The 487,587-nt window shown below is 45.3% G+C and overlaps 1 protein-coding gene across 1 annotated transcript; it reads left to right on the forward strand.

The window, feature by feature from the left end:
* The first annotated feature begins 58,918 nt into the window (after nt 1-58,918).
* LOC146797983 (transmembrane protein 87B-like) lies at nt 58,919-475,041 on the forward strand. The gene is made up of 22 exons (XM_085625212.1): nt 58,919-59,083; nt 83,547-83,613; nt 93,416-93,492; nt 122,674-122,793; nt 153,725-153,784; nt 192,106-192,210; nt 205,782-205,883; nt 234,514-234,663; nt 241,852-241,948; nt 275,548-275,612; nt 277,716-277,899; nt 291,463-291,562; nt 324,344-324,437; nt 332,395-332,466; nt 371,699-371,807; nt 372,629-372,687; nt 385,407-385,510; nt 440,039-440,115; nt 470,011-470,075; nt 471,022-471,074; nt 472,787-472,817; nt 472,906-475,041. Exons 1-22 carry the CDS (start codon nt 58,982-58,984, stop codon nt 472,945-472,947), a joined length of 1,935 nt encoding a protein of 644 aa, XP_085481338.1. The 5' UTR covers nt 58,919-58,981; the 3' UTR covers nt 472,948-475,041.
* The last annotated feature ends 12,546 nt before the right edge of the window (nt 475,042-487,587 follow it).

Consider the following 487,587-nt stretch of genomic DNA (forward strand, 5'->3'; position numbering starts at 1 on the left):
TTGGCTCTCTGCATCTTTTTCCTCCTACTCCTTGGCCTCCTGCTTCCTTTCTTTTACTTCATCACCTCTCTGCTTCCTTTCCTATCACTCATCTCTCTGCTTCCTTTCCTCTCACTCCTTGCCTCTCTGCTTCCTTTCCTATCACTACTGGTTTCTCTGCTTCCTTTCCTGTCACTCCTCGCCCGATTCCTTTCCTCTCACTCCTTGGCTCTCTGCTTCTTTTTCCTCTCACTCTTTGGCCCCCTGCTTACTTTCTTCTACTCCCTCCCTGCTTCCTTTCTTCTACTCTCTCACCTCTCTGCTTCTTTTCTTCTCACCCCTCGCCTGCTTCCTTTCGTCAACTCCCTCATCTGCTTCCTTTCTTCCCCCTCCTCTCCTCTCGGTTTCCTTTCCTCTCACACCTCAACTCTCTGCTTCTTTTTCCTCTAACTCCCCGGCCTTCTGCTTTCTTCTAACCCCCCGCCTCTCCACTGCTTTTCTTTGAACCCCTTGGCCCTCTGTTCCTTTTTTCTGACCCTCGGCTCTCTGCTGAGGGTCAGCAAGAGAAAAAAAGCGACCGACCAGAATCAGAATTACAGAGGTGCTTCTAGGAGTGAGTCATAGCACGATAAACTGAGCGCAAGGACACACAAAGATAATGCTGAGAGTCGGGACCCCTTTATCCAGAGCAAGGCCCTCTGGTTTGGGAAAACCCATTGCCAGTTTTCCATACTCCATACAGCCCCGGGATAGTGGGAGTGCATGTTGTGGGCAGGGCACAAGTACTAAAACAAGCATTGGCATAGCCAATAGGTCTCGCCTTTGGGACCTTATACGTGTTTAGCCATGCAACAGTTGATGTTGTTGCACCAAGGATATTGTGCTGGCTAACTGTAGTGAATGAGCCACTTATGTGGTCTGACACCCTATGATGACCCTCAACCACCACCATTTTGTATTGACTTAAGTGTGTTATGTTACCTTAGCCTTAATGTAGGATGGGTTTGCATATGCCTGCTTTTCTTCTGCCTTTTAGTGGAATAGTCTTTCCAAGAATAGAAGGTATGGGAAGTTGAGGTGCAGTCTTGTGGGTGGTGGTGCACACATGTGCTCAATGTTGTATACTGAGGGATTAAGTGTATAATGTTATTTGGGTTAGGTGAATTATGACTTTGACCTATTGGCTTTGACGTGGTCTAATGTCATTCTGCCTTCTGACTTTACCTTGCTTCAAACTTTTCTGTGTGCACAGTGGTGCTTGTAAGTTGTGTGGATGAGAATTATAGGTGCTCCTTTGACATGGTTTTATGTAATCCTTGCTTTTCTGATTCCATCTTGCTTTGGACCTTTGTGTGCATGGCTTAACTAACTCCATGTTCATGCTGAAGCCATTTTCTGTGCCTGCACGAAGAAGAGGGCATGTTCTGCTCTCTCCTGTTTTTCGCATTTTTCTGACTAGAGAGAACTGGTTCTTATCAGAGGAATGTACATAGTTTGACTCGTAGCCATAGCAAGGGCCTGATCAACCATTGCTGTGACCTTGGAGCAAGCTGGTACGTGCTCTCATGAGTACTAGGGGTGGAGCTTGCTAGAAGCTTCGCTGTCTTTGAATGTGTATTAAAAAGGGGAGTCTACACTGGCCTGGTGGAAGTTCATCCGTGGAGCAGACGTGCTGTCATGGAAGAGTAGAGGCTGGTGTCACCTCTGAGCTTTCGCCCGGTTCAAGCAATGGACTCCCCTTGAACAAATTGGGGTGAAATGATGGAGCATTAGGTGAGGTGTCTCTGCTACTAACTGTCTCTTGATTCTTTACTGATTCTCTCCTTTCCTTCTTATTTCTGATTCTTATATCCATACATATATATTTCTACATATATATATTTGCATTGATTGTGTTTCAATCATACTATTGATATGTTAGAGTCTGCTATGTTAAGTGCATTTGGCTTACTGTGTGGTGCTATTTACTAATAAATACATCCCAGATATACCAATTCATCTTTTCCTTGTAGCAGGAGGTGTGGACTCTTCTTGGCCAAGTATTCTGTTGTAGAAGGATGGGTGAATGCCCTTCTAGCAGGTAATTGTTTTATAGGAAGTTGGTCTAATCCTGGCAAGTGATGTGCAAAGTCTGTGTATATATTGTTTTCTTGCCTTGCCTTTGGGGGAGTGTTGAAAGTTTGCCCACCTTAGGAAGTGCTGTGTATATGTTATATTCCATAAGTTTGGAACTGATATTCTCTCCCTGGGAAAGTGACGGTACATTCCTTGGTCCAGGGGAGATCTAAAGTTTGTCATTACACTAACTAAACACGTATAAGGTTCCAAAGGCGAGACATGTTGGCTATGCCAATGCTTGTTCAAATAGGGACAGGATGATTTTAACCCCTGATAACAGCAGCTTTGTTCTGGGGTGGTTCAACCTCAGGTCAGTGGTGACACTTAAAGCTCAACTGGACTTGTATCAAGGTTGTCTGGACCTTGCACAAATTTGCATATTTTTTGTAGGGCCTCTAGCTGGTGGTCGAGACTCATCACAAACTCCTCTGTACTATCTTTTCCACCAATGTCTTGGACACTGTCTCACATCAGCATGAGTGACACGGATCTAGGTGCATGCATTAGATTAATGGCTTGATTATGAGTGCCTGGATGTCCTGTGCAAAAACTGTGGCATCCAATAAAAATACAACGACGAGTTTGGAATTTTTCGGGTGAGATAATTCCTTTGCTGACTTTTAACAAACTTTGTTTTCGTTTAGATTAAGCACTCCATGTGAGCGCATGTGTTTTCCAGCTATTTCCTTAATGTGCTTCTCTCCCTCCATTCTCCGTTATCAATGTATGACGTTACATCGCATACATTCACAACGCGGTAGTTTACATCGCGTTCGTTACAACGCAAGTCGTTACAACGAATTGCGCTAGAGGCGCTGGACTTAGGAATAGTATGATTTACTGTTCCAACTCCAGCCTACGTAACAGTAGGGAAGGTGTTGGAATAGTAAATCATACTATTTCTTAGTGTATAGCGCCATCGAGCGCAAGTCGTTGTAACGACTTGCGTTGTAATGACCATGTTGTAAAGCTATCGCGGTGTAACGACTGCATTGTAAAGGTCGTTCTCCCTCTTGAATATGTGCTTCTCTAAGCCCTGCATGCTTTGGCTGCTCTCTCTTTCCAGTGTGCTTCTCGCACCCGCCTGCTCCCATGTCGCTTTCTCTTGCTCGGAAGGTCATATATTAACCTCTACAGAAGGCTATTCCAGTCTTGTAAGAAGGTGGAAGGGACACATATGACCTGATGATGAGCATGAGACTGTGCCCTTATGCACCGGCCCATTTGCTCCTATAGTCACAGGCCATTTCCTACCTCTGTTCACCTCCCATAGATGCAGTCTTTCTGTTCCTCTAATGTCCTCTAAAAAGACTGTGCCCCCAGCTATTGGCCCATTCACTCCCATAAGTGGAAGCCATCTCTTACATGTGTTCAGCTCATATGAAGGGTGATATTTCTTTCCCCTAAAAACCTTCATTGTGGTGGGCCATGGTTCAAGCAAAGAAGCTGTGGTTGCGGTAATAGTTTCCAAAACATTGTTTTATTGAAGAACAAACAGTACATAACTTAAGTATCCATAGTACAAGAGTAATGTGTATTTAAACATACACATTTAAGAAGACAGGGAGAGGAAGAACGGACCTGAACCCAAAAGAAAAGAGTGACGACCAAGGATAGAAAAGACCAGAGAGGGAACGAGGAGAAAATAAGGGGATAGTGACGTGGCGGGAGTAGGGACTCCATGGATGTGATATAGGAGATGATACAAGCAGAGAAACAATAGTCAACATAGGGAATTCAGTGATGCAGACACCATAGGTTGAGTAAAACATAGTGACTTTGAAACAAAAAACAACAGGGAAAGAACATTACTGGGGAGAAACAGGAAGAGGGTTGAAGTAAATAACACAATAAAATACTGTAAGGACGATAGAGGACTCAACAAATGAAGTAAATAACACAATAAAATACTGTAAGGACGATAGAGGACTCCACAAATGAAGAACTGAGATTTAACAAGTTTAAACGAGGGGGCCCAAACATGTGACACTGGCAGTAGTGGTAATTTGCCCTGTAAAACAGTCTCTCTTGGGACACTATTAACCTCGGTTCTGTGAGCCATTCATGGTGGGTGGGTGGCAAGTCAGTTTCCACATATTAAGGATGCACAATTGGGCAGTGACCAGGGTAGTGGCAAACCATTTCCTCCAATGTGGAATCCTACCTAGAATTTCTGAGATGTTCTGGAGTATGGCCAACTGAGAAGATACAACAGAGTTGTAGCCACAAAACATGCTCATGTACTACCAAGCATGCTGCCAGTAATAATTCAACTTAGGGAAGGAGCAGAGGGTATAGACAATGTCACAGCCCGGTTGGATATACTGCCAGCAGAGGAAGTCTTGACTGAGACTATCTAAGCAGAAACACTCCTCGGATTTTCATAAAGCTGGATGTCAGGCAGGCCCCCCACAGACTTTTGATATGGAAGTGCATCTGGGTCGATTATTCTTTCTCAATGGTCACAAGACGTTACTCCAGCTATGGAAGAAATAGAATATGGTAGGTTTACTGAATAGTCCCTCCAACAGACAGTCAAATAGGGCAAAGACGAGCTTTCTGTACTATCTCTCTATATATAGATAGTTCTCAATCAGTATAGAAAGCCCAACCCAAAGACCAGGTCTTACTTACTGAGAACTCGAGGCATCTGCATTCTTCAGTATTCAGAATTCCATTTGCAGTGCCTCGAAGAATTTTAAGTGGCCATTTACCGCCATGTCTTGTATAGGTCTTATACAGGGCAATGCCGGGTCAGGCAGACCAGCCCAATGGAATGAGTTGGGTGCTTTCAAGAGGCTACGCTGCACCTAAAGGGTTGGAACTCCCATCTGTAAAAGTTTGTAGATCCTTAGATGTTTGTGGCTCAAGCGCCAGGCTGAAAAAAGAAAGTGCATCATTGGGTTGGCAAATTCTTTACGGACTGATTTAATGGTACGAGTAGTCCTATGCCACCAATGTGCTTCAAAATATTCAATCAATCAATCAAGCTTTATTCGACAGTTGAGTCATAAAAGCGCATTACAATCATAACACAAAAACATATAAATTACCTAAAATTGTTAAAACTAGAATTAAATTCCTATTACAACCGTCGCAAAAGCTAAAAACAATCTAAAACCTATACATTTGTTCTCAGAATAAGGTAACACAGTTTGGTGGAATTACTGTTTGTGCTTCCAACCTAAAATGAGCTTTAAATGAGACTTGTACAATTGTGGATGTTTACGAGGAATTACCATCATGTCTCAAGGCTTTGGTCCGTATGCCCCAGGCCCACCCTAGGAACTTAGCCACTGCTATGCAAATAGAAGGAGCAGTGTCAGTGCTCAGGATACGAAGGGCTATGGTATAGTTCGTGATACCCAGTGATCTACAGACGGGTTTTATCCAGGTTTTCCGGGGTGCCGCATACATAGGACAGAAAAATAACAAATGTTCTACGGATTCACGTTCCTCTGTACATCTATAACATTTGTCACATTTGTTTTGGTAACCCCCCCAACCAGCGGTGAATTCTGCAACCGGTAGGGTGCCCACCCATAGCTGGAAATACAACTTACGATCAGAGGGCCTCTCTATTATATCCCAGTACCTCTCAAGTGATGAACTAACTTTTAGATCGAGAAAGCGACCTGTTAGATGGGAGGAAAGACCTTGCGTTGTTTCTATCATAAAAACCCATTCCCAATATATAGCTTTCAGCTTGTCCTTAGGAGGGAAAATAGCGTTTTGTGGGTCATTCCATAGTTCAATCAATCCTATACTGCCCAAGAGGGACTTAATACTACGCAACCAGTGTATATTGTGTGATAGATCAGATTTTAGTATATCACTAAAGCCACTCTTGTAGTGTATAAGTTCATCTGTACACCAAAGCCGGCGCCAATAAAGTATTGAACGTAGCTTCACGAGGTGTGCTAGTGTCTTTTTCCCTAAATCTAGCAGTTAAGGGCGCAATGGAGTACTAACAGGAAGGCTTGTAATCTTGCATAAAAATGCATTTTCAAGCACCGTCAGATTATTCAACTTACTAAAGCCCCAGAGCTCAGACCCATATAAGCATGTACTCAATACCATTGTCCCATAAACTTCAAGGGCTGGTGAAATTGGTTTTGTACATGAACTTTTAAATCTGGCTAGAAGAGCACCTGATTTTTGTTTATGTAGTAGTGCGGCTCGATCCAGTTGGGAATCCCAACGCATATCCTTCTGCAATGTGATACCCAAGTATTTAAAAGAGGTTACCTCCTCCAGGGGCAGATCATTCATAAGAATTCTTCCCCTGAATGATTTGTGTGCGTTGAAGGACATAAACTTAGTTTTTCCGGTGTTAACTACCAGTCCCCTCATTTTGCAAAACTCTTCGAAACGCCCGAGTGACTTCTGTAGACCACTTGGGGTCTTAGAAATGATCAACGTGTCATCCGCAAACATGAGGATGGGAACGCGTGATCCAGCCAAAACGGGAGCGTCAGTGGGGGTCTGTGAGAGAAAGTCGGCCACCCCGTTGACAAAGAGCGAGAACAGCGTCGGCGCCAAGACGCACCCCTGCCTCACTCCCCTGCCAACCGGGAAGTCTTCCGTCACCTCTCACACATCCCCCCAACGGACCCGAGCTACATTACCCTCATGCAAGCGAATGACTACAGAAAGAAGTTCAGGTGCAAGTCCCATTTCTCTCATAACTTGCCAAAGTTTAGTTCGTGGAACCAAATCGAAAGCCGCTTTTAGGTCCACGAACACCGCATATAATGCGCCCTTACCTAAAATCACCGTCTTACAATATAAGATGACAAAGAGGAAGATTTGGTCAATAGTGCTTGTCCGCCGGCGAAAACCTGCCTGCATAGGGCTTAGAATTTCCTGATCTTCTGTCCATGATAGAATCTTATGTAGGAACATACGGCCCACAATCTTCTGTATTGAATCTATTAGGCTGATTGGCCTATAGTTGGCCGCAATAGACTTGTCCCCCTTTTTAAATACAGGGACTATTTCTGCTCCCTTCCACGAGACGGGAATGTCAGCACCCTGGGCGATTGCATTTGCAAGGCGCATGATATACCTGCACTATAGGTGTCTATCGCCAATAAACACGTCTGCAGGGATTCCATCCATGCCGGGAGCTTTGCCCCTGATCACTTTATCTAGAGCCTGTTCCACGTCTTTTTGAAGAAATATTGCTTCTTCATAATACACATGGCAGTAGGTAACACCGGAGTTTACTTCGTCACTGGGAGCTGCATACTGGGGTTTGAAATAGTCAACCCACGCGTTCTGAGCCACATTGTTCTGAGGGCGCTCTGGTAAGCCCCCCCCTATCCCATTTGTATATGTCCCAGAATTGCTTACTGTTCCTACACCTGCAAGCATCAAGGAGATCTTTCCACTTTTCATTATCCCACATTCCTTTTGCCTCTTTCAGTGTCCTCCTATAATGCAATCTAGCTGATCTTACCGAAAGTGCATCTTTCGTCCTTAGGGCGCTGCCGAGTTCATCTCGGGCTTTCCTGCAATCAATATTATACCAACCCACAGTATTGTGATACTTGGAACGTCTTTTGGAAGTAGTTTTAACAAAGTATTTCTTCAGACCCTCAAAAAGTTTGTTATGTACTACCACCACAGACTGGTGAGAGCTCATGTCTTCTACCATTGTTCCACGGGTTTGTAGAGCATCAGTTACTTTTTTATTTATTGCAGTCACAGTTGTTGGATCTTCTATAATCCTATCCCATTTTAGATAGCGTAAGTTATTGGACAAAAATTGATCCGACTCAAAATTCCCTTGCCGAGCCGGTTGTCTACCAGGGAAAGGTAAATCAAACTGTGCTGCAAGTGGGTGATGGTCGCTCTCAATACGATTAATAACATTCATATCAATAAGACTAGCCCAGAGCTTTACATGGACAAGTAGGTAGTCTATACGACTCACCCTGCGTCCATTGTCAAAAGTGTTTTTTGCAAGTTTGTCTGACTTACTTCTACCATTTGCTGCCCTCAGATGGTTACCCAGACACAGACCTTTTAGCTGGATTGCTGCCTCAGTCCATCTTTTTATAGGGGCAATCTCTAGGGGAGGAATTCCCCAGCTAGAATCCTCCTCTGCGGTAAACTGTGGTATATCATGACCAAGGGGCTCAAAAGAGGTATTAAAATCGCCTGCTACTAGGGGTAATATATTAGGAGGCAGAAGGTCCAAAATGTCTTCAAGTTCTTTTACGACTGGAGACTTTTTGCCTCCCGGAAGACCACGTGCGTACACGTTAAAGATTTCTATTTTAAATCCTGACTGTAAGGTTATTCGTATTGATAATATATCGTTACTGGTTCTAGGGCCTACTTTTACATAACACCCCGTATCCTGCCTTACCCATATAGTTAGACCGCCAGAGGGACGGCCTCTTGTACTTTTTAGTGCGGGAACGTAAAAATTGAGGTAACCATTACGATGTATAGGGTCAATTGACCAAGTCTCTTGAAAAAGACAAACGTCATATTTTGTTAGAAAACCCGTCCAATCTGGATTGTCAGTTTTAGAGCCTAGTCCGGCAATGTTCCACGATAATATAGACAAAATGCCCTTCTCTCTACTTTCCCCCATATTATTGACTAGGCTCCCTAATGGGATATTTACACTATCTCTCTCAGAGTAGACCAGGCTGTCTTTCATACTAATACCCGTATTGGGCTTGGTGCTCTCTATAATATCTCTTCCTATACCACTTAGACCACTTAGAGGGTATATCAGACACCCCACCTTATCCCCTGTAGATTTCTGGCATGCCGCACCCATCTGGTTTAAAACTATTAATGATTGCCCAATTTGCAGATTTAATTCATTGTCAGAACAATAATCGATGTCATATACAATTGTGTTTGTGCGGTTACATCTGTTACCTTTCTTAAAGGAAGCTTGGCCTATCTTAGGTGGCTTTTTCCCATCCCCGTGTCGTCGTCAATCACAGTCCTCTAAGCCAGAGGACCTAGCTGACCCACACTGTACATTAGAGTGACTATAGGACCTGTCTTCGTTAACTAGACCATTATGGCCGCACGCATCTAGGGTAGACTGTGGATGACCGCAATAAAAAAAGGACCGGGGTAATGAAAGAATGGGGGTATTAGGATTCGGCTTCTGCCAACTGCAAATATGTTCGACTGCCCTCTTATCTCTAAAATTAATTACAATGCAGTCTCCCTTGGTCGTTTTGCTCTTAGGGCCTACCCAATCAACTCTTCTAGCAAAAAGAATCTCTGCTGAGACATTCTGGGGTAGGGAGCGGTTTAGGTTGAGCCAATAAATACACTTGTTTTTCAATTCCCAATAGTCTTCCCCTTTGTCTAGACCTAGTGGTTTAACCCCTGCCAAGACCACTACGTAGGGAGTGGACTCTGGAGGAAGGTGTAATTTAGTGATTTTTTACTACAGTCTTACTTGATGATTCCCTCCTCGAAAGCGTGCCTACTGGGCTTTTGTTAACTAATGTCCCCCTTACACTCACTGAATTACAAACAGTATCCCTACTAGTGTCCCGGGTTTCCTGCCCTGCGGAGGTGGGATTACTTGAGGTGGAGGTAGGGATGGAAACGGTATTCACTGTAGTATAACATCTATTTGGCAGTTTACAAGGCACAATACCAGACTCTTTGCGATTACTAACATTTTTTTGCATAGAAAGTGCTGAGGCATGAGATAACTCTAAACAAACCAGTCTATTTTCTATAGCATCCTATCTGTCATAGATTGGAAGACAGGTTTTATAAAAGATTGATTCGATCTTCCCCCAAACGTCATCACCTAGGTCTTGCGGCAAGTGTGAAGATGGGATCAAGGGAGGGTGTGCTGTTCCTCCATCTTCTGTGCTGGGAGTAGATTTTCCAGCGAGGACTTGAGTCTCCCCACAGTGATCATCAGGGATTGTTCTCCTGGCCTTTACTTTTTGTCCACCATTTGGCGGGTCACCACATTTCCTTTTGGATCTCTGATTCTTGTTATTCCCCCTGTCGGTCAAAATTAAAGTTTTGTCTTTAGGGTTCTTGGCAGAACGAGTCTTAACACAGGGAGGGGCACTATCCTTTTGGCTGGTGTTAGCTTGACCTACTCTTGGTCTTGAATTTAAGTTTAGCCCTTCAGATTGAGGTAGGCAGTGAGAAAGCTCTTCGTCAGGAACAGAGTTATTTACAATCTCACAGGACACCGAGCTTACCTCATTACCAGGTCTCGTTCTTGTAATAGGCGCCGGGGATTTAGCATTAATTAAATGTCCCAAGGAGGAGCGTTTCTCTGCCAAGGAACCCAAGGATAAACGTTTCTCAGTCTGGTCAATTTCTTTGTCTAAGATTGATGATACTCTCACTAGGAATTGATCAAGTGTTCCCACAATAGATTTCGTAGACGTCATTTTATAGCGTAATGTTATAGCAGTGCAACAAGCTATCAACAACCACGAGCAATTCACTAAAGCAAGTATTCAAACGCAAGGAAGTGTTACAGTGTCACTGACCCTTGTCTTGAGCTTACGGGGGGTGTCCCATCCCAGCCTTGTCCAGCCTCTAACGGGCACAAACGGGCCCGCCCTTGGCCTGGGCTTCGCCCGGTGCGTGCCCGCGCGCCTCCCGCGCAGCGGGAGCGGCGAGGAGTTTTGAAGGCCCTTGCAGTGGTCAGCTGCGTCCAGTTAGAGCGTCGCTCAGCCTCCTGGGCAATGTAGTCCGTGAGACGCGGGAATCAGGAAGGAATCAGTCCCTGACACACGAAGCGGCTCCCACGCACCGGGAGCGGCAAGGAGTTTTGAAGGCCTTTGCAGCGGTCAGCTGCGTCCAGTTAGAGCGTCGCTCAGCCTCCTGGGCAATGTAGTCCGTGAAATGCGGGAATCGGGAAGGAATCAGTCCCTGGCACACGAAGCGGCTCCCGCGCAGCGGGAATGGCGAGGAGTTTTGAAGGCCCTTGCAGCGGTCAGCTGCGTCCAGTTAGAGCGTCACTCAGCCTCCTGGGCAATGTAGTCCGTGAGATGCGGGAATCAGGAAGGAATCAGTCTCTGACACACGAAGCGGCTCCCGAGCAGCGGGAGCGGCGAGGAGTTTTGAAGGCCCTTGCAGCGGTCTGCTGCGTCCAGTTAGAGCGTCGCTCAGCCTCCTGGGCAATGTAGTCCGTGAGATGCGGGAATCAGGAAGGAATCAGTCCCTGACACACGAAGCGGCTCCTGCGCAGCGGGAGCGGCGAGGAGTTTTGAAGGCCCTTGCAGCGGTCAGCGGTCAGCTGCGTCCAGTTAGAGCGTCGCTCAGCCTCCTGGGCAATGTAGTCCGTGAAATGCGGGAATCAGGAAGGAATCAGTCCCTGGCACACGAAGCGGCTCCCAAAATTTTCTCCTCAAGTAACAGTCAATTAGGCCTGCTGATGCTGTCAGACAGGAGAGGAAAAAGAGTTGATGAACCTAGTAATATGATCCTAGGTTTGGGAGTCACAAGCCATGGCGTATTCTTGAGACATGCAATTTTTGGGCTTTGAACCGGTGTGTCATTTTTCCACACAAAGATTTTTATAAGAATGCCAATTTAGAAACTAAGGGGGGTTGGGATTATGAAGGATAACATGCCAAAGAAGAAGTTTGATTTGGGAGTGGAAGTCATTTTCAGTCTGTTTCTGATGCACACAGAGAGGTGAACTTTTGACCATCATAGGAAGTATGCAGCTGTGAAATCTTGCAGATGCCAAATCATTTCTTGAGTGATCTTGATCAATATACCCAGGTACTTAAGATTCTTAGGGGTCCATGTGAACAGGTTGCCTCAATCAATCATCTTTTGATGAATCTTGTCATAGGAAAAGCCTCACACTTGTGCTAGTGTGGCCTGATAAGGAGGAGATTTTAGACATCAGCTGTAGCAGGACGCGGTGTGAAGTGTCAGTTGGTACAAAGTCAGCAGGACATCATCCAAGTAGAACATTACCTTCTATGGCATTGATGGGGACTCCAGAAATGTACCATGGATTGAGGTTGGCGCAGCAGCCAGAGTGGATGACTCCGGAGCGTGGGATTTATAGTTCGATCCCTTGCAGCAGCTCAGCTCGGCGCCATGTGACTCTGGGCAATAGCTCTCTTAATCTCCCCAACGGCCCCCATCGCCTTGAAACCCTCAAAGAGGTGATATGCACGCTCTTTACAAAGAGGAATTATTAATTGTTATGGGCAAGGGATTGAGAGCCATTGTTAAGAGCCCTGGCGACACATGGCAGCCCCGGTGTGTTCCCCTTTTTGACATGGAATGGATCAGAGAGAAAACTTCGACAGTTGACTTGCAAGGTTGGATTTTCATAGAGCAATGTCACCTAGGCCTATTCTGCCCTCTTTTGCATCCTAAAAGTTGGCCCATTTGGACCCAATCGAACTCCTTCTTGGCATCCAGTAAAAGGGACAGTTTACTGTTCAGGTCAAACACTCACTTCCCAAAGATGGTGATGAAAATTAGCAATTTGCAACTTGAGGAGCAACCTATGAGGATTGTATCAGATAATGGCTTATAACCAGAGGCCTAACTGCCAGCACGTTCACTAGAATTGTAATGTCCGTGTAGATCAGAAAGATCAAAGAGAATCTGGAGTATAGGAGACAGCCTTCCCTAGGTCTGAGGATTGGCAGTATGGTGGCTCTGTTACAATCAGCTGAGGCGTCCAGAGCCTTTAGCATTCTTGTATACCCCTGGAATAACAGCCTTATGAGGAATCCATCTTCTCCAGGGGGATGTCATGTCACTTAGTACTTTGGAGACTTCATGTCACGCTCTAAAGATTCACAGGCATCCACAGTTAGATGCAGCAACAATATGTTGCCAGAGAAGCACATTTCTGCAGCAGTCGTGTCTATGTCGTCAGAACTGTAGAGATTGTAGAAAAAAGCTGTACATTCAATAGTGATGTTCAGTGAGTGGGTAAGGAGGTAGGCCTCATTATTATGGATGTGTGGTATGGTTGAAAGGGACTTGCACTGGCTGAGTTGTGTCACAATTAGCCTCCCTGCTTGTTTGCCTTGTATATAATATCTCCACTTAAGGCACAAGAGTGCTTTTTCCGCGTTTGAAGTGACCATAAGCACTGGCGTGCCTTGCTCATTTTTCACTTTTTCAAGGGATCATAGCATAACAGGAGAGGATGACTGTCAGTATTGTTTCCTAGGTGACCTCATCTCTATTTAAATGGAAGCTCTGCTCTGTATGTTTTCCCATTCCTCACTGTAGAGTCTCTCCTCATATAATCCCTTAAATGTGGTCAACAAATCATCCTAAGAATCTGATCAGAGGTTACAGAGCTGGTATTATTTGGAGAAAGTGAGCGAATTGTGGCCTGTGGTAGAGAGTTCTGTTCTGGAAGCTTGAACCAAGAGGTATTCATGTGCCACTGCTTCACAAGAGGAGAAACATGGTCTACGGAAGACTATATCTGAAACAAGCATTGACAAAGCCAATAGGTCTGAAGTTGGCCGCCAGCCTTTTAGCAATTCTTTGTGTTCGTCTGCAAAATGTTATTGTACAGGCAGCTGCTGGGCCTAAAAAAAAAAACATAGGCCGAAGTCAAAAGGGGTTTTCTGGTCTCAAAAATGTACACATTACCATGGTACACCCAACACGGAAGGGGTCTACCTTGTGTGTGGATGTGCTACTTGTGAAAGGGTAGCATGCTGTAAATTTTAGTGTAGTCAGCCAATGTCTGAAGTGGACTTGCATTGCCCCCTTGATGCATGCTGGAGTAGGTGGAAGAAACATGTGAATGAAACAGCCACAGACCTATTGAGGAAGTCTGGCTGAACAGCCCTATAAGTAAATATGGTATAACTACTTTTAGTAAAGTTTAAAGGTCTTGGCTAACACAGACCTACAAGAAATTATCAGTCTGGCATTGGTTGCTAGCCATGCCTTTGAGAAAGAATGCAAGAAAGAAGGTAAGAAAGTAAAGAAATAGGGAAAAAGGGAAGACAGAAAAAAAGCAGGAATGCAGACAAAAAGGAAGGAGGAAGGGCAGAGAAGGACGGCAAGAAAGAAGATGAATAGAGAAGCAAAAAGAGAGGCAACGGAGACAAAAGGGTATAAAGGAGGGAAGAAGGCAAAAAGAAGTGCGACATAAAGAACAAGCATTGGCATAGCCAGTAGGTTTCTCCTTTGGGACCTTATGTGTTTAGCCAGAACATTTGGCTATGTTGTAGAGCATTGTGGCTGCTGTGCATCATGTTAAAAAGTTATAATATAAAGTGTTAAGCATTTTTGTTACCCTTACACAAACCAAGACGACATTATATACAACTGAACAACCAGATTAAAAAAAAATTTCAACATAAAAAAGGTCTTCTAGTTTTTTTGTACTTGCACTGCTGGCAACTTCTTCCTGCCTGTTCTCATGCTTGTTTGTTATAAAAATGTTTGTTATGGGGGAGCGTGATATAAATAACGGGGGGAGTGGAGGTTGGAAAATAGTAATTTCATTAGAACACGAGCAGCGGACGAACACTATGGGAGAATCAACAGATGCCAGATTCCGAGGGCAGACTGACGTGATGCTTAAGTGATGTCTGGCGATGCTTAGGTTATGCTTAGGTGGTGCGCTGATGCAAAATGGTGGTGCTGAGTGATGTTTGGTGCTCAGGTGGTGCCACTATATGGTGTGGATTGGAGGTACGTTCTGGATTGTGGAGTTGTGGAGTTGAACTATGTTGTTTGGTGTGTAATTATGTGGTGTGTATTGGAAATGTGTGGAGTTGAATTGTGTGGCCTGGAACTGTGGTGTTGAGTGAAATTATGCTTAGTGAAATTGTGTCATGGTGTTGAGTGCATTTATGTTGATTGGTGGTATGTGGCATAAAGTGTATTTATGTGGAGTGTATTTATGTTGCATTGAATAGAGTGTAATTATGTGACGTGTAATTATGTGGTACTGAGTGGTAGTATGTTGAGAGTATTTATGTTGCATTGAGTAGAGTGTAAATATGTGGTGTGTAATTATGTGGCACTGAGTGGTATTATATGGAGTGTATTTATGTTGCATTGAGTGGAGTGTAATTATGTGGCGTGTAATTATGTGGCACTCAGTGGTATTATGTGGAGTGTATTTATGTTGCATTGAGTAGAGTCTAATTATGTGGCTTGTAATTATGTGGTACTGAGTGGTATGTGTGGTGTATCAGTGAGTTCACCTGTCTCGAATGACACTCATGAAAGGGGGCAGTTAGTGCTTTAAATGGGCAAGTATTGTCCGCTACTGAGTACTGCACTTTTGTATTTTGAGAGGGAGAGTACCTGCACTTCTCAAGAAGAACGTAATAATTTTAATTGGAGATTAACAGCACTTCTCAGAAACAAGCAGGTACTCTAGTACAGAGTACCTGGCTTCACTTCTATTTTTCCATGTCAAGTACTGGGGCAGTACATACCATCTGACTCGGCTCTCTCTCGTGTATGGGTGAAGTATACACCCGTCCTGCAGAGTAACTAACTGTACCCAACTTGGCTTTAGCTCCTGCAGTGGGAGTGACGTGCGTCTGTCCTGCAGAAGCACTGAGGTGTTCATGTAGACGGACAAGGTGCACTCCTGCTAGCTTCCGTAAGAGTCGCGGCAAGGGCCAGTCTTTGGTACCTAACCTACAGAGAGGGGCAGTCCATGCGCCTGGCCCGAGATTGTCACTACACACACGCAGTGCAAGGTCCGCTCCCTGAGACGCTCTTGATGATGGGCAATGCACGCACCTCTCCCATTAGCAGAAGTGTCCGTGCATGGACCAGTCCCTCGCGCCTGCCCTGCAAAGGAGCAGTGCATGTGCCTGAACCCCCTCTGTTGCATGCACCCGTCTGCAGTCTCTTCCGTTCCTGCCTCCTCCATACACAGAGGCACAGTCGAAGTGCATGCAGCTCGCGCTGTAAACAAAGGCGACCCGGGGAGTGAGGAGCAGCAGGCACGGGCGCAGCAAGCACGAGTAGGGAAGGCACGTGGAGAACGGAAAGGACCTGCAGCAACCACGGGGTGCAGTGAGCAGTCAGGGGTGGATGAAACCACCGCGAGGGGTGAAAGTAGCAGGCACAGGACGTGTAGCAATCTCAGTGGGTGCAGCGAGCAGGCGCCCAGAGGTGAAGTAGCAGGCTCAGGATCCCAGAGTCGCCAGGACCAGGCACAGGGAGGTGCAACAATCACAGGAGGTACAGGAAGCAGGCATGGGAGGTACAGCAACAACACGGCACAGGGAGGAGCAGCAGTCACGGGAAGAGCTGGCACGGCAAAAGTGAAAGCAGCTGCAGCAGATGTGGTGCGCGCGTGCCCAGCTCGACCTAAAAAGCGCGAGCCCCATCTGTTTCCAATTACCGCCAACATGATAATTGGAAACCGATGGGATTAAAGTTCACTCCCGCGGATTCTATGCCAAGGACCAGAGAAGGCAGGACATGCACCCGCCTTGAGCCAATTGCGTGCTGTCTTTTTTAGAAAGACGCACGCAAAGGCCAATCGCAGGTTAATTTTAAAAAAGCACACACACAAGTGTGTGTTCGAAGCTGAAAAGCCTTTACTAACTGTCTCGCAGAGCAGCACATGCGCGCTAGCTCAGGCGAGACCTAAAAAGGGAAAGAAGGAAAGAAAGAAAAAAGGAAAGAAAGAGAGCAAAAAGAAAGAAGGCAAAAGGGAAAGAAAGCTGGAAGAATGCTAATAAGAAAGAAAGAAGAAAAAGAAATAAAGAAGGAAAGAATGAAAGAAAGAAGGCAATACAGAAAGAAAGAAGGAAAGAAAATGGAAGATGACGGCAAAAAAGGAAAGAAAGGAAAGAAGGCAAAAAGAACGGAAAGAAAGAATGAAAAAAGGTAAAGAAGAAAGAAATAAGGCAAAAAAGAAAAAAGAAGGAACAAAGGAAGGCAAAAGAAAATAATAAGGAAAAAAGGGAAAATAAAGAAGGCAAGAAATAAAGATCCAAAAATGAAGAAAAGGAGAGAAAAGGCAAAGAAGGCAAGAAAGAGAGAAAGAAGGAAATAAAGAAGGAAAAATAGAAAAAGAAGGCAAATTAAAGATGGACAGAAAAAAAGGAAAGAAAGTAAAAGAAAAGAAGGCGAAAAGGAAGAAAAAGGAAGACGGGATGAAAGAAGGCACACAATTAAAAAAGGAAGAAAGGAAAGATAGAAGGAAAGAAAAAGAAATAAATAAGACAAACAAGGGAAGAAAGATGGAAGAAAATGGAAAGGCAACTACGAGAGAAGGAAAGAAGAAACAAAAGAAGGAAAAAAGCAGACGGAAACAAGAAAAAAGATGGTGAAAAGAAAGAAGGAAATCAAAAAGGAAAGAAAGAAAGGATGGAAATGAGGAAGAAAGAGGGTTCACTGGATAAAATATTGGAGAACTAAGCAGAAGGGGCAAACAGAGCAGAAGACAGCAAAACAGAAGGTAGAAAAACAAGCAGAAAAGGCAAAACAGAAGCCAGAAAAATAAGCAGAAAAGGCAAAACAGAGAGCAGAAAAACAAGCAGGAAAGGCAAGACAGAAGGCAGAAAAATGAGCTGAAAAAAGCAAAACAGGGCGCGAAACAAGCAGAGGAGGTAGAAACAGAGGGCAGCAGGTAGACAGGCAGCAGTGGCGAATGGACTGTGGGCAAGCTGGACAGAAGAACTATTGCAGGGGAAGCTGGCAGGGGTAGCAGGCATGAGGATCTGCTCTTGGTAAGTATATTATAGACATTAATTTTGTTGAATCAAAAGGTTTTACCTAATGCCAGACTTAAAAATGATGACCTGTCCCAGACCTATCAAGTTTCCCAGTTCCATGAGTGAATAACTCATCTAGTCCATGTTTTTCTTTGCTTTCTAGCGTTTATAGCCCTGATATTATAATGGTATAAAACAGGGTTACAAATCATAAAATACAAACAAAAATATGTTACTGGTACATATTATTTGCTTTTTTTCACAAAAACTATTTTATCTCCTTTTTCTGTATGATCACTTAAAATGAATTACACATTCTTCATCTGGCTTCAGGAAACTCAAGTAGAAGGCATCTGCTGCTGGTTTCCTGACTTAGCTGCATGGGACTGACAGTCATTGGTGTTTGCTGTTGGGAATTCCTAATTGTGTTGTTATGCCAATTGGACTGGACAATAAGTCCAAATGCATTCCTGACTCAAACATGGGGCTTCACCAAGAAGGAGAATGGATGCTCAGCAACCAGGCTTGGCCTATGCCATAACACAGGTGGTACATAGCTTTATCCTCCTACTCTCCTAAATCTAGATCACTAGCTCTGCAAATTTTATGTTCAACTGCTTCCCAAAGTTTCTTCCCAATAATGGTCGGGGCAATTCTTGACATGACCTGAAAGCGTGTCACATACTCTCAAGCAGAGCTCTAAAATCCTTATCTGCGTCCAGTTTCATTTTTCTTTCTATTCTGGGATTTGTAGCACTGTTAATCATAACTACAAGTTCCAGAACGTGAAGAGGAAACAGACTAGTCTGGATGGGGTACTCACACATTAACTTTTCGAAACTTGAGAGTGAGCAATGTTATAGAGGCATCAGGTGAGTAGGATTGACTGGCCAGTGCTGTGGGCTGCTGCATTTTGATTATCAGGGTAATCAAAATGTAATGGAATTATTTAGAATGGGGCTCTAGAAAATGGCCACATAATAATATATCTGTGGGTCTGTGAGTACAGAGTAAGCGGGAAAAGTGGATTTTTATCTGCTCTTGTTTCAGGGAATCCATTGTAAAGTATGCAACTGCATTTCTGTCCATATGCACCAGTTTTTAACATGTCTGATAGAGACCTGTAAGCGGAGAATATCCGCTATGGGCTGCTTTGTTTTGGTAATCCCTGCATCTTGTTGGACAACACAGCTGTCGCTAGACCTAATGTGGTAACAAACAAAAAACAGAGCTATCAAGAGTACTACTGAGAGTTACTGTGGCTTCACCCAGATGTTGATTCACCTTAGTACAGCTGTTGATTTAGCCAAAGCTGTGTGTTTCCACAGAAAGAGTGCTTACCCTTCAAGCAGCAGCCTTCATTTGTATATCAAGCTGCGAGAGCCAGGGCTCGTATCAAGTCAAGCTATTGTGTTACAGTGAAGCTTGCCCTTTAGATCATAATTAGGGTTTTATGGTATTTATTTTTTTGCCATTTCCGTCTGTATTTATCCATATTTATTTTGCGTTTTCTTGTATAAATTAAGCTGCAATGGGTATTTTTCCACATTTATTTAACTGATAAAAATATACTCTCATTTGAATGTCCCAAAAATTTCAGCAGTATACAGTGCAATAGCATTATTTGAAAAGACTTGCATTGTAGAATAGCATAAATAACTGTAGATCTGCACTTAATTAAGCTTATAGGGAAATTGTCTTCTTTCATCTCTCCTGCCTCTCACTCTGTACACCTACTGACCTGGAACTCATGATTGACAGTAGAAAAAAAATCCAAAGAAGGCCTATTTTCCGTATTTTCTGTATTTAAAAATAAATACAGACAGGAAAATAAATAGTTTTCTGTATTTATCTGTAAAAATCAGTAAAAACTGAAAACTTGGAGCACTAATCATAATTACGGAGTTTGTTGTTCTCTGGCAGCAGAACAAGTGGGAGGAGAGCAGTCAGGAGAAATGTGTTGCTGTAGCACAGTTCCAGCCCCATTGTCCCTTACTTTTCCATCGTTAACTTCAGAGGTACCATAACACGGCACTCCCTCAGAGAATGTGGTCTTTTCTTTCTAAATCCTAATTGAAAGATGTATGGGCTGGTGTGCTGTACATGTAAAGAATTGTTTAAGCTACTTGGATGCCAAATGATTATTTATCTTCTGGACATTCCACCATCATGTAAGCCATTACTTCGTCATCCTTTACATTGGGAGTCTTTACGTCAAGGTAAGTACTTCAGGATAGACTTAACATCACATTTTTTTACACCTGCGGCACCTTTACTTCACATGTGCGTTTCAAATATTATTCTATCTTTACATTTCGTTTAATTCTAGAAGTTAGTTTAATTATAAGTTTTAATGTAGTGTTTATTTTTTTAATTACAATACTATATTTGAGTTACTTCAAATGTAATATTTTATATATTAAATTAATGTATTTATTCAAAATTATTTTAAATTAACCTTCCCAGAATCCTAAAAGCCCCTTACTACTCCTTAACGCTACCCATCTCTGAACCCTACAAGCTCACTCCTACCACTTAAAGCTACCCTTCCCTGAACCCTAAAAACCCCTTACTACCCCATTAACCTACCCCTCCCTGAACCCTAAATACCCCTTATTATCCCTTAAACCTAATATTCCCCGAACTCAAAAACCTTAATACCCCTTAAAGCTACCCATTGCAAAACTCTACAAAAAAACCTTACTACTTCTTAACATTACTTTTCCTGAATGCTAAAGTCCCTTTCTATCCATTACCACTACCCTTTCCTGCACCCTAAAAATGCCTTACTACTCCTTAACATTTACCTCCCTGAACACTAAAACCCTTACAACCCCTTAACTCTACTTATCGCTAAACCCTAAAACTCTTACTACCACTTAATGTTACCCTTCCATTAACCTTAAAAATACCATACTACTTCTAACGCTACTCGTTCCTCATTCCTAAAAAGCCATTACTAATCCTTTCAGCTACGTATTACTGAACACTAAAAATGCTTAACACTTCTCTTTCTTGATCCCAAAAAACAATATTATCACATAATGTTCTGCAACCCCGATCCTTAAAATTCTTTATTGTTCTTTAAGACTACCCTTTCCTGAACCATAATAATCGGTACTACTTTATGCTATCCATCCATGAACCCCAAAAAACCCAGACTACTGCTTAATGGTACCCTTCCATGAACCCTAAAAACCCCTTATAGCGCCTTTTACCCTTCTAAGAACGCTGAAAACCTGTTACTACAGCTTAATGTTACCCATCCCTGATGTTTACACTCTTACTACCTCCTACTGCTATAATTTCCTTAGCACTAAAAACCTCTAACTACTCTTTAAAACTACTGTTCCCTGAACCCTAAAAAAATCCTCTGTACTACCACTTGATGCTATCCTTTTCTACACCCTACAAACTTCTTACTACCCTTTAATGCTATCTCAGGATTTTGCTTGCTTAAAGTAAGTAGGTGGTGCCTAACGGTGAAATACTAGGAAAATCAGGAACCGAATGACGGATTCCACCGGTAATTTCTTATTTCTAAGGGGACGCACAGGGCGCCACTTGTTAACCCTGTTATTTCTATTGCCACCTCCCTACCCGCAGTTATCAATGCCCCTGTTATCGATAACTCTGGCGAGGAGTTACTGGCTGGTATCAGGGAGTAGTATAAGACCCTTTGTAGAGTCAAGCCACATGAAAAAAGATCTTCTCTTTCAAGAGTTCAAAGAATGTTTTTGGGGCATCATTGGAAACACTTTCAGGACTCTGAGGGAAAACATTGTTTTGTTTATGTACAGTGGAGCTGTGCTGTATTGGCATTTGGGAGAAGTGAGCAGCACACCACTAAAGGAGTCATTTACAGAATGTCCGATTTTTTTTTCTATTATGCCATGATTCAGTGACAGCTTTATCATAATCAGTAATCATGACATTACCGCAAATTTAGAAATAAATGAGCAAGCATTGTGTCTGTCTCTTGTAATGAAACATTAGCAGCAGCTTTTTGCTTGTGCTCGGGTACTAAAAGGCACAAAATGCAGTATTCTTCTCTAAATGCAAAAAATAGTGTTGAATGCACTGAAATCCACTTTCTACACATTACACTGGAGTTTTTACAGTTTCCCACATACTCTAACTGAACCCGAACGTAGTACATCTGTGAATGACAAAATACAGCAAATATTAGTGCATGACTATTTTAAAAAAAATCTGTAATATCTGTAATAATGGCCTATCTGTGTGAGATAAATTCCCATTTTTAGCACTAACTTGACAGTACTGCTAACTGACTGATATATTATAACCAATATGCATACAGTGGACTTAGGCTAGCATCTAAAGAGAAATAATATTTTTTCACCTTATGCTATTAGCTGGCGACGTATCATTCCGCCTTCCAGGAAATGCTTCGATTAGAATGCATGAAGAATATTCTAAATGCTAAAAATAATCCGAACTCTGCAGATTATCACAATCAGTTCTATTCCTCCCATGTCATTCTGAACAAAAATAATTATCTTCGCTACTATTTTTCTAGCATGGGCAAAGCCAGTAGAGCAGGCTTTTAAGCGATAAAAAACATTTGTGCACACAATGCAAAGATTGTTTGTTCATACCAGTGTTTACATTTGTTGGTACATTAAAGCCAGGCATATTGGCTTTGCCAAGGTTTGTTTTAATTGCCATTATTCAAACCGGTAAGGGCGAGAAGCAAGAAATTAATAAAAACTCTTTGGCAAAAAGTGGTTTTACTGGGGACCAGAACAAAAAACAGATAGCCATAACAAGCCTGTTCCCAGCTAAGAACACAATTGAATCTGCAAAGGGACAAGTCCATTCAAATTAATTTATGGCATAACCGATAAATTAATCGAAACCTCTACTTCTATCAATCTCGAACCGCCTGTCACAGACTCCTTAGGCTCTAACACCACCCCAGACATTATGATTGAGTCCAGCAATGGGCGGATATCATGGGGGTCCAGCGGTGATAAAACTGTATTGGGTACGCCGGAACTATGTTTAGAAAAAACACCTAGGAGAGGTGGAAGCTTTAACCAAAGGTATCACCTTGGATATGGTCATTCCAGGTGAGACTCCAAGCATAGCCTTAGAAGCCCCTATCGGACCAGATATAACCAACAATAAGGACACAACCTTTCCCTTTTTCTCCATCAAAGAGAGAAAGGAGATGCTGAGGGAAAATAACCAGGAGGCGGGCTCTATGTCTCCAGACCCTCTGGAAAACATTTATTCTTTAAACGAGGAGTCCGGGGATTCAGAAAGTGTGGCTTTAAGCTCCAACAGTGATGGGGAGCGGGATGAGGATACGTCCACAAGTTACTGTAGTCAGCAAGAGGAAAAAAGGCTACCCAGGAAAACTAAGAGGCTTTCAGATGGAAAAAAAGGTGCTCAGAGACGGAAAATGACAGAGGAAGAGGGAGAACTAGGATGGGATTACTCGGACATGCAGACACTACTCGGTAGTGGTATATCCGGGAGTATGAGATCGCCTATAAAACAATTAACAAGTCTGTCTGGACAGAAAGACTCTAGTCCACCCGGAGAACCATCCTTATCCCTGATCGTACTGTCTCTCAATTCATTTCAAGACGAAGCCAAACTGGAGAACCGGCAAGTCCGACTGGCCTAAAAACAAATACAGGGTTCAATTAGGAAAGTCGGGAAAACATGCACAGAGATCGTGAAAAGCTTAAGTCTACTGGAGAATCAGACCGAGCTGTTGGAAACCACGGTGGAAACCTTGAAAAAAACAACACCGTCTCAAGAAAGTACCCTAAAAGACGTGGGGCCATATGTAGGTGGCCTAACATTTACCACTTCATAAATACCACATTTTACCGATTCGGTATTTATGAAGTGGTAAATGCTATGTAGGTAATCCATCGGTAATATTTACCGATTCGGAATGGTTCGGTAATTTAGAATCGGTATTTACCGATTCGGTAATGGTAACTGGCTTCCCATTGATTCCTATGGGCCAGGAGGCCCATAGGAATCAATGGGAAGCCAGTTACCATTACCGAATCGGTAAATACCGATTCGGTAATGGGGGGAGCACAATCAAGGGTGGCAGGGTGTCACAGTGACACCCTGTTGCACCCCTGATTCCTGCATGTGTGCACATGTGGCACACATACATGCCCTAAGGGCATGTATGTCTGCCACATTGCACACTTCTAAGTGCAAAAAAATGCTTTTTCACAGCCATTCGTCATTTACCACCAACTTTTAGTTGGTGGTAAATAACGAATCCCCACAACACCCACACACTCCCCCTACATATCATTTCAGGATTCGGTATTTACCGAATCGGTAAAATTACCGATTCGGGATTCCCATGCCCTGCTTCGGGACATCGCGTTGCCCTCCCTTTCGGTGGAGGACAGGGATTCGCTGGACGCTCCTCCCACCTCGGACGAAATTGCCCTCGCTATCCGCTCGGTCGCGTCTGGCAAGGCCATGGGCCCCAATGGTATCCCTATCGAGCTGTACAAGCTGCGACCGGATGTGCTGGCGCCCCACCTGCGCGCGATGTTCCTGGCGGCCCGCTCGCGGGGTTCCCTTCCGCCGGACCAGCGTCTGGCCACCATCGTGGTGATCCACAAGGAGGGGAGGCCCCGTGAGCGGGTCACATCCTATAGGCCTATCTCGCTCTTGAACGCGGAGCCCAAAATCCTCGCCAAGGTGCTGGCCAACCGGCTGGTCGGCGTGGTGGGCGATTTGGTCCACCAAGACCAATCCGGCTTTATACCCCACCGCAACACGGCCCTTAATCTGCGACGCTTGCACGGGGTGCTCGCGCGTGTCCCGTTTGTGCGGGAACTGGCCATCTTGGTGTCCTTGGACGCCACCATGGCGTTTGATACGCTGGAATGGCCATACATTTGGGCGATGCTGGCGCAGTTTGGCTTCGGACCGGGATTTATCAGCTGGGTCAAGTTGTTGTACTCGGGCCCATTGGCGCAGGTGGTGGTGAATGGCCGAGTTTCGGCCCCATTCGCACTGGGAAGGGGCACGCGACAGGGTTGCCCCCTGTCGCCTCTCCTGTTTGCACTGGCCCTGGAACCCCTGGCGGAGTGGTTGCGGTGGCACCCTTCCATCCGTGGTCTCCGCTGGACCCCCGAGCATGAGGACCGCGTGTCCCTCTACGCAGACGATATCCTTCTGTATCTCGCCTCCCCGCGTAAATCACTGATCGTCCTGGTTGACGTTTTGCGCTCCTTCGGTCGCAACTCAGGCCTTGTTATTAACTGGGCGAAATCCTGTGTATATGTGCTTTCCGGGGAGGCTCCGGTCCTGCCACGGGACTGTCCGATCCAGATTGCCTCCCAGGGGTTTCGGTACTTGGGTATATATATTACTCTGGACCCAGCGGCCCGCTACGAGCGGAATCTGCTACCCCCCCTCCAGCGCTTGAAGGAGGACGTTGTGCGTTGGCGGCGTCTGCCGCTTTCGCCGCTTGGCCGAGCGGCCTTGTTTAAGATGATGTCGTTGCCGCGCTTCCTGTACGCTCTCCAGAACACTATGGACTTGGTCCCGGCGCGCTATTTCCGTGAGGTGGAGAGCCTGCAGCGGCGCCTGTTCTGGGACGGGAGGCCGCGTATTGCTTTGGCTAAATTGACGCTCCCGTGGTACGACGGGGGGGTTGCCCTCCCGGATATTAAACGGTATTACTGGGCCTCCCAGCTAGCTGCAATTAATCATGGCCTTTACGGGCCCGCCTTGAACCCGGCATTTGAAATGGACAAGATGCTCCTGCCCGGTGGCGACTACAATCGAGCGCTCTACTCTGGCGCGCCCGACTCCCGCTTGACGGGACCGACGCGTGTCATGGTACGTGTATGGCACGCGGCTAACGCAGCTATGGGGTGGAAGGACCGTTTGACCCGGGCGTCACCGCTATACGCGTCTGGGAGGTTGGGCTCCCTGTGGACCTCGAAGGGCTTCGAGAAGTGGGACACGATCGGCATCAGCACAGTGGGAGATCTCTGGACACGGGGGGGATTCAAAACCTTCGAGACGCTGCAGACGGAGTTTCAGTTGCAGGGCAGCGAGTACTTTCGGTACTTGCAAGTCCGCCATGCGCTGGGCTCCGTCTTTCCAGATGTCGCATCCATACCGGAGTCTTCCCCCCTGGAGGACAGAGTGCTGGATGGCCATGTCCCAGACAGCACGATCTCCCTTATATATAAAAAACTGATCAACGACCGATCGGGCCTGCTGACTGGCCTCCGCGAGGCCTGGGTTGCTGATGGGCTGGAATTGGACGACGAGGACTGGATTTCCGCGGTGGCCTCTCCGAAGGAGGTGGCCATCCCGGCTCGCCTTCGCTTCGTCCAGCTTAAGATCCTCCACCGGGTTTACGTGACGGGGCCAAGGCTTCTACGTATGGGCTTCGCTAAGGATGGACTGTGTAAGCGTGGCTGTGGTGCCTTGGCAACTTTCTTGCACATTCTGTGGGAATGCCCGAAGGTGGAGCGATTCTGGCGTGGTGTGCATGAGGTCCTGCGAGCGGTCACGCGTGTCGCGCTGTTGCCTGAAGCGAGGAGATGCTTGCTGAATGTGTGGGAACCAACTGACTACTCGGTTCCGCAGACGCGATGGGTGACTCTGGGATGTATGATAGCCAAGCGTGATATTGCCCAATTGTGGGGATCCCAGAGGCCCCCGACGGTGTCGGCTTGGAAAGAACACATGGATTGGTGTATGTTTCGTGAAAAGGTTGTGTATGTGGCGAGGGGTAAGCCTGGGGCGTGGGTGAAAATCTGGGGCCCCTGGAACGCCTACCGCGGGGGTATTTGCGAGCCGCCACTGCTACCGGCTGCCTCGCCGGCCCCGTCCCCCTAGCCGACCCCCCCCCCCAGCCGTGGGCGGGTGGTTCCCCAGTCCCTGATCTGTTCCCATTCCCCTCTTTAGAGTTTGGCGGTTGATTGGGATCCCCCACTTAAGGAGCGCGTGCCGTCACTTGGATTGCGGGTTGCCTTGCGGGTGTGGTTTTTTGTGTTGTTATGTTTTGACAAAAGGAAACCGTATTGTGGGCTTGGAGTTATGTGGCCCGCGCTATTGCTATCTCCTGACTTACTACTTTGCACCGCTAAGAGATTTTTTTCTGTATGTATGTCATATGCTTCTGCCACTCTAGCGGCCGGCCGGATGGTTGTAGGCCCATACTTGTAACCATTTGAGATTGCAATAAACGGTTTTAAAAAAAAAACAAAAAAAAAAAGAAATTACCGATTCGGTAATTTTACCGATTCGGTAAATTACCGAATCCTGAAATGTGCCCCCTACATACCAAAAGCCTGAATACCGGTCGGTAACGGAATTTTTACCGAAAATCGGCCGTTACCGAACGGTATTGGGCTTCCTACATATGGCCCTCGATGTGGAAACTGGAGGAGGCGGAAAATCGGCAGCGCCGTAATAATCTGAGGCTTCTTGGAATACCGGAGAATAGCAAAGGAGAGGGCATTAGGAAGTCCATAATCAATTTGCTAAAAAATTCTCTTCCTGAATTGGGACATTGGGACTGAGATAAAGAAATCCAGCGGGTGCATAGATTCCCTCTAAATATATCAAGACGGCGCCTGAATGACCAGCAATACCCAAGAGCAATTCTAATCTTCTTCGGGAATTTTCTTCTGCGACAATCAGTGTTTGAACTGGCAAGACCTGACAAGAAAAGGAACTGGGAGAGCTTTTCGTACTTTGTTCGACCAGATTTCGCTCACGCCACAGTGGAGAGGAGATGCCGACTCAGACCGTTGATTGCGCCCTTCCAGAAAACGGGTGCCACCGTCTTTTTACAAAATCCTGCTAAACTAAGGGTCAATTTCCAAGGACAGTATTTTTATTTCACTTCTGAAATTCAAGCGCAGAAAATGTTAGAGGAAATTACTACAGGGAAAAAAGGCGCTAGTGAGAATAAGCATTAGAAAATAAGATATGAAACAACGCAGTTATCCTCTATCTATCTATCTATCAATCTATCTATCTATCTATCTATCTATCTATCTATCTATCTATCTATCTATCTATCTATCTATCTATCTATCTATCTATCTATCTATCTATCTATCTATCTATCTATCTATCTATCTATCTATCTATCTATATGATAGGTTGTAATTACTGTTAACTTGTAGCACACCAGGGTTTTTTGGGTTTTTCCAGAATGGTTAGCTGCGGCCAGTACTAGTTAGTTATGGTCACTGATTTCCGGGGGTGTGCTCTGCAATTTTTTCTACGGGGATGGGAGCACTTTTAGGCGAAACTAGACATTTCTGTTTTTCTAAAAAAAAGGGGGGGGATTCAATGACTCAATTATGTATAGTTATGGTATAAAAACAGAGAGGGCGGCGGGGGTGGGGTGAGGATGAAACAGACGCCATCAAAACAGGCTCAGGACTGAGCCTGATTGCGTACATACTGGTGGGGGGAGGGGGGGGAGTGAAGCTCAGACCTGGGTTTTTGCTGCTTCTTGCAAACCCTAAATCGAATGTGGAAACAGGCATTAGGGGGATAGAGTACAGGAAAGGAATAAATACAGAGAAGACAAGTATTTATTATCAGAGAAGGAAAAATATCAGTATGGATAAGTTACAAATCTTGACTATCAATATTTGCGGCCTCAACGATGAAAAAAAAGGCAAAGAGCGGCTATCGGTCTACAACTGTCCGGGGCTAATATTCTCTGTGTTCAAGAAACACATATCGAGGGGTCTCAAATACATTTGCTTAATAAATTGAGTTTTAAACTGATTGCCACAAAACAAGGGGTTAGAACAAAGGGTATAGCTATTTTGGGGAAAGCAGGTGGGATGCAATTTATTCGCTCTATATCTGATAAATATGGTCGATGGGCTATTACAGAGTGTCAACAGAACAACAGGGCTAAAATGACTATCTGTACAATATATAGCAATTTTAGTGATGACCCGAAGTTTTGGATCATATATCTAATGAGCTCGTCCATTGGCCGCTCCCTGTAATAATCTGTGGGGATTTTAATATAAATGTACCTAGTGATTGGTCAGAGGATTCTGGCTTCGAGTACAAGGCAGGAAGCCAAGAGGTTTTCAAGCTCTCAAAAACTTATGTCTAACCCATGGACTCATAGACAGCTGGCAAGCGGAACATCCAAATGATTCTAGCTTTACACATTATTCCTATCCACACGCACACCATGCAAGGCTGGATTATTTTCTGGTCTCTAACACTCTAGCTGCTAGCTGTACTATTGAAAAATTACCAAGGGTACTCTCCGACCATAATCCTCTTCTTTTAACGAAATTGGGTCAACAAAGCACAATACTAAAACATGGACGTTTGAAAGGGCATTACTAGCAAACGAGAAGTACTGCGAGTCTATGCAGCAGTGGATTCCTAGATTCCTAGAAGAGAATATAGGTAGTGCACCAATTGAGATTGTTTGGGATGCCCTTAAGGCTGGAATCAGAGGTGAAACACTGCGATTTTCATTGAATGCTAATAAAAAAGCAAAACAAGAGATGTCCTTCAGAATAATATAGCTATTGCAGAAGTAGGGTTAATAAAAGCCATCCAGGAGGGAAGGGATGCTGAAGATGAGCTAAGGCAGATTGCAATTGCTAAAAACTGTGTTATAGACGTATTAACGGTAAGAGCTATTGATAGAGCCACAATATATAAGGAAAATGTCTACGAATTAAATGAAGAGGTTGGACATCAGCTAAAGGTGCGTGCCCGAGAGCATAGCACTCCTAACTTTATTAAGGTCATTCGGGATCCAGAAGTAGGGTTAAGGACAGATCCTGACGCAATCAGAACAGCGTTTCAAAAATATTATCATGTTCTATACAGTGATACTGACATACAACTGGATGCAATCAATGAATATATCAATCAAGACAGTTGTATGACTTTAGAGAGTAGTGACGTAGAAAGTATGGATGCTATCCCGCAATGGGAGGAAATTCTTCTTGCATTAAATAGCCTTGCATCAGGTAAAGCGGCGGGTATGGACGGGATTACCACTGAATTTTATGTTAAATTCTCCCCTCAAGTGAAAAATATACTGTCAGAGCTGGTTGCACATATATTTCAAGGGGGACGACCTCCGGGGTCATGGTCTATGGCCAAAATCATAGTTTGTCTAAAAAAACATAAGGATTCTACAGAACTTGGGTTGTACCGCCCCATTACGTTAATAACTAGTGACTCCCAAATTTACGCCAAGTTACTAGCTGCACGATTAGCCCTGAATATACACAAAATCGTATCAGCACGACAGCATGGGTTCATCCCTGGCAGGGATACTACCGATCATATCCAGAGGGTAATCTCATTGTTTGACTGGTATGAGGTTTCAGGAGATCCTATGGCACTTATACTATTAGATGCCGAAAAGGCTTTCGATAGGAAATATCTTTGGACAGTCATGGCTAGAAGTGGTATCAGGGAACCCTTTATCAAAGCGATACAGATGTTGTATAAGGATCTGTCTGCCGTCTTCATGGTGAATGGGTCAATATCAGAACCGCTGTCCATCACCAGAGGGACAAGGCAGGGGTGTCCATGCTCGCCTCTTTTATTCGCTATATATATCGATCCGTTTATTCGGAGATTAGATAACAATGCATTGATCCCACCTGTTTGGATAAGATACCAGGCTACAAAAACTGTAGCATACGCGGATGATATCGCGCTGGTTACCAGCGACCCAGGGAACTCAGTCGGGGTGATTGAGGAAGAAGCTAATATCTTTGGTGAGATATCTGGCTATAAATTAAATCAAACCAAAACTCAGATCATCCCCAACAGTAAAATTGAGATGATTGATACACCGGTAACAGAGAAAGCTATATATCTAGGTGTGAGTATAACTGCCAAAATAGAGAATTTAGTTAATGATAATATTGGTCCATTAATGCAACGTACAAAAAAGGATATGATTCGGTGTAACAGTCCAAAACCCAAAGGAAATGATGGACGGAGTGTTGAACATTGCAAGCACTCACCCCCAGTCAACTGATCTGGGTTTAATCCATCACCGTTCTTTAGCCCACTCTGCCACCTCAGTTCAGACATGGCCATATGCAAATCAGTCTGACCCTGTGCCTCATGGGAACAGTCCAGCCCGAACTGCCAAGCCATGTCTTCCCTGGACCGGAAACAAGCTTCCTAGGACCGGTTTCTGGCATTTCAGCCGTCTTCAGCCAGACTTGCTTGAATCCAGTGGCAACGTGAGAAAGGGACTCACGTCTGAGCATACCCTGCCAACTTATGGCGAACAAAGCAAAAACCAAAGGAAATGATGGACGGAGTGTTGAACATTGCAATCACTCACCCCCAGTCAACTGATCTGGGTTTAATCCATCACCCTTCTTTAGCCCACTCTGCCACCCCAGTTCAGACATGGCCATATGCAAATCAGTCTGACCCTGTGCCTCATGGGAACAGTCTAGCCCGAACTGCCAAGCCATGTCTTCCCTGGACCGGAAACAAGCTTCCTAGGACCGGTTTCTGGCATTTCAGCCGTCTTCAGCCAAACTTGCTTAAATCCAGTGGCAAAGTGAGCAAGGGACTCACGTCTGAGCATACCCTGCCAACTTATGGCGAACAAACCAAAAACCAAAGGAAATGACGGACGGAGTGTTGAACATTGACAGCTCTCACCCCCAGTCAACTGATCTGGGTTTAATCCATCACCGTTCTTTAGCCCACTCTGCCACCCCAGTTCAGACATGGCCATATGCAAATCAGTCTGACCCTGTGCCTCATGGGAACAGTCCAGCCCGAACTGCCAAGCCATGTCTTCCCTGGACCGGAAACAAGCTTCCTAGAACTGGTTTCTGGCATTTCAGCTGTCTTCAGCCAGACTTGCTTGAATCCAGTGGCAAAGTGAGCAAGGTACTCACGTCTGAGCATACCCTGCCAACTTATGGCGAACAAAGCAAAAACCAAAGGAAATGATGGACGGAGTGTTGAACATTGCAAGCACTCAACCCCAGTCAACTGGTCTAGGTTTAATCCATCACCGTTCTTTAGCCCACTCTGCCACCCCAGTTCATGCGACATCAGAACTGCTGTAATAACTTATAATAGTTCTGGCGTCTTTTGTTTATAATCGGCTACTGACTGCATCACAAGTCCCTTATTATAAAGACATTTGAGACTGCTGTTTACACAGGGATTACAGAATCCTATAAAATAAACAAACACACACACACACACACATATACACACACACACACACACATACACACACACACCAAAAGAATAACAATGAACTGTACATTTTACTTTGGCGGCCTACTGGAGGGCATAAAAATATTTGATACTAACTATGTGGCATCACAACACCCACTGAACTGTTATTAATGATATTGCAAGACAACTTATTCCACGATGCTTTGCTTCACTTGTGAAAGCCCACCAGAGGGCAATGAAAATAATTGAAGAACCAATAAGTAGTGTGCAGTATGTGGTTGAGTTTCCACATTTCCAGTCCGTGATCAAGGACTTTGGCAGTCCGAAACGCAATAGACAAAAGGAAACGAAGCTAAAGGATTGCCGGTTTGTGTGACACTAATCGAAGTACCTGGTGACAAGTGCATCTATGTCCAAGGACTCAGATATAGCTTTATTGCACAAAGTAGTGAAATTGTCCGTTGTGGGGCCCCTGAGGAAGTTTTGCCCCCTCGAGCAACCAAACCTGCCTGCCCCACTGCTTGAGAATGCCATCTGTTGTAGTCCCCCAGAAAGGGAGACACTCCCTCATAGACAACAACAACCACACCACCAGGACCAACTTCAACACCTGCACGTATAACGTAGTAAATTGGATGAAACAGAATTGCCTAAAGCACAACACAGATAAAACTGAAGCCCTGATCTCCGGGAGCAGGAGCTCTTCATGGGACTCCTCCTGCTGGCCAACAGACCTGGGACCCACACCAAACACCCCACAGACTACACCAAAAACCTCATCATTATCGTGGATGACAGGCTCACGATGGCCAAACAAGTGAGCGCCATAACATCCTCCTGCTTCTTCATCCTATGTATGCTCCCTAAAATATTCCATTGGCTCCCTACCGACACCAGAAGCACAGTCACCAAGGCCTTCATCACCAACAGACCAGACTAGGGCAACACATTCTATGCAGACATCACAAATCAACTCATATAAAGACCCCAGACCACCCAGAATGACACCGCCAGAATCATCCTCAACACACCTCACAACGCCCACATCACGCCCCATCTCAGAGAGCTACACTGGCTAACAATCCATACGGGGTACCATTTCAAACAGCTCACCCATGCATTGAAAGCCCTCCACTACTTCGGACCTGCCTACCGCAACCACCGCCTCAAAATCCACCAACCCACTAAGCAACTGCTCTCACCCTCACTCAATCTTGCACAAACACCCAGCATCCGCAGGAGCAAGTCAGGAGACGTTCATTTTCTTTCCATCGCTGCTAAATCCTGGAACGCCCTTCAACACTACATCAGGATACCCCCCCATCCATTGACGTATTCCGCAAAAACATACTAAAGTCCTGGCTATACAACTAGAAGCCTGATCGGCCTACTCATCTACTCCAGCGCCTGGATACCCCTCGGGTGATAACTGCGCTCTACAAATCCATATGCAAAACCAAATATCCATAACCAAATAACATAGCATAACAAAGACGGGAGAATAATTGTTTTTCACAAACATACATTTCCTTACTCAGACCTTGTAGGTTAGGACTTTTTTTTCCTGCGTATCTTTGCTTTAACTAATAAAAACAAGTTTGGAGATAAAACATTGATAGAGCCAGTTTTCACAATTGTTATAGCCTTATCCATGGTGGTTCCACCCATAACCTGTGCTGGGAGAAGAATCACTGTTCATGCCGTCTCTGAAATCTTGCCTTCCTCAATCATCTTCCCAGAGGATGGAAAGCCATGCATCATACTGACCAATTTCTCACCTACTGCAAAAACAGGGACGCCACAAAATGCATCTTTTTAACACTGTGTGGGCATTTAGCATTGAGGAAAACAATTTACGGTTTAGAGGTCTGAAGAAGACAGGTTCCCCTAAGAAATTGTAGGTAAAACTGATGAATGGTTCATTTTAATGCATACTGGGACAGCAATAAAGATTAAAACATTAAGATTGATTTAAGCAACATTTTGCATGGGAATTGTAGTTCCTTTCCGGTGATTACTTACAATAAAACGCATGGTGTACTTAAAAGACTTGGGGCAGTAACTATCAGAAAACATAGGATTTTGTAAAAACAAAGCCCAAAAAAGAATTGCACTATGAAATAGGGAGCATTTTATAAAATCCAAGTCACTATGAAAAGGGACTAGGGCTGAGAACGATTCAGTCACATGCCGGGAAACAATATTTAAGGTATTCTCTGATATGTGATTGACTCTGACCTAGCCCTGTCAGCCTTTGAGACACACAACCTGTCTAATCATTAGTCACCAATCCGTAGGTTTTCCAGTATTTTTACCGGCATGGCCTGCATTTTTATTTTAAGATCAGTAAAATAATTGGAAAAATAGGAAAAAGCCTGCATTTCTTTCAAATTTGCGATATAAAGTTATGACAACTACGTCAAGACATCACGCCAATAGTTCTTTAGAGATGTGTAAACTATTTCAAAAGAATCTTTAATGAAATAGGAGTGTGTGGGCAGGCTGAAAATAAATGCGGAGAATTTTACACAAAGTTATACTCAGGAATCAGCATGAGTTCCTTCCAGAGTCTCAAAGAGGGCAGAAATAGCCCGTATTTTTCTCAGAAAAACAACAATGCAACCCTAGTAGAGCACAGAGTAAACTCTGCATAAGGAAACCCCTGCCCTTTGCTAAAGTTCAGAGTGCCCCTCATAAGCAATTTAGGACTGCATAGATTTATTTGCAGTAACAAAGTCCTTTGCCTCAGCTCCCAAGCTAGTGGCATAGACAACAAGCATTGGCATAGCCAATAGGTTTCGCTTTTGGGACCTTCTAAGTATTTAGTTATGTAGCACAATATCCTTGGTGCAACCACATCAACTGTTGCATGGCTAAACACTTATAAGGTCCCAAAGGTGAGACCTATTGGCTATGCCAATGCTTGGTGTGGTTGTGTGTGATTGTGTGTGTGTGGTTGTGTGGGTGTGTGGTTGTGTGTGTGTGGTTGTGGGTGCAGTTGTGGGTGTGGTTGCAGTTGTGGGTGGGTGTTGTTGTATGTGTGGTTGTGTGTGTGTGGTTGTGTGTGTGTGTGTGGTTGTATGTGTGTGTGGTTGTGTGGGTGGTTGTGTGTGTGGTTTGTGTGTGTGTGGTTTGTGTGTGTGTGTGTGGTTTGTGTGTGTGTGGTTGTGTGTGTGAGTGTGTGTGTGTGGTTGTGTATGTATGGTTGTGTGTGTGGTTGTGTGTGTGGTTGTGTGTGTGGTTGTGTGTGGGTGTGTGTGTGGTTGTGTGGGTGGTTGTGTGTGTGTGGTTGTGTGTGTGTGTGCGGTTGTGTGCAGTTGTGTGTGTGGTGTGTGTGGATGTGTGTGGTGTGTGTGGTTGTGTGTGTGGTTGTGTGTGGTTGTGTGTGTGTGTGGTTGTGTGTGTGGTTGTGTGTGTGTGGTGTGTGTGGTTGTGTGTGTGGTTGTGTGTGTGGGTGTGTGTGTGTGTGGTTGTGTGCGGTTGTGTGTGTGGTTGTGTGTGTGGTGTGTGTGGATGTGTGTGGTGTGTGTGGTTGTGTGTGTGGTTGTGTGTGGTTGTGTGTGTGTGTGTGGTTGTGTGTGTGTGGTTGTGTGTGTGTGTGTGGTTGTGTGTGTGCTTGTGTGTGGTTGTGTGTGGGTGCGGTTGTGGGTGCGGGTATGGTTGTGGATGTGTGGTTGGGTGTGGTTATGTGTGTGGTTGTGTGTGTGTGGGGTTGAATGTGTGGTTATATGTGGTTGTGTGTGTGGTTGTGTGTGTGGTTGTTTGTGCGTGTGGTTGTGTGTGTTTGTGGTTGTGTGTAGTTGTGTGTGTGGTTGTGGGTGTGTGGTTGTGTGTGTGTGTGGTTGTGTGTGTGTGGTTGTGTGTGCGGTTGTGTGTGGTTGTGTGTGTGTGGTTGTGTGTGTGGTAGTGTGGGTAAGGTTGTGTGTGGTTGTGTGTGTGGTTGGGTGTGTGGTTGTGTGTGTGTGGTTGGGTGTGTGTGGTTGTGTGTGTGGTTGTGTGTGGTTGTGTGTGTGTTTGTGTGTGTGGTTGTGTGTGTCTGGTTGTATGTGGTTGTGTGTGTGTGATTGTGTTTTTGGTTGTGGTTGTGTGTGTGTGGTTGTGTGTGTGGTTGTGTGTGCTGTGTGTGTGTGTTGTGTGTGTGGTTGTGTGTGTGGTTTTGTGTGTGTGTGGCTGTGTGTGTGGTTATGTGTGTGGTTGTGTGTGTGTGTGGTTGTGGTTGAGTGTGGTTGTGTGTGTGTGGTTGTGGGTGGGGTTGTGTGTGGCTGTGTGTGTGTGGTTGTGTGTGTGGTTGTGTGTGTGTGGTTGTGTGTGTGGTTGTGTGTGTGGTTGTGTGTGTGGATGGGTGTGGTTGTGTGTGTGGTTGTGTGTGTGTGGTTGTGGTTGAGTGTGTGGTTGTGTGTGGTTGTGTGTGTACGTTTGTGCGTGTGGTTGTGGTTGTGTGTGTGTGTGGTTGTGTGTGTGGTTGTGGTTGTGTGTGTGTGTGGTTGTGTGTAGGGGTTATGTGTGTGGTTGTGTGTGTGTGGTTGTGTGTGTGGTTGTGTGTGTGTGGTTGTGTGTGTGGTTGTGTGTGTGGTTGTGTGTGTGTGGTTGTGTGTGTGGTTGTATGTGAGGTTTTGTGTGTGGTTGTGTGTGTGGTTGTGTGTGTGGTTGTGGTTGTGTGTGTGACAGTAATACTAAAGCATCTCAAAATAAAGAAACACAAACATAGAGTTTGTGGAAAAAGAAAGCATGTAAGTCAAACGGGCGCAGTAAAGCATTAACACACAACAAAACAAACAAGATCACTTAGCGAAGACTGAGTGCTGATAATAGATACACAAAGCCCATCATCTTAAGAGTTCTATTGCAGCCAATGTGCACTCAAACCTGCTCCTGGTGCAGATCGGAGCTTCCGAATCCCCTCTACTTCCACGGACGGAGTGATCTCACAGTCACACACGCACACACACATCACACGCTGGTGGGGCCCATTACACCAACATTCATCCTACCACTCTATCCGTGCCATGTATAAGGGGAAACACTTTCTGATACCTAACCAATCTGCATGTACTCTGAGGTCAATGGCATCAACTAGTTGCTATAGATCTGGTGAAAACATTTCAGATACGCAAATAAATTCAATAACATGACAATAAAATAACCACCCGACACAGTGATTTAAACAGAACTTTTGTTTATCTAAAATTGTATGAAAAGCCAATTAAATGCAAATTTAATTCTCTCATATTTACCTATTCTGGCTAAAAGTCAGGTCCTAAGGCAGAACCGGTCCTCAGTAAAGTAATCAGAGTTTCTAACCGTCATGTAGAGTCACCGTCCTCTCCGTCAGCATCGGAACCTCGGATCATCAGTTCGGGAAGAAGTGGCGCTAGACCTCTCTAGTCTACTAATATTTATACTAAAATTACATTCCAAAATGTTACAATCATATTGTACAAAACGGATGAATGGCGGAAATAATGTCACCTTGGTACATTGAGATACAGTGCGAGATTTTCTCACACATTGATCGTTCCAAATAATGAATAGAAAATAAGGGGTCCATAACTAATTCGTTACTTCTACGGATGTCTCTTTTGGATAATTTGTATCCCAGTCGTGGGATCATTACAAGTTCATAAATTCAGTATTTGGTTTTGCAACAAATATCATGTTCAGGGGCTCTTGGCATCATTCCTGGATTTGTCGTCATGATCATGGCTTTTCAGTTCGTCAAGAGGGCAAGGTCACAGGCAGCGCGAAGCTTCCTTGCAAAATTTCCATCAACTCGAATGCAGGCTGCGGGTGGTAGCCATCTTTTGGTAGGCCACATTGGTCAACTTAAGTAAAATGAAACACAAAACAAAATTACTGTACGGAAATGATTATACAGTGTTATTCCCCTACTAATACCCTTATGTGTATGTATTTATCTAGCCATTTGCGACATCAAAAGCCAATAATGCATATTAATTATAAGCGCAAAACAAAATAACATCACATAAGCAACATCTATTTCTGTCAGTTTGCTCACCAACTTAGTTCACTTATTATTTTAGCCATGCAATAGTGTTCCCACGTGTAATTCTTCTGTTAATAAGATTGATTAAACCAGACTCGACAAACTTTTATTAGTTATCAATTAATCAGTAGTACTTTTAATTATAACATGCAGAAATGAAACAGGTATTCGGTTTTAAAGTAAAAACCCTGCTCCATCAATCCCTCCTTTGGTGATATCTTATCACCACAAAAAAATCAAAAACCCAAAAATCAATTTATTTTCCCCTTTTGAAGAAATTCAAAATATCTTCTTGTTCATTTTTCAAACCCTTGTTTCCATCTCATCTTCTTTCTTAGTTTCTATATACATGCTTTCTCTTAGCTCTTCTAATTCTATTTCTTGTGGATCTCTTTCTGGTTTCTTTTGTCTCCTTTTAACATTTTCTTTTGTAATTTTCTTTTTATTTCTTCTATATCTACAACACATACACCCTAATCTAAGAATCAATAATGCAACAATTACACATGTTAATGGAAATAATATCTTACCAAAAATGGTACCACCTATTTTAGCTACAAAATTCTTAATAGCAATCATCTTATTAGCCATTTTAGTCCAGATACTTTCAGCTTCCAGTGGTACTAATTCTTCGTGCAAATCAGTAATGTTTTTGATATAGACCTTTAGATCTTTGCTTTCGTCAGGAATGTAAGTGCAACAATGTTGAACTTTCAGCATTCCACAGACTCCACCCTCTTTTGCCAAAAGAATATCAAGGGCAAGTCGATTTTACATCGCCATAGCGCGTAAAGCAACCATTTCAGTATTTACCAAAAGAAAGCCTCCAGCGATGCTTGTTGACAAGCGATCCACCACTGTTGACAGCTTCCGAATGCCAAAGGCATTCAAAGAAATTCCCACTGCTGGTATCAAAGCTCCAAAAATATCTCCTACAATTTCTGTCCATGTTTCTCTTCTATAGCGTGTTAATGGATTAATTTGTTCAGCATTGTCTACTCTATCCATGTGAAAAATCTTTGGAAAGACCAGGCCCACATAACATGTGCCAAACCAATGGTCAGGCAAACGGTAATAAGCCTTGTTCCCACAAATATAATACACTCCCGGAAAAACTGGATCTTCTCCTCCTCTAAATCCCCATCCGGTTGCAATAAAGTATGTATCATGGCACTCACTAGTCCCTATGAAATAATAATCATACTGGGATCTCTTCCTGGTAATGCATAATTTGCCTTTCTGTCGTGCATCTATAGCCATAGTTGGACTGGCTCCATTTTTCAATTCTTTTTCTTTCTCAATATCCCACGTTGTTTCACTCACTTTATGCCCTTCCGCTTTCTTGTGCATGTTCAACCTTCTTCTCTCAACCATGTCTAGAAAATTCTTCTCTTCTCCTTTCAAACTGCAAGTTAAATTGTTTCTAAAAACATATTCTAAAGTTAATTCTCTAGTTTCTAGAAAAATCTCACCTAAAGTGTTAGCTTATTTTGCAGGATTCAGTTCTTTATTCATAGGCAATTGCCCAAGAATATTATCTACATTAGACATATTGTAATCTAATTTCCCTAACTGATAAAATATACTAATCAACAGACTACATGAGATTCCATACGTAGCCGGAAGATGATGATAAGTCACTCCTTCTGAAACAGAGGCAGGTAATTGCATGCAAACGTAGCAATCCCTTACATCCATTGTCTTCACGTATTCATACAACAATTTTGAAAACACATTGCTAGAAAAATCATTAATTGACCTATCCTTATGTATATGTACATTGCTAGTTCCAGTTGGAACTATCTTCTGTGAACTCTTCCCTATGTTAGTCCTGTTCTCAGTATGTCCTTCTAAAGTGTCTATAGTTACTCTAAAAGAAATCAGTAGAGCAAGCAGGTGTCAGAAGCTGTGTCGGAAATCCCACGGAGGCAGAACGCTGCTAGCTCCCAATGCCCACCTCCCAGAACGCACTGTAGAATACAATGGCTCCAGGCAGGGGGAAAGGGGAATTGGATAAGAAGAGACACTCGAGCTTTTCTGGACTCCTTTTCTTTCTGGTCTTGATATTGTTGTCTGGAGTACCTAATGCACAGAGGGAGAAAACACTTAACTCTATGGACTCTAAATACCTGACTGCTTGAATTCTCGCTTGTTGTACCTTCCCTACCAGGATTTGCTGGAGTTTGAGCTCCTCTTCTGATTCAGCTGACTACTTCGGGCATGTGTTTCTAACAACCTATTGCACAAAGAGATATTGTTCAGTCAGGTGATTACCCATTCCCTCCTAAGTCTCTTACTCCTTCGCCTCCCCTTCTACTCTCTTACCTTGTGTAGTCTGACTGAATGATTAACAAGGGGGTTCTATAATTAGCGAAGACTGCTCTGCTCTTGGTGAGTAGTGGAATGATCACAAAGTCTAATGAACACTAGTTCAGCTTCGGGTGATGGAATCCACAGGATATTCTTGGCATTCAATGGAAGCGCGCAAAAAGGTAAGTAAAGGAAAGTTAGGAAGGAGAAATTAGGGAAGAACGCAAGCGGGGAATTCGAAGGGGGGGAAGTACGCCTGGAGCGTGGTCTCTTACTTTCAGCAAGTTAGTACAAGTCTTAGTCTTTCACAGCTGACCTTACTTGTTGTTGGACGTCTGGGCTTGAATTCATAACTCCCTGGAACACGACGATTTTCCGTCGAGCAGGAAGACTGCCAAGTTCTCTGGAGATTTTACTGCTTCTGTCTCTTCTCTCACTGAAGATTCTCTGACGCTCTGTGAAGGAATGTTCCAATATGACTGGAACTCGGAATTTCTCTCTTCACTATGCCTCTTCTGAGTTTACTAAGAATTCTTCACGAACTGTGACGCACTTTGGAATTCTTCTCAAAAACTACGGAGTTCTCCCTAAACACAACTTCTCTCACTGAGGACTAAATTGAAGTGCGCATGAGGACGCTCTTCGCTGACGCACGAAACCTCAGATCTCGCGAGATCCCATGCGTCAAACAGTACTTAGATTGTTCTGATGAGTCAAGCGGCCATCTTGAAATGGTGCGCTTGATCTCTAGTAGGCATTTGTCCACACATTACAGCAGGAGGGTTTGACCGTCACTCGAGATCTTTTCTGAGGCAGATTGAGGGTAGCGACGGTTTTTGCTTCCCTGACAGTACCCCCTCTCAAAGACCGATTTATCGGTCCTGGCTTTAATGGGTAACGCCAATGAAACTGTTTAATTAGTCTTGGGGCATGTACATCTTTAGCTGGTACCCAGGTTCGTTCTTCTGGCCCATAACCCTTCCAGTCAATTAAGTAGACTAACTTGCCTCTAACCCTCTTAGAGTCTAGCACCTCCTTTACCTCATATTCCAGGTGTTCTTTGATCTGTAAAGGGGGTGGCGGTCTGTCTACCCTGAGATTAGGAGCAGTCTTTTTTAAGAGGGACACATGAAAAACCGGGTGAATCCGTAACTGCTTGGGTAGCTTGAGTTTGCAGGTAACTGGACCCAGAACTTGTTCAATAGGAAATGGGCCTAAAAATCGAGGTTGAAATTTTCGATTTCCCTTCAATCCAAGATGTCGGGAAGATAACCACACAGAATCTCCCTTCTGATAAGGTGGGGCCTTTCTTCGATGTCGATCGGCTTGTTTCTTGTAACTTTCTTTTGCTTTCAACAGATTAGATTCCGCAGCCTTACGAGCAGAAGCCAAATCCATTAGCAAGTCACTAACTGCTGGAACTTCAAAATCTCCCTGATTACAAAAGGGGTTTGGATGTCTCCCAAAATTTAAAAAGAATGGTGAGTAACCTGTGGAAACGTTCTTGGCATTGTTGTGTGCAAATTCCGCCATCCACAAAAAATCTGACCATTCACCACCCCGATCCAGAAGAAACAGACGCAGATACTGCTCGAGCTCTTGGTTTACTCTTTCAGTCTGGCCATCTGTTTCTGGGTGGTAGCTGGTAGAATGTCGGACTTCTACACCCAACCCTCGCATAAACGCCCTCCAAAAGTGGGATACAAATTGAGGGCCACGATCAGAAATCAGGATCTTTGGAACCCCGTGAATTTTTACAACATTTTCTCTGAAAAGCTTAGCCAATTCTGGGGCCGACGGGACTCCTTTAGCTGGGATAAAGTGGCTCATTTTGGTGAAGGTGTCTACCACTACTAAGACGGTATCATAACCCTTACTCTGAGGAAGATCTACTATCAGGTCTAACGTGACCGTATGCCAGGGATGTTTTGCTGTGGGTAACGGTTGCAAGAACCCCTGAGGAGCCTGTCTACTGGATTTCCCTCTGGCACAGAGCCCACAAGACTCCACATATCTCCTGATCCGCGACCTCATGTCTGGCCACCAGAAATAGCGCTGGATTAAGTCAATGGTCTTTAAAGTTCCTTTATGGCCTGCTAAAGGTTGATCGTGACAGTCTCTTAGAACCTGTTCCTGAAGTTCTTCAGTGGGCAAATACAGAGCTCCCTGACGATAAGGCAAGGCATCCTTGATGACTCTTCCTTCCTCTTGACTTGCCCATTCAGCCATTTGCTCTGCGGACATCTGTCTGCTGATCTCTTCCTTAAAGTTCGCAACAGATAGTGTGCACACAATCTTAGTGTCTGGAATGATGGGTTGGGGAGTTACCACATGTTCTGTTCCTTCTGTTTGGATCCTGGACAAGGCATCCGCCTTCCCATTCCTACTCCCTGGGCGGTAGGTGATCACAAAGTCAAAATCTGCGAAATACAGGGACCAACGCAACTGACGTGGAGTTAGTGTTTTTGCAGATTTGAGAAATTGAAGGTTCTTGTGGTCTGTGAACACTGTTATAGTGTGTCGAGCCCCGAGTAAATGGTGTCTCCACTCCGTGAACGCATCCTTCACCGCCAACAGCTCTTTTTCTGCGATGGTGTAATTAATTTCAGCTGGATTTAATTTCCGGGAATGATACGCCACGGGGTGCAGTTGTCCAGTGGATTTGTGCCGCTGAGACAGGACTCCACCAATTGCTTGATCGGAGGCATCTGCTTCCACAAAAAAGGGTTCACTAGGATCTGCGTGTAGCAAGATGGGTGCCGAGGTAAAGCTGGACTTCAAATACTCGAAGGCTTGCTCTGCCTCTGGGGTCCAACTGAACTTCACTCCTTTCTTAAGTAGTTTGGTGATGGGGATGATCTTTTGCGAGAATCCCTGGATGAACCGCCGATAGAAGTTAGCAAATCCTAAGAATCGCTGAATCTCCTTGACATCTTTTGGCGATGGCCAGTCCACCACCGCTTGAACCTTCTTGGCATCCATCAAGATTCCTCCAGGGGATAGAACGAATCCCAAAAACTCCACCGTCTGCACACTAAAAGCACACTTTTCTAGTTTGACGTAGAGCTGATGCTGACGTAGCCTTTCGAGAACCGCCTTGACGTGCCTAGGATGTTCTTCGGTATTCTTGGAATATATCAAGATGTCATCTAGATATACTACTGCCACCTTATCCACCAAATCTCCCATTATGTCATTGATAAAGTGCTGAAAAGCTGCCGGGGCATTGCAAAGGCCAAAGGGCATTACCTGATATTCAAATAGCCCATATTTGGTCCTGAAAGCGGTTTTCCATTCGTGCCCTTCCTTCATGCGAATTAAATGATAAGCCCCTCGAAGATCCAATTTAGTGAATATCTGAGCATCTTTGATCTGGTCAAGGAGAACGGAAATCAGTGGCAACGGGTAACGGTTCTTGACGGTGACCCGATTGATAGCACGATAATCTATGCATGTCCTCAAAGAGCCTTCCTTCTTCGGAATGAAAAAGAGCGGAGAGGATACTGGAGACTGTGACGGTCTAATGAATCCATTGGCTAAATAGCGATCCAGGTACTCCTTGAGATAGCCATTCTCTGCTTCTGTCAACGCATAGATTCGACTGCAGGGCAGCGCAGCTCCTGGTTCCAACTCAATGGTGCAGTCGTAAGAACGATGTGGCGGAAGTCGTTCCGCTTCCTTTTCACTGAAAACATCTTGGAATTCTGCATATTCAGATGGAATGTCTAAGGTATCTATGACCCCAATTGATTCTCCAGCAAACGATAACAAGGTGGCCAAGGATGGTTCTGAATTCTTGGATGGGGAGTCGAAACAATGTTCAGAGCAGAAGATGGAATCCATATCGACTGTCCGGTTCTCCCAATCTATCGTTGGATTATGTAATGTAAGCCAAGGGAGACCCAAAATTATCTGGAACTGAGGGGCGTCAATCAAATTAAATTGAAGGATCTCATGATGACCATTTACCTGGATCAGTTCCACCAACTCGGTGTGATGTGTGATTGGGCCTGAAGATAGATCGGTCCCGTCTACTGCACGAACAGATTCCTTTTGTTCCTTGCGCACAGCCAAAATTCCCATCCTTCTCGCATATTTGATGTCACAAAAATTGCCGGTGGCCCCGGAATCAATCATAATGGCCACACCACCAAATTCTTGATCTCGAAACTTCAAAGTCATGTGCAGAATTAAATGCGGCGTCAGGGTCTGAAGGGTATTCATGACGTGATGAACTTCTGGAGTCTGATCTTCCGTTTGCGCCACCTGAGCGACTCCGCCTACAGATGGTTTTGAGAGTTTCCCTGACTAACAGTCTTCGGTCTTTTCGGACACTCTTTCACAAAGTGTCCCGGAGTTCCACAATACATGCATAACTTCTTTTGTCTTCTTAGTTCCTTTTCTTCCTTGCTTAAAGGCCCACGAACAGATCCTATCTGCATGGGTTCACTTTCTGCAGCTCCTCCCGGACCCTTGCTCGTATCCGGCCTTGCTCTGTCAAACCGGGGAAGGTTCCAGCGAAACTCTCTGGTCTTTCTTTCGCCTCTTCTTTCTGAACTTCGAAAGTCAATTTCCAGAACTAGATCTACCAACTCAGAGAATTCTGTGGGTCTGTTAGGAATCTGTGCCAGAGTATCTTTAATCTCATCTCGTAAACCCCGATAGAATAGGGCTGATCTTTTCTCCTCAGGCCAATTGGTTTCCACCAATAATTTATTAAATTGAGTTAGGTAAGTAAGAAGATCCCTGTTCCCTTGACGCAATTCTAACAACTCATTATCGGTAGCCTGGGAAATTCTGCGTCTATCAAAAATCCTAAGGAATTCTGTCTTGAAACGTTCAAAATCATATAGGAAGGGGTCATCTCTGGAAACTAAAGGCATGGCCCAATTCGCTGCATCACCCCCCAAATAGGATAGAATAAAGGCTACCCGGGACTGAGCATCAGGGAAAAGGGTGGAGCGACACATGAAATGCAAAGAACATTGGGTTAGAAAAAGTTGAGCCTTTTGAGGGTCACCATGAAATCTTTCGGGAGGGGCCAAAGGAATCAGGGGGGAGACCGAATGAATTACTTGAGCTACAGTGTGTGGGTCTTGAGCTGGTTGGGCACTACCAGAAAAGGTCGAGGCGGGAAGAGTTCCAGTGGAGATCTCACTAACTCTCTGGGACAGTTGTGTGGTTTCCTGTCGGGAAATTAACAGCTCCTGTCTTAAATTCTTATTTTCTTCATTTAGGGCTCCTAATTCCCGTTGAATTCCCTCCAACATTTCCCCTAATGCCTTCAAACTAAAACCTTCAGCCATTCTGCCCAAGTGGGGAAATTTACGGCACTTCAATCTGTCAGAAGCTGTGTCGGAAATCCCACGGAGGCAGAACGCTGCTAGCTCCCAATGCCCACCTCCCAGAACGCACTGTAGAATACAATGGCTCCAGGCAGGGGGAAAGGGGAATTGGATAAGAAGAGACACTCGAGCTTTTCTGGACTCCTTTTCTTTCTGGTCTTGATATTGTTGTCTGGAGTACCTAATGCACAGAGGGAGAAAACACTTAACTCTATGGACTCTAAATACCTGACTGCTTGAATTCTCGCTTGTTGTACCTTCCCTACCAGGATTTGCTGGAGTTTGAGCTCCTCTTCTGATTCAGCTGACTACTTCGGGCATGTGTTTCTAACAACCTATTGCACAAAGAGATATTGTTCAGTCAGGTGATTACCCATTCCCTCCTAAGTCTCTTACTCCTTCGCCTCCCCTTCTACTCTCTTACCTTGTGTAGTCTGACTGAATGATTAACAAGGGGGTTCTATAATTAGCGAAGACTGCTCTGCTCTTGGTGAGTAGTGGAATGATCACAAAGTCTAATGAACACTAGTTCAGCTTCGGGTGATGGAATCCACAGGATATTCTTGGCATTCAATGGAAGCGCGCAAAAAGGTAAGTAAAGGAAAGTTAGGAAGGAGAAATTAGGGAAGAACGCAAGCGGGGAATTCGAAGGGGGGGAAGTACGCCTGGAGCGTGGTCTCTTACTTTCAGCAAGTTAGTACAAGTCTTAGTCTTTCACAGCTGACCTTACTTGTTGTTGGACGTCTGGGCTTGAATTCATAACTCCCTGGAACACGACGATTTTCCGTCGAGCAGGAAGACTGCCAAGTTCTCTGGAGATTTTACTGCTTCTGTCTCTTCTCTCACTGAAGATTCTCTGACGCTCTGTGAAGGAATGTTCCAATATGACTGGAACTCGGAATTTCTCTCTTCACTATGCCTCTTCTGAGTTTACTAAGAATTCTTCACGAACTGTGACGCACTTTGGAATTCTTCTCAAAAACTACGGAGTTCTCCCTAAACACAACTTCTCTCACTGAGGACTAAATTGAAGTGCGCATGAGGACGCTCTTCGCTGACGCACGAAACCTCAGATCTCGCGAGATCCCATGCGTCAAACAGTACTTAGATTGTTCTGATGAGTCAAGCGGCCATCTTGAAATGGTGCGCTTGATCTCTAGTAGGCATTTTTCCACACATTACAGCAGGAGGGTTTGACCGTCACTCGAGATCTTTTCTGAGGCAGATTGAGGGTAGCGACGGTTTTTGCTTCCCTGACAGCAGGCTCCAAAGCAGCATTAATAATCCTGTACAGCAGCAGCACATCTTGCACCATCTTTTCAGAAAGGTACATCTACTTTTATTATTCTCAGTGTTAGCCATTTGGTTAATTTGACTGTGTCTTTTGACTTAGCCTCTTCTACTCCTCTACCGAACTTAAGGGCAGCAAGTACCCAACAGATTATTACAATCTACTAGTTTTAATATTACTTCTTTTCTTTTCTTCTCCAAATGATTTCTTTGGATTTACTCAATTTGGATTTTCATCACTTTTCACTGTTTCCTCATCATCATCAAACTGTATCAGATCCTGAACCTCCGTCTCTTCTCCAATGTCGGACAAGATAACTCTCAGGATTCCCACAGCTTCTTCTTCAGCAACCACTTTCAGTAAAGCCTCCTCTGGAATTCCTTGACTGTCTGCCTCTTCTCCTTGTTCAGGCAGTGCCACATACGTCCATTCTGGTGACTTATACCTCTGGTTTGGTTTTCTTATTCTTTTAGTTCTCTCAGGTATCTTTGTTTCTTCTTCTTTAGTTGGATTTTGACTTGACACTTCGTTCACTTGTTCAGCTTTCGAAGAGTTAACTCGTGTCAGTCTATACCTCAGTCTCTTTATCTTATTGGGCCAAAGATCTCCTTTAGCATTTCTCTTTTGTCTTCCTTCTTTATTGTTTCTTTCTCCAAGCCAAGTTCTCTTTCTCAGAACTCGTCCTCCATGTATCTCATTGTCACTTTCATCAGACTCTGTCTCAGTTGCCTCTTGTTCATCAACAGCTTTCTTTTCTCCAACAACTTCCTTTTCTCCAACAGTCTCTTTTTCCACCAATTGAGATTTCCCTACTTCTGTCCCTCCTCGGGTCTCCGACACGCAATCTTCTTGCTGTCTACTTGTCCCTTCACCTAGCTTGTTGTTGATGTTCCCTACACCTCCTCTGGGTTTTTCCGCAATCTGTCCCTCTCTGTCTTTGTCTGTCCCTTCTTCTTCAATATTTATCTCAGGTGGAACTTGTCCAATTTTCTCCTTTGATTCTGGTGTCACTCTTGTTGGAATGTTCTTTTCTTTTCTTTCTTTCTTTTTGTGTTGGTCACTGTTAGTTGAAACCTCAGGTACTTCTTCAGAATCTGAACTTGCCTCTGCGGTTTGCACTGTTCTTTTCAGAACCTCTTCTGCTGGGATGAAAATTTCTCACTTTCCCCACTTTCAGGATTCTTTTTCTTTCTTACTGCCTCACTGTCTGCATCATCACTGGAATCTGATTCTTCAAAGTATTCCTTTCCAGTGCCGTCTCTTGGATTTGGAACTCTCAGAGTGTGACTTGCATGAATCCAATTTTTCACTCCAGCACACTTCACAGCAGTCGTTGTGGTCAGAATGACTAGTCTTGGCCTTCCCCACCTTGGAACCAGGCAATTCCTTCTTCTGTGGACTTTTATCCTTACCCAGTCCCCTGGGCTCAGATCATGGGCTGGTTTCTTTTCAAGTGTGGTGGCGTCTTCTCCAACCTGGTGAAACACAGAATGAACTGCGTCAGCCAGGCCTTTACAGTAATCCAAAATCATGTCATCAGTTATAGTCATCAGCTTGTTGACTGGTACAAATGCATGTCTCATAGCACGTCCCATGATAATTTTATGTGGACTCAAACCTGTTGTTCTGTCTGGAGTAGACCTAATGGTCATCAGGACTAGAGGCAAGACATCGGGCCATTTCATTCCTGTGGCTAGGCACATTTTGCCAATTCTGTTTTTGATGGTACCATTCATTTGTTGAACCACACCAGAAGCCTCTGGTCGGTAAGCACAATGTAGCTTCTGCTGTACACTCAATGCTTCACAGATCAAACCCATGATTTCATTATAAAAATGTCCTCCTCTGTCTGATTCAATGGTTACTGGGAACCCGTACCTTGGGATGAACTCTCTTAACAGTAACTTGGCCACTGTTATCCCATCATTTCTTCTTGTTGGATATGCCTCCACCCACCTGGAGAACAAACAGACCACCACCAGGACATACCTCAATCTGTTGACTTGGGGCATTTCAAGGAAGTCTATCTGCATTCTTGTGAAGGGTCCTCCCTATCTGCCTATTGTTGCTAGGCTCACCCCTGTTTTCTTTCCAGGATTGAATTGCTGACATATCAGACATCTCTGACAGAGACTCTCTGCTATCAGCCTGAATTTTGGACTATACCAGGTCTGCTTAAAGACTCTTATCATAGCATCCCTCCCCAGGTGTCCTTGGCCATGATACATCCTCGCCATTGTTGACAGCATGCTATTTGGCATGACTGGTCTTCCATCCCTATAGACCCACACATGATCCTTTTCCCTTGGTGCACATCCTGCTTTCACCCAATCTTTCATTTCCTCATCTCCTGCCTCATCCTGCAGCTGTTTCACTTCCTCCCATGTTCCCACCTCATTAGTAAACATTAAGGAACAAGAAGACATTCCTCTTTCTTTACTCCGATTAATGGAATGATTGTTTCTTGCACAGTATTGTGCTATGTCATTTGCAAATTTATTCACAACGGTGACAAAATCATCACCTTGACCATAAGCAGCACATTTTACAACTGCTAGTTCTTTAGGCAGCTGTATCGCCTCTAGCAATTTTCCAACCACTTCAGCATTCTTTATGGGAGTTCCACTTGAGGTCAGGAAACCTCTTTGTAGCCAAAGCTGGCCAAAATCATGGACAACTCCGAAGCCATACTAGCTGTCAGTCATCACAGTCACTCTTACACTTCTTCCAATTTTGCAGGCTTTTGTTAGTGCCACCAATTCTGCCACCTGAGCGGTTTTAACTCCTTTCAAAGGATGCTTCCACAACTCCTAAAACTGTACACACAGCATATGCAGCACTCAGTGTTCCTTCATCCGTTCTCAAGCAAGATCCATCCACAATCAACACATGATCACTCTCAGGCAGTGGTAGATCTCTTATGTCTGGCCTTGGTTTTGTACAGTAATCAAGCACATCCAGGCAGTCATGATCAACTTCATTTCTCACTCCCACACATTCAGCATCAGGCAACAGTGTCGCTGGATTCACATTCACACATCTCTCCAGGCTCACATTTGTTGCACCAAGAATAACTTTCTCATATTTAGTCAGCCGACTATGAGACATGAACTGTGTCCGGCTCCTTGTTAGAAGGATTGCCACATCATGAGGTACGAATACCCGTACAGGATATCACATTATGATTCCCTCACTTTGTTCCAGACTTCTACATGTAGCAGCTCCTGCTTTCAGGCAACCTGGTAAACCCACAGCTACTAGGTCAAGTGTTGATGAGAAGTATGCAATTGGCCTTCTCAGACGTCCATGTTTCTGGATTAACACTGAAAGTGCACATCCATTTCTCTCACTACAGTACAGCTCAAATTCTTTTTCATAATCTGGCATTCCCAAGGCAGGAGCTTCACACAGCCTGTTCTTTAACTCTTTAAATGCTGCCATTTCTTCTGGGTTTAGTTCCAATGGGTCTTTCACCTCCCTTTTGGTCAATTTAATCAATGGCTTGGCAATCAAGGAAAAGTTACTTATCCATTGACGACAGTAGCCAACCATTCCCAGAAACATTCTTACTTCTCTTTGTGTCATTGGGGCCCTCTTTCCCCTGATGATTTTAATTCTGTCAATGGTCACTTTTCTAAGGCCTTTCTCAATGTTATGTCCCAGATACTGGACTTCTTTCTTGCAGAATTGCAATTTGGCTGGAGATACCTTTAATCCTCCATCTGCCAAGTGATTCAGTAACGCAATGGTGTCTACTTCACAGGCTTCACGTGTTTTTGATGCCACAAGCAGGTCATCAATGTATTGGACCAAAACTGAATTTTCAGGCATTGTTAGACTTTCCAGAGATTTCTTCAGTAATTGATTACATATCGAAGGGCTCTCTGTATACCCTTGTGGAATTCGGCACCATGCCTAAATTCGCTCTCCAAATCTAAAAGAAAATATTGGCTGGCTGTCATGATGCAACGGGATTGAAAAGAAAGCATGACACAAGTCAATTACAGTATACCATTCTGCATCATGGGGAATCTGATACAAAATCACTGATGGATTTGGCACAATGGGACAGCATGACACAACAATCTTGTTAATTTTTCTCAAATCCTGTACTATTCTGAACTTTCCATTAGGTTTCTTCAGTCCCATTATTGGTGAATTACATGGGCTGCTCAATATTTCTCTTAACACCCCCTGCTGAATCATTTTCTCAATTATGGGTGTTATTCCTTCAATTATTTCAGGTGTCAATCTGTATTGTGGAATGTTTGGGTAAACCACTCCCTCTTTTACAGTAATCTTTACTGGATCTACATTTCTCATCAGACCCACATCTTCTCCAGTAAAATCCCAAACTGCTGCTTTCACTGTCTGTTTCAATTCTGGGGGTAATGCATCTGGATTAAATACAGCATATGTCCCCAAAGCCTCACATTCCCTGTTATCCATGGTCATTCTGTATAGGACATCCTCATCTGGTGTTTCAAAGGTTATTCCATCTGGAGTACAGAAAATAGTGCAATTCATCTTGCACAGCAGATCCCTGCCTAGCAAGTTCACAGGACTAGTGTCACACACCACAAATCGGTGCATTTCTGAGAATTTCACTATTCTAACCCTTACTGGTTCAGTAAGATAAGTTTTAATCTGTGTGTTAGACACACCAACTACTTGGATTGCTTCATCCGAGAGAGGAAGATTCTTTATATCAGCTGACCTGACAGTGGAACGCGTAGCTCCTGTGTCAACTAGAAACGTAACACTTTCACCATTAATTTTTCCATCAACAAAAGGTCCTGCCTGGTCTATTTCTAGAGTTGCGCCAAGTACGCACTCCTCTTCCTCCCTTCGGCACCATCAGAAGTCTCCCTCAGAGTCACTTCCCTAATTTTTCAGCCAATATTGAGATACAGCGCTTGCGCGTTTTGGCTTGATTACCTGCTCTTCATCGTAGAACCCCGACTCTTGGCTGTACTTCTGGGATCCTCTCCTCTGTGGCAAGGGTGGTTTTGGCACCTGATTCTGCTGCTTAACAGCCTTCTGCTGTTGCTGATGCTGACCACACCCTTCACTCTGCACCTGTGAATTCAATGATGGATTGTCATCATTAGTAGACGGTGGATTCTTACACTCGGATTTCCAGTGCCCTAATTTTCCACAGTTGTGGCAAGGGAATTTCTTCTTTGCTTCCTCAATATTTCCTTTCCCTTCTCCTGGACCAAACCTGGGTTTATTTCCTGGGTTATTTGCTTGTTCAACCAACTGAGCTTCCTGTCTTTCTGCAACTTTCACCTGTGCCCACATTGCCTTTTCTTTCAGTTTCCTTTGCTTTGCCTCAATCTCATCACTGAAGTATTTTGCATGTCTCAGGATTTCATCAATGTTTTTGCTCTGCCAGTCTACGGTATGCTGCCTTATCATTTCACTGATTTCAGGTCGCAAGCCATATACAAATCTATATACAAAATGGCTCAGGTCCTTGTCACCCAGATGTTCATCTCCACTGAACTGTTTGAAAGCCAGTATTAGTCTTTCATAATATGCATGGACTGATTCTTTCAATTCTTGATGTGTTCGATCTATTTTAACCCAGTCCGTTTCCTTGGGGGGGTACCTTATTTTTCAAGAAGGCCATAACCTGTTCGTACTTTTTCATGACCTCCGGATCTGGAGCTCCTGTCTTTGGATCTCTTGGGTATTCCTTAGTGGGCCAGTCTATGACTATTTTACATTCTGCCCACAGGTCTGCTGGTACAATTATATCAAACAGACTATTCAGGTCAATCCACAGCACTTTTGACAACTTCACAAATCTCTCGACCTGTCTATACCACTCGACGGGCTTCTCCCTTAGTCGAGGGAAATCATTTGTAAATGACAAAATATCCTGTCTGGTCCATGGGAAATGTACATACCCACCTCCTGGAATCTCCCTCATGGGGTAAGCTGTCACAGCTTTCTCCTTTTCTTTCAGAGGGAATGTCGAGTAAGTTCTATCTGCCCCATCCTCTCGCTTTCGGTACCATCTATCTTTCCATCTTTCTACATCTCCCCATTTCCTCAGCAAAGCAATCATCTCCTTGATCTGCCCTGTTCGGCCTGCATTGTTCAGATTCTCAATGTCTTTATCTGTAAAATCCACTTGGTAAGGCTTTTGTAAAGCTTTTACCTTGTCCATGTCAATTCCCAATTCACTGGCTATTCCTTTCAACCTGTCATGTATGTTCTTTGCTCTCCATGTGATACTTTTGCACAGAAATAAAATCTCCCCTTCCTGATAATTTTTCTGTGTTTCTGTAGGGATTGTTCCTACAATCAGCTCCTCCATTTCCATACGTAGCCTAGCTACATCAATTCCCTGGGATTCTTTTTCTTTCCTCTGCAAAGCCTTCAGCCAATCATTCAAATCTTCAGCAGTTATTCCCACAGATTTTTCTGCACCCCCTGGTTCTGTCACTCTTTGTGGTTCTAAGATCGATCCTCTGTTCCCTTCCACACATCCAGAATTCAAACTTGAGTTAGTCTGCACACTCAATTCTCCTCCACATATGGTATGTCTCCACTGATTTTCTCCCGTTCTCCACTGTGTTTCTCCTGCTCTCATTTCTGCCTGCTCCGGAGGAACAATCAATCTATTGCCCACATATGGTACTGTCAAACCATTTTCGCCCGTCCTCTGCTTGTCGAAAATCGGCATAACCGGACCTATTGTCACAGGCACTGTAACTGCCTCAAGATTTTTAGTCAGTTCCCTGATTTTCTCCGTCAATTCAAATGTTGTCCTTTCATCCTCAACTTCATTCTCCCTTTCTCTCTCTCTTTCTCTCTCGCTTTCTCTTTCTCTCTCTCTTTCTCTCTCTCTTTCCCTCTCTCTTTCTCTTTCCACCAGAGAACAACTGCTTTTCAACCTAGGGGTAATACCCTCTGTCTTTATGATCTGCAGGGTGTCTCTCATTGGGGTAACTGCTGTTCCTACCTCTGGTTCTCGTCTATACGGGGGTGGTCTTTTATAGAGCATGTCCTCTAGGACATCGTCATCAGACTCATTCGCCCCATACCTCCTTGTTTCTACATTATGTTCTTTTTCTGTACACTTTCTCCCTTCCGTCTCTTCTGCTGTTCTTACAGGATATAATCCCTCAGTCATACTGGCATCTCGCCATCTCCTCATCCGGTCATGATGGGTTTTGCGATCATACTTTCGCCCAAACATGTACCTGTAATTCCCTCCACTCCTCTGCTTTTCTCGCTCGTGCATTTCATCTTCCCATTCAGTTAATGCCTCAAATTGTGTCGGCCTAGCCCGAGGCTCTAGACACATCATCCGCTCCCGTAAGTTTCTCAGTATGGCCAGATTAAATGAGCCATGTTCCGGGAAAGCTAAAACCCCATCCTCTTTGGTATACTTCACCCAGTTATCTAACCAAATACAGGTATGATACCCATACTTCGCAACCATGAAGGATGCGGGGGTTCTTATCGGGGGAAGTAACTGTCCTTCCCTAGTCACAATATCCTTATCCTTGTCAAACCAGTTCTTAACCTTACTAAACAAGGATTTCTTTTTCTTTTCTTCCGCGTGGTAATACATTTTCTTATTTTCTGCAACCCTTTTGTCTTTCTACAACTGTACGATCTCCTGTCCAATTGCAGCGCGACTCACACCAACGCACCAATCCTGGAGCGTCTACGTCACTAACTCAGTCCACGAATCCCAGCGCGACTCACACCAACGCACCAATCCTGGAGCGTATACGTCACCCTGTATGTCTTCAAATCCTTGCGCGGCATACACTAGCGCACCAATCACCGTGCTTTCACCGTTCCAACCCACTGTCCAATCACAGCGCGGTCTCCCTGACGTCAGCAGTCGCTGCAGCAGCGTCTGCTCCTGTCTCCTGTCTCTCTCGTCTACCCCGCCTTTACAAGACTACTCAGTAGACTTTGTTTTAACTTCTACGAGTCTGTTAGTTACAACATACAAACATCTCCATTGTCTGCTTCGCTAGCCACAGAACAGCAAAAGACCTTTCCCACGAGAATTCTGCCTTTCCCGAGAGCAGCGCTTACCTCTGCCCTACTACAGAATCGTTACTTCCGTTGATAAAGTATCACATCCCTCTACTCTACCCTTCTAACACGCACCAATTAACTGTTTTCTCCGGAATGCTCCTAAGAGTTTCACAATTAACCAGAATGCCTTCTCATTCACGCACTTTCATACCAGAAAACGTAGTACATTCACACAGAATTCTGTCTTTCCCGAGAACAGCGAACAGTCTGTCCTACTACAGAATTATGTCACACGTTAACAAAGCAGCGCTTACCTCTGCCCCGTCCTTCTAACAAGCTCAGAGAATACCTATTACCTTTCTAGTGATAAGCGTTAACGGAATGCCATACGGATCCCTGAGACCTAAGACCAGAACTTCACAGATAACCTTCGCTATCATATACACTTCTCTCACACAGAAAATACGTTTCTAATGGCAACACACGGCGATGCTACCTCATCGAACCCAGACAATGCGACGCGCAACTTCAATTGTCACACGTTTTCCCCTGTCTGCATACAGGGCCAACAATCCCGCCTTTTTCCGAGAGCAGCACTCCCTCTGCCCTACTACGGAACTGTCATCGACTCCCTACGTCCCAGAAGCCGTACACAATACATAAAACTCAATACAACTTTGACATATAGTGTTAGTACAAATATCAATCAATAATCAACAAGCCTATATACACGCAAATTCGCCAGATCAAGACAATAGTTAACCATCATTCTGCTACCAAGATCGGAGCTTCCGAATCCCCTCTACTTCCACGGACGGAGTGATCTCACAGTCACACACGCACACACACATTACACTCTGGTGGGGCCCATTACACCAACATTCATCCTACCACTCTATCCGTGCCATGTATAAGGGGAAACACTTTCTGATACCTAACCAATCTGCATGTACTCTGAGGTCAATGGCATCAACTAGTTGCTATAGATCTGGTGAAAACACTTCAGATACGGAAATAAATTCAATAACATGACAATAAAATAACCACCCGACACAGTGATTTAAACAGAACTTTTGTTTATCTAAAATTGTATGAAAAGCCAATTAAATGCAAATTTAATTCTCTCATATTTACCTATTCTGGCTAAAAGTCAGATCCTAAGTCAGAACCGGTCCTCAGTAAAGTAATCAGAGTTTCTAGCCGTCATGTAGAGTCACCGTCCTCTCCGTCAGCATCGGGACCTCGGATCATCAGTTCGGGAAGAAGTGGCGCTAGACCTCTCTAGTCTACTAATATTTATACTAAAATTACATTCCAAAATGTTACAATCATATTGTACAAAACGGATGAATGGCGGAAATAATGTCATCTTGGTACATTGAGATACAGTGCGAGATTTTCTCACACATTGATCGTTCCAAATAATGAATAGAAAATAAGGGGTCCATAACTAATTTTTTACTTCTACGGATGTCTCTTTTGGATAATTTGTATCCCAGTCGTGGGATCATTACAAGTTCATAAATTCAGTATTTGGTTTTGCAACAAATATCATGTTCAGGGGCTCTTGGCATCATTCCTGGATTTGTCGTCATGATCATGGCTTTTCAGTTCGTCAAGAGAACAAGGTCACAGGCAGCGCGAAGCTTCCTTGCAAAATTTCCATCAACTCGAATGCAGGCTGCGGGTGGTAGCCATCTTTTGGTAGGCCACATTGCTCAACTTAAGTAAAATGAAACACAAAACAAAATTACTGCACGGAAATGATTATACAGTGTTATTCCCCTGCTAATACCCTTATGTGTATGTATTTATCTAGCCATTTGCGACATCAAAAGCCATTAATGCATATTAATTATAAGCGCAAAACACAATAACATCACATAAGCAACATCTATTTCTGTCAGTTTGCTCACCAACTTAGTTCACTTATTATTTTAGCCATGCAATAGCGTTCCCACGTGTAATTCTTCTGTTAATACGATTGATTAAACTAGACTCGACAAACTTTTAGTAGTTATCAATTAATCAGTAGTACTTTTAATTATAACATGCAGAAATGAAACAGGTATTCGGTTTTAAAGTAAAAACCCTGCTCCATCACCCCCTCCTTGTGAGTTGCACCCCATATTTCATGAGTTGTAACTGCTGCAATCACCATAGCGCTTTGAGATCGAAAGCGCTACATAAGTCTAATCGATTAACCAGTCGCCAACATGCTGTGCTTTTAAAGAGAATGTGCCAAAAGTTTCCAACTTCCTCATCATGTCCTCATGAAAGCACCAACGAAAGGACTCGCTGTGCTTTTAAAGAGAATGTGCCAAAAGTTTCCAGCTTCCTCATTATGTCCTCATGAAAGCGCCAACGAAAGGACTCCCTGAATGGTGCAACGGACATGAAGCAGCCGCTGCGATCAGAAATAAACACTGTGAACGTTGTCCAGTTTCACAGTAACATTTCCTTAAAGTCACAAAACAGTAATACTAAAAGCATCTCAAAATAAAGGAACACAAACATCGAGTTTGTGGAAAGAGAATGCACATTGTAAGTCAAACGGGCGCAGCAAAGCATTAACACAACAACATGTTCTTTGATGTTTGATGTTCTTTGAACGAGAACATCAAAGGGGGGCCACGAAAGTGATCGCGGGTGAAAGTGATCGCTTAATGAGCATGACGAGGTTTGCCAGCCTCTGCTCCTAAGCGCGCCCCCGCACACATGCACTGTAGCTCTAGGCTGGCCATGGTAGCATTTTTTTGAGCCCTCACAAAAAGACTCGCCAGATCAGCGCATGCGCTGCGTCAGGCGAGACCTAAAAAGGACTGGCAATCTGGGATCCTGTATTGCAATGGTCACAAAGACAGATGGGATATACTTAAGCTATACAGGTCTAAATCTTTATTGCAGTCTCGCATCATGTTACGTTCCCTATTGACTGAAATTTCTTCTTCTTTTTAGCCCTTTTTTCTCTTTTTTTCTTTTTTCTTCTCCTCCTACTGTGATATTTAGGATCAAATATCTTATGAAATGGAATTTTGTGTGTATTTGTTTATACAGGGTTGGTCTGAGTTTGGGGTGGAGGGTGGGGGTGCAATTAAAATAAAGAATTCTCAATAAAGAGTATTTAAAAAAACAAATTAAGTGTTGAGCAGCTCCTGAAAGTGGTCTGTTTTTCTTAAGGTAGGGGATGCCAACTATATTAAAGTAAAATATAGTGCACTGCCTTTCCTTTATGTTTAACCTCGTGTTAGTGTCTAGAAATCTAGAAATACTTTTCTACATATGTATTTATAAACTGACAACGTATTACATATATTTAATCACCATGGCGTCCTTTCGTTGTTAAATGGGTGACTGAAAGATATAGCCACCCAGAGGCTGATTTGCACAATGTATAACGTGGAAATCTGCATTCAAATCCCAGCTTCCTCACTTGATCAATATGTGTGAACCTAAGCAAATATAATTTTTCTCAAGTGACAGATTTGAGAAATACATTGAAGTTATTCAATTCCGGATACGCGCTATACAAAACTAGAACGCAATTGAATATGGTTCAATAGGCAATAATGTTGCTTTACATATAAGAACATTTGCTATTTATGCGGTTCACTACAAACGTATTTCTTGCTTTTAAATAGCCCCCGTGTCTTTAATAAAATCACTACTTTCCTTCATGAACACTATGAAAGTCTACATGCCAAGTCAAACCCTGGCTCGGCTCTAAAATTTGCTGGGTTGTCCACCTCTGTTCATATCTAAGGATGGCTGCATTTTTATAAATATTCCTTTCTCTCATGATAACCTCTTTAATGAGGTGCTTATCGACTCCCAATACCAGCATATTGACACGTTGCTTTTCTCGCGTGTCCTAGCTCTATGGGCACGTCTGCTGCTCGAACTACTGCGCAGCGCGCCGCTCATCCTCTATTCTGCTCTCTATGATGACGGCTACTCTCTCCATCTAAATGCTCTCTATGATCGTGGCTCTTCTGATCCTATTCCGAGTTTCCGGGTTGCCTGTGCTGCTGGTTCCGGGATGGCGCTGACAGGTTCTGTTTTCTGTTTGGTCTTGGTGTTGCAGAGCCCATTGGTTCGATCTCTCTCGGAGCCGGGAAGATGGAGTGTTACTATGGACAGCGTAAGCATGGATGTGGAATTGAAGGCTAATAGAAGAGGGGTTAAGATGATTCATTCCCCTCGCACATGTTTTCCCTGTTCTATAATAGTGGGCCACTTGCAAATATTTACATTCAGTAAGTTTTCTCTCCTTTACATGTTGCAGTATAGGATGGGGACGTTACCTCAGTAGCTAGGGTTACCAAATAACACTGTAATCGACCACAACTTCTTCAACCCTGTGGTTCCATTTTACAATTCACTGTCCTCAGCTGTACTCGTCTAATCAAACCGAATCAAAACTACATTTCCACATTTTTTAACTGAACTTTCTGGATAGGAAACATGGAGTGCCACTGATGTGTATTCATCTGATAAACATACTTCGTATTGTCCCATAACCACTTTTTGTAGGGGTGCCTCCTCTCTTATTTGGGTTCCCGTTCCAGAACTCCCAGCTGCTACAATGTGCCCCCCCCCCCACTAAGAACTGTCTTTTAGTATTCCACCTAGACCAGTTCTCTTTTTTCGGGGTCGCTTCCAGTTGGTCTCTTATCAATCCCCCCACCCCAAACTTCCCTTCGGTTTGTCCCATGCGAGGTTCATCTCGTCGCTGCCTTCCTATGGCCCCCCCTCCACACTGCAGTCCCTTATAGGGCCCCCCTCTTTTTGGCTACCATCTGGTATTCCGCACCACCTTGCTTCCGTACGTTATCAGCCTTTTTAAATCTATTTTTTTTCTTTTAGAACGTACTCGATACCTTCTACCATAAATATATCTCAGTATTGATTTACCTAAAGTGAACTATGTTTTTATATGGCTCTGGGACGTGTATGCTTAAGACCTTTGAGGTTTTCTCATTGACATGGTTGGTCATTGTTCATTGCCCATGATCATTGTTTTCTAGGTATGCAGCGCTAACCAGGTGTGTAGTTAATCGCTGTTGTAGTCCTGACTTGAAGATGTGACTTTAAAGCTTACATTAACTATTGTGTGCTCGATGACCTCCAATTATAGCACATCAGATATGTTTTCAATAGTTAGCCCTGTGTAGTGTATGCATAATTGAATAGTGTATATTCGGTTTCGGAGAGTTTTCCATTTAAGTAATAGCCAACTATTTATTTGCCAGATCTGAGCTGCATTGCATGCATATGTGGCGTTATGTCAGGCAAGGCCTATTGATATTTGGGCTGCTCTGAGTGAAACTATCCAAAATAAACCGAACAAAACTGTATATGCTTTATAACTAACCGTGCAATGTTCATATTATAGCAAAGAAAACAACATAAACAAATGTACTCTTTAGAAAGGAGTCATTAGCTCCTATGTTCATTTAGTCTGAATGCACATTACATGAGCCGTATTAGCCATTTCATATTATAATCATAGTTGCCAACATTTGAAAAAAAATTCCAGGGACACTTTGTAGCACAGCTATCAATAACTTAATTGAAAATGTATCACACCCACTTCCCCAAAGCTCCGCCCACTCTGTCCTACCCACATAATTAGCATAATTTAACTCTGCCTACTTGAAATACTGTCACAGATTGTCACTTGCATTATAAAATAAGCATTGTGCTATAAAAGTTCATACATACAGTCAAGACCGATAACATCACCTTCCCAACTGGACAAAACTATCAATCTCAAAGTAGCACAGTGACAGACAGACATTACTTACTCACTGTCTCAGGACCAGCAGATGGCAGCCAGTGAAACAATCTTTTTTGGTGCCCCATGACCTCCTTCTCCACGGCTTCCCTCCCAACCACTGGCCAACAGTGCCCCTCATCTCTCCATAGTCCCGTAAAACGTACCATAGTGGTTGGCGTTAGCTTTACTAATTAAAATGCATTTGTACCCAAACTAACCCCTTTTAGCCACATTAGATTCTGTGATATGCACAATACACAAGACTTTGCAGCAGGCACAATGAACTCTTTGCGTTACTGTTGAGCAGTGCTTAATTTGTAAAATATGAAGTGCAGGTGCTCAAATGTTTGCTGGAGGCCACACCTACTTTTCTATGGCTCCACCCTCTTCCCCCACTGGCCCCACCCACTTACTCTTTTAGCTCCACCCACATCCTCAACAGGCACTGCTAATAGTTAGATGTAAGCATGGTGTGAGCATGGAAATGTCACACATAAGCACCCAGGCCAGAAAACATAAAAATGTTACACAAAGGCACCCAGGCCAGAAAGCTTGAAAATCTCACACTGTACTCAGACCAGGAAGCATGGAAACGTCACACAAAGCCACACAGGCCAGAAAGCATGGAAACGTCACACAAAGGCACCCAGGCCAGAAAGCATGAACATGTTACACAAAGGCACCCAGGCCAGAAAGCTTGAAAATCTCACACTACTCAGACCAGGAGGCATGGAAACGTCACACAAAGCCACACAGGCCAGAAAGCATGGAAACGTCACACAAAGGCACCAACGCCAGTGGCGCTGGAGCAATTTTCAGAGTGTTGGTGTGGCCCTCCATGTTACATCACTGAAAAAGTTACAAGATTGTGAAAAATCCAAACATCACACTAAGGACAAAAATAGTAAACACGTGATCAGCAAAATAAACACGGTGTGTGAAACAGTCATGTATAATACATGTGTGCTTTTTAAAAACGGAATTGTGTTCCTTTATTAATTTGAAACTGAAAGTAATTCGGAAAACTTAACTGGAATATTACAGCAATACATCATGGTTTTATGGTTAGGATAACTTGTCGGTAATGTAAGCGGCTCGACCGTTCCTGAATATACTTTGAGAGCCACAGAAATGTGCTCTTCACTGAGCAAACACTGCTTGACTGACAAGATAATCTTTGGGATTCGTCAGGGATCCCAGGCAGCCTTCCCTAACCCTTCCCCATGACAGCTAATCCTAACTCACCGCATGACAAAACTACATGGAAGGCAAACTGCGCAGCACCTTTTGTGCCCCATCTCATAGCTTGCAATGCAATGCGATTCACATACTTTAGGTCATGGTGGCGCCCCATGCACCGTAGTGGCTGCAGAGCCAGAGGTCTCCATCGCGCCCCTGTAACACAGATCACACTGCAATAAAGCAGACACTTTAGCACAATAAAACAGAAGCCCTTGTCAGCACAACAAATGTGCGACACATTACACACACTACGTCCGGAATCTTGTTTCCATAAGAAGGAGGTACAAGATGTGCGCACGCACCAAACGCAGTTTCCGTAATCATTCAGTATCATGCATTTATAACCGTTCATCCGAACTCTGCCCTACAGCACAGTGAGCGCTGCCAGTCCTGGGGCATTGAAAAGCGCTGCTAGTGCACCTCAGTTCTGTTCTGTTCTAGAGCAGCAATGCCTCTGCCATTTCTTTAGTGGGACCCACATGATACCATGCCGTTACTTTCCAATACAAACCTGTCCCCGTACTTCGACACCCACACATCTCTACACTTGCACTCCAGGCCTGGCCGGCAAGGGCTTAGAACTCCACACAGACAGGTTAACATTTTCTTTTTCATCCACACCGCCTTTTATTATTTGACGATTGTAAACCCAGACATGGCTCTGACAATGTACCAGAGTCGCAACCTGTAACAGTGCTGTTCTGCCCCTAGTCAGGCCACGCTGCCTCCTCTGGCTACTCGAACTACAGCGCATCTTCCGCATCACCTTCATGATCGAGTCACTGAGAAATGTGTGTCCGCCCTGCTCCAGAAGCATCTAAATAAGGCCCTTTCAAGCAGATTCTGTGCTCAACTGTCAAGGAGACTCTTGGACAGGCCCGGCTTTAGCACCAGTCAGCACAAAATCAACGAATATTTCTCAGATATGGGAGATATATGGGCTCTTGACCGTATCCCATTCCGCAAGGGGAAGTGGGGGCAATATTTTGAGTTATGCACTGGCATAGGATACTTGTGCGCACCCTCATGAGCAGTAGGAAAGAGACTGCCAAAGGTAAAGATTCACAATCCTCCTCTTGGCTGGGGCCCAGGATGTGCGTCATGCATGGGCCCATCTCCCTGGCCTTCCAGCGCTTTGTGGAGTGAATAGGTGGAACATGAGCCTTACGCCTCCACCAAGGAGTAGAGGTGCAGTAGGTGAGTAAGCCGGAAGCCCAAGGCAAGCAAGCATGGGGTAATAGTGCAGGACAAGGCGTGATCCCCAGGCAGGCTAGGGCTTCCAGGCTATCACAGTATCACCCCTTTAATACGAACAATCTACAATACAGCAAGTAGTTGCATGGTGTGCAGGATGGCGGTCTTGCCGAAGCTGCGCAAAGTTCCGTCAGCAAAAGAAGGTTAAGAGTCCCTGCTGAATAGTTTGGTTTGAGTGACATCAAGGGTCAGCGACCCCGCTGTACTATCTGCCATGGGGGAGCGCGAGCAGTCACAGCTCTTCCCTTAAGACACCAAGTTTAAAAAGATAGTGTATTAAGTAGGCAAGAGAACAGAGCCCCTCAGCCTCGCAGGCCCTTCAGCCGCCCCACCTGCTCACCCAAGCAGCCCCACAGCTGTCAATGTCAATGTTTATGCATCGAGGGTCCTGTCTGTAGCTCCAAGCCCTTCAACAGGGTAGTATAATAAATCAGTCAGGCTCAGTAGCTTAGAAGTCATCAAGCATGCTTATCGCTTCAGTCATCAACAACAGAGTCTCCTGGGGCCCAAAACGACCAGTGTAGCAATGAGTAGTCGCTAGGCCCTGCATCAGCTTTTATGATCTCAGCAACCCCAGCGAGTAGTAGGTACAGATTCAGGTGGCCACCCCCACAGTCCAGAGGTCCGACATGGCGGTAAAACACGTAATGGAGCCGCGCACTCCCCATACTTCCAACAAAGTTCAGAGTCCCTGGGGCCCAACGTGCACAGAATTGGCAGAAGCTGCTGCTCAAGCCCCACCACAGTTACAGCGCAGGTTCAGGCGGCCAGGCTCGCGAGCATGCAGTTTCCCTTCAAGTCCCAGTTCGCCGAGCTCAGCCCTGGTGATGCACTTGTACTGAAGTAGTGCAAGGATTTAAAAAAAAAAAATGGAATAGTCTCCATGACCGCTAAACCTAAATGTGCGTGACAAAACTAAATGAAAGGCAAACTGCCCAGCACCTTTTCTGCCCCATCTAATAGTTTGCAATGCAGACACTGTAGCACAATAACACAGAAGTCATTATCAGCGCAACAAATGTGCAACACATTACACACAATACGTCCAGAATCTTCTTTCCATAAGGTGGTACAAGATGCAGCCTGCAGTACATGAACTAGCTCCAGCAATTAATGTTTGTGCACCGGGCCGCAGTCAAGAAAATCTTTATTTAATAAGAGACACTGGTGCAGTGCCACACCAAAGAGCCTTTTAGGACTTACTTGCGGTCAGTTACGTTGTGGGCACACTCTGCCTTTAACTTCTACCTCCAAATAAACTTGGCCTGGTGCTGCTGCCTGCCCTCAACGTAGTCGCCGGGCAGCCTTGCGGGTGTGCCGGGGCGTGGCAATCTGAATTAAATCTGCGCGTTGCTGCACAGCCCCTGCCCCCGCAGAACCAAATCATCCAGCCCAATGATCAGACAGTGTCCCACCCTTCGCTGCACGCACCGGCAACGGACTGCCAAAAGCACCAATGCGTTGCCATAATATCTGAAACTTCAATCTTGGCTCAGACTCGCACAGCCAGCCGCAACAGTCTGCGGGAGACCTTGAGAACACACTGTGCCGAGTCAGTGTGAGCGGGAGGTAATCAATAGCTTGTGAATATTCATAATGTGACGTGGGTGGTTCAGCAGACAAGTAGACCCAGCCCCGGCACAAATTAAGCCCTGCTGTTGAGTCAAAACTTGCACTAGACAAAACTCCGATCTCTCCACAGCAGGAATATTAAACAACACATTCTCTTTGACTTACCAACGGAGTCACTAACCGTGCTGGGAAAATACCTACTCCTGCTCTGCCTGGTTGCTGTAGCTCAGCTGCAGTCTGTGGAGTCACTACTGCGTTGCATCTAATCTGCAGTTGGGCTGTGGACTGAAATCAGGGTGAAGAGGGCATGGCGTGCCATACCCTGTGCCTTTTACATACTCGACACAGCCGACCCCCTGGGGACAACCCCCAGGAGCAGGGCAAGGCAGCACGTGTTGAGGAGGTCCCACATGACACTCCTTATCCTTTCATTTAGTTCTGGCAGCAGCAATTTTTGGTGGCCCCAGGCTGGCTGCTGCAGGAATTTGAAATTAAAATATGATCCTGTTTGGGCCGACTGGAGCCTTTTAGTCACTGTCACTTCACAAATGAGGTCACTGCTGAACTTCGTTCATGGGCACTAACACTGCACTTGCCGCCTGGCATCAATAACCTTGTTGGTGGGCAGCTGGTCTTATGGCCGCACGCATGTGCAAACTAATAATGTTGATCGGTAGTGCAAGGGGAGGTGTAATGCAACCAAAAACAGCCCAATTAGTGTAACAAGCTGCCCCTATTGAGGCTTAACTTAACATCCATTCGCTGCTGTGAATCGCCTGCCTTGCTTCACTGTAGCTCAACGAAAAACAGCAGATTCTACAATTCAGAGGTAATCCACTCTGCTTTTTTAAAGCTGATTTGCGTGACAATCCTTTTACTTGTATTAATGCGGTACTGTGACTTAAAATGCGTTACTAACGCAAGATGTGTCACAATTGGTAGGGCTGGAAGTGCATTTGCTGCGATTTACCCGGGATAGTGAATTACCCGAGACAATCTTCAAACTTGCCAGGATTGTCTCAGCAAAAAACGGGACAGTTGGCAGCTATGATTATAATGAAATGAGAAAGCTTAGCATTAGAGGGAACCTGCAGCAGGAGGGAGCAGGATTCCAAAAAGCAAGGGACTAAAAGGGTGTGAGATCCCACAGCAGGTCGAGCACATTACTCCACCATACCCTATAGGTAATCTCACTATGCACTTCCTGCTTTGCTGGGCTAAAATTTCTTGATATGACGAAGCATGAATATATCTTCGTCTGTGTATGAGATAAAACATTTAGCCTGCTATGTAGCTTGGAACAGTGTTGAATGCATGATGTTGCCAGGTGCTGTGTCTAAGGTGTACTTTGGGTGTAATCTGAAGTATGAATATAGGTTCAAATGGATTTACTGTTAAGGTTGCAGTGCTCATCCAACTATAGGATCTGTGCTGTGCCCATTAGGGTGTAGAGATTGTGTCTAATGTGTTCTGTTCATGTACGGTTGAGTATGACTCTGACTTGATTTAAAAATGTTTTTGGAATAGCTGATGATTAGCGATCTAAATGAGTTGGAGCTGTGTTGTGGGCATGATGACGCCAGGTGTTGTCTAATGTGTATTATTCATTGATATGTGGTAATATGTAGGCTCAGAGTTCTCAGTGATGGGAGTCAAGAAGGATTTGTATCTTTGCATATGGTTATGAATGTTTGTGTCGCACTGTTTGTGTGTGCGATATTGTGCCCACTATATTCTGTTATGGGACTCTCTAGGAGAGAAGCATACAAAGCTCAATACATGTCTAACAGTTATATATTGAGATAGTACTTGTTATCCTGATCACTGCAGGCCTAAGACTGACATATGCTAAAAAGTTTGCAAGTAATGGAGGATGTTCAGGGGAAATCACATAAAGTTGCAGTGAACACATGGGCACAGCGCACTCGAGCTCCTATTATATGTTATACTGTCATCTCAGTCAGCCCTAGTACGTTGATTGCATCCAGAGCAGAATGTATGCCACAGACGAACCTTTGTGCCTACTACGCGTGATACAATACCGTCATATCACTCCTTGCTAATTAGAAGAAAAGTACACTCCCTCCTCTTTAGGGTATTACTGTGGGCGTAGGCAACAATCCCCATCAGGGATCAACCACTGGACTCCTCCGGCACAGGAGCGGGGAAAGCACTCGAAGGTCCTGGTGAGGTTTCCCTCTCTTTTGGAATCAATGCTTGTAGCCCAGTGTGAGCATGAGAGACCTCCCTCGGTGTCTCCTGGATGCACCGTGTTTCGAAACAAGTGATTGTGGCCAAATGCAGGTGCAAGAGGCCTCTGCCAGTCTCTATTGGTTGCACCACGTCTTAGACGAAACACCCGCAGGGCGAGGTGCTGCTACACCACCCCACAGGACCTGGATTGCCACAACTGGGGGGTGCTGTGCTGCTCGCTCCTCAGCTGCATTTCCAACTCATGTTGACAGGAGCCTCCTCGTTGTTACTGTGACACATGGACAGGGGAAAGTAGCTCCTGAATTGGTGTGCATTGTCTGTGGGGCACGAACACTAAAAGGGGGTAGCACTGAGGACTAGTCAATCACTGCTGGTGCGGCGGGAGCCACATCTATTTTCCTCACCCCCTCTGGGGCAGCACTATTTCTCCTCCTAACCGACTGTGCTCGGTCTTAAGAAGCATGGAGCACTGGGTTGGAGATCAAGCTCCACTTTGGTCAGACACATGCTTACATAGCAAAAAGCCCTGTGCCAGACTCACCAGGTGCAGGGTTTCATTGCAAGGGCATAGAGGGGACATTTTTGCTGGTCCTGAGATTCCCAGAGAACAGGGGGCAAGCCAACAAGTCCTTGGATGACACTTGGGGCACAAAAGGGAGCAGCAGGCACGCAGGCCAGTACATAAAGTCAGGTTTGCAGTGTGGCAATCCCTCCTGCAGTTCAGCTGTTGGCAGACAGCTGGTCAGCACAACAAAGCAGGTAGTCCCATAGGCGGTTCATCCTGGCTGGCAGAACAGCAGTCAATGTGTATTTTGTAGAGCCAGCAGTGTCTGGTTACAAGGCCCACGCAGTGTCTAAAAACATGGGGTCAGAGCTCCAGTACTTATACTAAAAAATGTCTTTGATGAAGGGTAGACTTCAAAGGAACCCTTTAAAAGTGTGCAATAATCCCTTTCAGCCAAGCCCTGCCTCCAGACACCCAGTAGGGGGGTAAATCAGCCCTTTGTATGAGGTCAAGACACCACCTATTCAGATGTGTGTGAGAACCACCTCTACCAGCCCAGGAAGACTATCGGTATGCTGATGTAGCCCCTGTCCCAGCTAGCCCTTCCTGTATTTTCTGTCTAGAAAGTGTGCACAAATTGTAGCTGTCACCCAGCCCAGACATGTATTGAAGTCAGGCTGCAAAGCACAAATTGTCATAAGTACAGGGAAATGCCCACTTTCTAAAAGTGAATAACAGCAAGGGGATGGGCCTATTTAACATCAGCAAGGCTAGTCCACAATCTAAGTATTTTGAAACAACAAACACCAATGTTGACTTTATTAAACCAACACAATAGTTTCAATTAGTGGTCACACAATTATTGTGATCACTATTTAATTTCAATGTGATTCATAAAAGACTTTTCAATTTACATACAACTGTCATCGACAGAGGAACAACAACATGAAATACATCAATTACCTTTCATTGTGTGTCACACATTAAATAAACAACAATACATAAGCAACATAATGCATTATTAAACAATATCAAAACAAACAATCAAGATATATAATTGTACATGTCCCAGTTCTGAATTTTACAGCAACCAAGGAGTATAGTACTCAGACATCCTTATCAAACCCCTACTTTTTGTAGGCTGGTCATCTCAGCATTTAAATCAATTGAAGGCCTGCCCTAGGGATCTGACCATTCAGTTATTTCTTCCGAAAATTTCCTGAAGTCCTATTTTTAGGTCTTGCCTGAGCCAGCGCGCATGCGTTGCTCAGTGAGACATTTAGTAAGGGCTTTTAAATTCCAAACACACTCTCTGCGTGTGCTCTTTTTTAGATCTCGACCTTGCTATTGCATAAGCGATCGCAAAGCGAGACTATAGAAAGCGGGTTTGAAAAGTGCTCCCAAAAAGCGGATTGCATGGCTAGCACGCGCACACACAATCACGCGCATCGTGCCGCCATGCAATCCGCCTTTTGGGAGCACTTCAAATGGTCCGCTCCCCCAATCGCGCGCGCGCGCCGCGCTCCTCCGGGCTTGCTTTGTTTTTCTTTTTTTTTTTTTACTTCAAGCGCGAGGCGCGCGTGCGGCCAATGCTTGTTTAAATTAACGTACTTGCGAGCCACTCTCCCAACCACAGCGTTCGGTTTTATGTTTTTTTTTTTAATTAACGCACTCGGGCGTTCTCGGGTATTCTACATACATTTACACAGTGCCTCGCATCGATCTGGCAGGCGCGCGTGTTTAATATGTACGCACTGTTCCTCGGCTACTTCAGCATGACATCCACACGCTGCACAACAGCACGGAGAGGTCACGCCGGGGCCATCTCGGATTGCTGCGCCGTAACAGCGAGGAAAGGCTGCTGTTATTAAATGTTCTTAATTGGCGTTTTCATTTCGCCTCCGTCGACTGGAAAATATGAGTCTTGCATCATGTCAACGACCCCTTCCGAAGTGCCCCAAGATGGCTGAGACTGCTCTAGGGGCGCGTCACACGGCAGGATGTTCTCTGCCACAGTCACTGCTGCCTCCTAGTCAAGGACCGCCAGTGCACACCCACCCAGAGCAGGGAGGCTTGAGCTGTGCACAGATCCGTGCCTGCTCTGACTGCCGTCACAGGGCTGCTCGGTTTTTACTCTTTTATACATGGCGCAGAGAAGGATTTTTTGAATGTATGTAGAAAAGTCATTCGGAATATAATTTTTTTTCATGCTCATGCTCCCGCCCCCCTCCCGTTGTCTGCATTTCCTTTGCTCCCGCCCCTCTCCCGCTGTACTTCCGGTTCCAGTTTTCTACTTTGCTCCTGCCCCCCTTCCCGCCGTGTTCACTCTGCTCCCACCCCCCCTTCCCGCCCTGTTCACCATGCTCCCGTCCCCCTCCCGTTGTCTGCATTTCCTTTCCTCTCTCAGCCGTCCCACACCGTCACACTGATCGCTATTTCTGCAGAACGGCAGAGCACCCAGGATAATGTGCAGCATGGCTAACCACTTACATGGTCCCAAAGGCAAGACATATTGGCTATGCCAATGCTTGTAATTTGTTTGGTGCTTCGATGTCAGAGGCGCTGTTCTCGGAGGGCAGGCTGTTATATTTATGCATAGCCAACAACACCTTTCAAGATGGCAACACTGCTCTTTCTCTTATCATGTGACCTAGTACAGCGGGCCTTTTAAATGTGCCTTCCACCCCAGTGCCAGCTGCAGCACAATATTCCAGACGAGCAGCGCAGCCCTGTTCCAAATAGTTTCCGAGCCAGAGCAGAAATTAGACTGCACATATTCTGCAGCCAAGTCGGGTCCAAGGAGAAGAGTTATTCCTCGGGCCAGCGCGATCCTCGCGCTTTCTGTTTAAGTGGAGAGAGCTTCCCTGCTGGTTTATCAGTAAGTGGTGAAGGGTTTCCTATTTAAAAGGGTGACCTAATTAGTCGTTTGTGATGCCTCGTCTCTTCTGCAGTGTGAGATTGGAGTTTACCAGAGGTTTTCCCTGCGTTTGTGCACGTCTGTTGTTGATCCTACCAGGCGGCATTTTTCCAAACTATTTTTCCATGGTAAATTACCCCTGGACTTCTTGAGCCTCAGCGGGTGCACTCCAGGGGTGTCAGTATCACTTGCATGTCAGGGTAACTATACTCAACAGTAATAGTTGTTGCAGTTTGTACGTCCAAGGGAGGAAGCCCTACTCATATGGCGGTACCAGCACAGCATACAGAGATGGATGACCCATGTGGTATCATGGTGGCTAGTAATTTCTCTCCGATAGACTCCCGAGTGGGGCGTGCAGGTGTTGGTCGTTACAATCTATTAGCATATAGTACCCAGATTACTTCACAAAAAATGCCCTTCACTGGTAATATATTCACCCACTTGTCCATTTATTTATTCATTTATTTATTCAGGGGTTCCACTGAGCTCACTTCTGACATTTTGCAAATGTCATTTTGCACCATGCGTGCGTTAGAAATAAAAGGCACATGCCTTTTAATCGGCACACTTAACAGCATTCGTTTGCTATGTTGTGTGTGTGCGCAACAGGAGGGGGGCTTGGTGAAAATGATTGCTTTTACTGGAAATTGTCATGCTATATTACCATTCTTCTTTAAAACACAATGTGAGTGATTGGGTCACGCGAGTCCACTTTCATCTTCAGAAATTAAACTGCATGTGGAAATGAAATCACTCTATAGTGTGTGCGTCATCCGCCAGCATATCCGTGTTTCAAGCTTGTAGCCTAGTGCTGTTAGCAAAGGCTGCGTCACCGAAGCTTTTAAACTGTATTTTGCAATCTTCCTGCTAAAGCTCCCTTACAGTCGTGCAAGGTGAAGATTTACTGCTCTCCTCCCAAATGATGTTTAAGAGCCCAGAGTTCACATTTCTGGGATTCCTCAGATTCCCATAGAGTAGAAAAAGGGGAGGGGAGGGCCGGTGGGGCACATTATACCAGCGCTGTAGTGGTATGAAATGCAATAATTATAATTTATTTGTTTTTGTTTGGGATTTTTAAATGATGTGCAGCGTGTAGTTTGTCTGCTTTTAAATTAAGTATTGAGTAACCTGATCTGGTCGCCTTAAAGATTTCGATGGCTCACCAGTTCTATGTATGTTTGTAAGTTCTAAACTGCCTCAGTTTGTAAATATCGACTACTTTTTAGCAATCTAATGCACTAAATGGGCCACTTAAGCTCGTAAACACTCTACCAAGCATCAAAACATCAGAGGTCTGAAATATGAAGTTATGAAAACACTTTATTTTGAAAAATTACACGTACAAAAACAATGATTCAAAAAAGGTGTTCAAAGTTTTAAAAATGTCTTATTGGTTATATATAAGGTAACAAAAATGCTTAAAATACGTTTTTATTGGGGAAATGGTTGGGGGGCCTGGTTTGAAGGGTGGGGGCGCAGAGGGTGGGGACGGAGGATGGGGAAGGGTGGGAGGGTCTTTGCAACTGTTTATTGATGCTTCCCCGATTGACGTTACTGATGCCTTGTTCAATGCACTGCTGTATATCATTCTTGATACTGTTCTCTATGCCGCAAAACACAATAAAAATTTGTTTATCAAAAAAAAAAATACGTTTTTATTATAACTTTTCAACATGTTGCACAACACCCACGCTGCTCTACAACATAGCTTAAAGACACTGACAAAGCCAATAGCTCTGCCTAAACACTTACAAGACCCCAAAGGCGAGACATATTGACTATGCCAATGCTCGTTTTCAAATGGGATAAATTTAGAGGATAACAATATTTCTATAAAGCATTGAGTCAAGGTTTTTCTCTACTTTCAATTAAGTCTTAACATTTTATGAAGCAGGTTTCTTTACTTCGAATTCCTCCTATTTAAACAAATGGCTGTATTTTTCTGTTGTAAATATGGCGCAGTGTCTGCTGGCCGCTGGGTGCAAGTTGCCTGCTGTTTTTAAATGCGACACTTTTTAAGAGAGAGACATTTAAATGCAGAAAAATGTTCCATACTAGGAACATTTTTTGCAGAACATTTTGTCTGCACTTTAAATTTCTACCAGTAAAAAAAAATGTTTGTATGTTTGCATTATACGTGTTACAGTGCCACATTTGGCAAAAGGTATGTTTTGCGCCACAAGTACATAGGACACCGGCTCTCATTTACCTATACACACATGTCCCATTCATACGCACACATGTTCATATATCCCAGAAGACCACGTTCTCACTGACATACATCGCAGCCCTGTCATAGTGCCCCTAGACAAAGTATTTTGTAGAAACCTTAGTCTTTTTCTCTATGGACAAAAGGCTTACATTCAATAAAACTGAGTGTCCAGTAACACTGAACGAGTGGCTTGGTCTTCAGCACCTCACAATGATTTTCACTGATCAGAAGTAGCTCTCACTAAAGAAAAGGTTGGAGAACCCTGCTTTAAAGAAATAATGCATTCCTTGCTGCTGATGAATAATAAAGTTCAGAGGAACTATAATACTTGCTTCTGAGTCTTTAATATACTCCAGACATATTTTAAAGTTCCCTTCAAAATCTCCATTTTGTCCCAAGTTCTTCCTAATGATCTGTTTATGCCACTTGGAGGAAAATAAATAAATGAACCATATCACTAACAGATAGCCAGATAGGAAAATCAACCAAGAGACCTGTTTTCCAAGAGCAGGATGACCGTTCAATTGAAATATAAAATGAATGAGTTACAAGGCAGATATGGTCTGCCAGCAGAGGTTAGGAAGTGGCAAGTCAAGGATGCCAGTAGCTGAAAGAAGCAAACCCCAAAACGCCCCGTTTGATTCTGGTGAATGCTATCCGAAGAGGAAGTTTCTCAGCAGAACAAACGATTCTTTTTATTATTTTTAACATCTACAACTATTCTGCTTTTCATTTTTTTAAATATTTTATCTAAAAAATGTAATACGACAATATAGTAAGAGGAATATTTTTAACACAAGCGTGTTACTGAATATACAATACTGTGATATTACTGCTTTATACCAAAAAGCCCATGATATTCTGACTTAATAGGGGATGGGAAACATCACAGAATTGCAGTGGGAACTTCGAAAAGGCAGGCTGGAAGTGGAGGCTTGAGTGTCCCTGACTTTAAACTGTACTGCCTAGCAGAACAAAGCCAGTGGATTTCCAGACGAGTAGCAGGGCGCAATCCATGGAGTTGTGTGTAAAAAAAAATGATCAGATGGCGGTTCCCAGATCATTGGGCACCTAGTGCCCTGTTCTAGGTCGCGACTGTCTCTATGTTTCAAGCTAGAGGACCAATATCACTATTGGCGCACACTGCTGCGCACTTGCGGTTCAGTGCCATATACACCCAATATTCTATAGAAAGTAGTACTGGCCTCCTTGGGGTTGCAACGCATTAAAAAATGGCAAATTGGGTGCAATGTGGAATGGCTGAAGTGGGAGGGGTGCCGATATTAATTGACGCTTTAGCGAACATATCTGGGTTCAACCCTGGTCAGTCCCCTCAACTACAGATGCATAATGAGCAAAATATACATCATTACAAATACTGAGCCGCAAACACATGGCTAATTGCAAGCACTATTTACCATTTGTGAGCAGTAATGGAGGCCTGAGGAAATTCCCAACTACCAAGCAGTGATAAAACCTGATATCTTACTTCTCCCAAAGGGTCAGGAACACAGCTAACCACTTTGGAAGAACCGTGTTCAGTTAATACCTGCATTTTGGATGCAGGTGACCAAGTGGGGAGTGTTTTTTTTATGTCAGTCCCCCCGGGGCACACGAAGGCATCCACTTCTGTCTTTTTGATCAGGTCAGCCGTCCTCACAGAAGTGGATGCCTGCTTGTGCCCCAGGGGAACTGCAGGACAGCCGTTCGCATTTGCAATGCAATACGTCTCACATTTATGTGAGTTTGAGCTATTGACATTGCAAAAACAAGAATAAAAGGCATTGCCATTTGCAATGCCAATAGCTCAAACTCGCGTAAATGCGAGACCTATTGCATTGCAAATGCTTGTTTTTTTTATCACTTGATATTGGTCTTTGCGTGCTGTCTAAGAAATGCAGCACTCAATTGGCCCAAGGCGGGTGCATGTCCCGCCTTCTCTGTTCTGTGGCCTAGGGTGCTCGGGAGGGAGCATTAGCGCCATCTGTTTCCAATTATCGCGCCCGTTAATTGGAAACAGATGGCGGTCTTCTCCTGCAGCGGTGGGCACAAGTGCGCTCACGCGCTACTTCCGGGCTTGTTTTTGTCTAGCTTTTGCCGGTTCATTGGGAATCTATTTCAGTCTTCGCAGTAAGTCTTAGCTACACAACTAATCTAGCAATCCTAGAAGAATTAAAAAGGAATACATTTACCTGCTGGGATTCTTCTGATGTTTTTGTTGCATGGTAGCGCTGTTAATCAATTCAGAAGGCTGGCAAACTTTAGCTGGTGGAGTGGCAGTGTGCTGTGGCGTGCGTGCTGCTCCCGGCAGGTTTATGGGGGCTGGCTGAGCTGCTAACTAAAATGCAACAATATTATTCTGGAGTCCCAACACTGCACCACAGCTTTTTTATTCACTGATGTGACTGTGAGGAGCGGCAGTGCCGTGCCCAATAGCTACTGGCATGACGTCAGTCTGGTTACTTGTCACTGGATAGAGTTGTGACATACAGATTTTAATAGGCGGAGGTCTGCTGCGTCACGCGTCAGCGCGAGCGGGTTGGTTGCAGTTCACGATAAGATTGAAATCGTCATTGCATTGCCGCCCGGAAAAAAAGCTGTTAAAATCCATGTTGAGTCGCGTGTCCGGACGGACCCAAGCGCAAGGACCATGGCGGCTACTGTGGATCCCAAAACACCACTGAATAAGAAGACTGCAGCTCGAGCAGCTGCAGTGCGTTTTTTTTGCGGGAGTCATTGCGACCACGAGGCGGCCCGTAACTGAATTGCCACTGTGCTTGGCTCACAAAGTAAGTGTGCCTGCTGTGCCCAGGATTGTGTATAATATATCACTGTAGTCCACAATTACAATGTGTCTGGCTTAAAACAAATTATGAAATATGGGTTGCAGCGCCGTCTTCAGCTGCCTGCCCTATATGTTACAGCTAAAGTTCACACAGTCTAGTCTGTGGTGTATGGAACTTTCCAGGAGCTGCGTGACATTATAATTGCACTTACTACCGATCGGGGTGATGGGGGGGGGGGGGGGTCAGAGGTGCTGGAGGGGGTGTTGACAAATCACTTTTGGCGTCAGCGCGTCCAGTCGAGGAGTTCTTTTGAAAGAATTGCTCCCTGCTTTGACCCGTGTCCCTCACCTGCGCGCCCAATCAATGCCCGGTGCTAGTCTACAAAGGCGTCTACGAGTCAGCTGTGTTGACTCGTGATTTTTAATTTAGGCAGCTCATGAGTGCACCTACTGGGGCGGATCGTTTCGGGTAACCGAATGAGGGCTGGAGATCCTGGGAGGCAGTGGTATGTTCAGAAGAAGAGCGCCTCACACATTTACATGTTGCATGACCTTACATGATTTCTAAAAGTGTTCCTGCAGCCTGTAACGTCCCAAAGGCGAGACCAATTGGCTATGCCAATGCTTGTTTTTTCTTGGACACACTCCCTAGTTCTTATAAGCTGCAGAAGTCTTTCAAATTCAACTTCACTTGGGCATTCTCCTCAGGACACTAGAACTGTAGAACACTAGAGTGTTGAAAATGAAAACAATGAAAATTTTATTAATGTATTATCCGGTGTGGGCATAAACGATAGCGGATACAATATGACGAACAGTCCGTTACTCCTCCAGCCTGAATATTCTGCCGGTGCTGCCGCCGAATTGAAGTAACTTTATTTCAATAGATTTTCGAGAGTCTCGCTCGGCATGAACATGATTAAATAATCCCAGTGAACAGAACGTCACAAACCTTTAAATATCGCCCTGCTTTGAACATACTCTTACGGCCACGCTTATTTTTCAGATAAAATGATATGTCTTGATTGTTTGTTTTGGTATTTTGTTTAATAGTGGATTATTTTGCTTATGTAGTGCTGATTATTTAATGTGGGACACGCAATGAAAGGCAATTGATGTAATTTATTTTCTAAAAGTGGCATTTCTAAAATAGTAATGTAAAATCCAAACCACACCAGTAAGTAGGATTTATCCCCACTATTCTAAACATACCAAACCTTGCAATGCCACTCCTTTCTTATCAGGAATTACCACTTAAAAGTATAGAAGGGAATTCCCAATGCTAGCCTAGAGAAGTAGGCCTCACAGCAGTGACAAACGAAATAGGCTGTTTCTCATTACTGAGACATGCCACACATGGAGGAACATGACCAACCTTTTACTTACACAGCACCCTGCCCATAGGCTACCTAGGGCCTACTTTAGGGGGCCTATGTATAATAAAAGGAGAGTTTAAGGCTTGGAAAGTAGTATTAAATGCTAAGGCTATTTCTGTGAGTGGCGCAAGCGGTGCTGCAGGCCCACTAATATCATTTAATTTACAGCCCCTGAGTATATGAGATACACTTTTACAACGTACTTTCAAGTAAATCAGATATGCCAAACCGGTGTAAACTAATTGTACCATGTTTAGAGAAGGGCATATATTTTAGCATTGATTAGCAGTGGTAAAGTGTCCTAAAGCCAACAGAGGACGACAAGAAAAAATAGGCGGATGAAGGCAAAAAGTTTGGATAACCCTGCAGAAAGGGACAATCTTAGATGTTTTTAGCAGGCATAAACCCTGCTTGACGGCGAGGATGTGAATTGGTAGACATACTTACGAACTATACAGAATATATTCAACTAAAGACATTGTAAAATGAAATTTAAAAAGGCGAGGAACAGAGAATTGGATGTGACGGGCCTTGCTAAAAAGAAATCATGGCAAACTGACCCGAAACATGGTATGTTTGATGGTCAGTAGTGGTATGTGATTAGCTCTGTATCCTAGGAAAATGCTTGAGGTTGTTTCCGATTTCCGTTATTCAGTGCATACCAGGTTTTTAATAGGAGCATGGTACAGGGGCATACAAATGTTATATTTGCAAGCAGGTGATTGAAATTTCCTTGTACAGTTTTCTTTTAATAAACAATTTGTATTCCTGTGTCAGTTTTTATTTAAAAACATCTTTATTTTTTTAAAGTATAGCATATTTACATGTTTAAAAGACTAATCTTTTAATGAATGCGCTGGAGGATATATGTTACGGTGTTCTGCTTGGGTTTTTGGATCAGATAGAACCCGCTCAACAGAGCCTCTCTAACCCAAACCAGAACGTTTCCCCCTCCCTAGGGCCTATTCACACCTAAATAACCACATATATATACCACCTAAGGACAGGGAATTCCTATTATATATATATACCAAGACCTCTTATAATACAAGTGGCGGCCTCGCGGTCCCAAGTGGACCCAGGACTTCCTACCCAGACGGCAGCCTCAGCCTCGCGGTCCCAAATGGACCCAGGACTTCCTGCCCAGGCGGCAGCCTCAGCCTCGCGGTCCTAAATGGACCCAGGACTTCCTGCCCAGATGGCAGCCTCAGCCTCGCGGTCCCAAATGGACCCAGGACTTCCTGCCCAGACGGCAGCCTCAGCCTCGCGGTCCCAAACGGACCCAGGACTTCCTGCCCAGACGGCAGCCTTAGCCTCGCGGTCCCAAACGGACCCAGGACTTCCTACCCAGACGGCAGCCTTAGCCTCGCGGTCCCAAACGGACCCAGGACTTCCTGCCCAGACGGCAGCCTTAGCCTCGCGGTCCCAAACGGACCCAGGACTTCCTACCCAGACGGCAGCCTCAGCCTCGCGGTCCTAAATGGACCCAGGACTTCCTGCCCAGATGGCAGCCTCAGCCTCGCGGTCCCAAATGGACCCAGGACTTCCTGCCCAGACGGCAGCCTCAGCCTCGCGGTCCCAAACGGACCCAGGACTTCCTGCCCAGACGGCAGCCTTAGCCTCGCGGTCCCAAACGGACCCAGGACTTCCTACCCAGACGGCAGCCTTAGCCTCGCGGTCCCAAACGGACCCAGGACTTCCTGCCCAGACGGCAGCCTTAGCCTCGCGGTCCCAAACGGACCCAGGACTTCCTACCCAGACGGCAGCCTCAGCCTCGCGGTCCCAAACGGACCCAGGACTTCCTGCCCAGACGGCAGCCTTAGCCTCGCGGTCCCAAACGGACCCAGGACTTCCTGCCCAGACGGCAGCCTCAGCCTCGCGGTCCCAAACGGACCCAGGACTTCCTACCCAGACGGCAGCCTCAGCCTCGCGGTCCCAAACGGACCCAGGACTTCCTACCCAGACGGCAGCCTCAGCCTCGCGGTCCCAAACGGACCCAGGACTTCCTGCCCAGACGGCAGCCTCAGCCTCGCGGTCCCAAACGGACCCAGGACTTCCTACCCAGACGGCAGCCTTAGCACGAGTTCATCCTATGATTACCAGGACATACAACAAGGGAATCAGTGTTACTATTTATCAGATCACACAAGGACTGCCAGTTGAGCACAACCTGTTCCCCAGTTCGAGGGGCTCCTTTCTCCCTTATTCAGTTACCACCTACCTGATCAGGATTAACATCTGTTCATGTCAAGTCACAGCTGACTAGAAGAATAGGCTACCCTCTCATGCAAGAGCACATGTTGGTTCACTACAAACTGGATACTTTATTTAGTCATTACATCACAAGTTCATCTTATAATTACCACGACATACAACAAGGGAATCAGTGTTACTATGCATCAGATCACACAAAGACTGCTAGTTGAGCACAACCTGTTCCCCAGTTCGAGGGGCTCCTTTCTCCCTTATTCAGTTACCACTTACCTGATCAGGATTAACATCTGTTCATGTCAAGTCACAGCTGACTAGAAGAATAGGCTACCCTCTTATACAAGAACACGCAGCACATGTTGATTCACTACAAACTGGATACTTTATTTAGTCACTACATACACGCTCACAGAACATAATACATGTCACATACAACCTGCAAAGAAAAGTGAAAGATTAAGTTGTACACTCTAATAAAAAGGGGTCGACATCACCTTAGTTGTATGTAGCCTGCACTCAATGGTCATCTAGGTTCCCTTCTCGTCTGCGCCTCGGCTTCGCCTGGAAGTCACACCTCCGCAGTCACAGATCTACTCCCTTCTCTTTTTTCCGAGTCACTGGGACCTCTTCCTCATCGGCTACTCTCTTCTCTTTGGCTATTCTGTTAGAAGAATATCTGTCTCTCGGTTTTTCTCCACCTTCAAGTTTGTCAGCTGTCTTCCCTGGAATAAGTAGTAGCTTTACTGCTAACGGCCAGGTGCCGCCTACGGACTAAAAGCAAGTGCCAGTGTCTGCCTCAGACTTTCACTAATATAGATGTGCATTTTCTCATGGAAAATTCCAGCCCGTAACCTGCCGCCCACCAAATTCTTGTACTTCCCCGTGCCAAGGACACGTTCCCAGCCGGCCGGCCTGATGTAGTGTCTTCGGCATGAAGAAAAATACAATCCTTCGATAAGGGCCGGCCTGAACCGGTTCTCTCCAAGCGAATAACACCTCCTAACTAAAACACTGCCTATGACCTAGAAGCATCCCAAGCTGCCAGAGCAGGAGGAAAGATGGAGTCTCTCCCGTTTAAGGCCTACCAGGCCTGAATTCAGCACGGCTCCATGAAATACCCTCACTACAGAACAGATTACCCCTAATGCTAACGAATCTATCCCCTAGGATATGTATGCAAACCCTGATCTATGGGGAAGAACACAGGATCATGTCGAAGTGCCTAATAAATAGGCTCTATACACTACTCTAACCCTTAGACTTGAATGGAAAGAGACTGAAGTCACATTAGGTCCCTTTTAACACAAAAAAGGCCGGGAAAATCGAGCAATACATTTCACCCTTGACTTCAGTCTATTATACATTCATTAAACAGAACTAACATCGGTGGAAGAATAATATCTCTCCCGTTTAAGGCCAACCAGGCCTGAATTCAGCACGGCTCCATGAAATACCCTCACTACAGAACAGATTACCCCTAATACTAACGAATCTATCCCCTAGGATATGTGTGCAAACCCTGATCTATGGGGAAGAACACAGAATCATGTCGAAGTGCCTAATAAATAGGCTCTATACATTACTCTAACCCTTAGACTTGGATGAAAAGAGACTGAAGTCACATTAATCACCCTTCAACACAATAAGGCCGGAAAAATCGAGCAGTACATACGGTGAGGTTCAGTGAATAAATTATTTTATAATGGAGATTTATATATTCTCTACTAATCAATTAAGAAAATAGACCTATCATTAAACTGAATATACTTGAAATTATATATCAAATGGTTTTCTGATATTGATGTATTTAGTTTAATAGTTTTAATTATATTATGGCTTTGTAAGTTTTGTTCTGAACTTACTGTCAAAATTAATAAATCTTTGTACTTGCGAAGGAATCCCACATGTTGAGAGGATCCATAGCTACCCTCCCTTGTGGGATCTCCTCTACACCCCACACTTTTTTTTTTATATCTCTTGAAAGCCCCACTCCATTTTGAGATCCAGTCCATAGGCGCCTTTCCTTATGGAATCCTGTTCGTGCACCGCTTGCCTATGTTACAGCTTTCAGTGCTCCCTCATTTATGGAATCCTGCCCAGTGTGCTCCCTCTCTTTTGAGATCCCATCGAAAGCCTCTGCTTTCTTGTGGTATATTATCCACTGCCCCACTCCCTTGTGCCATGCTCTTTAGCACCCAGTAGTATTCTCTATATCACAGCCATATGGGAACTCCTCAAGTCTCATATCTTTCTCTTATGGGGTGCCGTTTAGAATCACACTACTTTCAGCATCAGTTGCACAGCAAATTAATGATTTTGTTTATAAATAGTATTTATATCATCATTAAGTAATATTTCAGTCAGAAATTTACTTTAGGACTGGTTTTTATTTTGGTACGCAGGTTGTAGATGGTTTGGGTGGAACTACAAGAAGCCATTAAGGTTTTTAACGATACGTTACATAAGAAGTTGTACAATGGCAAGCAATCCATGTAACTGGAAGCAATGCAGTTCCTATACAGTCAACCAACACAACGGGCAGAGACATTCTAGAATGGGAGTATTTTCACACAATCCTCATATTTAAAGTGCTAGGCCATTTCTATGCGAATAGTTAATTTCCCTAGTTATCAAGTTTTAAGTGGAGGAGGTGGGGCTAAGTGCTGTTTTGATTTGCTCTTACTTTATTCTGGCACTGTTATACAATAGTGTGTGTTCCAGTGTGTGAACCCAAGAAGCTGGAAAGACCATTATCTGGACGGCATTTACTGCAGTTTTGTGGTAATTAGGAATTGGTGATTGGCTAATCTTAGGTTGCATTAGGGGATCTAGCTGGATAAGTTATCAGAGTTAACCTTGGAATGTAACGGGATTGGCTTTGAAGACGATGTTAGACGTTTGCAATTGCCCTGTTTTTAGCAGGCATGAACCCTGCTTGATGGTGAGGATGTGAAGTAGTTGGTGCGCTTGGGAGGTTGTGTCTTGGAGAGAACTTTAAGGCCATGCCAAGGAATGATTCATAATGCCCGCAAAAAACGTTCAATACTCCAGTTTGCTGATAAATAGTAATATGGGGGAAGTAGAATGCAGATGGAATTTGCCTATATTTAGTATTTGATATTGTGCTGTAGTTGTGATGGTGATGCATATTGTGGTTAACAATAACACCCTGATTTTTTGCTGACGTGCGAAGATCGGTGTGTCTGGAGGAAAGTTGATACAGTTATTGGTATAGGTAGTCCTAGAGGAGGAGGGAGAAAGTATAAGATCTCTGTGTTAGATGGGTTTATTGTAAGAAAGGCGTACGGCTATTGAATGGGGAAAGGGCAGCAAGACAATCGAATATACTTGATTATAGAACGCCTGCAAAATTAGGGAAATGGAAGAATAGTTGAGTGCCATCTGCAAGAGAGCCCAAAAGAGAAGATGAGACTGATTATGGTAGGTAGCATGAAAAGCAGGGAATGCCCAGCACAAAGCCTTGGGGAAGTCTAGTGGAGTGGGAATTGATCTGTTGGGTTGCCAGTCCTTTTCTGAAAGAGAGCCCAAAAGAGAAGATGACTGAGGTTGGTAGGTAGCTTAAAAAGCAGAGAATGCCCAGCTCAAAGCCTTGGGGAAGTCTAGTGGAGTGGGAATTGATCTGTTGGGTTGCCAGTCATCAGAAAAGGACTGGCCTCAGAAGTAGAGTAAAACAGTTGAGTGCTGAACCACCAGCTGATGTTAGAGTGCAGTGTGAGGAAACCTGAACGATGTTGAAAGCTGTTTATGAATCAAGGGTTGTGATGGTCAGTGAGAGGTAGGTTGTTATGATGAGCAGAGTGATGTGAGTGCTGTTTCATTGGAGAGGAGAACACACAAGGTAGTTTGGAAGGGATATCGCAGATTGTTAGAATTGAGATTGAGGGTCAGTTAGTTGAGTACCAGCCATTTAAGTATTTTCGAAGAGAAAGGGATTTGAAAGACTGGGCAGTAGTTGTATGGTGGAAGGATTTGCTTTTTCTAATGTTTGTGACTTCACCCTTCAGTTTTTTAGTTCTCTCATTTTAGATTGATTGTTTTGGGCTTAAAAGAACACTGCATTTTACAGCCTATTTTCCTACATTATAAAATACTACCCCAGCACCACCACCTTTACCCCATTTTGGGCGCATCATCAGATCACCTTTCTAGATGCTTGCTTTATAGCGAAGGCTGTGCTGTTTTGATTCTTCTTCTTCCATACAGTTTCACAGAGGCACAGGTTGTGGCTTCCTGCAACTGTCCAGGAAAAGCTGTGGCTTCCGTGAATGTACAGTGGATGATCACCATACATTTTTTTTAATGCATATCAAACGCTTGCATTTGTACAGTTTTGGCCTCTTGTTAATTAATGTTTAGTAGTTTACCCTATTGTACTATCTCCTTTCTGTCATCCTTCCCAAGCGCCAAGGTGTCCTCTGCTGATGTGCACCCCAAGAAACAAAGTAATAGCTCTTGCCTGGACAACTTTTACTGGTCTTGTTTCAGCCACTAACATATGTTTTCTCTTCCTCAGAATACTCCCCAGAATTTATTCTGGTTCCAAAAAACGATGTTCAATGGGACTCGCCTCTCTTTGAAGTGTAAGCAACTTTTATATTTCTCTTGAATGACTGTACATTTGTTATTTTTACCTATTTTAGAAAGGGAAATGGAACTAGAAGCAGTAGCCAACAAATTAAGGGCTGTCTGTGCTGCTACATCTACATTCCGATTTATTGCACCCAACCTCCTGAAGTACTACGTCCTACTGATAAAGTTTCTGGTATTGGTTCAATGTGAATCTCTTACAGAAACACACTGCACATCCTGCTATTGTATGGTGACCTCCAAGAGTATCCTCACTACTCTATTTTGCCCTACTCACAATAATACAAGCATTGTAGTTCTGTGACCTACACATACAACTTCTTCACTAGTTCTGTGTATAAAAAGTAATGTCATCAATACGGTTGAAATATAATAGAAAGCTCCACATTTCAGTGCTGTTATTCCAACATCTGTGATGTTGTGTTGACCACACAGCCCCTCCTGTGGTATATTGATGTTATCCACACTCGAAAACCTGCTACTCTAATACTGACCACATAGATTTTCATGTGATTTGTAGTACTGTGATTCTCTAACAAAAGCACTCCTTGTATGTATATGTGTGTGTGTATGTATGTATGTATGTATATATATATATATTCACTTAAAAAACCATAGGTTTCACACGTGTTATAGTTAGGTGGACATTTCACTCGTAAAAAACCAATGAAATTCCCCCGTTATAGTTAGTTCAGATAACTAACTTGCGCGCCCGCAATCCACTGCTCATGACGTCACATATTACATCACTCATGACTTGGTCAGTGGCATCACTCATGACATCATCCTTGTGATAGAGTGGCGGTCGCGCGAGTTATAGTTATCTGAACTAACTATTACTGGGGAATTTCATTGTTTTTTTTACGAGTGAAATATCCACCTAACTATAACATGTGTGAAACCTATGGTTTTTTAAGTGAATTTGCAAGGTTTTTTAAATGCTAATTCCTAACTATAACGTGTGTGAAACCTATGGTTTTTTCAGTGAATTTGTACAGTTTTTTAAATGCTAAGTTATGTATGTATTATTATATTTTTTATATATTTATTTTACAATAAACTACGTATTAAAAGTTTTTTTTTTTTTTTTTTTTAGGGGTTTTCACGGTGCGCGCACCGTGCGCGCACCCCGCGATTTAAAAATAAAAATAAATTAAAATGTTTTTTTCTGCCTTCGGGGTCCTTCAGGTACCCCCTGACAAAGGCTAGGGGGTCAGGAACTCTCTACCCTGCCCCCTTTTCTCGTTCGCCACCTTCCTTTTTCACTCTTGCACTCAAAACAAACAAAATGGCGGCCGACACTTCCTGATTTCGACCGATTCGAACGTTGGCTGACATTTAACCACCAATCAGAATTACGCTCGCGCACGTAAGGGTGCGCGCACGGTGAGCGGCTATAGATATTTATGTGCTTTTAACTAAATTTTCTCAGGAACTACTGAACAGATTGACTCCATATATGCAAAAGGCACTTCCCTGACCTGAGGACTACCTCTTTGCCAAATTTCAAGTAATTCTGTTCAGCCGTTCGGGCTGTACCTTCGACTAAAGGTCCTATGGGAAAATGCATGGGGAAAAGGCGTTTTGGGACCCCCCTTTTTTCTCGGCCCCCGCTTGACGAATCCCCCCGAGACTTTCAGGGTAGGAGCTGAGCGGAGCGCCCCATTAGTTTTGAAAATATAGCGAAGATTCGTCAACCGGCGCCAAAGTTATTCAAAATAGAATTTTGAGATTTCCTATGGAAACACGGTCCTAACTATAACTATCTACTGGCGACCGCCAGTAGATTATTTATATATATATATATTAAAGCTCCGTGGGGATCCAACGATTTGAGCCGCACTCGAGACCACAGACGCTTTTTTCCCCATAAAAGCATTTATTGGTGCGAGCTGTAACACACTCCAGTCCTTTACAAGCAGTTAGCCGCCACCTGACGCGTTTCGAGATTTACTCTTCTTCAAAGGTAGTCGCGGTTAAAAAGGAGCATGAGGCTGCAGCGTCCTAAATATCACTATCGTGCGCCCTGATTGGGCCGCTCATGATGAGGCAGCACGTTGCATTGTGGATTATGCAGTCTTTTACTTTCCTTAGATGGATGTCCTTTTGTAATCCCTGCTAAGATAAAGCTCGCAAATGAGCCCCAGAGTGCCTTCGAACTCCAATCCAGAAGTCTGTGTTCCACTTTGAGTCCCGTAACATCGGGCTCTATGGCCCCCTTCTTCTAGGGTGGTGCTGGCTCGACGGCGGGACAGCCGCCTAATATTAAAGCTCCGTGGGGATCCAACGATTTGAGCCGCACTCGAGACCACAGACGCTTTTTTCCCCATGAAAGCATTTATTGGTGCGAGCTGTAACACACACCAGTCCTTTACAAGCAGTTAGCCGCCACCTGACGCGTTTCGAGATTTACTCTTCTTCAAAGGTAGTCGCGGTTAAAAAGGAACTGTTCAGTAGTTCCGGAGAAAATTGCATTAAAAAACACATACATATCTATAGCCGCGCACCCTAACGTGCGCGAGCGGAATTCTGATTGGTTGTTACATGTCAGTCAACGTTCGGTCGGAATCAGGAAGTGTCGGCCGCCATTTTGTTTGTTTTCAGTGCGAGAGTGGAAAAGGAAGGTGGCGAACGTGAAAAGGGGGCAGGGTAGAGAGTTCCTGACCCCCTAGCCTTGGTCAGGGGCTCCCTGAAGGACCCCGAAGGCAGAAAAAAACATTTAAATGTTTTTTTTTTAAATCGCGGGGGTGCGCGCACGGTGAAAAACCATTAAAAAAAATAAAAAAAATTTAATGCGTAGTTTATTGAAAAACAAATGTATTAAAAAAAAAATAATACATACATAAGTTAGCATTTAAAAAACCATACAAATTCACTGAAAAAACCATAGGTTTCACACACGTTATAGTTAGGAATTAGCATTTAAAAAACCTTGCAAATTCACTTAAAAAACCATAGGTTTCACACATGTTATAGTTAGGTGGATATTTCACTCGTAAAAAACCAATGAAATTCCCCCGTTATAGTTAGTTGAGATAACTATAACTCGCGCGACCGCCACTCTATCACAAGGATGATGTCATCAGTGATGTCATGAGTGATGCCACTGACCATGTCATGAATGATGTAATATGTGACGTCATGAGCAGAGGATTGCGGGCGCGCGAGTTCTAGTTATCTCAACTAACTATAACGGGGGAATTTCATTGTTTTTTTTTGGTGAAATATCCACCCAACTATAACATGTGTGAAACCTATGGTTTTTTAAGTGAATATATATATATATATAAATATATATATTCTTTCTCTTTCTCTCGACCACAGTCACAGTGCCACCTTCTGTTGGAAGACTGTGGCTTACCCATAGTATACGTTTGATCGCTGTTACAACATGTCCTGTTTTTGTAGTATTATGACCCTCCAAAAAAACTCCTGAGGTAGTAGTGCTGTATTACAAACAACACCCTCTGCTATTTTGTGGCCCACTTACACAGCATCAGCAGCTAGGTAGTGTTACCTACATACAGAGGTTGTTCTGTTCTTCTACTGCAAATCCTGCACATTTATCCTCTTCCACTACTGTTTCTTTTTAATACAACCCCCCACTACTAAGGTACTGTGCCCAGATTGTGTCCCTCTTATGCAGTGAGCTTATTGGCTGGTATGTTAGTGTTATTGTGATTTTTTTAAAAAATTGTTGAGAAGGAAACATTCAATTTTGGTTACACTGGGATGATAATGTGTCATTCTATGATGCTTAATATTAAGCACAAAGGTTTGAAGAGATACTGTTGATCAGAAATGTCCCCTGTGTGGTATATGGGTGTTTACCTTGCCCTGAGGGACCCCGCTGCATTTGAAACTGGTATCCTGACTTTTTATTTGCCGAGCTGTTTTGCTAATCTAGCATATTCACGGACACTTAGACCTTTTCTTGGTAATGCTAAGGTACAGAGAAGGTTCTGTGACCTTGTGAGCTACACTAGTTGTGTCCTCTTGTCGACATGGGACTACTCTATATGTCTTGGCTTGTTGACCTAAAGAGGTGATTTCTGCATGCCGAGTTTTGTGAGTGAATAGTCTTGAACATACCTTATTTCTGTGTCAGAAAGTTGTGTTGCCTACCAGCCCCATTTTAAAGTTCGCTTCAACGTCTCCTTCAGATCCTCACGCTGACATACAGTGGTGATGTTGAATGAGTGTGTGCACTATACATGTGTGGCCCATACAAGACAAGAGACTTTTTTATGCAGTTTGAGAATGTTTTTTGGGCCAGTAGGATCCATTTTGGATGACTCCTGTTTTAGAATGCTACAAAATGGAAGATGGATCCAACTTCTCTAGACAATTGGAGTGTATTGTTTGCATTCCTGTGGCTGTAGGGTGGAGACTCAGATACTGAAGTGAGGAAGGATGGAGAGAGAGAGCTACCCATAGAAATTCTGTGAGGACTTTTTTGCAAGAGACTGCTGGTTAGATTTTCTTGAGCCCTGCCATTTAGCAAGGGAGTGGAGTCTGTTAAAAACAGAGAAGTTTCTACGTGCGGTCTGCCCGTTTCCTTTGTACCGGATTGCTTCTTTAGCAAGTCTGATGACAGCCAGGCGGTAGTCTCTGCACTTCATTGCCTCTGTTTTGGATACTCCTGTTTGATGCCATAATCCTCTCTACCTGCTGTAAGAGCCATCAGCTTGCACAAAGGCTTTGTCTTTACTACTGATAGAAAATTACATGAATGGGAACCATCCAGAAACCAGATCTGAAGCCTTAGACTGTGGATTCACTTCCTTTGTCTAGAAAATTAGTATAATAGTGGGATCCAAACTGCCCTTCTTTGTTCCTATTGCATATTCTTATTGACCAAGAAAGGGAGTGCTCGACAGAGTACTTGAAGAGCTGCCCTAGGACAGGGCTGTTGTCCACCTGACAGCCAGTCTCCCAAAGGTGAGGGGACATTATCCAACGTCTGGGGACATTTATTGTATGCCTAATGCCTATAAGCCTGCTGCTCGGAGAGGGAAGGAGAGTGTCAGATACTGCAGCATGTGAGCATGTGCAGAAGCCCAGCCGTGCTCCTGGTGTGTGGAGCACCCAGAAAAGCCAACTGCAAAACGGGAACATTTACCAGACCTACCTGAGTAGTTGCCTAGTTTCCTAGAGCATGGCTCTTTAAGTAAACTGTGAAAATAAACTTTGAGCTAGTCAACAATGTGCTGTACGGCAATCCTGCAGTGTGCCCAAAGGTCTGATGCTGCTGATATGGAGCATATTCATTAAGAAGCTATTTCTTGAGACGGAGATCTGCCCTGGCCCATCGACCCCAAATGCTGAAGACTAGCACAAATCAGTCCAGCCTGCTGCGATGAAACCTTCAGCGTTATGAGAGAACAGTAAGACAGCTGCTGCTTTAAGCAGATATTCGCGCCAACCAGCACTAGTGTATGTGTCTCAGCTGAGCAGGTAACTAAAGACCCTGCTTCCAAAGACTGAATGACTGTATCGCAAACTTAGAGATAATCCTGCAGTAGGAAGTTATCTGTGCCAGTGAGACTCTTTGGACTTAAGAACTGCTGATGCAGCAACAGCTTAAGGGGAAGCCTAAAACAGACATTAGTGGTCACTGTGGAGTTTGGTGCAGGGCATCAAATAAGTTGTAACCCTTTAGGAGACGGTGAGCGAGATCGTTTAACCTTTTAGTCATAATAACAGTAATTTTGCAGTATCCTATTCTGCTGTGATATTAAAAGACCTTCCTTATCCTCAAAAAAACTGGCACTGGGATGGCCAGTGATTTACTGTGTCCTTTGTTCGACTGTTGAGTTCTGAGTCTCTGCCCCAAAACTACCTCCCTGAGAAGCCTGTAACTGTCCGCCCCGCCACCCTTAGAGTCAAGGGAAAGATGGGTGTACTTGTCCCAGTTTGCAGAGCCAGTGAAGAATGGACTCCAGGACACCATAGGCAAAACACTCCAATGATCATGGTTGTGGCCCAGTAGTTGCTGGTTGAATTGTGCCCCTTCCCCCTAAACTGCGTCCTATAATTTCCAGTTCTCCCAGAAGCCCTGAGAAATGAGTAAACGTACACATGACTTCAATCAGCCAATCCAGTCCATCCATATTAGTAGACCGATTCACAAATGTGTCCTCTTTGTTTGCTCAGCCAGTGCAGCTAGTCAGAGACTATTAGTAGTAGTACTAGTAGCATTGGTATTTTTATTATTACTTATTATTATTCTATATTGTGCACAGATACCAAGAGTTGTTAGAGGACTTTATATATAAATAGATTGACCAACGGATTATATTGGGATAGGGAAGAGAATTAATGCACCTAATCAGGATAAATAAATGAGGCCAATACATAACACAATGCCATGAAAAGTGTAGATTGTTCACTAGCACAGGATTTGCCTGTATTGAAGTGGCTGCCTTTGCAGTAGGATATCTGCGTAGCAGGGCACCTGGTTACAGCTCATGTCCACAACTGCCACTTTGTCATGTCCATGTAGTACTTCAAGACCAGGGGAAAGAGAGGCATAGTTTGGGAAGCCTTTATGACCTCAAATATGAAATACCGTTTATCTGAGCTGCCAGAAGCAAAGAAAGAGGGGTGATTTGTCCAGGAAAATTACCATATACTAGATGGAGAGCGTGATTGCTTGATATAAGACATTTTTTCATTTATTTGGCAGGGTTTTGGGATAATGATTTTAATGGTAATGTTTGTGCTTATTCATCATCCTTGTCACCTGTCTTCACATGCCTTATCTTTCAGGAGCACATAACCGATTTAACCTTATATCTAATGTTTTTGTGAATGTTACAAAGATACGTTCTGTAGTGTGAAGTGATGCTGAAAAATACATATACAGCATTCTTATGTGCAGGGTATGGCAAACTATACAAACACTAGAAATTCTAAACTTATAGTTATAACTTAAATCTATAATTTGCGCACCACATTCAATTTACTATAAGTTGTGCTCCACTGGTCAGTCTGGTCACCTCACTTACCACACTAATTAACTGTGGTTGTCATATAGTGAAAAGGAGTATCGTGGAGTGACATGTCGTACAGTTGAGTGTTGTATAGTGGAACTTTGTTGACTGTAGTATCATGTTGTGGAGTGCCATCGAGTAAACTGTTGTACATTGCATAGTGTGGAGTAGAATGTTGTACAATGCAGTGGAGTAGTGTGTTGTACAGTTCAGTATTGTGGAGTAGAGTGGCGTGTCGTACAGTGGAGTGTGGTACAGTGGTGGAGTGCCATGTCATAGTGGCGTAGAGTAGAGGAGTAAAGTGGCATGTGCTAGATTGTCATATAGTGGTGTAGAGTGGATTGGCATAAAGCGGAATAGAGTGTAGTACACTCTTGTGGTGTGCATTTGCATATAGTACAGCAGGTTCTCGAATAGTTGAGCAACGTAGAGTGGACTGTCGTACTGTGGCATAGAGTGAGGCAAAGTGTAGTGGAATAGGGTGAAGTTGGGTAACGTAGTGTTTAATAAGGTATAATAGAGTGTATTTGCGTATCGTATTGTGGGGTAGCATAGTGTCAAGTAAAGGGTTATAAATTGAAGCGGCGCTTCGTACAGTGGAGTGATGTAGAGGGTTGGAAAGTGTATTAGAGTGTAGTAGAGTGTTCTACACTGGAGTGTACAGACAGAGTGAAGTACAGAGATGTACAGTGGAGTGTACAGGGATAAAGTGGCATAGAGTGTAGTAGAGTAGAGTTGAAGAGAGTGTGGAGTGGGTAGAGTGGAGCGGTGAAAAGTAAAGGATCATACAATGGAGTGGAGTTTAGTGGATTTGCGTAGGATAGAGTGGAGTAAAGTGTAATGGAGTGGAGTGCTATGTTGTAGTGTCAAGTGGAGTAGAATGGCCTGGCATATCGTACAGTGGAGTAAAGTGTCATATGGTGGAGTGCTGTGTTGTGCAATGGAGTGGACTTGTGTGTTGTAGAGTGCCACAGAGTGGATTAGAATGTTCTGCAATGGAGTAAAGTAGAGTGGGGGAAAGAGTGTTAGATTGGGTGGCATAGAGTAGGGTGGAGTGGTGTCGACTGGAGTAGTGAAGTGGGGTCGTGTTTCCTAGAGTAGAGTGCACTAAAGAGGGAGTTGCGTAGAGTGGAGTGTCGTACAGTGGCATAGAGTAAATTAGAGTGGCACACACTTGGATAAACTGGAGTACACTGTTGTACAGTGGAGTGCTGTGTAGTGGAATATTGTGTCGTGGAGTTGGGTTGAGTGGCGTAAAGTGGCGTACAGTGAAACAGCACTGAGTGGTGTACAGTGAAGTGTCATGTTGTACGCTATTGGAAAGTGTTGTTGCGTAGAGTGTAGTGGCATAGAGTGGATTGACGTACAATGGAGGGGACTGCTGTGAGGCTCAAAAAGGTGTTATCCAATAGGCGGGTGAAGAAACAGATTGTTTCCCCCTGATTTGGAGAAGGATGAGAGAAGGATTAGGCTTTTGGAAGGCCAAGGAGTGGGGATCGTGCTTGTTAGGGGTAAAAAGAGCCGTTCATTGACACCAGACATGGGCTACTTGGAGGCAGACAGGGGACTAAAGAGTGTGTGTTCGCTCAAACATTCGGCTATCTTGTTTGAGATGAGACCGGCTAGAGGGATGGAGAATAAACAAAAATATTCATACTTCCGTCCCCCAATTTAGTGGGGAAACCGGATGGAGGAGGCAGAAATGCTAACTGAAGGGTGGAGCAGACAAAACGCCATGATCTGAAGATGTAGACAGTGAAAACTGGTAGGGGCAAAAATTGGTGCGCCTGAAAACTGGGCATATAATAGAACCTGACAGTGGGCGAGTGGGAGCCGGGGAAAAGGGGATGGAATGGCAGCTGGACAGATGGGGGGGGGGCGGGGGGGAATCCAACAGAGGGAATGGCATACTGGTCACCGATGAGTGGAAAAGATGACAGAAGCTTGCATGGTGGCCAATTTAGGGGTCTTTAATAAAGCAGGATGAGTATAAATACTTACCAGGTAAGTGGAGGGGCAAATAATTAAAGATGACAGATTGAGAAGAATTGACACGGGTAGACCATAAATAGTGAGCAAACAGGAGAACCTGATCCGGTCTGTGTAGACAGCTAAACCCAATAAGCCAACAACAGGGGGCAAACTAAGGACACATCACATGGGGGCACTAGCACAAAAGGCTGACAGAAACTCAAAGAGATGGGTAGGACAGTTGAAACCAATATATACTGGTGAACAGTTGAATCAGAATAGGACATACTGTAGAAACCTTCAAGAATGGGTGGGACAATGAGAGAAACTCACAAAAGACAGAAAAAAGCAACAGAAAAGAGAGGAAATTATAAAAGCAGTGTCAGAAAGGGGAAAAATCAAAGGCAGATACAAGAAAGTATTGGGTAGACCAGGAACCCAGAGAGGGGGAAGCAATGGGGAAACTGACAAATTGAGGACAAATGGTAAACCTACAAATCGTAAGTGAGGCAGACAAGGGTCTTTAGCTGTGTTGGATAAGAGAAGGGAATATGAGGTGCTTTTTTAGGTTTGACCTGTGCTCATGGGAAGCAGAGTGCTGCAGATTTGGGGTCATTGACAGCACTGTGTGCAACTGCAGATCTAAATTAGTAAGCGCTGTTACATATAATCTTAGAGGGGGCTTGGTAGATCTGCAGACTATCTTCTATTGCGGCTCTAAACTGGGTTGTTCAAATAGTACACTCTAATACACACTATCCACATGCTTTTTTTCCTCCCTTTCTATGTACCACTTTCTTAAGACATTTTGTTATTTATTTCTTTTCAGTTTCCTGTGCACCTGCAGTAAATCTCACCGTGTTATGGTACCTGAGGAGTCTCCATTGCCTGGATGATGTGAAAAATGTGAGGCACATTTGCGTACTTTGTGGAAACTGTTAAAATGTAATGTTATGTATTATAAATAGATATTTTAAAGTGTGTGTAACACCATTTAGAGTACATATTGTGTTCGAAAGAAGCATGCTGAAATGATTGATTTGTTAGAAATGTCCCACCAGTGTGAATCAAAGGGAGCTTTGAAGAATTGAAAACTGTGTATAATCTTTTTGAGAATAGTGTCTATTGATAATTGTTGATATACGTGAGTTTGAATGTATTGTCTGTGTGTACATGTTTTTTAGCTATTTGAAAGATATTTAAGTCACTATATATGTATAGAAAATTGTTGAAACCTATTATCCATTATGTAAACTTGTATGAAGTAGAGTTGAAAATAAATAAGTTGGATTAATTGACTGAGTCTGTCCACATTTGATTGAATCAATTGGCCAGGTGGGAAATCTTTTTGATAACATGTGAAATGCGTATATAGAGCTCACAGCTCCTTGGTCTAAACTGAATTTGTTATTAGGTTCTTGTTCATTAGTGTTTGTTTTCTCCTAACCAGGTTTTCTGAGACACTCCGTGCGGCCCGATTAGATTTTTGCTTTGGAAATGATTTACAAGATAGTTGACAAGGGAGTGTTGTGATATGCCTGGTTGCCTTTCAACAGTCCAGATGCAGTAATCATCTTGCTAAACGGCAGTGACTCTTGACATCTTAGTATTTCAATCATTTTATTAAAGTGTGAAAATATACCAACATTTACATCTAATTCTTTCCCAACCAAATTTCCTTTAGTAATTTATTTCCAACTTTCTTATATCTTACTGTTTTTTCCCTATTTAAACAGAGAAACCTATAGGTCACTGAGGAGGCGAGGCAGAAAATAGTGGAGATTTACTTCTGCTTATCTCAAGATCTAAAACTCTCAAACAGAATTCTTTTTTCTAGAGTCCAAGCACCAAGAACTCAGTCAAAACGCCAACCTGAACCAGGTGGACTGCAGCCAATACAAACCCACTGAGCAATGTTTGTATAACCTGTGTTTCTGGGAACGATCCGTCCCATGAGACGGGACAGTGTCAATTAACAGAAACCCAGATCCTCTTTTATAAATGAATCACGGACTCAAGCAGCACTAGAAGGCATAATTTGCCTTTTAAAATGTTTATTTTAAAATCATAGTGCATAATCACACAGAGGATAAACATTTTATAGCGGCACAGAAGTTTAGGATTTGTGAGAACAGCAAAAAATATAACATTATTATTTTATTAACACTAACCCCCTCTTTTGCTGCTTTAAGACACAATGCTAGTTCTATCAGATTAGCAAATAACCCATCTATTCTGAGTTTCAAAGATGATGTGAATTTCCAATCCTGATTGAGAACAATGAAGCCTATTGTACCCTCTGAATAGCAAGCCTGCAGTTTAGGTCACCAAGGCAGCTGTGATTATTGAAGGATAAACACAGCGAATGCAGCAGCCAGTGAAGGCCACTTGCCTCAAAGTAGCTTCGGAATAAGATGGAGGGGGCTAAAGTTGTGCCCGTTCTGTTCTTATGTCACCAGTGTGAAGACCCTCTCTAACTCTTAGCTCTGTATACAGTTTTATAAGACTTAAGACGCATGTTGAAGACCTTTAGAATAAACAATATACATATATATGGAGCGGCAAACTGCCATTTCAGCTGTTTTAAAGTAGTCAGCTGTATACTTTTTGAGAGACAACAAAGTGAAACATGCAACTAGTAACCTTCTAGAATTCTATTTGTTAATAATTAATAACAATAATGGATAACCATGATATGCTCAGCAGAAATGATTAAATATCATGAAGCTATTCGCATAAGCCTGATTATCATATTTACATGAAAATACTTGAAGGAATAAAACCACATCCCAAGGATGTGCATTTGATAGTCCTACTTTTTCACTTCTTAATTATCTACCATGTATTCATATAAAAGTGAGCGATCCATGAAAGGAAAAACTTAGTGCTTACCATAGGTGGTTTCAGGTGGTGGTCACCAGCAGTCATTTTTTGGGGACTAGGGCTTATTTTTCATCCGCAGACTTTGAAACAGACCAAGAGACAAAGGTAGAACAAGCATTTGCAATGCAATAGGTCTCGCATTTACTAGAGTTTGAGGTATTGGCATTGTAAATGACAATGCCTTTTATTTACTTGAAGCAAATCCATTTTTGTGGTAAATGAAGCTAATGGGAAGTTAGGAGAGGATGTGAGGTGTAAGACTGTGCCCTGGTACAGGAGAGGAGATGCTAGAGAGGGAGGTTGGACTTGGAGGTGCAGGATGAAGGGCGAAGAGGGACAGTGGGGAGGAAGCAAACAAGGGTGAGCCATCACGGAGGGAAGTGGGGAGGAAGCACACATGGGTGAGCACATCACGGAGGGAAGTGGGGAGGAAGCACATTGCGGAGGGAAGTGGGGAGGAAGCGCACACGGTGAGCACAAGACGGAGGGAAGTGGGGAGAAAGCACACATGGACGAGCACATCACGGAGGAAAGTGGGAGGAAGCACACAGGGTGAGCACATCACGGAGGGAATCGGGGAGGAAGCACACAAGGGTGAGCACTTTACGGAGGGAAGTGGGGAGGAAGCACACTAGGGTGAGCACATCACGAAGGGAAGTGGGGAGGAAGCACACATGGGTGAGGACATCACGGAGGGAAGTAGGAGGAGTACACATGGGTGAGCACATTACGGAGGGAAGTGAGGAGGAGTACACATGGGTGAGCACATTACGGAGGGAAGTGGGGAGGAAGCACACATGGGTGAGCACATCACGGAGAGAAGTGGGGAGGAAGCACACAGGGTGAGCACATGACGGAGGGAATTGAGGAGTAAGCACACAAGGGTGAGCACATCACGGAGAGCATCCTTTCAGTCTCTCCCTTACCAGGGGCCCTGTTCTGTTCTTATCACATGTACAAGTCACTTCACTGCTGAACCAGGACACGGCAGAGACACCAAGGGGATTGATTCACTCTCTTTACGCCCCCCTCCCCACACACTCCCCTTGTCCTAGCACTCTGGACACCGGGACAGCCAGACCTAATAGTTCTGTTAACAGAAGGAAGCTCCTACAGTCATTGAAGGGGACTCTCTCCCGTCCCTCTCGTCTATCCTCTGCCCGGGCTCTCTGCACCCCGAGACCTCGCCTGGAGGGGTGGAATGCCCACCCTGTGACTGCCTGCAGTGGTACCGCTCGTCGGTGCACTCTTCCCCTCCCCAACTGCCTGTCATTTCCTGACGTTCTCTGTCCCTGCTGCCTGTGCACACATAGGCATTCCTCGCTGCCTAGGCGCCTGTCACAGACTCTGCTTCTCCTGGGACAGTGGGGCACGGCGTCTTCACTGAAGGGAGTGCAGTGGTGATCCTGAGGCTGCCTGCTGTTCCACTCTTATGTGTACTCTCACCCTGGCTGCCTGTGGCTTTCAATCTTCCTTTAGCCCTCCTCCCTGTAAACAAGGAGGCATTCCCATGTGCACACAGATATTCCTCATTCTCTAGGCGCTAGCCCCAGCTTCGGCCACTCCTGAGATACAAGGGTGCAGCGTTTCCACTGACAGGAGTGCAGCTCTGACCCGTTGGCTGTCTGTTGTGGTTCCACTCGCGAACGCCTCCTCCCCCCCCATCTGTCTGTGACTTCCTATCCTGTATGCCTGCTGCCTGTGCACACGGAGGCATTCCTCACTCTCTAGCTGCCTGTCACGCATGCGAGAGGAGACGCAAGCACTTCCACTGAAGGGAGTGCAGCGCTGACCCTGCGGCTGTCTTGTCGTGGTTCCACTCGTGGGTGACCCCTCCACCCATCTGTCTGTGACTTCTATCATACGTGCCTGCTGCCTGTGCACACTCTGACATTCCTCACTCTCTAGCTGCCTGTCACTCTTGAGAGAGCAGGACAGATCACTTCCACTGCAGGGAGTGCAGCTCTGACCCGTTGGCTGTGTGTCTTGGTTCCACTCGTGGCCGACCCCTCCCCCCATCTGTCTGTGACTTCCTATCCTGTGTGCCTGCTGCCTGTGCACACAAAGGCATTCCTCGCTCTCTAGCTGCCTGTCACTCCTGAGAGAGCAGGGCAGATCACTTCCACCGACTGGAGTGCAGCGCAGAACAGACCCTGTGGCCTCCTGCCGTGGGTCGTCTCCTTCCTACCTCTCTGGCCCGGCCTGGCAGGGAACCCTGGCTGGCTGCAAACAGCCGCGCATGGTCGCTTGGCGCGTGTTGTGTTCAGTCCTCGTGCATATGGCTGTAGCGTCTGGCAGGCTGCTTCAGTGCGCTTGTGTGTATGGCATGGAGTCACGGCAGTGCACTTCTACCTGTACAATGCGCACTCAGAGAAATTTATGGCTGTTGTAATATACGTATATCTGCAGGCAGTACGTGTGTATACATCTCTATGAATCAACACGTGTATACATCAACTCACTTTCTATAAATCTTAAATATTTTAATTTATATAAATGTACATATCTGTGCGTGTATATCAGTAAATAGATATTCACTAACAGCAGACGCCGATCAAGCGATCGAGAAAGCAATGGCTATTGTAAAAAAAAAAAAACGCCCGAGAGTGGTGCGCGCCCCACAGCGAAACATGTGGTTTCAATTATCGTGCCTGTGTGTGGGCACGATAATTGAAACAACATGGCCTTTGGTGCGCGTACTAGACACCAATAGGCCAGGGGCGGAGCAATGCACCCGCCTTTGGCCTATTGTGTGCTCTTTTTGGAAAAAACACGCACGCAAAGGCCAATAGCGGGGCACAAAAGGAAAAGCACATGCACAAGCGTGTGCGATTCCTGGCTCAGTTTTGGAACCCCGGACAAAAGGACTCTCGCTGCGCGAGCAGTCCTGCGCACTGCATCGCTAGGCGCGAGACCTAAAAAGGAGAAGAAAGGGTGATGCTCAAAATGGGAATACTTGATGTATGTAGAGAGCATAGATGGCAATTAACCTGTGAGAGTGATAAAAAGAGACCGGATGTGTAGGATTACTGAGTTACGAATAGCAGCTGTGACCATAATCCCTGTTCACTTTTATCAGTCCACTCTAGTTGTCCTAAATGAAAGCTAGGTGCAAGCTAAATACAGGACCCAGCTGCTAAGTATACTTGATAAGTTTGTGGCAAAGCTAAGAAATTTGAACACATTATATTCTATCAGGCTCTACTCTTCAAGCAATCAATACGCATGTGAATCTGGTAAATAAAGAAATTATGGACCTGTAGATAATGTAATTGTTTATCTTTCTTGATTTAGATTTATTGATTCAGTTTCCTTCTTTACAATGTTACAAAGTTAAGCGTTGATCAGTCTGTCGCGTTTCTCCATGAATACCGGACTCTTTCAAGGCTGTAGATGACAGACAAAATATAAAATCACTTTAGGTAATCACATCAAATGCCCACATAACATGACTTGATTTCAAATCATTAATATAATGACAAGAAATAATCTCATTTTCATGCTGCCGTCTTGACTCTTCCCTAATATTCAATAGCAAAATTGCAAGTAACTTTATTTAAACATAAACATTCATTACATAGCACCAATGAAAGTGAAGCATTCCAGACTATAAAATGTGTACTATCTTAAACAGGAAAAACAAACGTAATTGAACTAAAAAAAAAAACAAATGGCTATGAATGTACTACAATGATAAAATCAGGGAAATAGAAACCAAAGGGAATGATGTCACAAAGAAAAAACAGGAAAACTTTTTCCATTCTAAACAAAGTCTCATAAAACCTAGCCCTGGATTATGGAATCTGGTATATATCCAGTTGTAATCTGTTAATACAGCAATATCTCGGAACATCAGTAGTGTTTTCCAGAAGACTGATTGCTAGGCATAAATTATACAAATCTCTTACAGTCTTAAACAAAAGCACCTATTAAATACTGTGGTTAAGATTACTCCTTGTTAAATTATAAAAAAGATTCCACTAGGAATTATTCAAGTACACCTAAAATCCATATCCAATTTTTATTAGAAATTGTAGACACAATCTCATTATTTGTGAGCAACAAAGGCATACAGAATCCATCAAGTGATGAAAGCCTAGATCAAGCATTCTGTTTATCTATTCCATCAGTGCAGTTTATCTATTCCATCAGTGCAGTTTATCATGCATCATACATTTAGACTGATAGTGTTTGTTACAAACCTTTCACTAACCAACACTGCACAATAATACCAGCAATGCAATTGCCACGTGTAGAGCAGGCTACATATAAATCATAACTTTGGAATGTACAACACAAATTAATGTTGGATATAAATAAATCACAATTATGGGGTGTGTGCCTTTGTTAAAGAGCAAATATTAATTCTGTTTTCTCCTGATGCCCAAGGCATATTTTGCTGGACCTTCATTCCTATATCGATGATAATCATTGCGTTTTAATATTCTGTTAATTCATAGAGTAAACGACTAATATGGGACGTTATACCTAGAACAAAACCTAGTTATAGGGGCTTAAAGAAGCTTCACAGAACCTCCACAAAATGCTTAGCCACAAAGTTTCCCTTGTTCAGAATTTGCATAAATCCAAACTGAAGTAGAGAGACCACAAACAAGGCAATGTATGTACCAAACTGTGGGGTGTATTGGGAGCCTGCTTCAAAATCTGGATGCTGCACATGCCAACTTGTTCAGGCTGAAACTCCATGCTTCCTGACAGGGAGACAGATGGTGTAATGCCATCCTCCCTGAAGCACGAGTGGAAATTGATTTTTCTGACTGTTGTGGGAGAGAGTTGACCTGAATCTTAAGAGTCACCTGACAGCGATCAGATAAAACATTAATTTGAATGTGCTTGAGAGGTTGTCTAATCTATCAGAAATGTATTCCATTGCCTTCTTGAGTGCTTGTCCCTCCTTTGGGCCGATGGATGTTATTTCACATTCTCTTTTGGTCGAGTCTTGGACTAAAGAAATTGTCACCACTTTGTTGCCCGACTGCCATTAGTTTGAAGCTTAGGTCAACGTGCTGAGACTGCTATGTATACCATGGAACTTTGTAATGCTGCCAATATGGTGGGAGACTGCCAAATGCCTTTTTGAGTGGGTATTATTCCGCTGCAAAGCTGCTTGATGAAGGAGATTACATGCTGCTTTGCATGATATGTACTGCAAAATGCTGCAGTGGCTCCTCCAGCGTAGGTCAGCACTTTCCCCATGACCTTGTCAGAAAAGTGTTTCAAGACTGAAACCTAGTTTCTCACTTCAAGATGTTGATGCAAATACTGGTCTGCACTAAACAAAATAACGTGGATTGTTCAAGACCAAAAAGTGGCTCCTGCAGGAAACTAGGTTTTTGTTGCAGTACCCCTCAACACTTTTTGCCTAGTATTTCATGCAACTTGGACTGAAGTGCACTGGGTTCCTGTTAACCAGGTCCCCAGTGCCAGATTTCCTTCCCAAGACTGTACAGTTGTTTTCCCCAATTGGAAAAAGCTTTCACACCCTCTATAAGTCCCTAGTAAATGGTACCCCTGGTACCTAGAGCCTGAGGTACTAAAGAGGGTCCTTAAGGGTAGTAGCACAAATTGTGCCACCCTAAACGACCCCACGCCAAGCACATGCAAGGCTACTATTGCAGGCAGCGTGTCTTGGTGCAGACAAAAGTGAAACCACGACATGTCACACATCCCTGTGTGCCAGTCCCCAAACACTGCATGTAATATTTGTTAGCCACCGCTACAGCAGGCCTGACAGTCCCGAGGTAGGGTGCTGAATATTACATGTGAGGGCATACCTGCATGAGCAGATATGCCCCTGTGCTGGTAAGTCCTAGTACTCCCAGTATAAATGACCAGGGAAGCTATTTTATGTATGTATAAGCTTTATTTCGACAACTCGTGTCATAAAAGCTATAAAAGAAACCAGTTACAATACAAGTAAACATAAAAATAGGGACAATTCATGCAACACATTACAATAAGCGTATAGATTCTTCCTTCCACAACAGTATAGGTTCAGCATCCTGCTTCCTATACTGGGATGTCGCTTTGAAACGGCATACAATAGTAACTTACAACACACAGTGCTATTACGTATGACCCCTCTGGTGGAAGGCGATTCAAATTATAAGGCAAGGAGTGCTACCATAAGTTGATTAGGAACAGGTTGTCGAACAAGCTCATTCTTACCACAGAAAAACTTGTTTGGTTTGGGACTGCAACAATTAAGAAGAGAGAAAATTTGAAAAGTCAGTGTTAAAAACAATTGACACATCATTACAAGGTTAAAAAGTGCTTAAGACGGTATGAATGGGGAAGAAAGACCATCACAGTATTACAACACTTAGTCTACTCAATAGGTCTTTATACCCAGCAGTCATATAGACGGTATTACGAAGTGATTATATACAATAAAGTGCATGTGCATAACAGCTGAAGCAATTAAGAGTTTCATGGGTAGGTAACCTAATGAACCCTTAGACAACTAGGCATAGAGACTATCCTGCTGGTTACTGCGGTCCTCCTGTCAGGGCCTGCCTCCTGATGCCCCACATGTGACTTAAAAACTTGGCCACTCCACAGGCAAAAAGTGGTCTGGGGTCCGATTTTTTTAAAATGTGCAAGGCCGATGGTTCTGTGTGCCCAGTTGCCGGCAGATCGATTTTAGCCATTTAGACCTGGGCTGGACATAAGCCGGACACGCAAACATAGCAACCAATGGACTCCACTGGTGCCTTGCAACTTGGGCAGTTGCTGGGGCTTGGGTTGTTTGGATGCCACTTTGCTGTTACCTCACAAACAGGGAGGGCACCAAACCTAAAATGAATATATAACATCCTGTCCTGAGGGTCCTAGATTATATCTAAGTAGGGCTCCAAGAACATGGTCTGTTTACGGAGATGGAATTCTGTGGTGAGCTTTCCCTGGTTGGGTTTGGGAAAGTTTTGTTGCTCAACCCATTCCCAATAATGTTAAGTACCTCTTTTCGGGGTGGATCTTGTTTTTCCAATATGGCCTGAAGTCCTATTTCAGACATCAGTTTCCTGGCGTTTCTTGTTACACATGTCTAAGCGGATGACCTCCGATAGGGCTTCTGCATAGGGCAGGAGCTCTGAGGTCTGCCTGATGCGAGCCCAGAAAAGCAACTGGCGGAGCCTCGCTATATTGCCAATCGAGCTCCTGCCCATATCAAGCATTAGGGGAGTGAGCAGGGTACTTTGAAGCAGCATCACAAGGTCCCTTAGGAATTTATCCTCTGATCTACTGAACTCAGGAATCTTATCAAATCCCCATAGCTCTGCTCCATACAGAGCTGTGCAGACTGCTTTTGAGTCGAGACCTGCAGGGCAGCAACTACGGTTCTTCTATGTGAAGAGAGATGTTCCTTTCTTAGGGCCCCCGTGGTTCGCTTGTGGCCCAGTAGCATCTTAGTTAGATGGGGCTTCCATGACATTTTGTCTGAGAGGCGAACACCTAAATAATCGAAAGTACTGACTCTTTCCTGAGGTGTCCCTCTAGCATTGGATTGCCTTTATAAGACTTGGTGGTTAAAGACCATGAGTTTGGTTTTTGTGGTGTTATTAACCAAACCCCTAGTGTTGCAGGAGAGTTGGTACCTTATTATCTCCCCCTTCCCCCCCCCTCCCCCCCCCCCCCCCCCCATCCTCCTCCCCGGGCTGGTGCATCGGCAGGTTCTTGTTGCAAAAAGCTGACCACTCCATTCATGTACAGGGAGAATAGGGTGGGTGCCAAAACACAGCCTTGGCAAACTCCCCTGCTCACTGGAATACGCTTGGTGAGTTGTCCCTGCGACCCCCATCTGATCTGTGCGTAGTTCCCTTTAGGCAGCTGAACTACGAGGCTAAGAATAGATAGCGGGATGCCCATGTATTTAAGTGCATGCCAAAGTTTGTACCTGTGGACTAAATCGAAGGCAGTCGTTAAGTCGATGAAAGCTAAGTAAAGGCTGCCCTTGCCAGTCACTACCACTTTCCAATAAAGGAGCAGGAGGCGGAATACCCGATCCATTGTCCCCGTGTTTTCCCTAAAGCCAGTCTGATATTGAGATAAGATTGCATTGTCATCTGCCCACAACTGGATCTTCTGCAGGTGGGCTCTACAGAAGACCTTTTGAAAGGCGTTGATTAGGCTAATAGGCTTATAATTAGAAGGTTCTTCTCTGTCTCCTTTTTTATACATTAGAACCACCTCTGCCCCCTTCCAAGACCCTGGGACTGGGGCACCGCTAGCTACTGTACTTGACAAAAGTGGAATGTAATGGACCCAGCGTAAGATGTCAGCTAAAAATAGATCCACCGGAATACCATCAGGCCCTGCAGCTTTAGACTGGATTATTAGGCCTATAGAGGCCTCGATCTTGCCTAGAGTAAATGATTTGTAAATCGAACGTTGACTATAAAAAGCAACCACCTTCGCTGGAGGCGTGTCCCCAGAGTCTGTATAAAGCTTCCAAAGTGGTCATACCACGCCTGGCCTGTGATGTGATTGGGGGATGATTGAGCCCCTGATTTGTTGCCCCAAGTAACTAAAGACCAAAAGGATTTAGTCTTTCTCAGCACATGCTTTCTAAAGTTGCTGCCATAGGGCTTCGTCCCACACCCTTTTCGCATGATGCAGAGTTGCCTTATAGCGCTTCCTAGAAGCTTTAATAAGGGCGCTATCTTTGGCTTTGATGGCTGAGACTAAGGTCAAGCATTCGCATCTACAATCCCTTGTGTGCCACTAGTACACTCCCCCTGTCAAGGTGCTAGGCCTTTGATCTGTCCTCGGTGCTACAAAATAAGAACTGAATCTGTCAAAGATTCGAGAGTGGGCTGTGACTACATCAGCCACTACACCATTGCTTTCGGTCGTAGACTGAAGCTCGAGGGTGCCTACTGCCAAACCATGCTGCATGCCCTGAATCTTATTCTCATACAGAACCACCTTCCGCCATTTAAGTGATCGCCTGTCATTGGAAGGATAGATCTTCTTGGTATGACTCCGGCTAGGTTTCTCTTGCAGGTAGAGGAGGCTTTTCTCAGAGGCTTCATGCTAAAACACAGTGGATTATGGTCACTTCGGTTCTGACACCCACATTCATGTCGACCAGATCTCTCCAGAGCCTCATGTCAAGGAGGATATATTGAATGCGGGATGGGTCGCTAACTCTGCACCCTGTCTATCCGAAGGGGTTCGTCTGTTTACAGCCCTTAGACCGTACTCAACGTTGAGGGCTTTGACTTGGAGCGCCATCTGTGTCCATTTTTTGACTGGGGGAGGTCTAAAAAGGGGACGGCCCATTTAAGGTCATCGTCTTGTGTACCTGTTAGATCCTCTTTATCAAGAGGCTCAAAAGTGCTGTTAAAGTCGCCTGCTACTATTAATCTTGAGTGGGTTGGGCATCTGGCTAAACTCTCTTCCAATTGCGTGAGTGTTGGCGAAGGTCTGCCCCCTTTAGTCCCCATCATGTAGATGTAAGCAAATCAATAGAATCGCCCCCCCATAAGGCCCTTAATGCGGACCCCCAAAATGTCTGGGCTAGAACTTGAAAGAAGGGTAATCTGACATCCCAAAGCAATCCCCACCCATATGATTAATCCTTACCCTTATGATCAATCCCTCTGCTGGGCGCCCTCTCCCTATAGTGGTTGCAGGCGAACAGTAGTATGCATACGAACAGTAGCATGCATATCCAGATTTAAATAGGGGGACCAAACTTCAGGCCTCCTGAAAAATACAAATGTCACATCCCTCAATTAAATTATTCCAGTGAGGGAGTAACATTTTGCTATTTAGCCCGGCCACATTCCAGGATATTACTCTAAGCTGTTGGTGGGGTTCGAGGCTAAAAAGCAGTGCAGTGTTTGGATTGGCAGGGCAATGCTTAATAGGAGCCTGGGTTGTTGCATGAGAGTTGGGGTTCGTGCTGGAAGCTGGCCCTCTGAAATTAATCCGTGTGTTCCCCTTGTCTGCGTCTTGCAGAGGTCCAACTCCCCTTGTATGGGTCGACTTCTGTAGAGCCGGTGGGCTAGCACTGGTATCCACGTAAATGGGGTATGTAGAACGTGGCCTAGCATGCTAGTGGTCTTCCCCCAAAAGTCAATCATTGGTCTCTAAATGGGAACCTTTAGTTGTTCTGTCCAGGGGCCGGGGTGAATTGGACTTGCTCTGTTCTTGGGGTATATAATGTTTAAACTGGATTATGGACAAGAGAATATGTACAACCAAGGGACTTTGACTCTGGCCATAAATTAAGTTGAGAGTACCAAAAACAGAACCAAGGAAAAGTTCTTTCCAAAGTCACAGGGTGAAAAATGCCAAAAATAGATTTTTCCCAAGGGGGAGGTAGAGACTCCTGAGGGGGCTGATATGAGCAGTTAACTGAGTTGGCCAAGGAGAGATCTAAAACTTACGGGAAAGTTACAGTACCTCGTGGTTCAGCATTAAACCGGCAGAGACCATCAGGGGACCAGACGCAAGGGGGGGCCCTGCCCCTTCCTGGCAATGACGGGAAAGGACAGGCCAACCTTTGGCTGAGGCTTTGCCCAGGCACGGCCGCGGGGCTCAGCGGCTTCCTTGATGCGCCTCCTGGCTCAAACCCGCGATGCTGTTTGAGCGCAGGGCAGTCTAGGGGCTGTAGTTACTCTGCCCGGCCCGGCCCTCAAATTAGTGACGTCCTGCGCCACAAGGCTCAGCGGCTTCTTTTATGCGCTTCCTGGCGCAGACCCGCGATGCTGTTGAGGAGCGAGGTAGTCTGGGGGCGGTGGTTCCTTGGCCTGACCTTCAAGTTAATGACATCCCGCGCCGCAGGGGCTCAGTGGCTTCCTTTATGCACCTCCTGGCGCAGACCCACAATGCTGTTGAGGAGCGAGGTAGTCTGGGAGCTGTGGTTCCTCTGCCCAGCCTTCAAGTTAGTGGCGTCAGCCATTTTAAAACAACTGCTGGACACTGGTGAAAACGAGTTTCCCAACTACATGATGGTCTCACTGAAGAAAAGGATGTGTGGTATCCAACTTCTTGTAATGATAAACCCACACTGATTCCAGTGATGGATTTACCAATACATGCACCTTATAGTGCCCTCCTGATAGCCTACCAGCCTCTTGTGTGCTCCCTGACTGGTTTCTGCCAGCCTGCCACCCGAGGCACTGTTCTGACCTAGGGTGAGAGCCTTTTGCTCTCAGAAGACCCAGAAAAAAAGCCTGTCCGGGAAGAGGGTGTAACGCCCCCTCCCACAGGTTGACCTGCTGATTATCCTTCCTGGGTGCGGAAAGCTTCAAATAGTTGCTGCCTTTGGAATGCAAATCTGGCTCCCTCACCAAAGAGGAAGCTGCCCCCCTTTGTCCAGAGCCCCTTGTCACCCGGACAGGTGAGAAAACTATCTAGTCAGGTAGGCGTGCGAACTCCAGGCTAGTACCACCCCTAAAGTGGGCTACACTGTGGTGGACACGATTTTTCAGAAGTAGCCATCTTTGTGATGGCATACTTGGGAATTCTCGGACAGGGTTATGCCCACTTCCAACAGGATGTGGTCATATTGGGGGTGTAGGTACCCCAGGGGTCAGTAGCTCATTGACTACTACCCTACACTCCCCTAAATTCAGTATTTAGGGGAGCCCCTAGCACCAGAGGAGCAGATCCTGATGATCTACAAAAAAGGACACAAAGATCTGCAAAAGCAGAAGACTAAAGAGAGGACCCGACTTGGCACCCGCCCAGCTGACCTCTCTGCTGTTCTCTATCTAAACTGCGCCAAAGACGTCTCGTCCTGTAGCTGTGTGCCTCCAGACCCTGGAAAGACTGCGTGCCTTCAGTAAAGACCAAGATCTCCTAGAGAACAGCGGAACTGTTCCCTGCAGTAATTCCAAAAGAAAACACTCTTAGGACTCCATAACCGGCAAAACCCAACACCTGAAGCCAGCACTGCACCCCTTGCTCCCAGTCTGAGTCAAAGTGGGCCAACAGTGTTGTCAAGGTTCCCCAGCCCTCTAGCACCAGAGTCCATCATGGTTTCAACCCTCGTGGATCCACCGACAACACCTGCAGCCTCTGCATGCAGGCCCCTTCTACCGGACTGCTCCTGGTAAGAAAACGCGACTCTAAAGTCACCTCTGCATCCGTCGCCCCTGGGTCGCGGAGAAGAGGACAAAACGGGTCCCTACGTTCCCAAGCATCGCAAGGCCTGTTGAGTCATGTTTCATCTATTGATCATTGTGTGTATTTGCAGACGTCTTGCACTCCTCTTGGTTAAGCCTAAGGGTGCTCAACCACACTGCCTCTAATAAATCACCTTGGTATTGCTAGCGAAAGACCCAGGCAACTTACATGGGAACCCCTGGACGCTTTACATGGTTTATCAGATTATTGATCACATAAAGATTCAGTTCTCCACTGATTCCCTCAGTTGGTCAATGCTCTGGGTAAAGAAAGGGACCCTAGTGGTCAGGAAGGTTGCAGCCACTGTCATGAACTTGAAAAGGAGTACCTTGTATTGATGTTATTCTCTTAATAACCCAAACCGGAGGACCTTTGTCTGGTTTCACAAGGATTATACAGAAGCAGGTATATGGGTTTGTAAATACATAGAATTAAACTAATACCAATTGATTTATTATCAATGTTTCCCAAAAGGGGGCAAATTTACTGCAGACAAAAGGGAAAAACCATGTTTAAAGAGGTCTTTCTTTTCTTACCATTGATTCACCAATACCCACTCCTCCATGCATGTACCGACAACCGCTTTCGCCTTTCCAAAAGTCTAACGCATTGCTCCCTTTCCCTTGGACCACACCCTGATTCACATCAGGGTATTGTCATCATACAATACTCGTACATCTAATCCCAACTACCCTAAAGAAACCCTAGCCTGACTCAATCTCAGATCATCTTGCCCAGATCCACAATGAACTATACCCTCTAATTAATTTTGGCTCCTATGATCTAGTGATCTGAGCACTTCAACCTTCTTTTAATAAACACTGCCACCAACAACCCCCAGCACATCCACTGTTAAAAGCTCACATCCTCAGCCATGGATGACACCGCCATTCACACAGTGCAAACATACATGCCCACTGCAATTCATGATTGAAGGAAAGTACAGTCCCCAGATCACCTCAATGACTTTGAAAAGGCCCACAGCAGTTTCACCACAGTACTTAAGCAAAAGCTGACTGCCAACACCTCCCCTTCACTTTGAAATCTTAACCCAGTAGGAAGCTGGCTCTTTATATAATGGGCCAAAAAAAGGTACACCGTGTAAAGAGTCAAAGCAGACCCTAAAAGAATTGCAGAGGCACAAATGACACCCCAAATGCTCTTTTGTGGTAGTGTGGGTGAGCAGTAGCAACGGCTCCTCCGCTTTGGCGGAGCAGTACCCCCCACCCCCCAAAGAAAAATAAAGTAAAAGGGGGAAGAAACACTCCTTTTATGTCTCCTTTTCTGCCGAGTCTTGGGGGGTGGGGTCTGGGGAGTGAAGGCACTGAGGGAAATGGTCGTCCAGTCTCTTCACTGGACATAATGTTTTGGCCGGCTATCTTGGGCCGACCAAATCATCATGCGCAGTGAACCTCACTCCAACCCCAGCTGCTTTGCTGGGGTTGGAGAGAGCAAGGACAGACTCCCAGTCTATCCTGGAGTGCCAATCGAGGGCGCTCAGGCCAATCATGTGAGAGCAGCTTTAGGATTGGCTGCAGGGCATTCTGGGAGACTGTGCCTGGAGCAGGACGTGGCCGGCAATAGCTAAGTTTTTTATTTATTTTTAAATTAGTTTTTATTTTGCCACCCTCCCGTTGCAAGCTCTATGGCCCTTTCACCCCTCCCGCCCCACCACTCATCCCAAACACTGGCCTCTTCTGGCGAGTAGTTAGGCATATCGGAGAGTAGTGCTAAGATTTTATTGCACACACAAAGGCAGTGAGTGAGACACACTCAAAGAAATCCAACACCAATTTATAAAAAGAACACTTTTATATAAATTTAGATACCAAGATCATAGGACTCTGGTAAAAGCTTTTCGAGGTATGATTATTTTTTTTTACAGTTTTTAGAAATGGACACAGTGCAATTTCAGGATTGGTAATGTTGTCCTATGGAGGAAAAACCTGTATTGAATTTGGTCATTTAGCAGCGACTTATTGGACTGGGATTGGTACTGTGTGGCTCCGGTCGGTCCTGGGGTCCCCAGACTTGGAAGGAGGACAGATCTGACCTGTAGGAGCACTGCTTCGTCTTCCTAAGTTGTTTCTGCGTTGGTAATCCCTGTATGCGGCAGGTCGGTAGATCGGGTATGGCTTCTTTGGTGCCTGCAGAGGAGTGGGTCCTGTACTTTGGCAATTTGGGAAGCACTGGAAGCCCTCTGGTTTCTTAAGGTCTGCACAGTGGCAGGACGAAGCAGTTGCTCCACGAGGGTCGGGTGCCACAAGCAGGCTTGCAGGCCTGTCGCCAAGTTAGTTGTGCCCCTCTGTTCTTAGGGCAGCAGTCTTCTTTGCCCACTTCTTCTTTTGGTTCACAGAAATCTGAAGTCCTGGTATCAAGGGGTTCCCTAAATACTCAATTTAAAGGGGAGTGAGGGATAGTAGCCAATGAGCTACGTACCCCCTGGAGTCACTAAACCCCCCTAAATTACCACATCCTTTGGGAAGTGGGAATCGCCCTGTCCCAGAAATCCTAATTCCCCCACACACAAGATGGTGGAATCCTAAATTTGGTGTTCACAGATTTGGTCACCCTATAGGTGTGCCCAGCGTGGCATTGCTGCACACCGCCTGCATACTAAATTTTCCAGCCTGTCCTGGTGCCAGATGGCTCAGGGTAGGGGGGGTCGGCATCCTCTTCAGTGAGGAAAGCCAGATTTGCATATGAAAGACGGTGAGCTCTTTGAAGCTAGCTCTCTTGGAATGGTAATATGCGGGGGGTGGGTGTGTGGGTGTGTGTGTGTGTGTCTGTCTGTCTGTCTGTCTGTCCCTGTCCCTGTCCCTCTGCCCAAGCAGGCTTTTGTTCCTGACCTCCAGCGAACAAAGGCTTTCACCCCTGGGGGTCAGAAAGGCATCTGTGGTGGCAGGCTGCCTAAGACGAGTACGTCAGCATACATTGAATTATCACTTGTATACGCCATGCACAAATGATGTAAAATTGAGTCCAGTTCATGCAGTTAACCCTCCTCCCTGATTCAATAATGCCCCTTGGACAATCCGGGGTTCGGGCCACAAATAACATCATGGGGTACATTTGAGCATTCTGGGAGCGCTGTACAACCTTGATGAAGTAAGCAGTTGCCATTAATGCACAAAACAAGAAACCAAAAAGAAAAAAAGTAGGCGGCAATTGGTAGAGGTAATATATTACACATATCCCTAGCACATAGAGACAGGCTCAATATATATTGGACTCCATCCCATTCTTCCCTCAGGGTGGACCCACAGTGTATTGAATTACATGTTGACGAAGCCATGTCATGAGGCAACTGATCCGGTGTGTGGCCATCAGATTCATCGGGGTTTTAACCACTATAGCAATGTTTTCACGTGAAACCATCGCCCCACCCGGGGGTGGGATTTGTTTGGGGAGGGGTCCTTTAATGATCCAGCCCACCCCACCACAATTTACAAGGGTTATCTAGCCACTCCCAACACATACACATCAGACCGTGCCTCCCAACTGACAATAATCAATCAGGCAAGGCATCCAGTATTGTCCGTGTCTTGGAGCTCTCCCACTTGGACGGGGTCTCCGTGTCCTCACGCGGTTGTCGAGTCAACAGTAACTTCACCAGAATTACCCCCCAAGTCTCCAAATCCCGGTCAGCATTTTTATCAGTGCGGACTAAGCGCAGACGCCACTCCTCCGCTACTCACCATTCATGCATGTCTGTTCTCCATGTAGTCAGCCTAGGGGGTACAGGGTGAGTCCAATAGATAACAATTCAGCTTTTGGCCAATACAAGTCCCAGTAGGGCAAATTTATGTTTCATTCGATTCCTCGATTTGGGTACCGGAAGAACTTTGGCCGTTGTCTCGACATGAATTCCTGTCGCTTCCCACAGCGTCTCCAGGACTCTCGACCAGTAAACCTGAAGTCCGGTACAATCCCATGTCATATGCGCAAATGTTGCAGGCTCAACGCCACAACCGGGGCATATTGGTAACTGTATGCCGAATTAATCCGTGCCAACTGGTGAGGGGTTAGGTATGTACGATGCAAGTAGTGGAATTGTGTGAGTTTAAAGAGAGCATTGATAGCTACCTCCAGAGCCTGTGCAAATGCCCGTTGCCATTCCTCCCCAGTAACAGGTAACGGTAGCTCCGTTGACCACCTGTCCTGGATCTGGAAAATGTCAACTCTAAGGTCCGCCTTCAAACCCCCGTATAAGCGGGCGATCAGACCCCTGAAGGAGTCTGGGTTGAGGATCTCCAACAAAGTACTAGATTCTTCGGGAAGTACACTAGTAGTTGGTAGGTTTTCAGGGGGCACCTCTAAGGTGCCCTCTGGGTGCATTTATTAATCCATCACAGGACCCAGTGTGGGTTCATTAATATGACGGGTTTGATACCAAACACCATGTTTTTCAGTGAAGTCATTATGTAGCTGGGGAACTCCTTATGACCAGTGCCCAGTACATAACCTTGAGATGTCTTCCCTGCTCACTTGCAATTTCCAGTAATAGAAATCTCTGGGGCTCAAAGTTCTGCTGTCGGGGTGACTTACATGTAATAGATGCAGTGCCTTTGGCATGACACCCAGGAGTGTGTCATGTCATGTTTTCACTCATGGTTAGCACTGTGTCACGCAGCCTGCAATGGCAGTCTGTGTATAATTTGTATGTGCGTCCCTTAGGGTGGCATAAGGTATGCTGCAGCCTTTAGCGACCTTCATTGGTACCCATGCCATAGGTACCTAGGGTACCATTTACTAGGGACTTACAGGGATGCTTAAGTCCTTTGCCAATTGTAGCACATTTAGACAATACCTTGTTTTAGGGAAGGAACACTGGCACTGATGTCTGGTTAGCAGACCTCAGTGCAGTCTCAGTCGAAAATCAGAATCTAGTAGCTAAAAAAGGGGCAAAAAGTGGGGGGACAATTGCAACAAAAGCCCAGTTATCTATAAAGCACCACCCACCTGAAGCCTACTTTACCTGCTTGTATGGCAAACAGTCACTCAAACGTATCTACATCTCACTTGGCCTTCTAAATTTCCTACATGATTCCTTTCATATGGACCACTCTCACCTCCGTACTTCAAGCTCCTTTGCCTATCACTTAACATAGCCTCACCTCCATCACTCACCTTGGAACCCCCACAGGTGCTTCACCAGGTGACTCCAACACCCAAACTTTGAAAAATCTCTCTGGACAGGCCTCTTCAGTATGATCGCTTTATTGAGCTGTTGCTGTGACTGTTCTTTATTTTGTGCTCATTATTCATATTGTCCTTGCAGAAAAACTGATTACAGACCTCACACCCTTTCCAACTGGTCTCCTGTCTACTGATTGCCATTTTTACCCAGAATCTCAGATTGTTTGGCTGTATCACTATTAGACCTCTTCCACTTTGAATGACCTCACCATAGCAAGCTCAATGTTATTGGACCATCCCATCTCACAAGATCCAAAGTAGAGTTTAACCTGAAAAGTCCTGTCTTGCAAACAAAGAAAATACTAATTTAGTCATTACCTATCTGTGCCCCTGGGCTTTGAAGATGAATCCAGAAAGACATAAGAAAAAATCTGAATCTGCTCTTCTGTAAGAGCCATACGTCATGTCTCTTCAAATCCTACTTCAGTTGACAAATCTATCTATTGGGCAGAGGAGTTGACCTAACTGCTAGGGCGGTCAACCTCGAATCTGGGAAACTGGGTTTGAGTCTCGGCAATGACGCTGAACATCATGTGATTCTGGGCAAATCACTTAATCTCCTCGTGCCTAACAAAAAATGAATGTGTCCTCATGTAATGCAACTGGTGCTATGTAAAGCACTCTGATACCCGATTCGGGTCAAGTTCGAGCTATATACAACTCGGTAAAATAAATAAATATATATATATTCACTTAAAAAACCATAGGTTTCACACATGTTACAGTTAACTGGGCATTTCACTCGTGAAAAACCATTGAAATTCCCACGTTATAGTTAGTGCAGGCAACTATAACTCACGCGACCGCAATCCTCTGTTGATGCTAATACTGTATTTAGACACTTATTTACCCATGTCTTCTTCCATTAATTTTTAGCTATACATATATTACAAATATTTTTTTTTCAGAAAGACATATATGTCATCAGTGATGTAATATCTGACGTCATCAGCAGAGGATTGCGGTCGCGTGAGTTATAGTTGCCTGCACTAACTATAACGTGGGAATTTCAATGGTTTTTCACGAGTGAAATGCCCAGCTAACTATAACATGTGTGAAACCTATGGTTTTTTAAGTGAATTTGCAAGGTTTTTTAAATGCTAATTCCTAACTATAACGTGTGTGAAACCTATGGTTTTTTCAGTGAATTTGTACATTGTTTTAAATGCTAAGTTATGTATTTATTTTAAGGTTTTTCACCGTGCGCGTACCGTGCCCGCACGGTGAGCTTCACGCACCGCGCGCCCACGTTGCGTAGTTCGCGGAATTTTTCCGTTTCTACCGTGCGCGTACGCTACGCGCACTTCGCGATTTTTCGTAAAAAAATTAAAATACATTTTTGCCCTTGGGGGTCCTTCTGGGACCCCCTGACCAAGGCTAGGGGGTCAGGAACTGTCCAGCCTGCCCCCTTTTCACGTTATCCACCTTTGTTTTTCACCCCCTCAGACTGCGAGAGACAAAATGGCGGCCGACACTTCCTGGTTTCGACCGATTCGAATGTTTACTAAGATCTAACAACCAATCAGAATCGCGCTCGCGCACGTCAGCGTGCGCGTACGGTAAGGATTACCGTACGCGCACGGTGCGCGCCTATAGATATATATATTGATTTAAATGCTATTTTCTCAGGAAATACTGAACAGATTTACACCAGACCTGCAAAAGGCACATCCCTGACCTGAGGACTACCTCTCTGCCAAATTTCAAGTAATTCTGTTCAGCCGTTCGGGCTGCAGCTTGGACTAAAGGTCCTATGGAAAAATGCATGGGGAAAACGTGTTTTGGGACCCCCCCTTTTTCTCAGCCCCCGCTTGACGAATCCCCCCGAGACTTTCAGGGAAGGAGCGGAGCGGAGCGCCCCACCTATTTTGAAAATTTCGCGAGGATTCGTCAATCGGCGCCAAAGTTATTCAAAAGAGAATGTTGCGGATTTCCTATGGAAACACGGTCCTAACTATAACTATCTACTGGCGACCGCCAGTAGATAATATATATAATATATATATATATATATATATATATATATATATATATATATATATATATATATATATATATATATATAATTATTTTTTTTATGCTCCTGTGCCTAAGTAGCAGCCACCGCTCACCAAACCAGAGGGCGCGTCGTCGTCACCGGTCACTTAAGCTCAATCCGGTCTATTATCGCACATCCGCCTCGATGCTTTCAAGGAAGGACGACGCCATGTGGTGATTTAATCTGCTTTATTTGTCTTATACTCTACGCGTTTCGCCTGTGCCAGCAGGCTTGTTCACGAATAAAGTTTTCAACACAATCCACCATTTTAAATCTTGTGCATGTGACGTAAATCACGTGAGAACTACAAATACATGGGAATAGAAGACAGACTCGTAGTTTTGAAGTCTCTCTATAACTAAACAGTGACTTCGAACATCGTTTTACTTCTCAAGTGATGTATTATGAATATATAAAAGAATGGATACATTCATTCTAAAATCTACTACTATTATAAATCACAGATTAAATTACAAATCAATGCCAATTCCTCGATTAATTTAATTCTAAGAAAATCATGCCCAAAGTGGGCTGAAGTGCCACAGTTCATATTATAAGTCACTTAGGTTATCGGTAGCCCAAGTGGGCAGTAAACAAATCTCCATGTGATATGTAATATATAAACAAGTGCTCTTGTATAGTGCTTAAAAACTTAGGAATTTGGAGAAAGGGAACATTCAAAATTTCTACATTGAAAAATATTAAAAAATATTGTTTACACTTTTAATCATGACACTGCTTATGTAGCATAAGAAACAATTTATAAATGGGTATACAAATCCTCTTCTATATTCAGACCAGCAGGGCCTCTTGTGTTCAATTCTACTATATAGCAAGATTCCAGTTTTCGCAAGCTTTTTTGTCTATCACCACCTCTTTTATTTGGAGGAATTGCATCGATGACAAAATAGACTAAACTTTGAACGTCCTTATTATGGAATCGTTCAAAGTGACGTGCCACTGGGTAAGATCTATCCCCATTTTTAATCGCTCTTAAATGTTGCAAAATGCGTTTATGCACCGGTAAAATTGTACTTACAACATATTGCAGGTTGCATGCACATCTTAAAACATATACAGCATATTCGGTTTTACAATTGTACTGTCCTTTGATCTTTTTCACTCTCTTGGATAAACCAGGTTTATACGACATCGTATTTATCCAATGTGTGCATGCTTTACATTTTATGCATTTTACAAAACCATCTTTACGCTTTAGCCAAGATCCACTCGTGGAACTGCTTTTACTTGAAATCATATTGCTAACTAGCATTTGTTTAAAAGATCTAGCTCTGCGAAAAGTTATCAAAGGTCTTTTGGGTACTAATGGCCCAAGTACTGAATCATTTTTAATCACATGCCAATGTTTTGATACGATGTTCCTAATGGGGCCCTGTAGTTTATTATAGTTTGTGATTAATCTACACTCATTGATATTTTTCTCTGTATCTTTCACTTAAAAAGTACATCCTCCCTTGTTTGTTTCTGTACCTTCTCTAATGAAGTTTGAAGACAATACTCGGTATACCCCCTCGCTCTGAATCGGTTTTTCAAATTCATCAACTGTTTCTCTTTCACTTCTGGTTCACTGCAAATTCGTACTACTCTCAGACATTCCCCATACGGGATACTATTCACTAAGTTCGGCGGGTGAAAACTCGCTGCATGAAGCAGTGTATTCCCCGCTGTATCTTTCCTGTAAAGTTTTGTCTGGAGTTTGAAATCCTTAATATAGAATGTTAAATCTAGAAAATTGATTGAAGTATCATTAATCGTACTAGTGAACTACAAGTTCAAACTATATTTTTGAAGCTTATTGATGAATTCTTTCACATAGGATACTGTGCCCTTCCATACAATGAATAAATCGTCAATATAACGACTCCAGTGTAGGATATTGTTCTCCCACTCAATGTGGTACTGCTTCTGGACCACCTGCTCCTCCCACCAGCCCATATGCAAATTCGCATAGCTGGGGGCGAAGCAGGTGCCCATCGCAGTACCACAGATCTGATGGAACAATTCATCATTAAAGAAAAAATAGTTATTCTTTAAACAGGTTGATACCATGGCTAATAACATCTGGGTATGAGACCATAATTTGATTGGTCTATTGCCCAGGAAATATCTAACCGCATTCAACCCGTCTTCGTGTTTGATGCTCGTATACAACGTTGTCACGTCAATGGTAACCAATAGAAGATCTTCTTCCCACGGTAGGTCATACACTGTTTTGAGAAAAGCCCCCGTATCTTGTATGTATGAGGGAAGTTGTTTAACTAGTGGATGTAAAAATGAATCTATAAATTTTGAAGTATTTTCCAACCCACTGCCTATCGCTGATATGATCGGTCGACCTGGAGGATTTTCGATATCTTTATGTACTTTTGGCAAGAGATAAAACACTGGTGTCACTGGGTTACTAATTTTTAAAAACTTAAATTCATCTTGTGAAAGCATTCCCTGGCTGTGCCATTCACATAATTTTTCATTATATTGTTGATGACTTGCTGACATAATTTCTGCTGTTATTCTCACATAGCAGGATTTATTATTCAACTGTTTACATGCCTCATTTAGATATTTCTTTCTGTCCCACAACACCACGTTCCCACCTTTGTCTGCATTACGTATTAAACAATTATCATTTCTTCTCAATTTAGAAATCAAAGCTGATTGCTGTTTCTCCTGCTTAAGATAATTTTTTATTTTCAACACTCATGCATTTCTCCAGATTTTTTAAATCGTTGATCACCAGTTCATTGAACACATCAATGGAGTCTCTAGCTGATGATGGAACAAATCGTGTGCTAGGTCTGAAAAATGTCATATCACTCTCCCCGATCTCAATTCCTTCTTCTGCTGCTAACTGAATAGCTTGATCATTTATTGTTAATTCTCCTTGATTCTCACTGCTTTATGTCTCTGTAGCAATTTGTCGCATTCCTACCATTAAATCCATATCATTGACATGTAGTTCGCCCAAAATATTTTCATCTATTTTACTCTGCACTGACCCCCTTACAGAGTAATGTTGATGATTGATCGTTAATGTTTTTTCAACTTAAGTAATCTTGCATATTTAAAAATTTCTATTCTCGTTTGAACATAATTAAAGTCTGCTGTTGGACAATATGATAACCCCAAATTTAGGACTTTTTCTTCTAAAGGCGATAGTTGGATATTTGTTAAATTAATGACTGATGTTTTATTGTCTCTTTCATCTTCCATGCCAGTATAATCTTGACTCTTAAGTTTTAATTCATGTTGTTTTGCCCCTTTCTGCCTTTGCTGCCTCTGCCTCTTCCTCTTGGTGGTTTGGCATAATTTGTTTGTACTCTTGGTCGGAGATTGAATCTCCATTCCTCTTGTAAAAAAACAAATTCATCAATTAATGAGGGTATTCTGTCTATAGTTGTACTACTTTGTCCTTCATCAGCTGAGGTTTCTATTTCTGAACTTTGCAAGCTGCTCAGGCCAGATTGTATTTCATTTGGCGGTTTGGCACTGCTATTCATTTTTAATCTTCGCACATTTGTAAATTTCTTCGCAAACGTGTATATTTGGCCGCGCTCATAGTCACCTTTGTCGCGAAGAAATTTCTGTGCCTTGCGTTCCTTAATAGAAACCTCTAATTTTTTCAATCTATCTAACATGTCTTTTCTAAATTTCACTATTGTATCTTGGTTCGCTTCTTTCTCCAACATCTCATTGATTTGCTGAATCTGCTCCAGCATTTTCAAGCGATCAATAACCGCATATTTTATTAGTATAGTGAGCATTCTACTCGATGACTCTTGGTTGTTCTCCGCATATATATATATATATATATATATATATCCGCGTTATGACTGTCCCATTAAGGCTGCTTTACTGTTATGCCTGAACGTTGTTGTTTGTCATGGTTCTGGTATATTGCATAACAGGCTGTAAAGCTGGCCACTACCTCTGTGGCGAGATCAGAGCTATATAAAACTTGGATAAATATCTATTCACTGCTGCCACCAAATGTTTTGTGTGCTCTCTGAAAGTTCATGAGATGCTCAAACTTCAGACACTTTAAGGAAAAATTATGCCATATCTCTGATGTGAAGGGATAACTGCGGGACTTAGGTTCAAGTCCTCCATCTCCTCTGGAGTGGTCCCCATTCCTTGGAAATGCGCCATGGTCTAGGCGCTGCTCAAAAAGCCAAACTTGGACCCAGAACAGCTGGGGGAACTACCGGCCAATATCGCTTCTCCCCACCTGTAGTAAAATATTAGAGAGGCACGTTAACTCGCTACTATCTGGATTCCTGGATTCAAACAACTCGCTTCATACCTCGCAGACCAGTTTCTGGCCCCAACATGGAACGGAAAACGCTCTATTGGCGGTGGTTAAAAAATCCAGGCGAATCCTAGACCAAGATGGTACAGCAGCCATCATCCTGTTAGACCGCAGTGCCGCATTCGACACGGTCAGCCAAGACATGTTAATCCTCATACTCATGAATCTTGGAGTGATTGGAGGCGTCATCACCTTGATGCGGTATTTTCTAGAGGACAGGTTCTTTCAGGTTTTTGAGGGTAATGTCGGCTCTAAACCGATGCCACTCCGCTGCGGTGTGCCGCAGGAGTCCTCCCTGAGCCTGACACTATTCAACGTATACATGAGCCCACTGGCAGAGATCGTCCGCCCTTTTGGCATAAAAATAGTTACGTATGCTGACGATACACAACTGGTGGTATCTTTAAACCACCCGGGAAGCCGGACCTCTAGCCTGGGCCCTTGTCTGGAAAAAGTCGCAAAGTGGATGGAGCTGTCCTGTCAGCTTCTAGGCAATCAGCCGACCTTCAATCCCGGGCTACTATGGCCTAATTGTCTTGGTCCCCTGCCAGTTCCAAAAGAAACAAATCAAGAGTCTGGCATATAGTTGAACCAATTCCTGACTTTTAATTACCAAGCAACGAAGCTGTCGGCCACTTGCTCTGGTATTTTGAGGATGCTGAGGAAAATTCTTCCTCTTCTCCCATTTTGTGCTAGGCAGATAATGGTACAAGCCCTGATTCTTTCACATATAGACTACGGAAACGTGCTCTACTTCGGAGCCCCTCAGTCTACCACCTCTACACTACAAGTCATCCAGAACTGTGCAGCCCGCCTGATCCTTAAAATCCCCTATCGTCAATCCGCCAAACTTGCGCTGAACACTCTGCATTGGTTACCCATTCTGGAGAGAGTCAAGTTTGAGGTCCTTTGTATCGCCCACAAGTCCTTCTGGGGGAAAGGCCCGCCCATTAACCAAGCCATTGCTGTGCCATACTGTCCTAATAGAAGCCTTCGCTTGGCTAACCTTTCACTCGCTGCTGTTCCAAAAATAAAGAGAGCAAGAAGTAGCGTCTGCTCTCTCTCTTATAACGCGGCCACACTTTGGAACTCCCTCCCGCTCCAACTACGTAGGGAATCTAACCATCTTTCCTTCCGGAAACTTTTAAAAACCTGGCTGTTCCAAGCTCACATCCAGTAAAGTCGCCCCCATAGTCCGCGGTCCGCAGATAGCGCTGGGATGCCTTAGAGTAGCTATGCGCTTTATAAATGCTTATTTTCTGCTATTGTATTCTATTCTATTCGAAGCAGCTGATCTGCAGCTGAAGATGGAGCCTGAGAAACAGTCAGTGAATTGGGGAAAAAAATAAAATTTTGCCTGCAAAGATAAACCTCAGGATAATAAGAACGTGCAAGTTTGTGTTTGATCCCCCCGAGTCATAAAAAGGCACTGAGACTGATGTAAACACTGGATTGATTTCTTTTTTTTTTTGGTGGGGTGGTGTTAAAAATGTATTAAGAAATCACCCAGATGCTTGTAGAAATATCATAGTTTGATTATCTCACAAAATATTCATTGCAGAGACCGGCAATTATGCAGACTGATTATAAAAATAAACATTTTGGAACAAAGTGAAGAATTAAAGTGATTTTCTGATGATAAATAACAATGATGGCATTCCAGAAAAGTGATGTTAAAGTCACTGTCTTGTGACATGAGGAGAATTCAAAACAAAGATTGAGCAAAACTGAACAAGTAGCAATTTATGAGAAATCAAATGTTTTCAGAAGAGATGCAATTACTCATCCTCATTGTAAAAACACATCAACTTAGGAGAATATAGACCAACAATACCCTACATTTATGGAAAAGCAGTTTTATGCCTGTGCAAAGTATATTTTGTAGCAGTGATGGAAAAACTAAAAATCTGTGAAATGAACATTGATCAAATGTTTGCCTACACATATGAAGTCAGTGTTCATGACACATTTCCTAACGGAGAGGAATAATTTAAATCTGAGCAGATTTGTCAGTTTCCAATGGCAATTACAGAGTCTATGATCAAGGAAAAAATCAATTGTCTCAAAAAGGAATATATCTGTGTTGAAAAAAATCACTGCATTAAATTGTCGGAACTAAATATGGAACACTATTTATTTTGTTGGTTTTTTTTTAATGCTTATACCAGATTGGGAATTTAATTAATGTTGTATTAGGAATAAATTTAATTTGATCAGCATTGATATAAGAAAATCAGTTCCAACATGGAAAAACAAGTTGTAGCAAAGATAAATGCAGCACAGTCTAGTTTTTTTTGGAGACAGTTGATTTGAAGAAATATGAGAACATTTAAGATGATAGAAGCAAAGAAAGATATTGGAACAGATAACCAGAAGGAAATGGGTACTAAGTTTTGAAAAGAAGACATGATGGCTAGAAGTCATTTCAATAAATTGCTAATTGTATGCAATTGTTCAATGACAACAAGAAGGAACGAAAGGGAGATGATCGGAAGTAAATATTATTAGAACACAAGAGAAGGCACAATGGGTAAACACCAGTTAAGTATTGCAATTATTGGGATACTCTGCTAATTGCTAATGGAGGACGGGAACAGACAGCAAAGCAAGTTTGGTGGTATACTCTCAACGTTTGAATTGTGGAAATGTATTAGTTACATTGCATTACGATGGTAGAGTTGGACTTATTAATTGACTATTCCTCGTTGCATGATAAAATTAGGATATGTTTGCTTTTGAATGAAAGTTATTTCCACCAAAACCGATAAAGGCTGATTAATTGATATCACTGAGAATTAAATTCAATTGGAGAATTTTGCTATATTTTAAATTATAGAAATAGATAAAATAACCAGGATAATTTGATGCAATGGTTTGAATTTAGATTGGTGGAAATGCTTTGTTTACACTTGAAGATGTGCATCTTCACATGGGGAGAGACAGATGACCGTTGTTTCAATGAATTACTGACCATGGTTTGGATCATATTCAAGAAGCACCCATATTTAAAGGAATATATCTAATTGAACTGATTTAAGGTAGTCTTAGCCATACGGGTGGGGCTGCATAATCTGAGATTGGAAATGTAAAGAATAAATCAAAACTTGCTTTGAAGTGTGCAAAAGTGTCATGCCCCTTCTGGGATTGGTAGATGTTCAGTTGATTAGAAAGAGAATGACGCGAGTAAAGGAATACTGCTTGTACTGTTATGCACCATTTCCGAATTGCCGAGGAACACTCGAGCAATAGGACATGAGTTCCAAATGTCTAAACACTGCCAGCACTTGGTTTTGATATTTTAGGCCATGTATTTTGCTCCCCTAGTTTTAGCCAACCCTTAAAGTATTCCAACAGTCCTTTAAATGGGGACTGTAAGTGAAAGCTGCTGTTGGAATGAGATTCACACAAGTGCCTGCCTTTGAGCCAACAAATTTACATTGAATTAGTGTATGAGGGCTCTCTGTTTTTTCTTCTTTTACAGAAAACACATGCGGATATGTACCTGCAGCTTTACGATAAGGTGATGGAAAATGAGGATTCAGGCCAATTCATCCTTCAAGAGGGGAGAATTGAGTGCTCTAAACATATGACTGCTACTCCGGTAAGAATAATTATAACTTCAGTGTGTAACACTGTTCCTATATACTTTGAAAAGCTCTCAATAGGTCTTTACATGTTTTTGTAATTATTTGAGAGGGACATTAATTCTTCAAACAATGTAAAATTATACAATTGCAAACACAAGACAAGAGAAGAATCTGGGTTGACAAGTATACCGAATATAGCCTGAAATGTCTTAGTCATGTCCCTTAATCTTGGGGCTGGTTGTATTTCTCTCCTCCCAATATGCCGATTGATAGTTTCACCTCACCTGATAGTTATCTTTTCGTAACTTTGCTCCAGTTTTTTAGCATATTGAAATGATAAATGTCCCAGATTGGTTGAGAAGTGTTCTTCCATTGTTGTACTGTCTACATGTGGCCAATTAAGAATGCCAGGAAAGTAAAAATGCACTAAATCCTATCATTATGAACATGCTATCTGTTGAGTCAGTATGGCCCTTAGTGGCAGAGATCTTATTGAACGCCTTCTACCTTAATGACTGTATGGAAGGGCATGTTGCAAATGCCCTTGATCAGCTGTTTGTGATTAGCATTCAGGGAAGCGACAACCCTGCCCTGTGCCCCATCAACAGTTTGACTGGGATAATATAAAAATCAAAAATATTTTTCAAGTGGTGGATTCTATACTTAGTTGTTTAAGCCTCATGTGCAAAGCTTTTTTGAGGACGTTAACATCCTAATTTGGAGAATCTGTCCCTGTAAGACTTCAAAAATGGTTTTCTTTATGTACAAACAGCGAATTGCGATTCAATAACACGAGAATCACAATTTGTGTTTGCTTCCAAATACCAATTAGGTATTTGGAAGGGGTGCCCCTTCCATATACTGAATCGGAATGAAGTGTATTCATGTTTTGTGACCAAATTCAGGTTGCAAAATATTAATCTTTTACCAACTACAAACTTGTATTAGTAACTCGTATTAACCCATTCGCAAATGGGAAGGGGTCCCCTTCCCCTTTGTGAATGGAAAAAAAGGTTTCTTAAGAGGAGTCAGTGTGCCATGAGACCATTGTGTCATCTTAAACAAACAAAATGAGTAGTAAGAAACTTTTCTTTTTTTAATGCGGTCCTGTGTCCTTTATGGGAAAGTGGCTGTATTAAATAAAAATTAAAAAAATTAAAATTATTGCTTTATTAAAACGCATTCACAGCCCTGGTGGTCTGCTGACCCATCCCTGTGATGGTGTCGATTCCTAAAGGGTTGCAAATTGTGACCTACCTCATTAATATTCATGAGGTAGGTCAATTTGCAACCCACTAGGAATTGCTGTTTCAAACTTTTAAGCTTTCTTATATTAGAAATTGCAATATCCTAATTGCGATTCATTAAGAATCCCAATTGGGAAGTCGCAATCCCTACATTTTGTAGCTCAGGCCTTTGGTTTGCTGCAATGCTCATGTGACTAGAATCGGGTGATCAAGTGAGCTTTAAATGAGCTATAGTGGGAAGAAACCTTGGACGTCCCTAACATATAAATATTCATTAGAAAGTCATAAGGTTGTAAAGCACCCATTGCGAAGCTGGGTTGGTGTACAGGACTTTCACAAACAAAACTTGCATGAGCTCAGCATTTTGTTTAGTTGCTTAGTGTATGGGCTAGAAGTCTTGACTTTGTACCAAGTGGTTCCAGCCTTCTGAATGTAAAGTAGCAGTTGATATGTGAATGCTGGAGCTCTAAAATGACTAATGGTTTTTAAGATTAGTATTTTAATTATTGTAAAATAACCAATTGGAGTTGATTGCGAGGGTCTGGTTAAGTCTCAAGTTTGTACAAGGACGCTTTAACTATTTTTAAAGTTATCCAACTAATTCCCCCCACATTGGTCTCCCAGAGGATCTCCATATGCCATTAACCAGGATGCCGTTTTTCAGTTGGTTTATGGAAGAGTAGGCACATTATTGGCTGCTTACACCCACTATCTCACATTGACCAAATACATTTTTGTCACTCCAGAATTGACCTTAATACATTAATTGATTACTATGTCTCGTACATACTTTACAGTTTATTAAATTACTTTTGCTGTTCTTGATCCTGGTTGCCAATCCTTAGTTACTGCACTGCGTTTTGAATCGCTATAGATGTGCCAGAAACTGCCTATCACATCATCTTTTGATAGAAAATGTGGTGATTGTCCTCCACTGCTCCTTCGGCACACTTGCTCACCCTTTGTTTTTTATGTATCTGTATGTTTAGTTTGACACTGTTGCTGATTTAATCAGCACACATGAAAATAGTTTACATTGCTGCAACTCTGTTTCTGTTAAACCAAAGACCCTTATATACTGAAACGCTTCGAGTTGTTGACCATTTGAAGCCTTTGCGGATACCTTGTAATTTCAGTGGCAGACAGGTATTTCTAGGTTGGTTACTCAGTAACCTGGAAGAAAATAATAATTTTCACATTCCTGGATCTGGCGTACACGATTGATTGTCTCTCCTGTAATGTTTACCTTAAATCAAGATGTTTGAGATTACCAAATGGCTGCTTCAATGTTTATCCAGTTGCTACCATTTTGAAGTACTGTAACAAATCAAAATCAATATACCCCCCACCTATATTTTGGCACTTATTTTGTAGATTTCTGCCATTTATGTTGTTCTTGTCATAACACAGTAGGAGAGAGTGTGTGTGTGTGTGTGTGTGTGTGTGTGTGTGTGTATGTGTGTGTGTGTGTATATATATATATATATATATATATCACACACACACACACACACACACGTGTGTGTATATATGTGTGTATATATGCACTTTATTTCTACTGTCACACCATAAAAGTTTTACAAACCTATTGAAATCACATATAGCAATGTTTAATAATCTTCGATTTACCGAACATTAGAAATATTAAAATAATTACCAATAAAATATTAATTTAGTATCATCTCAAGTCAGTGCTGGAAATCTCCTATACGAATTACAATCAGTTAAAACAATCATACTTCTACATTAAATAAATCCATATCTAGGACATAGATCAATCATTTCAACCAATCTTGGTTGATTGATTGAAGAAATAGACATACAGTTCCAATATAATATACTTCAAACCATCCAGATATTCATATATTGACAAATTAGCTAGCGTAATCAATAATGATAGCTTTGGGTGAATTAGGGCCTTGTTTCTTGGATTTCATGCACAATAAAGAAATCTGGAGACCGCAAAACCTATTTGTTCCCTTGGGTCACTTTTAAAAATCCTTAAAGCCTCCGAGTAGTGCCTCACCCCCATATTCTACAGATAACTATTATCCATTTCTTACGTGCTGTCATGCAAAGGAGGCAGAAAAACAGAAAATGTACTTCCATCTCTACAATCTGTGAACAGCTTGGGCAATATTTAAAATCAGGAGGTGTGAAGTCTTAATGGAAGAAGGCCACATCTAAATTGTCCATATTCTGTCCATATATGGCTCTAATCTCAGAAAACATTTGTGATTCAAAAACAGTCCAGGTATACCCCCTTCCAGCTGGTCTCTCCAGGTCTGTTGCATCACTTACTCCCAATATATTTGTTTCACTTTTTGAGCACCTGCTTTAGTTATCTCTTCTGGAGAACTTCTTATTCCCCCCCATTCCTATGCTGACTGAACGTTTCCTGATTAACTACACTTCTTTATCAAGGGATATCAACTCCTTTAGTGATTCCCTGTAAGGAGCCAGATCTCCAGTGGACCAGAGTCTGATCCAATAGAGCTAATGTTTGAGCAGGGTAATCAAAAGTATAGGATTTAATGCCAGATCTAATCTTAAAGTTACAATAGGCGTACTTACAGGCAAGTTGAAAAAGGCTCTGATAAAGTTATTCTCAATCTTAGTGAGGGTTTCTGCTTTCACGTAGCCTCATACCTCAGGACCATAAATTGACCCTGTTAGTGCTGAGGCTCTATAAACAGTGATAGAAGGCGACACCGAGCCCCCAGAGGTGGGCATATAGTTCCTCCCAGTTGCTGAAGCTTTCTGGTGGAAGATAGTTTTGCTTTTTTTTATAGCTGGGCCACCTTGTTTGATTATCTAGGTGTTAGATTATCAAAAAACCTAAGTGTGAAACCCGCTCGAGTGGAACCCCATCTATTGGCACCTTCTCTCTGTAAGATCGATGGTGATTTATTATCATAAGTTTGGATTTAGTCGGATTTAATTCTAGGCCCCTTTTCTCACAAAAACCTACAAAAAACATTCAATTCTGATTGCAGCCCCATAGGGGTTCTTAATATGAGTAGAGTGTCGTCCGCAAACATAAGGATTGGAAAGGGGACTCCTGCAGATTTAGGGGCATCGTGCCTACTTTCAGCCAACCATTTGACAGCCCCATTGATAAATTGAAAAGAGTGGGAGCAAGGACACATCCTTGTCTCACTCCACCGTTAGTATCAATTCTATCCGATAGGCCCTGCCATATTCCGTCTCACCCTTGCATATGTTTCTGCATGTAGCACCCTCAAAATTCATAGTAAATCTCTTGGTATTCCATAATAATCCAGGACTTCCCAGAGATTATCCCTCGGAATCAGGTCAAATGGCTCACTTAAATCAATAAAAGCGTCATATTGATGGTCCCACCTCAAGGGGTTATATTTCCGATATAACACCTTGAAGCATAAGACCTAGTAATGTTGTGTAGTTCCTATAAACCTATATAGAATCTGAGTTTAAACAACAAATACTGTAGTTTTGGAGTCGGGCTGATTCTAGACACCCCTACCGAATATGTTAGCCTGTATACCAGCTAGCTCACAGTGCCACTAGAAACTTCTCATACCAAGTAGACAATAGTTCTTGGTAACTATCGAACATGACAACTCTGTCCCATCAGGGATCGTGGAAACAGTGACACTTTTTCGCTCAGTCACTCGTGCTCACTTTGCCTCAGAGAGATACACAGAATAAACGGTGGGGATGTTACTCAATAGGCATTTATTGAACCAGCGTCATTCTAGTGTGCTGAAACAACCATTAGACAGTAACAGATATAAATGATTATAAGCACTAACAGAGTAAAAGGATTTTAGATTTCTACCATCGTGCTAAAACAATACAGGCAAGTATATAAAATACATGACAGTAAAATGTGTACTCCTACGATGCGTCCCTAACTAGATGTACCTGAGTGTACCTAGCATGTATGTGGGTGTAAAGCCAAGAATCCCTCTAGGATAAAGTCAACCCCATTACCTGAAGTGAGAGACTGTGGAACCCCGTCTTGATCTCGAGATGGACACCCCGCAAGGGATGTCAGACTACTGCGAGCTGGAGTGTCTGTGTGCAGGAGTCTCAGCGTCTCGCGTCAGTGTGTCAGCATGGAAGTCCTTTTCTCCTCTGACTATCTCAGCAAGAGATGATGTATATATACCCAAAGTGGTACCCCCCGGGGATATACCTTGCTGTGTCATGTCGGGCTACGATGATGAAAGGAATGACCCTTGTACATAGTTATTATGCAGGAGATGGTAGGCCTTCTGTGATTCCAAGACTTCTCATGCATAATGAATTACGCTGAAGCTTTTCGGAGAAAACCCCATGTTATCTTTGGACATTACTGCAACCAGGTAAAAGGTCAGTACTAAGAACCGTTATGCAATGTAATGGTAGGGTAGAATATAGGTGATAGGTTGGTGATTCTTGAGCCTATATTGGGGTACCTATATGGAACATAACAGTCAAGGATACCAATCTTGGTATTAAAACCAGCCTAGATTTTCTCATCTATCTATTCATGGAGTCTTGACAACACCTATTTTGTGAATTGTCCAACAGGCTTATAGGCCTATAGTTTGATGGGGCATCCCTAGTCCCCTTTTTAGGTCTCGTCTGAACCAGCGCATGCGCGGGTCTGGCGAGACTTATTGAGAGGGCTCCAAAAAGTTCTACCAGGCCAGCCTAGAGCTACAGTGCATGTGCGCGGGCGCCGCGCTTTACCGCGATTACTTTCACTTTGCATAGCCAATAGGTCTCGCTTTTGGGACCTTATAAGTATTTAGTTATGCAACTGTTGCATGGCTAAACACTTATAAGGTGCCAAAGGCGAGATCTATTGGCTATGCCAATGCTTGTTTATAAATTAGAATAATAACAGCTCCATGCCAGATTGCAGGAATTGGTTCACCCTTTAGGATGCTATTGCCCACAGCGTTCAAATATGGGGACCAAATCTCTGGTTATGATAGATACAAGTCTCCAGGAATTCCATCCAACCCAGGGGCCTTTTCCCTCTTTTTCTGCTTTAGTGCAAGGGCTGTTTCAACTAAGGTAAAATGTAAGGGGTCATCAGTTTCAATAGATAGACCAATTTCCGCAGTAGTAGAATTCCTCTGGGTCCCACCCAATTCCTCTCCTGGGGGTCTATTGGATATTTTTTTATAGTCCAATTCTTTGTATAGGCTTTCAAAATGGCTTACTCATCTGTCCCGTGTTGTTATTGCTTCAAGATGGATGTCAATAGTTCGAGTACTAACTGCGATCAACTTCCAGACAGCCCATTGATCCCCAATTTCCAAGGCTTCTGTTAATTCCATCCACTGCTTCATATCCCATTTCCTTTTAGTTCTATTCAGGGAAACCTTATGCCTATTCCCTGCCTTACCTATTTCTACTATATTGCCCTTTTTTATTCTTCTCAAGAGATGATGTTTCTCGGTGACAAACTTTCGAGAACCGCATGGGGACAGTTTTTTTTAATCAGGAACCTCTCTTTTGTTCCTCTACAAAGAAGGGTCTTAGTTGGTTCATTAATTCACAATGGGGGTTAGCAAAATTAACATTATGAATTAGTAACATTGAACAAAGTTTTTCCACAAATCATATAAATTATATAACCATTTTACCTTTCTTCAATTATTGGTAGTTTCCAATTGAACTTCTAGTGTTAAAGATGCCAGATTTATGTCACTAAATGCACCTGTCAAAATAGTTACACTTAAGGCCTGATGATCGCTTTCTGGTCTTCAAATTACCTTCATATTGTGTAATTCCGACCATAAATCAGAATCCAGAAATATATAATCTATATTTGTGGTCAGTAGTCCTCTTTTGAAAATTGGGCTAAATGGACTGTCAGATAATGGATTGCTGTTTACAATTTTCAGGCCGTGATCTATAGTATAGAGATTGCTATTTAATTTAAAAATTTTTAATATGGTGGCTGAAATGTCCTTTTTTTGAATTTACTTGCTTCTACACAAACTACTTTTGTGTATTTGTATTCCATACTGAAAGTCCTTTTAATCTAATGTGGGGGGTAACCGTTTGGAGCATATTGATTTCTTGCTCCATGCAGGGAATTCAGTATTCTACTGGGAGAGTGGGTCAGGTACAGGACTGAAAGTTTCTAGTCAACACTTTCTTTCGCTACTATTGACAGTTTCCTCTTTAAAAAGCCCTTGATTTCCCATTCAGTATATTTGAGTGATAGTGGTTTCACTTGGAATCTGTCACCTGAGGTACCCATTGGGTGATTTTACAGTTTGAGAGTCTGGCAGTATTTTGTTACGAGTACCCCAACTGTGTTAATCGCAGTTGTGCTAGTATGCAGTCTCAGATTTCATCCGGCACTGTTCTTGTCCTCCATTTCCTCCAGAAACCTGGCAGGTAACAATTCATTACCAGGGGTTCTTATGGCATACATTGTTATCTTGTTGATAGTTGTTATGGATTGTTGCGATTTGCTTTTAGATACGCTGCGATTTTACCACCTTTGAAATTCAGCATTGCTCTAAGATTATCAAGCTGTAAGACTGCCTAGCACTACAGATACGAGGGCTGCCGTGGCAAATGTCCCACCAATATGACATTGTAGGACACTAGATACGTAATTCCATGTGTTTTGTTGTATGCTCTTTGATTAATTCTTTGCATATACTCCACAAGCGATGCCATGTAACGTTTTTGGCTTGTATAAGTCTTGTCCCCTGTCATTGTGTTTGTAAATGTAATCACTACATGTACAATGTTTTCTTGTAGAAATGTTGTGTTTATAAAAAACAATGAAAAAAGTAATAATTTAAGAAAGAGGACTACTGGCTCATTCTATCCAGAATTACAAGACCAATTCATTCTGGCGTGATATACAGGAGTGTACATCTCTGCTGAAAATATTAAATAATAATAAGTCAAATTATAGACATCAGAAGGAACAATATGTTGGGTTGGTTCTTCTATTCACGAAAGATTTGATTAATGGTCTTGGAGGCACCCTTCTATGATAAATAACAGCTGTAAGACTGCAGCATTGCAGGTGGTGGGTGCTGTGGCATCCTGTGCTGTTCCATTTGACAGACCACAGTTTGAAATGTGTGCTGATTCTATAAAGGAGGAAATGTCCTCATAAGACAACATATCCCTAGGTCTTTGGCATAATGGAGTGAAAAAGTACAAGTGCTGTAAATGAGAGAGCAAGCATACCTTGTCTATATCCAAGGATGGCAGAATTTCCATCACCTCTCTCTAATTTGACTTCCCACCGAGTTCACGATAACATGCTGTAACATGGACGCCAAGTCATTGTTGGCAAGCTTAAGGGGGTTCCATTTTGGTGTCAAGTTACAAGTTTTGGAAACTGTGGTTGTAAATTGTTCTTCAGGTTCCATCACCTTACTTTGTGCTATTCCTCAGAGTGCAGCATCACTGCTTGAGATGAGATTCTTGGGTTATGTTGTACGAAATCTTCATATTGGGCCTAAATTCTAAAGAAAAAAACCAATTTGTGGACCCACAACTACGGTTATCTTTCTAATTGTGTGCCTTGCTTGGAACACCCAGTCTGTGCTTCAACTGCCTGTAGCATGGCTCTTTATTTGGGGGTTACATCTCCATTTCTGATAATTAGCTGATTCTTCAGGCACTCAGACTACTAGACCCAGTACCTTTGCTTCAAGTGCCTCAAACCTTTAAATGTGACATTGGATGCGCTGCAACTGAAGAACATTGAAAAGGGAGTCGGCAAGGGGTTATCCATACTACCATAATTGACCCAGATGAGAAAAATCTTTCCCCATTAGTATTTTCTAGGTAAGTTTAGACACAAATTTAAAGTGGCAAATCCCTAAATATGCCTCTTCGTGTCTCTTTCTCATTGTGCTTACAAGTCAAATCGATGTAGAGCGAATAATTCAAACCATGATTAATGTTGTCCAAGAAATTTGTAAACATCTTAGTTCCATGACAAACATGCCAGATAATTCAAGCACATTATTTGGAACAATGAAGTAAGTAACGTTTTTAGGATTCAGTGGCTTATTTTTTACATTTTTTTTTGTTGCAAATAGTATATTTCTTGGATAGATAACTCAAATCTTGATACTCGTAGAACGGAATCTGGGGAAGATTGTGTCTTTCTGGTCTACTGTGTACCAGTAAAGGATAATCACTTCTCATCCAGGCATACTAGTTGGTGAATGAAAGCAGGGTGGACAAAATGAGGGACTTGGTCATAGCTTCCTGTTTGAAACAAAATTATAAGGAAGTAATTAGATTTGTGCATTTGGCTGGAAGGAAGGTGTGGGTATTGGGTAGATAGAAGGAAAAAATGAGGGTCCAGTCACTAGGAGTAACAACCCAATAAAAAGCCAGATTCACAGTTGCCATCAGGACAGTTTTATTTCTAACTGTTTAAGCTAATGCCAATCCGAAATTTATAAGAAATATATAACAGCGGAAATATTAGCATTGTTAAAAAGCTACAGAAATTTCAAAGTCTAGAATCTGTGGTGAGAGAGGCAGTGCTATTCAGAACACTAGTATAAAATTAGCTCTCTGTTCATATGAAGAGCGGTAATGTTGCGAGAAAAAAAATGAAGTGTTGTTGACATTGTTCCAGGTACCTTGCTTAATAGTGTGCACTTGTGTCAAGGTCTGTGACTTGAGAAGGATAAAAGATCATCCGGCAAGCTTGGAGAGCCCTGCAGCATTTAGGTTTATTTGGTTGTAGGGATGTTGCTTTGGTATTTCTGGATCCATTTCCTCAAGATGTTCTCCTTAGAATGGCGCAAAAGACATATTAGGACAAATATTGCTGAAGAGAGAAGTTAAAGTGCTTTCAGAAGAGAACTTTGATGGCTTTGTTAACTAACTCCCAGTGAAGTGCAACTGTTTGATATGAAATGAAAATGGTATGATGTAGATTTATAAAGCTCACAAATCCCAAAGGTCATCAAAGCGCTAAAGAGGGGAGAGCTCCAGAGAGAAAGACAGAGGAAAGAACTATTAACCCTAGTAAAATCACTGACCGGAAATTAAAGAATGAAAAGCCAGTTCTTCAGTGCTTTCTGAATGTTGTCGTGTTCATGAAGGTCACTGATATTGCATGGAAGAGAATTCCAAATTTTTGCTGCGTTCCTGGAAAAAACCCTACCACCCTACCTGGTCTTCCTAAATGTAGACACAACTACAAGGTCGTAGCTAGCCGAGCAAACATGTCAAGTGGGAGTGTATCTCTGGAACATCTTAGTCAGACCATTATTTTGCACCGCCCTGTGAACAATGCACAAGCCCTTAAAGGTAATGCACTTGTTAACAGGTAGGCAATGCAGTTTGTAGATCCCTGTTGAGACTGATTGGTATTTGGGAATTTCAAGTATCCGTCTCGCAGCCACATTTTGTACTAACGGTAGTTTAGCAGTTGCTGATTTATTGATCTCTAAATAGTGCATTGCAGTAGTCTAGCCTAGGGGAGAAATAGGCCAGAACTACCTGCTTGCGGGCTTCCAGAGAGAAACAAGCATTTGCAATGCAATAGGTCTCGCATTACTGAAAGTTTGAGCTATTGGCATTGAAAATAATAAATACAACGCCAATAGCTCAAACTTTCAGTAATGCGAGAACTATTGCATTGCAAATGTTTGCTTTTATAAGGCGTCAGAGTTTCAACCCCGAAAGTCTTCCAAGTGTCCAGTAAACTTTTTTCAGGAATTGAAGCTGACCGTACAGGGCGTTAACTGCACACAGGCTCGCGAGAGTGATCTAAACTAAAGCACAGGGTTGTGTCAGCGAAGAGAAGGGAGTTCTAATAGATGAGCGCTCGGTCAGTGACACAATTTAAAAAAAAAATTATTTTTATTGAATACAGGTGGAATTCAAAAACCACGCGGCAACATATCGCTACTTTTGCACATTACACGCTTCTTGGCTCAATAAACCCATTAACCTTAGATCACACAGTTATTACTTTCTCAACAGACCACCTCAGCTGGTAGTGGCTCCGTAGTCAGTTTACGCAACTGGAATCAGTATCAGACTCAAGGGGGATGGGGTGCAAATGTTCCCCCTGTAGGTGTTCCATGGTCCCCACATTCGTTCCCATTTTTTGGGGCATCTGCGATGGATATACATCGCCCTTTCTGCTATCATAGCCCCATCCATGTCTCTGCACCATTCTTGGTATGTCGGGCAAGTTTGGGCACCCCAGTGACGAGCTATATTTCGTTTGGCGAACATCATGCCCAGTGTCGCCCAGTCCTGTTTTAAATGGTTAAGGTCATTCGGCTCCCAGACATTTAAAAGACACATCTTGGGTTCCGGCCGGACGTTTACTCTGCTAACGTGCGTGATGGTCCGCATAATCGCATCCCAATAGGTCGTTATCATAGGGCACCCCCATATCGTGTGGTAGAATGTGCCATCCTCCCCACAGTTCCTCAAGCAGAGTGTATTCTCGGCCTTTCCTATCTTTTGCAATGTTACTCTCATGTAGTATATGCGGTGTACGATTTTTAATTGTACTAATCTTAATTTAGAAGATACTGCTAGTTCGCGTGGAGAGGCGAGCGCCGCTTGCCAGTTGGTCTCATCTAATTGCCCCACCTCCATCTGCCATTTCTCGTGGAGAGATTCCGTGGGATCTGGCAGATTGCTGATAATTTTGCGAAATGTGAGGGAGATAGCCTTCTTTGCCAGGTATTCCGTCAACAGCCTCTCTTCCAAAGGGGAGGCCTCAGGGAGAGTAGTTCCTGCTGGGATTGCTGCCTTCAATGCGTGCCTAATTTGTGTGCATCTAAATGCCTCTGAGGAAGCTAACTCGTACTGGTTTCGTAGGTGGGCGAACGTGACCACGTCGCCCTTGCTCCAAAAGTCCCCCACCGTAGAGATCCCGATGGAGTCCCATCGTCTGAAGCCTTTATTATTCCCAAGATTTCCCAATTTTGGTGTGTCCCATAACGGGGTGAGTTGAGTTATAACTCCGTTCCATCCCAGATTTCTACGGGCTATCTGCTAGATTTTGATTGTGTGTGCTGTAGGGCCTGGCAACCATGTGTCGCGCTTCGTGGTGTACAGCGCTCTCATTATTCCTCCCTCTCCCAAGCTGTGTCTATCTGCACTAAACGCCGGGTCGGTTCGTGGAACATGAAGCCATTGATTGAGAACGATTAGTTGCGGCGCTCAATAGTAAGTTTGTATATTCGGAAGGGCGATGCCCCCATCGTACCATCCCCTCATCAGTTTATGCATGGCTATGCTGGCCGGTTTCCCCTCCCATAAGAAATTAGTCACCTCCGCCTTGATTGCTTTAAAATAACTGTGGGGGACCAGGAACGGGGAGTTTTGCAGAGCATAGAGGAACCTGGGAAGCGCCATCATTTTGAAGAGTGCGGCTCTGCCGAGTAATGTTAGTGGTAGGGTTTGCCAGTGTTTTACATCTTGGCGGAGTCTCCTCAAAGAGGGGCTGAAGTTCTTGTCCATAAAGTCCACTTGTATGGGAGTGATATAAATTCCCAGGTATTTGAAGCCCTTTTCCGTGAGTTGGAGATTGCACCCTTTGGGAAGTCGCGGTGAAGGACCCTGCGGAATGTAGAGGATTGACTTCGTCCAATTGATGGTGTACCCTGAATATTTGCTGTAGCTTTCAAAGATATCGAGGAGACACTTAATGGAGCATCCGTGGGGACGCCATATAAAGGAGTACATCATCCGCATACAGGGAAATGCGGACTTCCCAGCCCTCTGCCCATCTAAGTCCTCAGATGACTGGGTCCCTCCGTATCCAGGCTGCCAGGGATTCCAACACGAGGGCGAATAGGAGCGGTGATGGGGGGCAACCCTGACGCATACCGCGCCCCAAAGGAAAGTCCACTGAGACATGGCCATTCACCGCTACATGTGCAAGGGGTTTTATATAGAGCAATTGGATCCATGCACGAAAATTTGGGCCGAAGCCCATATGTGTAAGGACTGCAAACAAGAAAGGCCATTTGACCGTGTTGAAGGCCATGCGTGCGTCTAGCTACAATAGAACTGCCAGTTCTTGGATCGTGGGCTAACGAGTTATGACACTGTGGAGTCGGCACAGATTAAGGGCTGTATTCCTTCCCGGCATGAACCCAGATTGATCCGGGTGTATTAATGTAGGGAGATGGGGCGTCAGTCTTGCTGCAAGTGCTTTGGTGAGGATTTTGGCCTTTGCGTTCAGTAGGGATATAGGCCTGTATGATGTACATTCGTCGGCTGGTTTGCCGGGTTTATGTATAGCTACTATAGTTACTGTGCGCTGGTCCCTGGGGAGCTCCCCTGCATCTAGGCTGGCATCATACATACGCAATAAATGCGGCATAACAGTAGTGGCCATCTGCTTATAGAGTTCTATGGGTATGCCATTGGGCCCCAATGCCTTTCCTGATTGTATTGCTTCAATAGGGAGCAGTAGTTCGTCCGTCGTGAGGTCCACTTTGAGTGACTGAGCCTCCTCTGATGTGAGTGTGGGCATTTTGATATCTTTTATGAATGCCTGTGCCTCTTCGGCCGTGTGGGGCGAGGTCGATGTATAAACTCATTCATAGTGTTGCGCTAGTGTATTCGCTATGTGTCGCAAGTCAGTTACGATCTCTCCTTCCTCCGTTTGGATTTGCGCCACCCATCGACTAGCCCGCTCCCGCTTGTCCTGCCAAGCTAGCAACCTCCCCTCCTTATCCCCGACCTCGTAAATTGTGTGTTGTGTGGCTGCAAGCCTGGCCTTGGCCTCCTCCCATGCATACTCCCTATAGGCTAGTTTTTTCAAGTGGAGGTCCTGGGCCGTATCTACAGTGTTGTGTACTATATGTAGACTTTCTGCCTGGGCCACATCCTGTTCTAGGGCTTCAATCTGTTTTAGTTTGTCCTTCTCATGTCCCAAAATTTGTGAGATTGCTTGGTCCCGGAGAACTCTTGTATGCTTCCCATAGTATTACCTGGGACGTTACTGATAGCTTGTTTATCAGGAAATATTGTTTCGGCGTGGCCGCCATGCCCTTCCTGATCTGAGGGTTTTTGAGGAACCCCGGATATATTGGGTAGGTCCTTCGCTGGGCGGCAGAGTGACTCGTGTATTTAAGTAACACGGGGGAATGATCAGAAATCCCCCTAGGCAAATGAGTTATGTTGTGTATGTTCCCCAGGCTATCCGCTAGTGTGAGAATGTAGTCTATCCGAGATAGTGTTGTGTACTCCAGAGTGGAAGGTGTATTGACGTTTCGAGGGACAGCGGAATCGCCACGCATCCACGAGGCCAATAGTTTCCAGAAATTCCGCAAAGCGTGTGGGGGCTGCGTTTGGTTCCCTAGAGGGTTGACTATCTAGTCTCCCATCGATAATGGAATTGAAGTCTCCTCCTATGAGGAGTTCCCCCTCCGGGAGAGTGAGCAAGAAGGCACCAAAGTCAGGGAGTGCCTTTGAGTTGGAGCCCGGGGGATATATACTGAGACTATATTATATGCCTGTCCCTCCCATTGGCAGGCGATGGCAGCAAACTGCCCCTGATTGTCCGTCCATTTCTGTTTAATGACCAGTGGAAATTGTTTCCGCACAAGAATACCTACTCCCCGTGAGCCCGATGTGAACTCAAAGTGTGCCACCATATGAAACCCCCATCTATCTAAGGCCTTACATGCAGAGCCTACCAGGTGTGTCTCCTGAAGTAGGGCCACTGCCGGTGCCTGACGCTTAAGATATTGCAGGACTAGCCCTCTCATTATTTTATCTCGTAACCCGTTCACGTTCCATGTAAGCAGTGAGAGGTAGGAGCCATCCATTGGGGCAGCTAGTGTCATGGCGGTGTCATCACTCCCCAGCCCTGTTGTCTTTATCGTGCCCTGTGGGTCCATGGTAGAAAACAGTGTGATTATGTAACTCCAGCGTGTCGTGTATGTGGTGTAATCGTAATATGACCTGTTGCAAACTTATAAAACAAAAAACAACAAACGAAATAACCTGTCCCCCCTACCCACCCCCCCCACCGTGCCTCCCTGCATGACGGACATACAATTACGCGCCTCCCCAACTTCGCAGAGTGCTTTAGTCCCGTCCCCATTACCTTGAAGGGGGTTAGAGTCCTCTGAAGCCCATCTAACGCTCCCAGTCCTATCGTATATAGATGAGGCAGTATCACATTTTACAGTACATACTTGTAATCCATGTGTGGGTAAAGTTAAGGAATTATATAGGTCGCAGCGTGCACCCAAGGATGTGTCCGTGCTTAGTCGATTTCTTAGAGGTGGCTGCTCCGGTGTCTCCCCAGCGATGGCTCCGATCCGAGCCACCGCTCCTGTGGCTTGATGATTAGTCGGGCAGGCCTACTCTGGGTAGTTTTGTTAATGCGAGTGTAGTCACTCCTCTCCGGCCTGCCGCTGCGAACCTCCCTGCATCCGCAGCTCAAGGGGGTCTCCAGACGCTTCATCCAGTCGGCGTTGTGCGTGGGTTCTGTGAGTACGACCTGGTCCAGAGACGCGGAGCCACCCCTTCAACCTTTCCTGGGCCTCCTCCGGCATAGAGAAGAACCACGTTTTGCCTTCTGCTTTCACCTGCAACTTTGCCGGATACAGCATCGCGTACTTAACCTCCCTGTCCCGGAGTTCCTTCTTTACCTCCAAAAATCCTCTCCTTTGTTTTGTGACCGTCGCCGTGTAGTCCGGGAAAATTGTGATTGTGCTGTTCTCAAATCTTAGCGGAGGGGCAACACGTGCCATCTGTAAGATCGCGTCTCTATCTCGAATTTTGAAGATGCAAGCCAGGATGGGTCTCGGGCGGGGGGAGCTCCTGGTCTGTGTCTCACCCCCGGAACCCGGTGGGCCCTCTCCACCGAAAAGTAGTTGGAGAGACCTCGTGGCTGGAGGTGGTCCTTCACTAGATCTTCAACAAGTAAATCAAGCGCTGTACCTGCTGGCTGTTCCGGCACCTCAATAAGTCTAATATTATTCCGTCTCTAGTGCCCTTCCTGGTCATCCAGTTTGGCGGCTATGAGCTTGTTCTCTGCTTCCAGTTGTTGCACTTGCTTTTTGAGAATGGCTGTTTCGCTGGCAAGATTTGATGTCGTTGCTTCGACCCCTGTCACTCTAGTTGACATTTTCTAGAAGTCCGCCCTAATCAGAGAGCGTTCCATTGAGAGCGATCCTATCCGTGAATCAAGAGATGAGTGCACATTTTGTAGGGTTGTCATTATGTCTTGTTAAGTGACTCCCGTGTCTGCTGCCATTTTGGGAGTTGTCGCCTGAGCGGAATCCTGATCTGCGGGTTCCGATTGGGTCTTGGTGTAGGCATATTTGTACCTCGCTGGCCCCTGCCTCCCATCACGGCCAATCTCTGCTTGCTGCGCTCGCAGTAGCGTAGAATTGGAGGGTGGTACTCCCCGCCGCCTGCCTGTGTGCTCCAAGGCCCACTCGGCCTGTCGAGTTTCCCACCCCACGAGAGTGACACAATTTTTAACAGGTAGACCAGATTGTTCCCAGTCTTGCAGGATTTGTACTCCAGCTCTAAAGAAATAGCTTTGTAAACCTTTAAAATGCCTCACGCTCCACTTTTTTTTAAGCTCCACTGCTTTTAAAAAGTGACTCAAGCTTGATAACAAACCAGTGGTTTACATTTTCTGCATCTACCTAAATTGGATGGCAAGTTCCGTTTGCAACCTTTGCAAAGTAAGGCGTCTTGTGTGTGCGGGATCATCGGAAATAGGCGCAAGCCCTAAGTGGAGTAGCGGGAACAAGACACTGAGGCAGCAGTGCAATCACGTCGCCTGGGCTCAGTGCTCTGTACGCCTGCCATGTGTGTATGCTACAGTAGCATGATGTACCTATTGCAGCAGGTTGTAGATGTTTCTCTACCAGTTGGCTTGTATCTGACAGGAAGAGGCATGGATTTGCCAGGTAGGAACTTAAAGGTATTCTCTTCCAGCTGCTGACAAGCACAAGCATTCGACACCAACTACAGTGGCAGCATGTGAATCAAAACACACTGGCACTCCGAGCTGTGTTCCGGAGAGGAGCCAATTAAAAAGATGGGCAGAAAGGAGGTGGAGCTTCATGCCCTGAATACAGCATGTCTCGAAGAGACCGCACAATCGCTGCCTAGGCGAGACTTAAAAAGGGAACACCTTGCTCAGACTCCTGATAATGCAGAAACAATTGGATAACGTACAGTTAACCTAAAGGTCAAATAATAACTTGGTATTCACAAGTACTCCAAGAATTATTCCAGATGGAGGGCTGGTTGCCAAAAATCAACACCTCAGACTTGTCCCCATTCAGTGTGTGTCTACATACATTTCTTAAAGTTGGCAGCCGTGGCCTCCATGTCCTTTATGACGGACACAATAATTTGCACATCATTAGCATAGGATAGGGCTTGCAGTCCCAAGGACCGTATCAACTTAGCCAGCGTGTAGACATAAAGATTAAAAAGAGTCAGGCTCATAGTAGAACACTGAGGCTCCCCGCAAGGCGTAATGTTGGGATCAGAACTAAATTGGTTCACTGTCTGTGGAAGTTAGCAGATCTAGTGCTGACCCAGAAACCACCAGGTTCTGCAGCCGGTCTGCCAGCAAAGTAGGAGAAATAGTATCGAAGGCTGCGGAGAGATCCAAAGGATCAGTGCGCAGCCTGCCCTGCATCAACCACCTTGCGGATATTATATGCAGCCGAGACCAAAGCAGTTTCTGTCCCATGAATGATTCTGAAACAAAATTGAGCGGGATCGAGCAGTTCATACTCCTCCGAATAAGCTGCCAGTTGTGAATGCAGGTGCTACTCCAAAACTTTAGACGGAGTAGTCCGAAGAGAAATGGGCCTATAATTTCTCAGATCTGTAGGATCCAAGTACTGTTTTTCTAAAAGAGGCTTAACAGCTGCTCTTTGGGAGTAGGGCTATTGTAGCGGATACTACTATCAATGCGGAAACGAGTGCAAATAGTGCTGTATAACAGTCCCTTTGAGTAACAGGTTTGCAGTGCTAGCATCACCTGAAGACCATGAAGCTCTGCTCTCAAAAGTAAATGGGGACAGACAGAGTAGCTCGGATATGGGAACGTCTGAAGCGAGCAAAGATGCAGAAATCTCTCTGGCAAGAATATTATTGGACCTTAAGAAAGATATAAAGAAGCGCTTTGAGGTCTCAGAAGCAAATCAACTGAGCATCCAAGCTTCATGTTCAGAGCTAACGCAGAAGCTGGATGAAGTAACCCTGCGCACAAAGAAGTCGGACGAAGAAGTAGACTCAATGAAACAGGATGTTGAGAAGAAAACATCTGAGATTTCAAAACTCGGAAGGCAAAATCAAACCTCCTATGAAAGCCTTACTGCCCATTAGGGCTGTGTACCTGGTATTTAAAAGGAGAACATGTAGCGGTTAATATTAAACATGGCCTTATTGACTAGCACCTCAAAGCTATTTTGACTGTAGCAGTTTTGGCTGTTCTAATGGAAAGCATTGGGATAACATTTTAAGTTTAATAAATGTGATCTCCATCTGGGAAACAGCTACAAATTTAATTTTAGACTTTTTGAGAAATTTATGAAAAATCCAATTCACCGGTGAATTCAGAATTGTAATAAATATTTGTCTTGCAAAAAGTCATCTTTGCCCTGCATGAAGTCCCTGGAAATTGAATCTGCTTTTTGCGCTCTGCTTTTTGCGCTCTCCCGCCCGCCAGCCAGTAATTAGCATTTCAATGGATGTGAATGAGGTGTGAACATGTTCCCAGGACAAGGACGAAAGGCTGTGGGTGCGGGAGAGTGTTGTACCCTTGACAGGATGGCCTGTAGCCTGGGCCAAAGGACTTCATTAACTTCAATGGGGCCAACCCACCACAACCAGATGTAGGGAGCACCCAGGCCTCCACCTTTCTATTGTCACTAGACCGGCTTCCATCACAGGGGTCCTCTTGGTATTCGCATAGTGTCAGATCCTGCTAGAGTGACAAAACCTTGACAGGTCTGCTGGGGTTGGTCATATGACATTTGGGGTGTACTTCAAAAGAGGGAAACACAAAGTCAAAACAATTTGTGTGTATCTACTGCCTGATTGCTGAAAGCTCAGCAACTATTCTTCTGTCTATGAGTTTGTTAGAGGTACAGAGACTGAAAAAACTGGATTTTAGGTTTTGATGTGGAAAGACACTAGCATTACCAAAGTACACTACTCATTCCCCCCTCCAACCCACCAAGTCCAGTTTTAGTTTGGTCACTTGAACATGGCCAAGGTAAGTAGGGTTAGTCCTGGGAACCTTTACCTCACTGGTTAGGGTGTCTTCAGGGGTCATTCTCCCCCACTAGCTAGTACTAGTCATGAATGTGGCATTTCCAGGCAGCCAATCCTGGACCTATAGAAGATCATAAGAGGACTGAACCTGCTGTTTAAGACCTGAGAAGGGCCTAGAAGACTGGACCTGCTCTCCCTCTTGTACCTAGGGTAAAGACGTAGACTCCAAGGGTCATAAGGCCGACCTCTTTTTAAAACCGCAGGAACAGAACAAGAAACAAGAGGCCTTTTCCTGCAACTAAACCTGGACTGGAGCCTCCTGTTGGCCTCTGCTTGGCACCCTGTGAGTCTCTAAGTGCTTCTCCTGAGTACTGTGGGTTTTAGAAATGTACTCCTGTGTTGGATTGGGACTGAAAGGACTAAAGTCAGAAGGTAAAACTTTTGACTAGGATACACCTGGAAAGTATATCCGACCTATGCTCCATTACATTCAGCATCTAATTGCACTTATGATCAGTTCTACTGCTACCATTGACTATTATTGCCACTTTGTGCTTCTTGGCACTGTTTGTACTCAAAACTTTAAAAATCTATGTCTTGGGTTTTCCCCGTGCTGTCTTTTTACCATTTTGGTGTCATTTATTAAAGTATTCTCTATTTTCCAAACAAAATAAATTATTGTGCCGTGTTTTGACATTTTTCCTGTTTAAGTACTGCATAAGTATGTTGTACATTGCCTCCAAAGTTAAGCTGGTCTGCTCTGTGCCTTAGCTACCCAATGGTGAGCTTAGGTTTATCTAGTGAGTTTTGCTGTTCACCCTGACAAGTATTGTAATTATTAACTGAATTTGGTTCTCACCCCTTTTAACTAAACTCACTTTCTTAGACGTAGGATCTGTGGCAGCCGTGGCCCCAGCCAGTAAGGATCTTGGATATATGAGTAGATTGTGTGCATGTGTGTAGACTTGTCAAAGTGTGAGTGACCATTAAAATCCCTTCACAAAGGCGTCCCTTCTAATCCACTTTGTCAGAGGTTCAATCACAATGGGCAATAGCAGAGGGGAAAGTGGGCAACTCTGTTGGGTGCCTTAAAGAATGCCTGCCAAAATCTTTATTCTAGACCTGGTAGCCTTAGGGTGACACGCCCCCCCCCCCCCCACACGCTTTGCATACCTCCTCCACTTTGTCTCAACTTGTTTTTGCTGGGCTTAGAACTCTGATCATTTTACCACTGATAACCAGTGTTAAAGGGTATGTGCTCTGTCCTCTAATCATTGGAAAATGGGGTCAGACCCTATTTGCATTTTTCATTTACTTGTAAGTCCTTAGTAAAGTGCACTAATTGTGCTCAAGGCCTCTAAATTAAATGCTAATAGTGGGGCTGCGGCACTGATTGTGCCACCCATCCACCTAAGTAGCCGTTTAACCATGTCTTAGCCTTGCCATTGCAGAGCCTATGTGTGCAGATTAAACTGCCATTTCGACCTGGCAAAATAAACCTTTTGCCGGACCTAGACTATCTGTCTATATATCTATTAATATCACTCCTAAGGTAGGCCCTAGACCTATATATAGATGTATCCCAAAATGCACCAATGGGCATCATTTCGGCAACAAAATGGATAGGAGGCCTTACCCTATTATCTGCTGCAAAAGGGGTTTCTCAAAATTGATAAAATCACTTTTATCAGCACCAGGATTTTTACGAAGCCTTGTGATGTTAGTCAACAGAAGCCACAGGCCGACACCCACTCTGTAAAGTGTTCCAGCTTCAGCGCAGTTCACCATTTGCCACTTTTATGGGCAGATCAATGTCTTGCCCACAGTCCGATAAAGATATATCGAAGGGCGTGTTCATGGTTTTGCCATTTGCAAACAATTGCGCTCCTATTGTAAATAGTATGTTACTTTGGTAATTCACAGCATTTTGAAAGCATGTCTGTTATTACATTTTAAAAAAGCCCTTTCTCATATCCATTAAAGCTAGGTGGGTCATGAACGTTGTTCTAAAAATTGTGTTGTGGTTCTAAAACTTTTGAGAAGCACTGGGTTAGAGGCAGTAGGAAAATTCAATGAGCAGCTGCCACACTAGGCAAATAGCCAATTATACGTCCTGCTGATTAGAGACGCGGTGGGAGGACATAGAGGCCCTTATGTTTCATGTCCCAGAAGAATACCAAAAGAGGGTAAGGAACCTGGTAGAAGAAGAGAAAAAAATTGCCAGTTCCTGTCTCGAGTCTGCATTAAATGCAGCTGATAAAGCTAGCAGATAATTGGCAACACACACAACCCTAGGAAGGCATGTGTGGTTGCATAGCACTTTTTTAAACCAGAAGTGCAATACAGCATAATTGATGTACCACTAACAGCAGGTAGCTCTTCAGCACAGGGGTAGAGAGCTCCTAGAAGCAAAGAAGAAGGCAAATGAAACAACAAATTCCATGGGGGCATTGCAGGCTTATGAACCACACTTTAAAAGAGGACTTCCACCGGCCAAAAGATAAGGGAGACTTTTTTTTTAGTACATCGCTCCATAGGCAAACTGGATGTAACCAGTTATCAGCGTCCACACAGTGGCAGCAGCAACTGCACCCTTTTGTTGAGGCAGAGGAAAACCATGGGGCAGTAACTATATGGAATCTGCCTTAAGCTCCTCTAAATAACTCTCTTCCATTTCCCCATTCGGGAACACAAAATTTAAGACACTCCACTCTACGCCACTCTACGATATTCTACTCAGCAAATGCCACTCTACGCCACTTTACTCCACTACGCCACTCCATGACACTTTACTCCGCGACACTCCACTGGACTCACTGTACAATACTTCACAATACTCTTTTCTGACACTAGTTCTTAGTTTGCGTAGGAAACTGGCTCTGTATATACTATTCCAAAGTGAGGTATAGTGTGCACAGAGTCCATTGGAACCCCAAAGGTAGGCAGAGATAAGGCTAGATAGCACCTCTCTCTATTTGTGGTAGTGTGGTAGAGCAGTAAGGCAGTATCAGAGGACAGTGTTAAGCATTTGTTGTACACACTCAGTCAACACATGAATTTACACACTCAAAGACTGAACTTCAAACCAATTGTTTTTGTATAAAAAATATTTTTAGTTATTTTATTTTCTAGAACCAAGCAAGCCTGGCACAGGTAAGCAATAAATACTTTACAGTAGTAATGCAGTTTGTAAACAGTTTGAATTGTAATTGCATATGCACGTTGTTTTGACTTACAGTATGGTTTCAGAGAAATGCAATACTTTGTAAATACAGTACATAGACTTGAATGGGATTTTCAGTAAAATACCAGGGAAGTTACTTTTTAGATTATATTTCTTACTCAGAGTAGTATACCTGGATACTACTCTTGTACTATTAAACCAAAACGATTTCACTTACCTGTTTACAGGAAATGTCCAATTTTAAAGAATTCCTTTAGGTTTTCAAACTCCACACTTAAAAACTTTTTCAAGAAAAACAGTCAATGTTATCCTATAGTGGAAAATAGTGTTAGCGGTTTTGAGGTAAGTATTTGGTAGTGGGTGTTGAGGTTCTGGAGGTAGACTCTGGGGCAATTGGGTGCAGGGTGCTGGTTTGGCGTTGCGTGCCCTGTTGTATTCAATGGGGATTTTCGGTTTTGGTTTTCAGCTGCAGGCTCGGCCCAGGACGACTTCCAGGAGGAACCAACAGCTAGGCAGGTAAGTTGGAGGGCTCGGGATGTAGTTGCACCTCGGGTTCTCTTCTCCAGGGCGCAGGGTGGCTGAATACAGGGGTGTCTTATGAGGTCGGATTTCACCTTACCGGGCCACTCACGGTTTGGGGGGGGGGGGGAGAGTCTCCGTGCAGAGGCTGCAGACGACGTTGGGGAGTCCTGGAGGGGTCGAGCCACGGTGGACTCGGGCTCTGGAGCGCTGGGGGACCTTACTGGGACTGGTGGGACAAGATGATTTTTGGTGCAGGACCTCTGGAAACTGCAGACGGGCCGGTAGGGTTGGGGCCAAGTCAGTTGTTCTCTGCAGTCTCCTCTGCTGGGCTCTTTTGTCCTTTTTCTTCTTGGGTTGCGGGAATCTGCTTTCTTGGTTCAAGGCTGCCCCCTAAATACTGTATTTAGGGGGTGTTTTAGGGGGTCTCAAGGTCAGTAGCCAATGTGCTACTGATTTTAGGGTGACTACACCCTTGGTTTGCTCACCCCACGTGGGGGAGTGAGCACAATCCCTAATCCTGATTGGGGAGTGCCTGCGATCTGCAAGATGGCAGGCAGTGAAGAGAGGGCTTCACCTTACCTCCCCTTCCTGAGGGGTGGAGTTGACAGGTGGACACACCTTCTGGGCTGGCTAGTTTTTCCTGCCTGTCTTCCCACCGAAAAGGAGGGGAGAAAGGAAGGGGGCCTGCTCCTGATAGCAGGAGAGGCTGGGGGTTGCATTACAAAGGCTGCCAGGCCTTTGACGCTCCCCTGCCACAGATGGCTCTTCTTGGCCTGGGGGAGGTGTGAACACCTCCGCCCAGGAAAGGCTTTGTTTGTGGGCTCAGGGAGCGAAGACTCCCACCCTAGGGGTCCAGAAACATGTCAGTCTGTCAGAAAGCTTTATTTCGATAAAAAATTGTATCATAAAAGCATAAACATACAGACATAAAAGGTACAATTCATCGGAAGAGCGACATTTATAACAAATAGCAATGATTGTAGAAGCGCTCTCAATCTAATAACTTAGTGACTTATCTAAAAAGGTTACAATATCAAAAATTTAAAAATTTAAAATATAGTTAAAAGATCATTTCACGTGTGAGAAAAGACAGGAGAAAAACGTTGTACAGAATCATGTGGTGGAACAAGGGAGTTTACGTCTGATGATCCATGACCACCCCAGAAATTTGGCCACGGCACAGTCTAGCACTAGGCTGGTGTCTGATCGTAGTATGCGTAGTGCCACACGGTAGTTTAATATGCCCAGGAGACGGCAAGCAGGGCCTAGGCATCTTCTTCTAGGGTTTTTATACGCTGGGCATTCGAACATGATGTGGGCCGAGCCTTCCCCACGCAATTCAAACAAGTGTCCGGGGTCTGGTGGGGAGGCTTCCATTTGCTAGTAAACTCTCGAGTTGGGAGTGTCTCGAGTCTGAACTGTAGGTACAATGATCTATCCCTTGGTTTCTGCACAAATTCAAGATAGGGCTCAAAGCTAACAATCTGTTTATGAATGTAAAAGACTTCGGTTAGCCTGCCCATGTTAGGATTGCTGAGATCCTGATGGTCAATCCATGCCCAGTAAGCTCTTTTGAGGTCTGCCTTGCTCACGGGGGCTCCATGCTCCCAGGCTTCATTAAGACCGAGCTGGTTAAGAGACTTTTTGATGTTGCGGAGCCGGCTTACTTTGTGAGAGCCCAGAGAATTCATAATTTCTTTTAGGCCCTCGGTGTATTTAGCTAGCTCCGGAGTGCGCCAGAGGCGAACCCAGAATAACAAAGGGCGTAGCCTGGCCATATCCTTAATCGAGCGCCTGCCTAGATCGCTAAAGAGTGGTTTCAATGGAGTACCCCTTGGCAGAGAGACCAAATCTCTCAAAAATGTATTCTCGGACAAGGTAATTTCATCGAGATTATCGTATCCCCATAGTTCGGCTCCATACAGCGCCGAACCAACTGCTTTAGCCTGATAGATCACTAATGCGGGAGTGATTGGCTTGCTCTTCGAGGAGCGATGTTCTTTAGCAATGGCCCCCGTGGCTCGTTTGTGATTGAGCAGCATCTTGTTAATATGGGGTCTCCAGCTTAGGCTGTCAGAAATTCTAATTCCGAGATAGTCGAATATTTTGACATATTCTAAAGGGGCTCCATCGAACATAATGGCGACGCTGGGTGATCTGTACGATTTAAAAGAAAGAAGCTTGGTCTTTAGTGTATTAATGGTCAGACCTCTCAATGTGCAGAACAGATGGAATCTATCCAGAAGCTTCTGTAGCCCTGCTGGTGTCTTGGAAATCAGGAGGGTATCATCCGCAAAGAGGAGGGTGGGGACTCTTTCGCCCGCCAGGGCAGGGGCATCAGCTGGTATATCTTGCAAAAACTTCACCACTCCGTTCACAAATAGGGAAAAGAGGGTGGGTGCCAATACACAGCCCTGGCGGACTCCTCTGGGATGGTGGCAGGCTGGTGTGTACCAGTCAGGGAACCCACCAGAGGCTGGTCGTTTTTCAGGGAGCATCTCTTGATGCCTTCTGTGTGCATTTTTCATTAAATCCCACACTGGCATCAGTGTGAGTTTAATGTGCTGAGAAGTTTGATACCAACTTTCCCAATTCTCAGTGTAGCCAATATGGTGCTGTGCAGTTCATAATGACAAACTACCAGCACCATATACTCTTAATGGCAGCACTGCCCTTACAATGTCTAAGAATGGACTTGGACACTACGGGTACAAGGCTCATGCACCTGTACCCTCACCACTGCTATAAGGCACCCAGCTTGAGGGGTGACTGAACTATGCCAAGGGAGGGAGAAAAAAATATAAAGGTACAGGGCCTCTAAGGGTGGCACAATAAGTGCTGCAGCCCTTAGAGGTCTTCCCTGATCACAGTGCCCTGGGTACCTGTGGTTCCATTTACCAGGGGCTGACCTGTGGCCAGAGATGCTAATTGAGTTAGTTTTGGGGAAAGAACACAGGCCCTGGAAACCTGATTGGCAGGGACCCAGGGCACATCAAGTCAAAAGTGCATCAATAGTCTGGCAAAGAGTGGGGGGGTTACTGCAATAGAAACCCACTTACAACACTTTGAAACAAAAGAAATGTGCTGGGGCTCTCCTCAGGCGGCCACTGCAACTTGCACCATACATTGCCCCTGCAATGCTGCCAATAATAGTAACAACACAACTACTAACCATCACACTCCTACAAGTGTGACAGTTAGGACTATTCCAGGTGCCCGCAGCTATAAGAATGATTTGGGCGGCAGGTAATAGTAATTTTTAATGTATATTCAATTAATAGTTAACTTTTGTTGTGGTCATCTCTAAATTAGCCTGACAGCGCCACTGTGTGGCAGGCTGTCATAAGCACTGGTGTTGACCGTCAAGTGTCGGTGCCAGGCACCGGAAAACACCGGCTTAAATTAAGCACTGTCTCACTATCCCACAACACTACTCTATTCCACTCTGCAACACTCTACTCCACTCTGCATCACTCCACGCCCCTCTATGACACTCCAGTCTATGCCACTCCACTTTATGCCACACTTGGCTATTCCACTCTATGCCAGTTTACTTCTCTCTACACTACTCCATGACACTTCACGGCACTCCACTGTACTCACTCTGACACTTTACTCCACTCTGTGCTATGCCACTGTATGCCACTCCATTCTGCGATACTCCACTCGGATCCTACTCCACAACACTACTCCATTTCACTCTACAACATGCCACTGCACTCTATGCCACTCCACTCACTGCCTCTCCATTCTACACCTCTCCACTCCACTCGACGACACTCCACTGTACTCACTCTCTGACAAGTTACTCTACACCCTCCACTACACTTCACTTTTTAACACACTGGCACTTTATGCCACTCTACTCCACTTTATGCCTCTCTACTTCACTTTATGCCACTCCACGCTACTCTGTGCCACTTGACTTTATGCCACTTTGACACTCTAAACCACTGTAGGCCACTCTACACTGTACAACACGCCACTCTGTGCCATTTCACTCCACCCTATGCCACTTTACTCCACCCTGTGCCACTTTATTCCACTCTGCCATTTTACTCCACCCTGTGCCACTTTACTCCACCCTATGACATTTTTTCCCTTCCTATGACACTTTACTCCAGTCTGTGCCACTGCATGGCACTTTATTCCACTCTACGCAACTCTACGTCATTTTACTTCACTCTACGACACTGCGCTAATACTGACTCTACAACACTTTACTCCACTCTGTGCTAAGCCACTCTATGCCTCTCCACTTCATGTTACTCCACTGTGACACTGCACTCGGACACACTGCGCCCCGCCACTCTACGCCCTTCCATTCTGTGCCCTTCCAATCTGCCACACTCCGCTTCTACACACTACGCCACTTCACTCTAGGTTGCTCTACTCCACTCTGCGACATTCCAGTCTATGACATAATACGCCAGTTGATTCCACTCTATGCTACTCTACCCCACTCCATGGCACGCCACACTACAACACTCCACCCCTCTCTACGACACCCCACTACACTCTATGCCACTTCACTCTACGCTACTCTACTCCACTCTAGAATACTCCACTCTACGACATGCCTTTTTACTCTTGGTCTGCGCCACTCCATGACACTTTACTCCACTCTGTGCTAACCCACTCTACACCCTTCAGCTCTTCACCCCACTCTTACACGTTACTTCACTCTACGTCCTTCCATTCTTCACCATGCCACTCTGTGCCACTTCAACCTGCTCCACTCTACTCCTCGACACAGTACGACATTTGACTCTACAACATACTATGTCACTGTACTCCACTCCACTCTACACCACTCTAGTCCACTTTATGGCACTCTACTCTCCACGCCCCACTCCACTGCACACCCCTCAGCTGCATTCCACTCCGCTACACTCTACCAGACTCCATGACACTCTACTCCAATTTACAACACTCTACTCCACTTTATGCCTCAACACATTACTTCACTCCACTGTATGCCATAGCACTCCACTGTGCAACACTCTACTCCACTGTGCAACACTCTGCTCCACTGTGCAACACTCTACTACACGTTGCAGTACTCTGCTCCACTCTATGCCGCAGCACACTACTAACCTCTATACCCCTCTATTCTACAACACTCTGTGCCTCTCTATTCCACAACACCCTATGCCCCTCTACTCCACTCCCCTGTGTGCCCCTCCCCTGTGTGCCCCTCCCCTGTGTGCCCCTCCCCTGTGTGCCCCTCCCCTCTGCGCCCCTCCCCTCTGCGCCCCTCCCCTCTGCGCCCCTCCCCTCTGCGCCCCTCCCCTCTGCGCCCCTCCCCTCTGCGCCCCTCCCCACTGCGCCCCTCCCCTCTGCGCCCCTCCCCTCTGCGCCCCTCCCCTCTGCGCCCCTCCCCTCTGCGCCCCTCCCCTCTGCGCCCCTCCCCTCTGCGCCCCTCCCCTCTGCGCCCCTCCCCTCTGCGCCCCTCCCCTCTGCGCCCCTCCACTCAATGCCCCTCCACTCAATGCCCCTCCACTCTGCTCCAAAAACGTTTAGCCATGCGGAACAGCAGTCACGCTGGTTCACAACATGACTAGAACACATTGACAAAGCCAATAGCTCTTGCTTAGGCGAGACATATTGGCTTCACCAATGCTTGTTACCAGTACCATTGATTTCAACAATTCTAGAGCAGGTCAGTGTCCAACATGACTATAATCCTGATAGCACAAAAATGGCCACACCATCCATGGTTTTCACACCTACTACAATTTTCAGCTCAACAATATGTAAACATCCCACTACAAAAGGACAGTCTAACCAGGCTACAGGGGTGGTATTTTCACCTAATCCCAGCAGAGCTACAGTTGAGTGCATGGCTCCTTAAATGGCTACGGTACCAACAGTTGTGGTTACCCAAAACCACATTCTTAGAGACGAAAGGAGAGCTTCATTAGAAGATGTTATGTCCTTAAGTGGTACAGATAGCAATTATGGTACAAAGATACATTTCAAGACACCTTGCATCACAATACTGTCATAGTCCGATATCTTTCACATCTCACTAAATGTACACTATCATACTCTTCACTAAGAATACATTTGTCAGCTATTACAACTTGTGTGAGAGGAATGCACTCAGAACAAATCTTCTCTTATCTCTTTATTAAAAGATTTATGGAAGAAGCAAAGGGACTTAATCCTACAAGGACTGTACCTACCTTTCAGCAAAACCTTAATGTGTTGTTAGCCAGACTCATGAAAGCATTTTGCGAGCCCATGCTCAAGACCACACTGAAACACCTTACTTTAAAGACAGTCTTCTTAGTGTCCATTAGCGCATTAAGAAGAGTGAGTGAGTTACAGGCACTCACCGTGGAAGAACCCTTCATATCCATACACGAGGACAAGGTTGCAATGAGAGCCCACCTGTCATTCCTACTAAAGGTCATAACGCCTTTTCACATGAATCAAACTTTCACGATACCACCTTTTTTCTGACAGCTTCAAACTCAGCTGAGAGAGCCTTGCCCTCATTGGATGTCTGAAGGGCAGTTATGTATTACGTACAAGTGACCAGAGACATCAGAAAGGCTCATCATTTATTTATGGGACCCTCTACACTGGCCTTAGACTAGTAACAAAGAAAACTATCGCTGGATGGATTGTTCAAACTATTTAGATGTGTTATTCAATAGGCAATAAGTCCCTATGTGCCAAACCAAGGCTGCTTTCAACTAGGAAGAAAGTGTTTTCCATGGCATTTATGGCTAACATGTCAATGCAAGAGTTCTGCTGCTGGACAGCCACATGATCCTTGAAAGACACTATTGTATAGACATTTTGTCACGAAACGAGGTAGCAGTGGGTCAAAGAATACTTAAAAATTCTATTTTCTTCCACTTTCTCCTCTAACTTTCCACCACCTGGGGGAGGTAATACCAGTACTCAAACTGTGCAAAGCATGCCTATCTGCAAAAGAAACCAGTTACTTACCTGTCATTACGGTTTTGCAGATTGTAGCTTTTCTAAATTCACTTGCAACCCTCCCCTTTCGAGGAGGTCCGTGGAAGGAAGAGAGAAAAAGAAAAAAGGAATCTCATATGGTGGGCACGCACAAAAGTATTGTGGAATTATGGTTGACGTTTTACGAGAGCTACCTACACCCACGTTAATCCCCCATTAACTAACCAAGAACATTTTACAAGACAATTCCACTTCCAACCATTAGATTGCGGAGCTGTGCAAAGCATGCGAATTTTAGAAACGTTTCAATCGGCAAAACCATAATTACCAGTAAGTAACTGCTTTCATTTCAATTCAACCATTATTTTGTACCCCGTGCAATATTATATAATTCCTAGTGTAATTTTTTTTTTTATATTTTATTCATTATAATTAAAGGAGTGATTGAAAATGTTTTATCATTTTTTCCCAAAAGTAGTTTTATTGAAATTTTATTTGCACTGCAGTGATGAACATAAGGAGTCAAACATAGTTTGCATGTGGTAATTGAATGCGCATTTTCTATAGTGAAGCACATTTTTATCGTATTTGAGTTGTAATGGGGGAGAATAACCTCTGCACTCTGTAAGCCAGTATAAAATAAAGGAGGAAGGGATACATACTATAACATGAAGCTATTCAGATACAACATAAACTATGCGGATGATTGGGCGGTGATGGTGCTGAGCACCTATCATTGTAACATGGCCACTGTAAATAAATTGGTTTATTACGTTTCTTGTCATTGTACTGTATCTGTTAGAGAGTGATTAACCTGTTTTTGTTTAACAGGCAAGTTTGAAAACGGGAAAGCGCCCAAATGACTTGAAACCTCAGGAAGAAGAGCAGAAGGTAAAATCAGAATATGTGCGCCCTGTAGCCACCTAGCTGAAGATGTTGTGTTGTGTGAGTGCATAAGAAGAGAGTGAATTATAGAGTTGGTATAACTGGTTTGCTGTGCCTAACTGTGGATGAGATGCCTGACTTTGGAGCTTGACTGGAAGGACAAAAGCCTTGGACTTTCCAGGTGTCACCTAGAATTTTCTCGTGACAGGGAAAAGCTCCTTTGAAGTAAATGAAGTTCCCTGACTGATCTTCCTGCCAGCAGAACAAAACCACCTCCCCATATCCAAATGAATTGTAATTAGCCTCCACGAGCATCGGGCAGGGGAATGGCAACTTTCTAATTAAAAATACGATTTGACCATTGATTTGAGCTTTTGATAAAATTTAAGAATATTTGTTTAATCGCTTTTTTCTAATTTTCCCCTTCTCGGGGAAAGCAGATTTAAGAGAAGATCTATTAATTGTTATATTGCAACCCAGTGACCAGGCTTGCAATAACTGTTTTTGCATCACTGTTAAGTTTACAGTACCTACATACGCCTACTTGTAATCCAAGTTAACCATGGAGTCCTGCTCAGGTGGAAAAATCTGCCACCGCAACCTCCTTGCCCCAAAAACAACCTTCAAAATCAGTTTCCTTATTTATTTTCTCTCTCTCCCTGTCTCAGCTTCTTCCAGCCTCCTTCCCCCATCTGCACCCTCCCAAACTACTTGCCTATCATCCTTCTGTATCATTTATCTCCTTCCTCTTTCTTCCTCTCCCCCAGTCCCTGTGCTTTCCTATGCTCCTGGCGCAGCAAGTTGAGAGATAAGTAATACAACAGCACTCCACCCCCCACCCACCATCAAGCAGGAGAACTACATGGTTATTTCTTCTCCCCTGTGCAGTGCCATATTGAGAGCAAGTACTCCGTCTTGATTTCCCTCTCTAATATAGCTGCATAGGCACACAACATTCATTCATTTATTCACTGACTCGTGTGCTTAAAAATCCTTCTGTGCATTTCAGCAGGCACGCCTGCAATACTCTCATCCCTTGAGCTTAGGTCTCTCCTAACAGTCTGAGATCCTGAAATCCTGTTAAATATGCAGGCAGAGGTTTGCTACCTGCCTCTTTCCATGCAATTTTGGCCAGAGTCCATGCCATTTTTGCCCAAAGCTAGAGGAACTACTTTACATTAGCCATTTAAGTGGCATCCTAGTGTGAGGTCATACACTGTGCTAACGTAACCCAATGTTTGTGGTATGTGTAGCTGTAGATACATATGCTCTGCATACTCCTGCTATCTAGCGTTGGGATCGAAGTGCGCAACTTGTTTTTCTAAGTCTTTCGAGTCACTAGGTATGGTGACGCGCTGCTATGATTGGTAATGCACATGTGCATTGCCTCCATTGTTAGATTTCTTTTCTTACGCCATCTGGTTCCGACATTTATCCACTGCGATTCAGATCAACACCTCATGGGCTTCGTCATTGGGCGCTTTTGGTTTTTCCACTCCTGCTGGTGAAAAAAATCATCAATTGCAGTACGTTTCTCTTTGTCGTTGCGACCTTCGTCAGACTCAGCGACTGTGTTATACCCAATGGCCCTTCCGGGGCTTGTGTCCCTCCCAGGGCATCCACTCTGTCTTTCACATTGAGATTGAAGACTCCGTTATGAAAAGGTCTCCTTTCCTGTACTGTCCATTCTGTCATTCAAAATACCCCTGGACAGAACACCATCAAGCCTGCAACCTTAGTCCCTGAAGCATGACAAAGCCTCCTGCTCTGCTTGTGTCAACTTCTGCTCAAAGATCCTGCGGTACTGATGAGATTGCCGACTTGTTCGATGTACCATGTTGCAATAGGAGGAGGAGGACATCCTGACCTCTTCAGGAACCATGATGTAGAAGGGAAAACCTGAGCCAGGACCCTCAGATGAGCAGGCCACTTCAGCCCAAAGTTGAGCTCCCACTCAGAGTCTGAGACAGAGGAGCCACATGTTCAGAAGTTACATCCACACTGCAAGACGTTGACCTTGAGTACAACATCCCTCCCTCCACTTCACCCCAAAACCAAACACAAGTTGAGCACCCTCCTTGTAGAAGCACCACAACAGGCTAGTGGTCCGCTACCACTTTGTCCTCGTCCTTCTCCTCCTACTACTCCCTCACTTCATCACCACCACAAGGATTCCCTCCGCCTTATTCACCAGAGGGTTTACCACATTCTTCATATGGAGGTTGAAGCCCTCATGCCCCCTAGATACCTATGAATCTCTGTTTGATTCCAAGCCTCGGGACAACATGTGGGACGACTGTTAGGCTGACCTACCTGGGGCATAGACCCAGACCTCTACCCTGGCAAACCATCCCCTTCTGAAGATACTACCTCCTATCACAAGGTTATTCACAAGGCTGACACTTTCTACCAGATAGAATTGCACAAGGGCCAGGAAGATGTGGACTTCCTTGTCAAAAAGCTGTCCACCACTCACCGCAATGCCTTCCAGGCTGAAAGGCATGCTTAAAACTGCACGGAGTCCTTCAAACAAACTGTGAAGACCAAGGTAGTCATCCCATAGGTTGATTAAAGAAAAATATATATGTAAGCCTTCACCATCTGGCCCACCCTACATCTGGGGCCAAATCCCACCAGACTCTTTAGTGGTCCATAGAGCATGCAAACGCTTGAAGGCCCAGGGCATTGGTTATACTTCTCTGCCGGATAAAGTGAGCAGAAAGATTATTGTGGCTGGCAAGCAGGTCGCCGACAAATTTGCGACTAACTGAAGAATCGCCAACTCTATTGGACCGCTCTCCAGATATGATCAAGCCCACTGGGACGAGATGGAGGAGCTTCAAAAGCATTTCCCAGACCAGTATAAAAAACGTCCACAAGCTCATTTTATAAGGCAAGGTCATCTCAAACACCACTATTCGGTGTGCCCTAGATGCAGCTGATAGTGCAGCGTGGGGCATAAATTCAAGTGTACTTATTAGGTGCCATGCTTGGCTGCACGCTTCTTCAACAGTATCTCCCCAACCTGCCCTTTGATGGGGAGCACTTCTTCGGACTGCATGTTGTTCAAAAGCTGGAGGAAATTAAAAAGTACACTGATGCAGCCAAGGTTATGGGGGATCTCCAAATGCGTTCTCTCTGGGGTCTTTTCACAGGTCTCATTTCAGAGGGGGTGCAAAGGCTACGCCCTTTAGGTATCTGTCTCCTATCAGTCAGTAAAAAACTAACACATACACGGGGGCTACTCCAGGGAAGCCTATAGGGTTAAGAGGTAGTGGGGGTGTGGCTAAGGAAGCTGCCCTGTTAAACTGAATCACTCTCCTTTCCCCGATCACCCGTCTGGAAAACACTACATGGGTTTCTTTCACAGTGGGACGAAAACACCTCTGATTAGTGGGTCATCTCTATCATCAGGCAGTTTTACTGCCTGGAACTCACTGCAAATCCAACAAACATTCCTCCGCACAAGTACACTTTCTCTCCTGAACACCAGAGCCTCCTTCATGTGGAAATAGAGGCACTCATTCGTAAGGGGGCAGTAGAGCCTGTGCCGCCACACCAGCACGGCAAACGGGTGAATTCCCTCTACTTTCCTATTTCTCAGAAGGACAGGACAGTCCGGCCTATATTTGACATTAGACCCCTTAAAAAATACATCCTGTCAGAGCACTTCCACATGGTCCCGCTCCAGCATGCCATCCCTCTACTGTAGAGAGATGACTTCATGACCGCACTCTACTTGAAGAACAATGTATTTCCACATTCTAATACACCCTGCTGGTACCTGCGGTTCATGGTAAGTGGCCAGCATTTTCAATTCAGTGTGTTGCCCTTTGGTTTCATCATGGTCGCCAGGGTGTTCACAAAATGTCTTGCCGTGGTAGCCGCTCATCTCAGGAGTGGTGGCACCCACGTGTTCCCTTACTTGGACTACTGGCTGATCAAGAGCGCAAACAAACAACAATGCTTAAAAAAATACCCAAACTACCAGAGATCTCTTGCATGATCTATGGTTTACCGTCAACACAGTTAAGTCCCACCTTCAGCCCCTTCAGATACAGCTTTTCCTGGGAGCCGTTCTCAACTCAGTCAACAGGAAAGCACTCACCAGAAAAGCACTCACCAGCAAAGTGTGGATTTGAGCTTTTCAGTTGTTACTGCCTCTTTTTCAGCCAGATCACCCCTTAACGGTCAGGACGGTCCTACTCGGCATGATGGTCTCCTGTATTGCAATAGTTCACCATGCAAGATTACTAATGTGTCTGCCACAAGAGTGGATAGCAGCATAATGGTCACAAGCAGGGGTGCTACTGGCCTGAACTAGTGTTGGCTTGGGCTAGCCCCATCTCTCTCTGCAGTAGTAGAACAGCAACAATATCTTACAGTGTCTGCCCTATCTTGACCCAGTTCTGCAAGTGACCTTGACGGACGCTTCTCTCATTGGGGGAGTCGGGCGGGGGGACATATGGGGGAGGGCATCCTGACAGCTTGACCATTCAGGGCATGTTGGCACCTCCCAACTGGTTTTCTAAATTAATTACCTGGAGCTACTGGCCCTCCATTTGGCTCCCCGTGCCATCAGCCACCTACAACACAAATTAGTTGGTGCCCAAGTTTTAGCTCCAGGTTCCCACACCCACAATCCATGGGCAGTGCACTATGGATGAACTGGTCGGAGATATTTGCCTATGCTTTTCCTCCTCTCACTCGTGATCCAGAAGCTGCAGCAAACATCCCTCACTCTCATTCTGGTGGCTCCCATGTGGGCCAGACAACCCTGGGTTCGAGGCATATGAGCTGCAGATCACACACTAAGGATAAGATCGCCATCTGGTGTTGGGCTCGGATGATTGCAGGTTGTTGTTGTCTTCGGAAGAAGTCTTTGGTCACGAGATTGGTGACTCCTCCCCTGGACAACAGTGCGCATGGGCATCCACTCCATCCTCAGATTGTTTTTCGCCATGATGGGAAATGATGGAGTGTATAAGAAGTAAAGAGAAAGGATGTCCATGTGTAGTGTCTAATTAAGACAATGCTGGAACGGATACAGGTCCCGGGGAGGCGGGGAGGCGTGTGTGGCTCTGCAGCTCTACATGCCAAGAACAGATGCATACTGGTAAGTAGCATATTCCGTTCGAGGCATATGAGCTGCAGATCACACACTAAGGATAGACTATATAGCAGTGTCTCCCCTAGCGGTGGTCACCTGTATCAGTTACAGCAGTTTGGAATGGAGTTTTTAGGACAGCTTGGCCTACTGAAGCTTGTTGTTTGGATTGCATATCAACACAGTAATGCTTAGTGAAGGTGTGTGTAGTAGACCATGTGGCTGCTTTGCAAATGTCTTCTAAGGGGATGTTTCCTAAGAATGTCCATAGAAGCCCCTATTTTACGCGTGGAGTGCGCCCTAGGGGGAACGGTAAGAGTACGTTTAGCTTGTTGGTAACATATTTGGATACATTTGACTATCCATCTGGCGATACCCGATTTGGAAATAGGGTTGCCTTTATGTGGTGGAGCAAAAGCAACAAACAGTTGCTTGGTTTTCCGAAAAGGTTTGGTTCTATCGATGTAATACAGCAAGGCTCTCTTAACATCTAAGGTATGAAGTGCCCTCTCATCTACTGAGTCTGGATTAGGGAAGAAGACTGGCAGTTCGACTGACTGGTTTAGATGGAAAGGGGAAATGACTTTAGGGAGGAATTTTGGATTCGTCCTAAGAACCACTTTGTTCCGATGTAGTTGTAGGAAGGGTTCTTCGAGAGTTAAGGCTTGTATTTCGTTTACAATACTAAAGGCCGAGGACGGGGCAACAACAACAACACCCGTACCTCTACAGCCACCAAACAGTGACTTGCCACCACTCCCCCCAGCCCATTCCACTCCGGTCGGGGGAAGACTTCAACAGTTCCTACCTGTCTGGAATACCATCACTACAGACAGGTGGGTAAGACCAATTATCCAATCTGGCTACTGGCTCGAACTCATAAACCCACCCCCAAACATACCACCCAGGCACCGTCCCATGACGTCTCACCACCTCACGCTCCTCAAACAAGAAATACAGTCTTTGCTTCAAAAACACGCAATAGAACCTGTTCCACTACAACATCAGGGCACAGGAGTATATTCCCTATACTTCCTCATTCCCAAAAAGGACACAACCTTAAGACCCATACTGGACCTCAGACTACTAAACCAGTACATACAATCGGATCATTTCCACATGATCACTCTCCAACAGGTCCTTCCATTACTTCAACAAGGAGACTTCCTTGCCACATTAGACCTCAAGGACGCATATTTTCACATCCCTATGCATCCCGCTCACAGGAAGTATCTACGATTCGTGGTAGACGGTCAGCACTATCAGTTTACAGTTCTCCCATTCGGAGTAACAACTGCACCCAGGGTATTCACCAAATGCTTGGCAGTTGTGGCAGCATATCTCAGGAGACAAGAAATCCATGTCTTCCCCTATCTGGACGATTGGCTCATAAAAGCCAATACTCTAGACAAATGCGTTCTCCACACTCACCACACTATTCACACCCTACACAACCTGGGATTTACCATCAACTATCCCAAATCTCAACTACACCCCTCCCAAGTACAACAATACCTGGGAGCCACCATAGACACATCCAAAGCCGTAGCTTATCCCAGCACAGCCAGGATAGCCAACATACAAAGTCTCATCAAAAAATTTCAACCACAACACTCTCTCCCCGCAAGAGTGTTCATGCAACTTTTAGGCATGATGGCGTCATGCATCTCCATAGTACCATACGCACGCCTTCAAATGCGTCCCTTACAGGAATGTCTAGCACAACAGTGGAACCAGGCCCACGGACAACCGATCTGGTGTTGGTGGACAGCCGCTCACTTCGCTCGCTGAAGTGGTGGAACACCATCAACCTGTCCAAAGGGCGGCCGTTCTTGAAGCCTCTTCCACAAGTTGTGCTGACCACCGACGCATCTCTCACGGGGTGGGGAGCCCACCTCCTTCAACACACCACTCAGGGAAGGTGGACCACTCAACAAAAACAGCTCCACATCAATCACTTAGAACTTCTAGCGGTGTTCCTAGCACTGAAATCCTTCCAAGTGCATCTACAAAACAAGACTGTCCTCATCCGCACGGACAACATGACCACAATGTATTACATACAGAAACAAGGAGGGACACATTCTCTACAACTGTCCCAACTGGCGCAACAAATTTGGAGATGGGCAATTCCCCCAAAAATCTACCTGCTAGCAGAACACCTCCCAGGGGTTCAGAACCAGGTGGCCGACCTCTTAAGTCGCCACACACAGCAGATGCACGAATGGGAACTACACCCCAAAGTCTTACTCCCATTCTTCCAAAAGTGGGGACAACCAGACATAGACCTGTTCGCCACACAAGAAAACACAAAATGCCCAACCTTCGCCGCCAGGTTCCCACACCCACGGTCAAAGGGCAATGCAATATGGATGAACTGGTCAGGCAGATTTGCGTACGCTTTTCCGCCTCTCCCACTCATTCCATTTGTGGTACGCAAACTGAAACAGTCGCTGACACTCATCCTAGTGGCTCTCACTTGGGCACGTCAACCCTGGTTCACCACACTTTTGGAACTATCGCTAGTTCCACATCAAAAACTGCATCTCTCCCCGGATCTTTTAACCCAGAACCATGGAGAAATCAGACACCCAGATCCTCAAACACTGAACTTGGCAATCTGGCTCCTGAAGTCTTAGAGTTCGGGTACCTTATTCTTCCTCCAGATTGTATGAATATCATTAAAGAAGCCAGGAGACCTACTACTAGAGCATGCTATGCTGCAAAATGGAAACGATTTGCCATCTACTGCGCTAACAATGACATACAACCACTGGATGCTTCCATCCAAAACATCATTTGCTATTTATTACACTTGCAAAGATGCAATTTAGCGTATTCCTCTATACGTCTACATCTAGCGGCATTAGCAGCCTATTTGCAAAATAGACAACACCTGTCCCTCTTTAAGGTACCAGCCATTAAAGCATTTATGGAGGGTCTTAAAAGAATTATTCCTCCAAGGTTACCACCTTCTCCGGTGTGGAACCTTAATATTGTTCTAACAAGGCTCATGGGTCCCCCATTTGAACCAATGCACAAATGCGAACTGCAGTTCCTAACATGGAAAGTGGCTTTCCTCATCGCAATCACATCACTGCGAAGAGTAAGCGAAATACAAGCCTTAACTCTCGAAGAACCCTTCCTACAACTACATCGGAACAAAGTGGTTCTTAGGACGAATCCAAAATTCCTCCCTAAAGTCATTTCCCCTTTCCATCTAAACCAGTCAGTCGAACTGCCAGTCTTCTTCCCTAATCCAGACTCAGTAGCTGAGAGGGCACTTCATACCTTAGATGTTAAGAGAGCCTTGCTGTATTACATCGATAGAACCAAACCTTTTCGGAAAACCAAGCAACTGTTTGTTGCTTTTGCTCCACCACATAAAGGCAACCCTATTTCCAAATCGGGTATCGCCAGATGTGATAGTCAAATGTATCCAAATATGTTACCAAAAAGCTAAACGTACTCTTACCGTTCCCCCCTAGGGCGCACTCCACGCGTAAAATAGGGGCTTCTATGGCATTCTTAGGAAACATCCCCTTAGAAGACATTTGCAAAGCAGCCACATGGTCTACTACACACACCTTCACTAAGCATTACTGTTTTGATGTGCAATCCAAACAACAAGCTTCAGTAGGCCAAGCTGTCCTAAAAACTCTATTCCAAACTGCTGCAACTGATACAGGTGACCACCGCTAGGGGAGACACTGCTATATAGTCTATCCTTAGTGTGTGATCTGCAGCTCATATGCCTCGAACGGAATATGCTACTTACCAGTATGCATCTGTTCTTGGCATGTAGAGCTGCAGAGCCACACACGCCCACCCGCCTCCCCGGGACCTGTATCCGTTCCAGCATTGTCTTAATTAGACACTACACATGGACATGCTTTCTCTTTACTTCTTATACACTCCATCATTTCCCATCATGGCGAAAAACAATCTGAGGATGGAGTGGATGCCCATGCGCACTGTTGTCCAGGGGAGGAGTCACCAATCTCGTGACCAAAGACTTCTTCCGAAGACAACAACAACCTGCAATCATCCGAGCCCAACACCAGATGGCGATCTTATCCTTAGTGTGTGGCTCTGCAGCTCTACATGCCAAGAACAGATGCATACTAGTAAGTAGCATATTCCTTCACCACCATTCTCAACCTGTCCCTAGCCCCCACGAGAAGCTGCCCAACTGGGCAGACCTTCTGACCTAGAATCAAGTCACCAATAGGTAGGGACCCAAATGCCAGACGGCTCAACCTTGTGATTTTGCTCCTTAAGTCTTAGAGTTTGGTTACCTAAGTCTGCTTCCTGAATGTATCTCCATCCTTAAGGAGTCCAGCAGACCCACCATGCATGCCTCCTATGCGGGCAAATGGAAAAGATTTGTTCTTTATTGCCTTCCCAAACACATTGACCCATTGAAACTAGTGGTCTAAGACATTGTCTGTTACCTGCTTCTCCTGCAGACATCAGGCCTTGTCTATATATTGATCTGTCCACACTTAGCTGGAGTTGACACTTATCTTTCAAATAGGGAACATTCTTCCTTGTTATGATTCCTAGTTATCAAAGCTTTTACTGAGGGTATTAAATGGGTTCTTTCACCAAGACTGCCCCCAAACTGTCTGGAACCATAACTTTGTCCTTAGTCGACTCATGGGCCCTTAATTTGAGCCCTTTAACTCATGGTCCCTACAATTTCTCTCTTGGAAGGTGGTCTTGCTAGTTGCCATAACATCTCTCAGGCAAGGGACTGAGCTTCAAGCTATTACCCGTCAGGAACCCTTCTTGCAGGTGCACAATGTTAGAGTTGTCATTAGGACTAATCCAGAGTTTCTGTGTAAGATGGTAACTTCCTTCCAACTAAACTATTGAACTCCCTCTGTTCTTCCCACACCCTGACTCCGAGGCAGAGAGGGCTCTTCACACACTAGATGCCAAAAGAGCCCTTATGTACTGCATCTATAGGACAAAGCCTTTTCGAAAGACTCAATTCTTTGTCTCATTTACTACACCAAACAAAGGTCATGATCTCTATAACGGACAAAGCCAGGTGGCTGGTCAAATGCATTCTGACTTAATGCCACGAGGCAATTGCCTGCCCCACCCTGGTCCCACTCTACCTGGAAAAACGCGGTCCCAATGGCTTTCATTGGTAACATTCCCTTAGCTGACATATGAAAAGCAGCTACTTAGTCCAGTCCACACACATTCGCTTATCACTAATGTGTGAATGTATTAGCACGCCAACAAGCTAACGTTGGCCAAGCTGTAACTACCTTCGGCTAGCCACCACCTACTAGAGGACTGCTTTACAGTCTGTGCAGAGCATGTGTATCTACAGCTACACATGCCACAAACGGAAAATGTTACTAACCCAGTAAGCATCTGATTGTGGCATGTAGTGCTGTAGATTCATGTGCCCACCCTCCTTCCAGGAAGCCTCAGGTTGTTGTATATGCTGTTCTATCTTGTTCTTTTGCATGGTTATCTTCTTTTGGTTTTCTAGGCTCAATTTTCATCCCCACCTTCCATGTGGGAAAACTATCTAACAGTGGAGCTGATCCCTTGCGCTTTACCAGTCATAGGAGAAGTCACTATACCTTGTGACTCGAAAGACATCAACATAGAAAAACAAATTGCACACGGTCAAGTCTAACACTAGATGACAGAATGGTGCAGAGCTTGTGAATCTACAGCACTACATGTCACAAGCAAGTGCTTACCGGATAAGTGACGTTTTCCTTACTAGGCACTAGGGAGCGCAATGGCAAGGTTTTCAGATTCCTGGGTAGCACCATTCACAGCTCCTACCTAAAAGTTAGAGCACTTAGGGAAATTAATGCAACTGTGTCAGTCAGCATTGGCTTGAAATCCCACCATCTCTCTTGAGTTCTCTGAAGGTAAACCTATTTAATGAGTGAGAGGAAACTGGTTTTGTCTAGCTACAGAGGCTGCCAAAGATGTCAATAGGTGTCTGTCTCTGACTCTTCTGTGACCAAGTACCTCTGTAACAGACTTCCTCAAATTTGTAATCCCTCAACAGGCTCCGTTATAGAGACGCACATATAGATAGACGCACACACTAGTTCCTTGTCTCTCTATTTCCAACAACTTACCAACACTCTTTCAATATGCAATTATTGGCTACCATTGGAAACCCATCTGCACCATCCACCTAGTAGCAGTCACTCTACACTTTCCAAATGCAGACCATTCTAGTGAGCCCATACCAGCCTCCTCTATACTAAATGCAGCTTTGAACCATTCATATATTGCTAGCTTAAACATACCATGTCATCATGGGCATAACATCCGCAGTGCTGTTATGAATACAATGATCTCTACAGTAGCAACTAACCACCAAGTTCATTGAAAAGCATCAGTCCTTTGTCAAACCCATCCATGCACATAAACCACTGCAAAGATTTTTCGAACGATCATTATTTTGATTTCACACCCCACTCTTCTTAACTGTACATTAAACACGTCTCTCCTAATCCTATGCACCTGATTTTTTTTTTTAAACAGATTTTATTTGTCAGAGTGATACATACAATGCAGAGCTCTGAGTCCCAGAGAGAACTGCCACATATAAGATACAAAAGTTGGACTTTGTGACAATTTTACACATTTATGTAAAGGAAAATATAAAAGGCAATACAAATAAAATCAATCCCTGCAAAACAACCAACATATCCCCCTCTCTCCCCACCGCGCGCCGTCTCCTTATTCCGGAACCGTATATCACTGACCCAAACTGCCATTAATCTACACTAGGACTCAATGACCACAATACTGTCTCCCGCCGAGCACCCGCAAGCAACTTAAGAGAAAATCATAAGGTACGTGAAAGGCCAACAGGCTACCCCGGGTCAAGGCCCCGGCCCCCCTGCGGCGGCTCTAGCTCCAGACCCGAATAATCTGCCCAGCGCTTCCAGATTTTATAATGTTTACGGGGGCACCCTCTAGCTTCAAAAATGGGAACTTCAAGACCCATACAGAAGTCCAGCCCATTTTTCCAAGTCGATACGGAAGGGGCAACCACCGCCTTCCAGGCTCTAGCTATGTCCCTCTTCGCTAAAGTAAAACCAAGGAGCATGAGATGTCTCGTATACATATTGCTCCTTATCCCTTCCATCACATGAAGGAGGACAAGCTTTGGTGAACTAGGAAACTCCCAACCCAATACTTCAGAGAGACGAGCCAAAACCCCCCCTCAAGAATCGTGCTAGCGCTATGCAGTGCCATGTAGTGTGCACCAGGGTCCCCTCCTCGTGCCCACAATGGAGACACACCGGGGAAGCCACCAGGCCCGCTCTCCAGAGCCTTACCCTGGTAAAGTAAACCCGATGGAGATATTTGAACTGAATCAACTGCTGGCTCATTGCAATGGCCACCCCTCGCGGGGAAGCCAAGGCTTCCGTCCAGTCCACTTCCTCCATCTGACCCACATCTCCATCCCAGGCCTCCCTCAAATGCTGCAAGGAGGGGAAAAGTGCGTGACCAGAGATTGATACATTTTAGAGATCTTATGGTCTAGAAGGTCCCCCATAAATATCTTAGCCTCTTTTGGGCTGAACTCCGGCAGCGAGTCCAGGCCCTCCAAGCTGGGGGAAATAGCATGCCTAAATTGCAAATACTTAAAGAATTGTGTCTTTCCTATGCACCTGATTGATGGAAATCCCAGACCTGTACAATCGCAGTCCAGATTTAGAAAGCTGTATGGTGCTCAGCTAATGGTACAATGTGTTATGCAGGTATAATTAATATATCAGACATGCTGGAACCCATACAGAAAGTATGCAAAAGATTGTTACATAGTCACACATGACAAATACCATTTCACAAAAGTTACACCCAAACTATACATACAAACAGGAAGATGATTTGATTGTTTTATGGATGGAGGAATGAATGGGCATAATCTACCTAAAGACATCTTTTCATTCACATTTCAGCACTACCACAGATACTTATTCCCACAGACAAAATGACATTCAGACACAAAGAATGTCATTTTGAGTGTTTAAACAGGCATAGCACTGTACGTGTAGGTACCACCGCATGCATATACACTCCTATCACATATACACTATATACCAAGGAAACGATGTACACACCACGCACAGTCGCATAGAGCACACCTATAGAGGCAGACAACACATCTATAAATGCAGATAGCACGCACATAGTTGGAGAAGACCTATATAGGTACACTAAAAGTGGAATGCGTTTGCTAATTGACAGCCTTGTGGAAGGAATGGTTGGCTCTGTTGTGGTCTTCCTGAGGTACTAGACAGATGTGTCTGTTAAGAAATGAATCCTATTTGAAAGCGGGTTTGATCGGGATGTAAAACAAGCATTGGCAAAGCCAGTAGATCGCACCTTTTTTACCTATTTGGTTTGCCAGTGCCTTTTCCTGATGCTGTCCAGCAACCTCAAAAATCAAATTGCTGTACAGCATCGGCTATAAAAACAAAATAAAGAAAAAAGGTCTATGATGCTGCTGCTGTTGCTGGAAGTTGTGGGCATATGTAGTGTTTTAAGTGCGTGCATGCGTCACCAAACATGCATGTGTTAGAAGAATATATTGTATTGTATTGTAGTTGCATTTATGTAGCGCTTACTACCCCTGACGAGGCGTCGAAGCACAGATAACAGTGTCTCAACAGGTAATATTTAAAGGAAATTATTTAAGAACATGCTTAATAGTTGCAAGGTAAAAGAAAAAACAGGAAGGCATCGATGATGTATGCAATAATTGCTAAGAGTTTATATTCAACAATAAGTTAGGAAAGTAGCACTGCATTACATGAAATGGGCATGTAACCTTCACAACTTGTGCACAATTGTGCACGGGAAAGAGGTGAACGGCACAAAGTGACAAGTGAAACCAGCGAGAGACGGTGCAAGACAACAGTGATAAAGATATTTACAAAAGACCGTTTGTGGTGATCCAATATCATTTGATAATTTGATTAATGAACCAAACGAAAATTGCGCCAAGAAGTCGACGGCGTTTCGACCGGATATTAATTCAGGTCATCATCAGGACCAGGTTACAGAATATTTGTAGTGCTGTGTGGAATCAGGATAGAAAAAATGGTGGGACCATTTGTGGGGTACTCAACTTGTGTGCCAGGAAATGAAGGGGTAAGCGAACTGCTGGGAGACACGATCAAGGGGAAGCAGAATGCCTGAGGTGTAAATTCTAAAGGAGGTATGCGTCCGCTGTAGGGGGTAAACTAATGATATCGGAGAATCGGCATCTTGGATGATAGAGGTCCTGTGGAAGCGTCTTACGGCGATGTTACTAAGGTGGCATCTGAAAAAAGCAAACACAAGGAGATGATGGCCGGAGTGCTGAAACTTACCACCCCAACCCCCCCCTCCCCCCCTACACCCCCCCCCAGTCACAGATCTGGGTTGAATCCATTTTTTTTTGTAAATATATTTTTATTGTTTTAATATAAACATTGCAGTAATTGTCAGCAAACAGATATATATGCAGTCAAGGTTTCGCACAATGAAGTGTAATCACTCTTAGTTATAAAGAAGAAAAGAAGTATAAAACTTCTTGTCACAAACATGACATTACTAAACGCGAACTCCCATCCCACCCATAAATCCCACCCCCTCCCCATTGGCGTAACAGCAATAAATAGGCATTTGGAAGTACATATTGCAGCTGCAATTAGTTTAGGCTAATGTAGGACGTCATGTAATAACATTATGCTCCTCTGTCAGTGGTAATACCCCAACAAGACAATAAAGGGCTTCTCTCCTTTCTACCAGGTGGCCCTCTCAAGGCGACATGTTTAAGTCTGATTCGCTCGAACTTGCGTCCGAGTCTGCTTCCGGAATTTTTCACAACACCACAAGTGCCTCCCAAGCTCGCACAATCTCTAGTGCTTTTTCGCTATTAGCTCGGGTCCCCAGCTGTATTCTCGAAGTCCCTTCACATTCTGCCCATTTAAGAAACTCTGTGTGCCATCTTCGAAAACTATGGCCCTTTTTCGATTTCTTATGAATTATGATCTCCCTCTTCGCCAGTATCGGCCCTAAATCAATGAATTTGCTTGTTACCTTATTCTTAAATGTGTGCGGGAACCAATGTAATAAACAAAGGCCTATTGAGGGCTCTATATCCCTAGTTGTAATTTCCTGCAATTGTGTCACCACTTCTTCCCAATATGTTCCTAGCTGAGGACATCCCCACATCATGTGAGGGAAATCTGCGCCCACCTTATTGCAGCCCGGGCACATCACCGTGGTTACTTTAAAGTGCCAATTGATTTTTGCTGGCGTAAGATAGGCCCTGTGAAGTATGTAAAAGTGCACCAGCTGGAAGCGCGCGTTCCTCGTGCTTTTCCATGCTCGTTCTATGAAACCCGCCCATGCTTTCTCATGGAAGTCCTCGCCTAAATCTCTCTCCCATTTTTGTCGAAGTGAGTCCAGAGGGGTGAGTCTCTCATGTGTCATCCGGCGGTACAGGCATGTGATCACCTTATAGGTGCCTGCTGCCATTACAACATACTGACATGCCATCGAGGTTTGGGGTTCTCTAAGCCCTTCTTTCCAATGTGTTTGTATAGCCGTCATGAGTGCCATATGCATCAAGTAGTCACCCCGGGCCAACTCATATCTCTCCCACAGCACCTCCTAGGGAAGTACGGCTCCATCTACATACAGCTCTCCCATGGTGGTCAACCCTTTCTCCGCCCAATCATGCAGCGCTCCCCAGTCGCCTCCATGCGGCAGAGTGGCACACATTACTAGCGAAATCTCAGGGGCGTACGGTTGCGTTATTTGCGCTCGCCGTTGGCTCCTATTCCAGCAGAGTTTAAACGTAAACAGTTTGCGGGTGAGTGAGGCGGACGGGATCGGCAACTGCAATAAGTTTTGAGAGCGTCAGTCTAGCGTCCTGGGTCCTGTCTATATCAGTCGGATCTCGGAAGGTCCGCGCAATCGCCTGAGTAAGCCACTGCAACTGCGCCGCTAAATAATACGTTCCAAAATCAGGGATTGCTAAGCCTTCCTTCGATCTCTGGCGCATCATCGTATTTAGCGCCAACCTCCGTCTGCCCGATGCCCAGAGGAACCCTACTAAAAGTGAACAGAGCTGCTTAAAAACAGATGCCGTAATCCAAATGGGCAATGTTCTAAAATATTATAGCAGCCGAGGCAGCGCTATCATCTTAAGGAGGGCCACCCGCCTGGCCACCGACAGAGGGAGTGTGCCCCAGAACTCGATGCAACCCCTGAGCTCTCTAATGGCTCTACCCACGTTGCCCTCCAGTAGGTCGGGTTGGGTGTAGTAGATGCGGGTGCCGAGGTACATCAGGCACTGATGCTCCCATTGTATTTCCTGAGTTGTCGACGGTCATTCGATCATAGGTGCTGCGGGAAACAGGCAGGTCTTCGCCCTGTGTACCTTAAGGCCAGCAAGTACTCCAAGATCAGCGAAGAGTGATTTTGCCTCACGAAGTGCGTCGTCTGTGTCCTCCAAAAACATAAGGAGATCGTCAGCATAGAGTGCAATATGGTGGGCACGGCCGCGCACCTGAAGCCCCCGATAATGGATGCCAGTCCTGGCCTGGGCCGCCAGCGGCTCCATGGCCAGGGTGAACAACAGTGGGGACAGGGGGAAGCCCTGTCTTGTCCCCCGACCCACGACACATGTCTCCGAGATCAGCCCGCCCGTTTATACACGCGCTGTAGATTGGCGATATAAGGGGGCTGTCCATTCCACAAAATCATCCCCCAGGCCAAACCGCCGTATAACATGAAACAGGTATGTCCACTCTAAACTGTCGAAGGCCTTCTCAATATCTATTGCCAACACAGCAGCAGAGGGCTTGTTATACGTATCGGCGTCCAAGATATCAAGAAGGCGCCGAACATTCTAGGCTGCGTTCCGGGACGGTATAAACTCCGCTTGGTCTGTGTGCATCAATTGCTCATTATATGGGAGCAGACAAGTCGCTAATATCCGGCTTAATATCTTATAATCTGTAGTCAGCATTGATAACGGCCGATAAGCCGTTCTGTCGTGAGGAGGTTTCCCCGGTTTTAGAAGTGGGATCATTACTGCCTCGCGAGTAATAGGGGGGAGAAGACGCTCTCTGCTGCAGGGTTTTATATAATGTTACCTATCTAGGGGCCAGGAGGTCTATATACTTACTATGACACTCCACGGGAATGCCATCCACCCCAGGGGTTTTCCTCCGAGCCATATGTTTTACTGCTCTACGAACTTCTCCTAGAGTGATGTCCTGTCCCAACAACTCTGCCCACTCTCCATCTAGAGCCGGAATATCCACCGTCTCCAGGAAATCCCGAACGGCCTCCACACTAGGAGCCACCTTACTCATGTATAAATCCTTATAATAAGCGAAGAACCTGGCATTAATCTCCTTTTGTGTGTAATGAGTTTCCCCTCCGGGACCATGGAGCTCTAGTATGGCCGCACCTCTTCTCGCCGGGTTGGCCAGCCAAACCAGGAATGTTCCCGATTTATCTTGCTCTGCATGGGCCCGCACTATATATCTTTTATAGTCGAAGCACCGCAATCGTTCAACCCGCACCGCAACCTCTTCCCTCGCCTCCACCAGATTCTGGTGCCGGTCAGTGTGTTCAGGCCTCTCCCTCTCTACCTCCCGCAGCTGCTGATCCGCCCACTGCAAGTCTTGCAATAGCACCCTACGTACCCCCAACTTGTGCGCAATACATTGCCCCTGTATTACGCTCTTAAAAGCATCCCATTCCACCATCAATGAGGAGGCGGTACCTGTATTCTCCCAAAAATAATTAGTTATGTCGGTTCCCACCGTCTCTCGAAAAACTTGATCCTCCAGTAATTCCGGACTTAGCCTCCAGGTTGGTATTTTGGAGAGCTCAGGTAGGAGGTTAATACGCAAGAGCAAAGGGTTGTGATCTGACAGCGTTCTGGTGAGGTACTCACTGTGCTGGGCCACTGCGTGTACATTAGGAGAACAGAGCAGCGCATCCACACGAACATGGAGGTCATGCAGGGCAGAAAAAAAACGAGTAGCCTTGAGTAGTCGGGTGATGTGCCCTCCACGTATCCATTAGTCCCCATCTATGCTGCCAGTCCCGCCAGAGCCTTGCGAGGGTATGAGTAGGCACTTCCGGGAGGGGGAGGTGAGACCTATCCAGCAATACATCCGTAACAGAATTAAACTCCCCTCCCATAAGGACGGACGCAGTTAAGAATGGAGCGAACTTCCCCGAGAAGTGCGCTAAAAAGGCCGCCTGACTTGCATTTGGCGCATACACACTTGCCAGTACCACGTCCTTACCATTCAGTCGGCCCGCTACTAAGATATAGCGCCCTTCGGGATCTTTTAGCTGACGAGTAGGTTGGAAAGGGACACCCGCCCGGACCCAAATCAACACCCCCTGCGCAAATGCGGGTAGTTGTACAAAAGACCTGCCCTCTCCACCTGAGCTGCAATGCTATATCTTCCTTAGTTGAAATATGAGTTTCCTGGAGAAAAGCCAATTGGACTCCCCTGCGTACTAAATAGGCATGTATCTTGAGCCTTCTTACCATGTTGTGCATACCCCTGACATTCCAAGTTATACATTTTAGCTCAGACATCGAACCCATGTCATTGCGCTCCATTGAGCCCAAGCAGCTTGTTTGAAATAGTTACGCCAATTCCCCCTAAACAATCCCTTATAACAAATTGAACTACCCCAACTCTCGCCCCCCCCCCCCCCATAAACAGGCACTAAGAATTTAGCCCCCATCCAAACTACTTGAAACTAGTCGCCCTCTAGTGGTTACAGAGGAACAAAGGGGGAGAGTGGCCGCAACCCGACGGGTACCTTCCGCTAGTATATGTGGTGTCAACCACGCTCATGCCCCATTTGGTACTCTTTGACCCGTCCCCGGGGATCAACTCTCTGCATGAAAAAAAAACACTCGCCCCTCCCGCCATGGCCAGCTGCCATCAATTCAACCACAGCATATTCTGTACAGTGCAAAAATTCGTAAAGGTTGGAGCCTCAGCAATGGTATCTGCAAAGGAAAATAGGTGAGGGAATCATATAATTTTGTCGGCTGTGCCCGGAGTGACGTGTGGCCACCTCGCATTGCTAGATTGGGAGCCATCTGTATCTGTGCCGTCGGGAGATTTGTCAGTTTCCGTGTCAGCGGGCGTTGGCTGCCTGTGCTCCTGGAGTAAGTCAGACACCACCCGCAGTGCGTCAGAGCGCTCCGCCGCGGTCTGTGAGGAGCTGGGCATCTGCCAAGTGGCGGAGCGCTGCCTGGATCCTCGGGGCCGTCTAGGCAACCCCATCGTGGAGGCACGCGCCTCAGGCTCCCCAGCTGGCTGCCTGCCAGTCTTATAAGTTTTGAGCCAGTCCCATGCCTCCGTTGGAGCGTCGCAGAAGTGGGTTGTACCATCGAGGATGATCCAGAGCTGTGCCGGGTACATCAGGGAATATTGGAGACCCTCATCTCTCAGAGCTCGCTTGACGGCCCGGAAGGAAGCGTGCCGCCGCTGGACTTAGAGTGTATAGTCCGGGGAAATGGAGACAGTACTATTATCAATCTTGTAGGGCCCAGATGTCTGTGCTGTCTGCAGGATGAAGTCTCTATCCTTATAATGTAGGAGTCTGGCTACGACTGGTTCCGGCGGTCTACCAGGTCGTGGCGGCCGAGCCGGGACCCGATGTGCTCTTTCTAACGTGAAAAATTGTGTCAGCCCCTCTGGAGCCATCGTGTCACGAAGCCAATCTTCCAGATATTGGACCATTTTGGCCCCTTCCACTCCTTCCGGCAGGCCAAGGATGCGGATGTTATTCCTCCGATTGCATCCCTCAGCGTCCTCGGACCGTTTTTCCAAGGTCAATAACCTGGTAGTGATATCCCCCATCTGGTCAGCCAGGGACCTCTGCGCCGGTTCCAGCACCTCGATGGATTTTTCGGCCTGGACTACTCTACCTGCCAGCTTGGCGTGCTCAGCACGGAGCAGCCCCAGCCTCACCGACACAGTAGCTATATCCTGGTGCAAGGCCTCCCTCGTGTCAGTAATGGATTTCAATATGCAATCCAGCTGCTGTTGCACCCCCATCTCCACAGGCCCTGCAGGCAAATGCGATTGTTCTTCTTGCTCCAGATTTTCCTATTCAGATGGGGCCAGCACCTGCTTCCCTCTTGGCTTCCCCAATCTGGGTTGAATCCATCATCATTCTTTAGCTCACTTTGCCACCCCAGTTCAGACACCGCTATATGCAAATCAGTCTTGACCCTGTGCCTCATGGGAACAGTCCAGCCCGAACTGCCAAGCCATGTCTTCACTTGACCGGAAACAAGCATCCCGGGACCGGTTTTTGGCTAACAGTCCTCATCAGCCAGGCTAGCTTGAATCCAGTGGCAAAGTGAGCGAGGTACCCACGTCTGGGCATGCCCTGCCAACTTAGAGCGAACAAAGCAAACACAAGGAGATGATGGACGGAGTGCTGAAACTTTTCAAACACTCACCCCCAGTCACAGATCTGGGCTGAATCCATCATCATTCTTTAGCTCACTTTGCTACCCCAGTTCAGACACAGCTACATGCAAATCAGTCTTGACCCTGTGCCTCATGGCAACAGTCCAGCCCGAACTGCCAAGCCATGTCTTCACTGGACCGGAAACAAGCATCCTGGGACCAGTTTCGGTCTAACAGCCCACATCAGCCAGGCTAGCTTGAATCCAGTGGCAAAGTGAGCAAGGACCCACGTCTGACGGGTATGCCCAGACGTGGGTCATGTGCTCTCCATGCCACTGGAATCAAGCTATCCTGGTTGAAGAAGGTTGAAACCCCGAAACCGGTCCTAGGATGCTTGTTTCCAGTCCAGGGAGGACCTGGCTTGACAGTTCGGGCTGGACTGTGTCGATGAGGCACAGGGTCAGGACTGATTTGCATACGGCTGGGTTTAAACTGGAATGGCATGGTGAGCAAAAAAACGATGGATTTGGGACCAGATCTCTGTACTGGGGTGAATGTATGACATTGTTCTGCATTCTGTCCATCATCTGTTGTTTTTGCATCTGAAAAATGGCAGGGTCCCTCTGGGAGCGGCTGGAACTGCGGCGAGCACGCTGGGCAACGGCGTGAGTCCGGACAGACTCTGGACAACAGGATGCATTCAATGCAGGGAATTTGCACCTCAGGCATTCTGCCTCGCCTTGGAAATTTTGCCTTCCGATTTCAGTGGCTGTCAGTCTTGTATTTCCAGGGTAGACATGACCTCAAATCTATTTGACAGGGGCAAATTGTTTTGTGATCTTGGTGGAACGATTTAATCTGTAGTAGAGCTTGGCTGTGATGATCTATTTAGATGGTCTATAATTATACAGGTTTTCGGCTTATAGAAATATCCTAGGGGTTGAGCTCTGATGCCTTCAAAGAGAGAATCTTTTTGAAAGGCAAAGTTACTAGACTCTGTTTCCAGAAAGTTACGATTACACAATCACCAGGTGATGACTTTGGGGCTAAGCCCACCCAGGTGACTCTTCTTGTGGAGATAATTTCCCTGGATAAGTCACTTGGCCAATTAGAGTTCCTCTTCAGCCAGTGAGAGACTTTGTTCACTAAAGATCCTTGAGATTCATGCTGCACCTGCCGAAGTGAGGGGACATTCTCCAATACAATTATATATGGTGTGCACACCGGAGGCATGTGAGGTCGTATATCCGTTGGGTCAAGTTGATAGACACTAATTACTGCTTGAGGCGCTCCATTCTCAGTGTTCCGTAATCCTCATGTTACTTGTTTAACTGGCAGTTGCACGGTAGCTAATGAAGTTTCAGAGCTTGATACTTGCTTGTGCCTTAATCCTTCATTTCGTTGGGAAACATGTTCTTTGTTGAATGGTCAAATATTTACCTTTCGAGTTCCTTGAGATTTTCTCTGTTCTTCCAAGGTAGCTACTTTAATTATGAGCCTTTCTTGAGTCAAAGTTATATTGTCAATCTTTCCCACTAAAGGGGTTAATTTTGCAAATGTCTCAGAACATAGGTTGATTATTTAATTTGGCTGCTCCCCTAATTGATCAAAACTGGCCAAATAGTTTAAGCCGGATTTCTTTATATCAAGATTGCCCTTAGGGTTTTTTTTTTTAGTATTTTTTCCCTGGATTTCTCTTTGACAGAGAGTGGGCGTTGGGTTCAGAGTGGATGATATTCTGTGGGACATCTTTATTCAATTTGTGTCCACTTTTCTTACATGTGGATTCTCCAGGCTGGATATAGTTTCAAGCGCAGATAAAGTTTGTGTGTCTGTGATCACACAAGGATTGGAAATAGAGTGGGAAGAACGATCGGGGTTCTTTACAAAGTGTGATGATTCCACGGTCTTTGGACCGCGGTCTTTGGACGGGATCTTACTAACCGAGTCTTTCTGCATACCTTTGATTAAGTCATCTGACATTATGTTAGGGACAGTCAAACCAGACTTTTTTGTTGCTGAGCCCATCCTTGCCTCAACCCTGCGGATCTCATTTTCAGTGGCACCCATAACAGAAGACAAATAGTTTTAATTGAATTGGAGTGAACCTCACCTCTTTCCCTTGTTGGACCTAACTAAATGACTCCCCTTTCTCTTTCCCATCTTGGACTCACAACAGATTTACCTTGTTAAGGCTTGCTGTGACTGGAGACGACACTTCACACGTAAACAGTCCTAGTTTGGTTGCAGGTAATTGAGGATGGTTTGCCCAAGAGAGTGGGCCCACCCTAGACGCTGACAGGCGCAGACGGGTCTGCCCATGGCCTGGGCTTCGCCTACACGCGTCCTGCCATGCGGGAGAACTGCGTCAGCTTTGAGGGAGTGCGACCCCTCCCACTAACAGGTGCAGGTCCAGGAGAAGGCTGGGGGACCAAGTCCCACCCCAGCAGAAAGTCAGTGGTTGTCGTTGCGGGCTTTGCAAGACCCGGTTTCACGTCCCAAGCTGCAGGAGACCTTCATCGGCTTTGAGGGCGTGCGACCCCTCCCACTCACTGGTGCAGGTCCAGGAGCATGCTGGGGGACCTAGTCCCACCCCAGCAGAAGGTTATGGTTGTCATTGTGGGCTTTGCATTGCCCATTTTCGTGTCCATAGGCAAGTAGATATTTTAATAAATTCCACACCCCTGATCTCTCTTTCAAGGACCACCAGTCGTAGGGGAGCAACAAGGGTGTGGGTGGGTGAAGGGAAAGCAACATTGGGGGAGATAAGTAGCATGAGAGAGAGAGCAAGAAAACACATGCAGTCTCTTGGAGTGCTTAATGAAAAAGAAAAACGTAATTCCCTAAATGTGAGCGGTGTAGGATAAAAGTCTGACAGTCAAAAGGTTAGCAAAGAAGCTAAGCTTTAGGAGACAGACAACACAAGAAGGTGAAAGCCAGCCATTGAATATGAAGGTTGCAATAAAGCCTATCAATGGCAATTATTGAGTGGGCTCCAAACCCACTGAATGGTTTTGGTATGAGCCACAAGAGATCTTTCATAAACAGACAAAAACTGTCTGCAGGCATGACTTAAAAAGGATAGCTACTCTTGAAAGCCCTCTTGTGCTGGCATACTGTTTTCAGATGATTTGCAATCTTAAATCCTTGGAAACGTCTGCTCTCTCTCAGGTGAAGAGATCCTCATTTAGTCTGGAATCAGTAATGAGAGCATGTCTCTGCTATGCTAAGCAAGTTCTGATGTATCACCCATACATTTTGAAATAGGTTTTGATGGGTTTGTCTGGCCGAACCACTTCCATCCCATGTTTGTAAATTAAACTGGAGTCAAGAAAAATGTTTAATTGTGGATTTGGCAAGGAAGGAGAAAAATAATTTGGTGTTTGATGGAGAGGTGACCTGACGAAAATAATTGTGTAGCATGGCATGGGTTTTAATTGTAGATTTTTCAAAATCAGGGGCAGCACTGTTCCTTGGAACCTGGTCTATGAAGAGTAGGTTGTAAGAGTAGCAAATATGTGCCTTGAAAACCTAAAATGCTGATTATCACTTTAACTGCTACTTGTCAGACTCTGAAGATGTCATACACATGAGGCATGAAAATGTACACCAAACCCCAACCACAAATCACCTGATTGTCACTTGGACAAGCCTTGTGCCAAATATGGTAGGCTAGATGGATCATGTGCCAAAAATAAACCAGAGAAAACAGATTACAGAATATACTTGAAAAGGACCATAAAGCCAGTTGATGAATGTCTCATCTAAAAAACAATGCATATCTGGTGTTACATGAGGAAGAACTAAGGGACAGGAACTGGTAGTAAGTTAATGGGTGGGCCAGAACAGGTACTTTAGAAGTGTGCAGGTTGGCCTTTGTGCTTCTTTACCATGTACTCTTCAAATGTAAGTCGCCTGAGTGAGTACATCAAGTCTGGAGTGTTCATCAGGAACAGAAGTGAAGTGAAAGGGCATAAACAACACAACAGGCACTGGCCATAAAAACAAGTGCGAAGTATACATAGGTAACTTGTTGAAAAGACATCTGCTCCCAGAAATTGCCACACCTGGAGATGCCATGTCTAAGGATATATTGTAGTAATGCACCATGATGGAAAGAGCACATTGCAATTCTGCATACATGAGAAAATAGTGTACACTGCAGCTGATTTTTATCTGCACCTCAATCCAGATATTTCAATGAGGAGGGAAACCAAAGAATCCCAGTGGGGGTTGGGAAGGGAACAATAGTCCTCAGAGAGGGACGGATCCCTGGGTGAGTAGAACTCTACTCTGTTTAACCTTTTAAATCCTGCCTGATATTGGTATTTATGATTTTTGTATCATTTGCATGATACAAGCTTTCAAAGGACAAGGAGCAAGTCAGTTTACTGGCTCCTGTCATAGTATAGGCACACCCTCTCCTGAATGACTTGCTGTTCCCTTTTAAAGAAGAGGTATGAAAAGAACAATGTTCTGAAGAGCTCTCACTCCGATGCAAATATATTTTCTTTCTTAGAGTTTAGAGGAAATTATATGTGATTTTAGGTACCTGAAGCCATCTTTCGAAGCGCTTGTTGAAGGTCTCTTTGAACTTAGTTATGTCTGTGATCCTAATGGTTGGTGTATTTTAAGATATTGCAACAATGGAAACACATCTCTGCCCTTTATAATGTCCTAACTGTGGCCATTTACTGTAGCAGATATGGGAAGCTTTGAACTTGACCTCCAAATTTGGAGATGTCAGCTACCCAGTACGACTCTTGTACAAGTGGGGTTTGCTGCCCAGTCCCTTGCCTGTCTCCTGTTGGAACACTAAGGATTAAACCATAGACTTTTTTGCACACTTCTGGAAGCCAGAGAGCCTATTTACTGTTGGATCATGCCTGGTCATATGCCAGAGGAGCTAATGATGTTTCTTTACCGATCTCTGCATGACATGCGGTTTCAAAAAAAATGTCAACTGGGAGATTCGGGAATAAAATGTTCAGTGCTTCAGAAAAACTCTGACATCAAGTGGAACACCCTGCTTTATCAGAAGATCCCTCTCCCTGAACTCTGCCGGCAACAGATCCTGGGTTTGGCACTTTGCATCTCTAAAAACCTATGGACCACAAACTACCAATATCACTATAAGGGTCTCTGGAGTCCTAATTTTGCTCAGCTTATAGGCTGTGCCCACAAAAGTGTGTAAAGCTCATAATCCCCACAAAAGAACTGACAATGGGGTGCCGTGCCTAGAAAGTCTACCTCAAAGGCTCTTTTAGCTTTTTCTTCTATGTTCTTCAGGGAGGCAATCCGACTAGCTTTTTTGACCTTGTGTAGGTCTCATCACATGAACATTGGGGGGAGAGGGACATCCCAGACTTTAGAATTTCTGTTCACCATTCCTAACCTACTAAGCCTCTCTGACACCTTAACTTGAAGTGTGGCTTATATTTGCCAGGTTCCACTGAAAAGGTCATGTTTTACTTTTTATACATTCTTTATTTATTTATTTGAAAAGGTTTATATAGCGCTGGCTAAACCCAGAGGTATCAGAGCACTTTACATGAGGAGGTACAATTGCTTCAATACATAGTTACAGCAATTTCAGGTGCGTAGTTACTGGAGATACATGAGTTACAAAGGCATGGTTCCGGTATGGGGAAGAAAAGGCAGACAGGGGAGAGAGATTAGGGGGAGAGAGGGAAGGAATAGAAGAGGAAGATAAAGAGTGAGGGAGGGAAGAAGTGCGGGAGGGGGTAGGAAACACAGCAGTGCGACGAGGAAAGAGACAGAGTCTGATGATCGGATGGGTAGGAGACGGCCGGGAGGGGGAACCAGAGCCAAACTCCTCAATAGCTGCGTAGGTAAACTCCACCAGTCATCGGCCAAAGGTTGCTCAGTCGCCAAAGTACATCAGAGGGTTAAAGTATCAGCCTAGGGGAGATCATCAAAAAGGTTTCAAAGAGAGCGCCTTTTCACGGTGTGCGGTGCTGAGATCCCAGCGCTAATATATTGCATTGAGTTCCATAGAATCCCATGCTGATTGATGCTTATTGAATTTCATTTCTTTTCACTTTCTGTCCTTTCTGTGCTTTATTTATATTTTTGGGTGGTGATTAGGTAGTTCTTTTGAATGAAGTAGGGTAGCCGCATACTATCTTTTTACTCCTTAAACTGCATTGCTTATTTGAGTTGTTTCATTCAGCTGAAGCACCTTGCTCACAATAAGTCTTAAGTAAGCACTGTTGTGTGTTTCTCACATGGCCGTTGTCGTTTTCCCTATGTTAGCCTAATCATGCACATTGTAGGTCGGTTTGGTGTCGCACATGTTACCAAATATCATGCTTGCCTTTGTGCCACATTGTATTTTCACATGGAACCAGCACATGTTTTTGTATTTTATCTTTCTTTAGTCTGAACTACAGAGGCAAGGTCAAACAAAACTGCCCCATTGTTATTCTCTCTGGTCAGACACTAGCACCTAGACATAATAAAGGAAGCAGCCGCTGTTTTTGAATACATATATTTGTCATATACCTGAGGACAGGGGTTCTGAAAACACACACAGAGCGAGGGTCCTGAAACGAGAATGCTGCGTCAGCTGAGATGTAGAACATCCATTTATGTATGCTAAGGTAAGGGTTCCGCCATTAAACCCAGAGATCTACAATCTATAAGCACTTTGCTTCAGTAGTACTGGAGGTGTTAGGCAGACCTGTCAGCTAAAATGCCAGGGCTCTTCATGGTTTATTAACCATGCTGATGATATTATTGATATGCATTTGTTTTCTAATTGCGACTCAATTATTGCATCTTAGAGCACAATCGTTTGAATAAACATTGTCAACTTCCTTTGTGTGTCTTTCTTATCTTATTGTGGACAGGTATGAGTGAGAGAGCAAATCCCTGAGAGGGTCGAGAGTGTTGTTTTCTGGGGTGCCCAATCACTTGTCTCTCTGGTAAGGTTAGAAGGGCAAGTGAGGCACCATAGCTAGTTGCACTCTGGCTAATATACATGAGGTAGTATGGTGCCTCCGTCCCTACATACTGATGTTCTATGGTCCCAAGCATAGTTGTGTTCCTGAGCAGAATTCCTGCAACAGCGCATACAGCTAAATAATACGAAAGGAATGTTTTTGGCTATTTCCTTTCGCCCTCCGTCTACTAGAATGGTCTCTTTCAAGAAGAATGCGTCTGCTCATAAGGAGAGGTCAGGGTTGACTTTCTAATTCTGGTAAATACTAAAGGAGTGAGAGGCTCCCACGCACGCTGAGTTCCATGTTTCCGAATGTGATGGATGCTTGCACGTGCTGTCATTTCTCTGAAGCAGGGCTGATACATATGCTGTGGAGCTGCCCATGCCTCCGACACTACTGGGCGTCCGTATGTGCGATACTGCAGGACATTGCCCCGATGCGGAATAATGTTTTGCTGGAGTTCTGCCTGCTGGGGTTGGGTCTGAAGGGAAAAAAGGGAAACCCTGTTACCAAATTTGCTAATCTTGCCCTAATATTAGCTAAGCGTAACATTACCATGAGGTGGAAGACCGCCAAACTGCCGTCACTACAGGAATGGCACAATGAAATGGTGAGGTGGGGAAGAACAGAGTGAGCGGAGCTGCAAAGGGAGGAACATAGGGGGTTGCGTAAGACACCCATTTCTCTGGAATGGAACGTGCTGCTGGAAGAGTTTGTTGCTGTTGACCTGCAGTCGTATTGATGGATTCCATATACACCTCCCTCTGGTGCTTTTTGGGCAGAAAGCTGAGGTCCGTTTGAGCTAAAGTACATCTATACAATACAATGATGGTTATTGTTATGGTGTAAAGGATTAGACCTCCGTGATTATGTTGCATTGGGATGGGCCAACTAAATGTATACGTTTTCAAGCTGAGTCTGTGGGGTGGGAGGGGGGTGGGCGTGGACTTGGGTCTTGTTTTCTTAATTGGTTACTAAAGACTGTTACCTTGCACAGATATATACCGTTCAATGGTCGCCTATGCTGGGACTGCACCGGGAAAAACTTGGGGAGTAATGTGCAGATGTGGTTATCTTCCTTTATTGTATAGATTGCTGTACGGTGATAGTCAAGACACTACTATGCTATGTCAATAAGTTATTGTTTCTTCTGAGACTATACATGTCGCCACACGACCATACTACATGATGTCTTCTGATTTAATGCTTTGTATGTATGCTCAATAAAATATACATATATCCTTAGACTGGATAATAAAGTTGGAAGTATGACTCTACTAACTCACATAACTAATGAGTAAGAGTAAGAATCTTTATTGCATGATTAATAAAAACCTTTGCAATCAACTACATAGTAAAACATGTGTGCGAAATGCATAGAGCGACTTTTTGTGATAGAAAGGTTAGTTCAAATTCATTTTGAAAATGCAGTATATTCATAAAATTACAAAAAGAACATAAAAACTGGAATACAGTATAATCAACAAGGTGTGATGGATGTCATGAAAAAGTGCAGGGTGTCAGATTTAGGGTCCATTCTCCTGAAGAGTTTCTAGGGCGGTACATATTTTTATAAAATTAACTTTGAGTCATGACTGAACTAGCATGGAAGTCTAGAGATGCACATCCATAAGTACATGTTTGCCAGTTGCAAACGGCGGTTTTCGTGACACAATTAATGATCCCCAGATGAAAAGCTATTTAAAATCTCGAAGATATAGTAGTTATAACAGTAGAAACCACAGTAGATCTCTTTTAAAGAAGGTTCCAGCGAGTAACTCGGAGATCAATGAGCTTGGGTTAAGGACCAGTTTATTAGAGTACTGCTGGTGTTAGCTTTGTGAGGCACCATAGCTAGTTGCTAATATACATGAGGTAGTATGGTGACTCAGTCCCTACATGCTGATGTTCTATGGTCCCAAGCATAGTTGTTTTCCTGAGCAGAATCCCTGCAACAGGGCATACAGCTAAATGATACGAAAGGAATATGTTTTGGGCTATTTCCTTTCGCCCTTCGTCTACTAGAATGGTCTATTTCAAGAAGAATGGGTCTGCTCATAAGGAGAGGTCAGGGTTGACTTTGTAATTCTGGGAGATACTAAAGGAGTGGGAGGCTGACATTGAAAGCAATTTCCTTTGAGATTTATGCAGAAAGTGAGGAGATTGTCCTTAGACTGGATACTAAAGTTGGATGTATGGCTCTACCAACTCACATAACTAATGAGTTTTCTTTTTAGAAGTGTTTGATTTTTCATCCTAAAACCTACTACCAAATAGTTTTCACAAGACGCTTCTTGATTTTCATAGCCTTATTATGGATTTGAAAAACTGGTTGTGGTGATTTGATATTCATCTGCCATGCTAAACCTTTGGGGACACCTGCTGCAAATTAAACTTAAAAAGTGTAATCTATCACATATGAATCAAAAGCAAGATATTGTTGATCTCCTGGGAAATATATGGTCCGAAGGAGGGTGGTGAGAAGGGTAGCCCAGAGGTATGTTTGTTCTAGTGTTCTCTAGTTGTCCTCCATCACATAGGTAAAAACCATGAAAAGAAATGTGAAGTCACCATCTAGTGACTGTCTACAAATGCAAAGCTAGTTTCCTTCCATTAATAAGCTATTTGAATGACTTCCAGCGTCAAGATGTTTCTTCGAAATCAGGTGGCAGGCAACCTTAAAATGGATTCCAGCAACACCTATTATATTAAGACTGCTAATGACCATCCAAGTTGACATGTTTGCTCTGTTTTTGATTGATTCGTTTTTAGCTGAGTAGCTACTAAACAATTAACGTGCTCAATGTTGTCCATACTTAACAGTTCCTTTGCACAGTTTAACCTAAAGAGAACATGGTGCTACATAGCCCCATTTGCAATTTGGGCAGTGTCTTCGGTTTATTCAAGATTACAATGGTGCTGACAAATATTTATAGAAAAGAAGCCTTATTCATGAGCATAATTGTAAAGCTTTCTCTTCAGTAGGCTGTAAGATTATAGACATGGTGGGAATGTTTTGTAGGAAATAGTGTACTATGTAGTTTATAGAGGTTACTCAAGGCTTTTGGAGAGTTGGTTGACATGGAAAAACTATATGAACTGGTAGATATTTAATTTTCCTGTATTATAATTCACCAGTTGTGTTTATATATGTTGAGGGAAAGGCAATCCATGTACGGAGGTAAATGACCTGATATAGCGAAGACTAGCAAAGAGAAATCTAGCAAAACCATAGTGGCCACAGAAACCGAGAATGCTTGAGAAGAGGCAGAGAAATGTTTAATAGAGGCATACAAATGAAGAAATAGCTATGAAATGCAAAAATGAATAGACTGAAGGAAGAGCCACTAAAAGAGATGCCTAAGAAGAAGAAAAAAAGTCTCACAAAAGTTTAAGTGGTGAAAAGAAATTAAGGACGGGAAGAAGAGACCCACAAAATCAATCAATCAAAAAGAGAGATTGTGCTGGAAAATTGCAGTTTCTGCAGGATCACCCTGCATTGTTTTGCCTTTTAGCTACACCCTATTTTTGTCGGTTATAGAACGCTGTGCACTTTACCCAAGCCAAGCAGAGGTAAAGTGCTTGTGCTTCTCCTTTCAGCCTGGTAAAATTGGTATACACCTGATTAGCTTATTTAATTTCCCTAGAAGTCCTTAGTATATGGTACAACGTTGTACCCAGAGCCTGCAATGTTTTATGTTACCAGAAGAGTTCAGCACTCATTGCGCCATCCCCAGTAGTGGCATTGTAAAGCATATATACAGGCTTACCATTGTATCATGACTGCGCAGTTTTAAAACTGCAAATGCGACCTATCAAAATAACTCCTTTTGAAAGGCCTAAACCGTCCTTATAAATACTGATAAATGACCTTGAAGTAGGCATTATTTTATTGCCAATAAGGAAGTGTGCATTCTCTTTAAAAGAAGGACATGTAAAGGTTTAATGTTACCATGTCCTTCCAGTGAAAAGTCTCTAAAAGCTATTTTCACTGTTTAAGGATTGACTGCTCTGTAGGATAGCTTCGGGTACAATATTAAGTTTAGTAAATGTTATCTCTGTCTAGAAAACAGATACAAATTCAAATTTTTGACTTTTTGAAATATTACATGCTCAATTCACTGGTACAGTTAGATTTATACTAATTTGGAAAGATTACTTTTAGCAAGCTACCTTTGCTGTACCTGACGTCTCTAGAAACTAAATCTGCATTTTGCTCTCCCACTTCTGCCAGCTAGTAAATAGCATTTGGATAGGCTTGAATGGGGTGTGAACTTTCTCCCAGGAGCAAACACTAGGCTGACCTGAAAGGGCAAAAATTACCCATATGAACCCAAAACAAATATGCAGGGTGGGGCTTTGAGGGTCCTTATTGACAAAGTGGGAAATCCTGCTTGATTGTTACATCTTGGTTGACAGGTCTGCAGGGGCTTTCATATGACACTTGGGGCACACTTCAAAGAGACCGCCCCATCGCTGGCAAATGCTAGGTGATACTAGGGAAGGGCCCTTCTTTTTTCCCCCCTAGCCAGACAGGGTCCATTTACTTTGGGCCTCTTTTTGACATTATAGTGTCAAAGACTGTTTGATAGGCCTAATTAAAGTATACAAGGGTGGCCTGCATATTGAGGTGAGGTAAAGACCAAGGTCTAAAAATAAAGGTAAACAAGGCAAGAGTAATAGATAATTAGGTGTTGACCAAAAGTGAAAGTGTTAGGAGAAACCTAGAAAAAATGTGTAATAGTAAAACAATAGACATGAGAAAGAGAAAGTTAAATAGTGGACAAAAGTGAGATCTGCCTATTGGGAAATGGTAAAAAGTTCCAAAAATGCAAGGTTAGACTACTATGAGAGCAACAGCAAAGAGAGACCCATAAAAATGATTAAAGCAGATCTAAAGTTGGTATAAAATAGAGACTTACACAAAGTGAATGGGAAAGGATACCATTGACTGAAAGAATCACATTTACAATATACCTATAGAATTCTTAAGAGAAATGACCGCACAAAAAGGGAAGGTAACATGTAATTCACAAAAAGATAGAGTAGCGAAAGACTTAATGAATGAATAAAAAGAGGATAAGAAATTGAAAGGACATGCTTGAAAGGAAGAAAAGGTAAAATAGACGCTTTGAGAAAAGATGCATGAGCCACTAGAAAAAAGTAAAAGAAAGACCAAGAGTGTATAGGAGAGATGCTCTCAAGTAAGTGAGTCAAAGGAAGGCCTAAATAAAGGGCAAAACAGAAACGAAAGGAAGGAGAAAGTGTAAATGTAGATCTCCAGATAGAGAACTGGAAAAAATAAAGTGGTTTAGGAAAAGGGTATGGATTAAAAGTAGGCAACCGGGACCTGAGACAAATTAAGAGTATTGCCTAAAGTTTCAAAAGACAGTTTTAATCCTTTGAGTGTGCCAGAAGTTTTAGAAAGAGTCCAGATGGAATTAAAGGAATGAAAGGAGCACCCAAAAAAGATGAGAAAGAGACCTGTCTAAATGAAGGGTAAAAAAGTAACAGAAATTAAACTAGTAAGGGTTCATCCATGCAAACTAAATGGGTAAAGTAAGACCTAGTAAATGTGTAAGGAGATGCACACAAAACAAGAAATAGGCTAGTGAGAAAGGCAGAAAACGGACTGAATAAAGCTAGACCTAAAAAGGCAAAAGAGGCACCTTAGAGATTGGGTAAACATTTAGTCCCAAAACTCACTCATACTTCTGGAAAGAGTATAAAGATCCATGGGGAGATCTAAACAAAGTCTAAAATAGCAGAGTCAAGATGTGTTTGGCAAAGGGTAATTGGAAGACCAGCAAAACGAGATCAGTAAAGATAGACCTAAAGTAGTAGTAAACAGAAGATGGACTCTAAACTGAGGTATGTGAAAACCTAAAAGGTTAAGAGACCTCCAGGCAGTGAGTGAGCAATAGAGGTATCATAATTAAAGAACACAGTGACCAGTAAAAAGGGTAAATGAGAAGATGGAAACAAGAGCAAGTAAAGTAAGACCTAGAGAAAGGGTACAAAAGAGAGACAAATAGAATAGCTAAAATATTGATTCAGAAAAAGAAACTGGGACATGAGAACCCTAGATAAATTGTGAAGAGTCTTCACAATATGCAGGCTAAGAGAGACCCACAAAGGGAGAACGTTTCAAAGGAAATCTTTTTAATAAGTATGAGCGATTTGCCAAGAGTGAAACATTAAAGAGTGACCTGTTGCAAGTGTACCCATGATGCCTATAATAAAACTTAATGATGGGCTTAAAAATGCATAAATGGTAAAGAAGAAATAATTGTTCATCCTAAGAGAATATGAAAGGCTGAAAGACAGTCACAAAAAGAAAGGGTGCCAAAACAGAGAGGATCATAGTAAGAAGTGTTTAAAAAGAAAAAAAAAGACCTAAGCGATCCAAAAGTAGTTTAAATGGTAGAGGGCGATTCGGAGAGCTCGTTAAAGAGGAGTTTAGAAGAGCAGGTTCAGGTAGTCTAGAAGCAAATGGAAGAGAGCCCTACAAAACAGACGAGTTAAAGAGGGCCCCAAATGGAAAGGGTAAAGTGATTTTTCAGACGAGAGACATAAACCAAAGTACTAAATTAAGCATAGCAAGATACCCTGCAAAAAAAAAATAGTATGAGAAAAGGTAAAAAGATACTCTTAGAAGGGTAAAGGAAAGATTTAGATGAGAGAATGAAATCTAGAAATTAAAAAAAACAATACTCTGTAAAAAATGTTCAAAACAAGACATCAAAAGAGTAAGTGTAGTGTGTGCTGTGCAAAAAGAAAAATGCTTACAATAGGACTGAAGAAAGTGTAAAAATAAACCAGTGAAAGGAGAAGTTAAGCTTAGATCAACAAAAGAAGAAATGGTAAGGAGGCATCTAGAAACTGATTCCCTAAAAGGTAATGATGTATCTAGAAAACATTTAAAGTTTATAAAACACAGAGTAAAGGGTGACCCAGAGATTGGGTTAAAGAGCTTTGTGGAAAGGGAAGGTTGTAAAGAGATGCATAGTTGTAGATTTTGTTAGGAGGCCCGGAGAAAAAAAGTAATATATCCATTAAAAAGTGTTGAAAGAAAGACAAGTCCGTTGAGTAGAGACCTTTACAAATTAAAAGGTTCTAGCAAGATGTACAAAATAGAATGGGTAATATCAGGTTTACAAAGCGAATTAGAAACTAGAGTACAACAGAAAAATCTAAATGCAACCCATATGCAGTGTTCCATAAAAAGAGACTTAAAGAGATGTCAGTAGAGCCCCTCAAAAGATACCATAACAAAAATAAAAGGATTGTCCTTAGGCAAGAGAAAGGAAAATAGCCATCCACAAAAATGAGTGGTTGAGGAAAGAGCCCTAAAAAAGAAGGGTAAAGTGAGTTAAAATAAGGGGATGGAAAAGTAGAGACCTAGTGTAAGGGGTAAAGTGCAAATCTACAAAACATGCCTTGGCAACCAGACTGATTGATAGACAAACTGACAAAAAAATGAAACTGTTTAGTGAGGTCCACAAAAATGCATAATAAGGAGATCTGGAAAAGGGATCCACTCAAAGGAAATCATAAAACATGATTGCAAAAGAGACTAACAAAAAAAGGGAAGAAAAGGGGCCACTAGAAAACTAGAAGCTCAAGACATAAAGCAAATGAAAGTATAAAGATACTTAACAAAAGTGTAATGGAGAGATACTCAAAAAGAAATGATGTAAAACACTCCGAATGAAAACATAAAGAGGAGACTCAGTAAGGAAAGGTGACAGACATATAGATCTATTAAAGACAAAGGGGATACCTAGAAAGTGTGTAACTAACTGGCATACAAAAAGGTAACTGATAAAGGCAGACCTAAAGAAAAACTAAAACACAAAAATGAAAGGTTAAAAACAAAACTAATAAGGATTAGTGGTAGACTGAATCCAAGCGAAAGTTAGAGAATAGACTCATTAAAAGATAATGGGTAAATAGATGCAAGGCAAGCAGTAAATGAGACCGAAAACAGACACACTTCATTTAAACCTATAGAAAGGGTGACAGGCAACTGCAAAAATAGAACATCTGAATTGTGATTCAGAAAGAGACTCATTAAATAGACTGCTAAAGAAATGGTAAAAAGAGAGCCATGAATCAGTAAATGGGATTTAGAAAAATGTAGACTCCACAAAGGTGAAAATGCGAGAGACTATAAGAAAGTGTAAAACTGGGACCTATAAAAAGGCAAAATACAATAACAGAGCTAATGAAAATATATAGCAAAGATGCAAAGAGGAAGATAGAAAACTTTTTTTTACAAACACAGGAATGGTAAAAGGAGAAATTGTTAAAAAGTGACAAAAAAAGGAAGGTTATGTAGAGCTTTAATCAAACGGTAAAAGAGATCCACAAAGTGGGGAAGGGTAATCAGCTATCCACAGAAGAAATGGTAAAGAAGGACCAAGAGTAAAATGCAGACTCACAAAAAGTAAAAGGATGAAGAGAAAGACCTAGACAAAGTATGAATGAGAAACCCACAATGAGAGGCAAGGTAAATACAGATCTATGAACTGGTGACGAACACTAAAGACCTCAAAAAGATAAATGGAGCACCACAAAAAATAAATGAGTCACCAAAGGAGTTGAGGTGCACCACATTTATGGAAATGGTAAAATAAAGACTATCAGAAGGGGGAATGGTTATTAGAGACCCTCAAAAGAGCTACCTAGTAGAAATAACTCCCAAAAAGACATAGGGGCATAGATACTTGGAGAAATCGTAATCGAGAGACTGAGAAAAGCTTCAAGGTAAATAAAGAGAATCTAGGGACTTTGTGGCAAAAGAGCCACAAAAAGAATAACTATACAGTGAGACCAAGAAAATTCTTAGAGAAATGGTCCATGATAGATCCACAAAATGAAGTAAAGTAAAGATAGACTGAAAGAAAGGATAAGAATGGCATATTAAAAGTAAAACTCTAAATATATACATATCAATAGAATTGGTAAAAAAAAGTCTCACAGAATATTGATCGATCCAGTCAAAAGATGAAACAGAGACCCAAAAAGGGAGTGACAGAGAACCACAAAATCACTTTCAGTAAATGGCAGTAAAGGTAATGAGGGAATAATAAGGCAAGAGAGATCCACTAAATGGAAAGGTTTACAAAAAAAGGTAAGCAAACACAAAAAACTAACAAGGCCTTGCGGAAGAGTGACAGGAAACATGTTATAAAGCCAACCCAAAGAAGTTGTAACACAGTAGACCCATAAAAAGAGAAAGATTTGCTGAAGACCAATACAATGAAAGGCGGCAGAGTAACGTAGAGAAGAGGTAAAAATACTCCTACAAAAAATGGAATGGGTGAAGAAGGACCTAGAAAATGTTTAAAAGACAACCACAGAAAGAGACCATGTGAAGAGAAAGGACCAATAAAAGAATAAACAGAGACAGAAATTGGAAAAGCATGATGAGTGATTTGCAAACGGAGAAATTGACTAGTGGTACCTAGAGCTTAGTATAAAACAAAAATCCATAAAAGAGTAAGGGCTAAAGGAGAACCATAAGAAAAGAGCAAAGAGACAAGTAAACAAACTGTAAAAGAGAGCTACAGAATTGGAAGCTTAACAGATGGAAAGAAACCTACAAAGAGAAAAATGGCAGAACTACAGCCAAAAAAAGAGGGCAGACACTCGCAGAAATTTGAAATGGTAGAAAGAACTCTACAAAAAAGAGAAGGATTAATGAATGGCCACAAAAAGTAAATTATAAGAAAAAATGGGGACTGGGTAAACTGAGACCAGGATGGTCAAATTAACAGCTACAAATGTAACCGGGTGGTGCTAAACCCAGTGAAAATGCAAGAGAGATCCACTAAGAGGATTAAAGAGAGACATACAAAAGAGAATATTAATAGAATTTTACAGAAAGTGATAAAACATCAAACATACAGAAAAAGGGCAAAACGTGATTCGCAAAAGAGAAGCCTGTTAGACCTAACCATTTAAATAGACCCATAAAAAGGGGGACGGTATAGAGATCACAAAATGACCTAAATAAAGTTTGTTCCAGAAACACCTGATAATTGAAAGCACAAAGGAAATTGAGGAGTGGGTGATAGGGAACCCCCACAATAGATAGGGTGAAGATTGATCTAAAGAAAGAGTTTTTACAGAAAGACTAAAGGGAAGTGGGTATGGGAGAGTTAGGAATAGATAAAAGATTAAAACATCCATAGTAAGTGTATTAGAGTGACCTGCACAATGATAAAAGTCTGTCACGTAGGGAAACAGTTAATGGGCCCCATAAAGTTAGAGAACATGTTAAAGTCCCAGAAATAAAATAAGGTTATGAAATACCCACAAAAGGTAAATGTTTCAAGGGAAACTTGCATAAAGAATTAAAGACAGACTCACGTAAAGTGATGAGCTTTAGACGTTTTATTGAAAGTTTAGAAGAGAAACCCACAAAAGCGGTATGGTAATGATCTGTCTAATGAAAGGCTAAAAGAGAATCTTAAATGGAACAAGAGAAAAGGTCATTCAGAAGGAGAAAAAGGGTAAAGATTGATCAATTCACTTTCTCTTTTTTCCACACAATCTTACGAACAAGTGGTATTGACTGTAAATCACATCTTATTTGTTGCTCAATATTCCAGATTGTGTCACGTGCTAGTAATGTCTTAATATTAGTTCCATTTTTCTACTGTCCAGCTTTGAAATTAGGCAGAAATTGGTTAGAGAAATAACTGAAAATAGTATGGAGGCTGTATGCCATGGAAATCTGCTATTCCTCAACTAACATTATATTTTAATGACTTTCAGATTCCTGAAGGAGCAACAAACCCCATTACTGCTGCAGACGACCCTAAAAAGAAGCCCAGCAGTCAAGACAATAATAAACCAGCCAAGGAAAGCCCTGGATCACAGGTTTGTTGTTGTTGAGCTTGGTTGGTTGAGGTTGTGTAGGTATCTAAATGTTAGTGTTTAAGTTTTTCCATCTGATATGATTTTGCTCACCTATGAAATCCGAAATGGGTTATAGGGGCAAATGTGCTGCAGTGTAGGACCTCAGTAATAGGTTTATTTTGAACCATCTTTGTTTTTATACATGGTTCTATTCCACCCCGTTGCACTTTCCATAGTAGTACATATTAGTGGTAATGGCCTATTTACATATTTTGTTCTTTAGCGTTTTTGTAAAACTTTATTGTTCGTCATCAATCCCCCCAAAAATTAGCTAAAGGCAAAAAAAAGTTTGTCTCTCAAAAAGCGGACACCTTAGCTCTCCCTGGCACTGGAGAGTATTACTTAGTGTGTGGATGTACTCTTGTGAAAGGGCAGCATGCCATAAGTCATAGTGAAGTAAGGATATGGCTGAAGTGGGCTGACACTTTTGCCTTTTTGGTGCATGCTAAAATGGATGGATACAATTTTGAATAACGTAACCACTGACTAATGGATGAAGTCTGCCTGAACATGTCTACATGTAAGTATGTTATGCACATGATTTCGCTAAAATCAAAAGGGCTCGGCTAACCCAGAGCTTAAAAAGCCAATTGGTCTAGGTTTGGCTGCTAGCCTCTTGACTCTGAGAAATAAGGCAATAAAGAAAGCTAAGAGCAAAGAAGGAAGGAAGAACTAGAGAAGGAAGAAGAAAGGTGGAAGGACAGAAATCAAGAAAGAATAAAGAGGGAAGAAAGAAAGGGAAGAGTAAATGAAGGAAAGAAGGAAGAAAGCAAGAAAGAAAAAAGGAATGAACAAAAGAAAGAAAGAACGAAAAAAGGAAGGAAGGAGCGACGGAAAGAAAGCAAGAATGAAGGAAGGTAAAAGAGAAGAAAGGGGTATGGAAGAGAGTAAAGAAAGGGAAGAATGGAGGAAGGAAAAGAAAGATGGAAGGCAAGAAACATCTATCATTGACAAAGCCAGTAGGTCATGTCTATGTGCGAGCTATTAGCTTTGTAAATGTGTTTTAGCCATGTCGTACAGCTGGGTAGCTGCTGTGCATCATGGCTAAAAGTTAGGAAAAGAAGCGCTATGATGCAGCCAGCGCTGTCATAGTGTTTTCTTCAGGCAGGCGGGGACTGGGTAGAGGCAAGGACCATTTATAGACGTGCGCTGCTATTCTGTGTTAATGCACACAGCTCCATCTCATTCTTGTAAACACAGTGTCGCCTAGAGCTGTACTCCCCCTGAGTAGAACAAGGATACCACTAGACGATATAACTGATTTGAGGTTTTATTTAGAGTTCTTGGACAGTGTCTTGGTCTCTTTCTCTCCTCCTTCGTCCTGCGGGACAGTAATGACGTTGTCCTCTCCGTGTCCGGGGTCTTTGTCAGGTGGAAGGCCTCCGAGGGACATGTAAGGAAGGGAATATCAAAATATTAGTGGACTGTTCCTGTCCTGTCAAGTGTTGAGGGGGGAAGGGCAGTGAGGAGTCACCGGGGGTCCATCACCAACAACACACGTGGGACAAGAGGAACTCTGTGAGTGAGTTTGAGGACTAACTGACACAGAGAAAACAAAACGATACCTCCAGAAACCCCGTGACCTCCCCACAAAGAAAAACCAAACTATCTCCCTCCCCGTGTGGATAATAAGCCCAGGATCCGGCCCCGTACCTTTCCCAGCCACGCTCCTCCAGGCGCGTGGCGGGGCGAGACGCCTTGAAGTTGGCCTCCTGGCTCTGCAGCTCTCTCGTCTCCTCTCGCTCCGACCTCCGAATCACGTCCTCTGCTCTCCTCATTGCTCTCCGTATCCTTCGCTCCCCACTCTCCGTCTTCGACCTCTCCTCCTCGGGCTTTCGCGCCGTCGTCCATCCCGACTTCCGCCTTACGGGGTTCGATGGTCTCTGATTGGTCCGCCGTCGGTGACGTCATAGGAGGCGTCTCTGTTGTCGCGGCGAGCCAGTCCGCGTTAAAGGGGCCGCCAGCACCCTGTATAGGAGGTGTAAAGGGTCGGCGAAGGATTTCTCATAACCCGCCTCTGCTCCTGAGACTCTGCGACACATCCCAACCCCCGGATTTCCCTGATCGGGGGAAATCGGGTATCTGGAGAGAAAGTCCGCATTCCCCTGGTCCAACCCCTTGCAATGTTTATCCTCAAACCGATAGGGCTGTAAGGCCAAGAACCAGCGTAGGATTCGCTCATTGTGGCCCTTGTTACGCTGGAGCCAGGTGAGAGGGGCATGGTCTGTAAAGAGGATGAAGGATCTGCCTTCCAAATAGTAGCGTAACTTCTCCACTCCCCATCTGACTGCCAGACACTCCTTCTTGATAGTGGAGTAAGCCTGCTCCCGGGGAAATAGCTTCCTGCTGATGTATAGAATTGGGCGTTCACAACCCTCAGCATCCTCTTGGGAGAGCACTGCCCCTATCCCAACCCCCGAGGCATCCGTTTGGAGGATAAAGGGCTTCTGAAAGTCGGGGGCCACTAACACTGGGGAGGAGGTGAGAGCATCCTTGAGGGCTTGAAAAGCATTAGCTTCCAGGTCCGTGGGAGCCTGTAAGCGGGGCGAGGCCTGGGCCTTACGGAGGAGATCAGTCAGGGGTCCAGCCAGATTGGCAAAGTGAGGGATAAACCTCCGGTAATAACCCACCAATCCCAAAAACGCCCTAAGGTCCCTCTTTGTTTTTGGGTAGGCCAAAGCCTGAACAGCTGCCACCTTTTCCTTCTGTGGTTTTAGGTTCCCGTCCCCGAGCAAAAACCCTAAGTATTTCACCTGATGATAAGCCACCCGGGATTTCACCTGCCTGAGAAATGCTGTCTAATATATGGCTCAGATGTTGGAGGTGCTCGGGCCATGTTTTACTGAAGACTACAATGTCATCCAGGTAGGCAGATGCATAAGGAAGGTGTGGTTTGAGAAGGGTATCCATGGCCCGTTGAAAGGTGGCCGGGGCCCCATGCAGCCCAAAGGGAGGACAGTAAAATGGTAATGCCCCGAGGGAGTCGAGAAGGCGGTTTTCTCCTGGTCAGCAGGAGCTAGTGGAATCTGCCAATACCCCTTGGTGAGGTCGATAGTAGTTATGTACCTGGCCTCACCAAGGCGTTCTAATAACTCGTCGACCCTGGGAAGAGGGTAAGCGTCCTGTTTGGAGACCCTATTGACAGCTCGGAAGTCTATACAAAATCGGATACTTCTGTCCGGTTTCGGCACCAGGACCACTGGGGAACACCAGTTACTATGGGAAGGGGTGATAACTCCGGTTTTTAGCATCTGTTGTATCTCTGTTTGGAAGGCCACTCGTCGTGCCTCAGGTATCCGATAGGGTTTTTGTTTGACAATAACTCCTGCGGGGGTAGGGATAGTGTGTTCAGCGAGGTGGGTTCTTCCCGGTTGGTCTGAGAATATACCAGAAAATCGAAGTAGAAGAGAATCTATAGCATCCCGCTGACAGGTGGACATTTCGGGATTGATAGGCACTTCCTTAACGGTATGACACAGGGGAGTGGTAAAGGAGACAGTTTGGGAAGAACCCGGAGGGTTTCCTAGCCATTTTTTAAATAAGTTAATGTGGTACAACTGGGTTTTGGTTCGAGATACCTGTAGAACGTACGTGGTTCTACCCACCTTTTTGACAACCTGAAAGGGACCTTGCCACTCTTTCCTCATCTTTAGAGCAGAAGTGGGTAACAACACCAAGACCCAATCACCCACATCTAGGTTCCTCCATTTCTTTCCCTTATCATTCATTCAATTCTTTATTTCGGTTATAATAACCATAAAAGAGTACCGTACAATATAAAAACAATCATTATGACAAAGTGCAGCATTTCTAGTGGGTACAAATAATCCATACATAAATACAATATACAATATAAAAATTTTAAATATTAATTTACACAATGTTGGTTTACCAACCTTTTAAAATAAGAGTAAAAAATTTTTTAAGAATTTTAAGAACCAGGCTTGATGATAATACCGTTACATTTTTTGACCATTCCTTTTCCTAATTATGGCAACATTGAATAAAAAACGACTCAGGCTAAATACTATACTCTGTGATGTGTCGCCCTTAAATATTCTTTCCCCATCCTGGACACGACGGAGACCCAAGTTTAGACAAATAGGTTTGATCCATTTTATCCTTGCCCGCATATATGCAGGGCATATAAATAGGACATGGGTCTCATCCTCCTTTACGTCCATATCGCACAATTTACACAGGTCAGATTTATTATTATTATTGTTGGGCGCCCACTTTGATGTTCTAAAACTGAGTTGCAAAATACCATAGCGATACTTTAAGTACAGTGATTTAGCCAAGGGGGGTTCAATTTCATCCATAAAATATTCGAATTTGCTTCCACATTTAAAATTCAAAAATTTAAGGGTCATTGGTCCAAGTTTGGGGTTGTGTAATACAGAGTTATAAATATAGTCCCAATATGTGTCCTTCAGCAATTTTTTGGAAGAATTGGTAAGTGAATCAGGATCTGTCCAAAAGTTGCGTAAGCCCAGCTTTGTGAACCAGTTTTCAATATACGCTAACCAAACCAACTGAGTAGCATTCTTTATTTGAATTATTTCCTTCAATGCATCTCTGTAGTCTGCAAGCTCATCAGTTGACCACAGGCGCACCCAGTACAGTAATGGGCGTAAATGGGCTTTCTTTCCCTTATCATAAAAGAACTTTTGTTTGGTTTGGGCGATGGCTAAGTGTCCATGGGCGAGGGTCCTCAACTTATGTAGCCTGGACTGTAACTGGCGGGTATAATCCAGCAGAGCCTCAGCTTCCTCTTTCCCTTCTGTTTCCCAACTGTCCTTAGTTATCTCGAGTAGGGTTCTGGGTTTCCGCCCAAAGAGGAGTTCAAAAGGGGATGCTCCCAAGCTGGACTGGGTCTGACTCCTTAGCACAAACAGGGCCAAAGGCAATAATTGGTCCCAATTCCTCCCATCCCCAGACAGAAGTTTTTTTAGTGTTAGTTTAAGGCTTCCATTGTAGCGCTCGACTAACCCATCTGTCTGGGGGTGATATACTGAGGTTTTTATGTGTCTGATGCGGAGCTGGTGGCACACCTGTTTCATGAGTTTTGACACGAATGGGGTACCCTGATCAGTGACCAACTCTCTAGGGAAACCCATCCTCGAAAACACTTCAACCAGACGCTGAGCTATGGCTGTGGTAGTGGCCGCTCTAAGGGGGAAGGCCTCTGGATAGCGGGTAGCATAATCTACCAAAACAAGAGCATATTGATGTCCTCGACTAGATTTGGGTAAGGGACCTATGAGGTCCATTCCTAACGTGTCAAACGGTTTGCCTATGATGGGAAGAGGTTGCAAGGGGACCGCAGGAGGTATGTACGGATTGCGCCGTTGACATATATGGCATTCTTGGCAATATTTCTGGACCTGTGCATATACACCGGGCCAGAAGAAATGTTGAAGTATGGCTTGTCCGGTTTTTTCTGCCCCAACGTGCCCCGCCAAAATGTGGGCATGGGCAAAAAAAAGTATTTGATCCCTAAAGTCGGAGGGAACAAGTAGTTGAAGAACAGCGTCTTCCTTTGCTAACCGGTATAGGAGGCCGTTTCGTTCAACGAAGGTGGGATACGATTTATTCGCTTGGTTTTGTTCGGCCCTGGCTTTGTTCCAGGCGTTGACAAGACTGGCATCATTTAATTGTGCAGTGTGGAAGTGAGTATCCTTGGCCCAGGGCTCTTGGGTCAACACGGAGACCTGACAATGTTTGGGGGAACCGAGCGCTTCCCGCATCATGGAGGCAAAACAGGGATTGTCGGTCCCTAATATGACTGGTTCTGGAAGGTGCGGAAGGACCCCCACTATCGCATTCATACTAGCCCCTGTGGGTGTTTGTAGCTGGATTGTGGCCAGAGGGTATTCCCTAACCTCCCCATGTACACACCTAATGCCCACCCTCCGACCCGGTAGGACCCAAGAGTGGTGAATGAGCTCCTGCCTTGCTACTGAATGTTTGCAGCCTGAGTCTAGTAAGGCCCGTACTCCTTTACCCTGTATTTTTACACTCACATAAAACACGGGTCCTGTTTCCTGTGCGAATAGGAGGGAGTGGGGTGCGTAGCTCACGTCCATGGGTTCCTCCTCCTCCCTCTTCTTCCTGCAATAGCGAGCTATGTGTCCCCACTCCCCACAATCATAACACTGGGGACATGAGAAAGGGGGGTTGTCTGGCCGGGCTCCTCTGGGTCGTACGGGCTCAGGGAGTGCTTTAGTGGACTTCCGGTCTCCTCTTTCTTGGATAACGTGCTTTGCTGGTCGTTCGGGTTCCTTGGGGGGGTAGGCCTTGAGCTCTGGCATAAGATGTGGCCATTTCCACAGCCTGTTCCAAGGTTAAGCCGGCGTGTTGCTTTAGTCAGCGTTGGCTGGGATAGGGGAGTGCTTCGAGGAATTGTTCCAGGTAGATTTTTCCCATTACATCCTCCATACTGGACTCATGGGGTTTTAACCACAGATCAGCCGCTTCTTTCAGTTTAAAGAAAAGAGTCTTTGGTAGATCCCCAGGAGCCCCGCGCTCTTGTCGGAATCGTAACCGGTGAGCCTCCTCGTCCACTCCTAGCCTATCTAGAATGTATTGCTTCACCAGGGCATAGGTAGCGGTTCCATCCTTATTCACTGTCTGATATGCCGCCTGGGCTTCCCCAACCAACAACGGTGCAAGATAAAAGGGCCACCTCTCTCCTGCCCAGGCACTAGCCCGGGCGGCCCTTTCAAAATTTAGAAAGAAGGCCAACGGGTCTTCTCCTGGGGTGAACTTCTGGAGTGGGACCACCGTTCCCGGAGGGGCGGGCGCTCTAGCCTGCCCCAGAGAGGCCATGAGGAGATTTTGTCCTTCGGCCAACTTCACCAAATTCTCAGCTTGGGTTTGGATAGCTGAAGTGAATACAGCCCGATCGGCTTCTGCTTGGGAGGAAGCCCGCTCTATTGCCCACTCCATCTTAGCCTGCCCTTCCTTCATTTGGTGTATGAGCGTATCCATCCTGTATCGGGTAGAGGTTCACAGTCGCTCCTATCTGGCTCGCCACTTGTCGCCTAGGGCTGTACTCCCCCTGAGTAGAACAAGGATACCACTAGACGATATAACTGATTTGAGGTTTTATTTAGAGTTCTTGGACAGTGTCTTGGTCTCTTTCTCTCCTCCTTCGTCCTGCGGGACAGTAATGACGTTGTCCTCTCCGTGTCCGGGGTCTTTGTCAGGTGGAAGGCCTCTGAGGGACATGTAAGGAAGGGAATATCAAAATATTAGTGGACTGTTCCTGTCCTGTCAAGTGTTGAGGGGGGAAGGGCAGTGAGGAGTCACCGGGGGTCCATCACCAACAACACACGTGGGACAAGAGGAACTCTGTGAGTGAGTTTGAGGACTTCCTGACACAGAGAAAACAAAACGATACCTCCAGAAACCCCGTGACCTCCCCACAAAGAAAAACCAAACTATCTCCCTCCCCGTGTGGATAATAAGCCCAGGATCCGGCCCCGTACCTTTCCCAGCCACGCTCCTCCAGGCGCGTGGCGGGGCGAGACGCCGTGAAGTTGGCCTCCTGGCTCTGCAGCTCTCTCGTCTCCTCTCGCTCCGACCTCCGAATCACGTCCTCCGCTCTCCTCCTTGCTCTCCGTATCCTTCGCTCCCCACTCTCCGTCTCCGACCTCTCCTCCTCGGGCTTTCGCGCCGTCGTCCATCCCGACTTCCGCCTTACGGGGTTCGATGGTCTCTGATTGGTCCGCCGTCGGTGACGTCATAGGAGGCGTCTCTGTTGTCGCGGCGAGCCAGTCCGCGTTAAAGGGGCCGCCAGCACCCTGTATAGGAGGTGTAAAGGGCCTGTCAGCGAGGGATTTCTCATAACCCGCCTCTGCATCTGAGACTCGGCGACACACAGGCTGCTCTAATATAGATTCTGCATGTGTCTGTAGGAAGTAGTGTGCGGGGTGGAGGTGGTGGCTTGCAAAGGTAGATTTATAGTTCTTGGTTGAAGTGACATTTTAGTGGGTTATGTTCTCTTATGAGTCTGCTTTAGTATTGCTTGCCCTTTGCTAATTTCTTGGAGTGTTTGACTTTCAAGTGTTCTCAGTAGGGAGAGGCGCAACTCGCAACTCAATATTCTCAGTGGCCACCCGACCCAACCCATTTCCGCTAGTCCCATGTTATTGTGTAAGGATGATGAATCATCTTGCCCTTCAAAAAAGACCCAAGTGGTTGTTGGTGAGAGCCTTTGTTCTTCCTCTGTTTGTGGCTATTTTGTTTAAGCTTTGATGATTTACTGGAAACGTTATCTTAGGTTTGTGTCTTCTTGTCTCCATGTAGTTGGCATGCCCATCTGTGTTGTGCTCTAATTCCACCACTGTTTTTATTTTCTCGTGCCTGCCTGTTCCTTTCACCACTCCTGCCCCTGCGACCCCCCCCCCCCGGGAATTCCCCCCCGGAATTCCCCCCCTGAATTCCCCCGCTCCCGCCTCCCAGCCTCTCCTCCCTCCCACCTCCCCTACTTAATTGCGGCCACTGCGCAGTGGCGCCGCCGGCGCGCTGAAGGCTCACCAAAGGCAAGCCCATCTGCGCCTGTCCGCAACCCTACTGCAGCCAGCGCCAGGAACCCTGGTCCTCCCACTACCCATTGCTACGACACCACCACCCTCCTTGCACTCAGCCCTGGAAGAATTAGAGAATGCCAACAGGTCTCGCCGAACACGACCCACGGCCAGTTCTCCTGCCTCCACTGCCACCAGACACTCACCGCCACCCCGGCCTCCAACACTGCCAACGCCAGCACCGGCGACACCCTACAATGCATCCTCCTCAACGTACGCTCCGCACACAAACATGCCATGGAAATCTGGAACCTACTAGACTCTCTCTTGTCCGAGATCGCCTTCTTCACATAGACCTGGACCAACACATCGTCCGCCCCCAACATCAGCACCACCATCCCAGACGGATTCAAGATCCAGAGGAATGACCGTCCCAACCACCCAGGAGGGGGCCTCGCCATCGCCCACAAGAGCACCCTCCGCCTCACCACCTCCAGCGAAACCTTCCCCTCCGCCGAACACCTGCACTTCCAGATCCAGGCCACCCACAAAGCCACACTCCGAGGAAACCTCGTCTACAGACCTCCCGGCCCACGAACACCCTTCGCCACCACCATCACTGACTTCTTCGCACCCCACGCGATTGCCTCAACAAACTACGTACTCATTGGAGACCTGAACTTCCACCTCGACAGCCCCAGCGAACTCAACTCCACTATCCTTCATGACAACCTTACCAGCATCAGCCTTAAACAACTCATCAACACACCGATCCACAGAGCAGGACACACCCTCGACCCCATCTTTGTGGCAGGAAACAGCATCCAATTCAGCCACACAACGCAGCCGCCATGGACCGACCACCACTGCGTACACTTCGCCATCAACAAACCCAAGGCACCCAAACCAGCCTCACGCCCCCCACGAAGCAAGGTTATTGATGAGCAACTTAACTCCACCCTCACCCGAGACAACCACACCTGGGCACCCGACGCAGCCAGAGAACTCCACACCTGGATCTCCAACTGCGCAGACGAGCTTGCCCCGCTGCGCAACCCTGACAGACAACGCTCCAGGAAAGCCGCATGGTTCACCACCACTCTCCAAGAAGCCAGACGCACCTGCAGACGCCTGGAGAAGAACTGGAGAAACACCAAGACAACCGAAAACCATACAACCTACAAGAACACCATGACGGACTACCACAACCAGATCAGAGCCACCAAGAGGAACTTCATCCACAACAAAATCCTGGCCAACTCCACCAACTCCAAGGAACTTTTCAGTGTTATTCAAGAATTCACCAACCCACACAGCGAAGCCACAGACATCATCCCATCCCAAGAACTCTGCGACAAGCTTGGAACCTATTTCCACCTCAAGATCAAAAACCTCTATGACAACTTCATCGACCATCCACCAGGCACCACAGACGGCCCCCCGCCCCCCAGAAACACCAGCCAGCCCACCATCTCCAAATGGACACCGATCACAGCCGGAGACACTGCTTCGACCATGAAAAGCATCCACTCGGGGCCCCACCGACCCCTGCCCTCCTCACATCTACCACAGAGCAGCGGCCGCCATCGCACCCGAACTACAACGCACTATCAACACCACCTTCAAAACAGGCACCTTCCCAGATGACTGGAAGCGTGCGGAAGTCAGACCTCTGCTCAAGAAGCCCGCAGCTGACCCCACCGACCTCAAGAACTATTGGGCCATCTCGCTCCTCCCCTTCGCAGCCAAAGTTGCAGAGAAAACAGTCAACAGGAAACTGACACGAGTCATTGAAGAGAACGCCGTCCTCCACCCGTCCCATTCCGGATTCTGAAGCAACCACAGCACAGAGACCGCCCTACTTGCTGCCACGGACGACATCCGCACCCTCCTGGATCAAGGCCACTCCGCATCCCACATCCTTCTCGACCTATCAGCGGCCTTCGTCACTGTCTCCCACCGCACACTGGTCGCCAGACTACACGACGCAGGCATACAAGGAACAGCCCTGGCCTGGATCCGATCATTCCTCACAGGAAGAAGCCAAAGGATCGGACTCCCACCCTTCCTCTCCGACCCCATGAAAATCACCTGCAGAGTTCCAAAGGGTTCATCCCTGAGCCCCATCCTCTTCAACATCTACATGGCCTCCCTCGCAGCCATCGTCCGACAACACGGCCTCAACATCGTATCCTACGCCGACGACACCCAGCTCATCCTCTCCCTTACCAAAGACCCCACCACTGCCAAACTCATCTTCCAGAAAGCAATGCAAGACGTCGCAGTCTGGATGACCAACAGCTGCCTGAAGCTCACGCCGAGAAGACAGAGGTCCTCGTCCTCTGTACCACCCCTTCTGCATGGGACAGCACCTGGCGGCCAACCGCCCTTGGAAGCCCACCTACCTTCTCAGACCACGCCAAGAACCTCTGCATCGTACTCGACTCATCACTCACCATGAACCGACAGGTCAACGCCATCACCTCCAGCTGCTTCAACACCCTCTGCATCCTCCGCAAGACCTTCAAGTGGATCCCCCCTGACTCAAGGAATACAGTCACCCACTCACTCATCACCAGCAGACTCGACTATGGAAACACACTCTACGCCTGCATCAACAAGTCCCTACTCCGCAAACTCCAGAAAATACAGAACACCGCCGCCAGACTCGTCCTCCGCATCCCCCGACACGAACACATCAGTCAACACCTACGACGTCTCCACTGGGCCCCCGCGGAGAAAAGAGTCACTTTCAAAATCTTCACTCACGCCTACAAATGCCTACACAACAACGGACCCAAATACCTCAATGACAGAATCAACTTCCACGTACCCAAAAGAAACCTCCGATCTTCCAACCTCGCACTGGCCGAAACCCCGCGCATCCACAGAGCCAGAGCAGGCGGAAGATCTTTCTCTCACATTGCAGCCAAGACCTGGAACTAGCTACCGGCAGACATCAGAAGCGCCCCCTCCCTAAACACCTTCAGGAAGACCCTCAAGACCTTGGTCTTCGGTTACACAGATCTGCGCCGCCCCCCCAACCAGCGCCTTGAGACCCTCACGGGTGAGTAGCGTGCTTACAATTCCCTGATTGATTGATTGATGTCCCTTTCTTGCATTAACTATGATATTTTATGCAATACCCTTTTGTCCTTGAGCCTGGTGCTTCACAGCTTGATGTCCCTCAGTGAGAAATTCCCTCTGTAAATATCCCCTTTACTTGTATCTGCCTGTTCCCTCATTTTTCCTTTGCCACCTAAGTTTTAACATCTCAGGTTCTCTTTCCCTAGTGCTCCTGTTCTCTGATTCTCTGTGGCTTAGAAGTCCTTGCCATTGAGGCTCTGTTGCTGGGCTCCCTCTGTTAAATGGATGGATGCAACCTTGCAGACAGAGCTGGCATAGACCGGTTTCCTTCTGCCTTAGATGAGCCAGCTGGCGAAAAGATGAAGCATAGCTGGAACTCTGATGATAATAGGAGTGTATATCAACTCAGCAAGTCCGATTCAGATCAAGAGCTGTTAAGAGGTTGGGCTGGAGGGGGAGCAAGAGGATGAAAGCATAAGCCATAGGCTACCAAACTTTATTAAGAGAGAGACCCTAGCACCTGGACCTAAGATGCTTACACTGTACCCAGAGAGATAATAAGAACGGTGATGGATGAATACATGCATATCTTATGATTTTATATAATCTTATGTGGAATAGTATGGGGCTGGGTAGCTCATGTTGGTGCATCAATTAGGAGTAGCATGGATGTACTGGTTGTCAGCCTTGTTTTGTTCAATAGGGCACTTTTTCTTGTTTCTTTTCTTCTAGTTCTTTTGAGATTTATTAGTATGGCAAATTAAAGTTTAAAATAGAAGTACGACTGATGCATTTAGCATTAGGCTTACCTCAGAGGAGTGAGGGTGAAAATATGGAGCAGTTAGTACGAGAGAGTTCCTGCTGGGAAATTGGATTCTGGCTGATTATCTGGAAAGCTGATACTGTTAGGTGGCACGGATTCACTTTATGTTGACACACTAGGCAGCTGACTTGATTGACCAGCCTCACTCCTTATAGTGAATTACTGAGTGGTGACCGGCTATTTCAAAAGCTCAGAAAAAGAAATGTATATGCTGACAAAGGAGCCTATTTTCAAGGGGCTGCTTAGTGATTGGTCTTTTCATGTGCTGGGGTTTTCCTGGGGTTGGGAAGACAGTGCTACCGCTGCCTTTTAATCCGTTTGGGTACGGGCTTCAAATTTCTATTTCTATTTTCTTTGTCTTTTGGCGTGTCATTGATTATTTATGAAGCTGTACCCCTATTATGGCGGCATCTCATACACTCAATCCTACACGTTTGATTTGTTTGTGCTATAGAAGACCAATGCTGAAGTCTTTTTTTTATTTTTATTCATTTATTTGTTTCTGTAATTATAAATTAAATTAAATAGATGCCATAATAGAATGTGAATAAGTGTATGTAGTGTTGTGTGAGTTTATGATGACGGTGGCTCCTGATTGTTTCTGCTCGAACTCTTGCGTCATAGTTCTGCGTAGTGACGTGAATGAGGTTTAGAATGTTGAATTTGTGGTAACACGCAGAAACATAAAGACGTGGTATACGAAGCTCTGTGAGTGATGTAGTCATTGGCTAGTATCCGGTATGGGGAGGGTGCTAAAGTATAGACGTTCTTTTGAAAATGTAGAAGAGAAACCCTCAAAAGAGATAAGTAAGAACATATATAATGAAAGGCTCAAAGAGAAACCTAAAAGGAACAAGGAACAGGGAATTGGGTAAAGACTTATCCATATATTTTCCCCGTTTCCTTCACAGTGAGTAGTAATCTTATTAACAAATGGTACTGGCTGTTACATCACAGATTCTTTGTTGCTCAGTGTTCCTGATTGTGTCACGTGCTGATTATATCTCCTTATTCTTTCTACATTTCTAGTTAGCATGACAGCGATAACTGCTGTTTCTCAACTAACATAATATTTTAATGACTTCCAGATTCCTGAAGTAGCAAAAAAGGACAAAGCTGGTGCAGATGACCCTAAAAAGAAGGCCAGCAGTCCAGCTGATAAGTCTGCCAAGGACAACCCAGGATCACAGGTTTGTTGAGGTTGGGTCTGATTGGTTGTGGTGGTGTAGGTATCCAAACATTAGTGTTTACATTTTTTCATCTGGTATGGTTCGCCGAGCTAGGAAATCCAAAATGGCATACAGAAGGCAAATGTGCTGCAATGTTAGGACGTAAGTGATAGGATTATTTTTAACCATCTTTGGTTTTATATAAGGTTGTGTTCCACTCAGTTGCACTTTAAATTGAGTTATGATAGTGGTAATGGCATATTTACAACAAGTGTTAGAAAAGCCAATAGGTCTGGAGTTTGCCGTCAGCCGGTTTTATGTCAATTCTTGCTTTGTTTTTTCATGGTTTTCATAAAATGTTATTGTTCAAGAAGCAGCCAGGCCTTCATCAATCCAAAGAAAAGAAACTTTGGCTGCAGCCAAACCTTTTTTTTTTTGGTTTCAAAACAGCAGACATTACCATAGAACTCTATACCACTGAAAGGAGCTACTTTGTTTGTGGATGTGCTCCTTGTGTGTGGCACCATGCAATAAGTCATAGTAAAGTGACTGTAGTGGGCTGGCACATTGCCCTTTGTTGCATGCTGGAGTGGTTGGAAGAAAAATGTGAATTACATAATCACAGACTAATATGTGACACCTGGTGAAAACTTGTATATGTAAGTATATTATACATATAACTTTTAGTAAAATCAAAAGGTTTTGACTAACGGAGACTTAAAAAATCAAATGGGCTGGTAGTGGGTGCCAGCCTCTTTGCTTTCAGAAATAAGGCAAGAAGGAAGGAAAGAAATTAAGAAACAAAGGAAGAATGGAAGAGAAAAGAAGGAAGGAAGGAACAAAAGAAAAGAGGAAAGAAAAGAAAGGAAGGGCTGAACAAAGGACCAAGAGGGAAAGGAGAACGAAGAAAAAGAAGAATGAAAAGAATAAAGAAAGTGGAAAGGAAAGAGTAAAGAAAGAAGGAAGGAGGGACAGAAAGCAAAATAGAAGGAAAGAGCCAAGAAAAGAAAGCAAGAATGAAGGAACTAAGAAAAGAAAGCAAGAATGAAGGAAAGACAGAAGGAAATAAGTAAAACGAAGGAAGGCAGGAAAGAAGGAAGAAGAGATGGAAAATGAGGAAGGAAGGAACGACAGAAGGAAAGCAAGAATTAAGAAAAGAAAGGAGGAAATAAGGAAGGGATAATAAAAGGAAAGAAAGCAACATGAAGGGATGAATGGATATGTTATGATTTTAAATAATGTTATGTGGAAAAGTATGGGATGGGGTAGCTCATGTTGGAGCATCAATTAATAGTAGCATGGCGGTATTGATTGTCAGTCATGCTTTGTTCAATGGTGCAGTTTTTCCACTAGTTATGTTGGGATTTATTTGTGAGGTAAATACAAATTTGAAATTGAAGGGATACCCCGATGCATTAGGCTTACCTCAGAGGCATGAGGGTGAAAATATGGAGCAGCTTGTAAAGAGGGAGTTCCTGGTGGGGAATTGGATTCTGGCTGATTAACTGCAAGGCTTGTACTATTGGGTGGGATGGATCCACTTTATGTTGACACTCTAGGCAAGGGAATTGATTGTTCAGTCTCACTTTATATTGGATTACTGAGTAGAGACTAGCTTTATCAAAAGCTCAGAGAAAGAAACATACATTCTGACGAAGGGATCAGATTACAATTTTATGGCACCTGCACTTAAATAGAGAGGTTTTTAGGTAGCTGACAATCCATTTGATGGGCAAACAGACTTCTAGGCATATCAGCAAAAGTAACTTTTTAACTAATTTAGAACCGGGTGTGCAGCATTTGATTTAGTTGGAGATGTTTTCAGGGGGATGCTCAGTGAGCGCTCTTTTGACTTGCTTGGGGTTCCCTTACATTGAAGAGACCTCTGTCCATTAATCAGTTTGTGGACGGGCTACAAATTCTATTTTATCCTTGGCTTTTGGCATGCCATTGAATAATTATGAAGATGTATCCTTTGTTATGGTGGCTTCTCAACCACCCAATCACACACGTTTGTCTTTTTGAATTTTGGAAATCCAATGCGGAAGCCTTTTTTTAATTAATCTTTTTTTTTGTGAACTATAAATTCATTAAATGGGTATTATATTAAAATGTGGATAGGTATGCAGATTTTTAAATTCATGGTGAAATAATTTTGAAAAGCAGTAGTCACTTTGTTTTATAGAATATGTTGTGCATTAAATAAGTTTCTAATATTATTAGGATATAATTGAGTACTGCCATTATTGCCATTATTTTCAAACTGCTTTTACTGAAGTATAAGAGATATCTGGATACTTCATATGTTACATGAGCTTGCAGTCTGCTATCAAGTTAGTATAGCTAAATTTATAGTCTTAGTATTCAACGGATAAAAAAAATGAGCAACAGCCAAATAGTCTAAAAGAAGAGGATAGAGACGGGAGTAAGGCAGGTGCAGAAATACAATTGTTGCAATGGTTTGTAGGATGACGACAACAAATGGAAAATAAAGGGGGGTGATGAGATGGGTCGTAAGTTGGATATTCTGTTTTGGAGTACAAGTGGCCAATGGTTAGTGCGAAGTTGGAATTTGAGAAAAAAAACTCGGATAACTTGCAGTCCAGTATGGTCTACCCAGTTCTTAAAAACCCAATTTGATGTAAGTTTGATATAACCAAGTGTCTAAAAACCTGATTTGATTGCCTACAAGTTTTAAGTTCTGAACTCAATAGAATGTAATCACTTTACCTGTGCAACAATAGAAACGGCAGTGCAAGGCTTGATCGGACCATACTTGTAAGTTAATGATAGTTGCTCAGGTATTCAGCAGATGACTGATTCAGAGGTGATTGTCCTCATATTTTAATCAAGAAATGGTGAAACACAGGTTCTGCTCCAAAATGTAGATGAAAATAAGCTAGAGATACAAGGTCATCGCACTTTAATTTGATCAGTAGAGGAGATGAGGGATGATTTGGAAAATGCTGGTAAGTCAACGTGTACAAAAAACCCAAATAAACAAGCATTAGCAAATGGAATATGTCTCGTAACACATCGTGTTCAGTGCAGTACGTTTGACTTATAAAAAGCTTGCTTTAATGATCAGAGATGCCGTTTACTTGGACAACTTTCTCCTACAACTTTTGCAAGTATCACACATGCTGTGACATACATTTCAGTAGATTAACAATTGTGAACATTATATTAATACCATTTTAACTGGTCCCAAGTATAACATCTCTAAATAGCAGTAAGGGTACCTCGAGGAGCCTATTGAATGAAGAGGACCGTAGGAAGCTGGACTTCTGTTTACAGATGTCCACTTCCCCCCTCCCACCCCCCCCTTCTTTTGCCCCCATTTGAACTACTGGATGCTTACACTCTGACAGCGCACTTAAGCCTGCTAACCAGGCTCCAGTGTCGGTGTTCTTTCACCTAAAAAGAGGAAAATGCTAAATTGTAACCCAATTGTAGGAAGTTGGCTCTGTATATGGTATACCACTAGGTTTCCCCATAAGTGTATAGAGCTTAATGCATTCCCAAAGTGCTTTATTTGTGGTAGTATCAGCGAGCAGCCTAAGTCAGTAGACGTCTTCAGGCTTTGCTGCACGGCGTCTTCTTCATCCTTCTTAGGTCGGCAGGAACTAGTTTCAGGGTCTGAGGGAGCCCCCTAAATACTAGATTTAGGAGCTTTACAGGGGAGTAGCAGGTAGGGGCCAATGGGTCCCTTACCTGGGGCGACTGCACCCACTTCTATGCCATCCTCCTGTGGTAGAGGGCATAGACCTAGCGCTGACTAAAGGGTTCCCGTCATCTTCAAGATGGAGGGGACTGAAAATTATGCTGAACTTCCCCTCCCACACATGAGGGGTGGAGTTGGCGAAGGGGGACACACCTATTCGTTCTAAGTTTTCCTCCGGTTCGCCCACCCAAAGTGGGGGTCTGAACCTGTGGAAGCCAGCTGCTGATAGCTACAGAGGCTGGGGTTGTCTTACAAAGGAGGCAGGCCTTTGAAGTTTTCATCTCGCGCACTGTGCCCATCCTAGAGGAGGAGGTGTGACACCTCCGCCCAGGATGTGCTTTGTTTCTGGCCTCAGAGAGCGGAGGGGTCTCGACCCAGGGGTCCAGAAATATGTCTGGTGGTGGCAGGCTGAGTACGGCCGGTCAGAGACCACAGCAGGGTTGGTAGGTTTTCAGGAGGCACCTATAAGATGCCCTCTGAATACATGGTTTAATAAATTTCACACTTTCATCAGTGTGGATCTATTAAAAGGAGCCGTTTGACACCAAGCACTCGTGGTTTCAGTGAAGCCATCATGGTGCTGGGGAACTCGAGGTGTCGAGTTTCAAGCCCATGTACTCTCAATGGGTTCCCTGGCAATATTTTTATCTTTTAAGTGACACCAAAATGAAAGAATTCCACTCTAGGGAACCAGAGAGATGAATTTTTAAATTTTTGTCACTTTCTAGTGCTTAGAAACCAACAGTGCTCCTTTTAGTCATTTTGTTTGCTCTGACAGGGACACATTCACCTTTAGCAATTGTTCTGGAGGATTTCTCACCACTGTTGTGCAGCCTTCTCCAGCAGACAGGGTCCAGTTAGAACTCCTTCCTGAAGTTCTTGCGGGTCCCAAAGTATCCAACACACAATCCAAGGTTCTGGAATCTCCAAGAGGGTCCTTGAAAGCGTGAGACTTCAATTCCCGCAATCCACTTGAACAAAACCCATACAAATCCATTGGTAGTACTCTAGGCTGGGGATTCTTTGTGGTGATGTCCAGGTGAGCTCTGTTAATCTGTTGCTTGCAGGGAGTACACTCTTTAGTCCTTTTGAAGCAGGTTTGATCCACAGGGCTGCAGTTTCAAATGGTGCAAAAAGGCGCAGTCAGAGTCTTGGCCTTTGGAAATGCACATCAAAATCTTCAGTGCAGACCCTTCTAATTCTCTTGAGTTTCAAGCAGCAGATCTGAAGGGTTCTGCCCCTCTCAGATACTTCTTCCAAGTTCTCTGGGTCAAGTAGGAGGTCACTCCTGACCAATGATAGCAGGGTAACTCCCCAAGGGTATGACCACATCCTGTAGAGTGTGGCATTATTTTGTCCCAGAGTGCACCAAATCCTCCAAATTCATAATGGCTGATTTTCCAGCAGGGAGTTAAGAGCTGGTTAAACACCCCCCCCCCCCCCCCCCCCCCAGAATGGCTAATTTCCATAGACTCTCCTCCTTGCATCTGCTCATTCCTTCCTTAATCCTAGCTCTGGCTTGGGGTCAAAAGGGTAGAGTGGTAACTGACACTGAGGCCTTCTCCTTTCCTTTGAAGACCATGGTTTACGACTCCCCCTGCTCTGGCATTCCTGTGTAGCAGCAAACTGCCCTCCCAGCAGAGCTGGTTAACCCCAGGGGCTCTTTACCACCTCTTCAAAGCAGCCAGACTCACCCACTTAACTCTGACCAATCAAGACAGATCACTGGAAGGCTGATTCTAGACCTACAAACAAGAAAGTTGTATAACTTCTTTTCTGTACATTTTAGGAGACATTCAACAATATCATATTGTTGGATTTATCACTACCATTCTGGGAAGTCTTTGAATGGAAGTAATATCATTCTCCTATCAGGAGTTATTAGTCAATAACCTCTTGCCATGTTAACCTATGTGGCATGGGATTTGCAATGGGAAAAATACTTGGACCATTTTTCCAGCACCAGGCCTTATAAAAACATATTTTACAAGTACTCCGCCTATATCTACAGGACCCCAACCCCATAGACCAACTAGGGGAGAGTTTAGGGGTTCTGAACATGTAGAAATATTGCAGATCCTCCCTCCAAAGTGCTCCTAGCATCAAAGTCGAATTTGGGCAGCACGTTATCACAATGTGGGGAGTGAAATGTGAAATTTCACTTAACCCAGGGCATATAAAACTCATTTTATAAGGGTCCACCTTAAAAATACCTGCCCCCCACCCCTGAGACACCTAGGGGAGACCCTGGAGGTTCCTAATATGCCAAAACATTGTAGGTTATCCATGTTTAAGTGCCCCAAACACAGAAGTCGAGTTTGGGCACAATTTACTTTTTAAAAGCAGTCCTGCCACACAGAGCCACTTTTAAAAATACCCCAGGCTTCAGCAGTGCACACATGCAAGTGCAGAAAGGTCTGCTGGCCTCTAAACTGCCATGCCCTATTTATACTAGGGACTGATAGGTAGTTTCGATCCCCCTGCCCTAATATGTACTCTGGCCCTATGGGGTAGATCATTCTAATTACAGGGGTGCCCCAACCCTTAGTGTACCCTAGTGTATGTAGATGTTTTCACTGTATTCTAAGTGTATTCAGCATAGCACTGGCCCTGGGCCTGGTTAGGCAGAGCCCAGGGTCAGTCACAGTCAGTTACCACCAGTACCAGTCAGCAAAAAGTTGGGGGGTGCCCACGACACAGGATGAATTTGCAACACTAGAGCATTGCAAGTGAACAAGCAGCCATGTTAAAGGTATGTACTGGGCACTTGTCATTACAAGTAACCCAGCTGCACTGAAAACAATAGTTTTTGGTATCAAACACCTCGTCTCAATAAATCTATACTGATTCCCTAACAGATTTATTATGACATGCACCCATAGAGCACCTTAGAAGTGCCCCCAGATAACATACTAGTCCTCTAGCGTGCTGCGTGACTGGTATCTTCCAGCCTGTCACCACAGACAAGTTTCTGCTCCCCTGTAGGTGAGAGCCCGCGCTCTCAAAGGCCAGAAACAATGCCTGCTCCAGGGGAAGGTGTTCACACCTCCTCTAGCAGGATGGCTAGTTATTTAGCATATCAAGGCCAGAGGCTTCAAATGTTCTGCCGCCTTTAATATGCGACCCTGGCTTCCCGCAGTCCTGGGGAACTCCACCCCCCTGCCCCGAATCCCATTTGGCAGCAGAGCAAGCGGGAAATTAATTAGCCAGAAGGCGTTTCACACTTGTAGGCTAGGCACACCCCTAAGGTGGGCTTCCTGAAGTGGACAGTCGAAGAAAAGTTTCACCATCTTGGTTTTAGTGAAACTAGGAACTCCTGGTCAGGATTACTCCCACTCTCCACAGGAAGTGGTCATATAGGGGGTGTAGGTAGCCCATGGGCTACTACCCTACACTCCCCTGAACTCAGTATTTAGGAGTCCCTCTGACACCAGGAACTCAGATTCGTAAACTGGAAACGGAAGAAAGGACAAAGAAGAGTCACTGTTGTGAGAAGAAAGGTCCTGCACTAAGATTGGCGCCAAACCCTGCCTGGCTGCTTGCACAGCAACAATCGCAACAAGCATTTTCAATGCAATAGGTCTCGCATTTGCGAGAGTTTAAGCTATTGGCATTGTAAATGACAATGCCTTTTATTTACCTGTTTTGATAATTAACACATAAATAAAAGGCTTTGTCATTTACAATGCCAATAGCTCAAACCCTTGTAAATACGAGACCTATTGCTTAGAAAGTGAAAGCGTGCATGGCGCGCCGAATGTTGCAGGAAAGCATGCCGTGCCTGCAGTCGTAGAAACTCATTAAAGAAAATAGTGCTTACAGACCAGGTGCTTTCACGTTCTTTGTTAAGATAAAGCTATATAAAGGTTTATATGATCAGCCACAGATCAGGTAAGTATGAGTTATTACCAGCCTGTGTTCAGTTTTGTGTTAAATGCCAGGTGGGTTATTGGTGACTGAGGGCCAGACACAAAAGTGGGGAGAACTCCACCCTCAAATGCCATGCGTGAGTAAATTCAACGTAAATGGGTTGGACGTTGGTCCAGGGTTAGGGGGTATACATGAACTGGCGGCATAAACAATTGGCGGTTGAAGTTTGTGAACTATTACCTGTATTATAACACTAGCAGCGGTTAGACTGTCACGTGGTTTTAGGCCACTCCCTATTTACAGTGCTAAGTTAGCTCAATCACGTTAGCTGTTAGACAGCCATCTTGTTGCTTTTGCTGCCTTTGCACCCGACACTGTTGTTACATGTTATTCATTTGAGAAATGCAGACTCGCTCTTGTCTCAAGTGAATGTTATTTATACATCCTTAACAGTTGCTAGTGCCCTCATCGAGTAAAGAACTGTTCTAGGACACTAGACGGTGCCGGCTGATTGTGTTCAGGGTGATCGTACCACTGTTTAGTCATAACATGCACGCAGCTGCAAATACCAGAAAGTCGTAGGCTTTAATATTACAGCGCAGCATTTTGTTAGGGCATTCGATAGAAGAGCTGAAGCAGAGAACACTGAGCTGATCCTGTGATGTGATACACCTAAGCTGATCTATACGGTATGGGGTCCCCTATGCAAGCCTATGAGACCTTCTAATAGTCTAATAATATTTTATTAGTTGCTAGAGAAAGGAGGGTGGTTATTTTCCACTGTCATTATTAATATGATCGCTCCTTTCATTTTCTATGGTATTGTAACAATGCTAATGGTAATGATCTTAACCATTTGTCTGCTTATGTTAGCCAAAGTACTGTATAACAGGACTCGAGGTTTATGAATAAATTCTTTAAACTTTACTGTGTCTTAGTTATTTTGTTGTGGACTGATATATAAGTGCAAACGGGTATTTCGGGTTCCCACCATTCCTGAGAATAACTAAGTCGCATGTTCTGGGTTGTCTATACATTGGGACCGCCGAGCTAAATCTCAGATAACGAATGTGACACTAAGCTAGTCGGATAAGGGGTTCTTCGTTCTGAGGGGAGTTTCTGGTACACCACAATTCTCTAAGGTTCTGGTTTCCTGCGCATAGTTCTGTGCATACGCAGAATCACTACAACATGGCGCACCTAACGTTTGGTCTTAATATCTGTGAAGCCTTAGTAGTGCTTTTATTAGTCCACAACGCCCTCACTCTGGTTTCCGGATAACGGGAGTGACGGTTTAACCTACCTAGGTTTTAGGCTATAGGTTCTTTCAAGCTTGATAATAAAAAAGGTTACACTAATCTAAGCCCAAGTGCTACTAAAGATCTCGTTGTATCTTCTTTTTAGTCCTGATGGCGGTAGAAATTCCCGCTCATAGTAGGGTGTCTCTACGTGCTCATTTGAGGACGTATGGGGTGCCTGATGACGGGATGGCAGTGGTGTTTGTCGTAAGTGCAAATGCCACTTACCCTTATGAGTTGTTTTACTCTTGGGTTACCTTTGAGGCGGTGGAAGATGTCGATAAAACGTTCCACAAATACACTGCTACGCAGGTGCCTCTTCATTATACCCCATATATGGCTTTAGAGATTCCTATTTCAACCTGGCAGCACACTATTTGGTTTAATGGCGCCCTCCCCCACACGGTCACCCCGGCGAGACTGGGTCCTTTGTCTATTGAAGGAGCTACTTGGCCGGACATACACCTCATCCACGCTACCTAACGGTAGGAGTGGATAGCTTACGTATACTACACACAACCCTGATTACGGTCCATAGGGCGTTAGTGCAGTATGTGTTGCGCACTATACAGGTGGGGGCACCTGTAGTTGCGGGACACGGGGCTGATCACCATCATGCGGTGGTGATCAGTCCTGTAATGGTAAACGCGGTTGTTGGCAAGCGCCCCCAGAATAAGGATGAGTATCCTTATTGGCTTGCAGAGAAATTCGATCAACTAGAAGCCGTGTTTCCTAACACTAGTCCTGTGGAAAAACACAGGATACTCACTATTACTTTGCCGAAAGAACTAGTCCCAGACATTGTCGATTGTGACAATTGGGGCAAGGTCTTTGCCGCGACCTATTCGAAGTGCTAAGGCACTACGTCTATGTCGGTACTACCTTCCGTTATCAAAAAAGTCCAGGACGACCATGGTGCGGAAGCAGCTATTGAGTTGGGAATGCGGCTTATCGACAGCTTCGATATAGTATGTTCCATGATTATGGGAAATCTCAAAGGAGATGCCATGCAGTTTCAAGTGGGAAACATGATGGCGCTAATTGCGGATGACGATAAGCCGAGGGAATTTGCAAAAGTTATTGCAAAAGCCTATAGGATGGTTGGACGTAGTGCCCTAGGCGTGAAACCCGTCATCAAAATTCCTGATGTAGTACAGCACACTAAAGGGAGTTCGTCTACAAAAGACGATAAACCCAACTTTCCAAAACAAAATTGGCGAGCTAAAAAACAAGATAAACAGCAACAGAAACAGGAGACTCGTCCTGCATCCCCTGTTCAGGCGTATGTTGAACGCACTTATGATTTGCGTGATCGTTCTCGTATTAAGTCACCTGATCGGTTTCAGGTTCCTGACCAGCGCTCTCCTCGTTCTTCACAGGAAACAGCGGCTTCACACTTTGGTGGAGGAGACCGTGGGAGAGGCCAGGGTGCTCAAGGACGAGACCAGCCCCGACAGGCGGACGGAAAAGGCAAGCAGGAGGATTCTGCACGTCCACGTCCTCCGTTTCAGAAAAAGAAAGTTGCTGCTATCTCAGCGAAGTATGCCTCAGATGGTACGGACACAGCTTCTGAACATGAAATGGGCGCTGACGCTGCTAGACAGCGCGGCGGAAGTTACAGTAGTGCGGGGAGCACTGCGTCCATTTCTGGAGGCGACAGCAACTAAAATCTATGTAACAGTAGAAACTGCTGATACTCGCGTAGCCCCCCCTGAGAGTTTATTTGACGTAGTCCTCAATATTGAGGGTGACATACAACGAAAAATTAACGCGGTATTTTGGGATAATCTGACGGCCACCTATGATATACTATTGGCGGAGAAAGATTGGCCCCCGGCTTTCGTTCTAAACGCTCCAAGGGGGGAAGAAGTCATTCTTCCTTCTTTTGGACACGTAGTGCCCAAGGAGGAGTCTAAGAAGTTGGCCGAGGAGTGGGCGCGGGTGCTAGCACCTGCGTTGTATCGTAATCAGGTGGGGTGGGATAGATGTTCTACCCTCCACGAAATTCCATTGCGGTCCGACCCCCAGCCTCAACCCCAATACCCTATGCGTCGAGAGGCTAGGTCTCACGTCGCGTCTATCCTTGAACAATTGGAATATCAGGGAGTAATTGAAACGTGTGTGTCACCCATGAATAATCCTTTATTCACTGTAACGAAGCCTGACGGATCGTACCGCCTAGTTTTGGATTACCGGCACTTAAACTCGCACTGCCGGAATTGTGCGGTACAAAATACCCATAGTTCGGCTCTCGTCGATAGTCTTGTGAGAAAGAGCTTCAAAACCACACTCGACTTGTCCAATGGCTTTTATTGCCATAACATATCCCCTCATAGTTATGAGTGGACCGCTTTTACTTCGGGTGGTAAACAAAAAGTGTTCAAAAGGCTTCCAATGGGCTATAAAAATAGTCCTGGGGTATTTGCTGCCCGTGTGGTCTCTCTCTTAGAGATGGTAGACCCGGAGGCATACTCGTACGTCGATGACATCTACTTAACAGACGACGAGTTGCTTCCACACCTTGCTCGCGTGGACAACATAATTACTATGTTTGCGGACTTTGGTTACAAGTTTAACTTCAAGAAGTCCCACATTGCCGAGTACACAGTTTTATTCTTGGGGTACGAACTCAACAATTAGGGCCGCGGCTTGGCTCCGCAGTTCCTTGAGAAATGCGCACGCCTTCGTATCCCTGCGACACTGAAACAACTACAATCATTGCTGGGCTTTCTGAATTTCGGTCGTACCTACATTCCTGAATATGCCCAGCGTATCAAGACACTATATGCCTTGGTGCAACCTACTTTTACCAAATCTTGCTGGCTGCCAGAACATTCGGCTGCATTGCACTCTTTGCAGTCTGACCTTCTTACTGCGAAATATTTACAAACTCGTGATAACCACACAAACCTGGTCATAAGAATTGTACCGGGTGTGGAGGGGTTCACGTACTTAACATACAATGAAGGTGACACAGTCCCCATTGCTTACAAATCTCATTTATATACTTCGGCTGAAATGCGTTTCTCCACTGTCGAGAAAGTTTTGACAGCAGTTCAGATGGCAATCCTGAAAGAACGAGCGCTATCACAGGGGAAACGCATGATGGTGGTGACACCATTTCCTGCCCTAGAGGCAGTCACTAAAGCAAGTGTGCCGAATTCTAAAGCTTTGCATCCAAGGTGGATACAATGGGCGACCTCCTTAGCCTCGCCTGACGTCGAATACATCTTTGACGCAGGGCTACAGACTCAGGAGAGTTTGGAGTATGAATTAGTTCATCCGGCTCCACTTACATTGCGCCCGTTGGAGGAGTTCCATTGTGTCATATACACTGATGGGTCCGGGCAGCCCGCAACTGGATCAAGGCACGCTTATTCAGCGGCTTGCGCAATTGTTGTTGGTACTTTCGTGAATGGTGAATTCGTACAGGATGCGGTGCATACGCAGACTTTGGGTGATTGTACCGCACAATTGGCGGAGCTTAAAGCTCTGGTGCTTGCACTGGAGTTTGCTGATTACAGAGTCACAACTCTTATAGTGAGTGATTCTTACTATTGTGTTCAATCTTACAACGACAATCTGATGTTTTGGATCGCGAATGGATTTCGTGATTCAAAAGGTAGCACAGTGAAACATAAAACGCTTTGGGCTAAGGTGGCTGAACTAAAAGGCAGTCGACCCCTTGTGAATGTTATTCACACTCTTGGTCACCAACGAGTTGGCGTCCATGCTGTCGGTAACAGTTTGGCTGACGAGGCAGCTAAAACAGCAGTGGCAACATACTTAGTAGCAGCAGTTACAAGATCCAAAAGTAAGATCGATGATGACATCTTGGCAGCCATTGCTGCTTCAGAGACTGGGACAAACTTCCCTAGGGGTTTCCCGTCTCGATACCATTATCACTTAAGTCCTGATAACGTCCCGTTAGTGAGGATTAGTGATGTTGGGGATAGAGTTATTCCCAATTCGGACTGCAGGCCTGCTTTGGTACAAGCTGCTCACGAGGGTGTTGCGTCAGCGCACGCCGGAGTGTCCGCAACTGTGTCACTGTTGCAACAGCGTTATTGGTGGTACGGTTTGTACAAACATACGCGGACTTATGTCCTCAATTGTGGTATTTGCCAACAAATAAAGCCATCTACGGCGGCGCGTCCACCACAAACGCAGCTGCATATATCTAATCAACCACTAGCGTGTGTTTATTTAGATCACTGCGGTCCTTTTTCCTCAGACACTGCGTACAAGTATATCTTGGTTGCAGTAGATTCGTGCACACGTTTTCTTTGGGTGTGGCCACACAGGAGTGCTGACGCCAGGACTGTTATCAAAGCATTGCGTGTCTTTATAGGGAGTTTTGCATGTGGCACCCTTCACTCTGATCAGGGCCCTGCGTTCGCCTCAAAGGCTTACAAAGAAGCTATGAGAAGTTTGGGGGTCCAAGTCAAATTTTCGTCTCCATACCGGCCTGAGGGCAATAGTGTTGTGGAACGAATGAACCGTGACCTAAAGCAATCATTGACAGCCAGGGTGTTAGGTACTGGCAAAAACTGGCTAGCCCATTTGTATGACGTCCAACGTGCACTTAATAATCTCCCTAGAAGGTCTCTGGGTGGGAGGACCCCGTACATGATGCTCTTCGGGGTTCGAATGTTTGTCCCAGACCTTGAGGGTCTCGACATGGCGGCGGCGGCCGCGCCTTTTGACTTAGATGACCACTGTACTGTCTTACAGAATCTTCAAGGAGCAAGAGACACTCTAGCAAAAGAGCACATATCCTCTACGTCCGAAGCTGGACTTCAGATTCCGGTAGTCGGCTGGCTACCCAGAGTTGGTGATCTGGTTCGTGAGAAGGTGGAAAAGAAGGAGTTTGGCCCCTCTTATCGTGCACCAGTGCCGGTGCTTGGAGTTGAGGGTACACGTACAGTTGTTTTGCCTCCACTTCCTGGTCACAGAGACAACAGGTACATTTCAGTTGACAATGTCAAGCTACACAGGGTGGCCGATACTCCATAGTCTGACACCTTCAGTTTCTTGCCCTTCAATGATGCGCAGTTCTGTTGTGGTTCCACCATCTGACATCGTGCCTGGGGTTGCCATTGAAATGCAAGTACTTTCTGATTCTGCTGTGTCACCTGCGGATGGTGATTTGCCAGATGATGCTGAGTATTCATATCCTGCTGATGTTCCATTGCCCCTTTTGCATTCAACTGAAATTATCCAGTCTAATTCTTCCTTTGGAACTGAATCATTGACTTCCACTGCCCCTTCCAAATTTTCAAAATTCTTTGCCTGGTTCAAGAGACAATTTTTGGTTCCCCCCTGGATTTACATTTGGCTGGTGCTCATTTGCATTTTTTTGTTCATGTCCATTGGCTTTGTGGTGGTGTTTTTTAGGCTTATAAATGGACACTACCTGAATGAACGTTCTACAATTAGATTAATTAATGGAACTTTGGCCCCACATTCATCGTCACACATCATGAAGAGGGACCAGACCTTTGTGAACATCACCGCCTGGCCTGTCCGTGATGGAATAGCATGGGATGCAGTTAAATTTCAAATTCATGGGCCCACGGAAGTGATTAATGTACCATCTGTATATCGTGTTTCTATGGGTGATGTGGTAAAACAGAACATTCGATCTGATGATTGGGATGTAAAAACTATAGAGACACTATTTTCTGATTTGAAATATTATGCCGCATTTGATGCTGAGGATTTGTATTTGAATACTGAAAACTATGCAGAGCAGTTTTGTTATCAACATTATGGTACTCATTTTCTTCATAGGGCTAACACATTTCGTAGTTTAGTCAACTTTACTCAGTGGGAACATTGCCCTGCCCCGATGATTGGTAGTTCAAAAACATTGGTCGAAAAATTTTCTTATTTTTCGGATTTCAGTGTATCCAATAATGCATCCTTTTATTTTAAACTTGGGGACGAACCTATTTCAAAGGTGCGTTTGACACACACTAAATTGTTGTTTTCTAAGTCCTTCATGGACGATTTGGCAATTGGAGGATATGACGTTTGGAAAGATGCTATTGATCTCAAATCGGTTTGGGGAACTAAGTCTTGGCAAGTACAAGGCACAGAAGCTTTACATCGTGCCTGCCTCATCCCAAACCACATGTTATTTTTAAATTCCACAATTTTTCAGACAACCTGTTTTGGATTGGCTATTTCTAAAAAATTAAATTCTCCCTCGATCCCGGATCTGAGTGCTTATCCTGGTTGGGAGAATCACATAGATCTGTCACTTACTATGTTGCAGTCTTTGATTTCCAATTCCACCTTCAATATTAGTGCATTGGACCTTAAAGGTTGGTTGGTGTGGCAGAGAAGTTCGGATACCTGTCAACGTAGATTTTTGGGTTTGATTCCCGGGTACATACAGGATAGAGTAGACCCTCGTTTTCTGTCCTCACACACTGTCACTACCTACTCGGTAGGTAAATTGTGCCAGACATGGTTGCAACATTCCACATTAGATTCTGTTAAAATTCACTTGTCACGTTTGCATGACAAAATTGATTTGAATGATTTTGTTAAAGGTCCCGCATTGGGAAGATCTAAAAGATGGGTGTATGCTGTTTACAACGAGGTTTGGAAGTTGTCGCAGATTGAGGCTGCTTCCAGGCTCCGTGCTATTGACCAGGCCAATATGGAAAAAGTATTGGCAGTAATAGATAATATTATTAATACCTTATCTTCGAGAATATATACATTGGATAACATTGTTTCATCTGTTGTAGATATTGTCCAGGAAGATGTGTCTGTGTTATATCATGGTCAAAATCAATTACGTTCGATTATGCAATTTGCTTGGACTTTGCAGACGTTAAAGGCGGGGAAAGTGCCTTGGGATTACATGAATATTTCTTCTTTATTCCGCCCATTTAATCTGACAGCAAAGCAGCAATTCATGTCCATGAAAGATGCCACGTATTCACTACTGCATATAGAAAAGTTAGAACCTTTGCCTTTTTCTGGGGCTGAGTCTGATTATGCAGTGTGGCTCATCCATGGGATGGTCACTCTCCCAATTTCTATGTATAGGTTTAGTTCGTGCATGAAACATTACGCCTTGGGCAGATATGAAAAACTTGGTTCTGCATTCTTGCATGAAGTCTGGTCTCTCCCATTTACATATCGATGTGAGAGGAACGGCAAAGAAGTTTATTTGAAGGGTGAGGAGTGTACGACTGCTCCTGATCATTCCGTAGTGTGTAGACATATCCAATTACATGGATCGTGTAATATGAATGCCCCTAATTTAGCTTGCGTATTGAAGGGCATTCCTGTGCCAGTTATAACGCCGTCATTTGCGCTGCTTGCTAATGGTAGTTATCTGCTTTTAAATAGTGAGGCTTGCTGTGGGATGTTAGCTGGAATTCCCTATATTGTTTCAGTTTCACGAAGGGTAATTTGCTGTAATAACGTGCTTTTCCCACCCCCGCAAGGCCGACTGGATATATCCATCTGGCCGACGATTCCAACCTTGAACGCAGAGTTCAATAGGATGAGCAGAATAAGGGCTCTTTTGTCTCAAAAGGAGGTTGCGTTGACTTCGTCCCGTGAAACATTTCTCCTTCAGGTGGCGAACACTCGCACGGAAGTTCAAGCTCTTTTGAATACTGACCTCCCCCTGCATTTTGGCACATTAATACTTACTATCTTCAATGCTTCTTCCACGACTGGTCTGGTCCATTTTTTTAAAATTGTAGGCTCTGGCCTTGTGACGTCTTTCCAGTCTATCTTTGGTATAATACCAGCTATTTTTCATTCTATTTTTTCTGGGGTTTTCGGAGGGTTTCCTCTGATTCTCGCATTAATTGCTGGCATACTCCTGTTGGTCTGCGCTCTACGCTATGGATGCACGACTTGCGCTACTCGACCACGGATTCAGCCTGTTCCATCTGCGTAGCCGGATGTGGGAATCCTATGGGACTTTACCACTGGCTACCTTGAGTGTCGCTTATGGATTATCCTTCAGGTTCCCATTTTTCACTTGTGTACAGCCTGTTTTTCACTGTCTCGAATGTCCATTCCAATGGGCTCTGGATATGTGTTTGTCAAACTTGGTGTCGCCTGACCTGGATTTTGATCGACTGATGTATCCCTTAGTGGTTCATGAGTTTGACTGTTCTGGAGTCGGGTTTATGGCCTTGGGTGCGGTGCATGGAGTTCTTGGATTATGGGATATCGAGAAGGCAGCAGTTGACTTCCTGGCACGAAGTTACATCGAGATGCCTGCTTCTTGTCCACGTGGAGTACTTGATACTCATTTCCCTGTGGAACACGTGTGTTCTTTTTCTTTGCTGAATTGGATGACAGACAATTTTGCGGATGACTCCAATGATTTTCTACTGGAAGCTGCGGCTGCATATGCTGCTTATACTTTCCTACATTGACAATTGTGCTCACAATGTCTGATGACGAGTCAAGTGGAGTAATTTTTTTCCCTCTTCTGTGAGACGATCGTTGGCCTCTGTGGACGATGGATTGTGTTTTTACATATTTTTCTCTTCGAATTTGTTTTTCCCTCTCATTTTCTGAACTCACATTTCAAGCTCTTTAGTCTGCATCGTTGATCTTGAACTCTGCGTTCTGTTAAAATATTCGCCCCTGGTTATACCGTGGTTCGATCAAAGGGGGATGTCACGTGGTTTTAGGCCACTCCCTATTTACAGTGCTAAGTTAGCTCAATCACGTTAGCTGTTAGACAGCCATCTTGTTGCTTTTGCTGCCTTTGCACCCGACACTGTTGTTACATGTTATTCATTTGAGAAATGCAGACTCGCTCTTGTCTCAAGTGAATGTTATTTATACATCCTTAACAGTTGCTAGTGCCCTTGGTCTGTACATCGAGTAAAGAACTGTTCTAGGACACTAGACGGTGCCGGCTGATTGTGTTCAGGGTGATCGTACCACTGTTTAGTCATAACATGCACGCAGCTGCAAATACCAGAAAGTCGTAGGCTTTAATATTACAGCGCAGCATTTTGTTAGGGCATTCGATAGAAGAGCTGAAGCAGAGAACACTGAGCTGATCCTGTGTTGTGATACACCTAAGCTGATCTATACGGTATGGGGTCCCCTATGCAAGCCTATGAGACCTTCTAATAGTCTAATAATATTTTATTAGTTGCTAGAGAAAGGAGGGTGGTTATTTTCCACTGTCATTATTAATATGATCGCTCCTTTCATTTTCTATGGTATTGTAACAATGCTAATGGTAATGATCTTAACCATTTGTCCGCTTATGTTAGCCAAAGTACTGTATAACAGGACTCGAGGTTTATGAATAAATTCTTTAAACTTTACTGTGTCTTAGTTATTTTGTTGTGGACTGATATATAAGTGCAAACGGGTATTTCGGGTTCCCACCATTCCTGAGAATAACTAAGTCGCATGTTCTGGGTTGCCGAGCTAAATCTCGGATAACGAATGTGACACTAAGCTAGTCGGATAAGGGGTTCTTAGTTCTGAGGGGAGTTTCTGGTACACCACAATTCTCTAAGGTTCTGGTTTCCTGCGCATAGTTCTGTGCATACGCAGAATCCCTACAACAAGACGATAGGGGAGAATCAACAGATGCCAGATTCCGAGAGCAGGCTTTGGTGGTGTTGAGTGATGTTGAGGTGGTAGTGGTAGTGGTGGTGGTGGTGGTGGTGACTGGTGCTGAGATGATGCTGAGGTGATGCTGATTGATACTTAGGTTTTGCTGAGTGATGATGTGGTTGTGTACTATTGCAAATGCGATGTTGAGTGATACTGATGTGGTGTTGAGTGATGATGTGGTGCTGAGTGATGCTGTGGTGGCGCTGAGTGATGCTGTGGTGGCGCTGAGTGATGCTGTGGTGGCGCTGAGTGATGCTGTGGTGGCGCTGAGTGATGCTGTGGTGGCGCTGAGTGATGCTGTGGTGGCGCTGAGTGATGCTGTGGTGGCGCTGAGTGATGCTGTGGTGGCGCTGAGTGATGCTGTGGTGGCACTGAGTGATGCTGTGGTGGCACTGAGTGATGCTGTGGTGGCACTGAGTGATGCTGTGGTGGCACTGAGTGATGCTGTGGTGGCACTGAGTGATGCTGTGGTGGCACTGAGTGATGCTGTGGTGGCACTGAGTGATGCTGTGGTGGCACTGAGTGATGCTGTGGTGGCACTGAGTGATGCTGTGGTGGCACTGAGTGATGCTGTTGTGACCCTGAGTGATGCTGTGGTGGCACTGAGTGATGCTGTGGTGGCACTGAGTGATGCTGTGGTGGCACTGAGTGATGCTGTGGTGGCACTGAGTGATGCTGTGGTGGCACTGAGTGATGCTGTGGTGGCACTGAGTGATGCTGTGGTGACACTGAGTGATGCTGTGGTGGCACTGAGTGATGCTGTGGTGGCACTGAGTGATGCTGTGGTGACACTGAGTGATGCTGTGGTGACACTGAGTGATGCTGTGGTGACACTGAGTGATATTGTTGTGACCCTGAGTGATGCTGTGGTGTTGCCGAGTGATGCTGTGGTGTTGCCGAGTGATGCTGTGGTGTTGCCGAGTGATGCTGTGGTGTTGCCGAGTGATGCTGTGGTTTTGCCGAGTTATGCTGTGGTGTTGCCGAGTGATGCTGTGGTGTTGCCGAGTGATGCTGTGGTGTTGCCGAGTGATGCTGTGGTATTGCCGAGTGATGCTGCGGTATTGCCGAGTGTTGCTGCGGTGGCGCTGAGTGTTGCTGCGGTGGCGCTGAGTGTTGCTGCGGTGGCGCTGAGTGTTGCTGCGGTGGCGCTGAGTGTTGCTGCGGTGGCGCTGAGTGTTGCTGCGGTGGCGCTGAGTGTTGCTGCGGTGGCGCTGAGTGTTGCTGCGGTGGCGCTGAGTGTTGCTGCGGTGGCGCTGAGTGTTGCTGCGGTGGCGCTGAGTGTTGCTGCGGTGGCGCTGAGTGTTGCTGCAGGTGCGCTGAGTGTTGCTGCGGGTGCGCTGAGTGTTGCTGCTGTGGCGCAGTGTGATGCTGTTGTGGTGCTGAGTGCTATTGTTGTTGCGCCGAGTGATGCTCTGGTGGTCTTGAGTGATGATGTGGTGGTCTTGAGTGATGTAATTGTGGTGTTGAGTGATGCTGTGGTTAAACTCAGAGTGATATATTATAACTGCACAGTACTGTAATGAGACCGCTGGAGAGTCTCCTTGTTTCCTGTGTAGTTTTTTACATTCTGCAGGCCAAATAGGAGCAAAATGGAGGATCAAAAACGAAAGAGAAACAATGTAATAAGGAATGGCAGATGAATGTCAAGTGAGAAAGTGATTGAAAGAGAAGAGAGAGTGAGAGGATAGAGAATAAAGAGTAGAGAGAGATAAAGAAAGGGAGAGAAAGTGACTAAAGGGGAGAAAAAGAGAGAGAGAAAGGGTATACATAGAATGAAGGGTGCTTATGTCGCCTTGTCCTGTATTAGCTGCTTGTTTCAGGAGACAGCAGTGCACGAGGGGATAACAAATGCTGTCGTTTTAAAATACACTCATGTAACATAGAATGTGTGAGAATAGATAGCTTTTAAAAAAAGTTTGCTAAATAGATTACTGCCTTGAGCAACAACAAAAAACTGTTATTTAATGATTATAACTATACAGCGCTGTAATAAGACCGCTTGAGAGACTCCTTGTGTCTGGTGTGTAAATGTTTACAACCTGCAGTCTAAAGAGGATGAAAGTGGAGGAGCAAATACGAGCGAGAGAGAGAATGGAAGAGGGAATGGCAAGTGGAGCTCAAGTGCGAGAGTGAGTAAGAGAGAAGAGAAAGCGAGAGGAGAGAGAATAAAGGGGATAGAGAGAGAGAAAGAAGGGGAGAGAGAGTGAATGAAGGGGTTTGAAAGAGAAAGGGGTGAGAGAGAGAATGATGGGCTAAAAAAGAGAGAGACAGGAGAGTTAGTGAAGAAGAGAGAGAATTAGAGAGGGGAGAGAGAGAGAGAAGGAGAGAGACAAAAAGAGAGTGGGGGGTTGAAATAGAGTGAAGAAGTAACGCGGCAAAAGTAACATCCAATTTTACTTTGTCCTTTGCTTGATTAATCCCCCCCCAAAAAAAACAGGGTGAGACAAAAATACAGTTCAGTTAAGTAAAGATGACCATTGTCTGTAATGCAATAATCAATGTAAAATCTGCACTGCACACTGACATTTTCTGTTACAAAATTGAGCCATCAATGCAGCAAAGTCTTTGTAAAGGGCTACTACGCGAGTCTAGCGGCCCACGCTCTCTTCTCACTGCTGACTAACAGACTGGACTGCACAGCAAGCCAAGCCTCTTCCAGCAGCTGTTCACTCGAACGCAATGTGTAGACCAAGAACCCCATCTGACTTAAGGCCCTGCTCCATCAACTGGTAGAAAATAGCTCGAGTACTGCCTAAATCTGCAATTTACTGAGACATAAAACCCACTCAAACAGCCCCACAAAACTTTTACTGGTCCAGAAACACCTCTCTTATGTAGATCCTACACATTTCTTTTACGAATCGCAAGAACACCGTCAGTGTCTACAGACAGATCAGGCTAGCTCAGAACTAGGATTAAAACCAATTTGTGATTGGGACGAGTTCAATACTGCGTGAAAAAAACAACCTACTAACTAAGAAGCACACGGTCACTTCCACGCCCGATCTCAAACAAGTTGAAAATGTGCAGGATTTTCTACCAATTCTGTTGCCACTGCAAATAAATATTCTTTGCCATCCTAGCGACTGCAGGCCATGTGGGGAAAATAGTGGCAACTTGATGATAAAACAATGCTTTTGACACAGTTGCGACTATGCAATTGTCAAGAAGGATAGCAATGTATTCAATTTGCGATGGGGGCATAACTGTTGGAGGGAAAATTAAGGCTTTTTTTTCATCTCATGGGAAAAACAGTACACTCTGGGTTATTCCGCGGTTGCTAGGCAGAGCTAGAAATTTTCAAAAATAGAATGTATGAATTCGATTCTCTGTGCTTTTGGAAACCAAGGGGTTCATCCAAGTAGATAGTTTTAAAATCCAAATGACTCAGATACAATATATATTTAGCACAAGCATGAACAAACATGTACATGTATTTCCTATTATGGAAGTGGGGTTACTTTACCAGGTTTTAAGAAGATGCACACTTACCCCAGGTAGCAGGACCTCTGATAGGGTGAGCGACACTCCCCCCGTAGTCGCTGTCCAGGCTGCGGGCGCTGAGTTGCGTCGACATGGTGGGCGACTAGTCGATGTAAGGCATAGTCTCCCCGACCCTTCCTGCGCCAGCTTCTGCTCCTTGGGCCCATATGCGTTGTAACCCTTGGTGCCGTAGTTGAAATTTGCGAGGCGGAACAAGAGAGGCCCGTGAGCGCCTTCGATGAATACCGACAAGGAGGGAAGGGAGGCAGGCGCTGGGCGCCGTTGGTGGGCAGACATGGTGCTTGTGTAGGGGGGTGGATGAGTGTAGAAGAAAAGCGTTGTGAGGGAGAAGAAAGAAGGCTAACGAGAAAAGAAGCAGAGAATGAGATAGAGCATAGCAAAGAAGCCGGGGGCAGAAGTAGATAGAACGGTGTTAAGGGAGAGGCACGAGGAGAAAGACAGCTGGGGGGGAAGAGAACGGCAAGGAAGAATGAAGGGAGAAAGCGAAAGTGAGGGGGACGCCAAAGTGAAAGTGATCGCGTGCTGCGGAGGAAAGACACATGGCGCTGCGCGCGTGCACGTTCACGTGCACTGAAGCTTTAGGCCACGGCAGCACTTTGAAAAGCCCGTATACAAAATGTTTCCGCCAGACCAGCGCATGCGCTGGATCAGGCGAGACCTAAAAAACTAACTCGTCCAAATCCTTGCAGGACTGTTCTCACCTTCAGCAACCAAGCAGCATCTCCCCTGGGTGGAAGGAGTCAGCACCCCTGCATCTGCAGACACTGACCGCATTGACCCTGTACTTCGTTTTCCTGGCCATCGGGCCCACCGAGGGAGCAACTCGCCAGGAGGAGGTTGTCGCGAGTCTAGGTGGTCAGCCCAGTCGCTTTCACCAAATCTCGAGACACTGACTCCCCCAGGAACCTCTCGGCACCAATGCCCTGGGTACTGGAACCCTTGCATTTACCAAGGCTTGTTGCGTGTCCAGTCACGACACCACCGACGCTAACACCGACCTGCCAATGAGGGACTTCATTATCCACGAGGCCATCATTGAGAGTGGCCTTGCAGCCCTGTTTTCTTTCCCTCTCTACGTCATCAAAGCCAAGTGAGAGCCTCTGACTATAGAGATCTGCTGGAGAAACACCTCTGCACCTGAGCCCCCCAGCCCGGGTTCACGTAAACAGACTGTGTGTTCCTGTGCTCCAGAGACCCTCAAGAGCCGAACCCCCCTCTGGGTACTGCCGGAGTTCTCCCCAAGTCCCAACTTGAATCATTTCTTTTGCTGCTACTTCTTCCATAGACTTTAAGATGTAGCGTTCGAGGCTACCTACACAACCAGTACCTCTGCATCCAGACTCATCAGGACAGGTTAAACTGAACTGCCTGTGGTTTCTTGGATCTTGGTACCAAAGCACCATTAGTCCTAGAATGCACTCTCCAAAAACGTTTGCAAGTATATCTATGCAGTGTATGTTTCTCCCATAGGATAACATTACTGTGTTTGAGGCTCATACCTCAAAACCGTTATTCATTTGAATTTTCTATTTCTACAAAAATCTATATCTCTGAAAGTACTTATGTGATTCCGATGAGTTTGGTGCCTAAAAATATATAAAAATCTGTGTATTTTTCTAAATTGATCTCTGATTTTCTTTTTGAGTGTGTCTCGTTTATTTTCTCTGTGTTTACTACAAATGCTTAACAATACCCAATGATAAGCCTAAGCCGCTTGACCACACTACCACAAACAGCGCACTTGTAATTATTAATTTAAGCCCTGTAAACCAATTAGTCTAGTCTGTACTTTTTGCATGGTGTGCCATTACATTGGCACTACCACATAAAAGGCCAGCTTCTAATAATGAAAATGTTTTGTCTTTAAGCACCAAGATCTAACAGAAATATATAATGAGCAGTAAAAGGAGGGATAAATATGAGGTTCCACAAAGAATAGTATACAAAATATTTTTCTTCACTGCCGAATTATGTTCAAGAGCCAGAAACAATCCCATTTCTCATATGAAGGAGGATAGTAACTTAGGTTTTAAAATGCAATTTCTCAAAGTTATTAGCTTAGTTGTTTCTGGGATCTGTTTCTGGTGGCATGAAAGAGTTCACGTGACCCCTCTCAACTGCAAGATCATCTTCCCTCCTCTGGGCTACACCAAGTTATTGACTTAGCCATGAAAGTGGCATAAGTGCATATGTGACCTACCTTATCTTACGTTTACATCTTCAAGGAAGATGCGCATCGGTCATTTTTGAGAAACCTTAGTCTTTATGAAGCCTTGTATAAATATGTAAATTAAGGTTCTGAATGTTTCCTTGTTGTTTTAAGCAGGCATTGGCAGGGCGTAGACTTTGTTTTGGTATAGAAATGGCCATCTACTGACAAGCCTTTTATTTAAAATATTTTCTTCCACAGGTTTTTGGATTTTTATAGTACGTTTATATATTACTGCAGCGGGACCTCTGTAGTCACCTAATAACTGGCGAACAACATTATAGGTTAGTTCACCATTGCAGGCTGATTTCCGTTATGGTATAAGTGCAAGTAATGAGCCAGATTTGCATATGAAATACGGTGGGCTCTTTGAAGCTACAGATCTTAGAATGCTAATTCGCAGGTCATCCTGTGTGTGTGTGTGTGGGGGTGGGTGGGGGGGGGGGGGGGGGGGTATAACACCCTCTGCCCGAGCAGGCTTTCGCTCCTGACCTCCTGCGAACAAAGGCTCTAACCCCTGGCGTCAGAATGGCATCTGTGGTGGCAGGCTGCCTAAGACGAGTACATCAGCACACTAGTAGTTTTTTTTTCTTCAACTTGTTTTTGTTTCAGAATCATACAGCCATCAGCATACATTGAATTCTCACGTAGATACGCCATGTACAAATGATGTCAAAACGAGTCCAGTTCATGCAGTTAACCCCCCCTCCCTGATTCAATAATGCCCCTGGGACAATCCGGGGTTTGGGCCACAAATGACATCATGGGGTACATTTGAGAATTCAGGGAGCGCTGTACAACCTTGATGAAGTAAGCAGTTGTCATTAATACACAAAACAAGTAACCAAAAAGAAAAAATGTAGGCTGCAATTAGTAAGAGGTAATATATTACACATATCACTAGGACATAGAGACAGGCTCAATATATATTGACTCCATCCCATTCTTCCCTTAGATGGACATGCTGACGAAGCCATGTCATGAGGCAATTGATCCGGTGTGTGGCCATCCGGTAACACAGATTCATCGGGGTTTTAACCACTATAGCAATGTTTTCACGTGAAACCATCGCCCCACCCTGGGGGGGGGGGGATTTGTTTGTGGGGGGTGAGGTGATCTTTCAATGATCCAGCCCACCCACGACAATTTACAAGGGTTATCTAGCCACTTCCAAAACATACACACCAGACCGTGCCTCCCAACTGGCAATGGTCAATCGGACAAGGCATCCAATATTGTCCGTGTCCGTATCTTGGATCTCTCCGACTTGGAGGGGGCCTCCGTGTCCCCACCCTGTTGCCCAGTTAATAATAACTTCTCCAGAATTACCCCCCCCCCCCCCCAGTCTCCAAATCCCATTCAGCATTTTTATCAGTGCGGACTAAGCGCAGAAGCCACTCCTCTGCTACACACCATTCATGCATTTCTGTTCTCTATGTAGTCAGCCTAGGGGGTACAGGGTGAGTCCAATGGATAACAATTCGTCTTTTGGTCAATACAGGTCCCAGTAGGGCAAATTTATGTTGCATTTGATTCCTCGATTTGGGTACCGGAACCGTAAACTATCTAGTTGTTTTGATGATTAGGAAATATCCTGCCATGTAGACTCTGATATGAATTGATTGAAGTTTTGGTCTGATCATTTTCAGGAGGAAAGTTGGGGTGTATATGGAAATTGGGAACTAATTAGCAGCAAGCAAATAATTTTAAGGTTTCTGGTCAGATATGATAGAATATTTTAAGAGCAAACAAAGGGGTTTCTCAAATTGGTCGGGTGTGAGAACAAAAGCCTGAAAGGATTTTTTCAATGCTGTGAGCTTTGCCCGGTTCTTGTCTTTTTAAGGCAATCATTCCTGCTCTCAAGATTTATTATAAAAGTACTTTTTGCTAGTGTTCCTACAGGTAAAAGATGCAAAATGACAGAGTGAGAGCTTGTCATGTATCTTGCTCTTCAGTCTCTCCTCTAAAGCTGGCCGGAAATAGCCCAGCTAACATCTGTAAATACAGGATACTGGTATTGATTTCAACCTAATGAATTAATTTTCCTGTTAGTGTTGATGGCTCACCCACCTCTTAGTAAGCGATGAGACTGCTATTCTGTTTTAATGTTGATGAATATTAATGAAGATTCCATGAAGAAGAGGTTACTTACCTGTACCATTATTTAGTCTTCATGAGTAGCTTCCCAATTATTCAAAAAAACTACCCGCTCTCCTCCCCGGTATACCATCCTAATCAAAGAAGGAATTTATTGTATTTCTAATCCTTAACTTAATCATCACTATAAACGGAGGAATCAACAGTCACTGTGATGTGTGGCAGAGTTTGTTAGCTGCCTAAGTGTGACGGAACAGTGTTTCCTATATATATGGTGGTATGTTGATGGGAACAGTTTCTTTTTAGCTTCACTTTAAAGAGATGCAGCAATGTAGCCAATGTATTTTAAACCCATCTTGATTGTGTCGTGTTTTTTAAATATGTGGGCTTCATTTAAAAAAAAAGAGAAAGAAAGAAAACATACTCTAGTCATAGGCTTTGCTTAAGGTTGGAGAGATGTATTTCTCTGTGTGTTTTAGATTACCTCACATGAATGCCGATATTCTATTTTCTAAGAATATACTGGAAATCACATAATGAAATGTGTGTGACCAGCTCCCATGTGAAACGTTTGATGCTAATGTGTATTTTCTGATAACGAAAGTGTCTGTGGTGAGGATAGCGTTACAACAAACAAATGATGGACGGAATGCTGACAATGCAGACATTCTCCCCCAGTCAAGAGATCTGGGTTAAATCCATCGTTCTTTTGCCCACTACGCCACCCCAGTTCAGACATGGCCATATGCAAATCAGTCTTGACCCTGTGCCTCATGGGAACAGTCCAGCCCGAACTGCCAAGCCATGTCTTCCATGGACCGGAATCAAGCATCCTAGGACCGGTTTCTGGCTATCAGCCGTCATCAGCCAGGATAGCTTGACTCCAGTGGCGTAGTGAGCACGGGTCCCACGTCTGGGAATACCCATCCCACTTAGGGCGAAAAGCGTTACAACAAACAAATGATGGACGGAATGCTGACAATGCAGACATTCTCCCCCAGTCAAGAGTTGTTTGTTGTAACGCTTTTCGCCCTATGTGGTGAGGATAGGACACCGAATCTCCTCAGTGGGGTGTGGGCCCATGCTGCATACAGATGACTTTGTACTGTATTTTTCAAGGCCACCTCCTAATTACTGGCTGTTCTTACCACATATCTTTTGTTTTTACTGGGTGTGATGGAGAAGCAGGAAAGAACTCCCTCTCCCTCTCCTCTTAGCTTTCTACTATGCATACTCTTTCTCTACCTCACTCTTTAACTCTCTAACTGAAGCCCTCTTGCTACCTCATGTTACTATAAGTTGTGTAGTGCACTGCTTCACCTCAGTACCTCTCCCTTCCACCTTGCTGGTTTTTCAGCCTTTCCCTTCTAGCGCTGTACTCCTCACTACTTCTACAGGCCATTGTCCCTCACACCTGTTTATGATCCGTCTGTCTACCTCAGCTGTTTGCCTCTACCCCTTTCCCATGCTTTAGCCACTTTCTACCTCCATAGCGTTCCTGGCTTAACTGCCTGCTTTCTGCTTCAACTTTTACCTCTCAATATTCATTGTCTCTACATTGCTCTCTGCCTCACTTCTTTCTACGTCGACTCTTTCTGGTTCACCTTGTCCTACATCCCTTCTTTCTTCCTCTGTGCCTATCACCTCTCTACAGCTCTTCTGTCACCACTTTTCTTTCACACCTCGGTACCTCACATCTCTTATACGTCCTCGTACACCGAGCATCTCTTGGCCCTCTGTCTTGCTTCATCCCCTCTCTCTTGCGTGATACCCTCTCTCTTGCCTCATTCACTTTCTCTTGCCACACTCCCCGCCACCTGTTTCTGGGCTGCTGCCTACCTCACTCTAATTGTTATATATAAACCAGCTCTTTAGCTGACATTTCATAGTTTTACTTGCCGAACTACTACTCCTCTCACTCTTCCTAGAAGCTCCAGCTACCTGACCTCCCTATTCACCCTTCTCAACTTCCCTCTCACCCACTCTGCTTTCTAACTAGAATCTATAGAACCGTCACCTATCTCCAAAGCATCTTTTATTTCAAAGCAGATTTTTTTTCATCTCGAATACCTTGGCCCTTCCTTTCTTCCTCGTCATTTTTTGCTCTTACATTATCCCTTGCCTTTCCTCAACATTCATCCTTCTCGTGCACTTTTCTCATCGCTCGCTCTCTTCCCATTTCTTCCCTCCTTCTCAAATAGCTCCTCTTTTCACTTCCTCTCTGCATTATCCTTTGTTATCATAGAAGCACTGCTTTTCCCTGTACTCATCGCTTTCCAGCCTGAGGGCATTTACATATTTTGTACATTTTCTGTGCAGAGAAAAAAGAGAAGTGCAGAGAAAATCAACGGTAAAGAATCACCGGATGAAGCACACAAGGATTCAAAAGCAGTGAAAACGTCAGAGCATTCAAAGGAGCTAGTGACAAAAGTGATTCCCAAAAATCCAGAAGCTCGGTCTCCTGAAGAGGTTTGTGAAGTACAGTATGAATACAAGTAATCGCGTTTTGTAATTGATTTATTTGCTATTGTTGCCTCCAGTTTTCCTTGCAAGCTCATGTGAAGTTTCATTGTTGATTCTTTGTCCCAAAAATATGTGCACTCGACCCAACTTTATGAGATTTTAACTAGGACAGCATGGGAATATGGAATTTGATTCTATATAGTATTGTGCTTTTTATAGTACTTTCCTACCACCAGTGTGGCAGCCAAATGCTGAACTAAGACTAGAGATTGTTTAGTTGTTGCATGCCAAAGCTTGAGTGCATGGTTGATAGTTGTGTGTTTGTAGCCTGGTACCTGTGGTAAGTGTTGGGTGTAGTACGTAATGGCCAAATGAGTGTCACACTCTTATCACCTCCTAGTTCGTTTTGCATTTACATGTGTTCATGTCATAGAGTCAGATTTATAGAATGAAGATTTATTTTTTAGCACCTCCATTAGGAGTCTGTTGGGATTAGAGGCTGTTGTGATTTACCCTTCATTTGCAACGTACTAGTACTTAAAGGTTAGTAGATTTATGTTGTAGTCATCTTTTTCCAGAGAAAATCTGTCTTAGTCTATGGTAGCATGGTCTTGTGCTTCCCGCTTGTAACTGGATCTCGTTTTCCCAGATACGATACAAGGTGGAATGGCAATGTGTGCCTTATGTGATACTCTCTCAAATGTGTGTATGTCCGAGTCAGACCAATACATCTCTTGAATTGCCAGTGTTCACAAAGCTGCAGAATGGCCTTATAGTTGTTCTGAATCCAGTCTGTATATCTGGAGTTGTTTCACAATGGGTTGCATTAACATATGTAAATTGACTTTAAAGAGAAACTTGTTATATCTTTGTGAATGCACAGCCAAAGTGTCTCATGTATCTTTCGTCAGTCTGGAAATGCACAGCACTTGGAGAGTGAGGTCAGTACTGTGTGTCACAGTGTACTGCCCTGTATGAATATCGGTTCTTCATTGGAAATTCACAGCACACGACATTAACCATGAATTAAATAGGATGTCTGATTCATTGTGGGTTAGTAGTATGTGCTAGTTTTAAAGAATGCTGTGGAATTGAACTGAGATTACAGAGTCCATAAATCATTGAGAGCACTTTCAGTGACTTTCAAGAGAGGCATTTTACCAATTTCTCCTGGTAAAATCTGAGTAGAGGAATGTAGAAGTAGAAAACAAGTACACAGGGGGCCTAGCTTCTTTGTGCTTCCTATAGTGTGAAGTCAGACAACTTTCTGGATCATGGACAAAAGTTCCCAGCAGCATCTGTGTGGGTGTCCAGTGCTTCAGGGTCTCTGCTTTGTCAATGCTGGTGTCTACTTCTAATGACACCCATGATACAAAATTAGCATATCATGAAATGCCCTAGCCCTCCTACAAAGTGCTTCTGCACTCTACAGCCTTGTCGCTCACTCCAGTGAATAGAAAAGTGGAGATTCATTTAAAGCATGGGTATTAGGCGTATCGTTGAATAATAAAACCTAAGTAGGAGGAAGCTTTCAAAAGGCGGGGAAATCAGGGGTTCTAGACTGTCATTACCAATATATTCTTTTCAGTTATGTTATTTGAAATTAATGTACTGGAGCTTCAGTAAACTGATAGTGTGACACACGAAAGTGAGTTTGCCTATATCTGATAGATACTTCTAGCCGCAGATTCTTTACCTTAGAATTATCCCCAGGCGTTAGGCTGGATCCTGATGTTTTTTTGTAAGCAGTACCCCTGCACACTGGTATATGGTGTCATACGGCTCCGTGTGGCGTCCTCGGCATTCAAGGCCTGGCTCCGCGGTTGAGCCTGGGCTGGCTCTGCACCTCACCAAGTTTCCGGGAGCCAGAGCGACCCCGCCCAAATTTTTGATATATATGAGGCCATGCATCTACTATTTGGTCTGCCCGTTCCTGCTGGCGTATGTCAGGGCCCCGTGGGTTCAGGAGGAACTGGTTCCCTGCCGGCGGGTCCGCCCCTGGCACCAGTCAGGTCCCTCGAATAGATCTGGATCGATGCAGATTGTACTACCTCAACATTCCCCAATGCTGGTCCCAATGTCAAATTTCCCGTCGCCTATGACACCCTCCGGCAGCCCTGTCCCCATTCTCATCCTCGGCTCCGACATGGAGCGGGAGGGGCATTGTCTGATTCTGGCGCCAACTGGATCTTTCCCCTGCAGATCGGAGCCTGACTCCTACTGGCGAGGACTTGGGAAGGGTTGGGTGGGAACAGTGGACCCTGAAGAATACCAGTCCATAGACCGCAACATGGGCTGGTGTGAGAACATGACCGACACCAGTGGACCGGACACACCTCCAGATACTGCCATGGGGGTGGTGGGAGGGAGGAGGGGTTGTAGCATGTTATAGGTTTTAGGTTTTTGTGCTCATTTTCTTTATTATGATCCGGAGCTTCCGAATGTATTTGCTGTTATTAATCTTGCCACAATATACCTTGTTAAGGAAATACGATGGTGAGAATTGTGTGTGGTTCACCGCAAGGGTTTCCAGTGAGTGTGAGTACTTTCGCTTGTAAACCATCGGTTAAAGAAAAGATACGATCGTGTAAGGAGTATTGTGTATTAGGAATGATTTACGTGAGCGGAGGCTCCTGATTGAACTGTTTATGAGTGATATAAGATGTTAATCAATAAACATATTTTACACAAAAAAAAATGGTTTCTCCTCCTACCATGAATAACGAGGAAGAAGCATTTTTTGCTATAGTGGTGAGATGGGTTGCTGAGGTCCTTAGCCTGCCTCCAGTGGCAGTCAGGACTAATGTCTTGACATAGGTGCTTCAGCTGGGATTAAACCCCCTCATAACCGCTTCTTCCTTTTAATGAAGCCTTTATGGAAGTTGTGCTTGGGACCTAGTCGAAACCCTGCACAGGAGCTCCTGCGAGGAGGACAATTTCCCGCTGCCATCGCCCTGTCCCAGGCGACCCCAATTTCCTCATGCAGTACCCCACCCCAGAGAGCTTTGTGGTCCATGCCTCCATCTCCAGTGCAATCCTAGTTGCATACCCTACCACCCCACCGAATAGGGAATCCAAGACGTTGGACACTTTAGGCAAGAAAAACTTTTCATCCACCAGCCAGGCACTGCAGTCAGTGAACACTGTGCATTTTGGCCCATTACTCCCATGCACCAAGGGATTGTGTTGTACAGGTGCTGCCATGGTCCTGGAGGAGGCCCGGGCAATACTCTCCCAAGTTATGGCAGACTGGAAAGATGCAGCTAAGTTAAGCTTGCAATCTACTCACTGGGCTAAGCAGGTTCTTAGTCAGTGGCCTTGCCGTGCCAAGCCGGGCTAAGAACAATTGGCTTTTCCTGGGATGTCCCGGCTTTGCTTATGGACATGTCCTTTGATGGCTCCCATCTCTCTGGGGACAAGGCGGATTCAGCACTGGAACGCTTCAAGGACAGTGGAGGTACAGCCAATTCCTTGGGCTTTTCAATGGCCCCCAGACAACCCTGTCCACCTTACTCTCTTTTGTGTCTACGGAATAGGCTACCAGCCATGTTCTTATCCGCCCAGCCACCATGGCCCTAAGGTTTCCAGCATCTGTGTGGCCGAGGACGCTGTACCTACAGACACCATGGGTCAGGCACCCAGAGATCTGCCCAGTCCACCGCCCTTCCGGCAGCCGGAACTTCCAAGCCCCTTTAGTTTTCCCTCTGACGATCACATGCAACCATTGGGAGGCAGGATACTCCATCCCCTGCACCACTGGAGGTCAATAACGTCAGACCTCTGGGTTTTCCAGATTGTCCGAAGGGGCTGCTCCCTCCCCCTCGTGGCTACAGCTCCGCCTGTGCCACTAACTTACGACGGGTTGATGGAGAGGACCAGGTCTTCTTACTCCGCCTGGAAGTGATGGCTCTCTTGGCCTAGGAGCTTTAGAGAGGGTGCCAACATCAGAAGTAGTTTCTGGTGTTCAAGAAGGATAGAGGCCTTTGTCCTATAATAGACCTGCGCACTCAGTTTCTTCCTGAAAAAGGAGAAATTCAAATGCTCATGCTCACTCAAACTCTGTGTGCCCTCAACCTGGGAGACTAGATAGCAGCGTTGGCTTTGCAGGACACATACTTTCACATTCCAGTCCTGCCTGCGGTTCATGGTAGGTGAGGAGCACTATGTTTGCTGTGCTCCCTTATGGCCTTACCTGCACCCCTCGTGTGTTCACCAAGGTGGTGGCTGTGGTTGCAGCTTATCTGCAGAGATCAGGGGTTCCAGTCTTCCCCTATCTTGTTGACTGGCTGTTGAAGACTGGCGCGTCCCATGCAGTCGTCTCCCACCTCGAGACTACAGCGGACCTCCTGCACTCACTGGACTTTAGAGCACAGCACAACACAGAAACAGCTCTGCTGGCTGTGGTCGAGGAACTTAGAGCCTTTCTGGACAAAGGGGGTTCAGTGGCCATCATTTTCTTGGATCTGAGCGCTGCCTTCGATATGGTTGACCATTCCACACCTATGCATAGAATGTCTGGAGTGGATATCTGCGGCCGCGCTGTGACCTGGCTCTCCTCCTTTCTGATGGGCAGAACTTTCCAAGTGCTTGATCACTCCTGGTACTCTGACAACTTTCCTCTTCCTTGCGGGGTACCTCAGGGGTCTTCCCTCAGCCCCACTCTTTTTGACCTGTATCTGTGGCCTCTGGCAGAGATTGTTCACTCTTTTGGGTTGTTACTGGTCTCTTATGCCGATGCCATTTCAGTTTGGCCCCTTGCTTTCAGGAGGTGGCCAAATGGATGGCAAACTCTAAGTTGCAGCTTAATGAAGAAAAGACAGAAGTGATGATACTGGGCAACAGTTTTACTAAACGGTCCCTAACCTTTGTGCCAGATATTCTGTTGAGTCTCCCCAGTCCTAAGGATGGGATCAAGAGCCTTGGAATGTGGCTAGATGCCAATCTCACTATGGACTGCCAGGCAAGGAAGCTCCCAGCCACTTGCTTTGGCATCCTGAGAATGAGTTATGTCTGCCTTCTTTCCTAGCGCAAAGCTTAATTTCCAGGCTCATCATCTCACGCCTCGACTATGGTAATGTCCTCTATATAGGTTCGCCTAGTTGCGTCATAAAGAGATTGCAAATCACGCAGAATGCCGCTGCTCAGCTTCTTTTGAATGTCTGAGGCATCAATCTGTAAAAAGAGCCCTGGGGGACTTTCACTGGCTTTCAATTGTGCAGAGAGTTCAGTTCAAGACTCTCTGCTTCCTGCACAGATTGCTTCACAAGAAAGGTCCTGTCTTAAGATCACTAGCCATCTCCCATTCTCCTTGAAGGCTACTGAGATCTGCTTCGGCACATCTACTGCAGGTTCCCAAGTTTAGTAGATCCGGTTGGGGTGGCTGTTCTTTCTCTGATTGGTTTTCCAAACTTTCAAACACTCTTCTTTTGAAACTAAGTTTGCTCTCCAACGAATTTTCATTTCGTAAGACCTTGAAAACGTGTCTATATAACAACTGGCCCTGACAAGAGGTGGCCAACACGACCTCTTAGCTCCTCTCTGAATGTTCTAGCGCTTGGAGGCATCCGGGTAGCTACGCCCTATACAGGACCTATAGAATAGAATGGAATTTGCTGGATACTCAAAACCGAAAGAAATACTCTTTGAACAAAATCATCTTGTGATGTGCTGAACCCCACAATAGCCGGTATGCGATTCCCAATCTGCAACACTGTAAGCTTCAAATCAATTAACATAGGCAGACAACCTTTTACTTCCAACCCCTGGCACTTCCTAGATTAAGCACTAACCGATCTTACGGTCTGCTATGAGAAAATCAACGGTGTCAACAAGTGTGCCATTATTATCCTGTTAGAATGCAATGTTTTTGTGGCTTTGGGACATTGATGGTAGACAGCAGTGCCCATGCAAGATATTCCCTAGCCTTTCTCAATACTCCAGGACCACCAGAAATAGTTTCGTAACAGGAGTGAGCTTTAGGCAGTTCAGGACCATCCATTTTTTGTTTGCAGAGACACAGTCTGTCAAAAGGACTGGGAACATCTGAGGGAGTTTCTGATGTAATGAGCAAAAAGGCGGTAGGAGAAACTGAGTGATCGGTTATCGATGATGTTAGTTGTGAAGATAGAAGGGGGCCAGTGACAGAACCTTTGCATATTCCCTCATGGCACATGGGGCGTGGAGAGTCAGAGCACTCTTTAGCAGTAGGATTGGGTAGCTGGATAGGATAAAAACCTGAATAGTGCCATATCAGTAACCCTTGAAAATGATACAGTTGACTAAGCAATATTCCTGCCAACTATGTTAAAAGTAAGATTTTAAACAACTGGACACTATTAAAGACAAGTTGGAAAGGGTCATACACAGCACTGGGTAAGTTGAACACTATGCACACCAAAGCGATAATAGACACCCTGTGTGACTTTGAAAATATGTATGGGAGACACCTTGTCTTGAAAAGTGATGCTAGACCTGAATCTTATGTAATTGTCCACTAATGGCTGTGTAAATATGAGATCTTAGCACCATACTTTTTATTTTACATTTGGCTGCTTCTGCACGTGGCACTTTTTCCAATTTTTGGGGGCCCTTTTTATTCTGAATTTATATAAATGTTTCTATGGATTTTCTTTTTAACCAAATACCTTTTAATTGTATTGTTGACCTATCTATTTTAAAGGACAAGCAATCTGTGCTGTATACTTTTTAGGATCTGTGTGACCGTAATAAAGTTTGTTGATGATTTGTGTAATGTACATGGTACTACACAGCACTGGAGTATTTTTATTATGTGAATTGAATGTGATACTGCAAAATGCTCCTTGGATTTATTGTTGTATGGACTAGGTTTGTGCACAACTGTGCAGATATTGGGTTAGTTTTGTATTGTGTGTAGTTTCAAACTACATTGACTACTATTTTTAATTTTGAGTTAGTTGTGGTGTAGTTCAGTAGAATGTAAGTCGCATTTGGTAGTGGACAGTACTGAGCTAAGTGTGGTATCATGAGAATTGATTGACAGTGCGCAGCTCATTATTTGTAGACGGTGCTTCGCATTTTAGTTGTTTGTGCTTAAAGGTCTTTTACCTTTTGCTCACTTCCTGGTGCTCATAGAGTAGTTGTGTGTGTGTGTAACTTGTATAATGATCTTAAAAACAGACCCTTACCATGCCTCACTGTTTCTTTCACATGCAGGATTTCACTGTGGTACAGACGTGGGATGAAGGGCAGTTCATCTTCATCGTGAAGATCAGCAATCCAGATTCTGATCCCAAGATCTGGCAAGCTACTTGTATGTGAGGATATTCAAATGCTGAGATGTCAGTGATGTTATAGGGTTTGCTGTTTTACCTTACATTTACCACTTTTATTTAAACAACATTATTACATCACGGTGAGCGTACTTCCTGGTACAGGGTGGTGTTTACCATGAAGTATATTAAATACTGTTAGGTAGCAGTGACAATAACAAATGTCACACAACACTCAACTAGTCAGGCTAGAAAGACATTTTTCAAGACGTGTGACTACAAACTGTATTTATTGTTTTTTTAACAGTAATACATGAAGTGAGGCAATATAGGTGCCAGAGTAAGAGTTTCTTGTAGCTGATTTGCCTGTGGCCTATTCAACTGTTAGATTGCTTATAATTGATGTAGTTGTCCTAATCTGTTTGTCATCAATATTTCCAAGTTCACAATGAAGTGGTGTCTTGGGCGACACTGGCGTAGGGAGCCATGATAAGCCCTGCCGGATCCTTCGCAAAATTAAATGTAGGCCCACTTTTATTTCAACAACATTTTTACATCGGGTGAGCGTACTTTCTAGTACAGTGTGGTGTTTGCCATGAAGTAGTTATGAGGTACAAAAGGGGTTGGTGATGGACGGAGCATCAGAACCAATCAAACACTCACACCCAGTCAACAGATCTGGGTTTGATCCATCACTGTTCTTTAGCCCACTCTGCCACCCCAGTTCAGACATGGCCATATGCAAATCAGTCTGACCCTGTGCCTCATTGGAACAGTCCAGCCCGAACTGCCAAGCCATGCCTTCCCTGGACCGGAAACAAGCTTCCTAGGACCGGTTTCTGGCATTTCAGCCGTCTTCAGCCAGGCTTGCTTGAATCCAGTGGCAAAGTGAGCAAGGGACTCACGTCTGAGCATACCCTGCCAACTTATGGCGAACAAAGCAGTACAAAAGGGGTTGGTGATGGACGGAGCATCAGAACCAATCAAACACTCACGCCCAGTCAACAGACTTCCTTTTCGAGACGCTGTCCTCCACCCACCACTTGGCTCAGTACCTCCCCATGTTTAAAGGCATGCTCTATTACACCCCGGACATCTTTCACAATCCCATCCGCGCCAGAGTCATCACACCTATGGTGGACATAAAATACAAAGCTTGCCTTACTGACCCTCTGTACATTTTTGGCCAGCTTCCACCTGACTTTAATGGTCACTACAGCCCGTAAGCGGGCTAACTCGCAGACTACTGATGATGCCCTTCCACCAGATAAAAAGATTAAAGCAATAAATGCTGCAGGTAAGAGGGTAGCTCCTCAATCAGCCAACCATTGGCAGATTACCAATTCCGTTGGGCTACTCTCTAGGTATCACTGAGCTCATTGGGATGAAACGGAGGAGCACCTCCAACATTTCTCAGAGGAGCAAAGGAAAAGGGGTTATGAGATCGTCTGTGAGGAAAGCTTATCTCCAACATCACCATCCGCTGCACACTAGATGCTGCAGACACTGCTGCAAGGGGGGTGTCAACTCCAATGACCTTCTGAGCAGGCATGCCAACCTCCATGTCTCGGCTTCAAGCTGGAAGCCCAGCAAAACTTGCTCAACTTGCCCTCAGTGGCCAACACCTGTACGGACTGCAGGTGGACCAGATGTTGAAAAATACTTTAAGACAAATAAAGACCACAAAAGCAATCGGTGCCCTTCAAACACCTACCTCATGTGGCTTCTTTCTCTGAAAGCCCTACTGGAGAGGCTTAGATCGCCTCCCCTGAGACCTCCACCTCGTACCAATGGCCACATGCCCAACTGTCATCTCCCAGAGGCTATGCTAGAAGGTCCTACAGAGGTAACTTCTTGAAAGGCAGAGGTAAAGGTGGCCTCTACAAAGGAGCTGCCACCACCACAAAGCCCTGATTTACCACCACCCCCCTCCCCCCCCCCCCCCCAATCATAAAACGCCTTTCGTGTGGCACCTTCACAGGTTCTTTCCCGCTTGGCAGAACAATCCCTTGGGACCAGTGAGTGTTAGATATTATTCAATATGGTTATTGTTGTGAGTTCACATCAACATCAAAGGCTACTCAGGGAAGAGTTCCAAGCGTGCCTTCTCAAAGGGGAGATAGAACCCATCTCCCACCATCAGCAGGGCACGGAAGTACAGTCTCTGGACTTTCTCATTCCCAAAAAAGCCGGTTCTCTTTGACCAATTCTGGACCTCAGGCCCCTAAACAAACAGATTTTTTCAGAGCACTTCCACGTGGTTACTTTTCAGGATGTCATCCCACAGCTACAACAAGGCGACTTCATTGCCATTCTCGACCTGATGGACGCGCATTTCTATGTACCTATCCACCTGGCACATAGACAGTATCTCAGGTTTGTATTCAGCGGAAAGCCTCACCAGTTCAAAGTGCCCACTTTTGGGGTCACCAAAGCACCTAGGCTGTTCACCAAGTGTCTTGTGGTGGTTTCTGCTAATCTGCGCAGACAGTATGTTCATGTGTTCACTGGTAATCGAGTGCCATCCGTCAAAATTGTCACGACACTCAGCTCACAATAAACCTCCAACCCCTCCGGATGCAGCTCTAGCTGAGTGCAGTCCTCCGCTCAGAAGATGGCATGGTTTATCCAAATGCTGCCAGGATACTGTCCTTCCAGGCACAAATCCCTATCTTTCAACCATGCCGCCATGATGCACGTCCTCTGTATGATGGTCTCCGGTATTGCCATGACCTCCTGCCCCAGTGAGGAGGACTTCTCAGCACACTTCTCCGAAAAGGCAAGAAAAATGTAACTTCAGCGATCCTCTACCCGCTAAGTTTTTCAAAGATCTCAATTCAGTCATTCTTCCACTTTGGTCTTGGATCATTCATGAATCTCTCGTGCATGGAATGGGGCAAGTCACTCCCATCCCGCAGAAGCCCAATGCCAACTTAGCTGATCCTAGCAATTTCCGTCCGATCACCAGCATCATGACTTTAGCTACATTGCTTGAGAAGTGCGTTCACACACAGCTCTGCAATCGTATAGAGAAATTTCAGCTCCTTGACCTCTACCAGTCCGGTTTACGAGCGGGGCACAGTACTGAAACAGCACTAACTCACATTGTTGATGATGCCTTGAGATCTCTTGACCAAAATGTTACTTGGCTTCTGATCCTTCTTGACTTGTCCTCAGCATTTTACACCATCAAACATGAAAACCTGATTGCTCTTCTTCAATATAGGATGGGGTTATCGGGCCCTGTCTTAAATTGGTTTGCCTCCTTCTTACATAACCGTACCCAAAGAATCAAAGTTAACCAATCCCTTGCAACTAGTACCCTGGTCACTATTGGAGTACCTCAAGGCTCTGCAGTTTCGCCCACGCTTTTCAACCTTTTCATGGAACCTCTCTCCGATATTCTGAATCGATCTAACATTCAATACCATATGTATGCTGATGACACTCAACTGTATTTGAAGAACTCCTCTCCAGATAACATAAAAACTGTAGATGGTGCCCTCCTAAAAACTCAACAATGGCTAACTCATAATCATCTGTTGTTAAATACCCTTACGACAGAATTCGTTCTGATTGCCCCCAGCAACTCTGCTCCTACACAAGACTGGCTAAAACAACTTCCTGCGCTTAACTGCACCCCTCATGTTGTTGACTCTGCTAGATCTTTAGGTTCAACCCTGGACGAACACCTAAATATGCAAGATCACATCAGTGCTACTATTAGGGGAGCCAATCATCAGCTCAACACTCTACGAAAAATCAAGCCATTTTTACCTCCTGAGGACATCCAGTCAGCAGTCCAATCCCTAGTTATCTCACGTTTGGAATATGATTTTTTGATCCTATCTGGGCTACCTAAAGCTAGATTGGCTCTGCTTAGAGCCACCCTGAACTCTTCGGCCAGACTCATCACAGGCTCCAGAAAACATGACCACATCACACCAGACCTAATTCAACTAAACTGGCTGTCCATCGAAGTAAGGATCTGTTTCAAGATAGCTTGACTGATGCACAAAGCTATTCATTACAACACTCCCGCTTCCCTGGCAAAAATGACTTGAGCTATCTGACTCAAGTCGGAACTTAAGAAGCTCCAATACCCTTCTATTGAAACCTCCCAAATTCAAAAAGAAAAGAACATACAATTGTGCTTTCTCTGGTCTTGCTCCAAGAATTTGGAACACTCTTCCTCCCGAGATCAGATCCAACCCATCGACTCCCTTATTAAAAAAAACATGTCAAATGGCTACTCCTGAATGACCATCAATAGCAATAGCCCTGATGCCATCTTAATTTACTTCCATCTCCTTTTTGACAGTCATTTATACCTTTTGTTCAAAGTGTGTTAGGTTTCTCCTCATGTATCCTTTTGATTTATTGCTAGATCGGATGATTACCTTGTATCACCTTTATTATTTTGTTTTCCACGTGCTCCCTTATTACCTTGTTATTCTTCAGGTACTTCATATGTTCCATTTTGTTGTTGTACTTATGCTTTTACCTCATTTCACTCACGCTCCTTTGTACAGCGCTCTGATACCCTTTACTAAATGCCTGTAACTCACACGCTCCAAAACTGGGAGACATCTTATTGCCATGTCTCCTATATGCGAACGATATAGTCCTGATCAGCCAACCGAAAGTTGGCCTTCAACATCTTATAAAAGCTACACAGGACTATTCCAAAGAAAATGGTCGAACGATAAATCTTGACAAAACAAGAACCATTACAGTCAGTAAAAATAGGGAAAAACTTGCAGCATGGTTCTGGGGAGATACCGAATTGAGGACACTTTGGAATATAAATATCTGAGCGTAAAGATAGACAAAGGTGGTCAATTTCTTGCACAGAGGAACAGCATCAGGCATAAAGGCATTGCCCTGGCAACTTCTTTAAAAGCTTTGAACTCTAAACTAAACGGTCCATCGATTCTGCCTATAGTGCAGGTGGTTCTTGCAAAGCTACTGCCAACAATTACTTATGGCAGTGAGGCGCAGAAAGGAAGAGATGCCAAACTACTTGACTCCACAGTATCAACTACGTATAGGGTCATATTTGGGCTACCTAAATATACTTCACCCTCGCAAATCAGACTTGAGTTTGGCATACAGAAGCAATCTGTTGCGAGACATGGGGCATACATCATAGCCTGGGATAAAATACAGAAAGCCTCTCCGGAAACGTTAAATGAACAACTATGGAAAGAGATAGAATGTCACACCGCTTCACCCGCAGCGAGATATCTTAAAAACGGCTTCCTCAAATTGGGATTGAACCAGCTCTGGGAAACACCTACAAATACCATTGTGCTTAAGAAACTGGTTTGGAAAACAGTCAAAACATCTTTCGTGGCTGGAGGATAAAGCCTCATTCTCAGAAAGGTCTCACGGATGGATGACTCTGAATACCTACTGCGAACCAGTTGCTCTAAAGTACTTCAATTTGGGTTATGCCGAGCATACAAAAATTAGTTTTATGAAGCATGGATTTGGTCTGCTACCCTGCATACAGCATCTTCCATCCTGGCTAAAGGAGAAGGTGGACCCTAGGTGCCGCTTATGTGGTTCAGCACCAGAAGATCTGCTGCATCTACTATGCTCCTGCAAAGAACTTTTACAAGAACGGAAACAACTGCTGAAAGTTAAATTTAACCAGCGAGGGGTTCGAACTAGTAGGCAGGCTGTTCTGGCATGTTAAACACCCAGCGACCCTCAACTGAACTCTTCCTTGGTAAAGTTCTTGAAGATATGTGAAAAGAAAATGTCGGAAACCTAGTTATTGATAATAACTAAAGCGCATACCCAACCCAGTCACGCGGTAAATATGCAGGAACAGGAGGAGCTCGATGTCTAGCACCAATGAGCCCTATTCCCGAGCCATAAGCACCTCATTTTGTATGTATAAACTTTTGGTATATAAAGGAATATACAGACTTACATCAGATACCGTGGAGAATAAATGAGATGTGCACAGCTAGATACAATGTGTCTAAAAACTTGACAATTATAGCACAGTTTTAAAAAAGAATTTTAATGTTTTTAGAAGTATGGAGTTTTATATGTATAGATTGTCTTGAAATGAAATATTTTTGTATTGCAGTGGTTTTAACGAACTATGCAAATAAATAAACTTGATACCCGTATGGGTTATGTTCGCGCTTTATAAAACTTTTCAAATAAATAAATAAACCCATGCCAGGATACACAAGCGTCCATTGCAGGAGTGTTGGCGCACCAGTGCTCCCAAGTGGAGGGTCATTGAGAGGATCTAGTGTTGATCAGCCGTCCCACTTGAAACTCTCTGCAATGGCGGAACACCCAACAGCTTGTTGCAGAGGTGGCCTTTTCTCGACCCAGTTCCACAGAGGACCATTTCAATGGACTCTTCCCTTATGGGTTGGTGTACGCACTTACAGGATCTGACTGTTCAAGGCCAGTGGGAACCCAGATAACAGGGTCTCCACATCAATTACTTGAAACTACTAGCTGTTCTCCTTGCATTGAAAGCTTTCCTTCCCCACTTGATTGCCAAAGCAGTCCTCATCAAGACTGGCAACATAACAGCCATGTATTATCTTCAAATGCAAGGGGACACCAGAGCTCCATAGCTCTTACACCTAGGCAAGAGCAATTTGCAGTGGACTCTCCGGCACAAGATCCATCTGCTAGTGAAGTACCTTCTGCGAGTGGACTATGACTTTCTGATCTCCTCAGCAGAATGCGGCAACAAGTCCACGAGTAGGAACTCCACCCGTAAGTTCTCCTTCTGTACTGTACTGGGGACTCCCAGAGATAGACCTCTTCGCCACGGCAGAAAGCGCCAAATACCCAAACCTCGCCTCTAGGTGCCCACACCCACAGTCGAGGTGAGTGAGTTTGTCAGGGAAATTTGCTTACGATTTCTTTCCTATCACTACTTCCATTTGTGGTTCTTAGGCTTTGGCAGCTGTCCCTCACCCTCATCCTGTTGGCTCCCACATGGGCACACCAACCATGGTTCACCACGATCCTTGAACTCTCCGTGGTTCCGCAAAAGAGGCTCCCTAACAGGTCGGGCCTTTTCATGCCAAACCATGGGCCAATCAGGGACCCAGACCCTAGTTATTTCAATCTTGTGATCTGGCTTCTGAAGTCTTAGAATTTGGGTACCTTAATCTTCCACCTCGGTGTATGAGCATTGTTAAAGAAACACGCAGACCTACTTCTCGTGCGTGTTACGCTGCCAAGTGGAAGGAGTTTGTCTTCTAGTGTAATTCAAAACACATTGACCCCATAGCAGTCAAAGTGAAAGATAATGCCTGCTACCTACTTCACTTACAAACTTGGGGTTTAGCTTTCACATCCATACAACTGCACCTAGCTGCTATAGCCGCCTACATTGAGAACAGACAACACGTTTCCCCTCTTCAGAATTCCAGTCATTAAAGCTTTTATGGATGATCTCAAAATAGTCATTAATCCTCTGGTCTCACAAGCTCAGACATGGTACCTCAACATTGTAATGACAAGACTCATGGGCTCTTCGTTCGAACCCCTCTACCACTTCCCCCTCCAGTTTCTCTCTTCGAAGGTAGCATTTCTGGTCACCATTACTTCACTCAGGCATGTCGGTGAGCTTCAGGCACTAAACTTGGAAGAACCTTTCTTCCAGATACACAGAGATAGGGTTGTCCTCCGCACCAACCCCAGATTTCTCCCTAAGGTAGTCTCATAGCGCAATTCCACCTCAACCAATCCATTGAGCTTTCTTTTTTTACCCTCAACACCTCCGGGGCTCGTGTGGTCAGCGTCAGCACAAGTTGTGCACAGCGCACGGAAGAGGCTACGCGCTCACGGCGGCAACGCAGCAGCCTGAGCCCGGTACTGCAACAAGGTAACATTAACCTTGAGGTACTTTTAGACCTCGTGTTTACGAAGTAACCCTGTAAACCCTCCTTCAGAACTGGGTACAACCAGTTCTCACAACCACTAGGTCCTGAAGAAAGCCCAACGACCCCCTTCTGGGGCACTGGAAGGGCAGAAACATGTCGACCTTTTTTTGATCTGGACACTAACAAGTGCAATGGCTACATAATTTGACCTACTGCACGACTTTTCTCACTTTTTTAGAAGTCTCCTCACACACCGGACAGAATAAATATCAATTTTGGGGCAGTGTGAGAAAGACATTTTTAACGTCGCAATAACACCTTTGCACGACCATTTCTGATCACTACTGAAAAATCAGTGGTTCCCTCCAGGTGGAGGAAGCATTATACAAAAAAGAGACCCAATGAAAATGCTGACACGTATAAACAAGGCGGAGAATCAAGATAAACCGCCATACCACCAATAATACGTGATTGAGGGTTCTCAAAACACCTACCTAAGGTACTGACGGATAGAACGTTTCAGAACCCCTTTTTTCAGTTACAAGTGATCCATTCCCTTTGATTTTGAGCAATAGAAATTAGCCATACATAAGATAGTTAATTTAAAACCATCACAATTACAATTTCAAAAATTTCAAAAAACATTTCAACGTTAAAAATAGAATTAAACAGTATAATAAAGACCTAATACATGAAAAAACCCGTTGAGAAGTTAAAAAACAAGAGCAAGATCAAGGTGCCTGCAGATATCTTGCTCTAATCACCCATGCCCACCCCAGGAATTTGGCTACGCCCACAACTACCACCTCGGAGGTATTGGTACGAAGCACCCATATAGCCTCAGCACTCCCTCTGACTTTAAGATGGCGGCAAATGGGCCAAATCCATTTGCTTCTTGGAGCATAATAAGCTGGACATGCAAATAGGAGATACCCAACACTCTCCTTGTGACCAATGCACCAGGGGCAGAAATCACTCGCTCGGTTAGACCAGTTCTTGGTGAAGGATCTTAAGGGCAGAGACCCTACTCGGAACTGGTGGTAGAGCTTTTTGTCAAGTGTCTTAGTTATAACGTCCCAGTAATTCTCCAGGAAAGGGTCCAATTTATGGGACAAAAACCTTCCTGTTAAGCTAGTAGAATCTGAGGCGATAACTAATGCTTGGCGAACAAAAGCCCAGTAAAGTGCTTTAAATTCCTGTTTTGAAGGAAAGGTGGTTGAACCCGGGGAAACCCACAGCTGATTAAGACCCATGTCATCCAAGATCAATTTCACTTCACGAAACCAGGGTATACTACTAGACCCCCAAATAGATCTTACTTCCTCAAGTTCCCTAGCAAAGAGGCTTAAGTCTGGGGAAGTCCAGATACGTCTCCACAGGGCTACTAGCCTGTATCGAGCCATTTCGTTAATTGGGTTGCAGCCCATATCCAGACATAGTGGTTTGATTGGAGCTGATTGGGGGAGTCCTACCAGTTTCCGCAAGAATTTATTTTGAACTTTCACCAGGGTTGATAGGTCCATATGCCCCCAGAGGTCTGCCCCGTACAATATCGCGGAGCTTACCTTGGTAGCATAGATCTTAAGTGCGGGTTTGACACGTTTAGTTAAGGACCTTTTTTGCTCCTGCAGAAGACAACCAGTAAGGCGAGCACATTTTAGGTGTAATGGGTCAACCTGTGGTTTCCAGCGGAGACGGTAGTCCAAGGTTACTCCTAAATAGGTCATAACCTCAACTTGTTCCAAACCGACTCCATTCATGCTCACTGAGCTCCTAATGGGGCGACTTTTAGTTAGAACCATAAATTTAGTTTTGCTCACATTGATTTTTAAATCGTTGACATTACAAAACTCCTCAAATCGGGTCAATGCGATTTGCAGACCACTACGAGTCTTTGAGAGAAGTAAGGTGTCATCGGCAAAAATGAGCATAGGGAACTTGGTCCCACCCAAAGAGGGTGCGTCAGTGGGGGTCTTAGCAAAGAACTTGACCACCTGGTCAATGAACAACAAAAAGAGTGTAGGTGCCAGAACGCAACCCTGACGGACGCCACGTGTTACGAGGAAGCAATCCGTCACCTGCCCTTGGCCTCCCCACCTCACCCTAGCAAAATTTCCCTCATGTAATCTTACAATCATGTCCAATAATTCTAAAGGCAGTCCAAAATTTCTAAGAACGGTCCAGAGTTTAGCCCTTGGCACAAGATCGAAGGCCGATTTCAGATCTATAAAGGCTGCGTAGATGGACCCGCCGCCCAACAGCACCACCTTCCAGTAGATCAGACAAAATCTGAAGACCTGGTCAATGGTGCTGGTACCTGATCTGAAACCGGCCTGTAGGGGGGACAGGATACCCTCCAACTCCATCCACCCCTGAACTCTGGCAAGGACCATCCTTGCGATGACCTTTTGAAGTGAATCAATTAAACTTATGGGACGGTAGTTTCCCGGGACGGAACGGTCCCCTTTTTTAAAAATGGGGATAATCTCCGCCCCCTTCCAGGACACGGGGATCCGGGCCCCCTTGGCAATAGCATTCGCTACCGCAGTTATATAAGGAACTCAGAGTTGGGGATTGATTTTGAATAAATCAGCCGGGATGGAGTCCATCCCTGGTACCTTCCCCCTTTGGACCAGGCGGAGCGCAGACTCAGTTTCCAGTGGCGTGAAGTTTAATTCTTGGTTAGGAGTAAGGGTAATTTCCTGCTTGGTTAGTTCAATGTCGATTTCTAAATCAGGATCCATAAACTGGCCAGAATAGAAATCAACCCATGCTTCTGCAGACACATGATTAACTGGAGTTTGGGAATCGAGGTTTCTGCCCCACTTAACGATTTCCCAGAACTTGATCTGGTTGCCAGAAGTACAGGCGTCCAATAGGTCAGACCAATGTAGGTCATCCCACTCCTTTTTCGCTTCCCACTGAATTGTTTTGTACATTGAACGTGCCTCTTTTATATCGCTGGAAATCCTAGATTTCACTGCTTTGACTAAACGACTATGTGCCTCCCTGCAGTTTTTATTGTACCATTTCTCACGGGATCCATATGCCTTTACTTTGCCTTGTGTGGGTGGAAGGGTTAAGAGGGCCTTAAGATTAGCAAAGCACAGTTCGTGAAGATCACAAATCTGATCACTAACATCCATGGTGGGGGCAAGAATCAAAATGTCGCTCAAAGTCGACGAGACTACCTTTATTATGCTATCTAAAAGGGTCGGGTCCTCCACCACCCTGGACCATCTGAGCCTTCTTCTATCGTTTGTCAAGATAGCATCACCTGTTAGATGAACAGCAGTTATAGACCTGCCAAATCCACCTGGGAGTCTCATGCTTAATGACAAAGGGTTGTGGTCACTTTCAGGACGAGACACAACTTCCATATCATCCAAGAGTGACCAATATTCAATTTTTAACAAGATGCAATCTATCCTACTTTTCCTCACCCCATTGTCAAAAGGGGGTTTTCCATCCTTATCAGAGGCCGTACGACCATTGGTTGCCCTCAAACCCCAGTCCAGACACAACCCCATCCAGTGTAAAGCTGCCTCAGAGCCTCTTTTAATATTATTCAAAGACAGCATCGGGATATTCCAGACAGTGTCCTCCTCAAACCCCAGGTCCTCCCCCGCATTATAAAGAGTCTCAAAGGTGCAGTTGAGGTCCCCTGCTAGGACGAGTAACTTGTCTCTCCCTATCCCTTCAAGGTAAGAGTCTAACACATCTAGGATACTAGGACAGCGCCCTCCAGGTTGACCACGTGCATAGATGTTAATGACTACAATGTCCTCGCAGTTGTCCTTGCTTAATCTAATTCCCAAGAGGTCCGGGCTATCCAGAACAATTTCCATTGGTCGGTAGCCAATGGACTGTTTAACCCAGATCACTAACCCCCCCGATGCTCAACCTTTATTGCCCCTTATTGCTGGTTGAAAAAAATTTAGGAACCCGGCCCTATGAATTGGATCAGGGACCCAGCTCTCCTGGAACAGTAGGATATCAAAAGTATCAATAAAATCCAGCCAGTCCTCTGAAGCCATACGCCCCTTCAACCCTGCTACATTCCATGATGCTAATTTGAGTGTCACGACCTGACTGGGTGTTGTTGTGCTATGCATGCTACAATGATCCACTCCCAAAGATGAGACTATATTAAATTGGGAACCCTCCACCATGTTGTCATCTTGATGATGATATGCAGAGTCCACCACCTTCTCCTTCTCCATGATGACACCCCCCTGGATAGATACCTTAGTACAGACTCTGTCAGCCCCACCCACTTGGTTACCCAGAACACTCCCGCTGCCAGCTACCGGGTGAAGTCAATCGATACACTCCAGGCCAGAGAGGGGTTCGTAGCGATTAGACAATAAAGGGTACTGCGGGATGTAAGGTGTTCTATCAGCAACATATCTCCTAACAGGTCTTCTAGGGAAGGTATGACTAGAGGGGAACACGCAGAATCGTTTGGGATAAAACTATACAAGGCCCAGGGTCTGCACATCACCCAACCTCCCAAACCTTGCTTCCCTACGCAGGAAATCTACCACCCAGGGATCCTTAAAGGATATAATGATGCAGTCCCCCTCTAGGTCCTTGGTACAGTGGCCCACCCATTCAACTCTTCTCACAAACAATATTTCAGTCGAGGAGGAGGGGGGAAGAGGGCGGTTTTTATTTAGCCAGAATACAACTTTGTTTCTGAGGTCCCCATGTGATTCATTTGAACCCTCCCTAAGTGGGGCAACACCTGTTAGAACTATCGTGTATGGGGTGGCTTCTGAAGGTAGGTCTGTACAGGGGGGGTGGCCGTTTATTTGCTTTCACAAGGGGAATAGGGGGGTTGATGGATCTGCTCCCCTTTACTCCATTACTTATTTTGGGCTGTGATGATGTACTCGGAACACCACTCGCATTATCTTGTACCCGAGTAGCCACAGGAGGTGTTGGGATGTTCGGCTGGCATTGTTGGTTAAATTTAAAAGAAGCCTTCTTTGGCACCTGTAGCAAAGTGGCTGGTACAGGCATACAATCATTATTCCCAGAGCTCCCCCCTGCCACTGAGCCATTGTTTTTGTTAAGATCAGGCTTAGTGGATACTGGTCTAGCAGATGCTGAGGATGGAAGTTTACCTATGGTTACATTTCTCTGGCCTTTAGAATTACTCGAAGAACTAGGATTCCCCAGGGCATTTTGAGGGTTAACTATCTTTTTTAAAAAGCCAGTATTGGTGTTTACAAGAGTCTCAAGTGCGTCCAATTTTAAGGTCATCAAACGTGTTCTTTCAAGTACGGGAAGTAAAAGAGTATTAAACACAGCTTCCATTTTGGCCAGCAGGCTATCATCACTACTATAACAGGTAGGACATGGGTCCGAGGACCCAAAGGGGATATGGGGAGGGCACAGGGGATCATTTAAAACCAAGACAGGGTGTGAGGTGGGGGTGACTTCGGGGATTATGATGGTGGGCTGAGCTGGAGCATTGGGTCTTTGGATCGTAGTAACACCCCCCCCCCTCTGGTGGCCCTTGCATCTTTTCCTTTTGCGGGGTACATTTCTCAGAGAGTCCTCATCCATGGATGAGTCCGACTGAGATTGACTGGCCAGGAGCACACTGCCCTCATCCCCACTACCTTGTATGTCGTCAGGGTTTGAATCACTCTCTGAAGAAGTCAAAGATAGACCATCCCCCTCCACCTCACGGTGCACATCCACCGCGGCTTCGACCAAGTGGTTGCTCGTACTCGGGGCCAGTGCATCAGGGCTGGGTATTGTGGCCAATTTTCCTAATGAAGAGCGTTTCCCGCTAACCAGATCTAATGAAAGCCGTTTTTCGACCATGGCTATCTCTTTTTCAAGAATACCTGTAGCCCTGGTGATAAAGGCGTCTAAGGGGCCAGAGACTACCCCCTTGGTAGTCTGCAGCTGTACAGTGCGTTCCTTTCCAGAACATAAAGGCATGGTTACCACAACAGGTTGATGTTGACACAACGATATGACCAAAAAATATAAAAGAGCAGGGGGGGTGGCCCAACCCAACCACGACCGACCACGGACGGCCATAGACGTCCCGCCCTTGTCCCGGTCCTCTCCCGGGACGCTCCCGTGCAGCGGCAGGCTATTACTGCTAAATACACACAGGGGCGTGACAAGCAGGTAGAGCGGGCCAGGTGTGGCAGGTTGGCCAGGCTGGGACTCCTGGCAAATGGAGTCCCTGCAACTCTGCTCGCAGCCCTGCTAGTGTCCCTCAGCACGCCCCAGCAGTTCTCCAGGTGTCAGCACGAAGTCCGGGGCACCCACTGGTCTCCTCCTCGAAGCGGGACCCGCGCAGCGGGTCCGGCGAGATGTAGCGCAGCTTACAGAGCTGCAGAAGGGTCCGATGGGAACAACCACCAGGCGAGGACCGTTCAAAAGGTTTCCCGCCGGGGAACGGAACAGAAGAGCTTTAATCACACTGGGAGTGCGGGCCAGGTGTGGCAGGTTGGCCAGGCAGGGACTCCTGGGAAATGGAGTCCCTGCAACTCTGTTCGCAGCCCTGCTAGTGTCCCTCAGCACGCCCCAGCAGTCCTCCAGGTGCCAGCACGAAGTCCGGGGCACCCACTGGTCTCCTCCTCGAAGCGGGACCCGTGCAGCGGGTCCGGCGAGATGTAGCGCAGCTTACAGTACAGCTTACAGCTTACAGAGCTGCGGAAGGGTCCGATGGGAACAACCACCAGGCGAGGTCCGTTCAAAAGGTTTCCCGCCGGGGAAAGGAACAGAAGAGCTTTAATCACACTGGGAGAGCGGGCCAGGTGTGGCAGGTTGGCCAGGCAGGGACTCCTGGGAAATGGAGTCCCTGCAACTCTGCTCGCAGCCCTGCTAGTGTCCCTCAGCACGCCCCAGCAGTCCTCCAGGTGTCAGCACGAAGTCCGGGGCACCCACTGGTCTCCTCCTCGAAGCGGGACCCACGCAGCGGGTCCGGCGAGATGTAGCGCAGCTTACAGAGCTGCGGAAGGGTCCGATGGGAACAACCACCAGGCGAGGTCCGTTCAAAAGGTTTCCCTCACTTTTAACTGATCATAGCATGCTTCGTCATTTGATGACCTCTCACGCTGGAGTAGGAACAATGACATTCCAAAAGACTCAACCAAGGGAAGTTATTCTTAACCCTGGCAGTTCTTAGAAATCTGTTGTCAGGACAATACCTTGGGTCTTGTTAGTTTGGCAAGAAAAGAGCTTTAAAAATACTTTGGGGTATACTCGAAACCTTACTGTATTACCGAGTACCTCCAGTATGGTTAAAATCATGAAAACAGGTAATTATGTGAAATGCAATGAATCACTTGACCTAAAAAAGATACTGCAATTACCAGTACCCTTTTGAGGTCAAGTGATTTATTCATAGCTTCCCTTGGTTTAGTCCACTGGAGTGGCATTGTTCCTACTCCAGTGTGAGAGGTCGTCAAATAATGAAGCATGTCATGATAAGTTAAGGGTGAGACGACCTCACAAAAATCATTTGATGACCCTCTGCTTAAGAAGGTCTGAACTGCTGGTGTATAACAGTGACTGAATTACCTTCAAGTAGTTTTGTGTTTTGTATTCGTTTATAGGGGGATATACTCGAGGATGCACCTCCTACTCCCTGTTTTGGGGAAAGATCTATAAAGCAGCTGCCTGGTCCACGCCACATAGTTTTACAAAACATTATTGTGTAGATGTGCCAGCCCACCAACAAGCAAGTGGGGGCCAGGCAGGTTTCCATACACTTTTTCGATCTACTGCAACTCCCTCAGGATAACAACCACGTTTGTGGGAGGACTGCTATACAGTCTATGCACAGCATGTTGCATTTGCAGCCACAGATGCCTCGAACAGAAAATGTAACTCCCCCAGTAAGAATCTGTTAGTGGCATGTAGTGCTGTCGATTCACATGCAACCACCCTTCCCCCTGACACTTTTGTCTGTTGCAGTCATATTTCTCACTTTCTCTTTCTTTGCATGGACATCTTTCTATACAATGCTTCGCTTCACATTCCATCCTTACCCACTGTGCGGGAAAACTAACAGTGGAGTTGATGACCATGCACATTACCAGTAAGAGGAGGAGTCACAGTACCTCGTGACACGAAAGACTTCTTTGAAGAAAAACAACTTTCACTCATCTGGGCCCAACACTAGAAGGCAGGAGTATGCACAGCATGTGAATCTACAGCACTGTATATGCCACAACCAGATGCTTACTTTGTAAGTAACATTTTCCGTTCTGCTGGATAGGTTTGGCAAAGTTAGTGGGTTTTTTTCCCTTTGAGATGTTTGCTAAGTTTCCCAGTTTTAGTTTGCTTTCATCCGTGTAGCTTTTTCTGCATTTTGAGATTATCTTCACTGATGTACAAGATAATTTTCCCTATAATTGAACAATGGCACAATCATAAATGTGTTTAGACTATTTCCCTGTTAGATTAAAATGTATGTGTAGAAAATGTCTGCAAATGGTAAACTTGTGCAGATAGTTTCCCTGCAAGTTTACCTACTGTGACATAAACTATCAAAAAATTCAAGAATTTTATATAAAGGTGGCAAACTATAAAATACTGCAGCCTTCATTTAGTTAGAGAGACTACCATATATCGTTGTAAAGATTTGAGATACCTCAAACTTCCTCCCACTAGCAAGCTTCTTTCTTCAGCTTAGCTTATGCTTGTCTCCTTATAAAGAAGCTCCATTTACTATCCAATATTAAATATTTTCTTTTTTTTTTTTTTTTTTTTTTTTTGAAACCGTTTATTACAATCTCAAATAGTTACAAGTATGGGCCTACAACCGTCTGGCCGGCCGCTAGAGTGGCAGTAGCATATGACATACATACAGAAAAATCTCTTGGCGGTGCAAAAAGGGTAAATCAGGAGATATCAGTAGTGCAGGCCACATAACTCCAAACCAACAATACGGTTTCCTTTTGTCAAAACACAACAACACAAAAACAACCACACCCGCAAGGCAACCCGCAATCCCAAGTGACAGCACGCGCTCCTTAAGTGGGGGACCCCAACCAATCGCCAAACTCTGAAGAGGGGAATGAGAACGGATCAGGGACTGGGGAACCACGTGCCCATGGCTGGGGGAGGGTGTCGGCTAGGGGGACGGAGCTGGCGAAGCAGCCGGCAGCAGCGGCGGCTCGCAAATACCCCCGCGATAGGCGTTCCAGGGGCCCCAGATTTTCACCCACGCCCCAGGCTTACCCCTCGCAACATACACCACCTTTTCACGAAACATACACCAATCCATGTGTTCTTTCCAGGCCGACACCGCCGGAGGCCTCTGGGATCCCCACAGTTGAGCAATGTCACGCTTAGCGATCATGTATCCCAGAGTCACCCACCGCGTCTGCGGAACCGAGTAGTCAGTTGGCTCCCACACATTCAGCAAGCATCTCCTCGCTTCAGGCAACAGCACGACACGCGTAACCACTCGCAGGACCTCATGCACACCACGCCAGAATCGCTCCACCTTTGGGCATTCCCACAGAATATGCAAGAAAGTTGCCAAAGCACCACAGCCACGCTTACACAGTCCATCCTCAGCTAAGCCCATACGTAGAAGCCTTGGCCCCGTCACGTAAACCCGGTGGAGGATCTTAAGCTGGACGAAACGAAGGCGAGCCGGGATGGCCACCTCCTTCGGAGAGGCCACCGCGGACATCCAGTCCTCGTCGTCCAACTCCAGCCCATCGGCAACCCAGGCCTCGCGGAGGCCAGTCAGCAGGCCCGATCGGTCGTTAATCAGTTTTTTATATATAAGGGAGATCGTGCTGTCTGGGACATGGCCATCCAGCACTCTGTCCTCCAGGGGGGAAGACTCCGGAATGGACGCGACATCCGGGAAGACGGAGCCCAGCGCGTGGCGGACTTGTAAGTACCGGAAGTACTCACTGCCTTGCAACTGAAACTCCGTCTGCAGCATCTCGAAAGTTTTGAATCCCCCCCTCGTCCAGAGATCTCCCACTGTGCTGATGCCGATCGTGTCCCATTTCTCGAAACCCTTCGAGGTCCACAAGGAGCCCAACCTCGCCAATGCATATAGCGGTGACGCCCGGGTCAAACGGTCCTTCCACCCCATAGCTGCGTTAGCCGCGTGCCATACACGCACCATGACACGCGTCGGTCCCGTCAGGCGAGGGTCCGGCGCGCCAGAGTAGAGCGCCCGATTGTAGTCGCCACCGGGCAGGAGCATCTTGTCCATTTCAAATGCCGGGTTCAGGGCGGGCCCGTAAAGGCCATGATTAATCGCAGCTAGCTGGGAGGCCCAGTAATACCGTTTAATATCCGGGAGGGCAACCCCCCCATCGTACCACGGGAGCGTCAATTTAGCCAAGGCGATACGTGGCCTCCCGTCCCAGAACAGGCGACGCTGCAAACTCTCCACCTCTCGGAAGTAGCGCGCCGGAACCAAATCCATAGTGTTCTGGAGAGCGTACAGAAAGCGCGGCAACGACATCATTTTAAACAAGGCCGCTCGGCCAAGTGGCGAAAGCGGCAGACGCCGCCAACGCACCACGTCCTCCTTCAAGCGCTGGAGGGGGGGCAGCAAATTCCGCTCGTAGCGGGCCTCCGGGTCCAGAGTAATATATATACCCAGGTACCGAAACCCCTGGGAGGCGATCTGGATCGGACAGTCCCGTGGTAGGACCGGAGCCTCCCCGGCAAGCACATATACACAGGATTTCGCCCAGTTGATGACGAGGCCTGAGTTACGACCGAATGAGCGCAAAACATCAACTAGGACGATCAGTGATTTACGCGGGGAGGCGAGATATAGAAGGATATCATCAGCGTAGAGGGACACACGGTCCTCATGCTCGGGGGTCCAACGGAGACCACGGATGGAAGGGTGCCACCGCAGCCACTCCGCCAGGGGCTCCAGGGCCAGTGCAAACAGGAGAGGCGACAGGGGGCAGCCCTGTCGCGTACCCCGTCCCAATGCGAATGGGGCCGAAGCTCGTCCATTCACCACCACCTGCGCCAATGGGCCGGAATACAACAACTTGACCCAGCTGATGAAGCCCGGTCCGAAGCCAAACTTCGCCAGCATCGCCCAAATGTATGGCCACTCAAGCGTATCAAACGCCATGGTGGCGTCCAAGGACGCCAAGATGGCCGGTTCCCGCACGAACGGAACACGCGCGAGCACCCCGTGCAAGCGTCGCAGATTAAGGGCCGTGTTACGATGGGGTATGAAGCCGGACTGGTCTTGGTGGACCAAGTCGCCCACCACGCCGACCAGCCGGTTGGCCAGCACCTTGGCGAGGATTTTGGGCTCCGCATTCAAGAGCGAGATAGGCCTATAGGATGTGACCCGCTCACGGGGCCTCCCCTCCTTGTGGATCACCACGATCGTGGCCAGACGCTGGTCCGGCGGAAGGGAACCCCGCGAGCAGGCCGCCAGGAACATCGCGCGCAGGTGGGGCGCCAGCACATCCGGTCGCAGCTTGTACAGCTCGATAGGAATGCCATTGGGGCCCATGGCCTTGCCAGATGCGACCGAGCGGATAGCAAGGGCAATTTCGTCCGAGGTGGGAGGAGCGTCCAGCGAATCCCTGTCCTCCACCGAAAGGGAGGGCAGCGCGATGTCCCGAAGCAGGGCATGGGAATCCTCCTCCGAGCAGGGAGAAACCGGGGAGTATACCTCGCGGAAATAATCCGCGAAGCAGGAGACAATGGCGTCCGGCTCGGTAACACATACACCATCCATCCTCTCGATCAACGGAACCACACGACTCGCTCTCTCCTTTTTATCCAACCACGCTATCAATTTACCAGCCTTATCACCCACATCATACAGTCGCCCCTGTTGCTCTCTACTGAGGCCCCTGGCCGCCTCCGTGACGAGGGCCCTATAGGCCGCCTGCTTGAGGTGTAGAACATGCAATGTGGCATCCGTCACCCCGCTCCCCAAGTCACCCTCTAGTTCAGTAAGTTCGGCCTCCACCCGGGTTACCTCCTCCCGCTCGCGCCTCCGGGCGTGGGAGATAACGGAGAGGGCCTCCCCCCTAAGAACTACCTTAAAAGCCTCCCAAAGGGAGATGGCAGAAGGGACAGACCCCACATTCTCCTCAAAGTACCGCTGCAAGGATTTGATCAATTCGGCTCGAATAGTGGGGTCGCGCAGGTACCAGGCATTGATCGGGGCTACCCTGCCCTCCCCCCTCGGGAAGACATCAAGATGCAGCAGTAGTGGGGAGTGATCTGAAATACCCCGCGCCAAATGGCGCACCTCTCCCTCCCAGCATAGGCCGCAGGAACAAGGACATAATCAAGCCGCGAGAGGCTACCATGGGCACCCGAGTGGAAGGTGTATTGCAGCTGCGCGGGATGCTTTAGTCGCCAGCAATCCACCAATCCTAGTGTATCTAAGAGGCCGGACAGCCACGCCTGTGCCCGGGGGAGGTCCCTTGGGGGATGACGATCCATAGACCCTGAAGCCACCGCATTGAAGTCCCCCCCAACTACCAGAAGCCCATCCGGGAGGTCAAGGAGGAGGCGCCCCAGGTCCGCAAACGTGGTAGATTGCAACCCCGGTGGAACGTACACTGATACAAAAACGACCACTCTGCCCTCCATTCTACCCACCAAGACAGTGTAACGTCCCCTCTCATCATGGCGCACCTCATCAATCTCCAATGGGAGCGAGTTCTTAATCATGATGCCCACCCCCCGCGAGCCCGAGGTGAAGCCCGAATGGGCCACCAAGCGATAGCCTCTCCGATTCATGGCATGAAAGGAATTACCTATAAGGTGTGTCTCCTGCAGGAAGATCACATCTGGTGAAATGCGTTTCAGATACTGCAGGACCACACCACGCTTAATCCTATCCCCCAGTCCGTTAACGTTCCATGATAACACAGTCAGGTCCCTACCCCCCATCATACATGGAAGCCATCAATCGTCCCCCAAAGAGCATCTCAAAAACAACAATACAGTAAAGGGTTCGCCTTGCGGTGCAAACAAACAACACTCCACCCCCACCCACCCATCCCAACAGAACTCCCCCCTCCCTGCACCCCTGCATGAGCCCAGACAGCCCCCCCAAAGTGCAGTGTGCCTGTCGCCCCATAGATGAAAAACTAACTAGTCCCCCAGAGGAGGAGGGAAAGCCCCCAACGGACCCCGTACGACCTCCATAGGAGGGGAACATACACGATCAGTGAATGGTAACCAAAATGTTGTCCAGAGCAAGGCCTACTATTCACCCCTCAGTTCTGATCCGGCGAGCCCTCCCCGCCAACCGCACCCCCCCCACACCCCCGGCCCCGATCCCCAGGCAGAGTATCCAACCAGTCCCCAACCGCCTCGGGACGGTCAAAAAAGTGCGTGCGACCATCCACCTCCACCCTCAGCTTAGCTGGAAAAAGCATTGAGTACTTAAGGTTCATGTCCCGTAGGCGACGTTTAACTCCGAGAAAACTCAGTCTCTGCTTTTGGACCGTCGGAGTAAAGTCAGGGTAGAAATTCACGTCCATATTATCAAGCTTGACCGGTCCCTGTAGCCTGGAAGTCTGCAAGATAGCGTCTCTGTCCCGAAAGTTAAAAATCCGGGCAATGAGAGGCCGCGGCGGAGCTCCGACCTTAGGTCTTCCTCCGGGGACCCTGTGAGCACGTTCCACCGCAAAAAGTTTACTCAGCCCCCGGGGCTGGAGATGGGTGAGGATCAGGTCTTCCACAAACAAATCTGCCGCCTCCTCCTCCCGCCCCTCCGGCACCCCGACAATACGAACGTTGTTCCTCCGGGCCCGACCCTCGGCGTCCTCCAGTCGACGGTCCATCATGGCGCTCGCCTGGCCAAGCCGGTGCATCTCCTTTTGAAGGGCCGCCACGTCTGTAGTGAGACTTGAGGTGGTGTGGGCCAGGGAATCGACCCGATCATTTGTTTTAGACAAGTCAGCTCTCACCAGGCCCACCTCCACCAGGGCCGAGTCTATCTTCTGCGCCAGAGTATCAAAGCGCTGGTCCACCGAGGCCTTCATCTCGGCAATGGCGCCCATGACGTCCCGGAGGGTCAGATCCGTGGGTTGAGCAGATGCCTCAGTCGGGCCCGCGGGGGATGTACGCTGTGCCTCTGGGGATCCCTTCTGGAGGGTGTAGCGGTCCATACTGTTTGACTGATGTGCCGGGCCGCGGCGGGTCGATTTCACCTTGGCCCGGTCGCCATCTTGCTTTGTGGACATGTCGCACTCCCAAAGTCGTGCCAATCTCCTCGAAAGGGCCGATAAACCAGTTCACGGGTTCCGGGGGGGGTGACCACCGGACCGCAGGACAACTCACAGCCGGCGGGTCAGCCGGGCACAGGGGCAAGGCCACACCACCGCACCCCGCTCCGCAACCCTACCTCGCCTGAGGGCAAGGAGGGCGCAAAAGCGAAAGTGAAAGCGCGGGGTACGCGAGTCGCCCAGCCCTGCCCGCCGTTGTTGTTCGCTTTGTCCCCGGATCGCCCCACAACTCCAATACGGGGGGCCGGCGCGGAGAAGGCCGCAATCTTCGATCGGTGCTCCCACCAGTGTCCGGGGTCCGATTCGAAAACGGAAAACGGGTGCCGCCTCAGCTCGGGTACACAGACACAGTCCCCTCGTCAAGGACAGGATATAATCAGGATTAATTCAGGAGGTCGCGGAGGTCCTCGGGAGCTTCGCACCTACGCGGCCATCTTGGTTGCGCGCTAGGCTCCTCCCTCCCAATATTAAATATTTAATATTAAGTACTGTTAGATTCTGTTCTCACTTTAAAATGGGATAGGACCTGGTGGGACTTTGCCCTTCAGTCCAAGCTACTTGAACAATGCTTGCAGTTTACATGTTTTCATATTTCTTTATATCATCTCTTTTTAAAGCCAAGACCTCATGCCCAAGTTAACTTGTAAATAGTACAATGTTGCTTCTGAACATCAACTTCAGTGCATGTAAGGAACTGTGTGCACAGCTTGTGTCTGACACCCCCATAAATGAGTTGGCTGTTAAAGTTGTCCATCGACGTAAACAACTGTTGGATGCACAGGGAACAAAAACATATTATTTGTGATGAATATCATGAAACCCTGTGCTGTCAGCTCGCTTTAAGCCAATCATTGTGCTTCTTTGAGGTTCACCTCCTGAAATTTCAGAAACATCCAAAATCACTACACCAGTCGTTTACTGCCCTGTCCCACAATCCAACACCTGATATTGGTATGCATTTCACTCCCAAGGTACTTTTTGACTCAGACACATCGATCCATGCCAGGATGGCACATCTAAAAAAAATAGCATACTGGCTCTCCTTCCACTCCTCAAATAATTCCTAAACCAATTTCTTCACCAACACCATGTCCTGTGTTGAAAACGAGAGCAAGGTTCAGGGTAGTCGAAACACCACATAAAAATGTGCTATCATCTGCCATCCCACAAACCAACAAAAATCTACCAATATCAGCCACTTGTTTATCATCGAAAGCTTCAATACATTGATAAACACAGAATATCTCTGCCTGTGTGCAGGATCCTAGAACACTTTCATTATTTATTTTCAGAAATCCATTCTAAACATTATCTATCTCAGGACATGTCCACTTTTTTAAATAATCTTAATTAAGAATCATCTTAAACAAGTAAATGGCCTAAACAAAACAATTATTTTGATTTACTGAATGAAGATGAAATAAGCAGCAGCCTTATTAAAGAAGAAGTTGACAGTGTTGTTTCAATACAGCTGATTCTTACAGAGCCCAATGATGTGTTGGCAATGTCAGTTAGAACTAGAGTATTTTTAGGTTTGACTTGTGTGTTATTTGCACAAGTCATAGCAAACCTATGGTATTCTCTGGTTACTTTCAAGTTGGTCTCCTTCAGCTATTGACTCGTTTTGCACTGTAACCTTCAGCCATTTGTTTGTCACATTGTAAATCACATCTTCGCTCAGGCCACAGGGATACTTTGGTCTCAAAGTTCTTATGTGAACTGTTGTGGTGTTTCCTTCTGCATTGTGTATTGCTTGATTAATTATTTTAAATTCAGGGTATGACCTAATGGCACTTGGATGCAGGAGACCTAACACAAGCATCTGAAAATTAATGCTACAGAAAAATAGATTACTTAATGTTCAAGGCATATGTGGCTTTAGATACACATGCTTTGCATAAGTCTGCCATCTAGTATTAGGCTTGGATGATTACAAGTTGTTTTTCTTCGAAGAATTCTCTTAGAGGTGCAAGTCTGTGTGACTCCTCCCTTCAGTAACAATGCTCATGTGCATCACCTCCATCTTTAGATTGTTTTTTTTAATGCTGAAGAGTTTGGATGTACTCCCTCTTGCTCCGGTTCGAGATTGTCATTTCGGCCTCTGTTCCTTTAGCTAGTTATCTACATTTGACGGTATTGTTTCTAGTGGGTAGTTTATACTACATCTCAAATATCTTCAACAGGTCGGGATTGTCAAATAACCTCTCGACCTTCGGGCCATGCTTGACTCCATTGTTTCCACTTGGTCAGTTCACTAACAAAATGAGCTGCTAATCAACTGCTCTCCGTTCCGTTTCTGTCCACAGGGCCACTCCAAATATCCCCATACAGAACTGCATTCGGTCTGTAACCTATGCCTCTCACCTGTGCATAAAGAAGTGTGCAAATCATTCCGGTCGAAGAAAACTCTTCACGATTAACCTGCGCGCCGTCTCGAGATGCAGTGCAGAAACACCGACGACACGCCAGATATCTTTGATCTGCAACACAATCAAGATGAGGAGGCATCTGCAGCCCAAGAAGGATCCATCTCCATCCACAGTTCCGAATCGGAACAGGAACAAGACTCAGAAATGGTAGAATTCTTCCAAGAGCGTTGGATTGTGAGTACCTTTGACCCGAAACATAAAAAGTCACTTTCCACCGGCAAACCTGCTCACGGGCCCCCACTGCATAAAAGCCATGGCGCACACCAAAAAACATCTTCGGAAGCCACACCTTCAGGCTCGGCACCAAAAGTACGGCTTTCAGAAGGAGCCTCCACCTCCCGAATGTAACAAAGGAGTCTTCGGACCAAAACAAAAAAATTCTGATTCGGAACCAAGCGGTTATACCGTGAAACCAAAAGCAATTTCAGCACCAAAAGGTTTCATTTTTGGTCCCAAAACTTTCATCGTCTGAATAAAATCGCCTCCACAACCGATTCTCAAGGATGAAAAGACACATTGGGGTTGAAATTAGAAGCATTAATAAAGTGAAAAAAGGAGCATGATGACTACTTAAAGGGGTAGAAGATCTCACTCTGTCTCTCGGGTGACTCGGGGGGGGGGGGGGGGGGAGGCCAGCTGCGGTAGAGCGAGGTCAAGACTGAAAAATCAGAGCTGAGACTAACGGCAGCGCCAGAGCCATTGGAGGAGCCTTCAGCTTTGGAGAGGACTTATGAGACCTCCTTCCAGAGAGATGTTCGAGGCCGATACCTTGAGAGACTGGCAGGATGTTCACGCAGATTCACCAACCAGAGGAGGGTATAGACACATACCCCTCGAGGTCCTCGCAATCCAGACAATATCTTGGTGTACAGTTTAGTAGTCAAGCGGGTGACAGACACCCACAGCATCAAGTTAAAGAGGGAACAAAGTGAATCTGGTTTCCTCCTGGAGACTCTGCTGCCTTTGCCGATAAATAGCCAGTTCCTGCTGATGCTTCCAAGTGTGCCTGGTCTGAGAATGGAAGCCCTCAATGAACCAGCTACAGTGAAGACTGTTACTCCACATGTGGGGAAAAGGTACAGATCTTTCACAATAAACCCAGCTTGTAAGTGCACAGTGGCCTGGGAATAGGGTCTTTTTTACAGTGAGTTCTGTGACCTTGAGTCAGGAAGTAACATGAAATTAACTTTAGCATGCACCTGGGCATAAAGGAACCCAAGAGAGACCAAATACCCGCTTTTCTACTGCCATACTTTCAGAAAACTGTCAGACAAGTTACAAGTTAGATGGTTTGAGCAGGGCCCCACTTGGTATTCTTACTAATTATGGGAGTACACTTTGAGAGGGTGAGGGTTGGCATTGTTTGTGCAAATACATACTTGTTGTGGTGGATCATACCACTTGAACCTTAAGTTTGTGCTTCTGAGACGCACTACTGACTCACTGCTAGTTAGGGCCATCCAGGAGATCTTTAGCAGAGTCAGATGCCACTGGACTATAGTTTCTGAAAAGTGGACAAACTTCATGTCTTCATACATAAAGGCTGTGTGTAAGGAAGTGAGCGTAACATACTGTGTCTCCATTTGTTATCCTAGACAATTTGGTTATTGGAATGATTCAGCAAAACCTTGAAGAGAATGATGGGAGTGTTGGAAGATCCACCTCCCCCGACTGCCCCATGAAGAAGTGGCACATTCTCCTGCTATGCCTTCCTATTGGTTATAGATAGAGAGGTGCCACAGAAAGGTATGGGGTTTAATCCACTTTGAGTTATTCTGGGGTTACCTTGTCTGATAGCCTTCACTTTCGTGAGTAAGGGGTTGGAGGACAATCCATGGAATTGTGTGCTGCCCATACTTACATTTTTTTTAAATAAAACAAATGTCAGCCTTTAAGAATGGATGTGGAGATGGTATTACCAGAAGGCGTACCTTGCTCCTACCCAGAGGGTTAAGATGTCTAGTTACTGACTCTTTCCCTCGCCAGTTGATGACAAATGTGTAGCCTTGAAAAAAGGCCGAAGTGGATCTCCAAGGCCAACTACTACGTTCTGATGGTTTCTCTCAGGGATCCCAATCGGATGCTTTATTTTAATAGGCCGAAGCCCTTCTTTAGATGAAAGGTTGATTGCACTGATGATAGTTACAAGGTTGAAGACAACAGTGAGTCTCCCGACCTGTGGCCCATGCATGCAAATGCAAAGAATGGCTCAGCACGGAGACTGTAAAACAGAGTGGCCACTTTTCCCACTTGTTTTCTCTGACCTACGGTTGGCACCTGTGTCCATGAGACAAACACAGGGGGTAGTCTTCCATAAAGCACAACACACAAGGAATTTTTTACTGGGTGTGGGATTGCTTTAATTGGTGAATACTATGTATTATTGAAGGCTCTTGTAGCCCATGGTCTAGCACATTAGAGCTGGTACCCAAGTAGGAGTCAACAGATGTGAGCTTATGCGTAAACTGCAGTGACATGAACACTGTTACAAAGACAGGCTGACACCCTTACCATCGAGCTGATTTGGTGGACAGATAGGCGGGAGCAAAGCTTCTCAATATTTGTTTTACCAGTAGCCACACTACAATATCATCCAGGGAAAACACCCACAAAGCTATGCTTTTTGATCCCGATCCCTTTTGTCTGGTATTACTTACCTTTATGTAACCCACCCACAAAGATCAAGCATGAAGGACTAATGTTGCAAAAGCAAGAATAACTTTGGCCACAAAAAACACTTAAAACTCCTTACTTATTGTAAGGCTTAGACCTGACATTGCAAAGTCTTAGAAATAATGGTACTTGAAAATGGACTAATCAAATGATTGAAATACTATACAACTTCCCTGTCTAGAATCAGAATCTATAAATTAGATAATGCTTGTTTCTGATCTTCAGTGTGGCTAGGAAGGGCTTCTTTTTCTCACCAGTCTGATTTACAATGGGCATTGACACATTGTTCTGGTGAAGCAGAGTTGCTTGCACAATGGTATGGAACTATGCCCTGTCATTAATGTGCAGTGCCACTCAAATATGCTCATTTGGTTAAGTCAATTCACCTTCGACTAGTCATGTCTAGCTTACTTTCCACAATGGACTTATTCAGATCTGTGGCTGACCTAAAGACACAATGACTTAAAATGGTTTCTCCTTATGACTTAAACGAAAACATTTACGAATTACACCTTTGACTTGCTCGCCTCAAATAACAACATACTTGATATTATGTATCACTTCAGATGCAAAATCCTTTTGAGAGCAAAAGTTCGGAAAAATGAAAGCTGGGATAAATCTGAATTTATCCAAAATGGGTAGAATTGCATAAACAAAAGAGTGTTTATTCCTCATAGCCCAAATACTACACATTATTATTTGCTATTGGAAGTAGAAAGGCACCTGCAGTATGCTAATAGAAACAACAAGGGCAGAAGATCATGTTCTAAAATAGCTTACCCTTTGGTAAACTTGCATATCTCTATAACATTGGTGTAGGAAAGTGCCCCTTTTGGACATGGTCACCCGGACTTTTTGCCTGGTGCCTGATGCAATTTTGACAGAAGTGCACTGGGTTCCTACTATCCAGGTCCTCAGTGCCTGATCTCTTTCCCTAAAACTGTACAATTCCCCCCCCCCGCCCCATTGCCAATACCTTTAGCACCCCTGTAAGTCCCTAGTAAATGGTACCCCTGGTACCTAGGCCATGAAGGCTAAAGAGGGTCCCTAAGGGCTGCAGCATGTATTTTGCTACTCTAAGGGACTCCACACCACACTCCTGCAAACTGCCTTTGCAGGCTGTGTGACATGGTGCAGAGGAAAGTGAAGACACAACATGGCACACCTCTAGTGTGCCATTCCTGTAGACCCTGCATGCAATGTATTTGTCACCCCTTTAGCATGCCTTACAGCCCTAAGGCAGGGTGTGTTAAATTTCTTGTGAGGATATATCTGCATGACAAGATATGCCCCTGTGATGTCTAAGTAGATTATTGGACATTGCCATTGAACAGGGAGCCAATCTTGAGTGTATTTTACTGGGCACTGGTGATTATGAGCTTCCCAGCTACACGATGGCTTCACTGAAACCAAACATGTTTGGTATCAAACATCTCTTATTAATAAACTCTCACTGATTCCATTGATGGTTTTATTAATGCATGCACCCAGAGGGTACCTTAGAGGTACTCCCTGAAAACCTACCAACCTCTAGTGTGCTGTCTGACTGCTGCAGATCAGCCTGCCACCATAGACCGGTTTCTGCCCCTCTACAGGTTAGAGCCCATGCTCTCTGAGGGCAGAAACAATGCCTGCTCTGGCTGGAGGTGTTCGCTCCTCCTCCAAGCAAGATGGCTAACAATCAGCATATCAAGGCAGGAGGCTTCAAAGGCCTCTACCATTTTTGATATGTGACCGTGCGATCCCGGCTTCCCCCAGACTTGGGAGATGCCACGCCCTGCCCTGAGGCCCACTTGGCACCAGGATAGGTGGGAACATTAGCTAGTCAGGAGACGTGCTCACTATCAGGCCAGCTCCACCCCTAAAGTGGGCTACCTGATGTGAATTAAAAAAATTAGAATTCCACTATCTTGATATTTGGTGGAATTAAGCTCAATGGGTCAGGGCTAAGCCCACTTTCCACAAGAATTGGTCATATGGGGGGGGGGGTAAATAGCACATTGGCTACTACCTTCCACTCATTTAACACCCCTAAATTGAGTATTTAGGTGGCATCCCTGATGCCAGGAATTTAAATTTGATGGACCCAGAAAAAGAGGACAAAGAAGAGCTGCTAAAACAAGAACTGAAGACTTGCAGTGGGCGTTTTGGCTCCAACCCTGCCTACACCAGTCGCAACAATCACAAAGAAACCTACTCGTCGTGCAGCTGAAACTCTACCAAGAAACCCCGGCAGACTGCCAGCCCTTCGCAAATTGCCAGCAATCTTCCTTGGAGTAGAAGAGATATTTCCCTGCAGTCTGCCGGCACCAAAACAGCAGAGTCTGGTTCACCGTGCTGCCACTCCCCAGTCGTATCGACACCGCAGTCACCCAGGAAGAGGTCACCATGCTCCAAGAGGTCGGATCCGTCTCCCCACCAAGTGAGAAGACTCCAGGACCAACTGGAGCCGCACAGCACCAATTCCTGGGGTATCGGACCCCATGCAGCAACCAAGGGCTAATTAAGTCCAATTGGGACTTTAACAGCACCAAAACCAAGCAGCCGTCTAAGGACATCAGCACTGCAGAGAAACCCACTTTAAGAGTAACCCAGATGTACTGATTTTTGCACGCTGAACTGCCGAGACCGACAACCACAATGCCCTATGACACAACTGCCCCAGCTCTAGTTCCTAAGAACCTGTTGTTCCCGCTTGCATCCCAGAACCCTTGTAAACCGAGCTCCCGGACTTGTCCCCAAGTCTCTCTCTGCATCCTGTTTTTAGGTAGCCCCCCTCTCTTCTTTGGTGTAGCATTTAAAGCTACCACCCCCACCAGCACTTCTGCACCCGGATGCCCCAGGGAAGGTGAACTCTAACTGCTGGTAGTACTTTGGACCTTAGCCCCCTACCACCTTAAGTCCTGAAGGGGACCCCCGGAAACCTACTGCGAGTACCTGTATAAGGTGTATATATATGTTTTTTTCTCCCATAGGAAAGCGTTACACATAAAGACACTTTTTAGTGAACATTTTACTTACCTGTGAAATTCAATGTTTTAAAAAAGTACTTACCTGATAACTAAGTTCTTAATATCAGAATTTATATAAACATGCGAGTTATTTTTCTAAATTGTCTTGGATTTATTCTTTGAAGGTGTCTCTCATTTATTGGCTCTTTAAGTACAACAAATGCTTAGCACTACCCTCTGATAAGCCTAAACTGCTCTCCCACACTACCATAAAAGAGAGCATTTAGTGTTATCATTTTTGCCTCTGTAAACCAATAAGGGTTGCCTGGACTCTCTGTACAGTGTACCTCGTTTTGGTATACTGTAAAGAGAGCCAGCTTCCTACAGTTGGTATGCATACCAGCAGCAATAAGTAGACCACAAACAGTAAGTTAACCGCAACAAGAAAATATTTTAGATGGTCATGCACCGCAACCAACCTTTCCCGCACAGTACATAGTAGAACCACACACACTCCAGCCAAACTTACAGGTCATCCTGTAATTTGCTCCTGACAGTTTCTGTGCAGCAGTTTCCCACTGGTGACAGGTTAATTCTTTGTGGCAATTTTCCAAATGCCTGACTGCATAAACTATCCATAAGCCCTGTAATTCTTACCGCCAACAGAATGGTGTTATGGGTTCGGAATCTGATTGAATGTGTATAGATTCACCATCCCAGTGACTAAGGACATGACGCAGGAAGCACGCATTACTCAGTCACACTTTTAACAAATGTGAGAATTACCTCCATAGCTTACATGCATGATAGGATAGTTTTTAAAGCACTCGAATGCCAAGGCGTCTTGGCGCTGAGAGGTGAGATATAGGGACTGCATCAGCTAAGCCTAATCTTGGTTCTGCGGGAACAACCAGGTCTTTAACAATTTCCTGAAATGTTGCCTGTCAGATAGTAGCCTCATGGTGATGGGCAGCTGATTCCACAGCTTGCCTACACAGTGTGATAGACTCCTGCCACCCCATCTGACTCTGCGAATTTTAGAGATACAGATGAGGCCGAGGTTTGTAGATCTCAAGTTTCTTGTGGGTGTATACCAGGAAAACAGTCTCTGGAGATCAGCAGTCCCTCCGCCATTTAGTGCCTTATGCACCATGCAGAGGGCCTTAAATTCTATCCTCTGCTGAATAGGGAGCCAGTGTAGTGACCTGATGGCAGCAGAGTTGGGGGGGCCTCTAGGAATGTTTAATAGCAGGCGAGCAGCAGCATTTTGTATAGATTGTAGTTTTGCCCTCTGTGCCTTATCAATCCCCATGAAAAGTGCATTACAGTAATCTATCTTTGAAAGAATAAGGGCCACTACCACCGTTTTCCTTAGTTCCTTAGGTATGAAGGGTAAGATCTTCCAGAGGATCTTCAATAAAAAGAAGCAGGAGGCGGATACCCGGTTGACCTGAGCCACAAAATTAAGCCGGTCATCAAAGATGACCCCTGAATTCTTGGCCTTGATCGTTGGACCAGGACATTCGCCAGCTTCCGTCGGCCACCAGGTTTGATTCCACAAGGATTGACAGTTGCCAAACTCCATCACCTCCGTTTTATTGGTGTTAATCTTAAGATAGTTATGACTCATCCAGCTCATGATGTGCGTCAGACAAGCATGAAAGCTAACCGCAGGGGACTCGGACTATTTAGATACAGTTATGACAATCTGTGAGTCGTCTGCGTACGAGGCCAGGGTGAAGCCATGCTCTCTGATGAGCCGGCGAGTGGGGTGACATATATATTTAATAGAGTCGACAGTGCAGATCCTTGTGGCACTCCACAAGGGAGATGAAATGATTCGGATTGCAGATTTTCCTAGTGTATGGTCTGTTCCCTCGAAGCCAGAAAGGAGGAAAGAAGGGCCAGAGCCGTGTCCCCAATTCCCACCGCCTTCAGCCGCCGTACTAACACCTCATGGTTCACGGTGTCAAATGCTGCTGATAGGTCTAAGAGGATGAGGACGGCTCTTGGTGTGTTTCCAGTCGTCTGGGAAGGTAGCGGTTTCGATGGAGCAGCGGAGCTGGGGGACGATGGCGGCTGCTCTGAGGAAGATGTGGTGCGGGCATGGGTCCATCGGGGCCCCTGAGTGGATGCTCTTCATTATCTTGAGCGTGTCCTCTGTCGTGAGCAGGGTCCAGCAAAAGGTGCCCTCTGCATCAATGTGTTCAGAACACAAGGCAGATTTTGGAAAACTTTGCACAATATATACACACACATTCACCTTTATAAATATATATTGCAAAGTAATTGTAAAGCTGGTAATTTAATATATACATTTAATTACTCGCATTATCTTAATAAAAAGTTTTGATAAAAAAAAAAATTACTCGCGTTGTAGAGACTATTGTTCGGTAGTAACTCCGGGTGTAAAAGTATGAAAAATGAATTCCGATGTGCTCCTGCAATGTAGTTGATGTGATATAATTGTACCTCGTTGTAATAACTGCTATGTTTCTGGGGTGTACTATGGAATATTAAACTGCAGTTAGCTGAACGCAGACAGCGGAATTTGTGTTTACTTGGCACTCTTGCAGAGCCTACTCATTCTAGGCATGGATAACATGAGAACATAGTTTTAGTATTTTAGTAGAAGGATATTGGAATCAGTCTTCCAGTTTTAGACTATATGCACGTTAAGTATAAACTGATACTCTGTACGTGTTTGATCCCTGTACAGTAGCAGAATGAGTGTTATTCAGATGAAAGTGGACAATGGGTGTAAAGCTATGTCCTTGGAATGCTTTTCAATTGCATTGTATTGAAGTAGGATATGCAAAAATATATTTTTCTGAAGCAGCACATGCATACAGTAAAACTGTTTTGCATCTCATCTTGTGCAATGCAAAATTATTTGATGGTGCTTGCAAAATCTAGGTGGGGTTCAAATGTACTAGATGTAAAAGAGTTTTCTAATGTTTCTAGGTAGATGTTCAACCTGATCAAAATAGTTTAATAGAAAATAAAAATGTAGACACTAACCATAGATCACTATTCTTTAAACTGGTGTCAAGCAGATGTTCGACAGTTATCTAATACAAAACCCAATTAAGAAAGAATAATACTTAAAAGTGCAATTTTACAGGACCTAGGTAATATGCATACCATTAATAATTTGAACTATTTTTACAGTTTTTGGGGAGGGAAATGTAGTTACACTCATGTTATGAGAATTAGTTAAAGAAAACTATTAAAATGAAGAGTATTTTAGAAATTCCTATAAAGCACTGCCTTTTTCCAAATACGGGGGCCTAAAGGTGTGCGCATTTTCCTTTTAGTTTTTGAGTGAATGCATTATGTTTTTAATGAGGTCATTCATGTTGTGTATTACAGTGATGATAGTGCCAGCTGTACAATTGAGTTCAAAGTTAAGGTGCCTCAGTGTGTTGATTTTCTTTCATCTGAATTCTATTTGCTTTCCCTCCTCACAGTTGATGTGTCTATGTGGCACCCTGTGCACCAGTACACCTCTGCCTCTGAATGGCCCCTCATGGTGGTAAGTTTTCGTCTCTACTTTTCTTTCTGCTCTTTTCTTTTGTTGGCACCTTTTGGTTTTGTAGTGTATTTGCAATCTAGACCATGGTGCCTATATATATCTCTATATATATATATCCTAGCCAGTAGGCACTGTAGTACTACACAGTCAAAGGCAAGCGTACAGTCAACTAGTGATAGGAGGGGTGGTTTGTGTACTGCTACTGCATTGGAATGTAGTTTTCTTTAAAGAGTTGTGCCTTCAACTCTTTCCAAAATTGGAGCAGTATTCGGGCAGTCGTCGTGGATACTGGGATGTTGTTCCAGGTCCTGGGTCCATAAATGGGAAGGCCGGCTGCCTTATTTGTTCCTTCTATACTTCTTAACCTCCATTCTGATGATGTCTGTGCTGGTGTACTTAGAACAACAAGAGATAAGCTTTACTGCAAGATGAGCAGAGTTTCTGGTTGCGATGGCTTTGTAAATTATGGTTCTGGTTTTGAAGATGGTGCGGGTAAGCAAGAGAGTCAAAAGAGTGCCCTCAGGGTGGTGGTGATGTGATCATATTTCTTCAGGCCCTGTATGAGGTATGATGTGGTTTACATGATGCCCTAAAGGGGTGCTAGCGTCCAGGGAATAGGGCCTTTTCACCATCCAGATGCAAGAGTGCAAGGTCTTGACCAGCAGTTCTGAAGTCACTTTCTGGAAGAAACGGTTTCAGTTTAGTTAGAAGTAAGAGCTCGTACCTGGCCATCTTTGGTTTTGTGTTATTTTTTTATTTTTTTTAGGGCAATGTGTTTCTTGAGGGTGATGTTGGGTTCCAAGGTGAATTCAATTGAACTGCCACTGGGTCAAAGTTGGTGTTCAAAGCCATCCAGGTTTGTGTCATTGAGACACCTTTGTACACTTTCTTATTTGTTATTCCTGCTAACAAAATGGATAGGTTCCTGCTCCAGCGAATAATTTTAAGTAATGTGTTGTGTCAATAGAAAAGTGAAATCTAATGGAAGGCATTTGCAGGAGGTGGCTGTGTGATGTGGAAAGAGCTAAATAAAGGAGTTGTGACTCCCAACGAATGAACGGTCTACGAAGGAAGCAGAAAACACTATTGCTAGAATTAATCACTACTATTACAGGAACCGCATGATGAGAGATGATTTGGAGTTTCATGAACTATTAAGGAGCGGGCAGACAGAAGTAAGAATGGTGTGAGAGACACTGTTATAAACAGAGTGAGCGGTTGATTGGAAGCAGGAACTGTTGAAGATGAGTGTTGGTAATATCAGAGAGAACCATCGAGCAAGAAATGTTGAACCAAAGAGAACCTGTAGCTTTGATGGAGATTCTCATGGAGTAGAGAGAGCTAGTAATTAGGAAGGCATAGTGAAAAGAGGGATGGAAACTCGTGAGATGAAAATGGGCAAAGTAACTAGTCAAGTTATGAAAAAGATGCAAAAAGGTGAGGGACAACAAACAGCTAGGTATCTGATAGAGCGGGGGCTCCAGAAGAGCTGGATGTGAGAGCAGCAGGCAAAAAGAGTGACATGCTCGGAGTTCGAGATGCCACGAGCTACTGCAAAGCAGTGGGCAGTCAGGAAAGGCAGCAATAGCTATAACTGCTGATTAGAAGATAGTAACAATTGCTGTGGATACATTGGGACAGAAACACAGAGGGAAAGAAAGCAGGTACATTTATAAAAGAAAAAACTGTTTACCGAACAGCAACACCGCAGCACAAATGGTTCTTGAGGAGAAGGGGCAGAAGAATAAGATCACTTGTGACGAAAGTGGTTAAGAAGAGTTTGAAACCCTAGCGAAAATGAGGCAAGAAGGGCAGAAACTGCTAAGAAGGGGGGCAAAAAATGTAATAGCTACTGAGAAGAAAGGAGCTGACAGAAAAGCTAATAACAGCAACAGTTGCCATGTGGAGCAGAAATGGAAAACTAAGATGAGGTGTGTAGGTGGGGTTGGAGGGGAATACATGATAGATTTGTCACTTACAAGGAAGGGTGATCTAGTTGCTGAAGAGAGATGAAGGCAAAATCGAAGGGTAGCTCTCAGAACCTTAACAGTAATTACACTTGGTCTAAAATGTACTCCTGATAGCTGTTCTTTCCTCCTGCAGTTTTATATGGTGATGGTCATTGTGTACGTCTTTTATGGTGTGCTGTGGTTAATGCTGCTGCTTTGCTACTGGCGTGACATCTTGCGTATCCAGTATTGGATTGGAGGCGTTATCCTGCTGGGATTGCTTGAAAAAGTTGTCTTCTATGCGGAGTTCAAGAACATCCAAACCCATGGAGAATCAGGTAAGACCCTTCCAGGAGGGAAGCCCATGACAGATGGGTCTGATGCTTTCAGGAATAATAGGAAGCCACATGAAAAAACACAGCATCTATATGTTCATATTTTAAATGCAGATCCCTAGTTTGTGATAGAAATGCTTGAGACTATGCCTTGGTCACTTTCTGAGAAATAGCCTCCGCCCTTAGCTGCTTTGCTGTTATGTCCTGCCACTTCATGGAATGTCTTGTGTAACTGTTAATAGATGTCCCTGTATTGTCTCTTGAGAATATATGATTTGTGAGTGTGGATTCCACCTGGTAACAGTTAGAGGGCCTAGTATGAGGTGGGTTGTTCTAAGATCACTATTTTAAAACTCCATTACATTAAACCTACTTAAGATATTCTGTACCTTTAAGTAGTTAATAAACCTGTTTATTGTACCTGAAAACGTATGGAGAGTGAGAGAAGAGTGCAGCAATGCATCATCGACATACTTTGGTTCACTGTTGATTGAACCAAGGGAGTGATGTAATTTCTGTGTCAATCTCGTTGCCTGAGCAATAAGTGGAACTTTTGCACAAAGATGCAAAATAAAAGACAATTGATAAAAAGCCCCAGCACCGCTTTGTATAAATGTGGCGTTCATTACTGTAACTTTTTCTGTACAGCCATATATTTTTCTTCCAGTGAGCCTGATAGTTATGTTTACCAACGTGTGATAATCCAGCTAGTAATATCTTTTTACCAGGGCAGCAGGAAGTCCTCTTCTGTTTCCTAGTTCTTCGCAGTGCATACTTTAACTTTCCTTTACGCAAAAGCCAAATGCATTATTTTAGATTTCATTTAAGTTTGTGTAGTAAACTATGCAAATATTTATAAGTGGTCTTACTGTAAAAAAAATTCAGAGGGAGGAAAGGGTGGTTGTTTACCACTGTTGTCCCAGAACAATAATACTATTGTTCTCCAGAAGTTACTCCCTTTGGGCACTTAACCTTCTTTATGGAGCAAAGGTAAGCACTCAAACCTTACTCTAGTGGTTGTTCGAGAATCTCATACCCTGAAACACAGTAAATACCAGTTAATGTCACTGTCCACTAGGTGCTTTAAAGGTAAAGTATAAAAGGACTTTGATGGCAAAAAGAACAGTTAAAATTTGGATCAACCAAAAGAAATAGAACATAGTAGCATCCTCTGTGGCTGAAAAAAGCAGAAACAGTTTTACAGCTCCAATGTACTAGATTTTTAGAAATATTTTCCCTTAGAGCAATGTCATCCCATGTGAATCCTCTCTGAAAGACACTGGTATCCTTGGGACTTGTATAGATTCTTCTTTCTTGTGAGGTACTTGGCCTTCAAGAGTTTCAAGTGGGCGCAAGTGAAAAAGATGCAGCGTTTCTAGCCCTAACTCTTGTACTAGTCCAACCTTCTGACTCTTGTATGGGCTGAAGCCTTAACCACACACAGTAGAAGCTTCAACTTCTGAGTACCCATAGGAAAACAAAATGTTCTCTCAAAAATGATTAGACCCCCACCTAACCAGGAAGAACTCCACCCCCAAAAAGCCTGTAAGTCCAGTTCTGATGTTGTTGATGGTGTGTCCCGCCCCTGGTGTCCTATAAAGAACTAATGCCTTTCACTGTTGTCCAGGAAAACTACTAACAGATTTTCCGGTGGCAGGGTCACCCACAGCACCAAAGGCACACTCAACAGTTTGAACTGTGAATCAGCCATATGGCTAAGATTGGAACCACTACTACTGTTAAGGTCTAAAACCATTCAGGCTAGCATGTGGTTGAATTTTTCCTGGAGTAGGGGGTACATGTTCCTGGCTGCATATTTGCACCTGCCAATTCTACACCTCTTCACCCTACTCCCATACTGCCCTCCATATTGTGCTCATGAAGGCGGATTGCGTCATGGTTCTCAGATTTGGGAGAAGCAATGCAGGAACCCTATGGGTATGGGATGGACCTTGGTCCAAGGTGCGTAATGTTACAGCTCCTTGACCAAATACTATTCTTCCATTGTGCTTCTCCTGATGAGCTGTAGTGCAGACTCTTGTGGCTCCAGGTCGACTTTGGTCCACCGAGACATCCTTGAAGATACTCCAGTCGGCGGGTCGTTCTGCCGGTCTTCTTGAGATGTGGCCAGCTCCTTCGGGGAGGTGCTTTCCAGTTCATCATGCAGGCAGGTAAGCTCTCCCTTACCATTGATCCACAGCAGCAAGGTTTCACACATGTTTTCTAGACTTGGGCCAAGTCCACATCGAGATCCCCAAGCCAGCAGAAGCTCCACTTCTATTGAGATACCTGTTCCTACATTGGTGTTCAGGCCTCATTAGTGTTTACACTTTCTGCTAATACTGTATAAAGAAGAACAGTATTTATCCTTCCATTGTGCCTAGGCAGGAGGCCAAAGCAAACCGGTTGTGTAGTTTAAAAGTTCAAACACTCCTTCAAGTGCATAGAAGTGAATCTTCATGTTGATGCCCCATTTTCTTGGGCTGTGTAGGTAAATGGGACATCTAAGGACACTTTTACCATCTTATTAGTTTTTATTTTGCAGAGTGATCCATGTTGTGAATTATAATAGGACTTCGGCATTTTACAGAGGTAGTACATATGTCAAGTTTCTCTGATACTCTGGTGTGGAGGTAGAGGTATGTGAGAAAGTGCCTCTTTTGACATGGTTAGCCGCCCACTTTTTGCTTGGAACATGATGTGGTTTCGATTGAAAGTGCACAGGGTCCCTGCTAACCAGGTACGCTGTGCCAGAGCTCCTTCCTTAAAAGTCGACCACGATTGGCACAACTTAAGACCCCTGCGAGTCCCTAGTAAATGGTACCCCTGGTACCTAGGGCATTGGGACTAAAGAGGCTCCCCTACGGACCCCTCACCAAGGCCATGCAACTGCCACTGCAGCCTGCATGCCTTGGTGCTGACAAAAATGACAAAGTCGACATGGCACACTGCCTATGTGTTATGTCAAATCTGAACTGCCTAAGGTATGGGTAAGTCGCCCCTCTAGCAATCCTTACAAGCCCTAAGGCAGGGTGCACTATATCTCAGGTGTGGGCATATCTGCATGTGCAGTTTTGCCCCAACAATATTTAAGCCTATTCTTAATATTATAAGTGCCAGGATACCATAGAGAGTACATGGGCTGGAAACTCAACAACTCAAGTTCCCCTACCATGATGGCTCCACTGAACCCAGGAGGTACCAAACACCTCCTCTTAATAAACCCACACTGATGTCAGTGTTGGATTTATTAAAACATGTACCCAGATGGCATCTCAGAGGTGCCCCCCTGAAAACTTACCAACCCTGGTTTGCTCTCTGACTGGCTTTAGGCAGCCTGCCACCACCAGACATGTTCCTGGATCCCTGGGTCGAGAGCCCTCTGCTCTCTGAGGCCAGAAACAAAGCACATCCTGGGCGGAGGTTTCACACCTCCTCCCTCAGGATGGGCACAGTGCTCGAGAGGAAAGCTTAAAAGGCCTGCCACCTTTGTAAGACGCAAAAACAACAGTTGATGGACAGAATGCAGAACAATGTCATACATTCACCCCAGTACAGAGATCTGGGCCTAAATCCATCGTTTTTTTGCTCGCCATGCCATTCCAGTTTGAACCCAGCCATATGCAAATCAGTCTTGACCTTGTGCCTCATGGGAACAGTCCAGCCCGAACTGCCAAGCCAGGTCATCCCTGGACTGGAAACTAGCATCCTAGGACCGGTTCCAAACGAATGATGGATTTAACCCAGATCTCTTGACTGGGGGTGAATCTTTTAATCTGTTCTGCATTCCGTCCATCAATTGTGTGTCTTTTGCTTTCTCGCCCTAAGTGCGCCAGGTATGCTCAGACGTGAGTCCTGGGCTCACTGTGCCACTGGAATCAAGCTATCCTGGCTGAAGAGGGGTGAAACCCCGAAACCGGTCCTAGGTTGCTTTGCTTTTCCGGTCCAGGGAGGACCTGGCTTGGCAGTTCGGGCTGGACTGTTCCCATGAGGCACAGGGTCAAGACTGATTTGCATATAGCCAGGTCTAAACTGGGGTGGCATGGTGAGCAAAAGAATGATGGATTTAACCCAGATCTCTTGACTGGGGGTGAATGTTTTGATTTGTTCTGCATTCCGTCCATCAATTGTGTGTCTTTTACCTTTGTAAGACGACCCCAGCCTCTGCTGCTAGCAGCAGATGGCAGCCCCCGGTTCAAACCCCCACTTTTGCCAGGATAACTGCTGGGTAAACTAAGGGAGAAGAGGAGGTGTGCTCCCCTTCGCCAACTCCAACCTTCAGGTGCTGGAGGCAAAGTGACGCACATTTTTCAGTGCCCACCACCTTGAAGATGGTGGGACTTATCCAATCAGGGCTCGGACTATACGGGTTATAGAGGGTGTAGACACCCCAGGTAAGAAACCCATTGGTCCCTACCTGTCACTCCCCTGTAAGGCCCCTAAATCTAGTATGTAGGTGGCACCCACAGACTCAGAAGTGATATTCCTGACCTAGCCTGGACACCGAAGAGCCGCAACAGCAAAAAAGGAGGACCAGTGACTGACTCAGCGCCAGCCCTGCCGTCCTATCTGATGCCTTTTTGTCCCTTCTACATAAGTCAACTTGTCCTGCAGGCCAAGCGACCTCCAAACCCGTGGGAGGAGTGCCTGCATTCAATAAAGATCAAGAGCTCCCGTGGACAGCAGACCTGTGCCGAAGTAACCATCTTTAAAGAGCACTCTGCCTTGAGTAACTGCGAAACCGCCCACTGGACCCACCTTTGCACCCAACACCCACTACCCGAGTCCAAGTGGCGCACCGATCCTGCGAAGGTTCCTCAGCAGTTCTGAGCAAGAGTCCATCGTGCGTTACCCCTGCCAGACTTCACGTCGATGCCTGCAACCTCGGCACGATGAACCCCCTAACTGCGACCTGCTCCGGTAAGCATTTTCTGACTTCTGTGGACACCCCTGCAGCCAAAGCCCCTGGGCCTTGAGGAGCTTGACCAACAGTGTCCCTATGTCCCGAAGCATCAGCACATACCTGGGCAGCTGTGGGTTTTCTTCGTTCAGCTTTCTCGCAAAAACCTGCAGCCTTTTTCCAAAACCGAACTCCCCCATTGATTTGCATTGCGCACCAGACAGTATTGGCATTCTGCATCCGTCCGCCACTGTGCCGTTGAGGGTGTAAGTTTGGTGCTGCCTTGTGATCCAACTCCCCCTCCCCCTTCACTCCGTGCTTACCTTAACCCCCAGAGACTGGGTTACTAAACCATGTAACTTACCTGTAAGCAGTATCTCTTGATTACCCCCCTTTTCTTCATTGGATTACATTGGTGCTAGATTCCAAATTTGAACCCTGCACCCAGCCAGCCACCCCTGTGACACCGGAGGTGCAGAGTTGTTACTTACCTGAACTTTGCCTGGTGTTTATTTTTTATCCTGCAAACCAAGACTGTAAGTCGTAAACTTACCTCCAAAACTGCATTCTTGTTTCCTCCCATAGGTTAACATTGCTGAACTTTTTAAAGTGAAAGGTTTTTTATTGAAAAACTTACTCAACGTTTAACATGAATCTTAAAAGCAGTGTATTTTTCTAAAATTGATGTGGATCTCGTTTTTTGAGTGGTGTCATTTATTAATCACTGTGTGTATAACAAATGGCTTATACTCCTCTGTGTTATGCCTAAGGCTGCTCGCTCAAACTACCACAAATAGAATACTTTGGGTTTGCATTAAAGCCCTGTACACTTCTGGGGGAATCTCTGGTCTCCTTACACAATTTAACCAATTATTTGTGTATCACATAAAGAGCCAGCTTCCTACAAGGTGATAAATGGGTAGTTCTGTTAGTAAATTAAAGGAAAGAGGCAAATCTGGGATAGAAATTTCAACTGCCTGACCTTTCCTCAGGGCAGTAACCTGTTAATCAATCCTAGTACCGTACATATGTTAAGACTAATCAATCCAGATACTCATTTCAGTTTTGTAATAGAGACATTTTTAATATGCGAGTGCAGTATATTCTAATCAGGTTTTCTAACATCATGTTTGTTTAAAATTTGAGAAGGATATTTCTGAAACTAGCATCAGCTTAGAAAATGCATGTAATAGGAGCTCCTCTTGACACCTTAGGTAAAGCAAATCACCAGCAACAGTTTTTAAAGTAGCACTTTGTTCTGCTACGAGAATTGTGAAATTCACCCACTCATTTGCATCCCCTTTCCCACCCTCACCCAAGGAAAAATTATTCTCATCCAAAGTCCTTGCCGGAAGTGAACTCAGATTTGTATGTGAACCATATCTTTTCCCTGTCTTCCTTACTCTGCCACTGCTGTTTGGTCATTGCATTGTCTGTATAACTAAGATCAGGTATTTCAGACAAACTTCCCAGCTCTTCCTTTGAGCAGAGGGGGCAAATGTAGAAAAGTTATTACCTATGGATTGTGACTTGCATAAAATATTGATATGAGAGCAGTCATAATACCTGGCCAGGTACTACAATGGCGCACCGAACTGAAGAGAAACGGCAACCAGATTATTAACCAACGCTCTGAGATTGTCAAAGTAGCAAAATTATCCTCTCTGCATGTTGTCGCCACGTACCAGTGTTTGGATCTAGGCTGACATTTAGGTGCAGGTGTTTAGCAACTTCTTTGGGAGCTCTCCTCCCAGGTAATATTTCAACACGTGAGTGAATTTAGGAATGAACGGCTGCGAAGGAAGAAAAAGTAATAAAAACTAGCTTCATGATTGTAGTACCAAATTCTTTTTTCCCCTCTTTGGAATACCTACAGATGAGGCTTGCCTGTGGTTGCAGGCCTTCCCAGCCAACTGAGACAATGGTAGATTTGAAAACCTAATTGTTCACCTCTTATGTTGTTTATGGGCTAATGAAGTGAGGACTGCTGTAAAATGATTTAATCTGCATCTTTGTTTGACACTGAATGTTAAATTATGAGAAATGTGAGAATTGAATAAACAGATTTGCAAGTTTGTACCTTTTGTTGTCTTCTTTGAACTGACTTGTAAAGCTCATGACAACTACGCATCGGTCTCTTGAAAACAGAACCTTGTTAATCAAAAGGGTGTGTTTGATTACATGTTCTTTTGTATAGCAGTTCAAGTATATGACAGAATAGCCATGTTCGAGGCATATGAGCTGCAGATTATACACTGTGCATAGATCGCCATCTGGTGTTGGGCCCGGATGTTTGCAGTTTGTTTTTCTTCTTGGACAGTCTTTGGAAGTCACGAGTTCGGTGACTCCTCCTTCGGTCCGTACTGCGCATGGGCTTCGGCTCCATCCTCAGATTGTTTTTTTCCGCCATCGGGCTCGGATGTAATACTTCGTGCTCCGGCTTCGAACCTTTCCAGTTCGATGAAAAATCCTCGTCCATCGAGATTCTTTAGACGAAATCGACTTCTTCATCTCTCTTTTCTGCACTTCTTCGATTCCAGGCAGCGGCCTTCGGGCCTATCTCGACTCCGGTCTCGGCCGATGGAAAGGACTCCCTTCAAGAAGTGCCCAAAATGTGGGTCTAAATTTCCCCACACCGACCTCCATCAGGTGTGCAACCTCTGCCTCTCTCCTGAACACGAGGCCCGAGACTGCCCCGCCTGCAAGTCTTTTCGATCGAAAAAGACTATTCGGGATCGACGAGCTCGACGCACCATGGCGCACTCATCGACCTCGGCTCCACCTGACATCTTCGGAGAAGACACTGGAGCTTCGGGACAGCAGCACACCGAGCAGGACGACGATATCGTCAGCGCTTCCGAGGCCGACGACTCCGACGTGGAGGAGATCACACCGGCGCAGAGGGTCGTGAGTACTCTACCCCCTCCCACTCCCGCGCCCATACCGAAAGAGACTCCTGTTACCCCTTCGCCTCCGGGCCTAGGGAAAGCCAAGCATACTGCTTCCATCACCCCACCTTCGGGCCCGGTGAAAAAGCATCACAAGTCTCCTGGCGGCTCGGGCTCGAGCCAGCCTCCTAGCGGCGCCGAAAAACATTCTTCGGCACCGAAGAAAACAAGCTCCATTCCGAAGCCATCGGTGTCGAAACCTGGCCTCTCGGTGCCGACCAAACACAAATCCCTCGGCACCGACGCTACCGTGTCGAAGCCTGCCCCGGCGCCGACCAAAAAAATCGGACACCCCGAGAAAGCATGGAGCGGATAAACCAACGAAGCCTTCGGTTCCGAAAACATCGGCATCGACGGAGGAATCGGTGCAGGAGGAGCTTTTCACACCGGATCCTCTTCAAAAGACTTTAACAAAGGATCCAAGGACTGGACATTTAATTTTGTCTTCCAAGAAAAGACTTTTGGACAAGCCAACTCCTCCTCCACCACCAAAACGGAAGGACTCTGCCACATCCCCGTTCAGAGTACCCCCCCCACCACCTCCACCTCCTCCTCCTCCTCCTCCTCCACCTCCTCCTCCTCCTCCATCTCCTCCATCTCCGCCCCCACCTTCTCCACTCTTGCCTCATCGCTCTCCAACCCCGTCTCCAGACCCTGATGACCACGGAGATCCATTCTATGATCCCACAGATGCCCCGCAGGACCCCACTCCTCCGGGAACACATGACCCATGGGAGGATTATCACAATCAAGATGTCCCAGATGTGCCTCAGGATGATCTCTATCCATCCAGGCCATCTCCACCAAAGGACTCCCTGGGGTTCCACCACCTCTTACAACGGGCGGCACATTATCATGGGGTGGAGTTACACAGTGATCCAGTTGAGGAAGACTTCCTACTTGACACATTTGACATAGCGGATAAATCCACCGCTATATTACCCATGCTTAAAGGGGTGACCAAGCATGCTACAGAGGTTTTCAAAGACCCCGTCAGAGCTAGGGTCTTAAACCCCAGAATAGAAAAGAAGTACAAGGCAGCCCCCACGGATCCTGTCTATATTAAAGGACCTGCGCCCCTAGACTCATTAGTGGTTTCCACAGCTAGAAAGCGCTCCAACTCTGTCATCTGGTGAGGCTCCACCGCCTGATAAGGAGTCCAAGCTCTTAGATGCGTCAGGCAAACGCACTGCCTCGCAAGCTGCCAATATGTGGCGCATCGCCAACACGCAGGCGCTGCTGGCGAGGTACGATAGAGCGCACTATGATGAGCTGGAGGCTCTCATGCAACATCTCCCAGAGAAATATAAGAATAAGGCTCATGAACTGATACAAGAGGGAAAGATTATTACCAACACCTCTATTAAATGTGCACTTGACGCAGCAGACACGGCGTCCAGGGCTATAAACACCAGTGTTCTGCTTCGCCGCCACGCCTGGCTCAGGATCTCAGGCTTTAAACCAGAGGTCCAAGCATCTATATTAAACCACCCTTTTGACCAACAGCACTTATTTGGCCCAAAAGTAGACTAAGCCCTGGAAAAAATGAAGAAGGATACAGATACGGCGAAGTCTATGGGAGCCCTACAATCACACACCCCTAGACGTTCTTTTCGCCGTTCCTTCTTTCGAGGCTCTGGCAGAGGTTACTCTTCCGATAACGCCTCCACGTCCTATGAGTCCCCTCCTCAGAATACCTTCACAAAGGGCTACCAAAGAGGTGGATATCGAGGAAACAATAATAAAGGCAGGGGCAAAACCAACACCGCCCGTTCTGCCACACCGCCCACACAATGACTTTCCCCCGCTCCCCCCAGACCATTCCACTCCGGTCGGGGGCAGACTACAAGACTTCCTTCAAACCTGGGAGACCATAACGTCCGACAAATGGGTGACTCAAATTATTCGGTCAGGGTACTGTCTCGAACTAACTTCTACCCCCCCAAATATTCCACCCAGACACCGTGCGATGTCACAAGAACATACCACACTTCTCAAACAAGAGGTACTCTCCCTCCTGCAAAAACAAGCTATAGAGCAGGTACCCGTCAATCAGCAAAATTTAGGGGTCTACTCTCTGTACTTTCTCATACCGAAGAAAGACGAGACCCTACGGCCCATTCTAGACCTCCGGCCTCTAAATGCATATATCCATTCAGACCATTTTCATATGGTAACTCTTCAGCAAGTTCTCCCACTCCTCTGTCAGGGCGACTTTCTCACTACACTGGACCTGAAAGACGCATACTTTCATATTCCAATACACCCTGCTCACAGAAAGTACCTCCGATTTGTGGTGGACGGCCAACATTATCAGTTCAAGGTTCTCCTCTTCGGGGTCACAACCGCACCACGGGTGTTTACCAAATGCCTGGCAGTAGTGGCAGCACACCTCAGAAGACAAAACATTCACGTCTTCCCCTACCTGGACGACTGGCTCATAAAAGCCACGTCCTACCACCAGTGTGTGCAGCATACAAACACTACCATCCAACTACTCCACCAGCTAGGCTTTACGGTGAACCACCAAAAGTCCCACTTGATACCGTCTCACACAAAGCAATACCTCGGTGCCACTATAGACACCTCAAAAGCTATAGCCTATCCCAACTCAGCCAGAATCGCAAGCATGCAAGCCCTGCGCCAAAAGTTCCTTCTTCAGCACTCTCTCCCAGCAAGAGTGTTCATGAAACTAATAGGGATGATGGCGGCTTGCATTTTCATAGTGCCCCATGCAAGACTTCACATGCGTCCACTTCAAGAGTGCCTAGCACGCCAGTGGAACCAGGCCCAGGGACAGCTGACGGATCTGGTGTTGGTGGACGGCCGCACCCATCGATCTCTGCAGTGGTGGAACACCACAAACCTTTCCAAAGGGCGACCGTTCCTGGACCCGGTTCCTCAGGTGATTCTAACAACGGACGCATCGCTCTCCGGCTGGGGAGCGCATCTATTGCACCTCACGGTGCAAGGTCTATGGACGCCGCAACAGAGGTTACTCCACATCAACCATCTGGAGTTATTGGCGATCTTTCTAGCCCTGAAATCGTTTCAGAAACAAATTTCAGCCAAGGCAGTCCTCATTCGCACAGACAATATGACTGCAATGTATTATATTCAAAAACAGGGGGGGACACACTCTCCCCAGCTCTCTCGCTTAGCACAGAGCATATGGAGATGGGCAATTCCACAAAAAATCTTTCTCCTGGCACAACACGTCCCAGGCATACAAAACACCATGGCAGATCTGCTCAGCAGACAAACGCAGCAAATGCACGAATGGGAACTGCATCCACAAGTTCTTCACCCATTCTTTCACAAGTGGGGGCATCCTCAAATAGACCTCTTCGCCACCCACGAAAACAAAAAATGCCCAAACTTCGCCGCCAGATATCCACACCCATTGTCCAAAGGCAATGCGATATGGATGAACTGGTCAGGCAGATTTGCATACGCCTTTCCACCTCTCCCACTAATTCCGTTAGTGGTAAGGAAGCTACAACAGCACTCCCTCACACTCATTCTGGTAGCCCCAACATGGGCCAGGCAGCCGTGGTACACCACACTACTACAGCTATCGGTGGTACCACACCAAAAACTGCACCTGTCCCCATGCCTCCTAACCCAGAACCATGGAGAAATCAGGCACCCGGACCCAGCTCAGCTCAACCTTGCGATCTGGCTCCTGAAATCTTAGAATTTGGATACCTTAACCTTCCCCCTGATTGCATGAACATTATCAAGGAAGCCAGGCGTCCTACCACTCGAGCATGCTATGCCGCAAAGTGGAAGAGATTTGTTGTTTACTGCCGTAACAATACAATCAACCCTTTAGATGTATCCATACAGCACATCATATGCTATCTGCTCCATCTTCAAAGGTGTAACCTGGCATACTCATCCATCCGTCTACACCTAGCAGCAATTGCTGCTTACCTACAAAACAGACAGCATTTATCACTGTTCAGAGTGCCTGCTATTAAAGCCTTTATGGAAGGCCTTAAAAGAGTAATTCTGCCCAGGGCACCACCCTCACCTGTATGGAATCTAAACGTAGTTCTTACAAGGCTAATGGGTCCGCCTTTCGAACCAATGCATACATGTGAGCTACAGTTCCTCACTTGGAAAACAGCTTTCCTCGTAGCTATCACTTCCCTTAGAAGGGTTAGCGAGATGCAAGCGTTCACTATACAAGAACCCTTTTTACAGGTACATCACAGCAAGGTGATACTTCGCACAAATCCAAAATTTCTGCCCAAGGTCATCTCTCCCTTCCATCTTAATCAATCGGTGGAGTTACCGTTTTTTTTCTCGCAACCTCAATCTGTTGTGGAAAGGGCTCTACATACACTTGATGTTAACAGGGCCTTACTGTACTACATACAAAGAACGCAACCTTTCAGAAAGACTAAACAGCTGTTCGTCTCCTTTTCTCCACTGCATAAAGGCAACCCCATTTCAAAATCAGGGATAGCTAGGTGGATTGTAAAGTGTATACAAATTTGCTATCACAAAGCAAAAAGAACATTATCTGTTCCACCTAAAGCCCACTCTACAAGAAAGATAGGGGCTTCTATGGCTTTTCTAGGGAACATACCCTTAGATGACATCTGCAAGGCAGCCACATGGTCAACACCGCACACCTTCACAAAACATTACTGTGTAGATGTGCACTCCAAACAACAAGCTAGTGTGGGCCAGGCTGTACTAAAGACACTGTTTCAAACTTCTGCAACGGATACCGGTGGTCGCCGCTAGGGTTGGGTACTGCTATATAATCTGTGCACAGTGTATAATCTGCAGCTCATATGCCTCGAACGGAATATGCTACTTACCAGTATGCATCTGTTCTTGGCATGTAGAGCTGCAGATCTATACACGCCCACCCGCCTCCCCGGCTACCTGTATCCGTTCCAGAGTATCTTATTTAGATACAACACACATGGGTTTCTTCACTATTATCACTACGCTCCATCTTTTCCCTGCTGGCGAAAAACAATCTGAGGATGGAGCCGAAGCCCATGCGCAGTACAGACCGAAGGAGGAGTCACCGAACTCGTGACTTCCAAAGACTGTCCAAGAAGAAAAACAAACTGCAAACATCCGGGCCCAACACCAGATGGCGATCTATGCACAGTGTATAGATCTGCAGCTCTACATGCCAAGAACAGATGCATACTGGTAAGTAGCATATTCCATTTGAATACATAACTCTGCATCTTGTCCATATAATTTATAATTGTATCTTATGGAATAGCTGGATCTGAATGCGTGAATAAAACTGTGATTCTCTTCCAAAGAATTTAGTATTTGCTAGAAAATAGAAATAACTCTCAAACAAAAGCACATATATGGTACTCCTGTTTAATTTTGTTAAAAAATCATATTAACCTTGCAGAGAGTTTTTAAGGCCCTCGTTCTCATTTTCTTCAAAATCAGGAGCATTCAGTAAAAAGATCTCTGCCTGACTCGCTCTAAATCTCTGGCATGTTATAAGATTTGTGAAAATGCACATTAAAACAGATGCCTCTTCTCCAGTTTCTCAAGCTTCTTGCCCCCAACTTCATTTGGGTGTTATTCTTTCGGTCAGTGATATGACCTCTGTAGAGTGATGTGACGTATTTACATATTCTGTCATTACAGGTTGTGCAAAGTTTAATGCCAGGTGCTTTTCTGGTCTGCAAATCTGATTTTCTCTTTTCTGCTTTCTTTCTATAGTCCAAGGTGCTGAGATCTTTGCTGAAATCCTATGTTCGATGAAGCGCATGTTGGCTCGTGTGTTGGTCGTAATTGCCAGTCTGGGATATGGCATTGTAAAGTGAGTGCCATGTTTTGGTAGGGGGGAGTGGTTTCGAAGGGCATTTTTGTAGATGGTCTAAATGTTTTCTCCATTTTTAGCTGACCTCTAGAGTCTTCCACGGGTTGACATAAAGCACATGTTAAAAAAAGAAAGGCAGCTTGACGCCTAGCAATGCTTGGGAATACGTATGTGCCCATGCTGTGAGAACCTTCCACCATTTAACTCAATTTTTCCATTGTTCACTGCTTTGTAGCGATCATAGTGTTCGAGGCATGTGGGCTGCTGAATTCATATCTGTGCATAGATCGCCGCCTAGTGTTGGGTCCGGATGTTTGCACGTTGTTGTCCTGGAAGAGTCTTCGAAGTATCCTGAGATAGGTGACTCCTCCCCTGGACCACAGTGCGCATGGGCATCCTCTCCATCCTCAGATTGTTTTTTTCCGCCATTGGGTTCGGATGTGCTTATCTTGACTTAAGTTAGGAAAATTTAGTTTCAGGCCAAAAGGCCTTTAGTTTTCGTCGGTACTGTTCCTGATCGGTATCGACAGTTTAATTACTAGTTTACCAACTTTTTTCGGATCCGTTTCATCCGACCATCGACCTTACATCCACGATGGAATCGAGGACCCCATTCAAACGGTGTCCTCTTTGCCACGCAAAATATCCACATATCGACGTCCACCCGGTGTGCAACAAATGCCTCTCTCCGGATCACGACGAATCGACATGTATGGCCTGTGCCCGATTCAGATCAAAGAAGACTCTCCGGAATCAACGTGCTGCGAGATTAGAAGCGCAGCAATCGGCACCGGCCCCAACCAACATCTTCAGCACCGAGGACGAAGATGTGGAAAGCGTAGAAAACATAAACTCCAGCCCCGCTTCCGAACACGATTCCCGATCGGAAGACGCAAATGAAGAGCTTTTTCACAGGGATGAAGCCGACGATGAGGTAGGGGACTACGATGAGGCCTTCGGGGCCGAAGAAGATAGCTCTAGTGAAGAGCAAGGCCTACCCGTCCAAACGGAGGCTATTAAAGTACGTCAGTCTACGGCTCCGGTCGAGGGATCGCCTTCGGGCCTTACCCGAGATCAATCCCGCAGTTCTTCGGCCCCGCCCTCTGGCCCGGCCTCGAACATCCAGCAAGAGCCATTATTGCCGAAAAAGACTGGTTTCCCTTCCACGAAACCGAAACCAATCGTCGCACTGGTTCAACTGAAACCGAAACTGAAACTGGCACTGGTCGGCTCGAAGACCTCCACTCCTTCGACGCCAGCCAAAACCATCGGCTCCAACCGCACCAAAAGGGACTTCGGCGCCGAACTCGCGGCGGCGGATGTTGGCACTGATCCAAAGAGGAAGGCCATCGGTACCACCAAACCGCATCGGCCCCCGGCACCGAAGCATTCGGCACCGACCACCAAAGTTAAAATGGCCGCTCCGTCGGAATCCACTTCGAAGGCAGCGACTGTGCTCCAGTCATCGACGCCGCCAACGGCTACTACCTCTCCTCAAATCGATGACCCTGTGGCTCCGAAGAAGTCCACACCTACCTCTACAGTACCCCTCGGCACCAAACAACCTTCGGCGTTCTCGGTGCGACAAGTTGCAGCGTCCTTGCAACGTATCAGAGAACAGGCAACCCTCCAGGCCACGTCGGGCTCCGAGCCCAACAAGGCTCCAAAGACACCTTCGGCACCAGCCAACATCACTTTTGGTCTGCCGCCATCCACAGCGCCAAAACTATTCGAGATCAGAACACGTGTCACCCAGACAAGGTCCCCATCTACTGCACACTCTCCTACTGGGCCTTCACCGTCCCACTTCATCGACGCCGACACCGGCAGGCTCATGCTCCGAAAAAGGAAGGTCACTTCCGACCACGCTTTGGACTCTTACAGAATCCCTCTAAAGCAAAAACTGCCAGCAGAATCGGAACCAGGTCTATATGAACGCCTCACCTCCTATCCGGATCCTCAGTCCTTCTCTTCAACGCACTCCGACACGGACGCAATGGAGGATTACATAGGTGATGACACCACCTACCCCAGGGATATAGACCCTGAGGAGCAGCAGGACCCAGATCAAGCTTGGGATGACCCTGCAGACCCGGGGGCCGCTACAGATACCCAGGACACGCAGCTTTATGGCGCAAAAACATCTCCCACAGAGGACACTGCTGCCTTCAACGCCCTCATTGAACGTGCCGCAGCCAATCATGGAGTGCAACTCCATTCGGACACAATTGAGGACGATTTCTTAGTGGACACTTTCACCTCCTCGGAGAGGACCGTAAAGACTCTGCCCATGTTAAAAGGTGTCCTCAAGCCAGCAAAGGACATTTTCAAGGAAACAACCAGGGCACGGGTAATAAACCCCAGGATCGAGAAAAAATACAAGCCTGCGCCCGGGGACCCTATGTACATTAGAGGCCAGTTGCCTCTAGACTCCATCGTGGTTGCTAACGCTCGCAAACGAGCGCACTTGCAGACAACTGGTGATGCTCCTCCCCCGGACAAGGAGTCCAAGGTGCTGGAGACCTCCGGCAAAAGGATTGCAGCCCAGGCAGCAAACATCTGGCGCATTGCCAATACACAGGCGCTCCTGGCTCGCTACGATCGCTCACACTATGACACTTTGGAGTCCCTACCCCAACATCTACCAGACGAGTACAAAGAGGCAGCGGAGCTCCTCGTCAGAGAGGGACAACTTCTCACAAACCCATCCATTAAGTGTGCACTGGATGCCGCCGACACAGCTGCAAGAGCAATAAACACCAGCGTCATGCTACGACGACACGCTTGGTTAAGAATCTCCGGATTCAAACCTGAGGTTCAAAATAACATCCTCAACCAGCCTATCAACCCCGACTACTTATTCGGACCAGAGGTTGACACCACCCTAGAAAAAATAAAAAAGGACACAGACACTGCAAAGTCCATGGGGGCTCTGCAAACGCAAACATTTCGGAGTGGCTCCTTTCGTCGCCCCGGAAATAGAGGAGCGGCTAGAGGACAAAGATCACAGCAAACCTCCTATAAAGGGGGCACACAGAGTACCTACGATAAAAACACCAGAGGTGGATATCGTGGCTCCAGCACCAAGGGCAGAGGACGCGGTTACGGCAACACCAGGTCCTCACCCAAAAACAAACAGTGACGCCCTCTCCCTTCCCCCCGACCACATAACACCTGTCGGGGGTAGACTCCAACGGTTCCTGTCCACGTGGAATACCATCACCACGGACAGGTGAGTCAGGGATGTTATCCAACACGGTTACTGTCTCGAATTAACCTCCACTCCACCCACAATACCGCCAAAGCACCGTCCTATGTCCTCAGAGCACTTAGCATTATTACAGCAGGAAGTGCTAAGTATGCTGCAAAAAAGCGCATTAGAGGTCGTGCCCGTCCACCAGCAGGGGATAGGGGTGTACTCTCTGTACTTCTTAATACCAAAGAAGGACGGGTCCCTCAGACCTATACTAGACCTGAGACCCCTCAACCACTACATTCTCTCAGAGCACTTCCATATGCTCACCCTACAGCAGGTTCTCCCGCTGCTCAGGCAGGGAGACTTCCTCGCCACACTAGACCTCAAAGATGCGTACTTCCACATACCCATACACCCGTCACACCGAAAATATCTCAGGTTCACTATTCAAGGGCAGCACTACCAATTCAAAGTCCTCCCCTTCGGTGTGACAACAGCACCCAGGGTATTCACCAAGTGCCTAGCTACAGTAGCTGCACATCTACGGAGACAACACATCCACGTCTACCCTTACCTGGACGACTGGCTTGTTCAAGCAAAGTCAGCCCAACAATGTGCCAGCCACATGTCCCACACCATTCACCTTCTTCACAGTCTGGGATTCTCACTAAATTACCCAAAATCACATCTCCAACCCGCACACGTACAACAGTACCTAGGTGCGACCATAGACACTCTGGCAGCCACAGCTCAGCCAAATTTAGTGAGGATCAACAGCATGCAAATGCTGATCTCAAGGTTCAAACCTCAACACTCCCTGCCTGCCCGAGTGTTCATGCAGTTGATAGGCATGATGGCCTCCTGCATTTTCATAGTCCCGCACGCGAGACTACATATGCGCCCGCTTCAGGAGTGCTTAGCACGTCAATGGAATCAGGCTCACGGGCACTTAAAAGACCTAGTGTTGGTGAACAGTCGGGCATACAACTCTCTGCATTGGTGGAATCATCAAAACATTTGCAAGGGCCGACCGTTCCAAGAGCCTGTTCCACAAATAATACTGACAACGGACGCGTCTCTCCAGGGATGGGGAGCTCATGTACTCAATTACACAGTGCAGGGACTATGGACAACACAACAAAAGAAGATGCACATCAATCTTCTGGAACTAATGGCAATCTTCCTAGCCATGAAGGCATTCAAAGTACACTTGTGCAACAAAGTAGTGTTGATCCGGACAGACAACATGACTGCCATGTACTACATACAGAAGCAGGGAGGAACACACTCTCCACAGTTGTCTCATCTGGCTCAGAGCATGTGGAAGTGGGCCATTCAGAGGAACATCTTCCTCATGGCGGAACACCTCCCGGGCAAGGACAACCAGATGGCGGATCTGCTCAGCAGACACAGCCACCAGATGCACGAGTGGGAGCTACATCCATCAGTACTCAAACCGTACTTCCAGCAGTGGGGTCATCCAGAGATAGACCTATTCGCCACAAACGAAAACGCAAAATGCCAAAGCTTTGCCGCCAGGTTCCCACATCCGCAGTCACAGGGCAATGCGATATGGATGAACTGGTCCGGCAGATTTGCGTACGCTTTTCCCCCAGCGCCATTAATACCGCTGGTGGCAAGCAAACTGCGACAGCACTCGCTGACACTCATCCTAGTTGCTCCCACATGGGCGCGCCAACCATGGTACACCACCTTTCTAGAACTTTCCGTGGTGCCGCATCAAAGGCTGCGGATCAAACCTGCACTCTTAACGCAGAACCATGGCGAAATTCAGCACCCAGATCCACAACAGCTGAACCTGGCAATCTGGCTCCTGAAGTCTTAGAGTTTGGCTACCTAAACCTGCCACCTGACTGTATGGAGATCATTAAGGAAGCCAGGCGACCCACTACCAGAGCTTGCTATGCAGCTAAATGGAAGAGGTTTGTCATTTACTGCAACAACAATGACATTAACCCGCTAGACGCATCCATTCAAAATATAATCTGTTACCTCTTACACCTATACCGATGCAATCTGGCATACACCTCAATACGTATCCATTTGACAGCAATAGCAGCCTATCTCCAAAACAGGCAGCACCTCTCTTTATTCAGAGTGCCTGCTATCAAAGCTTTCTTGGAGGGACTTAAACGAGTAATTCCCCCACGACACCCACCAGCACCAGTGTGGAACCTCAACTTGGTCCTCACCCGACTGATGGGTCCAGCCTTCGAACCTCTCCACTCATGTGAGATTCAATTCCTCACCTGGAAAGTAGCTTTCCTAGTCGCAATCACTTCGTTAAGAAGAGTTAGTGAACTCCAGGCACTAACCATTCAAGAGCCATTCATACAGGTTCACGCAAACAGGGTCGTACTACGTACCAACCCAAAATTCATGCCTAAAGTTATATCGCAGTTCCACATTAATCAAACTATTGAACTGCCTGTTTTCTTTCAGAATCCACAAAATGTCGCTGAAAGAATGCTCCATACACTAGATGTCAAAAGAGCCCTCATGTACTATATAGACAGAACTAAAGACTTTAGGAAAACAAAACAACTTTTCGTTGCCTTTTCTCCCCAACACAAAGGCAACGCCATCTCCAAAGCAGGTATAGCCAGATGGATCGTTAAATGTATTCAAATTTGCTATCAAAATGCTAAACGCACATTAACGATTCCCCCACGAGCCCACTCAACACGTAAGTTAGGGGCATCCATGGCTTTCCTGGGAAACATTCCTTTACAAGATATATGTAGAGCAGCCACATGGTCCACTATACATACATTTACCAAACGTTAATGTGTAGATGTACACTCAAAACAGCAAGCAGCTGTAGGACAGGCTGTTCTCAAAACTCTTTTTCAGACCGCTGCAGCTGGCACTGGTGGCCGCCGCTAATAGGAGGTGCTGCTATGTATTCTATGCACAGATATGAATTCAGCAGCCCACATGCCTCAAACTGAATATGCTACTTACCAGTATGCATCTGTTCTTGGCATGTAGGGCTGCTGACATTCATATCGCCCACCCTCCTCCCCGGCGCCTGTGGCAGCTGCAGCTGTCAGAATTACTGTATAGCATGGTCATCACTTTCTGTATCTACTCCATCACTGCCACAATGGCGAAAAACAATCTGAGGATGGAGAGGATGCCCATGCGCACTGTGGTCCAGGGGAGGAGTCACCTATCTCAGGATACTTCGAAGACTCTTCCAGGACAACAACGTGCAAACATCCGGACACTAGGCGGCGATCTATGCACAGATATGAATGTCAGCAGCCCTACATGCCAAGAACAGATGCATACTGGTAAGTAGCATATTCATTCTGCTGCACGGTTTCCATTTGCTGTTAACTGTTTGTATTTTTTTGACCATGTGGTTGTTTTTTCTTAAGGTGCATTCTTTTCTAATTTGTTCATCATTTTGTATTATGTTAAATATTTTTCATAATGCGCACTATCACCATTGGTCTCTAGGCATCTGAATGATAATAAGCGAGCTTACTAAAAACCCGGTAATATACATTTAAAAAACAAATGCTTGATGGAAAGGCTAGGTTTTAAGTTGGGAGCTAAATGACTGAATGGAGGTTTCCTTGTAGTTAAAGGAGGAAGAGCTTTGTATCCTCGTGGGGATATTTTTTGGGGGGTATTTGCTGATAAATGTATAGGAGGATTTATGTAAGGCCTTATGAATGTTGCAATCCATCTTAAACTGAACCTGCAGTAAAATTGGAAGCAAATACAATTTTAGAAGCTGTGGCCTGGGCATGGGCACAGGTGGAGATCAGGAATACATGGAGCTACTGTAATTTGAATAACCTGTAGCTTCTGAAGTAGCTCAAGATAGAATGAATTTGCGTAATTCAGACACGATCCTGTCAAAGCCCTGACCTCTGTATACTTGCAATATGAGGAAATTAAGGAAAGACTCAGTTAGTAATATGGTTCACTTTGTTTTTGTGCATCTAGGAATGCTGCCTTTTCACTAAACATTTGCTGAAGTGCGTGACAGAAGTGTATGTGAAAATGTGTGTGTGTTTGATGTGTGTATATATATATGTTCGAGGCATGTGGGCTGCTGAATTCATATCTGTGCATAGATCGCCGCCTAGTGTTGGGTCCGGATGTTTGCACGTTGTTGTCCTGGAAGAGTCTTCGAAGTATCCTTGGATAGGTGACTCCTCCCCTGGACTACGGTGCGCATGGGCATCCTCTCCATCCTCAGATTGTTTTTTTCCGCCATTGGGTTCGGATGTGCTTATCTTGACTCAAGTTAGGAAAACCTTTTTACAGGCCAAAAGGCCTTTAGTTCGCGTCGGTACTGTTCCCGATCGGTATCGATAGTATATTGTTAGTTTACTAACTTCCAGAACCAACTTTTTCGCATTTTCCCCGACCATCGACCCTTCATCGACGATGGAATCGAGGACACCATTCAAGCGGTGTCCGGTATGCAATGCGAAATATCCCCATATCGACGTCCATCCGGTGTGCAACAAATGCCTTTCACCGGATCACGACGAATCTACATGTATGGCCTGTGCCCGATTCCGATCCAAGAAGACTCTTCGGAATCGACGAGCAGCAAGACTCGAAGCGCAGCAAGCGGCACCGGCCCCAGCCAACATCTTCAGCGCCGAAGACGAAGATGTCGAAGACGTGGAGAACCTACCCTCCAGCCCCGCTTCCGAACACGACTCCGTATCGGAAGACGTCGAAGAACAACTCTTTTCCAGAGATGAAGCCGACACAGAGGTAGGAGACTACAATGAGGCCTTAGGGGCCGAAGAGAGTAGCTCTGGTGACGAGCCAGGCCTACCCGTACAGACTGAGGATATCCCAGTGAGCCAGTCTATGGACCCGGTCGAGGGATCGCCTTCGGGCCTTACCCAAGACCTATCCCGCAGTTCTTCGGCCCCGCCTTCTGGCCCGGCCTCGGACATTCAGCGGCATCCATTACTACCCAAAAAGGCTGGTTTCCCTTCTTCGAAACCGAAAGCCGCATTGGTTCACCAGAAACCGAAACCGAAAGTAACGCTGGTCGGATCGAGGCCCACCACACCTTCGACGCCAGCAAAACCCGTCGGCGCCGACCGCACCAAACGAGATTTTGGTGCCGAGCTTGCAGCAGCCGACGTGGGCGCCGACACACGGAAAAAGAGCTTCGGTGCCACCAAACCTCTTCGGCTACCGGCACCGACACAATCGGCTCCGACCCCAAAGGTCAAACTGCCTGCTGCGTCGCACCCCGCTTCGACAGCACCACCAAAGGCACACTCATCAAAGACGTCGACGGCCGTTGCCGCCCCTTGACTCGATGACCCGCCGGCACCGAAGAAGTCCACGCCCGCCTCTACGGAAACGGCCGGCACAAAGGACTCGATGGCACTCCAGGTGCGGACCGTTGCTGCGCAACGCACCAAACACAAAGCAGTCCTCCAGGACACCTCAGGCTCCGAGCCGATAAAAGCTCCATCGACCTCTTCGGCACCGACCAATATCACTTTTGGCCTGCCGCCATCCACGGCCCCAAAACTGTTCCAGATCAGAACACGGGTCACCCACACCACGTTCATGCCTGCCGAACGCTCTCCTGCGGAGTCGTCTCCGTCACATGTCATCGACGCCGACACCGGCAGGATGGTGCTCCACAAAAGGAGAATAACTTCAGAGTCAGCTTTGGACTCCTACCGGATCCCGCTTAAGAAAAAGCTGCCGGTGACTTCGGAACCAGTTCTTTCCGAACCTCTCCACTCCTTTTACCAGGATCCACAGTCCTTCTCTCCCACACACTCCGACACTGACGTTTTGGAGGACTACATGGGTGACCACGTCCCCTACCCCGGAGAGATGGACCCTGAAGGCCAACAGGACCCCGACCAAGCTTGGGATGACCCTGTAGACTCGGGTGCACCTATGGATACACAGGACCCGCCACTCTATGGAGCAAAAACATCTCCCACAGAGGACACTGCCGCATTCAACGCCCTAATTGAACGTGCTGCGGCCAATCATGGGGTGCAACTCCACTCTGACACCGTGGAGGACGACTTTCTCATGGACACTTTCGCATCCTCAGAAAGGAATATAAAAACTCTACCCATGTTAAAGGGTGTCCTCAAACCAGCAAAGGACATCTTCAAAGAACCCACCAGGGCAAGAGTAATAAACCCCAGAATCGACAAAAAATACAGGTCGGCGCTTGGGGACCCTACCTACATTAGAGGCCAGTTACCTCTAGATTCCATTGTAGTTGCGAATGCTCGCAAACGGGCACACTCGCAAACAACAGGTGATGCTCCTCCCCCGGACAAAGAGTCCAAGGTGCTAGAGACCTCCGGCAAACGGGTTGCGGCCCAGGCAGCTAATATATGGCGCATTGCCAATACTCAGGCGCTCCTCGCTCGCTACGATCGAGCACACTACGACACACTAGAACAATTGCTCCAACATCTCCCTGACCAATTCAAAGAAGGTGCAGAGATCCTCATCAGGGAGGGACAACTCCTCACAAACGCATCCATCAAGTGTGCACTGGATGCCGCAGATACAGCTGCCAGAGCCATAAACACTAGCGTCATGTTGCGACGACACGCCTGGTTGCGAATCTCCGGATTCAAACCTGAGGTGCAAAATAACATCCTCAACCAGCCTGTCAACCCCGACTACTTATTCGGGCCGGAGGTTGACACCACCCTAGAGAAAATAAAAAAGGACACGGACACTGCAAAGTCCATGGGGGCTCTTCAAACGCAGTCCTTTCGGAGCGGCTCCTTTCGTCGCCCCGGAAATAGAGGAGCAGGTAGAGGACAGGGGTCACAGCAAACCTACAACAAAGGCAACACACAAGGCACCTACGATAAAAACACCCGGGGTGGTTATCGTGGCTCAAGCACAAAGGGCAGAGGACGCGGTTACGGCAACACCAGGTCCTCCCCTAAGAACAAACAGTGACGCCCTCTCCCTTCCTCCCGACCACCTAACACCTGTCGGGGGAAGGCTACAAAGGTTCCTGTCCACGTGGAACTCCATCACCACGGACAGGTGGGTCAAAGACATTATCAAATACGGTTACTGCCTAGAATTAACCTCAACTCCACCCACCATACCTCCAAAACACCGTCCTATGTCCTCAGAGCACTTAACGCTCTTACAGCAGGAGGTGCTAAGCATGCTACTAAAAGGCGCAATAGAGGTCGTACCCGTCCACGAGCAGGGTACGGGGGTGTACTCCCTGTACTTTTTAATACCAAAAAAGGACGGGTCACTCAGACCTATATTAGACCTGAGACCCCTGAACCGCTAAATTCTCTCCGAGCATTTTCACATGCTCACTTTACAGCAAGTCCTCCCGCTGCTCAAACAGGGAGACTTCCTGGCCACACTGGACCTCAAGGATGCGTATTTCCACATACCCATTCACCCCTCACACAAAAAATACCTCAGGTTCACTGTTCAGGGGCAGCACTACCAATTCAAAGTCGTTCCCTTCGGCGTGACAACAGCACCCAGGGTTTTCACAAAGTGCCTAGCTACTGTGGCGGCACATCTACGGAGGCAGCACATACACGTCTACCCTTACCTGGACGACTAGCTCGTTCAAGCAAAGTCGGCCCAGCAATGTGCCAGCCACATGTCCCGCACCATTCACCTCCTTCACAGTCTGGGATTCTCACTAAATTACCCAAAATCCCATCTCCAGCCCGCACACGTACAACAGTACCTAGGTGCGACTATAGACACTCTGGCGGCCACAGCTCAGCCAAATTTAGTGAGGATCAACAGCATGCAAATGCTGATTTCCAAGTTCAAACCCCAACACTCCCTTCCTGCGCGAGTGTTCATGCAGTTGATAGGCATGATGGCCTCCTGAATTTTCATAGTCCCACACGCGAGACTACATATGCGCCCGCTTCAGGAGTGCTTAGCACGTCAGTGGAATCAGGCTCAAGGACAGCTGAAAGACCTAGTGTTGGTGAGCGGTCGGGCATACAACTCTCTGCATTGGTGGAATCCACAAAACCTTTGCAAGGGCCGACCGTTCCAAGAGCCTGTTCCACAAATAATACTGACAGCGGACGCGTCTCTCCAGGGATGGGGAGCTCATGTACTCCACTACACAGTGCAGGGACTATGGACAACACAACAAAAGAAGATGCACATCAACCTTCTAGAACTGATGGCAATCTTCCTGGCTATGAAAGCATTCAAAGTACACTTGTGCAACAAAGTCGTGTTGATCCGGACGGACAACATGACCGCCATGTACTACATACAGAAGCAGGGAGGAACACACCCTCCACAGTTGTCTCATCTGGCTCAGAGCATGTGGAAGTGGGCCATTCAGAGGAACATGTTCCTTATGGCAGAACACCTCCCCGGCAAGGACAACCAGCTGGCGGATCTGCTCAGCAGACACAGCCACCAGATGCACGAGTGGGAGTTACACCCATCAGTACTCCAACCGTACTTCCAGCAGTGGGGTCATCCAGAGATAGACCTATTCGCCACAAGCGAAAACGCAAAATGCCAAAGCTTTGCTGCCAGGCTCCCACATCCGCAGTCGTAGGGCAATGCGATATGGATGAACTGGTCCGGCAGATTTGCGTACGCTTTTCCCCCAGCACCACTGATACCGCTGGTGGCACGCAAACTCAGACAACACTCCCTGACACTCGTCCTGGTTGCTCCAACGTGGGCACGCCAGCCGTGGTACACCACATTTCTCGAACTTTCCGTGGTGCCGCATCAAAGGCTGCGGATCAAACCCGCGCATTTGACGCAGAACCATGGAGAGATTCAGCACCCAGATCCGCAACAGCTGAACCTGGCGATCTGGCTCCTGAAGTCCTAGAGTTTGGCTACCTAAACCTGCCACCTGACTGTATGGACATCATTAAGGAGGCCAGGAGACCCACTACCAGAGCTTGCTACGCAGCCAAATGGAAAAGGTTCGTCATTTATTGTACTAATAATGACATTAACCCGCTAGACGCATCCATACGAAACATAATTTGTTACCTCTTACACCTATACCGATGCAATCTGGCGTACACCTCTATACGTGTCCATTTGACCGCAATATCAGCCTATCTGCAGACTAGGCAGCACCTCTCTCTATTCAGAGTGCCTGCCATCAAAGCATTCTTGGAGGGACTCAAACGAGTCATTCCACCAAGCCACCCACCGGCTCCAATGTGGAACCTCAACTTGGTCCTCACACGCCTGATGGGTCCACCCTTTGAACCTCTACACTCATGCGAGCTTCAATTTCTTACCTGGAAAGTAGCTTTCCTAGTAGCGATCACCTCTTTAAGAAGAGTTAGTGAACTCCAGGCACTAACCGTTCAAGAGCCATTTATAGTTCACGCCAACAGGGTCGTACTACGTACCAACCCCAAATTCATGCCCAAGGTGGTATCGCAGTTCCACATGAATCAGACTATTGAACTGCCTGTTTTCTTTCAAAACCCACAAACTGTCGCAGAAAGAGCACTCCATACACTAGACGTGAAGAGAGCCCTCATGTATTATATCGACAGGACTAAGATCTTTAGGAAGACAAAACAACTTTTCGTTGCCTTTGCGCCACACCACAAAGGTAACGCTATCTCCAAAGCAGGTATAGCCAGATGGATCGTTAAATGTATTCAAATTTGCTATCAAAAGGCTAAACGCACATTAACGATTCCCCCACGAGCCCACTCAACACGTAAGTTAGGGGCCTCCATGGCTTTCCTAGGAAACATTCCCCTGCATGATATATGTAGAGCAGCCACCTGGTCCACTACACATACATTTACCAAACACTATTGTGTAGATGTGCAATCAAAACAGCAGGCAGCTGTAGGACAGGCTGTTCTCAAAACTCTTTTTCAGACCGCTGCAGCTGGCACTGGTGGCCGCCGCTAATAGGAGGTACTGCTATGTATTCTATGCACAGATATGAATTCAGCAGCCCACATGCCTCGAACTGAATATGCTACTTACCAGTATGCATCTGTTCTTGGCATGTAGGGCTGCTGACATTCATATCGCCCTCCCTCCTCCCCGGCGCCTGTAGCAGCTGCAGCTCTCAGAATTACTGTAAGCTTGGTCATCACTTTCTGTATCTACTCCATCACTGCCACAATGGCGAAAAACAATCTGAGGATGGAGAGGATGCCCATGCGCACTGTGGTCTAGGGGAGGAGTCACCTATCTCAGGATACTTCGAAGACTCTTCCAGGACAACAACGTGCAAACATCCGGACCCAACACTAGGCGGCGATCTATGCACAGATATGAATGTCAGCAGCCCTACATGCCAAGAACAGATGCATACTGGTAAGTAGCATATTCAATATTCAGGCTACAGGATGCAAAGCACTCTCGGGACAGTTTTCAAGTTGATTTAATGATGCAAATGCATTTCGGCATATCAGCCTTCCTCAGTGCATATCAACTGACACTTTCACATAATGTCTGTTTAAATACATTAAAGAATAATTTCATTGGAGGGATGTATATTCACAGCAAGTAACGAAGGACTACGATAGTTCAAGGTCCAAATGCCTTTTCCTTAGCTGCCATGTCTGTGTGTGCTGGTTTGGATGAAAAACAGATCGTTTTTAACTCTGAATGAGTCTTGGTCTTTCATAGACGATTTTGAAAGCAAATGCAGTTACACTCACATGGTGCATGATTCATCCCTTCGAAGTTAGTCCGGTTGCGATGTCCCCATATTGCGTGCCATGATGTTGTTGAGTCCCTCGCCTGCCAGAAAAAGAAAGGTTTGGCATCCTGCAGATTTCCGTATGGATTACTTCAATCCTACAATTTGAATAATTGTCAGCAGCGCTGGTAGGATGTTGCGCCATTCTTTATTCGGCGGTGCAAGCAGAATTACATTCAGGCTCAAAGTCTCACCCTTGCTGCTGCACTCGGTGCGGGTGCTTTTAACCGCTGAGGCTGAATCATGCACCATGTGAGTGTAACTGCATTTGCTTTCAAAATCGTCTATGAAAGACCAAGACTCATTCAGAGTTAAAAACGATCTGTTTTTCATCCAAACCAGCACACACAGACATGGCAGCTAAGGAAAAGGCATATGGACCTTGAACTATCGTAGTCCTTCGTTACTTGCTGTGAATATACATCCCTCCAATGAAATTATTCTTTAATGTATTTAAACAGACATTATGTGAAAGTGTCAGTTGATATGCACTGAGGAAGGCTGATATGCCGAAATGCATTTGCATCATTAAATCAACTTGAAAACTGTCCCGAGAGTGCTTCGCATCCTGTAGCCTGAATTTATTATCGTGACCTCACCCCCACGAACAGCGGTTAAAAGCACCCGCCCCGAGTGCAGCAGCAAGGGTGAGACTTTGAACCTGAATATATATATATATATCAAAGTACCCAACGTACAAGGAGCACTCGAGCGGCAACATGCCCATGAAGAGCCTGTATGGTATACAATCCGCCAGCACAACGATAACTTTAAGCAGTTCAATACCCATGGATGCCTGGCGCGTTTCGAAGTGTCCCCACTTCTCTTCAGAGGCTTTGGCAATTGACGGCGCTTAGGACACCGCCTCATCATTTAAATGCTCCAATGCATGGGACGCTCTGCCGAGAGTAGCAGAGCAGTATGGACCTTGTAGTGTCCTTTGTCTCCAGATGGAGCGCGCAATGTTGCTGCTGTAACATTCATAGCCCCCAGATGGGCCTTGGTGTGCGGGTGGATATGCTAAATCCGTTGCTGCCCCACGAAGTCGGCCTGCTCGATAACAGACCGCGTGGCCCCCACATCCTGGGGTGGTGCTCCTTCGCGGCAGGGTGTACAGCGTATTTATCAAAGCTCCAAAGTACGCAACATACAAGGAGCACTCGAGCGGCAACATGCTCATGAAGAGCCTTTATGGTATACAGTCCGCCAGCACAATGATAACTTTAAGCAGTTCAGTTTACCATGGATGCCTGACGTGTTTCGACGTGTCCCCACTTCTCTTCAGAGGCTTTGGCAATTGTAGGCACATAGGACATAAGCAGTGTATAGCAGGGGCACAAGTTATAGTTGGCTCTCCTAACTATAACTAGTGAATATCTTTGTTTTGTTTTTGTTCAAAACGATAACGTTGTCACTGACATTCACCTAACTATAATATTACTGTAACCTGTGTTTTCTTCTGTGAATTTCTATGTTTTCTGCAAAAGTAAAGTAAGATGTCCATAGCGGTGCTTGGTGGGTTGTTGGGCGCAGGGTCTGGCTGCCTGGGCCTGGCTTTGTTACAAAAAATTTCGAATGCAGTATTTTTTTTATTTTTTTTTTAAACTAATTTTGAGTCTCCTCCAACATTTTTCTGGCCACAAAGTGCAGCCACAGAACCAAACTCCAGGGGTCTCTGCAGTCCAGCTGAAGAGCATAGAGCTCCATCTCAAAGTGCTTTGAAAAGAAATGTGGTAAGAGCTCCTTGGTCATGGATTCAATGGCCCAGGAGACTTAATTTGTGTTTTTTTATTTATTGTTTTATGCTGGCGGGTTGCTGCTATGCTTCTTCCAGCTCTCCAGAACTTTTAAAACTGGATGGTGATGCCCCTGCCCTTCTAGGGCCACCACCAGGATGACTGAAAAGCCCTTGCAGGACATTATGGGGCGCTCCTTGGAAGGATCAGTGAATAATAAATGAGCGTCTCCTGCCGCTTATTTAAAAAAAAAATGTTTTTACAGTTTTTATTAGAATGAAAAGCAACATCAGTCACATATAGATCAACAATCATTACATGTTCAGACATATGTTGTCTATAAAGTTTACCAATCAAAAGTTCGGTTTCACTCAGCCATCTGTATCTCTCCTGATCCATCAGCGTTCTGTCATTTCCATGGCAGGTGAGACGCACAAATCACCCCTGTAAACATTCCACTTTCCCCATTTCCTATTCCACTTCTTGGAGCAACCTCTAGATTTGAAAACCTCTTTTTCTGCGATCATACATTTGATAATACTGCATTGTTTTTTTGTTGTTTTTTTAATTAAACTTTTTATTCAAATTACATTAGAACAATACAGATCTGCATGTGTTTTACACAATCATGATGTCATTTTTGTACAGTCACTTATCGTACGATTCTACTCACATACATAGGTTCTACATAGCATTACATGTCTTCACCCGAATCACTATCTTCTTCTGGGGGCAAACAAATGTTTCCTCTGTGTTCATTCCATCCTCCCCACACCCTGGCCCGTTTGCTGGGAAACCCCCTATTTATGAACACTGCTCTTTCCGCCACCATGGCCATATCCATGTCCCTACACCACTGCAGTATTGTTGGTACCATGCCCACACCCCACTTTTGCGCTATATTGCGCTTAGCCAATATCATGCCAGTTGTGGCCCATAGGCGTTCGGCATGGGTGAGATCTGTCGGGCCCCAGACATTAAGAATGCAACACTGGGGTTCAAGTGGGACCTGTTTCTTGGTGACTTCTGCTATTATGTCTACCACTTCCTCCCAGTATGGCATCAGTGTGGGACATTCCCATAAGGTGTGATCGTAAGTACCCCTGCCCCCATAGAGGCGCAGACAGCTCGGGTCAGGGGCCCTTCCCATTTTGTGTAGTACCGTCCGGGTGTAATAGGTCCTGTGAAGTATTTTAAACTGTACCAAACGCAGTCTGGAGGAGATTGCTACTGCTTTGGGCGACGCTAACGCCAGTCAGGGTCGTCCATGTCTTCCCACATCGGAATGCCAAAGGTCCTGGAGTTGGGCGAGCGGGTCTGGTCGATTGTTAATGATTTTTTTATACGTCAATGAGGTCGCTTTTTTATGGAGGAAGTCAGTAAGCAGTCGGTCTTCTAATGGGGAGGATTCTGGAAGCGTCTCGTCTGTGGGGAGGGCCGTGTCTATCGCGTTTTTAATTTGTAAATACGTAAACCATTCGCCTGGAGCCATTGAGTACTGTTCTTGCAGGTGGGTGAAGCTGACAACCCTCCCGTTCTTCCAAAGATCTCCCAGCCGGGAGATGCCGATCAGATCCCACTTCTGAAACCCTTTGCTATTGCCCAGTATCCCCAGTTTGCGTGTATCCCATAAGGGTGTGTGTCTCGTAAGTTTATCAGTCCATCCCAGGTTTACCGTGTGCCAGATGCGGATGGTGTGCGATGCGGGGCGTACATGGTTACGGGCATTCTGGATGCTGTATAGTGCTCTATTAACACCGCCTCTCCCTAGAGCCATTCTGTCAAGGTGATAAGCTGGGTCTGTTTCCGGCACATGAAGCCATTGATTAATGACCGTAAGCTGCGAAGCCCAGTAATACGCTTTGCTATCCGGGAGGGCTATTCCTCCATCGTAACAACTCCTCGCCAACTTGCTTGCTGCTACTCTTGCCGGTTTGCCGTCCCATAAAAGGGCCACCACCTCCGAGTTAACCGCTCTAAAATATGAGTCAGGAATTGGGTAGGGGGTATTATGCATGACATATAAGAATCTGGGCAGGGCCATCATTTTAAATAAAGCCGCTCTGCCAAGCAGAGTGAGCGGTAGCGTCTTCCAATGCCGAATATCACATTTTAGTCGTTGCAGAGGGGCTTGTAAATTAACTGTTAGTAATGTGTCGCAATCCGAGGTTATATATATATACCCAGATATTTAAAATTGTCCGTGACTATTTGGACCTTACAGATTCTCGGGAGACGCGGGGGTGGGCCATGTAATATGTATTGTACTGACTTATCCCAATTGATAGCAGAGCCGGAGACAGAGCCATATACTGCACAGATATTAAGAAGCGCATGCAGCGACCTTGTAGGTGAGGCTATATATAATAGTACGTCGTCTGCATATAAAGAGATGCGATCCTCCCATTCCTCATTCCATTTTAGACCGCGAACCATGCGGTCCCATCTTATCCATGCCACCAGCGGTTCGAGCACTAATGCAAATAATAAGGGCGCCAGTGGGCAGCCCTGTCATGTTCTTTTGCCTAGGGTGAAGTCTTTCGATATGTGACCATTAACTACTACGTGTGCAATCGGAGCAGTATATAGTAGACGGACCCAAGAACAGAATTTTAGTCCAAACCCTAAGTTTTGAAGGACTGCGTATAGGAAGGCCCATTCCACCGAGTCAAAGGCCATCCGCGCATCCAAGGAGAGGACCGCAGCATCTTCCCGAAGAGTATGCTTCCGACCAAATACGCCATGAAGGCGTCGAAGGTTCAGTGCCGTGTTCCTGCCCGGCATAAAGCCGGATTGATCCGGGTGGAGGTAAGCCTGAGCGCCAAAGTTTTGGCTAAGATTTTACCTTCAACATTAATTAAGGAAATTGGGCGGTATGATGTGCAGTACTCTGCCGGTTTGCCAGGTTTATGGATGGCTACAATGGTTGCCAGCCGTTGATCTCTGGGGAGTGTTCCTATGTCGCGACTGGTTTCAAACATTTTTAGCAAATATGGGGCTATCTTCTCCGCTGTGTGTTTATACAGTTCTATCGGGATTCCATTGGGGCCCGTGGCTTTGCCCGATTGTAGTTTGGAGATGGCGACTGTGAGTTTGTCTACCGTAATGTCGGCTTCTAGAGTTTCAGATTCTTGTGGCGTGAGTCGTGGCATATGAATGTCGTGCAAAAATGCGAGCGCTTCTTGTACAGTGGTAGCATTTGTGGACGTATATACTTTCTCGCAATGTCGCGCCAGCGTATCCACAATTTGTTGTGGGTCCGACATGAGTGTGCCCTTGTCGGTTCTAACCTGTGCTACCCATCTGCGTGCCGGTTCGTTCTTGTCTAGCCTGGCCAGAAGTTTGCCCGCTTTGTCTCCGGACTCATAGACCCGATGATGGACCGTCTGCAGACGAAACTGAGTGGCAGCCCAGAGTTGCACCTTGTATTCCTGTGTTTTCACGCGTAATGCATGTGAAGTCTCGTCAGCGGGTGCAGCTGCATGTTGGGATTCTAAACGCTGAACCTCCTTCTCCAACGCCTCTGTTTCTTTCCTTTTTTCACGGTTATGCCTCTCTATAAGGGAAATAGCCTGACCCCGTATTACTGTTTTATAAGCTTCCCAAAGCGTTAGCGAAGAGGAAACGGAAGCTTCATTGTCTAGAAAATATTGCGCGGTTGTTGTAGTTAATGTTTTCTTAATCTTAGAATTTAGGAGGAACCCAGGATAGATGGGGTATATACGTCCCCGAGTAGCGCAATGTGCACTGATTTCTGTTCTTACCGGGGAGTGAGCCGAAATCCCTCTGGGTAAGTGTGTGGTCGACCCCATCTTCCCCAGATCGTCCATGGCCGTAAGTACATAATAAATGTGGGAGTGGCTGTTATGCGCTCCCGAGTGGAATATGTATTGCCTCTCTGTCGGATTTTGGCGCCTCCAGATGTGCAGTAGGGCGTGCGCCTCCATAAAGTCTACCAGGGGGGAAGTAGTGCGGTGTTGCGAGCGGCTCGGTGTGCGGTTTAGTACGTCATTTACAGTCATATTAAAGTCTCCCCCTATGAGGAGGTCTCCGCCTGGCAGTGTTAGGAGGAATTTACCCAGATCATGAAGAGCGGGGGAGTGCAGGGCCGGCGGGACATAAACCGACACAACAATAAATATTCGCCCCTCCCATTGGATTGTAAGTGAAACCCCCACCTATCAAGTGCCTTACACGTGGAGCTCATCAGGTGTGTCTCTTGGGGCATTATAACCGCCGGGAGTTGCGTTTGAGATACTGGAGCACTAATGCACGCTTTATCTTGTCTCCAAGGCCATTAACATTCTAGGAGAGGAGTGATAGTGCTGGCCTTTTGGTGCATTGGGTCATTGGATTAGATGAAGACATTAGGGATGCTAATCCTCGTACCATGTCGGACATTAAAGTCATTGCGCACCCCTTGTCATAGTGACTGTACTTCTATATGAGCAGATCAAGAACTAAAAGAACATCAACATATAAAACATTCCCGAGTTGCGAGTAGACTTCTATTGAAGCCGGTATCTGCATTCTCCCACCCCTGCCAAATCTGGACATATTCATACACAAAAAAAACATTTTGCATCTGTATTGCGGGTGCATGCAGCCATAGATACTGTAAACTCAGTTAAAATCCATACCCACCCTAACTCTGAGAAAATCAACCCCCCTCCCTGCATCCCTGCCTAGTAGGTTTGAAACTACCGAACCACCCCAATAGCAGAGTGCTTATGGTCCCTAGAGAAAAACCCATTAAACGTAAGGTCGTGTGGCGTTGGCACCCAGCAGTCTCTTCCTCCCGGGGCTACAGCAACACCAAGATACATTAAGGGATAGTTTGAATACTGTACTTTCTACTGTGCACTAGCATACTACCAGTGCAGATTCAGTCTGGTAGAGGGGAGTCTGATATCGTCCTACGGGCAGGAATTTCCCACTTTCATCCTCACCTATCCCCCATATCAATCATAAGAGAGATGATTACAGACCATCACAGCCATGCAGCCTTATCATTTTACGATACACGTCGTGTCACCGCCAGGACTGGCAGATCGGGAACTTCTCGATCTTGATGGGGAGCGTCGCCCTCCTATGCGTTTGTGTAAAGAGTCCTTAGGGTGATACTCGGCGTTTTCGCGATTCATCTCTTCCTTGCGGCGTTGGGACTTGAGTGGACCTCCATCCAGCCATTGTTGCACTTCCTCAGGCGTCGTAAAAAAACAGGATTTTTCTCCGTCGATGACTTTCAAATTAGCTGGGAAGAAAATCATATATTTAAATCCTCTGTCTCTGAGGGCCTGTTTGATGCCCTCAAAGGAGCGTCTTTCTCGTTGCACCTTCAAGGTGAAGTCTGGAAAGAACCGGATCGTCGCGTTGTCATATTGGAGGTCTCCAGTGACTCTGGCTGCCTGCAGGATGGCGTCTCGGTCACGGAAGTTCAAGATCGTGCTATAATGGTGCGTGGTGGTCCTCCCGGCTTAGACTTCGGGATTGGGGCTCTGTGCGCCCTTTCAATGGAGAACAGTGGAGAGAGTCTCTTGGGCTTTAAATGATGTAGGATAAGATATTCAAGGAAGAGGTCCACGCTGGGCCCCTCTGTCCTTTTAGGAACCCCCACCACCCGTATGTTGTTACGGTGAGCTCGTCCCTCTTGATCATCCAGGTGCAGTGCCATTTCTCTGTGTTGGCGAACTAATTGCTTGAACAAACAAAACAGATAGGGTCTGAGGGAAAATCTTTAGAGACCTTCAAGGATTCCTAATCCCCCTTTCTAAATATTCAGTACAAAAAAGGGATCCGAGGTCTATTGTGCCACCCTTGATATAAATTCAAGACAGTTGACTCATAGCAAATTTACGCCAACGGTGAATTAGTATTGGTAAGCATGTGAGAAACAGATACAAAAAAATGAAGACAAACAAGAGGTAAGAAAAAGAGCTTGATCTAAGGATAATCAGCATCCCATCATTACACTCTGAAAGTGCCCAGTGTCATCATCTGGGGTACCAAACAACTCTTCTCAGCAACCTCTTATAACATCGAGGTCATACGAATGAGTTGTATCCTCTTATCAAGAAATCATCAAGGAAAAGATAGAAAATATTTGGAGTGCAATGAGACAAAAAATGTATTTTTTGTGTTTTTCAGTGTTCATAAAACAGAATACACAATTGACGAACACTAGGTATCTATTTCTAACATGTGCCCCATCAATCGTATTTCTATCTAAAAGCAGTGTGAAAACAAAAAGAAAGAAAAGGCAGTTACACAATGTTTACTGCTCACTATTCGGTCGACATGTTTCAGCCTTCGGGAAGACTCTCCCTGGCTTTCTTCAGGACCTCATGCTCAAACCTACTAATTGTAGACTTTGAAAAAGAAGAAATGGGTTACTACTATACCCTTGTAGTTGTTTTCCAATTCCTCAATGTGATTACTGATGTTAACTGACATCTAAAAACAACAAAGAAATTAATTACATTGGGAAATGGATTCATGCAGATAATCACATGATATATCTTGCTTCGTACGTCTGTTCCCCCATTTTTCTGAAAATCCGTAAAAAAAATTTTTTAATGATCATGCTTACCAAACATCATATGAGGAAAAAGCCCCACCTCACTCGGCACCAGCTCAAGTCAAGAAAGAGGCCCCGCTCTGAAAGTAAACGTGAGCCAAATGAATAAACCGGTCTTTAAAACTAAGGAACGGTGTACTTCTCAGAGAAGACAGTAAACGCTTGACCACGTCCTTCACTCATTAAGTGATAGGGGCCAGAACATGTCAGCGGATCAGCCATTGGCATCTTTAAAAACAATTAGCTAGGTCTGGCATATAGATAACACAGCGCATCTCCATGTGTGAAAGAGCATCTAAAGTGACAACATCGATCCGGTTTGAAAAGATGTTCAAATTGCAACGTGGCAAGAGCTATTCATATCGAGATACTTAAATAACTCAAAAAATGAATGAGTAAAGACATGGTTCTAAAAACCAATTTAACGAGTATCTACATGAATAAAGTTTCAACTATGCAATCCAAATTGCGGGGTGATGAAACGCCACCAAGTATACAAAGGATATTTAAAAACCGGGCTAGCGATCCATACCTGTCCGTCGGTACCTCCGGCAGGGACTCGTACTGGGATGGAGGTACCGGACGTGAACGGATGGTGTGGTTTTATGTCGTATTGAAATTGCCCAGCTGTCAAGGATCAGCGAGAAACGCTGTGAGATCTTCCGGCGCGCAAAGCGTGACGTATGGCGGAACTACAATAGAACTACAAAAAAACGTCACGATGGCTGGTAATTGTAGTTTTAACAGAAACTGTGTCTTTTTCGTTCAAAACGCGCCATAGAAAAACTTTATTGTGGTAAACACCGTCATGTAAGGTGACACCAAGCTTCTTTATGATAAAATACCAAAATAAAAGGTTGTGAATATTGCTTATTTCCACACATCGGAAGATCCCTATTGGGAAGTTGATTATTTATGTTTATTCACAATTTGGACTAATAATTGTGATAGTACAACAACTCCTATGGGCCGGCACATGTCTTATATGGAATTGTGTGTGCAAGAAAAGGAGGTTGTGTGCAGGATGGAAAAGCGCCTTATGTCGAGAGAGAGAGAACCCGGGTGTTGGTACAGAACCTTTCTCTAATCATAATTAATGCAGAGTGTCTAGTGGTGTGTTCAGTGACAGGAATGGAATAGGCGCTTGTTTTTACACAGGATCAGATACTGACATCAGAGTTCAGAACAACTGTTGTCAAAATGTTACTTCTTACTTAATGACATCCATGGTATTGCGTCATTTAGACCATGTACGTCACTGGACAATTTAAAAATCCATCTCTGCTCACGTAGGAAAAGGAAATTGGACACATCGCTCACATGTGGTGGAATATAAGGTTTTTCAAGCACAGTCCAATTGAAATCACCCGCATCATGGCCTTGTGTTTTGTCAGTTTCGTCATGGTCTTTCTGCATCTAAATGTACTTTTATGTTCCTGCATCCGTAGTTTTACTTTCCTCGTTGTCATGCCAATATACTGTAACGGACATGGACATGTAATGAGATACACCAGGTTTTCACTATTACAGTTTGTGAAACTCTTTTGCACCCATGGTTTGGTGGTGCCAATGTCAACAGTTTTAGACGCTTGGGTTTGTGGGCAAACGGCACAGGAGCCACACGGATAATGGCCCTGAACCGGAGGTAAACCCCATAAGGTGGTATCTGCCGAATGCTTCTGATCACATGGGCGAGTGTGGACCAATATGTCCTTTAGATTGGTGCTTCTTTTCAAGGAAAACAGAGGTAATGGTATCTTGTCAGCGTGGCTGTTCAAAATTCGCCAGTGTTTACAAACACTTTTTTGAATCATGTTGGTTAGAGTACAGAAGGTAGTAACACAGGTTAACCGCTCTAGTGTGGGTTTTCTCACTGGGGGTTCTAAAAGAGCATCTCGGTTGTTATTGGATGCTCTTTTATAAGCTTTTTTAATCAGTTTATTTGGATACTCCTTCTCAAGAAGTTGTTGTTTCAAATTTTCAGAATGTGCTTCAAATTTCTCACGAGTAGAACAATTCCTCTGGATACGGAGGAATTGTCCGTAAGGCAGGTTCTCTCGGAGAGATTTGGGGTGTTGGCTGTCAAAGCGGAGTAGTGAATTACGTGCCATTGGTTTGCGGTACAGTTCACTTTGTAGACCAGTGGGAGTGGCGAAGATAGACAGGTCTAAAAAAGTTATCCTGTCTTTTCCCACTTCCACTGTGAATCTTAGAAAATCATTTCTAGTATTAAGCCACTCTTTGAATGCAGTGATGGACTCCAAACTACCGCGCCACACAGTTAAAACATCATCGATATACCGCTTCCAGAAGCGGATCGATGTGAAAAATGGATTCGATGTGGTCAAAATGTGTTCTTGCTCAAAAGTATGGACGTAGAGATTCGCCAAACTCGGCGCGAAAATACTGCCCATACTGGTCCCGGAGGTCTGTACGCCATACGTCACGCTTTGCGCGCCGGAAGATCTCACGGCGTTTCTCGCTGATCCTTGACAGCTGGGCAATTTCAATACGACATAAAACCACACCATCCGTTCACGTCCGGTACCTCCATCCCAGTACGAGTCCCTGCCGGAGGTACCGACGGACAGGTATGGATCGCTAGCCCGGTTTTTAAATATCCTTTGTATACTTGGTGGCGTTTCATCACCCCGCAATTTGTATTGCATAGTTGAAACTTTATTCATGTAGATACTCGTTAAATTGGTTTTTAGAACCATGTCTTTACTCATTCATTTTTTGAGTTATTTAAGTATCTCGATATGAATAGCTCTTGCCACGTTGCAATTTGAACATCTTTTCAAACCGGATCGATGTTGTCACTTTAGATGCTCTTTCACACATGGAGATGCGCTGTGTTATCTATATGCCAGACCTAGCTAATTGTTTTTAAAGATGCCAATGGCTGATCCGCTGACACGTTCTGGCCCCTATCACTTAATGAGTGAAGGACGTGGTCAAGCGTTTACTGTCTTCTCTGAGAAGTTCACCGTTCCTTAGTTTTAAAGACCGGTTTATTCATTTGGCTCACGTTTACTTTCAGAGCGGGGCCTCTTTCTTGACTTGAGCTGGTGCCGAGTGAGGTGGGGCTTTTTCCTCATATGATGTTTGGTAAGCATGATCATTAAAAATTTTTTTTTACGGATTTGCAGAAAAATGGGGGAACAGACGTACGAAGATATATCATGTGATTATCTGCATGAATCCATTTCCCAATGTAACTAATTTCTTTGTTGTTTTTAGATGTCAGTTAACATCAGTAATCACATTGAGGAATTGGAAAACAACTACAAGGGTATAGTAGTAACCCATTTCTTCTTTTTCAAAGTCTACAATTAGTAGCTTTGAGCATGAGGTCCTGAAGAAAGCCAGGGAGAGTCTTCCCGAAGGCTGAAACATGTCGACCGAATCGTGAGCAGTAAACATTGTGTAACTGCCTTTTCTTTCTTTTTGTTTTCACACTGCTTTTAGATAGAAATACGATTGATGGGGCACATGTTAGAAATAGATACCTAGTGTTCGTCAATTGTGTATTCTGTTTTATGAACACTGAAAAACACAAAAAATACATTTTTTGTCTCATTGCACTCCAAATATTTTCTATTTTTTCCTCTTTTCCGTGATGATTTCTTGATAAGAGGATACAACTCATTCGTATGACCTCGATGTTATAAGAGGTTGCTGAGAAGAGTTGTTTGGTACCCCAGATGATGACACTGGGCACTTTCAGAGTGTAATGATGGGATGCTGATTATCCTTAGATCAAGCTCTTTTTCTTACCTCTTGTTTGTCTTCATTTTTTTGTATCTGTTTCTCACATGCTTACCAATACTAATTCACCGTTGGCGTAAATTTGCTATGAGTCAACTGTCTTGAATTTATATCAAGGGTGGCACAATAGACCTCGAATCCCTTTTTTGTATTGAACTAATTGCTTGACCTTGTCCTCCAATTTGCGTGTTGCGGACTGGAGCACTTCGACATTCCCTTCCGTACCCGTGACTCTGTCGGAGGTTTTCCACATGGCCGCTCTCATAAGATTCATCTCAATTGTGACTTTATCGATTTTCGTCTCTAGGTTGGTACCGACTGATTGTATCGCCGCCATGATGGATCCCAGAGATGGTTCCTCTGCAGGTGCGGCATCTTCGTTTGTTCCATCCGAGACCGCAAGCTTTCGAGGGTCTGCATATTTATCCATCTTGTTAAGCTGGATGGCTGCCGCAGTGCCGTTGGGCTTCGTCATGCTAGCGCGTGGGCCTCACGGCGGCCAGTGTGGCATCCAAGGAGGGGAGCCTCGTCACTTCTGTAGCGTGATGAGCGCTGTCTTTGGAAGTATGTGGAGCCGGAGAGTCCCGCTTTTTCCCGGTCTGTAGCCCACCTCAGTTCAGGCACCAGCAAACCCCCCCTACCCCTCCCCCCCCCCCCCCCCCCCCCGAGGTGCCTCCCAGTCCTTGCTGTGCTGTGTCGTTCATAAATCTACTCCTCTCCCTCCTCAATCTCAAAATCCGATTCCAGGCTATCTTCGGCGTTCATGGAGCCTGACATCCATGGGCCAGGATGACAGAATGTCTGTAGTTTCGGTCAGCCACCGGCCCAACTTTGGCGTTTTGGCCTTTGTTGTCTCCCCTTGTAGACAGAGGCAGCGCCTGTCCTTATTGTGCCAGAGCTGTCCGCTATATCAGGCTGTATACCGGTGCATGGGGGTGGGGGGGGGGGCGCAGGGTCACATGTGTGGGGCGTCCGCTTGAAATCCTTCCAAAGTGCCTCCTCTCAATAAACGCCGGCTGGAGGTTTCCTGTCCCCCTCTCCCACCACTCTCACCTCAGATGCGGTATTGCAATGGAGCCTTTAGAGGTAGCTGTCCATGTCCCAGCACCCCGTTCCAAAACCTGGATGTGTGCTGCTGGGCTGCTCGTCCGCACCCTTAGGGGAGATGGAGGAAGTCTCCCACGAGCCTCCCGGAGTCTCACCACGAAGAGGGCCCCAGTCACGACGTTCCGTCGGCGCTCCTGGGAGGTTCACAGCTACCGCGCCGCAGCCCGGAGGAGCAGGCCTGCAACCACGGCCCTCACGTAGTTCCAGGTCCTGGCCCTTGATTCTAGCCGCAGCTGGCAGCTTACGCAACTCCGCCCACCTCAGTCGCTGCTGATGCCCCGCTTTCGTTTCCGGCACCGCTGTGATGCCTCGGCGGTCGCAATCAGCTGAAGGCTTTAAAGCGATTCCTCTCGTGCTGCTCGGATTCCGGTGCCTCTTTCTTATTTATCCTGCCCCAGATAGACGGATTTGGAACGAATTTGGCAGGGTATGCCGCAGGCCCTGTCGGAGCTCCGAAACTACGCCGCTATTGCTGTCGACGCCAAGCCACACCCCGATCTGCCGCCTATTTATTATTCTTTTTATATTTATTTTTGGGTGGAACATATTATGGTTCGTAGGGGAGCCCCAAGGCACTTGCTGACTCCCCAGCACTTTTAGCGGGACATGGCGATTATTTTACTGTGGGTTCCCTAGTGCCCACCCAGGACACCCACAACATATCAATAGTTGGGAGCTGCATGATGAGCTCCAAGCTCCCCGTTGCTGGAATTCTACCTTGCTAACCTGAGACAGTCAAATGTTGCAACCGGTTACTTGGTGCCTAGTAGATGGACAGTAGTGGCCGTATTGCCCAAGAAGGACCACCATCCTGTCCAACCAATAACTCACTTTCTCACATTGATGAAATTGAGGCACAGGGCCAAGCCTCCAGGCTAAGATGTTGTGCACTGGAAACCTGCTGAAATTTGCTAGATATATTTAGTGAACTAACTATAATTGAAGCATTCTTATGCACTTCTTATTACCTAGGCTATTACATCACTTGTGATATGGTACATTATGTAATTTTTTACATCAGTGATTACATCTCAAATGGCATAATTCATGATACTGCTATTCATGTAACTCCATAAACTCTTAGATCAGTTTAAAAAACAGAAAGCTGTTCGTAAAGAGCCAATAGTCCTAGACAGAGGTGAGTGCATAGAATATAAATTCTGTAAGCCATGCAGGCAAGTGTGGTTCTGCATATTGAAAATTATATTGTGCACCGTTTCCAAATCAGTAAAGTCTGGAGTGCATGTAGTACTCAATGTCTAACGAGGTAAAAACTGAGACATGTTTTAAAGTATGGGTTGCTGAGGCATGATTTAAAGTAGGTGGTCAACGCCCATTGTAAAACATCTGTGAGAAGCCAAAGCTTCTGCTGATAAAACATTTTATAGATTTTATTTTCATTAGATTTTGCTCATCTTAGGAATGTGTATAGTGTATGTTACCAAACTACACAGGGTTGTTCATAGAAGGCTTCCGATCAGTGGTAAATAGATACCTGTCAATCTCTTCACTTAAAATTGTGGATTATGTGAAGTCTTTAACAACGTGATCCTGTTAAAGTGAATAGAGGACAAACTCTCTTTTTGGAGGGTGCCCTAGTATTAAAAAGTAGGGAACCTCATTAAAGTCTGTGAAGGCGTTTTGTTTGTTGGTGCATGAGTGCCAGTAAAAAAAAAGAAGAAAAAAAGTAACAACCCCCACCCAATGTGACTTGATACATATATTATGTGTCCAGCACGTAGTCCAAGGTTATGTCTATTATCTCTTGATTGGTGATTAAAAATAAATTGGGCACAGGTGTTGCCTGTTGAATTAGTTTTAGTCCACAAACTATCTCAATGACTGGATGATGTCATAAGTGATGTAATCGGTGATGTCATTTAACATGTCATGAGTGGTGTCACTTGTTAGGTCATTAGCAGTGCATGACGGGGGACAAGCTATAGTTAGTTCACTAAACTAGAACTGGTGAATTTCAGGGTTTTGGATTTTAAATATGAATTTTTGTTATTTTAGCACCTAAATATAGTGTCCCTTTACCCCTTCTTGTTTTCAGTGATGTCATTAGTTTTTTTTTTATCTTAATCTAAGATCAAGTTCTGCCTCTTACTACTGGTGCCTCCTCATGGGGCTGGATCCCCGTCACATTCCACAAAATGTTTAAATCTGTTTAACAAGTCGATTAGTTACAATCCAACCACTGTTATGAACAATGCACATTTATTGAAAAACTTAGTGTGTATGTATATTGGATTTTTGCGCATATGTAAAAGTAAGAAAAAAAAGAAAACCTGAGAATACAATCCATATTTTTGCAGATAGCTGCACAATATTATAGCCTTATAGCCCGCCGTAGCGGGCTATACCGGCTATTAAAGGCCCGCTGCAGCGGCAATCGGCTAGTGCAAAACAGTTTTACCAAGGAACAATGTTGCAGTAGCAATTAAACTTGCCCAATACGATTTTGCTTCTTAAATTTTATTAGGACTGTGATAAATTTTACGAACCCACTTGCCAGTTAAATTACTATAAAAACATTTCTCAACTGCTATTGACAACAAGCGGTGTTTACTCGGTGCAGATGGGATTTTAGCAAAGGTCATCTCCTTTGACCTCTGGGCATAAGCATATTAGATGGCTAATGGTTTCTTTATTTGTAAAACTATACCTTTATCTATTCTCAACTGTTGGATTTTTCCATCTTTCAAAGTCAAATAGGCAGTGGGCAAATTTGAGTATTTTAGTTTGGAACCCATAGGCATGGAAGCATTTTAGTCATGCTGGTTTTGCTGCATGAATCCTTTTCTGGAGTCACATGCTGTGCATTATTCCGCCTTCTACTGATTGAGTCTGAATTCTTCTTGTGAGTCCTTTTTCCTCTCCTTTTTTTGTTGTTGTTGGGCATAGTATGTAGCCATTTAGTGTGGTGCCCATCCTCCTGTGATGTCAGATGTGTGCCCCGGAAACCTCAGTGCATGGTCGCTGTCTTCAGATTGTTTTTTCTTCCGTCTGGGAGCAACTGCTAAAGCTCCAAAGGCGTGGATAAAAGTTTCACCACAAACCTACGGTTCGTTAACCAGAAAAACAAAGAAAGCAATCAACAGAAGGTGAGAACACCAAAAACACCGAAAAATGTGATGGAAGGACATCGGAGACTGCATAAGTCGTTGATCAAGCAGTTTGAGAATGCACAGGCAAGGAGCGAGAACTCCTCAGGGACGTGGATAATGTAGCCTTTAGGTTCTGCCCCCAGTGGCACCGAAAATTTGCAGGTAAAGTACAACTTCAAGGTCTGCAACCTCTGCTGAGGGACCGTGATACTAAAACCTGCGAAGTGAGCTCCAAGTTCAGGGCCAAGAACAAGGTAAAAATGAGGCAAGTGCAACACACAAGCAAGCAGGTGCAAAATAAAGGAGGCTTGTTGCTGAGTGAACTCAGACTGTCGAGTGAGGAAGAGGACAATTTTGAGGAGACTGAAGTAGCACCGGTAGAGTATCAGACACCAAAGTAGAGGAGATGGGGGAAGCAGAGACCAAGCAGTCAACAAAGAAGTGCAAATAGAGAGATTCTCAAAAGCAGAGCCAGGTTACATCCAAGCAACATTCGGGGAAATAGCAAAACAATTCTGACTCAAAACCACATTAGACTGCCTCGGCGACAAAGCACAACGAGCTCTGAAAATGAAGCACCAATGGCAATTGTCCCTCTGAAAAACTTTCAGCATCACCATTGAAAGGCAAAGAAAGGAAGGGAAGGCCCAAGGAGTCAGCAACTGTGAGGGGCTTGAGGAAAAGGCTAAGGAGTCTGCGACCATGCCGGCCTTGCGGAAAAGGCTGCTGGCAACCATCTACGTCGAAGATCAAACCCTCAGAATCGAGAAGAAGAAAAGACCAATCGAGGCAGTAATAACAGCGAAAGTGCAAAAGAAAAACTATTTTGATGCCGTCATGAAGAAATACAGGATTCTGTTGAAACATGTAGGAGAGGAAGAAGAGCATGGCCAGCTCGAGAGTCTGGCAACCCCCGAGCCACAAGAAGGGGAACCTGAGTTATTTCCCCTATGATGAGGAAGACATGGAAGACCAAGGTATTTTCCAAGACGCCGAAAGCTGCAACAAACGGTGACGAGACCCAGAGGCGGTCTTCCCGGAGCAGTCAAACGATACATACTCCTTGAGGTCATCATCGCCCAACAACATTGCTATGTACAATGCAGTCATAGAGAGAGGTACAGAGTACAGCTAGAATAGAAGACAAGGCCTGCTTCCTCCTACCAGGAAACAATACCTCCCCATGTTGCCAAACATCCTGGATCAATGAAGGGACGCTTTCAAGGAACCAACATTATGCAAGGTAGTAACACCAAGAATTGAGGAGAAATACAAACACTCCTCAAAAGCCCTAACACACATCAAGGGGTATGCAGTGGCTGACTCTATCATTGTGGCCACAATAAGGAAGAAGCCAAACATACCACCATCCACGGGCCCCCCTTCTAAAAAGGAGAGCAAGAGGGTGGACATACTAAGCCAAAAAGTCGAGAAAGGGGCTGTGACACAGTAGAGAATCGCAAAGTCAAATACACTCCTCATTCTTTACACCCACAGCCACAGGAAAGCAGTCAAAGAACTTTTAAAACACCTCCCAGAGCAATTGCAGAAGCGGGGATTACCACTGCTGCAAGAGGGTAAAGTAATAGCAAAGACTTGTTTATAGCTTGCCTTGGATGCACCAGATGCAGGCAGATGGACACAAGATCATCAGTACATAAGCTGTAGGGATTTCTATTGGGTCAGTGTAATGCTACTCCTTATGCCCCTTCCTCATTTCAATGGCTATCATTATAGAGAAAAAGAAATTAATTAGTGCAGCATGAATCTTCATGTAGTCTCTCTCCTACATTGCCACAGTTCACATTGTTATTCTCTGAAATGAATTTCAAACCTGGGAATTGTGCGCTCTTTCAAATTTGATTGTTCATGCATCCCCAACTAAGCATCCTTTCACAAACATGCCCTTTAGTTTACAATTGGCAGTGAAAAACTTAGTATGGCCAATTGGTTAAACCACGAGAAGTTGGGAAGTTTGGAAAGGGGCAAGAAATACATAATTGAAATAGTAAGCTACATGAACTAAATAGAAGATGTAAGCTATAGGTTCAACTAAACTCCTAGTAGCTATTGCTGGTCTATGTGAGGGAAAGGAACTAGAGGACTGTAACTGCCAATTATGCGCAGAAGATCTTGGAATGCTCAATCATGTTATATGTTGGTGAAATTAAGAAACTAATTAGAACTTGTTTAAGAGATTATACTAAACAATGATATTTTCTCCTAAGAGAAAATTATGGCAATGTTATACAATGTATCAAATATTCTAATATACTTACAGCTCTCTTTATTTATACAACTTACTATGGATAGATAGAAAGTCACATTTGTGAATTATACCTTTTTAAATAAACTGCCATTCCTATTCCAGTAATTATCAATTTGTCAATTCTATTTTTATTTTAAACTCAGTTTAAATTAAACCACTTCAGAGAATAAAAATATTAATGTACTGTGATGTGCCCAGTGGAAGGGAAAATGTACCATATGGTGATATGTTGTTTGAGAGAAGAAGAGTGTAGTATATGTTATGAATTCATTTGTTTTTTCTTCTGTAGGCCACGGCTTGGAGTCCTTCTAAACAGAGTGCTGGGTGTGGGGATGCTTTACCTTTTATTCTCCATCATTGAAGGAATCCTCCGAGTGAAATCGGTAAGAGGCAAAACTGGAAAGTTTAAGTATTGGAACACAGACTTTGTGTAGTCAAAAAGTGTCCTCAGTGCAATTGAAACCAATCAATTTGGTGACAGTTATATGGAAATCAGTGCGTGAAATTGTGCTGTATTAATTTTTCATACATTCATATGCCTTGTCTAATTATGGCCTTTCGAGAAATGGTACAGAGTCAAACATGTCTGTTACTGGAACTCTTCAGAAGGTGATTGGAACACCATATGGCATTTCAACAAGATGCCATTGTTAATTTTCTTCCCAACATTGCATTTAGTTTAGGAGTCAAAGGCCAGTGGAACTCCTGTGCTTATGGTGGCACTGCTAATGAGTGTAACCCTAAATATTTAGTGAATGAAGACTAATATGTTTGTGTTTGTAATCTATTACTAAGACATGTTTAACTTCAGATAATCTTTGTTATCAAAGGCAAGGCGACAGTCCTCTTCAAAATTACTGGTTAATATTCTAATCATATCTCATCAAACACCTTCTTTTAATTTTCAACTAAAATTATTTAATTTTCAAATTCAAAAGAGGGGAGTCATGTTGCCATTCAGGATTGCTCATAGTTCATCTTAACCACAGCTAAGATTTCCTGACTGGATAACCACAGCCAAGAGTTTAAAAGTGGAGGCAACTAAAAAATTATTTTCTTTTAAGTAGAGTGTGTGGAATTGAGCACCAAGGTTGTATTTACATACAGATTCCCGAAAGGCTTAGTTTGGTCAAGCAACACAAACCAGTTTTGTTAGTGATACCATCCATAAGTATTTTCTGTAGGGAAATTTTCTCCTCAGAAGGGCAGCAGCAAGATATTTTGGGGGAGAAAAAAAATCTACTATCCCCTTCCCCCCAAAAGGGTTAAACAAAGTCAAATAACTGAAGGAATAGGATTAGTAGAGTGACCAATATTAATCAGAAAGAGAATTCTGGTACATTGATCCAGAAATGAATACGTAGATTGGATTTTCAATGTTTTAAGTAGCCAGAAATCCGTGGCCACAAAGTAGATCTTCACAAATGCTGTCCCGCTGAAGGAAGAGGTGGAAGCCAAATTTGTATTTCGTTTCTATTATTATAAATATTATTTCCATCTGTTGCTCCATTCAAAGATGTTGGCACTGACATCTGCTCATTCGAACAAAAATCTGGCTTCCATCAGGCCAAAACAGAGTAAGTAGTAATGCTAGTCTTTGGAACTCAACAGGACTCATCATTTGAGTTGTGGTCAGCCCTACAAAGAACTGTATAGAGTAACAGCATGTCCTTCTGACAAGCTCATTGCCATTTTCTTTAGGTAACAAGTAAACACCAGGTCCATAGTCTTCCACCATTACCGACCATTGTGCCTAACCCTAATCTTGTAGTAGAAAACACAACATGCATAGGTATCATTGGAAAGGGGAGTTAAGTGTTTTTGTGAACATGGTTGCATAAACACTTTGTTGTGGTCCTACCTTAGCTTCCCAATCTAAGCTGAACGAAAAATGGCTATTTTTCTACGGCATGATGTTCTTCATAGTCCCAACAAGAGAGAAGTAAGTCTTTCAGGTCTGCAAATCCTATGAGGGGAGAAATAATCTAGTGCACAACAAGCTTGCACCTCGCCACCATCTCACTGCTACCTGCCAGTGACTCTTAGGCCCTGAACAATTACCCTCTGATTATCTGATTCTATTTTCCCACCCATCCTTGCTGTGTAAGTATCCAGCTGGATGACTTCCGATCCTCCTTTTGGGACGACTCCCGATCCTTCTCTCAGGCATAACTCCCGATCCTTCTCTCAGGCATAACTCCCGATCCTTCTCCCAGGCATGACTTCCGATCCTTCTCCCAAGCATGACTCCCGATCCTTCTCCCAGGCATGACTCCCGATCCTTCTCCCAGGCATGACTCCCGATCCTTCTCCCAGGCATGACTCCCGATCCTTCTCCCAGGCATGACTCCCGATCCTTCTCCCAGGCATGGCTCCCGATCCTTCTCCCAGGCATGGTTCCTGATCCTTCTCCCAGGCATGACTCCCGACCCTCCTCCCAAGGACGACTCCCATCCACCGCCCAAGGATAACTTTAAACCTTCTCCCACGGATAACTCTCGATCCTTCTCCCGATGTGACTCTCGATCCTCCTCCAGGATGGCTCACGATCCTGTAAGCCTACCTTCCCACTCATACCCATCCACCCAATTTCCCACTAGCATGAGCCTTGTTTTCTTGCCCCTGTCTTGAAATATAACCCGGGTCTTCTTTAGCACTGTCCGCCTCAAAATATGCTAAAAGTTTGACAGCTACAAGCCTGCACGAAAATGACCACTTATTGAGCCACTAGCATAAATGTGGTCAATGCTTTTGATGGCCGTGTTTGGAGGTGTGTTGCATAAGCTTTCAATTACTAGGAAAATATTTCTGATAACAGAATACTTCACTCTGATAAAACAGTGTTCCCTCAAGACAGCTTCATTTTAATTACTGCAGGACATTCTTGAGCGTTCAACCACTGTGCTACAGAGTGCACAGGACAAAGAGGTTGAATATATCATAGAATGCCATGATTATGGCCCGCTTGTTCCAGATGAGCCGATCGTTGAAGCCTGGGGCATGTTTTCTTACCAGCGTAGCCTTTTGAAACATTTGTGACAAATTTTTAGCTGATCTCCCACAATAGCTCAATAACACATTCTGAAGATGGTGTCAAACCACAGGTGACTACATATAGGTATGTTCTTTAGACGTTGTGGACTTTTTTTTCCCCAAACTTTTAAACTATCCGGTTTTCATCATACATGTGAAAATTGTACAAGATATGCAGACATGAAAGCTGGGCTGTTCTGGCGATTAATGGATTTGGCAAATAAATGTTTTTCTTGGGCTCTGAAATAGTTTTGTTCAGCATCCTGTTTGCTGGGGAAGTTTAAAAAAGAGAATGTTTAAAAAACATGATGTAGGTAGCTGGCTCTTTATATAGTGGACCAAAATGAGGTACACTGTGTAAAGAGTCCAGGAAACCCTTATTGGTTTACAGAGGCAAAAATAACACTAAATGCTCTCTTTTGTGGTAGTGTGGGCAAGCAGTTTAGGCTTCTCGGAGGGTAGTGCTATGCATTTGTTGTATTCATAGAAGCAATAAATGAGACACACACTCAAGAATAAATCCGAGACCGGTTTAGAAAAATATGTCGATGATTCTTATATAACTTTTGATACCAAGAACTTCATTATCAAGCAAGTACTTTTTTAAGTATTGATTTTTACAGGTAAGTAAGCAGTTTACTTAAATGTGTCTTTATGCAGCAATGCTTTCCTATGGGAGAAAAGGCATATGTTGCATACAGTTATTTATGGTCGGTTTCTGGGGGGTCTCCTTCGGGACTTAGGGTCTTAGGGGGCTAAGGTCCAGTGTACCACCAGCAGTTACTTGTTACCTTCCCTAGGGCATCCGAGTGCAGAGGTGCTGGTCGGGTTGGTAGATTTGTGCGCTACACCGGTGAAAAGAAGGGGGCCTCCTAGAAACAGGCTGTAGAGGGGGACTTGGGGACAAGCCCTGAAGCTCCCAGAGGTGGGCTCAGGTCATAAGGGTCCTGGGAACAAGGGGGAACAACTGGTTAGTTGGTACCCAGGCTAGGGCGCTCGGGTGCAGAATCGAAAGGTCGGCTGGGCTCTGTGCGTTCTAGGGCCTGACGGTTTTCGGTCTCGCCGGTTGAGGGTGCAAAATCAGGACAACTGGGCCACTCTAGAAATGGGTCTATGCGGTGCTGGCATGCCTCAACAGCTGCTCACTCTCTGTGCTGTGTTAGAGTCCCGACTGGACTTAAACAGGCCTTGGCTGCGGCAAGGGGTCCAGTACCCCGGGGATTGGTCCTGTGCGGTTCAGTTGTTCCTGGTGTCCTCTCAATTGGTGGGGGGACAGATCTGACCTTAAGGAGCACAGGCACCTCTTCCTGGGGGTCTGCTGCGGTGGGCTGGCTGGGGAGCAGCAACACGGTAAACCGGACTCTGCTGCTATCTGTGACTGCGGACTGCACAGGAGTAACTCCTGTACACCAAGGGAGATTGCTGGCAATTTGCAAAGGTCTGGCAGTCTACTGGGGTTCTTGGTAGTTGCTCAGGTGCAGGACGAGTCACTCAGTCACGATTGTCGAAACTCGTGCAGGCCGGGCTTGGCACCGAATGTCCACAACCGTCTTCAGTTCTTGTTGTCTCGCAGCTCTTTTTGTCCTCTTCTTCTTGATCAGTCGAACCTGAATTCCTGGCATCAGAGGTGCCCCTAAATGCACAAATTAGGAGCTTTAAGGAGAGTGACAGGTCGTAGTCAATGTGCTATTTACATTTAGGGTGATTACACCCTCTATGTGACCACTTCCTGTGGGGAGTGGGCCTATCCCTGACCCAGTAAGTCTAATTCTGCTAAAACCAAGATGGCAGAGTTATATGTTTTGTGTTCACATCAGGTAGCCCACCTTAGGGATGGAACTAGCCTGACTGGTAACATGTCTCTTTGCCTAGCTAATTTTCCCACCTGTTCTGGTGTTAAATGGGCTCAGGGCATGGGGTAGCATTTTCCCTGTCTTGGGAATCCTTGGATCACAAATCAAAGGCAGCAGAGGCTTTTGAAGCCTCCTGCCTTGATATGCTGGTTACTTATTCATCCTGCTTAGAGGAGGTAACAACACCTCCGACTGGAGCAGGCATTGTTTCTTCCTTCAGAGAGCTTGGCCTTTCACCTGCAGGGGATCAGAAACCCTTTCTGTGGTGGCAGGCTGGTCTACACCAGTCATCCAATACACTAGTAGTCCGTGGGTTTTCAGGGGGCACCTCTTAAATGCCCCCTGGGGGCATGTATTAATAAACCCACCACTGTAATCAGTGTGTGCTTATTAATATGAGGTGTTTGATACCAAACATCTCTAGCTTCAATTAAGCCATCATGTAGCTGTGGAACTCGTAATCACCAGTGACCAGCACATGTATTTAAAAAGGCTTCCTGTTAACTTTTAATATCTAGGAATCGCCTTAGATATCACAGGGGCATATCTGCACATGTAGTATAGTGCACCCTGCCTTAGGGCTGTAAGGCCTGCTGTATGGGTGGCTTACACATACTGCATGCAGTGTCTTCAGGCAGCAATAGATAATCTGAGCACAAGCAAGGAATTAATGCACACTCGCCAATGGCCGGAAGTCATCAGGGATGTCTTGCTGCAAATCTTAGGCATGCTAGACCAACGAGATTGTGACATACCCTTCTGCGTGCCCGCCAAGGCTTACAGATGTAGGTTGTGTCTTGTTTGAAGCAGTCACATTGCTCCTCTGTTCTGGAATCACTGGGTGATTCCCAAGCTGCTGGATTCTATACATGCCTATAACAAGTGGGTTCACCGTTACTTGAATGCTCTGGCCGAGGCATAACACTACTTAGGGAGGCTACCAACAAGAATAAGATGCTGCATTGTTCTTTGCACCTCATTAATGATCATATACATATCACCGCCTTGGTCTAATTTTCAGAAACAAATATTATCCTGGTTTTGCAGAGCCCTTTGGAAGATTCCAGCGAGCAAACGTACCCTGTTTGACACTACAGTTGTTCATCACATGTTTGACAGTCCTTGTAAATTGATATTCCTCGTTTTTTCTGTTTTTTTGTTTCTTTTTTGCCTTGAGTGGTGCTCTCAGGGTATCAGTTTGAGGCAAAACAAAATTATAACTTTTCAACCCTTTGTAAGATTCATAAGGGATTTTTAACTTTCTCCACAATAACTGACTGGAGGTAGAATAATAAATAAGCCCCCTGGACTGTTTTGGGGAATGTTGAAGTTTCCCAGATATTCTAGAGGAGGAGTTAGAGTAGTAAATTTGCTGAATCAGTTTCCTGATAGAAGTCCTCCAGTGTGTGTTGCTTCCTAATACAGAACATGGCAAATTGAGCAATGTTAAGTCTGCCCTCAATGAAAGGAGTTCTTGTTTTTTAGTAGAACCGAACTTATGCAGCTCATTCCCCTCCCCAAGCTATGTCAGATCTCCTCCTTGTTGGGAATGCTTCTAAATTGCTGGCATTCGGGAAGTCATTGCTCTGGACTTAGTTATCAACCTGAACCTACTTCCCTGTCCCTCAGTCATCTTAGTTGGAATGCAGATCACCACTTCTCCATCTAGCCATACATAAAAATACATTCAAGGATGCAGGACCACATGAGTCATGATGCCACCAGTGTTAACATCTTCCTGGCAATAATACTTTAGCATTGAAATATCTTTCTTTAGATGGCCCTGTTGGGGTAGACTATGAAGGGCCAGCTGTGCCACAATGCAGAGCACTGGAATAAGAGAGACAATCTGGATTGAGGTTGACAACGTTTAGGATGGTTCTGGAATTCTTACTTAAACTCATTAAAATGACAGTCTTCCATTATAATGCAGAGAAAATGTATTGGATAAATGACGAACAAAGCTGCTTTTGAGACGAAGTTTGCTACATATGCTTCTGTTATGTTTGGCTATGCTTTGCGAAGCACTGGGTTACCGTAATACTAACTCTTAGTATCAACATCACAAGAACTCTAGATAGTCTGAATGTGTGCAGAAATAGACCGGTGAATTTTCTTTTTAAAGGTGAGAGGCCTTCAAAGGGAAGAGGTGGTCATGCATACAAGTGAATTAACATTGTTTCACTTAAATGAGTGAAGCATTCACTGGGTCTGTATGCAGTTAGTTTCTTCTGCATTTATTGGCACTTATTTCTGTATATGGTACTCATAATGCTTTAGAATTAATACATTCACAAAGGTAACTTTCACCTATGAGTAATGCACATTTGAGTAATTTACTTTTACATTTTTGAGTAACTTTACTACTTTTGGCTAATCACAAAATCGAGTAGAAAGTTACTAAAAAGTGTAGACTTGCATGGTTCCACAATCTTGAAAAGGGGGTTGAGCCAAATTTATGAGTGCAAGTTACTACTGACAAAAAGGAAAAACTAGTGAGTCTAGCAACACACTTGGTGAATCACTGCTACTGCAACATCATTCCTTAGAAAATAATGGAGATAAGGACTTGAAATAAAACGCCATAGCAAACAACGTTAAATTAACTTATTTAAAATATTTCAAAATATAAAGAAATACAATTTATTTCAGAAACAAATCTAAACAATATATTATGCAATTATCAAAAATACATACCTTTTTTAATTTATACATTTATGAACCTTTTTTTTTACATATAATTAAATTACTTTTAATTGATACTTCACATCACTTTTAATAATTATTAATGAAACAAGTTGCAGTCTAAACTAGAAACCCACCCTATTGCACCTTACTAAAGAGGAGTGCGACATAACTGATTTTTTGAGCAATCTTGTCGCCCTTGACACATAATAAAAACAAGCGTTGGCATAGCCAATAGGTCTCGCCTTTGGGACCTCATAAGTGTTTAGCAATGCAACAGTTGCATAACTAAATACTTATAAGCTCCCAAAAGCGAGACCTATTGGCTATGCCAAGCGGCCGTGCGGCAGTGAAAGTAATCGTGGTAAAGCGCGGCGCGCGCGCCCGCGCACACGCACTGTAGCTCTAGGCTGGCCTGGTAGCACTTTTTGGAGCCCTCTCAATAAGTTTCGCCAGACCAGCGCATGCGCTGGGTCAGGTGAGACCTAACAAGGGGGAGAAAGCCATTGGCCTTGCTTTATTTACCTTGACAAGGAGTAAAAGCAGACTAGCTAGCACGACTTCCTTTTCATGGCCTTTTACTGAATGACAGACTAGATCATTCAGATGATGGTTTTGCCACTGCCCCTTTGGAGATTCCTCATTTCACCATAGTGGGTAAGTTAACTTGTTTACGTTTTTACTTGTGGTATTTTCTTGAGTGGGATCGGCTGTACTAAAATCTAAGCCCTGGGGTTTTCATTGTTTCTCTACTTGTCATTCTCTCCAGACATCGTATAACATTGCCACCATGACATGCGAGTTTGCTCTGGCCTTTGTGGATTCCTGTCTTGTGTTGTGGATATCCTTTTGGGATGAAGAAAGCAGTATGTGATTTGGAGTGGTAGTGAAAGCGTTGGAGGGGTGGGGTGGGGGGGGCGGCGGTTTAACATTGACGCCCTTGGACTGGATTCTGGATTTCAAGGCACAAACATGTTCAGAAAATGTTTCACATTTTTCCTCAAAGCAGTATTATCTGTCTGTCAAACCACAGACATGCATAACCCAATATGAATGCCACATCTGCTCACTATACATGCCTATAGCACCCATGCAGCACACCATACACTTAGCCATTACACATACACACCACAATCACCTACACCCAGAAGACTCATCTAATAGCCCGTATATCCCTACATCAAACACACATCCTGTGCACATTAACCCTACTGAACGTGCACCCATGTTCTATCAATTCCACTCGCCTCATACAGTCTACACCACTTTTCTGCACACCAGAGCACGCACATATCTCTATTCATACAGCGAGCACTGACTTCAAACACACACACTCTCTCTCCTCCACAAGTCCATTTAGTGACCTGACAAGTGTGTCAAAGAATTATCTCTGTATCTCTGATGTTGTTTAATATGGTATTAAATGCCCCTTCTGCACATTGTAAGGTTATTGAAAGTTACAGAGTAGTAGTTTCGTGACCATATAGAGACACAGGGTATCAAGCCAGAGTGCCTTTATTGGTCATTGAACTCCGTGGGGACTCGCATTATCCGTACAATGTAAAGTAGCCGGGTAACAAACCAACTCCTCTAACCTTTGCCTGTGTAAAATGATTTTTATCGCTTAGACGAACAGGTATAGTTCTCTTGTGCCGACTGTGTAATAGAGCCTGCTTTCAGAAATGAGGAAAGTTGGAACATGGCCCCAAGCACATTTTCTGTAAAGTGACAGTTTATGTTGCAGTGAAGCTCACTGTGGCCTTGAGAACTGCGACGTTACAAGTTGTTTGTAAGAACTTACTACAAGTTGCCAGGTGTATCACTTTATTATTAAAGCCACGTTCTGACGTTAGAACAAGCCTGTAATATGAAAATGAAACTCAATAGAACATAGGGAGATTTCTGTCTCCACATAGCAATATAACTGTTCCTTCATTGTGTATTAAATATAGTCTTCAACACTAGCAGCCACATTTACCCATGGAAAATATTTGTTTGGATTGAGTTACAGGTTCACAGCTCTGCTTTCATTCACAATACAGTTCCGCCTTTCCATTTCCTCTTTTCTTGGAATAAGCAAGGCGTTTTTGATATACTTAACATAACATTTCCAGGCTGACGTCTCATTGTTTCCCTAGTTCACTTGTATCATTTATTTCCTTTGTGTAAGGTGCCCTAATGCGAAAGCCCTAAATACTTAATATATACTGGTTGAGTACTTTGAATCTCAGAAGGTGTTGCCAACGGATGTGCTGTTAAACCTACAGATAGGATGTTTTTATGTTTTGTGAGCACACGTCGAACACAAACTGAACAGAAATTGAATTCAAAAGTATGAAGCTGACTTGAAGTATGCCATCCTACAGCCAGTACATAGCAAGGACTTTCATTGACGAAGGAGCTGCTATGGTCTCAAAATAAGGAAAGGAAATACTTTTGACTGCTGTCCATACATACCCTAAAGTCAAGACCCTTCGTTTCTCATTCTGTCTAATGAGCATTATCTGACACTGTACAATAGCTGAACAAGTAATGGGGATACAAGTGTATTTACAGCTCCTCTGCAGATGACCAAGGATGCGACTTCTAAATGTTTCACCCTGTTAGGACTAAAGTCCTCTGCGTGACTTGAAATAGTAGAGCTTCGCTACGCCACATGCGCTCACACCTGTGACACAAGTTTGCATTGAAAATGCTGATTATATCCGCTATGAGCAGTTCAGGACGGACAGTGTACCACCAAAGACCTCAGTAAACAGCCCTTGAATGCAGAATATTTTTTAAATATTAACAGCAGGGTCCAGCACTTCTTCCAGTATGTTGGGATTAGGTTTGCCCTAATTCAATTTCCTATCTCAAATTGAAAAGAAATCACATGTTTCAGTGGTGCTATTTCCGTATTTCGCATTTAAATTTTTTCTAAATGTCTCCAGCAGTTACTAGAGATTAGTCTCCTGGCAACCTTACACTTTTATCAATAGTTCTCAATCTCTTTCACCCAGACCAACATGCATGTGACCCGTTAACCAAGGTATTATTTTACTTTTTATTCTTTACTTTGTTTTTTTAGCAATTGGTTTCTGTTTATGAAACGTATCAAATACATTGAACACTATTTTATCAAAACTTTAATTTGAACATTGTACACATTTCACTCTACTTTTTATCCTTTAGGCACTTTATGTAGGTCAGAAAAGCAAGCAGTATCACTTCTATGTTTTCCTTAAAACATCTCATACCATATTTATTCATCCACGTCATACAAACTTAATTTACCCCATAGTTCAACGACATACCTCATACCCTCTATTTCATAAAAATTGTGATCAATAACTTCCAAAACAGGTCTTGAAGAATCGCATCAAATTTTATAATTCTGTACATTCCTAAATTTTCAACATATCATATTATCAGCTATAAAAGCCACAATAAAGAAGATAACACATTAAAGAATTGGATTAATAGATGTATAAAGAACAGTTAAGAAAAACGTGTTACATTTTGGTATTCTTTTGAGTGGATGTTCCAAACAAAGAAAAATAAGCACAGACTCGCTGGGCAGAGCAATTTCATCATCGGTGGCCTTAGGCGCCACGCCTGGCTAAGAGCCACTGGATATTCGTGGGATGTCCAAGCCTCACTCATAGACATGCCCTTTGATGTCGCGTCCCTTTTTGTTGGGAGGGCAAACTCTGCACTGGAGCAGATATGGTCAGGTCCTTAGGCCTGTCAATGGCCCCTCGCCAACCCCAGTCTGCTTTCTGCCCCTTTTGTGGCTACAGAAGGGGTTTCCAAGTGCATGGCTTCTCTTCCAGCCACCAAGGCCTTTTCATGCTCGAAGGCCCGTCTCCCACAGATCACATGGGGGCACTAGCTAGAGGTCGGGCCTGTCCGCCACCCCCGGCATCCGCTGCCTCCAAACCCCTGTAGTTTGCCTTCATACAACCACAGGCATCCAGTGGGGGCAGGATACGCCATCACCTGCACCACTGGCAGTTGATTGCATCTGCCAAGTGGGTTTTACAGTCAGTCCAAAGGGGCTATTCCAACCCCTTTCTACGCACCCTTCCTCCCATCCCTCCCGCTTATGATCATCTGACGGAGGACCATCTCTCCTCCCTCCACCAGAAAGGGTAGGCTCTCTCAGAGCCATCGAGAGGGTACTGGCATCCGAAGAAGGTTGTGGTTAGTACTCCCGCTACTTTCTGGGGCCCTAGAAGAATGGAGGATTTTGTCCTATACTAATTCTGCTCCTTCTCAACTTCTGTCTGAAAAACGAGAAGTTCAAATGCGTACATTAGCTCAAGTCCTGTTTTCCCTGGACCAGGTAGACTGAATGGTAGCATTGGACTTGCAGTAGCCATGCTTTCACATACCCATCCTGCTTGCCTACAGATGTTACCAGCAGTTCACGGTGGACCAAGGTCACTTTCAGTTTTCCGTGCTCCTCTTTGGCCTTACCAGTGCCCCTCAGGTGTTCACCATGGTGATGACGGTGGTTGCTGATAAAGGTGGCTCGCCCCAGGCGGTTGTCTCTTACCTACCTTCAGACTGCAGCGGTCCTCCTGTACTCGCTGGGGTTAACTATCAATGTGCTTAAGTAACACCTGACTTTCTCTTAGACGCTCCCTTTCATTTGAGCTCTTTAGGATACAGTGCAGTTTCGGGCCTATCCTCCTTAGCAGCGAGTCCAGGATAGTCAGTCTATGATTCCGATGCTTCTGCTTATATCCTGACTCTGTGGCTTTTGGGCCTCATGGCCTCCTGCATCCTGCTAGTGACACATGCTCGTTGGTATACGCAGGCTCAACAGTCAGACCGAGGTTCCAGTGGGCAGAGGATCAGGGGAATCTCTCCGACATGGTCCAGATCTTGGAGGGAACTGCAAAAGACCTGCAGTAGTGGCTGACGAATTGCGATTGAGTCAGTGACAGATCCTCCCATTCCCCAGCTAGAGATGAATGTAGTGACATGTCACTTCTGAGCTGGGGCGGCTATCTGGTAGATGTAGATATTAAAGGACTCTGGGCTCCACATCATCCTGCTGGAGCTTTAGGCAATCTATTTGGCGTTGAAAGCCTTCCATCCTTCGATAAGGGGAAGGCTGGTGCAGGTGTTCACTGACAATACTACCACCATCATGTGGTACTGCAACAAACCAGGCATGTGGGGTTTGTCAAAATGCCCTGCGTATCTGGACATGGCTGGAATGTCCAGGCATTTCCCTGGTGGTTCAGTACCTGGTGAGCGCTCTGAATGCCAGGGCAGATAAATTCAGCCATTGATGCCTAACGTATCATGGATGGAGTTTTCATCTGGAAGTGGTGCAAGGTCTCTCTTTCTAGAGTGGGGAGATCCTTGGTTACATCTTTTTGCTGCAACCAAGAATGCGCAATGTCAGCAGTTCTTCACACTGGTTTGCAAGACGGCTCTTACTCAGAAACTCTTTTCGTCTTGGGTTGAGCTCTGGCCTCTTATAAGCCTTTCTGGCAATACCATTTCTGCCCAGAGTTCTCAAGAAAATCAGAAATGACTACGCCCATGTCACTCTTGTGGCTCTGGATTGGGCACAGTGACTCTGGCATCCTAAGCTAATGAGCATCGGTCCTCTGGCCAGCCTGCCTCTTCGGGAGGATCTTCCATCTCAGCAACAGGGTAAGATCATGCAACCGAACCTGCACAACCTCCACCATCATGTGTGGCGATTGAGCAGGAATGGTTGACATTCCTCTCAAAGTCTGTGATGTTATTCCAGCAGCCAGGAGTCCCTCCACCAAGACGGTATACACCTCCTTCCGGGACAAATTTGTCTGCATCCAAGAATATTGATCTTCTCTCTGCACCACTTTCTCACATTTTACTATTTTCTATCTTTGGCTCGTTAGAGCTATGCTCTGGGCTTTTTATCAGCCATTTTGGTATTTTTGCTGTTGCTGGTCCAACCTTCTTTGTTCGTGTCTCCAATTGTGACTAGGTTCCTCTAAGGTCTCCAACATATGTTTCTTCCCAGGTATTTATCATGCCCCAAAGGCACTTAAATCTGGTTCTGACTTTTAATGATGTGCGTGTCTTTCAAGCCACTGCACAATCGTCCACTCGGTTTATATACCATAAACATGGCTTTCTTAGTGGTCATAACATCGTCCAGGAGGGTCAGCGAACTGCAAGCTTTTTCTGCGCAGCCTGCTTATACCACCTTCTACCAAGATAGGCTGGTTCTTTGAACACGTGCCTCCTTCCTTCCAAACATGTTGATGTCCTTCCATGTAGGCCAAAATATCAGCTTGCCTACCATTTTTGCTCTGCCTCATCCTTCGAAAGAAGAGGAGAGACCCATAAAGAGTGTTGTCTTGCTACCTTGACTGCACAAAAGGGGGGGACAATCAGCTCTTTATAGACTATATAGCAGTCAAGAAATAAAAGGCTGTGCAGAAACAGATCATGTCATGATGGATAGTGCTCTTTGTAAAGATCTGCTACACATTAGGTAAAAAGAAACCCCTGAGGACTTGCATGCTCATTCCACCCGAGCCAAGGCTGGCACCACTGCATTAGCTGTTGAAGTCCCTGTCCTGGACATCTGTCTTCAGCTATGTGGGAATCTCTACACACGTTTACTTAGCATTACTGCCTGGACGGTCAGGCCCAGCGTGACTTGCATTTTCCCCGTTCGGTCCTGCAGAACTTTTTGGTCTATAATCCGTTCTGCAGATCCACTTCCGTAGAGATATTGCTTGGATATCTATTCAGAGGTATGGAATCTGCGGCTAGAAGTCTCTATCAGATAAGCAAGTTACTTACTTTTGCTAATGCCTTATTTGGTAGAGACTCTAGCTGCATATTCCTTACCGATCCTTCCCACTCTGCGAACTGATTAAAATGTAGGGTCACCATTCTAAGGCCCTTAACGATGGATACCAGTCTGTCAGTGTTCCTCGTGGCTCTGCGCTTCTGGCTTGGAAAGTTGCAATAAAGAATCTGACATCAGCTTGCTAAAGAGATGCTTATATAGGCACTGCGCAAGTCACTTCCGCCATCGACTTCGCTGCCAATGTGGAGTTGAGCGACGCCACGTACAGGGGCAGTGCTTGAAAATTTCCAGATCCAGTCTGATGCCTGGGAAATATTCTAAGGTAAGGTTTCTAAAGCTAGATAGTCTCTACTAGATAAGCCGTTATAGAAGGTAAGTAACTTGTTCATTTTTTCCCCTGCTGGGTTGTGCTATTGGCACTGTCAAAGGATAGTTAGCAGTGGTGTCTGCGTTCCTCTGTCTGCCAGTCTAGCCGCCGCTTTTTACGTCCCCAATTGTTATGCATGTTTTTTAAAGGGGCTGGCAAATCTGTATCTTTCAACACCCTTTCTGGTGCAACAGTGGGCCATTAATCTGGTTTGAACCTTTCTTGTAGGTCTCAGTTTGAGTAACTTTGTGGTTGTCCTTATTTAAAGTTGGCATAGAAAACTGTATTTTTAGTAGCCATTACTTCGGCCAGAAGAGTTAGTGAGCTGAAAGCTCTGAGTTTTTGTCCTCCACTACCTTTTTTCCAGACAAGTCAGTGATGTGAACCAGGGCTGTTTTCCTGCCAAAGGCTTGTTACTCCCTTTACCTAGTGCAGTCTGTCACCCTTCCAACCTATTACTTCCCTTAACTACAACCTGGACAACACAAAGGTCAGACGAATGGATGACCAGCTCTTTCTGGGGTTCTGCGGTGCTAAGGAGTACAAAGCGGTGCAGCAACAGACCGTTTCTAAGTGGATCATTCTCTGCATCAAAACCTGCAATGCTTTGGCAAAGATGGAAATCCAGACTTTATCAAGGCCTATACCACTAAAGCTAAATACACCACTTCTGCTCTTGCATGAGAGGTTCTGATCGTAGACCTATGCAAGGCAGCTATGTGGTCATTGCTACACACCTTTACCAAGCATTATTGCCTGGATCCGAGGTGCAATAGGATGGCTACTTTGCCAAATCTGTCTTGCAGGATTATGCAGAAATATAAGTGACCATCAACCCTTCTCCTGTCGGAAACTACTGGGCAATCTATTCAACAGGTGAGTAATCTGTAGGTAGAAGTATCCATCAGAAGAAAAAGTTACTTGCGGTAATTGTCTTTCTGATGAATACTCTATCTGCCTGTTGATTCCTCACCGACCCGCTCATCTCCTCTTTTGATGGAAAGTTATACGAAAGGTTAATAAGATTCCTGAAAAATATATTTTGTTGCTTCACTACGCTTATCATATCAGTTCTTTTCCCTCAAAGACGTGATAAAAATGGATGAAACCTTGGCGTCTGTCGCTGCACTGTGGTGTCCGAGCTAAATGGCTTCAGTGACATCATATGACACCACTTCCAGTGTTGAGATAAAACCAGCGCCCCCCTACCGGCAGAATAAGAGCTTTGAAGTTTTTCTATCCAGTCTGAAGCCTGGGACAATTGTACAGGTGAGGAATCTCTAGGTAGAGTATCCATCGGAAAGTTCTGCACTGCAGGCAAGTAACTTTTTCATCCGACATAGGGTCTGATTTAGATCTTGGCAGAGGGGACTACTCTGTCACAAATGTATTGCAATCACATTATATCTTATGGGGATCATAATATGCCGGACAAGATATATTTTATTGTGGAGTAATCCATCTGATAAGATCTAAAAAAAAAAAAAAAAGGCCCATAGTTCTCAACTGGGCAGCAGGAGCAGTGGCACTGTGGCCCAGGGGCGTGAAGTGGCCACTGAGCCCTCATTTTTATCCAACCATCTGTCACGGGCCCATTTTCTCGCTTGCTCAATGGCTCATAACAGTCATGGTTTGCCACTGTCTTCACCAGCTGTGATATCCAGTATGGTGTGAGTGAGTGGTCAACTCAATTTCCAAAAGTGGTAGTGTCATTATTGATGAGTGACACTTGTGATCTGTGGCAAATCAATACTTATAAAGCACTAATTTGACATGAATAGTGGGGAGCGCTCCTTTGACTAGCTAAGCTTCGTCACATGCTACCAAGTGTTTTTTTCATAGTAACTGAGCTCATTGCTGTGATGACACATTTAGTGCTTTCTTGCAGCTTAACTTGTCGTCCATAAGAAAAGTGAGTCTTGCACCTTGCTCTTCACCCACCTTTTTGGATGCCTGCCCTCAAGCTTTCTGATGTTGACCATCTTAGCCTGCTGTCTGTCACCACCTGGTTTCTGATTATCAGGCACTCAGCAGCAATTCTGTCAGGCACCTACCCTAAAAGATTTGTTTCTGGGAGACGAGTGGGTGGGCGGCTGTGAACAGGAGCCAGGTACCATTCTGCTGGAATTGACCTATGCATTATAACTTAATTCTTAGTAATATATAGCTTAAAATCGCTCGTAATTACTTTAAACATGTCTATTTCAAAGTGCAGTACTATGATGGATCCGCTTAAGGGTTTTTTTTTTTATATAAATCATTTTATTAATCAATACGTGTCAGCAAGATAGCATATAACAAATTGACATGATGGACATGGTAGGTAACAACAAGCGGTCACAATAATAATCATTGTATAGATTGAGCTGAGCTGTGATAGCACTTGAAACGTTACAATTATGGTAAGGGCAGGTCTTCAATAGGAGAGCCACGTGGTGGACTACAGATCTCCCCCGGTATGCATTCCATGCACCCCATAGCAGTGACCATTTCTTCGGGCAGTCCCTAGCGAGGTACTGTTTTTTCACAGAACATGCACCAGTCCATATGTTTCTTCCATTCTGGTACAGTTGGCGGGGTTGTAGCTCCCCACAATTGAGCTATGTTCATTTTTGCCACCATAAGGCCCAGAGTGACCCAGATCTTACCCATTCTACTCAGGTCCGTTGGCTCCCAAACGTTCAAAAGGCACCTTTTTGCCTCGGGACGGATGTCCAATTCTAGTACCTCGCCAAGAACAGCATGTATTTTTCGCCAGTACTCCTGAATGAGCTGACACTCCCATAGGATATGCATAAACGTGCCTTCATTGCCACACTGCCTTCTGCACTCCCCTCCCTGTGCCCTTCCCATGCGAACCATGCAGGGTCCAGTGATATATACCCTGTGCAATATTGTCAACTGAACAAGACTCAGTCTAGCCGAAATCACTACCTGCCGTGGAGAGGTGAGCGCCTCCTTCCATTCCTCATCATCCAGTTCGAGGCCATCTCCCTCCCACCTTGCCCTTGTGTTCTGAAGGGAAGTCACAGTGTTGTTTATCAATTTCTTATACTTGAGAGAGATCGTCTTCCTGGCAGGTAACCATCGAGCAGTCCTCCTCAAGGGGTTTGTACTGCGAGGGGTGGACCCTTTTGTGAAGTGAGACTGCAATGCGTGTCGGACCTGTAGATACCGAAAGTACTCTGTATGTGCAGTTTGTGTTTCTGTTGCAGGGTAGCAAATGACACTACATCTCCCTTTGCTCACAAATCTCCGACCCTCGAAATCCCGATAAGGTCCCACTTATCGAAGCCCTTCGACCTCCACAGGTCCCCTAGTGTCTCTGAGAGGTGTTGCCAGCGTCCGTTTTTGCTCCCATCCCAGGCTTTTATTTGCTGCGTGCTAGACCTGTACAGAATGTTTGGTCGGTCCGGTGAGTGGGAACCGTCGCTGTCTAGAATAAAGGGCTCTATTGTAGTTTCCCCCGGGGAGAAGCCAACAGTCCATGGCATAGCCTGGATCGTCTGCGTGTCTATAGGTGCAGTGATTAATGGCTGCGAGGTGGGAAGCCCAATAATATTTCTTGAGGTCAGGAAGACCGATTTTTTCCCCCCCCCCCCCCCCCCATCAAACCAATTGAGGGTGAGTTTGGTCAGTGCGATTCAGGGCTTCCCTTCCCACAGTAAGTCTCTCTGCAGTCCTTCTATTTCTCTAAAGTATCTAGCAGGTATTGGATCAGGGTAGTTCTGCAGTGCATAAAGAAAGTGAGTCAGGGACATCATTTTAAACAGTGCTGCCCTTCCCAACAGTGAGAGCGGGAGCGCCTTCCATGCCAAGATTTCTTGCTTCAGTTTTTGTAGGCACAGGGTCAAGACTGATTTGCATATGGCCATGTCTGAACTGGGGTGGCGTAGTGGGCAAAAGAACGATGGATTTAACCCAGATCTCTTGACTGGGGGAGAATGTCTGCATTGTCAGCATTCCGTCCATCATTTGTTTGTTGTAACGCATCAGTTTTTGTAGAGGCGGAAGTAAATTATGAACATAACGGAGATGTCGGTCCACTGTCACAAAGACCCCTAAATATTTATTTCAAAATATTTTTATTGAAATGCTACTCGGGGAGTGCATCCAAAAGCATTACAAATGCAACCAATTTCAAAAGCATCATCCGCCCAGGTATACAAATAAACATAAGAGCTAGAGTTTACCCCCTACTTCTAAACGGATGAAGTTGAATATATGACACAGTTTCATCAGGACAAGTCGCAAACCCTATAGTATAAGCTTATAACTATCTACCCTCCCTTGAGAGTAACATGAAAAGAAAACTTAAGTATACCTAAGAAGAAAAATAAAGGAGGAAATCGAACTAAGATGTCTTGGTGCCAATGAAAAGAAAAGAGAGATGGGTGCGGGGGTTGGGGAGTCGAAGTTCATGCCCCGATGATCAGTGCATCAGACCTAGCGCTTTGTGATTGTGGGTATCTAGATTAGGAATAGATGGAGAGCCCGAAGCCGTGGGTTACAAGCTGTCAATGGGAGCCCCTCTGAGAGGGATCTGACCAGTGGAGACCAAATGTAATCAAAACCCTTCCTGGCATCCTCAACAATATCAGTCATTCGCTCCAGAGCCCGCCACAGTCGTGCATGCCACTGGGTTAGGGATGGGGCCTCCGGCTTCTTCTAAGCCGCAGCTGCTGCCATTTTCACGGCCCCCAAGCAGAGCCATAGTAAGGATTTGTCACTCTGTGTCTGTCTTTTCAGAAGTGGATCCGGAGCCCACAGTAAGACATGTTCCACAGAGTCGGGAATGGGGTAGCCCAAGATAAGTTTTATTTGAGACAGGCTCTCCTTCCAAAAAAGCTTGATGACCGGGCCGTCCCACCAAATGTGTCTGAAATCGCCTAAGAGTCCACACCCCTTCCAACACCTATCAGAGGTTCCCGGAAAAATCGTATGTAGTTTCTGAGGGTACAGGTACCAATCATACATGATTTTGTAGTGTGCCTCCCTGAGATACATGGAACGATTGAATTTCGCTATATCCCTACCCAACCCCTAAATATTTAAAGCCTGTTGTGGTGACTTGTATAGGGCAGCCCTTGGGTATAATTGGGAGTTCACCGTGAAGGTTGTAAAAAGTGGACTTACCCCAGTTTATGGACTACCCAGAGAATCTACCAAAGCTCGCAAATATGTCAAACACTGCTATCAGCGATGCTCTAGGGGAGGCGAGAAACAGAAGGATATCATCCGTGTATAGCAAGATGCGGTCCTCCCATGTTTCCGCCCAGCGTGGGCCGCACACACCCGGATCTCTCCGAATCCAAGCCGCAAGGGGCTCTAACGCAAGGGCGAACAGGAGGGGGGGACAACGGGCACCCCTGGCGAGTCCCCCGACCCAGTGCAAACACCTCAGATTTTTTGTTGTTCACCACGACCTGTGCCAAGGGCTCTGAGTAAAGAAGCCTGATACAGTTTTGATCTCTAATTGCTGGACCTTTTCGTTAATTTTGTGGAGGTCTGCCCTGATGAGTGTTACCTCTGTGGAGATCGTGTCCATCCTAAGCTCCAGGGAGGAACAGACCCCAGAAATGGCCTCCATGACGTCTTTGAGTGTCAGTTCAGGGTAGCTCTCCTCCATGCCACCCACAGTCTTGTCTCTGGCTGGCTGGTCCTTGGAAAAGCAAAACAATCCAGTTTACTTTGTTGGACCGCTTTGGACCCTTTCGTCCCAGGCATCGTGGTCAGTATCGTGCCGTTTATGCGCGAGGCTGTGTAATCGTATGCTGGCCCTCCAAGCTCTACTCCACCACCCGTGACAACTGAAGGGCAGTCTAACCTCAAGTCCCAGCAGCACCAATGCAAGGGACCCGACCGGTGAGGCCCCCCAGGCACAGGATATTGTAGACTACGCCGGGGTTGACCTCCTCCCAGGGCCCGCTTCTGTTTCAGTGGGTCCGCAGCCTCCAGGTCCCACCAGGATATGCCAGACAGTATCGGGCCACAGTGTGCAGGCCTTGCAAATATCGAGTGTTGTGGGAGAATCGGTGCCCCAGTTATGCGGAGGAGGAGAAAAAGAACACAGTCATCTGGTGGGCGTCAGCCCGGAGGGCACTCGGGAGTACAAGCCCCACCCGATGCAGGCCTGTCGGAGCCTCCGCCTCAACAGCGTCTTGCCCCCTCACCTCAGCGGGAATGGTATCGGTGTCACCTGGGGGGGCGCCACCTGTTCCGGCGCTCCCATTTCTGTTCCTGCGAGAGTCACTAATGGACGTGGCAGATGTGTCCGAACGCTCCGGGAGGCAGAGGCGCAGCGTCCGTCCCAGGATAATCGATGTGCGGGCTTCTCCTCATACAGGCCTCCCCTCACTGGGCACACCTCCGCTCGGTCCCGTGTCCCCGCTTGTCCAAAGAACGCCTCTGAAGTCGCCTCAGTAAGGGCCACACTGGCGCCGTTTCACCTCCTGGCTCTGCGCCTGACGCTGCCGGCCATGCGTCACCGCGTCGTCGGCCACTAGGAACACTTCACCACCCGGCTGTATTGTCTACCCAGCTCGCAGATGTCTTTGGCGAGAACTTCGGTTCCCGGCAGCCCCAAGCAGCGATTTTTGTTTCTGCGGGATCTGCAGACCTTGTGCTATCGTGTTCTGTCCTTGGGAATCGGTTTTAATAAATGGAGTGACGGGGTTGTGAGAGGTAGGATGGAGCTAACCTATGTGCGGCCATCGCGCTACGCTGCGAATGGAAGTAATATAAAGTGCTCAAAAACACCATTATGTGTCGCAACATTTGCTAATCCGTGGCACAATATCCTGTGGGGTCTGTCTAATGGCCTTCCTTGAGCCAAATTGAACTATAAAAAATTGCAAACAAATTAACAATTAATATACTTATAGGGGTTTTCAGCAAGCCCACTTCATCCACTAGTCTATTGTAGTGTCATTGACATTGTTTCCTCCCACCACAACCAAAGTAGGCCACTTCAACCATTGGCAAACTTCACTGTCAGTAAATGGCATTCTGCTCTTTCACAAAGAGCACATCCACAAGTTGTTATCTTCAGTGCTATGGACTATTATGGCAAAATATGTATTTTGAGGCCCAAACCAATATGTCCTTGGCATGTGTAGCTGTTGATACACATGCTGTGCATATTCCTGCCATCTAGTGTTGGGCTCGGATGTATGCAAGTTGTTTTTCTTCGAAGAAGTCTTTTCGAGTCACGAGGTATAGTGATTACACCTATTGCTGGTAATGCACATGGGCATCGGCTACATTGTTAGATTGTGTTTCTTTTCCACCGTCCAGATCAAATGCTTTCGAGCTCTGGTTGGGCTCCATTTGTTCTTGCAGGACCAATTCCTGGTCGGAAGGAAATACAATTGTGCTTCCTTGTCTGTTTTTACCAGTCGTGTTCCCTCTTTGACTCAGTTGCTCTGGACAATTTGGACACTCCGATCGGGGCCTAGCACCTACGGGCCTCCTCAACGCACAAGAATGCCCCAGTGATAGAAAGGAGTCCATTTCGTTTTTGCCCCAAGTGTAGGAAAGTTCCTCTTTTTGCATGGTTACTCCATAACATGCCAGATACTGGATGCAAATTTGACTCTGTGTGTGCTGGGACCGTGCTAACCGGTCTCCAACACCTGTGTTCTTTCCCAAAACTGTGCCATTGCTCCTACAATAAGCACACCTCTGGACATCGTATAAGTCCCTTGTAATAGGTACCAGTGGTACCAAGGGCCTTGTGGTCAGAGAGGGTCCCTTAGGGCTGTAACATGTATTGTGCCATCCTAAAGGATCCCACACCTAACACATGCGCAATGTCTTTGCAGGCTATGTGTTGTGGTGTGGCTAAACTAATCATGTTGACATGGCACACCTCCCTAGCTGCCATGCTTACACACCGGTGTCTGTGGCATAGGTAAGTCACCCCGCTGCAGGCCTTACAGCCCTAAGGCAGGGTGCACTATACCACAGGTGAGGGCATAACTGCATGTGCAGTATGCCCCTTAAGTGTCCATTCTTGGACACTAAGTGCAGTGAAGCCATTTTTGGTTTTAAGTACATGGGCTGGGAGTTTGTCAACACGAACTCCACAGCTCCATAATGGCTTTGCTGAAGACTGAGAAGTTTGGTATCAAACTTCTCAGCATAATAAACCTACACTGATGCCAGTGATGATTTATTATAAAATGCACTCAAAGAGCATCTTTGAGATGCCCCTTGAAAAACGCCCAACTTCTAGTGCATTGGCTGACTGGTCCCTGTCCACCAGCCACACCAAGATAGGTATCTGGCCTCATGGGTTGACAACCTTTATGCTCTCGGAAGTCAGAAACAAAGCCTTATCTGGGTGGAGGTGCTTCTCACCTCCCCCTGGCAGCAACAGCAACACTTGGCGGTGAGCCTCATAGGCTCTCACCTTGTGTTATGTTGATTTGGGCAGCTCCAACTAGTGGAGATGCCCGCGCCCCCTGTCCTAACCCCACTTTTTCGCTGCAGGACAGGTGGGAAACTTAGTAAGCAGAAGCGGAGTAGGAGTGTCCACCTTAGCCTGGCTCACCCCCAGGGCCACCCAGAGCTGAGGTGAACCCCTCTCTTGAAAATTCTCCATCTAGTTTTGGAGTATTAGGCCCAACAGGAATAGGGGTGTCCCCCTCTCCCCAAAGGGAGGGGCACCCAAAAGGTGTAGTCATCCTAGAGGACAGTAGTCTTTGGCTACTGCCGCCGACCTTATTAATGCCCTTAACTTTAGTATTTAAGGGCTCCCCTGAGCCTTGTTCCTCAGATTCCACAACCTACAAAGGAGGAGGACTGAAGAGACGTGCAGCATTGAAGATGATGATAATTGACTTGGCCCCAGCCCTACCAGCCTGTCTCCTCCTCCAGCGACCCTGCTCCAAGAAAGCGGCGTGGCCTGCAGTCAGCAACCTCCAAGAACCCCAGGGGCCTGTGCTGTCTTCAACAAAGACTCTTTTCAACCGTGGACACTGAATTTTTCCAGAAAGAAACCAACTCCAGATCCAGGTGGATCCGCGACCCCTGCACCACTCTGCACCTGACACCTACGACCAGAGTCCAGGTGGCCCACTGACACAGTGATGTCTTCCTGACGATCCTGACCTGGGACCCGGCATTGTACGACCTTTCTTGATCTTCTCTACAACGCCTGTAGCCTCAACTTGAAGGGTCCCTGCGACTGGATCCGGTGACGGAAACCCAACGCCTAAAGACACCCTTGCAATCGGGCCTTGGTGTGCCCAACCAATGGTGTCCCGGCATCCCGCCACTACTTAACTTACCTCTCCAGTCACTGGACTCCTTCAATCAGCCTCCTGAACTGAGCCTGCAGCCGCTTTCTCCAACCAAAGATCTCCATTGATGTCTGTCGGGCACCCGGTCGCCCAGTGCCGCTGGTGGTGCAGTCTCCTTGCTATTTGGTGGCCCCTGCAGTGCTGACATCAGCCCCCAGGGCCTGTGTCCCTGAACCACAAGTACTTACCTGCAAATGGTGCCTCTACGAAGTGCCTCTATCCTCATTAGGATAACATTGGGTCCAGTGACCTCAGCACCTGGTCGACCCAGTGCCTCTAGTGGTGCTGTACCTATTTTTGTGCGACCCTTGCCCAGTGTTGACCAAAACCCCTGGAGACTGAATCTGAAAACCGTTTACTTACATGTAAGATACTCACCTGACTTTCCTCCCATAGGATTACATTGGTCTCTCACTGTATTGTTCTAAGTGTTGATCCTGAATACAAAGTATATTTTTACACATTGAAAAGCATTCACTGCACATGTGAAATATTGTTTGATGCTATACAAACCTTTGCCAGTAATAACTTTAAATAATTGCATAATTGAAAAGTCTACGTACCTGTAACTGAGTTCATCTTGGTTCCTAAAAATAAAAAGTGAATGAAGTAATATTTTGTTTACAAAACATTGTCCTGGACTTAGTCATTGAGTGTGTGTTCCTGTCTTGTATGAGTGTGTACAAAAATGTCATTCACACTACCCTTTGATAAGCCTAACTGGTCAGCCCAGATACCACTAAATTGACTGTAAGGTATTATTTACTTTATCCTCTGCTATACCTTTGGGAACTTCCTGGACTCTGGGCACGCTATACCTCTTTTTGGTATAGTATATACAGAGCCAGCTTCCTTCACCAAGTGTCGCTTGAAATTGGGCAGACCTCAACCCACTCTGTAACCTCTACTTCTCCCCCTCCCCACCACCAGGAGGGCTCCTGCAGAGAGTGTCTCACCTTTTGCAACAAAAAGCCATCCGAAACTGCCAAGACAGTCTTATCGCCTTGGCTTCGATGGCACACCATCACCAGGACAACCCTCCTTCCCTCTTTGGGGACCAAGACACTGAGGGCGACCAGCAGCCGGAGGCCTTTGGCACCGAGATAGAGGAACTGTCGCGAACTGAGTATTCTGGTATCGACGCCAAGGAGGACTAACTCCTGCAAAGCCCAACAAAAATGGTCACAATGAGTGCAACCCTCCCACAGACTGCTCCTTGGCATCAGTTAACACTCCAGGGATGATTGGAGCTTCAAGCTCCCAGGCCACTCATGAGGCCTCTGGTCTGCCTCTGCAGAAAGGCCATGGTTGGCACCGAGTAGAGGGACCTCCACCTCTCCACTACTGCCTGTAGATCCTTTGCCACATTCACCTAAGAGTTCACTGCCAAGGTCTCCCTAACAACCTTATGACCCGCCACATACCCCACATCCCCATGATGACCCTTTGGGTGACTAGGACATGGAGCTTCCAGATGACAGTCATCTGAATAGCTATCCGGCAGAGTTTTCACCGGCATAAGACACCACCTCATACCATGAGATTATCTACCATGCAGCCGCCTTTCACAAGGTGTTGATGCATAAGCATCAAGAGGAGGATGACTTTCTTATGGAGACCCTCCTCTAGACACAGGTTGATACAATATCTGTAGGAAAGTACCCCTTTGAGACATGGGCGCCCCCACTTCTTGCCCTAATACTGATGCTTTTTAACTGAAAGTTCACACAATCCCTACTAACCAGGCCCCCAGTGTTCTTTCCCTTAAAACAAGGTAAATGTCTAATTGTAACCTAATTGGCAAGGACTTTAGCACCACTGAAAGTCCCTAGTTAATGGTACCCCTGGTACCCAGGACATGGGTACTAAAAAAGGTTCATATGTGCTGCAGCATGTATTGTGCCACACAAAGGGACCTGCAAAGGGAAAAACTGCATGAAGGCTGCGTGAAATGGTGCAAACCATTTTGAAAACATGACGTGGCACGCTCCCTGTGTGCTATGCCAAGGTACACTGAATATACTATATGTAAGTCACCCCCTACAGCAGGCCTCAAAGCCCTAAGTCAGGGTGCATTACATTATATGTGAGGGCACAACCAGCTTGGCTGGATTTCTATTTCTGTTAGTATGACATTGGAAGTGATCAGGCAGCCATCTTAAGTATATGTACTGGGCACTGGTCATTACGAGTTACGCAGCTACATGATTTCACTGAAACCAATATTCGAACACTTTGTCTTAATAAATCTGTACTGATGCCAGTACTAGTTTTAGAATGCACCCAGATGACACCTTAGAGGTGCCCCTGAAAACCTACTAGTCCTCTAGCGTGCTGGCTGACTGGTATCACACAGCCTGCCACCACAGACTAGTTTTTGACCCCCTGTAGGCTATAGCCCACACTCTGAGGCCAGAAACAATGCCTGCTCCTAAGAAAGGGGTTCACATATCCTTCAGCAGGAATGAGAGTGAATTAGCATGTGAAGGCCATAGGCTTCAATGTCTCTGCCACCTTAGATATGCGACAATGGCTTCCACCCAGACCTAGGGAACGCCACCCCCTGGGACCTATTTGGCACCAGAGCAGGCAGGAAATCAGTTAGACGTGTGTCACACTTTCCGGCTAGGCACACCACTAAGATGGTTCACCTGAAGTTGACAGCCTACGAGGGTTTTCACCATTTTAAATTTAGTGAAACTAGAAACTCTGGGTCAGGTTTAGGCCCACTATCCCCAGGAAATGGTCATACAGGGGATGTAGTCACCCCAGGGTTAATTAGCCCATTGACTACTACCCTACATCCTCCTAAATGCCCTTAAATTTAGTATTTAAGGGTCCCCTTGACACCAGGAACTCTAATTTGTCTACTGGGAACAGAAGGAAGGAAAAATTAGCCGGAGTGATGAGAACCGTGGTCCTGCACCAATTTTGGCGCCAAACCCTTCCTGGTTGCTTGCACCACAACAATCACAAAAACAGACCCCTCGAGACGCTAACAGCCTCCCCAAATCTTTGGAGGACTGTTCCTACCTTCAACAAACAAGCAGCATCTACCTTGCGGTGGAAGAGGCATCCCACTGCTTCTGCAGGCACTGACCGTATCGACCCAATACTTCATCATGCTGGCCATTGGGGCCCATCAAGGGAGCAACTCAACAGGAAGAGGTTGCCATGAGTCCAGGAGGCCAGCCCTGTTGCTTTCACCAAGTCTCGAGAAGCTGACCCCTCCTGGAGCCTCTCAGCACCAATACCCTGGGTACAGGAGCCCTTGCAATTACCAAGGCTTTTTGCATGTCCAGTCCGGATACGACAGACACTGACCTGCTGTAAAGGGACTTCAGGATCCCCAAAGTCTTTATCTTGAGGGTGCCTGCTGTCCTGTTTTCTCACCCTCTCTAGGTAGCTAAAGCTAAGTGAGAGCCTCTAACTACAGCGACCCGCCAGACAAAACACCTCTGCACCCAAGCCCCACAGTCCAGGATCTTATAAACTGACTGTGTGCCTGTGCTCCAGGGACCCTCATAAGCCAAGCTCTCCTTTGGGTTCTGCTGTACTTGCCCCCCAAGTCCCCACTTGCAGCATTTCTTTTGCAGGTACTTCTTCCTTAGAAGTTCCAATAAGGAGAACTGGAGATTTATATTTTTAAAGTTTTAAATGGGAATAGCGCCAAGAAGCATAACGTTATAATGATAGATACAATTTAACCGAGAGGAAGCCCGCGTCAGATACAATAACCAGACATGCCCTAGTCAAAGATTTTACCATCTGACTTTAGTTCTTTAAGTCCTAATCCACCACAGAAGTACACTTCAGAACCTCACAAGGACTCATGGGAGTCACTTAGAGGCTCGGAGGGTATCAGGCAGAGGCCAAACAGCAGGGTCCAGTTGCCGCTGATCAGCTGAATAGTTGTAAGTAAAGTCCTTGTGTAGCTTGTTGTATCCCTGTAGCTTTAACAGGAGGTCAGCCTTATGACCCTTGGAGACCACCTTGTTCTCCAAAGCATAGAGCCGATCCAGTACTTCAGGGCTCTTCTCAGGTCTCAGACAGCAGGCTCAGTCCTCTTCTGATCTTCCTCATGTCCAGGAGTGTACGGTGTACGAATGTTAGGATACTGATCGACTGCGGTTCCTCAGTACTGCACCAGAGGGAGCCAGAGAGCTGAATTGTGTGCACACCAGAACGCCATTGCCTCGAGGCGAGTGCACTGCTGCCACAGAGGGAAGCGGAAAGCCACCGCAGTGAGAAAGGGAAAGGAAAGCAGGCTGCCGGTCGGGCGGCCGGCCCTCGGCTTCACACCTGTCACTCGTCTCCATCTGCCGATTCAAACGGCTCACAGGCTGGTTGCTCCCTGCCCCCCCTCCCCTGTGGTGCGCAGTGCAGACCAGAGCGCGGGAGCGCGACCGCAGGTGGCCGCCAGAACTCGCAGCCTTTGCAGCAGCGGCCGCGGGCAAAATTCGGGAACGACCCGGTCACGGCGGGAGCCCTCGGCAGTCAGCCGGCCGGGGCCACGAGAGCTCTTGGTCAGCTCAGGGCCAGTCAGGAAAGCGGAGAGGATTGCAGCAAGGTCCCCAACAGCGGCAGGAGCATTCCAGAAGCCGCGGGAAGCAGCAGCAGGAACAGTAGCAGCGAGGGCTTCCCCTGAGGCGGTGGGAGTCGCAGGAGCCACTGAGACCAGCCTGTACATCTGTGTATCTGCCGACGCGGGAGACAAGAGGTAAGAGGTGGAGGCAAGCGTGGCAGCCGTTAGAGGCCGCCGCTAAGTAAGAGCCAGAGGGTGCGGTCTGAGGGGTTGGTAGACTAGGTCTCCAGCTTGCAGCCCCCCTCGTGTGCACCGCTTGCTAACCCCCTCTTTCCCCCTCCACCCCTCCGTGCCCCCAAAACAAAAAACACAGCTCAACCCAGGGGCCCACATCAGCACTAGTACTGGTATTCCCCCCCCCTCAGCACAATCAGGCACAAACAAGCCAAGCCTAGCCCCAGCAAACGGCGCAAAAAGAGATGACGCTGAGGAAGACTAAATCCTGCACGGAGGATGAGGGGGAAGTGAACCCTGAGAGTCTAGCACAAAGAAGGGTAACCAGAAGCATAAGCACCCAAAAATCCCAGGATCTGGTCTCTGGCAATTCCCTCCCCCAAGGCCTTATCACTCAATTCTTTCAGGCCTCAAACTGCCCCTCACCCTTGGATGAAACGTCACAAGATCCCGCGACCAATGCCATACCGGGGATCCCAAAGATCCACCTGGACCTAAGGGACTCTCACTCCTGCGAGTCTGCTAACTTCGAATCACCTGGGAGCCTTGATGCTTGTTTTCAGCCTGAGGCCAGGACAAAGAGCCCGATTAGGGTCACTGCCGACATTCACGATAGGCCAAATCTGGGGGCAAACGTGGATTCAGATACTGGGAGGACAAGCGAGGCTGTCGCATCCTCCTCCCCAAAGAGCACAGGCACAGGCAAGGATCTGAATGCAATTGTGACACCTAGGGAAATACAGAGGCCAACCCCCCAAGGTACGGAGGTTCCAACAACTTCGTTCTTACTAAAATTGGAACAGACCATTGAACGAACACTTGAAACTACCCCTATTAATTTAGGAAGAGCTAAGGCCCCGAGAACTGCACAAACGGAGGGTTGGAGTCTGCTGAGTTTAACTCATCACCAAGACTCAACCAACCCAATTGATGAACCCACCTCTAAAGACCTCAACTTGTCAGCAATAAGAGAAGTCCAGGACACAATGGCCAGGGCACTGCTATGGCAGTCCGCAAAGATGGAGCTCCAAATCGAGCTTTTGCAGTCGATAGCCCAGCATTTGGTGTGCCAAGATGATAAGCTGGCAAAGCTGGAAGTCCAACTTAACGTCCAACAAGCTCATGCCGCCAGCACCAATTCCTGTGACGTCTTAATTGATAAATGGGCAAGTCTACCTGAAGTCTTAAAAGAGATGCTTGCATTAGCCAAGGGTCAGGGCGAGACAACCACGCAAGAACAAGCCGCACAAAAGCCACCACCACAGACGACAGAGCATGCCGAAACAGCAACCCTTAGCACAACGGGCATTAGCGCCTCAAAGGTTCCCCTAGTAGGGCCCCGCATTAACTTTACTTTGGCTAATAAAGGGAATGGTGACCCCGAGGTCTCGGATCTCGAGACCGTTAGTGATGACCTGTCTGTTACTACCTCTCAGGTGGAGAGGGTCGAAGGTGCATTAGCAAGTGCCAAAGCTCCGTTATCAAGGAGAGCCAAAAAAAGACTCAAAAAACAACTTAAGAAGTCCAAAGCTAGAAGCAGAAACACACCCTCGGTGGTATCAATTCTGGGCGACACTGAAACTAAACGTATCCCTAAACCTCTCTTCCCCATTTTCATACCCAAGCAGGTGTCTAAAATGGGCAAGTCATGTGACGCACCTCTTGTTCGCGGTGAGGCCCAAAGTCAACAAATCCCTCGCATGGAGGGTCAAACCAATGAGCCTCTCCAACAAAGGCCTTCACAGGTGGCCGTCGCCGCTCCATTAAGTGCCCCCAGCCCTTCTGGTTGGGTTCTGAAACATGAGTCTGTAACAAATCCCAAACTACAACAGGGCGCACAGCCAGTACAGTCTAGAGTGGTAGGTCTACAAACTGAGGGGCAGGGGAATCAGCAACCAGGAGTCGCACTCAAAAATCACCTAAATTTAGCATCAGACCAGGGGGAGTGGCAAGGATGTCCGAGTGTGGAAGGCCAATCAAGCATGGGGCCCAATGGGCAGCAGCCAGAACCCACTCACAAAAACCCTTTAAATTTCAGTTACCAGAGGCTAAAGCTCCAGGGAGAAGGGGCGAGTTTGTGGTCCATCACACAAAAAAACAAACAATCCACCTATGAGCTGCAGTTAACCCCAAGGTACATAGCAAAAGGCTCATTTGACATCTTGAACAGGTCCAACATTGTCCGCCTGTTTGGCCATATTGCCTCCCTGGCCCAAATCACCTCAGAAAATATTGAGTGGGTGAAATTCAAGAGACTGGAGACAGACACTCATGACGATTCCACCATAATCGGACTTGTGAGCCAGCAAGTCCAACAGGCTGTCCTTAAGGAAGCAACACAGTTCGCTGAATGGGGCATTGATGTTGTTGCACCAAGTACACTGAAATATCCACACGTCCTTATGCCGCAACAGGAAACCCCAGAACCGTCATCTATTCTTAAAGGCATAAGGCACACCAGCCCAGAAATAGGGGCGAAATCAGGGCGGGCAAAAACCCCGCTAAAAATCAAAATCCAGCAAAATGACGGGCAACGGAGCGTGCAGCGGCATTTCCAGTCATCGGATCACCTGGAGGCCACATGGAGACAGTGTCCCTAACCTAATAAACAGCCATGTAAACAACGCCTGCTCAAATCCACTCAGGGGCCTAGTCCGCGAGTTATCCATTATCTCATGGAATATTGCGGGGATGAGCAACATCTTTAGGGACATAACTACACCTGAATACCTCGCACAGGGGGACATACTGTGTATTCAGGAAACCTGGGCAAGGGCAACGACCGCCATCGGTGGCTTTTACGAACATTTTAAACCAGCGACCAAAAGGACAATCTTTGGACGCCCGTCAGGGGGCCTCTCTATCTACGTAAGTCATGCGTGTAAAATTAACACAACTGAATTAAAGTTGGGGTCTCCTGATCTTCAAGCCATCCTAATCAGTGGGTTGTCATCGGGTCGAAAATCTCGCCCCTTTCTACTAATTAATTGTTATTTCAACCCAATTAAGTATCAATCCTCCCAGGCCATGGAATCACTTATTTCAATTTTGGAAGATCTTTTAATAAATTGGAAGGACCAAGACGTAATAATCGCGGGCGACTTCAATCACAGAGGCTTGGGTTTAATTTCGGAGACTTCATCAAGCAAGAAGTCAGTCCCATTGACTGAATTTCTCGCAAATTTTAAGCTGCACTCCACCCATAGAATACTAAAAAAGACCCAACCTGAATGGACCACCATTCCGACCTTTAGAAATGTCTCTACTATAGACTACATCTTTATCAATGAAGGGCTTGCCCACAATCTTTGCAACTTCACTGTGGACGACAGAGAGGAAAGCGATCATAGGCCCCTCCGCGCCACATTCAATCTGGCGCGGGTCCAAGCAGAATTACATGCAGTTATTGGAACTACCACGGGGGAGGAACATCACAATGTGCTTAAAAGAATAAAATGGTCAACCAATCTCAGTCATAGCCTGCTAGAATATGTAGCTAGAAGGGAGGAAGAACCTAACCCAGTTCAAACTAAGAACATCATCCACCTCTGGGAAACTCTGACCTCCGACTTATTGGAATATCTGGGCAATAACCTTCATCCAAGAAGTCGCCAATTCCACTCTGATCCACGCCGTGCAACATCGTGGTGCCTGTCACAGTGTAAGCGTGCTCTAAATAAGGCAATCAGGGCACAAAAGAAAGGCACTCATTTGTCAGGGAGAAACTCCATTGCTGCTCTGCGAACAGACTATAAAAAGAAAGTCTGGGCCCACAAAAAACTGCAGACTGAACAGAATTGGTTGACTGTGTTCTCCTTAATTAAAGGTAATGACAATAGCAAGCTTTGGCGTTTCATCAACAGTCTGACCCCCAGAGGAGAGCAAAAGGAAAATAGTGCTGCAGGGAAAGCGTGGGAACAGTATGCCAAGGGGCTGTATACCTGCGAGTCAAATCAGGCCACTGCAGGAAGCCGTGCGTGGTCCAAGGTGGCGGCGGATATTATCGTACCCGAAAGAGCTACGTCAGAAGGCGTAAACTCGACCTGCACCGGATCATTCACAGAAATGGAGGTACTAAAGTGCATCAAGGCCATAAGAACTGACGGCGCTCCAGGCCCAAATGGGATTCCGGCCCAGGTTCTGAAAACCGCCTCAGCCTTTTTTGCATCCAGACTCACCCCTTTATTTAACCATTCTTTTGCCACGGCAATGTTGCCATCCTCTTGGAAAGGTTCTATTCTATTCCCCATCCATAAAAAGGGGGACCACACGAACCCGGCCAATTACAGGCTGATAGCTCTCCTTGACATAGAAGCAAAGATATACGCCTGCCTTCTTCTCAGGGATCTGGAGGATTGGGTGGACAAGAACGGCATTCTTCCGCCCACACAGACCGGCTTTAGGGCCCATAGCTCAACTCTTGACAACATCTTAGCCCTTTCCTACCTCGCGAAGAAGGCCAATACGAGGAACAAACCGCCCCTGTTCTGCTGTTTCATAGACTACTCTACAGCCTTTGACCGAGTGAACAGGGGCCGGCTTTGGGCAAAACTTGACTCGTGGGGGCTACCACAGGCTCTGCTAAAAGCTATAAAAGCGCTCTATGAGGGCACCTGGGTCAAGGTGAAGCTATGCCCCACAATAACAACTGAAAGAATTGAAACCAACTCGGGCCTCAAGCAGGGGTGCGTCTTGGCCCCCATGCTTTTCAACTTGTATACTGCGGACATGGGGTTAGCTCTGAAAGATGCCAACTTAGCACCTCCAAAACTGGGGAGGCTCGTCTTGGGAACTCTTCAGTATGCAGATGACACGGTGATCATGGACCACACTAGGGTGGGGCTCCAAAGAGCCTTAAGCAGTTTGGCCCTATACAATAAGTCAAATGACCTACGGATCAACGTGAGCAAGACCAAAATCGTCATTTTTGGCAAATACCCCCTCAAAAAAGAAGCTTCATGGTCTTTGGGGGAGCACCGTATCGTCACTGCCCCATCCTACAACTATCTGGGCACCTGGGTCTCTGAGAGTGCCTCTGCAGTCAAACATCTGAAGGAGCTTAAACCTAAAATTAACAAAACCATTCTGTCGCTAAGACGCTTATGCCACCGCTTGGACAGTCCCTCAGCAGAACCAATGTTGACAGTGCTCCGGGCAAAACTGATCCCTGCCATTGCATATGGGCATATAGCCTACCCTGGTGCATTTGACAAAGTGGAAAACGCGGCCCAAGCGAAAGCCTATAAGATGGTGCTACAGGCCCCTAGATACGCAAGGAACACCAGATTAAGGCTAGAAATAGGCCTTAAGCGACCTGAGCTGGAATTACTGGGGGACCTTTTAAAACTCTATATTAGAGTATTGAAAGCACCAGAACATTCGCTAAAGCACTCCCTAAAATCAATCTTTGATGAGGTGGGCTCCCCCTGGTACTCAAAGCTAGGACAAGCTATTGCAGCATTGAAAATCGAAAGAAGGAGTTTGCCCCTGCACGAAATTCCTTTCTCAGCCTGGGCCCAAGCAGTTAAGCGCCAAGTCCGGATCATCTCCTTTGGTCTTGACCTTGCATCTCTTCGGCAAAATCCACTAACTCAGGCCCTGGACAAATCATATATCCCAGGTAAATCCCAACCTTACCTGCAAGATCCAGTATCCACTTGCGCGAGAAAGAAAATTTTGTACTTTCGACTTTTGGCCCTCAGGATCATGGACTTCAACCCCAAATGGGCTCGTACGGATGGCACCCTGGCCTGTCGTCTATGCAACTACCGCAGAGAATCCTGGCTACACTTGCTGTGCTGCTGCACAAAGCTGGCCAATGAGCGCCATCGCTTGCTGCTTCCGATTTTACGGAATACGGACTATAGAACTTGCAGAGAGGCTTCAGACTGGTGCCTCTCAGTCTCCACGACCTGTTTGATAGCCAGAGTTGCGAAATTTATACACCAGGTAAAAATGGCACTCGACTCCCACTTAACGGCATTGCCTGCAAAGTAACTGGAAGCCCTCCGCCCCAGTTATCTAACCTGGGCTGGTTTAAAGACCCACGAAGAATCCATCTTTCGTCAACAGCCCTTGGTACATGTATTGACTCTACCGAACTTTCATGTGCCTCCCCTTATCAGTTGGGAAATACTGGTACAACCTATACATCACTCCTTTTAAAAGAACTCTGCTTTGGACAGCTAATCAGGACTAATATGTTATTATCTAACCCAAAGTGACTTTCACTTTTATGTGTGGATGGGACTTGTGAGGGGGTGAGCCGGGACGTTCATAAAGCTTCTTTTTTTCTTTTTTTATTTTATCTTATACTGTAAAGATTTTAAGTAATCATGCAGTTTATTATTAAAATTGTCAAATTGTCAAATGTCCAGGAGTGTTCTGAAGTAGGTGCCTGGAAATGTCACACTTATACCTGGCATGAGCTACTGGGTGGGAATGACTCATGAGCACACCCTAACCAATGGGATAAATGTTTCCGGGGCCAACCCTACCCACTTTGGTTATTTTCAAGATGGCAAAAGGCTTCAGCAACACAAAACTTGGGCTATTAGCACTGGGGGTGTATGTGAGAGTTTACTGTGGTAATCCTAGTGTTCTCCCATATCTAACACTAAAATCCAGTTTGGGGCATTTACTGTGTCCTCACTAAACACAGAGACAGAAATCTGGTAGAACAAACCTAAGGTTTTCCAGTATCCAGCCAGTGGATACACAAGAATTGTTTTGGCATCCTGTTTCCTTTCCTGTCAAGTGCGCCCCCAGTGGTATATGTAAAACTCTGAGACCTAAGTCTGGTAGAACAAAAGTAGGGTTTTCAGCAGCGAGACAAAGGATTGTTTTGCCGTTCTGTTTCTCTTCCTCTCAAGTGCACTACAAACTGGTATGTTATTCCAGGAGACCTTTCAAGAAGGATTTGACACTGGGACCCCTGGCTTAAGCAATTTCTATGATTTTAACCTCAAAACAATTCTCAAAAATACAGAAACTGCATACACCAAACAAATGCCCAAATATAATTTTTTTGAAATTCACAATCAAATATTTCCAATTTTTCTTTTTTACATATACTTTATTAATTTTAAAGTTTAATTTTGTAAACAGTCACGAACCTCCTGAGTAGGTCTTGTAAATCTCCAGGGGTCATCACATCACAGGTTAAGAACCACTGCACTGTGTACTTGGATGTAAGTTAAATATATCAATTAGGAGTATATCAATTTGACCATGTTTAAAGGTGGAGCTCAGGCACTTTACCAATGGACAAAGGTCTAACACCAGCAAAAATATAGGCTCCAGCAAAAGGCAGAAAATACAGGGGGAGCACACAGGCTGCCCCCATCCAAGAGCTAGGGTAGGCTAATCAATCCCTTGGCTGGCTTACATTTTTAGGTGATAGAACGTCTTTACTGCCTTTGCAGTGGTACTTTTCTGTTCTATGCCCCTCTGAACCTTCCAGCCAGCATGTGTCTCAGGCATTAACCTTGTTAATGGGGAATCCTCACCTGCAGATCCCACCTGTGAGGTGACTAACCCTAGCTTGCTCATGGGTGCATCCCAGTTGGTGGACCGTGCCACCATAGCCAGCCAGGTGATGTGACCCATTCTGCCCCTAGGTCAGGCTTCTTCCCCAGGTAAGGACCAGGTCTGCTCATAAGGCAAGCAACCAACAGAGGCCACTGACAGCGGTCAGTGTCAGGAACGAGGCCCCAGGCTACCCTTTGCCAGCTTGAGGCTTCAATCTGGGGCCTTGGTTAAGCCTCACTTTCAGCTATTGGCTGGCAAGGAGTAACCAACTTGCTCCCGGGGTCTCTCTGACCTCTTGGGTTTCTCAGAGTTTGGGGCCGTGCACCCAGGTGCCAGTCACCCTCCTCCCACTCTTTCACCCTCTCAGGGGTGACACCCTATAACTGACCTTTCAGTTCATGGTCTGTACACTGAGACTGAACAGGTGCTTGGCTGTCAAGGACTTCCAGGGGTTCACAACATCCCTCTTGCATGAGACACAGTCTGTGCGATGTAGGGGTCTGCCTGGTGCAGGTCTCCTGTCCTTAATCTATGACAGCGCAGACAGCAACTCCAGGTCAGAAGTGGCCTCACCAATGTCGGTTTTGGGGGTGCTCTCCCAGAGCAGGTAACCACTGACCCACTCTTGATAGCATCCATCTGCCACCCCTTGCTCTTTGTGTAGGCTACCGTACCCTCCGTTGAGGGACAGTGTCCGCGGTAATCTATTTTTGGGGTTCTCTGGGTAACCACCCCTCCCAGCTCCTTTCTCACCAGTCGCAGCATATTGCTAAGTATGCAGTCAATAGCCATCTGGGGACTGACAATGAACCTTCTCTGGGCAAGTACCCCTTCCTATTTTAAAGATTCTCTGGCCGTAGGGTGGAAAAAGTCCTGCCCTTGGCCTGGGTTACAATGCAAACCTGTCCCTGCAGATACTTTTTTAGGGGAAATCAGCCTTGCAACCACCTTGGTCTGGCTGGCACATTTTTCCCGTAGAGTAGTAGCACTGACCTCATACACTATGACCTTCTGCAAATGGTGGCTACCACCTTCCGGGTTCATAGCTTTAACTTATGGGTCCACCTCCCAAATAATGGTTTCTAGGGCATTCTTTACCCTCTCCTCGAGATAACTCCCCCTAGGGCTACACTGGCCACCCCTGCAAAGTGTCCACATATGGGTGGCTTCTGGGTGACTGAATACAGTTAGAACACTGGGGTTGGGTGAAAGGGCGCTCTGGGCTTCAGCCCATCAAACCTCCCCCTTCATGCTCTGAAGGGAAATGGGAATCCTCGCCCTTCAAATTCTCTTGGGGCCTTTGGGAAACCTCTCTGTTTTATCCTGGCCTTCCCCTTCCCTCTCCTGAGGGTAATATGAACCACCCTTCCTGTGGTCTGTTCCATGTATGTTTTAGACACTCTGGGGCTGACCCAGAGGTCAGCTTCTTTCCCTAGCTATCTGTACACAGTGCGTTTGTTTTCTTAACAGGTGCTGGTCAACTCTGTAAAACAAAATTAGAATGTACTCCTTCATAACTAAATTGTACAGCCCATCATGTTTATTTACTTTGGTGCCCTTCACCCAACCTCCAGTGACTTGCTTGAAGAATCCACAAAATCAACCCAACTGGTGTGACTGCTTCTGGCTATCCATGTACTTCAGTTGATCCTTCTGAGGAGTCAGACCAACTTAGTGAAAAGGGCTTCCTTCATGGGGCATATCCATCTGGTCAGCTACATCTAGGGCCAATAAGTTATCCCTCCCCCAGTACGCATGTGCTTACACTTACTGGCCACTCAATTTCTCTCTAGGACTCCAGGCATACACAGGGCCACCTTATATGCTACAAACCACTTACCTGCATTATACCCTACCATTTAGCTAGACACGAGAATGGTAGGAATGGGGATTTTGTTTTTCCTCTCCTAGCCACTTTATTGTCGCTGCCACCATCATCACTGAGTCAGATGAACTCTTGGTCTTTAGGTTCTTCTCTCTCTGGCTATTCTCAAAGGCCAGTTTAACTTCCTTTTTGTTTCCCGGAGCCAACATTTACTTCTCCACGGGTGCGCCTGTCTGTTTTTTCTTGGTAGGCAAGAGCAGCCAATTTCAGCTTCAACTCTGTCTCTGCCTACCACCTCTGACTGGGTTAAGCTGCAAGAGGATACGCTGCTCTGAACACCGGAGGTGATCTAGTTCTGTGGGCTCATCCTCCTCTGGCTCCCCAGCCTCTTCAATATCAGTTTCATTTCCTTCTTCCACCTCCTCCTCTTAGCCGTTAACCCATTCGGTGCTCTGGGGTGGACTGCGTCAAATGTAATCCCTCCCATGCTTTGCGGACAATCTACTAGTCCTCCTTAGATGCCTTCACCAGCTTTAGCGCCCTTTTCTTGCACATGCTTCTCAGATCTGCCACGCTGAAGCTTTCTATACTGCCCAGATTCGATTCAGTTATTTAAAAAAATCACATGTACAAAACGTTGGGGAAAGGAGTGAATCTAGGAAAGATCAAACATGACCAATTAAAAATAAAAGGAGAATTCAAAAATCGCTGTGTCGATTTTTGATGTCACTTTATGAAGGGATTTTTTTTACTTAAAAAGCTGAGTGGACTGCAAAACACAAATCCTGGATCTCACAACTGAACACTAATTTAAGAATTTGGATTAATGTTTGAGGTAGACGACTATCCACCTCAAGGAATAATCACAACCCTTGTCAGCATGAACCCTTTAAGTCTCTAACTTGGGCTCAACCCCCTGATAGCTATCCCACAAAGCAGACAGGCTTTATTTGATACTTCTGGAACTGGTTTCCAGTCCAATCAATAGGTGCTGCGATAGTCATATATCATTAGTGGCAAGGGGCCCAAGGACTTAAAGTAGCACAGTTAACAAAAAGGTAACTTTATCAATGTCCCACTTGAAATGCTGATGCCCCTTAACAAATGTGTATGTTAAGTCTTGAACGGTTACTGTAGCATTGTGAAGTTTGCTTAGGAGTAACTGAAATGCCGATGGGAAGTGTTGTGTTAACCATCAGTGTGAGGAAAGCCTTACTTGGACCTACGAGACTCACTGATCATTTGTAGCCTTCTGAATGCCTACTGCATCATCTTACCTAACGTCGTCCTTATTTAAAAGTTGTCCAATGTTGGTAAAAGTTGATGTGGGAAGATGGAGTTGCTACTGGTTTATTAGAGTACTCTCGAAGCATCCGGCATTGTAGTTGGGACATTTTGGCTAGTGGAAGTGAAGAAAGCAGTCCTAGTGTGCATTTTTTCTTTTTTGTGTGTGTACGTGTGAGGTTATCAAGATCAGCAATATGCAAGGAGTGAAGAGAGTGGGCTGGCCTGATGGATAGAGTGCAAGGCTCAGCTGCAATAGCATCCCATCCTCCTTCCTTAAAAAAAAAATTGTAGTTAAGACTACACTTTCTACGTGTCCCCTGCCTAGTCCCAGTGGGCAAGGAAACTATCCTGCATTGTTGCATACTATGGCTGTTAACAAAACTCAAACTAAAGTTTGCATGTAATCAGATCGTTTTCTTCGATGCCTTTGGGTCCTGTACTCCCTATCAGTTCTATTCTTTCTCCTCTGCATCTTAATTCTATTTGTCAATCCTCGTTTCTTGTCTTGACGATTTCTGTTTTTCTTTCCAGCCTTTTCCTTGATTATTACATCTTCTTTTTTTTCTCTTTGGTATCTCTGATCATCTTCTCTTGCTTCCACAACTGCCTATTGATTCCTTCCCACCTTTGCCATGCTATGTTTTTAACCCCCTACCTCTGTCCTTCCATTGCTATCTTTTCTCATTTCTAGGCTCAGGATGACCTGGTGCTGCTGGCTGCGATTCCTTTGGCTGTCCTTGACTCTGCCTTGTGCTGGTGGATATCCTGTCTGTTGTTCTGCTGCTTGCACTTGCTTATTAGGTGCTGCCACCCCCACCAATTACAAATTTGCCGCCTTCCTTCTAATTACCATGTTTTCCCGAGCCTTTGCTCAGATCAGTATTTATCAAGACCTTTACTTGAAAACTGATAGGGAGACTTTCTTCTGTTGCAGTTCTACTGTATAGCTGTACCATACAAAGGGTTCTGTTCCTGTAGCTTCATTGAGGATTTTTGTATGCAGACTGAAGAGCAATATGTTCCTGTATCAGATGCAGGGCCTGCTCTTAAGTTTAACAGTGAAAGGTCAGTTCTCCAAATAGAGGCTGGCATAACTTTGAAGCATTTCTATTAAGCTCATCTTGGTGGCTTAGATCTGGTCCTTCTGTAGTAGGGGATCTCTGTGTATAGTCATAATCTATGAATAATCCCCGCCCATGTGCGGGGACCCCGGAGCAATCAAAAATATCTCTTAAGCTGTCCCGCATTTGCAACCTGCAAAGACACTTAAGAGACAGACAAAATAATACAGCCTAATCACAACAAGGCTGCACTGGCCAGCACTTCCTCTGAAGTGAACACAAAAGCCAAAATAAAGTTGAAATGTCATTTTTATTCACATTTGACATGTTCCTTTATTATCACACACTCCCTTCACCAAAATCCCTTTAAACAATAGAGAGGAAGGGGTGGACAGACAAGCCCTATAGGCTGTCATTATGTGTCTGCTAAAGGGATACCGTGCCTTTAAGAAACTCTCCAGAGACCCCCGGTATCCCAGGATGCACAGCCAACACAAGTTACTTTCAGTTCTTTTTTCCGGCTCCTGCTAGCAGGACCCTGGAGCTTGAGCTCTACCCTTTTGGGTGGTTTACTTGTTTAAAATTGGATTTTTTGGATTAAAAGTGGTTTCATTCGACGTCTAAAGCCTTTGTCTACTACTGCCTGCAATCTGGAGCAGTTTTGGCCCACTCTCAGCATGGCTTTATTCGATAAATGCCCTGAGTGTGGGAGGAAGAAGGCTAAGACGGACCCACATGAGGTGTGTATCCTCTGCTTGTCGCCCTCACATGTCCCAGCTGCCTGTGACATCTGCGGCACCTTTTCGAAAAGGACCCTGAGGGACCGGGAGAAGACTCGCCTTCAGGGACAGGAGAAGCAGAGGACCGGTGAGACTTCAGGGCATGGAGGGTCCCATTCCCCCTCCTCCGCCCATGCTCCAGCCCCTGGAGGGACCTCCGGGCAGAAAAAGGAGCAGAAACGACACCTACCGGCTGGTAGGTCGCGTTCGACGTCGAAGTCGACGGCGAGAGAGAAGGCACCGGTATGTTCGCCGTCGATCCAGGGCTCTGGGTCGCGGCAGCCTCGGCGTTCGACGTCGAGGGAGGGGCCGGCGAGACCCGGGACCGGGTCGCCGTCGCAGGTGTCACGGTCGACGTCGACAACACATCGACGTCGTACCGAGCCCCATGGACTGCACTCGCCGCCGTCTACCCACGGCTCGACGCTGACGGAGTCGACGCCGAGATCCCGGCGCCCGCCGTCGAGGCGGAGGCGGTCGACGCCGAGACGCAGGTCGACGTCGAGACACCAACGATCGACGTCGAGACATCAACGATCGACGTCGAGATACCAACGATCGACGTCGAGATACCAACGATCGACGTCGAGATACCAACGATCGACGTCAAGATCGCAGCAGTCGACGCCGAGGCACCGGCGGTCGACGTCGAGACGCCAGAAGTCGGCGTCGAGGAGACAGTCGACGTCGCGGCAGACACCCCGACGACGGCGATCAAGGCGGGGCTCGACTCTGAGGAGGCATGGGTCGACGTCGAGGAGACTTGGTTCGACGTCGAGAGGACGGTCGACTGCGGGGCGGCACTCGTCGTCGAGGGCGAAGAGACGCCGTTCGAGGTCGAGGTACAGTTCGACGTCCCAGACATCGGGGAATACGTCCTCGGTGATTACGATCTCCAGTCGAGGATCGGGGAGGCGCGGACGTTCGCCTTCGGTGGCTTCCCCGCGGGACAGGCCCGCCAAGAAGAGGAGAGTGGCCGCGAGCCCGGACAATGATGATGGGGGCTCTCCGGCTAGAAGTGATGGGGCTTCAGACCATCTGACCCCGCTGCATACCCAGCGGCCCCCTTTGCCTCCGGTGCCCGACCTTCCACCGGCGCCTCCACCGGTGCCTGCACTGCCTCCTCCTCCTCAGCCTCCTCCTCTTCCTCCGCCTCCTCTTCCTCCTCCTCCACCTCCTCCGCTGCCTCTGCCCGTGCCTCAGCTGCCTGCCTCACCACCGCAGCCACCGCCTCCTCCCCCGAGGGTCCCTCACCGGCAGAGATCTCGCTCTCGCCCTCGCAGGCGATCACGGAGTAGGCGCAGATCCTCCACTCGCTCTGGACATGGTCGACGGAGGTATCGGTCCCGTTCCAGAGGGTCGAGGGGCACGTACTCTCCGGGGGCTGGCAAGTATTCGCCCTCGCTGTCAGAGACGCCTCCTTCCCGCGTCTCTCCAGTGGATGACATTGCCACGTTCCAGGAGGTGTTGCTGAGAGGGGCTGCGAAGTTGGGGATATCAGTGACTACCCCTATTCCCACTACGTCTGTGATTTTTGAGACTTTGCATAAAGTACATCTGTCGCGCCCCCTCCTCCCGCTGGTCCCAGGACTGGAGGAACCTGCGATGGAGGTGTTCTTAACGCCGGCTGTGGTGAAGCCGGCGCCCTCGAGACTGTCAAAGAAGTACAGGGCCCCTGACTCGGATCCGGCGTTCCTCAGAGTGGACCCCCCACCGGATTCTGTTATCGTGGCGGCGGCTCGTAAGCAACACTCTACGACGCCTTCCTCCACGGCTCCCCCGGATAAGGAGAGTCGCAAAATGGACTCCTTGGGGAGGAGGATGTGCTCCACGTCGGCTACTACAATGAAGGCCGCTAGCGCCTCCGCTCTGTTGGGGCGCTATGACAGGTCTCTTTGGGACTCCCTGCAACAGTTCGCGGCCTCCCTGCCCAGAGACAAGAGGGAGGATTTTCAAGAGGTGCTGAACGAGGGCATGATGGTCTCTAATCAGATCATCAGTGCGGCGGGGGACGTGTCGTTGTTGGCGGCCCATGGGTACTGCCACGGCATACATATGAGGAGGCATTCCTGGCTGCGGCTGACTCCGCTCAAGCCGGAAGCGCAGCAGAAGATCGCCAATCTACCATTCTCTGGCACGACGTTATTCGGGTCGCATGCGGATGACGAGATGGCCCGCATGAAGGCTGAGGCGGAGACTCTGAAGGCGGTGGGGCTGGAGCGGCCTAAGGAGCAGAGGAGGTCCTTCCGTTCCTCGGGCAGGCGCTACACCAAGCAGAGGGGCCAAGGGCGTCAGTCGGGCCCCCAGCAACAGCCCCAGCAACAGCAGCAGTACCAGAGGCAGCCCTTTCAGAAGCGCCAGAGGGGCAGAGGCCAGCATCAGTCCTCGGCGGGGAACAAAGGCCCGTCCGGGTCGAAGCCCTGAAAAGTTACTTCCCCCTCATCCGTTACCCGCTCCGGTGGGGGGAAGTATTCAACACTACCTGGCAGAGTGGAGGACAATAACACGGGACAAGTGGGTGCTGAATATTGTTTGCAATGGCTACTGTCTTCGTTTCACCAGTTCGCCTCCACAGATTCCACCAGTGCGCTCCCTTTACATGGTGCGGGAGCTCCAGCGGGAGGCGGACGTTCTATTAAAAAAGAAGGCGATAGAAGCTGTTCCTTTGAGGCAAAAAGGAAAAGGTCTCTACTCACGGTTCTTTCTCGTAAGAAAAAAAGACAAGAACGAGTTCAGGCCTATTCTGGATCTGCGTCAAGCAAACAGGTGGATCCGCCGAGAAAAGTTCCGTATGTTGTCCCTGCATCAGATTTACCCTCAGTTGCATCGAGGAGACTGGCTGTGCGCCATAGATCTGCAGGACGCTTACTTTCATGTGCCGATCGCACCGAAGCATCGCAAATTCCTGAGGTTTCTGGTAGGCAACAACCATTACCAGTATTCCGTACTCCCGTTTGGCCTGAAGTCTGCGCCACGGACGTTCTCCAAGTGCATGGCAGTGGTCGCGGCACACCTGCGGAAGACCAAGGTGTTTGTGTACCCTTACCTGGACGACTGGTTGATCAAAGCGTCCACTTATCAGGAAGCCCAGTGCCATTTCAACAGGACGGCGGCTTTGCTTCACCGTCTGGGGCTGCACATCCACATGACGAAGTCAGTGCCGATCCCTGTGCAGTGTCTCCAGTACTTGGGGGCTTCAGTCAATACCTTGACCGCAAGCGTGTGTCCTTCGGAGGAGAGACGCTTATCGATCCGTGGGAAGGCTCTGCATCTCATCTCAGCCCGCTCTCCTACGGTGAGGACGGTGTCTTCATTACTGGGGTTGATGGCTTCTTGCATCTTCCTCACCCCCAATGCACGTCTGCATATGAGGCCCCTGCAGGAATGTCTGGAGGATCAATGGGACCAGAGGAGGGGGCGTTGGGAGGACAAGATCCAGTTGTCTCAGCACGCTCGGCAGTCTCTGAAATGGTGGTGTTCCCCAGAGAATGTCTGCAAGGGGACCCCTTTTCACAAGGACATTCCGGCCCAGACCATAGTGACCGATGCGTCTCTCCAGGGCTGGGGAGCGCATTCGGGCCCTCTTCAGATTCAGGGGATATGGTCGCAGATGGAGACGACCTACCATATCAACTTTTTGGAACTCAGAGCAGTACACTTGGCCTTGAAGGCGTTCCATCCCTCCTTCAGGACGTCCTCCCTGCTGGTTCAGACGGACAATACTACGACCATGTATTACCTCAACAAGCAGGGGGGCTCCCGGTCACGCACCCTGTCTCGGGAGGCACAGGCGATCTGGAACTGGCTGGTGGCCAGGAATCTGACGATCACGGCGACCCACCTGCCGGGAGTGCAGAATGCCCAAGCAGACGCGCTCAGCAGACTCGTTCAAGAGAACCACGAGTGGGTGCTAAACGACGACGTGCTAAGAGACGTCTTCGCAGAATGGGGCACTCCGGATATAGATCTGTTCGCCACGGCAGAAAACAGCAAGTGCCGCGACTTCGCATCCAGGTACTACCAGCCAGGGACGCTGGGGAATGCACTATGGATCAGCTGGTCCAACAGCTTTCTCTACGCCTTTCCACCCATTCCCCTGATTCCGGCGGTGCTGATCAAGCTGTCGCAATCCAGAGCCAGAATGATCCTGATTGCTCCGGAGTGGCCGAGACAATGGTGGTTCACCGACCTTCTTCACCGGTCTGTTCTGCCACACCGGCGCCTGCCGTGCCGGCCGGACCTTCTCACGAAGTTCGGAGGACAGATGGTTCACCCCAATCTCTCGTCCTTGAGTTTGGCAGCATGGCTCCTGAGCTAGTACAGTATGGACACTTGAACCTGCCTCAGGACTGTATGGAGATCTTGAAAGAGGCTAAGAGACCGTCTACGAGGACTTCCTACGCCTATAAGTGGAAGAGATTCTGCTTATGGTGCAAGGCAAAGGACTTTGACCCTACATCCTGTAAAGAAGATGTTATTTTGCCTTATCTGCTGCAGTTAGCTCAGTCTGGGCTTAATTTTCAGTCTATTAAGGTTCATCTCGCAGCTCTGACTGCGTATAGGAAGGGCCCTTCTCAAACCTCATTTTTTCAAATCCCTGTGATTAAGGATTTTTTGGAGGGTTTGCGTAAGGTGTTTCCCCCTGTTAGAAGGCCTTCTCCACCTTGGGAATTGAATGTGGTGTTATCTAGATTGATGAGGGAGCCTTTTGAACCTATCCATAAGGCTTCGCTGCAGCATTTGTCTTGGAAGGCGGCCTTCCTTGTAGCCATTACATCGGCCAGGAGGGTGAGTGAGATTCAGGCTCTGTGTTGCCAAGAGCCGTATACTGTTTTCCATGCTTCTAAAGTAGTGATGCGTACCCATCCTAAATTTTTGCCTAAGGTGATATCAGATTTCCATGTGAATCAGATGATAACTTTGCCTACGTTTTTTCAGCATCCTTCCTCTCCGGCGGAGAGGTCTCTGCATTCACTTGATGTGCGTAGGGTGTTGAAATTCTACCTGGATAAGACAAAAGATATCCGCAGGTCGGATCAACTGTTTGTTAATTATGGTTCGGTACGAACTGGTTTAGCTACCTCAAAGCAGTCCATTTCCAGATGGATTGTTTCCTGTATTCAGCTTTGTTACCAAAAAGCTAATAAAACATTAGGGGGTAAGCCTACAGCACATTCGACTAGAGGAAAGGCGGCTACCACCGCTTTGCTTAGGAATGTTCCCATTGCTGACATTTGTAAGGCTGCCACCTGGAAGTCAGTCCATACGTTTACAAAGCATTACTGCCTGGACTCTGATGCTAGGGCAGATGCGCAGGTTGGACAGGCTTCGCTAAGGAATTTGTTTGCACAGTGATTTGTTGGTGGTTGGTCTTACTCCACCGCTTCTTGTTGGTTGGGATGGGCTTGCCATTCTATTCATAGATTATGACTATACACAGAGATCCCCTACTACAGAAGGAGTAGTTTCTTACCTGTAACTCCAGTTCTGTAGTAGGGGTATCTCTGTTATAGTCATAAGCGACCCTCCCTCCTCCCCGGTGGAGTAACCTGACGGTATCAGGCCTGTTGTTATACACCTTCAAAAAGAACTGAAAGTAACTTGTGTTGGCTGTGCATCCTGGGATACCGGGGGTCTCTGGAGAGTTTCTTAAAGGCACGGTATCCCTTTAGCAGACACATAATGACAGCCTATAGGGCTTGTCTGTCCACCCCTTCCTCTCTATTGTTTAAAGGGATTTTGGTGAAGGGAGTGTGTGATAATAAAGGAACATGTCAAATGTGAATAAAAATGACATTTCAACTTTATTTTGGCTTTTGTGTTCACTTCAGAGGAAGTGCTGGCCAGTGCAGCCTTGTTGTGATTAGGCTGTATTATTTTGTCTGTCTCTTAAGTGTCTTTGCAGGTTGCAAATGCGGGACAGCTTAAGAGATATTTTTGATTGCTCCGGGGTCCCCGCACATGGGCGGGGATTATTCATAGATTATGACTATAACAGAGATACCCCTACTACAGAACTGGAGTTACAGGTAAGAAACTACTCCTTTCTTTTCCAGTGTAATTTATTTTGAAAACCCTGTATATTGCCTCCCCACCTTCAGGAAAAAGCTATGGTATGCTGTTTCATTTCTACTGTAGAAATCATTTGCAGACTGTAGGGAATTCAGGATTTATTCTCAATGTTTGATTCAGTAGCCCTGGCAGTTTATTGTTTAAGGTGCTCTGTAAAAGGACTGCAAAAAGTCACAACTGTTGCTACTACATTTATTTGGTTGGTGGTGTAGATGGGTGTGTGTTGAAAGCCTGTAGAATGCCAACTTTTACTGTTTTAGTCCTTAATGAACTCCACATATTCATGAGCCTGGTGCAAACAATGAAGCTTTTACGGCTACGACGGAACATAGTGAAGCTCTCACTGTACCGTCACTTCACCAACACACTGATCTTCGCTGTCATAGGTAAGTGAGAAATTTACTTTTGTTAAGTAGTGAAGGAGATTGCACAACACCAAATTCCATTTGGGAAATTTAGCCGGGAGAGCATGACGCGTTAGACAAATCATATGCATGAGTATAGTTCAGTGTGCAGTGGCAGCACAGCAAGACTGGAAAGTACATTAACTGGGTCAGAAAAAGAGACCAAGCATAGATGAGAGTATAATATTGATAATGGTGGGGTGAAATTAAATGAAATGTATAGAGCACTCTACTACCCCTAAGGTGGGAGATCCCTCTATTCCCACTGAAGAATAGAAGTTGAGATTTGAGAAGTGACTGTCTTTATTTTCTTGTCGAACTGTCCATTCTACTTTGACATAGAGAATATCAATTAATTGACTTTCCTGGAGAGGGTCTATTTTTACTATTCTGGGCACTAATTCTCTTAAGGTTACATCATTACAATCCTAAGGCGGCCTTAGAATTATTTTTGGCGAAATGTCCTGAATTTAACTGTACAGTTTTCAGATCATAAGCAGGACATTTTCTGTCGTGTCTAGATTAGCACACGTAGCTGTGGAGAGAGGAGGCTAGAATGAAGAGAGGAATTCAATGCATTTGTTATGTAACATTATTTCAAACTGGTCAATATTACAAATCTCAAATAGGTTGCGATTTTCAAGGTTTAGAGTCATGACTAGAAGAGTAGAGAAGAGTTCAGAAAGGAGTTACTCATAGCGTTTTGAAACTTTGGTGTCCAGGTGCTATCAGCATTGGGAGATACTTGACTTTGCGTTTAATGGTCAGGAAACATCCAGTGACACTGTTTATTTTTTCTACAGCTTCTGTAATCTTCATCATTTGGAACTCGAAAACCTTCAGAATAAACAACTGTCAGTCTGTGAGTAAAGATTCCACTATCGGCAACTAGTTCTGTGATAATGGTGCAAATATACGATTATGTATAGAGCTCTGAGCTTACCTTTTTTCTTGCCTTATTTTTACCTCTCTGTTGTCTAGTTTCAGCACTTTTTTACTGGGCCACATTAAAAACATTTTCTCCTGGATGCCAGTCACAAACATTGGTCATCTATGATGCAGTGCATACATATACAATTTTTTTTCTTTGGCACCTGGTACACCATCTCAGGAGTATTTTCTTTGGCACCTGATCCCCATCTCAGGGAGTTAGCGTGAACACCTGTCTTTTCAAAGGGTTCCCAGTGCCTTCAATTCTCTTCTCATGCTTAGGGCCTACTGCGCATTTCTCTTCTCTGGATGGCTTCAATTTGTTCATCCAAGAGGGTGTGAGGTGAAAAGAGGAAGAGTTCTCTGTCAGGCTATTTAAATTAAGAATAAGGAGTTGTATTGGTTTCTTGGACAATGACGATAACACTGATCAGTGTACCAGTGTTGTCTCTTCTCTACGAGTTTCTGCTTGCAATTCGGAGAGCTGAGTTTTTCTGAAATCTTGAGATCTGTAAACTCCTTAAGAGGCTTGTCACTTGAAGAGCACAAGTGCTGGGTTCCTTGCTTTTGGCTGAAGCACTAATTATGTGCCTTAATGAGCTCCTGGATGCCAACGTATGCTGCCTCTCTCCTCTGAATTCTAGCTTAATGTCCTGCTTTTTCATTAGTGTTAGCAACTCTATTCATGCTGTTCACATGGGGCAGTATAACTATGTATCTTCAAGGGTTGCAAAACGGGCTTGTGAAATCCTAATTCTTCTTGGTGACTGTACAGGTGTTCCTCCTTTCAGGAGTCTCAAACAATGAAGTATGCCATTCTGTACAAGGCAGTAACACCCATTTTTTATATCCTCAGAGAAATATGTATGTATTATATTAATTCATAACTTTTTCTTTCAAACTTTACAATGAAGTACACTTTCTAGTATGATGTGCATTTGGCAATACAAATGTTGGAAAAAGAGGCATCTTCGATGTTGTTGTGCTTACCTATTTCCATGTTCACTGTGATCACAAAAGTCATAATAGACTTACTTATTTTGTTCTTTTAATCAAACAGAACCCAGATTGGATCAGGTCAGTACATCATGGGCTGAAACATCTATAGAATTGGTGGATAGTTGTTTTGTTAGGAGGGATAGCCATTCTTCCCCAACTAACCAGAAAGTTGTGGTTTTAGACAGAACTCCAATTAAACCATGTATTTGTAAGTTGTCTAATTCATTGTAGGGTAAGACCAACTTGCAAGAAAACACTGTCTTGTGTAGATACAGTATATCAGTGGACAACAGTTATCCTGCACACTGTTGACTTATTTCTCAAATAGTAGACTGACGTAAAGGTGGACAAGCCAACAGATTGAGATGGAGAGCTGAACCAAAGCTCTGGCTCGGAACTTAGATCCTGGGCACGTGCCGAGCCCTGAAAATAATTTCTATGCAAATCATACAACAGTCATCTCATAAAATAGGATAAAGTCTTTTCAAAATTCAAAACGTGTATTTCTTGAACATGTGGATGCTTTGATAGCAGTAAGGCAGCCAACTTGCTGTCACCTCCAACTTCAGAAACCGCTGACTACCTAGCATTGCAGAATGCTAGTGGATAAGACCCATCTCCAGATACTAGGATAGAATGCCCTTAAAACCTGTTCCCAATTCCCTAAGAGAAAGGGACCACTTTTCATGTCATCTTAAGAAATGCAGTACGTGTTGGATCTGCCATTACTGACTGTGAAACCCCGATCAGATATGCTGATAGAGGCCTTCCGCCCATTTTGACAGAGTCCGAGCCTTTACTACCCTTTCATGAGTCTGTACTTGACCTCATTAAGCTTTGAACTAGCCCCTGGACATCTGACCTTCCCATCAGCTCACCGTTCACCAGAAAGCTTTGTGACGCAAGGCTGTTTTTGCACCGCATAAAACATGTGTGCTTTCCCTACAGGCGCATTGGCTAGGGAATCCAAAAAAGTAGAAGGCAGTACATAAGATGTTGTTCTCAGTGATTAGTTTAGCCCTTAGGTCGATGAATGCCATTTAAACTTTTTCCAGGCATACCCACGTCTTGTGGGACCTGGCGGTTATGGTGGTACTGAATCTTCCAGACTACTTCAATGATTTTTTTTCAGTGGTAGTAGGCAGAAAATAAGAGCAGGCTTGGATACAGTGGACTGTTGCTAGGACCATGGTTTCTACTGCATGACCAAGAAGGCATGCATAGTTAAAATCAAAAGGGTTTTCTGGTGAAGAGGATGCAGGCCTAGTGGATATGTCTTTCAGCAAGACATTCCAGTTTACAGTGCACGCTTATTCAGCATTGGAGAGATTAAAGGTGAGGAGAGCCACAGACAAATCTTTTGGTCTTCATTTCCCATCCCAGGACCTCCAGCAATACCAGAAATGTTGTTACTTACTTGATCCTCTTTTCGCCAGCATCATCCTTTCCAGCGAGTCCAGCAGTGGAATCAACTTCTATGCCAAAACAGTGGCAGAAACCATGGAAAGGGGTATGAAGCCCTCCATATCCTCTCCCACACCACCTGGAAAACTGCTTTAGCTTCCCCTTAGAGTAGATGCGACCGGTTGAAGGTAGGGTGTCCTCCTTTCCTCAGGTGTGAAAGACCATAATTCAGACCAGTGGGTCTTGCAGATAATAAAAGAGGATAGGCGCTACAACATCCAGCGGGCCTCGTGCCAGGTCCCTCCTGCCTCCACACCAGTCCCTTCACTCAGAGAATCCACTTTGGACCCTGAAGCAGGAGTTGGCAGCCCTGCAGAAAGGAGTTGGCAGTTTGGTCATAAGGTAGGAACAGGAAGGGAATGGAAAGGTGCACACTTGGAGGAAATGGAGATCAAAGACCTTTGCCCTCTGGAGAAGCAGGTACTTCACATCAACCTTCTCCAATAAAGTGTAATTCTCCTGGTCCTGATGGCCTACTTGTCCACTGTTCACGGCTAAAGTTAGAAAAAGGGCCAACCCAGGGACCTGGGCCAGACAACTATCATTTAAAAATATGGTCCCTATGGGGGAAGTGTAGCCCTGGACCTCCATGGCAATAGTGTCACACAGAACTCCTCTGTGAGTTAGTTATAGTTATGCGATAGGTGCAATTATTTTAGCAATGTCAGTCCTATATTACAGAAACAGTAAAGAAAAGTATGACACAGTATTTATATTTCTTTAAAAAAGCACAAGGTGCTACTAACAGGTGATGGTGCACTGGAAGTGACATAGAGTGACACTCGTGTCCAGATTAAAAGCTGTAAAAGAATGAATGCGTGTTAGAATCTTGCTTCCAAAAGGTGATAAGGATATAAGAATGTGGAGATGCACCCACCGAGTAAATTCAATAGTCTTCTCCAGTGGTTTAATAAGAGAGGGCGCAGACATAAATAACGTCCATTTTTTGGCGTAAGTACATCTGAACTTGGCATGGTTCTTTGGATAAATCCATTATATGTTCCCTCATATTTCATTTCTGTTTGTAGATGCAGGTGATAATTCCCTGTACCTTTGGGGTTCTTGACACCCATTTACCGGCACCGTCCAACACTATCGAATTTACTTGGTAGGTGGGTCTCCAAGCTCTTATATCTTTATCAACTTTTGGAGTCAAGCTCCTAACACAATAATTCTTTTACAGCTTTTAATCTGGACACAAGCGACAGTACATTGTTCTGTGTCAGCCCTTTCCACAAGAAATTGGTGGTGCAGTCCCCTGGTAGGCCTTAGAATCTTTACACCCCTCTACATGTAGGTTTAGTATACTGCCCGATTTTAAACCTAGCTTATTTCATTGCAGTTTCTGTCAAGCAGTTTTCTGAGGCTTTCCCATGAAAAATTGATTGGTACATCTTCAGTTATGGAGCTCTTTGCCCCAACTCTCTGATACGTAAGCTTAAGTTTTTCATCATAACCATGCTTGCGACTACGTTACAATATATACAATTATGCTAATTGAAACATGATTATTTTACGTTTAGGTGTCTCCTCTTCTCTTTCTGTCCCGATGATAACCCGGTTATAAATAATTGTGCGAAGGGGTCGAAACGTCTACTTTCACATATGTGTTCTGATTTTAAAATTTGATTTTGGTTTTCGACACTCGCATCATACGTTCTGTTCTTGTCAGCATATTGTACCTATCAGTCACATGTATATATTCTTGTATATTGCACAAGCGCACTTATTAACGGTCAATTCCACTGCGCCGTTACCTGTGTTTTTTAAGAAATATAAATACTGTCATACTTTTCTGTACAGTTTCTGTAAAATAGGAACAACATTGCTAAAATAAATGCACCTATCTCATAACTATAACTCGCAGAGGAGTTCTATATGACAGTATTGCCGTGGAAGTTCAGGGCTACATTTCCCCCATAGGGACCATCACTCTTCACAGCTGATCTGTCTAGATCTTGATGGACAGCATGACTGCAGTGGACTGATTCAGAATTAATTTATTATGCATAATTAATTAAAACCATTCCATACAGTGACAGATTTCATAATATGTTTAGAGACTGTAAACCTACACACTACACCAAGACTTCAAACAGAAATGTAAAAAAGTTAAGAAGGACATGCAAATATTTTAAATGTACTTTCACTAAGGTGCGAGAATTGCTCAGGTGGACGAGGACGTTGCAGACTTATTGAGTTTTTGTCAATTCCAATTAGTAATTTGATAAAGCGACAGCTCAGGATCATGTCTACAGAGTTAAAGCAGGAGATGGCTGCCTCTCTGCAAAGATCGTATACCCCATTGATTAAGGGGCCCTCTTAAAAGTGCTCTCCTTTCCCTTAAGAGTTTAGGGCATATACACAGTAAGTGAACAATGCCCTCCAAATCCGACTTGCATAGCCGACAGGAGGTTGAGTCTTCGTTCTGAAACCAAGGCAAAGTGTGCAAAAGGGCAGAAAGATGTCTAAAACGAGACCTCATACATTTTTTTATTTTAGAACAGTCACCATCCAGTCTCTAAGTAGCACAGTGATTTAAGGGTTTTGTAATCATTTACTATCATCCAGCTGTGAGTTCTGTTTGCTTAGGCTTCCTAATCCTCTGTTGCCAAGAGTTTCTTAATTAAACGATTTGATTTTTTTTTAAAAACCCATAGGAAACTCTGAGCTCCCAAAGTGGTTGTATCCGCTAGTCATTGATGGCAGTGTCTAAATATAGCCTTGCTGAAGCGTCGTTACTTTTCGATATTTCAGCCCATAAAACTTTGTTTAAAGGGTTATCAGTTCAAGTCTTCAGTGTCTGCCAGGTTGTAATATATGTCCCCTTGCTGGCAATTGATTTATCAGTTCAAACTGTAGCCGATCGGAGCGGGGGAGGCGTTCGCAAGGAGCTTGAAAAGGTGTCTATAAGTTTTTGAGACAACTGTCTCCAAAACAGCTGCATCCCAGCCACGGAGAGTCTCGCTGCCATATGTTAAGGTTGGAAGTAGTTTTGTAGCGATGACCTTTAATTCTTCTAAGCTGGGCCCTCCCATTGATGTCATTAGGATTTGAAAAACCACAATCTGCTAGAGACTTCTAGCCACAGATTCTTTACCTTAGAATTACCCCCAGGCGTCAGACTGGATCTGGATATTTTTCTTGAGCAGTATCCCTACGCACCGGCAGGTGGTGGTGTTTGGCTCCACATAGCGTCATGCGCCAGAAGTGACATGTGCAGTGCCTATATAGGCGCCACCCCAGTGTGTTGATGTCAGTTCTTTTCTTTCTTTGCCAGTCAGTGCAGATCAGGAGAGAGCTAACCCCAGTCACTTTCTGACTGACCTTTTTTGTGTGATTTCTTTTTCCAAGACTCCTGGTGCGGCAGGAATGTGCATTAGGAAGGCTGGACTTAAGCCCTTCGGCACCTGTCACTGACAAATGTCAGTGACAGATACACACCTGGTCTGTCTCTGATGCCTTGTGTGCGACCACGATGCTAAGACCTGCCTCGATTGTCTCACCATGTACCCCAAGGCCTTGAGGGAGCGTTCCCTCAAGCTCCTTTCCACTAAACGTGTGACTCAGCGAAAACCTCCCCCCTACTGGTTCACCGCCGGCGAGTTCGCCCTCGGCCCCACTCCAGCCCCTTGGATCCACAGATGGATCCGGACCAAGACCTTCCCCGACACCCGTCCTGCCGTCGATGCATCAGCAGCACTGTCCACATTCTTCTCCCTGACTCCGACATGGGGCATCAGGGATTACGTCAACTCCAGCAACGACTGGAGCCATTCCCTCCAGGTCGACGCCTAAGCTCTATTCCTAGGCTAGGACTTGGGGAAGATTGGGAGGTTTCACTGGACCTTGAAGAATACTAGTCCGTAGACCTGAATATGGACCGGTGTGAGGAATTGTCAGATGCCAGTGGACTGGACAACTCCTCAGAGACTGGCATAGTCTCTCCTACCGTGGCTATGGAGGAGGTTTCTACATTTACCATGTTGGTGAGGAGGGCAGCTGAGGTCCTCGGCCTTCAGTTGTCCTCTGGGGCTATCAACACTAATTTATTGACGGAGGTGCTTCAGCCGGGCGTCACCCCTTCAGAACCACTTTTCCCATTTTACTAAGTCCTTATAGATGTCCTGCTCAATACCTGTCCAAGCTCTGTATAGGGGCCACTGTGGACTGGACAATTGCCCACCGCCATCTCCTTGCCCCAAGAGAACCCTCTTTCATAACCCAACACCTTACCCCGAAGAGCTTGGTGGTCCAATACTCCACTTCCCTTGCAAATCCTGTTGCATTCCCTACCACCCCACCAGATAGGGAATACAAAAGGCTGTACACCTTGGGTAAGAAAATCTTTTCTTTCACCAGCCTGGCATTGCGGCCTGTGAACACTGCATGTCTTTTGGTTCGTTATTCCCATTCCCATTGGGATTCGATTGCACAGGTGCCGTCTGTGGTCCTGGAAGAGGCCCTGTCCACACTCTCTCAAGCTATTGCTGATGGGAGAGATGCAGCTCAGTTCACAATCAGCTGAGGGCTGGACAAGAGCGACTTGCTAGGCAGAGCGGTTTCTTCGTCAGTTGCCTTACAGCGCCAGGCCTGGCTGAGGACAACTTTTTTTTCAGGGGTGATGTCTAGGCTTCGCATGTGGTCTTTCCCTTTGCTGGCTCCCGTCTCTTCATAGACCAGGTGGACTCATGACCTCAAGGCAAGCAGAGCTATGTCCAGACCCTTGCGCCTTTCCAGGGCCCCCGTCAACCCGAGCCTGGCTTTGGCTCCTTCGAGGCTATGGAAGGGGCTTCCAGCCGCAGCTCTCCACTCCCTTGTCAGCATGGTCCGCAAGCTTCCTACCCCTGGCGTGGCTGATTATGTGGCACCCACAGACCTCGTCTGTCAGGCAGCCATACGTCAACCTAATCGTCCTACACCGCTCCTCGGCAGCCACAGCCTCCAAGCTTTTTTAGTATACCTTCCGACCATCATGGGCAACTAGTGGATGGCAGGATGCACCATCACCTGCACCACTGGAGGTCAGTAACATCAGACCTTGGGCACTCCAGATTGTCCGAAGGGGCTGTTCTCTCCCCTTCATAACTACCCCTCCACCCATTCCAGCCACTTATGTCAGACTGACGGAGGACCATCTATCTTTGCCCCGCTAGGAAGTAGCTGCTCTATTGGCCAAGTGAGCCATAGAGATGGTGTCAGCACAAGAAGTAGGTCGTGGTTGCTATTCCAGCTACTTTCTGTGCCCAAGAAGGACAGAGTCCTTCGTCTTATCCTACACTTGTGCCCTTTCAATTTCTTCCCGAAAAAGGAGAAATTCAGAGTGCTAACCCTCACACAAGTCTTGTCTTTCCCTGGACCCGTGAGGCTAGATGGTAGCCTTGGACCTGCAGGTTGCTTATTTCTACATCCTCGTCTTACCTGCCCTCAAACATTACCTGTGGTTCACGGTAGGCCACAAGCACATTCAATTTGCCGTGCTACCCTTTGGTTCTACCAGCGCCCCTCTGATTTTTACTAATTTGATGCCAGTGGTTGCAGCTCATCTGCAGCGATCAGCGGCAGTCTTCCCCTATCTCGACGAATGGCTGTTAAAGGCATGTTCATCCCAGGCAGTCATCTCCCTCCTCCAGGCTACAGGGGGGCCTCCTGCACTCACTGGGGTTCACTATTTACGTGCCAAAGTCACACCTGACCCTTTCTCTAATGCTCCTTTCCATCTAAGCAGTTCTGGACACAGTGCAGTTTCGGGCTTATACTCCTGAGCGGTGAGTCCAGGAAATTCAATCTGATACTGATGTTTCAGCCTCTGTCCTCTGTTTCGGTGAGAATGACTGAGGCTGCTGGGCCTCATGTCCTCCTGCATACTGTTGTGACACATGCTCATTGGCATAAGCGGGCTCTGCAGTGGGACCAGAAGTTCCAGTGGGCGCAGCATCAGAAAAAACTCACTGACATGGTCCAGATCTCGCAGGGTAGTTCAAAAGATCTTCAGTGGTGGTTAGTGAACCGCGATTGGGGCAGCGGCAGACCCCTCTCCTTTCCCCATCCAGATCTGACAGTAGTGACAGATGCGTCACTCCTGAGGTGGGGCGACCATCTGGGAGAAGTGGAGATCAGAGGCCTCTCGCCTCGGGCGGAATTCGGCCTCCGCTCAGAGCACTTTGTCCAGCTTTAAAAACCTTTCTACCCTCCATCAAGGGAAGGTTAGTGCAGGTGTCATGGATAACACCACCGCCATGTGGTACTGCAACAAACAGGACAGGGTGGTATCATGGACCCCTTAGCAAGAGCCCTACGCCTCTGGACATGGCTAGAACATCAGGGCATATACTGGTGGTTCAACACCTGGTGGGCTCTCTGAACACCAGGGCGGACAAACTCAGACAAAGATGCTTGGTTGATCATGAATGGTGTCTCCATCTGGATGTGGTTCAAGGTCTCTTTTGGCAGTGGGGAGAGCCTTGGTTAGATCTGTTTGCCACTGCCGAGATTGCGTAATGTCAGCAGTTTTGCACACTGGAGTTTCCAAGGCGGCTCTCGCTAGGAGACTCTTTTCGTCTTGAGTGGAGCTCAGGGCTCCTGTACGCCTTTCCACCCATACCGCTCCTACCCAGAGTTCTCAAGAAGATCAAGTCTTGGGCTCGGAGAGTTTGGTATCCCAAGCTGTTGAGCATGGCCATCTGCCCTCTCTCTTGAAGTCCCCTAATGTAAATAGGTGCCTTAAATGTCTACAACACGTTTTCATAAACTCCCTTTGTTATGCCTCAATGGGACTTTAATTTGGTTCTTAATGGGCACTCCCTTTGGGGTGCTTCATTCTTGTCCTTTTAGGCTCCTCACCATCACAGCTACTTTTCTGGTGGCAATTACATGTACCCAATAAGTCAGTGAGCTACAGGCACTGTCCTCTTAGCTTCCCTACATCTCCTTTTCCCCGACAAACTGGTCCTTCGAACTCCAGCATCATTCTTGCTGAAAGTAGTCACCTCGTTTTGTATAGTTCAGTCCATCACTTTGCCTACTGTTTACACTCCGCCTCATCCGCTTCATTCCTTGAAGGAAAAGTGACTCCACTGGCTGGACCCAAAAAGAGCTTTGTTGTTCTACCTTGACGACCCAAACCCATTCCAGTAGTACAATCAACTCTCTGTGGGGTATGTCAGTACCTAGAAAGGGAAGGCCGTGCAGAAACTGACCATCTCTCGATGGGTCGTGATCTGCATTAAAATCTACTATGCATTGGCGATAAAGCAACCCCAGAGGGTTTGCATGCTCATTCTACTATAGCAAAGGTATGACCACATCATTAGGGTTTTGGACATCTGCCAGTCAGCAACGTGAGCCTTGCTGCACACGTTCTTCAAACACTACTACTGCCTGGACAGTTGGATCCTTTAGGATGGGCACTTTATCCGTTCAGTCCTGCAGGACTTTCTGGTTTAAATTATGTTTGTAGACCCACCTCTATGAAGGTATTACTTGGGTATCTATTGTAAGGTAAAGAATCTGCGATTACAATTCTCTAACTGATTAACAAGTTACTTTCCTTCAGTAACGCCTTATGTGGTAGAGACTCAATCTAGCCGTAGATTCCTTACTGACCCACCCATCTCCCCCGCTGTGTGAACAGATTTCTAGGGTCAAGGCTGTTTCCCTCTCAGGGCCCTAGTTTTCCACACCAATGATCCGTGTTCTTCGTGGCTCCACACTCCTGGCATGGAAAGATGTGAAACGAAACTGATGTCATCGCGCGTGGGTGGCACCTATATAGGCACCAATCACGCCACTTCCGGCGAAGCCACGCAGAGCCAAATGACACCCACTGGCACGCAGGGGTACTGCTCACAAAAAAATGCCAGATCCATTCTGATGCCTGGGAAAAACACTAAGGTAAGCTATCTGCTGCTAGATGGAGTCTATACCAGCTAAGGCATTTCCGTTGATCAGTTACTTGTTCATTAGAGCACTGCCCTTCAATTGTAGCTCCTGCTGGTGTTAACAGAAGATGCCTTTGTCATTGACTAAAACACCAAGGTATTTGTACTCCTTTACATAATACAACTGTTGGTCGTGTAAAAACACACATAGCTTGTTCTGTCTTCTGTTTTTACCTGCAAGTACTTTGTTTTTGTTGTTTTGATTAATTGCCATACAGTTGTTTGTTGAATAACTAGATAATTTATCAGTAAGACACTGAAGGCCAACTTTGTTTAACTAAGGAGAATTATGTCATCCACGTACAAAAGATTTGAAAACCTACAGCAGGGATGACAGGGATGACAAAGCTATTTGAGAAAATAGTGCTCCGAGGCTGTAATTAAAGCCTACCGAGTAACAACACACGTAACAGGGGTTGTCGCCATGGGAAGTTACAAAATGAGACAAGGCGGTACTAAGGTGGGACTACTAACCCTGTTGACCAATTAACAGCCACGGCTTACAGTGGACAATGATACAAGCCAATGAAAAACATGGGCGGAGAGTGGGCGGAGCTTCGAGTCCCTATCTGAATACAGCATGTGTCACAGAGCAGGGCATGCGCTGCCCAGGCTCGACCTAACATATGAGGGAAATCCTTTCTGATGATCAGCCCTTTGTTGGGTATTTGAGTTGGAGAAAGAATAAGGTGGTCCAGAAAAAAACCCAGTTGCCCGGGATCATCCTATGCATCAAAATATGGTATGCGTTTTCCAAAAAGGGACCTCCAGAGGGAATCAGAGCTAGAACGAAGTCTTAAACATCTGCACTTGCTCAGGTTGTCCCTCTGTCTACAATTTGTCTGGCAGCAACATATGTCTCTTCTTTCTTTTGCTAAGCATTACTGCTTGGTTTCAGAGGTGAGGTGGGATATTCATTTTGCATGTTCTTTGTGCCAGGATTTCCTTGTCTGACCATCCCTTAAGACGCCCAAGGAGGAGTTTCTGAATTGGTATCTGTTTAAAAGGTGATTCATCTGCAGGAAGAAGTATCCATCAAAAGTTACTTACGTTTGGTAACAATCTTTCTGGTTCACAGTGTTTCTGCCTGCATATTTTCACCAATCCCACACACCTCCCCCTTCTGAAGGATTGCCATTTGCTTTGAATGATGATATGGTTCCAGTTTAGTTGTTACATGGCACATCCAATCTGATATTATCCTTGACTCAGCCGCTAAGGGTGATGAATAAATGGACAGGGAACTGATGTCAGTTTGGGACTTTATTGCTCCAGTGATGCCATACCAGCACTGTTTCCGGCCACAAGATGTGACAGTGACCCCAACAGATGGAGGATACCTATGAAAAATTTCCGAATGTAGTGTAACACCTGAGGCTGTTCAAATAGTGAGGAACCTTGAGGTAGATATTTCCACCAGAAATATCGTTACCAAAGGTAAGTAGCTTTTTCTTATGCATCAACAATTATTATAACATATGTGCATAATTTAAAACAACGATTCTGAATTTTGAGAGGGAATTTTTTTTCAACTTCATTGATGCTGTGCCCAGTATGAAGTGCTGCCTTTCCACATGTCGCTTTAGAGTCATGTATAAAGCCCTCCACCTCTGAAGTACAGTTGCCAGTCACCTCTTTAAGAGATGCTGGGAAGTGAAGAGAATAGCCACCCCTTTCAACAGAGCCTAAGTTCTGTAGTCAAACATTTTAGTTGAAATGTGGAGCACCTTTATAAGACTCACAGATTGTCAAGTTAATGTGTAAACGAGTCAATATACACACATTAACTGAATAACATTCAAGGGCTTATAAAAAAAACCTAGACTGTACCCATTGAAGAGTCACTTAGGGTTCAAGTAAGTAGCATTGGTATTTGGAGTACAATGTTAAGGAGAAGAGGGTATTGACTGGAAAAAGCACAGAACTATTCTGAGATGCATCGCTGAAGCCCTCTTCACGAGGCGGTCTCATCACCATAAGAAGGCTCTGGGTTCTCATCGATCTGAGGTGCGCACAGTGGAGACAAAGAATTAAAGTATGCATGCCCTATAGCATGGGTCTCATTCAAGCTAAATATTCTAGCTCTCTGTGCTGAGTAAGCTGTGTGTAGACATAATAGTGTAGGTCTAATATTGTGAGTGCCGATGAAAGGTAATGGTGGTTGGGACTACATAGTGGGAAGCATCCTGACCGCTGTACTTCTGATGCCTGTATGACTCGCGTGACAATCTGTTTTGACTCTTGACAGGACTGGCATGAGTTATGGCTCAACGACGCCTTTTGGAGGTTTCTCTTCTCCATCATCCTGCTGGTGATCATGTTCTTGTGGAGACCTTCTGCCAACAACCAAAGGTTTGTAATCCCCACCCTTGGCTTGCTAAGGTCTCGCTTCCCTGGTGACGGTGCAGTAGTGCAGGTTTGAGTGTTCTGCAATCTGCATGAATCAACTCTGAGTGCTGAAAAGAATTCAGTACTTTAGTTTTGTCTGGTGAAGGTGCCGAGTGATTGTGTCAGTAATTCGTCATGAAATAGCTGGTTAAGTGACGAAGGACTGACTGCTCGTTTCTTATTTTGAACACACAGTAGCAGGGACTCTGGGGGATGTGTGTGAGCATGTGCCTCGGTCTGCTGGGTTCCCCATTCCATGTCTTTGTGATAGGTGAAAAGGGCCGAGGGGCCCAGTTGCACTTTTGTATTTGTGTAGCATTTAATGGAAATGGACTGTATTCCTTCATGTGATACATATTATTCATGAACATTTGACCAATCATTCCCACCCTGTAGTCAGAGGACTCCTGGGGGTCTGTGACATCTACTCAGGAGGTCTGCGGCTGTTTACAAAGTAAAATATTAGAATTAATAGAAGCAAAATGTAAAATTGAAACATTGTAAATGTTCTTTATATGTGAAGGAATTAGAAATTAGAGGCTAAAAATGTAGTTGGTATCCTCAGATTGATTGATATGAGCAGTGCAAGTACATCAAACAGAATATAGTATGGACAATGGATGGCTTCAATTGAATTTGAAAAGCTCTAACGTTTCCATAAAAATTTAGATTTGTTTTATATTTGTTTGTGAATTAAATAATATATTTCATCTTTTGTCTAGCTTTTTTTATTGTTTCTGTAATTGTGTGTATTGTTGTGCAGTTACAAAAACGCATTTGTAAAGGCAATCTTTTCAGTGTATTTTTTCTTCTGTTTAACAAAATATACATATACTAGAAAATTAATGCGAAAATCAAAATAAGAGTAAACCTACATGGCGCTGAGCAGCTACTGCATTCTTTTTTTTTTTTTTTTTTTTAAATGAAAGGAAAGTGTCTGAAGCATAATATCCCGTACAAATGGAAAACTACGATGCCATGTGTGTTAGTTTTATTTTTGCAGTTTTTATATAGCATGAACTCTTCCCAATTGCACTGGGGCGTTTTACATGAATTCCAGTTATGTCACACACTTTTCTGGGCACCAGGAGATTAAGTGATTTGCCAAAAATCACAGGATGTTGAACAGATGCATTATTGATGAATTATTTCATATAGCGCACATATAAGACTGGGTAGTAGGATATGTATTTATGAGCAGGACCACGCCCATACAGGGCATAGTTTATGCACCATTGAACATGATGGAATTGTCATAGAGTTGTAGCCCATTCAGGGCATCGTTTTGGAGTAAGGAAATAGTTGTCAGCCCATTCAGGGCATAATAGGTGTATGCAAAAGAGATACGACATTTTGTGTAAAGGCTAAGCTGAACCTGGGCCAGAAATCATTGGCACCAAGCAGAAATAAGGGGCCCCAGATGAGTCTATGCATTACTTGTGATTAAAGTTATGTGCATGATAATTTGGCCGCTGTTACCATCAATGCCAGGACAAGCCTATTGGCATGGAACTTGTCATGTGGATTTTTTGTGTGCAACCCCGTGCTCATAGGCCAAATGACCTTTAGCTGCAATTATATGCCATACAATTGATAACCATATACCTGACAAAGCCATCCTGCAAGTTTTTAATAATGCATGAATTTAGATTTGCTAGCGAATATGAGTTATAACATGAGGTGCTATTGAAATGAATAGTGCCCGCAAGTGATTTCACGTATTGTAATTATAGGGACACAGTGCATATGTAGGATGCCTTTTATTTATGTCATCCGGTACACCAGAAGATGGCAACCATATAAAACCAGTCTGTGCTCGGTGATTGTAACAAACCATTTTTAGGTCCAATCATGACGAACAGCCAATTAAAGTGTTATTTAAATGAAAAGACTACGCCGGTCGCACTGAAATTGAGAAAGGCAGTGTTGCTGTAACTAGTCTGTTGAGTGCTTTTTGTTTTGGCAAATACGAATATTGGAGGAATTCCCGCGAGTGCACTCCATTGTGTTCGACATTGGATTGGCATTGGAAAGTTGAGCATATATATATATATATATATCACAAAACTAATCCAGCACCGCCACTAACAGCCAACAGGCGGAAAGAACGCTGGCAGGGACCTCTTCAATGTGCTCACGCTGGTAGAAATAGACAGGAATCCGGAATAGGTGCAGGCATTAATTTATTTGGCAAAGGCAGATATAAGTCCATTACAATCGTCGGACATAGTGTCCACCATGACGCGTTTCGCTCGCATCCGCGAGCTTGATCACATGACGCGCTCGGGAACGTCCATGAATAAATTATAGCACATGCACAATTTACTTTAGAAATAAACCTTAATGTGTGCGTGAAACTAAACAACAGACTTCAGAAACATATGGTATCAAGCCTCGAAACTACCGACAGTCTTAAAATTCAATGTTTGCAATTAATTGCAACTTAAATAGAATCCAATACTTTATAGCTGCTAAACTATAACAAATAAATATGGCAAATATTATTTACATACATAATAAATATCACTTTGTAAATACCATTAAAAAAATCACAAAAGAGTCTCATCATTGGTGTGGTAACAACAGCAGAGTTGCTGTTATAAGTGCAAAAGATGCAAGTGCAAAGAGTCAAAATTGTTGTGCAAATACCGCAAAGGCAAGTGCAAATTGCCAAAGGAACATAAGTATGAACACAATGTACAATAACATATTACATTTAAATTGACAGTTGGATTTCTCAAACACTGTGCAAAATGAGCATTTTTAAAAAAATGACGGATAAAACTCATATGTATCATGGATAAATATCATAATGGTATAGCAATGGATATACCATATACAGTACTACAATATAACGCAAAATACGAAGGATAAACAATACCAATCTAAATCTGATATACAGAAATAGTTATAGAAGCAGCAATACAGAGAAACAATTCTCACAAAGAAAAAACTGTCAGGTCTATCAAATGGCATAAAAAATACCAAGAAGTCAAAATTTGATAAAAAAGTTCAATGTGCAAAGCATAAAAAGCTAATAGCTAACATAATTAGAATGAGGCAGTAAATAGAATTTGTTCAAGCCTGAACAAATATACGGAGGTAAGTATTGAGAGCCTAACAAAAGTTCTCAGTGAAATATATATATATATATATGTGTGTGTGTGTGTGTGTTCGAGGCATGTTTGCTGTAGATACACATGCTTTGCATACTCCTGCCATCTAGTGTTGGATCCAGATGTTTGCAAGTTGTTTTCCTTCAAAGAAATGTTTCCAGTCACTATGTATGTCACTCCTCCTTTCAGTGACGGCCCGCATGGGCAACAACTCCATTGTAAGATTGTTTTTTCTGCCATCGGGTTCGGACGTGTATTGCTGCGCTCCGGTTCTGAACCATTCTTCAGGTTCCCCTTGGTGCGCAATCCACTCTAGCCTCGACTATATTGTTTTCGTATGGTTTTTCCTGTTCTCCACGTTTCGAATCGGTCACTAATTCTCCATCTTTAATCGAAAACTTTGTTTTCTGCCGATGGAACGGACTCTGTTCCAATTCCGTCCTCTGTGCCACACCAAGTACCCTCGCACCGACCTACATCAAGTTTGTGACTTGTGCCTCTCTCGGGCTTGACGACGAGAAATGCAACACCAAAGCATTCAACACGCTCTGGATATCTTCGGTAAAGAATCCGAGCAGGAAGAGATCAAAGCGTCGGCGGCAGAAGAAAAAGAGGCCTTCTTCGTTCCAGAGTCGGATTCTGAACTCAAGATCGATTTGGATTGTGAAGACATTCCTCCGGGACAGGGTGCTGCGAGTCCGAAGACTCCTTGCCCCCAAAACCTTTTCCAAAAAGCATAACGCTACGGCACCACCTCTGCCTTCAGGCCAAGGTCAGCACCGTGACGATGTTTCCGATGCCCCGCCTCCTGGCTCGGCACCAAAAGAAAACGTCAAGCCTTCTGGCTCGGGACCGAGTCGTCCGAAATCATCTTCGGATCCGAAACCCTAAGCATAAATCTAGTTCAGAGCCGAAACCCTCTGCCCCGAAAAAAAAAAAACATGCTTCGGAGCCAAAACCTTCCGCTCCCAAAGCAAATCTGTCTCGGCGCAACAACAAAATTATTCCTCTAGATGCTTCTGTTCAAAACATTATCTGTTACCTTTTGCACCTACAGCAAACTGGGATAGCTTACACATCCATTTGATTGCACCTTGCAGCAGGAGCTGCATATTTGCAAAACAGACAGCATTTATCTTTATTCAAAGTTCCTGTCATTAAAGTTTTTATGGAGGGCTTAAAGAGAGTGATGTCACCAAGAATCCCTCCGGCACCATTGCGGAATCTTAACATTTTACTTACAAGACTTATGGGTTCACCCTTTGAACCATTACACAATTGTCCTTTACACTTTCTTTCATGGAAGGTTGCCTTCCTGATGAGCTACAGGCATTAAACTTAGACGAACCCTACTTTCAGCTCCATAAAGATAGGGTAGTTCTTCTCACCAATCCCAGATTTCTTCCCAAAGTAGTTTCTGCTTTCCATCATAACCAATCAGTTGAGTTACTTGTGGTTTCCTCAACCTGATTCAGTAGCAGAACGAGCTCTTCACACACTTGGTGTCAGAAGAAAGTTATTGTACAACATAGCGAGGACAAAAGATTTTCGTAAAACAAAGCAACTGTTTGTTGCATTTGCTCCACCTCACAAAGGCAATTTTATCTCAAAACCTGCCATTTCCAGATGGATTGTTAAATGCATCCAAACCTCCTTTGCCAAAACTAAAAGAACTTTATCTATACCCCCTAGATTGCATTCCACTCGCAAAATAGGGGCTCCCATTGGCCTTTTGTAGGCAACAACCCTCTAGGTGACATCTGTAAGGCAGCAACATGGTCTACACAACACACATTTACTCAACACTATTGTGTGGATGTGTTCGCACGCCAACAAGTCAATGTAGGGCAAGCAGTGCTTAAGACACTTTTTCAGACAACTGCATCATCTACTGGTTAGCCAACGCTTTGGGAGCATACTGCTATTTAGTCTATGCAAAGCATGTGTATCTACAGCACACATGCCTCAAACAGATTATGTTACTTACCCAGTAAGAATCTGTTCTTGGTATGTAGAGCTGTAGATTTACATGCGCCCACCCACCTCCCCGGGCACCTATAGATGTTGCAGTTCCCACTATTTACATACAGACGCATGGACATTTCTGTACTACACTCACTTACTCCATTCTCAACCTCTTGCTGGAAAACAATCTAACAATGGAGTCCATGTTCATGCCCACTAACACAGAAAGGAGGAGTCACCTTACCTCGCCACTGGAAAGACTTATTTGAAGGACATCTTGACCCAACACTAGATGGCAAGAGTATGCTAAGCATGTGAATCTACAGCTCTACATGCCACATAAGTAACATAATCCATATATATATATATATATATATATATATATATATATATATATATATATATATATATATATATATAAACACACACAGACACACAGATGCACACACGTATATAAATAATGTGTGCTTATGTATAGTTAGCACTCTATATATTACTATATTAAAAATAAGCTGTAGCAGTAAACATAAGATTAAACTCATCCTTCTGCAACAAAGGGTAAATGTCTATATAAGGCCACTTACACCATAATGCAGAAGTGAAATATAGAATACATCTCTACATAACATAATGTTATATCAGTATGAGGATTTGATAGTACACATGCTCTCAGGCAAGGCCCAGCTGCATCTGGGAGTTTATGTGCATATGGTAACACATACACTACTGCAAAAATAATATATAAAGAATAAAATAAATAATAAGTTGGAAGATTTTCATCTACAAACCTAAAGCAGCAATGCCTCAAGATGGGAAGCTGTCAGAGAAAAGATTGCCAGGTAATATGTCAAATCATAGAAAGATCCAAGACAACCTCTTCAGCATCTTAATCACCCTCAGTCGGAGGGAATTTTGAGAAGAATGTGCTATGGGGTAGAAAAACACTTAATAGAACAATCACATACATTAAAAATAATCTGAAGACATTGCTACGTTTATTAGCTTACTCTTGAGGGGTCTGGTTTCCCCAGACACTCTCTTCTTCAAGACCAAGAATGGGTTTAAACAAGTAGCACTTTCTGACTCCAACAACTAGCTAGTGGAATGTGCACAGCAGGGAAATTTAGAAGAGCTTCAGGCTGCAAAACCATTTTTGCAGGTAAGTAAAGTAACTTTTTTCGACTTGTATTCCCACTCTGTGCTGATCTGTCTTTAGTCTTTTCATATTTATTTCTTTATAAAATTTGTATTGATAAGCCATTTTATGCTTTTCTCATTGTCTTTGTTGGTCTTTATTCTTAAGACATTTGTATCTTAAATAAGGTTTATTTCTTTCCTCAAATTTTGTCATGTTGTATGTTTCCCCTCAATTCTTTCCACCTTTTAGACTTGAATTCTAACTTAATCTTCTCAGGTTTGGAGCTTGCTCAGGATGAGATTTTCGAGGCATGTGTGCTGTAGATACACATGCTGTGCATACTCCTGCCTTCTAGTGTTGGGTCCGGATGTTTGCAAGTTGTTTTTCTTCGAAGAAGTCTTTCCCAGTCACGAGGTAAGGTGACTCCTCCTTTCGGTGATATTGCGCATGGGCGTCTACTCCATTGTTAGATTGTTTTTTTCCACCTTTGGGTTCGGACGTGTATTGCTGCGCCCCAATTCAATACCGTCAATCGGGATACCTTCAGTTCGCAATTCACTCTACCCTCATCTGTATTGTTCTCGATCGCGTTACTATCTTCTGCACGTCAAAGAACTTCAGAAAACTTTAATTATCCTGAAAGAAACTAACCGTGGCCTTGGGGCCTAGATCTTCTCCGATTTCCAATCGAAGATCCTCTGATGGAACAGACTCTATTCCAATGCTAAATATCCGCGCACCGATCTTCATAAGGTCTGTAACCTTTGTGTTCGAGACATGTGAGCTGTAGATCACATGATGTGCGTAGCCCACCATCTAGTGTTGGGTCCGGATGTTTGCGTTTTGACAAAAGGAGGTGACTCCTCCTTTTGGTGATAGTGCGCATGGACATAGACTCCATCGTTAGATTGTTTTTTTCCGCCATCGGGTTCGGATGTGAATTGCTGCGCTCCGGTTCGGCACTGTTTCACAGGTTCCCTTCAACACACAATCCACTACCCTCGACGGTATTGTTTCTCGATCGCGTTTCCTATTCTCCGCGTATCGTTTTGAACCAAGAATCTTTCATCAGAAAACTCCTGGAGGGACGAGCAAGTTACACCGGGTCGGCGTACTGTGTGTACAGGAACCCCCTTGCCCCACCAACCAAAACCTAAAAGGGCTCCGGTCCTTCCTCTGCCTGCCGGCCAAGGTCGGCACCAAGAAAAAGTTTTGAGCACCCCTCCCGCGGCCCGGCGCCGAAACACAAAGAGAAGCCTTCCGGCTCGGGATCAAGTCAGCCCCCTAGCAGCACCGAACCAAAATCCTCAGTGCCGAAAACCAAGCATGTTCATCCTCCATCTTTGTCCAAACCTAAATCTTCTTTGCCGAAGAGTTTGGAGCCGAAACTCTCGACGCCAAAAACTACAACTAATGGAGAAAAAGACTCCAACAAATGATTTTCGGTCCGATGTTCCACCCCTGAATCTGAAACAAAAAGAACTGGTTATCAACCCAGATACTGGACATATTCACGCCAAATTACCTGAAAAAAGGAAATTGGCACATCAGGATGAGCATCATATACCTCTAAAAATAAAATAAAAAGGAATATGGGTACAAACCCATCACCACCTGATATTCCACCTCCTTTCCCTACTAATCCTCACCTACTTATTACCCCCACTAATTCACCACCACCACTATCACCTGACCCACAGGATGAGGGGGATGGGGATGGGGATGGCAACAGGCCCCAAGATGTTGATCAATGGGAGGATTATAATACTGATCCACATACAGACACTGACCCTGATTTGTATCCATCTGGCCATCACCTCCTGATGACAATATAGGTTATATTGAGCTTCTTAGCAGGGGTGCTCACTATTATGGGGTGGAATTACATAAAGAAACTTCAGAGGAGGACTTCATATTCGAGACATTAAGCTCCACTCAAAAAACGCACACACTACCAATGCTTAAGCGGATGCTTAAGATGCAGCAGACACAGTAGCACGTGCAGTAAACACAAGCGTGTTGCTACGCAGACACGCATGGTTAAGAATATCAGGTTTCATAACTGAGGTACAGGCCTCTATTCTTAATCAACCTTTTGACAAGGAACACCTATTTGGCCCAGCAGTTGACACCTCGCTGGAGAAAATGAAAAAGAACACTGAGGTCGCAAAGTCCATGGGGGCTTTCAATTACCTGCTAGTAGAGGTTCCTTTTGCCGCTTCTTTTACAGGGGTGGTTCCAAAACTGTTACCACAGAAAATCCCTCCTCCTCTTTCAAGGGCAACAATCATTCGCCCTCATCAAGAGCATATTTTAGAGGAAGCAATGGTAAGGGAAGTAGCAGAGGCAACTCCACACGCACTTCCCCCCCTAATAACAAATAGTGACTTTCTTCCACTATCCTCCGATCATTCCAATCCCGTCGGGGGACGTCTCTCTCAATTTCTCCCTGTCTGGAACACTATCACATCAGACAAATGGGTTCTACAAATTATCCAATATGGTTACTGCCTGGAACTTAGACACTCCCCCAAACATTCTTCCAAGGTCTCATGCAATGTCACAGGAACATCTCACCCTTCTAAAAAAGAGGTTCAATCTCTGTTAGAAAAAGGAGCACTTCAGCCAGTCCCATTAGAACATCAAGGAACCGGAGTATACTCCCTATACTTCTTAATTCTCAAGGAGGACGGATCTCTAAGACCTATTCTGGACCTCCGAGAACTTAATCTGTACATTCAATCAGACCACTTTCACATGGTCACTCTACAACAAATACTTCCACTCCTTCAACAAGGCGACTTCCTGTCCACTCGGGACTTAAAGTACGCCTACTTCCATAACCCAATACATCCTGCTCATCGCAAATACCTAAGGTTCGTGGTAGCTGGACAGTATTATCAGTTCAAGGTGCTCCCATTTGGAGTAACAACCGCACCCAGAGTTTTCACCAAGTGCTTAGCAGTAGTCACAGCTCACCGTCGAAGACAACACATTCACGTCTTCCCATATCTGGACGACTGGCTCATAAAAGCCAGCTCACAAAAAAGCGGTCTCCGTCACACTCACAAAACAGTGCAGTTGCTCCACGATCTTGGATTCACAGTAAACCTGTCCAAGTCTCATCTACAGCCATCCAACACGCAGGTGTATCTGGGAGCCACAGTAGATACACAAAAGGCTTTGACCTACCCCAATCCGGCCAGAATCTGCAACATGAAGGCTCTGCTCTGCCAGTTTCAGCCTCATCACTCGTTACCAGCTCGAGTGTTCATGCAGTTACTAGGGATGATGGCGTCTTGCATACTAATAGTCCCTTACGCAAGACTTCACATGCGTCCCCTTCAAGAGTGCTTAGCACGTCGGTGGAGGCAGGCTCAGGGTCGGTTATCGGATCTAGTGTTGGTGGACGGCCGCACCAATCGCTCTCTGCAGGGGTGGAATACATAAAACCTTTCAAAAGGGCGGCCCTTCATCGACCTGGTTCCACAGATTGTGCTAACAGCAGACGCATCACTCACAGGTTGGGGAGCTCATCTCCAAACACATACAATTCAGGGCATGTGGAGCCTGCAGGAAAAGCAGCTCCACATAAACCATCTATAGCTGCTAGCTATTTTCCAGCGCTCAAAGCATTTCAAGTTCATCTAGTAGGCAAAGCTGTCCTGATCTGTACAGACAACATGACAGTAATGTACTGCATACAAAAACAAGGGGGATACACCCTCTCCAGCTGTCACAACTAGCACAGACCATCTGGAGATGGGCCATACATCACAGGATGTTTCTCCTGGCAGAACACCTTCCAGCAGTAAACAATCAGATTGCAGATCTGCCCAGTCGTCAAAGACAACAGATCCACAAATCGGAACTCCACCCTCAAGTTCTCCTCCCATTCTTTCAAATGTGGGGCTTTCCAGACATAGATCTGTTCGCCATTAACCTAAACACAAAATGCCCAAACTTCGCATCCAGACATCCACACCCATTGTCCAAGGGCAGTGGGTCCCCAGATCTTTACGCTCGTCAGGAGCAAAATTAACAGTAGTACCGACTATAAAAAGAGCCAGATGGGGAGGCAGAAGCTTTTCCGCTGGGGCAGCCAAGGCCTGGAATGAGCTCCCTTTCGGTTTGAGAAATTCTAAGGATTTACTTGCATTCAGGAAAGCGTTGAAAACATGGCTGTTTTAAACATCCTTGGCCGTACCCTTGAGTCAGGAGGACTGCAGCAAGCGCCAGGACACCTTATGGTAACCGTGCGCTGTATAAGTTTCTCTAACATAACATAACTATGGATGAACTGGTCAGGGATATTTGCCTACACTTTTCCGCCTCTCCCACTCATTCCATGAGTGGTTCGGAAGCTCAGACAGGCCTCCCAGAAATTAATCCTAATTGCTCCCACATGAGATCTACAACCCTGGTTCACAACCCTGTTGGAGTTCTCAGTAGTTCCTTACCAACAACGACACCTCACTCCAATATGCTCTCTCAGAGCCATGGAGAAATAAGACACCCAGATCCCAGCCACCTCAACCTTGCAAACAGGCACCTGATATCTTAGAGTTTGGCTACCTTAATCTTCCGCCAGACTGTACAGATATTTTCAAAGAGGCTAGACGTCCTACCACAAGAGCCTGCTATGCAGCAAAGTGGAAGCGATTTGTGATATGCTGCAATAACAATCAAATAGATCCACTGGACGCTTCAGTTCTAAACATAATTTGCTATTTACTACATCTGCAGCGTTCCTATTTACAGTACTCTTCCATACGCTTACATCTTGCTTCAATAGCTGCATACCTACAGAACAGACAACATCTGTCTCTTTTTAGAGTGCCTGTCATCAAAGCAATTATGGAGGTCCTTAAGAGTCATTCCTCCAAGACTTCCACCTGCTCCTCTGTGGAATCTCAACATTGTCCTCACCAGACTAATGGGTCCACCCTTTGAACCATTGCATAAATGTGAAATACAGTTTCTTGGAAGGAAGGTTTCCTCATAGCTATCAAATCTCTGAGGAGAGTGGGTGAGCTTCTGGCACTAACCATTGAAGAACCATTCTTACAAATACATCAAAACAAATCAGTTCTGCAGACCAACCCTAAATTTGTACCAAAAGTCATTTCTGCCTTTCATATCAACCAATCTGTTGAGTTGCCTGTGTTCTTCCCTCAACCAGATTCTGTGGCAGAACGTGCTTTACACACTATAGATGTGAAAAGAGCTATTCTTTACTATATAGAAAGGACAAAACCTTTCTGCAAAACAAAACAACTATTTGTCGCTTTTGCTCCACCACATAAAGGTAATCCAATATCAAAGTCAGGCATTGCAAGGTGGATAGTCAAATGCATTCAGATATGCTATGCAAAAGCAAAAAGAAATGTAATAACTCGCAGACTAGGGGCTTCTATGGCATTTCTAGGTAACATACCCATAGATGATATCTGCAAAGCTGCAATATGGTCTACACCTCAAACGTTCACAAAACACTATTGTCTAGATGTGTTAGCAAGACAGCAAGCTAGTGTGGGACAAGCAGTTTTATGTACACTATTTCAAACCACTGCAACAGCTACAGGTTAGCCACCGCTTTGGGAGATCATTGCTTTGTAGTCTATGCACAGCATGTGATCTATAGCTCACATTCCTTGAACGGAAAATGCTACTTACCCAGTATGCATCTGTTCTTGGCATGTAGAGCTGTAGAGTCGCATGCGCCCATACTTACATGGACATCTCTTACTAACTCCATCATCACCCTCTGCTGCAAACAGTTTAACAATGGAGTCGGTGCCCATGCGCACTATCACCGAAAAGAGGAGTCATCTACCTTGTGACTGGGAAAGACTTCTTCGAAGAAAAACAAAGTGCAAACATCCGGACCCAACACTAGATGGCGGGCTATTCACAGCATGTGACTCTACAGCTCTACATGCCAAGAACAGATGCATCCTGGGTAAGTAGCATTTTCCCTCTCCCCAGAGCATAAAGAAGACGACTGCGACGCGTGTCGGTCGTTCCGTTAGAAAAAGACTCTCCAAGACTGTCATGCTTGACGCAGAGACATGCAGCGACAGTCTATCATGGTAACTCTTGATATCTCCGTTGAAGAGGCCGAACAAGAAGAGATGGAGGCATCCGCGGGGGAAGAGGCTTTTTCCGTTCAGGACTCCGGTTCAGAGTTGGAGATCGAACTCGAGCCCACTATGTTCCATCTGGACAGGGTGCCATGAGTAACAAAGCCCCTTTGCCCACGAAACTCACTCCGACCAGGCCATAAGACTACTGGGCCGCCACTGCCATCAGGCCATGGTAGGCACCGAGACTCTGATTTCAACACCCAGTTTCTGGCTTGGAACAGAAACAGAAAGTCTAGCCTTCCGGTTCGGGCTCGACCCGAAATAATACCCCATTGACGCCGAAACATTCGGCATCGAAAGATAAAAAGGAAAAATCCAGCTTAGCGCTTAAAATTTCGGTACTAAAAGACAAAGATTCTCCTTTGAAGCCACCGGAGCTGATTCTAGAGAAAATACCGGACAAGCTGGATCCCAAACAGAAGTCAATCCATATTAACCCTCAAACTGGACATATTACCACTACACCAGTGATGCCACCTCCCAAAAGGAAGATAGACACCGAGTATAGAATACCTCTGAAGAAGAAAAAGGACATAGCTACTAGTCCTATTAATATTCCAACCACTCCACCCTCTCCAACATTACCTGTCATACCACCATCAGACCCATTCTATATTACACCTCCAGGGTCTCCAGACATAGATCCAGATAAAGCTGATATGAAGACAATGATGATCAGATAGCCGACCCATGGGATGATTATAACAAAGATCCACCGGGAGACATAGATCCTGATTTGTATCCAGCCAAACCTTCCCCTCCTGATGATTATAACACATATCAAGAGTTAATTGCTAGAGCAGCCACTTGTCATGGGGTCACTTTACATAAAGTAGACCTAGAAGAGGATTTCCTTTTCGAAACTTTAGGAAATACACACAGAACATCTCCCTTTTTGCCCATGTTAAAAGGCATGATGAGGCATGCAGATGCAGGGTCAGCTGCCTTTGGATTCCTTAGTCTCAAACACACGCAAAAGAGCAAATTCACAAAGCTCAGGAGAAGCATCTCCTCCTGATAAGGAATCAAAGTTAACAGATTCCTCTAGAAAGAGAGTAGCTGCTCAGTCCGCCAATCATTGCAGAATAGCCAACAGTCAAGGGCTGTTAGCTAGGTATGATAGGGCACATTGGGATGAGATGGAAGAATTATTACAATATCTTCCAGAGTCAGGGATAAGAAAAAAGGCCAAGAAATAGTGCAAGAAGACAAACTAATTTCTGATTCATCCATTAGATGTGCTTTAGATGCTGCAGATACTGCAGCTAGATGACTCAATACCAGTATTCTATTAAGGAGGCATGCATGGCTCTGAATTTCTAGTTTTAATCCAGAGCTTCAACAAACTGTTCCTAATGTACTATTTGACAAAGATCACCATTTTGGGCCTCAGATAGACCAATCGCTAGAAAAGATAAACAAGCATTGAAAATGCAATAAATCTTGCCTTTGATTAAGTTAAAGCCATTTGCTTTGCTATACAATACCATTAACAAACAAATGGCTTTAACTTAATCAAAGGCGATACCTATTGCATTTCCAATGCTTGTTTTAACATTGGTGCACTTTTGCCCTGGCCTTTGTGCTTTTTAGTGCTTCTGCAAAAGAATGCCAGATTCCTCTGGTTGTTTGGGCTACATGTGCTAATTATAGGAATTACCCTTGCCATATCCTTAAGTATTTTTGAGTTCTGAAAATGTGATAAATATACCGTGGCTCAAGAATGAAATACACCCCAAAGAACTTTATTTTTAACTTATTGCACCTCCACAGACAACTGGTTTTTACAACGTTCTGGCCCATCACCAGAAGCAGCTGTGCATTCCTTCACTTAAACAACATGGGATAATGAATGTAAATCAGAAGCATAAAACAAAACAAGCAGATTTAAAAACACTTTCAATGAGAAACATAAAACAGTCAACGGTAAGAATGTTTTAGATGACAGCAATAGGATCGCTTCTTGTAACCAGTCTATCAAAAAATGGTTTAGATTTTCATGTCCAAATTTGGGACAAAAAAAGAAGGTCTGGTGACAAATCTACACATCGTAATCTGCTCTGCTGATAAACCTCGATTGAAAAACATGAGCAGACTAAGCCACGAAATAGTAAAAACGCTAAACCTCGCATGTGTGTATCCAGCCCATTTCATCATCACCAGGCATCACTCGGTCGTTGAGGACGAACCAATCTCTCTGTTGAGGTAGGCACAATTAGGCCATTATTAAAAGCATGACTAAAAGAATACCAATCACGTCAATATTTTCATTAAGAAACAATCTAGATACTTCAAATGTCAATCGGCAAAAATACAAGAAGTTTTCCATTAAACACCTGCTATCATTCCCTTACAGCGGTTGGTTAAAAAAAAATCAATTTCAGCCCATCTTTGCTCTCCTTTGGCGGGTACAGCAACGCAGCATCACAGAAACTGCCACCAGAAACCAGCGAGCAAGAAAAATACAAATACACACACGAGTAGACACAGTCCTCCACGTGAAAAGGGGGAGGAAATCTCATTTTTATGATCATACACCAGCAGGGGGTGGTAGGATGCAAATCCTGCACAAGGCACGCACAACCCAATGTCTCCACCGTAGCGAATAAAATATGTTTTAAGAGAGTCGACAACGTAAAAACATAGCAGTTTAAGATAAACACAGACACAGCAATGAAGGAGGCGCCGAGGGCATACGAACACCCGCAAGGCATTGGTAAATACAATGCTCCTGGATGCCGCAAACATATCCCCGGGGAATCCCCAGTACTGTGTGCGCTGGTGAAGGGGAAAGAATGGTAAACAAAAGCATATGCCGCCGTCGAGAGACAACATGAAGCCAAACGCCGTGTGCGTGCGCTGGTGAAGGGGAAAGAATGGTAAACAAAAGCATATGTCGCTGTCGAGAGACAACATGAAGCCAAACGCCGTGTGCCTCAGCCCCATTACTGTCCTGGGTGTTTCAGACACCGTCGGTGAAAGGCTATGCCACATTATAATCCGTGTCCTCCCCGTGACTCCGTGCCGGCTTCACAGCTGTTGTGAAGACTTTTCTTATCTGCTTGTTAAATAAACAAGCAGATAAGAAAAGTCTTCACGACAGCCTTGAATCAGGTGAGCCCATCCAAGTAAAAGCCAAAGGGAAAACCATCAAAAACCCTCCTTTCCAATGGGAAGCCAGTGTTAAACATAAACGCTGACGCTACCCAACGGAAATGAGGGGCGGGGCTTCGAGTCCCCTTCTTGTTTACTATAAGTCTCGAGGCGAGGAGCGCATGCGCGCCCCAACGCCAGCCGAGACCTAAAAAAGGACAAAGAAGTGGCAAAATCAATGGGTGCCCTTCAGTCTCTGTCAAATAGAGGTTCCTTTCAGCACTCCTCCACAGAGGGGGATCCAAGAATAATACCACAGATGCCTCCACATCTTTATATAAAGCACAGGCACAGTCTCCCTCCTCTAGAGAATTCTATAGAGGTGGATACAGAGGTAACAACTTCAAAGGTAGAGGTAGAAGTACACCGTCACGTACCCCAGTCGCTAATAACAAACAGTGACTTCATATCGGTTCCCCCCAAACATTCATCATTTGTAGGGGGAAGACTACATCATTTGTCAGTCAATAACAACAGTCAAATGGGTGTTGGATATTATCCAACATTGTTACTGCCTGGAACTCACAAGCAACCCTCCCAACATCCCCCCTCGTGTTCACAAACTGTCTTTGGAACACAAACATCTACTCAAGCAAAAAGTACAAGCTCTTCTAACAAAAGAAGATATAGAACTTGTCCTATTACAACACCAAGGAACAGGAGTATATTCACTATACATCCTGATTCTAAAAAAGACTGTTTGTTAAGACCAATATTAGATCTCAGACCGCTAAACGAATACATATTGTCAGAACACTTCCACATGGTCACTCTGCAACAACTACTTCCACTTTTGCAATAAGGCGACTTTATGTCAGTGCTAGACCTAAAGGACACATACTTTCATATACCCATTCACCCAGCACATCGCAAATACCTTAGATTTGGATAGGGGAATATCGTTATCAGTTCAGAGTGCTTCCATTTGGAGTAACAACTGCACCCAGGGTGTTCATCAAGTGCCTAGCAGTAGTAGCGGCACATCTGAGACGACCGCAAATACATGTCTTCCCATACTCAGACGATTGGCTCATAAAAGCCAACTGACATCTCCAGTGTGTGCATCACACTCAAATTACCTTAAACTTTCTACATCAGTTGAGATTCACAGTCAATTTACAAAAATCCCATCTTCAACCCAATCGGACACAACCATATCTAAGAGCCATTCTTAACACTCACATGGCTCTAGCATATCCCAAAACAGCCAGAATTCAGAATTTACAGACACCGTTACAACAGGTTCAAGTCAACCAGTATCTCTCAGCTAGAACATTCATGCAGTTACTAGGGATGATGGCATCATGCATTGCGATAGTGCCTCATGCCAGACTAAATATGTGCCCTCTACAAGAATGCTTAGCACGTCAGTGGAATCAATCACGGGGTCAGCTGACAGATCTAGTGCTGGTAGACAGCCATACTCCTCGCTCTCTGCAGTGGTGAAACACACAAAATTTGTCAAAAGGGAAGCCATTCATCGACCCTATTCCATAAGTTGTGCTCACAACAGACGCATCTCTCACAGGATGGGGGGCACACTTACAACAGTTGACAGCTCAGGGTCTTTGGAACTCCAATCAGCAGAACTATCACATCAACTACCGTTCAAGTAGCATTTAAAGCTTTTCTACCACACCTGGTAAAGAAAGATGTCTTAATCCGAACAGACAATATGACGATGATGTACTATATACAAAATAGGGGGGACACACTCTCTATAACTGTCACGCCTCTCAAACCATTTGGCTTTGGGCAATTCATCACAAAATACATTTACTAGCAGAGCACCTTCCAGGCACACACAACATTTTTGCAGATCTCCTCAGCAGAACGAAACAACAAATAGACCTCTTCGCCACAAAACTCAAAATGCCCAGACTTCACCTCCAGGTTCCCACACCCTCTATCCAAGGGTAATGCCCTATGGATGAACTGGTCAGGGGTATTTGCTTACGCTTTTCCACCTCTCCCTCTCCTTCCATTTCTAGTTAGGAAACTCAGGCAGACATTGCTCACAATGATTCTCGTAGCTCCCACATGAGCTCCTCGGCCATGGTTCACCACACAGTTGGAACTGTCAGTGGTTCCACATCTGAAGCTTCACATAACGTCACATTTTTTTCACACAGAACCGTAGAGAAATCAGACATCCAAAGACCTCAGCCTTGCAATTTAGCTCCTGAAGTCAGAGTTTGGTTATCTAAACCTACCACCAGAGTGTATGACAATTATTAAAGAAGACCTACCACTAGAGCTTGTTCTGCAGCAAAGTGGAAAAGATGTGTCATATATTGTAAAAATAATTCAGTTGACCAGCTAGATGCATCTATACAAAACATTATTTGTTATCTTTTGCATCTACAGCAAGCAGGTTTAGCCTACACATCTATTCGACTACACCTTGCAGCAGTAGCTGCATATCTTTAGAACAGGCAACATTTTTCGTTATTTGAAGTACCTGTGGTCAAGGCCTTTATGGAAGGCCTTAAAAGAATAATATCACCCAGAGTACCACCTGCACCTATCTGGAATCTTAACATTGTTTTTACAAGGCTTACGGGCCCACAGTTTGAACTGTTACACAATTGTTTCTTACAGTTTCTTTCATGGAAGTTGCCTTCTTAATAGCTATTACTTCACTAAGATGAGTTACTGCATAAAGATAGGATTGTTCTTCGTACAAATCCAAAATGTCTTCCAAAAGTTGTCTCTGCTTTTCACACTAACCAATCAGTTGAGTTACCTGTATTCTTTCCTCAACCTGATTCCGTAGCAGAGGGGGCTCTAAACAAAACTTGAAGTCAAAATAGAATTATTGTGCTACATTGATAGGACGAAAGAGTTTCACAAACATTTTGTTGCTTTTGGTCCACCTCATAAAGGCAAACCCATCTCAAAATCCGGCATTTTGAGATGGATTCTCAAATGTATTTTAACTTGCTATGTTCAAGCTAATAAACTTTAACAGTACCTCCTAGAACACACACTACTCACAAAATAGGAGCATCTATGGCCTTTTTAGGTAACATTCCCTTAGCTGACACAGGTAAGGCAGCTACATGGTCTACATCACACACATTTACAAAACATTATTGTTTAGATGTGTTAGCACTTTAACAGGCTAATGTCTAACAGGCAGTGCTAAAGACACTCTTTCAAACAACTGCAGCATCCACTGGTTAGCCACAGCTTTTGGAGGGTACTGCTATACAGTCTATGCAAAGCATGTGTATCTACAGCACACATGCCTCAAACGGATTGTTACTTACCATGTAAGCATCTGTTCTTGGCATGCAGAGCTCTATATTCACGTGTCCTCCCCGGACACCTATGGCTGTTCACATTATATACGCATGGACATTTCAATACTGCACTTACTTACTCCATTCTCACCGTCTTGCGGGAAAACAATCTAACAATGGAGTCGATGCCCATGCGCACTGTCAGCGAAAGGAGGAGTCACCTTTCCTCGTGACTAGGAAAGACTTCGAAGAAAAACAACTTGCAAACATCTGGACCCAACACTAGATGGCAGGAGTATTGTAAGCATGTGGATCTACAGCTCTACATGCCAAGAACAGATGTTTACAGGGTAACATAATCCTTCTCTGATAACTGTTCATAGTGTGAATGGCCTGTACTTGAAGAAGATGGAAGAGAAACCTTTCTGAAGGAATATTGTTATATTGAAGATATTGCTGGACCTGCTTTCTTTTTTGCCATGGAACGTCATTAATCTGGACTTGGGCTAACCCACTGAAGTAATGAAGCAGAATTTAGGTGAATCAGGCAGTTTGGTGTAGTTTTCAAGGCAACGATCATGTGGTCTATGTTGAAGCACATAAACGGTAACAACTCTCAGCATTGATTTACGTTTACGTTTCTGTTGTCAAAATACTCAACACGTGTGTGTGTGTACATGTGTGTATATGTGTGCGTGTACACACACATATATATATATATATATATATATATATACACACACACACACACACGTCTGTGTATATATGTGTGTGTATATATATATATATATTTGCAGCATGAGTGGCTGTAGATACATTCAAGCTTAGCATACATACTCTTGCCATCTAGTGTTCAGCTCGAACAGTTGCAAGTTGTTCTTCGAAGAAGGTTCTCAAGTAATGAGATACAGTGTGACTCCTCTCAATTTACATTGCACATGGGCTCTGACGTTGTGTTTGAATGTACACCATGAAGGCTCAGAGTTTAAGCAAAGCCTTCATGTGTTCATCAAACCGTTTCAGTGCTTATTTGTGAAGAATTAGTTAACATATTAATCCACCAGCAAAACAGATCAGACTCAATTTCGGGGTATATGTTGAGCACTGTCATGTCCTAGCTCCCTTCAGGCACCATAGGCTCTTCTCCTGGTGATGCCTCATCCGAGAATGAGCAAGGGTAATGGAACGATCACTCTTCCAATATTGCCCTCTATACCACTCTAAATACCTGGGGACCAAGCACCATCTGGTCTGTAGTCTGTCTGTCGCTCGACAATGATGACACAACCTACTCAGCATGCCAAGCATTCAGATAGAAGAAGACACTTTGCTATCGAAGGGGACGTAGATGGCATATACCATGCAATGAGAGGATATCTCGGGGACCCACAGACATCTATGGGAAAGAAGAATTAGGTGATCATGAAGAGCAAGAGACTGAACCTTCAGGGATCACCATTGCGTAAAGACCTGCTAGTCTACATCCCAGGGGATTCAGTGACGACCATGAGGTTTCCCCAGCCTTCAAAGGTTGGTGCTTGGACAAAAGCGACTCAGAGAACCGTGAGTACACAACAAAAGAGACACAAAACTGCTGGCCCTGCCAAGGTAGAGCACCTCTCCCAAGGCAGGAGGGCTTCGACGCCTGAGCTGGCTTAGAAAGATCAAACTGCAGAAGATCCACCAAACTAACTGAGGGTACCAAGCCTCCCACCAAGACCAGCCACATCCAGACTTTGGCTTCGACTCTGACTCCCACAATGGTTTGCTGCCATCAAGGCCAATGGCACATCGGTTCCGAGCCCTTCCACTTTGACCACTGCTCCCTCTGCTCCAAAAACATTGGCTCCGAAACACCCATCTGTACCCTGGACACCATTGATGTTGATGCTTCACTCCTCTCCTAAACCTGATTCAGCTCCAAACTTGCATCATGCTGAAGGCCAGAAAGACACTGAGCCACGCAGGTGTTCATCAACGGCCTCAGAGGATGACACTAAGGGCCCCCATCCATGAGCTACAGCAGGAACGGACAGCACGTCAACAGCACCTCAGAAGAAAAATTACAGAAGAAACATTTCCACAAGGGTTCCTCCACCACCAGAAAGAAAGCTAGCTTTCCAAAAACAGACTGCGCCCAGCCTTCCACACACAAGCCTTCTCTTAAACACAGGGAATGTGCCAAGAATCCTATACCTCTACCACACTCTCCACCAGCTGTACATCCCACACCTACCTTACTAGCCACTCCACCGGTGCTCCTCTCATATTCCTCACCAGGGTCCTTTTATTCCACTTCACCACAGGGCAGAATCTTTGGACTATTTGAACCTTACGACCAACCAACATGAGAAGGACATCATGTTGGAAACTGTCTTGAAGTCTGAAAGATCTGTACAGTTCGTCTAAATGCTTACGGGTATGATAAAATCCACCCCAAAAAACTTTAAATACCTTGTTCGAGCCACCCTGCGGGTGGAAAAAAAGGTCAAACCATTATCAAGTGATCCCACAAACATCAAGAGACCAGTTCCTCTGATCTCCCTACTGGTCCATACTGCCCATAAGAGTGCCTCTGCCCAGATGACAGGCGATGCTCCTCCTCCATACAATGAGAGTAAGAAAATAGATGCAGCGGGCAAAAGGATAGCGGTAGGAGCAGCTACTTATCCAGTATTAGGGTATCTTTCATAGATTCACATGCCTGAATCATTCCCCGTCGTCGGGAATGGGAGTCACCGGTAAATAACAAAGTAATGTCCAGAAGACATAAGACAGTCATAGGCCTCAGAGGCCTTAGCTTAGTAAGCTATCCACGTCCTTATGTAAAAAGGACCAAATTTTGGCCAGAGCCAATCAGCTAACACCACCCTCTAGAACCTTCCTGGTAGGAGCTCTAGTCCCTCAGATTTTCTACCGCACGTCGTGCTAAGGGAGTCTCCACTGAGCTCTGCTCATTTCTTTGGATTTGACAGCATTTCTTCTCAACATTCTGGATTTTCAGCATGGCTGATACACCCAAGAAGGGTTTATTCAGGCCCTGCGCCTCTTGTGGAAAAAAGAGGCTACATATCGACGACCAACACAAGGACTGCTTGTATTGTCTCTATCCCAGTCACAGTTCTAAGGACTGCAAGGTATGTCGGACTTTCTCATCTAAGACCTTGAAAGACCGAGAGGGGCGCCTTTTAATCTGGCTGCAAAGGCTAAAGGACAAGGAGGATGTGGCCTCTGAGGAGAGTGAGAGTTCTTCAGTTGCGTCTCACTCCTCATCTAAAAGACCAAGGGTGGCATCGCCGGGCCCTTCGTCGCAGCCACCTCAAAAGAAGACGCAGAAAAAGTCTTCAGAGGTCCAGGATTCGCCTGTTCCAGGGAGCTCGTCTCCTAAGGTGATGCCCCACACCTTCAAAAAGCCTATTGCCACCTCGTCGACGACAACAATGTCGACAGTAGCGTCGACGAGAAAATCTCCTTCGACAGCGATTTCAGTTACATCGTCGACGACGACTCTATCGACGATGACAACGGACGACCAGAGTACATTTGTGCATGTACAAATAACCAAGCGTGCATTGACTCCGGCCCTCACTTCGCCCAGTAAGGTCTCAACCTTGCCTCCCACTCGCCTCTTTGAAGAGGAGGATTCGGACGACGCTAGTCTCTTTCCTGCGGCGACTAGTCCATCACAACTCCATGTGAAGTACCAGGATGTCTCGGATTACGAAGACACTCCCCAGGATTATGAGGAGGTTCCTCATCGAGAATACATGCCGCCTCCACCTTCCATGGTGTGTCTACCGGCAACTTTGGTCACTGACCTTCAGCTCTTAATAACGGACTACAAGCAGCGTTTTCCGACTCCGGCACCTCCACCGATGCCTGCGGGGCCTTCCAAGGAGGAGGCTACACGGCCACGACCGCCTCCACTGCGTTTGGAGAGGACGGCACCTCCGCCTCGGCCCGCCACGGACGACGAGGAGGAGGAGGAGGAGGAGGAACCTGAGGAAGGAGAACTCCAGGACGTCCAATCCCAACAAGATGAATGGGACGATTACATCCTTCCGGCTCCTGTTTCGCCTGTCCCTACCACAGCCGACTCACCGCCCGACGACATCGGCGGTTTCCACAACATCATTGAAAGGGCGGCCCAGCGCTTCCAGATCCCGATGCCTTCGCATCAACAGGACTGTTTCTTATATGACTTTAAGGAACCCTTCAAGAAGACCGTCCGGGCAATTCCGATAATAGATTATATTTGGGACCAGGGCATAAAGATAATGCAGAACCCTTCATCAATGCCACCGGTTCTACCACGCCTGGACAAGAAGTATAAAGCTCCGGACACTGCTCCGGTTTGTCTTACAGGCCATCCAAAGCCGGACTCGGTGATCACTCAGGCTGCGCAGAGGAGGTCCAACAACCCAGCTGCGCTGTTGACAGCTCCGCCGGATAAAGAAGGGCGACGTATGGATAACATAGGGAAACGTTTCTCCTCTATGTCAGCCTTGACAGTGCGTGCCTCCAACGCTACTGCACTATTGGGACGGTACAACCGACAAATGTGGGCGGACATTGCCCCATATCTAGCGGATTTGCCTTCTGACTTAAAAGAAGAGGCAAAGAAGATTCTGTTGGAGGGTGAGCGATCTGCCACGGAACTGATAGACTGTGCAATGGATATTGCTTCCACAGGCTTTAGACAGCTGGCTGGTGCGGCTGCTCTCCGGCGCCAGGGTTGGCTCAAGGCAACTTCTTTCAGGCCGGAGGTCCAGACAAAAGTCCTGGACATGCCTTATGATGGCCAGTTTCTATTCGGTTCTCTTATTGACGAGGCATTGCAAGGTATCAAAAAAGATACAGATACTGCCAGAGCCCTGGGGTCTCTGCAATCTCGGAACCCTTCCTTTCGTGGGTCAAGAGGAAGAGGCCAGACTTCCTCCAGAGGAGACTTTCAACAGCGTTCCTCTTTCTCCTCTTCCCAGCAGTACCGTCCACAATCTCAGCAGCGACAACAGTCGTCTTACCACAAAACTTCCTTTCGTAACAGAGGAGGAAGACAAAAAGGTGCCGCGCGGCGGCAATGACTTCCAGATGCAGCCGGGCTCAAACTTGTCTCCACCCTACAAGATTGGCGGAAAAATCTCCCATTTTCTCAAAAATTGGCAAACGATAACTACGGACCGATGGGTCCTTCAATTAATACAATTCGGCCATTCCCTGGAATTCACACAAATTCCTCCTCAAACTCCTCCCCGCCAAAGGGCTCACAAAAACCTACGCCCATTACTCCAAGAAATAAAGATTATGCTTCTAAAGGGAGCTATAGAAAAAGTTCCCCTCAGCCAACGAGGGAGAGGGTTCTATTCCCATTTCTTTCTCATCCGAAAGAAAGAGAAGAAATGGAGACCCATATTGGACCTCAGAAATCTCAACAAATTTCTGAAAAAACAGTCGTTTCGAATGATTACCATACAGGAGGTTTTGCATTTACTCAACGCAAACGACTACATGGTGTCGGTGGACCTTCAAGACGCCTATTTTCATGTCCCAATACACCGCAACCACAAGAAGTTCCTGCGTTTCATGGTGGCGGGCAGGCATTACCAGTTTCGGGTTCTGCCATTTGGGCTCAAATCGGCGCCACGCATTTTCACCAAATGCCTAGCACCAGTGGCGGCGTACCTACGCCGGTTCCACCACCAAGTCTTCCCGTATTTAGACGACTGGCTTATCAAGTCCCCATCACAAGAAGGCGTGATAAGTTCTTCCAAGGCTTGTCTGACACTCTTCGAGTCACTGGGGCTCACTCTCAACCACGACAAATCTGTCCTGCAACCATCCCAATGCATGCAATTTTTGGGAGCCACACTAGACACCATCCACAGGAAAGCATTCCCGTCACAGGAACGCCAGGACAAACTTCAATCTCTGGCACTCCAGGTAATGACAAGAAAGACACTCTCGGTGCGCCTCTTCAAATCCCTCCTCGGGATGATGTCCTCCTGCATTCTTTTAATCCCACATTGCCGCTTGCGGATGCGACCCCTACAAGAGGCTCTGTCGAACCAGTGGATCCAGTGTACAGGGTCTTTCGACGACGTCATCCAAGTAACCCCGGCGATCAAACAGGCTCTGCAATGGTGGGTTTGCCCCAAGAACCTTTCGCAAGGCTTGCCTTTCTTGCTTCCTGCTACTCCTCATATAATCACCACGGACGCTTCCTTAGAAGGCTGGGGAGCTTTCCTTCAGGAGCTACAGATCAGCGGAAAGTGGTCCCTTTCGGAAAAAATGCTTCATATCAACCTTTTAGAGCTCCGAGCAGTCTACCTAGCTCTAGTGGCTTTCCTCCCGAGGATAAAGAACTCAGTAGTGCTTGTCCGGACAGACAACACCACGACAATGCACTACCTGAACAAGCAGGGAGGGACTCGTTCACTGACACTTTCGCGCGAATCGCAGAAAATCTGGAACTGGCTGCTCCGCCACAACATCTCTCTCCGAGCAGATTATGTTCCAGGCACCCACAATGTGTTGGCAGATTATCTAAGCAGGAGACAGGCAGTGTGCCACGAGTGGGAGCTGGATCAGCAGGTCCTCAACAATATCTTCGCCCAATGGGGCACACCTCAGCTGGACCTATTCGCCACCCAACGCAACGCCAAATGCCAATACTTTGCAAGCTGGCATCCCCAACCAGGATCCCTGGGGAATGCCTTTTCGATAGCATGGTGCAACGTCTTTGCATACGCCTTTCCGCCATTTCCCCTGATCCCCAGGGTACTACGGAAGATGAAGGCGGAGCCTTGCACTTTGATATTGGTAGCCCCAGCTTGGCCACGCCAACACTGGTTCTCGGAACTTCACCTCCTCTCCCAGGAACCTCCGATCAGGCTGAAAACGTTTCCATCTCTTCTGACGCTCAGCGATCAGCAGATTCAACATCCGGATCTAGCCTCTCTCAGGTTATCAGCTTGGCTCCTGAGTTCAGAGAGTTTCGGGGCCTAGACATTCCTCCAGACTGCAGGCGAATTCTAGCTCGGGCTCGAGCAGATAGTACCAACAAGACCTATTCACTCAAGTGGAAAAGATTCTGTATCTGGTGTAAGACGAATAAGTTGCATCCTTTCTCTTCCACCCCAGGACAAGTCTTACCCTACCTTTTACATCTAGCAGAATCTGGTCTTGCTCATGCCTCCATTAAAGTTCACCTAGCTGCAATCTCACGTTTCAGAAGATCTTCTTCCGGCCCCTCTTTATGGTCTCATAGACTCATAAAGCAATTCATGAAAGGACTGTTTCGCACATTCCCTCCAGTAAAGCCTGTTCCACCGGCCTGGCACCTTAACATAGTTCTAGCTCAACTAATGAAGCACCCGTTTGAGCCCATCCACAGAGCTGACCTTAAATTTGTTTCCTGGAAGGTGGCACTTCTACTAGCTCTTACCTCGGCAAGGCGAGTGGGAGAGCTCCAAGCATTCTCTATCCAGTACCCATTCCTGCAATTCAAAAAGGATAGAGTCCTTCTCCGCACAAATCCAGCTTTCATCCCCAAGGTTCCATCTCACTTCCACCTCAACGAACCTATTGTTTTACAATCATTCTTCCCAAATCCACAAACAGTGGCGGAACGAACTCTACATTCACTAGACATTCAACGTTGCTTGAAATTTTACATTGAGAGAACGAAATCTTTTCGAAAATCAAATCAGCTATTCATAGCCTACAGCAGACCTCGACGAGGGCTTCCGCTCACAAAACAGAGCATTTCCCGCTGGATTTCTTCGGCCATTTCTTTCTGTCACCAACAGGCAGGACGTCCGTTGAGAACAACGGTCCGTGCCCACTCCACAAGGGCCATGTCTACTTCCATGGCTCTTTTTGCTGGGGTGCCCATTGTAGACATTTGTAGAGCGGCCACATGGAAGACGCCGCATACCTTCACCAAGCATTACTGCCTGGATGCGGAGATCATGAAGGATGCGTCAGTGGGTCAAGCGGTACTACGTCATCTTTTTAAATAGAGGTGAGCCCTTTCTTTCATCCCACCATCCTCAGTTTATGCACATTTCGCACTATAATGTATGCTTTACTTATTCATGGCTTTACGGTAGCACTGTTGTTTATCTCGGATAGATGTGGTTATCTAATACCTGTATGTTATCCATATCTTTCGAAATGTGCTTTATTCACTGCTTGCTACTCTGATTCAGGCATGTGAATCTATGAAAGATACCCTAATACTGGATAAGGAACGCGTTACTTACCTGTAACTGCGGTTATCCAGTATTGGTATCTTTCATAGATTCACATGCAACCCACCCGCCTCCCCTGGAAGGGCTCTCTCGGATCTCTCAGTATACAGCTGCTTAGCACTGTGCTCACGAAAATCTGAGGGACTAGAGCTCCTACCAGGAAGGTTCTAGAGGGTGGTGTTAGCTGATTGGCTCTGGCCAAAATTTGGTCCTTTTTACATAAGGACGTGGATAGCTTACTAAGCTAAGGCCTCTGAGGCCTATGACTGTCTTATGTCTTCTGGACATTACTTTGTTATTTACCGGTGACTCCCATTCCCGACGACGGGGAATGATTCAGGCATGTGAATCTATGAAAGATACCAATACTGGATAACCGCAGTTACAGGTAAGTAACGCGTTCCTTACTGGAAAATAGCTAACTGTGGTGCACTCCTGTCCTGTTTTGCTAGGGCACAGACATGGAGTGTTTCGTCAAACAACTGCCTGAGCAATACCATAAAAGAGGGTAGGAAATTGTTTTGGAAGGCTAGATAAATTTCAGAGTACATATCCGCTGTGCATAGGACGCTGCCGACACAGCCTCGAGGAGTGTTAACACATGCATTATCTTGCCCTGCCATGCCTGGCTCCGTATCTCCGGTTTTAAGCCTGAGGTGCAGCAACATTTCATCATCCCGCAGTTTTACGGAGAACACCTCTTCAGACCATATGTTGATGAGCTGCTGGAAAAAATAGTAAAGGACAGTGAGACTGCAAAATCGATGGCTGCCCTAAAAGGCACCATTTCCTGTGGGTCCTCTCACCGGCACCAGCCCAGGGCCTATGTCCCCTAGCCAAAGCCAGTCTTATCAAAACAACAGCAACGATCACCAGCATCAAGCTGGCAGAGGGTACAATCAATGAACATACAGAGGAAACCACAGGGTTAGAGGCAGGGGAGGTGCCGTCAAGGGACCTACCCCACCTAAACAGTGACAGCCCACAATTCCTCCTCCAATCAGAAGTCATCCATTGGGAGAAGACCAAGCCATTCCTGCACCAATGGTAACAAATCCCTTCAGATAAGTGGGTGATCGGCATTATAGAGCAAGGTTACTGCTTCAAACTCCATACACCCTCCCTACAACCAACCTCACACTCATACTCCACATAACTACCGAACATTCTCCCCCTCCTCCAGAAAGAAGTGTGTTCACTCCTACAAAAGATACCAGAGAACCTGTACCCCACTACACCTGGGTACAGGGCATACTCACTGTAGTTCCTCATCCTCAAGAAGGAAAGATCCTTCAGGCCAGTCCTTGATCTCAGGCCACTCAGTCAATACATCCTGTCAGATCATTTCAAAATGACCACTCTGCAAGAAGTCATCCTCCTTCTGCGCCAGGGAGACTGCATGACATAGTTTGGTCCCAAAGACGTCTATTTCACATACACACACTTCATCAAAAGTACCTGCACTTTGTGGTATGTGGCCATCATTACCAATTTAGAGTGCTACCTTTTGGGGTGACCACAGCCCCAAGGATATTCACAAAATGCCTAGCAGTCGTCATAGCACACCATTGCAGCCAAGGGATTAACGTATTCCCATACCTTGAGGATTGGTTGATCAAGAGCTGCAGTAAAATGCAATGCCTAGTGCGCACGCACTCAACATTCTTCCTCCTTCAAACACTGGGATTCACAATAAACATCACAACATCTCTTCTACCCTCCCAGGTGCAGCCTTTCCTAGGTGCCATACTCAAATCCTTACCTCCATGGCAAATACCAACAAAAGGTGGAGAGCTTACAGCAACTGCTGCCTTTTTTCAGCCAAACTGTCCAATTCCTGTGCGCATATTCGTACACCTCTGTAGCATGATGACATCTTGCATTGTAATAGTCCGATAGGCAAGGTTGAACCTGAGGCCCTTGCAAGAGTTTCTTGCAGTCCAGTGGTCACAAGCTGAGGGTCAATGGATAGATCTGGTATTGGTTCAGGCCAAAGCATACCACTCTTTGCAATTGTGGACACCCATCAAATGTTGCAAGGCAGGCCTTTTGTAGACCTGGTCCCACATGTGACTATTACCATGGATGGTTCTCCCCTGGGATAGGGTGCTCATTTAGGTCACCATACCATACAAGTGCAGTGCTCCCCTCAATATCAGGGTCAACAAATCAATATCCTAGAGCCTCTAGTACTATAAATCTTTCTCAAAACCGTTCTCCAAATCATTCGGGTAAAGGTGGTGCCAATCAAAACCGACAACATGACAGCAATGGATTACGTTCAGAGACAGGGAGGCATACGTTCACTGCATCTCTTCCACTTAGCACAGACCTTCTGGCACTGGGCAGTCTGCAGCAGGTTTTGCCTCCCAATGGAACACCTCCCAAAAAAAAACGTCTTTGCAGCCCTCCATAACAGAAAGTATCAATAAGACCACAAGTTGGAATTCCCTCACCCCCAGTTCTTCACACATACTTCCAGCGATTAGACACTCTACAAATAGATCTGTTCACAACAGCTGACAATGCGAAAAGCGGAGACTTTGCTGCTAGATACCCACAGTCCATAGGTATTGCTCTATGGATCAACTGATCGAAGATATTTGCCCACACTTTTCAACCTGTTCTTTGCTAACATCTCATAGAAGTGGATAATGACTTTGTGATCCTACAAACAGTCAAATGGGAGATGAATGCCAAAGTACTTTAACAATACTTTTATTAATTTGGGATGCCTGCAGTTCTCTTTGCCACTGTAGAGAACGAATAATGTCCAAACTCCACCTTCAAGCACCCACACCTACAGTCCATGGGCAGTGCCCTATAGATGAACTGGTAATGGAAATTTTCCTATGCTTTTCCTCCACCTGATCTTGTATGTGGTGAGGAAATTGAAACGAGCGCCAATGAGGCTTAGTCTCATTGCACCAACTTGGGTGAGACAACCCCCATATGCCAAACTACTAGAAATAATTATCCACTTATGTTAACAAGCATTGAAAATGCAATAGGTCTCGCCTTTCATTAAGTTAAAGCCATTTGCTTTGCTATACAATGCCATTAGCAAAGCAAATGGCTTTAACTTAATCAAAGGCGAGACCTATTGCATTTTCAATGCTTGTTAGATTATACTGTTGTTGCAGCAGCAGCAGCACGCATTTTATACCTATTTATTTTTTTATTTTTTAACTATTTCTGCCTCGCCTTTACTATTTTTGCCTCCAATGCTTTTGAAGTACTTTTATCGTGTTTGCGATTACACTGTTGTTTCAGCAGCGCTTATTTAATGCATGTTTTGATTTCTTCCTCCGATGCCAACAGGACAAGCTTTTACAGTGCAGCCACAACACATAAATTCCATTTTGAAAAGGGCTTTTGGACCTAATCTGCGTTGTAATAGGGCCTAATAATTCCACAGTGTGTACACCAACGAACCGCTCGCTCTTCACAAGAGCTAGCGAGCAGCCCCATCCCCCTGCGCACATTGAAATGTATACTAATACACTACGTGTACACTGTAATGAGCCAGGTGCCTCAGCAGAGATACCCACTGCGTGAACAGCAACCCTCAAAACAAGTCGGGCGGCACTTGATGGTAAGCACAGATTTTTAGCTTAGGTGTTATAAAGGCACACCCTTCGGCCACTCCCCTTTGCGAGACCCCCTGGTTTTTTCATCCCACTTAAATCTCTGCTCTTAACACAAAGTAGATAGCTGGGGGTGATTGTTGGGTGAATACTGATTCCTCGAAAAAGGGGAACACGGGTTTCCATCAGCAGGCTTGCTTCTTCTTTTGATTATGAAATCCTTCAACAAACAAGCACCTCCCTTCTCCAGGCGGCCACGGTGTAACATTTTACAAGCGGACGGTGTTTTGAGTTACGCCTACACTAGTTGCTTGCTTTTTTCCCAACAGCACTTTGCATGTTGTTTTTTTAGCGAAAACTTACGATATTAATAATGAACTAAACTTCACAGAATGCAACATGTAGTTCATTTAAAACCGATGACTTGCGACAGGCTGAAAGTGCCACACACATGACTGGGTCACATCCACTCGGCAGTTAATCAAGCTTTTAGCTCACTTTGCTGTGTGTGGCGTTAGTCTGAGGGCCCTTTGCAGCTCGAGGAGACGCTAAGCCAATGCACCCCGTCCTTACGCAGTACTACAGCCCACATGTGTGCGAGTACGCGAGTCCTGAGCTGCAGAACCCCCCTCCTACTCCAGTACTGGGGACCCACAGACCTACAGCACAGCATGCTGTTCTGGGATCCCTCCGGCGGCTTTACCAGTGCACCGCAGTCCTCATCAGCAGCTCACGCTCATTCCAGTACTGTCACTCAAGCTCACTCTGCCAGTGCTCCTCGACTACAGCCCTTCCTTCTGTTCCAGTACTGGAACCCAAACAAAGCTCTGTCAGTGCACCCCAACATTGGCCCGCGCCTCTTTGCCTTTCCAGTAAGGAAATCCACACAGTGCTCGGACAGTGCAGCTCAATTTTGCCTATACTACCTCTTTCTGTCACTGCTCATTCCCCAAATCATCTCACGCCCATCCGAACAATATAAATATAAAATATGTCCACAGAGGCCCCTGGGCCAGAGCGAGTAAACCTCTGCCAAGTGATTCAGTAATCGTACGTCCTTTCTCATTCTTGGAAATTATTGATTGGACTTTGCTGTCAAATTACTTGCGTATCCATCACAATTTAAAGTATTCTACTGCACAAACCTGCTAGAAATCCAATTTAAGCGAGCATTATCCTGCCCGCAACTCAGGAGCCGTTATTTGAAGATTTTCCACCCCCGCCATTTTCTTATTTGTCTCCTGGACCTTCTATTTGTTTCTTATTCACAGGGGTGTTCTAAAACAACAGAAACTAGGTCTAATTTTAGCAAGGCCAATTCAGGATTCAACTCTTCTGCAGTTAGCAAATTGAGTACCAATAAAGTGTGCAATGGAAACACTCGTTACTTACAGTGCCTTGGAAAACGGGGACGCTTAAGATGAATCGGTTATTAAAAACAAGCGCTTGCCATTGCCTTGTCTTCCCCGTGAGCCTCTGAGCTCCGTGCCTGCTTCAAGGGAGAAAGTCTTAGTTTGCAGCAAATTGCTGTGTGTATTCCCCCTTGATGTTGCCAGGGCTGAAAAAGTCTGATGTATCTACTGCGCTCCTTTGCGGCACACCGAGTCGACAGGTGCAACAGTCAAGTCTTTGTGGAGCAGAAGGCGCGGCAGGTGGCCCTGTTTTGTTCCTGGCACAAACAAAATACAGACCAGATACAATACAGAAAAATACAGACAGAACCATGACAGAATCGGACAGTTTTGGCCTAGCCTTTTGCAAGTGCGCATTGGGCCGGCGCCCAGGGCGCCGACTTTCAGAGGTGCACTGGAGGGCCTGCAGCAGTGTTTATCTGACTTGCGTCCAAAGACAAGTGAATTTGAACCCTTGTCCAGAAGACTGTTGGTGCCTTGACTGCTTTTTGTTTGTTTTTCTTTTCATGACGCTCCTGAGTCTGACCCCAATTTCCTCCCACTCCTTCAAAATGTCAAACTATAGGCAATTAAAGAGGGCGAGTGTGGGATGCCAAACTAAGTTTTGCCCAGGGCGCTCTCTGACCAAAGGCCAGCTCTGAATATTGCTACAGATTTTTTCCCCCTCTAAGCGCTGTAAATAGCAGATGCTACAACGATGGAGCGTGGTACTGCTGGGCTGTTTGTCATCAGACAGCACAATGCACTGGGACTGTTCCAGTGTGACAACAGTGTGTGTTCATGACTGCTTCCGGTGAGAAGAGGCCGAGATCTCCAGCCTCGACATCAGCAGATACAGGCCGGCGCATACAGCGAGGTGGACAGTCGCGTCTCTTCGGGTTCCCTGGTAGAGGAGGCATAACATAGCTGCACTCTTTGTAATGATCCATTTGCGTGTTATTAGTTTGCCGGCGTTCCAAGGCAATGTCTGCATGTATTAATTCCATCTCTACATGTGGTTTTCATCACCCGCGCACAGCGCGCCCCAGGAAAATATATTTTGAGTCACTACAACATCCCCTAACTCACAGGAAAACTTTGAAATGTTTGCCCATAAATGACTGCCGGTAGCATCTGCCATAAAAGAAAAGCAGGAATAAGGGGGCTTAGGGTTTCAGATCCGTGCTCTACCACAAGTGACACACGGTGTGATCTTAGACACATTAGGAGATAGTGAGAGTCACCATAGCAGTTTGTTGTAAAAAATGAACAATGACCTGGAACGCTGCCAATTTGGGAAAACCGTGGTGCATAATGTTGCTTTAAATGACAACATAGAGGGACACATACGAAAAGAGGAAGACGCCACTGAATAAGAAGCAAGCAGCGCCTAGGAAAACGGGGACTCTTAAGATGAATCGGTTAATAAAAACAAGCGCTTGCCATTGCCTTGTCCTCCCCTTGACCCCTTGCGCCTCTGAGCACCGTGCCTGCTTCACAGCTGTCGTGAAGACTTTTCTTATCTGCTTGTTAAATAAACAATGAAAATGAGTGGCAGGCCTTCGAGTACCCTTCTAGTTTACCATAAGCTTCGAGGCGAGGAGCGCATGCGCGCTCCAACACCAGCCGAGACCTAAAAACTACCTCCATGTCCAGATCTACTGGCACGGAATCAAGCAGATGTGTCATCCTGATCTCGGAGCCTTGAACACAGAGGACGGATACGCTGTTCTTTCATGCTTCTGTACAATACTTCATTTGCTACTTACTGTTCCTCCAAAAGGCAGGCTTAGCCTACACATTGTTTAGGATTCACTTGGCTGCTATAACAGCATACATGCAGAATAGGCAACAGCAACCTATATTTAAATTTGAGGAAATGGAAGGTCTTAAAATAGTTTTCCCCTTGGTATTGTCACCATTTCCCTCATGCAATCTTAATGTTGTACTCTCTCTGATCAATAACTGCCTTTTGAGACCTATTTACTCATGTGCCTTACAATTTCTTTTATGGAAATTGACCTTCTGTGTTGCAACCACATCCTTACAGAGAGTCAGTGAGTTATAGGTCCTAACGGTGAAGGGAACCATACATTCAGGTTCACAAAGATTGGGTAATCCTTGGAACAAGCCATCTTTTTTTGTCTTATCTTATTTCTGTGTTCCATGTTAATAAAAACTATTGACTTTCTGCTTTCTTTCTAGAACTAGTCAGTTGCAGAAACAGCCTTACACATTTAAGATGTTAAGAGAGCACTCGTGTATTACATTGGCTGTACAAAAACACAATCAGGAAAACAAGCAAATATTCATATTTTTCCAAGCCCCACCTATTTAAGTCAATTTTCAAGCTGAACATTGCAAGCAGAACAGTAAGTGCATACAGGTCTGTTATGCAAAGCCAAAGCACACGTATACTGTACCAAGGGCACATTCTACTCATTAAAAGTAACCGCTACAGTCTTTCAAGGTAATGTTCCTCTTGTAGACATTTGTAAAGTTGTAAATGATCGACAACTCCTACTTTAACAAAGCATTACTGTGTGGACACTAATGTCCACCAGCAGGTACAAGTTAGGCAGGCTATCCGTAGAACCTTGTTTCAGCCATCTTTTATTAGGTCTCGGCCTGACATAAGCAGCGCATGCGCTGTTCTCGTCATACGAGGCTTCTTGGAATCGATACGATTCCAGAAGCCTCGTTCCAGCTCTGCCTTCAGCTTTGATTCGTGCACGTCGTTTGGCGTCACAAATTATGCCAAAGGCAGAGCAATGATTGCACTGAAGGCATGTAAATCGCTGCTTGTTGCCACCCTGTCTCCTTTGATCCACGGCCAGCGGGATTGGATCTCTTACTGGCGGCGGGAGACAATGTCTCCTAATTAGCCGCTACGCACTTTTTTGTTCGCATTCGTGTTTGGCAAAGGCAGCCGCGTGTTTATTTTTGCATCGCGCTTAAGTGAAAGCGCGATGCAATTATAAACAAGCGGCTACCTTTGCGAAAGCCAAGGGCTTTTTTTCTCTTTTCTTTGTGTCTTTGACGCTGCGCGCCTTCCAGGACGTGCCTAGAATGGGGCTTTTCGGCAGCAGTAAGGTACCATGAATGTGCCTCGTCGCCAGCGGTATGGCGCCTACAATAGGTCTTCTGGCTGCTGGGAAGGTACCGTGAAATCGCCTCATCGCAAGCGGTAATGCGCCTTCAATAGGACTTCTAGCCGCCGGGAAGGTACAGTGAATGTGCCTCGTCGCCAGCTGTAATGCACCTACAATAGGTAGTTTAACCAGAAGGTTCCGTGAATGTGCCTAGATTGGGTCTTCTCACCGCTGGGAAGGTACCGTGAATATGGCTAGAGTAGTAGGCCTTCCCGCCCGGGAAGGTACTTTCAGTGTGCCTAGAATTGGTATCACCCCCAGGCTCCTTCAACGTGCCTAGAATCCATCTCCTTGCCCCAGGTTGGTGCCTTCAATTAGTCTAGAACAGGACTTTGGCCCTGTGAAGGTGTCATGAGTGAGTCTTCTGGGAGGTAGGGGTGTGCCCCCTTGTGTAGCTTTTGGTCTTAGGAACCGCACAAAGTGGCCGAACAGGAGACTTAAAATGAGGACTGCGGCGGGCGCCTTTACCAGTGCAAGGGGGTTGTACGCGCAGCTCGTGTGCGTGGGCATGTATTCCCGCAGGAGAGCTCTCTGGCGCAGGGATGAAGGATCGTCATCCTACTGAAGTACCCGGGACACAGGCTTCTCGTCCGTAGGAAGCCTAGTTCCATGTAGGGGGGACCTGCCTACCACAGATAAACGCATGAGGCTCCAGGGTGCCTTGCACCAATGCCCTCACTCGCACTTAAATGCCGTGGTGCAAGAGGGAGGTTCGTCAGTGATGTCATTTGAGATGTCATCAGTGATGTCATGAGTGATGTCACTGACCATGTCATGAGTGATGTAATATGTGACGTCATCAGCAGTGCATTGCGGGCGCGCGAGTTATAGTTAGCTGAACTAACTATAACGGGGGAATTTCAATGGTTTTGTACGAGTAAAAAGTCCAGCTAACTATAACGCCCCTGAAACCTATGTTTTTTTCAGTCAATTTCTAAGGTTTTTTAAATGCTAATTCCTAACTATAACGTGCCTGAAACCTATGGTTTTTTCAGTGAATTTCAAAGGTTTTTTAAAGGCTAATTTCTAACTATGCCTACAGAGATAGGACATGTGAAGAAAGAAGAAAAAATGCACAGAAAGAAATAAAAGAAATGCAGAAAGAAGCAACAGAAGTCCTCAAAGACGAAGAAAAGTGCAGGAAGAAGGATAACGTGCAGAAAGAACAAACAGAAGAGCAGAAAGAAGCCTTGTTGCATAATCATCCTGTACCCTCAACTTTCTCAGACGGATACTGGTGGTAACTGAGTCTGACTAACGAGTCCTAGAGCCAGTGCTATGTTAAAAGACGCTCAGAATACAGTGAAAACACCTACATACACTAGGGAACACTATGCGTTGGGGTCCCCATTGATTAGCATGACCTCCTCTGTAAGCCCCTAGTATATAATAGGACAGGGTATTAAAACTACCTCTTAAAACGTGCCACAAGGCGTGTTTGCACATGTCACCTCAGGCCCCGTCCCCTCCCTTCCCCACTGTGTAAACACGCCCTATGGCCGTTTTAAGTTGGGAGATTAAGTTCATTTGAATCCTGAGGGTCCCTAGGGTCCAACTAGCCCACTAGGTACTTCCAGTAAGCGCCACAGAGCTGCGTTGCAGAGAGGTGTAAAAAGTGGCACGGCCTGGACCACCTCTCTGCAACGCAGCTCAGTGGCGCTTACTGGAAGCACCCGGTGGGCTAGTTAGCCCCCAGGGGCCCTCAGGATTGAAGGGGAATTATTTCCCCAACTTAAAACGCACCATAGGACGTGTTTGCACATGTCGCCTCAGGCCCCGTCCCCTCCCTTCCCCACTGTGTAAACACGCCCTGTGGCCGTTTTTTAAGTTGGGAGATTAAGTCCCCTTGAATCCTGAGGGTCCCTAGGGGCAAAATAGCCCACTAGGTACATCCAGTAAGCACCATTGCAGAGCGGTGTAAAAAGGGGCACGGCCTGCACCACCTCTCTGCAACGCAGAGCAGTGGCGCTTACTGGAAGCACCTGGTGGGCTAGTTGGCCCCCAGGGTCCCTCAGGATTGAAACGCGCCCTGTGGCCGTTCTAAGTTGAGAGATTATGTCCCCTTGAATCCTAAGGGTCCCTAGGGTCAAACTAGCCCACTAGGTACCTCCAGTAAGCGCCACAGAGCTGCGTTGCATAGAGGTGTAAAAAGGGGCGTGGCCTCAGAACACCTGTCTGCAACGCAGCTCCCTGGCGCATACTGGAGATACCTGTTGGGCTAGTTTGCCCTCAGTATTGAAGGGGAATTAATTCCCCAACTTACAACTGGCCAGGGGGCGCGTTTGCAGAGTGCTGCAAGGAGGGGGCGTGGCCTCCAGCACGATGCCGGTCTTTTATTTATTTTATTTTTTTAAGAAGGTGGGCTGTGTGGCCCCCCTTCTTTTTCTAATTTATTGGCCCTGGGGACCCCATCCCCCAGGGCCTGCACCCTAATTTTTTTAGTTGAAAAAAATTAATTTGGCCCTCCCAAGGCCATAATCGGCCCCGGGGACCCCAACCCCCGGGTCATGGCCTTTTTTTTTTTTATTCTTTAGGAGGGGGGCTGCGTTGCCCCCCTCCTCAGGCCACTTATGGCCCCGGGGACCCCATCACCCGGGGCCGGCCTTTGTTTTATATTATTTTAAAAAATATATATATTTATAGAAACACCTAGGACATGCTGGACAAACCATATGTACCTATCACCATGACGATTTGCGTGATATTCATTAAAAGGCGACTATGAATACAATGAATCCACGTGGAATGTATTTACACCGCTAGTGAAGCTCTGACGTGTCTGACGCCCTACCGTGCCTAATCCCGGAGCCCCCGCCGGTGGGTACTCTTCAAGTAGACACCCTTGTCGTTTATTTATACAAACATGGGTAGCTATTGACGGGCACATTTAATACACACGCACACCAAGCCATTCAAAGGGGATTCGACAAAAATTCGACCAAATTATGCAAGAAACCCCCCTCACGGTTAATAAAACACACATCCACCGCCGGATGTGTAATACTTTTAATTTTACTCTCTGGAAAGGAGACGAACCACACTTGAGAGTCACAGCGTGCTCCTGGCTGAGCGCAATGCTGTGTTAAAGCCACCAGTGCCCGCCGAGTGCCACACACCTCTGTGTTGTATTCCACCAGCTAGTGCGTATGCTATGACACTCTCTAGCCCATGTGCACTGTAACACCACCCCGTGAATATGTCATGCCACACTCGCCTTCGCACAGGTTATATTGCCCCATCTAACATGCCTTCCTCGATGCCTATGTTATAACGCACAGCGCTATGTCATACATATTACAATCTGGGATCCATATCTTTGTCACAGTGCATATGCAACGTTACACTCCCCAGCACATATTTTATATTACAACTTTAGAGACTAGTTAGGTTACACAACACTACCCTGTGCATATTACACTCCAAGGTGCATATCGCATAGCATGCGCTAGTGCCTGTGCTATCTCGCGCTCTCCAATGAATCTGTCATTGCGCACAATGTATTGCATATTATATTTCACGCCCCGGTTCAGCTTATATCACACTTTTTGGTGCATAGTTTATACCATACACTATATCTAGATTTCATTTTCAATCGTGCTCTCAGGACTATATTCTATATAACACTGGGATAACCTACCCTTTTCAAGGGCATTACATTTTGCGATGGGGGGTCGAGGGTCAGGGGGTGTTTCTGCCAAGTGAGCCCGGAGTCACAGTCACAAACGTCCTCTTCTTCCTGAATAAAAGTGAGATTATGCTGCATACTTGTTCATATTTTAAGTAGTTCGCACAGACACACATTTTAAAAACAATAAAGTTCCTAATACCCGCCTTCTCTGAACAGTTAGCTTGCTGCCCCATCCAACTCCTCCCTATCCTCTGTTGTCTGAATCCATGGACTAGCCTCCTCCCTCCTGCCATGCATGGTCTGATGTGCTGCCACTGCCCTCCATTTAGCATGATGTACCAGTCCACCACTCCTGCCCTCCATTGCCCAATTCTATGCCCCATCATTGACCTCCTGCTTAGCCTCTGTGCTTAGCTTGCTGCCCCTATTCTCCTTCCCCCTGCCCTCCGATGTCTTTGTGCATGCCCCTGCTCCATCCGTTTTGCCCACTATGTTTCATGGACCTGCCACTCCTATCTACTCTGAGTGTTCTGCCACTCCTCTCCCACCTGCCTAGCATTGTCAGATGACTGTAACCTGTCCCTGCCTCCTCCACCCTGCCTGTCCACATTCCATGCCCCTATCCCCTTCCTCCTGTCCTTCATGGTCCATTTTACTGCCACACCCTTCTGCCCTCCCTGGTCTGTTGTGCTGCAACTGCTCCTCCTGCCTGCCCCGCGTGGTCTGTTGTGAGGCCCCTTCTCCTGAACTCTCTTGTCTGGGCCCAGGTACTGACCCTCCCTTCTATCCTCCATGGTCCTTTGTGCATGACCCTGCACCCTCCTTCTTGCCCATCATAGCCATTGTGCTGCCACTAACCCTCCCACTTGCCATGCATGGTCTTCTGTGCTGCCACGGCCCCTCCCACCTTCCCTGTGTGGTCAGCTAGCTGCCCCTGACCCCCCTCCCACCTTCCCTCCATGGTCTGTGTGTATGCCATCATAGTCTCACTGTTGCTCTCCATGGTGTGTCTTGCTTCTAGTGCCCATCCTGCCTGACCTCCATGGTAATCTTGCTGCTCCTGCCCTGCCCCCTTGCCCCCAGCCCTCTGTTTCCATGTGCAGACCCCTATTCCTTCCCTCCTGGCTTGTCTGTTCCATTGTAATGCCCCTGATCCGTCCCTCCTGCCCTTTATGGTCTGTTATGCTGCAGCTTTCTCTCCTGTCTGTCCATTATGGTCTGCTAGCTACCATTGCCTCTTTCCCCTCTGTTCTCTGTTGTCCATGTGCATGGTCCTGTCCCCTCCCTATTGCTTTCTATGGATTGTTGTGCTGCACTCCCGTCCCGCATGCCCTGTGTGGTGTATTGTGCTGCTGCAAACCCTGATGCCTGCCCTGTAGGGTCAGTTTGGTGCACCTCTCCATGTCCCTACCCCAATTCCTCCTGCCTACCATGATCCAATGTACCATACTTGCGAACATTTTGAACTTGGTAAGAGGGAGATTTTGAGTTACATTGAAAAAGAGGAGATTGTAGACAGGAGACAGATCAAATAAAGCCCATTTGAGCTTAAAAACATTGGACGTTTCCTGGCTAAAACGGGTCTGTTGGCATGTATGGTTGTACTACCACTGCCTCTTCCTTCTGCCCATAATGGTCTATTATATTGCCACAGCCTCTCTTGCCAGTCCTGTATTGTAGGTTTGTTACCTCTGCCCCCCTTTTTTCCACTGCCATCCATAGTCTGTTGTGCTGCCACTGCCCTTCCTGCCTGCCCAGTGTGGTCAAATTGTTGCCTCTGCACTCTCCTACCTGCCTTCAATTTTCAGAGTACGTGCCCCTGGCCTCTGCCTCTCAACAGTATCCCAATGAACAACTAGATTGCTAACATTCTATATTTATTACAAAAGTCTGGAACGCCTGACGTCATCTTGATGTAATCAAAACTGTAATACCTAGAGCATTTCCTTTAGAAATTACATATATGAGAGGGTCTTATTTGCATCAAAATTATGGTTAGTGCTCTAAAAAACTAAAATGAGGACATATTTTCTGAGTTTTCAAATAGCGACAAAGAACTTTTAAATTATTTGTAATCTTTGTTTTTTTATCCAGTTGACCACTTGATTAAATGTTGCACCTAGGGGAGAGGATGTGGTGTTACTTCCAGAGCTGCAGACTTTGCAACTGGGGAACCAGGTTGGAGTTTCTGCTTCAGCTCAACATTCTGTGATTCTGGTCAAATCACTTAATCTCCCCATGTCTACAACCAAAATGAATTTGATCTTGTGTGATGTAACCAATGCTCATGTAAAGCACTCCAATACCTGACAAGTCTGCACTATATAAAACTGCAAATACACACAAAAAAAGTGTTTTGCACACTTCTGTCATTGGGCTACATGTGGGCTACATCTGGGTGACATTTGTGCTGCATTTGGGCTCTTTTGTCTCTGGTGGCCATCTTGGGTTATTTAGGTGTTATGAAGTTTCCTAATTTCCTCATTTACTGCAGTCTCCTCAGTAGGAATTGCTTTCAGTTTTTTACTTTGATTCCATCAAGAAGGTATTCAGATATGTCACACATTTGCCATAAATTCTGAATGTTAGCACTCTAGTTGCTCATTAGATCACTGTAGTAAAGCTACTGCTCACCACGGAAGTCTGCTGCTGGTATTAAAAGTGCATGTTTCAGTCTGCATATCAGAATTTTTTAATGAAATAGAAGAGTATTTGAGAAGTCACTCAAAATGTGGCCTAATTTTTCTTTCTTCAGCACTAATCATACTTTCTATGGCAAAATGAACCCCCTCATTGTGTTCCTTTTTAAATTAAATGTTTTAAGTATTACCAGTTTATTCCAATCAAGATGGCTTCAGGTGTGCCATACTTTTGTCATAAGTAAGACAGTAAGCGCTCTAGTTGTTCTTAAGAACACTCTGGGACATTCTGTCATTGGGCTATACTTGGGCTACATCTGGGTGATATTTTGGCTACATTTGGGCTCGTTTGTCTCTGGTGGCCATCTTGGGAGATTTATTTGTTATGAAGTTTCCTAATTTCCTCATTTACTGCAGTCTCCTCAGTCGGAAATACTTTGTTTTTTACTTTGGTTCCATCAAGAAGGCATTCAGATGTGTCACACATTTGCCATAAATTCTGAATGTTAGCACTCTAGTTGCTCATTAGATCACTGTAGTAAAGCTACTGCTCACCAGGGAAGTCTGCTGCTGGTATTCAAAGTGCATGTTTCAGTCTGCATGTCAGAATTTTTTTATGAAATAGAAGCGGATTTGAGAAGTCAAAATGTGCCCTAATTTTTCTTTCTGCAGCACTAATCATAATTTCTATGGCACAATGAACCCCCTCATTTTGTTCCTTTTTAAATTAAATGTTTTAAGAGTTACCACTTTATTCCAATCAAGATGGCTTCAGGTGTGCAATACGTTTGTCATAAGTAGAACTGTTAGCGCTCTAGTTGTTCTTTAGAACACTCTGGGAAGCTGCAGTAGAACACAAAGGAATCAACTGACAGTCTCTGCCCTTGTTGGATGTACATGTTTTACTGAGAATGTCAGACTTCATTCTCACATGACTGAGAAAGATAATGTGCATTTAGAGAAAATATGCTCTCAGTTTAGCTTATAGATCACCTTCCAAACCTCTGTGGGAAAAGCATGAGAAAATAGTTTTCTCTCAAACATGATTCATGATATTACAGCAGAAGGCTTTTTCATATGGTAAAATCACCTTAGAACACACCACAATTCCTAAAATGAGTATGGTACCGTCAACAAATGATTTATAATGTAACTAAAGTCTTAAAACCTTCTATTAACTGCAATGCTTTTTAATGAGGTGCTATCATGTATATTGGTCCCAAGATGGCTGCCAACACTTCTTGGATGAAGTGCTGACAGCCAATCAGATCTCACAATGAGATGTGTGGTTAGGCTCCGCCCAGATATATCTATCTTTTTAACTCTAATTTTCTCAGGAACTACTGAACGGATTTACACCATTTAAGCAAAAGGCACAAGTCTGAACTGAGGACTACCTCTTTGCCAAATTTGGTGTAATTCCGTTCAGCAGTTCAGGCTGTAGCTGCGTCAACAGGTCCTATGGGAAAACGCATGGGGAAAACGCGTTTTGGGACCCCCTTTTTCTCGGGCCCCGCTTGACGAATCACCGTGAAATTTTGAGGATAGGAGCGGACCGGAGCTGGCCAAAAGTTTGGAAAATTTCGCGAAGATTCGTCAATCGGCGCCAACGTTATTCCAAATAGAATGTTATGGATTTCCTATGGAAAATAGGTCCTAACTAGAACTACCTACTGGCGACTGCCAGTAGGTAATATATATATATATATATATATATATATATATATATATATATATATATATATATATAGAGAGAGATAGATAGATAGATAGATAGATAGATAGATAGATAGATAGATATATTCACTTAAAAAACCATAGGTTTCACACATGTTATGGTTAGCTGGACATTTCACTCGTGAAAAACAATTGAAATTCCCCTGTTATAGTTAGTGCAGGCAACTATAACTCACGTGACCGCAATCCTCTGCTGATGACGTCAGATATTACATCACTGTATTAAGACACTTATTTACCCATGTCTTCTTCCATTAATTTTTAGCTATACATATATTACAAATATTTTTTTTCCAGAAAGAGACACATGTCATCAGTGATGTAATATCTGACGTCATCAGCAGAGGATTGCGGTCGCGTGAGTTATAGTTGCCTGCACTAACTATAACAGGGGAATTTCAATTGTTTTTCACGAGTGAAATGTCCAGCTAACTATAACGTGTGTGAAACCTATGGTTTTTTTCAGTGAATTTGCACGGTTTTTTAAATGCTAAGTTATGTATTTTTTTTTTATTTTAAGGCTTTTCACCGTGCGCGTACCGTATGCGCACGGTGCATTTCGGGCACCGTGCGCGCGCTGTGGGCACGCGGTGTGCTTCGCGCACCGCGTGCCCACGTTACGCAGTTCGCGGAATTTTGCCTTTTCTACCGTACGCGCACGCTACGCGTACTCCACGATTTTTCGCAATAAAATTAAAGGAATTTTTGGGACCTTGGGGGTCCTTCTGGGACCCCCTGACAAAGGCTAGGGGGTCAGGAACTGTCCACCCTGCCCCCTTTTCACGTTCTCCACCTTTATTTTTCACCCCCTCAGACTGCGAGAGACAAAATGGCGGCCGACACTTCCTGGTTTCGACCGATTCGAATGTTTACTAAGATCTAACAACCAATCAGAATCGCGCTCGCGCACGGCAGCGTGCACGTACGGTAAGTTTTACCGTACGCGCACGGTGCGCGCTTATAGATATATATATGCTTTTAAATGCTATTTTCTCAGGAAATACTGAACAGATTCACACCAGACCTGCAAAAGGCACCTCCCCGACCTGAGGACTACCGCTCTGCCAAATTTCAAGTAATTCTGTTCAGCCGTTCGGGCTGTAGCTTGGACTAAAGGTCCTATGGAAAAATGCATGGGCAAAAACGCGTTTTGGGACCACCCCTTTTTCTCAGCCCCCGCTTGACGAATCCCCCCGAGACTTTCAGGGAAGGAGTGGAGCGGAGCGCCCCACGTATTTTGAAAATTTCACGAGGATTCGTCAATCGGCGCCAAAGTTATTCCAAATAGAATGTTGCGGATTTCCTATGGAAACACGATCCTAACTATAACTATCTACTGGCGACCGCCATATATATATATATATATATATAATGAAACTAATTTGTTTTTAAATCTTCTGAGTTGGAGAATGATATGGGGAGGTTCTGAACGACTATCGAAGGATATAGGTAGGCCCTTATTTATTAATATACTTATCTGTGATCCGTAAATGACTTCTATGAATTGAAATTGAAGCTTGTGATATGTTTAGTTTGCTCAGGGAACTACAAGTGTGTTTTTACAGTGGCAATTGTTTACAATTGTAGGCAACAGCGTTGGGTGGTGGCTGTTTTGTTCCCTTCTGATGCAACCCTTGTGATAATTTTGTCTCTCTTTTTCACTGTCTTAATCACTAATTGTTTGCGCAGGATATACCTCGCTGCCCGTCTTTTTCTTGTATATATATATATATATATATATATATATATATAATGAAACTAATTTGTTTTTAAATCTTCTGAGTTGGAGAATGATATGGGGAGGTTCTGAACGACTATCGAAGGATATAGGTATCCATAGGAGTGGGGGCATGAGTGTATTTTCTTTCTACGCCTGAGCGCAGCCCCTGTACTAATATGAGAATAGTTGCTCTTTCCACATCTCTCCGATTTAAACTTTACCACTAAAGTGGGCCTGCTTTAGACCCATGTCAAAGCAGACTAATACATCTAGAGTGCTTGTTTTTAGAGTTGAGATATTCTTGGTCTCAGATTTATATATGGCCAAGTAGCGCATTTAATGTTCAATTTAAAAAACAAAAAACTTTTCCCCCTCATTTTATTTAATAAATTAGCACGATAGGAGCATAGAGACGCCTGTGTTGTCACCCACCATGATTGATGATCTCTTATCAATTACAAAATACGTTTTTGGGTGTTGTGTGCTTTATACATTTTCAATAGTTTAAGAATTGCAGTATAAGGGGTGCTTTCAATTTGAAGCTGTGAATAGAAACATGGGTTAAAAATTCCGTATGTCTTATTTTGCGGCCTACCACCCGGATATCTTAGGTAAGGCTTTGTAGCAGCTGTAATATAAAGGCACCAAAGGTATGGCGACATGTTTCGGCACGTACGAATTTACTTTTGTTAGCATTTGTTGAAATTTAGATTATACAATTGTGGGGTTGTGTGTTTGGTTCCAGACTGTACTAAAAGCTTGTTTCTGGTTGTTGCTGACAGCCAGAGGCTGTTTAAGAATAGAGAGGGTTAGCCAGCACACAGGCCAGTTCCCTGCCCCAGGTCTCAGCCACGGACAACGCTCACAAATGTCGTCCATCAGAACAGGCACATTATTTCTTTTGATGCCAAATCCTGGGTTCCAGAGTAGCGCGCTGCTCGCCAATAAAGCGCCTCACTGCCTTGTCAAAGATCGTAAGCGCTATATGAATATATTTGCAATTTACAAAATAAAAAGAAGGTGCCTGGGGGTGGGGGGGGGGGGGGGGCAGAATGAAGGGAATCTGAATGTGGGAGTGCCCTGTTGGTATATTTACTACCCCAACACTGGTGTCTTCCTTTCCGGAAGCCCCCAAGGGCTGCGCTGGCGCAAAGCTTGGGTGGCAGACTCAGAAATGTAACTCTGTCCCAGAAAACATAATGGTAAGGAACCCACAGGTAATAAAACAGTCTGTGATTGTAAAAACATGAGCTATAAAAAGTCTAGCATTGTAGAAACTGTAATGCAGTTGCCGAGGGGCTGGCTTTACACAAATATGTTCAGTATGACACGCAAGCTGCAGAAATCCTTTGCCAGTGTACATGCATGCTGAGAAAAGTCTGGGCCTTAATGCACACATACTGCAGAAACCCTTGACTATAATATCCTGGTATAGGTGAATGCTCCAAAGGGTCCTTCCGTCAATACTTCACTCCGAAGACCATCATGTGAGGGTCGTGAAGTCTTTGATGACACACAAGTGCGGGCAGGCTTCCCTAAGTCAATAACTACTACTGTTATCCACATTTTAACTGCTATTCAACCTTTGACCCTATCCTGCTCTTGGAGAATGCTTTGAAGCAACCTGTAGGTTGCACAGGTGCTTTCGAGAGTGCTGTGGAAATCGCAGACCCAATCGCAAGTGTCCTGCGGAATCCTTTTGGCGTAATGCAAGTGTCCTGCGGAAACTGCCATCCGTAATACAAGTTTGCATATGAAACTTGATTCATCCAACCATTCATCCATCAATGTTTGCACTTGTTCACCCAATCCGCTCAATAATCCATACTTCCATCCAACCATGGGCTCACAATGGTACTCAGCCCGTGTGTGCGCGAGAGAAGCGGCAAGATTCAAATTGCAATAGGTCTTGCCTTTCATTAAGTTAAAGCCATTTGCTTTGCTATACAATACCATTAGCAAAGCAAATGGCTTTAACTTAATCAAAGGTGTGACCTATTGCATTTCCAATGCTTGTTATTACTTGCAAGCACGACTTTAGTGAGGACAGACCTGCTTTTCAGTCTGCAACACTTGATTTATAGCAGCACAGGTGGCAAATGGAAAACTTTACCTGTATTGATCAGTTTGCAGCTTGTTGTGTTGTAAATTCACATATCCTCGTCCATCTTCCCGGATCTGAGTTAAGTGCACTGTTTCGGATAATAATTCAAAGGTCCCATTTACGATGCACCAGTACACATACACTGTGCTATGTCTTCACATACTTTCCACACTTCACATATTTTTACTCATCCATGTGGCAAAAATATAAACTAGGATGGATTCTTTGTCTTGGAGATTTGTCTACACTAAGCACTAGATGGCAAGAACCTGAATCTACAGCCCTACAGGCTGCAAAGAGATTGTTACAGATAAGTACCGCTTTTATATGTATGTATGTTTATGTTACGTGTATTATGTGTCTGTCTTTACTAAGATGAATATGATGTTATATTAGTCATGCCGTTTCTAATCCATAGTTTCTGCAGTTTTTGTGAGTAGATAGATACCTTTGTTTTCTCTTATGGATACCTCATCTGAATGGCTTATGGCATATCGTTCATCGTCTGTGTGCACAACCTAAAAGCAGGTTTGGACTTTAGTCATACTTGATGTCATAAAGACATTCATGATATGCAGCTCATTTAGAATTGGACTCCGATATCCCCTCTTAGCTAAGGAAAGATGTTATTAAAAATATATATATATATATATATATATATATATATATATATATATATATATATATATATATATATATATATATATATATATATATATATATATATATATATATATATATATATATATATATATATATATATATATATATATATATATATATATATATATATATATATATATATATATATATATATATATATATATATATATATATATATATATATATATATATATATATATATATATATATATATATATATATATATATATATATATATATATATATATATATATATATATATATATTCCCCACTCCAAGCAGAAAGAAGAAGGGTCTGACACAGCCAGGACGTATAATGAGGATTTATTCCAAGGTAGGTTACAAAGCTGAATGTAACATTGGGCAGACGCGGTTCAGCTTTCATCAGTGCCTGTTACGATGTTTGGAGCCTCTCACCTGGTGGCCATTTAGATGTTCTCGTGGCCACTCCTACCATTTTGCTTGGGGCTCCTCCTTAGTTCTTAAAGGAATACTGCAGATCGCGTTGTAGATTCAGACAGGTGCATGCTGGTACTTGCAGTCCTTCTGTGGATCTTCCTTAAGTAAGTAGAGGATCCGCTCGCCCAGTGGCGTCCCAACGATGTGGCCTCCGGACTGCACCCAACCACAGCTGTCTGCGAAGTTGACAAACCTCACTGGAAACCCCTTAACGCTCCCTGCAGTCAATGCTGCTCCTCTCTCCCCACGCAGTGTTGCTTTCACCCTGTGGTGCTTCAGCCTGCGCGAGGGGGCGCCGCGTTTTGCATTAACATACACAAAGTCCATTCAAATTGCTGGCTAACGCGGTGCAGCCAGATCGAGAGGGCGTGTCAGAAGGCCGGTGCCTGCAATACCGGCCAAACATGAGGTCCAAATCCCCACTCCAAGCAGAAAAAAGAAGGGTCTGACACAGCCAGGACGTATAAAGAGGATTTATTCCAAGGTAGGTTACAACGCTGAATGTAACATTGGGCAGACGCGTTTCAGCGGTTCAGCTTTCATCAGTGCCTGTTACGATGTTTGGAGCCTCTCACCTGGTGGCCATTTAGATGTTCTCGTGGCCACTCCTACCATTTTGCTTGGGGCTCCTCCTTAGTTCTTAAAGGAATACTGCAGATCGCGTTGTAGATTCAGACAGGTGCATGCTGGTACTTGCAGTCCTTCTGTGGATCTTCCTTAAGTAAGTAGAGGATCCGCTCGCCCAGTGGCGTCCCAACGATGTGGCCTCCGGACTGCCCCCAACCACAGCTGTCTGCGAAGTTGACAAACCTCACTGGAAACCCCTTAACGCTCCCTGCAGTCAATGCTGCTCCTCTCTCCCCACGCAGTGTTGCTTGCAGGCACCGGCCTTCTGACACGCCCTCTCGATCTGGCTGCACCGCGTTAGCCAGCAATTTGAATGGACTTTGTGTATATATATATATATATATATATATATATATATATATATATATTTACACGAAGTAACCTTTTTCTTCCACGGTTCATTACCTTCAGAAACAGGAACGGAGTCCAGTTATTTTGTGCTGTATCTTTTATTATTTCATTTGCTTTGTGCGCTGTGCCGCCATGACGTGTTTTGGCCTGTGCAGGCCTTGATCATATATATATAATTTTTTCTGTTCCTCGGATTGAATTAGGACTAAATACGTGTGTTGGCTTTTGTTATCTGATTGTTTTTTTGCCACTAGTTTGATAGAACATTCATGTGTGTACTACTGGACACTAGAGTTCTTTTCTTTTTGAAATAAGATGAAACTATTCTGTGAATATATAATTTACGTAAATGGGTCGCGACACTGCTCGTCATGCTGCAAATAACCCCAAAGGATTCTGGATAGTGTAGTGGCTACGGTGAGTACGCCTACGCCACGAGTATATAGAAATATAATGCCATCCCTGGACACGTGTTTCGAGGTAATTGCCTCTCGTCATTTACCCCTTTGGGGTTATTTGCAGCATGACGAGCAGTGTCGCGACCCATTTACGTAAATTACTAATAGCTCATTCGAGCGACTTTGGCTGACGAGCCCGGTGTCTGCACCTGCGCGCCTTGGAAGGTATTTTACCTATATATATGGCAGTCATCGGCACCCCGCATACCTACCTGCTCCCTGCTGACGAGAGGCAATTACCTCGAAACACGTGTCCAGGGATGGCATTATATTTCTATATACTCGTGGCGTAGGCGTACTCACCGTAGCCACTACACTATCCAGAATCCTTTGGGGTTATTTGCAGCATGACGAGCAGTGTCGCGACCCATTTACGTAAATTACTAATAGCTCATTCGAGCGACTTTGGCTGACGAGCCCGGTGTCTGCACCTGCGCGCCTTGGAAGGTATTTTACCTATATATATGGCAGTCATCGGCACCCCGCATACCTACCTGCTCCCTGCTGACGAGAGGCAATTACCTCGAAACACGTGTCCAGGGATGGCATTATATTTCTATATACTCGTGGCGTAGGCGTACTCACCGTAGCCACTACACTATCCAGAATCCTTTGGGGTTATTTGCAGCATGACGAGCAGTGTCGCGACCCATTTACGTAAATTACTAATAGCTCATTCGAGCGACTTTGGCTGACGAGCCCGGTGTCTGCACCTGCGCGCCTTGGAAGGTATTTTACCTATATATATGGCAGTCATCGGCACCCCGCATACCTACCTGCTCCCTGCTGACGAGAGGCAATTACCTCGAAACACGTGTCCAGGGATGGCATTATATTTCTATATACTCGTGGCGTAGGCGTACTCACCGTAGCCACTACACTATCCAGAATCCTTTGGGGTTATTTGCAGCATGACGAGCAGTGTCGCGACCCATTTACGTAAATTACTAATAGCTCATTCGAGCGACTTTGGCTGACGAGCCCGGTGTCTGCACCTGCGCGCCTTGGAAGGTATTTTACCTATATATATGGCAGTCATCGGCACCCCGCATACCTACCTGCTCCCTGCTGACGAGAGGCAATTACCTCGAAACACGTGTCCAGGGATGGCATTATATTTCTATATACTCGTGGCGTAGGCGTACTCACCGTAGCCACTACACTATCCAGAATCCTTTGGGGTTATTTGCAGCATGACGAGCAGTGTCGCGACCCATTTACGTAAATTACTAATAGCTCATTCGAGCGACTTTGGCTGACGAGCCCGGTGTCTGCACCTGCGCGCCTTGGAAGGTATTTTACCTATATATATGGCAGTCATCGGCACCCCGCATACCTACCTGCTCCCTGCTGACGAGAGGCAATTACCTCGAAACACGTGTCCAGGGATGGCATTATATTTCTATATACTCGTGGCGTAGGCGTACTCACCGTAGCCACTACACTATCCAGAATCCTTTGGGGTTATTTGCAGCATGACGAGCAGTGTCGCGACCCATTTACGTAAATTACTAATAGCTCATTCGAGCGACTTTGGCTGACGAGCCCGGTGTCTGCACCTGCGCGCCTTGGAAGGTATTTTACCTATATATATGGCAGTCATCGGCACCCCGCATACCTACCTGCTCCCTGCTGACGAGAGGCAATTACCTCGAAACACGTGTCCAGGGATGGCATTATATTTCTATATACTCGTGGCGTAGGCGTACTCACCGTAGCCACTACACTATCCAGAATCCTTTGGGGTTATTTGCAGCATGACGAGCAGTGTCGCGACCCATTTACGTAAATTACTAATAGCTCATTCGAGCGACTTTGGCTGACGAGCCCGGTGTCTGCACCTGCGCGCCTTGGAAGGTATTTTACCTATATATATGGCAGTCATCGGCACCCCGCATACCTACCTGCTCCCTGCTGACGAGAGGCAATTACCTCGAAACACGTGTCCAGGGATGGCATTATATTTCTATATACTCGTGGCGTAGGCGTACTCACCGTAGCCACTACACTATCCAGAATCCTTTGGGGTTATTTGCAGCATGACGAGCAGTGTCGCGACCCATTTACGTAAATTACTAATAGCTCATTCGAGCGACTTTGGCTGACGAGCCCGGTGTCTGCACCTGCGCGCCTTGGAAGGTATTTTACCTATATATATGGCAGTCATCGGCACCCCGCATACCTACCTGCTCCCTGCTGACGAGAGGCAATTACCTCGAAACACGTGTCCAGGGATGGCATTATATTTCTATATACTCGTGGCGTAGGCGTACTCACCGTAGCCACTACACTATCCAGAATCCTTTGGGGTTATTTGCAGCATGACGAGCAGTGTCGCGACCCATTTACGTAAATTACTAATAGCTCATTCGAGCGACTTTGGCTGACGAGCCCGGTGTCTGCACCTGCGCGCCTTGGAAGGTATTTTACCTATATATATGGCAGTCATCGGCACCCCGCATACCTACCTGCTCCCTGCTGACGAGAGGCAATTACCTCGAAACACGTGTCCAGGGATGGCATTATATTTCTATATACTCGTGGCGTAGGCGTACTCACCGTAGCCACTACACTATCCAGAATCCTTTGGGGTTATTTGCAGCATGACGAGCAGTGTCGCGACCCATTTACGTAAATTACTAATAGCTCATTCGAGCGACTTTGGCTGACGAGCCCGGTGTCTGCACCTGCGCGCCTTGGAAGGTATTTTACCTATATATATGGCAGTCATCGGCACCCCGCATACCTACCTGCTCCCTGCTGACGAGAGGCAATTACCTCGAAACACGTGTCCAGGGATGGCATTATATTTCTATATACTCGTGGCGTAGGCGTACTCACCGTAGCCACTACACTATCCAGAATCCTTTGGGGTTATTTGCAGCATGACGAGCAGTGTCGCGACCCATTTACGTAAATTACTAATAGCTCATTCGAGCGACTTTGGCTGACGAGCCCGGTGTCTGCACCTGCGCGCCTTGGAAGGTATTTTACCTATATATATGGCAGTCATCGGCACCCCGCATACCTACCTGCTCCCTGCTGACGAGAGGCAATTACCTCGAAACACGTGTCCAGGGATGGCATTATATTTCTATATACTCGTGGCGTAGGCGTACTCACCGTAGCCACTACACTATCCAGAATCCTTTGGGGTTATTTGCAGCATGACGAGCAGTGTCGCGACCCATTTACGTAAATTACTAATAGCTCATTCGAGCGACTTTGGCTGACGAGCCCGGTGTCTGCACCTGCGCGCCTTGGAAGGTATTTTACCTATATATATGGCAGTCATCGGCACCCCGCATACCTACCTGCTCCCTGCTGACGAGAGGCAATTACCTCGAAACACGTGTCCAGGGATGGCATTATATTTCTATATACTCGTGGCGTAGGCGTACTCACCGTAGCCACTACACTATCCAGAATCCTTTGGGGTTATTTGCAGCATGACGAGCAGTGTCGCGACCCATTTACGTAAATTATTCTGTGAATATATAACACATCTGAATGCAATACATGTGTACGCTCACCTACCCAGCCGCCTTCCAGGTGGCCCATCCCAGAAGCCCCTGTTGACCTTGGAGAGGTGCGAGTAAAGACACTCCTGAACAGGCCACACCAGGCACATGTGAAGCAATATATGATTCCTGTCTCCCAAGACTTCGCTGGAGCATGTAGCAACACCGTCAGCTGTCAGAGAAAAAGTGTCACAGAAAGAGTAAAACTTTGATTTTTGGAATTGCCGAGGCATAGTGTACACCTATGAAGTGATTTCTTTGAGCCAATTTCTTGTAGAAGGGTAACATTCTCAACTTCACATTCAAAAGTCTCGTTTCGTGATTTTAAGGTGTCTATTTAAAAACCTGAAACACCCCATCGTGAGGAAGATAGTTACTGAAGTTTTTTTCCCCAAAAATTACTGCTGGTATGTTGTCTGCCCTAGAACAATGGTATGCCGTTATTTGCATAGCACGTTTTCACCTCTTGTGGCTTTGTCACTCATTTGAAGCTGGTACATTTTTTATGTGGCTGGTTTTAAGTAAGGACATCAGGTTGGGCAATCAGTTACGGAAGACCTTTGAGTACTAAAAGGAAGGTAAACAAAAGTGCACCTTGTTTCCCTCCCTTGTTTTGAGTAAAAAAAAAAAAAGAAACTGGCATTACTCCTAGCAAGTAGATGGTCAGAGGGCTGCTCATATGTTCTTACAAGATGGTCACCGTTTTTTTTTCTTTTTTTTTATTAATGGCTTACATCCTGTAAATAGTGCTCCACCCCCAGAGAGCTGGATTGGTTCTGTGAAGATGAGCATTTTCCACATTGTAAGAGTTTTGCAATACTGATTTTTTTTTTTTTAAGAAGCTTAAGGAACTTCCCCAAAGACAGAATCTTAGCTTGACTGAAGCCTGAAGACCAAAACATCCTTTAATTCTTAACCTCTAATTCCTCAGAGTAGCGCCATATGTTCTGTATAGGTACACTGAGAGTACAGTCTGTGGAGAAGAACAGATGCTGGCCCACCAAACGTTTACTTTGACATTGACTTGATAACTTGCAAATTGATATCTTGCATGCCTTCTCATACCGCTCATAAATCTGCATTACCATGACTGGCATGACATAGTTTAAATGTTGTCTACTTATCTCTGGTGAATTCAAGGACTAACTACTCAAGGCATATATTTACATTAATGTAAGGGTCTTGCAGAATGCCTGGGGCATATATTTTTGGGGGGATAAAATACTGAAAGGCGATTGCAATGTTTTCTTCAGTAATGTTTATGCAGCTGTTCAAGTATTCACTTTGGTTAAACTGGTGTACTCCTGGCCATGTTTTCCTTTTCCCCACCTCCCATAATCCCCATCCCCTCCCTTTTCAGCACATTTTCACTGGATTTGTTTTGTCCTGTAGAACAGATAGTTCAATAACAAATTTGTCTGGACTCTGAATTAATCATAGGTATGCCTTTGTGCCGCTCATCGATGAGGGGAGTGAGGAAGAGGAGGATGAGGAGCAAATGGCAAATGAAGGCATCGGTAAGTACAAAGTTGTGTGCTGACCTTGGCCCTAATGCAAGATACCCTTCTATTACAAGAAAATAGAAAAATACTGACTTGTGTCAACAGAACTAGAATAAATTGTAGTTGGATATATATAGCGCTTACGACCCCTGACGAGGTGTTGAAGCACTTTGCGGCGAGTAACCCGCAACTCCAGATCCCGTGGTTAGCCCAGTGGTTCTTGTGATTAGTCTAAACTACTGTTCTTTGAGGCAAATGTGAGCTTTGAAATACCTTATTTATGTGACTCTGCGGATAGCTGACCTCCTACAGCTTGTAGCATCTTGTAGACGGAAGGAATTATGGGGGACTGTCTGTATAAATGGTTTGATTGATTTACAGTTTGAAGCCATTGTATTTTATCTATAGGCCCCCTGATAGCATCAGTTCAGTTTAGTAGCAGCTGAGATCCAGATGTACATACAACTGGTGGCAAAATACTAGTTGCAATTTGCGACCAGTATATATGCAACCAGTGTGGTAATTTGCAAACTGACCTATGTACTAATAAGTCTGTTCGCAAATTACCTATTCGTAGTAGGTTGCAATTCGACCTACCTCCTGAATATTAATGAGGTAGGTCGCAAATTGAAACCCACTGTGAATCTCGGCTAACACTGGGATGGTGGCCTGCTGGGGTCGGCAGACCACCATGTCTGATTGCTTTTTGATAAATTAATTTTTTTTGTTTTATTAAATGCTGTCCATTTAAGAACTAACGTTTTATGGGTTTTCTTTTTATTTTATATTTTTTATTTTATAAGTCAACGCATTGGTCAATTTTTTAACATTCATAAAGGGAAAGGGATTTGTAGTTGGTAAAGTATTAATGTTTTGCTACCAGAATTCGTTCGCAAAATATTAATACATACCATTATAATTCGGTATGTGGTAAAGATGTCCTAAACACTCCTCTTCCAAATAATGAATCAGTATTTAGTTGCACCACCAAATTGCGATTCTGTGACGTGTTACTAAATTGCAGTTTGGATTTCATATATCCGAAAATGTTGTTTTGTGAAATCAGAAAGCTTATTACATCTGTCCCTTAGTCATTACTGTTTGTCAACTTGCACTGTGTGAATTGAAGCGGTTACCTGAAACTGCTTCGTTGTGAACTGGAATCACTGTGGGTAAAAGCTGGTGCCACAAGATTCACGCTGATCTTTGAGTAATGGTTGGAACTAGTGCTGCATTTGTTTGGCAGCACTGTGGACCAAAGAGAAAGCTTTTAACTACCAAGGGGGGGGTAGGGATGTATGAAAATAAGTGCCCAGGCCCAAAGTTTTGTTCAGAATACTGTAGCCGTATGTCGGTGATCCTGAGGACAAAGGCTGCATAATCTTGATTCCATCTCTCTCGTGTATCTTTCTTCCACCTACTGGCACTCCCTGCTCATTTAGCTCACTCTTTCAGGTTTTTTACATTCCTGCTTTTTTCTTTTTCTCTTTGCCTCCTTCTTTCCTCCTTTGTTTTTTCCGCTTACCTGCTCTGGGTCAAAATCTGATGAAAAAAACAAATAAGTGCTGATCCCCAAATATTAGTGCTGGTGCACCCTACCTGCAACCACTTGCTCAAATTCAGTTAGTGTGTGTGTGTACCTCAATGAACAAGCTTGGAATAGAACAGGAGCTAGGTTATCTGTAAATAATGAAACCACAGACCCACCGTGTGTAGCAGTAACCGCAACACCGGAGGTGTTGTACTAGGATGTGAAAAAGAAACTACGGCTTTTAATGTTCTTTCGTTTAAAATCCCCTCAGTTGGGATAATGTCTGACCTTTGTCTTGGCCATTCCGAAATCCTGGTTTTCCTTTTCAGCCATAGATGTTCTGTTAGGGTTTGGATCGTTGCCTTGTTGCTTGATCCATTTTGGCTGTTGGACAGATGGTGTCACATTTTCATTGAAAATGTGCTGGGGAAGAGAGAAATTCATGATAGACTTAATGATTGTGAGGCGTCCAGGTCCTGAGACTCCAAAACATGCCCATATCACCACCTCTCCTCACCAAGCTCGGTGGTTGTTATGAGGTCCAAAAGCTAACCCATAGTGTATAACTTCACCTGTCCTAAAGGGTTATGGTTTATGAACCTTAGCTAAGAAACCTCCACAAGATAAGTGGATTATGCAACTATGGGTATGGAGTCACTTTTGTGAAGTAGAATTCTGTGCTTGACAAAGTCATAAATGTAATCTTACTGGACAACAAATTAACCTGAATTAGTAGGCAACAATATATTTATTGATGACGGGGAGAGGAATATACCAATAGATAGTGTTGGACATCAATTCTCATATTAGTAGGAGGCTCAATTTAGTAACGAAAAGTTTAATTTTTAAAAAAAAAATTATAGTAATATTTTTTTTTTATTTTACAGAGTTTTATATAGCACGAACTTGACCCGAATAGGGTATCCGAGCGCTTTACATAGCACCAGTTGCATTACATGAGGACACATTCATTTTTGTTAGGCACAGGGAGATTAAGTGATTTGCCCAGAATCACAGGATGTTCAACATCATTGCCTAGACTCGAGCCTAGTTCCCCAGATTCGAGGTCGACTGCCCTAGCCGTTAGGCCAGCTCCTCTTTCCTAATAATAATAATTATTACTTATCAGCTTCAAGTTTAGTTTTTCATCCAACACAGGTTTAGCCGTATCAGGGCACGCCACCTAGGGCTTTCTCAAGGCTTTCCAGATACGATAATTTCAATAAGAAAGGTCACTTCTTTAAAACAGCACATCCAGGCAGTGGTGAGGAAACTATGATGGGTTTCTATATGATATTGAAATGGTTTTCTGTTGCTAAAAGAGAATTCCTGTGGTTCCTTGAAAGTGTCAAGCAGATCTTTATTTACAATTATAGGTTGCGGTAGTCCCATAGGCAATACAATTGAATACAGAGTGTGCATTTGACTTTGAGCAATAAAAGTCTGCACCAGTGCTTGATTTTTGCTATATGCTGATCTCCCAGAGTAGGGTCACCCCAGTGGATAGGGAGCCAACCGTGAAGAAATTAGTGGTGAGGGTGCGAGGTGAGTGTAGTAGCACAAGACAAATCACATCTAAGGACACTAAAGTGTGTAACATCACATTGTATTGTGTAGTGTATTTAGTAGAACTGTGTGATTTCTTTGACAAGATGAACTGGGCTGGACATTGATTTTTTTGTTGTGTCTGTGGTTAATTGATGAGTGCTGAGGTCAAGCACCTCGCATTACCTCCCTGAGAAGCCTGTAACTGCTCGCAGTTGCTCCCCTGAGTCAAGTGCCGAAAGGGGTTGTACTTGGCCCAGTTTACAGAACCATAGTAACAGGAGCCCCAGGCCACCACTGACAAACGATCCCAATCCCTACAGTTGGCACCCTGTAGCCCCATATTTCTGCCCTTTGTTCCCCACCTCCTCCACACGCTGTCTGGCAGTAACTATCCACAATATGCAGGGGCTTGACAGACAACCCATGCAAGCAATTGTAAACTATGAAAAACACGTTCAAGCCAAGGGATGAATGCAGCTGATCCCCTTGGAAATATTATTTCATTTTTTTACCAAATTGATGCAGGAGGTCTACTAGACAGCTGAAACTCTCTGTACCCAGATCTAAGACAAGAGCCCAGAACATTTTATAAGAATAACACCTGAACGGTTTTGGTATACTCTCACCACACTCTGTACAGTTCCACCAAGATCCCTCCCAGGGTCATCCATCCAGAAAACCCCAATAGTTAGAAATTTCACAACAAAAAGGAGAAGCACTCTAATATAAGTTTTAAAAACTCAACATATGGCCTCATATCTCAAAGAGAGTCAGGGAAGTTATATAGAAATTACAATCATTAACAGCAAACATTATGGAACATATCTATTTGGAGCGTTCATTCTTTATTTCTTTGCTTGCACTTAAAATAGAGAGAAGGACGCAGCCAAAGTGTTTCGGCCCTAGGCATGGTGACTTCTTCAGAGCTGGTAAAAAACATATAAGACAAAAGCTTAAAGCAAAACAGACAGTGCAAACACAAGTTGTAAATTATAAACTGATATGTGCACACAGATGTGACATTATACACAACACTTTAAAAACAACATTCAACAGACAACGCACAGATGCATCCGTTCTGATATTGGCACATGTAAAGCATATTAAACAGAAACATTATAGAGCACATAAATATCTTACATATTATGTAGGATGTAGTTGGAAGAAACACATACAACATAGTAGAAATTAAGTGTTAAATTTAAACAAAACTGCAATCATAAGCAGAATGCATTTATAGATATTACAGTTTAATAACTGAGCATCTCAGTTAAATAATCAAAGACCTGCCACTCTGAAATAGTCAAAACATTGCTTTAACCCCTTCGACGCGCATGACGGAGCGGTTCCGTCATGCACGTCAGTTGCGCTGTGCGCATGACGGAACCGCTCCGTCAAGGCCCCGCCCGCGCACAGAACCTTCAGCGTGGCGCGGAAATCCGCGCCGCGCTGAAGGGGTTAAGTTTTTAAACGTATCAGTTGTTAATAAACAAAAATTGTTTTTGGAAACCCACAAGGATTCCATTTCCACATTATGCAAAGATACCACTACTCCAACAGAGATAAAACCCCTAGAAAGTATAGAGCTAAGACTAAAGGCACCCACTAGACGATCAGTTAGTATATTTTGTTTACCACAAAGTTTAGAAGTATGTTGGAAACCATAAGATGATACCTGGCACAGAGTTGGTTTCAAATCCCTTCAATGTATATTCCTTGAACAAAAAAAGGGGATGTGTACTATATAAGCAAAAGTAGCCGGCTTAACTGATTGTATTTTAGTTGGACAGATTTTCATTTATACTACTTTTCGATTAGAACCAGTCAAATACTAGGAAAGGACAAGACGAATAATATATGCATAAAAGATGTGTACAATAGTAGAGTGTCCCACACAAGAGAAACCAAGTGATGCAGTAGAGAGGAGAAAACTGCTTACCATATAGCATTTGGGGTTTGGCCTAAAATTCAAGCCAAAGAGTTTCCAGAATTGAAAAAACGTAAGAAAACTCTCAAATCTCGAGTCCCTACGAAAAAACAACAATAAACAAATGTTTCACACTCGCTGTATTGTTTAGATAGCAACAAATTCAATTAAGGACAAGTAGTATGCTCTCCAAGTGAAACTGGTATATTCGAAGTTATTGTACACCAAAACTCAAAAGGTCTAGCTCAACAATATCAGGCATAGCTTTCATTGCCAGTCAAATGGTAAGGTGGATGCACTCTTGTCTATATATCATATGAGGCAATGCAGCATACAGAATGTATACAATCTTAAAGGGAAACGCGTGCAAGCTGCACAATCGGTCGGGTGTATTTTGCAATGCAGAGAAGCCCATACTGCATCATTACTTGGAAACGTTAATCATCCAACATTAGAAGATATGTTAATTGAATGTCACATTGTGTGCTCCTAAATACAAAAGCACAGGTACCCGAATTCCTGCAATAATTACAGAAATGCCACCGAAGCACGTACTCGCACTTGGCCTGTCAGGAACTACACAGGTCTCTAAGTTGTTATCGTTTAAATAAAAAAAAAAATTAAAAAAAAAGCCCTCCCGAAACTCAATATCGGTCATTTATGTTTTTGAGTGCAGACACGTTCATAGTGTCACAATCACATGTACTATCAATCATGCTGCTCTCAATAGAAAACAATAATAACTCCTTGTCACACTAGCTCTCTTTGTATACGGAGGCACAGGAAACAGAGTGTCTGCTATATTTACAGAGTACAAAAACCCCAGCCCGAAGCACCAACCAGGTGTGTACTTAAACATAAATTACTAACATACTAAATAAAGCATGACAGCTCCTACTCTAAATGCAATAGCTATTGAATTGCACTTGCACGAGTTGAAAGACCCAAAACTCATCAACTTTTGTCCATTTGGCTGTTATATAATATATTCACAACAAATAAAGTACAGAAGAAAACCATGAGTAAGTTAGAATGTCCTAGATTAAACCTTTTAGCCTCTTACCCGCTGTCCAATTCCAATCAACGGTCTAACCTTCTCCAAGATATGCACCACAAACATAACGTTTGCAATTTCCAGCCACCATTTAAATACCCGCTGTCCGTTACATTAAGACATTTCACCCGCACCACGGAAGACTTTTTTTGACTCCAAAAAGTACAGCGGCCATATTGTAAGGACACACAAATTAATCAAATATCTAAAGTTATATGGCTCTGGGTTTTTACAAATTATCTTTTATAGCAAACAATCATTAAAAAGCAGACGATATTACAAACAGTTCGTCATATATAAAGTGCCGGGCTTCAAACATATAATATAGACTAACCTTAGTATCCACAGGATGAGTAGGCGTGTTACCTGGATGAACGGCAGCCATTTTAGAATGTCAAATAACACTAGTTTTCTATACGTACAGCGAGTATCTCTAACACGCCCCAATAGCCATACTGTCTTTAGTGTGACTGCAGTTTACATGAGTAGTGGCCATCTTGAGACGATAAGTAACACAAATCTCTCACCCCAAGAACAAATTTGCAGAGCTTAATAGTCATGCAGGCCTCCAGGTGAATGGCAGCCATCTTAAAGTGGTACATTCTACTAGTGTCTTGTATAAAAGGCGAGTATCTCTGCCAAGCAACATTAGTCATATTGTCTAAAGCTTAGCCAAATGGCGGCCAACCAAAAACAGTACGAAGCACTAATCTTGCATGCAGTGAACAAAACCACAGAGCCGCATACTCATATATGCCTCCAACAGATTGCTAATTGTACTCTAAGAATATATTTCATCCAAGTCATAGGGCCCGATTACGATGCCGTAGAAAACGGCTCCGACCCTCGCTCGGAGCTGTTCCTACGGCATTGTAATTGGCTGTTCAGATTCCTTTCCTTTCTTCTCCTATGTGTCAGTTTGGCATTAAAAAAATCTACTTTCTAATACAACACAACATATAACTACAAAACTAGTACTTTTATCAACTGCTGGACAACATTAGTTGTGTATGCCATTATTTGTTCTTGTAGTAGAATATACATAGGAATTACCAGCAGGAAACTTAGATTTAGAATAGCGGAACGTGTTAGGTCAAGCCGCAAAAGAGATACTGCCTACCCTTTGTCCTCCCATGTATGTAATAGACAAGTAACATCCCTTTAAGTTTCATGGGATTGATGTTGTGACAGCTGATGCTCATGGTGGGGATAGAGAACGTTCCCTAAGACAATGTGAAGCAAAATGGATATCCTGTTACGAACGGTTGAATTTGGTTAGAATAGATAACATGAATTCCATCATTTCCTATGAACTTCCTTTTTTTTTGTTTTCAGATTCTCTTCAGATGTATAACATCTTACATGCAGGTTCTGGTAGAAGAATGTTCAGAATGACAAACAGATCCTGACACACAATTTGTCATTTTTCTGGATTTGTTGTCTGTACTTTCTGTGCGAATTGTTATGCTTGGTGTTGTGGGCTATCTTACCTTACAAGAGAATCAGCACAAGTTTGAACGTCAGGTTGGTCACTATCTGCTCAAATTCTAATCACACTTGCCTATCCTGGGAGTGCTGTTATGTTGGTTGCACCTTGATTGTTCTGGTTTGTTCCTTTTATAAGATAACTTGCCATTTTAAGATAGCTGCCATTTGTTGAAGCTGCTTACACACTTTTTCTTTGGCAACACCTAGACTTAGGTGCAAAATATTCTTAGAGTACGAACAGTCATCTTGTGGAGACATAGATGATTATGAGGCTCTGTGGTATTGTTCATTGCATGCAAGACTAGTGCTTCGTACCGTCTCTGGGATATGGGGCCCTATGTTGATTTCTTTTCATTTTTTTCAATTATATTAGAGTGCTCAATTTTGCTGTGAAAAGAACCCAGAATATAGCAACCCCTGTCCGTGCACCCAGATACATTGCCTAAAAACGTAATGTGTAACCTTTACTCCCCCAATTTCATACTCGGTGGTGTACGGTAGCTTTACATTTTCAAAGAGTGAGTGCTCTTTTCCATTTCCTAGCTCTTTTGGACTGAATGTTTTTCAGGCAATGGTGTGTTCATGGTTCCCACGTGCTCTGTGTACTCCAAACATATATACTTGCCTTAAGCACTTATGGTTCCTTTCAGAGACATTTCTCAGAAACTATTTTTTATTTTTAAAACATATCTTATCTTTAGGATAGTGTCCACTGCATTTTCGGGACAGTTCACAAATCAGTTTCTTACTGCAGTACTTGTGTGGTTGCAAGGACTGCAGGTTTTGGCTGGTACACATCCGGCAATAGATTCCACAAACTTCCAGCTTGTACTTTATTATCAAAAATGTTATACTTGGGGGTGTGGCTTAGGAGCCGACCAAGATGGCAGCTCACTAGCGGAGCTCCGAGTCAGGTTCACTAAATAACCCCATAATTTGTACAAATCTACGTTCCTGCTGATACCTTGACACAGACGAAAGGGTAAAGGCACCACGAGACAGCGACAGGACCCGGAACAGCGGTAAACAGAACATTCAGAGTTACTTCACGGGAGAGTCTGAGCCGCATCAGCTAACGGGACAGAGGCCGCAGGAAAGAAACGGCAACCCGCTGCAAAGAAAGAAAAACCACATCACCAGAATGAAGTAGTAAGAAGAGTGGTGAGCATCTGTAGCACCCCCCATTCTCCTATACCCATCCGGTAGCTGTCTGGTACCGCAAGGAATCAGTGGCGATTGAAACCCACTCTGGAGACAGAGACGGACCTCTGGGTGGTGACAGACCCCGTCCTAACCGGAGAAGGAGGCAGGCCCGATGCATCGAAAATCATGGAAATACATTGGGGCAGGCCGGGCCCAATGAGCGAGTGCAGTCGGTGAGCCGAGAGGCAGCCTACGCAGATACACAGGATCAGCAGAACGGAGCAGTAACGGCGACACAAACTGACGGAGGGGTGGAAGAGAAAGGTGCAGCCTCACAGAGAAACAATAGGAAAATATCTAACTACAGGAGGGCTAGAAGAAAGCTAGCTGCGCCGTTCGTCCAGACGTCTGTAAAATCGGACCTGCTTGACAAGGTCACTATGTCCTGAGACTGGTAATCAGAAGAGCCTAACCATGAGCCTAAAATAACGCTGGTAGTAAGAGGAAGGACCTGTGGTACAGTGAGCCTGGGAGGACTGGAGGCAGGGGATTGGCCCATACTCTGTCCTCCGCAAGTTCGTGGATCCCGATGCCCGGCAGAAGCAGGGGGCCCAGGACTGAACTGAGACAATATTGGAAGACCCACTTAGCCCCCACAGATCGCATGAGTAGCTGCAGGTGGCGACCAACTGGCACTACAATGACGAACAGAACCCCTAAGGAGACATAGGTAGGGGGCAGTGGGCCCTTTTCTATGTCTGAAGCTAGCACCCCCCTTGCTATTATGTCTGCCCTGTAAGTGAAGGGCGAAGAGAGGTACTGGAGGGACACCAACATATGAGGAGCGACAGAGGCAGGATTTCCTGATCTTGGGGTAGGGAATTACAGAGGCCCAGTGAGCTACCATTGATAGTAATTGTGTCTGAGACGCAAAGCTGCCGGATAAGGCCTGAAGGACAATCTGGGGCGCAGACCAACAAAATGGACAAATACGTGGTCCCCATGCAGACTATAGGGGCCTCAGGGCAACAGATAGAGGAGCCAGCAGAACCTTCATTAAGTGCGATAATGGCAGCAATTACAGACCTGAAAGGGGTGATCAAACCCAAACTAAATGCGGTGACACTAGACGTGAACCTACTTTGAGCAGACTTTCATAAAATCTCTTACAAAGTCACAGCAGCAGAGGCTAACGTGGTCCACCGACAGACTACTATGAAGCGCCTCGATGAGCAAGCGCAGAGCCTTACGAAGAAGTTATGGTGGCAAGATTGGAGGACCAGGAGGGAGGCACGCAGGAACAATTTTAGAGTGGTGGGGGTCCCTGAGGGAGCGGAAGTACCAAGTATCTACTTATTCCTGGAGGACCTGATTCTTTACTAGCCTTAAGCCGACGCGCCTCTCCAAATATTTTACGATTGAACATGCACACAGAACATCACTCCCTAAGCCAAAACCTGGACCACCACCCAGAACGATTACAGCCCAGATCTTAAACTACCGTAATAGAGACGCTATACTATAGGCAGCGTGATTGCATAAGGATCTTCAATATGAAAATACGGTTCTTCCTGGACTTTACACTACAGGTCAAGTGTCAGAGATGAACTTTTGAAGCAGTTAAGAGAGAACTACATAGCAAAGACATCAAATATATGATTATATTCACAGCACAATTGAGAACTTTGGCAGAAGGAAAAACCTGGCACTATAGCGCTCCAGAGGAGGTCTAGGAATGGCTGGAGGGTTGGCGTCTGGTGAGACATATGCCCCCGTGAGACAGGAGACGGGACCTCCAAAGGATCGGTAGGAAGAGACGATGGAGGGAACAGTGGATAATGTCTGATGGGAGAGGATTAGCAGGGGATGTCGGAGTGCAATGAGGCTGCACATACACACACCAAATGTTGGTGAACATTGTGGCTTCTGGCTCCCATGTACAATGACTGCAGAGACTTGGCCTATATCCTCTTTAAACAACTCTATGGGGTATGGGAGAAGAGGTCGGAGGTTGGGTGGTGTGCACGGGGGAGCGATTAACTACCAGACCAATACGTTATCAGCAGGAAAAGTATTAAGACCGATAGACTGGTAGATGAACAGGTGAACGATAATAGTTCCATGCCCTAATCGGCACTTGCCTACCCTGTTCTAATTACTAAGGTTAAAGGGGTGAAAGGAGCTCTGCAAGTTGGGGAGGTGGGTGGTTTATTAACCCGCCTGGCAGGGAGGGGGTGTTACACAGTTGAGGATTTCAGTATTGCTCCCAAGGTTACAGAACTGTTATTAGTTTACTATCGAAATGTCTTGTTGCAGAACAACATGAGTGTCCAATACAGGGGGAGGGTGGCTTTGGAGGGGTGACTCCTCCTACTGCTCAACAAGTGACAAATAGGTACGGCAGATAAAGGGCTAACAGAAGAGATATGGACTCCCAAGCAGATGTTAATAACCTGAGTAAACCGCGCCATGGGGAACACTAGCCTAAGAATCCTGTCTTAGAATGTAAATGGGTTAGGTAATCGAATTAAGCGGACAGTAGTGCTACAATATCTACGTGGACTTACCTCTGGCATTTGATTATTCCAGGAAACACTCCTGGAGGACAACAGATACACAGCGTTAAATAGGGATACAAACTTATAGTACATGCAGGGTTCACCACAGGATCGTGGGCTGGTGGGTAGACTATCTAGGGCCGCCCTCCCATTGGCAGTGGGACGGGTCTGAGATGAATTCCTCGGGAGATATGTGGCACTGATCGGGACTTGGAAAGGACTGGTCCTAAATATATTCTCGATATATATACCTCCAACTCTGCATACGGACACATTACCTGCATTGGGCACCCTACTGGTCGATCTTCCTTTAGGGATCCTCGTATTGGGGGGACACATTAATGCAACCATGGAACCAGAGAGGAATAGGGAGTCCAAACCGAATAAAGGAAGGGGGACAAAACCATTAAAGGCATTTGTGGAGCCCATGGAGATGACAGACCTATAGCGCCTACACAACCCCCAGGCAAGGCAATACTCATACTACTCGGCTGTACACAGCAGTTACTCCTGCCTGAACCACATTTTGATGCATGTGGAGAGCGCTAGGTTGTTCTGAAATGCAACGCAAAAAGCACGAGGTATATCGGATCATTCACCAGTGGAAGTGTTACTCCAAGGCCCAACGAGAACAAACGCACTGTCACCCAGAATAGATTCTTGGGTTTTTAAAGATAGAGAACTTGTAGGTCAGATTAGAGAAAGGACAGGACTGTACTTTCAAGATAATGAAGGGTCAGTAGACTCAGCATGCACCCCGTGGGAAGCATTCAAATCGGTGATACGAGGATATGTACGAGTGCTGTTAGGGGGCCACAGGAAGAAACAGAGACTCCGTTGTGATACTTTGGAGGGGGGAAATAGCTAAGTTGGAAGCACAGGCATTATCGGGGAAGGAATCTGCCCCACTGATTATGCATCGCATTGGTCTCAAGCAGCAGGAAATAAAAGAACTGGCAGAAAATGCATCTAGGACACTAGTTTTAGCATCACAAAGGCGGCTCTATGATTTGCCGAATAAAGGTAATATAATGATAGCCTGGTTAAAAGTGAGAGACGGGGAAAGGAGCTGGGTGGTAGAAATTCGAGACACTGGGGGAAAGGTATACACAGTGAGAGAAGAGATAGCGAAGGCCTTTGCAGACTATTATGAAGGAATATATTCCTCCAAGCCCATTAGGACGGAGGACGACTGCCAAGAACTATTCAAAGACGCCTGACTCCCTACTTTAACTAACAAAGACAGAGAAGATATGGTGAAGGACTTTACTGTTGGGAAGATAACAGGGGCTATAAGAGGACCTGCAGGCCGGAAAGGCTCCAGGGCCTAGCGGCCTACCAGTGGAGCTCTATAAGAGTACAGCATGCGTAGTGTCAACACCTACCAGAAGACCAACGAATAGCCACCGTAGTAGTGGTCCCTAAGGTGAACAAACACCCAGAAGAATGCAGCTCTTATCGACCTATCTCCTTGTTAGATACAGAGGCCAAAGTCTTAGCTAAGGTCCATGCAAATCGTCTCCAGGGAGTTGTTTCATCTTTAGTACACCCGGATCAGTTGGGATTTATGCCCCATCGGAGTTCCGGATTAAATCTGCGGCGCCTTTATGGGGTAATGCATTTGAGCAAGTCTCATTAGACGCATGCATGGAGTTTGATAGTATTGAATGGCAGTACTTATTTGCGGTTTTAGATAGGTATGGATTTGGCCCACGATATAAGGCATGGGTTAAACTACTCTATAGAAACCCTCTGGCTAGCGTACCAGTGAACGGCTCGGTCTCCTGTCCCCTTGTCCTACACACGGGGCGAGACAGGGATATCCACTATCGCCGATGCTGTTCGAGCTGGCTCTGGAACCATTGGCGGTTTGGATAAGAGGAGATCCTTTGGTGAAAGAGATAGCGAGCGATGGTAACTGAGAGAAGCGCATATCCCTATATTCAGATGATTTCTTATTATATGCTACTAGGCTACACTTCACAATAAAAAGGCTGCTGCAGATAATCCAATCGTTCGGCAGCTATTCAGGATATCAAATAAATTGGAATAAATCACTCCTGGTCGGTCTTATGGTCTGGGCCTTACCCTCACCAACTAGAGAGATTAAATTTCAAAATAAAGACAAGTTTAGATACTTGGGCATTATTATTATGTGGACAGAGTCAGAATTCCTAGAAGATAACTTGATGCCCCAGTTGGAGCGCCTGAAAAGAGATGTGGCACAGTGGAGGAGCCTGCCGATCACCTTGATGGGAAGAGCTGCGCTCTTTAAAATGAGGACACTACAGCGCACGCTATATGTCCTACAGGATACCGGACAGGTTTTTCATGGAAGTGGATAGTGAACTGCAGAGGCTCCTCTGGGATGGGGGCGGGGGGGCGGCTCCAGAATAGTGCTAAACAAACTCTATAGAAGTGTCTATGAAGGAGGTCTGGCCATACTAGACTTAAAAAATATTATTGGGCCTCACAGATGGTAGCAATCAATGGCTGGCTCTTTGCCAATAGAGATGAGCCGGCATATAGGGTAGATCACCTAGTGATGGGACAGAGGGGTTATCTGGCAGCGCTATACTGGAAAGCTGGAGAAAAACAGATGCCCCCACACAAGCAAGCAGTGGTACGAGCATGGCGAGGACGCACTAAATTCCTTGGGTGGGAAAATAAGTTAACAGAGCGGACCCCACTGTGGGACAGCAACATGCTGCAGGAGGTAGGGAAAGTACGGGGGTTTGGTAAGTGGAGATTATTGGACATAGGTCACCTGGTGGATGTACGGAGAGGTTTGGCAATAATTTCATTTGAAGACCTGCAGAAGGAATATCGGCTGGCTGACACTGAACGTTACCTATATATGCAATTATGGCATGCAGTCCATAGGCATATCCGTGAAGGGGAGCAGTTGCCAGAATGTACCCCTTTAGAAGATCGGCTATTAATTGACCTAAACTGTGACAAGGCCACATCCTTAATATATAGGAAAATATTAAATAATTTGCCTGACCCGCTGAGTCCCTTGCGGGAAGCAGATATTGGACTGTTAGAGGATGAAGACTGCACGGAAGCAATACTAAGCCCAAGAGAGGTGGCGATCCGGTCAAGATTCAAATTGTTGCAGCTCAGAATCTTCCATGGGTCCTACTCTGCTAGAGTGCTGATGTACAAGTTGAGACGTAGTCCTTCAGATCAGTGCACAAGGGGTTGCAAGGAGCCAGGTACCTTCTTCCATATCATTTGGGGATGCCCCGACATACAGAAATACTGGGGGCCGGGGGGGTGACCTGAATCATGTCTGAAGTCATAGGGCAATACCTCTGGAAGCCAGATGGCATATTCTATGTGTAACAGGTGATGAGACATGGTAGAAGTGGTGGCAGCTATGGTAGCTAAGAGAAATATTACCAGACTCATACTACAATGGCAAAGAGAAAACAAGTAGCAGAAGACAACTTTTGAAACTACCTCTATGGTGCAAAATGCTTTAACAAAAAGCTCAATGCGCATCAAAAAGCAGTTTTACCACTGGGACCCCTGGCTCAAAACGTTAGTTCAGCCTTATGACATGAGGTGATTCTGCTCAAAAAGTACCTATATGGGTTGGGTGCTGCATAGCCCAAGTCTGAGGTTATTTTCAAAGGTATTGTGTTCTGTGCTTCCAATAGTAGTGAAGGTGAAAGATTTTCCATGATTCAGAGGCTAAAGAAACACGCCCATCTCAGAACTTTACACATTATTTCCAGAAGAATAATGTGGAGTTTAGAATATACCAACATCAGTTTTTCATATCAGCCATGACATTATGCTACCTTTTTAGCCACTCAGACCATAGCTTCTAAGGTTTTGGGCACACTGTTTTTTGGGGTCAGAGGAGATGAATTACATTACCATTCTTCTAGACTGTATTCACTTGAGTTTTTTTATCCCTGAGGTATGCAGTCTTCCAGATTTGGTTGGATCTCCTCATACTTAGTGTGATTCACACATGCTGGCGGACTGGTGGGGGGCCGATGTGCGCACGTTGGGAGACCTCTACCGGGAGGGTGAGCTGGTACCATACGAGACCCTGGTATCGGAGGACGTGCTCCCGCCCGGGGGGTTCCTGCAACACCGCTCGCTGATGGCGGGCATGACTGCCCAGTGGGGAGATATGACCTCGGAACCCGCCCTGCATCTGACCATGCAATACCTGCATGTCATGGGGAGAGGAGGGCACTTGATACGCTGGTTCGCAGCCTCACTGAGGGAGCTGACGTCCGTCAGCCTGGACCGCCTCCGCGCTAAGTGGGATCTGGACCTGGGTAGACCGCTAGAGAACAAGGAGTGGGAAAGGATACTCAAGGGCCCAGTGCGTATACCCCGAAACTTGCGATTCCGCCAAATCCAGTTATTTATCGTGCACAGAGCTTACCTCACGCCGGAGTTAATCAATCGGTACTTTCACCGCACAGATGCGGTGTGCCCTAGGTGTGGAGAGCCGGGGGCGGGTTTCCTGCACATGCTGTGGAGCTGCACACGGTTGGGTGTCTACTGGAGATCGGTCAGTGGGCTGCTACTAGAGAGTGTGGGTCGTAGCATTCCATTTGACTGGCCCGAACACATATTGCACCACTTTAAGCGACCGCGCAAAGATAAGGTGGCGTCGCGGTTCATTGACCTGGGGCTGGTGGTGGCGGCGCGACTCATCACGAAACGGTGGAAAGCGCATGACCCGCCGCGCGTGCAGGCTTGGATCGCCTCGTTTCAGGCATGGGCCGGGGCTGAGGGGACCGCCATCCAGAGGGAGGAAACATTAGGCCTGCGGAGGGAACCCATGGCGGACCGCTGGAAGCAGCTGCTGGGGAAGCTCAGGCATCTGGGTGCGGAGGGCGATGCGGAGTCGCAGGGGGCGGCGGACGGCGCTGGCGCGGGTGGGGGTGGAACCGGGGATACCCCCCTGCAGTGCTGACATGCCCCGGCTACTTCCTGCCTCTCTTGGCGCCACGACACCCACATTTGCATAACGCCGATCGCAACCGGGGCGCACACACACACACGGGGGTTCCCAGGGGGGGGTGCGGAGGGGCGGGGGGACTAGACGACAACCGGGAGGGTTCTGGGCCTGTCTGTACAGTTTATGCTGCCATTGTTGAGGTTTTGTTTTGTATAATCTTTGGGCCTGGCGGGTATTTTGCCTGTTCTTCACTGTCTGAATGAGGCGGGTAGCGCCCACGCATAGTCACGGAACCCAGTTGAGGTACGGTTAATGCTGTTACTCCTATTGTGACCAATACGAGACTGTCAACGAGACTGTGGTTGGCTCCGCTGAGGGCGGCGCTTGCACGCAAGACTGATTGCAAGTCCTGGCGCAGGGGTTGGGGGTTCTATTGCGGGGAGCTCCCTTGCCTATGCTATCAACTCTCTGCTTGCCTATTGTGCCACATGCCAAAGAATGTTTTTTGTTTACTTTAAAACAATAAAAACAGATTTAAAAAAAAAAAAAATACTTAGTGTGATTCTAAAGTTTTAGTTCCCGGAAGTCTTCAGTTCACATACAACCAATTTAGGACAGCGTCCTTGACTTTCCGGAGCGCAGTACAGATTTTTATAATCGGCAGGGCAGCCTCATAAGAGAGCCTCATACATCTGAATGCACTTCTGTTTGCTCTTCTAGATATCACTTCTAGTGAAGGTCAGTCTGAGAGTCCATACCTTGTTTTCTGAATGCCTTTAGGCCCTATACTGCCTCCAATAATCCATAATTTGTTCCCTTTAAAATAATTTAACGTTTGCAATGAAAGGAGCTGGACAGAGGGAGAGGAAATCTTATTTGTACAGTAATACTTTGGCTATTTGTCATAAACTTTGATTTGTAACAATAGCCAACTTTTAACCCCACAGATGATAAATTCAAGAATATCACTTAATTGGCTAGTCTGTAGACTCAGAGGTTGACATTCAAAGGGTAGATAGGCATATTGTATTTATGCAGAGCTTCATACCCCCTGGTGAGGTGTCAAAGTGCATCAATGACAGGTCGCGCTACACACCATGCACAAATTCTTGGTTGAAAGTATGTTCAATTGCATTTGGGAAGCGGTGTGGTGTTTTGAATGAGTGGTCACAGCTGTACTTACTCTGATCTTGTTATTGCATCTATAATGGTACTAAGGAGTGAAAGCTAGAGGGCATGCACTTTGCATTAATTTTTTTTTTTTCTTGATGTTGTAGGTCTCTGTAGAGTCCAGTCAGGAGCGACAGTGGAGAAGTTCACTGAATACATTGTATATATGCAGCCATGTTAGAGGCTCCATATAATCTCCCTCGAGTGAGCCAAGAGCGACCCCCGTGGTGGTGGTGCACGTGTGCTCTCTGACCAGTTATCAGACATTGCAAAGCATGCCTTCACCATGCATGCCTTTACCACTAATATACCATACCACGCATGCCTTTGCAATTAAATGGTTAGTATTTATAGGGTAATAGAAACTCTACTTTTCATTTATAGCCCCCCCCCCTTTTTTGTAACCTTTCCACCCTATGCCCTTACCCACCCCTAAACCCTAAAAACACCCTTACCACCATATACCCCTACCCACCCTTAAAACCCTAAAAACACCCTTACCACCCTATATCCTTACCAACTCCTAAACCCTAAAAACAGTGTTACCACGCTATACCCTTACCCACCTTTAAACCCTAAAAACACCCAATTCCCTTATCCACCCCTAAAATCACCCTTACCACCCTATACCCTTGCCCAACCCTAAAAATACCCTTACCACCCTATGCCCTTGCCGAACCATAAAACACCAATCCCAACCAATGTCCTTAACACCTTTACCTCCCTATACTTTTACCCAATCCTAAACAAATCCTTAAAACCCTATATTTTAACCCACCACTAAAATTCCAGGTAACACCCTATACCCTTACACACCCCTAAACCCTAAAAACACCCTATGCCCTATCCACCCACAAAAGTGCCCTTACCACACTTTGCCCGTACCCACCCCTAACCCTAAAAACACCCTTACCAACCTATGCCCTTTCTGAACTCTAAAAACACCCTTACCACTCTATGCCCTTTCCCACCCCAAACCCTAAAACACCCATATCACCCAATTTCCTTGGCCTCCCCTAAACCCTGAAAACACCCTTATTACCCTACACTCTTACCCACTCCTGAACACTAAAATAAATCCCTAAAGTCCTATATTTTAACCACTCCTAAACCACTCTACGCCCTTTCCCACCCCAACCCCTAAAACACCCATATCACCCAATTTCCTTGGCCACCCCTAACCCCTGAAAACACCCTTACCACCCTATACCCTTACATACCCCTAAAACCTAAAAACACCCTTAACGCCCTATGCCCTTACCCACCCCTAATAACACCTTTCCAACCCTATGCCCTTGCCCACCCCAAAACCCATATCACCCAATTTCTTTAGCCCCCTCCCCCCCATCCTAATAACTCCCTTACCCACCCGATGGGAAAACAAAACGTTCTCGCTGCCTGCGCCAGCCCACAGGGATAATACTGTCAATTGCTCCCATTCCGCTGGAGCATAATAAAACCTGCTCTTGTGAGTTAAGAGCAATCCAGGATCCCACTGCAATCGCGATAGGTGAAAGCTTGGAAGCTGGCGGAGCTGCGGGTGCCCTTGTCTCTCCCCTACACCCCCCAAAGAGAGACCTGCTGTGCGGTGCCCTGGATGGGGAACCGGGCACCTCACTTTGAAATAAATAAAACAAGCATTGGCATAGCCAATAGGTCTCGCCTTTGGGACCTTATAAGTGTTTAGCCATGCAACACTTGATGTTGTTGCACCAAGGATATTGTGCTGCAAAACTAAACACGTATAAGGTCCCAAATGCGAGACCTATTGCCTATGCCAATGCTTAATCTGGTAGACCGCAGATTGCTAACCGATCCTCCCATCCTACCACTCTGACAACTGTGCTAGTCACCTAAAAGATCCTATTAGACACTGCACAGTGGTTAAACATTGTTTTTACATGGCTCTGCCTTTTTGTCAAAGTTGGCAGGCCCTTCAAGGAAAATACTTTTGATACCACGATTCATAATGTTTACCACGAAGTAATTCTGCATTGGAAAGAACTAATTATTGTTCAAAGTGTCCATAAGCATCTTTTTTGTTTTCTGGCAGTACTTGTAGCGTGAAAGAACTCTTTAACCCCTTCAGTGCCCATGACGAGCTGGACTCGTCATGGGCCGCGGTGGCGCTGTGCCCATGACGAGTCCAGCTCGTCATAGACCCCGCCCGCTAATGCAACGGCCGGCACTGGGCGGGGAAAGGGGCGGGCACTGAAGGGGTTAAAGCCCATGTTTCCTCGCAGTGTGTTTTCCCTGAAACATTTGTCACAGCCAATAGAACTCAAGTGTTATTTTTAGAGAGCAAGAAATACTTGGAAAGGTTCTCTGTCATGCATCGGTCTACCACACTTATTGAGTACACAGGGTAAAAGGGCCACATAAAACGTTAACAGAAGGATAACACACAACCGGTGCTAGTGTTCACACAATGTTGGTCAGAAGTGGAAGTAGGTTGCGACTGTAGCTCAGTACTCCCCACTGTAAGAGGCGTAAGTAAGTCCATTCGACTTGATAAGGACATTGAAGGTGATTACAAGCTTTTTTTTGGTTTGTTTTTTTAAATCAGTGGTAACGTCGGGGCAGAGGAAGAGGGAAGTGCCAGTATTCAGGAGGTGAAGGGGCATGTGCTGGAGACTCAGACTAAAAGCAAGACTAAGGAATAATCATAGGCTGCAAGTAAAGAGTTTGTAGTTGATGATTTACTCATTGCATGTTTGCTGGGACACAGAATAAAAGCAGAGCTGAAGTTCAATGTTCCTTTAAAGACTGAATGAGTTAAAACTGTAGACTCACTGTGGAAAGTATTCGACTCTCATGAGGGTGAAAAGGTGTCTGGAGTACCACAGGGGTGGCCTGCAAATGTTTAAGGATGGTTGGTGGCGGGGCTGCGGGGGATCTGGTGCTTTGAACAAGTAAATGGGAGGAGAGACATTACGAGGATAGCTCCGAGTTGGAGACAAACTCTGCCTTAAGTTGAATGTCGGGTGTAGCTGATGGCGTGAACGGTTGTCTTCTTCTTGTGAATGACTGTCAAAAACTGTAGTGAAAGGTATGACGTTTGGAGGAAGGGCTTGATTTGATCATTTTGTGATGTAATGTGGTTGTGTTTCAAGAACTGTCTTTGTGGGGTGTTCAGAGTGTCTGAAAGGGTGGGAGTCTACTATGGTATGCATATAGTGACTTTGATTATGTGAAAGATGTAATTGGGAACTGATGTTGTAAATGGAATGCATGGGGATGATTCTAGGAAAGACAGTGAGAATTAGTAGTAACATTCAGACATAAGCACGATCTGGAGCACACGGTCAATATGATGACGGTGGGGAGGGACGGTTCCCTCCCTCCTACCTTTAAGGGAAGAGGGTGTGCCTCAATTATTGATCACATTTTAGTCTCCAGGCTCCTAAAAAGCTGGGTTATGGCAGTGGATATCGAGTGGAGTCCATTCAGTGACCACAATCCCCTCATAATGGAGCTTTTTTATCAGATGGAAGGGAGAAAGAGTTACAAGGATGGCTTTGTCATGAGTGCGACTGACCAAGGTAGGCGCCTTAGGTGGTCAAAAATAGATGGCATAGATTTTTATAGGTCCCTAATGGTCCAGGGAAAACAACCGATTGAAGATTGTTTAGACTTGGACATTGAGGGCCCTCAACTAATGAAAGCATTTGGCCATCTAACAAACTTGGTAGATGGGTTACTGTCAACAAATGTGCCAAAAAAAAGGGGTAATCAGCCAAGATGGTTTAATACTGAGTGCTCACGAGCCCTTAGAGACCTCAAAGGCAGTCTGAAACTCAAGCCGAGGGACTCCGAGAAAATAAGGCAGTGTAGATTGGCATATAAGAATGAGGTCCAAAAGAGGAAACTCGCCCTGCAGGATGCAGCATGGGCAGACCTAAGGGAGGCGGCTGAAAAAAAGGATATCACTAAGTTTTGGAGTTTAATAAATAACCCATGCTTTCAAGATAACGCCCCTGAGATTGGTCCAAATATTTTGCCTGAACAGTGGCTGGCACACTTTCAGGGCCTTTATAATCACTGCAAGGACCCCATTATAGAGGAAGAGATGGGTGACCCCAGATATACAGATAGTGGATTTCACCTTAGCCGAAATCAGGGTGGGCATTGAGGGCCTGACTAGAAACAAAGCTCCGGGCCCAGATGGGATCCCCCCGGATCTATTCTTGAGTAATGTAGACCTATGGGCCCCAATTATTACAAGGGTTATAAACGCAGCAGTCACATGCGGTTTACCCCGGTTCTGGTCCACAGCAGCTATAGTCCCCATTTTTAAAAAGGGTAATAGGGATAACCCCCAATGTTATTGGCCAATTTCGCTGATCGATGTAACAGCCAAGATTTTAGGAAGGGCCATTTTGAACCGACTTATTGAATGGTCTGAAGATAATAATATTGTTTCAGACGCACAATATGGTTTTAGATCTGGTAGATCTACTAGTGATCAATGTCTTAACCTGTACTTGTTGGCCGCAAGTATACCAAAACAAGTAATGAAACTATTCATCTAGGGTTCATGGATCTGGTGGCAGCCTTTGACCATGTAAACAGGAGTAAACTCTGGACGATGTTGAGTAAGTGGGGAATAGACCCAGGGCTGATTAACATACTGAGAGAATTACACCGAGATACTACAGCCAGGGTACGTTACAACACTGAGGGGGGGCTAACAGAAGCCTTCGCATGTACTAGTGGAGTAAGGCAGGGGTGTATCCTTGCCCCTTTTTTATTCACCCTCTATATCAACAACCTAGAGCAGTGTTTAATTAACCTAAACACTGACTGCCCAAAAGTAGGATCGTGTCATATCCCGGTCCTATTATATGCCGATGACGCGGTGCTGCTAGCTCGCACCCCAAAAGGTCTGCAGACACTGATTGACGGCTTTGTCAAGTTTATGGAAGCCTTAGACCTGTCGGCCAATCTTGGTAAATCTTATGTGATGTCAGTAGGCAATAAATCTCGCCCCAACTTTGTGTACAGGATTGGGGGCCATATTCTAGAAAAAGTGAAGTACTTCACCTATTTGGGGCTACGATTTGACGAGTCATTAAAATTCTCCCCTTTAGTCGAGGAGCGATGCAGGAAATTAATTGCTTCAAATGGAGCCATAGCGAGTTATGGGAGGAGATTGGGCAGATGGTCCCCGGAACAAACCATGAATCTTTACAGTTCTATCTGCTGCTCAAAAGCCATGTATGGTACCGCATTTGACCGAGTAGACCGACCATCACTCTGGAAAAAACTGAGGAAGCTAAGAATCCCTGAACAATTATTACAAATTATAATTACACTGCACTCGCACACGTGGTGTCAAGTGCAAATGGGGAGTGAAAAGGGCCTGACCAACATAATTCCAACAGCAAATGGTCTTAAGCAGGGGTGTCTCCTAGCCCCCTTGTTATTCTCACTATATCTTAGTGATTTGCCTCAGCATCTGCAACAAACGCCAAGTCTGCCTCCTAAGATCGCAGCCCAGAATATTCACGCCCTCTTATATGCAGACGATATCGTAATGTTCGATCTTACGCCCTTTGGCCTGCAAAGTCTTTTAGTCACTCTGAACAAATATAGTCAGGAAAACTTCTTAATTCCGAATCTCACCAAGACAAAAATAGTCTCCTTCTCAGGAAGAAAAAGAAGCACCAAATTCTGTTGGAGACTCGGCGCTGGAACAATAGAAGAGCCAGAGGAATACACATACCTGGGCAGGATTTTCACTAAGACATTAAAAAACAATTTACAGGTTAATAACCTGACTAGGAAATCCGAGGTGCATGCCGGAGCCCTTCAAAGACTATACGCGGCTTCAGGCAACAGACATTTTTCATCCCTTCTCAAAGTATATAGTACAAAGATACCTCCAGTTTTATCATTTGCTTTGGAATATATTCCAATAAAACAGTGGTCATTCCTGGACCAAAAAGAAGGGAAGATACTGAGGAAAATGCTGAAGGTATCACACTCCACCCCGGTGCAAGCTCTTCGCCTCGAATTATCTATCACGAGCTCCTACTCAAGAGCTATCGCAAACGTCATCAGGTGGGCATATAATCTGCTGCACGCAAAGGCTGGAACTCTCCGTTCACTACTTAAAATCGAGACCTTTGACTGTGACGCTCCGAAACAAGTATTCTTCAGCAACATGTCCACTGCATTTAAACTAGCTGAGATCAATGCTAACCTGTTGCTCACGTGGACTCCGTCACAACTGAAACTTTTTTAAAAATGTTTCACCCCCAGACTCAGTTATGACCTTGATTTTTCACACTGTGCGAAATTGACTCTGTATAAAAGTTTCACGGAAACAATCGCACCTAAGCAAGTGCAACAATACATATACTTCAATCTCTCGCACGGAGCAAGGAGATCAATTACCCTGTTAAGGCTCGGCATCTTACCAGTGCTAACCATAACATCAAGATGGCACCCAAACGGATCCTCATTATGTAACTTCTGCCACGGAGGGGAGCAGGATGTAGAACATCTTTTATTCATATGCCCTAACCCAAAAGTAGTGGCAGCTAGGACAAAACATCTGTATCCTATATACATTAACTGCCGTATCACCACCGTAAAGGATCTGATCACAGTATGCAAATTTCCTCCGAACGAACTAGTTTGTTATAACTTTTATAAATTTTTAAAACCTTTTTTAGCTTTGTATTAATATGAAATTCTAAAAGTATATGATACTGAATTTTATCGTATAAAATTTGTGGTCCTCAGTAGAGTACCAAAACAAATAAAATAAACTTGAACTTGAACTTGGTGCGGAAGTGTGGGGATATGTAAATACGGATCAGCTGCAGCGTGAGGAAAATAAATTTTTCAGGTCAGTCTTAAAATTACCCCAGAGTATTCCAGCTGTTATCGCGCATAGAGAATTGGGGAGGCCCTATATTGAAGACCTGGTCAAGTTTAGACCCATTTTAACTTGGCTTAAAATCTGGACAAACCCAGAAGCCACGCTGAGCAGGCTCATTTTAAAAGACTGCCTGACAAGAGATAAAAGTATGAACATCCCCTGGCTAAAATATGTTGAGTCTAACCTGGATAGACTAGGCTGCAAAGACTTGTTCACAAACCCTGAAGCAATCACTAATCAAGATAAAATGACACTAAAGAGATCCTTCATGGCCCAAAGAGACACAAGAAGAACACTAGAGGAAGGGTCCAAAGGTATGGTGATTGCTCATAACATGGTTAAGACTACCGAGGGGATGGAACCCTACCTCTATCTCATGCATAACGCCCAAGAGAGGTTTTTAATGTGTCGTTTTAGGCTCAATCTTTTATCACATTTACTGGCAGACCCGCCAGGTTTTACTGTGTCAATTGAGCAGAAGGGTGCCTGCGGCTGCGACAATAGGTCTCCGCAGGACACCCTTCATTTTGTACTTTTTTGTCCTTTTTATTTAATGCCACGGCGGAAGTTTTTAAAATAAATTTTAAAAAGGGCTAAGCTGACACAAGCTAAATCTGCTTTGCTCTTTTTACAAAAAGCTCACGAGCCGCTGACATTATGCTGTATGATGAATTTTATGAAAGTTGCGCTGAGACTAAGAAAAACTAGAGGGGAGGTTTCAACGTTATCATTATGGTTATATGTGATCTGCTTTTTCCTGTGGCCCTAATGCAATATAATTATAGTTAATGGACCGAGGGTGAGTCAATTGTGTCTCCCCTTGATGATCTGTTATTTCAGTCAGGGTTCTTAAGATGATTTAATTGTGTTTTTAAGGATGAATTATATTGTGTGTATTTATATGACTTTTATGGTGTTTTTTAATCACCGAATAAAGAACTACTGACTGACTGACACTGCACAGTGGTTAAACATTGTTTTTACATGGCTCTGCCTTTTTGTCAAAGTTGTCAGGCCCTTCAAGGAAAATACTTTTGATACCACGATTCATAATGTTTACCACAAAGTAATTCTGCATTGGAAAGAACTAATTATTGTTCAAAGTGTCCATAAGCATCTTTTTTGTTTTCTGGCAGTACTTGTAGCGTGAAAGAACTCTTTAAAGCCCATGTTTCCTCGCAGTGTGTTTTCCCTGAAACATTTGTCACAGACAATAGAACTCAAATGTTATTTTTAGAGAGCAAGAAATACTTGGAAAGGTTCTCTGTCATGCATCGGTCTACCACACTTATTCAGTACACAGGGTAAAAGGGCCACATAAAACGTTAACAGAAGGATAACACACAACCGGTGCTAGTGTTCACACAATGTTGGTCAGAAGTGGAAGTAGATTGCGACTGTAGCTCAGTACTCCCCACTGTAAGAGGCGTAAGTAAGTCCATTCGACTTGATAAGGACATTGAAGGTGATTACAAGCTTTTTTTTGGTTTGGTTTTTTAAATCAGTGATAACGTCGGGGCAGAGGAAGAGGGAAGTGCCAGTATTCAGGAGGTGAAGGGGCATGTGCTGGAGACTCAGACTAAAATCAAGACTAAGGAATAATCATAGGCTGCAAGTAAAGAGTTGGTAGTTGGTGATTTACTCAGTGCATGTTTGCTGGGACACAGAATAAAAGCAGAGCTGAAGTTCAATGTTCCTTTAAAGACTGAATGAGTTAAAACTGTTTGTAGACTCACTGTGGAAAGTATTCGACTCTCATGAGGGTGAAAAGGTGTCTGGAGTACCACAGGGGTGGCCTGCAAATGTTTAAGGATGGTTGGTGGCGGGGCTGCGGGGGATCTGGTGCTTTGAACAAGTAAATGGGAGGAGAGACATTACGAGGAGAGCTCCGAGTTGGAGACAAACTCTGCCATAAGTTGAATGTCGGGTGTAGCTGATGGCGTGAACGGTTGTCTTCTTCTTGTGAATGACTGTCAAAAACTTTAGTGAAGGGTATGACGTTTGGAGGAAGGGCTTGATTTGATCATTTTGTGATGTAATGTGGATGTGTTTCAAGAACTGTCTTCGTGGGGTGTTCAGAGTGTCTGAAAGGGTGGGAGTCTACTATGGTATGCATATAGTGACTTTGATTATGTGAAAGATGTAATTGGGAACTGATGTTGTAAATGGAATGCATGGGGATGATTCTAGGAAAGACAGTGAGAATTAGTAGTAACATTCAGAGATGTTGAGGATTTCTATACATTACTTGAATAACGTATGCTGTTCCACCGTTTACTACCTCTTGTTTACAAGAAGTTGGCTAAAGAGTGAGAAGGAAGGGCGAGTGTAAGTCTAGAAGGAATGTGCCATTTAATTCAGGAAAAGATCTGGCATTTAATTAAACGAAGATTGGAAGGCTATAGCTGAAAGGTGAACTTCAAACCTAGGGACGGGGCGTTCGAGTGGAGAGCAGGGTTTGAGTTAAAGGGTAAGTTTGGGAGGCCTATGTAAATCCTAAGGAACAGCGTGAGTTTCAGGAGGGGAAGAGGCAGGAGCCGTAGCAAGGGTCGGTAAAGAGGGCTTGTTTGGCAACCCCACCGGGGCTTCATTTGAAGGGCTGCAGTCTCATTCCATGTCCTCAATCCGAGGGCAAAGGGCGAGAATCTGTGGGGTACGCTAAGGCCATACGTTTTAAATTAACACAAACAGTTTGCTAACTTTTTGTTAAAAGACAATGGTCTCGGCACGGTTAATTCAAAAAGTTGTAATACCCCAGCTGAAGTGAACCTCCTGTGCTGTGAAACCAGGGAGGGTCAGAGAGCTAACCAAGAAAGAAGCCTTTTCGACAGGGTGCCTACTGCTTGAAAGAAATGTAAATGTGTGAAAATGGTTAATCTGCAAATGTAAAGGCTGCCTGGAAGCATGTTTTGGCTTTAATTGATGGAGTCTCTTGAAGCTTTGTGATGCCAAAGATGTATTCTTTTTGAGAGGTACTGTAAATGTGTTACTATTGCGCTGTGAAGTGCTTGCTTTTCATGAATAGTTATAAAAAATGTTTGCACACGATGCAGTCTGCATATTATTAAAATCTACATTTTAAAAAAATAGCTTTTTTTTTTAATGGTAAAACTAAATATTTTGTGCATTGTGTGGCAGCCTACCTGATACTGTTTGTAATACAAGTTTGAAATAATGGCTCACATATTCATAATGCTTTCTGTCACAGGCAAGCACCTCGTACCACTAAAAATGCACAAGTGGCTATTTCCTACTCCAACCAGGATTCATTTCTGTGGGTCTCTGGTTACACAAACAGAAATCTGCAGTGAGCGCATTAACCCAGTGATTTAAATGGACATGAACTGTCCGGTACCAAAAACCTACACTTCTTTTATTTGAAAAGGAGAGTACCTGCACTTCTCAGCACTGCTGCCATTTTAAATGGAGAGTACCAGCACTTTTCAAGAGTAAACAGGTACTCTAAATAGTGAGTACCTGACCTGCGCTTCTGGATTTCCATGTAAAGCACTGCATGAACCAATATAGGCTTCATAATGTAAAATACTGCATTTCCCACTGAATAGCTTAGTTACCATTTATGTTTAATTTAAGGTATGTTATTCTATATGCAGTTACCTGAAGGCCCAAAAAAACCAGTAAGAAATATTCTGTTTATCCACTCCTTTAAACCCGCCCTCACTGACCCCACCTCAATTGCACTCAGCATCATAGTTCCCATACTTTTATTAATGCACTTCGATCACTGTCCTCAGCACATAACGTTTCCAGTCCTGCAGTTTTCAGTAACAAACGTCATCAGGGAATTAATTGGTCCAACTGTTCGAACGTAACCAGCCAAAACTATAAGTCAAAGAATGCATAGGGTAGTCAAACTGCACACCAAGCATGGAAATGTGGTGCTCAGGAACGCGATGTTAAGCCTATTTGGGTTGAGAATGTAACAGAGAACCTGAGTGGGGGTTTCTACTGAGAAAGCGGTTGAAGGAGAGCCCGGACAAGGTTGAATGTAGCAGGTAAACTGAACTGAAGCATGGGAAGGTCAAGAGACTGAACTGAAGGTCTGGCGCAGAGGACCAGAGTTTAAATGTAGTCTGTGGTTGGGGAATCAAGGAGAAAAGGCAGGTTAAACTAAAGACTGGGTGGATTAGAGTAAATTCCATTGAAGGCAGGTGAGGTTTAGCTGAAACGTAGAACCACTTTTACATTTTGATGTGGTTCAGCAGATGGTTGCGTTGGAGGGTGATTTGAAGATTTGTGCTGTTTCAGGGGTGACACTTTCGGTAAATCACATCACGCAAGCGCGTAGGAAAATTGGCAATTGACCGCTGGCGCCAACATCATTTTTTTTAGTTAAGACATACTACAAAGGTAATTTAGAAATTCTATTTCCAAGACTGACATTACAGTCATAGCATGAAGTTGATTCCTGTTTGAGATCGCAGGGTAGTGTTTCACAGATCTGCAGTGCGTTATTCGAACAACTCAGAGTATTCACCATACACCTCCAGCGCCTTCTTGTCCATGGCTCGAATCCCACGGCCAGTGCCCCGCTCCCCCTCAGGAATCCCGGCCAATCTCAGGACCACGCCACCGTCTGAGACAGCAGCGCCGCTACTGCTGCCATCTTAGGCCATACGGCTTCCGGATCCCAGACACCCACGCCTGTAAATCCCTCCCTCTCGAAACAGAAACATTCCCTTGTTGTGTACTGCCGGTGCCAAATGAGATTTAGAAATGGATGAAGGACCGCAACGAGGAACTCCCTGCAACTCACGTGAGAACGCGTGACCAGTTATGACTTTGGCTGGTCTCTTAATAAGAATAAAACAACAACTAGAACGCTAACAGAATGGACATTTGAATAGGGTGACCAGAAGCATTGGCCACGCGGCCGTGAAAGGGACGCGCAGCCAGCAAAAGTGATCGCGATTAAGAGAAGCAGGAGTTGTGTTGTGAAAGACAGATGGCGGCTGCGCGCGTGCATGCTCACGTACACGCAAGCTTTAGGCCACCAAAAGCCTGTGGCAGCACTTAGGAAACCAGTACACTAAATGTCTCGCAGAGCAGCGCATGCGCTGGCACAGCGAGAACTAAAAAATGACAATACCGGCTTCTGCATTAGACGGGGAGCCCTGGGGCTCCACCCGTGGCCTCTTAAAGAATAATGTTCTGGGGTGCCACTAGTGGGCACCGCGTAGATACAATAAAAAAATGCAGACTCCTGCGACCCCATAGGGCTGCTTGCAGAGGGCCGTGGGAGCCCTGTGACTTCATTAGCAAACCCCTGGGACCTGAACTCCCAGAAAAAATTAAATAGCCAATAAGTGAATAATAAATTAATGTTCCTATAACCTTTGTTTTTTAGTGAATTTCTAAGGTTTTTTAAATTCTATTTTCCTAACTATGACATCCCTTTAACCTTTGTTTTTTCCCACACAAGCGCACTTACCTTATATATATACTTACCATTTCATTGTAAAGATATGCATGTTAAAGGCATTGCCTGGTAAAGGATGTGTGGTAAAGGCACTGCTTTGTAGTGCCCGCGTTGTAAAGCAGGTCTCCCCTTTGACCTGCTATTACAGTGATTGCATGTTTCGGTACGTGGCTTAGTTATGGATAAGAATGGAGTAGACCTAGGTGAATAACTTTTCTGTCTTTCACAGCTGAAGGGATGAAGATGAGGGGATCGAAGAATGAGCCTAATGGGATCCTGAAAGGCAGAAGTGTGGTAAGAGGCTTTAAAGAAATTTTGAAAAAAGCTGTGAGCAGAACCTCATGAGTGATCACACAAATGCAGTGCGGCATCAGTGTTAGTCTTGATTGGGAAGCTGAGCGGGCTAGTTGTTAGCATGGCCAAGGCTATAATAGTAATATAGTATGAGACTTGTAAAGTGGGAAACTCATTATGTATGTATGTATTTATATAGCACAAACCTAGCTTTGAAGCAGTAGAGTGGTGTACATTCCATAAGGGTTTTGGAGATAGCCGTAGATAGTGTACATGAAGTGGGGTTACACAAATACATTTTACTCACATCTAGGCAGTCACAGAGAGATTGTGATTAGCCCAGAATTACATAACATTGGGTCTAGCGCCGAGGCAAGAATTCAAACCTGTGTCCCCAGGTTCAAAGGAAGCAGCTCGACCACTAGACCACATCTCTTCCCATAATGTGGTTATTTAGAAGCTCTGGTGCAGATTACTGCTGTTTAAAGTATCTGCCTCCAAGGAGCATGACTAAGTTGATGAACTTTTATCTTTTTTCAGCATCTCCCAGTCTACACCAAATGAAATAGTCTGGAGATGCTAATTTCTTTGATTTAATGCTTAAGCTCTATAAGGGTTCGCATGAATTATCATGTGAATAGAGAGTAATATATGTGTACTGCATATCATGTCTGCTCATCAAATGTTATTTTTTGTTTTTGGCACTTACACTAACAAGTCTGATCATCCTGGTATGTACTGTATATTTTCAGCAAAGGACATAAACATTGATATTCTTATTCCAAGTTTCTAAGAGTGCACACAGACCGCTGTGTTTCCCAAATACTACCGATAGTTGAGGGGTTCTGTTTTCAGTTTTAGTTGTCACTTAACCCTCTGTTTACATCCATGAAAGAGGAGTGTCCCATCTAACAGCAGATTGTCTTATTTCCTCCTTTATGTGCAGGATGAAGATTTGAAGTGGGTGGAGGAAAATATCCCGTCTTCTATGGCAGATGTGTACGTTTATCTTAAAGCCTTACGCATTCATTTCTTGCTAGAATAACAACGGGTCAAATACCGTGAGCGCTACTAGTGCGAAACTACAGCACACGATGCAGCAATGGTTCACTAGTGCCCAGTGGTGTTGCACGCCAGCCTGGAGCAGATTTGAGAGCCTGAGGAAAAGTCTAGTTTGCTGTGCTGCAGTGTAATATTTTCCATTGTATTGCTGGCAACTGTTGAAGGAAAAGGCCACCTCTAGTGGTGCCCAATATTATTAATGTTTAATGATTAGGATGCTCCCATCAACATTACGTAGGTGACAACTGCACCATGCTCTTTACTTAAATTAACGGAGAATCAGCCTTGCCCAACCTCGCCTTGCCCAAATCAGTGGTGTTATTTTTGTTTTGCTTCAAAACAAGTCTTTGGTTAAGGCCGAGAAGCTACCTGAAAGTGATTTGCCTCTGCCTATGACCATGTACAGCATCATATGGGATAATCATTTTGAAGAGCTCTGGAGTTTAAAACAAATGGGTGTAGGATTAACATAACTGGTGAGGGTGACCAGGTAGGAAATGGTGCAATTAAAAATGAAAATCTGAAGTGTCAGCATTTCAGGGATTATATATTGCGTATAGGACCCTCACACACAGTGCTGATCTGTGGGTTCATTATTATTGGAAGGAGGACACTTCCCCTACCTCTGACCTTGCTTCTCAGTGTGGATAGAATAGCACCTTCGATACTAGTGACCTCTGGGGTTCTTATTGAAATGAGTGAAACTTCCCTGAATTGAAATGATTTCATCTGATCTGGTATATCTGTTTTGTACAACCAGTATCTTAAATAATTCTGACCTTAGGGGGTAGAATTGGAATGAGCACTTCTCCTCTAGACCTGCCTCACGTAGTATTGTGTTGGCATGTAAGCCTTGCAAAACCTGTGTCGTCCCTTGGACCGATCCCTAGAGGTAATATTACAATGCCTGCATCTTCCGAAGTCTTGTCTTGCACTGCCAATAAGGAAACCTCGAAGCCATGAAGTTATGAGATTATCACTTCAGTTAATTTAACTAAAATAACTTTACTTTAATAAAACTGCTGTACAGAAATCAGTTCAAACCTTTATGAAGCAGGCGGGCTAATTTATGAACCCTGGTTTTATCACCTTTCCGTACACCAGGTTCAGGTAGTAAAATTTCCCTTAGTTCCAGCAAATATGTTCACACACATGATAATACATATATCTTACATTCAACTAATACATTTGGTATGCCCATACTTCTTACAATAGAATACTTCAGATCTCAGCATTCAACAGGAAATTCAAGAGCTTATGCAACTGAATACGTAAAGTAATACTGTTGAGAGACTGAGAATATCATGCTGTGATCCCTAAGATATTGGTATACCGGTGGTGTCTAATACATTCCATCAACAACAATAAAAATGTTAGCATGTTTATGTTACATAATCATTATAAATTACCTTCATGAGAATAAAACATATTAGTTAAAATAAAATAAAACTCTTAGGAATATCTAATTTGTGTTTAACAACAGAACTTTTGGAGCTGTTCTCAATACTTCAAAAAATAGTGTTTTCTTGAAACTGTCACATCTAGTAACACTAAGATAACCTTTCACAACTATTTACTGATCCATAGGAATGCTTGGCTCCTCACGTTCAATTATCCTTATGTATTTATGTTTTCTATTTATTTTGCAGGGTCCTACCTCCTCTGCTGGATTCTGATGAGGTACACCATTTTGCACAGCACTAATTTCTTTGTAATCTTTTTTGCACTAGATGTGTTATACTGACTTCTCCCTTTTCTTTGCATTTAGGAAATAGTGACGACGAAGTTTGAAATGTCAAAAATGGAATGAGGTTGATGATATTACCTTTGGAGTATTTTTGGATCAATGCATCTTACGCAGATGGATTTCAGATTGAAATGAATGCAGGGTGCATTTGTACATATTTGTATATGTTAAGAAGAATTATTTTATTACCTTGGCACTTAATCTGCTTTGCAGCACACCAAAAGATTCTGGTGAACCATTCATGACGGGAGCGTACAAGGAAGTGGCAGGAATTCCTTTTTGCTTTACAATTTGCTAAGAAACAAAGCCTGTTTAACCATGTTTTTATATGCGCAGAAGGATTACATTTTGAACTGTTACAAATTACTATTTAACGGTGAACTTTGTATTCGTCACAAAGTATATTTTACAGAGAAGATCTTTGAAGACAAATGTGAGACCAAAGTTGGACAAACGCACGTACACACTAGTGAGAAATTGAGTAGAGTACCCCATTAGAAAAGAGGTGTGTGGCCCATTACACACATTAAAACAAGATTGTGCCAAGCGCTGTTGAAGAGAGGGATCGCGATAGGCACTATTGACAGGATGATTCACTGTCACATTATGTGATTGTGTTGTGTATTTAGGGCAGACATCTTGCTAGTGCATTATTGGAAGTAATGGTATGTGTGGCACTGAAGACCTCTCCCAGTGACGTATTACATGAGGCAGCATAGACCATTGTCTTGGAGTGTGGTTAGGTGTTATTACAGGAACGTATTGATGAGATGTTAAAGTACAGTTCTGGTGAATGATAACATGTGACCAATTCATGTCTGCTGTGAGGTGGTAAGATGAGAGGAGCAGTGTTAGGAGGTGGTGTTATTATGGTGGAGGAAGCATTTGAGGTGCTAATAAGAGATGAACAGTATTGCAAAGCAAGGTGATAGTTTGTGAGTTTAGTGGGAATGAAGTGCCTTGCAAACTGCTATGCTCTGGGAAGAGTTTGGTATAGATGTGGAGCAGCTTATGGTTTTATGCATCACTTTCTTTAACCTCCATCGATAACTAATAGGAATTTTCTCAGTAACAATTCCAGTGGTTTTAAGTGTTCACTTTCAATATTGGGATCTTTAAGGATTGTTGTTTATTTCTTTGGCTTCAATTAATTGGGATATATAAGGCTTTGTTCCTTTTGGGCTTGGTTGGCATTCCCCTTGGCCCCCACCCCATTTATGATCAGAAATATGGGTTCATGTGTAACTTGATGTCCCAGTCCGGGCATGCTGTATTGCTCCACCAAGTATTATTCAACAACACGAGAAATATTTTGAGTAAAGGTTTGCATGTTTTTCCATTGCCATATTAATACAGGTAAAGTTGTGGAAATATGTCTTCATGCTGTATATCCCTTCATGTGCCATGGGAGGTTGTGATCACCTCAGGGGCCACTTAGAGCATTTTCTTTGCTTGCACCACTTGTACAACGGAGAGTGGACTTTGCATAACTTCTGTACACATCTCAAGTTCCATGCGAGAATGTATCCTTTTTGCCTCCACCTTATACCATGGAGATCTACATCCCATCTGCACATTCATCATGTGTACTTTTCCCTTGGAAGTCATTCATGGATTTTCAGATTTCCCCTCTTAAGTGGTCTTGATCTATTCAGACTCTGTGAAGTTGAATTTTTCTGTGGTAGGTCACATGCAACACACATTATTTCTCTTCACAGAGAAGACAAAGGCCTACAGAGATCTCAAGAGGGCTTGAACCTTAGTCACTGTGTCTGCCGTTATAATCTGTAGCTCAGACTACTTTCTGGCTACATTCATGAGCACTGCTAAAGGACAGTATGGCAAGCCGGTGATTGATTAAATATACAATAGTACTCAGATATCCCAGTTTTTCATATGTCCAACTCAGCCTGAGCAATGAAGAGGTCAGCCCGAGCAATGAAGAGGTCAGCCAGTGGCACAGTTCTAACTTTATAAAAATGCCTGAGAGACCCAACGTTGGCTTTTTCGCAGATTTATGCAAACCTTTTATGGTGGGCTAGCAGTGAAGGACAGCAGCTCTTGTGTCTACTTGACTATGCACACTGGTTACAATGTCTACATCGCGCAATGACGTAAAGTATATATTTTTTTTGTATTAAATTCCATCATGTGAAACTTGCTGTGGTCTTTCTTTAGTGTCCTGGTGTTTGATTGTAGATAACAATGACTTGTCAATAGCTCAAGGAAAATGCAGTGTCTTTTTAGATACATTGTGTGGTTCTGACACCTTGAATGTTTCAAAGTGAGAATGGTTTAGTTGAGTTGGATAGAAAGGCACAAACGAAGTAAAAGAACAAATAACTGAGAATCTTTCATGGTAAATTGACAGTTGAAAAAAGACTAAGAAAGAAAAACTAGACTCTAAATGGAAGTGCACTTGAGGTAAAACAGGCTTTACCGAGAACCGTTTCAGTGTTTTAGCAACAGTTAACATGGATTAGTAGTATGCTTAGGATCGGGGAGGGAAACTTGCATAGTAGAAAAGCCTAGGTCCTCATATGTGCTGTTCTAAAATACAGATAACCATAGTGTGTGTTCTCGTCTTGGATAAAACCGGCTCCAAAGAGATCCTGATTGGCCTGAGTACTGTCTGAAATGACCAATATAAAACAAACTTAGCACCTGGAGCCTTGTCGGAGACTGCGGTGGGGTTCTCTATGTTGGAAGCATGTGTTGGCTGCAGATACACATGCTATGCACACTTCTGCCATCTAGTGTGGGGCCCGGACTCTGCAAGTTGTTTTTATCGAGGAAGTTTTATGGTCTGCGTTGTGCGTCCTTTCTCCTCCCCCTCTGGGTATTGCGCACGTTGAACAGCTCCAGGTTCCGACTCCTACGCAGCCTACGGAGTTGAAAAACATGACCGAAACAATCCAGAATCGACATCTAACGGATCCGATATGTTGGTGATCGATTATCCTGCGACTGACACTCACACCTGTCGAATTCCTGTCTCCGGGGGATAGAGAGAAAGCCTCTTTCAAAGGTGCCTTCAGTGTAGTGCCAAGTAAGCACATTCAGACACTCACCTGTTTCCTGTGTTTATCTCCTGAGCACAAGGAGGAAGATTGTGCAGCGTGCGGCGTATTTAAAAACAAGAAAATACTTCTGACCAGCAGAGATCGACGCTTGGCACACACCACGGCGCTAGCAGCGGAGGCCGAGTTCACACACGATAGCAAAGATGATAGAGACTGGTGCACAAAGAGTAAGTGGGGTAGTCATCACCAGGCCACACTATGTCGCCTCCAATGCGTCCTCAAGGGATGAAGACACTCCAGTGCAAGTCGAAGACCTCACGCCGAAGACTCCGGTACCTGTGTCGGGACCGAAGTCCAAGACCACGCCAGGCACCGTGAGGACTGTTGGTCCACCTCGTGACAAGACAATCTTGCACACATCTCCCCTACCACACCAGTGTGCGTCACAGCACTTGAGCTCAGGTTGACACCGCAAGCTTGCCTCAGAGCCGAGAAGGGATGAGAATGTTCTTGATTGGGCAACAAGGCCAAAACAAGGGGACGGCTCCAGCACCACACTCGCACTGAATTGCAATCTGGCACCAAGGGATACTTAGGCACTGAAGAATTCCAAACAAGCTTCAACCCAGGAAAAACTGTTGGGTCCGTAGAAATGCTCGGGATCGACCATCTCTGAATCCAAGCAGGCCTCGACACCAAGAAAGGAGAAAGAACATGGACATGCTACTGGACAGAAGAAAAGTCATGCTTCAGGGGTAGTAAAGCCACACACAGTTTCAACTACCATTCCACCGTCTCCAACGAAACATAAGATACAGACTCAAATGCCACCTGAGGAAGAGGGCAATATCTGTGAGGGACTGCACAAATACATGCAGAAAAAACACAAAGACTCTGCCAAAAGACAGGCACAAGACCAGGATACGCCACAGCCTCCACCAAAAACAGTTGCAGTTGAGCACAGGGCCACAAGCCCAATGACTTCTAGTCTGCCTGACTCCCCAGAAACACACTTACCCTCAACACCACAGGAGCAGGAAGAGGGAAATATAGCTATCCAAGATGATGAGTCAGAGGAGGCACATGAAGACACCCACTACAGCCCTGACCCATGGGATGACTACGATGTGGTTTTGCGAGACGTTGTAATGGAGCTACTAGTGCTGACAAAGGCATCACCACCAAATGACACCTTGTCATATCACAGTGTGATCCAAAGAGCAGCAGAGTAACACAAACTTCCAATGCATACCACACAGGAAGAGATTGATTTCCTGGTAGAGACACTATTGTGCAACAAATGCACTGTGCAATACCTCTCTGTGACCTGCTCATTCTTAAATATCTCCAAAGACATAGTCAAGGACCCAGTAAAGTCCAGGGTGCTGACACCTCTAATTGAGTGAAAATTTAGGCCTACACCAGCTCACTCCTTAGTTGTCACCACTGCCAGAAAGAGAGCGGCATTACAAGGCACTGGAGAGGCACTTCCTCCTAACATGGAGAGCAGGCAGGGTGATACTGCAGGCATAAGGGTGGCAACAGGGCACGCCAACCACTGGAAAATTGCCAACTCAGTGAGACTGCGCTCTAGATACAACAGAGCAACCTGGGATGAAATATGGGACCTCATGCAACATCACCCAGAGGAGTATAAAAAAACTAGGAGAAGAGTTGGACAATGAAGGAAGACAGATATCAAATGCTACAATCAAATGTGCACTAGATGGTGCCGAAACTGCTGCTAGAGGCATCAATAGCTTCATCATGCTACTTAGACGCACATGGTTATGTATCTCTGGGTTCGAGCCGTAAGCGCAGCAACCCATTCAGAACGTTCCCTTTGATGGGGAACACCTCTTTGGCCCAGCTGTAGATACGCAGCTAGAGAGAATAAAGAAATACACAGACTCTTCCAAATCCATGGGTGCCTTACAGACACCACCTCAGAAGCAGCAGCCTTTTCAGCGTTACCGAGGTAGAGGGGCCGCCAAATCTTCTACTAGTGACAGTACCTCATACCAACACCAACAACAGCAGTACCATCGGCAAAACCATGGGTACTTCAGAGGCTGAAACAAAAATAGAGCACAAAGTAGGGAAAACCCAATAAGGGTGTTATTTTGGTCTTGGAGAAGAGTATATTGGTATTGACACCGTAGAATTAGGTGTTCTTTGTGAAAGGAGGGAGGGAAAAAAAGAGAGATCAAGCTCATCAATACAATTGTTGGACTCTTGAGTGAGGCACTCCCTTTTGTGTGTTTTTGTCTGTTTAATTGTATTTATGGTTGTTGAGTAGTTTGAACATTAGAGGGTGAGTGCCTACAGCTATTACCTTACAGGACTAGCATTGGTGTGGCCATTCATAGCCATAACTACTCTTGCTTTGGGATTATTTCCAATAAGGGAGCCCCTACACCCAAACAATGGCTTACCCAAACTTCCCCCTGATTACAAGTCACCAGTCGGGGGAAGACTGCAACAATTTTACCAGTTGTGGCCAGCCGTAATAACAGACCAATGGGTACTGCAAATCGTCAGGCATGACTATTACTTAGAACACACATAACAACCACCATATTTGTCCCCATGAAAACATATCCACAATATCTACCTCTGCTGAAGGAAGAAGTAAAAGCATTACTACTATAAGGGGCCATATAGCTTGTCCGAAACAAACATCGCAACAAGGGAGTATACTCCCTTTACTTTCTAATACCAAAAAAGGATGGCTCACTACATCCAAATTGGACTTACATCCACTCATTCAATACATACGATCAGAACACTTCCATATGTTGGCGTTACAGGGCGTAATACCATTGCTACAAAAGGGTGAATTTATGACTGCGTTAAATCTGAAAGACGCGTAGTTCCACATCCCACTCCACCCTGAGCATCGCAAGTATCTACGGTTTGTGGTAAGTAGACGTCACTATCAATTTTAAGTGCTGCCATTTAGGATAACAACAGCCCCAAGAGTGTTCACAAAATGCTTAGCAGTAGTATCAGCAAAGTTATCTAGACGCTTAGCTGATGAAGAGTCCAACCAAAGCCAAATGTCTACATGAGACTCAAAACACTATCAACCTGTTACACAAATTGTGATTTACAATCAATGCCACAATATCCCATCTACAACCACTCCAAATACAACCCTATCTCTGAGCCATACTCAATTCAGTCTTGAGGACACCAATACACAAATGATTCACAATCCCCAGAACAAACTGGATCTTTTTCAGCTGCTTCATTGCCTACCAGTCAAAACAGTGATGTGCCTTTTAGGGATGATGGCTTTTTGCATAGCAATAGTTCCTCATGCATGACTACAAATGAGACCCCTCCAAGAGTGCTTAGCGTCACGATGGTCACAAGCATGGGGTGACATGGAGGATCTAGTGTTGATTTCACCCAAAGTCCATCAGTCACTACAAGGGTGGAACACCAGGAACACGCTAAAATGAAGAGCCTTCAAGGATCCAATCTTGCATGTGACAATCACACCGATGCATCACTCATGGGTTAGGGTGCTCATATGGAAGACATTGTGGATTTGATAGAGACTATTCATTGTAGATTCCTACCCTTAGAATTTCTCCCTGGTGTCAGTCTGGATCAGGTGATGTTTCAACAGCAGTACCGCTGCATGTCGGTAGGTGGCATCGATCAGCTCTGCGTCCGTCGGCATCAGGATGAAGTTGCTGGACCTATATAGACGCGCCCATGCGCGCGGACGTCAGTTCTTTCTTTTTCTGGGCAGCCATAGCGCAGATCTGGAGAGAGCTACCCTTAGCCATTTTTTGGCTAGCCCTTTTTTTACTTTTGTTGACTTCTTTTGCTAGTCTTGGACTCGTGGTGCATTGAGGATGTCCCAGTGTAGGACCGGCTTCAAGCCCTGCGGTTCATGCCACCGGATGATGTCCGTGACGGATACGCACCTCGTGTGCCTCTGGTGCCTGGGCCATGAATCCGAAGGCTTTGTGGGAGCGGTCACAAAAGCTGTTGTAGATCTGGCGCTCCGCTCTGCATCACTCCCATTCTCGTTTGAGAGGAACATCCCAAGAACGGTCGCAGAGCCCACACTCCTCGTCGCATTCCAAGTCGTCAGGGAGGTCAGGTAACCACAAGAAGAAGTCGAAGAAGCACAGGCGTTCTTCGACTTCACCCCATCCGTCAGCCAATGCAACGTGGGACTTCTGAGACAACTCTGCACCTCCCTGCTTTTCCAGGAGTAGGAGCATCTCTTACCCAGATGTTTTATAATGCCCTCTACCTCATTTTTGGACAGCCTGGCTCCGCTGGTGCGCCTTCAGACCCCACAGAGTTGGTTGTAGGCCCTAGGCCTTAGACACTGGCAGCTTCAGCCCGACTCCTATGAGCCCCCATAGATCCGTTCTTGGATTTGGACTGATGCCGATTGATCTTACTCGACCTTCCCTGACATCGGCCCGGTGATGACGCGCCCTCCTCCTGAGCAGCGAGTCCGGGATATTCAGGCTAGGATACCGATATTTCAGCCTCTATCCTAGATTTCAGTGAGAATGACTCTGAGGCTGCTGGGCCTCATGAGCTCCTGCATCCTGCTGGTGGATCATGCCAGGTGGCACATGCAGGCTCTGCAGTGGGACCTGAAGTTCCAGTGGGAGCAGCATCAGATCCAGATCTTAGAGGGAACTGCACAACAACTGCAGTGCTGGATAAAAAAACAAGATTGGGTCAGAGGCAGATCCTTCTCCCTTCCCCAACCTGATCTAACATTGGTGACAGATGTGTTGCTTCTGGGACGGGGCGGCCACCTGGGAGAGACAAAATTAGAGACGTCTGCTCTCCTGTGGAGTCCGGTCTTCATATCAACATTCTGGAGCTCTGGGTGATTAGACTGGCACTGAAGGCATTCCTTCCCTCTCTCAAATGGAAAGTGGTGCAGGTGTTCATGAACAACACCACCGCCATGTGGTACTTCAACAAACAGGGCGGGTAGGGTTGTTGACCCTTTGTCAGGAGGCTCTCTGACTCTGGACACGGCTGGAACATCCCGGCATAACCCTGGTGGTTCAACACCTGGCCAATTCTCTGAACACCAGAGCAGACAAACTCAGCCATCAGTGCCTGGTCGATCACGAATGGCGTCTCCATCCAAAGGTGGTGCAAGGTCTCTTTCAGCAGTGGGGTGAGCCTTGGTTAGATCTGTTCGCCTCCGAAGAGAACGCGTAATGTCACAGTGTTGGAGTTTCCAAGGTGGCGCTCGCTCAGCAATGCTTTTCGTAGTGGAGCTTTGGCCTCCTCTATGCTTTTACACCTTCTGCCCAGAGTGCTCAAGAAGATCAAGCACGACTGGGCTCAAGTCATTCTTGTGGCTCCGGGTTGGGCACAAGAGTCTGGTGTTCTGACCCTCTGAGCATGGCCATCGATCCTCCAATCAGACTACCACTTTGGGAGTACCTTCTGTCGCAGCAGCAGGGGATGGTTCTTCACCTGAACCTGTCCAGGCTCCACTTCCTTGCTTGGAGGTAAGCGGTTGCAGTTGACAGCTTTCGACCTTCCACCCGAAGTCTGTGATGCCATCTTGGCAGCCAGGCATCCCTCCACTAAATGGGTATACACCTGTAGATGGAAAAGGTTTGTGGCATGGTGCACAGCAAAGGCTGTGGATCCCCTTTCTGCCCCTCTTTCAAAGGTTCTCTTGTACATACTTTCTTTGGCCCAGCAGGGCTCTGCTTTGGGCATCCTTAAGGGTTATCTTGCAGCTATAATCTGACTTTGAGACTTCCCAATCAGCCTTCCTTGTTCAAGTCTCCCATTGTAAATAGGTTCCTTAAGGGCCATACTCATTTGTTTCCTCCGTCCCCTTTCATAATGCCCCTGTGGGATTTGAATTAGTCTTGAATTTTCTAATGCGCCGCTTCATAATTGCCCTCTTAGGCTTCGAACTCTTAAAACTGCTTTCCTTATTGCCATCACCTTTGCTCGTAGAGTTAACAAGCTTCAGGCTCTATCTTTCAAACCTTAAGTCTTTCCATCCAGATAAAGTGGTGCTTTGAACAAAAGCTTAGTTCCTCCCTGAAGTGGTGACGCCCTTTCATGTGGGACAATCCATCACTCTGCCCACCTTTTACTCGCCCTCTCATGGAGGAGAGACTCCACCGCCTGGATCCAAAACCTGTTTTGTGTCTCTATCTTGACCGTACCATAGACTTCCGGGTAGATGATCAACTCTTCATTGGCTATGTGGGCGCCAAAAAATGTCTGGCTGTGCAGAAACGGACTATCTCTCGATGGGTTGTCCTGTGAATTAAAAAATGCTATGCTTTGGCAAAGAAGAAACTTCCTGTGGGGTTGCATGCTCACTCCACTAGATCAACAGCGGCAACCACTGCGTTAGCATGCGGAGTCCCAGTCCTTAATATCTGTCAGGCAGCGACGTGGGCATCCCTGCACACGTTTACCAGACACTACGGCCTGGACAGCTAAGTCCGGAGGGACCCGTACTTTTCCCGTTCAGTCCTCCAGGACATCCTAGTGTGATCTTGGTTTGCAGACCCTACTCCGTGGTTGGTATTGCTGGGCTATCTATTCTAAGGTAAGGAATCCTCAACTAATAGTCTCTATTAGATGAACGAGTTACTTACCTTCGGTAACAAGGTTTTTGGTGGAGACATATATTAGTTGCAGATTCCTTACCGCCCCACCCATCCTCCCCGCTCTGCAAACTGATTTCTAGGGATAGGGACTTCCCTAAAGGGCCCTAGTTTTGATACACCAGTGGTCAGTGTCTTTCATGACTCAACACTTCTGGCATGGAAAGTCTTGTTAAGAACTGACATCGGCGTGCATGGGCGGCATCTATATAGGCCCCGCAATGTCATCCCAATGCCGACGAAGGACGCGGAGCCGACCGACAAGCAGGGGTACTTTTGTTGAAAAATCTCCGGATCCAGATTGCTGCCTGGGGGAAATTCTAAGGTAAGGAACCTATAACTAATATATGTCTCCACCAGATATATTGTTACCGAAGGTAAGTAACTTGTTCTTTAGGGACAATAGTCCACACAACAACAGACATTGCACATCAAGATGTTGGAACTCTTAGCCATCCACATGGCTTTCTAAGCATTCCTACTCAACATAGCTGCAAAAAATGTCATTCTACGAATGGACAACATGACAGCAATGTACTGCATTCAAAAACAAGGAGGGAACCACTCCATACAACTTTCACAGACCATATGAAAGTGGGCAAACCATCACAAAATGCACCTCCTAGCACAATACATACTAGGGAAGGACAACTCCATAGAGGACCTATTGAGCAGGACACAACAACAAGTCCACGAGTGGGAAATCCACACTCAGTTACTACAACAAAACTTCCAAAGGTGGGAAACCCAAACAATAGATTTATTCACCACCATCAAACTCAAAATGCCAAAACTTCGATCCAGGCACCCACAACCCAAGGGGAATGCATTATATATATGTTTTTCCGCCTCTCCCACTCATTTCTTACATGGTCAGGAAACTCGAACAAACATCCTTATCCATGATACTCATATCTCCCACGTGGGCTTGACAACCATGGTACATGACACTACTAGATCTATTCCTAGTACCTCACAAGAAACTACCCAACTATCCAAACCTTTTCACTCACAGCGGGGGCAGTCAGATACCCCGGAGCCCAACAACTCAATCTAGTGATACAGCTCCTGAAATCATAGTTTAGATACCTAAATGTACCTCCTGAACGCATGGCTATTTTAATTTATGACTATTTTATTTTAGTCCAGGAGACCAACAGCAAGGGCATGCTATGCCGCTAAAGGGAAACGTTTTGTGCACTATTGTGCTTTTAATATTATTCCATCTGCTCAAACAGAACAACTAGTTTGTTACTTATTGTATCTGCAAAAAGCACATTTAGCGTATACTTCCATACGTCTACATTTAGCAGCCATTGCAGCATATCTACAAAACAGGAAGCATCAATCCCTTTTCCGCATACCTGTCATTAAATGAAATGAAATGGAAAAAACATTTATAGATCGCATAGCTACCCTAAAGCATCCCAGCGCTGTTCCCAGACGTGGACCAAGGCAACACCTTACTGAGCAGTGACTTTGAAAAGCCATATTTTAAGTAATTTCCGGAAGGACAGATGGTTGGGTTCCTGACGTATGTGGGTGGGAAGGACATTCTACAGCCTGGCCGCATTATAGGAGAAAGAGCGGCCACCACTTCTTGCTCTCTATTTTTGGTACTGTGGCGAGCAACATGTTCGCCGAGCAGAGGCTTCTGTTAGGGTGGTAAGGGATGATATTCGATTTGTTGATCGCTGGTCCCTTTCCGCAAAAGGACTTATGGGTGATACAGAGTGCTTTGAATTTGATTCTCTTCAATATTGGCAGCCAGTGTAGGGCTTTCGATGCAGGTTTGGCCGATTGCCGATAAGGGAAATCTAGGAGCAAACGGGCTGCACAATTATGAATAATCTGAAGTCTGGTTGTAGTGGTTCTAGGAGCTCCTAGGTAAAGCGCATTTCCGTAGTCCATGCATGAGAGAATCAGCGCCTGGACCATTATCCTTCTTGCCAGGAACAGGAGGAGAGGAAGAACTTTCCGAAGCATCCTCATGATGCCGTAGCATGTTGCAGACAGTTTCGCTGTTTGGTGCCCAAAAGTCAGGGAGCGATCCAGGCACATGCCAAGACTTTTAATTTGATTCTTTGGTGGTGGGGCAGGGCCAAAACAAATTAGCCACTGTAACTCTATATTAGACGATGGGGAGTTTCCTAGTCCGTCTTGTCTCTGTTCAATTTTAAGCAGGAGGGCTCCATCCATTTGGCAACCTCCTCTAAGCAAGGGCGTAAGCTTGCAGATTAATTGTCTGGGCGATTTAAGGCCATGACAAGTTGTGTATCATAGGCGTATGTAACGATTTTTATGCCAAATGGCTGGACTATCGCGGCCTCATGTATATATTAAATACCGTGGGACTCGGGGAGGATCCCTGAGGCACACCGCAGCTGAGGGCCATGCGCTTAGACACAACTTCTCCCTCGAAGACCTGAAAGTATCTATCTTCTAAGAAGGATTGTATCCACACCCCTTGACATTCCTAATTTCCTCAGTCTGAGAGTCGAGATATTATGGTTGAAGGTGTCAAATGCAGCGCTGAGATCCAGGAGATAATAGCCGCTACGCCACCCTGATCCAAAATCCTCCTGGACTCTTCAGCCACCGCTAGGAGTGCTGTCTCAGTCCCATGTAGGGGCCGGAAGCCCGTCTGTGACGAGTGACGCAAGCTATTTGATTCAAGAAACCCAGATAATACTGAGTTGACATGCTTCTTCAAAATGTTGCTGATTCCTGGGAGGAGGGTGATAGGCCGAAAATCCCCCAGAGTCCCTGGATCCAAATTGTTTTTTTTTTTTAGTAATGCTTTTACCATGGCACATTTCCATGGTGGAGGGACCACTCCTGAAGAGATGGAGTTATTGATCAAGTCTCGATTTACTGGGAGGATTGTGGCCGTTGCTAATTTTATAACGTGGGGGGCTGGATCCCTAGGTGATCCTGATTTAACCTGGCCAGAATGGCTTCTACAGAGTTAAGATCAAGTAAAGGAATATGATCCAGCATTGGTTTAGTACCCGAGGGGTACCTATACATTGAGAACAGATCCTTGTGAGTGATTGTGCGAGGAAATGTAAGATTTATATCATGGATCTTCTTGTAGAAGAATTCTGCCAGGTTATTGCAACGTGTGAGAGTGCCATCTGTGGTAGCTTGTGGTGTGGGGGGTTTAAGGAGAGTTTTGGAGATAAGGGAAATTTCCCGCTGCGCATTAGAGGCAAGAACGATTTTTTCCCCATAATACGTGGCTTGTGCCCTTTTAATTTCAGCTTGATAAATTTTAATAGCTTCCCTGTGTTTTGGTTTACTGGGGGCTGCATAGTCCCTTCTCCATTTCCTTTCCAATTTTTTACAGGTTTAAGTTAGCGGCACTTCGGAGAGTACCATGGCGAAACCTTAGACCTGACTTTTTTAGGGTATGATTGTTTAGGGAGAGCCTGACCTAGCAAAAGCTTGATCCATGTGTTAAACATATTATTGGCCACAGTTGGGTTTGATTCATTAGAAGGTGTGGTAGCGTCCAGAGCTGAGATCTACTGTTCGAGGGGAAGTTTGGACCATGACCGTTCCTGACTAATAATCTTATTGAATGAGGTTGGTGGCCCGTAATGGCTCATGACAGGGAGATCAAAAAGTGATCTGGCCATGGAAGTTGCGTTGGTGCCCCTCCTGAGAGTTCCTCATTGTTAGTGAAGATAGGGTCCAGAAGATGGCCTTTAATATGAGTGCCTTCCAATACTTTTTGATTGAACTGGTGCACAAGACGGTTTTCGACTAACTCGGAGATGATAGAATTATTGGGGTCGTCTAAGTGCAGATTGGATGGAGAACTAGCTAAGTTGGCAACAGTTTTGCTAAAAGATTTATGAAATTGACCCGGTTTCCAGGGGGATGGTAGATCAGTAATCCTGAAAATGTATGAGTAAGTGAAAAACTGATTGAGAATGTCAAGCTCTCACAGTTAGCTAGCGGGTCGGTTCTAATGCGGCAGTTGAACCCGATCTTTATATATAATAGCGATCCCTCCTCCTTTACTACTTTTGCGGTCTAATCTTTGAATGAGGTAGCCAGAAGGAAGAATCTGAAAGACACGTTAGTGATAGATTCCTTACCTTAGAATATCCCCAGGCATCAGACTGGATCCGGAAAGTTTTTCGTCAGCAGTACCCCTGCGCGTTGGAAGGTGGCGTCATGCGGCTCCGCGTCCATCGCTGGCATCAGATACGCCGAGATGACGTCACAGAGACTACTGAGGCGCCACCCATGCGTGCTGACATCAGTTCTTTCTTTTTCCACGCCAGCAAGCGCAGATCCGGTTAGAGCTTTTTGACTAACTTTTTTGAGACTTTTTGTCTCCACTATTTTGAGTCTTTGACTCCTGTTGCCACGTAGGGATGCCTGGGTTTAAAACCTGTGGGGCCTGTCGCCGTACGATGTCGGTGGCCGACCCCCATGGCTTCTGTCTCTTCTGTTTGGAGCGCGACATGACTCCCGGTCATGTTACGACTGTCTGGCCATGGCTCCGAAGGCCCTACGGGAGCGGTCCCATAAGCTGTTGGAGGCCCGGCAGTCATCGCTCCTCGGGGTCGGAGTCTTCACACTCGGAATCGGGTAAGAGACGTCATAAGAAGAAGTCGAAGAAGCGTTTGTGCGCTCCAACTTTACCCCGTCGTTCCAGACGCGGGGGGCCGGGGGTACCTCCTCTGCGGCTCCGTTGGAGCCTGTGAGTCCCTCGACCTACTCACCTTATCTGGGTCCGTCTGCGACTCCTGCCCAGGTGCAGGATTTTCTTGCCGCCATAGACCGCCTTTTCAGGCCTAGGGCTCCCGCTGGTGCGCCTTCGGGCCCTGCGGTCCCACCTGAGAGGCCTCCCTTGCCGGCGGCTCCGGCCCCGGCACCGCAAGGTCCAATGCCGGTGGCTCCGGCCCTGGCGCCGCAGGGTCCGTCGCCGGTGGCTCCGGCCCCGGTGGCTCAGTTCCCGGTGCCGCAATGGGTTCCGTTTGTGCCACCTCCGCCCTTGCCTGGGTTTGTGGACAATTTTGCTC

Source organism: Triturus cristatus, chromosome 9 (assembly GCF_964204655.1).
Source record: "Triturus cristatus chromosome 9, aTriCri1.1, whole genome shotgun sequence".
In the NCBI taxonomy this organism is placed as follows: Eukaryota; Metazoa; Chordata; class Amphibia; order Caudata; family Salamandridae; genus Triturus; species Triturus cristatus.

Bases quoted from the DNA above. Each gene is read 5' to 3' on its own strand.
- LOC146797983 (XM_085625212.1), top strand. From the start codon at position 58,982: ATGGCGCTGACAGGTTCTGTTTTCTGTTTGGTCTTGGTGTTGCAGAGC. The intron at 153,785-192,105 runs GTAAAATCAGAA...AATGACTTTCAG, and splicing joins CTCAGGAAGAAGAGCAGAAG to ATTCCTGAAGGAGCAACAAA. The intron at 472,818-472,905 runs GTACACCATTTT...CTTTGCATTTAG, and splicing joins CTCTGCTGGATTCTGATGAG to GAAATAGTGACGACGAAGTT.